The 508511-nt window shown below is 39.9% G+C and overlaps 18 protein-coding genes and 3 long non-coding RNA genes across 48 annotated transcripts; 11 read left to right on the forward strand and 10 right to left on the reverse strand.

Annotated features, from left to right (window-relative positions):
* Positions 1-1538: 1538 nt before the first annotated feature.
* On the forward strand, positions 1539-24640 carry agpat5 (1-acylglycerol-3-phosphate O-acyltransferase 5 (lysophosphatidic acid acyltransferase, epsilon)). Its single transcript, XM_088610701.1, has 8 exons — positions 1539-2276; positions 7516-7585; positions 8210-8325; positions 8496-8585; positions 10039-10129; positions 12362-12523; positions 19595-19718; positions 20974-24640. The coding sequence occupies exons 1-8, from the start codon at positions 2058-2060 to the stop codon at positions 21197-21199; spliced, it is 1098 nt and encodes a 365-aa protein (XP_088466827.1). The 5' UTR covers positions 1539-2057; the 3' UTR covers positions 21200-24640.
* A 5091-nt stretch (positions 24641-29731) lies between these two features.
* Positions 29732-32714, forward strand: tmem14a (transmembrane protein 14A). 5 transcript variants are annotated; one of them, XM_088610706.1, is made up of 5 exons: positions 29732-29887; positions 30833-30988; positions 31260-31361; positions 31708-31795; positions 32218-32714. In XM_088610706.1, exons 2-5 carry the CDS (start codon positions 30913-30915, stop codon positions 32255-32257), a joined length of 306 nt encoding a protein of 101 aa, XP_088466832.1. In that variant the 5' UTR covers positions 29732-29887; positions 30833-30912; the 3' UTR covers positions 32258-32714. The 5 variants fall into 5 exon arrangements, with proteins under 5 accessions (XP_088466832.1, XP_088466835.1, XP_088466836.1 ...); XM_088610709.1 differs by having other exon boundaries at positions 29749-29887; positions 30906-30988; XM_088610710.1 differs by having other exon boundaries at positions 29756-29913; positions 30906-30988.
* A 711-nt stretch (positions 32715-33425) lies between these two features.
* LOC148646419 (glutathione S-transferase 3-like) lies at positions 33426-38438 on the reverse strand. Its single transcript, XM_088610705.1, has 7 exons — positions 38273-38438; positions 37993-38102; positions 36784-36835; positions 36016-36148; positions 34834-34975; positions 34422-34547; positions 33426-33640 (listed from the first exon to the last, which is right to left on the reverse strand). Exons 2-7 carry the CDS (start codon positions 38077-38079, stop codon positions 33518-33520), a joined length of 663 nt encoding a protein of 220 aa, XP_088466831.1. The 5' UTR covers positions 38080-38102; positions 38273-38438; the 3' UTR covers positions 33426-33517.
* A 1872-nt stretch (positions 38439-40310) lies between these two features.
* Positions 40311-54146, reverse strand: LOC148646420 (serine/threonine-protein kinase ICK-like). 3 transcript variants are annotated; one of them, XM_088610696.1, is made up of 14 exons: positions 53997-54146; positions 51604-51866; positions 50025-50079; positions 48719-48840; positions 48095-48174; positions 47698-47830; positions 46391-46562; positions 45338-45505; positions 44893-45126; positions 43732-43934; positions 43501-43652; positions 43009-43134; positions 42355-42462; positions 40311-42065 (listed from the first exon to the last, which is right to left on the reverse strand). In XM_088610696.1, the coding sequence occupies exons 2-14, from the start codon at positions 51702-51704 to the stop codon at positions 41908-41910; spliced, it is 1812 nt and encodes a 603-aa protein (XP_088466822.1). In that variant the 5' UTR covers positions 51705-51866; positions 53997-54146; the 3' UTR covers positions 40311-41907. The 3 variants fall into 3 exon arrangements, with proteins under 3 accessions (XP_088466822.1, XP_088466821.1, XP_088466823.1); XM_088610695.1 differs by having other exon boundaries at positions 44878-45126; XM_088610697.1 differs by lacking the exons at positions 51604-51866; positions 53997-54146 and adding an exon at positions 49646-49665 and having other exon boundaries at positions 44878-45126.
* A 1258-nt stretch (positions 54147-55404) lies between these two features.
* On the forward strand, positions 55405-64940 carry fbxo9 (F-box protein 9). The gene is made up of 13 exons (XM_088610698.1): positions 55405-55601; positions 56862-56936; positions 57655-57789; positions 58509-58566; positions 59057-59156; positions 60365-60495; positions 60960-61074; positions 61310-61428; positions 62253-62343; positions 62457-62552; positions 63048-63141; positions 63987-64141; positions 64331-64940. The coding sequence occupies exons 1-13, from the start codon at positions 55599-55601 to the stop codon at positions 64437-64439; spliced, it is 1281 nt and encodes a 426-aa protein (XP_088466824.1). The 5' UTR covers positions 55405-55598; the 3' UTR covers positions 64440-64940.
* Positions 64941-68998: 4058 nt separating this feature from the next.
* Positions 68999-76355, reverse strand: LOC148646422 (chorion-specific transcription factor GCMa-like). Of its 2 annotated transcripts, XM_088610699.1 has the most exons (6): positions 75999-76355; positions 74961-75067; positions 71725-71977; positions 71441-71553; positions 70996-71118; positions 68999-70288 (listed from the first exon to the last, which is right to left on the reverse strand). In XM_088610699.1, exons 2-6 carry the CDS (start codon positions 75051-75053, stop codon positions 69653-69655), a joined length of 1218 nt encoding a protein of 405 aa, XP_088466825.1. In that variant the 5' UTR covers positions 75054-75067; positions 75999-76355; the 3' UTR covers positions 68999-69652. The 2 variants fall into 2 exon arrangements, with proteins under 2 accessions (XP_088466825.1, XP_088466826.1); XM_088610700.1 differs by lacking the exon at positions 75999-76355 and having other exon boundaries at positions 71725-72012.
* A 5861-nt stretch (positions 76356-82216) lies between these two features.
* elovl5 (ELOVL fatty acid elongase 5) lies at positions 82217-110675 on the reverse strand. Of its 2 annotated transcripts, none has more exons than XM_088610703.1 (9): positions 110538-110675; positions 109719-109831; positions 101473-101537; positions 98562-98749; positions 90965-91042; positions 88311-88482; positions 87954-88078; positions 86559-86693; positions 82217-85534 (listed from the first exon to the last, which is right to left on the reverse strand). In XM_088610703.1, exons 3-9 carry the CDS (start codon positions 101528-101530, stop codon positions 85409-85411), a joined length of 882 nt encoding a protein of 293 aa, XP_088466829.1. In that variant the 5' UTR covers positions 101531-101537; positions 109719-109831; positions 110538-110675; the 3' UTR covers positions 82217-85408. The 2 variants fall into 2 exon arrangements, with proteins under 2 accessions (XP_088466829.1, XP_088466828.1); XM_088610702.1 differs by lacking the exon at positions 110538-110675 and adding an exon at positions 110392-110532.
* On the forward strand, positions 103203-106560 carry LOC148646424 (uncharacterized). The gene is made up of 2 exons (XR_015928012.1): positions 103203-103413; positions 106292-106560. It is a non-coding gene; the product is annotated as an uncharacterized LOC148646424 (long non-coding RNA).
* A 1990-nt stretch (positions 110676-112665) lies between the features above and the next one.
* On the reverse strand, positions 112666-134887 carry gclc (glutamate-cysteine ligase, catalytic subunit). Of its 3 annotated transcripts, XR_015928011.1 has the most exons (18): positions 134215-134887; positions 128830-128942; positions 127068-127250; positions 124611-124724; positions 124050-124108; positions 123492-123628; positions 122318-122392; positions 121802-121918; positions 121099-121237; positions 120857-120969; positions 120594-120686; positions 120321-120425; positions 119071-119152; positions 118610-118713; positions 118377-118497; positions 117176-117854; positions 113434-113752; positions 112666-112784 (listed from the first exon to the last, which is right to left on the reverse strand). XR_015928011.1 is itself a non-coding variant. In XM_088610694.1 (16 exons), the coding sequence occupies exons 1-16, from the start codon at positions 134362-134364 to the stop codon at positions 117673-117675; spliced, it is 1887 nt and encodes a 628-aa protein (XP_088466820.1). In that variant the 5' UTR covers positions 134365-134887; the 3' UTR covers positions 117013-117672. The 3 variants fall into 3 exon arrangements, 1 of the variants encoding a protein (XP_088466820.1); XR_015928010.1 differs by lacking the exons at positions 112666-112784; positions 113434-113752 and adding an exon at positions 116703-116829; XM_088610694.1 differs by lacking the exons at positions 112666-112784; positions 113434-113752 and having other exon boundaries at positions 117013-117854.
* A 6486-nt stretch (positions 134888-141373) lies between these two features.
* On the reverse strand, positions 141374-146776 carry klhl31 (kelch-like family member 31). The gene is made up of 3 exons (XM_088609922.1): positions 146620-146776; positions 144306-145505; positions 141374-144094 (listed from the first exon to the last, which is right to left on the reverse strand). The coding sequence occupies exons 2-3, from the start codon at positions 145475-145477 to the stop codon at positions 143362-143364; spliced, it is 1905 nt and encodes a 634-aa protein (XP_088466048.1). The 5' UTR covers positions 145478-145505; positions 146620-146776; the 3' UTR covers positions 141374-143361.
* A 672-nt stretch (positions 146777-147448) lies between these two features.
* Positions 147449-160112, forward strand: eloal (elongin A, like). 3 transcript variants are annotated; one of them, XM_088610019.1, is made up of 11 exons: positions 147449-147750; positions 151458-151514; positions 151847-151959; positions 152191-153049; positions 153171-153261; positions 153899-154060; positions 154136-154233; positions 155018-155198; positions 156826-156949; positions 158998-159113; positions 159848-160112. In XM_088610019.1, the coding sequence occupies exons 1-11, from the start codon at positions 147748-147750 to the stop codon at positions 159907-159909; spliced, it is 1866 nt and encodes a 621-aa protein (XP_088466145.1). In that variant the 5' UTR covers positions 147449-147747; the 3' UTR covers positions 159910-160112. The 3 variants fall into 3 exon arrangements, with proteins under 3 accessions (XP_088466145.1, XP_088466146.1, XP_088466144.1); XM_088610020.1 differs by lacking the exon at positions 147449-147750 and adding an exon at positions 148523-148860 and having other exon boundaries at positions 152191-152935; XM_088610018.1 differs by lacking the exon at positions 147449-147750 and adding an exon at positions 148524-148860.
* A 2589-nt stretch (positions 160113-162701) lies between these two features.
* Positions 162702-200490, forward strand: lrrc1 (leucine rich repeat containing 1). The gene is made up of 14 exons (XM_088610468.1): positions 162702-163359; positions 174963-175080; positions 176830-176908; positions 178284-178373; positions 185417-185473; positions 185993-186056; positions 186199-186273; positions 187281-187425; positions 187976-188094; positions 188230-188313; positions 192660-192775; positions 193139-193311; positions 198551-198687; positions 199337-200490. Exons 1-14 carry the CDS (start codon positions 163201-163203, stop codon positions 199493-199495), a joined length of 1575 nt encoding a protein of 524 aa, XP_088466594.1. The 5' UTR covers positions 162702-163200; the 3' UTR covers positions 199496-200490.
* A 137-nt stretch (positions 200491-200627) lies between these two features.
* Positions 200628-212392, forward strand: LOC148646429 (uncharacterized). The gene is made up of 8 exons (XM_088610469.1): positions 200628-201580; positions 204254-204460; positions 205215-205463; positions 205670-205759; positions 206192-206269; positions 207258-207509; positions 208740-208838; positions 210921-212392. Exons 1-8 carry the CDS (start codon positions 201434-201436, stop codon positions 211071-211073), a joined length of 1275 nt encoding a protein of 424 aa, XP_088466595.1. The 5' UTR covers positions 200628-201433; the 3' UTR covers positions 211074-212392.
* Positions 212393-216897: 4505 nt separating this feature from the next.
* mlip (muscular LMNA-interacting protein) lies at positions 216898-267751 on the forward strand. 12 transcript variants are annotated; one of them, XR_015927978.1, is made up of 15 exons: positions 216898-217307; positions 225453-225569; positions 227029-227208; positions 227912-229498; positions 230020-230091; positions 231258-231338; positions 232008-232091; positions 232178-232237; positions 233537-233581; positions 235286-235330; positions 236185-236307; positions 238481-238705; positions 252672-252800; positions 253730-253783; positions 256067-256141. XR_015927978.1 is itself a non-coding variant. In XM_088610461.1 (15 exons), exons 1-14 carry the CDS (start codon positions 217251-217253, stop codon positions 253756-253758), a joined length of 2757 nt encoding a protein of 918 aa, XP_088466587.1. In that variant the 5' UTR covers positions 216898-217250; the 3' UTR covers positions 253759-253783; positions 256067-256136. The 12 variants fall into 12 exon arrangements, 10 of the variants coding, with proteins under 10 accessions (XP_088466587.1, XP_088466589.1, XP_088466584.1 ...); XM_088610461.1 differs by lacking the exon at positions 252672-252800 and adding an exon at positions 239071-239122 and having other exon boundaries at positions 256067-256136; XM_088610456.1 differs by lacking the exon at positions 252672-252800 and having other exon boundaries at positions 216904-217307; positions 256067-260406.
* A 15813-nt stretch (positions 267752-283564) lies between these two features.
* sack1b (scaffolding CK1 anchoring protein B) lies at positions 283565-309140 on the forward strand. 2 transcript variants are annotated; one of them, XR_015927884.1, is made up of 6 exons: positions 283565-283813; positions 293411-293915; positions 298336-298500; positions 302355-302479; positions 303217-306275; positions 306576-309140. XR_015927884.1 is itself a non-coding variant. In XM_088609681.1 (5 exons), exons 2-5 carry the CDS (start codon positions 293469-293471, stop codon positions 305450-305452), a joined length of 2973 nt encoding a protein of 990 aa, XP_088465807.1. In that variant the 5' UTR covers positions 283565-283813; positions 293411-293468; the 3' UTR covers positions 305453-309140. The 2 variants fall into 2 exon arrangements, 1 of the variants encoding a protein (XP_088465807.1); XM_088609681.1 differs by having other exon boundaries at positions 303217-309140.
* Positions 309141-326996: 17856 nt separating this feature from the next.
* On the forward strand, positions 326997-358310 carry LOC148646432 (orexin receptor type 2-like). Of its 4 annotated transcripts, XM_088610655.1 has the most exons (11): positions 348012-348163; positions 349587-349724; positions 350790-350942; positions 351670-352071; positions 352656-352712; positions 353361-353691; positions 353939-354192; positions 354561-354650; positions 355876-355957; positions 356342-356813; positions 357780-358310. In XM_088610655.1, exons 1-10 carry the CDS (start codon positions 348142-348144, stop codon positions 356412-356414), a joined length of 1602 nt encoding a protein of 533 aa, XP_088466781.1. In that variant the 5' UTR covers positions 348012-348141; the 3' UTR covers positions 356415-356813; positions 357780-358310. The 4 variants fall into 4 exon arrangements, with proteins under 4 accessions (XP_088466783.1, XP_088466782.1, XP_088466780.1 ...); XM_088610656.1 differs by lacking the exons at positions 355876-355957; positions 356342-356813; positions 357780-358310 and adding an exon at positions 355401-355851 and having other exon boundaries at positions 345446-348122; XM_088610654.1 differs by lacking the exons at positions 355876-355957; positions 356342-356813; positions 357780-358310 and adding an exon at positions 355401-355851 and having other exon boundaries at positions 348011-348163.
* Positions 358311-359823: 1513 nt separating this feature from the next.
* On the reverse strand, positions 359824-361682 carry LOC148646433 (uncharacterized). The gene is made up of 3 exons (XR_015928001.1): positions 361589-361682; positions 361409-361508; positions 359824-359935 (listed from the first exon to the last, which is right to left on the reverse strand). It is a non-coding gene; the product is annotated as an uncharacterized LOC148646433 (long non-coding RNA).
* A 2683-nt stretch (positions 361683-364365) lies between these two features.
* hmgcll1 (3-hydroxymethyl-3-methylglutaryl-CoA lyase like 1) lies at positions 364366-384782 on the reverse strand. The gene is made up of 9 exons (XM_088609953.1): positions 384483-384782; positions 383541-383618; positions 380930-381037; positions 380237-380332; positions 379465-379613; positions 375810-375873; positions 373426-373614; positions 365865-365990; positions 364366-364708 (listed from the first exon to the last, which is right to left on the reverse strand). Exons 1-9 carry the CDS (start codon positions 384576-384578, stop codon positions 364607-364609), a joined length of 1008 nt encoding a protein of 335 aa, XP_088466079.1. The 5' UTR covers positions 384579-384782; the 3' UTR covers positions 364366-364606.
* A 4859-nt stretch (positions 384783-389641) lies between these two features.
* Positions 389642-399060, forward strand: LOC148646435 (uncharacterized). Its single transcript, XR_015927915.1, has 3 exons — positions 389642-389855; positions 390166-390291; positions 397459-399060. It is a non-coding gene; the product is annotated as an uncharacterized LOC148646435 (long non-coding RNA).
* Positions 399061-405911: 6851 nt separating this feature from the next.
* Positions 405912-428819, reverse strand: bmp5 (bone morphogenetic protein 5). The gene is made up of 7 exons (XM_088610658.1): positions 427495-428819; positions 419715-419907; positions 415230-415378; positions 411866-412060; positions 409541-409617; positions 408956-409066; positions 405912-408221 (listed from the first exon to the last, which is right to left on the reverse strand). The coding sequence occupies exons 1-7, from the start codon at positions 427982-427984 to the stop codon at positions 408072-408074; spliced, it is 1365 nt and encodes a 454-aa protein (XP_088466784.1). The 5' UTR covers positions 427985-428819; the 3' UTR covers positions 405912-408071.
* Positions 428820-437784: 8965 nt separating this feature from the next.
* Positions 437785-498621, reverse strand: col21a1 (collagen, type XXI, alpha 1). Its single transcript, XM_088610659.1, has 29 exons — positions 498455-498621; positions 494922-495055; positions 493983-494543; positions 486403-486568; positions 486033-486258; positions 482083-482256; positions 477357-477434; positions 475738-475827; positions 472856-472918; positions 467119-467172; positions 466413-466466; positions 465334-465387; positions 463978-464031; positions 463713-463766; positions 463576-463629; positions 462743-462796; positions 450234-450278; positions 449165-449218; positions 448645-448698; positions 448221-448274; positions 448026-448097; positions 445219-445254; positions 443537-443581; positions 442607-442639; positions 442108-442254; positions 441509-441563; positions 440585-440776; positions 440402-440479; positions 437785-439997 (listed from the first exon to the last, which is right to left on the reverse strand). Exons 2-29 carry the CDS (start codon positions 495028-495030, stop codon positions 439810-439812), a joined length of 2898 nt encoding a protein of 965 aa, XP_088466785.1. The 5' UTR covers positions 495031-495055; positions 498455-498621; the 3' UTR covers positions 437785-439809.
* Positions 498622-508511: the final 9890 nt, after the last annotated feature.

A 508511-nucleotide genomic window follows, 5' to 3' on the forward strand; every position in this document is an offset into this window, starting at 1 on the left:
AGATCACAAGATCAAACAATTTTATACATAATGCGAGACTGCATGCAGAGTTAAAAAATAGAGAATGAGTTAAAATACAAAACCTGCTGGATGATGACAGCTGCCTGTATGAAACAGATATCTAGTATTGTGTGTACAGAATGTGGACTTTAACCATGTGCTGTATTCCAGCTGTAGATGTTATCTGAAATCTGAATAATCTACTAGTGTTATCACTGTCTGTCGTTACGTAATTTCCTTCAATATATCCAAACAGCCTTGGCTATTATCATTCAGTAATGGCAAGATCAGCACTGTGAAATTTACCCTTGCACCAGTTTAGATCAACATTCAAGTAACCCATCTAGTACATCACATGTGAATAATTATATTTCTTAGTTATGTCTGCATATGACATTATCCAGCAAGATCCAAAAACCTTCTGACTTAGGAATGTCTCCTATTTCCAATTACAACATGAAAGCTCTAAACAAATTGCAAATCGACATCATTAATCTAGAATGGATTTTAAAAGCAGACGAAGCAATCTCCAGCCCAGTCTTGGAGAAACCCAATCAAGTTAGTCTGACGAATTGATGAATCAAGCAAGATCTGTTCAATTGAGAGAACTCTTAAGCTTAAGGGTTGAAGAGCCCTTAGATTTCAATCCCAAATGATATCTTCCTGTAAATAACTTAATTTAACAAATAACTGGTTTAATGTTAATCAGAATGGAATTGTTCAATCTCTTTAGAAACGGGCGATTTGATTGGACCTACAAACCCTGCTGGATTGGGACTGGTTCTCTAGGAACAGGGCTGGACATCTGTAAACTACACAGACATGAAGTGCTTCATGAACTGTGGCCTCCTCATCTCTAGGTCAGCCTTGGCAACGATTGCAGTCCCAAGACCTCACTGCAGCTAATTCTTTACCGAGTCATCGGTGGCACCCGTGTTAATAAGTGTCAACTGAGATGTCATTTACTGGAAGTTTCAAAGTCCTGCAACATTGTGCCAAGATTGACTCCCTTGCTTAGAGATCATGTAACATGGGTTTGACACTTGTTCCAGAGGCATCAACGTAAGTCAACTGTAACCAAATACCAAAAGCTGCTGTGCTGCTTGCCTGCAGGACAGAATGTAGAAAGCCTAGGTTGTTTTAATCTGAAAATCTACAGCACAATCTGAATATGTCTTTCTTTGTTTTGACGTATTGTAAACGGAGTGCATTTTTCTCACCGACCTTACCTTTCATTATCTAAAGCGTGCAGGGCATGTCCAAACACAGAGCAATGTGGACAACCACTACGATTTTTAAATTATATTGCTTTGATCATAAAATCATCACGGTGAATACAAATCAGGAATTGCAAAAACGCAACCACAAAAAAAAGATCTCCATTCTCACAAGAACTGTCACAGACCAGGGTACACTGCGTGACCGCTCTGCTGGAAAGGCGTGGACCAACTCCCCAGCAACTGTCATCCGCCCTTAGCAACCAGCACCTCAGGAAGTCACGCCTTAACCAATCAGCGCCGTCGATATTAGGACGTGCAGCTACGTAACACTTCCAACATGGTGTCCATGAGGAGGCGTGTGTGACTTTGTAGCAGGGAGTTCTTGGGGGTGTAAAAAATAAATAAAAATAAATGTAATCGCGATTATTACCAGGTTATAGTTGGGGAAAACAGCTACTTCTTTGTGGTGGGGAAAATGGGTCGGTATTCGGGTTTGTGTAAGACAGTATTAAAGTAATAATTTTTGTGATAACTTGTCGACTTCCATTATTTAAATCCATGGTATTATATTCTCTTTTATTAAGATTTTATTTTGCTTAGCTTTGCGTAGGGGGACTCCGTACGAATGCATATGTGAGAGCAGCTGTGGGTGGACGGAATTGAGCTGTCTCCATGTCGTTTAATAGGGTCTCATCGGCGTGATACTGGCTGTCAACTTTTCACAGTTCAGATAAGCCGAGACGAGCGAAGGGGAGGGAGGCGAGTTTGGCTTCAGGAGATTAGGGTCAGGGTTGTTTCAGCAGTAGAGGAGCGCAGCCGGGCAGTTGTCTTTTGAAAATGTTGCTGTCCTTGGTTGTCCACACGTACTCTCTGCGGTACTGGTTTCCCGCCGCGGTGATGCTGGGAACTGCCCCCGCTTACCTGCTGTCCTGGGTCGCCTGGCGGCTCCTGTCCTGTATCCTGCCCTGCCGCTTCTATCACGCCATAGACGACCGGATCTACTCCGTTTATCAGAGCATGGTCCTGTTCTTCTTTGAGAATTACACGGGGGTGGAGGTGAGTTTTGAATTGATTGATCCTTCCGTTGATCTGTTTATTTTTTTGTCCTGTATCTTCATCTCCAGTATTGTGTGGACAGGAGGAGTACTTTTTGCGTCACATTGCGTTTAATCTCTAAGGTAATAATACCGTAGGAAGGGTCCGTTAATTTTCAGAAGCGGATTAATGCTGTTGCCGAAGTACCTAATCGCAATTTAAAAGTTAGCCCAATCTGTAGTCGGGGTCTGTGAAACTGATTCTGGATTTTACTTTTAAATTCATCTTAGTTTACCAAGAGGAAATGTATTGTCAACTTGTAGTCGTAATGGTAAATCAAAAGTACAGTTTGCGATTACAGTTCCTGGCACACCTAAAGCAACTATCTAGACTATTTACAGTAGGTGTGAGTGGAATAACACAAACATTACTCAAGATGTATTCTGAGGGTGGCACACTCAGTCCGTCTATACAATGTGTGAACATGGACAAGGATTTTACCATTACGGTCTATTAATGATAGGATTTTAGAAAACAAACTCGTTGTGTATTAAATAAAGTTAACCTGCTTCATCGGAATCTCGCTAAATCTGGCCCTTTGATTTAAAGAAGAAAGAGCACCTGACAAGGCCACTCCATAGTCAGGACTCTTAGGCCTAATTACTGTCCGCCAGGCCTGTGTTGTGGAAACACAGCACCGAAGTTGCAGCCCGGCTAGGAATCCGTCTTTTTTTTTCTAGAAAAAAAACTAAAAATAAGTATGAAATATTAAATTTGAATTTCACAGCCTACTAAAAATAGTTCACGGCGTGGGGAAATCGAAGTGATTTCTGAAACGCCTTACCTCTGTCCACTCTTGACAGGAGCTAAGATTTGTGGGCTTTGAGTGCCGTTGTTGTGCTGGGTCAGTGCTAATAATCCCTCTGGGTAAGGAGCCCGCAGTCATACTGGCCAAGTGTAGGAAATCAGTGCCCCTAAAATAGTACCAGACTTCACCGAGCTCAGATCTGTCGTTTTGGGGGGTTTGTAGTTACAATTGTACCCTCCCCAGAAGCTAGTGAGCTTCTCAGAGCAGCACTTGGAACAGAAATAGTGCATCTGCTTTGGAAACTAGGCTACCGTGTCTAATGCAGTGCCTGTGGGTTTTTAAACTTTGAGAAGCTGAAGGGGGTATACTGTACTCTCTGTTTTGAGTCGCGTCAGTTATTCCACATCTATGTTTAGTTAACATACTGTACATTTAACTATAGTTAGATCCACAGACTGGCAGGTTGTAGATGGTCTGTACATCTGACAGCATCCTGTCAAGTTTGCCTGCCGTTGGGAGACGTCTGTGGTGTCCGGCGCTTCAGCCACGATTTCTCCTGTGCTCCGCGCGTTCATGTGTTACAAGTCCCCTTCGCGCGGTCACGAATTCGCCTGCGACTCTCAGTGGCTGGACGGACCTTGACGAAGTTTAGACTTTTTATTTACATTTTTTTGTTTTAGAACATCTCTAAGATTTAAAAACGTTATTTTGAGTTATCCCGTGCGCATTGGCAACATGACATTGACATTCATATGGGTTTTTGAAGGGCTTAGTATGAGAGGTGCTATTCAGAATAGGGTGAAAGTACATAATATTCAAATCAATTATGCAAAATATAATAACGATATCTATGGAGGAGGCGTACGTTATATCCAAATAAGACAAGTAGCTGTGTCCTTCGTACTATACAGTGAAATTGAATAGGTTGTTATTCTGAACCCCTTGAGCATAGGATTTCAGAAAGCTAGTAACTAGAAATAAGCGTTTGACCTGCTGTACGCCATCACAACTGCTCCTGGCGAGCTTCAGGTTTGATATGTAGCTGTTGCTTGAATGGACTGACTCCAATAGGAATCAGAAGAAAAAGTCCATCTTAAATTCCTTCTTCTACTGGATTGCTGGAAAACCAAATGCCAACTATTCACGCCTTACATCCAAGTATTCGTCTTTCCCAATATTAAGTGTTCAGATGTTATTAAATTGTCCTTTTATGGTTTGTGTGAGCCTGCTTTAGATATAACATTAAATTAACCAGTTTTATAGCCTGTTCAACACACTGGAATCTTAGAATAATTAGTTCAACATAAGTTATTCTCTCCTGCGTCAATAATGTTTACAGGGTTTTTTTTTCAGATTTTTTGGAGGGTAGATGGTTAGTACTTTGAATTGGATTTTAAAACAATAACCAAAAACTCATCAAAATGAGAAGTAAACAGGAAAATGTAATCATTTCCGTATTCCCAGGCTTTGTGGCTTGTAGTTTGTAGAACAAGATTGAGTGTTGGAATAATTTGCTCACTAAGAAACATTTAGTATTTTCTCTGGTGTGGCTGTAAGGTATCTCTCGGTAAATAATTTAAGACATTGAGGGGGAGCTGCTAAATCTGTCCCTTTGACTCTGTAATTAGACCAGTTAAAATGGTAGAAGATGATGTTACCTTCCAAGAACCGTCTCCTGCAACAGGAGCTTAAGCAGTATTTGTAGTGCACTGTGTTACCTGTACAGCAGGTCTGAGATACTGGTGAGATTTCTGGTAGATACAAACATGAAGACAAAAGGATTATTTTTGCCTAATATCCAGGACAAATTCTCCTGAGGCTCTAGCTGGGACTCTGAAGTGGTGGCACAAAAACAGCTTTTCAAGGGTTGATTGTCTGTAAACATAATAGAAGCACCTCCATCTTTTTTCTGAATGCTTCTTCCAGTTCCGAGTCGCAGGGCAGCCAGTGCCTATCGTCATAAGCAGTGAGCACAAGGCAGGAAACTCTCTGGAAGGGGCACCAGTCCATCGGGACACCAGGGCTACGTTACTAAGAAGTCAGTTACTCTACCAGTATGTTTTTGGAGTGTGGGAGGAAACCCATGCAAATACGGGGAGAGCATACAAACTCCACACAGATAACTTCCTACCGTCCAGAATTGAACCCAGGTTCCCATTATAGCACCACAATATAATTATGTAGTTCACCAGAACATTTGAGCTACTACATTCTGGTATTAATTTAAGTTGAATGCATTTTGCAGATGTCTTGCTGACAAGAAAAATTTAACAAAACATTCACATTTATTGCATTCAGTAAACTAGTAAATAGTTGTTTCAGACAGTGGGGCGTCAGTGTATGTGCCTGCAGCTGTATTTTGATATGCTAGGATGAGAGAATGTCCGGTAAGGAGGCATGTCATTGTTGATTAAGTATATTTTGACAATTTGTTCCACTTAGATTAGGGCATAATGTTCTGAGATATCAAGTTTAGTTCCAGGTTTTGTTTTTCACCTTTGGTACACCCTTTTTATTCTTTTCATTTTTCTGAGTCATGGTAACTGGTACACTACAGGACTGAACAAAATCAAAAATGTTTCTATCTGGATAAACAGGATCAGCAATAGCAGGAAAAACGAGTTTGGAATGATGTGCCTCAGTGAGATCTCAATCAAATTAGTAACAGCATGATTGCTGTTTAGATTTGTTTTAGGGTACATGTCCTGCATTCAAGACAAAAGTATAGTGGAAATGTATTTTTATTATTTTAAGCATAGGAACAGTATTTGTAGAACAGATGTGGATATAAAAGAATGGAAAATTAGTCCCAGTCTTCCCCATCTTTTTTTTTGTTTAGCCTTGTGTCACCTCTGTCAGGGAGCATATTTGGGTCAAACAAGCATGATCTAACACTGGGCTTGACTTTGCTTGATTGAATTGAGAGCCAGTTTTTGTGATCATCTCGTATCTAGAATGTCACTACTTCATTTTCCCTGATGGTCAGTGAGTGGTATGTTGAAAGATGTTCTCCTTTTTTTCTAGAATGAGACCACTGGTGCATATGTTTAGAATTTGTACAGCTGCTAAGTCTTACGTACTGCTAAGGACCCAAACACAGCTGTGTTTCTCCATGTTCAGTTTTGGGATTTGGAATGAAAAATGTATTGCCCTGGCTGGGGAGGGGGAGGGCTTCTTAGGCAAGAAAAAGCTGATTGTCCTGAGACAGTGAGGACGAGATCTGATCCATAGTCCGCAAATCTCCTCTGAGTCCAGCTCAGCCTGTAAGGTGTGTGTGGGAGTCTAGCTCATTCTCCACAGAACACTTGTAAATTAATCTCGTATTCCACTGGTCTTCAGTTAAATAGTTTGCCTCAGTATTTACTTTGTGAAGCAGATGTTTGTTTCCTTATGATGTATCCGAGACGCTGATCAGTGAGAATTATATCGTCAGTTCCACACTTTCGCACACATGTTTCGATATGTACTTGGTGGTGTAAATTTTCCTAACACTTTAATCTTGAAGTGTGCAGTGGGATTCAGCACCAACCAACCAACCAGTTTAAGCTTTGACAAACAAAAGCATCATGATAGATGTGTAATGCACGTATAAACGTATTGCATCAGTCCTTACTAACATTATAAGCACATGTACATAAATGATCTAATGATAAATTGATGCTTTAGTATAGTAAGGAGTATTAGTTCTTAATTTTGCAACAACAAAATGTATTCCAAGGTTCACTGTCTTAGCTGCAATACTGAATGCACATCTGCACAATGCACATCTGAATAGCCCATTCCTGTTTCCTCTTGAGTTGATCTTGCTTAAGATGGGTAGACATTATGTTTGGCAGTTTGTCTTGCAACATGTTTTTGTCTTTTGTACCAGTTTGTACTGGTAACTCAGAGTACCAGTAAATACTACGCAAAGCAATTCATTGCTGGAAATTATTCCCAGTTGTAAAAAGTAAATATGGAATCCAAGCACCCATTGACTTCCAAACCTCAGCAGCATAGCTTTGCTGGAGATGAGCTAATCATCATTATTTGTTTAAGAAAATATGCCTGGTTATGTATAAAACATTTTGAGAATTCAAATCTGCATTTGTGGGTTATTATACATGAAGATATTATTTCTATAAGTGAAGCATTCTAAATATTTGCTGTAACATGATATTGCAAATGTACTCCATCTAACCTTGTTAGGGAAGACAAGCCCTTCATACAGCCTGTAGTTTTGGAATGTCCAAAAAAGTATCCTGTTTTTTCCATTTTTAGTCTTCAGAATTTTTTGGCGAGTGTTGTTGAATGCTTTGGTTTCAGTATTCATTTCTTTCTTGCCTACAAGAGATGTTGAGCTATTTAGGTTTGTGGTAAGTTATTAAGCTGCAGTTTCAGTCTATTACACAAGCTTTCATATTGCTTCATATTAGAAGGTTTTTTAACAAACAGTTTTTTATTTTATTGTAGGTGGTTATATATGGCGATATACCAAAGAAAAAAGAGAATGTGGTCTACCTGTCCAACCATCAGTGTACAGGTGTGTGTTTTAGTTCTTCATTTTCTCAAACTGTCTTAAACGTGGAAGCAGTTTAGTTTTGAGGGTTTTCAGACTTGTAATTTCCACACATTTTTGCTTTCCAGCCATGTGGCATTTTGCCTGTATTACAACTTGGATGTTTAAATCCTACTCAAATGTCTATTGAAACTGATCTAATAAAGACAAAGAGGTGTTTAAACTGGCTAAATATACTGTGACCTGTTTTTTTTTTTTTTTTGCTTTTTCACCTATGAATTTCTTATTTTGAAGACTTAATACAGAAATACAGAAGGGCAAGTATTTTTATCTATTGGAGCAGGAAAAAAATAGGACTTTTTTATATTAACACGAAAGGCTTACAGTCCAGTACGTCCACAGTGCATTTTGCTTTTGAAGAACAATAATTTGGTCTCATTAGCGCTTTTAAAAGCTGACTTCATATTTTAAGGTCTGCATACTTTCCATTTTCCTTTGCAATAGTATTTTAACCAACACAAAATTAAGTCGGTTGAGAGATTGATGTTCTTTTGCTGTTTTGCTAAAATGCTGTTTCTGAACATAATAGCATAAAGAAGATTCTTCCCCCCTTTCCCTTCACTGTCTTGTGTTTTCTTTTTCTGGCAGTTGACTGGATAATTGCGGACATGCTAGCCATCAGACAGGATGCCCTGGGCCATTTGCGATATGTTTTAAAAGATGGACTGAGGTGGCTTCCTCTGTATGGGTGGTACTTTTCTCAGGTATGCCATGCGATGTGCTGTATATGGAATATTCCCGCCGAAGAAGGCAAATGGCTCAGTAACAGGTGTTTTGGCCAGTGGGAATCCCTGAAATGTTACACTGTTACAGTGAAAATCAGGACTCGATATGTTGCAAAGACTCTGTGTAATGTTTATTTCATGTTTCCCAGCATGGAGGCGTGTATGTGAAGCGTAGTGCCAAGTTTGATGAAAAAGCCATGAAAAACAAGCTCCTATCTCAAACAAAAATAGGAACTCCTGTAAGTATTCATGTTTGTTTCGCAATGGCAATTCCTTAGCAGGAAGTTTATTGTGTTTTTACAAATCAGGTCTTCATTCTTAAATGAGAAGCACCAGGTTCTGCTCTGTGGGGTGTTATATTACAGAAAACGTAAAGCACAGATCTCTTTCCGCCAATTATGGAAGTGTACCAGTTTTTAGTAATGCATGCTCTGGCTGGAATCTCACTAACATAATAGAAATTCAGGCTTTTGCTACTTTCGAAAATAAAACATGAGCCATTTATGGAAATGTTTTTTTTTTTAAATAACCCAAAGCATTTTGTTTTAGAGGAATCTTTTTAATTTCATTGTTACTAAGGATTCCAAATTTAAAAATTTTCTTGTCTAAGTAATTAGAAGATTGTTTAAAAAGCATGGTATTTATAAATGAGGTAGTACAGTTGTTACTCAGATGTCAATCAGATTAATCATTGTGAATGTTGGTTTCATGAATTAGCAGACATGCCTTCTAAAGATATTATTTTTTTCTATTTGTAAAAAGGTATTTCTTGCCAAATGACTTTTTCCCATGACACTTGGTGAGCTCTATGGCTCAATGACTGGGGACCTCTCCAGTGCGTTCTGCTAGGTTACAGCCTTGTGTTTTCTGTCTTGGGCTTACAATTTTACAGTTCATGTGACAACACTTGATGTATCCCAGTTGTTTTGTTTTTAAATAACTTGTTTGATTCGTAAGACATATAGGATGTATTGTTTAAAAGCCAAGTATGATTGAGCTCACTTGTTTGGTTTTATCTCGGTTCAGATCTTTTTGTTTTTTTGCACGTAATGGTAGGCTGGGTTCATCTTTTACTGTATATGGATACTGAAAATGTATTCATATATCATCCATGTGAAGTGCCCTGGGCAAGGGTATAACATCAGTATCTCCCCTGGGCTTGGATCTGATGAAATATCATTGAAACTGTACTAGATAAACTGATCTTCTAGATTTTTTTGTGTTTATGGTGAATACACAATATTAATTTCTACGGTGCATAGAAAGCTCCTGGGTACTGTCCTGTAGAGCCACTATGATGATGTTTTTTGTATCTTTCGTAACCCTACAGATCAATATTTTGGAACACAGCAGGGCTGTTCATCTTGTGATTTAAATTTAATCCAAATGTCTGGTGTAATTCATTTCAACAGGGTACAAAGTAGCTCAGCAATCCTTTTTTTTGTGGACATGTTCACACTCTATACTGCAGAGGAATTGCTATATTCCTTTTACATGCAGACTGAAAGATTTTTCCAGTGTGACCTGTAACTTGAGTTCTAAAATTTCATGTCTATTTACTGATGTTTTAGTTACAGTAACGTTAGTCTTGATTCGATATTTTTGGTCCCAGGAAATAAATCCTGTCCACTCTCTTAAACCTGGGATCGACATGTATAAGCACTGTTATTTTTGCTTTTCTTTTCCTCCTAGATGTATCTTGTAATTTTCCCAGAAGGAACACGTTACAACCCAGACCTCCGAAAAGTGATAAGCGATAGTCAAGCTTTTGCAAAAAAAGAAGGTATGTCTTTTGCATCTTCATTGTGGAGCCAGTAAGTTGTAAACAGAACTTCACCAAATCTCCTTCAGCACCAAGAACAATCCAACAATTTCCCACCTCAATTTTGAAGGTCTATGCTGATGTAGTATTTTCATAATCGATTTCACAAGAGCAGGTCTGTGGTTTGATGGGGGCCTGACAGGGTACTTTCTATTTAGTTGGTTGGAAGGATTGTTTTTTTAACTTCAAAGACATTAAATTCCTTTTCTTGGTGTGGCTGGAGTTCTCATTTTTGGTCATCAAGGCACATGTTGTTATACAGGATATGTCTGACACTGCAGCTCCAGTCATAGTATGAAGCTGTTTATAAGTGGTTCCTTAGTAGATTTACAAATGAGGCTGTGACATACAGTACTGGATATGATGTTTTAACTGGCCTCTACAGTTAAGTGACCCAGTTGCAAATAACAAAATTGTCGTTTTCCCAGAACTTGGTACTGCAGCAGGGAATTGGGTGCAATTTATGTAGCTGTGGAGCAAGGTAACATTGTTTTAGTTCTAGTTTGCTTTGCTTGGCATTCGTAGCAAAATCTCATGACCTTAATGTTTGTTGATAGTGTTAGAATTAAACCTCTGTCAAAATTAAAACCAGTTTATGGATTTTATTCTTCACTGTTGTCAATGCACTACAGGCAGTTTGCCAGATCTCTAAAAGATCTCTAAAAACTTGAACCAGTGAATTGGTCTTAGTATAAAATATATATAAAATATATACTAAGTATTGACTTAAAATTCTTTTGATTACTGACATGAGGAACAGTGTGATAAATGTATAAATGTGACCAGAAGACTGATAAAGTTTACGTAAGTAAGAGTACGTTGTGAAATGTGTAATTATGTGTTCGTACTCTAAATGTATTAATTTGTTTCTGTGGGGAAAGTGTTTTATCTTCTGAAGATCACACAAGTTTAAAACTATAACATACACCACCTAACTAAATTTAGGCCATTTTAAAAGAATTACTGTAGACAGATGCACTGAGTCGGCCAGTACCCACACCTGCGTGTAGTGTAAGAGAGATGTTTGAGTAGAAGGCGAGATAAGCAGCGCCATAAATTTAATCCTTAATGATGCTATATAGGGCTGTAAAACCTTTTAATCATTACAGCCACATAGGCTTTGAATGCCAAGTTCTATGTACAGTAATTAGAGTATATGTGAGATTGTCTTTGGAGCTGTTGTATGTCACGTGATTGTTGGAATACTAGGTTGTGTGCCAATACGTAGAAGAGGTAAAATGTTTGTCAAAAGCTTTGAAATGTCCTAGAGTAATCATGTAACAGTTAAAGTTGCAGCTTGCATTTGTGGTTCCAAAAGTGCTTTTGTGAACTTCCTGTTATTTTGTAATGGAGGGATATATGTAATTGTGAACACTGCTAAGACACTGAGCAGTGTATTAAGATTATTATAGCCACTTTTTCAGTATGTGTGCTGTAGAAAATATACATTTTGAAGCTTGTGTTGACATTGTTCCCTTCTATGTTGGAAATTTAAGCAGCATGATACAACACGAGTCTGGCTATGTGAATCTCAGTACGAGTATTATCTACACCTTTAGTGGAAGTGTTTTTTTGCAGAAATTCAACTTACTTAGAAAAATATTTTGTTTATATTTCTGAAAAGATTTTTAAAATATCCCATGTCGGTTCCATCAACATCAGGATGTGGTTGCCAGTTACAGTTGTCCCTGAATTTGCTTGGCCCCCAAAATTTGTGGTTCTTGGCCTGAAATCCAACTGATAGTTTGTCCGTGGAGAATAACTGCTACTAAAAAATGAGCTGTCAATTATGCAGTGTATTTATATCATGTACGTAGTGTACATACTCTGTGATCTAAAAAAATTTGGATGAAATGCAGAAATCATTATTCATTTGAAACAGGCTGGTGAAAAGTTGTGAATTTGCATTGCAGCACTGGGAACCACAGGAAACAAGAAGGTTTCCAAAGCACATAAATAAACCTGACAAAAATGATTGGACAGAAAGCAATGTATGGTAGAACTTAGGGGTATCGACTGACTTCCCTGTGTTGTCATTAAGACTCCACAGGGTATGTTTTTATTATCAGCTATATTTTCCAGATACATCCAGCCACTTCTGTCAAAGCGCTTATTAAACTTCTGCTTGTGACATGCTGTACGTCTGTTATATTCCGGTCATGTGATTTGTGTTCGGGTGTTTTTCATGTGAAGGACTTGCAGTTCTGAAGCACGTACTGACCCCCAGGATGAAAGCAGCCCATATAGCCATAGAGACGATGAAGGGTCACCTGGATGCTGTTTATGACGTCACCGTTGCTTACGAAGGAACTGTAGATGCCAGGGGTCAGAGGGGGGCTGCACCTTCCATGCCAGGTAAACGCCTTGGAGAATTTTGATGACCATTGTAAGTTTCTTCTGAGCTTCTCTTCTTTCTGGTGAGCGCGTTCAATTTGTGATAGTTTATTTCTGGTTGTTTCAAGAATACATTTAGAATTGGTCTGTGATCTGTTATTGTCTGTTTAGCCTTTGGTGGATTTTTATTAAACCTCTCACCCAGAACATACTGGGGAAAAAAAGAAAAATTCTGTGGCAGTATTGTACACAATTCTGTGAGCAAAGAAATGATTGGGTGCTGTCTGGCTGCTGTCAGGAGGAACCAGAGGTTTTTACTGCAAGAGTTTTCTTTTTTCCTTTATTCAGACATCTCCTGTGTAGCCTCAGTGTTCGTGTATTCCACACGCATTGTCCAGGGTGACAGCCCAGCGCTGAGTATACATTATTATTACAATAGTCAAGAGACTGTGTATCTTAGTTGCTCGGCAGCTGACAATGTATGCAAAGTTTACGTTAAGTGCATGTACAAGGGAAATGGTAGATATAGCATGAAAGTACAGTAAAGTTATAATGACAGTAAATCACATAGTTTGGTTTGTTTCTGCTGAATAAAATGTAATCTGTACAACTTTTTGGCAAAAGTTTTGATTGTTCCATTTTAAAGTATTTTTATTAGCTCTTTCTTTGCAGTGTATTGGAATCACTGCCATGTGGAAAAGTTAATTACTTCCAAGGCTGAGAGACAGTCTGCAATCCATTCCTTTACTTCACCTGTGTCTACAGACTAGGGTGATAGTCCAAATAATTCTGACTTTACCACTACAGCAAGTGACTCGATCAATTAAATGGCCTATAGCTCTAAAAGACTGCAGTTCCTGACTTAAGTGAACAAATTAACATCATTGCTGAAAAGCTCACATGAGCTCCCAGTCTTGAGAAATACTGTAACTCACAAGAGGTGCTGCAATGGTGCCTTCCAGGACCAACAATGTAATGTTCAACCAGTCTTCTCTGAAAATTTTATCATTCATTCTTTTATTTTTATTTTATTCATTTGGATGATATATCCAGAATGCCTTACATTTGACAATTCTGCTTGGTTTTTGTCTGTGAGAGGACTGCTATTGAGTCTGGGCTGGGTATACTCTGTGTAGAACTGCAGTGCTATTTTTATATTCTGGGGTTAGAAAGAATCGGCATTGAGTGCATTTCAAACCACAATGAAAGTAAAATGTACACAGGAACGTGTAAATCGCCAATTTACATCACAAAATAGTTTCCAGGTATGTGCAACACCATATTTTGTGATTCAGAATTAAGCAACAAAGCATATGGTGATATGAAATTTCCTATGACATGGTAAAGAAGCAGCTTGTCTGCTTTTCTCTTTTATTCCAGTAGAAATATTGCTCTTGATTTCAAGACGGTTTTGCTGACAAACACTACTTGCTAATTAACTCTGCATCCAGATCACATTGGAAAATTTCTGCTGTGAAATGTCTGCTGCGTAACCTGTACTTATTCGCTCGTACATCTCAATTACATTAGTCATTCCGGTGACTAGTGAGCAGGAAGGGCCACATCCCGTCACAATTCGTGGGAACTCTTTCTCACCACGGTGAGACCGGGGGTTCGCAACAACATAGCAACTTACAGTACTTTCACAAAGCTCACAATTTTGTGCTTAATTCAAAATTCGTAAAAATTTTCTATACTGTCAATTTATTTATTTTGTTGCTGAGATTTAATAACCGTTCTTAGGAATTGGGACTACAGTTCCCCTTTTAGTGCAGTTTTTAATATTTTCATGACGCATTGAGATAACACACTGGATTGCTGCTTGAAAGCAAGGACTTCAGAGTTTGTGAGTGAGCTTTGTGATGCTTACTGGACTTTGATTGTCATCTGTTCCAAAAAATTTGGAGCTTTAAATATTGGTTTTGGCTTTAGAGTTGTTTTGAGTGGCATCCCTGTTCTTTTTTTGATCTTTGAAAAATGTGGTTTCTTTACAACATTGCAAATAAACTCCTAAGCTGTTTCCATCATTATCCAGCCTTCGTAAATTTCAGAATTCTAAAACTTCTTTAATGTGAAATTTCCTTCTTCAGTTAGAATGATTGGGGTTAGTTCTGTGATTGGCTCCAAGGAAAGCCTGGTTTAATTTATCAAGCATTTTTAGTGGTTTCTAAGTTCATTATTTTGTTCTCATATATTGCAAATAACTGCATGAAGAATAAAAATAAGTGATCAGCAAATATTTATGCAACTTTTGTTTCAAACTTATATGTTAAACCTAGTTAAACCCTTAAGCTACAAGTGACATATCAATATATGTGTACAGGTTGTGTTGGAATGATACATTAATGTGAGAAAATTAGTCAAAAACAAAAATTAAAGTGAATCATCTGACATTAAGATTTTTGGAAGCCACATTTGCTGGGACCATATACATTTAATTAATATTCACATCCCTGTTCCAGAGAGTAATGTGTGCACAGTTTACTGTATATGAAGGCTCTCATAGAAAAATGTAACTAGAGGAAACCTATTGTTTTCTTTTGCCCCTGAAATCTAGCAAATTATTCATTGGATGTGCAGATGACACAGTGATGTGTAGCAGAATAAGCTGAAAGTTAAAAAAAAATAACACCTTTTAAGTTTCAGGATCTTGGAATAAACAAATGGCCATTCTTAAAGAATATCTGATAGACTGTATATCCTTTGTTAAGAGGCAGGTCTTGGGACTTGCTTGATTACTGCAGTGCTTTGCTGTCCAGTTGCTATCAATTGTTATAAGTGGAGTTCTGTAGTCTGTTAGTGCTGTTGCCCAGACTTCCCATTAGCAACCCTGTTGTGCACACCAATCAACACATCTATTTGCATGTCAGACTTAGGGACACCTATCAGAATGGTTTATGCAACATTTTAATGCATCACTGAAACATGTTTCCACTTGAGGTGACTTTGTTCAGCCTTCAACATTCAGAATACGAGGAGGTGTCATTGTCCTGATTAGAGAGACTTATTCATTTCAGTATTTTCCTTTCTTGATCCTCAGCGCACTACGTCACCAGATCACCTGAGCCTGGGAAGCTTGCTCAAGTGAGGTGATTTTCTCATGATCAAAACGGATCGGAATAAAGCCAAGAACATTTAATCGGTTTCCAAAATAGATATACGGGTTCTAACAACCTAGATGTATGAAGGATTTAGCTGAAAGCCATATACAGTATATATACAGTCATGTATGTATACTGTAGATGTCTTAGTTGTATATTGTATTTTAATGTCCAAAAAATGAACATTTGCCATTATAGTTAAAAGAAAAAAATCTGTTTTTTCAATTAACTTTAGCATATACAGGAATTGCGTCAATGTTGTTAACAACTTTTTTTTTTCTTGTGGACTTTAAGGAAAACTGATGTAATCTTGCTTTTTAAATTACTGTGGTTGAGATAACCAAAACATTCTATACAATAAGCTTTGCTGAGATTAGCAGTAATTATATTCCTCGGAATAATTTAGAAATTGTAGTGGAGTAATCAAGGTATTACGTTAATGGCGCAATGTTTTGTTAATCACAGGCTGCTTGAATGGTGTTTTCAACTAAATACAAAACAGTTCACATCTCTTGCTTTGTACATTTAGTATTTAATAACCATTTCTTGATGTAAAAGTTTTTAGAACTAATTAAAAATAAACAATTGTAATATGGGAATTTTAATTTCATTCAGCTTCCTGTAAACAACATTATGACGTGCTGTTTTTGTGTAGTGTGAATTCTCACAGAACTATACCGAACATTTTGAAGCTAAAAATGTGAAAACATCCTGTTACTGACCGGAATAAACATCAGTGGCATGCAAGGAAGAAAGAATTCGAAATTCTTTCTTACTCTTCCATTCATGACTCCCTTTTGTTTTGTATCTCTGTACAAAAGCCTTCATTTAATCTTGCATTGCATGACATTGGCAGGTGGTTTTTTGGTTTAATTACTGCTAACGCACTCTGTAATCTAAAGTGACACCCGGTGGTTACAGAAATAAATGGCAGATGAGCTCAGTCCGTATCAGCCCAGTCCTAATTAGATGGTAGGAAGATTGTGGAGGTACTGATTTCCTAAGGTTGTTAAGCATGCATAGTACACGTATTGCTAGTTTAACAGCTTTGGTATTATTTATCTGCAGTATTTGCATTGATATGGAATGTGCAGCTTTCTTAAAATCTTCTTTTTAAATCAGCAGAAGAAATGATGGAAGTGCTCAGCGATAACACTGATGTTCAGTTTTTATGACCAAGCTACAGGTAGTAGTATTGCTGATCTTCTGAGTCAGGTCTTTGTGATTCCATTGTTTGCCCTTTTGGTCTGTTGATTTTTTTTTTTAAATGACCTCCCAGTTTAGCCAACACAGTAATTAACTAATCGGAATCATTTTGTGAGCAACAATTGCCACTTGGCCTGCCGTGGTTTTTATGCAGTTTAACTGTGTTGTCTTTAGAATGCTGATGATAGGTCAAAGGGTCATCGATGAGGAGGAGCTACGTTTCCAGGCTTTGCTTCACCGTGAGGTTGGTGGCCTTGTACGGACAGGAAACTTAGTGCGGTGTTTCCCAACGCTGAGGCAGTTTAAGTTGCGAGAGCAACCCAACGGGTGTGTAGCCATTGTGGTTTCTGACCGAGCGACTGTGGCTCGGGTATGAATCATAGTTTGCACACAGTGACGGTAGAAATGGGAGGGATTCGTCCTGTAACGCAAACATTGACGTCGACCGCAAAGAAACGGCAGTCAGGTGGCCATCTCGTTTCCACAAAAGCCCGTTGTCTCCCACGTTCGTCCTGTTGACACTATAACCATACTGATCGGCTCTTGACTGGGAGCAGTGTGTTGTGGGTCACAATAGCCTTGAGTCATGTCATACTTGGAAAAGGCTATTTGAGTAGGGAGCTGCGCCGGCATGTGTAGGTTGCAGAGGCACAGGTAAAGGCTCATTCCCTGCAGTGAACGCAGTGTTTTGGCCCTCGGGCCTAGAATGCTCCTTTACCGTTCCTTTTGAAAAAGGTATAGTGGATGAGAATAAACCTTTACATTTTCCTAACAACATTGGTTATCTGTCTCGGTATAGCCATGTGAATTGAATTAATTTTAAATTGCAGAAATTAGCAAAACTCTGTACCAGAGTTCTATTCCATGACCAGGACAGGGAAAAGTTTTGCGGAACGGCTTGGCCTTGATTTATTAAGGCAGCAAGCAAAGTGGCTATAGCCTTTATTTTATTCTCAGTTTAATACAGGCTAATGCTGAGGAGTCCAATATGAAGACGGGATATAAAAGTGCTAATAAATAATAGAAAAGAAGATCACTATTTTTTCTTTCGTACTGCCAACATGTACTTTATCCGGTCAGCAGTCCCTGTTCAGTTCATTCTGTTCTACTGCACAGACGAGCCAGGAAGTTGCAGCAGATTTTTTTGAACAACATCAAAGTGTTGAAGTCGCCGTGACCTCTGTCCCAAGTGTGGACTAGGTGGAGTGCAAATTGCAGGAATCTGTCACCTTTTAGTGCCAGGCTTCAGCGATTTAACCATAGGAGCCAGTCCTGACCATTTATTTTTTGATTGTACACTTTGTTTTTGCAGACATTGAAACACTGTCAAGTCCGTGTCGGTGTCTTCTATAGAAGTAGATTCATAATGTCTTACTGCATATCCCATGTTTGTAATAATGCACATAAAATAACCAATACAGGGAGCTTTTATTGGAACATCCCTTAAAAACAGCTTTAGATTTTGCTTTGTCGGGTTAAGGAGTATCCAGATAGCAGATAGCTCACATACCTGCCAGGCACTGTGGGCGATTGAGCAGTCTCCTAGGTACTAGTGGGACATGTGGGCTTAATAAATACTATTTAGTTTACTTACCTGGGAAACATCATGTTGGAGAGCAGAGCTGCGTGTTTTTCAAGGCCTATAAAATGGGGCTTTCATGGGAATGTGCTCTATAAGAACACCAGTTTTGAGTTTAAAATATCTTTTCAAAGAGGTATTTTTACTTTCAATAAACATCCAAATTTTGCGTATTTCTTGAATGTATTAAAATGCAAATTTAAGTGAAGTTCACCTCCATTGCATCTCTATTGAGGATGATTTGATAGTTCATTTGTAGTGAACATTTTGCTGCTTTAGATTCCTTCAGTGCTGAATTCATTTGTAAATTGGTCTTATAAACTGTTGTTTGTTCTATTCAGACATTTATAAGCAGTGCTACGCAGTTGATATGTAAGTTTAAAGGGCAGATTGTTTACAGTAGAGTTTTGTTAGCCTTCCAGCTTAATATATGAAGTGTTCATTTAAGTTTTGCTTTTTTTTGCAATTTATAAATTCTTTTCATGTTGACGTTCTCGCTTTGTGGTTTACAGAGCAATAGTCACAGAATGGCTACAGCAAGGTTTGATTTTCTTAGCGTTATTGCTTGACCTCTGGGGAGGTTCAAGTGATGTGATGTTAAAGTTTATGGGACTGCCCTGTTTCTCATGAGGATATTGTGATAAAATCCAGCTGTTTCAGCTTGATAACATGTAACAGAACAAATTGCCCTCATCCACTAGGATGCATTAATGATTGTCCTAGAGATTGGATTAGTTGTATTAAAAATCTGGATGAATTGGATAATTAAAAGCATTTCCTTTGGGTCTTTACAAGAAACCTATGCTTTGTAAGTGAAAATAAGAAATGACCAAATTGTTTCAAAACTAACACTTAGTGTTAGACGGTTTGTCATCCTTTCATTAACCAACTAAAATAACCGGTGAAATGAGCTAAAAACAGACTTCCTAAGATAGTCATCCGATTTTACGTGACAAGTTTTTTGTGCGATCTTTTAATCTAACCTACGTCAAATTCTTGATTCTGGCAGTCGCAGAAGAGAGACCAAAGGTTTGGTGTGACTTAATCTGTGTTTGCAGTGGTTCACAAATTGATTATTTTTTTTCGTGTCAAGGTATGTTCTATAAACAGTGCTAAATTGTTTTTGCTTTACTGAGCACATTTTCATATGCTGATGATTTGTCTTCAAAAACTGAGTTCTAATGTTTTTTTTCCATGTTTTGTCAGAATTCCTGTGCAAGGAATGCCCCAGAGTTCATATTTATTTTGAAAGGGTGGATGTGAAAGAGGTTCCTCAAGAAACTGTGTTCTTTCGGCGATGGCTGCACGAGCGATTTGAGATTAAGGACAGGTGAGTTTATCTAAAACATTTATACAAAACAGACCTTTATTTTACAAGAGTCTTGTCTATGTGCACAGTTGTACAAACTAAAACCCCATTTTCAATCCGAATGGGAAACTGGAATCCTGAGATTAAGGGCAAACGTGTTTATTTAAGAAATATTTACACATAATGGTGACATTTGTTTTGAAAGTTTACTAACTGCCTTGGAAAACAATTGCACAAACTAATCCGAAACCCCCATTTGCAATATACTGTACGTGCGAATGTGGAAACCTTATTTACCTTTTTGTCAGATGTTGGAGTCTAGCTATGAAAAGATGGTGATACAATTAAAAAAGAAGACTGTTAATATCTGTCAAAAGGCTTTTGTGATGCAGTTTAACTATAATTTTTATACAATCTTGAAATGTAAAAAAATGTAATCTAGAAACAATTGGTTTTCACCATATTGCTGTTACAAAGAGACAAATCTGCACTACTGAGGAAACTATCAAAGAGTCTATTTAGCAGTTTAAACTTCAAAAGCATCAGTTTGTTTTCCCCATTTTTGTCATGTTTCATTTCACACTTCTCATGACTAAAGACCATAACATCCATTATGGTGCATGTTTATATAACCCTTTTCCTGGTGTCAGAATAGCTGGGATAGTTGTCTGAAAATCACAGCATTAAAGGCTTCTGATAAAACTGCTTTTTCACTAGCCTTAACACTTGCATTTAGTGATTAAGCTTCTGACATTTAATTTTTAAAAGAATATCAATGAGTTGTATTTAACTATAACAATTTTGCCTCATATTTATTCAGTATGATAAATGCATTATGTATTTGAGTGACATACTGTAATGTTTTCCCATAGTATTCATTTATTGATAGTTCTTGCGTGAATTACAGCATTAATTCTTTAATTCAGTTAAGGAGAACCTCACTTTAATTCATCCCGAAGTCATAAAAGATTAATAACTGGTTTAAAGGGATGTAGCACAATGTTTTTATACAAAGGTATTTATAATCATTGTACTCATTAGCCCATAATGGCTAATTTAAAAACTAAATCTGGTCATTTATTATAGTATTTTAACTTAGCAGTTATTATTGAATTATTCTACACAGGACTGCATCACTTTCTGATCTTGATAGGGTTTCTGTTTGAGAACAAATCTCATCACCTTTACATTTGAAGCATTTGAGTGAGTGTAATTGCAGGTTATTTGAACTGGATGCATTGAAGAGAAGGTCAGAATGTGTTTTTCTCCCTGACAGGTTGCTGACTAGCTTTTACGAGTCTGAAGAGCCTGAAAAAAGGAACAAGTTTCCTGGAGAGAGTCGCAGATCCCCTCTGAGTATCAAGAAGACTTTGCCATCATTGCTCATTTTGGGTGGCCTTACTTTGCCAATGTTATTAACCGAGTCTGGACGGAAACTGTACATCAACACCTGGGTTTATGGGACTTTGGCAGGATGGCTGTGGGTTAATTTTAGGCCATAAGAGAAACAAAATCTGTAATGCAGTTTCTAACCTGTTTCAAAATGTCCAGCCCTCTTTCGTTCTTTAACTGGAGAAAGATTGTTTTTTTCTTTGTTTTAAGTTTCAAGCTTTAAAGACCTTTTACATATAGGTGGCTTACGGTGTACCTTTAACCTTGGTAGATTTAGGGGGATAGCTTATCATTTTCTTTATTTGCAACTTTCTTGATCTTGATCTTTGTGCAAGTCATATAAAATCCCAGCCAGTAAACCGTTCAGCATGTGGCTGGAATTTCTACAACGGAGCCAAATCCCAAATTCTGTTTTCCAAGTTCAGAAAGACCTACTGCTTAAAAATGGGAATTAAAAGGGTTCCATAAAACTTTCAGTGTTTTGAAATATTTATGGGTTTAGTTTAACAGTTTGTACATGGATTATTTTAGTCATTAAATTGCTAAACTGGCCTTCACTGATTAGCACTTAATGTAATTGAAAATGAGTTTATATCATTGTCACCCTTTAAACAGGTATGCCATTAACTTGCCAGGCAAGTTAAACAAGTCCAGGCTGTTCCACTTGCACATGAAATTTCCATCTTTTCTTTAAACAGTAAGGGATAACTGGTAAAAATCAATTTGTAAAGATGAGCTTTAAATGCTTCCAGGCATAGCTAATTGCTGGCGGGTTTTGTCATTTTTTGGGTTTTATTGTTTCTTTCAAAATCAGAAAAATGTGTCTTGATCTCATTAATCTGATCAGTGTTTGTGTGGTTAACACATGGCTTTAGTTAAATGCAATTGGTGGCAGCTGTCTAGTTCATTCAGTTTCAACTGTTTGAGATGCAAAATATAAATGTTTGTGTGTGCTTTTCAAATATTGTCTTACGGAAACATTTTGAAATTTGTTGCCATACCTGATATTAAGGAAAGTTCATGGAATTTAAAACTTATCAGTATATCTTATTTCATGACAGAAAATGTCTTATTTGCCATAGCGACTAGGATCCGTAGGTTACTGCTTCCTTTTAAAGCTCATTTTTAAGGTACATGAGAGGCAGAATATCAAGATTAGGGAAAAATTGAGATTTACCACCACGAATGGGTTTTTGTGTAACATGCATTTTACAGAAGTAGATTGATGGTCATTTCCCCTGCACCTTACTGAAAGTGAAAGAAAAGGGAGAGAATTGTGGTAATATATAATATGCCAAGTAAAGTGTATTGATGTCGCAGTTGCTGTTTTTCTTTATTTTGTAAGTATGTTTCATTATTTCATTACTTATTCCTTTTTGATATTTTCCTGATCTCAATATGAGAAGTGATCGTTTTTTCAATAATGGCTTTTTTTAGAGCATGCGTGATTTGATATTTTAAAGGTTTTTCTTTTTTTCACTCTTAACTCACACCATTCATGTAAGTTAGTGCTTTGAATGCCGATAAACTTCAGGAGCTTTACTTGCATATCATTTTATAGGATAAAACAAATGCTGAATTTGGAGCAGTACCACAAGAGTCAAGTATGGAGATCCTCAGCAAAATAAATTCAATCCAGTGTTAAATTATGGTCTTTATGCAATCTGTAGAAGTGAAAAAAGTTTATAAACCATCAGAAAAACTGATAGAAGCTATTTTAAAGTGCCATTTTGATTCAGAGAGTATGTGCCTTCTGCCCACATGGGGTCAATCCTCATCTTACATACTGAGGACAATCATAGCAGAAAACTATTTAGAGGCTACTAACAGCCAGAATTGTTTAATATGATAAATGTGCTGAAACTCCCTCTAGTGGACTAGTTATTATCATCATAGCACAGTCTGTAATTAATGTGTATTTTAAAGAAATTGTTTACAGTACATTACACAAATAGGTTTGATTTGCTATTAAGAGTCAGCCTTTTTACACTTTGAAGCCAAACAGTTCGTTTTTAATGGCATGTGCACGGCAAGCTCGATATTTGAAGGGAGGAACTAAAGAACAGGGGCTAGGTGAGGGGCGGTATTGATCATGCTTCTTTGATTATTGGTTTCATTCTATCTAACAAGTCCCGGAGCAGAGAACTGACTCGTCTCCTAAAACGCATAGTGACCGCACTGAAGAGGAGGGTATCTCATAAGTGTATGGGCAGGCCCTTGTGTTCTTGCAGGTTTAGAAAAACTGCACAACTGCAGAGTGTAACCAGCTGTTAAATATTAAATGCCTGAACTGAAATCTCCCCCTTTTCAAACTATACATATGCTTAATGTGATCTGTCTACAGTATGTTGGTTATGAACCCCAAAATAAGATGGGCTCACTCACCCATTGCACTACCAAGTCTTTATTGCTAATAGCGACTTTTGCCTGACTTTTTTTTTTTTACCATGAAAAAATAAGATACAGAAAGATAACCGCCTACAGGTGGTCGCCCAACATTTGTAGCAGCTGTACTTGACTCGGAAAAAACTACTAATAATGTTAATAATGTAATAATAACAAGACGCAGCAGAGCAGATTCTCCCTTCAGTTGTTGCAATAGAAGTAATAGTAAATTTGACAGCTGCTTGTATTTTGATCCTTTGAGTTTGTATAAGCAGCAGGTGCCAAGTTGAATTCTGGGCAATGCACACTCCCGTCACAGTTGTCTATCCTTACAAAAGAAAGAAAGAGAACTCTTATCGGTGCTTCTTGTGTTTATTTCAAATAAATCTGTTACCCAGAGATTAGACTGAGCCCATGCACCCTCACCCTCTGTGAGTTGATGGCTTTAACATTTGACATAAGGTTGGCATGAAATGCAGAAACAGGTTTTAATCTACAATGGTCAAGAGGGTTAAACCAGACCTTTTCTTTTGTTTAAATCATTTTTGTCATTTTATATGTGGAGTAAACGGACATCCGTCTTTCGGATGAGACGTAAAACCGAGGTCCTGACTCTCTGTGGTCATTAAAAATCCCAGGGCGTTTCTCGAAAAGAGTAGGGGTGTAACCCCGGCGTCATGGCCAAATTTCCCATTGGCCCTTACCAATCATGGCCTCCTGATAATCCCCCTCTATGAATTGGTTTCATTACTCTGCTCTCCTCCCCACTGAGAGCCGATGTGTGGTGAGCATTCTGGCACATTATGGCGGCCATCGCATCATCCAGATGGGGCTGCACACTGGTGGTGGTGGAGGGGATCCCCATTACCTGTAAAGCGCTTTGAGTGGAGTGTCCAGAAAAGTGCTATACAAGTGTAAGCATTGATTATTATTATTATTATTATTATTATTATTATTATTATTATTATTATTATTATGCATCCACAAGTAGAAAATGTATTCCACCTTGTTTCTGCTACTTACATTTCTACAGTATTGTTGCTATTTTTGGTTTTGTTTATACTTAAATTCTGCTGCCTCTAAAATTGTTCATCATACCTTTTTTTGTAAATCACTTTCTGAATACATTATCATACATGATTTTTCAATAAACCATGTCAAATGAACACTGATATGCATTGACTTTATTGAATGCCATTTTAATAGTAAATTTTAGATGTCACACTGGCTTTTGTGAATTTTCTGTTGGCTTATACTTCTTCACAAGCTTCAACTCTAAGACATATTTTGTTTATTTAAAAAAATATATTTTCCCAAATGCATGCATTTCCATTTCAAACGGTCAATTTCCCTGCCTACTTCTGCATACAATTTAGTTCAGAATTCATTACAAAATATTTCCACCCATAGTATGCAAATTATGTTTTATTTCTGTTTTTAAATAGTATTTGTATACGCTTTTGCAGTAAACTGGAACAAATTAAATTTTTGTTCACTGTTGGATTTGGACACAAGGTCATCTTTGCATGCTTACAGGCCATATATAGGCTCATATTTTCAGATCTTAATTGAACATCTGATCTTTGGGTCCCATTGGAAAAAATATAAGGTCTTATCTTTAGTTTCTTCTAGGATAAATAGTTGTATTATGTACTTTTCAGTTGAATATGTCCCTTATATACTTCACTGGCAATGCTGCCAAGCTGTACTTTCAAGCAGCAGATTGTGCCACACTGTGACTAACATCCTCAAACAGAAATTTCAGCTCCACTCACTGAAATATTAATGCAAAACAGAAGTTATAAAGAACTGTTTATCCTAAACATTTTTTTTTCTGAGTAAAGTTGGCTTCTGTTATGTTTAACATTTTTTCCTAATTTTACTACAATTTGCAAAGCAAGTGCAGACAGCACTTCTGTGTTTCTTCTGTTTTCATTAGTTGTGCTTTTGAGACCAAGTTAGTTTGACTGAAAAACTTGGTTAGAACTGGAAAACAGTTAATGTGAAATATCAATGCATGGATCCTTTTGGCATGGTCATCTTGAAATATCTTCCTTATGAAGTCATGAATTGGGATGAGGAGTGTAACATTAAAAACCTCATGCTACTGGGAAGAAGAATGGATCGGTTTCTTCACAACCAAAGTAATCTCCCAGATCTGTGATCTTAGTTTTTCATGGAAGGCGAATTTGCTTTTGCTTCTGCACTGCAGGAGCCTCCAGTAAATGGATTTTGTATAAAAAGCTCAGAAAAGGGTGTGGAAATTTGTAGACTGGGAAGCATTTTAAGGGCGGAGCGGTGGCACTGTGGCTAAGGATCTGTGCCTGTGGCTGGAAGGTTGCCGTTCGAATCCCGCGGCTGGCAGAGGAATCCTACTCTGTTGGGCTCCTAAGCAAGACCCTTAACCCCGACTGCTCCAGGGGTGCTGTATAAATGGCTGACCCTGCGCTCTGACCCCCAGCTTCTCTCTCCCTGTCTGTGTGCCTGTGTCTCTCATGAAGAGCAAGCTGAGGTATGCGAAAAGAAATTCCTAATGCAAGAAATTGTGTATAAAGTGATCTTAAAAGCTCAAGAATGGCTGAAGGTTGATCTGCAAGAAGTAGGCCTCGTGGGTTCGACTCTGGGCCATGGCACTAGCTTTGGGGGGGTTGGCCTCCCGGGTGCTCGCAGGCTTGGGGCGCTGTTGGGGAGGGATGTGCCAGCCCTGAACTTGCAGCACAGAACGGTGGTGCCTGTGAGCTCTTAAAAGGCCAGTGGCTCAACGTCTGTGTTGTTTCTTGTTTCTTTACCGATTACAGTAGTTTCTGTAATCCAGTACCTAGAGTTTAGAATTGTTTTTATTACCCTGCTCTGTCATAATTCCTTTTGTTGGCTGAAAGACTTTTTCTTGTTTCTGAGTTTGTTTTCTTGTCTGTTAAATTTATTCCAGTCTCTTTGTGGTAAGGTCTAAAATGTATAAAATTTAACCAGTGTTTAACATTTTGAATCAATTATGCATTTCTGCCTCTAGATATGACTAGCATCATTTTTAAAGGGCTAAAATTTCTTGGCCTTGCAAATTGATTAACTCGGTTTTATTGCTCACGTATTAATGCCTGAACTGGAGACTTAAGAAATTACTGCGGAAGTACAAGAACAAAGTAGAGGAAAAAAAAAACTTCTGCAAACATCTTAACCATTTCACTGTTCATAGGCTATTGGGAAGACCTGTTTGTGTGTGTTGTTAATGGACGAGAGTCATTACTCACTAAAGTGATCAGATGTTTAAAAGTATAGCTTCACACTTGTTTAATCCTTCACCTTAACATGAACGTTTCACTAACCTTGAGTCTGTCTTAAACGCCGTTCTTGATTGTAAAAATAATGCTGTTAAGCTAATGGCTCAGAAGACTTGTGAAAAGCCCCTCGGCCCCAGTCTCCTTCTGTAGGCACCTCTGTATCTTGAATGCCCGGAGTCCATCCTTCACCAGAAAGTCACCAGAGATGAGACACCTTAAATAAAGGATTTCAGTGAGTCAATGAAGCAACATCTGAAAAAAGTCCTCTGTACAGTATTCACAACAAGTCAAATGCATTTATATGACACTCTTAAAGACGAGCGTCTATTTTATCCAATGCATGCACAGGGCCACAGTGAAAAAGCATCCAGTGAAGTGAGCCAATCTGGTGATTTGAGCTGCACTAAACAGGTTTTTATCCGATTTACCTGCAGGTCACATTTTAGTGGCAACAAGAATTGGAATCGGAATCTCTCCAGTCTTTAGTTCCTATAGATCATGGAAAAGAGAGGTTCTATATGGGTTTCAATAGCACCGTCATTTGCTCTTGCTCTTGTGAATGCTAGAGGCTTCAGAATTCGTTTTAAAGGTCACTAAAACCTTTGGTACCTTTCTCCAGTAGCAATAAATGGCACTCTTGTGTGTATACAAACCGATCCATTAAAGCAGCAGTCTTTATGCTTTTTCTAATCCTGGAATAAATTGCTGTTCTCAACAGCCTGTCAAACAGAGGGGTCAGATATGGTCATTATAAATACAGTACTTCATTCTCTGTTCCTGAGAAAGTCCAGATCAAACTTTACACAGGAAAAATTAAAATACCCTTAAAATTTAAATGGCCTTTTCCTTAATTAAGTTATTAATTTCCTTATTTTAAATCGGACTTCCAGAATCAGCAGATCTGTGCAGCGCTGCCAGGTCATGCTGATTTTAAACCACATCCACTTTCACCATTCCCTCCTGCCTCTGTTTCATGCCATCATGACTTAGTGACGTTTATTTGTTTTCTCAAACTTGGCATTACCATACTTCACCACATGCTGTGCTTATTAGAAATGCACTGTGAGGAATCTGCATAATAAAATTTAAATTATAATTTGGGATCGTATTCATTTTACTCCCTTAGGTTTTCTTATAATAGCATATCTCAAAGGCCCTTTCTGATCAGTAAAAATCTTTTATTAGAATACAAATCTATTTCCCAAGCATTCCTCTGTAAAGCTACTGTAGGCAGTAGTTGCATAGATTGCTTTTTAAATTAATTTTCATGAGTTTTACACCATTTCCATTGCTGTGGTCAGATGCCTTCATTGTATTATTCTGAAATGCACGCGGGCCAGGTTCTTAGGAGCCTGATTCAAAAGAACAGGATACAGGATAAAGAAGGATACAGGGCATGAGCTGTTCAAGCCATCTTGCTGTTCAGTGTGAAAACATCTTGCTTTCCAATATTTTGGCCAGTGGGTTTAGCTACACAGTGCCTGCTACCATCCTGAAATACCTACAGCTGCAGTATTTTTAATGAACGATGACGTTTGAAACGATTTGAAATTACCATGTTGTGCAGGAACGGGGTGATCTGCCCTTGAAAAATCCAGGTTCTTAAATTTGGCTGTCCGTCCCGTTTCTTGTCAATGGATTAAAGTTTGAAAAACCGCATAAGGTTATCTCAGTATGTCCGGCTGCAGACTATATTGACACTGGATGAATTATATCTTAGTACGTGGTGTGCTCTGATCTTCAGAAACTGGTGCTGCTTTATAAGCCTGTCCTTGCCATACTTGTGTAATGGACAAATGTAAATTAAAGTAATTAAAATCGATGTTTTTTTAATCGTTATCGCATTAATCTATTACTTTCCTTATATCATAGGCCATTTTGTTCTGTCATACAGCTATGTAATATTTCATGATGTTGACTGGAATCGACAGTACCAATTCAACTGTGTTTTGAAAAATTCTAAATAAAATAATTTTAAGTAACATGAATTCCATCACTACTGAATTGCGTGTTTTTTTTGTTTTTGTTTTTAAATCATTAAAGATTGGAATATGAAATCTAAATCGAAATCTAGTGTCTTTCCCTTTATAATAAACTGCCTCAGTTATGCAGTAAAGTATTTTACATCTTTAATCGGTTTGCGACTCAAAACAGTCCGCGCTCTGGATTTGCAAATGTATACGAGTTGCATACTCTAATGATACTCTTACCCCTCTTTTGGTAAAAGAAAAAAGTAATTGCAACTACAGCACGTTACAGAAGTTGCGGGGCAGGTTTCTAGCGTGTGGTACATCCCTATACGTCCTTCGGATGAGACGTAAAACCGAGGTCCTGACTCTCTGTGGTCATTAAAAATCCCAGGGTGTTTCTCAAGAAGAGTAGGGGTGTAACCCCGGCGTCCTGGCCAAATTTCCCATTGGCCCTTACCAATCATGGCCTCCTAATAATCCCCATCTCTGAACTGGCTTCATTACTCTGCTCTCCTCCCCACTGAGAGCTGGTGTGTGGGGAGCGTTCTGGCGCACTATGGCTCCTGTCGCATCATCCAGGTGGGGCTGCACATTGGTGGTGGTGGTGGGGATCCCCATTACCTGTAAGGTGCTTTGAGTGGAGTGTCCAGAAAAGCGCTATATAAGTGTAAGCAATTATTATTATTATTATTATTATTATTATTATTATTATTATTATTATTATTATTATTATTATTATTATTATTATTATAATACGACACGCAAAACGACCAATTTCCATAGCTCGCAAACTTGTAATTTGGCACCACCCTATATTTGTATCAAGCACCGATCTTTGTTGTTAATTTATATATACATCTTCTAAAGTCAAACTACTTCACATAGCACAGATGTGGACCCCGGTACTCCCAGCATACTGGGGTAGCAGACAGCTTTCAGACACACACAACATGGCGCAGAAACAGGTCCACCTTCCGTTTCTTAAAAACCTCGCTGCTGTCCTCAACACGCCCATATTTTGTTTTAGTTTTTTTCCCCGGAAAGAAGTCGTTAAAGTGGGCAGTAAACCTTTTAGAGGGGAAAATATTTGATGCCTTTACAGAAAAATTAAAAACGAGGTTACATCACAAAGGTTAAAGGGCGAACAGCCGGTTGTGCTCGACAGGTACAGGGCGCTCTGCGTTTGTGTGGGTCCGTCTCGTCGGCTTTCTTTCCTGGGCGACTTTGTTAACTGTATTGTTTGTATATTTTTCTGATGACCTTTGTCATGTGAAATTGATGTGCCGTTTAGTTAGGTTTTACAGTCCGGCCAGATCAAGTCTTTTTTTTAGCCCGGGTCTGTAAGCGCTGACCCCAGCGTTTACATCCGTTCAGTAATAACGACTTGATTTACACACATCGTCATGCAGATGTCCCACTGTCATCATGCCGTTTTAAAGTCCATCCCGCTGGGCTGTGTAGCCTAATTAAACGCATGAGAATAAACACGTAAATATAGCTGGATCTGGCTTCAGAGAAAGACCGACGCAACCCGTTTTAAGCTACCGCGGTCATATTTTGAAAAGTTGACCAAATTTGGGTTGCTGTGTGGGTATATGGTAACTTGAAAAACCGAAAAAAAAAACCCAAAAATTTTATTTTGGGTTGACGTGTTTTAAAGAAGCGACAACTGCAGGGGGTTTCAAAGGCGTGTTCGCGAATAGATTGGCCTCCGATTTGTGGGAACAGCGCAACGACACGGAGCGACACAAGATGGCGCTCTTTCCAAAATAAACGAACATGAAGGTGATTTGTCCCGATTCGGTGCTGGCCGAGTCTGGAACAAGCTGCCCACCCGTGTTACTGCAGCCGCTGCCCTGGCCTCTTTCAGCAAGAGCCTTGGATCAGTCAGCTACTAGATAAACAAAGGGAATAGATGGGCTGCTTGGTCTTTCTTACATTCTTGGAAGTCCTGTTCTTCCCTTTGAAACACACAATAAATGCACTTATCAGTTTTGTTTTGGTCCAGTTATTGGTGATATATCCCTCACTAGGAGTGACGTGACTTGGTCAAATTGCCCTTCAGACTGCACCTCTCTAAGTAAACCCCTCTGTGACTTTCTACGTAAAGGAACACTGTAGCTGAGATTTCAGGCTTGAAGGCCCCTTCACATCTGCCTGCTGTCCTGTCCTTGCTGTTCCAGCACAGTCATGGCAGTGGACTGGATTGGGTTTGGCTATGCGGCGGCGGTGGCTCTGGGGGGCTTCATGGGGTACAAGCGGAAAGGTACGTGCCTCTGTTCTCGTTACTGTTGGAGGCTTCAAAATTTATTTTAAATGTCACCAAAAGCTTATAGTGCAGAAAGGTACCAGTACAGTAAGTGCCACTCTTGTGCGGACACAAACCGATTTGAGTAACTGTAAATTGATACCGTCTTTCTGGGGTGGATTTGTATAGACAGCTTGATAGGTGGTTCCGAGTTTGAAATAAAAATTGCTGCAAAATATTGTCCTTCTGTAGCACGAGTTCTAGCCTTTTGCTCTGTGTGCTCCTGCAGGCAGTGTGATGTCACTGATTGCTGGTCTGCTCTTCGGCTCCCTGTCTGCCTTTGGGGCCTATCGGCTGTCGATCGACCCAAGAGACGTGAAGGTTTCCCTTGGTGAGTATGGTGGGCGTCTGCCCCAGGACCAGAGAGGGCTGGCCACACGAAAAGGAAGGAGGATGTTCCGGGCTGACAGTACTGAGGCTGACAGTAACCACTCAAAGACAAGAAGGTTCTGTGTGATTTTGCAGGTGATGGGAAATTTTGAAATGAGAACGGGCACTCTGAGGAGGTGTTGGGGGGCAGCCCGGTGGTGCAGTGGTGCTGCGTCCAGAGGTTCGGTTCTGGGCCTGGGCTGTCTGTGTGGTTCCTCCACATGCTCTGATTTCCTGTATGGTGGGAGGTTAATAATGATAATTTCTTAATGAAATCCACACAAAACATGTTCTTCTGTTTCTTGCAGTGGCTTCCTTAGTTCTGTCTGTTGTGATGGGAATGAGGTACAAGAAATCTGGAAAACTAATGCCTGCTGGAATTATGACTGGATTAAGGTAACAACACCTGTAGTTTTGTTGACTGCATTTGTACACAGGCAGCCTGCATTTCACCTGTGGGTTCGTGTTGTTCTGGAAAACTGAGCAGTTGTAAATTTGTCATTTAGTTTATGAAATATAGGCCGTTAAAACACAAACACAAATCCTGCCCACCAGTACAATAACCCAGTAAAATCCCATCATCATCATTATTTTATTAGTCCTGAATGTCTGAACAAATTTCCCTGAATTTTTAAAATAACAGAGCAGCGAAACTATCTCAACACTGAAAGTTTAAATGCAACATACTGGGTTTTGAGTATTGTGTCTTTTAATACCTAACTGGAAGACCTGGGATGACTTTGGGTGAGAGTGGATATGAATGTATATTTTCTACCCGCCTCTGGAGAATAAACTCCACAGCTTCACTTTCCTTTCAGCGTCCTGATGGTGCTGCGAGTCGTCTTGCTTCTGCTGTAGGTTCACAGCACAGGGCTAATCGCCGCAGGCCCACACAGAGCACTGCGCGCTGGCTGTGCTTGAAAACCAGGACCAGATGGCTGTCATGACGTGTTTACTTTGAGATATAATGAGTTTCATCAATCTTTAATTAAGATTGAAGAATTAAAATGAATAGCATTATGATAGAGATGATAAAGACTCAATGATTGAATAATTTAGAATCATTCTAAAGAAATGTATTTTTTCAGTGTTTGCTATATAGTAATCAATATAATTCCACAAACATTATCTGTTGAAAAGCAGAATTATAGGACCTTTTATTGCAACAAAATAAAAGTAAAAATTTTACTGAGTTACAAAACTGTATTGCTGTAACATTTGTATTAAGTGCTATTTTACTATGTAAATCAACTTGAATTACCACTTAAGTGTTGTTTAAAATGTTGTACATTCCAAATAAAGTCAAATGCTCATATTAGTTTGTTATTTAGCTTTGTGAGGCACTTAAAAAAATAAAATTTGAAAAAACTTGCCTTTGAAAGAAGGCTTAAAGAATAGGTTTTGTTTTGCAGTTGCTGAGATTGTAAAGCAATATCTGAAGTGAAGAAATATATACTTTAAAATACTGCGTATTTCTCACAACTAAGGCTGTCTTCAACATCCCGTCTCAGTCAATAAATGTGGCAGTGATCTGGCATGTGTGAGTCTTCAGGAGCACTGTATGCAATGTATCTAGCTTGACAACTAGCGAGCAATCACAGAACCGCTGCTGAAGCCAGGCTGAGTTGTATATGAATGCAAAACACTGATAAGTGAGAAACAGCTCTGGCCATGTTTCATTATTATCAGATCTGTAGTGGTTTTAACTAAGAACCACACACAGCCAAAGTTTAAAGATCAAAAAGTTCCATCTACCCATCCATCCATTCTTCAATTCAAGATCAGGTGGATCTGGAGTCTATCCCAACAAGCAACAGCACCACCAAGGCCAGTTAACCAACCTGTATATTTTTGGACTGCAAGAGGAAACCAGAGCACCAGGTGGAAACCCAAGCAAACCCAGTGAGAACATGCAAACTCCACACAGACAGCACCCCAGAGTCCCAGAACCACGAGGCAGCAATGCTCACCACTACGCCACCATGCTACCCTAAGCAAAAACTTGTTAAAAATAAAAAAAACACTATTTCTTTCAAATGTTCTGTTTAATAAAACTCAGTCTCACAAGACTAATTGCATTTAGTGGATGGCCTACATACTGGGGTAGCCGTTGAATTTTCAGAAATTCAGAACTTTTCGCACAGTTTTTATATAGTTTTCATCAGGCTGTGGCTTCCTCTGACTGTTAGGCTGCAGGAACTTGTGGATCGCTGGCACACTTTCAATTCTCGTCTGAAAAGCCTGAAAGAGAGATCAGAGCATCTCAATGTGGTTTTATGCTGGAATTAAGAACACTTCAGATCCGAAGAAACAAACTCAAGTCACAGAATCCAAGAAAGGCACACAGACTGTCACTAGCGCAACCTTTCATGTTTGTGTATATAAACTGTTTCAGAGGAAGCAGAACTACAGTGTAAGAAAAGACTGAAATCCAAAAACACTCAAGTGTAAATTTAAGAACATACCAGCTTCCACAGGAGTTCTCACTTCATCAGACAGGATTTCTTATGTGATGGATTTTGTAGCTAAAATGAGACCTGCTGCCTGTTTTGAACCCTATTTCTATGCCCCTATTCAATTGTTTCTCTGATTTTTACATTTGTGACTAACATCATCAATGTTACGTTCAATGTTGAAACATCTCTCTTTAGATGCATTAAGATTTTTTTCAACGGTAAGGGAATATAAACCTTTTTTAACGACACAACAACTGCTGTCAAAGATGGAATGAAGTTCCATGATTTCATTTTTCTGTTTTTTTAGCACTGTGTCTCAACCATTCTGATATCATTTGGCATTTCTGAACTACTTCTATTCAATGTTTAAGTGCCCGAAATCCCCCACCCCATCTCAGTACGAACGCAATACCGCTTAGGAAGAAATATCCTGACATACTCATCCTGTCAGCACTCGCACTGACAGCACAGGAATTATATCTGATTAAAATCAGAGTCGGGGAAAACAGTCTTTCTATTACGGTAAAGTCACTTTTAGAAATAAAAAGTGAAGCAAAGTTCATTACCTGCAGATGTGGGAAGTTGGAGAGGACTGAAGGGAATTTTTCTTCCAACATCAAAATAGCTTCAAGCAAGTGAACATCAGCACAGCTTAGCTGACTGCCAACCAGATAGTCAGATTCAGCCAGAGCCTGCAAAGAAGACAATAATGACTATTCCCTGTAAATGCTAATATACAGTACACCCTATAAATACCACCAGGTTTTATCTAGATACATTTTCTTTTTACAGTTTTCTGGCTGGCTTTTCTGTTAGAACAATTTCTTCTAATTATACGTACTGTAACTGTTCTCAAAAAGACACCTGCCAATAGCGTTAGTATCTACTGTACATTGACAGGCCAGAATGGTGAGGCATAGGTCTCTGCCTTGTCCTTAAAGCAGAAGTACTCCAAGCTTGCTGTACACAGAAAAGCACCTTCTCATAGACAGGAAGATAGCGCTCTGTTGCCTTGCTACAGATGGCCTCCAGGTCACTCTGCTTTTGTGCTTCGGGTAGGAAAGGATGCTTCATTATCATTTCCATCAGGTCTCTCAGTCCTTCGGCATACATGTCAATCCTGTAATCGGACCAGATGTTTTAACGCCCATAAGAGTGGGATTCTGTCACACTGCACACACAGGAAAAGGAAGGAAATCTAAGGATTTGGGTCAGGGATTTGTAATCAGAGGTCCCCACAAAGGGAAACATTTCACCCCAACATTAGCTGAAGGTAAAATTCTCTCTCACATAACAGATTTACTCTCTAAATCCAGACAACTCGTGCAAATAGGAGCTTATTCAGCATTACATTTTTACAGTGCATCAATGGCCCTAGATTTTCTGCATCAAAATAGGTGTAACCTCTGAGTAACCCTTCAAAACTTAGCCTGCCCATTCTATTCCTAGACAGCATGTTTGAGTGTTGAGAGTTATGAACCAAGAGTAGTTTCAAATCTTTATCACTACATAAACTTGTGCTTCTAAATTGAGGACACACTTACACTCATGGGCACAGATAGACTGGCATCCTGTCTCACCTTGCGCTGTGTCTCCAGGATTTTGCTCCAACTTGCTCAATAATAGCAAGGATATGAATTGGAGAACCTTCATTAAACACCCCTGCCAGCCCTGGTCCTGGACAGCACCAATCCACTAGGTTTTATAGATGACCATTAAATTGCTCATTTCTAAAAGCTTGGAAAACGTTTGACTGAATATGGATGATTTGTTCAATTCTACCATTTACAGATCATTTGGAACAAACAAATTCTTAACCCTCAAGGTCCCAAACCTTTGATTGAAACGGACCTTTTACTGGATTGGGGCTTTTTCCGGAACCTCAGAAGCCCCTGCTCTGTAGGGTGCCTTAATTCTGCTTGTCTCAAGGGTATCATTATCTAAAAAAAGGATGTTTGCCTACCAAAACACTCCTGGTGAGAGTAATAAAAACACAACTTCAATCTGTCATTCTTACAATAACATGCCTGACTCCAGAATGACCTCCAAGCTAAAGTAAGTCATGACTACCTGAGGGAAAAGCACAGTTTGTAAACCACATCGAAGCAGTGAAGGAAACACGCCAAAGAAAGACAACTCAATCCAAAAAGAAGGTCTTACATGACTCTCTCTTTCAGGTCTTTCCCGTACAGATTGTGCTTGGCAGATATATAGTTCAAGATGGCTTTGCTCTGCACAAGCTTCATTCCATCCATTTCTACCATGGGAACCTGCTCAAACATCAGAGATCCATCTGGCACAAAGACAATGGAGCACATGGTTAACTAAATCAGTCATTAAAATCCATGAACAGGAACTCGGTTTCTTAACTTTCAAATTTCAGTAGTTTCAATTCTAACGAATGCAACGGACAACAGATTGTTTTGGGGGAAGAGTGTATTAAAATTTGGCATAACTTTTTATGCCAAGAAAACGGCAGCGTCACCATAAGGTCAATTCTGACAAAAATCCCTAATTTCCGAGGAATGAGTCAGGGAGTGGCTCCAAGGGTGAAGACAGAATAAGTCCTTCGTACACCCGATCCACCTATTTTAAAATTCGAACATGTCTCCTGTGTTTATTTTTTTATTCTGTTTATTATTTTCTCCTACGGGACTCCAACTGTCTAAAATTGTGGAACCTGTATATTAAGCAGAGAAATTTCCCTACCTGAATACTGCAAAAATGAAATTCCACCCATTTTCAACTACGGAGCTGCCTACTGCTCACCAACGACCGATTGATTTAGTATGTTTTGAAGATCCCTCTTTGGCACGATAAGGCTAAATAGTAAAATAATTAAAAGATGGAAAATTAGAGTAGGTTTCTCAAATATGAGGAACCTACCCTAATTTTCCCTAACAGTTTTGCAATAAAGTTTCGACATACCTTGCAGCAGCTTTTCATATTGCTCTCTGGTCTTTAAATGTACCTCTTCAAACTGTGGAAGGTGGTTCGTTAAAGGCAGCGTCCAGTGACATCGCATGGAATGAAGAAATAAATAATCACAAGGGAATCACAGTCCAAAACCACACTGATAGGTTAACTGGCTTTCTGGGAAAACTGGCCATACTGTGTATGCACTGCAGTGGACCTGGTGCCTGTTTCCTGTCAGGATAGGTGTTTCAACAGAAAACAACCTACAGCTGCATTTGCATTGCTGATATTTAAATAATCACCAATGACGGGACAGCCAACACATTAAAACCACTTTCAGTATATACAACAAAACCGTACGCAGTCATGAACAAACAGAAAACAAGCAGAACAAAAAAGACCTTTGTGAGTTGCTCACCAAGCGCTCATGTTTGTGTGAGTGAGGGAGATTTACTGTAAACTAATGTTGAGAATGTGCGACCTTCTGCCTGTTACAAACACGCTGTATTACATCCCATCTGGCTGGCTTTTAAAATCATTTTGCACGGACACGCTGCTCCTAATCGCTCGCCCTGATCATTCTTAATGATCTTTGAACTGTTTGCGAAATCTAAACTGATAGCAGTACCGTACAAAGTACACATGACACTGACATGACACTAATCATACCGTATACAGAATATAGTTTATTATACCTGCATTTCTCCTTCATACACAACATGTCCGGCATGTATAAAGGAAGAAAGAAGCAATTTGGCATATCTGGAGCAGAGAGAACGATGGTCTCATTACGATGAGCACCACAAATTGGCAAGACATGGCCTGTGTTGAGAAAAGTACACCAATCAGAACCAGTAAGCTTTTCACTTCGGAAATTATTCCTTGAAAACGTTTTCAGTTTTGGATTTGTTTTCGTTTGCATTTTAATTTTTGTGTTTTGGTGTTGGTAGTTTGTTGTCTTTTTTGTTCACACTGTAAAGGGAACTAAGCAGTTTTCTCCACCTGTAGATGCATTTCTGGTCGAAGGGGCAAAAACCTGTGAATAAAGTTACTAGCGAAACGTTAACAGTAACTTGCGTTTTTATATATGCAAGTATTTATAATAATGTATAACAACCGTAACACAAACTTGCGCCAGTGTCAATATTGCACTATTACAAAATCATCGTTTTCCCCCAAAATCTAATTAACTAAAAAGCCTGTTTAATAAATATTTCTTACCTCCACGCCAGCAACTGCTAACAGCCACCTAATGGATTCCATTTTCCCTCTTCCATCGAAATAATACAGCTTTACTTTCCCTGTCATTCTGCGGCTGTGCTTGGTTTCCCCTGAAATTAGACAGCAAAACACCTCACGTTTTAGAGAACGATTTACAGTTAACAGTTAACAGCAAGGGGGGACGCACGCACTTTAATTACAGGTAACGTTATCGGAAAATAAATGACATAACTTTATCTTTCGAAAGGATTGAATTCCTTCTAAATCAAACCAGACTTACCGGACTTCACGACGCAAAAACAAAGCGCCCCTTTTTTACAGCTTCAACTCCGCTCGTGCCCCCGCGCCGGCGTTATGCAAGCGCGAGCCGCACAGCCCCGGGGACACTACCCAATAAGCGCTCTCGACATTTGCATAGAGCCGCGCGGGCTGCTGGGGTTCCTGGAACAGCCCGTTAAAAAAAAAAAATGAAGGAAAAATCAGGCATACCCGGGCAATTTGGGAAACAGAAATGATTGTGTCGCCGAGAGACCGTGTAGACAAAAATAAGGATTTTTTTTTTAAAGAAAGAGACACACACAGGCCTCACTTTAATCACCCTAGGCCCATAGCAATATCAAAGCCCGGTGTTTATATGCCGAAGAGACGTGCACTACTTCTCGGATGTGAGGGCGATCTGGCTGCGACATCTGTCACCCCATTGATCGCTAGGGTCGATTCGGCTGATCTGGCTGGCTAGGCGGGTGTCCCTCCCTCCCTCACCGCTCCATGTGCGTCCCTCCCGAAGCCCTGCGCTCGGTGGAAGAGGACCGGCGTTCCCGGTGGAAGAGAATCGTGCCGCGGTTCAAGGGTTTACGAGTAGCTGCGCTCCCCTGCTAGCACCTCCCAAACAAGCTCAAGGCCCATTTGTAGGAGAGACGTAGGGAAGTCGAGCTGCGAGACTTCACGACACATCCCAGTGAGGCACTGCACGTGGCAGCCTGCCTTCGTTTTCACTGTGGGAAGAACATAATGTGCAATCTGGGTTCCCCCCATAATTGCATGAGTGCAACCAGTAAGTTGGAAAAAAAAAGTTTTCTGCGTAGTAGTAAGAGGTTTATTCCACGCTGATTTATGTTTGTAGGTTCCCCAGGTGTGTGACTCTGCAGCGCACTGACAGCCAGCACGTTTCCTGATGAATGGAGGCATCCTGCTGCAGAAACCAGGGCCACTTGCAGTAGCGCTCTCTCTGGTGTTCGGTGGGCTCTGTTCTCACTTAGTCCTCTTTCTATTACTGCAAAGGAACAGGTTTGTGACAGGTTTATTCCCTGCTGAAAAGAGAAGAGAGAAAAAACACGTTTCGGCTGTAATAAAACTTGGAACGACACCTGAAGCAGGCTTCACAACCCGAAACGTTGCGTTTTCTCTCTTCTCTTTTCAGCAGGGAATAAACCTGTCACAAAACCTGTTCCTTTGCAGTAATAGAAAGAGGACTCAAGTGAGAACAGAGCCCACCGAACACCAGAGAGAGCGCTACTGCAAGTGGCCCTGGTTTCTGCAGCAGGACGCCTCCATTCATCAGGAAACGTGCTGGCTGTCAGTGCGCTGCGGAATCACACACCTGGGGAACCTACAAACATAAATCTGGCGTTGAGAAGTTAGTGTTAAACACATATTTCTTGTTCAAAGCAGCCTTCTTAAACCTATCAAATGGGTCAAATGAATTAACGCTTTCTTTCAATTATACATATATGACCCTTAAACCAGATCTTTGGTTTGGAACTCTATATACACTTAAACTAGCAGAGGACTGTACTCAGATTCATGTGTTTTGGAAAATGTGGGCCATGATGCATTCAACATCTTTGCTTATTATCAGGACAAACCTACCTGTTCAGTTGTTTACAAGGCATTAATAGCAATTTATAAAAAACAGACTAAATGTATATACTGGCCTGCACAATTGTGACAGAATGAATGCATTTTTTAAAATCAGACAGGTAATGCACTGCCCAGCACACCCCTCCATCTGCAGTTGTAGCTTAACCTGCTGCTGTAACGTGTCTGAAACTAAAATTCATGGACTGGTGCCATATAACACTGCAAACAAACTATAACAAACTATGAAAAAAAAACAGTGAACACCAGAATATTAACAAATCACATTAAAGTTAATTAACTGCATGGAAATGATCTCAAATTATGTTTTTACAAATCCAAGTCAATCTGAAATATAGCATTCTTTTAAATCTAAGGAAATTAGTCTTTGTTCTGGTGATGACTGTTATTCAGATAAAATAAAATATGGAAGGCATACAGAGCAACAAACACACTTCCACTGTGGAAAAGAATAGTTTATTGCTTATAACAGAGAAACTTTCCATTATCCATTCACACCTGTAAAAAAGCTACAGTACTCAGAGCTCTGGAATATCCCCTGAAAACAAACAAGCTCCGTACATTTATTTCTGTATAGAAGCTCAAAAATGTCTACAAAGTGTTAGTGCTATTCCATTGTAATGTTTGTGACATTAAAGCTTCTTGTGTTTAGATAAGAAAGCAAGTTCCATTTTGGGGGGTTATGAATAGGTTATCTACCTTGAGAGAGGTTTCCAAAACAAAATAAAATAAAAATACTTAAACAGCATTGCATTCTGCAAGTAAGACTATATTTAATATTGAGATTTTAATATTTGTGGTGAGGGAAGAAGGATCTACATTTTTTTAAAAAGCACAGCAACTTGTTTTTCATGAAGAAGGTAAAGTTTTTAAAACAATGCAGTAAAAAAATATTTCTATGCAAAAGCTGCCAGTAATCAATGCATTAAAATACTTATTGCATATAATTACAGGCTTTGTTTAACATAAATAACAGCTGATAATTATTACAGTAACCCTTTAAAAAAAGTGGTTCCTGGTCATGAAATTCCCATAAATGATAGTATTATAAACTACAGAAGACTATGTACAGCACATCTATTAAAACTCATGAAAGGTAAAATAATATCAAATGAAAACTAAACGTGATTAAATTACTATCGCTGGCACGTTAGACAGATTCATGTAAACTATAGCATTTAATGGAAATAAAAAGGAAACTGTTAGGACAGTTATTGAAACTATACAGTAAAGCCCCTAAACACCTTTAATATCCTTGCTTTTAATCTTGTTTTCCAAAGCACAGGAAACAAGAAACAAAAAGCCAAATAAATCAGTTTTCCACCTTTCGATAGTCTAGTTTCTTATTGATTTGAAGGTATGTAATGGCATATAATACACAATAAGCTCTGTTGCTAAAGTGGAGAATAACAATTCTGAATGAAATTTAAGACACCACTGCAGAGTGCACAGTAAACAGTCTGTATGAGGTCCATGTTGATCCAATAGAAAAAAAAGAGCATAAAAGGTTGTCATAATTTGATCAGTTATTGAGCCATGTGCTTAACATTTCAATTTGAGCAAGCAAAGACTTTGGTATAAGTTAAATGAACAGTCCCAGCTTCAAAACAAACATGGGTTGAGGGTGCGATTAAGCCGTGACTGAAGTGTGATGGACACGCACCTCAGATCACAGTGTTTCACTGTCAGTGGTGTTCAGGACAGTGTAGCAGGACAGAACAGAGAAGTGCACTACCTTGCTGAAATGCACAGACAAGCTTCAGTACTGCACTCTTAAAACAAATGCTTCTCTTGTGTTTTTCTTAAAAAACTGAGCAGAGACCAAAACCAGCTTGAGTAACAAAAGCTGCTGCAGAGTATATTGATAACATATCAAAACCGAGCACACATATAATACATTATATACAGAGACAAATACAAAAAGAACATTATTGCTGTATATTACATGTTATCTACACAGTTCATGACAGAGTGCCCCTCTCCCCCCTCTCCTGAGTATCCAGGGGCTGGTGGTAGCCCGCTGTCCTGCAGGGGGCACTATCGATGCCCATATTTGGCGGCCCAGTCTATTCGCCCGTGTACAGGCTGGACAGGCTGTGCAGGGGGGTGAGGCAGTACCCCTGGGGTGCTCTTTGAAGGCGAAGTATAGGATGGAGGCGCAAGCTGACTGCGGACGGATTTCCACGTTGCATAGTCTGTAATTAAAAAACATCAAGCTCGTCAGCGGATCCTTCAAGAGTGGCTGGTTAGTTTTTATTTACTCTATATTTTCTAGGCTACATTACACAGACACCTCAGACATACAGTAAGCATCGAGAGATTCCTCGTTTAAATCAGAATTCTGGCACAGTACAGATATACAGTCTAAAAGTCTGGACTGGAGGCAGTACTGCTCACTCAGAAGGTTGAGACTGACCAATCTGATACAGATGGGACAGGTCTAGTCAGCTTCCGTGAAATGGACAACACCCAAGGAAGTCTTACTAGAGGACGGTGGATCCACCAGGGGTGCGAGCTGTACTCGCTGGCCAGCAGAAGCTACTTCCTTCTTATAAAAAGAAGGAGCATAATCACGTGGCAGCGTGCTGGGACCTGCAAAGAACACACAGACAGAAAAGGAATCAGTGCAAGTTCAAACTAGCGCTCCCATGTCCCGACAGCATCACTGTGGCACGGCCACGCCTGGCAGGTGTACACCTCATGAAACACCTGCATGACCCCCTTACAGAAGTCAGAAGCCTTACCAAGAGAGCTGAGCCCGTTACGTTCTCGCACATGTTCTGTGAGGTACCCAGCTAAAGACACATAGTGTCAGAGGACAATCACTTCCACCTTCTAAAGAGCTTATCTGATCACGAAACCAACCAACTGTGTATTAAGAGATTTGGATGGAACACAGAAAGAGATCATCTTCTACTTTATTTCAGTTTTTTACGTGCATTGATTTGATCGGCTTTAGATGAGAATATTTAATAATAAGTAGACACTCATTTCAGACAGCACTAGTTATGAAGGTACATTTAACGGGAAGGTCAAACTACTGTATTGCTTTCTAGGCAGTGACGAAGACACCAAGATGCTACAGGTGGCCTCCCGAGACTTTGGAGAACAGAAACAGGACAAACACTGCTTTCTGACCCTGGGTTGTTCTTCTCCCTGGCACTGTTCCTCCAACGCCCAGAGGAAAGCTGGCACTGCCCCACTGGCCATTCGCTGGACAGTCTAGATTCAAACTTATCGCCCCGTTCTTCTTTGCACTGAGCCCTAAACAAGACGTAAAGCAGAACACCTGAACAAGCGAGGAAGAAAATGTTCAAAAAGAAATGTGTACAGAAAACCCTCGATATAGCAGGGTTCTCATATAATAGTGCTTTTGGTCTGAAAAATATGATTTGTGATTTAACAAAAATTCTGCAATAATGGAAACCCCTTCCTCCCTATTAATCCATTAAGACGAGGATTTACTGTACTGCTGATTCATTTATTCCTGAAAAAGGAGAAGTGCCCTACTAGTTCACATCAGCAAAACTCTTTACTCCTGGAACTGAGCTCCCCAGCTTCTTTTCACCACAGAAAGCATATAAACCAGGATCCCAATGACAGTGGCACAGTAATAAAATGAATACCCACCTGGCAAATACCTGGATTGTTTCAAGTAATGCTGCTTAGCTGACGTTATCCTGGACAAGGCTGGCTCTTGGCAGGAAAGGGAGCCATTCACGCTGGGGGGATTGCCTATTGCTCTACCGTTTGCCGGATCCAAATTCAATATGCTTCCAAATCTGAAAGACATTTGGAGCTTATTTTCAGCATCTGCGCAAAAATCAAAAGGCCTCAGAAATAAGCAGAGGAGAACTTCACCTGCTCAAGGCTTCATCCCCATGTCTCCTCTTGTCATTGGTGACCTTCATTCTGCTCAGTGAAGAGACTTCTGCATCCTCAAAGTCATCCCAGTCGCCGGAGCTCTTCAGAACCCCAGAGACATGAGCCCAGCGCCGCCTGCCAGCCTTGGGCTTGGTGTGGACACCCGGGAGGACGGCCTTCTCTGTGGCTTCAGGCAGCCTCTGCCATCAAACAGCCACCCATCAACAGTCAATAACAACTCTCAGACCTCAGGAGCACCTCTCATTTCAACATCCAGGAAACAACTAACACAATCGCTCCCGATAAAGTCTGGCTGTACAGCCACAAAAGCAAAGCAACCTGTGTGCTACCTGTTACGATAAAAATGTGATGCTCTCTGTGTTTAAGGACAGGACAAAAAGCAACATGCTGCAAACATACAGTCACTTACTAAAGAGCAACACTATACAAAAGGCAGTGATAAATCACCATTTAATCATTTATACACACCTGCCACACACACTCATGTTCTTTCTCACGCATGCCTGCTGCACACTCATGGTCTTTCCCACGCACACACTCATGTTCTTTCCCACGCACTCCCGCCGCACACTCATGTTCTTTCCCACGCACACACTCATGTTCTTTCTCACGCATGCCTGCCGCACACTAATGTTCTTTCCCACGCACACACTCATGTTCTTTCCCACGCACACCCGCCGCACACACTCGTGTTCTTTCCCACGCACCACACACAATCATGTGCTTTCCCACGCACACCCACTGCACACACTCATGTTTTCCCACGCACACACGCCGCAAACACTCATGTGCTTTCCCACACACACTCATGTTCTTTCCCACACACCACACACACTCATGGTCTTTCCCACGTACACCCGCCGCACACACTCATGGTCTTTCCCACACACACTCATGTTCTTTCCCACGCACACCCACTGCACACACTCATGTTTTCCCACGCACTCCCACCGCACACACTCATGTTCTTTCCCACGCACCCTCATGTTCTTTCCCACGCACCCTCATGTTCTTTCCCACGCACTCCCGCCGCACACACTCATGTTCTTTCCCACACACACTCATGTTCTTTCCCACGCACTCCCGCCGCACACACTCATGTTCTTTCTCACGCACACACACCTGCTGTTGCGGCGCCTTGTCGTGAAGCAGCGGGAGGAGGGGCTGGCGTTCGCGCGGCTCCGGCTTGGCGGCGCGCGGCAGAGGTCCCGTCCCGGGCTGGGGCGGCTGCGGGGGCCGGGGCGGGGGGCGAGGCGCGGGCGTGGGCTTCAGCTGCTGCGGGGGCACCCGGGGGTGAGGCTCCCCCTGCTCCTGGATCTGCTGCGGCGCCCCCAGGGCCTGGCCCACACAGAAGTAGGAGTACCGCAGGGCCTGCGGGGGGGACAGGCAGGGCTCTCATTGTCACACTTCGCTCCCTCAGATGTGCTTTCGGAATATTCTCCAGTCATCACACCTCCCAAAAGGAACTACAAGAGCTGCGATCTGGGCTTTCACGCCGGCTGGATGAATAACGAGGAGAGGACAGCCCTGGAAGGTACCGGAAGACTCACAGCAGCCCGTGAGCCCAGAGGCGCTGCCGTACCTGACTCGCTGCAGGTCGCTTCTTGGGGTCCCACTGCAGCAGGTCCCTCATCAGCTGGATCCCCTCGCTGCTCGCGTTGGGGACGAGGGTCTTCAGGTTGCTGGGGACGCACTGCGGCCACCGGAAATTCATCGCTGCCGCCAGCTGGTAGCCCTCCATCCAGTCGTTCTGCCAGAAGAAGAAGAGACAATAGCCAACGCTGCCCTCGCCAACAGACCACATGTGGAATAAAGGAGAAGCCGAGGGAACAGGCCTGCGATTCCTTCTTGCCTGTTGACTGTGTGCAGTAAACCCTCAGGTTAGCGGACCAAGCAGTCTGCCCAACCCTAGACTAATTACACCAACTGTCCCACATCGTGTCCATTATTGCAGGAAAAGGCTGGGATTTCTGATGCGACAGACAAAAGTCCCCTTTAACAGATTTTGTCCATTGAATGAAGTCCGTAAAAGCAAGGGTTTACTATACAGACAACGAAGTATCAGCCTACCCTCCGTCATCACCTTTATTGCTTCTGGATTTGTTTTAAGAAGCCAAAAAAATCTAGAAAAAAAACTAAATCTGAACTATGTAACAAAAAGTAAGAAGTAAATGGAAAGCCGTCAGGGAGCCCTGAAGAAAGCATTGAGCATTTCATTTATTGTATCGCATTCCCAGGATCCGCGGTAGTAAATGCCAGGATTTTACTCTCTCCCCATATACGTCAAGATGCGTGAAGCTGTTATGAGGGAAGCTTTGATCGTGGTGTGCCTTGGCCAGCACATTTGTCAAACCTGAGTTTCTGAACCTTTTTTTCTGGTGGAGTGCCTTCAGTGTACCAGAATATCTCAACGTGACAAATCCTTCAGAACTGGTGGATCCAAAAATCCAGAACTTTAACCAAATGTGCTTATATTCTCAAAAAGAATGGTGTGTTAATTAAAAACATTTTTATATGTGGGAACTAAGCTTTCATTCTTATACCTCATAAAGGCCAGGAAAACCACTCCTAATACAAGCAAAGTGCAATAAAAGCCCTTCCTGAAGACCCTCTTTGAGGCTTTACATATAATGACCTTTTTCGGCGTTCCCAGGACCTGGCAGATCTTGAATATCGTATCTACTTCACTTGAGCCAGGAAACAGAGGCCGCAGTGTGTAGAGCTCAGCCATGATGCAGCCCACTGCCCACTGGTCGATAGGAGAGCTGTAGCTGGTGGACCTCAAGAGAACCTCAGGGGCACGATACCTGAGAAACACAAAGCAGTTGATTTATTTTTTTCATATATTTTCTGCATGTAGCTTCTGATGTCAATATAAATGCTCTGGTCTCCTACTCCGGATTTTGTTACTTAGTTGGAGATTATCGGAATGAACGCCTGCTTATTCCTACTAAGGATCACAGCAACCTGTAACCTATCCCAGAAGTTTAGGGTTCATGGATGTCCATCTCAGGACATCAACTGACTTACTGTAAGTAGACAAAAGCAAGAATACAGGGAGAACACACAGATTCCACACACCAGGTTACCCAGTCCTAAAACGAACCCATGACCCAATTAGCAATGCTTGCCACATTTGGACATGGCTGTAAAAAAACGGGTGTTTTCACTAGTGGCTATATTGCATCACTAACAGATTCACTGTTATAACCATTTTAATATTTTTGGGGCTTCAAAGTGCCACGAGTCTACAAGTCAGAAGTGACTAAAAGCATGTGTACTGTGAGGCATTGAACACACTTAAAACAAATCACAGCTTTCATTGTTTGAACTAAAGCCTTAAACAGGGGTAACTGGGATTTCACACAACAGGTACCCAATAGATTTTCTACCTGTGGTGACTTATATATCTAAGACATTTCAAAGACCCCAGTGCTCTGTAAAATAAATCTTGTTAACTGACAAAGTAAAGCTCATTTCATTCTCAATTTGTTACATTTGTTAGCACAAACTGAAGACCCATACAGCTGTTCGTTGTTTTTCCTTGGTGTACTATCATAATGGTTTTTAGAAGGTCTTATAATCAGCTTGTGCTGCAATACAAGCACCGCCAACTTCGGCCATCTTGGGAAGGAAATAAAAACTCAAGGGACTTTTTTATTGGCCTGGGCGAGCCTCAGCCATGCCAGATTGGCAGCAGACTCGAGGTGTGAGACAATTGTGTACTGTATAAAAACCCCAGCCTCCAACAAATGCACGCATTCATAGTCTTGCTGTAAAACTTGCAGCAAACTTAAGTACAGAGGTATTTCCAAGTCACAATGCCCTTTCCACTCAGTAGTACTACGGTGATCCTTCTTCCAAACACACATTTAGAATTTGTCACAGACCTGTCTTGACCCACGCAGAGGCACAGGTAACCAGTTGGCAACAAAAACGTACCATCTTGTAGAGACGTAGTCAGTGTATGGAGGTCGAGATCTTATTTCCCGCGCTAGGCCAAAGTCTGCTATTTTAACAAGTTCTGGTCCCATGCAAAGAAGATTTTCGGGTTTCATATCCCTGTGGAAAAACCCTAGGATGAACACAATGGTAAAATGGAACTAATCAGTGGGAGAACAAAGCACTGGCAAACATTATTATATCAATACTTAATTATAGTTAATGAAGGCCTAAACCATTTTGGAATTAATTTCACAGCGATACATTCAACTGCAATGAAGAGGACAGTTTTTGTTATCACATTCCAATTAATTATCATTCAGCTTCTTTATTTAAGAGTTACATGCCAACCCAAGTATACAAGCAGTTATGTTTTCAAGCGCGCAGTGAACCATACCATGTTTATGAATAAATGCCAATCCTTGTAGTATCTGGTACATTATATTTCTCACAGCAGATTCAGGGAACAATCTACTCCTATAAATGCAAAAAATAAAGATAGAGTTTATTTCTAATTTATCTGACTGCTTATACCGTACAGTATGTAAACTAGAGTAGGTGGGGAGCTGCGTCAGCATGCACAGGCTGCAGAGGAACAAGTAAAGGTTTATTCCTGCTGAAAAGAGAAGAGAGAAAACACAACGTTTCGGCAGTGGAGCCTTAAGTTGTGTTTTCTTTCTTCTCTTTTCAGCAGGAATAAACCTCTTACTTGTTCCTCTGCAGTATGTAAACTATGTGTGATAAATAAAATTATATCCTTACTTGAAAATGCGGAAACAGGGATATGTCCAAAGGCTTAACGCATTCTTTGTGCTAACAATTCTACATTCAATACAATCGCTGGATTAAATTTGTGATTTGTATTATATTGACTATAGTGACATCAAAATATCTATTAGTTGAAAAAACGTTATACTCATCAAAAGCTAAATAAATACAAAAATACAATATAAATACAGTAAAAACAATTTTCACGTTCAAGACATCAAGGGACAGTAAAGGAAAATTTTGATCAAAATACCTGTCTTTCATCAACTGGTAAAGGTTTTCCTTCATATACTCAAACACAAAGTAGAGTTGGTCATTTTCTCTGATGACTTCCTTCAGTTTGACTACATTAGCATGATTCAGTTTCTTCAGGGACTACAGAGAAAATATAAAAGCCTTTTTAGTATCAGGTTTACATGGGCTGCATAAAATGTAAGGTTAAATTTACAAATAATATGGCACTTGGATGAACCATTAGTACTAAACCTGAACTAGGTGTGCGTTGCTTTTTGACCACAATAATAAACAAAACTAGGCACGCAGAAGATCTTCTGGAACATCTTGATTCGTACCAGAACATTACTGCCTACGGAGCTGACGTCAACACACAGGCACACTGTTGGACCCCTTCACAAGTCGCCACAGCACAGGGGTTATGCACTGGGGGGAGGGGAGGGTGGGAGGTTCACAATCACATGCCTACTGTATGAATACAGCTCTTTGTCACGTTTTGACTGCTTACTCGAACTTGCAATTTATTTCCGAACCGAGCCAACGGAATGCCAACGTCTTACAAAATTAAAAATGCAACCATGCAGAACTGAAAGATGGGGGGGGGAGGGGGGGCGGGACAGGAAGAAGGTACGCCAAGTGGCTCCGCGATCAGGAGGATTTCCCATGCACCCGAGCGCTGATGAGCTTTAACGCAGACATGCCATGACACGGGGAGGTGAAGTCACACGGGCTGCAGAGAGATGAGGAGACAGGAAGGCATGCTGGGTAGGAAACACCCAACTGCACTGCAGCAGCTCCCACTGAACAGGCATCCCTAAACCCCCCCCACGCCCCCTACCGCAGCAGGACTCAAAGGGGGGGGCACCGTCTACAGAGTAGATTCACCCCGTGGGAAAAGAGGACCCAGCAAGACAAGTAGAGCTAAGGGTTCACATCAGATATCTACCGTATTCTCTGTGCTGGTTTCTGGGATGTGGTGACATTTAAATGGAGCATTCAGAATTGAAAGAAAAAAAGCACATACATTAGACATTCTACATTTATGACCTAGTATCTGTTTTTTTCCCCACTTAACACTGTGCCTTAGCTGCCATATGTTTAGTGCCAATGTTTTTAAGTTCAACAAAATGTGATAACGGACCTATTACAACAAAGAATGAAGAATTTTACTTTCATTCATGTTGTGGATCACTCAGACATTTACACACTGCTTTGTGCCAGAATGGACCGTTCTCACAATTTACAGTTCTCCCAGCAGAAGTATTCAACCTTGCTTGCAACGAGGACATTTTATTGAGACGAGAAAAAAGAAGGCTGACAGTTACCTTAACCTCTCGCAGGTTCATGCATTCTTCCCAGGAATAGAACTTCCTTTTCATTCTAGGGGACAGATTAAAGTTGACATAATGACAGCATGAAAAACATCACACCTGTATGCATGGTCTTTGGAAGAATATACTTTCACTCCCTGTACACATACATTCTGCAAACTTCAATAACTAAAAAGAAGATGTTTACTGCGAAAGGTACTGAATTTACAAAATGCACTCTGAGCAACAGCAGGAAATGTAGTTACAAACTATGAGCTCAGAACAGATTACAAACGGTAAACTTGCTTAACTATTAAATCAATTATTCCTTTCACACCTTTTGATTATTTTATTCCTAAACTGCCTAGGACAGGTTTTCATGCAAAGATTTTAGAACTTTTACAAGTGTGCATGTTACACGCATGGGTGAGAACAAACACTGGAACACATCAGCCCAGATACGGAGCTGCTTCTAAATCTAAGACAGACCTCGTATGTAAATCATGTGATCACAAGAACCTATTCACGAAAGGCCAAAATGGCCATAAACATCATGCAACATGTTGGATATGTAATCTGAAGGCCCCCCGTATTCTTTAAGACAAAGGCTTGTAATACGAGGCTCACTTTGTGATAAAAGTCTGTCAGCCTTGCACAGTTAAAAATGATTTCTCCCTTTATATGACATTTGTGGTATCTGACCAATTCAAATTCTGAAAGAGCTGATGCCCTATTCTAATCTGAATGCAAATACAGTGGCTCTGTAGTTGCTGCAAAACCCATTTAGCCAGTGCTGTACTCCCAGCTGTTAGCTCAGACACACGCTCCTGAGTGGACAGCGATGATTTATCTATTGCCCAGAGACGGGTGCAGAATGCAGTCAGGTGATTCAGGTAAGGGGGGGGCTCCATTTCAAAATTTCACTGGAAATGTGGTGACACTCATTTTATCCCAAACTTCACATTTATTATTTTGCATGAAGCATCCACCCCTCAAGGCTCATCTACAACAAGGGCAAAATTAAAGGGGTCACATTCCAATAAGTATTTGTTTTATTATTTCCTTCATGCTCAATTCTTATTTAAATTCTGTTTTCTGTATAAATACTTTATCTGTCATACTTGTTCCTCTTCCAGACTCATCCCGATTAAGATGTAGCAGTCTATGAGGGAACAACAGCTTAATCTAAGTATATTACACACTGTAATAGACCACTGAGCACTGGATGAGTGCAACGGCCCTCAACAAAGACTTATATACAGTATGTAGGATCTTCAAAACACTAAACTTGCCTTCGTCAAAAACATTTTACCAGCTCAGGAAACATCAATTAAATCAGGGCAGGGCACTCACTTCACTTACTGCCAGACAAAATCAGCACTTGCCAGCGTTATGAAAAAATAAAATACAGAACAGCTGTTTGCAGAAAGGGTATGAGTGAAGCAAAAATAGCAAACCCTTTAAAGTCACAATTACGCCCTTTAAATGAGGTGACATTTCAATAAAAATGTGACTGGGTTAAAATGTCCCGTTTTACTGTTGACACTATTTCCAGGGAGAGGAAAGAATCTTTATAGAAACCTTGCTTGCTTACTTTTTAATAGCAACCAGTTCTCCCGACTCCAGACTCCTTCCCAGAAGAACGGACCCATAAGTCCCGTCTCCCAGCTGCTTGAGAGTCGCGTATCTATTCATGGCTCTGTCAGCATCGCCCAGGAGACGGGGGTCTGCTTCATGGAGGGCGCTCGGCTCCCTCCTGTTGAGTGCAGCCAGATCTTTCTGTGACAACAGCAGTGGACAACAGGCCGGGCTGCACACAGGACTGCAGAACTCATATTTTCACAGGCTGTCCTGGACCTGCAGAGACGAAACAGGCACAGACAGGACAAAAGACTTGAAAAGCACAATCAAAAATGGGGTTTATTTTCTTAAATAAAAGTACCGTTAAATCTTCACAATATATTTCAATATTTCTAACAAACACCCTGCAAACTGACACAAATGGTGACAGTTCACATTTATACTCAAGTGCTACAAAGCTAATAAATATGAGGGTTTCCTTAATAATAATGACTAACAAGTAAGTGACTGTAATATCAAGTCTCAAGTAATACTCTGGTTCATTTATTACATACAAACTCTATACTACTATGTAACATACTATTACATACTCTCTCACAGTACTAAAACCACGCTCTCATGTTTCAGTGATGGTAGCCCAGAGAGAAGGCAAGCAGATGGTTCTGGAGCCTCCTTGAAGCGATACCAAATGTTTTCAGGCTCTGATCTAGAATATATTATGTTATTTTTAAATCTGGTTATAAAACCAGACCTAACAGAGAACTGTACAAGTACGCATTTCTAACACTTATCAGCAAACAAAACTACAGCTCAACACCTTCATGATCAATGACTAAACCCAAGGAAAATATCCAAGATAACCATCAGACCAATAACAGAAATACCCCGATTCCGCCAGTACAGGCAATGTTGATCTTTTTTTGTATTTCTCCCAGGAAATCATGTCTTGTTTAATGCAATGTTTGCTGGAATGCAAAATGCTAATGTTACTCCTAAGGAATTTTCTGCAACATAATGAACAATACAGACTGCTTCTCCCCGCCTTGCTAATGCTGAAGAATGTGTCCTCACAATCAAGTTAGAAAAAATATGTATTAGCAATTCAGGAAAATCAGTTGCATGACATTCAGTTCTTGATTCTGGACGGAGACAATATTTTCACAGTGTCTTCAGCACACACATTTGCACACTATTCTCTGTAGGACACACTGATACTATCCAGGTTACTCTTTCTTGCAAAGTCTACAGAGATACAGAAACACAGAAACACGCTTCTGTACTAAATCTAGCTGGAAAGTGGCAACATCCTGACGTTTCTGGGGTCAGTAATAGAACAGCCCTGGGTCCCACATCTCTCTTTAACAGTGTCAAAGTGCAGGCCAGCACCACAGCTGGAAACAGCCTGTAAGCCTCAGATACCTCGGAACCATTCATTCATGTTTAACACTAGCATGGGAAAAGATGTCCGAATGAGCAAAACGATAGAAGGGATACTCTTTACGGCTGGTCTCTAATAAAAAACTGACCGTGCTCTGGAGCTGTAGCACACGAACTGGTGGGGGGGCTGCATTTCTTCCCATTTTCATTCTGCATCTGCTCATTATTTACAACTCCCCAGTACTGAACCATCTATCACTTGGCATCCGTATAAAACTGTACCGGTATTCGCCCATGAGAATGGTCTGTAGCCCTTGAACACTGAACACGGCACTGTACGTGGTGTGATTATCTGCAAAGACACCACAACTGTGCAGCCCGTCCGGGCGAATTTCCTAAATCTCGAGTTGGTGTGGGGGTAGTTGAATTCTGTATAGTAACTTACTTATAGTAACATAGTAACACAGACTTTTCCGTTTAAAGCAAACCAGTGATGTTCTTGCAGTAAAAAACAAACAACCCCAACATGTCTTAAAATAACTCATTAACTCGGCTGCACCTACTGTATTTCCTTGTTGGCAAATGCCAACATTTCAGATAACAGAGTTGAGGAACAGAAACGCACACCCCTGCTTTACAGATATAACAAGGGTATCAACAGAAAAGGCCAAAAATACAAGAAAGAAAAGAACAGCGGGATTATCAACAGACGGACAGATATCACAACGCAATGATTTTTTATCCCCGTTATTTCCATTATTACATCTGCTGTATAAAAAAAAGCTTTTGTTTCGACTCCAGGAAACAGAGCGAAATCTATTTTCTTATTATTTTTGGACTCACACGGAGCCATGCGTTTGATCATCAGATCGGTGAGCCCTGATTTATCCTTCGCCCCCCAAATTGCATCGGGACAAAGTTTGCACACTTCTGTATGTCTGGACCGAGTCCTGCATTATATCACTGGACCTTCTCCAACGCTAACGGAAACGGGGCAGGCCCCCTTCGTTTGCAACGAGTAGCACCTACCTGCAGAGTTTCAACAACGCAGCGCACTGACATCTGATTACACGCCGGTGAGCACCAACACACCCAAACAAACCCCTGGTCTTCGGGCGTCAAGCAAACATGGCGCCCGGGCTCCCAGCGGCGGAGGGCGGAGCCGCAGCCCTGCCTGCCCGCTCCATCAGTCCTGCCGTTTCTCCGGCACAAACCTCACTGCCAAGGAAAAAAATAAAGGAGGAAGGGGGGGGGCGGCGAAATATCGCTGAACAACGGTGCTCCCCCCAAAAAAAGCACATGCACACGGGGGGGAACGTTAAGGGACCCTTTGTTGTTCCAGACCGGTACAAAACCAAACCCCTAGCCTTATTTTTAGCTTCATGTTCGTAATTTAATAAACATGATCGTCCAGTATATGAAATAATAGTAAACTGTATTTTTTAAAGCGCCCTTAGAAAGTGGCTTCTCACAGCGCTTTGCGGTAAGGAATAAAAAGGGGGAAGGGAAAGGAGAATTCAGCTATTGTAGTAAGGGTCTGGAGTACAGCAGGAAGGCAGCGTGGCGGACACAACTTGAAAACAATCAAAGAAATAAAGCAATCATCCATCCATTTTTAATTGCTTTATTGAATACAGGGTCACCTGGAGCTGGAGCCTAACCTGGCATGTAAATTGTGCAAAGCGCGGTACACCCAGTCAGTGCAGGGCACACACAGTCACCAACACTCACACACATGTCCACGGCTCCACACAGGACGCTCACAGACGTCTTTCAAACACAAGCACATCAGGACCAGGAACATGGCATCCTGCAATCTGTTTTATTTCTCCGTGATAAAACCCACGGGTGTGTAAACTCACAGGCTGCAGTAGCAGACAGCTGTCTTGGGCGCAAACAGGAACCCTCCCCAGGGCACAGTCACAGTCTTGACCCTTCTCAAGAGCTCGCCTCACCCGGGTGTCCACACTGGTTATTCTCTGAGCCGATTCAGAGCACTTATATGACTTGTGGTGTATATATATATGCAAAGGAACAAGTAATAATTTTATTCCATGCTGAAAAGAGATTAAAGAAAACACAACGTTTCGGCCGTGGAGCCTTCTTCAGGTGTGAGCATTGAACTAAACCTGAACGATTTATATACATGTCCAAGACGGAATATAATATTCTAAATTAGGTATTAACATAACTTTCCTTGATTTCAATTCTGCCTTTATATATCCTAACATATGGTCTTCTTTAATCGCTTTCTCACAGCGTCTAGAGGCGAAGAGAGACATTTATTTTTATTTATTTTTTCAGGGTTTTAGGGTTTACTACGCAAGACGCGATCACATTGTGCACCGCTCAGACCCCGCTCTGTCGAGCGGGCTGCGGGCCGCTTCGCGTCGCGCTCGGCTCTGCGTGTCCGCGCCGGCTCGCCGTCCCGTACGCTTCCGCGGAGGCGCCCTTCCCCTGCGGAGCTGCGCCGAGCCCCGCCAGCGACCGTCCGACATGGCTGCAATGTGGAGAGCTCGCAATTTCGCCCGCTGCGTCGTCCGCTTCTCCGACCGAGAACTGTACTAGACTGAGCCCGCTGAAAGAGAGGAGGAAGGGACCGACAGGAGACGCTCACGGCTATATCACGCAATGGTAAATAATAACAACCGGGGTCGTTGATGCGGCTCAAGTGTAAATCATGAACCAACTGGTGGCTCTGCATGACGTGTAGCTAGGCGGTGTGTCAGTCACCTGGTGTTATTTACATCTCGGATAACTATAAAAAGTAACACTGTTCAGCCTCGTACGCCAGCTTCTGCAAAGGTGCGCCTTCTGCCAATGTTGTTGGTTATTTCCACGCCATATATGTCTCGTTTTGAAGTGAATGCGGAATTGAGTTCGTACTGACAGTGAAGTTATACAAAGTAGTTGTTTGTGTAACTACATTATCTAACGTCTGCATGTTTCCCACTTGCAAGTCCAAGTATACACGTCCTTATCTGAGCGTCCAGATACTGATAAACTGCCGGACATGTCTGCTTACCTGTTTACGCTACTGAATCTTGTTACAGAAGAATGAGGAAGCAGAATATATTCGTTGAAACTTTGAAATAGGGGAAACGTACTGTAAGCGGTTTTCATGCTTTCCAATCAATACTATTTACAACTTGCAGATTCGAGTTTCAGCAAACTCGCTCATTTAATGCGGGGAAAGTAAGCTTAAACAAGCGAGCACCTACAAATATCTTGTTCGAATTTGACAATACTGTTTCTTAATTTACTAGCAATTATAAATACTAAAATACGACCGAAACCAGTACAAAGTAGAAACTGGGAAAGCAGATATACTTTATTATAACAGTTAAAATGCTTATCAGAGTGAAAGTGCTTATTATGTCAGACGTCTCTTAAGGATAGTTAGTTTAAACTCGACTATTAGATGAGTATTTAACTTTGCACGTAATTACAACAAAAATTACTTAATTGCTGCATTGCATTAAAAAAAAAACAAGAAAAAGTCCATCAGCAGTGAAATCGGTGAATATTTAATTTGCAAGTGTCTTATAAACGGGTCATGCTTTAGGTTTGTTTTCTGTGCTGTTGACAAACCTTGGTACTCTGTTAGATATGGATTATTGATGTGATATTATAGGAAATACCTGTACAGTCTCAATCAATGAAAATATATATACTCTTTGTTCAACCAAATATGTGATTTGGAAGCTGTTTCTCCTTTAAAACAGCCATCTGGAGAGTAGGCCCGACTGTTATACTGCAGGGCTTGTTGTGAGGCTCAAGGGACCTTCACCTGATGTCTGTGTATTCTCTATCCTCCCCCTGGGATGCCCAGACTAACATGTATACCTGTAACACATTGCATGTTTGCAAGCTCACGTGTCTTCATTTCAACAGGCAGAGGGTGAAATCAACTCTGCTGGTACTGTAGAAGTGGAAGAAAATGAAGAGTCAGGTGATTCTGACCTTCAGGTTAGTACCATCTCATTTTTTATGTCATGTGGTTCTTGAAATTCCTTAGTGTTCGGGCACGCATTCTTTATTAGGAACTGGTGTAAGAAAGATTCATTAGTGGTTCAGAAAGTGGTGCTGTTGTGGGTCTTTTTGATCTTGCTTCAGTACAGTCTGTAATACAGGCAAATATTCAATAAATTATCCCAAACATAGAACTAAACAACATTCGTTTGGAATTCCACTATAAAGCTGGAAATGTTGTGTTTGAGACAGATCAAAATCTAATATTGGCTTCAAGGCTTGATGTCTTATAGCCCTGAACTGACACAGGATTTTCCCAAAAATGAGCAAAGCTCAAGTTTTCCACAATTAAGAATCAAATAACTCACCTACTACTCCAAAGCAACTCTTGAATTTCACATATACTTCTTCTAGCTCATCGTGTAGAGCTTTTGAATGTGGTGTTTGCGGTGTGAGCTTCCACTTCGTGGTGAGTGTTGGACACGGATGGCACTGCAGAGTCCTTCTGGAGATCTCGAGGCACCTGCTTGTACTTCTTGGGTTGTCACCTGTAAAAAATACTTAGAACCTCAGATAGAAAAGTCAAGAAGACTGACTTACAGGGATGTGGAATGAAATGTGGACGGCGACTCGTCACAGAGCGTGGACCGGTCAGGTGGCGCTAAGGGTGACGGTGTGGTATAGAAGTCGACCCCCCGGTGTCTGGTGTCCGCAGGTGGAGCTCAGCGCCTTCCGGGCACAGTGGATGTCCGAGCTGATGCCTCCCGCCGGCTCCAGTGGTGCTAACAGGGGTCCGCTGTCACGCTCCGCGGATCTGAAACGGAAACAGGAGATGGCCCGAGAGGAAAAGGTAAAAGCAAATCAAAGCGGTTTGGCTTGCTGAAAAAGTGTGTATGCATGCTGTACTGTATGAGCTCCTGATTGAGGAAGCATTAACCCAGCCGCCGTGAATTTCTTTTATGTGATATTAATATGATTTTATTACTTGCCCGTTATGCCCGGGCGGGTCAGGTGTTATTCAGCCCTCCCTGTCCTTGGTTTCCCCAGGAACCAATCCCATTTACACGAGGGGCTGGACTCCACCCTCTCTCAGCCATCTCAACCAGATATTTAAACCCCAGCTTGCCACTTTCCTGGTGCTCTGCTATTGAGCAGCTGTTGGTCTGGTGGTGCTCATCGCACTAAGAGTTCCTGTTTTGCGTAGGAAAGGCAGTTTACTTCTCTGCCTGCCTTAAGCGGTGCCTGTCCCAGTCCACAACTGGGATGATCCTGATCCCGCCCACCCTGTTTTCTGAGTGCGCACCAGGACGCCACCAGGCTGTCCTGTGGGTCCCGTCAGTCCCCCATCACCGCTCTGAACCAGACAGCCCTTCCATCCCTTTCACTGTGTCTCGCAGATGAATCCCTTTCTCCTCAGGCAGCGGCAAGCTGGCATAACATCGGCAGCCTAGTTCACAGCAAGTTCCCAGTCCACTTACTGGACCAAATAGTTTTGCTTTGGTCACTGGTAAGCAGTTGTTTGGACATAATGTGTGTGGTTATGTATGTTGGTTATGTGCCCTTTCTCAGGCCAGAGAGCTGTTCCTGAAAGCAGTAGAGGAGGAGCAGAATGGAGCTGTTTATGAAGGTGAGTTAAGCAGTGCAGTTTTCTAACTGGGCACCACGGTGGCATTTAGTGCTTTAGTAAGTGCTGCTGCCTTACAGCTCTTGGGCCCAGGGTTTGTTTCTGGATTGGGACCCCTTTTGAGTGGAGTTTGCATGTCCTCCCTCTGTTACAGGCTTTCTCCCAGAGCCTCCCGCCCAGGGTGCAGGCCTGCTTTGTGCCCTATGCTTCTGGGACAGGCTTCGGGGTTGCTGTGACACTTCACAAGAAAAAAACAGCTTTCTGGTGGTGGATGGATGGGAGTTTTCTAAATGAGATTTGCTACCGAGAGACAGACATCACAAGTAATGTTACACCAGTCAGAGACACAGCTGTCTGAGGGTCTTTAGCATGGTTATCAACATTTGATATCCTGTGTTTTCTCACATATTACTTGTGAAATCTGTAGAATCAAGATTGTTTAAACATGTTAAATGGGTGTTATTTAACCGTGTGTAAAATCTTGTGGTTTCAGCTATCAAGTACTATCGAAGAGCAATGCAGCTTGTGCCTGACATTGAGTTTAAAATCAACTACACGCGGTCTCCAGATCCCGATGGAGTTGGTGTAAACTAGTATGTGAATTTATCAGTTATTAAAGGCATATTGAAAGGCTGTCTCTGGTGGAGTAATTGTAAATTTGTAATCGTTGATGGTTTCTGTCATTGCAAATGCTAAAAAATCAACATAACTAATAATTATCTGAAATATACTACTGTCATTACATTATACAAGTTTTTAGGAGCATTAGTATTTAATATGCTGTCAAACTTAGTATGTTTTAATGGCTGGGCTGTGGGATATGAAGGATACACAGATTCATACTATATGAAGATCTGGGACAAATATATTGAATGTTACAAATGTTGTAAATAAAGAGTAGTCTCTACCTTTATAGAAATGCAGTTAAGGTGGAACTATTGATCAGTACTGATGTAAGAAAATACCTAGTGATGAAGTGTGCTGGTGGTATCACTTAAAGGGGAACTGCGGTCTGAGGAATTTGGACTGGTTATTAAATCTTGATAACAAAATAAATTCATTGCCGTTATTAAACAAATGACATACTTTGAATTAAACACAGCATTTTGAACTTTGTGAAAGTACTGTAAGTTTACGTGTTGTCACAAAGCCCTGGTCTCGTCACGGGCGAGAGCGATAGTTCCCATGAATTGCAAAGCACCTCAGCCCTTCCTGCTCGCTAGTCACTGTACTGACTAGTGTGATGCGAAGTACGAGCGACTTAAGTACAGGTCGTGCAGCAGATATTTAACCACAGAAGTGTTCAATGTGATCTGCATGCAGAGTTAACAAGTAGGTTCCTTTTTTCGGAAAAAAAAACGACTTTAAGTCGAGAGCAATATTTTTAATGGATTAAAAGAGATGAATTCACATGTTTACAATGTAATAAGGCCGCATCATGTCACTGGAAGTTTTGTTGCCTCTTTCTGAGTCGCAGAACATGGAGGTTTTAGAAGTTACTGTGTGCGTTTTAATTTTATTGTGGTTTCTTTGTAACCCTGAAATATAAAAATAGCATTGCAGTTCCCCTTAAAATAACCAATTACTTAAAATTGGCAAACTGAACAAAACATGCAAAATGGTTAACCACTTGCTGTTAAAATTGGGTAAGCACTAACCCTTTAAATATCAAATTTTTATCAAGTGCCATGAAAAATACACTGCAAAATATATCCCAAATAACATCAATAACATTCTCTTTTAGCAGAAGCTTAAACTTTTTTTTCCCCAATGATTTCCGTATTTGTTATGTGGTTTGCAGCATGGACGAGAATGAAAGTGATGGTGAGGTAGCTGATCTGCTGACCTATTTCCAGCAGCAGCTCACTTTGCAGGATTCATCTCTGAAGATCTGTCAACCAGAAACTGATATAAGTCAGATGCACATTTCAGGTAAATCATCTCCTATTCCATGAGTATCTGATCACAAAAACGTAGGAATTTTGTTTCCATTCTACACTGCATGTCAATCAGTTCAATGTAGCAGAAAAGTTAAAAGACAGTATTAAAGAAACTGATTAATGAATGGAAATTCAAGTAAATATAATGGTGTATTAATATGGACGTTTTGTGCATATTTAATATACTATGACGTTAAGGAGGCTTCTCAAGAGCTGCATGAAAGTATGCCCATTTTTCTACACTTTAATAACTGTAATACTTTATCAGTACTGTGGAATGTTTTCACAGTCTGTTACACATGTATGAAACATGATTAGAGCACTTTTAAGGAGCACCTTATAATAAGCGATAAGTGTTGTTTTACGTGTTTTGATGTAGTTGGTGTTTGTGTAAGTTACTAGGAGGCTGTGTGGTCCTGTGCAGTTGATTGATGATCCCACTGGTTCTGTCACCAGCTCTGCCGTTGGAGGTTCTGATGTACATTTTCCGCTGGGTAGTGTCCAGTGACCTGGACCTCAGGGCACTCGAACAGCTGGCGCTCGTGTGCCGTGGCTTTTACATTTGTGCCAGGTATAAGCTTTGCAAATCTTGTCAACCACTTCTGCGTCAATGTCTAAAATCGGTGATAAGAGGTGTTATCAAGCAGTGTGGATGGGAAGATGGAAATAGAGGGGATCTGGTGCACTTTAAGAACAGTGAAAGCAAAGTAAATGCTTTGCCACTCACTCAGATGTTTTCTGCTTTAGTGTTCATGGTAACAGATGCCGGTCGCTTTAGAAAATATTTTTAATCTGTACTTTTTCAGGGACCCGGAAATCTGGCGTTCAGCCTGTTTTCGGGTTTGGGGACGGAACTGCACCAAAACTAATCCATTTAACTCCTGGAGAGAGATGTTTTTGGAGAGGCCCCGTGTGCGGTTTGATGGTAATGTAGTTGGAGTTCATATTTTAACATGGATCTGAAAGCAGATGATTGATTCAATCATATTTCAAAAATCCATTTTTCTTTGTCCTACAGTGGCTGAGTGTACATGATGTGACAAATGTGCAATAATTCACTTAAGATACCTCACCAAAGTAGAACACAGGAAAGTTAAGGTGATGGAGCAAGGAATTAACCCAGCAGCATTGCCAAAATGTCACAGAGCAAAAGAAAAGGCATCTGTGGCACTGTTGATATCTCCTTGGTTAAAACTCAAGTGGCAGGATGGCATGACAACTACAGCTCCCAGATCCTGGGTTGGATTCTGGAATGGGGTACCTGCTGTGTGGAGTTTGCGTGTTCTTTCAATTTTCTTATGGATTTTCTTTGGGTGCTCTCATTTCCTCAGATCTTCCAGAGACCTTGTAGTAAGGTTATCTAAGGTCTCTGAATTGCTTGCTCATCTAGGTGTCCTTTCGGTGCATGTTCTGTGATTGGACAAGTGCAGTGGTTCCCATTCCTGGTCCTGTTGACCCACACTCCTGCTGGTTTTCATTCCAACTGAGCCCCCAGTTACACAGTCAGTCCCTTCGTTGATTTAAGAGTGGTTTGTTCCGAGCTCTTATACTTGTTTGTATTTTGTAAGTGAAATTCACCAGGACCAGGACTGAGAGCAACTGGACTAGTGTCTGGTCAGGGAATCAGTATCACCTCGTATCCTGTACTTCTTCAATAGGCTACAAGTAGCTTTGAATAAATGACTTTCTGATAATAGATGGTCAAAACCTAACTAGCTGCAAAGGCCTTAATTTCGTGTGTCCTTCTAGGTGTCTACATCAGTAAAACAACTTACATCCGCCAAGGAGAGGAATCCCTGGATGGATTCTACAGGGCTTGGCACCAGGTGGAATACTACAGGTAGGCTTGTGTAGGAGTGAAAGAGCTGAGTTACCTTCTTCTTTACTGCATCTGTCTTCATAGCTGGTTAAAACTGTGAGGAAGACCTGACGCTGGTAACTGTTCCTGAACAGGTACCTGCGCTTCTTCCCTGATGGCCAGGTGATGATGCTCACCACACCTGAGGATCCTCTCAGCATAGTTCCTCGTTTACGTAGTAGAAACACCAGGTAAAATGCATTTAGACCAGCGCTTTAGGTGCTTTAGCTTTAGCAGAATTGAGGTGTTGAATGTATGTAAATATATTTAAAGAGAAGAGCTTTGTATTAATCCTACAAGTATTCTAAATGACTAGCAGGATAAAAAGTAAACTTTATTTTGTGTTGAAACTATTAGTTTACCTATTTTGCTTCAACATGTTTTTGGGTGTTCTGGGTATTGAGTATTGAGTTCCTGAAGTTATTCTGGATATATGAAATTCTGCAGACGCCTTTTTTTCTTTGACATGTTTCTCTGAAATTTACTCTGGAAACGGGAACTTCCTGACAAGAGTTTGATAAGTGAGGATTAGAGACACTAATAACTCACTTGTTTCAGAACATATCCCACTTCTCTTTCGTCTGCAGTGCACCTACCCGATCTAGAAAATACTTTGTGTGATGATTCTTCAGTGGCAAAAGGCCTGCCGGCCTTCCGCACACTAAGTGTCCTTCTGTTCTTTTCAGAATGGAATCTGTCCTGCTTGGTCATTACCGTCTGTCCCAGGACACAGACAATCAAACCAAAGTTTTTGCTGTCGTTTCTAAGAGGAAAGATGAAGTAAGTGGAAACGCCTTTAGCTTTTTATTGACTAGTTTTCTGAACTAATCTACTTTGATACATAGATCTTGCATTTACTGTCATTGATTTGTGAAGTTCAAGCAAACCTTGTCTATTAGACAACTAGAATAAGAAGAGCTTAGAAAATTGAGAATAAACAGAAGGAAGAGAGCTCTCTACAGAGCCAGACAGAGAAAGTGAACAGAGGCGCAAGTGAAAACAGCATTTAGATTGAAACAAGGAAAAACATTGCAGGAGAGCTAAAAAACTTGTGCTCGCCAACCTCTCTTTAGCCAGTTGAGATGTTTTGCTACTTTAAACTCTTGCATATTCGTAGTTATTTTGACTTCAAATTTTTCTCTAGGATATTAAAAACATTCTCATTTTCCACACTTCTGTTCTGAGGGGCTCCTTGGTTGTGTTTTGAGTCATTATCATGCTGCTTCTTGAAGCGTAGCCCAATAAATATGGAGAAATGATCTTCTACAGAAATGTCTGTAAAACTCGGAATTCATTCTGCCTTTCCCACCATTAGTTACATCAGTAAAGACAAGTGAGTCACTTCCAGAGGTGGATATGCATATTCTTAGCGGGGTGTGGTGAAGAATATTGAGACGTGATAAAAACTGAGATCCATCTTCAGCTGTGATAAGTCTGATTACATCACAATGAGGAGTGATATAAGAAGAGGGAGGCCTACTTCCATGTACTCCAGAAATTCCCTTGAAAAATAAATTGCTCTGGACTGCCCTTACTCACTGTGACTCTCAGAGAACTGGGCCCTAGTGCAATCATGCAGAGCTGCTGCTGGTAAACCTGAGGCGTTCCTGCTGGTGTTTTTCCAGAAACCTGCGGAGTATCAGAAGAGCCGATACTTTCGCCGCGGCCCCGTGCAGGACACGGAGCACAGCTTTCACGTGGGGCTCCAGCTCTGCTCCGGGGGACGGCAGCGCTTCAACAAGCTCACCTGGATCCACCATTCCTGCCACATCACCTACAGGTGAGCTGCTCCCCGCCTGGCCCGCACGAGCAAAGCTGTCGGCTGTGCATGGAATCCTCTTTAAGTTGTCCAGAATATCGTAGAAATGTATAAGAAATTGCCCTTTCAGCTGGGTGGACAGCAGAATGAATAGCAGAAACTTTGAAATATGGAAACGTGCCGTTATTTTTTTTTTAATTGCTGTTTCAGGTCAAGTGAAGAAACAGTCGTCACGGCATTTGAAGTCGACAAGATGTACACACCTCTGTTCTTTGCACGAGTGAAGAGCTACACTGCACTCTCAGAAAAGCCTCTCTAATGTGAGGAAATCGGAAGCTTTGCATTGCATGAGCATTCGCAGGCAAAAAAAGAAGTTGAAGCTATACCCCTTGCAAAATTCAGTTGACTGTCCCTTGTTTTATGCTGGATTATTATTTTTTGATGAATGTATAATGTGAATTTTTTGGCTTCTCTTGATTAGAAAAGTTTTAAGATAAGTTAGTTTTAACTTAATCAGTATGCACGCACAAGACCTTCTGGAGTACTTAGCAGGAAAAAGTAATTTATAATTCATCTGATTAATGTTTTTGTCACTACACTGAGTGGTGTCTATGTGCATCAGAATGTTCTGCACATAAAGTCCACATCTTTGTGTCCTGAGGAACAGTAAAGTGCAGGAAACGCCAGTAGCTTATAACGTCTGTCCACTTCATTCATACTTTGATTTTTTTCATATTAAGGATTGACTTTGCTATAGTCAAATGAGTGTAACACTGTTAATAAGTCCAGAGGAGCATATAATAAAGTTTTATCAACACAACATTCTCTCTTGGGATTTTCTGCTTCTGTCTACAGGAAGGGAAGGTCACAAATTAACTTTGTTTAGAAATTAAATGCAAAGGAATTAATATTAATGAATACTAATCACTTAATGTCACATTATATAATATGCACAAATATCAGGTGTTTAAAGGAAAATTTTAAACAAATGACCAAATTAAAACTGGCAAATTACAATGGAGAGGCACCTAATCTCAGTGATTTATTTTCTGGAGGGGTGGTGTGATTTTGCAACTTCATCACTGACTTATGCCACAAAATCTTATTTATGACACTCTCAATGGAGGAAGTGGGATGTACTTTGAACTCAAATATAGTTGGAGTAGAAATTAGTTTTAAATCCAGGAACAAACAGACCCTCACTCATCACAGGAGGATTGACGGCAGTCATACAGGGATACCTTCAAGAAATTCCTTCCGTGCCTTTCACACTACTTATTTCTCTGTCGTAATTGTGCAGTCATCTGAATCGGATCAGGCTAAACACTAAGGCCAAAATCATGGTGACCTCACACTGCATCTCCTTAAGGCTTCCTGAATCACAGCAGTTGACATAAGTGCTGGGTCTGGTGCCCCTTCCTCCCTGTAACCTGCATCGCACCCCTTATTTGCTGGCATAGGCTCCAGCTCCTCGTAACCCTGGAGTGAAGAAAGATTATTAGAAGATGAATAAAAGGGTGGGTGTTTTCATAGGATAAGCCTGTTAAAATAAGCTTGTGCAATGCTAATACTGCACTGGCACCTCTGGCTTGAACGAATCGTGCCCCACCAGTCGTTTTGTCACCCCTGAATAACGGGAAGTTTTGTTGTCCTCACTAGAACAGTTTGCCTTATTGTAACTTGTTGGCTCAAAAGGAATTTAATCTACTGTACATGCTACTGTAATACCGAGTAGTTGTTCATACTGTGAATGAAATTTAAGATCTTGTGCGAATGAGAGTGAAACATGAGGAATATGTATTTATTTGAGCTTGGCTTAAAACACGCTTTGTATTTTTACTGTTTATGATGCCTGCATTAGTTACGTGTCCACAGGCCTGCATAGGAATTGCTTTGTTTAGACAGCTGTAGGTTAAGCATGAAGGCAGCGGTATATTTTGGGAAACAAATCGGCACCGAAAGGCTTAGGAAGAGACAGAGTACGTCTGGATTACACACAGGTGCGAGAAACTGTCAGGCTGGCAGAATGGAATCCAAAAAAGTCGATGGAAAGTCACCTGGGAGGTGGTGATTGTGCAGCCTTAGCTCATGCATAGTATGCAAAGGAACAAATAAAGGTTAAATTCCAGGTTGAAGGAATTTAAATACAAAAATGTATGTTTTATGTCAGGCAGAAATAAATACAAAAAACATTTGGGAGTTTGCTGTGAGCAACTTCAACACCTGAAGAACTCTCAAGAGCTGAAACCTTGTGCGGCTCGTTTTTTCTTTTCAGCGTGGAATGAACCTGGTCTTGTTCCACTGAAGCTGACGCAGCTCCCCACTCGCGCCTCCAGTGCACGGCACGCCTGTGTTACCCAGTGCTTTCACCAGGTGGCGCCAAAGCAAGCTGTTTGATGTGTGGGTTTTACACTAGTGCTTTATTCCAAACTTTTGTTTTAAAATCTTTTGAAATAAACAGAATTCACACAACCAAGCAGATAACTAAAGTATTTAAAGCTGTTATTCTGGAACAAATAATTAGAAGCTACAAGGTGGTATGTTTAAGTATGCGGATAGGAAGTACTCTGGAACCCTAGGCCTTTCTGTAGAGATTCAAAAATAATTACCAACATTTACAAAACATAATGTCTCATTTAGGTTGTTACTTCATTTGATAAAGTTGGTTTATCACAAATATGTAAAGGTCACAGAGCTTTTCTTAAGGGTAGATTGCATGTGTTAAGTATGAAAGTTGGGTAGTTCAATAAGCGTGACCATCGTATTGCAAAAGAATGATAATCAAGTTCAAGTTCAAGTTCAAATAATCTTGACTTATTTAGCACGCGTGGCTAAATTAGGTAACTAAGTCTTGCTAAAATTATAAATTATGATGAACTTTCTCTTAAATGTTAATGATTCCCCACAGATTTTCAGCCGTGGTAACCCACCTATTTATAATTTTAGCAAGACTTAGTTACCTAATTTAGCCACGCGTGCTAAATAAGTCAAGATCAACATGATCTTTAGTGACTGAGCTGTGAAGCCTTGAGGATCAGAGCCGTCACTACAAGGGATGCCGACCATTTCCATAATACAAACACTAGGCTGTCATCAGTCATTCGTACAGTTTGAACATGAAACATGGAAGAGGTAAAAAGTTCACATCCTGCTCCCTTACCACCGAACCCTTAGTTTCTAGTACAAAGCTCAAAAGTATTTAAATGGGAGGAATTCAATTTCATTGTGTAAAGCCGACAACCGATTGTAAGGAAGATTAGGCACCAGAGCCATTCAGCCGTGTGATGTTACCAGTAATCACAGAGACCTCTGGAGCCATACCTCATTGTTATGACTGGATCTCTACAGGAATAATATAAGAACAGGGATGAGCAAACAGCCACAGAGAGTAACAAGCCGATCCTGCAGGACGATAAGGAAGAACTGTAATACAAACACACGTAATCTTGCAATGCGCCGACATTGATTAATGTTTCAATAGATGAGTGTTTGATTGTGGTCTGCTCCTACTGTATAACAAGTATGGATGCTCTGGGTTGAAATACTTTACTGAGACAAATGCTTTGTGTCCAAGACTTGCTTTCAGGCTTAAATTAGCTGTGTGCTCTTGTACATTTCTCCAGCCCAGACTCAGGAGTGATTTTCCCATTACTTTTGAAACCTTTGCCGCTTACCCACAGGATGGCTCGCTTCTGTTTTATAGTTCTGCCCACACACCTGCGGCTCTTGATTCCACCTTAGTCTCTAGACTACATTGAAATTCTTAATTGTACTAACAATTTACTTGACTGGAGCCTTTGGGTGTTTTCTTTGTACTCAAATGTTGATCTTAACTTCCTGGTGGAGTGCAGTAGCCGAAAATGGTCACGTTTTTTCCCTGCCGAAAACAAAAAGTTTTAAATTAATCCTGTTATCACGTCAATTAAATGCTTGATGATTGGACTGAGAGCTGGGCCGAAAAATCAGTGTTGTGGAAACCCATGATATTTCCTGACTTGACTGTTGATGTGTATCAGTGCCAGTTCTGAGTGAATTTTAATCAACAAAATTTAGCCATGTATCAGATTATATCAGATGGAAGTATGGGAAAGAGCTTTGTCAGAAAAACACCCCCATTTTACCAACAATCGTGGGAGAATTTAGACTGTTTCTTTATGACGCAGGTGTTCACTGCATGTGCATAAATGCATACAAATTACAGCTTGGTCTGTGGTCCCTAAACCAGTTTTGCTGGCTTAATGTAAAAAGTATGTTTTCCCAGTGATGCTCTGGGCTGATAAGCAGAAGTGCAATTCAAAACAATGGAATCTCCCCTCCTCCTGCTGTCTTCACATTTCTTCCTGTCTTTTCTTATCTTTGGTGTCGGAGTCTTAAAAGTTGTTCTGTTAACCGTGCATGGCGGGGAAACGAAGCAGCCAGCATTCTACCTCTGTAGCATATTTTCACTTTTGCATTATAAATGTGCCACTTGGGTTTGGTTGAAGAAGTCTGTCCTTTGACAAAGTGTTTCAGGGGAACACATTGGGTGTTACTTTACGTGCTGAAATGACTTTTAAAGCCAGAGCTCATTCCAGCTGCAGCAGCATCACACTTACAGAAATGGGTGACTCTGGTGTTGTGTGCGCCAGCCCCCCACCACATCTCCTCTCTGTCCCTCAACAGACCACGGGATATTGGAAAGGTTTTGTTGATGTGCAAGTTGGGAAGGTCAAAAGGTAGTAATGATTAATAGTAAGAGAAAGATGGTATATTCCCTTCATTGTGACACAGAAGTGAATTTCAAGGTGACAATTTTACCAAGAAGAACATAGGGTCTATTCCTGACTTTTTTTCCCTGGTCGCTCCAGAACACACCTGAATAATCGGTGACGTCAGTGGTTCAGGTGGAGGTCTCTGTGTGCACATTTATTAAACACAACAAACGCGATACAAGATAGCACTTAAATCCTTCATCATCCAAGAATCAAAAACAACTCAGAGTGTCTGTCAGATAAAAGAGTCCATTCAACCTCTTCTGCCAAGAATCCAAAAGCATGAGAGGGTGATGGAAGGCAATAGCACAAACATCAGTTCACAGCTGGCTTTTACCCATTATTGCAGTTGCCAGTATGTCTTTCAGAAGTGGTTTAATGCACAGTGCATAATCTAGAGCCGAGTTTCTTGGCTTCATTTGAGAAGAAAATGGTTTATATTTTTCAACCGAGACACCAATGAACTCCATTCCATTTGGCCAATTCAATTGCTCTCATGGGTGTCTGACATCTGACCGTATGGAAAGATTGGTTTTGCATGGAAGAAAGCCAATAATACTGACAAACAGTAGTTCGGGTATAATTTAGAATGAATGAGGAGAAATTTCCTTTCTCAATGCAACACCTAATTCATCATACTGCAGTGTATATACAAAAAAACATAAAATACATTGGCAATAAGTACATGATTTAAAGCAACAATTGCTTTTCCCTCTTAAAATTAATTGCATTGTGTCAGAGTAATATTATATTTAAATGTTTTTTCCCATTGGGGTTTTGCTTAACTCACAAAGTATGCTCTTTCCTCTGTGGCATGGCAAGTACTGGCAAGTCTTCCTTCAGAAAAGCTCTGCTCATTTGGTTTCATTATCTGCAAGGGTGACGGGGGTATTGAATGGCTGAGATTCTGTTTCTGAAAGTACAAGTCCTCTTCAAGATGTCTGTCTGTGGTGAGAAAAGTGCTGTCAGGGATCCAGAGCTGTTTTCTCTCACACTCACCCAAACTGCACAGCGGGCCAAAGTCTGAACTCGACCCATATAAACTGTTTTTTGGTACAATGGGCTGAATATTCTGTAGTGAGACATCTAAGAAGTTTTGTGAACCACTAAATTCATAAGTGCTTCCATAGTCCTGCATACGTCCATGTGAGGGTTTGCTTGGGCCAGTGTAGGTTTGGGCTATCTTACTCCAGGGCTCCTCATAGTCATGTCCACCTGCATACTGGACACAGGGACCATAACACCTGCCAATGTCCATTTCCAGTGGGCTTTCAGCTGTATAAGATATTATTGCATTCCCAAAGCTCCTTGGGCAAGAAATACTACGTCTTTTGTCCACATTGTTTTGATAGTGGTCTGGGATGGGTGATACAGAAGAGAAGGTGACATCTTGACTTCGTGCCATACCTGGAAAATGCTAATAAAACAAGACAAAGTGTCAGCTGGAATCATGGCACCATGTGCTCTTACTGGCCAAGATCTTAGGAATCACATGAACAGACTGTTGAAAACTACTAGAATGTGCATGTCTCACACACCATCACTCTGATCACAACCTGTGTCACTCACAGGGGGATGGGATTAGGCTGCACACCCCAGAACACTGTGGAATACAGGCTTGCAGGTGCTTGCAGAAGCCCACTGAGTGGTTTAGGTGAGATTCCTAGTAGTTTGGCCAGTGAGTGCACAATATAAACATTGGAAATTCACTGTCTGCTCTCTTAACCATATGCTTATGACTTGGCAGTTGGAGCAGTACACCTGTGCTTGTGTGATCTATTCTGTTCACTTTGCAAAGCTTTAGCTGACAGAATGCAGCATCTTTAAAGAGTGAGACAGTCAGCCTCAGGGAAATGACATCCTGGTGACAGGGTGAAATATGTGAGTCTCCTAAAGCTTAATTATTTATGGTGAGAGAAAGCCAATCAAACAATATTTAAAAATTCTTTAAAGTGAGTAAATAAACATTAAAGCAGCCCACACAAATGAAAAAGCAGCACATACAATTCAGAGATTTCCTAGAGGTCATGGATGCCCAACATTCCTGCTCGGCTGAAATGAAAAGTTCACTGATACTTGTAAGACCCAGCCGCATCCTTTGTAAAGAACTCAGTTTGATCATACCTCCTCATCCCGCATTTTATTGAAATTAGAGGACTTCAAGGGGCTGATTTTTCTTCGACCCAGTTTTCTAGCCTCTGCTTCCAGTTTAGATTCCGGCTTGGGGTGGTCATGCTGTCCTTTGGACTAAATCAGAATAAAAAGGAATACTGTCATAAGAACAACTAACAGCCATGTACCTCACTGTTCACACCTCTAGACATCTTAATATAAAAAAAATCCTGATGCAATACCCAAAATTGAATTATCTGTGGTACGTACAAATTGTGGTACATCCAAAATATTTGTGAATAAAATGGAACAGTAAAAAGCCACAAACATATATTTTCCTAGCCCACAAAGTAACCTTTGTTACATATGAGAAATGTTGCCTTTTCATTTGTAGAATTGTTGTTGCACTAACAGCACAAATCAATAATCCTGGGAATCAATTTGTTTCATTGCCCACCTGAAAAAATATATATGGTCCTTCTTGTCTCCAGAAATTGGTGACAGGGTATCCACCATTTCCTTTACAGCACAGTAGTCTCAGAGGTGCATTGCAGTTTGGACACTCCTTTTCTAAAACAGAGAAATTGAAATATTGAATCATCTTCAGCAGGTGCTTTTTACATGTGTATTCCTATCTGAAGGATTCCTATCTGAAGTTATTTGCTAAACAATGGGCACTAACATTGGCCCCTAGAGATTTTCTCACTACACCTGTCTGAGATGAGGACTGGCTTCTCTTACTCTGCTGCTTCTGCCTGGCCTTGTCGCAGATGGCCGGCCTCAGGTGGATCTCCCTGCTGTCCGCGGTGGTGCAGTTGTTGCTGCAGACCACCACCCCCAGACAGGACTTCTTCAGGATGCGGGAGTTGTGGTTGTTGGTGTTCTTCATTGCCCAGCCACTCAGGTGTCTCTGTGCGTTCTTCTCCTCCGAGCTGTAGACCAGTTTGACATAGGAGTCTGTCCACTCCTGGAACACGTCTGTCTGCTTTACAGCCTTCAAACAAAGAGACGCTGGGCTTAATCCTGCACCTGGAATGAATGAGTTCAGGACTCATGTTCCTTTTCTTGTTTTTTGGTCTGGTTTCAGGACGTCCTGGCTGAGCTTCACACTTCTCATAGGACGAGTAAGACACATTCTCTCTTAATTGTCCTTTCTGTTGATGTAACAAAACATGCTGTTTGACCAGGGTTATAGCAGTTTCTATTCTCCTAGTTCTGAATGTGTTATTTCCTTCTAGATCAAATAATAAGTATAAGATCATGAGAGGGCAGGAGGGTTTGCATTAGTGCCTCACAGTACAGGGGCCCTGGGTTCTGTTCCCAGTTTCAAATCTGTGTGGAGTCTGTATGTTCTTCCCATCTTCGAGTGAATTTCCTCTAAATGCTGCAGCTTCTTCCCACAGTCCAAAAACATACTGCTAGGTTAACGAACTTCTGGGAAAATTAGCCCTGGTGTGAATGGGTTAGGGTTAGGGAAAAAGGCTCCACAGCCAAAACATTGTGTTTCCTTTCTTCTCTTTTCAGCAGGAATAAACCCGTTACCTGTTCCTTTGCAGCCTGCGCATACTGACGCAGCTCCCCACCTGAACTGCTTCAGCCTAGTGTGAATGTGTGCATGCCTGTGCCTGTTTCTCTGTGTGTCCTGGGATGGACGTGGAAGTGATTGAAATGAAAGAACCGGTTAGAAACAAGATGGACAGAGGAACATAAGCAAGACGGCAAACAAGAAGGGCCCCTCTGACCCCTTTGGTAGTTCCGAGCTAAATGATGCCAGGATCTCATCCCGCCATTTCTTGTAGGAAACCAGGCTATCAGCTGGGTATCTTGTTCCAGACTTCCACAACCCTTTAGGTAAGGAAGTGCCTCCCGTTCTCAAGTTTAAAAGCACTTCCACACACTGTACAGTACCTTCCACTGGTTTCCACTGCTAAGAGTATTTTATTTGTTATTTTGATTTAATATTGTTCAAAATTAATACCCAGTGCTGTTTCTTTAATTTAATATGGCTTCAACAACATAGGAACAGTTACAGAAGAGAGAGGCCCATTCCTGTTCATTTGCTAAAGGATATTTGTCCATTGTCTCTGTAGCCAGATGGCTTAATTACTCTGACTTATGGGAAAAAAAAGTTTTATTCCTTTTAAATTGGACATGTAGGGCTTTGTAAAGTTATACTGAAGAACAAGTGTAGTAGAATCAAAAACTAGTGTTTGACAAGGGCGTGGTTTTGTCAGAGGAAGCCACAAATCTGTGCGTCAGCTTCCTCAAGGTATTTAAATTAAGCAGCAGGGATGACATCGTCGACACTGTCTCCTTGTTTAGAGAACAGTGGTTTTGCTCAGCTTCAGAAAAACAGAAGCCCAGAAATAAACGAGTAGCATAATCAGTACGCGTTAGCGGCAAACCGGTGTGAAAGGCGAGTCAGGTGTGGCTGAACTGAAGAAAAACAGACAAGGTAATTAAGGGTATTTAACCATTGAAACAGAAGCTTCCGGAAAGGGAAGGGCTTTCACCATCAGGAATACGGTAAAAATTATAACTCATTCTGTTTATTTAGTGATGCTGTCGTTTCAGCATCGTTTACACCATCATTAAAGGCCAGAAAGGGATTTCCGAGCAGTGAAACCCCACAAAATCACCCAGTAACCCAGAATTACCCACTCGTCCAGTCGACAAATTGTCTTGGGGATTTAATTTATTCAGCAAACAGGACTTAACATCAATTTAAAACAAACAAACAAAAAGTTTGAAAAAAAGTAAGTACTTGTGTTATGAACTCTTTATGGGTACAATTCGTATATTTGTCTGAAACGTCCGGTCGGTATGATTCGCATGTGTATGGACCCCCCCACACACACACACAATCTCTATGGCAGTATAATTAACGATTACAGCTTATTGAACATGATCCGTACTATTGTCGCCTGGAATGAAAATGAAGGACAGAAAGGGCAAGGAATATAATTTGTAATGCAGGAGGTTTTCTGCAATGTTCCTTGTCGTTTCAACGCATAATCCGACAAGGTGCCGTTCAGTTACAAGCCAGTGACTGGCAAGAGCCGCAGGTCGGACCTGTACAGGGGGCAGGGCTGTGTGTGAGGCAGCCGAGCTCCCGCAGGCGTCAAGGTGCGATGAGAATCTAAGACATTTTCACTCGCTTTTATTAGGGGTGGAAGTGACATATTTGTAAACGTTATTTTCTTTATTTGATGTAAAGCAGCAGTATAGGTGCTAGACATTTGCTAGGTTCCACTCTAGTTAACGCGGGTTTGATAAAATGCCGATGTTAATTTTTCTTGTGTTTTGGTTAGTGCGATGCAAATCGAATACCTGTTTTGTAGCTTTTACTCCTGTTGGCTTCCACGTGATCCTTTTTTTGTGAGCCAAGCGATAAAACCTGCATTAAATCTTTAAAACCTCTGTAAAGCAATAGCTGTAAAAACGTAGCACGATACTTCCCCCTAATATTGTTATTTTTGTACAGGTAAGATTTATTTAATTATGCCTTAATATTTGATTAAATAGAATGGTCCCGTAATCTGTGAGTAAATGATTTTCTTAAATACTTTTTTTCGATTTGGTCTGTTATCTTAGTGATATGATATGAAGTGATGAACATGACCGATTTATTCCCTATCCAAGTAAAGCAAGATTCATGGACATTTTCATGACCACTTTTTTGGTATTTATTTCTGTGAAACTGCCTGTTTTGCTGATACTGGTTATTTATTTCTTAATTAATTTCTAGACAGGAATGTATATAGTTCTTTATTTGGAAATGTGCATGTCTTGTTACAGAGCTTTTACGGTTTCAAGACAGTGTGGGCAAATTTAAAAATCCTTTTTAAGCAGAGGTCAAATACTATGCTGCACATCAAAACATGCATAGAGCCGTTTTGGTTTAGTTTTCTATTTTAATGTAAATTCTTGTCAAAGAGTCTGCAGCTGGGTAGCAGGTTGTGTTGTACTGTACTCACCTGAGGGAGGCTGATGTCATTAATGTCCCAGGTTCTGTCCATGTGTGAGGGAAATTGCTCTGTCACTGTTATCTCACCAGCACTGTCTGACATGTTCACACACAGGGCTCCACAGTTAAGGAAATAAAAAGAAATGTATGACTGTGAAACTCCTCAACTTCTAGTCATATGATACTGATAAGCATAAACAATATTCTGCATGCAAAACCTGTTTGGGTACTTGACTTGTAAACAGCTAGTTTTTTTTTCCCACCAGAGAGTGACAGACTTTAGTTTAGTATGTGAGAAAACATCAAAATCAGGCGTTGGTTAACTTGATAACAAGTGCATAGGGCTTTCAATTTATGGTACAGACCTTCCTCTCGGAAACCCAGAAAATTCAGCAGAAAAAACGAATGTCATTTTTTAGTGATTCGATTGATAACATCTTTTCTTCTTAGTCCCTTCATATTTCTAATGTGTGTCACTGCAAAAAACATATACAACGGCAAAAGGAATTGAGATCCTTTTGCTTCAACACAACATTGGTAACACTGTGAATCCCAGATATTGACCTGGTCCAGAATCTGTCTGTGCTTGCAATCAAGTTCCATGAAGCACTTCAGCTGTGCCAGAATGACAAGGTGTTATTTATTTATTTTTATTTTTTTAAATGTGCCATCTACCACAATATCAGTAGTGTTACTTCATCATCTAGCAGATTATGGTCAATTGCTTTTGCCAATTACTAAAAAAGCTGCGATAGAAGCTAAACTGCATTACATTTAAGACTGGGCTAGAAAGGCTATGATAGCACATTCCATAAACCCCCAAATTTCAGTGAATTTACAGAAAACATCTCTTTGCGTACTTCAAGACATCGCTGAATGAGATTCAGGATGAGATGTGGACATAGGTGATGGAAAAACAAGAGCCAATCATTTCTGTTTGAACTGGTTTCATTTTGCCTGTTCTCACAGGAGGACAGTGTACTATTTAACAGTAAGTATCTATTAAAAGCGTTCACACAGTAGTATTGAAAATCATGCTGGTACGTACCTCATTTATTTAGATGATGGGGGGATTACTGTCTCTTCTTGAGCATTCAGACAGGGATATCTGCGCTCACCGGCTCCCACCTGGAATGATTACAGTGCTCTTACCTGTAGGAGTCAAGAAGGCTCAGTGCCCTGCCCATCAGGCTGTTCTCAGATTACAGCAAGTGCCTGCCACTGGGACATGAGTGACAGTCCAGCTCTGTAGCTCCTTTCCACTTCATTTAAAGATCAGCGTTGAACATGCATATAAGTGTTGAACAACGATATACAGGTACATGCTGAAATAATGATGACTTAATATTATCTGATTATTAATGATCAAATGAGAGGTCTGTGACTTTGAGTAGGATGTGTTTCTTCTGGAAGCTAGCATTAATGCTTACGGATGTAGACAAAAACATAAAGACATAAAATAAATTATCATGAAAAAAATAAAAATGACTTTTTTTCTTCTTTTTTTTATGATAAAGATATCCTGGAATGCAATGGAATATAACACCAGGAAAGTACCTGTATCAAGATCTGTTATGTTTTGTTTGTAGGAATAAAGTAATCTATAGTAATTAATTTTATGTGTATTAAAAAATACTAATATATTTTTTGCTAAAAAGTAACATCAGTATAGTGCATCCACCTTGTCTAAAGGCAGGGCCGGGTATTTGCATTCACATAAACGTGAGCTGAACGGCAAAACAGGACTAATTAGGGATTCAAGAAAAACACCTATCTTTTCTGTGTGAGGATTAAAACAAGATTTCTGCAGTACCGCCAGAGAGGAGTGGGACCGAATCTAAATCTTTGGCAACCAAGAGAGAAAATGAAACGATCTAGCAGAGCCAGTGAAAAGACAAGGTTATCCTGTCCAGACATGAACCTCTGTTCATTTTATTTTCTTTTTGAAACTTCTAGGAAAAAATTGATTCTCAGGAAAGACTAGGCGAAGAGGGGCGTTTTCTTTCAGATACTATATGCCAGTATATTAAAATGAAAAAAGTATATAAAATAAAAAGCATGGAATGCAAACATAAGGCACGTGTATGAACACTAGTCAAAATATCACACTTCCTCCTAAAAACTGTTGGTCCCAATTTATTAATTAAAAAAAAAATCTCTTTATCTAAGTAGTAACTGTAACTGATTACTTTTTAGAAGTCCATGCATCCATTTTCCAACATGCTTATCCAATACAGGGTCATGGTGGAGCTGAAGTATAACCTGGCAGGTAACTGGCACAAGGCCAGGTAGAGATAGGGTACCCCCTGGACAGGACTCCAGACCATCGCAGGGCACACACAGATACACACAGACACACACTCTCACTTTCAGACCAGAGCTAAATTATTTTCAGGGTCACTGAAACAGTGACACAATTTAGTTGTTCTGCTCTCTTCAACAACGACATCTGAGAGAGCAGATTTGTAAAAACTAAAAAAAAAACTCTGGGTGAAGTTACATTTTCCTAATTTACTAATTTCTCAGGTGGGAATGTATCTGCAATTTAATTAATCCAAGCACCTGTAATTGTGAAAAATGTTTTGTTATATTTGATCTTGTCTAAAACTGGCATTGTTCTTTGACGTTGCAATCAGAAGATTTGTAATATTTAAGGTTTGTAATACCTTTAGCCTATTCTCATTTTCTCAGATTTTTGTCATTTGTTTCAGTGCAAGCACAAGCTGTATGCTATGAAAAGAAAATATATAGAGAGAGCACAACACCACCCTGCAGTTTTTTATCTTCCTGGCAACTACACGATCTCAGTCATAAGTTAGATCATTGAAACTAAAATCACATTAATTACATCCTGTTCTGTATCAGCAATATTCCAAAATAATCAGTGATGAGTTCCTCAGCCAAAGGTACAGCGTGTAGTATCCTCAGCTACTGTGTTTTTGCAAACCCAAATCAAAACACAGGCTTTTCGGTTTGGCATGTGAACCATTCATGTGCATTACCCAAATGATGGGTGTCCGAGGCCGGAGGCACACTGACATGTTTATCTGTTAGCGTGGCGTTAGTCATGATTTTAAAGGCAAAGCTATTTGTCAAAACGACTTCAAAGTTGTGCGATTCCTTAGCATGAGACCCATTGAATAGTGTTAATCTAATATACATTTTTTAGTTGCTATGTTTAAAATTTGGTTAGCAAAACCTTCAAAGTAAATACTGATGTACACGGTATGTTTTAGACAGGTTCTTAAGTGCTGATTGATGATGACACACAATTACAGGCACCAATGCTATTGCTTTTATTTCCTCTTCTGGCTTAATGGTGTGAGTGGTGGAGCCTGTTGGAGTCTGTATTAGGTTACAGCCAGGAGTCATCAGGAGCTGGGGTAGAAGATCATCACCAAACACAGGTGAAATGATTTTTAAACAGTTGCCGGTTGACAATTGCTGCATTTTTTAATTTTATGAAAACCCACGTGCTGGAAAAGCGAAACATCCAAGACATCTCACAGGGCCACCCTGTCAGTAGGAAAACTTGCTGAGCCCTGGTCACCACACACTTCTCAGCCTGGCTTCCTGGCACCTCCACCTTAAACACAGCAGTCTCTGACCCACCCCTCCTTTATGATGAAGAAGTTGGGGCCGGGGACAGCTCTATTCAGACAGCAAAGGATGCAAGAAACAATGGGGAAAAACTGGAGCAAGAGGATAAAAATTCACTCAAATGAGGAAGGAAGTGCACACACCAGGCACAAGGTGCCTCAGCCCGTAATCACGTTCAGAGTCAAGAGCTGTGAGGTGGAGGAGCTGAGGCCACTGCTGATTCAGTCTCCTCCGGTATACTGAGACAGTAATATACACAAGTATCATAGGGACTCAACATGAAAAGGAGGGGAGGGAACTGTAGATACTGTGGTCACATAGACGATATTTATATATATATTTTTTAATCTAATGAATTAAATGACGTCAAGGGCGTCAGTTCTCGTGGTATAGTCAGAGTTCCCACACCTGCCAGAATCACAACGGGTCCCAATTCTACTGGGAGAGGGAGGAGGGAACTCAGTTGAACTGGCAGCCCAGTGTGTGATCTCCTGTCACAGCCTGAGGAACAGTGAGCCTGTCTCCCAATAATGCCCCATATGTTTACAGTATATGTAAATATTTTATGATATTTCTCTGTTGTAAATGTCTGTAATATGTCTGTAGATTTTATTTTACTTTTATTTTATGTTTTGTTCCATGTTAATTTGATTATTTTTATTTGCTTTGGCAACACTGATTGTACCCATCGGCAATGCTAATAAAGCACCTTGAATTGAATTGAATAGTCAATTTTGTGGTTCACAGCGCCATCTGCTGGTCAGATCGCGTTAAAGTAGAACACGATTCGAGTCACTTTTTACAACTGCTTTGTGAAAATTGGGGTGTGATCTTTGTTGCCTCGTTTACAATACCAGAACCGTATCTTATTTTCGTTTACACAATCATAAACACGTTATTTAATAAGATTCAATGGGGTCTTTAGGTAGCCGGTCACATCAGGTCGAACCTCTTGGTAATAAAATGCTGCAATGTACTGCAGACCCCTGCGGGTCGTGCCTGTGAACTGCGGAGGACACCCAGTACCGCACCCGGAACAGCCGGTCGGGCGGATTACACAACACGTGTGCATGCTCCGCAGCGCAAAGTACAGTTTTGCGCCATAGTTTGTTAAAACAACACCTCAGTGTCGAAATCGTGCCTACAGGCAAAACCGAGCTGATTATTTACAAAGGATAGATGATTCAAAGGGTAGACTTTGAGCATTAGTGTCCTTAACTCAATGCAGCCGAATTACCTCCTTTCACCTTTAAAGAGATTATGAAATGTGTTTAATCTAAGAGAGAGTGTCCTGAACTGCTGAAAGAACCATGAATCTAAATTACCTCTTAAAAATGCACTTGTAAAATATTTTTATGACCAAGACTAAAATTGCATTTAAACAGTGGAGATTATTATTATTATTCAGACTCTTGGCATTAATGCCCTTTTTAAAATTATATACATATTCTATTTGTGAATGACTGCTCCAGCTGAAGACTTCCAAGAGGAAGATGAGGGACAGTAAATGTTTAGGTAAACTAAAGAACAAAATTGTAAATTGATAATAAGTCCTTGCTCTTTTCTGGACTCTCCGCTCAAAGAGCTTTACAGTAATGGGGATCCCCTCCACCACCAGTGTGCAGCCCCACCTGGCCAACTGGATGATGCGACGGCAGCCATTGTGCGCCAGAACGCTCCCCACACACCAGCTCTCAGTGGGGAAGAGGGCAGAGTGATGAAGACGTTTTTAATGACCACAGAGACATAGGACCTCGGTTTTATATCTCATCTGAAGGACGGTGCCTTTTACAGTACAGTGTCCCCATTACTATAGTGAGCCATTAGAACCCACACAGACTGCAGGGTGAGCGCCCCCTGCTGGGTCCACTAACACCTCTTCCAGCAGCAGCCTTAGCTTTCCCAGGAGGTCTCCTATGCAGGTAATAACCAGGCCCACCCCTGCTGAGCTCCAGTGGGCTGCTGGCTGTGAGTTGCAGGGTGATATGGCTGCTGGGTATACAAATATGCTCATTGCAAGTATTCAGATCCCTGAAGTAAAGATATGGTGGAAGCATCTTTGGCAGCTGTTACAACCACTATGTCTCAACCAATTTTTTTCCATTCTTCCTGTCAGATTTGTTCAAGCTCTCTCAAGTTGCTTGTGGACAGCAGTCTTTCCAGAGACTCTCGATATGATTCGAGTCAGGCCTTTGACTGGTTCACTCAAGGACAGTCCCTTTCTTGTCCTGAAGGGCACTGCAAGAACACTGCAGTGTAGCTCTGGCCATGTGCTTTGGATCATTGTCCTGCTGAAAGGTGAACATTTGTACCTGTTTAAGGTTTTCCTCTAAGATTTGCCAGTTCTGTACTTACCCTGTGTCCACATCAGTCCTGACAATCTGCCCAGCCCCTGCTGATAACAAAAACTCGAATATAATGTTGCCACCACCATGTTTCTCAGTAGGGATGGTGTTGACTGAGTGATGCGCTATGTTGGCTTTGCATTTAATGTAATGCTTTGCAATTAGATTAAAAAGTTCCAATTTTGTTTTATGTGACAAAACCTTTTACCACATTTGCAGTATCACTTAAATGTTTCGCTGCAAACGCCATGCGGTATCTGAGATGGGTTTTCCACTCTGCCATACTGGCCAGGTTTGTGGCGTGGCTGAGATAGCTTTGTCTCATGCACATTTACTCTCATCACTCTCACTGAAGGGTGTAACTCTTTCGAAGTCACAGCTGGTTCACAGTTGCATGTGTATCCAATTTCCTCCCTGGCCAGCTGCTGAGGTAGGAGGAACAGCCAGATCTAGGCAGTGTCTGGCCACTATGAGACTTCCACTTCTCAATGATCGACTTTATTGAAAGGCATATTCAGTGTTTTTGATTTTTATATCTTTCTTATGATCCGTGGTTTTCTACATCACTATCCCTGGGTTGGTTTGAGAACTCCTTGGTTTTCATTTGGAATTTTTACTTGAAAATCATTACCTGACTAATTGACTTTACAGGGATAGTTGTGAAATCTGTGAACCACTATTACTGAACACAGTGGCCACTTATCTAATTGTGTGGCTTATTAAGGTAATTATGTACACATACATTAATGTAGCTTTTCCACAGCAAAGAGTTTGGTAAAGTCATGATTGCATTATGTATTCAATTTTTCTTTCATAGTATCTATTAACTTCTTCCTTTTATTTTTTTGCTTTGAATGGGTTGAGTAGACTGTTTATATAATCTAGAATATTTGAGTATACAAATATTAATTTCTACTCAAAGAGTCATGAGTCATCACCTGCATCTAGACATTTCCCTTCGCTGTACTGATTAGGCCCAAACCTGCGTTGGTTCCGAGATCTGATCCGATAAGGCTTGTCACACTGCAGTTGAATTAGCTTCAGAACCAGGGGAGCTCGCTCAGTACAGAGTGCAGGGCCTACAGGCCATCTGCTGCTCCTGTCCGGTTTGAACTTGGCTGAGGTTCCCAAAGGGGGTCGGAACGTCGTCAGTGACAGGTGCACCATTCCTCTGGCTCCGCACAGCACTGGGCAGCAGGGAATGCAGTGAGTGCGCTGGATGAAGACCTGGCACAGGTGAGAACTAGTATCCACTGCAGGGGAATAACAATGCGATACCCGCTGGGGGGATGACTTCACTCCAAGCACTCTACAATTACAATTTTTAGTGTGACATTAACACCTTTTATTTATTGAAATTCAATGACATTACAGTTACATCACATCAGTATTTCTTTCCATTGCAGTACTGTTAGGTGGTTATCACTAATCTGGCTCCATTTAAATCCCAGGATCTTCTTCCTCTAAGCAAAGATGTTTTACTACCACTTCACGTTATACATCCACATCCAGGGAACTATATGCTTTTTATTACTTTTCAGCATGATTGAGGATTTAACATTTCAGATACACTGATTTTCCATGATCACAGTAAGATATCAAGTTTATCCAATGAAAACTAACAGTGCATGTCAAGACTATAGCATTGGCTATTCTGCAAGGGCTGATTTACAGTTTTATGAAAATGAACAATGAAGCCGTCAATCAACTCTACTTGATGCCAAGTTGTTAATGTAATGGCTCTCGCCTCTCTACACAGGCTTTAGAGTTTTTATTTTGCATTCTTCACTCGCTGACCCCTGCGATTAATCTTTAAGGCATAAGTGTATTACAATGGACAAAAACACCGTTAAATCTGTGTTACAGTAGCATGCTTTGACAGCAACGAAAACAATCTTAGGAGTTTTACTAAACAAAAACTTTGAGAACATGAAGAAGCAGCACCTACCAGGTAATTCACTATTAAGGCAATACTTCGTGTACAGTCTCAAATCAAGGTCATTCATTGTGACGTGACAGGTGTTTCCAGTCCTGGTCCTGAAGCTCCACACCCCTGCTGGATTTATTTCCAGACCAGTTCACTAACAGTTTGCCTGACTGGAATATTTGCAATGTTTTGCACTCCAAACTTAGGCATTTTATCTTCCTTTTAAATATAATAGTTAAAGGCAACCTCCAATCTGTTTTAAGAACCGAAAACAGTCCAACAGTTCACATGAGTTGTTTATTAAGTCAATTAAAGATTAAATTATGGAACTGAGAGCATATCTGGGAAGAAAACCAGCAGGTGTCAGGTCAGGGCTGGGACCCCCACTCTACTGGAGCAAAACCTGGTTCTTCCACAGCCTGGAAGTGATGAACAGTAAGATGATTAATATACTTTAGGGGGAGCAACATTTGCCTTCAAACATCACAACACCAGAAAACAAAACTCAGTTTAATGAAGATTGTTTTTCATGAAAGTAAGCAGATTTCAAACCAAAATCTAGTTTTTGAAGTGCTTCCACCTGTGTGTCTCATGTCATACTTGGGGAATAAATGGACATCTCTGTTTCACCACTTCCATATGTGTTTGCACTGAAGGATTTGAAAATTTTCATGGCAACAAGGGACATGATTAGAATAGAAATGTTCTGAGGAATTTGACGTGGGAGAGAATGCTGGCTCATTAATTTGTTCTTAGATCTCCTGTGGCTACAGTTCCAGATATATGGCTTAGATAGTGCTGCTGTCCTAAACACTGAAAAGAATAGTGAGGTTTAGTGTTTTTGTTCTGTTTTCATGTTTGCCGCCCGCTGTACATTCAATATTGATCAAAACAAAAAAAATGTCCTGGACTTAACCAAGGCCTTTAAAACGGGACAGTTAATGGGGACTTTAACAGCATCAAGAATCTTAAGGAACACGTGCAAATGTGTTTAAGAGTACACCATACTTTCTCATCTAACATCACTCCTTTCTAAGATTTCTACGATTCTTAGAATAAAGTGCAGCTGTAAACCAGTGCCTCCTTAAGCTACAGCATCTTTAAGGCCAAAGAAAAATGTCTAAAATTATATTCAGCTTAGCCCTCCCACAACACTGTATTTGCTGTGAGCCCAATTGCCACCAGTTGATATACTGTATATTAGTAAGGACACTGAACAACTGAGTTGAAGACCACTGCTCTCCTGAGTACAAACAGCTGAAGTCAATAATGCACAATACAATTATTAGTTATACTTGAGATCTTTCTCTGTGCTCACCCATTTTCAACAACATGCCATGAGTATTTAGAAACTTTTTATAGCAGGTGCAACTTGACATTTATCAAGTTATTAATAGAAAAACTACATGCTAAAAAACATAGCTAACTTCATTTATTCATTCTTCACCAATGTATACAGTTAATTTCCATCTTACATACTGTAAACACTCTCAGAGGTTAAAAACAGCTTTCTAGTGTTAAACAAACTAATTTACAACCATCTTTCCCTAAAATAAATAAGAGACCTGGCCAAATTAAGATTAAGACTTATTAACATTTAAGATAAATTGGAGAGTAAATTTTTCATGAGCTGGTCAATCCTGGCTTGAACTTTGCCAAACTTTGCCAAAACAAGAAATTTGACTAAATTACGTTCCTACAAACTCCAGACCCTTATCAATTCACCGTATTCTGAAAAGCCCCACTCACAATATGTCCTCTAAGATGTACATAAGATTCCACAGACATTAATTAGAAACGTGATATCAATAGCAGAAGTAACTTTAACCTTTAAATGGTAGCACTATACTATACTGCACAATATAGTATGTATACAGTATGGTACTGGTACAGTATGTACAGGTAAGGTGTATTACAAAGGATTCCACAATAACACAGCAGAGGCCCCTACAAGGAGAGTGAATAATGATATGTGCTATTCTACTGTCATTCCTTTCATGTTGGACTACTTTTGACATGGCTGCATTTCCACATTATTCAAACTACTGTTTATATAGCATCTACTTTTCTTTAGCTGGTTAAAGTATACTCCGTACTGCATACTGTACCTTATCCAATGTGCAGCAGGTGATAAACATGACTGTTATCTACCAAGAACACTCACTTAGTGGTCTAGGTTGGGCAAGAATTGTATTTGACATTTCAACATGATTTTGAAACCTTTTGGAGGTTAGCACATAAAACATGAAGTGAGCCAGAGAGATGTAGTTTTTTAGAGAATGAACCTGTCTAGTTTCTTTTTTTAACTAAATAAAAAGGGCACAATATATACAGTATGTATAAACATCCACATACTGCTCCCTTAACCGTAATGGGCTCGATTCAATATGAATAATAAACAGGTTGTAATGTGCAAACAGTCTACAATTCCTTAGCATTAGAATGGCTTTGGTTCTTTATCTAAATGGATATAATAGGGCAATCTAGAAATTTAAAATACAATTTAAAATCCTGTTCCTAGCAACGGTACCTCTACGAGTGCTAGTTTTCAGATTGTGAGATTTCTGTAGGGCAGGGGACACCACGTCAATCCCCTCTGTGTTTTCTGTGTTTCACCGTCTCTGACGAGACTCCATTCGAGTGTCCATTCATGGACACAGCAGAACCATTCTGGTGCTCTTTACTCCGGGAAGCTCCTTTCTTATTGTAGGTCTGGGCAACAAAAGGGAAATACAGGCAGGTCAAAGACGAATGAGACTCTATCCAGTGTTTTGACAGTCGTTCCTCCTTGTAAAGGAACACGTGAAAGTTAATTTACTTTCAGGACACCTGAAGAAGGCTCTAGAGCTGAAACATTTCATTTCTCCTTTCTGTTTATCAGGGGGAATTAACCTTTAATCATCCATTTGCAGCCATTGTATGCTGATGCAGCTCCCCCCTCAAACATCCTTTCCTGTACAGTTTTTATATTTTCCCATTGCCAGGTATTTCAGTTCTTGTTTTGGATATGCCAGCCGAAATGAGATACGAGTCGTGTGTTCTTCAGCTGCGATCCCTGTGACAGCGTGCAGGGGGGCGGGGCAGCTGCAGCCAGACTCCTCCCACAGCCCCTCCCCCTCTGACACGCCCCCAGGCAGCGCAGCCCGGCGCAGGTCTGGTGCCTAACCAGCAGGACCGACCGCACCCTGAGTCTGCAAGTGCCTGGGAGGCCACAGGGAGCGCTCATTCAAGTCCCAGTCGCAGCTGGCTAATAACACGACCCAGGCCTCGAACCTGCATTGGGGTGAGAGCCTTTACCAGCTGATCCACTCGGGAGGCCCTGTTTGATGTCATTGCCAATAGAAATGTATTGATTTTACTGTTTTCTATTGCTTTCAGTGCCCATTTAGAGACTTGAACAAGTCTTCACACTGTATGTGTGAAATGAAAGCTGAAATGAAAGTACTCTTTCCATTTTCTGCTAAAGCCAACTGATCTCTCACCCTCACTCCCTTTTCTCTTTGTTTGAGAAAGTGCACAATGGTTTTCTTTCAGATTCTGCATTCACCCAAACAGAAGTAACTGTTACTCTATTCTATGTCCACTCATTTAAATTCACTACAAACAGAACTGCCAGCCTCCTGCCTTGCAAACAGAAAAACCAGTACCCAAAGTTTAAGTGTGATCGAGGTAACCCCGGCATTAGAAAGTAATCCACAAGACAACAACTACTGAACAATTCAGAAGATGTTCTTACCTGTATGTAGAAGTTGGAGAAAAGAACGATCAGTGTAATCATGTAACATATCTGGAAATACAGCCATCCCATGGGGAACCCACATGGCCAAATGACAGCGCACACAGTTTGGAACATAGTTAACACAAACTGAATCTGAAAAAAGGAGATGGAAAAACACAAAGAAATGCATGTTTTTAAACAATGAGTTAAATGAGCTAACGCTTAAGAGTAAGGTACTGGGGTGGTGGTTTACTGTAGCAGTAAGAGCATGCATAAATGACCGGTTCAGGAAGAACAGTGAAGAACAAGCCAGAAGGCGCAATCTGGAAGCACATTTAAAATCCAGAACAGGAGGCGTCCTTCAAGAAGCAGCTGGGTGAGAACCTGGGATCAATTAGCTCCTAACAACCAAACTGGCTCGATGCGTTGAATGGTCTCCTCTCATTTGTAACTCTTGTTAGGTTCTTTAATCAAGCAACTGCTTCTGTTTTATCTTAATGTCGACAGTAAATGCTCCTTTGAAACTTGTCTTTCCAAACAGAATGCACTCAGGCAGGCGTGTTCAAGGTGCCATTTTCAACACTTCGTGAAACCCTTCTCCCCCCAGGTGAGAGCTGACATGAGGTTTGTTAGGTTTACTAGGATGAAGACCACAAGTATAAAAGGCAATCAAATGCTAAGCCCTGCATTCATATACTAAAGTAACAAAGACCAGACCTACAGTAAATACTAGGTTATGCAGTACTTGGGCAACATCCTTAATGTTAATGCTATGAAGAAGCTACTGTATATGAGTAAGGTAAACATTCTGTCAATTCAGTTTAGAGAACACTGTTAAATGGTCCACCTCTTGCTTTTCTTTGCACAGTCCTATCGCAGTGATTCAATTTCAGCTCCCTTAGCATCTCCTTTCCTTCAGGCTGCTGCCTACATTTTTTAACAGAACCAGTGTTGACAGACTGTCACGGAAAACACGACAGAATTGAATAAACCAGAACTGTTGCCAACATAATCACATTTGACCTTCATTAAATAAAATACCATGAATTTTCCATGTTGAGAATTTTCAATATTTTCCGATATACTATATACAGTATATATCCTCAATCAATGTACCGTTCTTTCTTGTGTTCCTGCTTTATCTGCAAATGGCAGCTTGTTTCCTTGACCTTTAAATATCAACCTTAATTTTTAATCATTTCCAATTAACACTGAAAAGCGATACTTGTTTAAACTGTAGAGGACAGCCAGCCTGCAAGCCCATGTTTCTGCTGGAGAAAGCGTTATCCTTTTTGCTGGTGGATTCAGAATTTTCTTTATACATGTTGTTCTGTTTGAGTGCAGGAAATCATCCGTCTGCAGTGTGTTCATATTTGGGTGAGCAGCAGTGTGACCATAGGCATTGAAACTCACCAGCTGTCCCTGAGTAATGTATTTCTTCCACCACAGATAGGGGCGCATTGCTGGGATGGCGGAAAGCCCATAGTAGGAGTACATTAAGACGTGAATGAAGCTGTTGAGAGTTGCTCCAAAATATGCTAAATGAAAGAACAAGGAAAAGCAAGGCAACAATGAATGGTACTTATTCAACCTTACCAAGCTTGAATGTGAACAAAAGGAATATTTCTCAAAAATACCTCTGTCACCTGTACTCACTTAACAGGTAACCTTCTAAAGCAAATATTAATAAAAGTTTTAAAATGAGCAATACTTCTGCCCTGGGTGGATCATTTACAAGACTGAAAGATCAAGTGGTACGTTTTGACTTACAATGTCCGCAAGGCACCCAGTTCATGACAAACCACCAGATGTTCAGCATGCTGGCGTGATGGTAGACGTGCAGAACTGTAATCTGGTGGTTGTTCTTGCGTAAAATGAAGAAAAATGTGTCCATGAACTCAATAAGTTTGGAGAAGTAGTACCACCACAGGACGTGTACAATCTAGAAACAAAATGAAGAAACCATAAACAGACAAACAGTGGCTTCAGATTAAGAGCCTGTAAAACAAGAGCCCATGTGCTGCACCCCACTAAACTATGTCTCCCAGGACAGGAAACATCTGGAGTCTCTCATCTGGCCCTGGTTCAGGAGTCACAACTCTTCTCTCACTCATCAGCTAGAGCAAAGAGAGCAGAGAGACCATTCTGATTTTGGAAATGATTATTAATCAAGAAAATAACATACTTTGGTGTCCAAATAATCAACTATAATCTTCAATTTGCAAACATGCACACAGGGATACACCAAACAATGCATACATATAAATACGTAATAAACAGAAAAAAAGGTAACAAGGCCTCAGTTAATCAAAAACAAACGATTTTAGGGGGAATGAATAAATATAGCACTATAGCACCAAGTTCTTGGCTGTGAGCCCAAGTGTGTGTCCATGGTAATGCCAAGCAATATTTACATCCACATTTTTTCATTTGGGAGACACTTTTATCCAAAGCGACTCACAACTGACACAACTGCAGTATCAGATTAAAGATGGCTAGTCTGGAAAAGTCATATACTGAATAGTGCAACCGATTCAGTCAATCTGAAATCAATGACCATCCAAATCAATTCAGTCAATCGAGCCAGGAGCACGTTGTTTTTATCCAGTAAATTAACAAAGTCTGGGTTCATAAGGCTGACAGCTAAAACAATCTTGCAGAAGACTGTTGGACTGCTGTGCTAGCTAATGTAAAGTATTGTCTAAGTTGTCTGCATGTAAACTTCCAAAGGGATCTCTGCATTTGAAGTACTTGTGCATGCAGTTTGCAGTTGGTTATGATGACAATAATTACATATTAATATAAGCAGGTCACTCCTGGGTGGCTCAGCTGGTAAAGATGCTCTTCTGAGCAAAGCCTGAGCTCTAAGATCACAGATTCGAGCCTGTGTCCAGTGAATGTAGATGGGATTCCCCAGGCAGCAGTGCCCTACATACTTCCTTTATAGTCCCAGATGGGAAATTTGCTTTGTAGGCAGATAAGACACAATACAGAATCCATTAAACACAACATGTACCCAAATAAGAAAGGCCTGGCATAAGATGAGAAAACAAGTTAGTAGCTTGAGTAAACGTCACAATTTAGAAAAAAATCAATAATGAAATAAGGTCATCAGAGCATGAGATACATACATAATATACAGTACATGCACGATTTGTAAATAAGGTCAAATATACAATCACTTGTCAAACGTAAGCAGGTTAACAGCCATGGGAATACAGGGTAACTTAGTTATAGTGCACTTAACGTAGGTAGTCTAACCCAACGCCCAGATGGAAGGAGCTCAGTTTCACTGTGTGAGGGGGGTCGTGACAGTCAGTGACAAAACTGACCTTCTGCACTATTTGTTTGATGTACAGTAGATGTCTGCCAGCTGTAGCTGTTGTGCACCTGTCATTCTGCTGGCTATCTTCGCTGTCCTGCTCAGTCTGTTTTTATTGTATATATTCAGGTTATTAAACCAGGCTACCACAGTGAATATTAGAAAAGATTCAATAAAAGTTTTGGCAACTGTCTGAAATGTGCTTAGCAAGGCCTCAGTAATGCTACTATGCTGAAATGCAATTTCCCTTGTGAAAGATGAGTTTCTGAAAATAAGCAAACACAATGACCTTAACAATCTATCACATTTCAAAACACCTGGAGAACAACGTAATTGTTACTACAAATCAGAATTATTCTGCTGAGGCAATGTAAGCTGACAGCTAGTACAATAAAATTCAAGTCACAGGTGCTGCAATTCTCAGTGTTCTGCAAGGTGAGGGTCTGGTGCCCTTTCTCGCTGTGCATCATAAAACCAGCACAAAGGGATGATGACTCTGGCCAGACCAGAATGCTTTGGCAGGTCTGAAAACAGGAGGGGTGATAAATGCCGGCCACAAAGTGGCAAGTATTTCTGGTCGATATAGTGGTGCTCTATTGTCGAAAAATACCCAAGTGAACTACGATACAACACTGCAAAAAACAATCTCAAGGAGCAAGAAATCCTTGAAAAGTGCTGTAAGAAAAAACTTGTGTGGTTATTCAACTGCATGTTGTCCAGATCTCTGTGGTATTTCATTATATTTTGATCTATTCACCCTTTTCCTACAAGCATTTCTGAAAAGGCGACCCTCACTGTTTGTACCCCTAAATCCGTCTTCTAGGAAACAGTTATCTGTTTTGTTAAGAGTGGCTTTTGGGGGTGGGAGCTTAGGTCAAGTAACTTTTTCTGGCAGGCAGACTAAAACCCATTTTTCATGATATTATCTTGAAAAATGTACTGGAAGCACTCTGGGAGCAAAAACACAGCACATTTAAATACAACAGTTTCTTTCAGAGGATTAACAGATATTTTAATAATCATCTCATTTAGTCTGTTCGTTGCCATTCAGGAATGAGGTGATAGGCCTGCACTCTATGGACGCCACTGATTTCTGACTTACCTTCGTGTCAGCCTCCCCTGCACTGTGTGTGTCCTGGCAGAAGAAATTGTACCCTCCTTGCCACACTCCCATGACAAGCTGCACAAACAAAAGGTCACAGCATTTTAGAATCTTCACCACCAAAAGCAGACCCAGCCGATACTCATGAAGCAAAGCTGTTTCCTTTCCTAATGTCTCCCTGCAAGGCTGAACCCACTAGCTATGTTTACTGCAGAGATGAAGATCTCATCCATCTTGGAATAAGCAGGGTACTGGCTTCAACAGCATGGCTGGGTAACGTGTTCCACAATCCCACCACCCTGCTTGTAAAGACGTCAGATAGAAATGCAAATAAGGTTAAAAGTCATAAGAATATTATTGTTAAGGAATCATGGCATCAGCAACACAATATAATTAATATCTCCTGACTCTTCTGCATTGAGAACAGGCACATTTACTGTACATCACTAAACTGAAGCCATGTGTTCAGGTTAGTGGTCAGTATGCTAAGTATACTAAGGATGCCCATGTCTTTGCAATTTCATGTTAATTCTGTACAACAGCCCTTGAAGCTGATGTAGGGCCACAAATGCACCCCCCACAGATACACACAAACATATTAAACTGTCATTAAAGTAATTAGGTTTAGTTGAGAGTTCTCTTTAATAACTGAAGAGAGGAGTTATAGTACATGTCTTTGTGTATGTCTTCTATTTAAATCTTTTTTGCTTGGTTTTTCTGAAATAGCTTTTTCCAGGCAAATGCATTACTCCAACACTGAATTAGAGAAACGACTTGGTGAAGTTTATTAGTGGAATACCAGTCTTAAAGTTCTATGGTGTTTTTCTAAGCAATGATTGCTTTCACTAAACAACTGCTGCCTTAAGACAACTTAAGTGTTCCTCCTAACTTCTGCTGTTGATAAATTAAATTACAATTTATTAGCAGTTTTAGAAAAAGTAAGCTTTCCACCTGCCTTCAGCAATTCATACTAAAAGGGACAAGGTCCTTAAATCATAATTAAACACATTATGTGCATAACAGAAAACAGACTGCTGACGCTAGTAGTAAACTAGCCAGTAAAACTAGCCCACTGTGTTTCAGAACTTTGCACAGCAGTAAACAGCTTCCCTTGTGCCCTTCCTGGCAGTCAAGGCAGCTTCCCATAAAACAAGAGAAAAACATTCCTCAAGGATGAACATGAGAATCACGTAATAGGGTAACGCAAACTAAATAAACAATTTACAGCTTCTAGGTCCCCACATACCAGTCCATACACATATCAGTGGGCTCCAAGAAGACTTCATGACTCTGGCATGTGAGATAAAAAATGCAATTGTCATCCGCAGGGCCAGACATTTAAAAATGCAGTCTAACAGCTGAACTTAAAGAAATCTCTCAGAGTAAAGGACACTTGCATCCATCGTTAGTGAATAATACAAAGTACTTCAGTGCTTGTCAACTCTTGTATTTTCTCTCCTTCCTTTAGTTTAAAGCGGGGCGTCTTCTCTTGCATCTATTCCAGGCTGTGGGCGGGTGTATCATTTCTACTGCCAGTGAGTCATTCTTAACTGCTACTCACCACTTCCTCTCCTTTCGGGACAGCCCTGGACGGACATAAACGCTGTCAGGCCAATTGTGCAAATAACAGACAAAGTGAAGAGACCAAGGCTTTGTATTACAGCAATCTGTTGCCATAACAGTGAAAAGAAAATGTTTGCTGCCTTGTATGTTGCATTTATACCAACCCTGTGCGTATGTTCGAATTCTGGAGACAGACTCTGGGTAAAACAACCAGCTCCAAGGGACTCAAATATCTCCTTTACAAAATCCTTTAAAGACCATCAGCACTACAATCCTTATCAAAAAGCACGTAAATGATTTTTATTTTCCTTTCCGCTGAGTGAAACACAATGAGGGCAGCTGTCATGATACTAACTTTCATGGCAAGATTTTAACATCAAAAAGACAAAAGTAGAGATAATGCCGTAAATAACCAGTCTGATTCTGCAGGATAGAACAAGAAACACCTCAGGCTCCAAACCCAGCAGATCAGATTTGTCTGCTGATCTCCTTTATTAATACAGATGTAACAAGATTCTGTAACAAGACTATTCTAAGGTCAGACAGTGTTTCATATTGTCTTTCCAAATTAGTGTAGTTGTAAAAGCATTAATTTTAACCATTAATAAGCAGACTTAAAAAGAGAACTATTTAAGAATTCTAACCGATATAATATGACCCCTCTAGTTTTTAAATTCTTAAAAAACTTTACATTTTTTTGGCACTGCCTTTTATCCTAAGTGTCTTAAAATTAATCACATTTAGGTGTTTTTATGGATATATCTTTCTTTATCTACTTCAAAATATGGATGCATAAAGTAATAAATATTTTACTTCGCAGTAGCAGCGTGTTTAGTCGAGTCCGACTCTTCATGACCTCATGGACTTCAGCATGCCAGGCCTGTCTGTCAACAACTGCGCCTCTGAGCTCTTGCAAATTCATATTCATTTCTTCAGTAATACTGTCTATCCAGCTTAAATAGTAGTAGTAGTAGTGTCTGTGACCCAACTTAAGAGTTAATATCAGAGCAAAACTAATCAAGCAGTGAGTGTCCTTTCCAAAGACGAGGTCAGCTTATTTCTACTTTCTCAAGCATCTCCTCTTTTATACCAAGTGCGATTTCCATAGCAACCATCAACTTGTGGCTCCTCTTTGTTCACTGTTGTACAGCTGTGTCTCTCAAACTCCCAAATGTTGTTGCTCAAAGGAGCTCTTGTTCAAATGTTGCTTTAATTGAAGGTTTCAAACAGTTATGTTTTTAAACCCATCTATGTCAAAAATAAATTACCCAACTATTACTCAGAAAGCCATATATGGTGAAAGAGCCCAGCCTAGTGTATTAAGTTTTATGACAAAATAATACTCTCTTCACATTTTGTCTTTTGAAACTTGTGTTAACAAGAACCAACTGGTCATCAATTGTTTTGTTTTGTTTTTTTGGATGCAGTGGTCTGTTCTTTGCATGCAGTTTTGACTAATGTTCTCCTAGTTAAGCAATAAATACTCAATACTCAATTGCTACCTTCAGAGGTAGGAGAGCATGTTTTGTAACAGTATGCTCTTCCCCAGCAGTCTGTGGGGGCATGTTGTTTATGCTGCCATTAGGTCAGATTCATCACAGGTGTGGAGATAGCTTTCACATCTGTGCTGATTACACTGAGACTTACTGTACAGCATGTTCATGCAAAACAGCCTGATGAAACAGGAACAAAAGAACAAAATTATCACTTAATATAAAGATTACACTATAATTCTTTTTAGTGTTTTAAAGGAATACATGTTGTCCAATCCATTATATGATAATTTCTGTTCCTATTTCATGAGATGTATGAATTAATCTACAGGGTACCACAGGTGTTGTTAAAAAACTGATTCAACAAAACCTTTTACATCTGAACTCTGACGGAACCTAGACATTATTCTGTTTCCCTCTCCTTATGATCTTGGCAAACGTTTCAACCTTAGTTTTGACCACTAAGTGCCCTATAATCGCTCCAAGTAGTCTTGTTGGGAATCTTGTTGGGTGCTGCCTTTAAACATGTTCTGAAAGTGTCTTTTTTGTCATATTAATATTTTATCACAATAGTGCTGGTAGCCAATCATATATCCCAGTGTGTTGTTTGTTGTCATGCAGCGTTTACTGGTGTTTCCAAATACGATCTAAACAAGCTGCTGTATGCTTAATGCTTAGCTGCTCGGATCTTTACAATGTGATAGCACCTACAGTATTTTCACTTCTTTGCACTGACCCCCTGTGGATATCAAATTCAAATCACGGCTTCTCACCTTTAAGAGCTTGAGCAGTTAGGCTCCTGGCTACAGTGAACTGTTAACTACAGTTATCCATTATTTGTGCTCTCTGGACTTCTTTCAGTTCCCAAAATTAAGTTCCAAACAGTGTGAGACAGTGATTTGCATTCTGTTGCTCAAAGGCTGGGGAATTATCTCCCTACTCATATCAGATCTTTTAAATTCAGGCCTACCTTCACTTTTACTCTAACACATCCATATAAAAAAGATTGTTAAATATATATCTGAAAAAGAATTTGCCTCTTAACACATTGGTTCAAGTTTTTCATCAAAAACAGTTAAACCAGAACGAGAACTGTTTTCCAGAGCTGTTACATTTTTGGAAAGCAGACAGAGAGTGCCGAACTTGAGTGTGATATGCAAAACATGCAAAGGGCCAGTTATTCTGTTGATTTCATATCCTGTAGGGAATTTCCATTCAATTCATACTGCAACTGTTGCACTGCAGTTCATCAAAGACAGCAGTATATAGGCCACCGAGTCACAAAGGGGCTGGAGCTTTCTATTTCGGTAATGAGGAGAGTTTATGCTAGTAACACTCAAGACTTGAGAAAAGTTTCTTTTGACTGGTCCACTGATTTCAGCCACTTTCCCAGCAACACAACTTAGATCACCTTCACAGCTCATGTAGGGTTTTTGTGAGACCTGTCCCCAGCAGACCACATTGAAGGCTGATTGCAACAACACTGAATTGATTGTAAGGACTGGAGACTGAATGTGAAATCCCTAAACTTAACACATCTTGTAAAATCTAATGTGTCTATTAGCTAAAAAGCTGAATCTGACAGAGTGACTGCTGACATCAGTATTGGCTGCCAGAGACAGTATATCACAGTTTGAGGTTATAATTCAGTTTTAAACCTTGACAGACGTCAGGAATTTCTAAATCATCTGCTGTACGGAAAACTACTAAAATCTATTACAGAGACCACTCTACACTGGATTTGTAAAATACTCACTGTGATCAATAGTGAAAATCTAAAGCTCAATGGCAAGGAAATGTGCAAGCTGATGAATGCCCTCCTCATTCATTTGTCATCATTGCCAAAAAGCATTACATAATCTCCGGTAATTCCCCTTGCTAAGTAATGCTGCCTAAAATCCTTTGTCTCGTATTCTACAAAGAACAGGCCGTCTACTACTGTGCAGAATTTTAAAAACATGCTCTTGTGTTACTGTGTACAAACTGTACAAATTGTAACCTGTTACTAACACAACACACTAACACTAATATTGTACACTAGTTAAATAAGTGACCCAGTGTCCTTCCATATAAATTTGAATCATGTCTTGGCACTTAATTAACAAAATAACCCCTTTTGTACTTGTAACCCTGATACGGATGTATTCTGTTCAGTCCTCTGGGAGAATCTTACTTTGGTCTTATGATCTTACATCAGACCACCAAACTGAAGGCCAGCCAACAATACAATAGTAGAACTATGCAAGAAGATGCAGGGGTTTACTTGTTTGGACTTTCCAAAGGAGCACTTTCCCAGCTGCAGGCAGAGAAACTGAGCCATGCCACACTGCAGGACAAGACTGTAAAGACCCACTCCTGTGTTGTGCTCATGCAAAACCCCCATATAACAAAGACAGTGATGTAGTACAGGTAACAATAGCTTTTGCATGAATATTGTATAAACATGGTCAAATCTAAACAGGGAAAAACTGCTTGGAGGAGTGAGCTACCCCTCATTGCATGAGCTTCTTATTTGTACTTCAGATTCAAAGAAACAAATGGCTATTAATGTGCATTTATGAAACATGTAACTAGATTGTTCTCCTAATTCCCAGGACTCAGTGATAAGTTTGTGCAGTGTTCTACTTTCTCCATCCTCACTGACTGAGCTGAAGAGTCAGATTCTCCATGACAACGACACGAACGCTTCCCGGAAACTCGCAGAGGGAGAGAGGTGGCCAGATACTGTGGCCCAGCACTGCCTGCTGAATAAATCATAAACTACCGGGAGAACACAGAAAGTCTCCTTGGGATTCCAAGACAATGACTAAAAAGGACAATCTCCAGAGGACATCTGCAACACAGCATACTTCTCTGGGAAGATAAATCCCTAAATCAGCTTAAGGTGACCTTCTGCTGAAAATCGCACTGCTCTTTTCCCTGTTTGATAACAGCAATGTCAGAAACAGTGCATTCCTTTGAATACACAGCAGTCATCTTATCTGGTTACAAGACAAAAAAAAACAATTAAAAAAGATGTTCTAGCTATTATTTCATCATTTTGCAATTCCGATTAATTTAATTCTATTATATTTAATCAAATTAAACCACCAGAAATACAGGTCAACGCGTCATTATATGTTTTTGTTATAAAAAGTGACGTGCATACTGTCACAATGCAAAACATTGATTTCATCATCATCATTTTCTACCCACTCGCTCCTGGTGAGGGTGGTAACAGGCTGAGCAGAGTAGACCAGACTCCCACGTCAGCAGGGAGGATCTAGACCGACATTCATTTTAAAAATGAGGCAAAGTTAGTATCATGATGGCCTCCCAGAGCATCAGCACGGTCCAGGCTCAGACCTGATCTGCCTCTGTGTAGACTGCTGTGGGATGTCCTGCTACTCTTCCTGGGCGGCTACAGCCAGCTGGCGAAGGCTGGCAGGTTACAGCTGTCTCCTCTTGCATTGGCCCCGCCGGAGTGCTACTGGAGCCAGGCCAGGCAAAAAGGCCAGCCAAAGAAACGTCTGCACAGGTCAGGCCATTGCAGTCCTTGCACTCTGTGGACCTGCGCTGTCCTGCTGGGAAATCAGTGCTTGTGGATTGGCACACGGGAATGCAAAAACTGCGGCGAAGCATCTCAGAGCAATGAGCTTGGCATTATTTCCCACCACATCCCTCTCACATACTGGTTTGGTTACGCCAAACGCAACCAGGCAATCTTCTGTGTTGAACTGGGCTGTATCATTTTGCTGTTCTTTTGTTAAATTAAATCATGTCTTTTTGAATGTCTGCTTTATGCAAAGCTATTTAGACTACAGGATAACATTGTTAAAGCAAGACACATTGTCCAATCTTTTGTCCATTTTTTGTTCCTATTTCATCAGAGATATGAATACATTTCTTTATTAGTACTGCTGAGAACCCGAAGAGCAGATTTTCATTAATAACATGCAACACATTTCATCCTTATATGTGACAAATATCATTTTTGTATTAATAAATTTAATAGGAAGGTTAATACATTTCCACACTTTATGAGAATTGTTCTTTTATGCAGAAAAGAAAAAAATGTACTTGTGGTTGGTTCAATCTTAGAAGCTTTTCAGACCCACAGTATTCAGCAGCACAAAGATTCAATTATTTGTGAGGTCTGGCATCTAATGCTGCCTGTCACTGCTGAAACAAAGCCTTTAATCTTCAGACTCTTTTTCCTCTGTTGAGCAGATTTGTGTGACAGTCAGCCCTTCTCCTGTTGTAGTGAACTACCTAGACTTTTCTTCCATAAGGTCCGACAGACAGTTAAAGCAACAAAAACAGCAGAGCAGGGAAAGCACTGCAATGTCAAATCCACCAAGCTGTTAAAACAGCAAAACCACAATGTTTTACAAATATCTGACTAATTTTCCTCTTGTGTTCTGAGCAGGCCTCTAATCAGAATATGAGTTACCAGTAGCCCAATAGCTGACCAATAGCAAAAACCAAGCACAAAGTTTAGGACTGGCAGGGATTTTCCCCAACTACCTATGCTTAACAATCACAGAATGTTTTCAGCTTACCTCATAGAACATGTAAAAAGACAGCAGCGTCAGACCCAGGTTATAGATGACAAGAATACCCCTGCAAGAAAAGGGCTGTCTGTTGTTCATGTATTTCGGTCCTATCCAAACAATGACGAGGTACATGAGTGTAAGCAGAAAGGTAGGGGGATAGTTATCAAGAAGAAACCACCCTCTAACCCTGGGATCTGAAAGACAGAAAACAAAAAAGGCCGTCAGTGTTTGTTAAGCAGCAGGCAATATCTCGTATCACCCACAGGCAGTGTAAACCAAACCAGGTGACACCAAAGACAGACAGAAAGCGGAAATTAAATAAAACACAGGTGATGGGTCGCAGACATTAAACAGAGGTGATGGGTCACTGACACGGGCAGAATCAGAGCTGGTGCTGTGTTAGAGACGCATACATCAAGACACAGAGCCCAGGCATGGCAAAGGATAATGGGACACTGACGTGTTAATGACTGTAGCCTGTCAAAACCATATTTTAGGAATTTCTAAGGAAAGGAAAATCCGCTAACAAAATATTACAAATCATTAAGCATTATTCATTAACGTGCAGAAATCAAGCATTTATCATTTTTATTAAATGTTTGGATCTCCGGAAACGTATTTTTTCTCTGTTCTGTGTCCTGCGCACATTTATATGGGGTGGAGTGTTTTTAATACCCTGCTCTTGTGCCACAGTAAAACACAACAGTTGTATAATTGTATAATAAGGCACCATTGAGTTTGAAACATTTTCAACATTTCGAGTGACTCAAAAAATCAAATTTTATCTCTTTTTAATCTTGAATAACCATATGCCTGAAGTGATGTAGCTAAGCAACAAATTACTAATGGGCGCAACATGAGTTCACGCCACAGTTAAACATATTTCTGAGAATAACAAGCCAAAACAATGTGAACATGAAGAGTTTACACAGGCCAAACTACTTACTAATAGTTATCTGTCTTTTTTTGGTTTCTACATTGTACTGCTGTGTGATTCCTTGTTTGGGCTTTCTGATCTAGTGTGGGTACTTATCAACACTCTTGAGCTATATTTTTCTATTTGCAGTCACAGGCACTAGGAAAAGGCTTTTATCTCCATTAACTTGTACTTGAATAGAGTATGTTAATTCTGCCATTCCACATACAATGACACTTGTTAGTATTTTTATAAAGTGTTTTTCTTTAATCTCTGTGTAGACAATACAGGTTAAATACAGGCCTTTTTTTTTCAAGCTAAATTCATAGAAGAAGGCTCTGTTACTTTTAACAAGCAAAAACATATAACGGTCTTATAATAGCACTCTGACATACTAATGTAAAAAGGTCCTTAACAAATTCAGCTTATGACAACACTTGTGAACACACTAGGGATGGTGTTGGAAGACTGAAAAGTGCTGAAATACTGTTCATGATGGCAGCCATAGGAAGGATAAAGTAAGGCATACTAATAATATAGAGGTATTATTTATTTTAAATTACTGACAAGTACAAATCTTTTAAAGGCTTTTTAGGCTTGTTATTTTTATTTGTGTGAACTATTCCATGTTTATAATTGTGTATGTATAAGAATATGTATGTATAAGAAAATCAATATTCAGTATAGGACAGGTGAACAACACAGGTAAATAACCTGAAAATCATTTGTAATGCTATCAATTGGTCAGATGTTTAAAGATACTGCAGATACTAGCAGTGATTCTGCCAGAACACTGTATGCTAACTTCTAATACAATAAAATGCAATTATTACAAGATGGGATAAAGATACCTTTGAGAGAATACACAGCCTGGGTTTTTATTTTCAACAGATTACTTGGTAGAGAACACAGTGCAGTTTTTCACCCTTTTAGACTGTTCAACTGAGAATATTAAAGACAATTTAAGCCTTTTTAATATAACACATGACAATAAAAACATAAAACGTTCAATCTGTGTGCACGTCAGTGATCCTAAACTTTCCTTTTCTTCTCTCCCCATATTGCACACCTTTGTGGTGATTCTTGTTGCACCTTTTTTGGGGGTTAAAACAGGTCTACTTCTGTTTTCTTACAATCTGCTCAGTACACCCCACTGAAGGAATCCTTAACCATTCAGTCTATTATTCAGATACTCTGTTCACAGAGTTCAATTCTGATACCCACAAAGGACTACGGTGGAGCAGACTGACAAGACTGTATCCTGAGTTGACTTGTCAGCACCATCTTTAATGATTAATTACATCAACACATTCACTACATGTCTTTGTTTATTAATAGCACTTAAATTACAGTATTTTGTGTATGTCCTATCAATGCAGCGCTTTTTTTCAATGAAGCACAATCTTGGCAGACATGGAAAAGGAGCTTGCAATCCTGTGTTTTTTTCACTGCAGCTATTACAGCCCTGACTGAAAGAGCCAGGAAGAGCTCATATAAGAAAGGAGCTCTACAGGACCCTGGTTTGAGTCTCAGTGCATTTCGGTTGCTTTGTAGTATATGTAAATCTGATAAGTACCTACATTTCCTCATTTCAATATCTGTAACTGGTTTTAATATTCACCCTACAGTATAAGCGTATGAAGTACATTATAAGTATAAATAACACTGTCATCAGCTGAGTTTATTTGAAAACAAAACAATCTCATGACCTTCCACCTCTCTACCAATATTATATTCTGTCTATTATTAAAATGCAACTAGTATGAACCACGAGCACTCTTACAAAATGTAGAATAAACAGTGTCTGTTCATCAGTGTGTAAATCAGATCTGCAAATTTCCGAGAGCAGGACTGATGTTTCCCGTCTAACAAGAGCTGTTCATATGCTGAGCTGAAAAGCATGTGGCATGATCCGGGCAACAAGCAGGTGCTTATTAATAAAGCGTGTGGACTGCAAGCACAGAGGCAAATTGAGATTAAACACCTAGGTTCAAAACTTACCTCTTGGTCCCATCCAGGAATCTATATAAACACTGGTGGCATGATTAATGGCCTCCATTTTCGACCTACATGAAAGAAGAAGAAAAACAGCCTTTGTTACAGAAAACACACCAGTAGCAGGCGAATCACTTTACGTGCAGTATTTCTTTCTTCAAGCATTTGGACAGATACTGCATTAAAGGCTTATACACTGAGCATCAAAAGAAACTCGTCACTCTATGTTTGTAGGAAAATAAAGTATATTTTAGATAAGGATTAATCCAGTGTCATATGGATTAACTGATCATTCATGACTGACAAGTCAAGGTGATACACCCCAATGAATCTAGGGCACAAGGACCAGTGAACGGACACACGCTTGTCCAGGTTGTATGAGAGAAAAAGGATCAATTCCCACAATACAGCATCTGCAGCCTGCTCCAAAAACAGCTTGTACTGCTTCTACTGCTTCCAACAGTGGCTACTAACGTCCACAGTGGACCGTCTTGATTACAAATGTTAATCACCATAATGAATTAAACCGTGTGGTGGCTGTTCAATAAATTCTCAGAGTGCCTGTTATGAAACCAGTTGTAATTTTCCCAGTAGATTTGATGCTTGGTACGCAGTTGCTTGTGAGTCTCTCAAACTTTCCGTTCTACAAACGAAGTCCCTAGAAATACGAAATAAACATCTTTCAGACTCATTTACGGTACTGCAGGAAAATGACGGGTGGGGGCAGTTCAGCAAGCTGCGGCCTGTACTTCAATTTTCATATGATCAAAGCAGAGCGCATATGATGCAGTGTAATGCTTGTAACCATATTTCAGAAAAGGGAGACTGCTTGTTGGTAATGCAAATGAGAAACAGTCCAGATGTTCTCTGATGCCAATTCAATGTGCATCGCGTTCACAAAACACTGTTAGGGACAGGAGAGTCAGGCCAAGAAAACAACAATTTAGCCCAGCTAGTGCCTCCCTCTTGAGTATCTTGCATGGCAATGATCATTATAACACCTTTTTAGCAGTGCTGTTGGACTTTGTTTAATGGGCATCAGCCACCCTATTAGATGTTTGGGTAAAGGACACTGATATAATTCGTCTAACATAATAGGAACCTCCAGAAGAGGAAGCACCACGTTTTCCTTTTTTAACTGCAAAACCCCTACAGGGCTGGATGTTCAAGTACATTTAATGAGGGAACATCTCTATACTAAAAGACAGCAGCACACTAGTAGATAAACAAAGAACAGTTTTTTTTAATTAACAAGAAGAGTTTATGATCAAATTATTATAAAATAGAAGTTTAAAATAAAGCTGTGGTAGTGTTGAATCTTCTGAATACTGTTTAACTGGGGAAGGTAAATAATCAAACTCCATATCTTGTTTTTCTACCCATTTTAGACACAGAAATTAGCCTTTAATGGGGGGACCAGCTCTCTTGCAGGATATGAATAAATTTCTGAGTTCTGAATAAATAATTTTGTTAAGGATTCCTTTTAATGGCAGAGGCTGGTGATGATCTGACTGCTTCAGTCTGCTTGATCGGACAGGCCTGTGCAAATCAAAGTGATGTAACCCAACAGAAAACAAGCAGCCTCTTTACAACACAGACGATTTCATTTACGTTCATTTTAAGCCGTAATGAGCATTCTTTCACTTTAGTGGGAGACTAAAGTTCATCTTGTCTTAAAGTATTTCAAAATTATGGGATTTACTTCTAATCCCAGGCCTGGCAAGCACATACAGTACATTATGATATTTTTTCGTCAGAAAATAATACAGTATGTGTATTTTGTACAAGGTACAAATGTTCTGATAATTTTCTTTTCATTTTCAACCCTCTTGTCCTGGTGGGAATCCTGACAGCAGTGTGTCCAGCAGAAAGGATGAGGTATCTTCTTCCTCTGCAACCTTTCAGCTCCCCCTCAGGGATTCCCAAACGTTTCCTGCCAGGCAAAAGGTACAGTCCTTCCAGCTTGTCCTAGGTTGACCTCAAAGTCTCTTCCCGGTGGTACATGTCTGAAGGGAGGTATCGTTTCCCGAGACGCCTTGTCTGAACCCTCTTGATCCACAGAAACAGCGGCTCTCCCTGCAGCCGTGCCTCTCACCCTGTCACAGAAATCCAGACCACGCGCCCTGTGAGGAAGCCTCATTTAAGAGCTCGAACCAGCAATGTCCTCCGTTCAGTTATTACAGAGAGTTCGCGACTGCAGGCGAGGATGAGGACGAAAAACAAACCAAAGCCTCGACACCCACTTTACCACCATAACTCAGTTCCTCTACTGCCGTCAAATCAGGCAGGACTCCTCTTCTGCAAAAATGTTGGAACTTGAACCCAGTTCAGAGAGCAATCACATGTTGTAATTACATCTTCAGCCAGGTTTTGCCACCCATATACACTGTACGTCAAGTTATTCATTCATACCATAAAACTGCATAATTTACAACACTGCCAGCTGTTATTGGTCACTCCTATCTAAACAGTTTTCATACAATGAAATATGAAAAGAAATGAATCAAGTCTGCCTCTTCAATGGAAACCTGGCTGTGGTTACTCTGTTAATTAGTAAAAAATAGCTATGAAAGAAGTAACATCCTGTTCAGTGAAGTCCGCACTGGTTATCTGTGTTTAATTTTCACCTTGATAAATTGCGCTGGTCATGTGTTTCTATCATTCTGTGGTTATGATGGCTGTGGACCAGATAGAACACACCATCCTACTGCAGGGCAAGAGTTCAGCTCTGAGAGGAGAGCTGTTGCTTTTGACAGATGGCCTCTCTTTCCCACGTTTCAACGTGCTCAGTCTAGCAGGATGCTGTGTGACTTTTCTATTATTGGTGCTTATTTTTTTCTTTTAAATCTCAACTGCTTTTGCCTTCACAATTGTGCGGAAAAACAGCGATGCACAAACAGAGGGATAGTTTCTATGCTTTTTTTGACTCCAGTCTCAAGGTACCAAGTTAAAGCTTACTGTATATTTCCTGTTCTCCCTTGATAATGGTGCTGTAAGCTTTCACTTTTTGCACTACAGCTGCAGCTGCACTTTCTGAAGCCATAACGACAAGTTGTTACAAACATGAAAACTGGCTGTGTTTTAATTGAGTTGATAGAGCAATACAATCTCATTACAATTCTGTCATATCTTAATTCCCTGTATTGGCACAAGGTTTTCTCCATGGTTTTCAGCAAGGAAGATAAACAAATTAGTGGGAATAGAGCAGTCAAAGCTAAACATAAAAACACTACCTCATATTTTATTTTAGATACTGTGATGTGACTTTGATAGTGTACAAACACTGCTGTAATTGTACCTTAAATTCTGTAGGCAGGCTTGACAACAACAGAAATAATGGACTATTATACTATAACTATTCTTCCCTTATCATCTGGATAAAGTCAAGTTCTTTCATAGGCATAAAAACAAAGGCCTATTTCTGCAATGAACAAATGTAACCTGATATTTCCCAGCGTTCCCATGGTGCTCTAGGAGTGCAATGCAATGTACTTAAACTCTGAACAAAGTCTGATAGACATATATGTTAACAAATAAGGATCTAATCTCCTTAGTGGTATAATGTTTTACATTTTTACTTCACATTTATTTCAAAAAGAAGACACAATGTAATAAATAAGGAATGCCTGACATTTACTGTAAATTTACTGAGGATTCTGCTGTTCACAGTCACACAAAGTACAGGGTGTGTGTTTCACTAGTGAACCCAAATGCATAAGGAGCAGCTTCAATTAAAAAGATTTATTCAATTAAAATGATTACCAGATTGGCCACTGATTGACAAAACATGTAGTCTTTTGTTCCATCTTGGGTCCACCAGCTACTGTGTTTTATTGACAGGTACAGTATCTCAAGACCTCAAGGGCATGTCAGTGTACTGTGGGTGATCAACATAATTGTGTTGCAGTATAAGATTCACAGTCCAAAACTAAAAGCCGTGGAAGTGGCACAACAAGATACAGCACCCCAGAGCTGGTCCTGGGAGTACAGGCAGTCAGGTGGGACACATGCTGGATGGCCGGATGTCCATGGAAAGGACACAGACACACTCAATCACAAGGGCACACACATCACCTGCAGCTCCCAACTGGCAGCCCACTGGAGCTCAGCAGGTGTGAGCCTGGCCAGTACCTGGATGGGAGACCTCCTGGGAAAAACTAAGGTTGCTGCTGGAAGAGGTGTTAGTGGGGCCAGCAGGGGGCGCTCACCCTGCAGGCTGTGTGGGTCCTAATGCCCCAGAATAGTGATGGGGACACTATACTGTAAAAAGGTGCCGTCCTTCAGATGAGACATAAAACCGAGGTCCTGACTCTCTGTGGTCATTAAAAATCCCAGGGCGTTTCTCGAAAAGAGTAGGGGTGTTACCCCGGTATCCGGGCCAAATTTCACTCCTGGCCTTTAACGATCATGACCTCCTAATAATCCCCATCTATGAATTGGCTTAATCACTCTGTTCTCCTCCCCACTGAAATCTGGTGAGTGGTGAGCGTACTGGTGCATCATCCAGGTGGGGCTGCACACTGGTGGTGGTGGAGGAGAGTCCCCGTTACCTGTGAAGCGCTTTGAGTGGAGTGTCCAGAAAAGAGCTACTTACACTGTAAGTGTAAGGAATTACAGCCAATGCCACAGGCACAATGTAGACACCAAGTGGATGTTGTATGAAAGCAGCTTCAACCGGTTCACTGCTTTGACACAGATTCCTGCCGTGACTCTGTAGAGAGATCTGAAAGTCTGTTTTGCATTGTGCCCTCCATGTTAAAGGTGCTTCTTCTGCAATCAGGACTGACGGTTTTCATTATGCTCCACTATCCTGCCTGTTTTTCAGAACCACTGAACTACCTTCCGTATCCAAAGTCCGGAAACGATCAACAAAACATTCACTGAATGCCAGAGTTGTTTGAAGGAGCACAATGATGTCGAGAACGTAAGGAAGGAGAAGAACAACAGGAGGACATTCAGTTCAACTAACCCATTTAGTGGTTAATAACTAACTGATCCAAGGATCTCAGCATGGCTCGTTAGTTTATTCCATACTTCCACCCTTTGTTTCAAGAAATGTCTCCTGTTTTGATTTACATAAATAATGTACTTTGATGGAGTTTCAATTTATTTTAATACAACTTGTAAGGTTTATATTCTTCTGCCCAGACAGATACATGTTTTGCTGGTAAACCACATTTTATAAAATTGTGGGATATCTTATTCATCGCCAACAGACATGTTAAAACGTTTTAGCTCTACATCGCAATTACAGTACATTTCTGGGCAGAAGCGTTAAAGAACTTTAATCCTGTATGTCAAAATGTTTCCAAAGAGATCTGACAGCTTCATATCAATCTAGCACAGAAAACACATCGAGAACTTACAATAAAATACTATATAAAACCGCTTGTGAAGAGTAAAAAACAGTGAAGGGAAGTTTTAAAAAATCCAAATGGTCTCTTTGCCTTCTAGCTCTATGCTGTGGTCATCATGCACCACAATCTACACCCAGAAATGTGAACGGAGTGGTATCACATTCACCCAGAATGAGAGCATTACCATAGTTCACATTTCTCACTGTCACACTGGCATCTCCAAATCCTTTTCCTATTTAGGAAGATGCAGGCAATTTTGTATAAACACAGTGAAATATAAATTGTTCTTGTCCAGCATTACAATTTTATGGCTTCTCTGGATTCTTGCCAAACACTTTATAATGAATTCTCAGGGCTCATTAAATACAATAAGCCGTGGGTGAAAGCACAAAGTCCCAGACCTTCTTTTGTCTCACTTTTTTTAGAAGCACAATGTTTGACTCAACCACTATTATGTCAAACCCATTAACAACATAAACACCACCAGCTATGTTAAGCAAGTAAGAATGGAGTGGGGTTCAGAAAAAGCAACCAAAGCAAAGCCCTTTTTCATCAGAGACAGGTCCCATGGTGATACAACTGAAGTGAGCAGGTTCACATACAAAGACAGTTCTCTTTTAAGTACAATGCAGGACCTTAGACAGTATGTTGTATTTTTTTCAGCAATTAATTAGTTCACAGATGAAGTTGTGTTATACCTGTGTTCTGAAATCCTGAAATTGCATCAGAGGCACTCATTAAGTTTCAGCCACAACTCAAAACAGTTTCAACCTCAGATTGCTCAATTCGCAAATATAACTCTGCTCTTACAACTGGTAACTAGAACTTGTAGACCATTTTAGGAGGCCATACATTCACCACGTTTACATTTAAACAAGGAATGTCTCTGAAAAAACACATTTCTTAGACACAAATATACTCATCTAGCAACCTAAACCAACAGTCCATCCTAGCCAACAAAGAACACATTTGTTGCAACCTTTGTTACATTACTTGTTACATAAGGTACTGTAATGTAATCATGCTTAAAGGATAATATGCATGGGTACATCTGGGAAGAGTGTAAATCAAAATGACCAGGCTGTCTCCTCTGAAGCTGCTTTCTCTACCTCAACAGAGAAGTTTACAAAAACCTTCCATATTAATAATAAAATGTTAAGCCAACAAATATCACTTTAGAAATCTAAATATATAGTAGAGATGATAATGTTTTGTAAAAGTATCCTTTATTTTCTAGATGGTTTTGTACCTGGATTGAGTGGTCATTATATTGTAAAACTCTTTGGTTTAAGAAAGTTATTAAACTATTCATCCACTGCCATTTACTCAAATGGTTTAGTCTTCTATAAGAAACACATGAAAGGATTCTTCTATTGTTAATTAAACGTGTATCAAAATATTCCTACTCCTTAGAAACAAGAGAGACCGAAATCACCACTTACTTGGGATGGATTTGAAAGCAGTATAATGAACCACACGATGGCCACACATTTTTAGAATGAGAAGGACTGCCATTTCCAGTTCCAAAATACCATTGTTTGAGAAAATTAAAAAGAATCTCTTGGATTGCAGCAATGGTGTGTTTATAGGCATCAAACAATGCATCTGCTGCTGCCTTGTTACATTAGAGTAACAAAGGCTCACATGCCGCAGGCTTGGAGGCGAATGTGCATGTGCAGATCAGGGAAGGGATCGGAAGCTGCCGCACAGGGCAGGAGTTCCCCCGACTGTCCTGCTGCACTGCGCTGGGGGTCGGCCGTGTGAGTGTGAACCCCCCGTGGGAATGAGCTGAGGGGACACTTTCTGCCCTGCACCTCCCAATGAAGAAGTGACAGCTCAGACATTCCCAGAACAAGGCATTCTTTCACTTTGTTTTACACCTGCACCTGCCTGGGTAATACAACTGCAGCTGTATTTCCCTTATATCATTGCACACAATACTCACACTTCCCCTTAGTACGCATTTACGGTTTTATTCAGGATACTATTCAAATAAAACACAACAGCTCAGCACTCACAGGGAACACTGCATTACATCTCTTCTTCTATTCATAATAAAATATTTCAACACACACTTATCTGCTGTCTTGTTAAGTCACCATACACAGTATGTACAATAGCAGGAGCAACTAAAGCATTTTGCAAGGCCAGTGCTATTCTGAATGGAAATTTGCAAATTTATTCAAGCGCTTTTCCTATAACGCACAGTGCACGACCTTCCTTATAGATGTACATCTACTGTATGGAAACTAGCGTCGGGAGACGGTTACAAGCTTTACCTGCTGTGAGACAAGAGGGTTTTGCGGGCGTTCACTACGAAAAGCGATGCTACAAAGCATATCTAACTTCGGTGACATTTCGACAGTCTCGATTGTTCTGCCTAACCCCTTCATGGGTACCAAGGCTTCGCACGGCAATTCTAATGTTACAAGAAAACGTCGTTTCAAAGCACATAAAAATGCTATACTGCAGGGCAGAATGTGTCCACAGAGAAAGAGAGAAACGAATACTGCTCAACACATGACCAGTCGAGATGTAAAGGTGCCAGTGTCATACAGTACAGTCTCGGCTACGGGCTACACCGCCCAGCCCATGCGTGATTTGCGTACGCGAGAAAGAACTTCCCAAACTACAGTGAAAAATAACACATCGAGTAAGCGATCAGAAATGTTAACTCCGTTTGTGCATGCAGAAGTCCCCAGCGGAATGCTAATTGAGACAACATGAATAGCTAACAAAGACGCTCCAGTTTTTTTTTTTTGCCTTTATGTAACTGGCACTAGACTCCCCTTGAATAAGAATAAAAGATCAAATCTTAGCTTTAACCCCCACAGACGACAGGTAAAAAAAACAAACAAACAACCAAGTACGAAAATATAATTTAGAAACAATTACCCAGGAGCAAGTCTTCGCGTGTTGAAGTGAGTACCTTTCAGCCTTGCAGGGTGCGGAGAGATCGGATGCCCAGCCCTTAAGCAGAGAAGAAATGAGCCGGTCGACTAACTTGCCTGTGGAAAGAGAGAGCGCACATAAGTCTCTGCCCAGGGCGTCACTGAGCTGAGCTCGGTCCGGCAGAGGGAGCGAGCATGTGACGCGCGTCTGTCGCTCGCATAGGCTCTCACTCAGACTAGCACATCTGGCGAGGAGAACGCGACAACACTTTCTCACTTCTTGAGCTTTTTTTTTATGTGAACATGCTCAGGCAACGATGCCCCTACGGCAAATAGTGCCTCTTTCCTTTTAGAGTCATTCGTCTTCGATCTGGATCACCGTAGCTGCGAATACTGCTCCGAGGATATTTGGGATGCGTGCCAATGTAATGAGCATCTTAGGAGAGACACGCAGCGTCGGATTGATTCTTTACCTCCGGCATGGTAAAACTAAAGCATGCATTTCTGCGTTTACGGATTGCTGAGACTTGGTGGTCTGAACGAAACGTGCCGCACAAATTTGGAGACTAAGCAGGCGAGCGCAAAAAAAAAAAGAAACGGGTTAACTATCGACTAACGACGTTTATTCAAAACAGGAACACGAACAAAATGATAACAGGTCAGATGTTTATGACAACCTGCAGTGGTAGAAGCCACAGCGTTTGCAAAGTTGTGATCTGTGAATACGGCCTTTTATTGGCGTCTGTTGCAGGACTTCACGTGTAGCATTTATTTTATCGAAGTCCCGGGCCCCCGAATGTCACACTGCTCCTTTGCCTCTTACCTCTTGAACTGTGCCGGTAGGTAAAAGTGAACTTTAGCTCATCTCAGGGAGCCCACGCTAGCCCAGCCCCCGACCTCCCCATCAGATGATGTTCAAGCCGAGGAGCTCGGCTGCCGCTCATAGGCTCGGGCCTGAACTGTTCCGCTATGTCACCCCATTCATCTGGCGTCGGCGCAGACCAATCACAGGGCGCACACATGCGGCAGGCGGAGGCGGGGACGGCGCAGGCAGCTCACGTAATCCCTTTCGGGGTGACCTGCGGACAGGAGGGGGGACAAGGAAGTCTGAGAGAGGAAGGCCGTTGCTTCTATGTGCCGTTGAAATGAACGCAACGCAGGGTGCAGATCTGAAAGTGAGGGAAAAAAAAATGCCAGGGGAGACGTCCAGCCGCCAGTCCAGTCCAGTCCAGTCCACTGGTCACCTGTCCGGCGTGCACGGAGCAGCTGCGCTCTGTCGGGCCCGGCCCTGTCGGCCACAGAAGATACCGGGCTCCTCTTGCACAGGCAGTGACAACAAACGGGACAGGTTTCCAAACAGTTTGACTCCTGCCCCTCATCTGTTAGCGGACAGCTCGATCGTGAGAAGATTTGTGAAAACTGTATCAGCGCTCCCGAGATCCCTAACTGCGTTACTTTAGGTGGGCCCATTAAAGTGGATTTTCTAATTTTTTTAAATTCAAAATTACAGGCTTTAGGAAGGGGAAAGCACAATTCAAATCAAGTTCAAGTTCCAAGTTTCAAGTTTATTGTCATTACACTCATATACATGGTATATGGTATAACGAAATGCTATTTAGCTAGCTCTCGGACATAAGTAGTACAAAGAGAAAAAACAACAACAACAATACAATTGTGTTGTGAAACACAATTTTCATTTTCAATTGAAAATGAAAATGATGTGATATCGAAAGGATATAGTTGACAATCCATTCGCAGTTTACAGTGACAACTTTCAGTTTTTAGATTTTTTGCTAGGAAGAGTTGGCATCCCGTGAGGGTGTTTGTGTCGAGAGTGGAAAATGGGCAGACGAACAAGACAATAATTACTTAGGGAGGACAAATAGAGGCCCAAATGAAAACTGTGAGGCAATACAAAGAAACAGCCTTTGTTCCTGTCTCAATTTTTTGCATCTCTACACAAATATTAGGGGCTCTCTGCTATTAGGGAACTCTTGTACTCTTGTGCAAAGCACTTCGACTTTGCTCAGATTGCTTCAGGAAAATGTACGTGTATTAGTACAAATATAAGTTACTTTGTATAAAAGTAATAACCCAAAAATAATAATCTGCTCAAAGGCACCAGTCAGAATTCAGACTTGTGTGGAAATTACTAGGGAATATTTGTGTAATTATATGGGCTTTTTGCAATTGGGGGAGTACATTTCCAGGGTTCTGGTGTCAGTTTGTGGATTCCTGCAGAACTGGTGTGAAAGTAATATGTATGGGTAGATGTCTGGTTATTGTAGTATTTTTTATGTAATGTTTACTTGTCCTTCGTATGAGATGTAAAACAGGTCCCGACTTGCTGTGGTGCTTATAAATCGCAGGGCGTTTCTCGAAAAGAGTAGGGGTTTTACCCTGGTGTCCTGGCCAGATTTCCCCCTGGCCTTTACCAGTAATGGCCTCCTAATAATCCCCATCTCTGAACTGGCTTCATCACTCTGCTCTCTTCCCCACTGAGAGCTGGTAGGTGGGGAGTGGACTGGCGCATCATCCAGGTGGGGCTGCACACTGGTGGTGGTGGAGGGGATCCCCATTACCTGTACAGCGCTTTGAGTGGAGTGTCCAGAAAAGTGCTATAGAAGTGTAAGGACTTATTATTTGTACTGTTTGTATGTTTTGTAAGTTTCAGTGTGTGTAAAACATAGCTGCTTTGATGCAAGACAAAGTTTGGAGAAGTGAGACAATAAAGTATTATCGCATCCTACATTATATATGTTCAAAAAGTAGGTGAGTGTGTTGATAGACTAAAAGAGCTATTTTGTACAGTAATGGCTTTAAACAAAGAATTGTGAAGAAGATGACCTCTGAAGATGTCTGTGCTTCCTGTGTTGGAAAACATGCAATAAAAAGCACTCCCTGTCTGATAACAGTTGACTGACAAAACATGAGCACAAGAGAAGACTCGGTTAGGAAGAGAGTCCAGTTTATTAAAGATGATGGAAGCCATTTTGGGACAATGGGGCATTTCCACTCCTGTTTGTTCTGTCACCCCAGTTCTGCATTGGTCACAGAACCTGGAACCCAGCTGTTAATATTAGAAAATATATTTCTGTCAACACTTCAGAGAAATTACACTCAATCGTGTTACTTTTAACAAAAGCACAAGAATGTTTAGAGCTCATGATGTGCTCATTCATCCAAATTGATACAGTCTTCTTGTGTTGCTTATTGTTTTATAAATTGTTGTGGTGTTGTAAGATAGCTAATAACTTACCTGATAGCCCGATAGAACCCGATAGCTGTTCTATCAGGCCATGTGCATGGCATGGCAGTGTTTCTGTAAAATTCAGGGGTTGGTGATTTGGTCAATTAGTTGCACTAATTCAAAATCCACATTGTGTTACTCAAGCTTAAAACCAGAACTCAGTAGGTTCATACAGCAACACAGGTCATGGTCTGTCAGATTACCATCAGTCTGCTCAGGGACAGTTTCAGAGAGACTGGTGGTCTGGCTGAAGAGCCGAAAACCAGTACATCCATCCACTCTACTGCAACTTTACATTCATGTCTACCACTTTATCTTACACAGGGTTGCTGTAGAGCCAGGGGCTATCCCAGCAAGCCACGGGCACAAGGCAGGATATACCCTGGATGGGCCGCCAGTCCATCACAGGACACACACAGACACACACAATCACTGTAGGGCCTATTTTTCCAGAAGACAATCGACGCACCAGTATGTCTTTGGACTGTGGGAGGAACCCGGAGCACCCAGAGGAAAGCCACGTGAACATGGGGAGACCATTGAAACTCCACCCAGACAGCACCCCAGGAATTGAACCCAGGGCCCCTGAGCTGTGAGGCAGCAGTGCTCACCACTGCATCACCACACAGACCGGTCATTAAGGAAATCTGCCCACTTCGCAGGCGCTGTCCTGTGAATTTCTTCTTCACGGGTGATAGATAATGTGAGACCATATTGTGAGAACAACACCGGGCTGCTCCTCAAGGTGAGGCGCCAGTATGATCCTAGACCTCACCTGGATTTCGCACCTGTACACAGAAATAAGGACATAAGGGATTCTCAAACTGGTAAAGCAACTTGCTAATCAAGCTTATTCATTGCAAACAGGGAATATCGACCTACAGGTGCTTACAGTACATCACTGCACTGTATCTGTGCTTTCATAATTCAGACTATTATAATGTATCACTTCCCTTTTGTATCTGATCGCTTCTTGTACTACACCCATATATGTAATGTACATTTTTTATATTGAAAATTCCCCTGGATAAGAGAACCCGCTAAATAAATAAATCACACTTTTAAAAACAGTTTACTCAGGAAAATATCAAAGAATGATGCATAGGGTAAAATGAGATTTTTTTAAACGATTGGTTATTTTTAATAGTTTTAAAACTTTGTGGTATTGAAATATTGAGACTATGAACCAAAGTGCATCACTCCATAATCAGAAATTCGCATATTTCTGGTCAGGATATTTCTCCCAGTGCTCATTTGTTAAATTTTTAATTCCTTTCAGTATTAAAAGCCTGTTTTTGACATTTGTATTTATATACGATGTGTAGTAAACACACGATAAATGAGTATTGAAACCAATAGCATTTGTTTTGTGCTGAATGCCTCTCCACATATACTGTATACACTTCTGAAAGTCATACAAAAAACGGCAGCACGTCAGAGTTGTGTAATGAACTGCTCAGTCAGCGCGGTACCATCCTTGACAGGGCCTCATGGGCATCTGAACAACTATGCTTCCTAAAACCTTTCATTTTAAATGTGGTAAATCAGACAAAAAATACTTTAATTTGTCTAGAACTCGGGTTTTTTAATAACTTTTACAGGTCACAGGTGAACTACTGTATCTGTAGCCCTCGTACTTAAAACTGTTGAGGCAGTAGTTTGTTCTTCTTTCTTATCTAAGGTCACCTTGTGGTTCATTTGTTGTCACACTTCTTTCCCTCAGATAAGCTGATCTGCCGTAGATACACAAATCCTTTATTTACCGCAACGTTTCTGAGCGAGATCCCCTAATTTGACAGCTGCTTTGCAGGATACGCTGAGTGTTACTTTGCACAGTGGTAGAATTACTTTTTATCCCTAAAGGTTTAGAACTTGTTAGTTACAACATGATACTTTCTTTGAATGACATCAGATGACGATGACGGGCATTGAGATAAGGCAAAAGGTAAAAGGACTTATTAAAAACTGTACCGTACTTCCGATCTCTAGATTGACTTCGTAAAGACTGTTCATAGAGAGCACATTAATTCTAAGCTTTTCTAAATAATTAATGTAAGTTTTACTGTTGAGCTTTTGGTGACGATCAAGGTTTCAGTGGATGTTATGGATGGCGATATTGCAAAGCATAAATATGTGGTTTTTCGCATGCATTGTACGCCTTCTGTTATGTGCTTCGTATTGTCTTATTTGAAATGGATTGCAAATTGTATCCTTATTTACATTTTTAATTGTATAGTATACAAAAGATGCATGTTCATAGGGTGAACATTAAAAGTCACTTATCACCGTGTACTATAGTAGTAAAAACGGGACCCTATGAAATTATTGATAATAGGTTCTGCCATGAAGCGCTTGTCTAAAGTATAAAGCAAATGGGATAGAATGCAGGTCATTGTTTGGGGAAGCTATACGTGTCTGTAGGAACACTAAACTGAAAATCTACATATAACGATTTAAAAGTTTGTTTTTTGGTAACATGATGTACAGTAATGTCTTCGAGTATTATGGATTATTAATATAACTCCAAAATGCGAAATAAAACATAGATACAATACAGTTCTGCTGTGATGTCCTGCCCCTCCTCTATCATTATCTGCTTTCTTTAACGACCTAAACATGCTATTTTTACTTATTCACTGGATGAATGTTAGTAAGACACTAAAACGCTATTGGAAAAGTACACATACTACATAACACCATAGCAATTTGTATCGAAAAACAAAAAATCCTGATTCATAGTTAACGGTTTGTGTAAGGCGGTACTGTGTAACTCGATTATAAAGTTGCAGCTGAACTGCATCTAGATTCGCAAGCGATTCTGAAGTAATAAAAGCAGCATAAATAACGCCGACAGCACTCGACTCTTCAAATCCATTACTTTCGGAAGTGCTGGGTGGACCAGAATAAGTATATGAACTTTACCCTACAGTATGGAAGTAACAATAAGGTACATCAAGAGAAATGTAAGTCGTGACGTAAACCTTTGCCCTAAAAGGACTGTCATTGGATCTCACACGTTGATGGAGGTGCATGGTGTTTCAGAATGTTTGTTTTTTGTTAACCTTTTCTTTACAGTTATTATTGTAATTTTAAGCGGATGTGGAGCCTGACTAGGGATACAGCTGGTGCCATTTCTTCACGTTTGTTCCTGTTTTTCATTAGCTACAGATAAAGCAGAAGAAAACAACATGAGCTAGAGGAGAAGGAGCAAGCATTCAGTTTATGTTTAAAAACAGACAACCGAATATTATAAAAGGAAAGTATTTCTTGGCATTCCTGTCCGTTTTAGGACAGTACCTGTTAACACAAGAGGAAATATAATCTTTTAAGAGATCAAAAGTGAAGTGAAAAATACGTTGCAAATTTGTGTTGAGTTCCTCGTGATATGCATGTAGTAAACTCTCTTTCACCACCTAGTGGTACGTTAAGCGAATTATTTTACAGCGCGAAGATTTCTCTAAAACGTTTTTTTTAACTGCGAAGGAAAAAAGTGACGTATTTTTTAAAAAAAAATTGACTACACTGAAAGGCCCTTTAATATTATAAAAGTTTAGGAAGCATCATGCTATTCCTGGAACATTACGTGATTGATTTTATGCTTTCAAGAGTAAAATGCTTTTACTAGAACTACTTTCTATTGTAGCAAAAGCGAGAATGCAGTATCTTCATTAATGCCGTGATGAAAATTAAACAAACACCCTTTTTTAAAATTAAAATTAAAGCAGTCCTGCAAAGAACACAATAAATATGGATTTTATTAAATTCAAGTAGGGAGCTGCGTCAGCATGCGTAGGCTTCAAAGCAACAGGCTCTTTTCCGTTCAGCATGGAAGAAACCTTCACCTGTTCCTTCGCAACTGGATCTTCTGTAAATGTAAGATGACATTTCTGACCCCATCACTTTCTACAAAAAGCTCAAGTCTGCATTTCTGGGTCCTGACTTTCTGTGCTATTTGTTTGCGAGGGAACGATTAAATTAGCTTCAAATCACACCAGTAAAACTTTCCAAAGAATTAACTACAATTAAATGAAGAGAGGAACATTCAAGACACTGAGCATCTCCAATTTATTTCAAGGCCTACTTTCAATCTCTTCACTAAAATGCCAAAAATATTGTTCAGCTTCACCTGATTTTCTGGTACAGTGCTACTTTTGTGCAAGTTGTCTATACAATATCAGTAGAATGGACAATATGTGAAAATATTTATTTACCACAGTGGTTGAGATTACTGTCTTCAAGCCAGAACATTCATCTGGAGGAGTTTGAACAGCAGCAATGTCAGAACAAGTCAAAGCAGTTCAAAAATAGCCCAAAAGCATAGACTAAGCACAGTTAAAATTAGCAAAGCAGGGAAACAATATTTACAGGGATGTATAGGATAAAATCTTTCTAATATACACCTTCAAGTTTTGTTACATTTCCATAACCCAAAGAGATCACTTTGTTTCCATATCAATTAGAAATATGTACATAGATATTGTTTAATATTCAGTTTTATGCTATTAAAATATTTTGTTATTAATAAAAATCTGATATTATATACAGGTTTGATAAAAACTGTGCCAATAATTCTACTTTGATCAGAAGACAAGGTCAATCTGATTGGACCGCTATTAGGTTCACATATTTGGTCTTCATTTCATGCAAGAAGGGCCTTCATCACCTCGAATAAAATTCTCATTAAAACGGTGACGTCTGCTCCACTCCTCTATTTTGCCCTGTTAATGGGGTTACCAATGAGCTCCGGGCAATGTGCTGCTCCCTTTGCAATCCTGTCGCACAGCAGAAGGAGGTCGTAGTTGATTTTATCAGTTATCACACTGTCCTGCTTGTATTCTGGGTGCTTGGAAACAAACTCCCTCATCCATCGGGCCATGGTCATTAGCTCCCCTAAGCCACCAAAAAAAAGAATATCACTCAGGGATCCCATAAGAAAGCAAATGGCAAAACATTTCTAAAAACTCACATACAGAGAGTTATCCATCCATTATCCACAGCTACTGTACTTCACCCTATAGAAGTCCAAGGTGAAAACAGTGAAACAGTAGCTTCACTGTCAGAGGTTTTTAATTACCCCTTTATTTTACCAGGTAAGTCAATTGGAAAGATTTTAATGGACAAAAGTATTTTCTGGAGGGAATTTGAGAAAAGCAGCTTGCTCAAGAGTACAACAGCAGTATGCCACGCAGAATTTGGACCAGTATTTCGAGTCCAGAAGCCTAGCTTCCACTGCACACTATCAATAATGAAATATTAAGAGCAGATCTGCAGGCAAATATATCCACCAGCAACGTCAGGAAAAAGTCAGTGAGAGTGCTGACCTTACACACTAACAGACTGAGGATGAAACATTTCCTCTCAGATTCTGAGGCTGAAAACCTTCGATTTACTTCAGTGATACTAGTCACGTACCTGAAGCTCTCTTCTTGATCAGTTTCAGATAGTTTAAGATGGTGCACCGTGTCTCCACGTCCACCTCCATGTTCTCCAGATAGCAGTTAAGAATTGGTATTAGACCTTGAAAGACACCTTCCTAAAAAACACCAGGTGCAACAGTGAAGAGAGTTGCTTTCGCCATCCTGCAGTTAGTCTTTATTGATTGCTTGTATTAAGGTTGCATTAATAAGCCTGTGGAGGTTACCAACCTTTCCATTTATGATTGTGTCAATGCTCATTAGGGCATATTCCTCAGTGTCACCGTTGAGCCCATTCTGGGTGGTAGCAGAGCCATCAGCTATGGGATTACAGCCTGTTGGACCACAGACAGAGAGAAAATGTATGTACCCTATCCAAAATAAATGTTTAGTTGCAAAACATGCTGCTCAAACCTGCTCAAGTTGACTATGTTTTTTTTGCTAAATTTGGATTTTTACAATTATGTTACAATATTTTCTATATATTGAAAATTATATACTTAGCCAGCAGAGGAAAATAATACTAAGCAGAAAACAATTTCTGTATATTGTTCCTCATATACAAGATCAGAATACCATACATAATGATAAAAAAAACCACAGCATTTCTCCAGGTTTTATACCTATACTTATTCAATCAGAAAAAAAGTGTAATAAAAAGTGGACAATTATTGATAATATATAATAAGTACCTTTAAAAATGTCCTTTCGGAAGTAAAACTTGCCCTCAAGCACAGCATTTCGTTTCTGAGCAACCTTCATGTTTTCATCAACCTAATGTAACAAGAAAGATTTCTGCAGTATTGCAATGAGACTTCAGTCAGCATTGTAGCTCTGAACATGTTCATGGTAATTTCTCATTTTTCCCCATCCATCCATACATCTTAACTACCACTATACAACAGAAATGTCACCACCTTCTAGACAGATCTCGTCAGACTGTCACCAATATAAGATCTCAGAAGCTTAGCAGGACAGGGTCAGTACAAGGATGAGACAACTAAGTGGAAAACCTTGTGGCTGCTTTAAATAGTATTGGTTGACCAGTAGGTGGCGTTTTCCCTCTTGCAATCGTGTCTCAGCCATCTGTGATGGTTGCGCTGAGGGTGTGTGGGTTGATGGACTATTCAGAGACAGAAGTGCAGACTTTCACATGAGATAGCGAGGGTAAAATCAGCTGTGGTCTTGTTCAACCATTCTCCTATTTAAAAAGGTCCAGCGCGCAGGTCTTTATGTTGAACTGGCTAGTCATGAGGTTCGACCGGTGCAAGAATGACTCTTAGAGCAGGGGAAAGTAAAACAATGTCCTGCAGGCTGTAAGGGAGAAGTGGACTAGTGCTCTTGTAGTCCTGTAGATTTAAAAAGGAGAAGCAGGACTTGCTTTAATGATAGAAGGGAGCAGCACAATGCTGCTCTCCGATCATTTAAATATGATTGTGACGGAGGAGTCCGGTAAGGAAAAAGCAGGTTACGGGCCACGTCAGGGTGAGGAGGCTTTTACACGAGAGCTTGTCCGACCTCAACCCCAGTGTCTTAACTCCCCTCAGATGTTCTAAAAGGATACAGCACATAGGAAGCAGTTACTCTGTGAAAGGGGGTACTGATGTGTAGATCCTTCAAGCCACCCTACCGGGTTAGAGGAATCTGACACAGGCCAGCACTTCTACAACCAAAGCCCCAGCATATTGCCCAGCGACACAGGACTGTAGAAGGTGCCATCCTTCAGGTGAGTCATTAAACCGAGTTTGTGACATCTCGATCATTCAGATCCCTTGGCACTGTTTGTTAACTAATCCAGGTGTCTGGGATACATTCCACAAAATTGGCTGCACTACAATGGCCCCCCTGTATATAACACATTGGAAACCACTTGAACTAAAAGGTCAACATAAAATACAATTAATCTGCATTTCACTGCTGATTAATGAATGTCGTTACCTACCTTTGACAGTGGAATGAGAAAGTCTAGCTTGTATGACAGAATCACGCGGGTGAGTAATACCACAAAAACAACGTATGCAGAGTTTTCAAAATCTGTCAGCTGGACCTGGAGAGGAGAAAAATTAGATGCATTACGAAGTCCAATACGTTTTTTGCTCACCTGGTTTTGAGCTCATGTGCAGAGTGCAGTGACTCAAAATGCGGGACAATGCAAAAGAAATAACTATACTTTCCATTTTTCTCGATACGTCTGTAGTGAATAGCAGTTACTTACCTCCATTGGGCGAAACTCGACTCTCCATCCAATGTCCGAATTGGGTGGAGGTGGTTTAAACCTCATTGTCTGCCAGTTGGTTGACTGAATGTTCTGTAAGGAAAAAATCGAATATCAGCAGTTTGCTGCTTTCCTGCTTGCACGTCTCAAGATGAGTGTGTTCACGTGCTTAGAAGAAGAATCCGAGCGAGAAGGAGAAGGAACTCAGGCAGACCTAACACTGGGCACCTCACTGCATACCCACACTCCAGGGTATACTGTACCTCAAAATGGTCAGACTCATTTTTATCATCTATGTGAATTTTCTCCTCAAAAAGAGCCAGAGGGTCCCGGATGAAGAGATGGGCTATATGCTGTGCCAGGAGCTTGTCGATCCCTGAAATACAAAGCGGATAAAAAAAAAAACACTCAAAGAGATTATTTACATTATAATGAGGGTGGAGGTACTGTATGCATTCATGAACACAACTCATTTTTGAGAAGACCTCCCATTTCACATAGTTACCTGCTTCCAAAAGCTGTTTTTCAATCTGCTCATCCTTGGTTAATTCTATGTCATTGTATTTCTCACCACAGGGGGAGAGGTAGCTGTCAATGGAATCATATCTTGATTTATGGATCCGAAATTTATTAGTTTTCAGGGGCTGCGAAAATGGAATAAGACATCTTTATATATAATGACACACTTCTAAAAAACTCATGTATGACTGCACAGCATAACCAGAAACAGAAAAAAATACTGAGCATTAACATCTTGGGTTTGATCTTTGCATGCTATTTTCATAAAATATCTGATCAGCTAATTAACCTGGGATGTGTTACTGGCTCTGTTTATGTGTTTTACAGGACAAGTAACTATTCAATATTGCTTCTTAAAAGTCAAGCTTTCCTAACAGTGAAAATGCAGAGCTGCTTTTGTGGAACACTGACACTGTACGGCCTTCCTAGCTCATGATTCAAAATGTCATACGAAGGGCAAGTTTTGTGAACCAATTATTAGCTGTCAGAATGACAAGCAATGTAAGGATAAATTACTGTATTGATAATTACCATGCAACTTGACTGAAAAACAAAGGGAAAGGAAAAATGCAGACTGTGCAAATTGCACATTTATGTCAATGAATATGGGAATTTTCTGAAGGAGAGGTCTGCCACCGATTCATGTGTGGTTAAGCACGCAGAAGAGCGCCTGGAATTCTCTTCCTTACCTCCAGTCCCCTTTCCTCTCGGGTTCGGTCATCTGCTGACGCCGAAACAACTCCCCAGCGACAGTCAATGTCGGACACGTAGCCTCTATAAAACGGAGAGGCTGCGCTAAGAGCCATCTATAAACATAAAAACGAACAAAGCATTTATCACAACGCTTCTAAGAGCACATTCACATTTTATTCCAAGCAGGGTTTATAATAGACTCACACTGGTAGGACAATATCCTTTCTCAAAGATGATGGAGTTAGAAAAGATAAATGTTTTTAAAAAAAATGTTTCCATAAAAAAGACTACTAGGCCCGTAATCTCTTTAAATTATGTACAAAAAATAAGGTAAAAACATGCATTTCTTAAAAACACAGAATCTATTTTTTTTCCATCAATGAACTGCAATGAATTGCTATAAGCTGAGTGTATGTTTTTATGCAATTGCATTTCTTTCTTTACAGTAGAGAGAAAACACACAGCAATCTTCACCACAGCTTTATAACATGGAGCTAAAAAAGGGCACTTACAACAATTGGGCAAATTGTGGCCAGTTGATCATATAAATATCTTGCTTCGTAGATGCTGCAAGCTTGGAATGTTACCTGCCAAAACAGTAAAGCTTTTTAAGGCTGCTCTGCAATGTGACAGCATATGTACAATTATGATTGAAAATTACAATAAAACAAAAACAACAAAACAGTAAGAGATAACATGCACTCTGGGCTTCGTTTACAAACTCATTTTTAAAAGTAATTCAAAGCTAAAACACCTTAAGCTAAATACTTACCTGCAGGCAAATAGTTATATATTCCAACCACAATGGCTCATCATTTCTCCTTATCCTGGTTTTCATGGCGTTAAATGAACAAGACTCCCCCCTACCCTCAGAAAACATCGGTCCCAGTTTAGACATCTGGATGGACTGGAACTACTGGGGTAAGATCAGCTACAACAGCAGCGTCTGCACCAGGTTCTTGAACTCACCACCCAACAGTCACGAGTCCAGAGACTTAGTCTGAAGTGTCTGTTACACTGTGCTATACTACACAGTCCCTACATGCCTGGAGTATAATGAAATTACATTGTGATTTCTTCTTAATGTCCCTTTCTTCAGTAGTTATTTAACTACACCCACTCCCCGGGTTCCTCAAGTTACATATGAGTAAAATAATAAAATCACTCAGGTGCTTCCCTGACATGATTGCAACACAGGTCACTCACAATCTTAAGTGAAAAGTGAGACAGAAGTCACCCAACCCCAAACGGAGCCGTGGTCGAGACTGCAGCGTGCTAATCACCCGCGGAAGAACTTGCCACACAACTCGCTCTTTACAAATTTTCTCCTCACCTACAAACGTTCACTATGGGACCCCGGCAGGTTTTCACGTGGAGTCGAGTTTGTGTAAGTTGAGTCCTATGTAACCCGGGGAGAGAATTAACACAAATAAATAGCAGTATCGTGTAAACCTCCGCCTTCGGAACACAGCCAAGCCACTCGTTTCTGAAAACCACTCAAACTGAATGGCCGCCCGGCGGTAAAGGGAATTTCATGAAGAGGACTTGCTCAGCGTAAGAAAATTAATTTGTCGCGAAAACGACAGCATATTGCTGTGACAGTTTGTTCTGGGACCGCTTTAAAAAGAGGCTCAGTCCTCGGAGTGCAGCCCTCGCTGGCTCTTGGCACTGGAGAAATGCTCTTACTTGAAGACAGCAGTTGCCCATTCCAAAGCCCATGGCGTCCATGTAGATATGGTCAGCCAGAGCTGCCCTTGCTGCCTCACCACTGTCATCAGGGAATTTCTCAACAAAAGGCACCGGGGTGTGTCTGTCTTTAAAAACTGTGGAGAGAGAGACAGGAAGAGCTCTTTGAGGAAAGCACAAAGATCCCGTTCCTCTGTCATGTACTCAGTGCTCTTCACAGCATGCAAATTTCACCCCCTTGCTTTTCTCCTTCCAGTACCAAATAGGATAGAAAAGGCCAATCGAAATCGGTCATGGGCTAGACCTCACTCTGGGAAAATGTTAACCGTTTCCAGTTCCATTACATTAAAGGACAGCCTGATTACAGTGCGGATCATTCCTCACAAAGCACTCTGCTCCCAGAAAAGAACAGTGAAAATGTTATTCTGTCCTGGTTCATTAGCAGAGTTGGGTTAATATGCTCATTGTTCCATAACGTTCACCAACAGCAAGCCTGTGCATGGATACTCTACTGCCTGCCACAGTGGAACAGGAAGTGTTCATCTCTTTTATACTCACTGGGTATGTTGATGACTATCTTCTCTCCTCGCCGGTGCCGGATGTTTCTCGTCAAAGTACTAGTCAAAACAGAGCAAAATTAATCTTGCCATTCTCCACACACCGTCTGTGCTCCAAACTCAGATTCATGTAGCATCTTACGTTACACAATTTGTTACAACGGCGCTGTCAGGCTCAAGAATGTCTTCTCTCCAGTCAATAACGTATCTCTGCAATAATATTTACACTTAAGTGCCCTTGACATAACTTAGAAATGTACATTTCCACAAGCCTCTGGGCCTCCCAGTGTACTGTATCTTAGCATGACCTTGACTGGGGTGGGATCCCTGAATCCATGTTGTATTTTGTTAAACTGGCTCTCTGTTTTGTACTAATCTGAAAATGCCTCTCCGCAATACTGCACAGCATGTGTCTGCAAATAAAAGACCAAAGACTACATGCAGCTACTGTGGTGGAATAAAACAGAATCCGTTCAAAATGCTGCCTTCACATCTCCTCATGTTCCCACTGGCCCAGACACTGGGCTGTTACGATTTGTGATACAGTATTGACTCTACTTGCCTAAACCTTGGGTGTCTGTTAATGGCCTCATCAGGGAAAAAAATGGACTTGGATGCTCCTTTATCAACAGGCTTGGGTTCATACTCTGGCAGAGTGAAGCCTGGGCAGCCCAGCCTGAAAGAAAAGAACAGCATGAAATTGAAAAGTGTCAATATTTGGACTGTTGCCTGACAAAGGAATGAGAAACAAAAAGCCCTGCTATTTTCTCCTCATCGATATTTTATCACCTTGGGCCGGCAGTACTAGATTTGACACCCTGGAACACCGTGTGACAGGGCACACTGACAAACCTGCAAGGCGTTCCCACACACATAAGCACAGATCAAGCTAGATTTCAATAACACATGTTAATACGGCAATAAGGCTAAGAATTAGCATCAGCCTTAAACCAGAAAGTCCTCAAGTGCTGCGGTCTGGCAGGTTTATAGTTGAGCTTTCTTCAAGAAACAGCCAAATGGACACCCTTTCTTCAAGGATAAGATCCACGCATCAGTAAGCTACGAATTAAAAAAGGGCCCAGTGGGACAAACGGCCACCTCTTGTTTGTTAGCTCTCTGATGTTCTTATTTGATTAACTAATAAACAGCAGCCAGATCACCCTGCAGCTCCCCGCTGGCAGCCCACTGGAGCTCAGCAGGTGTGAGCCTGGCCAGTACCTGGATGAGAGACTCCTGGGAAAAACTAAGGTTGCTGCTGGAAGAGGTGTTAGTGGGGCCAGTAGGGGACGCTCACCCTGCGGCCTGTGGGGGTTCTTATGGGGACACTATACTGTAAAAAAAAAAGGCACCATCCTTCGGATGAGACATAAAACCAAGACACTGGTCATTAAAAATCCCAGGGCATTTCTTGAAAAGAGTAGGGGTGTAACCCCAGCGTCCTGGCCAAATTTCCCCCTGGCCTTTACCAATCATGGCCTCCTCATAATCCCCCTCTCTGAACTGGCTTCATCACTCTGCTCTCCTCCCCACTGAGAGCTGGTGTGTGAGCAGACTGGCACATCATCCAGGTGGGGCTGCACACTGGTGGGGGTGGAGGGGATCCCCATTACCTGCAAAGTGCTTTGAGTGGAGTGTCCAGAAAAGAGCTATATAAGTTTAAGCAATTATTCTTACAATTTACTAGGATTTAACCCTGTTTTGATCAGTGTGTTTTAATATTTTCATCAATGAGAATTAAAGATTGCTACTTGACACAATAGAAATATATATAACTGTTGAAATCCTAGCAGAGGCTTTTTTTGGTACAAATTTCATGCTAAATAAGGTATCCAAGCCTTCCACAGTAGAGAAGATAAGAAATGTTATCAAGCTGTTTAGTAGTTAGCAGCTACTGTAATTTGACCTCATCAAACTATTTCTTGTAGGAAGCCATGGTACAGGTTTCAATAATATTGCTGATTAGGTCGATCCATTTGCCCACAAACTTTACGTAAAGAAGTGTCTCCGGTTGTCAGTTTTAAATGCTTTTTCACGTACAGTATATTCGGCTTGTTTCACTGTTTGGTCTAAAGATGTCTGCTGAGTTATCTTTGACAATGCCTTTGAGGATTCAGAATAGTTAAACACACATAATTAATGAAAGCGCTGCTTTCATCTCAACATGAAGCACTAATATCATACAACAAATGTCTGTCAGCATTAAACCTGTCCTGTTGGAAAGGATATCCCGTAAGACCATATAAAAGTGTCGCTGAGTTTTGCATTGAACTCGAACAGATTTTGCATTCCACAGCTAGAAGAAAAACTTTGCAACACCTGCTACACCTCTTCACAAGAGTGTAGAGAGAGCATTTTCAGTTTTTTCAAAGACATTTGATGGTAAGGTTATGACTCATCTGCAAAGCTACCAAAGAAAGATTTGGTATAGCTCTAGCCACTTTAAATGTTTTTAAAGAAAAACACTAAGTATATGTTAATGTTTTGGGAAGTTCGGTCTGTCAGATACATTATTTTCTAGTGACTTAAGGCAGGCTGACAATGTGTATAACGTAGTACTCTTCACATTAGATTCAGATCCAGGCTGAGTGCTTAATGTACCTGATTTTACTAACAAATATCAACATTTAAATAGTACAGAAGCCAAAGACAACAAAACATCTGTTTACTTTATACCAGTAGTGCAGCAAATGTGTTTTATGGCAGTAAAACTATTTGCATTCATCTGCTGTGCTGGGGTTGGTTTAATACAAAGGATTGTGTCCAAGAATATGGACACTTTGATGGCACAAAAATCTGCTTCCATTTGTTGGCTTCGACTTGGGGTCAAAAGCATTTTCTAGTCTCCAGGACTATTAATTTCATTCTTAGGTTACAAATGACATTTCTAGCTAGTTAAATATTTGCTTCTTTCAGACCGTTGCGTAGTATGCTAAAAACAGATAGTTATTACTGAGACTGCAAAATCCTAAGAAAGTGAAAGCATGATAAGAGTAACATCTATGCGCCACAAGATTACCACCTTGGGAATGAGGTGATGGTGCAGAGGGTCTCATTCTCTTTCAGTACTGAAGAGGCCTCCTTCCTGCGCTTGCCCATGTTATCTTCCACGGTGTTGAACTCTGACATTGTGCCCCCGTAGGGCTGTCCTGGGGTGCCTTCAATCATGTAGCTGCCATACTCTGGTCTCCAGAGAGTTGGGTGGCTGTAAGGAAAAGCAGGTACACGTCTGTGAGCCAACGATATACCGCATCAGCACTTTTTTTAGTACAGAATATTCACTGCACAGTTTTGGATACTGGGATATGCTAATGTTCCTTTTTAACTATAGCAAGCAATGTGTTTCTGAAATGATTTATTACTGCTTTACTTCCGAAACTTCGTTTGGGAAGTAAACTGCGTATATAAACATTATTCATTGTCTCTTGCAAATATACATTTATTAAATTAGAAATAAAAAAATATTTTAGTAATGCACTTTCTGGTAACATATCCAGCTTTGTATCAATTTCATCACTACAAAAAGCTCAACACAACAGAGAGAAACCTCTTATGTCTAAATATTTTTAAAAGTTCTTACAAAAGGACAATCAATACTACTCAAATACTTTACTAGTTTATTGTGAGTACACACATATAAGAAATTATAATTATATATACAAATGCAAATTTATGGCCCAATGGAAAAACATAACCGTCAAAAACAGGGTCAGGATTTGGAGCGCTTGACCTACAAAGTCTGTTCAGAAGCTAGAAATGACTTGGAATTAGGCACAGTCATTGGTCTGTTCCCACTGGATTAATCACTGGCCTATCTCTAACTGCAAGTAGAAATCTGTGAAATGTTTAAGGTAAACTCCAGTCCAGGCCACAAATTAGCTTCCTCATACTGAGCATTCTTACACTCTTACCCAGATACTGTATGTATCCATGCCCTCACACAGAGATACATGTCAATGCATCTCATCAGTGGCCAAGTGAAAAAGTTCACAATCTCTGTGTTCATTAGCTAAGTCCAGCCTGACTCTGCGATGTACTTTCTCTCTCATCACTCTACCCCCGTCCCCCGAGGCATCACGCTCCAGCCACCTGCTGGAACAATAGCCTGAGTACTTCTGGTCAATCGAGATTTCACCTAACCGGTCCCACTACTTCCAGGAAAGTAGCAGCTGTAACAGGCTTTCTGTGAATCATGTTCAACACATTTTACAAACTTAACAAACCAGAAGCCCTAAACCTATAACCTGATTATGGGTTGCATGTCGTGTACTTGGTTGCTTGGTACACTTTGTTCTATTTTCTTCTTCCTGTTTATAAAGTATGATGTCCACAGGTTCTGATCACAATATACAAACAAATTCCAGGAGCTCAAATGTAACACTTCTAAACATTGATACCACAATTATCTTGATGAGTGGAAGACATTCTGCTTCTGAAAACAAAGTGTACAATAATGGGACTGTTAGCCTAGGTTAGGCTTCAGGGACTGTGTAACCATGTCATTGGTACACCGTGGAGACAACTGAGAGCTGTTTATTGAAACTCTGTAAACACCTAAGCTAGTGTGCAAGAATATGCCAGACACTCTTTCTGTGTGCTGTCCAGGAGCAAATGCTTAAAATTATCTCCTTGGGTTTATAACAAAAGCAAACCTAATTAAGAAGATCCAAAACTGGAGCACAAAATACATTTTATAATATGCAAAACAAATATGAAGAAATATGAAGACAGAAAATGCTTCTTCAGAAATTATGTGGTTCACAAGGTGGTTTTGGCCGACTTACTTGGGGTTGGTCTTCTCCCCCTTGTCTTGCAGGGTCTGCAGGACCTCCCCTCCTGTGAGCACCAGCCGGACCTTCTTGTGCTCGTGGTCCATGGCGACCAGCATGTACTCCACCTGTTCGGGCCAGAGGCACAGTCAGGGCCCGGACAGGAGCGGCAGGCTGCATGTACCATTTATTTAAAACACAAAAATAGCTGTTCATCATGACCAGCCTAAAAGTCACGTGCCCCTTTTTAGAATAAAAACAGAACATCACATCCTTTCCAATTCATCAAACTCTTTTTACTTTGTTTCTGTCACCATGTAATCCGCTGTCGGAATGCAGGATTAATCTAAAACAACAAAGGGCTGGAATCTTCAAAATCCAAGCACTGCACCCAGGCCTGAGGTGTTAACAGATAACCGAGGTGCATTGCTATGAAAGAGTAATGACTATATCATTCAAAACAACACTACAAAGCATGTTCTTGGGATTACAGGATTTCTACAATACCCTGTGTGGTAGCACTCTCTAGTTACAGCACAAGAACTCAATGCATTGACTCCAGTTGTTTCTAATAAACATCATTCATAAGCATTGCGTGAGCAGGAATAACGTTACAGAGTAATACCAGGTGTGTTATTTAAACACTTTTTAGCAATAAGGACATGTATAATTCCAATGTACCTGTACCCATGGCAATAAACTACTAGTTGAAAACTGAACTTGTAGAGTTGTCACAACTGTCCTATTCCTTAAGAAATGTAATGACTTCTTCCTTTTTCTATTTCTTCCTCTTTGACAGTCTACAGTATGCAGTATGTACAATGTTCGAGCCTTCTGATCCTGTTTATCTCAACACATTTTATTTGAGTTTTCTTTATAATTTTTAGCGTACTCTTCCTGCAGGAGTTCTCCTTATTCATACACAATATGTACTGTGTATTGTGTAAGCCAGACTGGATAATGGCTTCTGTTAACCATGTAATGTATTACTAGTTTATGAAACTAGGCATGAACAAAAGTAGAGGAAGCCATTAGCAGAGTTTAGGTTAACAATTGTCATGAATGACAGCTCCAGCATGTTCTGGCATTGATATTACACCCCTGTGCACAGCCTGTTGCATTAGTAAACCATTCAGCCATTTTTCAGGTACGGACACCTTTAACTACCAGCTACAAATGACAAATTAGCATAATGTGCAGGACCTTCGGGGCTCAATGAAATCACATCTACATTTGTTTTACAAAGCAGAAAAGAAAACTCACTGAACTACACAAAACTGTCCCCATGTCTGGTTATTCAGTTTAATAAATTCTGCTCAGAAATGAAGGGTCTTCAGAACACACAGGTAAGAAAGCTCAACAGGTACCTGTACTATCAAAGCACACTATCCAGAGATCCTCAACTCAACGCTTCAATTAAATGACAAATCGTCCTACACCCAGAAGATACACAAGGCTGGACCTGGTCAATACTGGGACGGGAACCCTCTAGGAAAAACCAAGCTGTTACTGTCATTGGAGGTGTCATACAATACAATGTACTGTTTGGAGGTGCTGTGCTTCAGGTGAGAGGTGAAACTGAGGTCCTGACTACGTGGCCAATAGAGATCCCAAGGAAAGAATAAAGCCATGAGCAAGATTAAAAAGTCCCAAATAAAGGGAGGTCTTGCTATGTCATATTTACAGTCTTGCTATAATGCAACCTACTCTAAGCTTGGGATGAATGATGTCTCCTCTGCAAAATGTTTAAAAAAATGAAACATGAAGGAAAGTTCACGTCAAAACATTACTCTTTGTACCTAGCATACTCAGAGTAGTAAGAAAATAAGTAATTTCTGGGGCTGTTCCTGCACTTATCAGACAGTAAAGGGTAAGAAATGTGGGGAAATAACAAACATAAGAAATGAGGACTGAAGAGAAATAGCAAAAGAATCGGACTTCAACCTAATAAACCAGGTGGACTTTCTCAGAAATGATGGGTAACCTGGGTAACGAGAATATTAAGTTAAAGATCACATAGTGTGTCCTTCACAAGTGCTCAAAAATCACAGTCTTCCTCATTCACACCTACAGTACGTATATACAGTGCTTCAAGGTTAGAATTTTTCGTAAAGACAGTCTGAGCCAGAAAATCACAGTATAAAACATGAAATTAAAATACTTTAATTTAATATGGATCCAGTAGTAGAATCCCTAATGGGGCTGCACGGTGGTGCAGAGGTTAGCACTGCGTTAGCAATGCTGCTTCACAGCTCTGGGGCCCTGGGTTTAATTGTGGACCTTGGGGTGCTGTCTATGTGGAGTTTGTATGTAACCTGGCCCTGGAGTGTGTGTGTCCGTGTGTGTCCTGCAGTGGACTGGTGTCCTGTCCAGGGTGTGTGTGTCTGTGTGTGCCCTGCAGTGGACTGGTGTCCTGACCAGGGTGTGTGTGTCTGTGTGTGCCCTGCAGTGGACTGGTGTCCTGTCCAGGGTGTGTGTGTCTGTGTGTGCCCTGCAGTGGACTGGTGTCCTGTCCAGGGTGTGTGTGTCTGTGTGTGTCCTGCAGTGGACTGGTGTCCTGTCCAGGGTGTGTGTGTCTGTGTGTGCCCTGCAGTGGACTGGTGTCCTGTCCAGGGTGTGTGTGTCTGTGTGTGCCCTGCAGTGGACTGGTGTCCTGACCAGGGTGTGTGTGTCTGTGTGTGCCCTGCAGTGGACTGGTGTCCTGTCCAGGGTGTGTGTGTCTGTGTGTGCCCTGCAGTGGACTGGTGTCCTGTCCAGGGTGTGTGTGTCTGTGTGTGCCCTGCAGTGGACTGGTGTCCTGACCAGGGTGTGTGTGTCTGTGTGTGTCCTGCAGTGGACTGGTGTCCTGTCCAGGGTGTGTGTGTCTGTGTGTGCCCTGCAGTGGACTGGTGTCCTGTCCAGGGTGTGTGTGTCTGTGTGTGTCCTGCAGTGGACTGGTGTCCTGACCAGGGTGTGTGTGTCTCTGTGTGCCCTGCAGTGGACTGGTGTCCTGTCCAGGGTGTGTGTGTCTCTGTGTGCCCTGCAGTGGACTGGTGTCCTGACCAGGGTGTGTGTGTCTCTGTGTGCCCTGCAGTGGACTGGTGTCCTGTCCAGGGTGTGTGTGTCTCTGTGTGCCCTGCAGTGGACTGGTGTCCTGTCCAGGGTGTGTGTGTCTCTGTGTGCCCTGCAGTGGACTGGTGTCCTGACCAGGGTGTGTGTGTCTCTGTGTGCCCTGCAGTGGACTGGTGTCCTGTCCAGGGTGTGTGTGTCTCTGTGTGCCCTGCAGTGGACTGGTGTCCTGTCCAGGGTGTGTGTGTCTGTGTGTGTCCTGCAGTGGACTGGTGTCCTGACCAAGGTGTGTGTGTCTGTCTGTGTCCTGCAGTGGACTGGTGTCCTGTCCAGGGTGTGTGTGTCTGTCTGTGTCCTGCAGTGGACTGGTGTCCTGTCCAGGGTGTGTGTGTCTGTGTGTGCCCTGCAGTGGACTGGTGTCCTGTCCAGGGTGTGTGTGTCTGTGTGTGTCCTGCAGTGGACTGGTGTCCTGTCCAGGGTGTGTGTGTCTGTGTGTGTCCTGCAGTGGACTGGTGTCCTGTCCAGGGTGTGTGTGTCTGTGTGTGTCCTGCAGTGGACTGGTGTCCTGACCAGGGTGTGTGTGTCTCTGTGTGCCCTGCAGTGGACTGGTGTCCTGTCCAGGGTGTGTGTGTCTCTGTGTGCCCTGCAGTGGACTGGTGTCCTGACCAGGGTGTGTGTGTCTGTCTGTGTCCTGCAGTGGACTGGTGTCCTGTCCAGGGTGTGTGTGTCTGTGTGTGCCCTGCAGTGGACTGGTGTCCTGACCAGGGTGTGTGTGTCTGTGTGTGTCCTGCAGTGGACTGGTGTCCTGACCAGGGTGTGTGTCTGTGTGTGCCCTGCAGTGGACTGGTGTCCTGACCAGGGTGTGTGTGTCCGTGTGTGCCCTGCAGTGGACTGGTGTCCTGACTAGGGTGTGTGTGTCTGTGTGTGCCCTGCAGTGGACTGGTGTCCTGACCAGGGTGTGTGTGTCCGTGTGTGCCCTGCAGTGGACTGGTGTCCTGACCAGGGTGTATCCTGCCTTGTGCCCATTGCTTGCCGGGAAAGGCTCTGGCTCCAACCTGACCCTGAATAAGATGAAGCAGTTAGAACATGGATGGATGTTGTGTAAGTATGTATATTATACGTTTAAAATAAAGGCACAGATAAAATAGTTCTGTGGGTTTTACTTCAACACAAAATGACTAGCGTTTCGACTGTTCACGAAATTTAATCATTGTAAGCTGATCATTGCTTTTTTTCCCCGAGAGTTTTAATGATTTACTTACATTAGTGCACATGTCTAAAGCGTGTTTTATCAAGAAAATCTTTTGGAAGAGACCACACGTTTGTTGCACTGCAGTGGGACCTGCTAATAATCACAAAAAAACTGTTTTCTGATGGTGCTCACAGGCGAATACCGGCGGTCAAGTGTTGATACGAGACGTTCCCCTTTACTAATTTATAAGACAGATACCGGAAAAAATATTTTTTCCGCTACATGTTACAGTACCTTTCATCAAAACCCCATGCAATGAACTCCAAGAGAGTACTTCAAAGATGTGTGTCCTATGGGCTGTCTGTACACAGCGACTACAGTCCAGACCTCCAATTAAGTTCAAACTCTTAGGACACATGGCAACGCAAACACATCCAGATGCAACCCTGCTCCCTGTAAATCTACAGTATGTTCGACAGTGGAACACGTACTTTTTTATGCAGGTGAAAAAAAGAAAAGAAATCTGAATGGGTTCGCTCACTGACGCTAATGGCTAATCAAATCCCAGCAGACTGCAAAATATTTCAATGTTTACATACTGGAAGTTAAAAAAAAATCAGTGAAGCGTTGGAAGAACCACATGCATTTCAGAAGTGTCACTGTACTGTATGAAGCAGGCGGCGACTGAAGAAAATAATGAAGGCTAGTACCAACCGCTCATTTGAGCAAACGGCCTTCCTACAACACACTCTGTGCACATGGGTTATGTTGTGCCGTACTGTACACACGGATGTAACGGATCTTCTAAGAAGCAATTCTGTTGTAATGCACTAGATGTGTACATTTACGGCATGGTGTCGCTGCCTCATACCCTGTAGACGAAACACCCCCAATACAATGCCTGCACCTGCGGACGCTTAATACAGAGCACGAAATACAGTATATTCCAACTTTCAAGCTAAAGGGCCTGCGTCTATACATCACTGCGCTCGTCCCTCACTCGGAAAGCAATCTGGTGGTAAATAAAGGGTAAGAGGTTTGGGCATGATTCTTATTTAAAAAAACACATCAAAAGGATACCAGAAGAATATCATACACCCGATCGCGATCGTTTCATTTACACTCAACAGAACAAATGTTCAACAAGAGTCTTACAGTACCTCGTCTCCCCATTTGAGCACGTCTTTCTGTCGGTCTTTCACCTGGTTGTAGATGTTCAGAAACTGGATGATACCGTGTTTCCGAACATGATCTGCGTGTTTTCTGGTCTCTTCCCAGGTCAATGGCGACCCTAGTGACAGCAAGCCCATATCAACCTGAAACAGTGACAGCGAACTGCCCCGGTGCTTTTTCTTTTTAATCACCTATCTGTAGAGACGGCAAGTTTGCAGCGTCCTCCAAATCCTGGATTTGTAGTTTCGGATCTCGTACAGATTTCGATCCTCTGCGCTGGAAAGCGATTTCCAGACGTGACCGGTTTATAGAGGGTAGTCAAAGCCACAGAGCACGAGGCCTTCCCACGTAAATATTAAAAACTGTGTTTCTTAACGAACAGTTACATAAATTTTCAAGATTATCAGCTCCCCCCCAACCGCCGCTATTCCCGCAATGTGCTGCTGAGGTCGGAGACACAGGAAAGAGAGAGAAAGCGATCAGTCAGCTGGAGGTTAGGATGCCAGTCCCCGGATTCATCGGTGAGTGAGAGAGATTTAAATAGTCGGCTTCCAGTCTATAAAACACCCCTCTCTCCTCTCTCGGCGTCTCTCCTACTAACTGTATTGAATTAGTGAAACCGAAAACCCTTTTTCTTTCAAGCACTTTGCAATGAGTGGACACACGTGATCGTGTCAGGAGGAGGAGGAGCTGGACGTCATGGCGTGACTCAGCACTTTTCACAAAAGCTTCAACGAAGCTGCTCAGCGACCCGGGTTCATGTGGATCAAAGGCATTTTCGATTCTTAGTTATATTGTAACCTCGAATTTCCTTCGAAATAAATGTAACGATGACACGGCATGGAAAAAAAAGAAACACTAACATGTATATCTCTTCATTTTAAAGTGTCTAAGGCGATGCAGATAGGCGTTTCTTCCCAAAAGCAGCGTGTTATACTGTCTTATCCCAGTAGCTAACGGAAGTATGTGAGGCTGCTTTCGACAAACGTATGATTTTTTTTTTACAGTTTCTCAATTTTTCAAGGGAAAAGGGGTTTGTTACAAAATGAACAATCATACGGAGCGAGCACTCGGCGAAATGTAAAAGCGAAGAGACTTGCTTGTCAGTTGGCTGGCTTCAAATCTCTTCCCCGATGCGTGTACCGTTTAAAGGGGGTTATTCTAAGTTTAAAAGTAAAAAGGTTTACATTACCTTGAATTAGCATGTGTGGGACTTCGGCACACAGCGGCACCCATGTCAGAGAAATATTCCAATTTATTCCTCACCCCTTACACTTAATCTTGACCGTTTTGGCTGCATCCAACTGTCGACGGCCCGACTACTTGTGCTGTTATGACTAACTGACTAAACAGGATTAAACCTAACCCTGTGCAACACCAACACCTAACATAACATCACTTTATTAGCCCTATACAATTTCTTGCATTAGCAATTCATTTTTTCATGAACCCCAGCTTGCTCCCCATGAGACACGCAGACAGGGAGAGAAGCTTGGGGTCAGAGTGCAGGGTCAGCCATTGATCAGCACCCCTGGAGCAGTTGGGGTTAAGGGCTTTGCTCAGGGGCCCAACAGAGGAGGATTCCTCTGCCGGCTGCGGGATTTGAACCAGTAACCTTCCAGCCACAGCTCCGCCCCACCTACTCCTACCACAAAATAAGTCATCTCAGGGAGAGAGAAAACGAATTTCCCTCAGGCCTTCTGTAGTGTAAGTACTGTACATTTATTGAATCGACTCTAGGAAAAAGGCGGCCTGTTGATTTTTATGTTTAAAGTTCTCTTTGCACTGTATAAATCATTGTACCTTTGTACACTAAACCTTAGAGCATATGTTTCTGCAGTTTCCCCATCCAAGTCCATAGAATAAGCTGAAAATATTGAACAGGCTAGCCCTCACAAAAGGGTTTGACTGTTTCAACCCAGAAAACACACACAGAAAGTTCAAGGGATTTAGAGATCTTTTCAAAATCATTTCACGGGTGGAGTCGTTCCACCCCCGGTTGTTGAAAGGTGCTCATATAATTTTATTTTTCTCCCTTTTACAGAAATAACAAAAGCAGTTGCCCAACCATTTTACATTTTTTCTTGAAAAATTGGCCTGGAGGTCTGTTATTTCAGAAATGGTAGTCATTTTCTTTTTTAAACGTTGACTTTGAACTGTGACCTGGCTTCTAGGGTATATTTTTCTATTTGTTTTCTATCAGTCTGTAATTTCTCGAATTAAATCTAAAACCACTAGGTAAAATCTTGGTAGTTTCTAGTGTTTTACTGTCAGAAATAGGAAATCATGTTTCTTGATTGACTCAGTTGTTACAGATTTGAAAAAAAAACACCATTTTGGGTAGGACTGATTCTAAAACCTCACCAGAGTAGGCTTAAGCAATACCTGAATTCATGACAAACATAAATCTTGTAGATTACCCAACTATAGTTTTGGGGAATATGACATTGATTTTGAAATAATTTTGTATGTAAAGGCATTTATTTGGAAAAGGCCTTGCTTAAATTAGTCATTGGACTTCTTTGAACAAGCAAAAACAATTATGGGTGCAAACAGATCATTTAATAAATTAAGATTTTCTGTATGATTTTGACAAAGTTTATCCTAAAAATCAAGTCTTAAATTGAGGTAAGCATTGAAAATGAGTACTTCCATGTGTTAAAAACGGTTTAATGTATAGACAATGTGATGGGAGAGATTAGGGGTCAATACTCAGATTGGGTTGATGAAACTAGCAGAGCACCACAGAAATCTATTTTTGGACCATATCTTGTCCTAATTTTTTTCAATGATCTAGCTTCAGGCATCGTCAGTAAACTTTGGAACGTTCTGTTACAATTCAGTTAACCACCTCATATTGCATATAACCTCTCAAACCCTCCAATCTGGCTTCAGACAACATCACAGCACAGACTCTGCCCTGGTTAAAGTCACTAACGTCTTATGACTTCTGATTCTGGTTCCCTTTCTATGATTATTCTTCTTTACCTCAGTGCTGTTTTTGACACTGTTAACCATGATATCTTCTCGAGACTGTGTTTGGAGTTTCTGATACTGATCTTAAAGGGTTCAAGTTTTACCTTCCTGATCGCTAGCACTTTGTCTCTCTTGGTGGTTTTAGTTCTGAAATTGGAGTCGTTGGGTCTGTATTGGCTCGATACTGGGCCCCTGCAATTCAGCATGTGCATGTTCCTGCTTGATGAGTTATTAAGATCACATGGTCTAAATTATCATTTCTAAATTGATGATACTCAAATCTACATCCAAACTAAACCTGACACCGAAGTCTCTGCTCTCTTAAATTGCATCTCTTACATAATAACACGGATGACTCAAACTTTCCTTCATTTAAACTGCAACAAGACTGAAGTCATATCTAAATTGAAGAACATGGGGGTGATTGATATTTGATCCAGGCTTGCCTTTTGACCCACATATGCAACATAGTGTAAATTCTTCCATCTCAGAAATGACACCTCACCTTGTCCTGTGTTGTCACTAACTGTTGCTTGCACAAACTACAATATGTCAAGAACGTGGCAGTCTGAATCCTGACCAGGTCTTCTGCAAGTGATTGTATTACTCCTATCCTGGAGTCATTGCACTGGCTTCCTATCAGGTTTTGTGTTGATTTCAAAATCCTCATACTCCCTATAAGCCTCTGCATGGCTTGGCACCTCAGTACCTGTCCAAGTTACTAACATCCTACTCCCCATCTCACAACTTCTGCTTGTCTAATTCTGGTCTCCTGTCTGTCCCCCAAGCCTGTCTTCATTCAGTGGGCAACGGGGCCTTCTCCTCCTATGTCTCCAAATTCTGTCATTTTATCGCTATATCAGTCACCTCCCCAGAGCTGTTTCAAATCTAGACTCGAAGCCTTCTTCTTAGAAGGGCCTTTATTTAACTGGCTCTGTGTCTGTCCCTTTGCTTTCCAGTTGTATTCCAAACCCTTATTGTAACTGTTTAATTCTACTGTCTCCTCTCACTGTGGATTTATTAATTCTCTCTCTGTAAAGTGCTTTGAGAAGCCACTTCTAAATGCACTATATAAAATAAAATATATTATTAGTAGTAGTAGACTTGCTAAGTTTACGGATTACACCAAAATAGAAGAATCGGCAAACATTGGACTTTCTCCAGCTAAATTCAGAATTACTTGAACAAATACTGTATAAGCATTGCTGCCTGTCAGCACTGGGGCCTGGGTTCAGTTCTCGATCTGCGGTACTGGCTGTGTGGAGTTTGCATGTTCTCCCTGTGTTCTCATGCTTTTCCTCTGTGTGCTCCGGTTTCCTCCCACACTCCAAATATGTACAGGTGTGTGTGTGTGTGTGTGTGTGTGTGTGTGTGTGTGTGTGTGTGTGTGTGTGTCTGTCTGTCCTGCGCTGGACTGGCGTCCTGTTCAGGGTGTATCCTGCCTCGTGCAAACCACAACCCTGAACTGGATGAAGCAGTTAGACAATGGGTGGATGGAAAACGGAAATGTTTACTTTAATTTTTTAATGGTTAATCTTGATAAATCTGAGTATTTGAAATACCAAAATAACCCTTTTTGCATTGTGGATCAATACAGAATAATAAAATATGTGAATGACATGAGACACGTGACAATGAGTCAATTAAATTGAGTTTATTTAGAAATGTGAAGTTAGTTCCTACAAAACTTCAAATTGCCTGCTCGTGTATCATCTGCCTTGAGATGATGTAATCAGTTGTCCAAAGATTCTGATCAATGTGAATTAAAGCTTGCTTTGTTCTGAACCACCCTAGTTTGGTTGACAAGCTTGATTTCTTCCCCACTTCTATTGTAACTATGGATTGTGTCTACGGTGTCTACGGCTTGTGCACTATGGCTTGCATTGCATAACACTTTCGTCCTTGGAATGTAAAAATGCCCCTCCTTGCTAGCACATTCTGACTCAGCAAAAAATAAATGTACAGTAGTAATAGGAATAACAGAGAATAAAGTACAACAACTAATGAAAACTGTCTCAAAATGGATCACCTCAGTTTTCTAAACTAAATCCCTTGCTGTTGTTGTTACATATAAAGTATTTGAGTATTTGACAAGTTGTAAGTTATATAGAAATTAAAATTCCTATTTTCTTTCACTTCTGTTTTAGCATGAACGATTCCTGACAGAAAATAAATTCAGTGTAATTGACTCATATACAAACAGAGGATGGCAGTGCAGTGCAACAGTAATTAAAAAGTACAATTTCTGTGTTGATTCTTGCTTCATGGAATATATATTATTCAGTCACAATGATAATACTAGTGGCAGAAAAATGCATTTTTGATTTTTAGATACATCAGCTTGATTACCATAACGTGAAATTGTATCATAAATTAATTGCTGTGCTGTAATGTGTTTCAGAAACAACACTATCATGAAAAAGTGAACCTGGAACGACTCCTGAATGGTTCAAAGGCTGTTTGTGCACATTCTTGCAGCTAGGCGGACTGTAACTCCGAATGTCTTAGAATGCCCGCTGTGGCTCAGCCAGAAACTGTTTTATACGTGGATTCGAGTTTGAGGAGAACCCACTGGTGTTTGCATACAAGTGTTTTTGAGAAGCTAAGATTCTCAGCCTGCTGCTTCAGTACAGTATATACATGTGAAATGAACAAAGTGAAGTGAAATTGTGGTTTATTTTGCAATATGATTTTATAATAATAATAATAATAATTGCTTACACTTATATAGCGCTTTTCTGGACACTCCACTCAAAGCGCTTTACAGGTAATGGGGACTCCCCTCCACCACCACCAATGTGTAGCATCCACCTGGATGATGCGACGGCAGCCATAGTGCGCCAGAACGCTCACCACACATCAGCTATCAGTGGGGAGGAGAGCAGAGTAATGTAGCCAATTCATAGAGGGGGAGTATTAGGAGGCCATGATTGGTAAGGGCCAATTGGAAATTTGGCCAGGACACCGGGGTTACACCCCTACTCTTTTCGAGAAGCGCCCTGGGATTTTTTAATGACCACAGAGAGTCAGGACCTCGGTTTTACGTCTCATCCGAAGGACGGCGCCTGTTTACAGTATAGTGTCCCCATCACTGTACTGGGGCATTAGGACCCACATGGACCACAGGGTGAGCACCCCCTGCTGGCCCCACTAACACCTCTTCCAGCAGCAACCTTAGTTTTTCCCAGGAGGTCTCCCATCCAGGTACTGACCAGGCTCACACCTGCTTAGCTTCAGTGGGTTGCCAGTTGTGAGTTGCAGGGTGATATGGCTGCATACTAAAATTTTGATACTAAAATTCCTTTTCCTAGATTATAGCGGTCTTTAGATTATGTCTTCACATTTCAATGTTGTTGTATTATTGGATTGTTCTTCATTTGAACCTGACGGGAACTCCTCTTAGAGATGGGTTTGATTGTGGTGATTCTGCAGTTCGACAAAGTCTGTGATGTGGCTGAGTTTATGCAATAATAAAGTTTATATGTAGTCCTATTTCCTCTGCTATTAAATATGTGGCACATAAGCTAAAAAGGTTGATTGATAAACTGAGTGGAGCTAAGGACTGATAAAGAAAGTAAGCAGGTCTTTCCTTGGTGATCACCCATACACAACACAGCTACATTACTACCGCCAGTCTCATTGTGCTGGCCTGCTTTGGATGTTGGAAAGATACCGGGATACAGTACATTGGTCTACCCTCAGCATGTGTTTAGGAATATCAGTGTGGCTGTAAAAGCGAAGGTACCTTGGCTAAGAGAGGAAGGACCCTGTGTTAAAACAATGAGGTGGGGAGGTGATATCTGCTCAGACCAAACAATCTCTTTTCTTACCTTTTGTTTTATCACTAACATTCAAACATTTTTACCAGTCGTTTGTTTTCCTTTACATGTTATTATTTACATTTTGGTTTAAAGCATTACAATGCTAGTGTACATCCATCGTACAGGTAAACTGGATCGTACTGTGGTGAGCCAGTATACTGTATCTATCCTCCTGTATAAGCTGTGGTAAAAACAACTTAAAATGAACAAAATGTGCCTGATTGTCTTAAAAAAACGATTCCATAAAAAAACCTAAAACAATCTTTATATTTCACAGTGGGATAATTTGGTTAGCTGCATGCATTTTACACTATAGTTTAATAATCAAGCAAAATTTGACAGACAAAGCTTATGTTTTCATGGAGATTTTTAATGAAGATGCAATGCTCTTAACATGACTGCAATACAGGAGGTGAGATATACCAACTCAGTCAAATACCCAACATGGGAGCCAATCTTTTACATACACCCTCTGGAAACAAAGCGTTCCAGTTCTCTTTCACCTCACCCTGCATCAGTAAGATCTGCATCCGTTTCGCTTCGTTCATTTCAAAGAAAAAGACACTTAACGACATGAGCTGCCCGAGAGCGCGTGAAATGGCGGGGGTAAGCCGTGTGCTCTTCCCTGCAGCAGCCCAGGCTGAAAACGTGCTCCACGTGTTCTAACAAACACATTCACACCTCTCTCGGCTCCTTCACAGTCCCATTCGCCTCCCTGCAGTTCCAGTTTATCTTTCTTTCTCATCCTGGTTTACTCAGTCAGTATATTACAGTGTGCTACATAAGACTAGCAGCAATATCTACGTCAACTGTTTTATTACTGTAAACCTACTCCTGGTAGGTAAACTTCCAGAGAACTTTATCATTTTTAAAACATTTTAGTACCCAGGAAAGCCTTTCCCCTGGTTTAGATTAAGGATTCCAGTTTTTTAAAGTCTTAAACTGAATGACAGCTGTGTCATATGACAGACATGCTGCTGGGATACGGATCTGCATGTGCATAGGACATTATTTCATTCTGAGCTTTCTAATTTCAGGGTGTTATTATATCCATCCTTCCATTTTCTAACCTCTACATCCAATTCAAGGTAGTGGGGGGAGCTGGAGCCTATCCCAGCAAGCAACAGGCGCAAGACGGGGTACGCCCTGGACAGGACGCCAGTCCGCCACAGGGCACTGTTAGTATGCAGCTTCCTTACTTTAAAAAGCAGGGCTGAAACATCTAGTTCATGTATACAAATTCCCTGCATCCAGCACTGGCAGCGTCACTTCCCTGGTCTGGGAAACGGGGCTGTTTGCGTCTCTTTAGCACCTGAAGAAGAGGGTGGGTGCTGTGTGGCTGTGTGAGGTCACAGAAAGCACACACTGGTGTCAGCCCCAGTGAAGTGCCATTACACCAGACCGGGCAGCAGCTAGTTTTCTCCCTTTTCCAACCAAACTAACGTGCTGTGAAAGTAGTTACAGCCACACCGCTGCTGTGAGTTAAACTCTGGGGAAAGCAGTAAGGAAACAGGACAGATAAAAACTCAAATGTGTTATTGGCCCCAGTGGGAAAAAGAGCTTGCTTTCTATGTCCTTCCTACATGTTAAGTTTTTTTTTTGTGAAATATTGTCTATTCTTTGTTAGAATGTATTTTTCATCTTTATTACACACATAGTCTAATCACTACATTAATGTTACAAAGGCTAGGACGTACTGTACAAATGTTTCTAGGTACTTTCATGTTCCCTCTTTCCAAATATTTTTCTCTTTTTTTAGATATTTTTTCACAGCTTTACACATGATAAATGTATCTGAATCCTGAAAAGAAAAAAAAATCCACATTGCTTATGTAAGCTTATGATCTGTAGAAAAAAAAAACAATTGATAAGACAAACTTTTGTTTTTGTGTTTTATGTGAGTTATTAAAGTGTGCACTTTTCTTAGTTAAATTTAACTTTAATTTAGTTGACTTTAAAAGTTCTATTTGGTTGACACATCTTTGAATAAATTTCACATTATTTATTTTTTTTATTAGCTTATGCAGAAGCTATTTTATTCACATAATGTACCAGATCTCAGATGTTTTACCACTGAAGGTATAAAATTACGTTTTAGAAAAGTAAATCTGTTGAAAATATGAGGAATACTGTGCAACGCAGAAGTTAAAGTGATCAATAAATTACTTTATTACATATGAATTACTATATTTAATAAATTGTTTTATCATAGATGTAAACAATCCTGTTTCTTTGGCTATTTTAAAGTTATCACCTAAAGCAATCTCTTGTGTGGATAGGGGATATTCTTGTGTTGATCTGTGTATGGTGTACTGTCAATTCCTATGGTATGGTCATCTATATACTGACTGGAGCTGATGACACAGAGCTTGCCCTGGACTCTCGTGTTTTGCGACTGGGTACAGTAATAACACAGCATGAGATGCCAACTGTGGCCTCTGGCAGCTCGTCTTCATCAGTCCATTCGTTGAGATCAGGGTTATAAACCTGGATGCACTTCTTATATTTCTTTTCAATCTCATTCCAGCCCCCGAGCAGGTAGATCTTATTATCTAGCGTGGCGGCTCCGGCCGTGCTGACCCCCGTGTGTAACGGGGCCGAGTAGCTCCACTGCCCGCTGTGGGGGTTGTAGCATTCAACCGTCAAGACGTCGACTCTCTCCCCACGGCCCCCGAGCTGGCTGCCACCGAAGACGTACGCGCGGTCGCCAAGGGACACAGCGCAGTGCCAGCCCCTGGGAGTGCTCAGGCTCGCCTTATCCTGCCAACTATCGCTTGAGGGGTCATAGGCACACACCGCGCGGGAATAGGCATTGTTGATGTAGCCTCCAGTGACCAAAATCTTGCCATCTACGACTGTGCTGGCATGACAGCATCTTGGCACCTCCATGGCGGCCTTCATTTGCCACTGGTTGGATGACGGCACGTAGCATTCAGTTGAAGCCTGGCAGCCCTCCGAGCTGCGTCCTCCCACAGCAAAGAGGAGGCCGTTGAAGACGCTGAGGCTGAAGTGGGTTCGCTTCTGGGTCATGTCAGCCAGATGGACCCAAGTGTTGAAACGAGGATCGTATCTGCAGAGCGTAGAGAAAATAATAAAAGATCACTTGAAGTCTGCTATGGTTTACCATCACCCTTGATTTCATTACATGGAGAGCATTGTAGGATAGCGGTGTCAACATGTAAAATCCAACAGTCCCCTAGTTAATTCAATCCAACAGGACTATGGATGGAGGCTGGCCCGCAAGTCTAACTGAATTTAAAAGAAAAAAAACAAAAGCTCACCTGCAAAAGTTACTGACAGCATGCTTGGCCTGGTTCCTGGCATCATTCTGGTCTTCGCCGCCAGCTACGTAAAGGAATCCATCCAGGACGGCTACACTTTGATTGAAGCTCTTCGCCGGCATTTCCGTCAGCCTCCTCCAGATGTTGTCGGGATCCCTGTAGAGAATGTCTTTGCTGAGGGACTTTTCCGTCAAGGCTGGGCGTCCGCCCACGGTGACCAAGACCCGGAAGCCACCGCGCACCTTGGTCCTTCTGGACTGCAGCAGGTTCTGCTGGTACGGGAGCAGGTGATAATTCATGGCATCGACGAGCAGCTTGCGGCACTCGGTGTCTTGCATCATCCGCGGCACGGTCTGGACGTAGTTCACGAGGTCCTGGGCAGAGATGGTACCGAAACGGATGTTATTCAGAAGGTCAGCTGCGTACTTTGCCCGCTTTTGGTCGAAATCTAGCCACTTCATCGCGATTTGGAATGCCATGATTTCAGAGGGCAGCTGCAGGGCATCGTCCATGAGGAAATCGCTGATCTGCTCATATGTGAGTTTCAGGAACTGTTCTGTTTCTGAAAACTCAATGAAATTGTCCCTTATGAATTTCTGTGCAGCCTCTTTGGTGCTTTTGAGTCCGTACGTGTCTGCGATGTTGGCCACATACATGCAGTTCTCCACACTGACCTCCTGCATCAAGAAATCACAGCACATCTTAACAAGGCTCTGGATCTGCAGGAAAATGGCAGTGGCGATGGTGCTACCAATGGTGTACAGCGACAAGGTGAGCTTCCCTGAGTAGGCATATGTGATGGCTGAGGCCAGGCCAGTAGGCGATACATCGTTGAGATCCAGTCTTTGGATGGATGGATCCTTTTTGAGGACATTTTTAACGTATTCACTGCAGGAGGCCATCACCACTTTGTGAACGCTGAAAGACTTTGTCTTGGTGGCCATGGTCAAGTCACACAAAAAGCCTTCCTGCCTCGTCTTGCTCAGGCCTTCCATGAGGTTTGTCCCATACAAATCGTCAGTAACTTCAGTCGAGATGCAGCTAAAGCCATTTCCCCCTTCTAAAAGAGTGTTCAGCCCATTTAGTTTGTTCATCGGGCCATCTTCCACTATAATGGTCATTTCATTTATATCCCCTTTGTTCTTTTTAGCGCTCTTCTTCTTAGGTGCCATGACTGGAGCTGTGGGTCACAGCCAAGACCTACAAGAAAGATATATCATGGTTTTTCGTGAACGATACAAAGTTAGTATTTGGAAAGTGTGTCACAAGAAAGAGAGACAGGCTGGCTACGCGGAGGACACAGTGTGTTTACAAAGGAAGGTTTTGGCAGAAACACTGATTCTACAGGTTTCCCTTGAGAACATGCTTATTTTCTATGGGGCAGAGACCATTGATGAAACTACTGTAACAGGTTCAGCAAGGAAGCCAAAATGTATTTTTGTAAATTAAAATTGGGATTTGTCTTATTTATGTTTATTGCATGGTTTTACTGTGCTACAGTAAAAAAAAAAACTAGCACTATGGTCTGGATATTCATGGTTTTCTATACAACTCACATCACCATGATAAACCCTATGAATGAAGACTCGATGGGCAAATTCTCAAAGATGTTGAATCACATTAACACCCATAGGCTCCTTTTAGGAGGAGATAGGAGACTCACAGATCTCAGGCATACCATAAAAACTAATACAAATGATTTTAAAAAATACAATACAACGCTAGATTTAACACTAAGGGTAGTCCACGCAGACAGCATGGTAGCTTGAGTTGTTTAAGTGTCACTGAACTGTTACTGGAGCGCATTCTTGCAGTTGCATCTGTTACAGTTTATCAGTAGCAGCTCCCGGAATAGCAACCCTGGAAGGCTCTCACTCAGCATTCCTTTTAAAGATGGGGTAACATGAAAGCTAATGTGCCCTTACACTCCACAAAAGTGACATTTTGTATTTTAACAAACCACTTTTCAACCGCAACAGTTTAGAGCAAGAAAGCCACATTCCAAAAAAAAAAACCCGCAGACAGCTGAACTTACACTTCAGTTGTATTTGAACAATTCGTTGACATTACTTAAAAACGGCAATTTTGAGTCGGGCACGATCACAATGAACTGAATTTGCGTCCGAATTACAAACTAACAATCCAAACACGTTACGTTATGAAGTACTGCATGTCTCACAGAACTCCTTTAACATTGATGGCCTTAAAATATTATTTATACAGGCTCCATTTAAATTAGTTTCCTCACCCAAAAGGCAATTCACGCAGAACAGTAGGCAAGGGGTCATATCGGAGAGATCCTAACGGCACTCACCTTTTAGCTGGAGGAAAGATATTCAAAGAGAGGCAAAGTAGGTGGAAAACACCTGGTCCCTCCAAGTGGCAGTAGTGGTGGGGTAGAGAGTGAAAGATGGGCTATACCCAGTGGAGCCAAACTAGTCTGGAGATTAACTCCTCCTCTGACAGCCCGGGGGCACGACAGAGGCTGCGCGACGCGGGGAGGGGAGTTCCAAAAATACCCCCCGGTTCTGACAATAGCTGGGGCAAGAAGGTCTAACGAGTCCAGTACACCAGTCGTTTCATTCATAGCTTCTCATTAATTAGAACTGTGATATTACTCCATGACGGGTGCAGTAGCTTTAGGACATTCTTCACAGATAAGTGGAGGTGTTTGGCGTGTCACCTGGGTGTCAGCTGTAACTGAAACCGCGCTTTAACGGTCAGTGCGTTTCAGGACAGTAACAGTGGCTGGTGGCACATGGTTGCTCCGGTTATGTAGTTCTGGGTTCGATCAATCACAACCTAAAGCTGAAATAAACCTACGTTTGGCTGTTTATTTATAATGTACAACCTCACAATGCTAAGAAAGCGAACTATTTTAAAAAATCTCAAACAGCCAGTTGTTGGGAGATCGTGTGACACAGACAGCTACCACTGTAAAGTAATAAAAAAAAACACAGGAAATATTCAAAAATACCTTTGTATAATTGCCCAAGCACAGTATGTTACGTTACGGGGTATAGCCCTGATGTGCAGTGTGAGACCTCCGGGTCGGACCGAGGCTCCGGTTTGTGGTGTCGCTGGGTGGCTGCATGCATGATGATCATGTCGCTCATGATTTCAGTTCCGTTTGTGAAAATGAACACCATTGCCGTGATGTCAAGAAAAAACACACAACATAAAACGCCAATTTCCTTAACGTTTCTTTAATTCTACCCAGGAGTCAACGAAGATCGTTTTGGCAATGGCGAACAACAGTATTCGTCCATGTTATTTGGATAGGTTACTGAAATAGTCCAAGTGAAACGCTGAATGTTGGCCGCACATACACAGCCAGGACCCCAACAAGGGCTCGAACCCGTCAGTTTTGGGGGCTGATCCCCAGTGCAGTGCTCGCTGTCCGCCCACTCCGGCTTACGACTTCAGAAGGTGGCTGCGGGCAATGGTAAGGCCTCACTGAGATGAAAATGTTTCTTTTCTTCGGGTTCGGGTTATTAAGAAACTTTCTGTGGCAACTTTGAAATGATTTATTTGCATTTACATATTTCTACTAGGTTTTTTTAATTAATCTTTTTTAAAAGACGTAAATCTGTGGAAAGGAACTTACAAAAGACAAAATTCAAGTGACAAACATCTGGGAAATTGCATTTAATGTGGAGTGTTTTGTGAGGGTTATTAGGAACTGCAAGCGCGGAGATGCTGTGTTTCAGTATCAAAGCAGATTCACGCAATAGGCAAATCAAAAATCATGAAAGCGAAAACCCACAAGGGCTGAATCAATAAAATATCTAGAAATGAGAAAGAGCTTTAGGAAACGATAAAAAATAACAGGATGCGGTTAAAGAAAATGAATAAGAGGAATTGCAAACAGATTAAATGGACATAGGAAGGCAAATATGGATATTTAAATGCACCCTAAAACAAATAAGAACAGTGCTATCAATATTACAACACCAACCCCAGTAAAAGACTAAGTGTGATGGTTAACAATGGGAAACGTCTGAAAGTATAGTTAGAAATGAGAGGAGTGACTATAACTCATTAAGGAATGTAAAAGATCATTTATTTAAAGATCCTCCACGAAAGCCCCTCCCCAATCCATACTATCCCAATTTATATCCCAGCGTGCTTCCCGTACAACCCGGCGAAACTCGGAAATTGACTTGGCTTTAAATGTAAAAATCACAAAAAAGTTCTTAGCGCATTTCACATCACTGTGCAGCAGTAACAACTAAAACAGGCCGAGATTGATAGTTGTCTAGCCTACATGAGGCGATAGAGCGCCGCAGCGCAATTTCAGTTTAAAGACGTGTTATTGAATCACAGTTCGACACAGGTTTTTTCTTCGTCCAAAGCAATTTCGCTCCTCAAGCTCTTCTACGCACAGGCACCGCCCTGTATAAAAAGACGGCATTGCGGGATTTTTGCCTTTGGGTTAGTAAGAGCAGGATCTCTGTAAAAATAAGCCTGCCGAATTGTAATGGCTGCTGTAGATGTTTTGGAAGAAGTTTTTGAACTGAAACAAAAACTAAATAAAGCGACGGAATGTAAAAAGGTAAATACGCAGTGCTACCGACTGATTGTTGTCGTACCTAAATAAACAGGCACGCTTCTTTGCCCGTTCATAAGATTCCCAAAGTAAATACATCAGAATGTTCCGTATTTCATTTAAAGCCTCAAAGTTATCAGATACGACAAGGGTATTTTTAATTTTGTAAATTCAAGTTGGAGTCGATTCTTAAATTGTACGGACTGACTTTATCCAAAAACATGTGGTTTCAAACCTTTTCACATGAAGGGAACGAACGAATTGTGCAGACAGCTGGGAGGCGCAAGTTAAGGTTTCAGAAAGGTATGATAAAGGTGTGGTAAGACTCAAAAACCTGTCCCTCTGCAGCTTACTTAAAGACGAGAACACGTTTGTAAGAAATCGAACTTGGCTTTTGTGTCTTCGCTCAGCAGATGTGAGCTGAATTGGAGTCTGTAGTTTAACTTCTGTTGGGTGTCCCTGTGAATTCAGGCCTGACAGGTGCTAGCGATCTGAGTAGCTCGTTCTATTTTGGTTTATATGGATACAGTCGGGGCTAGCAATACCAGACTTTAGATTTTAAATATGTTTAGAGCGAAGTGGTTTATTGTTTGTTTTTTAATTGCTTTTAGTTTAAAAGGTAATTACTGGGAGAATATTATTCTTGGGATCAATATAAGAGCAACATAGGACTTCTGCTGTTTCAACTTATCTAATTTCTTCTCTAAATGGTGAATGTTGAGAGAATCACAGCTGTGTGTGATGAGAATGCTCCTTTTGCAAAATAAATGGAGAAAAAATATGCTATTATGAATGAAAAAAGATGCATCAAGTAAACCTCTGATGTCCAGTCTATACCAGGGCCCAGTGGCTCATGGGCCCAGAGCTCATCCTGGTTAGTGGAGCTCTACTGGGCTGGTGGAAGAGTTTCTCACCTCTTCACCTGACCTGCCCAGTACAGAACGGCTGCCCTGTGTGACAAAGGGGGAGCAGCACTGCAGTGGTGTTTGAAGTGAGTCTCCTCCAATGATAACCTGCTCCAGTTTATTATTGTGATTAATGATATTGGAATGAGTATAAAAATAGCTCACACTTCTTGCTTTCTACAGGCTGTAGGCAACTGTACCCTGAACAGTAGTACTGCTACATGAGAGCTCAGTTATTTCTGAATATGCAGGGTGAATTGGCAGAGTAATCAAGATTCCCAGGCTCCTTAAGCACTCATATTAAAACTGTATTAGCTGGCCTCATAGGTGTGTTTTGAGCCACCAGGGAAATGACTGCACTGTGCTGTACCCTTATATTACAGTAACTAGTTCTTTCTCAGCAGCTACTGTAAGTGCATATACCAGTGTCCCCTGTGTCCCCAACAAGTGGGGAAGAAAAAGCAGGCTTTGTGCAGTAGCTCTCGGCCTGCCGGGACTGGGGTGCCCCAGGTCTGTGGTACGCTGGCAGGGTCTGCTGGGGGCGGACACTGTGTAACCCGAGTCATTCAGGCCCAAGTGACATCTGCTGTAAATCTCTCGTTGCTCTTGGCCCTCCAGCTTGATGCTGTACGTCAATGCTTGCTTGTGAGATCAGCTAATTCTTTTTACAGACAAGGTAGCTAGCTGCTGCTGCATTCCCCATTGCCCATTTATAGTAGGTGGTAAATGGAGTAGCTCAGGCTGTGGTATTCCCATAGATAGCTCCTGATCTCAGTGCGGACTCAGCCATTCCAGCTTTCTAGGCAGCCTCAGAGGTGCTGCCCATATTTGGTGTTTGTACCGATAATGGTTTGGGTAGCTCTTCTTTTTTGTGTTCATTTTGGGGGTTTCAGTGCTGTGCGGTTAGACAGTAGGTTACTTCAGGAATGAATGGACATCTCCTTTTGAACTGGGAATGAGTGGACTGCATTCGGCATCAGTATGTTATTTTAGTCGCGGGGTTGCGGTCACTTATGGGTACGAGATCCCCAAAAGAGCTTCAGTGTCACCCTAAAAATGAAAAACCGCAGCTGTGAAGTGAATCTGTGCACCAGTGTTCATGTGGACAATACAATCCGTCCTATTGGCACTAATAAAAGATGATCCATCTGACAGTCTTACTGTGATCCCTTGTCACTGCTATGCAAGTTAAATATTGTTGCCCACTTAGTTTGGTTTGAAAAAGGATGGATTTCTGTTGGCTAACAGTTCAAAATGATGCCGTTCGGTATGTTTTTTTTAGCCCCTGCATGCTTGAAACAGGGATGGAATGTTGAAAAAATAATTACATTGTGCTTCAGTTCCTTTCTGACAAAATGACTTATCCAGTATCCAGTAATAAGATGTAGTTCTCCTTCTTTTCCGAGAACTGGTTTTATTTGGTGTGCTCTTCTTACTGTATTCTCTTTGGGGAAACAGGTATGAAGTACATTTGTAGACCGTTTGTCCTGGGTAGTTTGCAGTCCTTTTCTACGAAGGTCCCTTTCTTTGGGTTTTTCTGTGCTCTGTTGCCTTGGCGCTGTCAGCTGGCAGGAAGGCTCCTCTGGCCTGTTGGGGGGAAGCAGAGCAGGTGGAAAGCTTTTGTGTTTGTAATTTAACAGCCTGTCTTTTCTGTGACCCTGTGCAATGCCTGTTAAAACACCCTTTCACCTCTCGTAGGTTATTAAAGCACTGAAGAGACTACAAGACTTGGATATAACACTTGACATCCTTGTGGTAAGAGTCAACCCTCTTAAATGTGAATTCCATACCTTTGGTACTGTTGGATTATCTGTAGATGTATTTTTAAATACTGTATTCATACGTTCCAGTTGGGTAGAACTCCTTTAATCTTTTACACTGATAATCTAGGATATCTGTGCTTGTGCAATGTTTTTAATGACCAATGTAAATATATTCTGGAAAACAAGTTATAGATGTAGGAAAAACTGTGGAGGGCAAAAGTAGGTATGAAACACTGTTTGCGGTGTTTAACCACCATATCTGATCTTGTTTTGTTGTATGTTTTACTTGATCTTTAACTCCGTTTCAATTCCTGTTCTTCACAGGAAACAGGAATAGGGAAAACAGTGAATGGCTTTCGGAAGCATGAAAATGCTAGTGAAACAGCCAAAAAATTAGTTGATCGGTGGAAAAAACTGGTTCCCAGGGAAACAAGCAGGTAATGACTTTTTACATTAAGCTCTGTAGCTTCACACACTGCTGTGTGCAGAAATCAAACCCAGTCATAATCCTTGCCTGCCTACGTAATATGCAGGACTAAATGGCATTATGGAGCTTCACAGGCCTATCCCTGAATTTCTTAAATACTAGTATTAAAACCTCACTAGTTGATTTCTAAGGTGTGTTTTAAACCATCAGTGAAATGGATATCTAACTGTTGTTCTTTTAGTGTTACCCAGGATGACCTCTTGCCAGATAACCAGGCCTTTAAAACAAAGGAGTCAAATTTTCAAAAAGAAAACAGGACACGTTTACCGGCTCCCGGGAAGAAACCTAGTTCTGTTAGCAGGAACCAGGGACTGGAAAACTTTGATTCTGGACACAAAAAATCCAAGAGCAGTCACTGTGTGAAGTCGCCAAAGTCCGGAGCGGCATCTACTTCAAGCTGGACCTCAAAAAAATGCAAAGCTAGAAAAGAGAAACGTTATTCTGAAAATGTTACAGTGGAAGACTCCAGTACGGCCCTTGATACTGTGAAAAAAGAAAGGTGCGTTAAGTCTACAACATTTTCCCTGGAGACTTCTGAAACGCCCGAGGTTTGGCCTGGCGATGGAGAGAAATCGAGGATTAAGAGTAACAGGAAGAAGCTGCTGGAATTTGACTCGGTGACAGAGGAGCAGAGGGCTGGTGCCAGGAGCTCTCTGAAGGATCGGAAGCCACAGAAAGGCACAGGCTCGGGTCCTGTGCAGCAGGATTCGCTAAAACAAAAGCCGAACGAAAAAGTCGAGTCACCCTGCCGCCAGAGATCCAGCCGAGAGGGAAAGGGAGCTGTGAAGGATGTGAAGAGCGCTGAGGAGAAGGAGGGGCACAGCGATGACGACTTCGAGACTCCTGCCATGTCTTTTGAGTCCTACTTGAGCTATGACCTCAAGTCACCCAAAAGAAAAAAGAAGTCTCACGCCGAAAAGAAATCAGTAAAGAAACATAAAAGCAGTCAGCATAAATCAGAGTCCACCTCAAAACACACAGTGGACATCAAACCCGGCGCAAAACATGACAAAGGCACCATGGAGGAACGTCCTAAAATGGTACCTTTTCTAATCACTTCCAGTCTTCTTTAGTATCTGTATTATGTACAGTATTTGTGAACCAAAATGCCTGTCTCAGTCAAAACAATCTCTTTCTAATTTCAGTATTTTTCCACCTTAGGTTAAAACTGCATCAGCAACAGACGTCCTGAATGTTCCTGCGCCATCTTTCATGTCAGAATTGTCTCCTTTCCCTTCCCATGAGAAGAAAGGTCTGTGCATGTAATTTAGTTGGCATTGGTTTGGATATTCTCCTTCACAATGGATAATGTCACCTACTGGCCTGTAACACCACCTACAGCAGCAACCTGACTTTCCTTAATGGCCTCCTAATCTGCTAATGTAAAGTCTGTGACCCAGAATACAAGGTGTAATGGCACAGTCAAAGTACTGCCTGTGAATATGTACAGTGTATCAGAGAGGTGGTACTGAACTTGGAGAAACGATCTATGAAAAGGACCATGTTTTGCATGTGGAGTTGTCAATGTCAGATGTCATTGTCGATTGTCGAGGTAGACTGGGAAACAACAGAAATCGAATTAAAACTGCAGAATACTTATAAACAGTGAGACGTTTGAATCAAGAAGCTAAAATTGCATCTAGATCTCATTGAGTATATTATATTACAGGCTGTATGTTTAAGAAAAGACTATATCTCTGGATTCACTGAAATGTAATGCACAGACTTCAAGGAGATGCATTCTTTACAGAGCCTGGAGCAATCAGCCCAGCCTACTGTAGATGTTGGTTTGAAGAAAGTGTGAAGGTGCTTGTTGCAAATATGGTGAATTCAATAAAAGTACGTGTGTGGAGGAATGTGTTAATATAAACAAAATGTTATGTTTACAGCCAAGCCCGCAGTCCCTAGTATCTGTGAAGTGCCCCCAGTGTTTACTGGGCAGCGGTTGAATACAAAGATGCAAGTTTATTCTGGTACCAAGACCACTTTCCTGCCAACCATGATGACTCTGTACCAGCAGTGCATCCGCGCGCTTCAGAACAACATTGACTGTAAGTGCCAGTGCCCTCTTTCCTCTCTGAGGCCTTAGCGCAAGGCTGGTGGTGAAGCAGAGTTGTCTCTTCCAGTACTGTACGAGATTGGAGGGGTGCCCTTTGAAATTCTCGAGCCTGTGCTGGAGCGCTGTACTCCAGAACAGCTGCTTCGCATTGAAGAATGCAACCCGGTAAGAGCTTGAGGCTGGAAGATGGGACGAAGGGGGGAGACGCCTTGTTTTGACTTCTCACTGTGTGACATTAGAAGAGATCAGTCCGATTACGTGCTCTATTGACATTTCATGTAGTCCCATTGAAATAGGCACTGGATAACAATAAAACCTACAGTTGAAGTCCACAAGCATGATTTGTCTTGTGGTCCCATTTGTACTGAGATGTAATTGGAGGATAAACATACAAATTACTTAAGAGGCTGTTCTGTGAGGTTCACTGCAGTTATTTGGCATGTAGAATTTTCCCTGTCCATGAACGTCAATTACTGAAAACCAATTAGTTCACAGAGTTGCCTTATTGCATTTCTTACAGTGTGCGCCTTGGCTTGGTTACAGTGACATTGTCACCCATCTGAGATGAGACACATTTTATCTTGTGGTTTGGGGTCAGTTCCAGTTTTTTCAGACCTATTCCCTGTGTAAGGGGCATGGTTTCTCTTTTTTTCCTGCTGCTGTTTTAAATACTGTTTCCTGGCTCTGTTCTGAATCAGACATCAGCAGCTGCCCTTGCAGCTCCCAGTGTGGAAGGGAAGGCACACCTGTTTCTCACAGCTGAGATGAAAATTAATTTAAAACCAGGTCAGAAGTGCATGCGACATGGCACACTTCTAACAATGACTGTCTTGTTTGTTCTCCTGGGCTGTGCACTGCATTGCGCAATTCTAGGTGTTGCAAGTCAAAGTACTTGGCAGCTTGTCTTATTCAAACTGTTTCTTCAATTTGAATGTATTGGGTCCTTCAGGTGTACATAGGAGAGACGGACCACCTGTGGATTAAGCACTGCAAGAAGGACTTCAGGAACCACCAGCTTCAGGAATACGAGTCCTGGAGAGAAATGTATTTAAGACTTTTTGAAGAGAGAGAGAAGAAGCTGAAACAACTAACCCAAAGCATTGTTTCTGCACATTCTGGGAAACCAAAAGGTTTGTGTCAAGAGCTTCCCGCTTGGTGCCTACAGTTCTAGCCTTGCCCCTGTGGTGTTATTCCCTTACAGAAAGAGTTGTTGGTTATGCTCAAACATGTTGTGGAACTGCAAGGTAAATGAATAGACCTTCTGAGTAACAAGACTGAGGAGCACAAGACTTTGAAAATGATATAAAAAGATTTTCCTCAGCTTCCCTGACTTGAATCCCCAATTCTCATTGAAACAAAAGCACTGCCATGTGCAGTTCAGTCCCATACACGCTGCTTCAGCAGTGGGCTTGGATTGGGTTTTGGGAAGTACAGGCCAGGCCCTGTTCTGTTCTGCTGAGTGTAAAAGTTCTGTTGGCATCCTGCTTAGTATTTCAGGCTCCTTTTGTCTGCAGGTAACTTGGCTCTTAATCAAAAACTCTGAGATCAGGTAAAAGTGTGTCTGTTGAGATTTGTACTTAGTAATTAATCATGGGTATAAGATCTTTTTCAGATACATTGTATGAACACATTTGTAGCTCCATGCCAGATTGAAGTATTATGTTTGCATTGAAGCTTCTCTCACTCTTGGCCATTTTTAAGACACATAGATTTAAAGCTGGCAAGGGATATAGCAGTATTCATGTACTGTCTGATGACTGGCCACAGGTTACGCGTTTAAATCCAGCAAAAAAAGTTTTAAATTACAAGCTTAATCATCAGGGCATAGTATTCAAAGTTGGTTAATATTGATATGTATTCTCCCCCCCCAACTTTACATCACTACCTTCATAGTGTACTGCAAACAGTTACTTTTTAAAGTTAAATACAGCACCACACTTAAATCCTGATTATCTTCTTGTTAAGACTATGGTATATCAGGCTTGCCAGCTGCTGTCAGCTGCTATAAATAGATTCAAAGTGAAGTGGTGTCAACAAAGGTTAAATGGTAAACCTTCCTCTCTGAGGGACTGGATCACAGTTTTAATTTGTGTGCTCTGGATTATTTCAGAGGTGAAGTACAATTACTTCGAAATTCTGCATGATTCTTTCCATAATGCGTTTTGTAGTTCAGCACTATGGTTAAGAAAAGATTTGCTTATCAGGTGTGCAAATGCAAAATAATTTTTGAATATGAATTAACAAATTCTTTGAGACAATCATTTAAATTTCAGTGAACGCAGGGCGCATTGTCAGAAAGCGTGACTCGACTTGAATCCACAACAGGTTTTGGTAGTAGGAATCCAGCAACTCCTCTGTACAAGCTGTGTGATTGAATAATGTTCCCCAAAGACAAAATTAGTTTTTTGCCCAACAGTTTGTTTTGTACATCAGTAACCACCTTTTCTAAACTGTCTTGCACCTTGTGCTATAATTCAAACAATCACATTCTGCATCGTGTGCTTTTGCGTGAACTAGACATGGCTTTCTTTGACTTGTGATCAGATGATGAAGTAGGATTAAATCCTATCAAATAAGACCTTTTTTTTCTTTAATGGCAACAGCGGTATGAAGAGCCTCAATGTAGTTTTTTTTTTGCTAAAGGTAAAAAGAGCTGACTCCAGGTAACCTTACAATGTGGTTGGGAACATGGGGGAAATGGCACTTCAACACTTCTTTATGGCCCCCTGATGTGTTGATATGAGGCTGTTTCTCCAGGTCGGCAGGTGAAGCTGGCGTTCATCAACTCTGTGGCCAAGCCGCCCAGGGATGTCCGTCGGCAGCAGGAGATCCACGGGACAGCAGGGCCGATCTCCCAGCCTCACCCCCTCGACAAGCCCAGGTCTGCTCCGCCCTCTCCAGCAGCAGTCCCCTGTCAAGGGCCTGCGCCTTTCTGCTGAACACGTGAAGCCGATTCCTACTCCCTGTGGGCTGTCTTGGGTTCAAAAGCTCGCTCTCTCTCTCTGAAAAGATCTGAAAAGTCCATTGGGTTGACGTTGTGGATCCCTTTGGATACTTTGTATCAGGTCCCCTTTCTAATTTTCAGCATTCAAGACTGAAAATGTTGAGCTCCTGTCAGTGTAGGACAAGGGGGTGTATCTGTTTGCTCTTTACTGGAGGGATTCCAGCAAAATCATTTTCTATAAAGTAATGTTGTAAAATCGCTTTTAACTATAAAGCCTGCCTTACGTTTATTGGTTTTCGAATTGGCTGCTTAAGATTTTCAGTATCATCCCATAAGCCATCTGAGATCTGAGCTGATGCAGTTTTCCTTGTTAAAGTGATCTCTAGTTTTATTCTGAAAGATAACCCTTAGAATGGTGTCGGATGAATGATTTACATTGATAAAAATTGTTTCATAAGTGAGAGAGTTCTTCCTGAATGGTCTTAGACGTCAATCGCTGCATGAATAACCCTTATAAAATGTATTTAAGATGGGCTATCTTATTTTAATCCCATGTGCAAAAGCTAAAGTTTATGTACCTAGAATTTACTACAGGGTTGAGATATTATGGTGTTGTATACTGTAGTTTGTGTGACTAGGTGCATAACATCTGAAGTACCTTCAACAACTGTGCTGTTTGCTTTTTTTCTACTTTATTTCAAAATGAGATAGTCCTTTCAAAGCCAACTGCCCTTCCCAAACAGAAATGTGCAGTGATAAGGCAATGCTAGCCATGTCATGACAGGCTGCTCTAGAGAATACCGCTTGTGTGCAGATAAGGGCGCCTGTTAAGCAAATAAATAAGAAGAAATTAAAGATACAGAGGCCCAGAGATCAGTGACATGCATTTTAAACCTGTTCACATCTGGTTTGAAGTGCCGAGAGATTCGGGGTTAGGCTACAGTATGTATATTTTTTCTTCAAGATCCCCCCTTGAATGGTCAATCTAGTGGTTAAACGCTGATGCATTACAGCAGTTCATTAGCAAAACTTGTACATATCTCTAAACATTGTAATGGTGAAAGGAAAAGCATTTCTAAATGTGGGTCCTAATGCCCCAGTATAGCGACGGGGACACTACACTGTAAACAGGGGCCGTCCTCCCGATGAGACGTAAAACCGAGGTCTTGACTCTCTGTGGTCATTAAAAATCTCAGGGCGTTTCTCGAAAAGAGTAGAGGTGTAACCCCGGCGTCCTGGCCAAATTTCCCATTGGCCTTTACCAGTCATGGCCTCCTAATAATCCCCCTCTCTGAACTGGCTTCATCCCTCTGCTCTCCTCCCCACTGAGAGCTGGTGTGTGGGGAGCGTTCTGGTGCACTATGGCTGCTGTCGCATCATCCAGGTGGGGCTGCGCATTAGTGGTGATGGAGGGGAGTCCCAGTACCTGTAAAGTGCTTTGAGTGGAGTGTCCAGAAAAGCGCTATATAAGTGTAAGCAATTATTATAAATTGATGAGTTCTGAAAGCTTTCTCTTATGTGGTTTATTATCTGCAAATGTACAAGGAACTGCAGTTCATGAGGCTTCTAAAATGTTTTACTGCTAAATAAAATCCAAAGACTCTTTTACTTCTATGCAACTGAATAAATAAATGGGTCCTAATACTTTAGTATTGAGACAATATATTGTTTGAGGCACTTAATGACGAATGACTTATTTTACCTGACACGTGGAGTGAAACTCCTGATTTCTTTTGGAAGGCTGCCATGTGGAGACAATCACATAAAATAAATATCCACAAGGGTGTGATTTAGTAGTCATTGACCTGCTTCTTGATTTAACATGTTTAAATGCACTAAAAGAGCTGTAGGGCTGACTTTGAGATACAATACACAGACCATCAAGATAGGATATGTTAGATTTTTGGTATTTCATAGTAGGGCTGCACAGTCTTGTACTACTGCCACTAAAAGATTAGTTGTAACAATCATCTTTTCTCTTGTAGTGTCAAGTCATCAGACAGTAAAGTGAAAACCAGTTCACATGATCTTTTGAAGCTCAGCAGTGAACACTCCAGCACCTGCAGTGCTACCAACCAGGAGCCTAAAAAACTTGTTAAAAGTAAGTGGATCATTTTAAAAACTTTAGAAGAATTGGAATTAGCATAACAGTCAGTTGTTCACTAATTTAACTTTAACAGTTTATTCTAAAGTGCTAAAACGTAGTTATTTTTTAATCTTTTCTTTTTAGCTGTTCATGTTTTGCAGTTAAAGGTTTCAAAGGTTAAACCACTGTAATTTATGCGAGATAATCTTTAGTTTTGCACTAGTAGTTGTTATGGAAATATACTAGCATCAATTTCCCTTCTGGATCAATAAAGTCTTATCTATCTACTGTATCTCTTCCCAAAAAGGAATTTAGTCTCACTGGAATTAAACAAAAGGTGTCTCTAAAACTTTCATATTTACATTCGTAATTTTCCAGAATGAATGACACCAAGTAGCTGTTCTTTGGATAGAGACTTGCTGTTTTTGTGGAGCAAAGGCTGGCTTATTGGGGAAGACGGGTTGGGTATACTTTCCCGTTGAGATTGTTGAGCACTGCCATCTGCTGGCTGAACTATGAAATTGCATCTTCTCTCCTATTAGTTTTATCCAGTAGCGTTAGGGGGAACAGCACTGTAAACTGTGAATGTATTCCTCGTGTTTCAGTTCTGCCATGTTTCTTGTCCCTCTGGGTCCCCAATAACGTGAAAGCAAAAAACATCATTAACATTTAGGAAATGGGTGAAAAGAAATCATTGTAACCTTTGCCATTTTAAAATGGAGATTTTGTTTCTGTCCTCTTCCTGTGAGGAGTTGCACCAATGATGGCAAAGTCGTTGAAGGCCTTCCGGAGCAGACTGGGACGTAGATGAGTAATCCAGTTCCAGTTACTCAGCTTACTGGAGGCACCAGTGACACCAGTGCTTTGTTTTTTCTTGGAGGGAACATTAAAATTTTCTTGAGAGTATGATTTTGACGGAAGACTGAGGTATGAAGGCACTTTGTACATGTATACATCTATGTAGGTACTGTCCATGTAATAATACATCTGCTTATTAAAATGTACTGGAAACCAGATTGTTTTGGGGTTTTTTCCCTACCGGGGAAATGTATGTACCTGACATGTTCGTTCATTCTTCCAGTTCAGGGCTGTGGAGCAGCCAGGGCCTCTGGCTCAGTCCTGGCAAATCTCCCGGTGTGTGCCAGGGAAATATTTTTTTTTCCCTTGGGGAGATTGTTTAAAAACTTTATGATTTTAGCCAAGGCAACTGGCATGAAATCATAACGGGTGCAAACAAGGCAGCAGCACAGTCTGATTCTCGGGTCACGCTGCAGCAGGCCCTGTGATGATGGTTATTCCTTACAGGTGTGTAGCGACGTCTCACTATATAGGGAGGGACCCTTTTTGTCCCATTGCTGTGCTGCCCTCTGTGTGGGGGGGCAGCAGCTGCTCTGCGCCAGCAGCCCCCCGAGAGCTGTCAGGTGGAGGAGTGAGGGATTACTTATCCCCCCTTCAGAGACGGGCAAAAGAGAGGGTGACATGAGGAAGTCAGCTGCTGATGAGTGGACTGAGAAGACCGGGGCTTCTGCATGTTGCTGCTTAGTGTTAGTTCAGGTAAGGGGTACCAGAGCTATATACTCAAATGAGAGAAACCAGGGAAAAGGGCTTGCATGCCACGAACACTAACTTCTTTTTATAAAGTGCCTTTCTGAACCCAAGGTCATGCAAAGAAGAAAGAAGAAAAAGAAATGAGTATACAGGTTTTCACAGAGTAGGGCTATTGGACACAAGACCAAGGTAAGAAGGAAGGCTTTGGGTTGGGATTTGAAGAGAGTCAAAGAAGTTCTTGAAGAGTCTGAGGAAGTTCATACTGCAGCACTGGAGCAGCGACGGAGAAGCCACGGTCAAAAGACAGGAGAGGATCAAGCGTGACTCCCAGATTTCTGATTCTGGCTGACGTGTGACTGGGGAAGCCATCCACCATCACTGTGAAGTGGAATTTGTGGCTTCAGGGAATTTGATGTCAACAAACCGATACAAAGAACAGGCGGTTTCACACACCAGATGGATATGGGGAGTAAATATTAGGATTTTTAAAACGGGAAGAGGTGTCTTCTTAATAACTTTGCAATAGCAAAGTGTTACGTAGCACTAAATCTTTCCATAACACTTGCTGCACATGAACAGAATGGACTATGATCTTAAGGTACGCCACAAGATTTTACTTTATGAAGAAAGGTATTAAAGGGTGGCGGGGTGGCACAGTTGTTGGCATTGCTGCCTCACAGCACTGGGGCCCTGGGTTCAATTCTGGACCTGAGGCACTGTCTGTTTGGCGTTTGTGGATTACCTCTAGATGCTCTGGTTTCCTCCTACAGTCCAAAGACCAGCTGGGAGGTGAATGTGCCCTGCGATGGACTGGCCTCCTGCCCAGGGCGTATCCCACTTTGCGCCCGTTGCTTGCTGGGATAGGCTGCGCCTCTCCTGTAACCCTCAATTGGATGAAGTGGTTAGAAAATGCATGGATGAAAGCTATTCAATTACATGGTGCTACAATCTAGCTCAACATGAACAGAGATCAAAAGGTAGAGAAAAAGACATCTCAGCCTGCACATTCCCTTCAAGATAGACTTTGTTTGCTGATAGTACAATAACCGATAGGTAAACTGCCGAAAGATACGACACATGATTGCCAGTAATCAGATAAGCACAATGCTCATGAGACCTCTGTAGGCCTAATGGGCTGAGTGGAGTCTGAGTTCTAGTGCTCAAATAACCCTTGTTAAAGCGGTTAATTCACTGACTCTGCGTCACTTAATGTTCTCATTGGCTTTAGTGCAGCATTTAATGATTTCAATCACAGGATCTTATCAGAATTCATGAAAATTCACGGAAACATTTTGTGGTGGGACCCTTTACTTCTTTGTATTTGCATACTGTTTTGGTTACATTAGGAATAAGAATGTTCCTTACATCAGGTTTGCAAAGCTGGAAATGTCAGTGACGTTGTCCACGGTACATTTAATAAAAGTGAAAAGGCTTGGTATTACTTTTGTCACAAGGGTATCTTTTTACCCATGGTGAAATAGTGATATATGTCCTTATTGAATCAAAACAGGACCTCTCTAACACCTTACTTACTTCAGTATCAATCGAGTTTGCAAATAAGCTTCAGAGTGTTCAGAATTCTGCTGCTCCTGTGTTAACTAAAACAGAAAAATCACTGAAAAAATACACTTTTATACAAATTGTTGCACCACACAAAAGCATATTTTCGTCCAGTAGTGACAACCTGGACTTCTTTTGAAAATATGACTTTGATAGCTTGTTTGGAGTTTAATGCTTGGTATTGAAAATTGAATAAATGACACTACAGATGTCACAACTGAAATTCTTCAATCTCACCGCATGAATTTGAAAACTACAACACTGTGGACACCTCTGAAAACGGACCATTAACGAAACGCCTGCGAAATGGATTTATCTCTGTTCCACGGTGGGCAGACGAAGACCTTGTCCGGGGAATACAACAGCAGAATTAAACAGAGGTTGAGGACCAGCGAGCTGTTCTCAAGAGTAAGCGATCCCGAGCCTTCTGCCCCGCTCCCGGTCTCCGCCTGGAACAAAGGGAGGAGCGGGCAGGAATGGTGACGTCAAGCTGGAATGAGGGAGTGACTGTTCCGGGTCAGAAACTGGAGTGAGAGGAAATTAACCCGAGTGCGAGGACTAAAAAAGAAAAACAGACACTCGGAATCGAAACGGCCGAAACAGAGATGTAACCCGACGGCGAGCTGTTTCCCACCGCTGTCCTACAGTCCGCAGACCTTCCCGCAGGCAGGAAAAGAGCTTGGAGATAAGAAAGTAAGCGAGCGAGGAAGGGAAAAAAAAAAGGCGGACCAGCTGGGGTTTCAGTCCATGTTACTGTGTGCAGTTTATTTATCCCCGGGAGGAGGGCGCGTTGTTTGCTTGCTGTTACAACTTAACGAGAAGACAACCCTGCGGAGGCTGAAACGGGAGAGTTGGAGGGTCTTTAACACTCTCATGCAGGGTTCGCGTCTTTGATTGTTGTTGTTGGGTTTTTTTTTTAAGCCGGTGATTTTTTTTTGTTGTTGTTGTTGTTGTATTCTCGTTTGATTTAAATTGGAGCTCGGCTCGTCCCGTGATGTTTCATTGTATCCCGCTGTGGCGGTGCAACCGTCACGTCGAGTCGCTGGACAAGCGGCACTGCTCGCTGCTCTACGTGCCCGATGAGATCTACCGCTACAGCCGCAGCCTGGAGGAGCTGCTTCTGGATGCCAACCAGCTGCGCGACCTGCCCAAGGTGAGACCCGGGACCGGGGAGGTGGACCTGGTCATTGGTTCGCCCCTCAGGGAAATCAAACAACATTTTCACAGACTAATTAGACATTTGTGACGGACAACGTGTAGCTTAGCCGTGCGGTACGCGTTTTAATCGCATACTGTACACTGCCTTTACATTTTTGCGGCGCCCACAACCGGTCTCTTTCACCCCCAACCGGCATAGGTCATTTATAATTCATCGAGGTTCAGCAAAACAATGTTCATTTCCTCTACCCGTTTGGGAGGTACTGGGTGTTACGCAATGTTCCCGAAGGCCAAGCCTCTTCGTCAAGTTAGTAAAGGTGGAAAGCGCGACCCATGATGTAGATTAGTTGTTTAAGGTTTAACCACTCTGCAGTTAACAGTTCGAACTTATATGCAAAAAATGCGGCTTAAACAAATCGGGGAACAGAAAGTATTTGGCTGCACTGACTATGGAGTGTCATGCAATGTGTATGCGTATTAATCGATTAACTTTCTTGTTCTATCAAAAGTTGATTTTCTTTAGCTGCGTTTGGTACTGATGAAAGTAAAAACAACTGTGTGGTGATTCCAAAATATAACCGGACACGTATTACAAGAGGCACAGACACCTGGGTACTGCATAGGAATGCGTGTGTATCAGTTTAAACTTGTTGTTTCTGTTTCTAACTGGAAAAGCCAGTCTGTTGTTTTGTTTCGAACTGTTTGCAATTCTCTCACTGTTACACGAATGAGGGAGGCTTTCCATCTGAGACCACGATTACGCATAATTGTCAGCGAGTGAGTTATTTTCGACTGTCCCGTATGATGTAGCTTAACTCTCCCTTGTCAGTTCTGAGAGGAGAATCTCTTCTCGGACGGAGCGGCCGACCCAGGTGCCCGTGTTTGTCTGGTTTGTTTCTGTGGGCTGTGTTCAGGCAGTCCGCCCTGGCTCTCACAGCTGAGCAGGAACCCGTAATGAGTTCATTTAACAATCGTCATCGATTCAGAAAATTATCAGGTGGTGAATAGTCACACACACACATCCTTCTCTTATGTTTAGTACGAGTGGCTTTGACTGTTACATAAGCCCTAAATCACCTCCTGAGTGAGTGAGGTGATCCGACACAGGTGTTGTAACCTCCTCGTGTGGTAAAGTCTCAGGTGGACTCTCCAGCAGCAGAACCTGGTATTCTGTAGCGATGTGCCAGGTTTCTGTGATGAGCAGTGACTCCTTTTCCTGTTGGCTCATCCTGACACGACGACAGTCAAGCAGGAGGACGAACGTTCCTCGTGCTGCTCGTGTGGAACAACGGCTGTCTTGTCAGAAGAGAGTGTGATAGCTACTGTATGCCCTCAGCTTGGCAGCCTTGAGCCCCATTGAATAGCTGGGACGAGCTGGGATGATATGATATTTAGAGCCCGGAGACCAGGGGGCAGGCAGTGGCTTGTCCAGGCTAGCGGAGAGCAATATGGCTCTGAAACGCTTGCCTGCCACACAACTGCATGTGCATGGTGAATTTCATCAGGGTTTGCAAACATGGTTTGTGGACAAACATCACATGACTTCAGTATAAATTGTCCCCACTCCCACTTTTCCTGGAATTGGACTGGCTATTGGAGAAGCTGTTTCTTGCACAGGATGCAGCCATCGTCCTGGAACTCTCCAGTGCCTATTTTCTAGATGTTTTAGCTCCGGCTAAACACATTGATGACCCTTAATTAACCGTTACTCTTTCATTGGCTCAGTTGTGTAGACTGAGGTGGGAACATGAATGAGACCTCCTTAGTCACAAGGGGTAGAGCTGGTGGTCTCTAAATGTAGAAACCAGCAACAATTCGGGAAATACTTCAAGACCTTCAAGTTTTGTGTAAATTTGGAAGGAAAAGAAACACCCTGCTGGTCTTTCACTGAAGTGTTTCAGTTTGTAGTCAAATTGAGTGGTAACAACAAGTTAAATGTCTGTTTCCTGTGTCTTTAAATGCTGTCTCCGACAATTCAGTTACCATGTCACTTTTCTGCTCCCTCTCTAGAGGACAAAATCAAAGGTCGTGAACAAGCAGAATGGTGGAATTCAGCTTGTACACAGAAAAGAGCACTTCAATCGCACTTCAGTCCAAGCTGTAGTTTGGGGGTCCCAGTTCCTGCAGAGTCTAGTGTCGCCTGGTTTTTGCTCTATCTGAGCTCTCTGTTAGACAGATGGTCTAATACTGCAGTTAACTGTGTAATTGCAAAACTCCCAACCAGGGTTTCTTGTCTTTTAGAGGTAACGTATCTTAATGAAGCATATGTTTTAAGTAATCAGCTGTAAAAGACTTCCAGAAATTGTCACGTTAAGAAATTATGGGGTTAATTGTAACCTGAGCAGTTAAAGAACAAAACCCAGAAATGCCTGGCTCTTCAAGAACCTCATTTCCGGTTACTGATGAATAGGAAACATCTTTAGACCTGGATTTTTTTGCCTTTGTTTTCTGCCTTTTCTCTTCAGGTCTGTGGCAAACAGGTTTGTATTTGCCTTCTTTTTATATCCTGAGGCTGATAGGTGAAGGCTATCCTAGCAAATATTTTAATGGGAGACTGACCTTAAAGAGTAATGTGTTTTGCCTGGAGTCCGTTAGGGAATCTGGCCTGGATGTCTGTAGGTTCACAATTGAGTGCAATGCTTGGAATGGTCCAGTAAATCCCCTGCTGTATAACTGGGTTTCCATGTTATTATAAATTCATTTTCAATTGACTTACCTGCTAAAATAAAAGTGTAAATGGTACAGTACACAGCACACTAAAAATAAGTTCAAAGAGTTATCAAATACACGTGAAAATGCTAAGAAGTAGTTTAAGGTTCTTATCCGATGTGCTTCTGCTAATATCTTTGTCTAACATTGTACATTAGCCCAATGTGCTTGCATGTTGTTAGCAATTATAATTTTTAGCTTGAAAAAGCATGCTGATTCTTTTTACATTTTGCCCATATTTTCAGGAATTGCAGCATATGGTACCTATTCATATGCATCCTGTCACCTTTTATTTGCATTAGTTAATAAAATTAGCTTTTATTTCTGTTCATATCTGCAGACTGATAAATGCTTTAAGTGTCCAGTTAACAAGCTATAATACCTAGGTTGATATTTAATAAGGTAGAATTAAACTATTTTAAAGCCAAGCAGATGTAAATTCCCCACAACATTCAGCTGCCCTTTATCCTTTGTTAGAAACAAACAGCTTTTAGTAATTCTGTGAAGGTTTGGGGAGAAATGTTTTACATTACAGAGCTATAAAATTCTGCAGTGCTTTGCAGTTACTTTTTAGAGTTACTTTGCAGTGTATGTGAGTGGTATTGCAGTGGGGGTGAAAGATCTCCTGGCTCTGTTACTGTTACACCTGGGGACAAAGCCTCTCCCAGAGAGGAGGGGGTGACACACATTCCACAGTGCTCTTGCCATCGTTGCCACCCCCGGTGTGTTGAGGATATTAAGTTGGTTTGATCTGCCCCAATTATTTGGCTACCTGTTTTCCCTTATTTAGACCCGTTTTCCCCATCTATTGCGATCAACGGTACCGTCGTTGCCGAACCCCACGTGAGAACGTGTGTTAAGACCCTTTCTAGGGTTTTGGGGGAGGAGCTTCATTTCCCTTCCGTTACTCCAGTCAGAAGGTGGGAGTTCAGGATTAGCGCTTTCTGCCCCGTTGTCTCCGAAGGCAGGTGAAGCTGATGTCACTCTCCGACCTTGCATGCTGAGAGCTCGACCGCTTCCCTCCAGTTGGTAGGGGGAGGAAGTGAAGTCACATACAGTGACACAGATAATCAGCAGTTATTGTCTTCCAGTTCCACGTTGATGACATGCTCCTCTGACTCACCTGTGCAGAATGTTGTTACCACAGCTGTGGGCAGAGACTCGCAACTTCTCTGCAAGCAAAGAGCTGTTCAGGCATTCTGTTCGACACAGGAACTGGGAATATCACTAATACATGTATTTGGCTCAGTATTTTGGGTTGATTATTACTTTGACACTTTCTATTTTTCTTTTCTTTTTAATACCTAATACAAATCTTGTTCCGTTACTGTATTATCAGCAGTGAGTATTCAGACATTAGTCCCTGGCTGAGTGCTAAATTTGTTGCTGTGTGTCGTTCTGCCTGCGAAAATGATAGTGGGAGCGGACATGATCACAGGTTATGTGATTGTTCAGGTTGGACTTGGTGGAATATTCCATGGAAACAGGGTTTTTCCTCCTTGTACCTTTACAATTTTCATTCTCTACTGTTTGTGTCAGAATACAGAGCACAAGCATCGTGCTGGAGTCTCCAGAGAGGTGCGGCAGACTGAAAAGCAATAATAATGGAGACCGACAGGGCCCCGAGCACCCTGACCACATTACGTGTGAAAGTGGCTCTCCTGCAGACGGAGAAAACGACACAAAAGGTTGATTTTCTTTGATATGGATGAAAAGGAATTCTTGTCCTGGCGCTGCCAGGGTTAGCTTGGACACATGGTATTTAGTGGGACTCTGATCCCAGGCTCAGAGGGAAAGAAAACAAACCTCAATGACAGCGCTGAGGAAAATGAAACAAAAGGAAAACCGCAGGCTGAGGTCCGTGCGCTTATACAGTCGGTAACAGCTGCATTTTGTGACTCTTTCGAGCGGTTTTGCTTTTCTGCGTGAGCTCAGTGGGCCTCAAACCCTCAGCTCCTCCTTGTGACGGTCAACGGTTCCGAAGTGGGCTCATCACATCGAGTTAATGACACGACCAGCTGTTGCTCATTGCGTGCCGGGTTACAGTTTCAAGTGTTGTCCCAGACAGGAGAGCCGCACGTTTGTGTGAAAGACCAGGAGATCAATGGTTCCCTACTGTAGTGTACTTCTGCGACTCTTAGAGGCAGACCTGTTAAGATATAGTATGACAGCTCCACTCCCAAGACACCAGCAGTCTTTTAAACTTAATTTGGTGTATATTACACATGGAGACTCCATCTTCCTTGTGTCACTTTAACAAATGGCCTTTCTCATGTAGAATTACTGCCCAGGGTGTTTGTGATTGCTGGGTGATGTGGTGGTACACTGTGACGTTGTTCTTCCCCTTCCATGGACATACGTTCTTGTATTGAGACCTTGGTGTTCTCAGCCTCTGCTGTTGTGCTTGTGCTTTGTCTAAACCATGAGAACAGCCTTTAGACAACAAAGGGTTCAGTCTGAGGTTAGAATGCCGACATAGATAAGAACAAAAATGTTTCCCACCAGTTATAATGCCAGTATTTCCTTTGGAAGGGTATAGTTCTGATTTACAGTCATCCCTCGGCTGTATTTATAATAATAACCCCAACTTACTGCCAATATCAGTGCCTGTCTCAGACTTGAAAAATAAGAAAGAACTGAAAGAGCTTTTTATGATATACTCATCCACATTCTCTTGGGTTCTATCGCAAGATATACTGCCCACCTTTAAGAAAAGTGTTAAAAAAAATGTTCTGACCATTCTCTGACACCCAGTCACAGTGATGATGCTTGAATAAAATGGTGCAAACTCAGACCAAAAAGAAATCTATTAAATATCTCTCTGATGCCCAAAATGCTGTGATAAAGTGTTAGATGCATCCGAAAATAACAAAGGGTAAAAGGAATAAAACATTTCGCAAAATACAAGTGAAGAAGTGTGTTTGAAGTATTCCTGCTGAGAAATTATCCGATTATCAACATTTATTCATCAAGAAACATAAAGCAGACTTTGGAGCAGGTGTGCAGAAACCATCTCAGAATGGACGATTCACAGAATTCGTGTTTTGGTAGTTCACCAAAGTGCCAGCTCACGGTACACTTGTGACTTACCTGCAGGAGAATATACACTGTTCCCTCGAGACAGCCGTTCACCTTCAGTCAACACAGTGAACAGTGAGCTTTTGACTTACCCTAGTTTCTTTTAAAAGTACCATTGTGATGGTGAGTAATTTTGTTCATGATAAATGTTCATTCCTTCAGTTAGGAGCCTGTATATTCTAATGTGTATTCTGAAACTAGAATTTAGTTCAGTATACAGTGTACCTAGTGTGTGATAACAATGTTCTGAACAGAAGTGTATAACTACCGCTAAAACGGCACCATTCTACAACAGGGGAAGTGAACAGAGAGCAAGTGTGACAGCTTGGGCTCTGTGCTCAAGTCCCCAGTGATGTTTTATTCACAAAGTTCACCATTTAAAGTGTCTGTGTGTAAACACTATTACTTCATCAGTCTCTGCACTGCTACCACTGCAAAAAGTTGAGATGTAGCTACTGTTTTGCTCATTTACAAATGTAGATACCTCTGTATATGTTTGCTGTCTTTCTTAGCACAGTTACTTTATATGAACACAAATGCTGCTGAAAGGCTATGCCATTGTATTAAGTTAATTGGAGCATTTCCTGGCCGAACATACTTTAACATCATCTTGCAGGACTTGCCTTGAGCTGACAGTTGAGTGTTAATCAGCGTGAGAAAGCAGTGTGGGTGCTGGGGATTGTTGGATTTCTCAGTTACTGGCGCTGTAGATAACATTGGCGAGGTGTAGGATGGAAATGAACAAGATAGCTGTGTGAAAGTGGCACAGTGGGTAGTGCTGTTGCTTCACGGCTCCAGCTTCTTGGGTTGGATCTGGGCTTGGTATGGGAGAGCGTGCAGATTTGTCTCCATGGGGTTTCTCTGTGTGATCTGTTTTCTTCCTTCATTCCAAAAACAGTTAGTTTTTAAGCTTCACCTCCATAAGCACATACACGTGCATGTGTCTTGCAATGAACCAGCATCCATAGTAATAATAGTAATTCCTTACATTTATATAGTACTTTGATGGATCCACTCAAAGCACTTTGCAGGGAATGGGGATCGCCTCCACCCCCACCAGTGTGCAGCCCCACCTGGATGATGTGCCAGTCTGCTCACACACCAGCTCTCAGTGGGGAGGAGAGCAGAGTGATGAAGCCAGTTCAGAGAGGGGGATTATGAGGAGGCCATGATTGGTAAAGGCCAGGGGGAAATTTGGCAAGGGCACCGGGGTGATAGATTTTTAATGAATAAGATGTACAAAATTGCCTAGAGAGATCTATTCCAAATTGTTTCCAGAGGTGCAGTGTCTCTCGTTTTATCCTGATTATTGTATATAAGCAAAGGAGACAGTTCTTGGTCTGCAGTCTGTCAGCTGTAGTATAGATGGTGTCTTTTCACTTTATCTTGCAGGGACTGGCCTGCAGAGTAGAGTGCTGTTTGTGCTGATTACTCAAACATGGATTTCTTTGTCTTCTAGGCTGAAGCGGGTGTGAACTCTTTGATTTGATTGACACCCCTGTGTGTTGTTTTTGTCCCTTCTGGCTTATCCTTCAGTGCAAATATTGACTTAAGGAGAAAAAAATGAAAGTGTTCATTACTTCAGCAAGGCTCACATTAGACGGGAGTGGTGGCAAAATTCAGTCAGGAATTGTAACTCATGTCTGATGTTTGTGCATTTTCTGTTGTGTCTTGAAGTTGTCTTTAAGAATAATAAATTGAGAGTTAAAAACCCAATAAACCATGTCATAAATCTGACAGTTACACAACTGAAGAAACAGGAAAGGCCGCCTCTTTTCACAAAATATTACCCTCCAGATGCATCTTTTCTCCATAATACTGGAGAGTTCAGTATCCTGCTGGACTCACAAAGGCAGTGTTTGCCTGATGCCTATGCCCGGGTGTAATCAGCACTGTATTTGGGAAAAGGATATAGTTATTCAGTACTTCTAAGGACAATATTACTGCATTCCTTATTGTACAGTGTTGAATTGAGAACAACTTAAATTAAATTGTACAGAAGGCTATGCTAAAACCTGGCAACAGTTTTTAAAGCAATTTAAAGTTTGTTCATTTTCCATGGGGAAACATTTTAAAACACCACTTGCTACTTCAGCCTTTTACAGGCGGGTTAGTGACCATCCATATTTGTCTTGAATATGGATAACGCAGCCAACACAGAGAGCAAACAGGTTGATGCAATAGAATATATTCCTCTTGGTGGAAAAAAATGGTTTCTTTTTTCAGAAATCCTTGATGAAAGAGTATCTTCAGGATCCTCTGCTCGGCCTCAATCATCCCCAACAACCCTGTTTCTGTGAAAATGAGATGGCAGTGTTTATAAGGACATGTTTCTTTTTCATGAAAAAAGCGTGGAAGTCCACTGCTGTTCCACAGAGGCTGCACACTGTCTGAGCTTCTGTGACTGCCTGTGGCCAGCTGTTTTCAACACAGAAGCAATTATGAGCAACTTACATGTGACACAGAATAGCTGCTTTTAATTCAGATGTGACCATGCATATAGTCAATTTGAATATTCGTTTCACAAGGAGCTCTTGCTGTATCCATTTGATAAAAGGGCAAATCATTCAAATTCCATAGGTAATTCCCAGTGGAATATTTTAGGAGAATTGATAGCAGTACATTATGTGGCTGGAGGTCTTGAAACAGCTTGGGTCAAGGCCTCAGTAAATGGAGGTCAGAGTTCAAGCAGCCTCCTGCTGATGTGCTGTCAGTGATCTTGTACAGCTTTGAATATTTTGCCCTAATGCAGTACAGCAGGGGACTGGTTCTTGTTCGACAAGAGCTGTCTTACATATTGGATGTCATTATTAAAGTTTTTTAATTATAATCTATAATATATATAATCAAGAAACTGTGCGGCGAGTGATCTGAATGTTTTGAGTAATCAACTGTGATCTTACGAAAAATCTTACATATACAAGAAAATAATTAGGTTAATTGAGTATTCAGTGTGCAGCAGACAGATTAAACGGAGAGTGAGACTCCTGATCCACAGTATTTTGAAGCGACACAGAGCTGTAACATCCATGTTTTTAGAACCTTTTTTTCATCTGATAATATTTTTATTGCAATGATTTCCTTTGTTACGTACTTTGATGCTCCTCGGGGATGCTTGGAGATGGGATACTCGGTCAGTGCACAGTATTTTTGCAGTCTAACTTAACATAAAACAGCACTAGACAACTTTTGCAGCTGCCAATCAGTCTGTTAAATCTTACTCATTTGTTCCAGAACATTTGAGCAGGGATTGGATTAAGAAGGTCCATGAATTTTTCCCTCGCAGTAGAATTTTAAATTTGCTGTGAAGTCTGTCTGCAGCTTTGAGTTTCATTGTTGAGCAATCTTGTAAAACTTCGTTAATATTGTCTGGGAGTGACAATCGAGAAACCTTGTTGGTTCTGTGTTTGGAGAAACAGCTCTGCTCTGCTCTCAGTACACATGGTCTGGTCTTTAGAGTCGTGATGTTTAAGAAAATCTTTCAGAAGTGTTGTACAGTACGGACCCAATTATTAGGTTCTTTAGAATTGTTTTGGTTCTCATTTTCACAGTGACCCCTTGGGCTTATTTTGAATGCAGTAGGTATTATCATAGAAATAGTAATACAGGATGTATTATAAAGAGCCCAGTGTTTAGTTTTGTCCGGTTCGATTAATGCATCAGAGAGGTACTAAAAGTAAAGTTCCGTCATGAATACCAAGACCCCTGGCAGTAATGAAGCTCTGTAACAGCATGCAGGGAGAACTGCGTTAATTGCAGAATGATGGAAAATAACGCAGAATGCTGGATTAATGTTTAGCCCTTTGTCGTTTTTTTTTAAATAAAAAAATCAGTTTTGTACTGTAGCTTGATTGGATGTTGCACCTTATAAAAAAAACGTAAACCCTAAAGAGACGAGAAGGGTTTTGGACCTGGCACTGGGTTATGTGAATTCAGAAGCACATTGTGTATCTCCTTGAGGTGCACTTTACATAATATTTGAAAGTTCCCCATATCTGACAAGAAATCCAGCAGACAAGTAGGTCACACACAGGCCAGTGAATAGATTATGTCAGACAGTGTATGAAACAGTAGAATTTTTGCCAGGCCAGTGGGCATTCTTAATGACCAAATTTTTTGGCAGCTGAGGGGTCAGCCAGTACTAACTGCAGAACAGATGGTCACTGTTTGTGTTTCTCACTTGGACGTCTTTAAAAACTGCAGGAATATAAGATCTAAAAACACCTTGGGCTGTTGCTGATAGAAACTTGTTTTGTCATAATTTTCAAAATTCGATTACAGAGTTGACTATTATATTTATGATGACAAACGTCTTTATATCAATCTCCAGCTTTTGCATTATAGAGCTGAAAAATAAATTCCTTATTTTGGTCAGCTTTAAGTTCATAATTTTGTTTATTATTATCCTGCAAGTCTGTGTAATAAAGGAAAAGTGCCATTTCTGTTTTCCATACTTGAAATAATTGGGAAAGCCTTCCCAGGAGAAGATTAAGCTGTTTCTGCAAAAAATATTCACAGATCTCCTCACCTTAAGTGCTTAACTGCAATTATAGACCAAAATTGTTCAACAGTGCAATGAATTTCAGGTACCATACCACAATCTTAGATCTTCAGAATCATCCCCATTCTTAATATTTCAATCATAAAACCTATGATCTTCAGATGCATAGTGTAGGGTTTAAGTTCAAGTATCATTTTGTGGTCTGTCTCCAAAACCTAAATATTTGGTGTCATTGAGTCCAAATCCTTGGTTTTCATGTACAGTTTATTTTCTCATTTCTTGCATTTGTTGCCTGTTAAAGATGAGAAGCTGTAGGCTACTTGCCCAAGTTTTTTTCATCAGAAAGTATACCCTAGTTCATTTTCAGATCCTTGTCTTTCAAAATGTCTGCTGGATGTGCAGGTTAAGCTGTGTTTATAGCAGACTACAGTAGCTGTAGTCATAGCTGCAGTAAAGTAAGCATGATCATGGAGATCATTCAGATTTTCTGTAGTTTTCTGTTACTATACTTTTAGTTTCCATTAGTTTACCTTTTGGGCCTGGATTATCACCGTTGGAGTTGTACACTTAATTGTATTATTCATCCTAAAACACTAGAAGAGAATGTTTTTCTTCCAGGAAAAGCAGCTGACTATGGTTTGAGGAGGCTTGAGCCAGATGTAGAACAGGGCATCATTGAACAGGCATTCCTTCAGGTGTGCTGTGTAACCAAAGCTGTTTTAAGAGCTGCTTAAGACTGTTTCAGAGGTTAATTATGGTTTACTGTACTGAAGCTCCCAAAGGGCCCTTTGTAAGTGGAAGTATTAAGCACCACGTTTAAATACAAATCCAAATGTAATATTGTTATGCCCTTTGGTCCTTCCTGTTGAAGAGAAACAGGCTCCAGACATCTTAAAGCTGAATTGTTTCAGTGCTGCAAAAGGATACAGTTTTTATTAGGGATTCAGATGAAACTGGTTTAATGGTTTCCACAAAAAACAATTTAAACGTTTTTTTTTCTTGCAGTCCAACACATCATCATGATCTTTTTTTTTATACCTGTTGCAGAAACATTTCCTTGTATTTCTGTCTCCCAGACCCTGTGATCTCTGTTTGCTATATTAAATGCACGGCAGCCAACTTTAGGTGTGTTAAAATGTTTGCATGCATCAGCTCCTGTACAGTGAGCTGCTTTTTACTTAAAGGAGATATTTCAAAAGAGCTATCGTTTGGAAAGCTACTACGGAAGTTCTGTTTATACCAGAATTAATCGTTGGAGTGTATGTGTGTGCTATTTGGTTCGCTAACTGTATTAAACCCTTGCTTTTCAGCCCTTCTTCCAGCTAGTAAAGTTAAGGAAACTTGGACTCAGTGACAATGAGATCCAGAGACTCCCACCAGAGATTGCCAACTTCATGCAGCTCGTGGAACTGGATGTGTCCAGAAATGGTATGTAAAACCAACACGACCGCATTGATCCCAGAAAGTTAAATACATTAGGTATATACTGTGAGATGTACAGTATATACCTAATGATCCCGGCGCATGCTTTTAACAGGTGAAACCCTAGAATGCAAGAGAAGTTACAAAAGTGAGAGGAGGCCTTTTAGGGTTTTAGTAACTCAAGTTCTTTGAGTTACCAGTAGCTAAGAGATCAGAGGGCCTTGTCCAGCTCTTTCTCGAAACAAGGTGGGGTTATGAGCTTGGGATGCAGGACTGGGTAGCTTGTTCCACATCCCTTTGAGTTTCCCCTCACTGTGGTTGACACTTGTGTATATTAAATGTTTGTTGATATTATATATTAAATAATAACTTAATTTATATTAAATGTTAATATTAAATAGGTGTTTACCCAGCCTTAAACTTGTGTTTTTGAATTACTTTTGTTATCTATAGTTTTTGCTAATTTTTCTATATTGTATAATTTGTGAACGTCTCTGTAAATTTAACGATACTTGAAGATAAATCATGTATTAAAAGTAAAGAGTGCAGTTGTAATGAGTTTGGTATCTGTACTGCTTTCTATATTTAACCAATTCTCAAACCAAATATATATATAATATCTTGAATACTTACGACCTTCAGTTTGAAATGTAATCTTATATACTAACATTTGTTTAAATTGTTGACCATAGCATGTATTTATATCCCTCAATGTTGTTGCTTTTAACTCTAAATGGTGAAGGTCACTCCTGTTTCAGTATCATAATGTCAAAATCAGGAGGATTGGGGAGCTGCATGGAGAAGAGAGTGGAACTGACTTCTGTTTTAGATCTCTTGCTTTTATGTGGCTTTGAAGTGGCTTTAAAATTAGCCAAAATAAGACCTTTGCACAACCTTTATAATGCTCAGGAGACTTTCATTCTGCACATGTACCTAATCCGAGTTACTGCACTCCTTCCTACCCAGCAAACTATCCTAAAAATAGAGGTTTTTGGGACGTAATCAAAATCGGCTAATCAAAATCTCACTTAAAGGAATTTATGCATGAGATGCATTACATGTTAATAAAAACAGGCACAATCTTTTCTCTAAAAAAACCTGGTTCTACTTTTTCTAGAGGGTAGTGGGGAGATGAGACCACCCCTTACGCAGGTGCGCAAATTCAGACCCGGACACTTTGCAGAGACAGCATGTTGACCTCACACAAGCCTGCAGACCTGACGGGCACATCGCAGCAGCTCTGCCTGTGCATGGTTAATGTCCTACAAGCGGAGCCAGTGCAGGGATTACAGAGCACTTCGGCAAGAGCAAATCTGGAACGATAATTATGAAGATTGTATCAACCAATTATAGTCGTTTAAATGGTTTAGTTTTGACCAAAGCTGAATTTTCACTGACCGACACTGTAATTTGTGCTATCAAGGACAGTCTTAAATACACGTTGTGCTCCTATTGGCATAGCGTGTATAAATACAAAGTTTTATGTTTACTTTGTCTGGCGTGCTTGATTTTGAGTGAAAGCGATATTGATGGAATTATGATGTTGACATAATTTAATATTTTTATGTCTGCCTATTTCAAGTCAGGGTTCCAGTGCACTTTGAGTCACATTTAATTCTGTAAAATGAAAAAAAATAGCTGAAATTTGTCAACTACAACAGACTTGTGAGAATGTGAGATGTTTCTGTTGGACATGCCTTTTTATATTTGGTCTTTTTAAGATCTACTGTTAATATTTTTCCATCCCCTTTGCAGATATAATGGAAATTCCTGAAAGCATCTCATATTGTAAAGCTCTTCAAGTAGCAGATTTTAGTGGGAATCCTTTAACAAGGTAATTAAGTTTTGTTTGTAATAACAAATGAGCTGCATTTTCAGTTAATAGTGTATGTTTCCAGCAGTTTTCCTTTATATTCTAGGTGTAATCTAATCTGATTTAATTCTTGTGTTCAATAAATTGTAATAGAAAATTACATTAAGGTACCACTGCAGCTGACAGATTTTGTCAATTTTGTTATTGTCAGAAAAACCCCTCTTTTGTGTGATATCGTTTTAAGATTCTGTCCAGATGCAACAATTATGCTGCAATATTGGGTTCTCACATGAGTATGTTTTATATGATCCCTACATTTCAGTAGTGATGTTCTGAAAGCCAGATAATAAATCATTTAATTTATTTCTTTGGGTTTGCTTCAAAAACGTCTTTGATATGTTTGGAAGAGCAGGCTGTGATTTTGTAAGTTTCTGGAGCATGTACATATAACAACACAATCACGTTTTGCTCTGATTAAAACCAGACTGGAGGTTGTTCAACACAGTGGTGACGACCCCAGAAGAAATACTTCATCTGTGCTGACCACATGTCTAATCAAGTATTAATCACACTTTCAGCGTTAAACCCGTTTCCCCTGTTTTCTCCCCTTCCAAACCATTTCCATCTGTTTTTATGAGGTCATAACTTCTGATTGATTATCAGCCCTAATCATCAACTAAAAAAGCAACATTATTTTTCACTTTAAATGATGCAAAACTGTTTAGGTATGACACAGTTCTCTTGGTCATGGCTCTGTTTCTTGTTTCCGTATAGAACCTGGCCTCTGAGAGGTGTTGGACTCCAAAGTGAGATTGCTCACCTCTGGGCCCTAGTCTGTCACCTCTTTGTGTGACTGCCCTGCGCTGTGTATGCTATTACAGTCTAAATAAGACACTTAGTCACGCCATATGCCTGCTTTGGCACCAGATTTGCCGTCTGCAGCAGGAAATGTGATTACAGATGGCTTTTCCTGTAAGTACCTTCACGTATCCTGCCTGTTGCTCTGGGGCAGGCTGCTCAGGGGTGTGTGCTGGAGCAGCTCCCTCGCGCTGGAGACGTGTGGTGTGCATATGGCTCCACCTACGTCGAAGAAGAGGGTGACCCATGTGGCTTGTTTTAGAGCTACGCTGTGGTGGGGTTTACACGCTGCAGTTACCCTTCAGGAAATAAGCACAACTCATTGGAGCTAACGGGGCGTCCTCGTGCTCCTCCTCTGTGGCAGACCACTGAAAATGACTTCATACATGTCCCCAGAATAAAGCACTGCAGAGACAGGCTGGCATTTGGAAGCTTGCAGAGATATAACCGCTGGAGTCATCTGAATTTTAGAGCAGGCTGCTTTCCGTCCTCTAGCTTGTGACACTGAATGATTTTTTTTTTTGTTCCCGTGTCTCAGGTTGCCTGAAAGCTTCCCAGAATTACGGAATTTAACATGTCTTTCCATCAACGACATTTCATTGCAGGCCCTTCCTGATAACATTGGAAAGTAAGTTTATCTTCTTTTCCTAATTTGATTGTGTGTGGTGATATTCACATCTGAGTTGCTGTTACTGTTTTCAAAGTCAGTTGATGCTGTGTCTTTGATGATCAGGATAAGAGGGGAATGAGATGGTATCATAATCCAGCTCATGTCCAAAGCCTGCTGTGGTTAATAAATGACTTGTAATGTGAAAATGTGGCTGCGTGGCAATCCCAGTGTGACCGACCTCAGACATTGGGGTTTTTAGAGGCGCATGTTTAGTTTGTCATCATGTTGAAATCAGGATGCAATACTGTAGACAAATAACCAGATATGTACAATAAGGAAATATCTGCTGGATAACATCCACTTGTAAAAAGACAGATATGTAAAATTAACATTGCAACTTTAAATAATTGTGACATATTCAATGTGATGATTGAAATGAGAAAAAGCAAAGAGTTTAGCGTTTTGTAAACCTACATTTATTCATTGGCACTCACAATCCACCGCTGACCATAGATGTAAACAGCGGAAATAAAATTTGAATGGAACTAAGGTTTGCATTGGCTCTTAATTTTCAGTCAGGGAGTCTGGAACAGCAGTATAGAATTATCCGCTCAGTGGGTCCATTTAGCTTGTATCTCATGGATCAATACAAGTTGTCTGGGCTTTGCACACAAGCTTTAAACTGGTTGACAAAAAAACAGATCTGTACAATGTAATAGATTGCTCTCAGCACTATAAAAATAAATACAAAATCTGACTCAAAAAGAATCTTATTACAATAATATAATCATGTATTATTGTACTGACGGACTTGTATGTGCTCCTCCTAACGCAAGAAGCTCTCCCACGCTGCAGTCCCGGTGATGATGCCCAGGTCAGTGTGGCCTGTGTGGCACTGGCTCATGAACCAACCAGTGCGATTGTGCTACAAGCGTGTCCTGAGAAGGGCAGTGTTTGACGCACGTGATTGTGCAAACGGTCTGTGTCGAAAAAGTCTGCTTCATCTGTGAAGAAAGTGGAGGATAATTCACAAATTCACTATATGTATTGTCTCATCCTGTTTTTTTTGTGCAGCTTTTCACAACAGTAATGAATTTAAATTCCTGCTGTGCACTGTCACTCAGAATTGCATTTAGAGGGCATCCAAGGATAGTTCCTCCTTTATAATCAAGAGCTGACTGGCACAGGAGCTTAGAAGACCCTGGTGTGCTTGCTTGTTGCTTCACAGTGCAGTAAGTGCCCTGCAGGGAGACGAACACTCAAATTTACATGTACAGTTAGTGCACAGATGGGCCTGTTGGGGGGGGGAGTAATTCAGCTACATTTTTAAAAATTTTAAGCAGATTATAGATCTGGGTGAATGTTACACTCATTGTGCTTCATGTAGTCATATTGAAAACTGGGTAAATCTGTTGGTTACCATAGTGATACTGCAAAAGCTGGAAAAAATGGCCAGACCCTGTGGAGAGACGTGCTGCTGGTGATAATGAGGGAACTGCAGCAGGCTGGGGAGGCCTGAGCAACGTCCTGCCACTGCGTCCCGCGTCAGGACAGAAACGTCCGAGTACAGCCCCACTGGGGAAGAGGTTCTTACATGTTTTAGCAATCACTGCCTGCAACTGTTTAAATAATGGAAGAGTTCAACAGACAGTGAATATGCGGGGAAATTGCTGTTCGTGCTACACATTGTTCTCAAAGCTTTCATGACCGGGCTCAGAATGCAGTGTCGGTTCTCCGTCTAAGTTTTGCCTTAGAGATAACAGATTGAGATTACTTTTAGACAAAATTTAAATGGATGCTTAAGTGACTCATTTATAAGGGTGGCGAATTGCAGACATTACACTAAATGCTTCAAGGTGTGCTGAGCATTCAGATAGCTGAGTCAGGGAATTCAGCCTTGCGCTGTTACTGTGTTACTGAGCTACAGATGTTTGCTTCTGGAATGGATTAATAGGAACTGTTAAAAAGGCTAGATTAAAGAAGCAAAACTTTGCACTGATGTTTAGCTTCAGAATTAATGTTAAACAGGTTATTTACATGCACATAAACGGTGATCTTTTAGTAAGTGCCAAGAGGACTGTGTAAGAGGCTTGTGACAGTGAGACAGCACAACAGTTCTTTGTAAGTATCAGAATGAACAGGTTATTAAAACTGTTTATGTATAAACATTTATTAAAGCATCCTTTTCTGTTCTCAATACACTGCATATTTTTTATCAAACATCATAAAGTTTCATCTTAAGTACTATAGTTTTAAACCGCTTTACTGTGGGAAGAGAATGAAGGCTGCAAATGGGAGGAGATTTGTCCCGTCTTGTTCCCTTTGTTTTTAGTAGCTAAGTAAAACAGAAGTTTCGTTCAGCCATTATTTAAAAGAGGCTTCAACCACTTGGCTAGGAAGCCTGAAACAGACACTCACAACTCTGTGCAAACAAGTGCTTTCTGCTTGCCATCCTAAATGAATTCCCTTTTAATTTTCAGTTATGACCATGTGTCCTCATTTATTTAGCAACGGTGGAACTCCCGTGAGTTTCTGTACCCCTAAATATTTTATGTACTTGAATCACATCTCCTTTCAGTCTTCATCATTGAATCTAGACTGAATAGATTTAGCTCCTTTTACCTGTCTGTGTATACAATTTCCCGAGACCGGGAATCATTATGGTTTCCCTTCTTTGAATGGTTTATAAAGCTAGAATGTATTTTTTCTGGTAGTAATGGCCAGAATGCAACACAGATATTCCAAGTGAGGTCTTCCACTGCATTGTAAAACTTATGTGCAGCTTCCTTGGATTGAAATCTACACCTTTTCCTTCTGTTTTTGCTCCCCGTGTGGTCTTGCCAAGATTCCCCGTGTTGTTTTGACGTTGAAGACCCTACACAAGTCCCCGTGTAGCTTTTTGCAGCTTGAAACTCCCCGTGATGTGTGTAGTTAATGTTCCTATCACCAGTGTGGATTCCTTTGCACCTGTGTTTGTTACATTTCACTGCCCAGGTGTCTTTCCAATCCATGACTTTGTCAGTCTTTGTCATTTTCGTATCGCTAATGATTAATCTGTGGTACACCACTGCTTACATCAGACCAGTTCAACTTTTTAAATGTGCTGTTTCCTATTAGATAAACAGCTGTTGATTCGTGTACATTGGATTTTATGCAAATCACCTTTTATAAGGGACCTTATCAAAAGCTTTCTGTAAATTTAAATCCATTATTTTTTATTTCTTGAACATCTACTCTCCATGTTTCTTATTTACCAGTTTGTGTGAAGTGAGTTAAACTAGACCTTCCGTTTCTAAATGATGGCAGTCTAGATTGGAGCACAATCCAGGGACCTAGTCCAGTTGTTTCTTGAAGGAAGTCAGGGTGTCATCTTCAGTAACCTGGCTGGGTAACATGTGCCAACCCCCAGAATCCTCTGTGTGAAGAAGTGCCCCCTGTTCTTGGTTTTAAATCTGCTTCTCTGCTGGTTCATGTTTCACTGTTACTCCAGACATAGTCTTCAGTTTGTCAGTGCCTTTCTGGATTTTGAATACTGGGCTCGGTTCACTCGCAGCACTCTCTGTGCAGGACTAAAACATTTTTTAAAAACTGAAAAAAAACAAACGCTTTGCATTATTTTACCGCCAAGGCAAAGGCCTTCCCTGTGTCTGGCGATTGTAATTCGCTATTCCCGAAGCACTGTGGCACTGTGGTCTTTTCCCATCATTGATCCTTGGGTCCCTTCATGCAGCATGTAGAACACTTTCTACCTCTAATGGTTTTTTCCTACTAGACCCATTAAACCATTTAGTCCATTCTGCTAGAGTTCATCTTGTTAGGGATTAATCAGTTTTCAGCCATTAACATTGTATTTTTAATGTATGACCACCCATTTGTCAACCTCTTTACCCAGTACAGGGTACCCAGTCTCTTGGCTCTTTATCCAGCTCTTCCAGTTTACCATCTGGAAGCTCTTCTGGACTTATAAACCCTAATTGTTACTCCCCCTTTCTAGATCGAAAGCACACATCAGAAGAATCTGTACTGTGGTTCTGTTACATCAGTTCTCCTAATTATATCCTGACTGTTTGGAATAGATGAGGTCACAGTGTCTTTCTAAGTTGGAGCTTTAAAATATTAGGAAATGCAGAAGCTGGAATAGATATGGTTGAAATGGATGTTCTTTCTTATCCCGTCACTGTATCCCAGTTTCTGTGTGGAAAGTTGAAATCTCCCAGTAATGTAGTATCACTTTTATTACATGCCTTCCTGATCTCATAGTGGCACAGTAAGCCCTGCTGTAAATGTCTTGTGACCATGTTTGCATGGGGTGGTCTGTCACATACACCCTTTGTTAACACTTTTAATGCTTTTATTTTGCAGTGTAATCCCCGTAGTTTCTCGTCCACCTGAACCTCTTGCTTTGGTTTTCTAGCTTGTAGGTGGTTTATGACCCCACACCACCCCTTCTTCTGTCCTGCCTACCCCCTCGTTTTACATTTGCCCCGTCATCATCCCTTCACCACATTTCATGATTTAGGGATTCAGAAGGTTCCTCCTCCGAGCACCGAGGTGTCAGCATTGACGGATGGATCTGTTTGTTTTTTTTCCTCAGTGTTTGGATTCGACCAGATTCAGCCTGTTGAAATCTCCCAGCCCCCACGTTAATGATGATCATAACAATCCTTTCATCAGAAAAAAGTGCCCTTTATTCCCAATTGCTTTGGAATTAGGTGTGAAAGACAACACATTTGGTTCAATTGCATTGACATTTGCTTGAAATTCACAGTTCTGTAGCCAAAAGCCACAGAGAGCTGGAAGTTATGAAAGAGGACACGTTTTTAAAACTAATAGTCGGACTTGAAGTTAATGCAAGTTAACTGTTGTGAAAATTGGAAGGACAGATGGAGTCCAGTGCTTTACGTAACTGAGTGTGAAGCAGTTCTTCAGTCCCTGTCTGACAGTCACACAGGGGGATTTTGGAAACTAATAAGCTGTTTCACTCGCCTCACCCGGCACACCTGAAGAAGGCTCCATGGCCAAAACGTTGTTTTCTTTCTTCTTTTTTTTAGCATGGAATAAACCTATTACTTGTTCCTTTTCCATTTATTGTGGATAACGAAGACCTCAATGCTGCTGTAACTCAAACTGCCTGGGTGAACGAGAGACCATATGCCTTTTTAAATCTTTTTTCCCCTGGCCATAAGAGCCTTTGGCTGTTTTATTATCTTTCCATGAAAATGGTGTTGAGTAAGGAGCTGATGGTCTTTGTCTTGGGATCTTGTAGTGTTGCCTCCTGTTAGTGTAGCTTAAAAAGAATAGGACCCTCCTATTTTAACCATGACAAACCCTATTGGACCCTCCTCTTTCCTGGAGTTCTGGTTCTATTCCAGCCCATATATGTTTCCTGTGGTGAAATACAGGGATTTATTGATGAGCGGATCTGTCCCTGGTGCAGAGCTAGCACTGCTCCTGAGGGCACCAACTTCGTTGCTGTTACAGTAGTGCTGTAAAAGGCTCTGCTGTATCCCTCTCTCTCTATCTTATTGCTGTCTTCTGTGTGTTTTATCCCCTGAACATTGAAAGCAGTGGTATCAAAACCAAAATATGCTTTAGTTTTAAAATCATCAACTCTTTACTTAAGGTTACGTTCTTGGCAAAATTGAGCATTAATTTCAGTTAACTACATATGTACAATTAATTGCAGGCTGGGAGTTTGCTGTTAAAAGATCATTGTTAAAAGTGGCCGGGTATGAAAATCCAAGGCTGGGTATGAATTAAGCGATGGTTAATCTGAAGTTAAGAACTCGGTAGAGATATTCATAATTTCTAACCCCAAATTATACAGTCAAAATTGGTTCAAATAAAGGTATTTTCCAAGCAATGGGCGATGAAATCCTAGAATTATTTAGGTACCAAGTCAGGGAAATGGCCCCCTTTTGTAGCGATTATTAGATTCTGTTTTAAGGCTGCTATGAGCCCTGGTAGTTTGAAACTGAGGTGAGACTGGGAGATACAAGTATCTGATCAAGGGTATGAGATCAGTTTGATTTGGTGCAGAAATATAAAAATGATCAGATCTCACAGCACAGTGCATTGTCTTCAGTGAATCGCTCTGTGAACCTCATTTTAACTTTGGGTAGACTAGCCATCTACTTCTTGCACTGGGGAGTACAGTTTGCCCACAGGGAGGACTGGACTGGGTGTGTGTTATCATCCTGATCTTTTGTAGTCAGAGCTTTCTGTTGGTGTTGGTTCATTTTGTATGCGACAGGGTCGGGACTGTTGTACAACAGTGCTTCAGAAATGAATCATCATAAAGTGCGGAGCTTAGAATGAACTGAGTGAAGCCATCACTGCAAATGAAGAGATCCAGAATTCAAAGCCAGCTTTTTTGCCAAAACAACCTTTCTGGTTGTTAAGATTTGTTTGTGGCGAGCTTGAAATAAGATACAAAAAAGGAGAAATACAAGAAGAGAAAGAAAAATCAAACAACCTTCACAGGGCTGATGGATGCTAATTGGTAGATATGTGAAGTATCATACACATATCCTAGACAAAATACAGTATTATGCTATATTGCAGTGAAGGTAGGATCCACACGTTTACCAATAAATACTTTAGTAACCACTTTAAGAGTGTTGAATTGAGAACCAGACGAGCCTCAGGGCTGGGGCTCTTCTGGAACCACCTCTGGGTTTGAGACATCTTAGTCTCCTTACCAAGGGTAGGAGCCCAGACAGGGGAGAGGCTGGGTCGGAGTGGTCACTCAAAATCTTCAGAGTTTTTCCATTTCAACGCGTCGTGTATATGGAGGCACCACATGGTCAGTCACAGCCAGTTATTTTTCGAACCACTCTGCCCAGCTGTTTCCTGCACGGCTGAGTTTCCAAACCAGGCTATCACAAACATGGCATGATTGCCATTACAAAGCAATTTAAAAAGCCAAAGATTTATATTTGGACTCCATTAGAGGGCTTTTTTTATTCTGTGATGTATTATGCTGATCTTCAAGGAAATAACTTTGAATTTGTTGAAACGGACAAAAATGTTTTTTTTTTTTCTGTGATTTTTTTTTTCAGCCTTTGTAACCTGGTATCACTGGAATTGAGAGAGAATCTGTTGACATACTTACCAGAGTGAGTATACCAAAGAAATCTTTTTCAACCTCATAGCACTTGTGTGGGACAGGTAATTCTAATCAGTAATGGTTACCTGGTTATAGCTCATTCTAAATCATTTTCCGACACAGTCCACACAACTAGCAGTGGCAGTGCCATGCGATCTCACATGAGAAAAGTGATGCAGTAATTAAAATCCAGAAGTGCCTGATGTGTGTGACCATTCAGGATAGTGTGTGACGTTAAACTTGTCCTGCTTGTGAAAATCAGTCTTGTATAAATGTGTGGTGGTATCGCTAAGTCATTGTAGTCGTTATGCAGTGGTGTGTGTCTATACTGTAGGCGTTACTGTATTTGTGAGGACCGATTCTGAAAAACGACTTCACAAAGCAACCTTTAAGAACTGGGTGTTAAAAGCCTGTTTATAATAATAAGGTACAGTTAGAGAAATGGAAACATGAGTATACATATATCTTGTGTGTACTTCAATATTTGTAGGCGTGAGCGGTGTTTATTACAACTTCTTTTGTTTTTTAGGTCATTATCCCAACTGCATAGACTAGAAGAACTTGATCTAGGAAACAACGAACTTTACAGTTTGGTAAGTTAAGTGCCATGCCAGCTCACGGCTTTAAAAAAGTACTTACGTGAAGGATGAATCGGCCTTCTGGCAAATGCTTCCCATCACCAAAACCCAAAAGTTTGCGATGAAGGGATTTCTGTTTTTTTTCTGTTCTCTTTAGCCAGAAACGATTGGCTGCCTTCTCAGTCTGAAGGACCTCTGGCTCGATGGAAACCAGTTATCAGAATTACCAGCGGTAAGCTATTTTTGAAAAGCTGAAAAGTTAGTGCACACACGGGTAGGAAGAGGGTGGCACGATGGTGCAGTGCTGGAGCCCTGGGCTCAACTCCGGACCTACTGGGAGGTTAACTGGCTTCTGGGAAAACTGGCCTGGTGTGTTGGCTTGTGCCCTGCCCTGGACTGGCGCCCCCTTGTGCCTGTTGCTTGCCAGGATAGGCTCTGCCTCCCCTGTGGTCCTGTATTGGATTAGAAGATGGGTGGAAGAACATGATAATCTTGAAAATATTGAATGTGACTCTTGCATTTGGATGTAAACCATGTTTTCTTTGCCAGTTAAACGGGACTGAAGGGTAGTTTTTATGACTGAAGTAATGTCTTAGCTCTAGGGACCTTTTCTTGTAAAGCTGATAATGAGAGGAAATTCCCTGAAGTTACCAGACCAGATTTTCTCTTTTCGTTCATGCACATGTATGTTCAGTTTCTTGTTGTGCCAGAAAATAATACCCATGATAGATATACTTTGTGTTGCCTTCTTTTGAAAATTGAAATGCTCTGGGCAGGGCTTAAATCCCAGTTGGTCTGATTTTGTCCCAATCCCCCAGCCACCTGAAAGTCACAACTGTGAAAAATAATATCGCACTTTAAGCCTCTCTGTTGTGCTTAAATGCATAAAATGTACTCCCTATGAGAGCACTAAATTAACTCTGCCTTTGCCTACTGTATGTGAATTAAGCTCAATTCTGACCACTGAAAAATTCAGTGGTATCCTCAAGTTATATATATATAGGTATTGTTCTGTGCCTTTTGGAATAATCCACTATTAATCCATTCGTGTTCATATTAATGTTAAATTGAATATTATTATTAATCCATACCGGTGAAACAGAGTTCCTTTTTTCCCAAATGGTTTGATTCAGTGGTGTTAAGGTGCTGAGGAGTTGAACGATTCTTAACTTGGCTCAAGGCAGGAAATATTTCCACTGCAAGTCTGAACGTGCACCTGCTGTTTAATCCATCACCCAGGAGATCGGGAGCATGAGGAGCCTGCTGTGCCTGGATGTGTCGGAGAATAAACTGGAGCGGCTGCCTGAGGAGGTCGGGGGGCTCTCCTCCCTGACCGATCTCCTGGCTTCCCAGAACCTCATAGACGTCTTGCCGGACGGCATAGGTACTTGTCCCCCTTTGGACCTGCGCGGGTGCCCGTCCCGGGTGGGCGCTGGTGGTGAAGTGGAGGAGGTCCCTGTAGTTTTTATTTCTCCGTTGCTGTAACCTGCTGGCGCCCTGGCGGTTTCTGAGCTGAAGTCAGCTTTGAATCCGTGAGACGCATGTGAAGCAGCGCCGTTAGGAATGTAATTGGTAAGATTATACGAGCTCTCAAAATATGAATCATTGCTGTTTAGTTATTCGACTTTCGTTCTTAAAAATGGAGCATGGAAGAGCTCAGCATGACCAGATTGTCCATGACCAGATCCTTCTGAGACAGACCTGCTCCCTCTGCCAGAGAGCGTATTGCTCCATTCCCCTGATTCCCTAAAGGCTTTGCTAAACCTTCTGCTTCATAGAAGATCATTCCCGTCAACCACGAGGGGAAACCAACTAAGAATTGAATGCTAACACTTTTGGCTCATAGTATGGGGTGTACCCTAACAAGGTTCAGTCATTGTAAAATAAGCTGCACTTAAGTTTGCTCATTGTTGTTGATCCCTTTTATCCTGCAGGCAAACTGAAGCAGCTTTCAATCCTCAAGGTGGACCAGAACAGACTGGTGCAGTTGCCGGACAGTATTGGCGAGTGTGAGAATCTTACAGAACTGGTGCTTACAGAAAACCAGCTGGTGGTAAGCAAGCAGCTTGCATTCTGTTTGTGATGCCTATCTCTGACCGTTAGCAATATAGCTGCATTAAGCTTTTGTTGTTGCTGAGGGAGAGAAGGGATTTAACACTGACAAATGGTATTTTTGTTTTTTCTGCAGAATTTACCGAGAAGTATTGGAAAACTTAAGAAACTGTCCAATTTCAATTGTGACAGGAACAGGCTAATTGCTTTACCAAAAGAGGTATGTAAAAAGATGTTCTGTTTTGTCTCCCCTGTAGAAATACTTCAAGCTGTTTTATAAACTGAATATTGAAAATTCAGCATGAAACATTTTGGCTGGTGACACTATTATTAGTGAAGTAACGAGGTGGCTGATTGGCTGAGCTGGTTCACACTGGATTCCTGCATGAATTGTTTTCCAGTCATATCCAGAGCACAGAATTTCATTTTCAACTTAATTATATCTTTCAAAACCTGTTCCTACTGGTTCATTCTCAAAGCAGTAATATATTTTGAAAACCAACTGTTTTGACATAGTAGATGGGCCCAGAGCAGTTTGTATGAACATGCTTTTGTAGATGTAAACGTTATTAGGAAATAGCAGTCATGGGGAGAGAGAGTGGGTGGGTGCAGTACATTCAGAAGGAAGCTTGCTGTCATTTCGAAGTAATGAGAAACTTAATGGACTTAAGGGTGGTACAATTCAAGTCGGCATCTTAAAAACATGGAGCTCTGCTGCGCATGAAGTACCATGCGGTGCTTGGCGGTTTGTTGCCATGCCTTTATTTAGACATGTCTGCGTTATATTATAACAATTCCTTTGTGAGTTGCTGGAAGGTGAATTGTGCTGAGAGGAACACAGCCTCGTCCCGTTCCTCCTGGTTTTGAAGTCTTGGAAGGAGTGTGTTTTGTTAGGAGGCCGGGTTGAAGGGAAGCCTCAAACCACAGGATTAAAAAAGACTTTAAAAGCAGACTGTGTCCAGCTCCGAGCGGCTGAATGACCTCTAGTGCCTCAGTGTTGTGAGATTTAAGTCACCCACATGTTCCAGATGTGCCTAGAGAGAACCTGGGCATTAGCTTGCTGCCAGCCCCTCAGCGTGGGCTCAGCTGGTGCCCAGGGTGTCATGTGCTCGTGTACTGCTTTGAAGTTTTTTCTGCTATTGATGAGAGGCAAGTAAGAAATCAGGGTTGTTTTTCTGCTCAGGGAGTAAACGCATCGCATGAGTTGCAAATCTGTAAAATTGTTTCATTCTATAACAAAAGTATATAAGCTATGTACATATATACGTAAATAGGTTAATATGTATTATAGTGAATATGTTATAGCATACTGCCAGTATAACAGGGCAAGGGGGGGTTCAGTAATAGCTGCAATCTGTTATCTTTTGACCAGCTCCTAGGTCAGGAGCTGAATATACAGTTCAGGGTTTCTTTCCAGGCCGGCTCTGAACGACCTAAATCGGCACACTTTTGACTCAATTTCCTTCCCTTTTGAAGAGACTTAGAAAATCTGCAGGACCGGGATTGGACTCCCCTAAGTGCACAATGCATTTTAGCTTTATTGAGAGTGTGAGCAGGTGAAAGGTGATGGGAGTAGCACTGGTGGACCCAGCAGCCCCCAGGAGCTGTGCTTGGCGTTCTTACTGCTGGGCGGTAACACAGAGCTCCGGACCCATGTTTTTCTCAGTAGGCGGGGGGTTCTGTTAGCGATCATGGTGGGGATTAAGCTTTGGCTTCCACTGCCGCACGGTAGTCCAGGGAGACGACCGCGAGGTGAACGGACCGGGTTCCTGCCGTCCTCGTGGAGGTCCCCCCAGGCCCTGCCGCAGCTCCCTGCGCCCCGAGGTTCGGACGGCCTGAGCGCAGCTGGCTGACCTGCACTGCTTGCTTACCTCAGACAGGAGGCTTGAGCTCTGCCTGGGAAGTGTGAATCCTGCCCGGGGAAAACAAAATGCATGTGTTTTAACCAGGACTGCTCAGGGACATTTTTCCTATGAGAGCTATGCAAAGGCAACATAGGCAAAAATACCAGAGCTGCATTAATTGTCCTGATAGAAAGGCTGCTGCGATTGGTTTTCTGGACCTGAGTGATACTGGCCAACCATTCACTATGTGCACAAACCCACATCTTTGATCTTAACCTCCTTTCAACCTGCCCTGCACCGGTGTGAATGGTCTTGCATTATAACCTCCTGGAGAATGCATGCTTGGTGAAATGGCGACTTTGCACTGGTTAGCATAAATCCCACCAGTGCCAAAAGGATACCTTATTATGTTTTTCATTTAGCTTGACGTTATTCAGCATTATCTAAGTTTCTGGCAGAAGTTCTTGTGGTACACTTTTCAGGTCTTCCCTGTGCATTCGTTTGTCTCGCTGGCTCCTGTAAAAGACTGTGCTGACCAGTTGTATGACTCGTGCTTTTGACTACAGCATGTACTGAATGTGTTCAGAAGGCGCTTTGTGTAAAAGCGTGTTACAAACTTCTATGCCCCATACCTTAGCTTGAAAGCAGTGTACAATAATTTTAAAGTAAACAAGAAGCCATGATTACTTCTTCTTTTGCTTTTGAACATTTGCTGCTTGGAACATATTGAATCTTGTAGCCTTGTGAGTAAGTTCAAATGTTTTGTTTGCCTTCCCGTTGCCATTATTTGCATGCGGGTTTGTGTACCGGATCTGTTATCTTTCTGGTTTTAATGGGACTTGCAAGCTTAATCTGCTCAACTGCTCACTGGCAAATCCGGTTTCATGTGCTGAAAGGAACTATTCAGTGGAATCATGCCCTGCTGTCATTCCAAATAACCATAGTCCATAAGCACATTGATTCTGAATGACTTTCTGTCATCTTTTGCTTTATTGCATTTTAAATATCTGTTGCACTTCAGTTCGTGTGTTGTCTGTGTGTGCTTGTAGCATGACTTTAAACTGTGAGGCTGTGAGGATGTCATGGGCTGCTCGCCCAGATCGGGACTTCACATGCTCACAGCCGGCCTGTCAGTGTGGTTTGACATCCTCTGTCTTCCTTTCTGCCTGGAATCACACCTGTTGGCTGGTACTGTAGTGCGAAGGTGTGTCGACAAGGTGAAGGACAGAATCTAAATACACCTGCAGCGTCCCAGACAACATCATTTACTGAACATTCATCCAAGCTCTTATGTAGATTTAAATTCCTTTTTCTAAACATTCTGCATCTCCTTTTAGTGTAATAGTTTGGCCGCTTTTGTGCAATTCTTTTATCAAGGCCAAGATAAAAAGTAGGAACATCTTGATTTTGTCTTACTTGCTAAGTGTTGACTAAAATTTACCAGAAGGAATCGTCCCCTGTCAAGAGCGAAATAAACGTCATGTTGAATTAATTCACTTTAACTGTGAATTATTTCCATACATTTTGGAAAATATTTGGTAATTTAAGACAGGTAAGCTATTAATAAATAATGTATTGATTGTAATACAGAATTTATTAGTGCATAGTAACTGATCTAATGAAATCCATCCTTTTTCCATTTGGTCTTTTTTGAGTCTCAGAATCTATTTGGGTTTCTTGTATTCTACCATTTGATTTAATTTTTTAAATGTTTGTAAATTAATTATTCAAAATCAATAGTCCTAATACAATAATAGAAAAGGCATATTAGTCTGAATTAATGGAATGCTTCCATTTGTAATAAACTGAGCCTGGTACAGTAAGTTGTAGGCGTTCAACAGGAGAAGGATGTAATGGAAGATTCCAAAATGAATGATTTTGCTCTTGGGGAAAAAAATTCTCAAGTCTGCTTAGAGAAATTCTGTACAGTGTTTTGTGCAGTGCTTGTTCATCTTTGATCACAATTTTCAGTGCGGATCATAGTCCTTCTCGGAACAGACTGCATTAGAGATGTGTGACCCTGTCTGTTTTTTCTTAGCTGCATTTGAGGGTTTTCCCCACCATGTGACTTCAGCCATTTCTATGTAATTGCCACAATTACATAAGCTTATCTGTATCTTTTTAGCTTGATAAGGCTTCACCCACTGATACAAGCCTGAGCAGATCTCCATGCTGTCTGATGAGCAGATTACTGTCTGCACATTAGCAACGCCATTGGGTCTCCAGTTTAACCAGGGCTTAATTTGTTCTGATTTTAGACACGTTTTGTCTGGTCCTCGGATTGAGTTATAGATCTGACACCAAACTGACCGTTACAGGATGGAATTGATGGAATTGATGGCTGCTTTGGCCAAAAGATGGAATTCAGCAAGGACATTTTCTCACTTCATCCACATGATTACATGATTTAGCCTTTGTTTTTTTTTCACGTCAAGACCTCTGCTCATCTGAAAATGTCATAAAATGGCATGTTGATTAGCTCTGTCTGCACTCATTCCACTATCATCGACATTTAGCAGTCAGTGTGGAAGCCACTCTGGTGACACAAGATTATCAAATTGATGCAAATCCCCTTTTAGCTCAAGTGTTGTTTACACAATGAGGCTTTCTTTCACAACTCTGGATAGATCTGGCATGCATCTTGATGAATAGACGTTAGTGTGTTCATGTATTCCAGCATTTTAACTTTTCCTTTTTTCTCCTCCTCGATGTTTGCATTCAGATTGGAGGCTGTTGTAGCCTTAATGTCCTCTGTGTACGAGAAAACAGGTTAACACGGATTCCTTCCGAGATTTCCCAGGCCACAGAATTACATGTCTTTGATGTGTCTGGCAACAGGTAGGTACTACTCCCTGACATGCGTGAATAAAGTTGTGTATTTGTGGCAGATGGGATTTGTCCTAAGCAAAATGATTCTGGACACTAAGGGAAAGTTGTTTGGAGTAGGTGGAAAGTGCATAGTGCAGACTGTGTTGAACAGGAAGTGAGGAAACTATTTAAAAAAAAATTAAAAACACTGGCAAAAAAACATGAAAGATCAGGAAGCAAAAGACTAAAGTAAAGAAGCAGTATTTTTGCAAGCCTCTCACAGGCTCTTTCTTTCACTTTGTTCATATGATGGCTGGTGGCTGGCAGGAGGAGGGGTGGTGTTCCTCTAGTGGGTATGAGCCCTAAAGCTGCTGCTTCTTGTTCATGTTCCAGATTGGTCTGTCTGCCAATGTCACTGACCACTCTGAAGCTGAAGGCCCTCTGGCTGTCGGAGAACCAGTCCCAGCCACTGCTGACATTCCAGACGGATGTGGATCCGGAGTCGCGGGAGAAGGTGCTGACCTGCGTCCTCCTTCCTCAGCAGCCTTCGGAACCGGAGAGCCAAGGTACTGTGGCCCCATGAGTGCTGCTGCCCAGAGGCTCTGGACTGAATGTCTGTCCTAAAACTGTCCTTCTCTTTGATTTCTTTAGCTCACCCCATTATCCACAGCCTGTTGCACAAAAGAATAACAATATGTATAATTTTGCAAGTCACTGTAAGTTACACAGTGCAATACTTAGAGCTAGGAGCTTCTAAACCTACTAAAACATGAAATATGGTAGATAATAAGGTACACCTGGGTAACTGCAGAAGATTCCTAGTTCTGAAGGATTGCCATGTAGTAATTCAGGTAATTTACAGATCAATTTAGCTGGTTATTTTTTAAGATCTGTGAACTCTGCCCCCTGAGGGCGTAAGAGGTTTCACTTGTTTTGTTCCAGATTACCTTTGAATACTTAATCTGGCGAATGATGTTTTGAATCAAACAGTTAAATTACAATTTGATGATTAAGATTGTCCATTCTTGATCGGGCCTCACCAGGACCAGGGTTGGAAACGCACAGGTGCTAAAAGAATCGCAGTCACATCTTTAAAAATTCATAGTGGAGGCGTGAAAGTAGCGGAGCCTGATTGTGGCTGATCGGGTCACTAGCTGACTGTGACTTGCTATGCCTGCGATCCCCAAGAGGTGGCGCTCTGCCGTGTGTGACTGCTGAGGCTGGGGTGGGTAGACTCCCAGTGGCACAGTAAGGGGCTCTGATGTCAAGCACTGCGGTGTTGAAGACAAACTTTCAAGGTAGAAGGGTTGTAGATCTCTCTAAGAATTGGACATAGGAGGGGGAGAGTGGCAGGGACAGCCACTCGTAAAGACAATCTCAGACTGGTGTGTGCAGAGGCAGGGGGCCTAATGGGAGCTTGAAGCAGAGGAGCTGTGTGGGAGAAACATGGCCAAGAGGACATGGGAAGAAGGAGCAACATCTTAGTTCATTCTTCAATATATCATACTAGTGACTAATGCCAAGCAAAGTTGTTATACGAGTGTAAAAAAGAAGCTAAAGAGCTTTCACTTCTCAGGCTTTGGAAAGTAATTGGGAGGGATGGGTGATTGCACAGCTTTCTCGCAGCTCCTGTGTGGAGTTAGCATGTTCTTCCCCGGTTTCATAGTGACTTCAGTAGAGGGCTCAGATTTCCTCTTACTTTCCAAAGACACGTTGGCCCAGTTACTTAAGGTCTCTTAAACTGTCCTTGTGTACCTTTGCCCTTGCGTGTACCCTGAAGGAGGTGGTCTTGCCTATCGGCATATTATTCCAGGATATGTTCTGGGGTGTAGCAGCCCTCATCAGGACTAGCAGAGTCCTGATAATAAATGAGTGCAATTGATCATAGCAGTCAGTGTCCTCTGCTTGGTTAAGTTCATCCTCTCCTGATACATAGAGTGCTTTCAGTGTTCTCTGGCCATTAGCTTGTTGGATGCCTGATTATGAGGGAAGTGTTACAGCATTAAGTCCGTCACTTCTGTAGGTGAAAGAAATTTTTGAAATGCGGTAATAGAGATACATAATATACACAGAAGTGGGTGATGCACAGTTCTCTTTTTCTTGTTCCCTGTGTTCTCACAACACTACTGATTGGATGAGAGCATATATGAAGGTGAAACTTATTTTTCTTACGACTGATTACTTCAGCAATAAAATGTGAAGTGCTGTTCGTTAAACATTTTAGTTTAATTAAAAATTGTTCACCCTGTTTAGAAACACCGTTGGAAAATGAGAAGATTTGCAGCCATCTGTAGAGGAGGCCCATTTTCAGAAACAAAGTACTCCCATCTGTCTGAGAATTTCATGTCAGCAAAAGCTTAGTCAGTACTTCAGCCAGGAAAGCAGTGCAGTAATTTTCCAGGATAATGTATTAAGCATTAGTGTTCTGGCTGCAGAGGTCTGACAGCTAGGGCCCTTCAGTCTCTTATGCGCTTCAGATAAAATGTATTTTTCAAGTACAGAAGAACACTTGCAAACGATAGGAGGCCATTGGGCCTCTGTCTCATCTGGCCAGTTCTTGAAACAGTCTTATTTTACACTCCCACAACCCTTTGTGTAAAACAAATCCTCCTGCTCTCTGCTGGCAAGTCTTTGTTGGTGCAGATTAGTCAAACTAATTCTAGTTTGGTAATTTAAACCCATTTATTTTACTTGTAGAAGGTACTATTGTGCGTCATTCTTAGTTCTTTTTGTCTTTGCTGACATTGTGCTGTATTGCCTGCCTGTTGTAGTCAAAGCTTTGTTTTATTAGATCTCTCAAAGCTGATGGAGAGAAATTTAATGAGGAAGTGCATTGGCGTAGTTCAGCATATCACCATGGTTTTCTCCTTTTTTGCACACCATGTCCTCTAAATGAGAACTCTTTAGACCTGTGCCAGTCTGTAGGTGTGGACAGTTATTAACACTCTGTGAGGCAGGTCTGAACAGTAGTGCTGTGAAGTTACTAATCACTTGGTGTTGTATCACAAAAGTTCCACTACAGTACATCAGAGAAGTGATGAGAGGTTTACTCATCTCTTTACATCACTCTCTGGTTTACTCAGTACATGTCTGGAATTTCAAACCCTCTATAAATATAAGAAAAGCTCACTTAGAAAATTAAACATTTGAATGGAAATAGATTTATCACCTGCTACCCAGTTAAGTAGAAATATACAGATTGCTGTATTAGGTTTCTTATGCAGTAGGTTATGGTGAATCCCTTTTCTTCATTATTCTGTATCACTTATTTAGTTGAGTCTTAGTTGTCGTGTTGAATTGTACAGATGATGATTTTATCGGGGGTGACCAGTAAAGGAGTGAGGGCTGGAGCTCCGTGATCACAGGTCCGAGCCGGGGTCTGGTCACTGGCAGTAGGGTTGGGAGTGGTCAGCCAGGGGCCAGGGCTCTCGCCGGCTGGTGACACGGAGCCCCCTTGTGACCTTGGGGGCGACGACAGGGCTGGCACTGCGGAGCGTGGGGCATCCGTGGGCAGGCTGGCCAGAGGAGCCGGGCTGCGCTTTCTCTTTCCTGCTGTGTGGGCACAGGGCTCAGCACTGCCAGCCAAGAGGTAAAGAAACCAGTTTTTCTTTCTTAGGTGATTTATACAATAGCATTTCAAAATCGGGTACGTTCCTTGTGGATAATGGCATCTGCTGGTACATTTACTGTGAACCTACATCAGCCTGCCTGCAGACGAGTGTAAAGCTTGCAGCGATCAGAACAATTAGGGATTTTAAGCTAAACAAACAACATGAGTTGAATGGCTTCTTCTTATTTGTAGCTTTTACACTCTTCTTATGTGACCATTTGGGAAGCAGTAGAGCAGAAAACCAACTTTAAGACCATGGTGTTTGCAGTGATACACAAGACGGGGCCACAAAGAGCAGGATGGTGTGCAGGTCAGGCCCTGCGCTCCTTCCTGGAGGGCCTGGGTCCTTGTTTCAACTTGAATTGCCATTAAGCAATAAACCTGAATGTCTTAATTAGGTGTAGGATTGTTCTTAAGGTCTTTACAGATGATTGCTCAAAGCTTCCACTTCATTAAAGGTACATTTACTGTTAGAAGCATGTTGGAGCCTGGTTAGAGGTATTAATTATGCCATTAGCTCAACAATGTAACTGAGAGCTTAGGAGGAACAAAAGCCAGAAGACAGAGATCAAGAAAAGGTCTTTCGAACAGGCACGGCTCTTGGTCATCTAAAATGCTATTTAAAATGTGTCTGTTTCTTGGAGCCTGTCAGTGCAAATCATGGCAAAGTGAGGGGAGTTAAACAAAGACATGTCTTTCATCCAGAGCAACTTGCCTTCGTACCCATTTTTACAGCCAGGTGTTTTATTGGAACAATTCATGTGAACCACCTCGCTCAGGGGTACAACAACAGTGTCTCTGCTGGGCTTTGAACCCCAGCCTTCCAGTGATCCTAACCACTGCTGTGGCGTATATCTAGTGTATGTGTGGAAATGTGGCCCATTTGAAGAAAAATGGCCATATTTGTGAGGCCAGAGAATGGAAGATCTCGCCTTTTTAATAGGATGCCATGAGGCAGAGGCCCTGGGTTCTAATCATGTTTTAAAAACCCTGAGCTGAAAAGCCCAATAGTAACATTTAGCATCTGCAAGTATTGTGAGAATCGGTAAGGTTGATGATCGTGTTCTCAGATATTACCATTCCAGATAAAACCTGTATACATAGTTATGGATTACATTTAGTATTTTCAGATGATAAACTTACCATACAAATTGAATAAATTTGAAGATTATCCATTTTTCTGATTGAAATTGTGCCACCTTGAACCTGGCTGGTCTGTTTTAAATTTCTTATAAGGTAGCTATGAAATTCAACTTGCTATCATTTAGAGGTTTATCTTTTTAATATGACGTCTCTTCACCAGAGTTTTTTTTTTAATGCAGATCACAGTTTGCTGTTTGCATGTAGTTCACTGTTTTGTTGTTCAGTTTTTCTTGCCTGATTCTTTGATTACTGAACCTGGTAAACAATCCAACAGGATTTCTTTAATCACTTGGTTCCTTAGTATCCTAATTGCCTTTCCCGTCTTTGGGTCTGTGGCCTGATTGATCAACAGGGCACAGTACAGATTGTACTTTTAGTTCAGATGTCACCAGCTCTGACATTTGAGAGCATATTGGAGGGTGCTTGTAGTGACTCTGTTTTTCTGTGGCTCAGCCATTGATATTGTGGCCGCACAGCAGATTGAGAAAGTAAAGAGGATTAGTATTATCTGGCTGTCCGCCATTACTGGCTTGCTGTGAGGTAGAGGTGATCAACATCAGCCTGGCAAAATGACTACATGCATATCGGTTACAGTTTGTACTTTTATGTATTTTTTTTTATTTTTTCCTTTATTTTTTACTGTATATTCTTATTCACTTGAGTTGAAATTCTGAAATTAAAAAAGCTGACATCAGACCCATCGTTGGATGGTTGCCTTGCCATTTTCTGGAATAAAGTACTGTCTGTCCAGGTTCATCGCAGATGGGGGTTGAAGCATCTCGTCTTGATGTGACACAGGACAGTTTCAAATCATCTAACTTTTTTTACCACTAGGCCAGATTGTTTATTCTGGGGGACCAAGGAATAACAAAAGCATTTTTGCCAGCACCTGGAAATTTCACCTGGAAGTCCTTCACTCCGGTCATGTCTTAATTACTTTTGTCATGAGCATAGTGGTCTAGGCTCTCGGGGAGTTTTCTGTGTTTCCTCCAGAGCGAAGTGTACAGCCGTAATACCTGCACAAAGTCATTTGGGCTGTTTTTGCATCTCAGATAACCTGGCGCGCTGCGGAGCGCTGGAGAGCCTGGTGACCGACGTGTCGGACGAGGCGTGGAACGGGCCGTCGGCGAACCGGATCAGCGCCATCCGCTTCCTGGAGGAGGAGAAGGACGACGAGGATGACGAGAAGGTGTGTGTGGAAGAGCTTTGAGGCCCAGTCACGTGAACGGGAGATTCAAGTATTCTGTCTTTAAGGCTGGTATGACCTCCAGGTTTAGATAGCTCCCTAGTAGCTGGGCTGGAGCGCAGGTTGGCTTCCTGTGTCTCAGATGGTCCTGACTGGGTTCGACAGGCTCGACTCATTGGCCCATCATATAGCAGTGACACACTGGCAGGTGTGTCTTTCAGAGGAATGCAAACATAGGTCCTCCTTCTCCTTATTCAGTACAGAGATTGTAGTGTTGAGCATCACTGACTACTATTGACAATTTGGGAGCGTGCTGGAGATTGATCATTTAAAGATACTACATATTTAATAGTGTGTGTGGGAAATTTGATATACTCACTATTTGGAACCTTGCTGTTGTTAATGGAGCGTAATGCCAACTTTTACGTCGCACAGACCAAAAGTGTTGGTCCCCTTTAGATCGCTAGAACATTAGCTGAGGGTTGGGTCATGTCCAAGTCTAGCTGCTGAGCACAGTCCATGTGCTGAAGGAAAATGTTGAGTTCTCTCCTGTCAGTCGCGAATCGTCCATGAGCCCCTGTCCGAGGGGCCTGGACGCAGGAGGTCTTGCTTGCTGCCAGTGGAAGGTGAGATTCCGGTTGTTTGTTTGCAGGGAACGTTGCTGCGCCGCGCCACTCCTCACCCAGGAGAGCTGAAGACGATGAAGAAGGCAGCGGAGAACCTGCGGAACGACATGAACGCGGCCAAAGGACTGGACTCCAACAAAAACGAGGTCAATAATGCTATTGACAGAGTGACCACTTCCGTGTAAGACTTACCTCAGAAACATTCACCTCCCGTGTCTCCCTTGACTGTTCTCACCTCCTTCTTGGATGTGCCCACCCTCCTTCTCCAGTACCTGACTTCATCTCCTAATCTGCAGTGGTATCTGGCGCTGCTAGCTGGGGCACCGTGCCTGCCTTACGACCAGTTCCTGCAGCAATAATCTGCACATGTGATCTAGTTTTAAACAGTGCTTTTTTAAAAGAAAGGACGACAGATGGATAGATGCACTGCTGTAAGTTTAGAGTATCATAGCTGTAAAAATATATATGTAAATATATATTTTTTTGCTGTTTTTAAACAGGGTGAATATTTCTTCTTATGTTTTTTGGGATAAATTATGCCCTGGTATTTTTGGACCTACTGATAAAGGATTATTGTATAGTTTTATGTGGAAAATTATACTTTTATACACTTTTGGCAGCTCAGATGGTGTACATTTTTAAAATTTTGTATAGCAAGTTTCTTAATCCTGGATTTTTAAGATTTTATCTTGGAACTTGGTACGTGTCTTTTTTTTTTAAGAAACATTTTCTCTCTACATTATATTGAACTGCATAGTATGGTCTACAGCATATCGCTGCTTGGCTTTGTCTTGCCTGAAGACAGACATCTGCATTTTTAAATATATTCATATTGTAAAACCGCCTACCAGGAAATATTGAACTGGAATAATTCAAGTTGTAAATTAGTGACTTTTAAAAATGCAGCTGTCTGAGAACAAATACCTGCACTTCTGTGATGTCAGTGACAATTAAGTCATTTAATGAGATATTGTTTATATGGTACACTACATTTTAAAAAAAGTTTCTTTCACTTTGTTTTTAATTGTAATCTAAGGAGAAATTGGTTCAATGTTGATTATTTGTAAAATGATTTAAAACTGCACAAAACTCTACAATCTCAGATAGGCGCAGACATTGTGCCTGCAGATTTTTATGAACTTTAACCACTGATACAATAAAAGCAATTGAAAACCAAAAATCTCTATTCATTATTCCTTAAGAATCCATTAGTTGGCTTTTGTTATTCTTCTTTCCCTTCTTGTTTTCAGATGACATACGTGTTTCTAGCCAGAGTAGTGTGGATGGGCAGTAATCACAGATATGCTATGAAAAAGTCATATTACTATCCATTGTGGTGTGAAGTCTGTGGGGCTCACTTACAGATCTTCCAAGTAATATATATTTTTCCACATTAATGTATAATAATCTCTTAAGAACTAGAGGTCAAATTTATCCTCTGATTTAAAAAAAAATTCAAGGAAGGCTGTGGCCTGTGTCTACTATCCCTGAAAGTTACCCACTCAACTAAATCCATCCTAGTTCTTTTATTCTCAGAGCTTTCTCCTTTTTTGCCTCACAATACAATGGACGATATTGCCTATTTTTAATCTACCAAAGCCATAATGCATTCCTCTTTCAACACTTTCGCTTGGTCTTCCACTGGAGTGTGGTGCACAGGCAGGAACACGTTAGTCAGCACATCATGTGTGGGTGGTTTGTCTTTCGAAAAAAGAAGTTAATTTAATCATCTGCTGTGCCCACCTCCCCCCCCCCACCAGATTCAAATTCCTGTTTCAGGTTTAACCCAACCAGCCCAGGATTAAACCCCCCCTGTTTAACAACCTCTCTTGTGAAACGGGGAGCTGAGTTTAAGCACTATTGAGAGTCCCAGGAAGTGACATCGCTGTGACAGACGCACCTTACACAGATACCTATGACCTCACTTCCTTAGATCAAAATTTTAGTAAAGAACCATGGCTCTGGTTTCCAAGAATTTCCTCTATGGTCTGCTCAGCGCCAGGGTTTTTTCTGTGCTCCACTTGCTCCTTTTCTGATGTCACTGCCTTGTTCCTCCAGCGCTGCTCCAGTGTCCTGCATGTACTTCATCACTCCTCATCTGTCTCCCTTTGCAGGCTGAGCTCATGCTCGCCTTTCGCTGCAAGAATGTGTGTTATATAATGAACATGTGTATTGAAACCACTGTGACAAAAACTCTTGAGAGTGTGTCTCCTTGTGTGTCCTGTCCTGAAGAAGAAAAGTCAAAGCATTCTGATCTCCGGGTTTCAAAGGTTTGTTTTGTTTGTCTTCTGTTTTGTAAAAAAAAAAACTGCTAACAGTCCCTCGTTGTTAATGGACACTTTACAAGTTTATATTTACCCATTTATAAGGGACATACAGTAATTGGACTGTTATGGAGAGTGGTGAATTCCTGGATTAGTGACTCAAGTAGCATAATAACTTTCAAGGTTAAAGCTGAAAGACTCCTTATAGTTTTATTGCATTTTCATTATTCTGAACTCATAGGTATGATATAAAATCAGTTAAAGAATTTGCTAACTCCTTCTGATTCACTGGCATATTAGTTTTAAGATAGTGCCTCAATTAAACTGCCTGTTTTGCTGCTCAGTTATACTCTTAATTGGGCCATACTCCATTTACAGTGTGAATAGGGTGTCAGAATCCATTGTCTCTTTGTAGTGCACAATGTTATTAGCTGTATTTCTGAGTGATGTTTATGTTTAAAGAATGACTTCAGAGCAGACTGCAGTACTTTCAGTCTTCATAGAGCTTCAACTTCAAAGATCTTTCAAAAAGAGCCCAAATCTGGGATTCCTTATGCTGCCTTGTGGCTTGGTTCTGTGGTGTGCATTTTTCTGGATAAGTGGACAACTGACTTTGCATCGTGTGACCTAAATATGATACAAACCCTAATCTAAAACCAGCGGAAAATCCAGAACGTTCCGCATGCTAGCCAGCCACATAAGCTTAAGCATATCCTCTCTCTAATTCTGTCTGCCCTCAATGTGAAATTCTATACTTCATTTTCCTCTTAAATCTCTATTTCAAGAGAGCCTTTGGGATGTTTTCTTTGGAAGATGTTGGCTAATGATTGTGAAGAATTAGAACAGTATATCATGAGGTGACTGAAAAATGTTACCTGACCAATCGATCTTTTTTGCTCATGGCCTGTGTCATAAATACTGTGTCCATACAATTTTTTCCTACTGTATAATTAGCTCAGTTTTGCTAGTTGTTTCAATATTGGTGTTTATGCTGCTGTATTAGTGGCTATTATACATTCACACTTATGTTGTTCTCCAGGCCTTTTTGTGAAATAGTATCTTGTATTTGTGCCTAAATGCTTTAATTTGTTTTAAAATGTTTGAAATAAATATACGTTCATAGAAAAATTAAACTTTTATTTACAGTTAGAAATTTTCAGGTCTTCTTCATTGAATTTTTTAATGGAGACATTTATATTTTTTAAACAAAATAGTCTTTGAACTGTTCAAGTGTTCATTGTCTTAAAGAATGCAAAGATGTATTGCAAAAAGGTTTTTTAAGAAAAGCAGGATGATATTTTTATTCTTCATATCAGCTTTTCTGAAATATTGATGGTAATTACGTGCTTCATATTTGTAATTGCTATTAAAAGTCGATAACTAACCTAGATAAGTGTGTATGAAGTAATTCTTTAGCAGAAGTATACTGCTCAGCATATTCTCTCACCTGATGTGCAAGAAGCAAATGCCTGTATAGTCAACTGTTGCTGTTTGAAAGAGCCATCGCTGGTGATTCTTCTGTGGTTGTACAAGTATTTACATTCCGACTTTTCTTCCTTTCATCTTTGAAAGTGTAACAATCACAATTTATTAAATTAAAATAATCCACCCATACATCCATTTTCTAACCAATGCAGGGTCCTGAGGAAGCTGGAGTCTAGCCCAGCAAGCAACAGGTGCAAGGCAGGACACATCTGTCTTTAACACCACTGATTCTGTTATTTATGTATCTGTCATTTTTATCCAAAATTACTTGCTCTCTGAACAATAAAAACAATCATATAATATAACAAATACAAAGATATTGCAAAAAAAAAATTCAACAACAGCATAATACAGTAAATCACATGTTATGAAGAATTCCAATGCACATAAACACCAAATGTAATAAACTAGGACCGAAAATAAATATTAAAACTGTATTTATGCTTAATCATACATCTTGTAACAAACACCAGACTGGACCAAAATAGTGCCTGTGGATGTTGTTGGAACCAGAAGGAAAGAAACCTTTCATTTCAAATTGTACAAAAATCCAAATTTGTTGTCCCATTTGATCACAAAATAGAATGCAAATAATCTGAAGTGTTTTTAAAAACAGCTGTGCCTCTTTTCAAAGGTCGCTGTGATTTGGTGATTGGTTTATATTTGGAAACATTGTTTGGAGAGTGACAAAGGACACTTGTAGCTTGACCATGGTTTCCATGGTATTCTTTGTAAGTGACAGGCGGCTTTGCGCAAAGTGCACCTCCCTGCATATTAACTGCACCATGCTAAATTATTCTGCTATTTTATCTAACTATAGTTTTTTTAGCTTAAATAATGTTAAATAATGTTATCTATAGTTTAACAAAAGACCAGGAAAATGAAATTATAATTAATTCTAATTATATACTAATTATGTCCCAATTCCACAGATGTTAGACTATGAGCCTGACGTAGTTCCACACACAGCTGATGATGATGGTAGGGTGGCCTGTATGAAGAAGGGGACATCTGATCTAAAGGGAAACTCCTTGACATCATATTTCATCATCACACGTCATTTTGTGCAATCCCTCTTGTTTTAGTTTCTGTAAATATATTTATAGTTGCATAAAATATTAAACTGTGTACGGACTGTTACGTCCAGTGTCGAAACATAAAGCTTCAGCAACACCTTGTATTTTGTACCTACAGGGGTGTAAAAACACCATTTCTAAAGTCTCGTCAAACTGCAGCAGTCACAGCTGGAACATGTCAGGAATCCGCTGGGCTTCTCTTTCTGGAAAAGAGCGTTTATACGGAGGCCATTCTCTCAGACTCTTCCCTGTCAGTGACAGGGCCAGAGGCTACTGCTCCAGTCCTGAGCAGGAGGCGGAGGAAATTGAAAATCAGACTGAAGAAGTAAGGCAGGCCGTGGTCATGCTCATCGCTTGGGTTTAGACTGTGTAGGGTTTAGGCTGCGTCCGCGAGTCTGCAGATATGATTATTGTCATCGCCTTAATGGACAGGAAGGGCTGCAGCAAATAAAGTCAACAAAAATATCTTCCCACAGCAGAACGTATCACTTTGACTATTGGAACAACACATGAAATTCTGATGATATTACCACTGTGCCCAAGCAATGAAACACGGAGAACAACACTGAAGTTATTTTTGAATAAAAATGGTAGCTATGAAAAAGATTGAATGGAAAGCCTTAAAAGAAATGCAAGTACCTCCTTTTTAATGGGTGACTGTCATGGTAGTGAACAGTGAAGCCAACTTGTCATTTAATTATTTTTCTGATGCAACCTTTTCTCTTAAGATCTGCGTGCTTTTGTAGATTTCTTTTCAGTGAATATTATATCCACATCAAGCCTCCTGTTTGTTCTGTAAGAATCATTAAAGGCTTTCAGTGCCTTAGAACCATGCTGTCACTATCTGGAGATCAATGGAAAACAAGACCATTACTTCTAAACAAATGGAGTCCCTAGGGAAAATAATACATTATTATTATTAATGTTAATAAAAAACTATTTAATCTACAACAGCAAATCCTCTTTACTGATATGTCCTGACAATTGAGGATTTGAAAGGATTAGTCTTGAGAATAAATTCACGCTGCTCTTTTTTCCACTCTCTCCTGCCTCCCCTCACACGCTGACTCCCACCGTAGGATGCAGCTGCCAATTTCTCTTTGAGTTTTTCGGATCCGGAATATGGGCCGAAGAGGCACAGGCACCACAAAGGAGATCACCGGGAAAACCGAAGAATTCCGAAACCCCGAGCCTTTCCCGGGGGCCTCGGCAATCGCAGATCACCCTCCCCTGTCCCAGCATGCAGTGCAGCTGCAGAAAAGAATGGCCAAGGGGGGTTTCCAGAGAGAGGCCCTGCAGACAAACCAACTTCGAAAGTGCCGCTAAAGGTAAGATCCAGTTCTTTAAAATTGCCATTTGACTTTGATGTTTGCTTACAGGCATTCAGAGATCAAATCTTGGTGTTAAAATGAATGTATTCTAGTACACATGGAGAGCTAAAATGCTTGGCTGAATATATAAGACTAAAGTGAAATCCAATCTAAAATGAACTTGCCATTTACCTATGATCATGGTTGTCACTGCTTTGTCCTAGCTGCAGATTAAAGTGTGCAGTCAGAGAGGAAGTCTTGGCATAAGCATTGCAGGAGGAAAGGGATCAGCGCCTTATAAAGAAAACGATGAGGTGAGTGTGATCTCGCGTGCGTACTGACCAGAGAACACGATTCTATTACAAATGGGGAAGACTGGATTTGCGAAGAGTTGCAGCAAAACGTGCACACGACCTGGGGCCCTGGGTTTAGTTCTGTGTGGAGTTTGTATGGTCCCCCCGGGTTCTCCCTGTAGTATTAAGCTACATACTGGTACTGTAGGTTCATGAACTTCTGGAATAATGGCTTTGGTGTGTGTGTGTGCGCCCTGCGAGGGACTGGTGTCCCGTTCAGCCATACTGCACATTCACGTGTCTTACAGTCATTGGGATAAACAGAGCTGAACCCAAACTTGTACTGTGCTTGAATATGAATTTAAATGTCTAGGACCGGTGTTATTTATTCCACCGGACTTTATACCAAGTGTGCAGACAGAAATCTGTCCTCTTTTCCCTTTTCTTTCCCAGGGGATTTTCATTTCCAGAGTTTCAAAGGGAGGCCCAGCAGAAAGGGCTGGAGTCCGTGTAGGAGACCGACTGCTGGAGGTACAGTACAGGGAGGAAGATCTATAACCCACACTGACGCGAGGACTCAGGGTGTCAGGATCCAGTGCTTTGAGTCTGTAGCCCCTTAAACTGGGGTATAACCCATTAAACAGCAATTTCTTTGCTGGGGTTATTATCCAAGAATGATTTAAAGGAACTTAGGGCTTTAACTCATGTTCCAGATGGGATTCACAGCAATTAATTGTGTTACTATAGATTTTCTTTTAAAAAAACGTTTGCATTTGATTTTGTATAGTTTAGACAGGTGATTTTCATTGAAGTTTCCATGTCAGGACAAGTTTAGCTTCCTGGCTTCCCATTTTAAATCTTGATTTTTTGCTGCCTGTGTATTGTTGTACAATATTAAGAAACTTTCTCGAGCTTTGTCTTCTGATCTGGTCTTCTTTTCAACACCTCCAGGTTGCAGGTCTACACTGGAGCACTAAGCGGCAGTATAAATCAGAACCAAATTTAAAATTTAGAAAAATGCAAAGTGCAGTTTGCTCTGTGATAGCATTCTAGCAGGAATCTGATCAGCAGTTAAGAGGACTATAAAACAATAAATCTGGAAATATCAGCATAATTATGGAAAAGTGCACACTTTTCAAGTTCTCTCTTTTTAGACGATGGGGTTTCAATTTTCTGTCTTTTATCAGTCTCTTTCTTTGAAACAAAAATCCTTTCACGGACACAATGTGAAACATTAAGGAGTGGCTACTGCACTTTAAGTCTCCATATTTATAAGACAACATGTGACAACGGCCACAAAGAGAAGACATCATTCTCCGGTGTGAGGCTGGAATAGCAAAGGGAGGTATACTCTAGTGGGTAAACTCAATCCTGACCCTAGCTCAAGCCAAACACCCAGCCTCACCCATAACAGTAAGGATAACAAGAACCACCGCCCTTGACCTGATCTCCGACCTACCCCTCCCTACCTGAAGTGGAGAGGAACTACGGGGGTAAATGGCTTTTTTGTGCTGTGCAGGTGAACGGTGTGAATATGCAGACTGTCTCCCACCATGAAGCTGTGAGCACCCTGAGGAATGCTGGGAGTTGCATCAAGATGACTGTGCTGCGACAGAGAGCACACGGCTTAGACAGCGCCAGTGTGCAGGAGACCGAAAGCATCAAAGGCAGAAAGTGCAGTGAGCAGCGCTCTCCACAGAGGAGGGAGCTGGGCTTAGAGCACAGCCTATCCGAAATGAAGGAGACTCCTGTCTGCAATGGGAATGGCTCGGTCAGTATATACCGCACTGCTTCTCGAAAGGCCTCCTGTTTCATTACAGAGCTTGTTAATCTTTGTGTTGTTTCACACTTTCGTTATTTGACAAACAAGGTGTGAGGCTGATACTCTCCCAGGTAAGAGGGAACAAGCACAGGTTAATTCCATTCTGTAGAGCTGCAAGCTTTGTGTTTCTCTTTTATGCTGTTCAGCATGGAATGAACCTGTCCTGCACTACCCTTTCAGCTGAAGCACACAGACACGGCTGCCCCTCGAATGTGCTGGTCTCCCAGATAGGTGCGGCGTTTTCAGTATTGATTCATGCAGATGGATACAGATGAATGAAATTTGAAATTTGAAAGGCCAACAGTTTCACGGTATTATAATAATTTGATCGCAGGAAATGCCAGTAAAATCTATACAACATTTAGATTATTGTTCTGAATGGGTTAGATTTGGGGTAGCAACTACACACAGACAACAGCCCAGTCTGGAACTGAACCCAGGGCCCCAGTACAGCAATGCCAATCATAGTGCCACCCTGCCACATTTGTTATTATTAGAAACTTTAAATGTTATTTTATATAGGGATTTCCATTTATTGGTTTAAAAAAACAACTCTAAAGCATACCTGTATGTGAGATTAAGGAAAATGACCTCTATACAAATGTCTTTGATTCATCTTTAATACAGTGTTGGCCAGCGAGAGTCACAGTGTCTGTCTTTATTGCAGTGGTTCAAACCTCAATTTACCGACCTGGGAGAAAAAAGGCAGAAAATTAAAATAAATCAGAAATAAAGAAGGGGGAAATCACTGCACAGTACAGATGTTTTGTGAAAGAATCCCGTTCAAATGGTTCTGAAAAGCCAGAAATATATTTGGTTTTAATTTCATTCGTGCTATTGATTTCCCAACTGAACTAATTCCTTGATTGCATGTGTTATAGTTAACTGTTAACAGAACTAGAAAACCTGCAGCAGTCTGGATCGTCAGCTCTTGGCACGGGCGTCCCTGTTATAATCAGAAGAGTCACAGACTAGTTAATTGACCACACTGATATTGGCCACCTTGTTGTGTTCACTTTCTAACCACCTTGCATTTCAGCAGTCACGTGGACTTAAAAAGCAATGCGCTTCCTGACCACCAGGCGGAGACACAGGCTCTGTGCTTGGCGAATGTTTCATCAGCCCGGTGAGTTCTTTCCTGTCCAATGTACAACATTAATGTCCTGTTGTGCTTTCCAGGGTCTCTCTGAGTCTGAGGAGGACCAGAGCAGAATTGCAAGTGACACGGAAGCAGCCTTCCAAAATAATGTGTTCCCATCAGTACAGAATACCATGACAGTAAGTAAACTGAAAATAATGTTGAGATTATATGAATTACATGTTTAAGAAATCAGACCTTAAACCTGCAATTGAACAGGATTATTATAATAAAAACATTTAAAACAGCATGTCCATTATATGGACATTATACATTATATACCTTTCTATGTTTCATTTTGTGTTTTTCAGTCTTTACATTTGACTAATTATTAATCCTGCCCTGTTAGGAGAATATACATACAGTATAGTATCTATGTAAGGTGTGTGATTTTCTTTTAAAGCCTTGTAAGAGAAAGTTAATTTAAAAAGGGAATAGTTTGGACTCACAAATTCACGGTAGTTTGGGATTTGAGGACTTGTTTCTTGAAATTTAAACTTACTGTCCCTGTTACAAAGCACAGATTTTAATTTTCTAAAACGGATCTGCACTGACTTCATACCCCTGAAGAGATACACACACCGGTGTGTTTTTTACACATTTTCATTTACATGAAGTGTCTGAGAAAGTGTAGTGCTGCTTGAAAGTTTGTAGTTTTTCACATTTATACTATGAAATCCTTGTCTATCAAAACTAACACTTAATTTTCTAAAAGAAAGGGTTTATATCCACATATTCTATGTATTGTTTAGAGGAAAGTGCTCAGCAGTCTGGAGAGATTATAAAACCATAGCGAAGCAGTTTGGAATCAGTCTACTGCAAGACACCAATGGAGAACATTTAAGACCTTGGTGACTTGACCTAGATGTGGATGTCTATCGAAATGATCCCACAGAGCAATAAAAAAACTCCTTTAGGATGTCCAGAACAACCCCAGAACCACGTTCCGGGATCACAAGTCCCCTCCTGCTGCAGCTGATGTCCATGGTCACACCTGAACAGCACGGCACAAGCTGAAGGCATCCGTGGGAGGGCGGGCTCCTCTCAAGACCCTCGCTCTCAAAAAACAATCATCTGAAGTTTGCAAAAGACCATTGGGATGATCGTGTAGAAGTTTGGAAGAGTGTTTTTTGGACAGATATGTCTAAAATTGAACCTACTGTACCACTAAACTAGGCTTGTTGGTCACACCACAATATTCTGGTGGAGAACGTTGGGTCCTCTGTCTGTGAGTTGACGCTGAGCCTGAAAATGTTTCCTCCAGTAGGACAGTGACCCGAAACATTCCAGCAAAATGACCAAAGTGGATTAAAAGGATGAAATTTCATGTTTTGGAATGACATAATCGAAGTCCAGATCTCATCCTGATAGAAATGTTGTGGAAAGACCTGAAGCTGTTCATGCAAGAGAGCCAATAATTCTAAAGGAGTTTTGTAAGGAAGAAAGGACAAAAATTCCTCAGAGGAGATGCGAGCGACTGATTAGTTACTATAGGACATGTTTGGTTGCTGTCAGAGCTGCTAAAGGATGTGCCACTGCTTACTGAACTTACATTTGCACACAGGGATCATTGAGTTTCTGTTAAATAAATGTTTTTTAATGAATTACAAAGCAACATATATTTTCATATGTGTGTCCATTATTTGGGTTATTTTCAGTAAATATTAGAAGTCAGATAAAAGGTTTTTTAAGATAATTTATCTAAGACATATGAAAGATGAAGGGCTCACGTACTTTCAAGCAGCTCTTTGTGTCACTGCTATAAAGGGTAACTACTGTACAAGGAATTCAGACAGCCACTATAAGCTATCCTATTTTGTGCTCATGTGAACTTCTATGCAAAAGCAGCATTTATTAACATTTTAATCAATCATCTACGGAATAATGAAAGGCATTTTGTTATTTTTGGCACTGTGCTTTTTATAAATGCAGACAGAGATCAGATAATGTTATTCATTCTTCTAAAGCCAAAAACATTTCTGGGTTCAGTATTCTTTCTCCACGTGCAATCTGCTGCAGCTCTTATTTATTTTCCTCTGATTCCACAGAAGCCTGTCATCATCCGTCACTGTCAGTTTTATTTCCATATTTCATCTCCTGAGCAAACACAGTTTTCTTGTCTGCACTTGACACTGCTGGAGGACGAACACACTGTAAACCGTTTTTAATGTCTTTTTTCCAATTCCTCTCCCCATCCACCTCCCTTAACTGTCATTCCCAAGATACCTCGCATTATCCTCACCCATCCTTCTACCTCGGATGAAGATGTTGAACAGTTAACACAAGACCCCGTGGAAGAAGAACCCGATGAATTAGACAGCGCAGACAATCAGACGTCTTCAGGCTGCTCTACTAGTGTGTTCTACCTTCCCTAGAGGCACAAAGAGCAAGATACTGTGTGCACGCGCAGCGTCTAAGAAGTGCTTCTTTTTTATTTTCTTCTCTTTTACACTGAACTGGGGAGTGGGGTAGCGTAGTGGGTAACCCCACGACTGATAGGTTGTGGGTTCAAGTAACCACTGCAGATGCTGCTGTCGTCTGGTGTGAGGTGCTGTACCCCAGTTGCTCCAGTTCACCCAGCTGTAGAAATGGAGGAGACCCGCTGGGTGTGGTGTCCAGGCAGGAGAGTCACGTGCTCTTTTGTCTGCCCAGCACCATGGAGACTGGGATAAGCTTCAGCTTGATAGGCAACTGTGGCTTGGATATGGAAATTGCCTACCTAGACTGAATCCAAATGTTATAAAGAAAAAGCTGCTTTATTTGTAGTTTGTACAATTTAAAGTAACTTTAAAAATGTTCACACTGTCACCCTTTAAATGCGTTTTAACAGAATTTTTCAGGTGGATGTTTCAGAGACTACCATCGAAAGAATTTAAAAAGAAGTATGTGTCGTCCACCACGAACTGTGGAGAATATACTTTTCTGCGACAGCAGCAAGTAACATCAGTAGCATTATGTGCAGAGAGATCTGAAAAATGTTTGTAATTTATTTGTAAGAGATTATGCATCCAGTTTTCGGTGTCTGTTTGAATAATTGCCGAGAAATCTGTCCTAAGATCTTATGAAAAATTGAAATGAGTATTTCTTTGCACCGATTTAATTCTCTTTAAAAAAAGTAGAAGATGATGTAGCCCATATTGAATAATGAATAAAACTTCATATGTAAGTATATAAATATACACAAAAACATTTTTTGTATAAAATAATTTTTGTATTTTCAGATATGCACTGATCCAAGCCTTACTGTTCTTTGTACTATTGTACTTGGTAAAAAAATGTTGTTAATCCAACTATCATGCTTACAGTATATTGCTCATTAAATGACTCACGTCTTGAAAGAATGACTGTTTTTTTTCCAACAAACTTCCTGCAGTATTTGCAGTATTTTATCACCACTGTGTATTGTAGAACATACGGCTGAGCCACTAGCAAAGTGCAAAAAGCAAAATATTTTTTTCTTATAACATTAACAGAGAACTAGAATTACTAGAACTGGGGATGTGTACATACTGTATGAAGGACTATGAGAAAAGACTATGCCAGAATGCAGTTGCAATGAGTGGCTGTATTGAAGTTTGAATTTTGTGATATAACATGTAAATGTATTTCTGAAACATTTTCTTAAGAATTTAACTTAGTTTCTGCATTTTGAAATTAATCACATTTTCAAGTAGATAAACAATATTTCACCTTATTTGGGTCTGTTATATTCAAAAGCTATAAAACAAATGAAAGTTTTGCTTGTTGAGTGGTTTTCTGGTTCCCACCAGTTCAGCCATCACCTCACTCACTCATGTAGGCAGGGAGAACTTAAAAGCAGCTTCTTTCTGCTACACATGAGCATTCAGCAGTGGCTTGGCTGTGTGAGACTTTTCCCCAAAAACTTCAAGACAACTTTTTAGTTCTCTTCTTGGGCTGACCTTGCAAGGAAGGAGCTTCAAACAGAAAATAGACTGCAATTATTTCTGTGTGGCATTTCGGTGCCTGAGTGAAAAATGGTCAGAATTTACTTAAAACAGAAGGCATGAAAAAGCAATTGGTGGAAGGAGAAAAAACTCACTCTAAATCCCAAAGTCCCAAAATTGAGCAGGAACATCAGCCTTTCGTCCTAATCTTTTGTGTTTAAAATTCAAATGAAGTTTTAGATGTTGAGCAACTGCTGCACTATTTTTCTTCCCAGTATGTAAATTAAGATATCCACACTGAGAATCCAGGTGTAATAAATGCTGGCCCAATATTGTGGCATGTCACCCGATTTGAAGTGCACATGAAGGGGTTCTGTCTTTGGTGTGTAGGGCCCCTCCAGGCTTCTCTGATGTACCACTCTTTTGGAGAAGCCTGCTCAGGCCCATAAACCAGCATTGTTAGCCAAGTCTTCTCAGTTCCTCTTCATCTCTTGTGGGTCAACTCTTCAGAAATTCACCAGAAGAGCCAGAACAGATGAACTCCCACTCAAGACTGTTTCTCTTAATTATCTACACGAACTGCCCATTTCTTTCACTGGAATGCCACCACACTTGGCTGGATTCACCCATCCATATACAGCCAGACATCCGTTTTAAGGGGAAGAAAATTGTCCCATGTCTACTCAGACGTACAGGTGCAAAGCAAGGCTTAACTTTTTACACCCTGCTTCCAACTACTGTATAGTCAACACTATACAACAATAGCAACTATACACTGGAGCAATAAAACTAAACCTAGGAATATACAGTCAAGGAAAAACATTTATTCACTCTGGATCTTTCATTAAGTCCTTCCAAGTGGCTCAAGCAGTTAAAAAGGCTTGCCCGGATGTAGGTTGAGCTCTGTGGTCATGGGTTCAAGCCTGGGCTGTATTGCCTGTGATACAGCATGTGAAAAGATGAATGTCTCCAAAGTGAGTGTGTTGGAGAAGTCTGCCTACACTCCCTTGTTCTGAGCTGTGTGTGGTCAATGAATTTGAAGCTGTGAGTTGAAATGGAAAAACACATGGACACACAATTGGCTATTTGAAAGTGCGTTTGAGTGCCAAAAACAACTGGCAATTTGAAATAAGAAAATACAGTACCTACAATACATAGTGCTCTGTATTGTTTGGATCTTTAATCCTCACGGTTCACGTAGGTAATATTATATTACTGTAATTTCCCGCTGAAATGATTGTGATTAACCAGGTATTTGCACAAAAAGTTTGTTGCCCACAGTTTGTGCTCTAAATATATGTCTTCTCAAGACGTGTCTGTGGTGAATGTTCTAGGGAGCCGGTGGGTGTGTTTTTGCTGTTGCAATGTAATGTTACAATCACAGAGTTGCTCTTTAGCAGCAGAGATTCTGTATAATGATGGGTGTTGTGGTAGGGCTCATGATGTAAATGTATCGACTCCCTCCTTCCTTTGTCATCATTGCATAGATTATTCCAGTACAGATGCCTGCCAGAATCATAGGCCTCATAGCAATCGCGAATTGCCTTGAATTATTGTATGAATATATTAATATGATTAGGCAATTCTACCCCGCAAACCCAATTGTTAAAGAATGAGACATGAAACTTATTCAGGATTTAAGCATAAGGACACATTAGTACTGTAGATACTTCAGTTGTTTAATAATATTTCATATGCACAAAAAAGTGCTATCAAAAAATGAAAGTGTTATACACTAGGATGTGCTTGTAAGAAGTTCAAGGTTTGAGTCTTGAGCATTTGTGTGTTTCTCCACGTTTCCTGGCTGGTTTCTCTGGGCACTGGGTGTCTAATTGGGCATGAGGGACGTTGACAGAGGGAAAAGGCGAGAGCAGTGTTTCAGAGACTCTCGCTGTCAGGGATGACTGTCATGCCAGCGCTACAGCCTCAGAGCTGCCCGTCGTACCCTTGGGCAGCCGAGGCCGAGCGGAGACGGGCAGCAGCAGCTGCAGTGGGAAACCGGAATGTGACTCTTTCTGGGATTAGACATCCCCTGCTCAGCTCCGCTTTCAGCTTGTACGCACGAGTCCCAGAAGGTAAATAGGCTGCTGAGCATAGTCCAAAACATTTATGATTCATTATTTTGAACTTCTCTGAAAAAGGGAACATTTACTTACTATTTTTATTGATGATGCTAGAATTGAACTATAGCATTCATATACGGGCTGCCTTAGGGACACTGATACCCGAAGCTGCTCGACATGGATTCTGTTCTTGCGTGAAGGGCGTTCTTGGGTGAAGATGCAACTGGAGCAGCAGAATGCAGCACAAGAGGACTGGGATATTATTAAGCAACATTTGTTATAATTTCTAAAACAACAAGACACTTTTGTTTATGTTTATTAGGATCAGATAGAAGGAAACAAGCCTCACAAAGCAGAAGCAAACACTTTTGTTATCTTTTCTGTTGTGGTAACATAATGATATTTCACTATGTTTACACACAGTTAAGCTGTCAATGTACAGACTACAGTTGAATTTGTGAATTAATTCTGATTGATTTACAAGTTTGCCCATAGTTTCTTTTCAGGACTGTTAGTGCATATTTTAAGCCAACATCATCATGTTAGAACTGTTCTCAATTTTCTATCTCAAGTTGCTGTGCTTCCAGGATGTATAGCCTCTGTTGGTTGGAATAATTCATACAGAGTGCCGTCGTGTAGCAGTGAAAAGCAGGATTTTATCCCACACTGGAAGCCACTTCCATTGACGCATATTATAAGCAGTCACAAAATAAGAAGACAAATAATGAGCATATTACTGACACGATAGAATAGAGGGATGGGCACCACATCGATGCCCTGCAGTGCTGGGGCCCTGGATTCAATTCCAGACGTGGGGTGCTGTCTGTGTGGAGTTTGCATGCTCTCCCTGGATTTGTGTGGGTTTCCTCTGGGTGCTCTGGTTTCCTCCTGCAGTCCAAAGACATACTGGTGGGTTAATTGGCTTCAGGGAAAAACTGGCCCTGGTGTGAGTGTGTGTGTGTGCCCATTGCTTGCCAGGATGGGCAGGATGCTGCAATGAGACAGTGGCTGGATAAGCAGCAGAGGTCCAGCGAGACGAAGCTGTGGTTAGCACAGCTGCGTCACAGCTCCTGGGCCCTGCGCCGGATTTCAAACTCTGGGTGGAGTTTGCATCGTTTCTCTCGGTTTTGCAGGATTTTTCCAGGTTCTCCAGTTTCCTCCTATCCTCTGAAGTCATGCTGGAGAGGTCAACTGGTGTCCCTTCATTGTGCTCATTCGGTGCACTGGGACTGACACCCCTTCTTCCAGGTCAAACAGTTTCCTCGCACCACCACCACTACTACTACCATCACTACCACTGCTACCAGCTGTCTATGAATTGGTAATCCACAAGCCATTTTAATATAGGATACCGTATCCTACAAATAATATATACAGTACTTCAGGTGGGGAGCTGCGTCAGCATGCGTAGGCTGCAAAGGAACAAGTAAGAGGTTTATTCCATGCTGAAAAGAGAAGAAAAAAAAACTTTCAGCCATGGAGCTTTCTTCAGGTGTGAAGAAGGCTCCACGGCCGAAACATTGTGTTTTCTTTCTTCTCTTATCAGCATGAAATAAACCTCTTACTTGTTCCTTTGCATATATACAGTATGCACACTATATATATATAAACTGTAGAAAAAATATCTAGAATTAGTTTGTAAAGTGTGTGCTGCATATGTCTAAAGCTGTCCCTCTGTCAATGGAATTCTACTAATTTTTCTTCAATAAATCTCAGAAGTCAAAGTACTATAGGTCAAAAATACAATTTGATTATTTTGTTACAAGGCCTAAATAGCCTTTTCCTTGGCCCGCTAACCAAACTTCATATATTCATATTCAGAGGGAACTAGATTTAAATTTCCTATTTGTTTTAATAAAGGAATCAAATTTCCCCTACAGGATAATATTCACTATATACAGTATATATCTATCCGTAACAATGTACATACAGTATGAACGTTTGCAAATAAATTGAAGTGATAATCTCTCAGTGGGCCTGTGAATAATTTAGATATTACCTGCTAAAGATGTAAATCAAATACTAAATACTGTAAGTGGTTACCAGGAAACATCACTGTGATATTAATAGCAGGTGTCAATGTGCTTTATGGCTTTAGTAATATCAAACTGAGAGGAGGGCCCTACCTTTAAGTTAGGAGCATGTCACTATCTGATCATGTCATTGTGGATTTAATGGAGTTGAGACCCTTAAATTGAGTCATCAAGATGTTAGCAACACAGCAGCTCTTCAGTGACTGGTCCTTTTATCTTGCACGATTCTGACGACACATCTGAACCTTACATTCAAGCTCAGAAAAATATCGGCAAACATCACACATATTAGAGGCTTATTGTTCATATCTCTTTTGTCAAAGTGTCGGAAGCTGATGATAGTGCAATAATTATTGTTATCGGCCTGCTGCAAGCTGGCAGCAATCTGAGAGCTATTTGTGGCTTTTGTATATCTATAAATGGAAACCTGCACCACTCTGAAGTTATCACTGGGGCAGTATGATCGACTTCAGTCCAAGAAGGTGAAAACTGCAGTGCATTCCAACATGTAGTGGGATAAACAGAGTGGAACTGTTATTGCTTCAGGGACGATGGAGAGGGAAAAGCAAGCAGTTTTCTTTCACGGCACAGGGAAGAGTGGCCACACGGTGAGAGAACGGCTAACAGAGTTAAATTGTTTTTTCAAAGTTGTGAGAACACGACCGTACAGCTGCTGCTGTTGGGGCACCAGGGCCTCAGTTGTTGTAGCTCTACAGGCTTAAAGATTCTGTGACCTTGACAGTTCAAAGAGGTTTCTGGTGCCTTTATCAAATTCCGCATTCATAACTGTGCTGAATTATTTCTGGAAAATTTGAAGGAATAGCAACCGACTTATAATGTAACCAGAATTAAAGACGGATCTTCTATTTTTAAGTAGCAACAATGACCAAATGTGTTTGAAATTCCTTGACTTTTCTTACCTGTGTTCTTTTCAACACTGTGGTATTGAAATATGTTTATAGAATGATTTATATGGTTTTATAGTTATGGGTTTATTAGGACTGTCAACCTTTAATAAGCAGAAGATAAAATTAGTATAAGTAAACAAGTAGGGTACAAGTGAGGACACGGGAGAAGGAATATGTACTTGGTCTAACTTATTAAATCACACTCGGTGCAATATCTGTACAATTTACCAAAATAATCTTTCCTAAAATGGTAATGTAGAGGTGTGTACATCATTTGGGTCTCACCCTGCAGGCACAATCCTGCTGTAAGATAAAACTCTTACTCATTCTTGAAATAAAATAATCTAGCTCCAGTCGTTACATAAAATACAAGGTTGGATCGTTTTAATAATTCTCATTAATGTCAAGTATGTAGACTCTAGTTCTGAATTTTCTATTTAGCATGATATTCTTGTGCACCTCCTCTAATTTCCTCTGGGCACCTGCTGTCCATCACCTGCTCCCTGCTGTCGGGGTCTCTTGTCCTCTGTGCCTTTTTGCTATAACGGAGAGGAAATAAACTTTCTGGCTTGAATGTTGATACCAACCAAACGTTTTGCAACCCCTTTAAAATGATCTGTCATCCATATTTCCATCGGGTGGATGGAAAGGGTATCTGAACAGCAATAAGAGGAAATGTGAAGTGAGAAACCTCAAACCTTAACATACTGTTTTCGTTGGTAATTTGAATTTAACTTTGGAGCAAATTTTGATGATAGTGATTATGCGGTGTCGATGCTGTCAGCGTGCAGTTGAATGAGCTTAAATAATTTGATCCCAGAAAAATCTTCAAGTGCCACTTCATACGTTTGAATTTGTCTCTCTGCTTACATTCACAGAAGGTAACGTCTGGACAGTTAACTTCAGCAGTTGCCCGAGGCTAATGAGTGTATGGTTTATAGATGGTCAAGTGACTCAGAAGTTCACTTAAACTAAATGTAGTTCTTTATTTTAGTTATTGACACTCTCTTAAGAAGCTTTATTTTTATACGTGGTTTACTTATTTGAGATAAACATTTGCAGAAACTTAAATGTTTATTCTCTTAAGAGGATGAGGACTGGAGACAGCAATGTTTAGTGTTTTAACCGAGGAGCGGAGTGTTGGCTCCTGTGGACAGCAAGAATAAACAGTAGGAGAACCACTACCAGCATCAGTGAAGGAATGATTTCTCTTAAGTATTCATTAAAAATGTCCTTTTAGGTATTAGTCAGTTATTTCAGTAATAATACTCACATTATCTAACTGCTGTATACTCACATTTGGACAGTACTCAGCCTCTGAAATGGTCCTTTGTTTTTCAGATTTTCAGCAATGAGGTGTGCCTCAATTTAAATCAAATCTTCCGCAGCCCTGGAAAAATGTCTTCTTGGCCTAGCTTTTGTACAAAACTTTTTGTTTTATTCTATAGAAGAGTACAAATTCATCATGATGAATGTACAGTGAACATAAAAACGATGTATTTCTAAATTCACAATCGGTTCATTCTGCACCGAATGCCTGAAACATGAAATGATGAGGGGATATAGGAAGGTAAATGTAGTGCCTGACAGCTACTGCTACTGGAAAACAAAACCTTTCAAAACTGAATCCATTTTCTAAAAGATGAAAGAGCAAGAACATTTGTATGTAAGTCCAAATGAAATGCAGAAGTGAGTCAGTGTGTAAAACAATAAGAAACACCTGCTACTTGCACCTTGAAAATGTAGCACATATGCAGTTGTGTGACTGCACACATAGCCACACATTTTGAAAACGGCTTATTTCTTAATGAATCATATGAAAATGATTTTCCTTGTAAATATCAAACCTAACAGTTTCTCTTGTTAATATCGTCTCAGAGTTTCAAAGAAGGATAACAAGACAGATGAGCTTCTGTACAGCAAGTGTCCAAATACAACAAAAACAACATGACAGAATCGGAGCGTTTTTAATGAACAGCAATATCCGCAACCAAGGAAACAGCAGTAGAAAGAAAAACAAAGATGGTAAATCACCATCCAGCGGAACATGTAGGACAGTTAGTTTACCAGCTTGTAGCTTGTTCTCATCATGTCTGAGAAGCTCAGCGAGGCGGGCTGGTGGTGGGATGGGAGACCTGCACACAAAAGCAACTGTCTGCTGTAGTGTTGCTGATTGAAAAGAGGTGACTGACAAGTCTTCATTCTAGATAAGAATTTCCCAACTAAAGTGCCATCCTTTGGCTGACATGTCAAACTGAAGTCCTGACTACTTAGTCAGTAAAGATCACCAGGCACATTTCAAATGAGTTAAGTGTGTTAGCCCCATTGTCCTAAATTCCAATCTGGGTTTGCACAAAATGTAATCTACCTAAAGAACCCCTCTTATCTCATTTGATAGATTATTTTTTCACTTCACCACCTGCAGCTGAGTAACGGTGCGTTATGACTGCCGGATGCTGCCCAGATGGGAGCTGCACTCTAAGGGCGGATGAATTGGGTCTCCTCCTACAAGAACATGTACGCTTTGCGGTTCACCGAGATGAAACGTGCTCTACAAAATGGAAGGAATTGTTCTTATTAACATTGCAAAAGCAGAACAGCATGACTTATACATGGGGAAAACTAAATGTCAGTACAGTCTGTGCTTTTCATCTCTCACTGAGGTTAACAAACGGGGTTCACACGCACTGTGGATATTAGATATAATGAAGTGCCATGGGCTCACTGTTCTGTGTGCTGAGAGGATAGGATTCTATCCCGAGCCCCTTTTGGAAATGTGATCTACAGGGAAGGCATGACCCTGCTGATATTTAGAGCAATTAAACATCCAAAGCAAGCAGTACTTACTGGAAGATAGGAAATGCCTTCCGTAACCTTCAACTCCTTCCAACTGTTTGTTGTTCCTCTGCTTTGCACGTTACTGTAGCTACAGAAAGATACTGGGTGTGGACGTACACATGGGAAAACAGGTAAATAGAAGTTTATTAAAGATATTTACCAGCACAAATTTCCCCATTTAATATTTAAGTCCGTCATTCCGCTTCATATTCTGCACTTGTCATGATTAATACGAATGCTACATTTGCAATGAAAGCTCAGTGTCAAGTAGTTCAACATAAATTGCCTAATTAATCATTTATCATGAAAAAGACCGTTTAGAAGAGTCATTAAGATATGCTTTTGCACAAAGAACAGATTTTTGTAATGGACAATCAGGAATACAAATGTGAAAAAATTTTCATACAAAAAAACTGCATTTAATACTGCACAGAGTTACGTTCTTAAATGAAATATAATTATTTTAGACATGTTTTATCTGCTTTAATTTCACATCATGTGTCACAAAGAAGGCATCACTAACCTTAATAATTATATGGACTACTTTACTTATTACAGCACATAAAACAAAGCACACACATCCTATTGCAAGAGATAACTGCTTCCGCTATGAACAGAAAGAGCACTACTGTGCTAGTTTTGATTCTTCTGTTCTCGTTTATGCCCCAGAGATATTAATAACATCACAATGAGAGGGTCAGAGGAAGTGTGTAGTAGTGACTAGCACTCTGCACTCTTTACTAGATGGTCTTGGATTAACGTACTGAGTGAAGACACTGCTGTTGGGTCCTTGAGCTTGGTTGTGCACTTTACTTTGAGTGATTTAATTTCACACTGCTGAAAGAAATGGTGCTTACCAGCATTATTGGGGCCAATAGGCTACTGTCCCACCCAGGGTGAAGCTTGTACACTCATTTGCTCAACTACAGAAAAGGGGATGAGCTTTAGCCCTGTAAACTTGAGAAAGAATTCTTAATGGAATAGTTAAGTTAGGTCCCTTTTCGGGCAATAAAGGCCCACGGGGAATGGGGGGCAAGAGCCACCATGTTTCTCAACCATCCAACACTGGAGGCGGAGGTGATGGGGTCAGCATCACACCTGTGAACTGGCCTGTTACCCCCGGAAAGATTAACCCCCAGTACTCACTGGGAAAGCAGGCCGAGTGGAACTGGGAGCTGTCTGGAATGAATTGGAGCTACATCACCTGCCCCTACCTGGGACCTTCTGGTCAGGAGCCAGACGCCCTTGCTGTCTGAGCTACCACGGATCGTTAATGGAATAGTGCACCACTAATTTAATTTCCCACACTTTCTCAAAGACAAACGTTTAGCAGCACTGTAGCTCACAGTCTGAGTAGTAAAGTTTTTTTAGTAGTAGTTGTTTTTTCTGAATACTTCTCTGTAATCAACCTCTTCAGTATTGTCTGTCTGACACATGGCTTTCAGTTGCTCTAATGCTTAGTGATTACAACATATTCTGAACCTCTAAATAAAACACAAAATAGATCTTTAATCCTTTTATTATTTCCTGTATTTATAGTTATTATTAGAAACTGATTGAAAATTATTTTATTTTATAGTGTAAAATATGCTCTGGTGCAGAATTAACTATACAAGGCATAACCCACAAAGCAAAAATGATCAATCACTCAAGAAGAAATGCAGCAATTCTATCTCAACTAAAAACCTTCAGCTCACATCTATTAGGATGTTGGAGATATCACTGAAAAGGATTCAATTATATTGTCTCTTCTTTACAGATCTGTAAATTTATACTTTATAAAAACATAGTTCTGTGTGTGAAATCATTTTAAGTTTCCATGAGGGTCCACAAGTCAATCAGGAATCGGATGCATTGTGATCACACTCCACATGTAGAAACATGCGGGGGTCTCTGATACCAAGACGAGGGTGAGACTGCCTTGTGCCCTGGTACATGCTCAAAGTCTGTGAGTCACTGACCAACACAGATATTTCACAAATACAAATGATGCTGTAAAATCTCCACATCTCTCTGCTGGTCTGTAGTTGAGGATAAGATTTTCAAACATGATGATCTAACTTATTCTGCAAGTGTCCAGTGTGTAATGGGCACTAGTGAGGGAAAGTCCAGCTCCTGAACATCGTGTGCATGAGTGCTCAAGTGGCTTTATGAGAGTGAGAAATGCTGTGTTGGGAAACGAGCTGTGTGTTTCTGTCTTTTGCTCTAACACTGGGAGGACTGGTCACAAACAGTTGTCTGCAATGTACTGAACACGGAGATTATCCTTAACAACAATACGTTCTAATCCGCAATAAGTATCTACTACACTCACACCATCACCAAACCAATCATGTCTGACTGTACAGTTTTGTGCAATCTGGTTCTTCCTGGTTAGGATAGGATACACCGTCTATTATGAGCAAGGTTCGGCTTAAACGTCAGTTTGTCAGAGAAATAATACCTTCCCATCCACTGGGATCTGTGTTGTCTGGAAATTACTTTTAAAATGCAATCCATTACAGTCTCTGGGACATGAATTAGTCCATTTACAATATCTAAAACATGATCTCTGGATTTCCCTGGAACAGTTGTCATATTTAAACACTGAGAGCTATCATCACATGTTCAAGATATACAAATATGATACTTTACCTACAATGTACACCATGAAGCTAAGAAGCACATTAGTACAATAATACAAGAATAATGTATTAAATTGCATAGATCTCACTTTCTCATTAGTACAGTACATGCAATGTATCATTTTAAAAGTGAAAAGGGGAGGAATATATAGGAAATAATAGTAAAAAATCTGTTTTATTACCAATTACAAAGACATGCTGCCCCCTATTTTTAGGAAAAGGAAGCTAGATATAAACCTTTTTTTCAAATAGCTGGACCTCTGTTAATTACACTTATTCAGTATCATCATAAAACAAATAAAATAAGAGACAGGGAATTGTCTCACTACCACACCCACAGAGGTCAGCATCCCTGAATGGGCATAGCATGGTCCGGCTCTGAAATGAATATTTCTAAGATCAATATAAAGTAATCTTTCCTGCCTGATGTGCCTTTGAGAGGTTAGCCTTCTCCTTGGGTTAGTCACAGAGGTGTTAAGTTAATCCTCTGCAACAGAGGCAAAGTCAAATTCTGGTGCCTTTTTCTTTTCCAAATTTAAAGTATGACAAATTGCAACGGTTTTGCCTAGTTCCTATAGTGTATTAATAGAACATAACACAACACAGAACGTATATAAGATTTTTTTTTGATTAACAAAAGAAGGTACTTATCTATGAGGAATTAGAACACTGGAAAGAAAAAGGTTCTCTGAAAGGCAGGCAGTTCCCAATCCATAGACCATATAGTATACACATGGATAACAACATGTAACTTACATTGAAAAGCAAAGACCCCTCATACAGCTACCAGCTCAGAGTGACCTCAAGTTGACATTCGGTAAATGACAGTTTCCTTGCAGTCAAAAAGCACCAGCTTACTGTCTTCTGCTTCTGCATATATGATTTTAGAAAAGCATCCTACATTACTTTGCTTACACTAGTTTCCATTCCTTCATCTGTTTGTTCAGACTTTGTTCACCCACAAGCAGCAATTTGGATATGAAGGCCTCTATTCAGCTACAAATCCTTTTAATCTTTAATTGATTTCAGACTGATTTAGTCTGATGTATACTCTACTGGTATCAATTTAATGAAAGTTATTTACTTTCATTTTCATCAAATCATTTTTAACTCTTTAACTTCGGAATGTGTCCAAATGAAGAATCTGTTACAATTGCTATTAGCATGAAACAGCATGTAGAGTCTGGCACCATTTAACATGAGTGCTAGATAAACCAGTCTAACCAGTTCAAACGCTTTGGAAATTGTGCATTTTTATTTAAAAAAACCCATAAAACAATTAAATTCTATTCAAAGATTACCAGAGGCATTATGAAACTGACTTACAGTAGTTCTCTGGAAGATACTGTATGTTTGATTCGATGCATCAGCAGGTTTGTCTCCTAACAATAGTTTTTTTGTCAGTCCATTAAATGCAAACAGGGATGGAAATGTTCTGGCCTCCTACATGTTCACAGAACGTGAATAGAGTGTCTGTTCTGACACATTCCATTCAGGGCTTAAGAACCTCAAAGCAATTTGCAGAACTGCAGCACTCGACTGGAGTTCAGGGACAGCGTTCTGCACTTTTAGGCTGAATTCTGGTAGCACCCTGAAGGTAAATTTCATTTTGAGACTTTCTGAAATTAACAGCAGTTTACAGTATCTTTACTCTACTCATTCTGCCCACGTTTTTCTAAATGCCAATACCAGATGAAATAATCTGTAAACACCACATAATTAATTCCACCAAAGCTGACCAAATGGGGCAGAGTAATGAAAATTATTTTGAAAAATGAGAAACCTATTACTAAAAATGTTGGGCCCACATTAATCTTTAAGATCTGTCTTAACATTATTATAATTATTAGAATTTCAGTAACTACAATACTAATTATTTTTAGATAGACAGATACTTTATTGATCCCGTGAGGGAAATTGCAGAGATTTTATTGTTCTTATGAAATTTGTTTTTTTTTTCTCCTAACATGTTTGTTGTGTACATGAATTGTGTTAGTTTCCATTTTTTCCATTTCCTTTTAAGGTGATTTTTTTTTACTTGTGATGTTAACATTCTTTCATACAATGTCCAGTCAAAACAGGAGATGTTAATCTCTACAAAATGTAAATGATGATCTTACTTGGTATGTGACCCACTAGATCTGTAGTATTTGTATTTGCTGTATGATTATAGATGTGTGGGAAATAAGACAATAAGTAATGGGAGACAAACAGGGATAAAATAGTGTATGCTCCTCCTTAGCGTTCCTTGTTTGCAAAAACTTGTAGCAGTGGTCAGCATTCTCGAAACCTTTAACAACCACGCCTGGCCACGCCCTGCTGGGCAAATTGGTGTTTAACCCATGAACCTCAATCAAAACTGCGTTTCTCTTACCAAATACAGGTGCCGACAGAAGTACCCCCGGCCAAGGTACTTTGTTTTACATTTGTTCCAGCTGTAAAGAAACTGCCGCTTAAAACTCGGGTTGCGCAAAGAGGAAGACACGAGCAGTCACTTGAGGTATGAGCATCGGGAACATCAGTACACAATTAGATACAGTACAGGCCTGTGAATGAACTCATTGTCAGCGAAATTTGAGAATATCCACGAATGTTGAATAAAGTATCTTGAAAATGAATAATGGTAAACAAAAAGAATTACTGTATAACCCCAGCGTAAAAACGAGGTATTTTTCCCAAACACAACAGAGAAACTCATGTCAGCATGGAAAAACTCATCTGCAGTTCTTAATATTTCACTTTCCAAAAACAAGATATAGTATAGCTCGTTTTTCATACTTGAATTACTTTTCTTTAATTAATTTTTTAATTACTTTCTAACAGGCAATTCAAGATTTTTTAAAAATACACATTAGTCAAAATTTTCTTACAAAGTTACTAGATGAATAAAGAAAATATATTGCCTTCAGAATATTGTTGCCCTAAAGCAAAAAATATAGTATATTAGTTTTTTTACAATGTTTCATTTCATTCTTCAACAGAAGAAATACATTATTTTATAAATGTGTACTCTCTATACCTCTGCTGTTATGAAATGTAAGTGAAAAGAAAGAATACGTTAACATTTGTCGTTTTGCAGTATGTTATTGGTATGTAAATGTTGGCTCACAATCACAGTGCTTTCGAAAAGGTTTTTAAAATATGTTCAGAAACGTCTTTAAATGCACCCGGAAAAGATTAAGATTGCTGCCGCATGGCCTGGTTTTTTATAATAATTGCAGTTTTATCAGTTTGTGCAGAGCGATTGCTTATTGTAATCTCTGAAAAATTTAAGGAGCAACACTCCTGAATTCATTCCGATGTTGGGAGTAGATTAAAATTGGAAAATGGGCAAATTTCACTGTGCACTCCTTTATATTCATAACTACTTTTGCTCTTTTAAATTTACCTAATTATATTTTGTTTGGTTAATGAGATAATAGTGGCATAATATTCTTGTGGAAAAAGAGCATATTGTGAATGCCGAATTATTTTAAGAATAAATTAAGGGTGAACATTTTAGCTATTAATGTATAAGTACTGTAATTAAAGATTAGGTATAATTTTAAAATCTGAGACATTAAGTGAAACATTTTACAGTGAACATTTATTCCCCTTTGCCTTGATAAAGGACAGAAAAAAATAATTATAATACTCATTTGTAAAACATTTAAGATTAAACATTTATAAAAAAGCTGTATACCTTAAAGGTCTATTAAAGTTTCTCTGTGTCCTGTACCTACTGTATATCCAATCTCCCATTGTAGCACACAAACAGCCCCAGTCACGACAGACTGTGACTCTTGAAGCTAAAGGAGCATAATATGACTTGATTTATTTTTAAGGTTTGTGACGGTGTGTTAATACACAGGTCATATTTACAATCCTTAATCCTTACTTAATTGGCTAACATAATACACAATACTGTATAAGAATTTACTGTAGATAATAAACTGAATTTACCTTTCTGCTCATGTCAGTATTTAGGAGTACACAAAGAAAAGGCGACTGAGGAGACCATGCTAGAAGATGGAGTTTTCAAGGCAGAGGTTGTGTACATTGGCCATTCAGATGAAGACGAAGGAGGGGATAATACTGAACCTCATTACTTAAATGTGATTCAAGGTGATGACTCAACAAAACCAGGGCCACAAACTCAGGTGAGGACAGCATTGTGCAAACACCTCCTCACACACTGGACAAGCTCTCATTATTGTTCCATAGCTGAGAATGATAACATAATAGAGTCTATGCCAAAAGTATTTAAAAATTTAACAGCACTTGAATAGTATTCTTACATCATTGTGCTTTTGATTCAAATTCAAAATTTTGCTTTTGATAATTGAGATAACACTTGTAAAAAGCAGCTGGGAATTTTCAGATGAAAATTTCAGCATAAAAACTAATGTTTGTCCTTTTCAAGAGAGAGATATTATTTTACTGATCATGATTAAGGTGAATAATATATTTTTTCTAAATGTGACAACCAGCTTTCTTTTTCACTGTAAGCCAACATCTTACTAATTTCTTTCCTTTGATATCCTCATTGTTTTGTAGTTTATTTTTTGAGGAGTAAAACAAACTTGATCACCAGTTGTTTGTTTGGTGAAAAATTGTTTTTTTTAAAGGATTTTCATGTGTTCCAGTAAAATGTGTTCCTTCCTTACATGTAAGTTGTGGAAATATGTTATGTGGAGACCAGTGCCTTCAAGAATAGTTTTGCCACAATAATTTTTATGCATTATATGGTGTTGGTTTAAGATACCTTGCAGTGAAATAAAGAAAAACAGCTACTTGGATTTTGTTTTCATTCATTGGCAATGAAAGGATTTGATCTTTTCCCCCTGTTTCTTCTCTTCTCAGTTGAAATCTGCTGATCACACGACCCGAGCCCTGCTTCCTACTCTTCCAGTCACTGCTCATAAAAAGAAAGAATCACATCACTCAGTCAGATTGATTCCCAGAGCTCAGTCCACTCCGGCAGATTCACTTAATCATGAGCCTCAGTCAGTGCTCCAGCTGCGAGATCCTATTTCTCTCACCGCCAGAGTCCTCCCAAGTTTCTCTTCTGACAGACGTGGTGGTGAAAGTGAAATAATCTCCCTGGTTTCAGACGACGTAACGAGTTCTCTGTTAACTCTGAGGCTGGTTACCTCACCTTCCTCTAAAGAATCACTTCTGTCTGAGGACTCTGACAGAATAAAAAGTTGGTCGGCCTTACATTTGTTTTCTTCCGAGGGATCGCAAGCCTCTCTCAGCCGCACTGTTTCTCCCTGTTCTTCGATAAAATCTGGAGTCTTCTCCCCAAAGATAATGCAAATTAAGCGTCACTCTTTAGTGTCGGGGCCTAGTCTGCTACAGACACCCCCTCACTGCTGGTCTCCAAGCCACGAGAGCCTCACTCCCTCCTCCTCCTGCCAGATGTCACCGAGTGCCACACTAGTGAGGTCAAAGCACAAGACACCACCAACACAGCTTTCACTCCTTACTGCTATACTTAGGAAAGGCCATCTTCCACATATATCAGTGCAAAGGCCATTCTCCCCTTCCTGGATACACAGCCCAGCCAGCCTGTCATCGCTGAATCCCAGCTCTGCCACCTCAAGTCTGACGTCGGTCTCCTTTGAGGTTTCAAGGCCGCAGTCCCCGAGTGTTGTAGACAATCCTCCCCCAAGATCTCCTCCACGCACTCACAGACCAGCGTCAGTGTCCCGGAAGTGCCTGACACCCCCTCCTCCCCCCAGCCCCGCAGAGGTCATACCTTTCTCTCTTCCTGATGCTTTGCTGAATCCTTCACGCAGAGCGTGTGACTATCAGCCCTCTTTTCACCTTCATCGAGAGGGTCTCTCTCCTTGCCCCCCAGAGCACAGTGGTTCACGTCCCTCCCCAGCTCCTCCACTCAGACCAGCCACCCCTGGATTTCAAAAGCCCTTGAACCAGACTGACACTACGGGGGGATTCTCCCCAGCTCCTGACTCCAGGGTGCTTTGCTCATCCTTGACTAGACAAAGCACTGCCTCCCCTACACTTCGCCCCCTCTCCTGCTTCTCGGAGAGGCACCATGTACCCTTCCAGGCACCAAGAGTCACCATTTCTCCTGCTCCCGAGTGCCCCCAAGCTTACTCACCAGCTCCTCTGCACAACGGCATGAGAACAGTCTCAGCTGGAGAGAGGCTCAGTCCCAGTGACCTCGTTTGCAAGCTTCCTTCATCACCTAGACCACGCTCTGTTTCTCCTCCCTTTTCTTCTCGATCCCCCTCACCTAGACCAGTCTCTACTAGTCCAAACTGCCCAGTTCTCACAGCCTCCCCAGCATCATGCAGTGACAGTGTTGGCCAGTCTGTCCCATCACCTCCTCTCTCCTCGTCCGCCACTCCCTCTCCAACCCCAAGGTGTGGGAGGTCAGATCTCTCACCCTCGTCCACTGAAAGTGAGGTTAGGAATAGAAAGGTACTGTGCACATTGGTGCATGGTTTGATGGCTTGTCCCATGCATGTCTCTTTTTAATTTAGAAAATTAGACACACTTCAAAACCAATCCTTCATATCCATACAGTGTCTGTCATCATACATAGTATACAGTTTGTTTCTTGTATCCATGATCATTGACATGATTTTGCTACAATATGAAAATGTTCTTCAACTAATATTGTGTGTTTTATTTTCTTTCAACAATTACAAATTGCAGTTCTGTGTTTGCTGTGTTTGTTCATGGGTATCGCTGTAATGAATATGTATGTCTTTTTAGGTTTGCCTGTGTCGGGATGCTAAAGTGCCTGCAGATTTACTCTCAGCTTTCACTTTTGTTCAGAACAGTACAGCTACAAATCAGAGATTCTCCAAAAGCAAGGAATAACGTGTTTAAAAATATGCTTTAGGCTTAATCAGATTCAATTCATTCCGCAACAGGAGAAAGCATTGAAGTCTGCTGACAGGCTATTTATTTCTCTTCAAACCTTCTTTCCTCTGTAGCAATACAAGATCAAGTCAAGCTACAAAGCCCTTGCAGCCATTCCCACCAATACCCTTCTCCTGGAGCAGCAGGTCAGTGCTTCCCCAGCAGGGTAAGAGCTCCCATGCTCAGTACTTACGGTGCATCATTATTAATGAACAGCAGCTCTAGTGTAGCCAGGTGTTGCAGAATTGGCCATGACTCAGATGCATATTACTCAACTGCAATTAAATCCGTACTGGTGAGGCATACAGAAAGTTCTTAATGTACTAATGATATCCCATTCTGAGACTCATGTACTTTACTGAAAAAGTAACTAAATGACTCCATCTCTTGGAGACACAAAATCAGTCTTCTATTTGAACACTTTTGAGAACACTTTGAACTTTGAGATTTCGAGTCTCAGATGCTTTAAATATTACAACATTTTTAAGAACACAAAAAAGGTAAGTTGGTTGAATCTATCATCCTAACTGGAGATGTTCCCCTGGTTGAGAACTTTGTAAGAAAGAAACACATTCTGTACTTCGCTTTTGATCAGTGAGCAGGTTAGCAGCTCAGAGGTTATGTAAAAAAAATCTTTCAAGACCAAGAAACAAGACATCAATGTTAAGATTAAAGGCTATGAAGCTGAGTGTCTTAAATTTGATACTTTTTTTTAGGTTTCTGTTGCTTTCTTGATTAAATGTGCACGTAATTCGTTCAACACAAACTGGTTTTATATTGCATCCAGTGTAGTATAAAATGATACCAAAAAATATACCAAAAATGGGTGATCATTGTGTATAAGTGTACAGTTCTTGCACTAACAGAGCTACAGTATTGTTATCATGTGATTTATGTTATTGATATTTGCTAATTGTCATTTCCATCAATTTCTGCAAATTACTGCTATCAAGCGTGACTTAGGAGTGTCCCAGTCTCCGGCCACATGATAATGAACACTGAAGGTGACTTGGGAATAGTCACCGAGCAGGTACCATCCAGGGCCACACCAGTCACACCTGAAAGCGGGTTAGTCAGACACAACTGAAGGAGCACCCCGACACAGAGCTTGGAAACATGCGTAGGTACAGGCCCAGTAGGAACAGAGCCCTGGGCCTATCTGTGACATGACACAGAGGCTCAGGAATCTGGTACCGGTACAGTGCTGCATACGTTCAATAAGCACTTGTAAGATGGATCACTTGGTGTGCTGTCCTGGATGGCAGTTTCTCGAGTTCTTAATCCCTGGTAACCATTTTCTTTTTTATCACAGGCAATAGATGACAGAGTAGAAAAACTAGAGGTGGTTCCAGATAACACTGGAGATGAACGTAGGACAGAGACCCACACAGAGGTAATATGCAATATATAATTCCTACCAAAATATTTAAGAGCAACATTCTGAATTTCTTTCCATTGTGGGTGATTCCTTCTTGTGGTAGCAGAGCTATAGGAACCTTCACACATTACTTTCATGAATTACAGAAGTTCCCAGCTCTATTTAGGACAACAAAGGTTTTCTCAAAGAAATAAAAACAATTTTCAGAATGAAAACTGCAGCTCTTAACTAGAAAGACCCAAAAAAGGCTGACAACCACCATCTTTGATGCAGAACGACCCATCAGTACATTTAAATATACCAAGCAATTACATTATTCTTTTATTAGGCACCCTTCAGATGGGTGACAAACCAGGGCTTGTTTTAACATGCAGGAGATTTGCCTTGGTGGGGGATTGGGGAGGAATTCTAAGTGCCTTAAAACAAGCAACAGACAAGTAATAGTCATTTAAAAGAATCATTGCAAAACTGCTGTTGTTCTAACGTCTTGACTCTTAGTTGATCATTACTAGCTTTGCCCAGTGCATTCAGTCCAGCTGTTGAGCAAACGCATTTAAAGTTGGGCTGAATTATTGCAGTATTACAGTTGATGCTTGTGTCTTTGAGTTTGCTAAATTCAATAAGTGTTATAGAAAATAACTTCAGCAGTCTGGATGACTGTTCTAATAATGATTATTTTCACAGATGTGCTCTCCGGCACAGCTCCGACAGGAGTCTGAGGAACTGTACGCCGCTATCGATCAGGCCTTAGAAGAACCCATGCCTATGGTAACGAGAGCGCAGTCACCACTACTTTTATTCACACTCAAATGACCCTGCTGTTTGTTGATCCTTAATGACAACTCATTTTGTAGCGTCGAACACTTTCCGCTCCATCCTCCTTACAGAAGCTGTTGGATATTGATTCACCGAAGGTATGGCACCCAATCCTCAGTCTATGTGCGTGTCTCATCTTGCTGTGCTTTTACTGAGCAAATCCACATCAATATTTAGGAGGCCGCTTTCAGGGAACACTGTTTTGATTGATTAGTCACCCCTCTCCAAAAAAATATATTTTTAGGCACTCGTATCGAGCACATTTTTGTAAATATTACTTATATAAATATAATAGCTATCAAATCAGTTCATCCACAGTCCTACTATTTGTAGTAGTACCAGATGAATAGGTAAGAATTGGACAAACATATACAGTATAGTAATTTTATTGCTGAGCTCCAGACATACTTCCTTTAACTGCAGAAAATAATAGAAAGATGTAGCTATTGACTTTATGAGCACATAGGATTTGTATTATATATATTTAATTAAGAGACTATTTAATTAGCTGGGTGTCTGGGGAACCATAGCTGTTTGAGACTGACAGAAACCTAAAAAAGTGCTTTTCATCCTGCATCTGAAATTCTGCTCGATAATTGTAAAAATGTATTTAGTGGCCATCTGCAAATTATTCTGATTTATAGCGAATTAAAAATTAATATTGTCTGAACAGACAGTTTTCACCTGAAATGAAGGTATTTACCACTGCTGTCATGCTTTTTGTCTTGTCATTTGCACAATTCTTTCACATTAGTCCTGTTTTTGAACATTGTGTTTCTAACATTTTAAAAGTCCACATTTAAAAAGGTTAGTCTTACAAAGACCTACCGCTGAGCTGCTTCTATAAAGCCTGTTGAGTGATGGTATGGAGATTGTACATTTTACAGAGACAGAATCATTTGTTATCTTTGCTCTGTAATTTGTTTTTTAAAGGAGGTGAAAGCTCTGATTTAATGGGCAATTGAAAGCCAATGAGATCAGAGACCTGTTACTGTCCTTATATTGTTCAGCTGTGAACAGTAGATTTCAGGAGTTTTTTATATTTAATGAAAAATGGTTTATTGAACACTTTTGCTTGAAAGAAACCTGGCTTATTTAGTTTTAATACACTGAGCCTGAATTGTGTTGCCCACATTTTTCACTCCGCAGTTAATAATGCCAAAATAATCAAATTCATTGTGGCATCGATAGTCATACATAATTTTTCACTAATTTCTGTTCTATTTTTTCTTCTGTTAATTTCTCTGCATGGGCAAAATAAGGATGTGGTCCAAAATCTATAAAAGTTACAGCTTTACATGGTTTCAACCTCTATATTATCTTCATATATAAAGTTTAAACATTTCATGTTACTGCACAACTGTTTTTTTTACTGTTTTATTGTAAATTCTCCATAGCAATTTACAACACTGCCAAGGTCTGCAGGACGAGAGACAAAATATGTAAGTGTTAACTCTTCCGGGTACTGTGTGTAAGTGCAGGCTGGCTTCCTCTCATGTGCACAGGTGAAATATACTGTATGGTGTCATCAGATTGAAAATGTTTGTCAGTTGAGCACACAGGCATAAGTACAGTATGGTAAGAAAGTTTCATAAATGTTATATAAAACTCGAAACTGTAGACATGCTCACTGTTCTAACAAATTTCAGTGCGTGACTAAAATATTAGGAAACCTTATTCCCATCAAAGAGAATAGTTTCCCTTAACCTTATCTGTATGTAATGCAAAAAAGATAGGTCACATAACTGTTTTGGTTGCTCTTTGGCATGGTTATATATGGGAAACAGCAGTTTCAGTGGGAGTAATGCTTTCAAGATGGGATTAATGATCTGAGTAACTGGGAAGAGTTGTGATTGTAGAGAGCCAGCTAACAGGGGAATCAACAGCTGAGATTGTAGAGCAAATGCAATGAGCACTGGCTCTCAGCTACACATTACTGTACAAGGGTTATTTGGCTTTAACACGGTTGGAAAACAGATAAGCTGCAGTTCAGCCATTGGTGGATGGAATCGAAAATAGTCCTGATCTCGCCATATCAACGTGAAGCGTGTGCCAGGAATGGTATTGAGTAGGGGCCTCTCATCATTCGGCCATGCAGTGTAGGCTCCTTTCTTGAAATGAAAGGCATTTAAGTAATCTTTTTAGAAAACATAAGCACCCAGCTCCCCAGCAGTGATTTCATACCGTCGGTCTCTGCCTGGCATTCCGTGTAGAAGGGAGGGCAGGGAGAAGACAGTGAATTTAATTTGGGTTGTAAATGAGAGATATGAGGAGTAAGACAGAGAGGAAAACAGACTGCCATTTGAAAAAAGATTAGTGCACCATTCAATAAAAATATATTGTTCGTGAAAACTCTGCGCAAATGAGTGAGGAAGTTAGTGTTTTACCACAGTGTGGAATGACTCTATGACAAGCACTGTGGTGAAAACAGAGATCCATCAAACAGCTAATACAGAAAGAGAATACCAGGAGACAAGATGGGCATGAAAACTACAGGACATTGCTTCTAAACTACACAGCAGTTTATATATGAGAACTTGCATCTTTAGGTTAGAATTGGGGTAGAAACTGTGTTTTCAGACACTAGCATGAATACAGTATATGATAAGTGAAAATCCCACAGAAAAAATGAAGAATGTCACTACACTGTATATTGTATTCTGCAGGAGTCTTATAGAGAAGTGTAGTCTTAAGCTGTGCATTCTCATTTTTGCTGTGTATAATTCAGAAGCTGTTTCCTGTATTTGATTGCAGTGCTTTTTCATTCTTCACTTTCCCTGTCCTGCCACATAAGCAGTTCAGGAACAATTCGCTTTACCTTGCTGACCTGTGCAATGTATCTGGCTTCATTAGCTTAGCAACAGAGGGCGGGCCATGTAATTACAATGGCATAGTGACAATGCAATTAAAACTCTTTTCAGTGCAAGCGGTACTATTAAGTATCTACTTTTGTACTGAGACAAAATTTAAGGATGCATATAAAACACATTAAAACACAGTATGTTTCATTTAATGTTATTAAATTGGATACAGACTTAATTAAAAGACCTAAAGGAAGGCCAGGAGATAAACTTGAGACATGCAAGTGCACAAATTTGGGAAGATGGTTAATGCCAGTGCATTGTTTAATATTATTATTCTCACAGGCAATGTCCCATCTGTTACCACCGGCTTGTGCTCCAAAACAACTGGTGGGTATTTATTCGATTCTTTTTGTTTAACCCAGCTTCAGAGCAAAAACGTGATTAACAAGCAAAAAGCCCCTGAAAGTATTTGAAACCCATCATCTCCAAGAGAAAAGGATGCAAAAATAATTTAACAAGCAAAACGCGCGTTTCCAATTATCTCGACTCACTGCTGCGACTTTGGTGCTGGTTTGGGAGGAGGAAGAACTGAAGTCTTGTAGGCCCCTCTCCAGAATATACACCGAGGACAAAGCCACTTCCACTGTGTGAGCACGCACAGGAGACTGTGTATTAAAACTCAGTGTGCTATTACTCCTGGTGAGGTGATGCTGCTCACACTCAGCCAGCTAAACCTAAAGCGTGATGATCTGGACTGCAGGGTTTAAGCTACACTCTTAACTAGTCACCTTTACTGGTTGTGTCATTTCGTCGCCTCTAAGTAAACACATCTTCAGAGTTCATAATAATAATCATTATTATTATAACACCAAAAGGTAGACATATAGACAAAAAAACAAAACAAAATATCTGTTTAATTTCTTCTCTGGTAATTTAACAGATATTGTTCCCTCAGTGTAAATATTAATTGAAAATGTGAAGTCCCACAGCCTCTGGCTTTACTAACATCCTGAATGATTCTAAACTTTAGAGTTTTATTACGATGAAACATTTAAAGCATAATCTTTGATAATACGCAGTTGTGCTAGTTTGTTCTGTTTAACTTAAAATGCATTTATATTGGAATCAGTTGGGCACAACAATATGTGAAAAGGGCATTTTGTTCTTATAGATCTGTTTAGTTCACTGCTTGTGAACTTGTGTGACTGTTATCCTGACTGTTATTTCGGTAATGTCTGCAGACCAAGCCTGGTGTGATACGTCCTGTGCCTGTTATTCCAAAAGTACCCGAAGAGGAGGAGGAATACCATCCAAACCCCTTCAGGCAGTATCTAGAGGAGATGACTGATCTAGAGCTTCAAAAGGTGAGCATCGTACAAAAGCGTGATCTTCGCTCTTCAAATCTGTTGAGAAAAGCTTTGCTGCTCCTCATAATTAATTAAAAGACTGTATACAGTTTGTAAGTATATAGTGCGCAGTGCCAATGAAGATAATATGCAGGTATCTACCTCATACATTTCCCTTCCTGTAACCCTTGAACAGTTTGAGAATTAAGTATTCACACACAGCAGGCTTTGATGGACGCATTAGCAGAATTAACAGACGGGATGGGTTATGTAACTTCAGCTCCGACTGTTTCTCCTTAAACAGTAATGGTGACTGCTGCCAAGTGTGTCCGTTTGAGTCCTGAAGAGTCTCTCCCGCAGTTCCTGTGGCTTGTGCACTTCTTCTGCAGCAAAAAAATATCTGATGCCCCCTGCTGCCAAAATGTGGCAAACCCAAAGCTGCTTGCATCTGCTAAAATACAGCACGTCCTCTGGTTTCAGGTCTTGTTTATTTATTCAGCAATTTGGTAGCCATTGTGAAGTTTTCAGTCAGAGGTATAGTTTTAACTTCTGCTGTGATCAAATAGCAGTTTGCTAGATGAAATAGCCCATCAAAAATCACAGCTGCAAAATAACACCATAAGAGCTATTTTTATCCCACCAACCATTTCAATTCCAAACAATTACACTTATAAAAGAAGTTTGAAATCCATAGTTTTCATCTTAGCTTTTTATTTAGCACTTTATTGCCTCTGGAAGAAGAGTCAATTTCCACCTGGTATTATGCCTCAAACATTTTGTAATATATCTCTCTTTTGACATATGGATGTATTTATGTCTTAAAAGCCTGGTTTATGGTTTAAAGATAAATAAACTTACTCTAGTTAAAGCAGATAAAAATATAGAAATTTTAAAATAAGATATGACTGAGACCTAAAATACAATTAAGAACATTTGTAATATTTGAACTACAGTATATGAATTCTGTTTCCATGCTTTTACACTTGCCAATATTCGAACCATCTGCTGCAGTCTAGGTGGTGCTCGTCAGTCCTTCACTGCTCAGAAGTTATTAGAAGCTGTTGTCTTAGAATTTAAATCTACACTGATCGGGAAAAAATACAAATGTGTCAGACTCTGCTTTCATACAACTGAGAAGGAAATTCCAAGGTAGTGTTATGAATTTAAAACTATTGCCATGTTACTCCCTATAGTCTTGATGTAATTTGAGAAAAATAACAGGGCAGTTCACAAGGGGGATGTTGAAAGGGAACACCTGAATGTACTGTTTAATTCTGGGAGATTCCTCACTGACAGGTCTGCTGCCAGCACACAGGCTGTAAAAGTTTACAACTGACCTGAAAATGCAAAGAACAGCTGTGCCTGTAGACTAGACCTCAGACCAAGCAAACTTGTGTACTTGTGTAGTTTACAACTCGTATACCAGTAAGCAATTCCTTACCCTTTTCAGTGGTGAAACTATCTTCACAACAGAGGCTGCAGACAGATGTCATGCAGCTCAGTGCTTTTCGGATCACTGCCATGTTCAGTGATGACTCTAATGTCTGTCCGGGTGTCAGTGATGCTGGGTCAGAATAAAGCCTGTGCACCTAGAAAAATCCAGTGTCACCATGCCTAGGATAATCCCAAGGCATGACACTCATCAAGTATCTGCTCTGAAACATTTCACACCACATCCAGCCACCCTAGTCTTTTGTTCATGGACAATGAATACCAATTCAGGACTGTCAATTCGGGCAGGTGAGCACTGCACATCAGGATAAAAATGTATCATCATCTTTTGACATGTGGATGTATTGTGCTATGGGGTATCTTTATTTCAAGCGGAAAACACATCAGAATTGAGTCCAATGTACATTGTGGACTTTCATTTAGACTGTACATTAAAAAGTGAATGGAAAAATCGGTACTGTACAGTGTTCACTTCAGAGAATGCTGTTTCTTTTCAATAGGTGTTTAAAATTGTGACTAAGTATAACTGAATATAAACTGCTTAACAGTCTTAAAAACAAATTCTGACAATTATTGTTGTTGGTTTAAGCTCTTTTACATGTTGAGTATTTACAAGTATTTATCTGTAACCACAGGAACAAAAAACGAAACGTGTCCATCCCTCTCAGCCTTTGCATGGCAGCGTTTTAACAGCAGCAGAGTTCTGAATCTCTCGCTTTCCTCCCTTTTCTACTACCAGCACCTGTCTCTGCCACCTTCATTCTTGGCTTCCATTGTCTCTCACCCTGCCTTCCATCACCACCTGTGCCAGGCTGGCCTGCTCCCTGGGGGGCTGTCTCTGTCGGCCCCTCTGTCTCTCTCTCACATCAGCTGTCTGATTCCTGGACCATACACTCACTTGTCCACCCCCATTCTGCCTAACCTCCACACTAATCTCCCGCGTGTCAGCACACTGTACAACAAGGTGAGCAGACTCCTCTTTCTCTGCCTGCGAATATGCTTCGTTTCTTCTGGTTTATCTCCAGGAAATGAAACCTACCACAGCATTGTCAGTGAGACCTTAATAATAGCATTTTTCTAAACAAACATGTAAAACATAATTAAGTAAATTCTGCAGCCACAGAAACATTAAATTGCAAACCTAAGTCTTCGCTGAAAATTTTCGGTTTTTCCACAGTTGTGTTTGACGAAAATAGACTAAAAGGTATTGTCTAGGGGAGTGGGGAAGGGGGCTTTTGCAAAATGAAGCTATGCGAGAGCTGCCTATTGGCTTTTATGAAAATCATGTTTATTCATTGTCACCCTGATCCACATTGAATCCATTTATAGAAGGAGGGTCTCTTCAAAGAAGCAATTGACCACAGCTCTCTTTGCTGTCAAGGTGAGCTTATAGTTATTAAACCTTATGCCTTCGCATTGCTAGTGGAAGTGCTCTACTAAGTGAGATTCCCAGCTGACTGACTAAAAGATGATAATGTATATAGGCAGTATTTCTGCTCCTAAATTCCCGTTTTGATTCAGGATGCTGTTAGCGTGTTCTCATCAAGTCCGTGTGGGTTTCCTCCAGGCCCCTCCTCCTGCCAGAAACACGCTGGCGAGGATAATTAAATAAAGTCTTAACGCTGTCCCTGTGGATGTGCCCTGCAACAGCATGGTGTCTTGTCCAGACTGGAGTCCCATCTAATGCCTGGCCCGTGCTGTCAGGACAGGCTCTGGGTTGCCACAAATACCCAACCCAAGGTAGTGGCCTTCTGATAAGGGCTGAATGTAGAGATATGTAGCCATTTCTGTATCTTCTTTGTGTCCAGTGAATTCATAGTGCACCAGTGAATATTTCAACCTTTTATTTATACCTAAGAAATCTTTTGTTTGTTTCTGTTGTTTCGTTATATTGGTTCCAATTTTATACTCAATGCTGCAATTGCTCATGAAAGAACTGGTTTTCTGGCCAAAAAAAAAGGTCTCAAAAACTAAAATTTGTATACAAGCTTCATTGATGACCAGGCATTTAAGAGTAAAGCAGAAGGAAATATTCAAGAAAGGTCACTTACATTCAGCATACACATTTAAACTGCATATATTTTCCTGGCTCTAGTACAGGTTGAAATGCAGGTTGGCTCATCCTTGAAATATTTTAAGGTGAGAGTTTTAGAACATTTTAATCACAATATCTCCTTATGCAGTTGCTTATTCTTTCTTCCCTGTGTAAAATAAACCTTTATATTTTTAGGAAGTATTTTTAATTAACTAAACTTTTATGTGCTCATCAGCCTTGACAGCAGGCAGATAAGAAAGCAATCGGAGAAAGTATGACTGGAATATCAGCCTCCTCTTCTTTGTAACTAATTTCCTGATATTATTTTCTATCTCTATGGCCAGTTAAATTCTGCATTTGCTTTTAGAAATGCCAACAGAAAAATCTTTATAAATTGTTTTTCACAAAGTAGCCATGAACTTTTTCTTCTGGTAACAAAAAGAAAAAGATTTTATGGAAAATTGCTAAGCAGATAAATAGCGATTAATTGCGCATTCTACATTTGGGGGAAGATGGTATGTCATCCTTTTTGACTCATATCTTTGTACCGTGATATACAATGTGGATGTACAAATCTGCATACAGTACATACTGTAGATGCATATAAATATTCAAATATGTCCTCCCACAGTTTTAGGGATTTAGGCGTGCACTGGGAGACTGAGGAAGCCCTATGGGTTGCTGACTCATCCTAATGAAATGAAGACCCTGCACTCATGTGAGTGCCTGTTGCTATTTCAAAAGTAGTTGTGTGTCTGAGTAGATCTGACAGTCCTGGAATGACAGGGGCAACTGTTCTGGGTTCTGAAGATGTTTCTCTGGTCTCTCTCTGTGCGTATTCGTGTGTGTTTATATAGTGAGGCATGCACACGTGTGGTCAGTTGCATCATTTGGTCAGTGGTCTATGTATAACCCCTGAAAAGCTTGTATCTTTGGTCTGAAATGTTAGGAAGAGAAAAAGCTAAGAGCAGAATTAGACCGTGCAGTACACAGCATGTGGGCCAGCAGAGGGCAGTGTAAGCAGCTCAGAGAACTCCAGCTCTCTCAGGTTTTCATGTATGTAGTGGTCCACAGCTGTGCAATTTATTTCATTTACCAACTCCATACTATACTCATATACAGTATATGTTGTTTGGCTGAGTGCTGGCCTTGGACTATGCAGGGATACCTGCATTGTCATGTCAGAAGTCATGCAGGGGCTCCACATTTGCAAAGTCTCTCAAGCCGATTTGTTATGTTGGCAGTAAAAACAGTCCAACACATTGTGCTCAGCAGTGGTTCTTACACCTGGTCCTGGGGAACCCCACTGTAATCTGCCTTCGACACAGGCAAGCTGATTCAGATTTCTACTGTTTTAAGGACTATTTTAACATTTTCTTTTAGCTCTTTTAATATTTAATGTAATTGATTTATTTTTGGTATCAAAGCTGAACTAATTAGCGAGTTTCAGAAGTGCCCTCTTCAGGTGTGCTGACCTGAAATCTAACCATCATAAAGGGAATCTAGCCAGTAGAAAAAACAGTGACTCACTATGTGAGTGAGGTACACTTCCATCTGTGATCTGTTCATCACAAATTCATCACCTTTAAAAAATAGTTTTAATAAGGGAGAAAACTGGTAATTAACAAGCTGAAGAGGTACTGCACATCATTCTGTGTGATGAAGTTGTTGGAGTTTATTTACTTTCAATACGGTATTTCTGAAACCAAAGACTGAACACAGAAAGAAATCTAAACCAGCAAGCAGATTAGTTCCAGGCAACAGCTAGCACCAGGGATCAAAGGCCCATTTGGAGCAAAAACCAGCAGACACAGGGTCTCTCTGGACCAGAACTGAGAACCATCGATGCACACTGTGGCACTTTTGTGAAGTAGAGTTCTGTAGCAAAGTTCAACGAAAACATACCGTTATTGTTTGCTTTACAATTTTTATTCTCATTAGAATTTGTTTCATCCTTTTAAATATGTCATACTTTTAACTAATGTCAGAAAAAAATACCACTATTTAAATAGTACTAGGTGAAATGTAATCATGGTTTTAATCTCGTGATATTCAGTAGCTTATTAAAACTGTGGCACTTTTAGACTAAATTTGAAAGTGAAAAAACAAGTATTATATGGTGAATTAATTATATGCCTTTTAAGGGTAATAACTAATTTATTCAAGTAGAGCAGTACTGTTTTCATATTGCCAGTTGCTTATCTGAGTTCTTTAACAGTTTCAGGTGCAATTAAGGCACCAGTGCAGTCCTGTAAATTAAGAATCTCTGCTTCACTGCTTGCAATGAAACACTGATTTTGTTTGAAAACAAAGCCTGAACTCCTCACGAATCCCATTAGCTTAGATACTTTTACCTTTTGCTGGGAGGCTGCTGTGAATTACCTCCAGACATGAGCACAATCCTATGGGCTTCTTGCTCCAGTCACCCACAGTATTGTGCCTCTCATAGTATCAACACAGACTTTCTGATTACATCTGCTGCTCTTCCTGTCTGCTCTGTTGCTGATGGCAAACTGAATTTAATTTGTTTTAGGGCTGCTGCACTGTTTGTTTTCAACACAGATTTTTCCAATCAGAATACAGTCTCCTAAAGGTCCCAGCTGCTAGAATTATACCCTTCGAACACCTGAAAATGCCTCACTGGGATAAATCTGCTCTCTCTGTTCTAAGCTAACTGCCAAGCTCTGATGAAGTAGAGTGCATCTGCATATGGACAGAGAGCATTGGGTGCAATCAGAGAATGTACTTCATAAAGCTCAGAATCACCATCTGATAATGAGTAAAATACATGGTCCACAATCAATTTTCAATTAGAACCATGTTTTGCCCTTGCCTGTAGTTTAGACAAGTTTATGCTAGACACTCTGAGTGAGCAGATTTTGTTCATGCAAGAGAAGCTTCGTGATCAGTCTTGTTTTAATGTGTGATGTAACCCTGGAGTGAACACCAGCATACTGGTGAATGGTGGCTTATTCCTACAGCTTTAAAGCAGTATTTCTTTCACTCATGTCATCGCATAAATCACTTTAATTTCAAAAAACAATTTTCTCTTACAATAACATACTGTACAAAGTGTTTCAATATATAGGATAATGAGTGCTACTGTACAACTGGGTTAATTTGTACAGGTATAATCAATAATAGGGCGGTGATACACATCACTTTTCCACATAGTCTTCAAACCAGTTTAGGTGTGTGCCTATTGTAAGGACATAATAGTAAATAGGTTAAAAATGAGATGCCGACATTAGGCCCACATAGCAGGTTTGGTTGCTAATAGCTAGCCCATTGTGTGCTAAAATGCCTCCTGATCTGAATTTTAAGTGAACTTCCCTGAAGTGTTCATTGGTGGCCTCTGATTTGTTTTGCTCTGCATTCTGAAGTCGTCTACTGGGTTGACTCTATTAATGTGGATTTTCAGGATTTTGAATACTTCAGTCAAGTCTCTTCTTATTGTTCTCCGGTAAAGGGAAGAAAAGTTCAGTTATTTAACCTTGTCAGTATAGTGCATTTTTTTATAATAGTGAAAGAATCCGTTGGAAACAGATAATAGGGGTGGGAATCTCTAAGCGCCTCATGATTCGATTTGATTCAGGATTTCCCAAATTATTCCCAATCATAAATCGATTCTCGATGCATCTCAATTTTTTTTTCTATACTTGATTTGTTTTTTTCTTACTGTGTGACTGGAATACACGAGACACGACCTGCCATTCACCAGTGATGCAGTGCGCGGTAATAGTGATACAGGATTCCGCCGCAATGGAGATCGGGGCATCACAGGTTATTGCCACCCTATTGGGTTTCTTCAGTGATTCCAAAACTTGAGTTTTGGTGTCGCTGTAGAGCGTTTGTATTGCCGTTTCACTAAAGTGACGCCGAGATGGTATGTTGTACCTCGGATCCAGTGTTTACAACATTAAGCGAAAGCCCAGGCTTTCAAAAACGGGGTAGGGGCGCAAATCTTTTGCGCTAAAACTTGCTCTAGACCTGGTGATTCACGTCACCCTTTCTTTGACGCTTGCTTGAGGCTTCTCTGTTCTGCAGCAACAAGAACAGGCTTTTTTTCCTCCGACTCCGGATGGAAACATGAAATATGATTTCGCATGTTCGTTGTATTCCAGACATTTTATCTTGGTAAGACACAGCTTGCACACACACTGGGGGCTCTTATCCAGTTCATTTTTACTTCACAAAATCCAAAATGTGCTCATACGGTGGCTTTCCAAGTGGAGGGTGCAGGCCAGAGTTTGTCCATCTTCACAAACCGGTAGCTTTAGTTCAGATGTAAGCATGGCGCATTGTTAACCTACACATCTTTACGTTTCACCACACAATTAGTTTCCTCTTAAGCCCAAAAAACTAAACCAGTATTATTTGCTCTCTTTGTCCTTTATGTTGTATTGCTTTTATCTGAAATGTTTAGTACAGTGCATATTTAAAAAAATAGAAGATCGATTGTGGAGTTTTGTGCACCGATGCAGAATCGTACAAGAGAGAATCACGATGCATCTAAGAATAGATTTTTTTGCCCCACCCCTAACAGGTAATGAAGTGATATAACCTGTAAACTGTCAAACCTGATGCAAATAAAGAACCAATATGACTTGCTTATCAAGAGAACAATGCCTTTGAGCCATCAGCATGTTGCAGTCAGTCAGTCACTCTATGGGGTGTTCACATGTGGTAATTTCTAACCTGGCCAAACATCATCAGTAAAACTCCCACAATCTGGGAGACTATGAGACATGACACCTCACAATGATTGTTGGGGAAAGTCCAAGTGTGAAAGACTGGGCAGGAGTGTATATCTGCTAAAGAACTCTCCTAGTAGGGATTGATGGCAGTGTGCATTAACACACTACACTGACCAAATCCTGTGAACTCATTCGCTGCCCTTCCTCTGGGCTCATGCTGATGCATTCTAGCAGCTTTTTAACAGGTCAGGGCTCCTCTTCATGGTGCATACTGTACATAAGGATGTAAGTTGTGCCCAAGGAGAATGTGACAATTATGCCTTGGATGCCATATTCTTTAGAGCCTCACTAAGCATTCGTGAGATAAGCTGGCATAATGGGTGGCACCTAGGGCTCAGAAACCAGTAGCCAAGCACAGTTTATCCAGGCTACACAGGAATGGGACCTAATCCCATAGGACAGCATGTGTTCAGCTTGCATTGTTTCTTTGTTGGCCACACACGCTACTAGGTTGTGACCTTCACTGTTGAAGCCCTAGTTATCAACCCTGTTGATAGGTAAATCTTAATTAGCATGATTTACCTTTGTCATGTGCAGTATGTTTAATAAAGTAAGTGCAAATACTGCAATAAAAATTGTAATTTTCCAGATAACACTCCTGTGAATTTCTCACAGTTAAGTTTCAGTATATATTCAGAGTTCATTAAATGGAGAAACATATTTTGACACCTTTCAAAATCCCATTCACCTTCACACACAGGTGTTCTGCAAAAAACTCCATCTTAGCTGTTGTTAAATTGTCATTTCTAACTAAAGTGACAGGGAAATGATGACAGAATCCAAAGATTAGTGTTATATGCCTCCTTCAATCATCCTGCAGTGTGCTGGCATGCTAAAACCTAAAACACACGAAAAGTAAATTAAAAAAATGACATGACATTGTAAGTAGCAGACAATGTGAGAATATCCTAAAGGGGAAAACAAAATAACTGCCATTCTGTCATTCTGAGTTGTGATACACACTATTGATTTTTAATATTAACCTGCTGCAGACCTCCTCACTCTAAATAATGAACAATTAATAAAAGATGTATAACTTCCTAGTGTTGTGATTTACAGTTGAGGGAACAAAATAAACCATGCTCTGCCCTGTAACATTCTAAGAAAAGTGCTAAAGCGTTTGCACAAGTAGCTTTTAAATTCAAGATCTTACAGTTATGGGATTGTAAGCTTTAGCTTTTCACTTATTCCATACATACAGTACCAGAAAGCTACTTATTCCTGATAAGTGGGTTGAAACATACCCTGGACAGGACATCACAGTGTACACACACAAACACAGTCTGAAGATCCCATCATTTATTTTAAAAAAGACAGTTTGATTTAGATTGAAATCTGTTAGATGTCCCTGAAACCTCCTCAATCTTCTTTTTTGAGCATTTCTTTGATTCTTATTTATTGAAATCCCAACCCCTAGGGGGAGAAAACAAGCAACTGAAGAACAAAACATACATTTCCTCTAGGTATACACAAAGTACTGTACATTACAGTGTTTTAGTAAAAAAAAAAAGAGAAAGAAAAATGAAAGAAGGGGTGATAAGGAACATGAAAGATCACATCATCTAAGCTGCTTTATCGAAAGCAGTGTCCCAAGATACCAGCGCAGTGATGGAGGCTAGTGCAGCTGGGCCATGGACCTGTCTAGATGCAGCATGTCAAAACATCAAACAAAAACCTCATACAGTGCTTTCAAAAAGTATTCAGCCTCCAACGCGTTTTTCACATTGCATTGCCACAGACTCAGAACTTGAAATAGGTTGAAGTAGGAATTTTGGGCACTGACAACCCACAACATATTGAGTACCATGTCAAACCAAAATAATTTAAATATTCCTAAAAATAATTCTTAAGAAAATAAAATCCCAGGTTGCGAGATTCATAAGTGGGGGGAAAAAGGGATGGGGACTTTTTGAAGGTGCTATCTCGAGTTTTTGTTTGCTTTGAGTTTCCTCGTCAGATTTGTAGGTGTATATTACTCTCCTGAACACTAAATCATTTATAGTACATATATAAAATCTTTAAAAAAAAAATCAGACCAAAATCAATAAGCTTATAGTAAAGCATTCCCTTTCACAAAAGGGACGTTTCACATATAAGCCTGAATTTCCTTTATTACATTGGTCACAGAGTATTTCTTTTATTGCTGTACATTTCCCAACACAAATTATTGAGTCTATTTAGAGTGCATTTTAGAAATACTTACCATACAAATGCAAATAAGAGGAAACCATCCTTCACATTTGGTGGTTTAGTAGCTAAGTGAAACTAAATTTTCATCCAGGCTTTTCTTAAAAAGCTTTGGGTTTGGGACTGAACCATGTGTCTGGAAAGAAAATGCTAGAACTGTGCAAACACGAGTGTAAAAGCAAATCTACAAAGCTGCAATTTTCGTAGCATATCCATACATCCATTTTCCAAGTACAGTACAACATACATGTAGGCAGCCAAAAGCTGCAAATAGGAGCAAATCAGCACTCGACCTTAAGTTCCCTCAGGACCCAAAACCCAGCACTGAGCGTAAAATATGTCTAAGTAGTGTGGGAATACTAACCCTATCCCTAGCTGGGGTTTCAACAGAGCAATCCTGCAGTGTGTTTCTGAAGCCCTCCAGGCATCAGATTTGAAAATGTTCGTCAAGGGCCACCATGTCACCCTTTTGAGTGTTCACTTCTAAGAAAATGTTTTTTTTCTCTATCATAATGGAAAACAAAAATGCATAGTAATGTGCTCTATGAGGTTGTGTGCTCAGTCAAGGACCAGGGAGACACAGAGACTCTGGGGCTGGGCAAACTGCCCAGCGTAAGATCTGTGAAAGATGGTGTAAAGATGCTTCTTTATAGAAAATAATTACATCAGGGGTTATTCATAAAATTAGACTGTCTAAATAGAACAGCTAAAGCATGGTGATGTCTTTATCTTGTGCATAAAAAGCACCATCGGGGTGAAAAATGTGAAGTTCATGTCCTTATGGCACATTGCAGTAATCATTGTTTCATCGTATGTTAGAAGCAGCTTGAAAGAGAATATTTCTCTTCTGATTCATCCATAAGAAGTTGTAAGAATTTTAATGAACACCCTTTTCTACATGATCGGACTTTAACAGACTGCAGAATGTTTCTCTTCTCATCAGAGATGTTTTTAATAATTATTTTAGCAATATTTTCAAAAAAGCATGGACCAGTTATAAGGTTTAGGGTAACAAAATACAGTAGCCTTTGATTTGGGCACAAGCTGTCACCTTCAGTTAAGTAAAATCATCTGGCTTGGTGAACAGCTGGAGCCACTTAGAATCCCACTGATTGGCCTTCCTTCAGACAGAATCAGTATTGCCATCGCTATTACCATTCATTAAATTAACATTTCATTAATGCTGGTTGTGTGTTTGATAGATCAATATTTAACCATAATGCTGATTCAGTTCTGTTAGATACTGTCAGGTTCTGGAGACCTTGCAGTTTTGTGATGTAGCCCATTACTGAAACAAACATACTGAATGTATGTAAAGTACATTTATACTCTTATACATCCTTTGTAAAATTGGTAGTAATAAGTCCATTGGTTATTGGTAATGGTTTTAAACCATTTTCTATAAAAGGTTTTTCTCATTTAACATCCACACCACTGACCCACTTTTTAAATATTTTTTAAAAAAATCTGAACTTGCAACTAAACGCAAGACCTTTTTTCCGTCTATTGATGACAAGTCAGGTCCTAACTTCTACACACCTTATCTTTTAAGATCATGGAAAAATTGCCAACAAGCAGTTAAGCTCATTTTTACATAGCAATTATATTGTATGTCGTGCAGTCTGGGTATGGGTGTGTTACAGCTAACATAAAATTTCTCAATGAGATTTCAATGTCTCGAGATAAGAATCACACTTGTGCTGGTATTTAGCTAAGTCTTTTGGTACTGTGGTTACTCAATTCCTCTGAAAGTAATTCTTTAGTGTTCCAAATCTGGTGTGCGTGTTTACCACCTGTTTGTGTGGGTTTCCTCCCACAGTCCAAAGACATGCTGGGAAGTTAACTGGCTTCTTGGAAAATTGGCCCTGGTGCGAGTGTGTGTGTTAGTCTCTGTCTGCCCTGCATTGGACTGACGTCCTGTCCAGGGTGTGTCCCACTTCGCCGCCACTGCTTGCTGGGACAGGCTCCGGCTCCTTCATGACCCTGACTTGGAAAAAGTGGTTAGAAAAAGCATGGGTGGATTTCATAGTAATGCTTTGCTTGCCATGACGGCATACTGTGTACATGCATACACAGAATGGATTCATAAAATGATCATGTTAGACACTGACACATCAATCCGGCCTGTTGCTGTATTTTCTATTATTGAAAATTATTATTATAGCCTTTTAATGTCTTGATTTTTTATGATTCACAGTATGCAAATAAGAAGAAAAAAAACTGGCATATCGACAGTATTGCTTTCCTTCTTGGCATTTCAGCTACTGTGCCATTAAATCCTGTTAATGAAAAGACACCGCGAGATGGTCAGTCTTTACTGCCATGACCACTGCCATTACAAAGCCCAGTGTCTGAAGAGACCTGTGAAAGACTAACAATACGTGTTTATGTTGATACATCATCTTCTACAAAATGTGCAAAAGTAGAATAAAAGGCAATCAAAAAAGATGCACTAATAAGACCCGATTTAAAGTATTATCAGTTTCGGTCACTGTGGTATAAGAATATTGCTACTTTGGAATCACTCTGTAGAAGAGCATGCAGATATATTCCCGGTCTTAAAGGAACGTCCTATTCTGACGGACCGAAAGAACCGACTTTGAGGGGACCTGATCCAAGTATTCAAAATCCCTCAAGTCGCCGAGGGAATCGGCCCCGTGGAGGTCTTGGGAACACGCGCTGCGCCTGGGCCGAGACCGACTCGCATCCCGCCACTGCCTGAGGCAGCTTGAACATTCGCACACGTTCCCTGCCTTCCCCTGACCCCACGGGAATGAGGTCAGGATGCCTGTGTATTAAACCGGCTGCCTTCCAATCTAGTTCTCAATCAGCTCATTAGGCTTGGTTATTTAAGGCAGCTTTCTCCCCTGATTAGCGCTCCGACATTACAACTACCAGAGCATTCAGCCGGCCTGCTTCCTCTCTCCGGTCACTCGCAGTCACACGTCCACCGAGTCTCCCCAGAAACACCCGGACAGCCCCCGAGTCCTGCACCTGGGCTCCGGCTGGTCATCTCGCTGCAGCATGACAGTCCAACCAGAGGCACTGTCAGAGTTTATGGCCTTAACCTTCCTGAGAGCCCCCAAGTTTCTGGCTTCATCACAGTGCAATGCTCACCTGCATTAAACAGCAGGAATTATTTCAAGCATTTCTAAATGGTGATCATTACGGTATTCTGCACAGCAATGTAGACTCAAGCCAGCAATGTACTTTTTTTAAAGACACTTTTAAAAGATGTTTATCGGCAAAGTTAAAAGGCTGTCAGACGTCTTTGCCAAGTGAGATCCCCTGTGGGTTAAACAAAACATGCCAAATGACTGTGATTTACTTTTCCCCTAAGCTATTTCTCTTTTATACACTATTAATTGAAGAGTAATTAATTTAATGACATTTTCAGTTCTCTCTTGATTAATTAAGGAGAATTTCAGAGCTCTTTTTAACGAATGCTTAGGAAGTGTGTTGATGCTGCATTAAATATTTAGAATCCATTAAACCTCCCATTTTCTAACTGCTTTTGCCAATTCAGAGTCACAGGAGAGCTGGAGCCTATCCCAACAACTAACAGGCAGGATACACCCTGGATGTGACACCAGTCCATCATAGGGCAGACGGCCAGAAACCCAGTCACATACAAACTCACACCAGGGACAGTTTTCCCAGAAGTCAATTAACCTACCATTACATTTTTGGACTGTGGGAGGAAACTGTAGCACCTAGAGGAAACCCACCCGAACATGAGCAGAACATATAAACTCCACACAGATAGCCCCCCAGATCCAGAGCTGAATAATAATAATAATAATAATTGCTTAGACTTATATAGTGCTTTTCTGGACACTCCACTCAAAGCGCTTTACAGATAATGGGGATCCCCTCCACCACCACCAGTGTGCAGCCCCACCTGGATGATGCGACGGCAGCCATAGTGCGCCAGAACGCTCCCCACAAACCAGCTCTCAGTGGGGAGGAGAGCAGAGTAATGAAGCCAGTTCAGAGGCCATGATTGGTAAGGGCCAATGGGAAATTTGGCCTGGACGCTGGGGTTACACCCCTACTCTTTTCGAGAGACACCCTGGGATTTTTAATGACCACGGAGAGTCAGGACCTCAGTTTACACTTTTTTTACAGTACAGTGTCCCCATCACTATACTGGGGCATTAGGACCCACAAAGACCGCAGGGTGAGCGCCCCCTGCTGGCCCCACTAACACCTCTACCAGCAGCAACCTTAGCTTTCCCAGGAGGTCTCCCATCCAGGTACTGGCCAGGCTCACACCTGCTGAGCTCCAGTGGGCTGCCAGCAGTGAGCTGCAGGGTGATATGGCTGCTGGCTGCAAGGCCCCAACTCTGTAAGGCAGCTATGCTGATTACTGTGCCGTCTATCAAGAATCTGTGCAGTTTATTTTAAATTCAGGAGTGAGGGTGAAGGAATAGTAGCTCAATGTGGTGTCCCGAGTGTGGGTATCCTAGATTTTGAAGTTCTGCAAATGACAGGAATATTTTTTATGGTGGGTCTTACATATTTACTGTTAAGTATTGTTATGCAATATAATGCATATGTAAGCTGCAGCAGAATGTTTAGAGTTTTAACACAGGTTAGTGAGTTTTAAACACTCGCATATAACCATTATTTTCCTGAAGATCCTCTTAATCTTGTTACCCCCCTCTGGGATGCACACTACATCCGACTTTCTTATCAATTTAATGTAGCATATCATTTAGGCTGTGCAGCACATTCATCACTACAAGACCATGTTAATATTCAAATCACTGAGGAAGCAAGGAAGAAATACAGTATTTCTTCTACAGGAGTAGAATAGCTTTAAGTACACTGGTAGAACTTGGATTCCTTGAACCGAATGATACTGCAAGTCCATAGCATGTAGCTTCAGTTATTGTACTTATCTCCATAGCAATCTAAGTATAGCTGTTAAACATTCTGCAGTTCCCTTCTTCCTTCTTTATACAGAAATATTTGATCACATGTTAATATTCTACTGTATCTTTGGCCCTGTGTAGTTTGTACTACCTTTGGAATACAAAAAGTGGCCTTGTAGCTTTATGGATGTGTAGAGTGGAGACGTCAATGACGAGGAGTCAAGTAAACTTGATTTGTTTTGTGTACATAATGTATTAGCTACTACAACACTTCATAATGGCTGCTCATGTACAGTTTACCTTGAGAAGTTATGATCACGCTTTTGAAACATTTGATCAATATGACTTAAAGTCAGTAAATTCAAAGCTTGATTTCTTTTCACCCCAACTAAGATGTATTTACTAAACAAAGTAACTTACTGTATGATGCTCTAGGCAAAAGAAAGACACCTCAGGAGAAATGTTGATGTTCACACACAATGTATCTCCTGAGTGTGTCTCTCACTATAGTATATTCAGACCTGTTAAATGTTGATATGACCATATTCCCATGTCTGGAGGTATATCAGCAACGTATGCAATAAAACTTTCTCTTGAGACATTATGCACATTTTAAAAAAATGTAACTAAAGCTGCAAGTACATTCAAAGACTGACTGACTATTTTCTTTCCTAAGATGGGTTGACTCACAGGACCATGTATTCTGTATCTGCTGTAATTTTCAATTTACTGTATATTAGGGCTATTTATTCCATGGATGAATGGAAAATACGGGCACTAATTGGACATTAATGAAGAAATGTCTCAGAAACTATGAATGATGACACCAATAATGAGCTACATGTTAACTAAACAGCAACAATGCAGGAAAATGTTTCAGGGGAAAATTGGAGAAGAGGCAAATGTGACGCTTATGTGATCAAAACCATCTTATTGGGTAAAAACAGTTTTTCTTCTACAAATTTACAATTTTGAATACATATTTTAAGATATTTGCAATTGTGAGATTTTTTGTATCATTTAAAAATCAAACAAAGCAGTGAATCAGGTCTTCTCTTCTGTTTTCCAAACCAGATAATGGCAGAGTTAGAGTTAGGGAACAGGTCACTCCCTTTCTGTTCACTCTGACAGCTGCCTGACGAGGCTGTTTCTGGACTTCCAAGAGCTCCAAGTACAGTACCGATTCTTCCCACTTGACATTGGGTCAGTCAGACTTAATTGGTGTATATGATGGATTAGCTACTACAGCAGTTCAGATTGGTTCAGATTCAGAGTCATGGTCACTACACCAATTAAATGTGCCGTTTTTAAAATAATGTTGTAAGTGTCCAACTGAGACCTAAAGATATGAACTTGTAAAACCTAATTTAAATTTTAGTTTGGTAGCAAAGAGATTTGAAATATTACATGCTTCTGTATAAAAAAACACTTACTAAACATCCATATTTAATGACATGATTTAATCACAATATTGGGCTTCAATACTAATATGCTTAAGAAGATACTAATGATTTCATTTAAGGTTTTGGCCATTGTTCTCAAATGTTTTCAAATAAAGCAGAAATATAAGTTTTGCCATGATGAATGGGTAGAGTACTATTGCAGTTTTGAAGCTATTATGTAGTGCATGTACTATGTATTTGCTCTGCTTTAGTCTGATACCTCAGAGATTGTATCATGCTTCACTTAAATATAGTACATATCACTCTCTTATATTACTGATGATGTGTAATAATATTGTAACTGTAATATCAATGAGCTCAACCCTGATTATACAATACAGAGGAAATATTTTTAAAAAGCTGTGTCCAAAAAGCTTTCTTCAAAAGCAAGCCACTCTTAGCGGTGGAATTATCCTGACTGTTTTAATTATGGAATGTTCACCCACCCTTTATTTGAACTTAAAAAACCGAGATGTTGTTAAATTGACAATAACAATTTGTTAATTCAAGAACTTAGTGCTTGATTCAGTTTTCTCTACTAGACCTTGAAACCATTCTGGGCTTCATATGGCCTTAAATTGTAACTACAGTTTGTGCTCAATATTCAGGATATAGTAGCAGAAGATTGTTTTCAGTCTCACCATTTTAGTTTTTATTTTTGCTGTTCCACTTCACGACCTGCCTGTGAAGCCTCAGCACCCAATCGTGACTATCCATGAAAATGAAGCACTCAGCTCTAAAGAGGTAATGAACAAATCTTTTTGAAATTTCTCCCTTAGATACATGGAGCTTGTGATGTTTGAAAGTTATGTCTTTCTTCCTTTTAATTAAAAAATAACTCACAAAAAAAATCACTCAAGTAGAATGATTTATGACCAATCAATAATGTATGATGTTATAACTGAAAGCTAAATAAAAATCTTTCCCTTTTTAACTTTTTCTATTATTTGTCTTTTAAAATAAAAATAAGAAAAATGGAATTCTATACAAAATTGATATTTAATTATACAGAGCTAGTTTGTTTTTCCTCATGCATCTTACTACCCTTTTAAAAGACTTGAAGCTATTATTGTTAACTAGCTGACTGACTTAGTTTTAAGAGCTATTGAACAATAAAGCTGCTGTGTTCTGAATTTGAGACAAATGAAGGGGGTAATATAATGTCTTCAGGCAGTGCTGTCCATCATGGCCTGAACACATTATCTTACCTGCAGCCCTTACTGACTCCCAGATTTCAATCTGTCTCACGTCCTGCTCATCCTGCCAATGTCAGGGATCACGAACCAGTAAGCCCCTTCTCTGTTGCCCACATGAACCTTTAGAAAAAGGGACATGAACAACAAAAACTTGCATTCAGAAACAGAATATTCTTCTTGAAAATGTAGTAAAACCACATTTCTGCACTGGTGGACTTAAACCTTGCTGTGCAGAAATTGCTTTTAACTGTTCATGAATAGTCCAGCGTACTGTACATGTTAATCTCCTGAAAAACGCTTAGTTTAAGACGGGGTGGCAGTGAGCTGGAGATTAACCTGGCACAAGGCAAGATGCTGCCTGGACGTTATGCCAGTCTATTGTAGTGCTGAAACTCCAGCAAAGGCTAAATAAAAAAAAAGTTTTTAATACCAGCTGATTTGATATCTATTTCTAGTTTTTTATTTGTTGTATTTGTCAAAAGCTGAAATGGTTGCAGTTGGTTTCAACCCTGTATCACCTTTTGAGCTTCACAACTACCCTCATTCAGCTGTGCAGCCCGAAATGTAACCAGTTTGACCTCTGTGTCTGATACAGTGTCATTCCCACCTGTGTCTGTTCACCAGTACTTGATCAATAAGTAACAATTGTGCAGTCAGGAACAACAGGAAGGAAGCAGAAGAAAGGGTTGGGAGCCATGCACAGAGGCACAGTGGTTAGGAATGCTGCCTTGCAGCACTGGGGCCCTGTGTTCAATTCCTGGGGTGCTATCTGTGAGGAGTTTGTAAGTTCTCCGTGTGGCTTTCTTCGGGTTCCCCGGTTTCCTGTAGTCTTAAGACATACTGGTAGGTTAACTGGCTTCTAATATATGTCTGCCCTGTGATGAATTGGCATCACATCCAGGGTGTATCCTAATTTGCACTTGTTGCTTGCAGAAATGGGCCTAAGCTCCCATGTGACCTAGATAAAGCAGTTAGAAAACTGATGGATGGGGTAACTTTGAAACAAGTTAAAACAAACTCTGTACAAGCAAGCAAAGCAATTAAACACAAGGGATTTAGAAATTAGCTGAAATGAAAACTATCAGTCAAATTGTTCCTTCATGACCAAAGCTGGGAACCAGTGGTTTAGGGATCCATTCATAATTTAGGGACACAGGCAGCATGTATGCAGACAGATGCTCAAAATGTTCCCTTTACAATTATGAGCCCCAAACCCCAATACCCATACAGTAATATATCATATTTTCATTTTCTCGCTTCCCATGAATAAGTCATTGCCAAGGGTTCATGACAGTGTGCTCCTCCAAAGACACAGGTGTCAGCTTGCTGACCTATGGTCTGATGTACACTGTAGAATGAGACTCCAAGCCAATGTGCCACAAATTTAATTAGATGGAAAGTATTTTCATATATTCCTATATTCCTATTAACTGAGCTATATTGAGTGTGCACATCACTGATATCAATTTTAAATATTCATTTTGCTGTAATTCACACATTGTGATCTACATCACTTGCTGAATTATTAGGAATCTCAGGACAAATCCATATTCAAGTTGTCAGGCAGTGCATGATTGGCCAGAGGAGCACGACACAGATTTCGGTCACTCTCCCCGGCCAGAACAATCTCCAGACCTCAGTCCTACTGAAAACTGGAGTAGGACTGGTAGAACATGGGCTGGGATTGAGCAAAAAATACAGGATGCCATGACCCACAAGAATAAGGCCAGGTTCTGTTCAAGCAGTGATTGCTGGAATTAGGTGTTCCCAATATTTTGGCCAATGACTATATAATCTCAATAACAAGGCATCTTCTATTTTCATTTCAAAGCTTACTCACACGTTGCTTGGAGCTGGAAGGACAGACAGCAACAAAAGCCCTGGGAACCAAAAGCTCAATAAGGAGAAGTTCCAGCAAAACATGCAGGTGCCCAACACCCAGGAACTCCTCCACACCGCAGGAAAGAAAGAGCATAAAACACAGAAATCCCCTTCAGGGCCAGCGGGGTCAACAGGGACCGTCTCCAGCTCCATTGACTCTGCAGCAGCGAAGATGACGGAAGTTAGAGAGACCCACATTTAAACGCAAGGGAAGATCGTGAAGGAGACTACACCAGAGGCAGTTCTGAACCTGAGCAGTCAGAGCTGGAAACAGTTCACTTAACGGTCACACCAACTGTAATATCTTCATTGTCAAATCATAGCGATGTCCTTTGTATTTTATTTTGCCATAAAGCTTTTCACAGCTCGCCATCCTTGGAATATGGTTATGAATGATGAGATATTTAATTTATTTAATAAATTGTAAAAGAATAGTACTTCCTCCCACATCATACCCTCAGTGTTAATCTGTTAGGTATTATGTGATGCATGAAGTCCTGTAAAAGCTTATGTTAATTAAACAGTATACACTTAAAAAGAAAACTGACAGGAAGAATATTTTTACATCAGTTTGGGATTACCTTTGTGAATGCCAAAAGGTCTCTTTAAGTACATTAATACTTAAGGAAACTATATTATTGTTATATTATTGTTTTATACTAAATTATTTACGAACAGCATTTTTATAGTTTCCCATTATACGCAGTTTCATACAATTTTAAATTTTCTAATTTTATATGTATATGCATTTTGTTTTTAGCTATAGAAATGTGTACATCTTTTTTCTCTAATAGAAATTGATCCAAAACAACATATTCATTATATAACTCCCCTTTTCTTGTTTAAATATTTTGTTTGTATAATGCTATTATAATATAATGGAAATATTAATGTCTGTGTGGCAGTTTTGTGCAGCAGTTGAGGAGTGATATACAAGGAAAAAATGCTTAAATGCTACAGTGCTGTTGATCAGCTTAAGTAAACACACCTTAATTGTAAAAAATTACAAGAAATGCAAGTTATTTCTATATTCCATAAGATTTAACCCCTTTATTCATTATTCTGTAATAATGTATTTAAAAAACTACTATAATTACCATAAATAAGTGATCTTTTATATGTTTTCATATACTACAAAATGTACAGCTGTTAGTAACAGTAAAATAATTATCTCCATTTATAAACTAGGGTTTTAAAAGTATAGCATGCACTAAATTACTCATAGAACAAATACAGTAGCTTGCTGGCCAAAGTTAAAAGATGTCTTGGTTGGAAGTTTTGCACTTTCGTAAAGTATGTATTTGATTGGTAGCTTTAAGAATTCGTCCATCCATTTTCTAACCAGTTCTTTTGATTCAGGGTAACGAGGGAGAGGGAGCCTATCCCAGCAAGCAGCGGGCGCAAGGCAGGGTACATGCTGAATGGGACACCAGCCCATCGCAGGGCAGGCTTTGAGGCTTTAAAACACTGACATTTTCTTAGGTGTTTCAATAACAGCAGTTAAGTATGTACTGTACATTCGTAGTGTCCAAGGCAGTTTCACTGGGAGATTTTAACTGCCCTAACATAGATTTGAATATTCCAATATGCAGAAATAGACATTACTTTTTCCTCAGGTTGTCAAAACACCCACTAGAGGCGATGCTAGTACTGATCTAGTTTTCTCTAACAATCAGGACAAGGTAAAGGGAGCAAAAGGGGGAGAACTACTTGAGAATTGTGACTGTGATGGGATAATGCTTTGAAGTATTTTACAGATCCCTACGGGTAGGTTCAGGAAGGTATATAATTACAGGCAAGCTGCCTGTGGAAAAAAAAAAAAGGAGGCATGATTTAAAATCACAGTGGGGTCAGATAGATGGGGCAATCATTAAAAAACTAATAACCAAAAAGGGAATGCTACGAAAGAGGAGATGCTACGGAGAAGTACGAAATTGGCAAATTCATGCCAAATCTTGGTCAGTCATACCCTAGAAAGAAATGGGCGATGTGGTTTAAAAGATCGATCACAAATTGGTCCTGCTTTACACAACGACTAGATTTCTTTGAACAAGATATTATAGCAATGGATAGACAAAGGCTGAGATACAGAATGTTTCATTTCCCAGAAAGCCTTTGATCAAGTTCCATCTATTGATTTCAAATTGAATCCTTACTGGATTAGGTCAACCGACAAATAGACTTCCTGATTTTTTTTATGGGATTCTACATTCTAGTGCAGTCAGCAAACATGTCTTGTTTGCAGGTAGCATACAAAATACTCATAAGCGCGGTAGCTGTGTTTTAACAATACCACCCAGAAATAGGTAGAGTTTTAAGCATTTCATGCAAGTAGTAAAATTAAACATCATAAACACAATAGGGGCAGCACTGACATGGAAGAGGGTTTTGAGAATGATAGAAGTGTCTTGCAAGTCTCTTCAATTTCTTCATGCAGACAGTATAAATGATCAGAATTTATTTTCTGTTTAATATATTCTGGAAGTTAAAAAGATGTTGTTAATGCTTATAAATTTTAGTCACCACAGGGGGATTTTGAAATAATAATAATAATGTCAGTGTTAAATTATTTTGCATCGATTATGACATTTGTACTAGGCTATTATAGTATTTCAGAATAGGTATTAACGATTACTGTCTCTGTGACTATCTGACATGTTTGTGTGGGATGTTAAAAGGAAATCGGAGGTAATTATTATGTTCCAGGCATTCATTTACTCCTGGAGAAAGCTGGAGGAGCTGGTTTAATTAACACAAGGGTATATAACAAAATTGGAAGAAACACTTCATTGACCTTTAAAAAAATTAAATAACCTTGTTTCTGAGAGCTGAAATTGCAGCCTCTAATGCAATGTTTGAGCTTGAGGATCCTCAGATTGACAGACTCCTGCTCTCACCAGAGAGATCTTCACACGGGTGCAGTAGTTTCCTGGGTAGTAGAAATGGGTTCTAGTGCTCTCCCCCAAGTCAAGGAGCTTCCAGGACATGCCTTTTTATGTAATTTCAGCAGGTTAGAGGTGACATCATGGGACTTAATATGAGATTTGTACCACTATACAAATCAAATCAAAGTTTATTTAATCGAATGCACAACAATAGAGCGTGCAGCAGGAGTTCCTGGCAATGAAATGTCTCTTCTACAAGCTCACAAAATCACAAAATTAAAATGACAAAATAAGGTTACATAATAATAGATAATGGTCCAATAAAAATTGAATAAAATAAACTTTAACTCAACTCAAAATAAACAAAACTCATAAATATAGCTGCTATGTGTCCAGTGTGTATGCAATACATTATGCCCAAGAAGTGTGGTATGCCAAATACAGTTTTCATTGCATGTCCATGTAGCCATTACAGGTGACTTGCTAAAGGAACTGCAGGTTACTACAGTACGTCTGGTTCTGGCTGCATTGATACAAAGGGATAACCTACCTTATGTCATTATCCCACTTAACTCTAACAATAGCTTCTGATATATCATTAATGTATCATTTGTGTACATGCCCTCTAATGGACTACTGTCCCATCCAGGGTGTATCCTGCCTTGTGCCCGTTGCTTGCTGGGATAGGCTCCGGCTCACTGCTACACGGTATGGTATAAAGTGGTCAGATAATGGATGGGTAGGTTGATGGCATTTGACTATATTCAATTCAGACATATATATATATAACCATGTTGAAATAACACCTGGATATTTCAGTACATGTAACAGAAAAGTGGTAAAAAAAATGCCATTCTTATTCTTTAATGTATAATGCTTTAAACAGAATAGAAAAGGCTGTTTGGCACGTGCAGGCAGAAGTAAAAGGAATTAAAACCTTCATTCCATCTTCAGACAGTACAGGATACTCACTGGAGACTGACAGTCATTCAGTGGGGGTGGAAGCAGTGTTGCCAGTGATAAGTATTACTTGTGTAGGAGATATCTGCAAAAATATGTATCTTGATCCAAGGATCCCTGAAATTTATACAACACACATTCATAACTTCCATTCTATCTTCCATCTGTAAACCATTGTAAATTAGCCTGGGCAAAGCGGTCCTCATTAATAGATAAAGATCATTACATTTACAGCATCAACAATAGTAATGCAATATGTATTTACAAGTGATTGTGGATTTGATATGATTTTGTGATCCCAGGTTTGGCTGCAACAATGTTGCAGAAAGTATTTACTAATTGCATTTAATAATGTTTACAGTAGCTTGCTTATCAAAGCATCCCTATGAAGCAGCCTGACTGAGCTGAGTGCAAGAAAATCCAATAAACCTGATAAGAATTTACTTAATCCCCTATAACCAACCTGTTATGTAACTTTTGAAATGCGTCTGCTACACATTCTTTACTTTTGGTAGACATTTTGTAGACTTTTGAAATGTGCCAGGTGATCGGTTATACTGTATTTCTCTGGCTTAGGTGTGCTTGTAGTGAGGTGTGTTTATTGACTCTCTTAAGATGTATTGTGCTGATCAGGAAGCGTGATCATGCGGTCTTATCCCCAGTGACAGTCAAAAAGGACCCATCATGACCCAACCAGCTTTTGCTATCATCCTTCTGCAGTTAGAAATCTGAAGAACATGAATGCTTGGCACTGACATTACAACAAACAAACAAACAAACAAAATGACTAGGGATTAAAAAAATTATACAAAGCCAATTTGGATTTTTTTGGCTGTTAATGGGTTTAGCTTGCCACTGTATCCAGTGAGCAGCATGAAGCCCGAGCAGGTGTTCCTCGAACACGCCTGTCTGCGAGGTACACGAAACTACACAGTGCCTCACCGGAGAGTAAGCTCTGCAGGAGCCACACGCTTCACACTGATGTCACAGCTCCTATGTTGATGTGTAGCAAACCAAGGAAACACAGGCACACATGAGTTTTCCTAACCACCGCTGTGCACAGCCACTTCTGGGAAGCCAGTTAATGACTTTACCTGGAGCTGAAGAAGTCATGTCTAAACCCCAGGGCTCAGCCTGCGCCCTGAGGGAGCTGAACGTCTGAACTATTCATCGTGTATACTGTGGCACTCATTAAACAAACAATTGGCTTTTTCCTCAGGTACAATTTTATCTAGAGCATGTCATGATGTCTGGACAGCATGACAGCTTTCTCACAGAACAGCATTTTTCCAGGAGCAGTAGTAAAATATTTTCTTAAAAAACAGGTGTTTTAAACTAAGTTGCTACATCAAGACTACAAACAGTTGTTTTTGCAATATATTCATTTCGCCACTCTAATTAGATGAAGGTACTAATAGCTTGGAATTTTCCGATAAGTTAATTATTGATGTAACGCTGTTGTGTAATTAAGTCGTTTTCAAAGACGTTTTTGTGCTATTTAGACAATGAGACAGACAGAAAAGATCATTTCGAAATGTAGTATTTTGACTTGTTAGATGCACAATAAGGGTGGTGAACGAGAATAAAATGATTAAATTGTGCAAGTCTAAAACATGCAGGCTTCCTAATTGACAAATTGCTTTAGGGATGATTTTTTATTATATGCACTGTGTGAGAAATACATGCATGACGGGGTACACTGCTGCAGTGCTCTGTGTGCTCTCCTCGTTGTCAAATGGGTGTGAAATACAGCACTGTGCATTGTCCTGTGAGAGATTCGACATTAGAAACTCTACATTGCAGATATGAGAAATATAAAGCATAGAATAACACGCAAGAAGTTTTCAGGAGACATACATGAACTGAAAAAAGTATTTTGCAGTCAGGATCATGCAAACACAAGGAGCATTTGAACATAATTTGAAACTTGCAATTGGAGTGACACACTGTTACACATTCCCTACCCCTTGATGGATGTTTTGAAAACTTTTGAAATGTACTAGTAGTAGTAGTTTCCTACTTTGGTGTTCACAGAGAACTTGACCTTAAGGGCATATCAGCTGAAATGCTACATGAAAGATATTTACAGTCAAAGAATAATGCATTAAGTAATACTGTACTTTCTTCAATAATCATTTTAGAAAGAAAATGCTTTCAGTTTCCATAGCTTTAAAGAAACTCTTCACAGCAGATGTCCCCCGGAACCGCCCGAGGGACCGAGCGTTTGACATACTAAGTCAATATTTACTTAAGACATACAGTACATCACATTTCCTAGTATTTCACCAACAAAAACCAAAGACCTTCACAGAAACCTCATAGCAATCGAAATTAAACAACCTGAGCTTCACAAAACCGGTTTCAGAACCGAAATACACCGAGGCAATCGATCACAATAACACTTTTTTTATCTGATGACGCACTTCAGCAAGATTCCAAAGTGCTTCGATAAGTAATCAATAACCCAGCAAAACATGCCCGGAAAAGCAAAAACCAGCAAAAAAAAAAAAATATCCCATGTTTTTACCTTGTTCGGGGCATCCGTAAAACCAGAAATATATCCTCAAAAAGCCCGCTCATCTCCAGACCTGGAGGAAACCGAATTATTGGAATTAAATTTTAAAACCGACCGCCCCGAAAAAGCTGGTCTGATTGGTGGAAAACGCTGTCAATCATTATATTTTCAGCCATTCAGAGCCCTTAAGGGATGGGACTTCCTCTGGGAGCCTCTGGCTCTGTTCTGGCTGTAATCCTGCTGTCAATTATTGACACGGCAGGTGGTAATCAATCAGATTCTTATCAGTGGTCATTTTTTTACACCTGAAGGCCACTCTAGAGTTTTTTTTTTCAATTCAGGTGGGTAGCTGCGTCAGCATGCGTTGGCTGCAAAGGAACAAGTAATAGGTTTATTCCATGCTGAAAAAAAGAAGAAAGAGAACATAACGTTTCGGCCGTGGAGCCTTGAAGAAGGCTCCACAGCCGAAACGTTCTGTTCTCTTTCTTCTTTTTTTCAGCATGGAATAAACCTATTACTTGTTTTTTTTTCAATGCCTAACAGCAGAAAAAGTCTCATTAGCAGTGCCTGAAGGCTTTTTGTAGCAATTGCATAACTTTTACATATTTATATTGACTTTCATTAATTTTTATTAATTTTCTGGCAATGTGAGGCGCAGTCTTCACAAAAACAAAAATGCTGATTTTTTTCATATGGACCAATGTGTCCCAATTTTTCTATACAAGCTAATAGACACCTAGACCAAGGCCTACAAGCATTTTCAGCTATATGGCAGACCCAAAACTTTAAAAAATATATCTTTGAAGACAGCAAAATAATGTCCCTGCTGTTTTTTTGTTTTTGTTTTTTTTTCTGTATATTTATGTCTGGTGAGTCGACACAGTGAGAGATAAAAGAAATATGATGCCAAGGCGGCTAGCTTCAATGTAAGACCTGAACTGGGGGCTTCTGCTACTGTATGTCCTGCTGCAGAGATGTAACAGAATGTTTAAGGAGAGAAAATTCCAGGAGGAAATTGGCTCTGGGGGTTAGTTACAGCAAGGTGTTAAACTACTTAAAGCAAATGTTTTTCTCATGTATACTGACTGCTATTTCATTAAAAAACAGTATGGGAATTACATTAATTAGATCTTTATTTGAACTTTACAAAAAAGATCACAGAACATCAGAGTCTGATGAAGGCACAAATTATATACTGAATAAGGCTGTTAAACTGCTTGTGCTTTTTGTGTCTTTTGTGAACACACACAGCCTGTTGTCATGCATTTTGTTCATTAATTAACATGAATTAACAACAAAAATAGAAAATAACAGAATCAAAAAGGACAGTACAATGATATGCAACACTTAAAGATGCTGAAGAATTTGCACTCCTGTCCTGTATGTAAACACATTCTTATGAGAATTACGTCTGAAATGTGAGTTAGGCTAGAGGTTTCATTTACAAGTAATTACCTGCTACCTCTTATACTCATCAAAGTCTGCAGTAATCACCTCCTGCTCAGAGCCTTGTCCTTGTGATCCATTCTCTTTCAGCCTCATCCGTGACAGAGACAGCCGGTCAGCCGCCTCGTTCCACTTCTCCCACAGCAGCTTCCGCATGGGAACATCCTTGACTGATGACCACAGCCGCATTGGAAAAGAGGCAAAAAATCCGCGTTCTTCCAGGTAAATAGCCCACTATTAAAATGCACACTTGGACTGAGCAAAGGCCATTAAATCTTGGTAAATAAATTGTCACAAATGACAGGCTTACATTCAGGTTTGAATGATTCCACTCAGAAATGACTGTCCCCTGGTAAATGAAAAATAAAACTGTTTTATGATCCAAGCTTGGCATATGATGGAAGAAGATGAGGCGAGCGACTGTGGCCCAGAGCTCACCAGAGGTTTTTCTCCTGGTTTTGACTCTGGACTGTTTCTCCTCCGGACTCCAGGGGGAAAGAGCCCCAGAGAGCAGGGGGTGGAACTCAAAGCCAAACTGTTGGAAGGGAGTAGAAATTGAAGTAAAACCTTTGTTCATGAGTGATGCTGTTTATAGTTATATAGTCAATAGTTAACAGAGGTGTAAGAAGACATTGAATTAAACAATACGTGTTAAAAATGAATGGTGGCACAGTGGTTAGCAGTGTTGTCTCGCAGTGCTGGGGCTCTGGGTTCGGGGTTCATTGCACGTCCCAGGACGCAGGAATATGAGAAACTTTTGGTTTTATTTATTGCAGCTGTTGTAGAGGTAGTAAAACTGGCTTTCACCCCCTCAAGCTTTATTTGAAGTGATTACTAAACTACCTGGAAGCACAAAAGTTTTAATAACATGTTGGAGCTACTGCAGCTCAATAGCTAGAGAATACAAGTGTTTTGAGGCTTATATACATTTCTCAGTTACCCGATTTTCTGATAGACCCTCTACCACCTGCCACCTCATCTAATTAATAACAAGATTAAGCTTTCAAAGACTTTCAGTTTTTCAAGCAATTTTACCGTTTTAGTCACAAAATCAGGGACGTACTGTACAGTAGCTGATTAAAAAATTGTACTGTATATACCTACATTAGTATCTTGGACAGCCAAGTAAAAGAACATAATGGTTTCTTTTAGAATTTCTGATCTCTTTGGTTTAGTACAGTGGAGTGTAATAATGTATTTTCTCTATATTTAGTATATATTTAACTACCACATGTTAAGGAAATAAACATTTGGTGTAATTAAAATGTTCTCTGTAAGCCATGCTGTTGTTAAAATGTAGACCAATGTAATCTGGCTTTGACTGAATTGTCCCATTTCCTCTATCCTCTGCTAACATCTAGGGGAACTGGTGCTGAGACACTGTGCAGGTGTAACTGACCCAGTCTTAGGAAATTCTGTAATACTTTAGTGATATTTTAGGCTTAATGTTGTGACATTTTGAGGCACTGGAAAAGAGAGCAAAGCATTTTCTTCCTGTGATTTTTAAAATATTTAAAAAATGTTTTTGTCTTTGCCTGGTCTCTGTTGCAGTGTTTTCATATGCTGTTCTGCATATTGCTTATCTTGTCTTGCAGAAGGGCATGCGTACTGTATATAAGTCTCTTAGAGCCACATATGGTAACACCTGGTGGAACACTGCTTTTCCAAGACAAGGCAATACATTTATAATAGCAGCCATAACTGTCATCTTGATAAATCTAACTTTATCCTTGCCAACATTAGAGACTCATCACCCAGTAGTGCAAGGAGAGGGTCCAAAGACAGAGCTGATTAGATCAGTAGAGAAAGTGTCTGAGAGCTGAATTAGTACTGTATATGCTTAGCCTTGAGCAGGACCAAAACATGTGCAGAAGAGTACCTGAAAAGTGTTATTTCTAAAGCATTTGCTCATAATTGATCATAAACATGGTTATATCACTGACGAAAAGTTCAAAATGTGCTAGAGATCCATTGGAACCACGAGTTTTGGTAAGTCTTGAATAGCCAGTGTAAAACCTTTGTGTAAAACCTGACTGAGTGCCACACACCAACAGTTCTACTGTACAGTGTGGTTTTCCCACAGCTGAAAGAGTATTACCACTCAGGCATGAAGTACCTTTCATACTGTAGCTATACTGGTTAGAGTGAGGACTCCTTTGTCAGTCTCATCCTAGCTGGCTTCATACAGGAGGAGCAGGAGCAGAGAGGATCAGCACATCAGACTAGTAACCAACAGAAGGTGCACAGAGAGTGTGCTGCTGTAGCAGGCTGGGGAAACAGAGTACGCTGCAGGCAAGCAAAGCCCAGGGGGGTTATCCAAAACTAGTGAGGGTCATTACCATGGAGACACTGTAGCGGAGCACAAAGGCCAGGGTCTAAGCGGAGAAAAAAAGCTGTCACCAATAGCAGGTGCAAGGGAGATCCAAGAAACATTGACATGAACAAAGAAAGGTCAGAAAAACAAAACATGCAAAGGACAAGAGACACAAGAACAGCTGATTTGAGTACAAACACTACAACAGAAACCAGAGCTGGGTCCGAGCAGCATTTTAATATCCCAGAATCACCAGGACAGGTGGGCTGGTCATTGCCTCCAGGTGATACAGGTCTCCTGTCAGCCGTTGTCCATGGCAACCAGTACTGAGTGACAGGTGGGCGGAACAGAGGGCGGATGCCATGCCAGTGATAGTTCACCCCGCAGAACAGCAGCCGTTGTCAAAAGTGTCACTACACATTAAATAACCAAATAGCGTGTGAAAAATCAAACTGATCACTTGTGATGGATGAGGTGAAAGTTAAAGCTAAATTCTGTTAATGCACTGAACCATTTTTTTACTAGCATTGTAGAAGTGCTGTAAATCCTTGAGCACATAGAAACACATGCAGTGCCCTTTCATAACTTCTTTAGGCTAATGAATGTAATGTAATGACAATATGCATTTGTAGCAATATGTTTCTTTATAAAGTGGAAGTGTTATGTTTAGAAATGTATTCATTATGAGCATTTGTTTGAAATCCACTGTTGCACAAGATTTGCTTTTCTTGTTCATGTTTGCATGAAACTGTTTAAAAATGTCCAACAGAATGGCTGTCAGTGTGTGTTTGTGTTTTGAAGACACGGGAACAACTAGTCCAGTCACTGGAACTTCATTTCTTTTTTGATCAAAAAGAGTTATACTATTTTATGAAAAAGAAAATGCATGCATCAAATATTGCAATTTCCTCAGGTAATGCTGCAGATATTTAATGCCATTCACATATATATTGCAACTGAATAGCTAAATGAAGTGACAAAGAGTAGAAAAGTAGAACTTTCTGTATGATTGGTTCTTTTATTCTTCCTCCAGGAACACATTATGAAAGGCTGATTTTCCAAGTGGTGATGACTTATTCCTCGTTTATTCAAATTGTATTGAAATGTCCTAGTCTAACGATAGGGCTCATTACAAAGACGTACTGTAGGAACATTTAGCTCACTGGATGAACAAGGGAAAAACTCCATTAAAGAAAATAATTATGGATATATTCAATCAAAAAGCACAACAAAAGATAACCCACCTTAAATATCTGTCACTTTCAATGTTACTGGAAGCTCTAATAACACTGAGGGCTGAATCCCATGTTGACAACAATTTGCCCTTCATCAGTGATGCTTGTCTCCTCTTGAGCTGATTCTGCATATCTTTACAGTTCTGCCTTTGACAATCCTGTGAATCCTGAGCTATCTTCTGAACTTGTCTAGAACAGAACTACAGGACAAAAAGCATCACCATTAAATTGAAACTGAATCCAACTGAATTTTGTAAATAAATTATGAATTTGAAACTTATTTTTAATTTCATATGTACAGAGAATGCATTAAAATATCACCTGCATGCAATTTGTAATTATTCCAATCAGATTGAAAAACAACTTTAATTGTACCATTATAGTATTATTTATTATTTTTAGTATACTATTCTATATACAAACTATTATACTATCCTGCTACACTGTATCTCCTGAATGGGAAAACTATAGTGAAGATTTAACATGTTTGATCACTTCTTCTGATTTTCAGAACTTGGATGATTGTCATTAAAGGAAGGTTACTGGAGGAAATTCTAAACCATGAAAATGATTTCACTTAAAATAAACTTTAAAAAATGTACCAAGTAAGAACATAATCGGATATTTGTTCTGATAAGAAGAACAAAGCCATGCACTATGTCCATCAGCCTGAGAAATTGAGCTGTGACAGATGAAAGTTTCTGTTCCCTTCAGACAGGCAGTAATTACACTCATTTCTGGGGGATGACATTAGATGGAGGAATCCAATATCATCTTGGCACTCCTCCTACATCTTCTGACATCTTAAGTGTGAATGAGATAAAAGTGAATTATACCTCATTCTTTACCAATTATGACAAAAGCATTTACAGTTCCCTGCAAAAGTATTTAGACCCTTACACAGTTTTCACATTTTTTGCTTTAAAGCTTGCAATCATGACACTTTGAAGTATCAATTAATATTTGTTATATTCTGTACACAATATACTATACACATTCAAAGAAATAAACAAAAATAAGTAAATACAGTATATAATTTATAGAAAATGCATAAATCATGATTGTATAAGTATTAAATAGCTTTTGTTATGGTAAAACTAAATTAATTTACAGTAGTTGTAACTTTAATGAGCCGCACAGTTAGCAGAGTGGTAGTACACATGATCTCAGAATCAATATACCTTTTTGGTGTCTTTGCATGGTCACTCAAGTCAGGTGGTGAATTTCAGAGCAAAGTATCAGCCACAAAGACGACACCTCAGGGATAAAGACACAGAAAGGCACAGCTCAGAAGAAGAGTATAACGCATTTCTAAGACCCTTAATACTGTATGTCTCTGAGCATGGTGAAGGTGGTGAAGAATCAGGATGCACCCAAACACTGTCTAGGTCTGGCTGTCCCTCCAACTGAACAGCTAAGCAAAGAGGAATACTGGTTATGGTTATATCTTTATAGAATACTACAGTGTACAGTGAAGCCAATAGTGATTAATAAAGAGTTACAGTTCAATCCATATAAAACTTAAAAAGTAATAATAATAATAATAATAATAATAGCTTACACTTATATAGCGCTTTTCTGGACACTCCACTGAAAGCGCTTTACAGGTAATGGGGATCTCCTCCACCACCACCAGTGTTTATTCCCCAGGTGTTTGCATGGGTTTTGCAGGGTGCTCTGGTTTCCTCCCACAGTCTGAAGACAAACTGGTAGGTCAATAGGCTTTCAGGTGTGAGTGTGTGTCTGTGCGTGTGGACTGGCATCCCCTCCAGGGTGTGCCCCACCTTTAGTCTGTTGAATGCTGAGACCCTGAATTGGATGAAGCAGTATGAACATGTATGGACGTTCTTGAAAGATGCAGTCTATGTTCTGTCTTAAACCCTGTTGAGAATCAGTGAAAAGAAGAATAATTGCTGCAAGCTGGTGTGCAAAGTTGGTCAACTTACCCAGAAAGACTTGCTGCTGTAATTTCCATCAAAGGTGTGTCCAACAAATATTGAGTTTATATGTCTGATATTTATGCTTTCAACATATTTCACTTTATTCATCATCGACATTTATTATATCATATTTTACCTTTCAGTAAGACTTTAGTTTGAGCATTCAGGTTATAAAATATTAAGCTTACAAAAATGTTTATGTATCATTTTGTAATATCACAAAATAGCACTCTGCAGGAAGAGTCTGGATTCTCTTGCAAGACACTGTATTTAGTCCAGTCACGTATGATTATCAGCTCCTTTAGACATTTTTTTCCCCCTGATCTTTCAGTGCAGATAAAACTGACAATTAGAGTAACATGATAACTAAATTACAGTTAAATTATGTACAAAACAAAATTTGTTTAGAAGTTTCTTCAGCATGTCAGAAAATAACATAATTATTTAAACCAGATCAAATCATTTAATTCAATAATTACTTTCATTTGTTCTTTACTTTCAGTAGTTTTTTTATTACCTTTTAAACTAAATCTACAAATGCTGAATTCTGGCATTCAAGATTGGCAAACATTTGTATTTTAATGTTTACCTCAAAAACAGTTTCTTTCACACAACTCAATGGCAAATTAAAATTTGGCCTCGTACAGTAGCTTTCCTGCAAGAGGCCTTGGTGGATTTGTGACTCATAATTCGACCAAGAGCACTACACAACTTAAGTCCTGTGTTGAAACTATACTTTTTATGATCTTGTGTGCCATTTAATTGCAACTCCGATATACAAATATATACAAATACTGCTCTGCATCTCCCAGTTCAGGCATTTTCTTAGGTACATCAAAAACCTGGAAAGACATGTAGTTACTAGTGCTGATGCTTGGGGGCATGGGGGTGTTTAAAATCCATTATTTTAATTGCAAATGTTTTCTTCTACTTTTTTCTGTCATTTGGTTCATATTTTGTAGAATGTGAAATGCTTTGTCACATGGGAAGAGCTTTGCAGAGCTGTTGCCACCTGTTGACAGAGAACAACGTCTGGGGTAACCTATACAGCTGCAGGACTGTGAAAGCCTTTGTCAAACTAAAATAGTACAGTAGTTACTCCACAACGGGTTAACTAAAAACAACCAGAACCCAGGTGAAATGTAATAAAAGGAAAAATTGAGATTGTGGAAAGATGTAAAGTAATTTTAACTCCTGAGGATGAAAGGAAACATGTGTTGATAAAATAAGCATAGTGTGAAATACCTAAACTCTACTGTTACAACACTTTTGAAGAATTAGAATATGTTGTAAGTGCAAATATACAGTATATATATATATGAGAACTCTACTTTTCTAATGAAAGTATTTCAGAGGTTTGTAGGTTTTGAGTAATAAATCAATGTCCTTAAGTCTGGTATACCAAGGGAGTCTACCAAGTGTGTCTCTGTGAACCTACAAAATCACTTGCTACTTGTTTCAATGATAAGGCAGATATTCCTTTGAACTTGAGAACAGATTATGCTGAAGATACAACAGTAGCGGTGTATTGAAGGCATTGCACTACACTATTTCTATCAGAAAACACATTCTCAGAGTTCTGCAGAGATACATTCAAGGTTTGTGTTTTGATTTTCAAGATAACAGCCCCGTCCTCAAGACTGAAATCCTTTTCTTGCCTGTTCACAATGTAGCTCATTCATGTCATGTCAGTAGTAACTCATTTATCTGCAGCTTTCACAAATCATTGGCGGCGAATCTTTCATCAGAGACAATTTCTTTAGAATTAAGGCAGGATTGCAAGTTTACAATCTTATTGCCTTTGCACTTTTTATGTACAGGCAGACTTCAGAGTACTTCTTCCCCATTTTCTTAATGCTAAAGGCTATTCCTGTTCATGCATGATGTCACAAAAGTCTGTGATATACTGTATATTACCTGTTGGAAATCTTTTGGCACTATATTTAGCACTGTATGAAATGAGAAATGTAAGCAAGGGTGATGTTGGAATAAACAAGGGTCTGCAGGTTTTAATTCTACAGTATCAACAGCTTAGTAAAGGAGAAAAGGAATTTGTCAGCAGTATAGATAATAGGAAATGATGAGGCATTGGAGAGGTGCTGAGATAACTGTTCTGATTGCCTCGGATGGAGAATCATGGGTTATTGAGTTATGAGTTATTAACATGAGTTATTGCTGACAGGAATGACATAACATGTAATAGCAACCAGCATTTTCATACATGACCCTAAGCATGTTGGGATCTGATTGTCACGCCTGGGTGAGCCTGAGCTCCCAGCCCTCTGTCCCCTCAGAGACTGAGCACATTCCCATGATTCTCCACCCGAGGCAATCAGAACAGTTATCTCAGCACCTCTCCAATGCCTCATCATTTCCCATTATCTATACCCAGTCATAGCACTGGGACAGTGCTCTGTCTTTGAGCGACTCTCCGGCACACAGCAGTGCTATCGCCGTACTGACCCATGTCTTTGGGAGAGTCTGTCTGTCTGAATCCTGAAGATTTCCTCATCAGTCCTGAACCTGTGAACCAGTGGCCCTACCCTTCAGCCGAGCGGCCTCACAGCAGTGCAGTTTCCCTGTCCACATCCTCCCTTCCGACGGCACTCTCCATCCCCTGACATCCACCATTCCTCTTTCCATCTCCGGAAGTCCTTGGCCATCTCTGTGCCCTGGACAATCTCCGCCAGCCTCCAGAGATGACCAAGCTCCTGCATATGGATTCCAGCCTGGCAGTGACCTGTAGCTGTCGCCTTCAGCTGGCTGCGACATAACGCTTATTGGCTAAACTAACGAATGAGCCACACCTGTGCGGAGGTCTATGCCCTCAATTTACTAAGTGTCCCTCTTACACCCAGGTGTTTCCAACTGTTGTCCACTAGCTGTGGCTGGAGTCGTGGGTCAGGTAGGTTTTAAGACCAGAATGTGTACCTGTCATTCTTATACAAGATAAAATAAAATACCAGGTGATGTGAAATACCTTTGTGCTGTATGCTAAGTGCTAACAGTAAGTCATGGGGAGGAGGAGGAGGGATGCATGAGATACTGTATAAGGAGGTTTGTGTTTGACAGACAAAATACAGTACACAGCTCTGGGACATGCTGTTGGGAATGATTATGACTTAGAACAGCTGGGGTGAAACGTCTCCTTAACGGTTTAACAAACAGAAAGAAAGGTAACTTCACTAGGGATCAACCAATGTCCAAGGATATCTCAGGGTTTTTTTTTGCTCAATACACCTTTTCTGACAGTTTTCTAGCAATTAGATGCTGATTTGTTTTCATCATCTTTTAAAACATTAATCCCAAAGACCAAAATGTTTCAAAGACATGTGTTTCTTAGGACAATAACAGATTAAGTGAGTTTGGATTAAATATAAATGGATCACATTATAACACTTTCAAGGTAAAAAAGTCTTTGAGGGAATTAATTAACATCTTGTACAGTGTAGGACTCTATCATTCAAATATACAGTATATAATGTATCTTTGAGAGTTTAACTTTATCTTTAAACTTCCAATGCAAATGTTATTTGTGGCTTCCAAGAGCAAAGCGCTTACCTGTTTAATGCAAATCCTTTGGTTTATTTCATTTACACTCTAAATGTACACTTCTGTTCTTGACAGTCATTTTCTTTTGTCCTTTGTCTCTCTCAGGGCATCGGCTATTATTTTGATAAGAATGCAAAATGAAAATGAAAGACGTGAGTGATCTTAAAGTGTTTCCATACTGGGCTGGTGTGTAATCATCCCACTGAGATACTTCTAGCATGGCATCAGATGAATATCCCGTCTTTACAAGCCAAAATGAAAGCGGTGTGTGTAGAATGTGGAGTGCTTGTGATGAATGGAGGAAACTGAGTGCCCTGTAGCCTTGCCCTGACAGCAGCAGAGTCGATTGAAATACACCAGTGAACACCTCCCTACAGGATATTCATGCCTCCATCCATTTCCTAACTGCTTCTTCCAGTTCAGGGTTGTGGGGGAGCTGGAGCCTATCTCGGCAAGCAACAGGCACGAGGCATGGGTCCACCATAGGGAAGACAGACAGACACGCACACCAGGAAGAAGTTTCCAGAAGCCAATGAACCTACCAGCTTGGTTTTTGGACAGTGAGTGGAAACCAGGGCACTCAGAGGAAACGCATGCAAACAAGGGGGGAACCTACAAACCACACAGATTGCAGCCCAGGTCTGGAATTGAACCCAGGAATGAAACCGTGAAGCAGCAATGCTCACCACTGCACACCCATTCAACCCCCTGAAGAATCTCATCATACAGGATGTACTGTAAACGCAACTTGCATGTTATTGTTTTCATCAATATGAGTTACTGAAATCATATGCGTAGGCTTCAAAGTACGAAGTGAAGGTTTACTCCATGCTGAAAGGAGAAGAAAAGAAACTCTTTAGGCTGTGGAGCCTTCTTCGGGTCAAAACGTTGTTTCTTTTCTTCTCTTTTCAGCATGGAGTAAACCTTTACTTCATGCTTTGCAGCCCACGCCTGCTGATCCAGCTCCCTACCTGAACTAATGAGAGAATAGTCGTCATTGGGTTAGCAGAAGCACTTTATTTCTTATCTTTTCTGTATTATCTGGGTGTTCGAAATGGAATAGATCCATCAGGAAAACAGACTATCATTACCTTCTGCATTGTGGAAGAAATAACAGAAAAACAATTATCTCCCCTGTTTGCGCATATCTGGCTGTGTGATCACCTGACAGTTACTTGCCCTCCATGCCACACATGTTATTTTGAATGAAATGGTAAATAAACATTGACCTTGAAAAAACCTTTTGAAGACTTTTTTGTTGTTTCTGTAGCTTACGGAAATATACCATGAAAGAAATGAAGTAAACAGACCTGCACAGATAAGCTATTTATTTGATATGTTTGCAAGTACAAGTAACTTTGGACAGTGACATTTAACTGTTATAACTTGGGGATAAATGTTTCTTTTTGCAAACAAACATTTTGCACAGCATGATCACCACACTCCCTTTTCTGTCACAGCTCAACCTATAGCTGAATCCAAATGACGCAAAATATACAATTACTTTGGAGATTATCTGTACACATCCTGTATTCGTACTTTTAATATTTTTCTACATCATGCCATTTTATATTTAAGAGTAATTCGTTGTTTATATTGGATAAATTTATGTGAACTGTGTTAATGTAACTTTTGCACTCATAACTGGGAGAAACACTGCAAGTAAAATTGGTGTTAAACCTTAAACTGCATGCAGTGACCGACACTTTTTGTTGTTAAGGCAAAGACAGTCAAATATCAACCAGACAGGAAATCTCTGAAGGCCACAATTAAACTCTTTTGTTGACTTCTATCACTGCAGTCCATCTTTCCACACATTTCAAGTATCAGTCTTCACTCTCTGGCAGTTTTGCTTTGTCATTTTTGGCAGATTTTACACTCTGATGATACAAGTCAAACAGCAAAAAAAAAACATTAATAAAATTATTTTAAACTTTCTGCTTCAGAGCAAAATCATCACTTGTTTTTCATGCCTCATGCCTGTATATTAATTGCTTAATTAGAATATCCTTATGTTTTGAGACTGAGGAATCATATGTTTCTCATTGACTTCCCCCAACTCTTCCAGGACACAAGCCACACACACACATGCTGTAGGAGAATTAAAGAGCACTACAATCTCTCTGGAGTGTCAGCTCATGAAGGCCTCTGTTGAAGCCATTGAACTCCATGTGTGTGAGTGATATTTCTGTGACAGAATGTCAAATGACAGAATCATTTTCATGATTTCCCTGCACAAAGGACTGAAAACAGAGGTGCCAATAATTATGGCATTTTTATAATAGTTTTTGGTATAAATTTGTGATTTCTGTTGATTCCATTGAATAAATAAAGTAAAGCACATTCCACATTAAAATAAATTATATATTGCATATATATTGCATATTTTTACAGAATTGTTTTTTGCTCATCTTTGTCAAGGCTGTCAATTTGTGAATCATTGCTCTGCATGATTGGCACCTGAAAAGATCAAATTTGATCAAATCAAATACTTTAGGACACTCACCTGGTTCTTCTTAAGCTACTCCAGCTACTCCTTGGTTTTAACCTTATCATTGTCCTGCTGAAACACGAAGTTCCATCCCAGTTTAAGGTCTTGAGCAGGCTGAAGTCTTCCACTATGATTTGCCTGGATTTAGCTTTACACCCTTGATCTTGATGAGCTTCCCATACCTGCTCATGAGAGGCAATCTCATCGCCGCTAGAGATGCTGTTTCCTGGGAAATGCCCTCTATTGGATCTGCAACAGCTCGAAGGCTTGGCATTCAAACCAAAAGCTCCACATTTGTCTCATCTGACTATAACACTCTGTGGCATACATTTGCAGTGTCATTTTAAATGGTTTGTTTTTTTCAGTAATAGCTTCCTTCTTGTGACTTTTCCATGCATGTCAGTTTTTTCTTTATGATGTGACTGGGGTATTTCTGACTCATGAACGTTTTCTCCCATCTTAACCACTGAAGTCTGTAGTTCTTTCAGCTTTGCCCTTGGAATCATGGTGACATCTCTAATCATTTTTCTCCTTACCTGGTTGCTCAGTTTGGAGGGTCAGTATCATGTTGGCAGTGTCTCAGGTGTCTGACTTATCTTCAACATTTTAATGATCGATTTTACCATGTCCAATGGCATTTTCAGCATCTTTGAGCAACATACTGTTTTATAATGTGATTTGTAACAAAGTACAGCTGTCGCTTACTGGAAACATGCATTCATGTATTCCTGCATCTGGTATTGACTGGATCCCCTAGAGTGAATAGATCCAAATACTACTCCTAGTCACGTATAAGGTTTGTAAATTACAAATAACATGTGGCAGACAATATATCTGAGAAACCTGTATTCATATGCCTCTAATGTTTTATGTAAGTGTGCTTCTAAATCTGTTTCCTCTTTCCACTTTAAGTCTTAATGTTCAGTCTCAGCTTGCGTTTGAAAATTTAGCTTGGCTGGGTCAGTCAGGTACTGTACATGATCTAGAAAAATCTCCCCGCATTTAGGTGAGCTTCTACCGTAACATTAATTTCTAAATTTTATTTGGATACTTTAGTAGACCTCATGCACAACTTAATTTTCTCAACAGCACTACCATCTTATCTCTTAATTTTCTAAGGCACAAAAGGGACTATTACATCTTGTATTGTTCATTCACTGTAGGTTGTAGAGTCACCGTAGAAGAATAGTTAGTGCTCTATTCATTACCAAGACAAGTTACATTGCACACAGCTGTGTAACCTTTTTCCTTATCACTTTTTATCAGCCCTTATTTTGCTCAGTTCTTTAGCAATGAGGTATGCAGTGCTCCATTTGTAACTGTATTGTGTTCCCAAATAATGCAGTTCTAGAGGGGGAAGAAAATCCATATCTGTACTTTAGGCCACTATTGTTTTTTTCAAAATTTGCCAATTTTCTTCTTCACTTTCTTGCAATGCAGCAAGTCAAGACTGGCAGGTCTTTAAACTTTCAGCACATCAAGAAGAGCTAGAGCCAGGCAGGGGCACTGAGTGCAGACAGCATCCGAAAACTGGCCCACAGGGATTCTCTCAGTAGGCTGTAACGCCTTCCATTGTTTTGACATCGAAGTGAGGATGAACCATGAAGTTTTTACTGAACTGTAGCAAAGTCTCTATTCCAAAAATGTGTTTTAATATTCTCAGCACTATTTAAAACGTTAATGTCCTATCTTCCTCATATAAGGAAAGGAACAGAAGCAGTGCAATTTTCTCCCACGCCTATCCTTTGAGGATACTGAGGTCGTTTATGCAGAGACCAATTCAAGTACCCATTAAGCACTTCTCTTAACAAATTGCACATCTTAAGAAAACTGATTTCATCCGATTCATTTCATTTGTGTACTTCTCAGCTTTCCCCTTCTTTCATTACAATCAATGCTTTTATTCAGTGTTAGTCCTAATGCTAACAAAATGCTTGACACTGCTTGTCCCGAAACACCAGACTTACAGCTAAGCATTTTTCCATCTCCATTGAATTTTCTTGTCACTTTCACTGCCTTTTTGTCTGTCTCTTGTGATTTTCAGAAATTGTCTAAGTCTAAAAGTAGTGATTAGCCTGGTTATATTTGACATACTCATCCATCATTTCACCCATGAAAAAGAAATGTGCCTCAACCAATAATGGATTGGGCAGATCGTAGATCTTTTCCTGCCAAAACAAAAGGACAGATGAGAGAAACTCATTTTAAAAAAGCATACTAGTTTGTATCAGTTATAGACACTTTATGAACTTTCTGATTCTGTGATATTTCCAGAAAGTCTTCTGGTTAAAATCTTACTTTTGTATGAAATTAGTCAGCATGAATCAGATGTTCCTAAAATACAGTGCACTGCAAAGTTTTGTACCCCCTTATTAACCAAGTAGTTCAGTTTAAGCAAAAATACAGCTGTCAAGACCCCTCAGTTTTTAAAATAACTCAGGAAATAAAAGCTGCAGCAAGTTGTTTAACTTCTACCCCCCCCCCACATCAAACATTCAGTTTGAGAATTCAAGTTTTAACGAAAAAATTTCATTAAAAAATAATTGGTAATTCAACAAAAATTTTTTTTTTTGCTTTGTTTCGTTTCAGATATTTTTATGACACTGCTATAATTTTTTTGGGAGGCTTTAAGAATGAAGTAATGTTTCTATTAATTGCACTTGACAGCACAATGATGATGAGAAATGAGGTCTGTTTCCAACTCATAGACAGTATGGTGGCGATCTGGCCCCAAACCCAGTTCAGCTCTGGGCCAGAGACATGCCTGCAGCATCACAAGGCGGGGGTTTATTGCCCTTTCAGTCCCAGGAGTGTGCGGAGCGAGAGAAAGGGGGTGCACAGCCACCTGTAGCTTGCCATGCAGTCTGAAGAGGAAGGAAGCTCTGGGTGCCCCCTTATACAGGGTGCTGAGGGGGAGGGGAGCTGCCTGTGTGGAAGGGCAGGAGATCACTACAGTATATGAGCTTCCAACAATTAATTCCATACAGGAGTTTGAAAGCTCAGTATGTGAGATTATATAAGGAGATGAATTCTAAATAATAGATGGATATGTTAGAGAAACAACTAATTGCAAATAACATGTGTAACAAGTGAAAAAGCAAGCGTATGGGTGAATATCTAACATTTTCCAACAGAGCAGACTTTATTGCCCGTGGTTATGAACATATATTAGTTTAATTGAGGGAATGTTTGCCTTATCTCCAACAGACATGTACAGAGCCCTGACACACATAGGGAGCTGTTGGCACACACTGCCTGCCTCGCGCCACTCAGCTGCTACACCTCAGGGCTGTACCCAACGAGTCCCTTCCTGTGCGTGAAGAGCTTTGACTTGGAAGAAACCCGGATGTGGGGCCTCCATCCAGAAAGCTACTGTAGGCTTTGCTCCAGTGTGTTGGGGATCATAGAACACTGTACAGTACATCAAAAACTGATGACAGGCTAAGTGAACGTGACCTCCAGAACACATCCATCATTGAGTTCTATCAACAAAGGCAGATGCACACGACAAGCGTAGAAGTTAAATCCTGACACGGAGTTTCAGTTGCAAATGCTGACTTGTTTCAATGTCTGCTGATCTCCAACATGTATAATATCAAATTAAGGAGATCTTCACTGGAGGATCTGGATGCAACAAAAATAAAGCCACAAATTGAAGTGCAATTAACTCCATGTAAGGTTCCCTGACTTCATAATTTACAGCATATATGTGTTCCTTGTATTGCTTGGGAATGAATGTATTCAAACACTTTTTTATTTTTACCATAAAAGGGATATGTGGTGAGAAAGTAAAACAAAACAAAACCACAGCTGCTTTGTTCACAGTTACGGTGTTCCAAAAGCTTGTTCAGTCTTCCCCTCTTGGGCAAATGGCGCACACAGAGAATCTGGCTCAGGTTCCTGGTTTTTAAACGGTCACCTGACCAATTGTCTTCTAGCAGCTGGTCATGTGACTGAGAGCAACAGCTGATTTCCCCAAAGCCTCCTGGGGAATGTGGACCAGACAAAGCTGCAATCCTGTCTGAACCTGGTGTGCTCAGGTGTTTCAAATTAAAGTCCAGAAGAAGGTCAAACCTCATCCTGGCCCACTTTATATGGCTAGGTATCACTATTCCAGTGCACTAGCCCACTCATGAGTTTTCTTTTCACATCTCTCTCTTCACCCCAACATCACCCACACAACAAATTCCCAACATATCAGATATCACAGTCACCTTCTCTAAACTCCTTCAAATCCAGACTCAAAACCTTCTTCTGTAGAAGAGCCTTTACCTAACTGGTTCCATTCTTTACCCCTCTGCTTCTACTTTTCTTACTACCACCATCCACGGTCTCCTCTGTGTATTGTAATTGTTTTTTACCTTGTGTATTCTTTTTATTTATTGTTGTTGTCATTCTGTAAAGTGCTTTGCGAAGCCACCTTTAAAGGTGCTATATAAAATAAAGTTTATAATTATTATTAGCAGTATTATTATTATTGTTACTATACAGTATCTCTCCTTGTGGAAAGAGGGGAGGTGCTGACAGTCTCATCCCTATGTTTCAGTTGCTATTGCCTCAGCCAGGCAGGTTGAGCCAATAAAGCAGCTCTACTTTGTCTCAATTAGGGTTTGGCTGAACTGCTGAAATAACAAAAAAAAATCAAAAGAAATTGGGTGTCTTGTGCATGGATCCAGGCTCTACAATTTCCTGGTAATGTTAATTAAAATCAGCCCTTTGCTGCTGTACAGAGAACAAGCGTGGTTTCATTTGTCTTGAAACAATTTAGATCCTCATTTCATGTGCTGTGAACCATACATCAATTTCTATCGCTAACAAGGTTCCATTTCCACTGTTACCTAAAATTAGCACAGTGAAAGTTGATTACATCACTTTGGGTCAGTTTTCAAGCAAGCACTTTTCTGTTTTTCAGTTATTTTTTACATTTTGTGCTGGGTTTCAGTCTATTTGTATTTACTGTGAACCATGTATATTGTTCCTACAAAAGATACATCTATGTTTAATAGTAGAACTTAAATAATCTGTGTTTCAGAATCTCATTTTTCTAATTAGAAAGTATTGCAGAAGTATGTCCGTAGTTCACTGTCACACTTTAGGCCACTTTGTTACTTGATCTAGAATACAGGTTCGAGTTGTTGCCGATTCCAGGAAACGCTGTATTATGTGGAATTTATTTTCATGGATAGTTCTCACAGAAGTTCGAGATGAAGAATCAAACTTGCTATATTAAAAATATAACTGCAGTTTCTTAATGCATGTCTTTGCACGAGAAGGATTTAAGCTATGTTCAAAATGTTCAAGGAAGATTAACAATGCATATTGACACTGGGACTGGCATTCCGTGTCATGAAAAGTAACAAAATATTTTCCTTATGGTGAAAACTAAATATGCATACTCTGTAAGCATGTATGCCAAATAGATTTCTTGGTTTCATTTTAATTATAGGAGAGTTAAAAACAGTTTATATCAAAACAATGCATCTTCATTCTTGTCAATCTAGTCTCCATGGCTACAACTTTGCAAGGAAGCTCCTAATTAACTCTGTAAGATAAGTGGCACAGGTTTGAGAAAACCAAAATACACTAAATAGACAAATATTTTAATTGCACAGTAAAAACCTTTGAAAGGACCCAGGAAATGAAATTGCATTTCTGTGAGTTTTTCTATTTTGTTATTATAATTTATTGCAATCTATAATAATATGATGTTATTTAAATTTCCAGAATCAAGAATGCATTTTAAAAGGGCTGTGATGTTGGGGCTCCCCAGTGCTAAACATATAACCTCAGATATAAATCGAGGTCTTCATGTCTGAAGACCAACTATTGACTATACCACCTACAGGAGTGAGATGAATTCAAAATAACTGCGGTGTGGATTAATCATTCCTAAAATATAAGAGTTTTAAGGGAAGGTCTGGGAGGAGGTCATACTCTAATCTCATCCCCTTCCTCCTGCTTAAGCACAATTATGACACTGCTTGCTAACTCCGTTCTGTTTCATTGTCACTTCCCTCCCTCCGCCCTGTCCTGCCCCTGCTGCAGCCTGGCCCAGCCTTCAGAAAGGTGAAGGTTCAACAGGCTCGTGGTTATCTCAGACAGGTGAGTTAAATCACTGACGCAAATTCAAATTATCACCTTATTTAGGGTTTATCTGAGCTATAGATAATAAATCCATAATAATCCATTTCTTTGATGCCTTTCTTTCTCTGTCCTTGTGGCTCTTTTAAATTGGACAAAGCGTCTTCAAAATGTCCATCTTATGCCAATGGTTGCTGATCCGCATCCTGTGAGCTGGAGACCTGAAAGCACAGAAGCTGTAACACCAAAACACTTGAATCTATAATATACTGTACGTCTACTTGCACATTAAATGACAAAATTAAGAGTGTTAAACCCGGTAGAACAGGATTTCATACAACTTCAAGCCCTCCAGTCAACACATCTGAAAATGTAATACATTTCAATAATACAATGATCTGACCAATCAACTAATATGAGTCTTAAACAGTCAAAACCATGGACAAAGGCTCTCGGAAATGTATCTTCTTCAATAATATATCCTCTTTAGAAAACAATCCTGCTGCACAGTCTCAGCCTCAGCCTCACTGTGGTAACTTCTGGGTCTCATACCACAGAAGATGTTTTAGCCTTAGAAAGAGATCAATGAGGAGAAACATGAATGTTTCCAGTTCTCAGGGGGTTGTCATGTCTAGGAAACGAAAATGATTGCTTAGAGAGGTTTGAGAAAGCTTATTAGATGGTTGGGAGTATAGACAACGTTAACCCTGGGGACAGCCAGCTGATTTTGATTTGCTCCTTCCCTCTATCTGACCACCTTCTTCTGTTCAGGATCATGGGGAGCCTGTCCTGGGAAGCAACAGGTACAAGTCACCCAGAGGAAACCCATGTGAACAGAGGGGGAACATGCAAACTCCACACAGACAGCACCTCTGGTCCAAGGTTGAACCCACAGCCCCAGCACTGCGAGGCAGTAATGCTGACCACTGTGCCACCCTGCTGCCCTGCGCTTTCACTCTTCAACTTCAATTTGTCATGTTAACAAACAACACTATTAGGTGTAAGAAACATGTACTTGTATTCCAGCTTCTTTCACCTACACTATCAAGGGAAGGCCAAGCCAAGAAGAGAACAGAGGTCAGTCCTTTCCTTTTACACAGAGTTAAATCAACAAGGCTTTGAACATCTTACACAATGTACAGGTCTATAGTAGGTTTGCTGTCTAGGTACAAAAGGACAAAAAACTCTTTCACCTGCTTTTCAATTGTCTTGACATAACACATTTAATCGAAAGCTCCACCCACCTGTGACTCCCAACTGTGAATTCCAGAATCCAGAATGAATATTTTATAGAAATCTTCTAATGGTTGAGCACCAGAAAATCTGCCCTTAACTGAAGCATTTGGAATGTGCTATGGGCAAGATGGTTTGAAGGTCTGATTTTAATCTGAGCCTTCCTTAACCTTGATAAAGTGCTAAGTGATCTTCTTCAAAGGTTTCGTGAGATACAAGCTTCGTTTTATGCAAACAGACCAGTCGCATGTCAGAACACGTCCCGTGACTAGCGCCTAAAGCAGACTGTAATCAGTTCAGTCATGCTGTATAAGTGAACTTCTTCTATTAAAAAAACCTTCATAACCTCTTACATACATTTTTCTCTAATCATTTTGCTGCATTTTTAAAATAAAAACTTCTACCTACAGACATGGGCCAACACATTGACAACCTACTGTAAGTGCCTTTATAAAGACAGCTTCTGGGGGTTTCTTAAATGTTTGGAACTACTGTTTCAAGTCAAATTCACATTTGTTTTTTGTTTTTTTTTATAAGGAAAGGATTTCCATTTGATGGTTCTGCGTAAACCTGTGGACAGTGGTTCAGTATTGTCTGCATTAAGCTCTAATGTACATTGGAAGGAGCTCCTGTTTCACTAAACTCAGTGTGTGTACTCTGTACAGAGGACTGCTGTGAGTGTGGGAGGGTATGACATTGGTATCTGGGTGTACTCTGAACTTTTCCACTGGCAAAAAGGCGGAGCTTATTCTTCAAATGGGTCTTCTGCAGTCCTCTGTGAACAGGTTTCCTATAGCCTTTATTTGCATGCGAAAACTGGTTTCCACACCCTTCCAGCAGTGCTGTGCTTTTCTTTAGCGACAACACCTAGATTAGTCTTTGTTGCTTCTTTGGTGGGAAAGTTCTTAAATGCTGGTGTTTTAGGTACTTTCCTTGCGCATGTATATACGCTTTTATGCTTTTTAATGCTTCTGAAGACATTTTAGATTTAATGGGAATTTAAGAAGGGATCGATGAAGATTTGCCTGTTACTGACAATGAGAAAGTAAGTTTCATCCAAGCCCATTTAAAGAAACGTAATACTGCTTTGAGATACTTATTTAGAAAAAAAACACAATTGTCTTTATGTTTCAAAATTGAGGATAAACTGTGGAATTCTTCTGTCTACTTTTCATCATCTAGTAAAATGCATTTTTCTGCAGGGTTCTTTATCTTGAAAACTTTGTTAAAGTTGTGCTCTTAATTTGAAATAACGTTCTAAATTTACTTTAGCAATATATTTCCAGATTGCTAACAAATCTGTACTTAAAATAACAGTACTACTCATCAGTAGGCATTTAGGAAAGTGTTAGGTGTCTTGTTTGAATGACAAGACAAGCACACATTTTGAATGGAAATATATGCGTTTCTTTCCTGCTAACGGAAATGTTTTTCCAAGTTTAAAGGTGTCAGATTGATTGAAGAATTTGTGTTTCTCTACGATGAATTTAGGGAGAGATTTATTCTTTTAGATCCCCCGTATTCCATTTTTCTTTCTAGCTGTGAACTAGCATTTGAAAGGAAGCATTGTAAATTGTGAAAACATTGTGAATTAAAGGTACTTTAGGCTTATTATAGAACTTGAAATAGAATATTAGGAAAACCTATTATTTCGCAGATAAGTTTAAAAAAAGTTTTGGGGTTTTTTTTTTACCCAAGCAGGTTTGCTCTCTAATAAACATGTGTGGGAAAGAGTGAATACAACTCCATCATGACCTCAGCATGCGGGAACATGTGACACACATGTTGCACACCAACATTCTACTGTAGGTGTTAGCATGTGAGGTCAACATAGTTATCACTCAGAAAAAAACGTTGCTTATCAGATAACATTTAACTTATCAGTCCCTTACAGATTGTTTTTTTTTAATTAGAATTCAGTGTTGTCATACATGCGTTTGTTTTCACTAAAGTTTTGTTGCTATGCAATCCAGTGCTGAAATATACATTATTGATTATATTGTTCTTATAGCTGACAGTACAGTTTTACCCTTCTGTATCAATTCTACAGAATACAGAAACCTAGAATACAGAAAAATTAAAAGTAGTTCAGATTTAAAATTTTATCTGGCAGAGTTTTCTTTCATCATTTAAAACCTGCAATGAAGGACTGGAGCAATAACTTGTGGAGGGTCAGAGCTGTGATTAAGTCTGAGCCTAAGCCCATGGGACGGTACGATAAGGCAGTCAGGAATCTTTTTCAGATTTAATACATTCAGCTCTTAAAGAACTGAATGTCAGCACAGGAGGAGATCACACGATGACCAGATCTTGGATATTTTGAGAATTAAGAGCACAGTTTGATTAAAATGCGACAGGTATCTTGCTTTTTTAAGATGGATTTTTTTTTTTTTAATATTCTGCTTCTTAGATAGACAAAACCTTCTGGTGTGCTTGTTGAATTAGTTTCAAATATGAATGCTTTCTGATCAAAGTACTCTTTTAATTTTTTTTTTGTCGTAATATATTTGAATATGCTCTATGATCATTTTTAATTCATCAAATATTATGCCTATGCAGAGTAAAAGCTCTCTCTAGGATTCTTATCCTACTTAGATAACATTAAGTGACTTAGAAGTGTAACTAAAACTCCGATTCATTTTTAACAAAGAATAGAATGCTCCATGTTTGAGAGAAATAGGAGGGAATCATTATCTGGTTTTAGCCTCTGAGTCAGCATCAATCTGCATTATGTGGGAAGTTACCTCTTCTAACTGAGCTGAGAGCAAGACTATTAGATTGTTCAACTAATCTGATCTGGAACAAGGATGAACTGTCATGCCAGTTCATTTATTGGCTACACTGCTATGTAAACAACTCCAGGCTGAGACAAGACAGTGGGCTTTTTACATGACGTAGTCTGTTAGGACTACCTTTTATAGCACTTCAAACTTGTTCTAGTCCTGATTGTTCACTGTGTCTGCTGGTTTTCATTTCGATTTAGTACTGTACCTAGTCCTCTAGGTAACGCCTTTAATTGATCTGTTTAGCTGTTTCTGTGCACATTCTTTTATTTCACAAATACCCTAAAATATACAATACTAACCAAGTATATTATTCTTAACAACCTTCAATTATTGGTTATTGGATGAGACTCTTGGATCTATTTCTGCTGTTTGCATCTTCAGTGGTGACATTGTAGGTAATGTACCAGAAGGATTGAAGTTCTGAACCTCAGAAATTGGTAAAGGGTTGATATCAATAACAAAAATCATTTGACTTTTTATGATCTGAAAGAAAATTGAAAAATAGGGATCAAAAACAGTTCAATTCTTATTAGAACTGAATTACAAAAATCAGAAGACCATAGATTTAGAAGTCCCTGCTCTAAAGTATTTACAAAAAAACACAACCTTTGTTTATTTTTTTTGCCATAGAGATCTAATTTTTTGAAGATTATTCTGCACACCCGTAGAAATGAAACACATTTATTTGAAATTCATGAGGCAAGGTTTACAAAAATTTCATGCCAAAAGTTGTATAACATTAAAGCTTGCTGTAAGGAAGATATGCTGATATCAGGCATGATTTTGCAAGCCTGTTCAAGTTGATCAGACCAACATTTTTGTGCATAATGCGTAGAGACCGTATAAGACAGAACATCAGTTAATCTATGTGTAGTTTGTCTTTGTGCCTAATGTGTGTGTACAATATACCCTGAAGTGCAAACATACTGTATACAACATACTGAAATTGCTGTCAAACCTTGTTTCTTATGTCCTTTGCTTGTGCTACATTTTCAATCATAGAATCCTTTAATTCAGCTAACTGATTTTTTAATAAAACATCATAAAACTTTTGCTGATTTCAAGGTAGTTTTAGACTTTCTCTATCCAACATTTCATAAGGCAAAACCATTCAGAATGCACAGTCAACCAGCTGGCAGTACCAGTAGGATTCCTGTCGCCCTGAATGGGAGACAGATGGCACTGTGGACGTTAGACGAGGCCAGAGCCTGTGAGTGGGCAGCCCACTGTTAATTGTAATTCTGAATCTGACTGGACATCTTAAAAGTGAAAGTCATTAATATTATTGGCTAACACAAAATCATAAAGGATTTTTAACCTGAAAACACTGACCACATTATCCTATTGTCAAACAAGTATAGCATGCACTCTTCATTTTTACTTTGGAATAGTTTATCACATTTTTCAGCCCTAAAAGTACGGTATTAAAATATCTTTAAGGTATCGGAAAAATTAAAGCTTGTTGTTTGTTTTCTGTTTAAAATGCTAGAAGCAGTCTCTACAGAACATTAACTCTATAAAAATTTAGTGATTAATGTGAGTCATAAAATGCTTTAGCTGACAGAAAATAAATACCTGAATACCAGGTGAGCCCTGAACTTTTGATAGTTCATCTATCCGATGTGAAAAGCTGTGGGCACTGAATAACTCTCAGTATATCCTCATTGCTCTCTTTGCCTGAACTTGTACAGTACATGAAGAAAAAGCAAGATGTCACGAGATGTACATTCAGAGTCACTTTAACTGAATTGAAATTTTAAAAATTGCTCCAATATCAGTTTGTTAAAATTTAAATCGGTTTGTTACAGTTATCAAACCATATCACTTTCATCATTTTTTATAAGCATCTACTGGTGAACTCGTTTAATTTACATTTTATTGATTTAATTTCCACTTTTCAGGCTGAAGTGAAAAAATAACAAACCCTGTTGCTATAAACTTAAGTCTTCTAGATTCAAATGTTGCCTTACAGTAACTCAGTCTTCCTGGTGGACCTCAGGAGAAACACAATGTGACTGGCACGCTTCTTCTGTGTTTTTCTGTTAGATGTTTCATACAAACCTTTAGCACTTGTTGCTATTTGAAATAGGGTTTGAATGTAACAGGATAAATTGCCTGGAACATTAAAGAAAATTTAGATTAGGACGCCATAAAATCTAATCATCAAATGAGTCACTTATATTTGCTTCAGTCATACCTCACTCCTCACGAAGTCACCATCATGTGAAGCTCGTGCCTACAGAGGTTTCTAGTGCAGACCCAGTCGAGGGAGTTTGAGCCTGAAATGTCACAAGGGTGACGAAGACTTGGCATCCTGCAGCTGGTGTGCAGTGGTGTTTCTGTCCCAGCTTGCTGATTGGTTTCGGGTGGGAATGTGGAGGACAGGTCCAGCGCTGGCGGGGACTGGGGAGATGTTGCGTCAGACTGCTTTGTTCCCATTTTGTTCTTCTTTGGGGAAAAAATGAAACTAATAAAAATAGGGCACAAAAATGACACTTGATTTGCTTTCTAGAAATGATTAATGTGTGATAAAGTGTTGTTGCTACCTCCTGCTCCTCACACCTTGCCTAGAGGTGCCTTCATCATAATTAATTGTGCTTAATTTCCTTCTTCAATTTGCGTGTGAATTTGCATAACTTCAGTTTTTCTTTTGATTTCACAATACGTTCCTTGACATGTCAGCTATTTCACAGGTTTCTTTTTTTTTCTGCTTGTTTCTTTTTTGGCTATCTGCTCCGTGGATAAGATATCATGGGCAAACTCTAGATAGCGATGACCACTATTTGCCACATATTTCTGCTGTTTTTTATGTACTACACATTTTCTCACTATTCTTACTATCTTGTTTTTCCCAAAATGAGATGGTAAGATATAAACTACATGCTTCTCAGACGTCTCTCAGCTGGTGAACATTTGGTGTGATCGTCTATAATCTTCTGTAACGTCCCTGGTAATCCATATATTTTCTGTACTGTGAAAAGCTGCCTAGACAGTTAAAGGCTTTCTGGAACTTGATGATATTGAGCAGTGTTGCATCCGAAACAAATATCAGTAGTATATCTATGTGACTAGTCTGTGATTTAATCCCTTCCTGTTATCTTTGTTTTCCCATCACCTGAGCTTTGTTATCTATTAAATAATATTTTTCTAGGCTAGGAAAAGGGGATTCTGTGATTTATTGTAGTCTCTTTATTCTAAGCTTTATCTCCTAAGAAACTCTACTTGAGGCAATTAGTGCTTCCAAAGTATGAAACCAGACATTTTTAATAATGGATTAGTTCAGGTTCTGCCAGGTTGAGGCTGTGGAGAACTGTAACCTAACTTGTCAAATATGAGGTGCAAAGCAGGAAACTCACTGGATGGGATCAGTCCATCACATGAGTTTCACACAAACACATACAGGGACAATGTGGAAACACCAGCTAACATAGATTACATGTCTTACATGACTGTGGAGGAAAACTGCAGCACTTGGAGAAAACCCACAAAGGGAACACACAAGCTCCACACAGGCTAGAACTGAGCCCCAGAGACAACAGCACCGACCCCCAAACCATCATGCCCCTCACCTCCTCCTGAAACAGAATCAAGACAGGTACAGTTACTGTTCACTACCATTTATCATACTTCTTATCAGAGCCTTGGGACTCAGTTGTGGTCGTCTAGGCAGGAGATCAGATATCCAGCTCACTCTCACAGCAGTTGTTGCTGTATGACTTATTGTGCTGTGTTCCCCAGCAGCTGCTCTGCTTCCCTTCAGCCTCTTGTCTCCTCTCACTCATACGTTCCACCTCGTCCTTCAGGCTCAGCTTGCAGGACTCCACGGCAGGAACTCCAGTGCCTTCATGGAGCTCCTGCCATCCTGAGATTCATCTTACAAGTTGTTTCATGATCTCATTTCCCTCTCTCAGATGATTTATTCCACCAGCTTAGCCAACTATCTGTGTACCTTCCCATCCAACCACCAGTCAGTTGAGTGCGTTTAGCCAAGTGGACTGTTTTTTACTTGCAAGAGTTTTTCGTCTGCAATAACTTCCTTAAAAAAAAGAAGGCTGGAATCCAGCCTTCCCGTTTCTTGGACCTTCCTCCAGGTCTCCAATTCCAATCAGGACCTCAACTGGTATCCACTGTTCCTCCTGTCAGGTCACCAGCTGCTGATGTCGTTATTGTTATCTTTGTGCCAACAAAACGTCCTCTACTTGTTTTTCTCTCTTTTGCTGCTTCCCTATTTTGCTGTTACTCTCAGTCTTGTCATGTCCTGCTGTGTTCTGTTGTTGCTGGGTTGCTGTCATTGTTGTTGAATTTTGCCGAGACTCTCTGACTCATCGGCCCTGATCAGGCGTCCCAAGTCCCTGTCGTGTTGGTAGTCACACCTTGGTCCCTCACCAAGTTGGCGTCTTCCTTGACTCCTACCCACCACCACATCCACCCTCCCTCTTTCGTGTTTACAACTACACAGGGCGCCAGCTTCTCTTCTGCACTTATCTCCACATGCTGATGACACTGGGATTCCTCTTTCACACATCACCTTCTTATCTCTGCACCTCACTTCTGTCCTTCTGTTGGCTTCATCCTGGTGCCTCTTGTCCTCTTTGGCCCCTTCGCCATGCAGTACTGCAACACAGGGCCCTAGTGTCAGGCGTCTTGAGCCAGCTCAAATCCTATCCGATATGTAGGAATTGACTCGGCAACTTTCCCTTCACTGCTTTCATCTCCAACTTGGTATTCTCCACCTATATTATTAGTTCAGAAAGCATTTTCCCTGCACCCAGGCCATCACTCCCTCAACAATTTTCTCTTAATTGGAGTTGGAGTCCATACTTACTGGAGTAAGTATGGATTGGAGTCCATATAAACTCTGTTTAGAACACTGGAGCTTATTTTTCATTTGGACACTTTAAGTACAGAAAATTAAGCTTTTTACGCTCATTGAGCACATACGTAATGTAATTCACAATTTAAATAATGAGTAAATAGGTCTGTCAATTGTGTAGAATGATTTCTTGGGATAACATAACATATGTGATGTCATAAAAACACTGGGAGCTAAGTTTTTGAATAGAGTTAAAATTCCCCAAATTACTTTATTGAAAATGTCCAATCCATACAACATGATTTCAATTAACATAGTAGTAGCAGTAGATATCACCATGCTGTCTTGAGTAATGGAGTCTGTATATTTACTACAGACATGATTGAAGATGGCCTAAATGTAAGAAATGTTTCCTGGGGAAAGAAATGTTCTGCTTCAGCAATAAGCAGGCAATGTAACAGAAGCCAAGAAACTGGTATTATTGAAGGACAGGCCATACCCTGGTAGACAGGGGGTTGCCACACTGGCCCAGGACTATCACATATGTATTATTCATCTGTATAGTCAGCTACAGCCTGAGAGATTCCAGGAAGAGTTAATCATCAGCAGAATGAAGCTGACCATCTGCATGAAAATGATATTCGTGCTCAGGGGCTCCTCAGGAGTAACCTTCATCGCCGAGGGATGAAATCACTGTCTTCCCTGGGACAGTGAATTGTAAATAGAGAAGGGGGACTGTTTATTTCAGTGATAAATGCTGTATTTCAGCGCTATTTGCATTGTTCAAGCAAAGCAGTTATTAGTGGAAATGTGATGAAGTAGAGAGGAATATCTTTTTACATGATTATAAAGCCTTTAGAGTGGATGAAGGCTAGCTTTACCGCTCAGTGATATATTGACAAATAGCATGAACCAATGAGGAAGTGTCAGTTTTCCAGCAGGGCAATGCAAGCCCACAAAGATCTAGGATTACAATGACACAACAAGAAAACAATGTCTAGGCTTTGGTGTGGCCAACTCTCTTTTATGACCCGAGTCCAGCAGAACATCAAAGGGACTATTACACCCCCACTCTATGTACGTCCAGGGCAGGGGAGAGAGCAGCATGTGAGCTGGGTTTAATGGACACACGGGCACAAACTGAATGGCAACACAGAGTGTATCTGCTAGAATATTAATGACAAAAGTTAAAAAAACATACTAGCAAGATAAAAAGGTCACATTAAGGGGGAAGGGGGAGGCTGGAAAGCACATTATAAAAGAAATCTACTACAATTATCCTGAAAACAATAGCAATGGCAATGCCAAAAAAAGTCTTCCTCACACCTACAGTAACTGACTACACCAAATTAAACTAAACTAGAAAAACATAGAAGTGAAGTTAATATTAACATAAACATCCCTATTACAAACATTTGACCAGTTCTCCAGTATTACCCCCCATAATAAGACTGCTCATTCCAATTAACAAAGAATATGAAAAAGAACAGGGACCAACCTCCTAATGCCTTCAAAGGCAGACAACAACCTTCATTACAGGATAAAAAAGAGCACAGCAAGAGTCTATTTAAAGATCTATTAAAGGTCTGTATTGTCTGTACAATGTTACCAGGAGTATATACAGTAAATGCTCAGGGAAAACATACTTGTCATTTAAAAAATACACAACACTTAAATGTATTTTTACTTATTTTGTCTGTGATTGTTTATGATATCTGTATTAAACATATATTTCATTAGGTCCATTAGACTTGAGTGTTGTATTTCTTTTGTGCATACTGTAGGTGTAGTTTAGTATTTGCATAACTCATCCCTTGGGCCACCTTTAGGCCAGTGAAGACTATATTAGTATTGTTCTAAATTAAGATAATTATTTAAAATTTCTCTGACTTTATTGAGAGGATAAATAATTTGGATATGTTCTTAAATGCTGCATTAAATTATAGGTATTTATTAGATCTTGATTATTTAAAACGTAGTGTTCTTGCCTTCATGACATCTTAATACACAAATTTGCCATTTACAGAATTTTTAAAGTTTAAAAGAATTTCTTCTTTTACACCTTAAAATGACCCTTGTTTTATCACACAGTAAGCACTTCGCTCCAGTGTACAAAGAAATACAAAAATTTAAATCCGAATTCAAAATTTAGGACACAGTTTTTCAGTAAGGAAGACATTATTTAATTAAAATGTTATTTTAGTAATCAGTCAACCAGCAGTAAAAATGTTGGTGCTTAGGGATTCAAATGGAAATTTGAGTTATTGTTCCATCTCCTGATTACACTTGATGTGACAAAAATATGTCTGGGATTCTACACCAAGAAATACAAACACAGCATGAAGAATCATAGTCTCCAGCTTTTAACTATACTGTATCACTCTCAGGGTCACAGGGGTATGCACCCTCACCACTGCTGCCTCAGGTCAGCCCCCCACCACTGGGGACTTGAACCCAGGCCTCTGGCTTCACTCAGCAGGGACCCAGCCAGCTGAGCTAAAGGGAGATATGATATTATTTTAAGAACAAATCAAACACTGAGCAATAAGAACAGAACAGTAACCCAAACTGAGAAAACAGAAACCAAAATGAACCAAAAGGGCTACATCAAAACACCAAGAATAACAGGACAGAGAAGACTCTGTATTGCAAACAAAATGTCTCCAATTAACTGCCTTGGGTACAAAAAGACAAATACTTCAAAGACAAAGCCCAAATATTCCAGAGGTGAAAGTACCAAAGGTGATTTATTTTACATACTCAGGTCATTTAATGCTATATGCGTGCTTTCATATTTACATTTTGAGACAGACAAGGAAAAGATTAAATTGGAAAATGAATATAATGCATATATTAGTAAAACACAGTAATAAATTGATAATAGTATTATTGAATAAGAGAAATTGTGTAAAGGAATGGAATGTGTTACAAATACATGTAGTTTAATAAGCATTCAACATCATGTAATATGAAAACACATCTTAATTCATGTAAAATAGTATTAGAATTGTAGTTATCTAAAAATGTAATACATGTGTTCCAGGTGTCCAGTATTAACATCTTGACGTCCCTTCGAGGAGCTGCATAAGGCAACAGTAACGATGGAATCTTTATCACTGCTGTCTTCTCTGAAAGGAGAATTCAAGCCCGAAGACTATGTTCTGCCACATTACAAAGAATCGTACCGCCTAGCCATTGACACTCTAGTGAGTGGAGGCAAGGAGAGGTATCAGGACTTTCTTGTGTCTGAGCGCATTGGGGACTTCCTGTCGGAGGAGGAGCTGGAGTTCATCATGGTGAATATGGAGAAGCCTCCTGCAGCCAGCCCCTCTGAGGATGATGAGGCACCACACGATGACACACCCTCCACGGGGACCTACTGGCCGGTGGATTCTGATGTGGAGACTCCAGACCTGGACCTGGGCTGGCCTGAGTTCCTGCCTGATCCCATCAACCGCACCAAGATTGATCTGTTCTTCCACCCCCCTCGCCAAAACTGCCCCACCATCAAAGAAGTTGTAAGAAAACACATCCAGGATGCAAGAAAGGTATTAAGGACATCCTTTTGACACCACTTTAAAAACCCCTAAAAACTATAGAATTCCATTTTTTAAATATAGCCAAATGGTTTTATTGATTGCTTCAGTTATTCAGCATCATTCATGAATATTCAAGTATACATTTATGTTTGGTACATGAAAGAAAAACCTTCATTATCAGCATCTTGAAGTTTCTTTTCCAGTAGTTAAGACAGATCCTAATTAATGTCCAGGAGTATGAGGCTGACCAGACCCTCCACCCCCTTTTTTATGAGGAAGGAGCTGGGGAGCTGCTGCAAGGGTGCAGATGGGGTGGAGGGGAAGGTGGATAAGAAAATGCAAAGGAGGTACTCAGAAGACGATGTATTTAGACATAGGAGAACGGAAGTGGGTGAGATTAGACTTTGGCTTCCTTTTAAACTTTCTGTTGAAAACACTATATTTAGGCTACCTATGATCTTTTAAACAGCAATTTTAAGATTTTTAACTCTAATAATAATATTTCTTTATTAGCCCTATACAATTTCTTGCATTAGGAATTCATCTTTTTGCATACCCCAGCTTTTTCTCCAAGGAGACACAGACAGGGAGAGAAGCTGGGGGTCAGAGCACAGGGTCAGCCATTGTATGGCACCCCTGGAGCAGATGGGGTTAAGGGCTTTGCTCAGGGGCCCGACGGAGTAGGATTCCTCTGCCAGCTGCAGGATTTGAACCGGCAACCTCCCAGTCACAAACACAGATCCTTAGCCACAGAGCCATCGCTCCGCCCAAGCCATCTTTTTCCTCTGCATTTAAAGCAGAACAGGGTAATGTTTGCTTCAAATTGTAATTAGAATCCCAGATCCAATCAGTCATTGTTAGGCAAATGTGAAGCATTACTTAAAACAGCTACACAAATACGCAATCAGTAATCACAGGACGCCAAAACAAGTGTGCTTTCCGATTTCTCCTTTGGCATAAATGCAATTAGTTAGGCACTTTCATGTTACTCAGACCAAGAGTGATAAGAGCTGTGTGGGGTTCTTGAGAAAACTTAAAAGGTACACCACATTGCAGTTACATGACTCCTGACTTACAATGCCCTTCTGCTTCCAATTGATCAAACTGCTGATACAGTGGTTCAACATCAGGGTGATTTCTTCAGTAGAAACACAATTGATGTAATCACCTGAGATTTCTGTCAACACTCCCCGCTGCTACAGAATGGGAATCCCCACCATTGCTTACTTTCACATGATAGATGGCCAACTTGTGAACAAGTACTAGGAGAGAGACCTCTGTGCATTTACAGGCACACTCTCAGACCTGCTGTCCATTTTCTCCTATCTGAGCTCATTTACCTGCTATTCGCCATTTTCTGACTCCTGCTGATTTTCCAAAACTATATGTAAGTATGTGTGTGGGCGTAGAGTAATCATTTTTAATCTTTTTCCTTTGTGTTCTCTCTTGCTAGATTTAAACATCAACTGTTACATTCTGACCACAGGGAACAATTCCCTGCTATAAAAACCACCCTGTGCAAAATTTTCTTTATATCATTTGGATTTCCTGTAATCTCTTCCCTTAATTGTGTCCTGCTGTGTGTGTTTTGCCTGGCTCCCTGTGGTTGCTCTGGTCTGGCAGTAATTTGTATTACTGAGTCAGAAGTTCTTGCACAAGGAGGCATGCCTCTCTGTCACCACAATAACCCTGTGACACAGTGCGTTCTCACACACGCCTAGTCGCAAACGTCAAGAATGATGTCTTCGCTAACATGAAAATGAATGAAAAAAATGGCTTATGCAACAGGTGAGAGAACAATATAATGCAAACTACACAAAAATTATTTCAAGAATAGTAATTACTTTATGGAGATTACATGATGTTTTCATGTGTAAGGATTCAGTGCTTTTGCCGTCAGGTATATTACCAATTGTTTTTATCAGCACAGAATGCCCATCTTTATTTCAATCAGGAATTTGAGATGTACAAATGGTAGGTTCTGCCCGAAGTGTTTGTTGCATTCACAGCTATGAATATCTTTAAACTCAATATCATTGAAATCTTCATGCAAATTAACATGACATTTAACCCATTTTGTGAGTTTGCATTTCTGAAACACCTGAGAAACACCTATGTTCATGTTTCAGCTTGGAATCATTGGGTGAATTTCCCAGTTTCATACAGCATATCCAAAGCCACAGAGAGCTGGAGAGTGATTAACAAGGTTTTACCCACTTCCCTGCTTCACTGGTAAACATATTTTAAATAAGATATTTAACAAATTCAGCTCTGTTAGACAACTGTTTGAGAAGTAGTTCAGGTGGGTAGCTGCTTTTTAACCAGCAAGTTAGTGAGGTCGCCATGGGCACCAGAATGGGTCCCAGCAATGCCAATATTTTTGTCGGCTGAGTAGAATGCTTCTTCGCTTCCTACACTGGCTTTGCCCTGGACCTCTACTACATTGTAGACTACATACATACTACAGCGATACAGCGTTACATCGATGACTGCGTCGGTGCAGCCACGTGCTCTAATGACCAGCTAGAGCACTTCCTGCATCACTTCACCACTTCAACTTCCACCCGTCCCTCATGTATACAGTTAATATATCCTCCAAAACTCTTCCCTTTCTAGACATAAACCTATCCATTAACCATCCCCGACTGCTTCGGTCTAATACAAACCCACAGATTCACACAGTTATCTTCTGTACAGCTCATTTCACCCCAAACACACTAAAAACTCTCCCTTTTTCACAGTTCCTTCGGCTACGATGACCCTGCAGTGATGAAGTCGATTTCCAGAACCAAGCACTCAAAATGCACTCTTTTTTTATCAATAGAGGATACCCCACCCACGTTATTGACAGAGCCCTTATCCGAGCCAAAAACACCCCACGGAACATATACTCGATCAGGAACCCCTGGCCTAAAAATTCCTTTGGTGCTTCCCTACCACCCTAATCTACCTGCCCTACCTTCCACACTCTCTATCCCCAGGACTGTTAACGACAGCTTTCCTATCCTACAGGATGATCCCTCCATTGGGACCCTCTTTTCTGACCACCCCATCATCTCATATTGCCGACCACCTAATCCACATAACCTTCTTGTTCACGGCTCCCATGACCGCCCTCAACAACCATCCACACCAGGCACTTTCCCCTGCAACACAACTTGCTGCATCACCTGCAAATATTAACTGTATCCAACACCACACTCGTTCAAGGCCCCTCAGGACAATTCCGGAGCACTCAGATGACATCTTGTACCTCCAGCAGCCTTATTTACTGTATCTCTTGCAGTAAATGCCCAGCCATCTACATTGGGGAAACAGGAAGGAGACTCGGAGACCGCTTCAGAGAACGTCAGGGCTGTGAAGATTAAAGATCTCTCCAAGCCCATGGTTTCTCATTTCACCTCTGACGGCCATGATCACACTGATCTCTCCGTCTGCGTTCTCAAAGTAGGGTTTCTCAACTCCCATAGCAGAAAGACATCAGAAACTAAAATTATCCTGAAACTTGGTTCACACCTTCCCCCTCCTCTCAACGACAGACTTGTTTTCTTCTAATCCTCTCTATTCATTTGTAGGTTTGGTTTCACACCTCTCCTCACCTCTCTCGACCTCGCACCACATGATTGGCCACTCTGCCTCTCCCCTGCTCCCGCCTCCTCCTCTCTCCTGGCTGTTGTTTTCCCAGGCTATATTATCTTGGCCCTGTCTCTCTCACACCTGAAGAAGGCTCCACGGGCGAAACGTTGTGTTCTCTTTCTTCTTTTTTTCAGCATGGAATAAACCTATTACTTGTTCCTATATTATCTTTGCTGACCGCCCTATCTTTCTTCCACCCGAAAAAAATTCCACAGCCAAAACGTTGTGTTTTCTTTCTTCTGTTTTCAGCAGGAATAAACCTATTACTTGTTCCTTTGCAACAGTTTGAGAATGTCACCTACTTAATGGCATACCATTTAGCAAATATTATTAACGCCATTGGTAACTAAGGCTTTTCAAAGAAGATTCAAATCCAATTTTATTCCAAAATACCCTGTCTGTTCATCTCCAGAGTGAATGGAAGCATATTTTTGAAAGCACTCCACCAGCAAAGAAAAAACTTTAATGAGAGAAATGCACACATGGGAACTGAATAGATTCTGGCTACCTGTGCCGTATCTCAGTCTTGCTGGCTGGATGTTAAAAAGCTTCAATAGAAAACACCAGGGGTTAGCCAGACACTGGCAAGTTTTAACATTCAATGCAAAAGAAATTTAAAGCAAATTGCATTTTTTTCCCATTAGTAAACAGCAGCTTTCTCACTCAAGTTTTTACATTCTAGTCTCATGCAAAATTTGATACTGTACATTCTGGATATGCTGTGTGCTGCTATTTTTAAAAAATTAAGTGTATTTTTAATTATTTTAAATTTTCCCCTCTCATTTCATTCCAGGTCATTGCAATTGTCATGGACATTTTTACAGACGTGGATATATTTAAAGAGGTTGTAGATGCTTCAGTCCGGGGAGTTCCTGTTTATCTACTGCTTGATGATTTCCAATTCAAAAGCTTTCACACTATGGCTGAAAAGCAAGAAGTTCACGTCCAGAGGCTAAGGGTAAGAAAAATTATGAAGCTTCTAACTCAGTGTTTTTCAGCCTTTCCCCCCATGGTACACTTACAGGAATCTGAAAATTCTCTAGCACAGCTGCCCTGTTTCAAACAAACACACACACACATACTGTACATCACCGGTCTAAGCACTTTGTTATTAGTATTCTAAGCAAAATTATTTCAGCCTTTAACCAGAGTTTGCCTCATATTTGCCTTATTCTGGCAGGAATTAATACAATGAAGCATATTTTCTGTCCATCAAATGTGAAAAATGGACCGTACACCACACGAGTCCCACACGGACAGTCTTGGGTGGCCAGTCTCATGTGCATACACCGAATGTGAAACATGATACTTTGATTACTCCATGAAATTAATACATAGGAACAATTTGCATTCATTTTTTATTTTTCTCATATGTGACCCTTCCTAAATTCTGTGCCCATTCCCTTAAAATCTGAAGGCACACCAGTGGAAAAATGTTGTGCTTCCTCATGACATAAAAATTCTGAAACTGAAGTTATAGATACAGCACTAAATGCATGTTACTTATTCAAGGTATTACAGAACCTTTCCAGTAAAGTCAATACTGAATTCATTCTTCATTGTCTGTTTGGATGAATTCCTGCAAATTACAAATCTAAATATTTTAAAAAAAGAACACAAATAAACTTTCACAAAGTCGTAGAAATAAGCGCCTGATATTATTTTATCTTGACTTTGACCAAATCACTTAAGGTGATTAAGGTCAGATGCACACAATTTTTTTTTCGTTTCCAGGAATCTTATGGTATTCTCACACTCCTAGCTAATCAGAGACTGACTACTGTTTGCCCTTCTAGATTTTCTTGTTGAACAGCCCATTTCTCTCAGTTACAACTCTTTCCAACCACCTGTTTAGAACACAAAAACACCTTCCTCAAAGCGTTATGTGCTGTTCATGACCTATTATTTCTGCTGACACACCATCCTGTACCCTCCCTTTAAGCGTTGCCTAAACAAAGTTCTGGTTGGTTCTGCAGAAAAAACAGGGATGTTACAGGTTCAAACTTGCTCGTGAAGGCTGAATGGAAGACTGGATTTTTAAGCTATATGCGTATATGTGATACATACAGTAGCTATGTTTAGTTATATTTTTATGTGATATGTTTTACACACATTTGTTTCTAGCATTTACATTCCTGGCAGGAAATCTAAATGAAGCAAAAACTATCCATCTTTGAAAATCTGGGAAAGACAGGACCTCTCAATTGAACAGACCTTTTTTGGCTTGTCTGCAGGAAAAGCCTTTATTATTCAGCTGATTTTCACCTTGCTCTTGTGTTTCAGTGAAATTCAAATTAATAACATTATTATAGTACTGACATCTGCACAGAGATTGTTTCAATTTGTCATTTACATTAAGTGTTCATGGCCTTTGATAGGCAATTTGGCTTAAAATGACAGGCAATAGGTAAATAGCTTCTTGAGTCAAAGGCTGTTTAATCTGAGCATCTGTTGACAATAGAAAATATGTCTCAGGAACCACTTCAAATTGATTTATTGTTAATTTTTATACTGATTTAAGCATATTCTGTGGTATTGTAGCAAAATACAATGACAAAATTGGACATTAATTCTTAAAAAGTCTTACTGTCACTTTACAGTCCCTAATTATCAAGCTTACAAACATTTTCTTAGGAGCCTGGAAACAACTAGAATAAATACATCTGCTATAAAAATATGTCCAACAACTTTCAGGCTTGGCTATACTCTTATTTCATAACAGTTTTGAACCTTTTCAAGAAGCAATAAAAAAGGCAATTAAGACATCGTCTGCCACACCCACTACAAGCCTTTGGCAGAGTTCATGCACAAACTTGTGCAATGCTGTTAGTAACAAACACACACACAGAAAAATGTACTTGAGATAATATTAGCCATACTGCTTTTAGGGATATCTTTTTACATTGCCATCATTTATCTGCTGGCTAATCAAGAATTTTTACAAATTAAATATTATAAAATACAAATAATATGAAATGTGTTGCTTTTGTGTTTGCAGACAGGCACCTACAGTATAATACCACTGCCCTGAATATGTCGATGGTTCAGACAGTTTACTCAGACTCTGCAATTTCGCTGTCTTGCCCATAATGACAGAACAAATATCTAGAACAATTACTGTTCAATAAGCTTTTTTACAGCACTTGGCTTAGGGACAGATTTTTCAAAGTCACCGGCACTTTACTAATGAATAAGGATATCCAAGTTTAAAACTGATTTGAACCTTTGTAAAAAAAAAAGAAAAGCGAAGAGATATTTCTATAAAAAGTATTGTACAGGAAATGGAAAATAAAATACACATACAATCTTAATTTGGAGAACAAGTTACACTATATTCATTGGCTAATCTTTTTTAATGTCCAGGTAGTTAGATCTGGTAGTTACAATGGTATTCACTATACCGTACAAACATTAGCAGCAATGGAGTTGAAAACAAAGTTATTGAGACAGATTGGCAGTCTGCGCAGCCAGGTGAGCTGCCCCAGTTAAGCTAACTTCTCAAATCACACCTCCTCACCTCCTCAATTACAGGTTGACCAAACTACCGAAATAAAAAGAACTACTCTACTCATAGTGTGTTTTCATCTGTTTGTGGTTGGTGGACAAACTAGGGGTTATGAAGATTAATAAAATGATTGCCGTCCCCAAGTCAATAAATGGAAATTGCTTGTTGTGAGAGATTTGTATCCTTGGTTGCAAAGACATGATGGAGATCCAGGGTTAACAAATTTAAAAAATACATTACTTGTCACAAATCTGTTTTGAAAAGAAAAAAAGGACTGAGCAGGATGACAAAGTATTAGTTTAATTACTAATAACCAGGGAGCTGGATGTTTGTATAAAGCCCTTGCATATTCGATTGTGGCACTTACTCATTTGCATTTCCTGTGAGTTGGGTTTATATCAGTACCTTTTCTAATAAACCTAAAAGATTATATGCATATGTATTGCTGACTTATTCAAAGAGGTTGCTCGTGACAGTATTTTACTAACTGCAGTCTTTAGAAGACTTTATAAAAGCATTTTTGAGCAGTAGTTCTATACAACACTCATACTACCATCTATGATCTTACTGTTCCCTTTAAAAAAGCACTTTATCAAAACCTTCCCTTCCTTCTTGATCTATAAATTTTACTTTTGCTCTGCTGAACCCTAAGGCTTAATGTCATACTGTATATTTAAACATTTGTGTACTTACAGGTTGTCTCTGCCCCTGGCACATCATAGTTTCAAATTGGCACCCATTTGTTTCTAAAATACACCTGCATTTCAAAATAGCTATACAACATGCATTGCAATTAAGTATGTTTCCTGACTGTCCCAGAGATTTTGTGAGTTATTTCACCTCTCTGGGACAAGTGTGACTCATTGCGTTGCAGATTGCTGTGTGACCCCATGCCATTGTTTTGGTGACAGGATTTTCTTCACTTACACACCACAGCTGTGGAAAACCAGGGTGAAGTTGTAAAAGACTCCACTTCTGTTTTTATAAGTTCAAAATACATTTCTTCACACTTGCATCTCCCGATTTTCAATGTAACTGTGTTTGGCATTCTTTGTTTGCCTGTGTCATCCTGATATTTTAGCCATTCAGAATTGTTTCTTTCTTCAGCTTTTAATTGCGATTTCCACATATCAGTTCTACTGGAAACTGTGGCAAGCGGAGGAATGGGCAGCTCAATTCTCACCACAATTGCATGTGGAGATCCTGCTAGATGAATGGAACAGGACTGGGCTGTGTACATATGTACAAATCTTATGGAATATATTGCGTGATGTTTTCTTACCCTCATTATGTTTCATTTTGCACAGAACATGAGGGTGCGCACAGTAAAGGGCCAAGAATACCTCTGCAGGTCTGGAGCAAAGTTTCATGGAGCAATGGAGCAGAAGTTTGTCTTGATTGACTGCCAGACAGTGGTGTATGGTTCCTACAGGTACAGTATCAGAATTTTAACTTCCTGCATTCCAGAATTATGAGATAGCACATTTCTGAATTCTGATTTTTGTATAATATAAGTAGATGATAATATTGTAATCAAATGTTATTATTTTAGTGCACTCAAAACCTGCAATAGTTGGCAATTTAAAACATAGATTATAGATTACAGAAGTAGATTATAGCTTCATAGTTCAATGCTCAACACTGGTGAAAGAAACAAAACAGTGTCATGTTATAATTTGCTTAATAAAAATTACACTATCTCTGGCATTATGATATTGTAAGTTTTCACACTGAAAAATGAAAGGAATCAAAAATTACAAAGGGCATCACAGTGATGCAGTGGTGAGCATTACTGTCTTGCAGCACTGGGGCCCTTGGTTCAATTCTTGGGGTGCTATCTGAATGGAGTTGGCATGTTATCCCTGAGTTCATGTGAGTGCTCAGCTTTCATCCCAGAGTCCCAAGACATACTGACAGGATAATTGGCTTCTGGGGAAAAAACGTCCTAGTGTGAGTGTGTCCTTGTTTGTGTCTGTTCTGTAGGTGTCCTGTCCAGGGTGTTTTGCACGTTACTTTCCAGGGTAGGCTCTGGCTCCCCTGTGACCCTGTACTGGATAAAATGATCCTTAAAAGGATGTATGGAAAAATATTATGTTTATTTTTAGGCTGTTTTCTGTTTGTTGGCACTATAAGCCTGAAGACATTACTCATCATAAGCATGTCTTTCAGCTTCATGTGGTCCTTTGAGAAGATCAATCTCAGCATGGTGCAGGTAATCACTGGCCAGCTTGTTCAGTCCTACGATGAAGAATTCCGAATGCTGTTCGCCCGCTCCACTGTACCTCAAGTATTTGCTCCAGAGACCGTATTTCTGGACAGTAATAATGGAAAGTGGCAGAATGGAACTGGCCCTTTAGCCTCACATGTGTCACATGCTGGTCAACAGTTTGAACGAAGAGACCATCTGCGACACACCCTTGACACAGTTTACATGAAAGCTTGTGGAAGGCAGTACAATTCGAAGAACAACCTGGGAGACTATGACAGTGATGTATATCATAAAAGAACACCTACCTACACACCAGCAATCCATACCGGCTTCAACGTACAGAACAGAATTCAACAATTTCAGCTTCCTGAGACAAAAAATTACTTGAAAAGACACAGTTATGCTGGAGAGAAACAAGAAAGTACCTATCTTCCCCAGAGGGCTACAAGATACTTATCCAGCAACTGGAATGTGGCAGCAGACAGTGATATGCACACTGCACCTGGAAGGAATGAATACCTCTCTGGTGGTATTGGGGATCAGTACCACCAGGGAAGACTGACCCAACCTTACAACAGGACGTCAAATGTCCGACAGTCCTTTCATGGCACTGACAAGCAAGTCCTTTCATTGCAACAAAACATGCCAACTCTAGAGCGAACTGCAAAGTCCTTCCTGAGGACATGGAGGATTGAATCATACCTGAATAACAGTGACTTTCCTGCTGGGGAGTCTGGGGACTACCTGGATCACCTTACAATCCCCTACGAAGGTATGGACTGCAAAGACAACAAACCGAATCCCCTTTACATGCATTCACGCATGCGATCCTCGCTAGTCTTCAAGTCCACGATACCAGAGCAGCCAGAATCTAGCAGCCTTGCAACCAACTCATCATCTTCTAAGCTACACGATGATCCAACTCTTTCATGCGGCAACAAGTTTTATTCCTCACTGCAGAGAAACCCAGTAATCCCCATGGAAAACATGATGAGGCAGGAAGACTACATGCTAAAAAGACGCAGTCTGCAGATCTACGATGAACCCAAGACAAATCTGAGCTATGCAAATGGCAAAGAACCCTACCACTCTGTTTACTCCACCCTTAAGAGAGCACCATTAAAGCAGCCTGATTTTGCACAAAAGGAAGAGAACTATTCTTATAACAGGCATAACTTGAATGGTTCAAAATCAAATGTGGACTGCAGTGCTAGAAATGGATCATCTAGCTACATGTTTGGAGCTCTTGGACAGACGAATACAATGGTTCGGAACGAGGCTGAGAGGACTGGTCAGAATAATCCTGTTGTTCCTCAACTGGAGGGACAGAGATCATCTTCACAGCACAACATTAAGAATGACGTGGACAAACACGTGCCTTCAAACTCTAACTGGCAGACACCACCCTTGCGAACTGTGTCTGTTAGTTCTCTTGGAGAAAGCAATGGCCAACCCTCCCTGAAGTCAAACAAAGGGAGTGAAGGTTCACCACGCTTCTTCAAAAAGAGCACCAAAAAGATCAAATCTCTGCTCAGCTTATCGGACAAAAAAGATAGCTCTTCCAAGAGCAAAACTGACTCCAATTACAAAATGTGTAGCAGTTCTGACACTTTAATATCCGATGATGACGACCGGAATTCCAAATCGGGCAAAGGGAAGAACGGCAGCACAACGAATTCCATCAAATCTGTCGACAGCACTGCCCATGCCAAAGCAAATTCGAAGCCTCAAGCAAAGGAAAATCATTTTTCTCATAATGTTGGAGGTACATCGGCCCCGCGATTCGGGACCGAACAGCTCCATTATCAGACCGAGCAAGAGCAGCAAAGCACCTCCGACGTCTCCAACGCGCCTCCCAGCACCCTCGAGCGGCGGAGGCCGCAGTCGGGCAGCGCTCGCTGCGAGAGGCCCGGCCTGGCGACGGAGGCCTTCCGCAGGAGCCGTCTCAGCGAGAAGCGGGTGTACAGCCGCTTCGAGCCCTTCTGCACCTTCGAGAAGCAGCTGTCTCCCGCGGACCACACGGTGACCGCCACCACGACCATCCATGCCCCCGAGAAGAAGAGCCTCTTCAGCAGCCGCGCAGGAGCCGGTTTACTGCCTCACAACGGTGCGGGGTACCAGGCATACCCTCCCCATGAAAACAAGTTTGGGAGATTCATGCAAAGAGTGGGAAATTTCATTCACAAACACAAGTGAGCGGAGACGCCGGACACTGAGGATGGGAAACTCATCACACCAGTGTCACATCAGGACAAACTGAGAAGCAGATTTCTTGGGCACGTTTTTTAGAATATATGCTGCATATGTACAGTATCCTCCTAGTACTGGTCTTGGGGTCAAACTGTGTACTGTGTATTATGTAATGGACTACATTTTGTATTACCTCACATACTGTATGTGCTTTTATACAGTCTGTTCTTTTATTGTAAATATTGTAAAAGCCAGATACATAGAACTGTTAACCTGTAGGGAGATAAATGTGATATTTGCATTTTAAGGCATAAAGGGATCGTTCTTTGTATTCAGGGTTTCAGGAAAAATAAGATGCAAAGCAAATATTTTAATTCAGTCTGATGTCAGTGGAGTGCAAACTCATTGCAAAGTGGAGAGATAACATGAATTTCTAGAGTAGCTACACAGACTTTAGAATCTTTAAAAAATAGGTGTAATGGGATATGTCATGCTACATTACAGAAATGTGTGGTAGGGACAGTGTATAGCAGGCTTAATTACTATTATAATTAGACACATACCTGTGAACAAAACTGATGCCATTCAATGAAAACCCCAGTGTAATTACACAATTGAACCAACAAATGGATTTTAAACACTCCTTTATTATCATCAATAATTACCCAAATATGCAGTTAATATGTTAGCAAGTTAATACTGTCCAGCAAGATGGGGCAGTGGTCAGTGATCTGCATAGAATCTGTATACATACTGGTTTGCTCATTGGGTTCCAGACAAATTGTGCTTTTTGTGAGTGTGTGAGTGTTTGTGTCTGTGTGATGGACTGGTGTCCTGTCCAGGGTGTGTGAGTGTGTGCGTGTTTGTGTGATAGAATGGTGCCCTGTCCAGGGTGTGTGAGTGTGTGCGTGTTTGTGTGATGGACTGGTGTCCTGTCCAGGGTGTGTGAGTGTGTGCGTGTTTGTGTGATGGACTGGTGTCCTGTCCAGGGTGTGTGAGTGTGTGCGTGTTTGTGTGATGGACTGGTGTCCTGTCCAGGGTGTGTGAGTGTGTGCGTGTTTGTGTGATAGACCGGTGCCCTGTCCAGGGTGTGTGAGTGTGTGCGTGTTTGTGTCTGTGTGATGGACAGGGTGTATCCTGCCTTGAACCTGTTACTTGCCGGGATAGACTCCAATTATCCATGTTCTGCTCGGTTGTGGTGAACTAGATGAGCTGGGTCAGCTTTTCCCAAAGCAGGTTCACACCTGTGTGCTGATGTGAATGAAGTCAGGTGACACAATGAATTGCTGCCTCATGATTTTTCATCATTCTCAGAGGGGAGTGACTGGGGTTTGTATTAATATTACAAAAAAACATTTACATTCTGCAGAAAATCCCTGATACATCATTTAATATGGCTCACTACTGTATAACCCTGGCCAATTATTTGCTACTAATCCCATTTTATGGACAGCTTACCGCAGTTCACTTCCTGGCATTCTTATTGTTCCTCTTTACTAAAAAAATTAAATGTACCATTTTTTTGCAAAAAGTGATCCAGGAGCACTTCTAGTGTGTCACAGTATTCAGAAAGGCAATGCAGTAGACAGCCCCACTGACTTCATGGTAACAGCTCTCATTCTCAGGAGAGGACCGATATCCACCAAGAAAACTACTGCCCATCAAGTGGAGAAGTGTCATAGTACTGAGGAAATTTAGGTAGGCTTGACTGAACAAGACAGGAGTGGACTTTAGCCAGGACACTGGGGATTAAACCACTCTTATAAAAAGTGTTGTCTGGTCATTAAAGACCAAGTAAGCAAAAGTAAGCTGGACCTTGTATAGTGCCATGTCTGAAGTATGACAGATCCAGCAGCACGGTCTCCCCTGTTACAACACTGGGGCATTGCATTTGAAACCTCTGGTGCAGGAGGAAGAGCTCCACCTACTGGTCCACCAACAGTTACTACAGCAGTCACCTGAATTTCCTCAGATGCCTCCACTCCTGGTACCAACTCTGCTTGGTACCTCTGCTTATTTAGCTTTTGAGACCCGAGGAGATCATTTCAAAGTGGCAATGTTGCTCTCAAAACGCATGGAGAAAAATGAGACATCAGCCTTTCAGATCCACAGAATTATTTTCAGCCTGTATTTTTTTAAATGGGGGAAAGCCTCCATAAAGGCTAATAGGACCACTGCCACAAAGCTCTCAGGCTCCAGTAATACTCACGTGTACTGTGTGAATTTTACATGGGATCTTGTCATCATGTTGACATTGGATTTCTCCAGGTGTTGTAGTCTGGTGTCCCTGAATTGTCCTTTTCTTCTTGCATGTGTGTGGGTGCTCTCGAATGGGCTGGTGTCCTGTCTGTTGTGAAGAAGTTCCATACTGCACATTGAAACACTGGTGTCTGTGAGCATTTTTTAAACAGAATTAAACAAGTCAAAGTATAGTGCAGTGAAAAGGCACTATGATGTTGAACAAAATACTTTGCATGCATAAGAATTTCTTCTGTATTGTCAGTGAGAAACCTTAACATAATTAGTTATAAAATGTTATTATCATAACAGGCAAAATAGGCAAAATAACAGGCAAATCTTAGATAAACACCTGCATCAGTCTGCTAAAGACCTAAAACTGTGACAAAAATTCACCTTCAAGCAAGAGACCAACCTTCTGAATGATACAAGGGCTTAACATTAGGGAAAGTGAACGTTCTTGAGTGGCCCAGTCAAAGTGACATGAATCCAATATGGAAATGAAAATTCTTGCCATCAACAAGCTCCAACCAATCTGGAAAGTATGGGCAAGTTTGCAAAGTAGAACGGGCTAAAATTGCACCCACGTGCAAAGTTGGTAGATGAATGGATGCCTTCCAGCATGTAGGGGCATCACCATCCTGTTGCTGTTTCTGTAACATTCATTTTGTACAGGAGAGGGTTGTTAGCCTTGTGCCCAACCGCCAACATGGAGGACCTGGTGCCCAACATGGGACATGAACCCAGTACCTGAGATTATGAGTCTCATGCTCTACCAACAGAACTAGTCAGGACCCTAAAGCTGGTAGAGACCAACCAGCATACAGTATTTTAATCTTTTTGCTTTGCTGTTATAGCTGACGTTTAACTGGCCATTCACACTTTGATTACAAATATTCATATGAATAAAATGTGTAAATACAATATAATTTCTAAATCAACATAAAGCAACATCATTGGATGGGGGTTCATACTTTGCAGGTACTGTCCTGTATAAACTGTCCTACTGCATATCTATTTTAATACACATCTTTTCAAACTGTTTAGCAGAATGTAGTACTTTAAGCAGTGTGTCTGCTGTCTGCTGTAATACGCAGCACATCTGAGTGCTGTTAATGAGTGCCAGTTAAAGCATGCAGGGGTTTCCGTGTCGTACGCCTTACAATTGTGTGGTGTTTTGTCCAGGTGATTGCTAAGTAGTGTATGTAGTTCTTAGAGTGCAGAGAACAGTCTAATACAATATCATTCATTCATTAGCAGTATCTCGGAAGTCATCTTTAAATGACACCACGTGACTAGTACTGGAGAGCAAAAAAGTTAATTAAAAGTAATTATCCAATCTCTGTATATGTCTTTGTTTGTTATGTGCAGCGTGTAAAGTATCATGGATAGAGAGAGATTTTGTGCTAAAGTGTCCTATTTTAAAAGGGGAATAAAAAGAAGTCAACCATGAAAAGTATTTTCTGTACTGTTTTACTGCACTGTAAAACAACACAAAAGCATCTACATCCAATGCTTTCTGGATTCTGCAGAATGTTACCCAAGCATCCACTGTAAGTGCTTTTTTCAGAACACTGGCAGACAGGAAGTCAAGCTCTATGCACAGAGAGGCAAAGTGATTTTGTTAATCTATATGAACACATGGTTCCTAAAATGAAAACCTATTTTAGAAAAGTCAATTTAATTAATAAGTATACTAAAAAGTCACAAACACCCTAATCATCACCTTGATGATCCCTTGTAGATGCAACGCTGTGGTATATGTTTCTTAAAGTATTTCAGTATCTATCTACTTCTTACCTATTGTGTATTCCATAAAGAAATGTTTGTACTGTAAAAAATACGAAAGTGGGCAAAATAAAAATATCATAAAAACTTCTTTCAGGATTCCTCAATAAATTGCTCAAAGGCATTAGATATTTGCACTCAGGCGATTTAACTGGACAAAAGAATAAGAAATAAACTTTAATCTGTTAGTGTTATAACAGATTTCTGAAAACAAAAAAAATCAATGTATTTACAACACTGAGGTAAACTGCAACCTACTTCAAAGCCTATAAAACTATCTGTCTTTTTATTCCATACCATGAACTGAAAAACAAAGAGATTGAAGATTGACCTTTTCTAAGGTGAAACACAATTTTCAAAGTTGGAAATTTTTGTATTGGCAGACTTTTTTAGCATTTTTCTTTGGGAGAGCTGAATGTCTGCATAACAGAAACATAATACCATCCAGTCTATGGAATGAAAAAGAATTTACATTCAGGATTAACATTGGAATTAACATGTAAATAGGTTTGAAATTGTCAGTACAATTCCTAGGACTGGGTTACTCAATGGTTTAAAAGAATATTGCAGACTCTTTGTTGGAAATTACAAAGTCGTGTGGCTATGATGGTTTGCAAAGTAAACATTATGTTATATCCCTTTTGTGACTGAACAAAACTTTCTTAGTACTACTTACTTTTTGCCTTAAGATTTGGTATTCTCCAAATAAAATTCAACATTCATTCATCTCAGCACATCGGTTCTTGATCCAGCATGGAAGGCAGGCATTCCTTCTTATCAGAACTGTTTCTGCTTCACCTCCTGCATCCCACTGTGCCTAAAGTAGGAGAAATGCAGCGTTATTGGCACCTGGCAGTTTGCAGATGCCCCATCTGCACAGCAGGGCAGGGATACCCTGGATGATTAAAGCTCAGCTAATCCTGCTGTTTGGGAAACAACCTGCCACAGCCTGCAAATGACATAAACATGCTGTTGCCCACGCTTGACTGGCAATGTGCTGGTGCCATCAGAATTCTGTGGCTTCATAAAGGTTAAAGAACAAAGTAAAACAAAGGAACAAGTAAAAGGTTTATCCCATACTGAAAAGAGAAGAAACTTCGGGACACACCCAAATAAGGCTCCACAGCTGAAACGTTGTGTTTCCTGTCTTCTCTTTTCAGCATGCTGATGCAGCTACCTACTTGAACTACTTCAAAGTAAAACAAAGACAACCAAAACACAATACTACAGTAGCTAACATGGTTTGAGTGGCTATCATCAACACCCCTGGTCTGCCAACCATATTCTAACTAGTCTTTTCCCATTATAAACCAGAGACAGCCCTTTTAATCCACTCTCCCTTCTGCAAAGGCCATGTTTCCAATTGCTCTTGTTCCATTATTCGCCCAGTTGAACCGTTTACAATAAATTTGAAAACAGCCCGTGGAACATCGTTGTGGCGGCCTCTGGTGGCACTTCTAGTCATTGCGCCCTTCCTCAAGTTAACGAAATGCAGCGCTTTGTTCAGGGAGTAGTACTGTAGCTCAGCCTTGTAGCCCGTGCTTCCAGGATAGGCTCTGAAATGCTGTGTCCCTGCATCTTTCGGTTAATGGATGGATGGGTGTAAAGCATCACTGTCATTTATGATTAAAAATATCATCAAGTGATATTGGCCTTTTTAAAGGCAGGGGTTTCACAGTCTGCTCAAAATAGTACAATTTAACATAAGTCATGTTCCATCAATGCTGCTGCCTCACAGCTCTGGGTCCCCTGGGGTGCTCATCTGGGTGGAGTTTGCAATTTCTGTCTTTTCTTGCCAGGTGACTTAATTTCATTTCACCTTCTGCTGACATGCAGTTTAGGACTGCTAGTAGTTAGTCCTGCTGCCTCACAGACAGGAGTGCTGGGTTGAGTCGAGACTGGGGTCCTGTCTGTGTGGAGTTTGCATGTTTTACCTTTGTTCTGTTTGGCTTTTCTCAGGATTGGCAGCTCATCCTGGGTGTCACCCCACCTTGCGCAGTATTGCCGTGATCTTTGCGAGGAAGAGACAGCTTTCAATTCATGGATGAGGGGATGTGCTACTCTAAACTATTCTCTTGGGGTTTATGACCCCATGATGAAGGTGGATGGGATCCTTATCTAATTTCTTGCCTCTTCTTCTACACCTTGATCAGAATTAAAATGAAACCTAACTGAGTAGACTGCTATAGAGGAAGCGGTGGCTCTGTGGCTCAGGATCTGCGCCTGTGGCTGGGAGGTTGCCGGGTTGTATCCCGCGGCTCTCAGAGGAATCCTACTCCGTTGGGCCCCTGAGCAAGGCCCTGAACCCCAACTGCTCCAGGGGCGCTGTATAAAAGGCTGACCCTGTGCTTTGACCCCCAGCTTCTCTCCCTGTCTGTGCGTCTCATGGAGAGCAAGCTGGAGTATGTGAAATGACAAATTCCTAACACAAGAAATTGTATATGGCCAGTAAAGTGATCCTATCTATTAAATGTTTAGCTTCTGGTAGTGTCTACAGTCTTCTTCTTGTCTCACAGTAATACCAAACGAGGAAGTGAAGGTGGATGACTTTTTTTGCTGAAAAGGCAACTAAAATAACTCTCTCTGTATGATTTGCAGTCTGAAAGGTTTGCTGATGTTTACAATCCTGGAAATGTTATTTCCTAAAATTAGTAGAAATGTGAAAGATAAAATAAGAGCATACTCAACACTTTTTTGATATATTTTTACATATAAGAAAGCAATTGATATCCCATTTTAAACTCTAGTAAATAAATCATATCAAAAATAAAATTGGAGATGTTGAATATTTATTATGCTGGTAATAAAATATAAAAAACCACGAGATTGCTATTTTTTCTCAAACATAGGCACTTATTAAACAACAGCTTTTGTTAACTGAGAGAGACACATTTAAAAAAGGAAGCAGATGAATAAGTTTTCTGCAAAGCAATGCAACAGCAATGCAAGATATCTACAGTATGATTGAACTGTACTGCATCACCCTCTCAATGTATACAGTGAAGTCTTAGAATCCAGGCCAGTTGTGTCTGCTTATTTCTACCACAAAACAGAAAAAATACATTTCTGGTGTCCAAATTATTATACAAATTATTATTATTCAAGACATATTGAACCCATAGTGACCATTTGTTTTCAATTTAATCTTATACTACCATTCCAAAACTATTAGAGAACAGTATGATTCACAGGAGTGACACATCCTGTTTATTGTGGCAGGAATGGCTTGACATCAATATGTCCTAAAATCTCCAAATACATCAGGCCTTTTTCCCAGTGCAGCGTGCAGTAGGAAACTAAGCTGATATAAATGACCACACAATAGGCTTGATTATTAGTGCACAACTGTTTGAGGCATTGCTGAAAGCCACAGCAAACCTGGCTAATGTCAACTCAGACAACCTTAAGGGTTTAGAAGCAGCTTTTCTGATAAAAAATGTCCAATCTGAATTGTAGGTTAGGCCACATGAAACTAATGAGCTGTTCCTCAAATCTCATACAGAGTAGTTGTAACTGTGTCTTGTAGCTCAATGGACATCTGTGGACATCTAGCATAATTTCTACCATGACATGGACATGATGAAACTATAATCACTGATGGAAGTTGGATGTATCAGGGTATTCTCCAATAATCGGTAGGGCAGTGTAGAAGCTTGTTTTGCAGTCCGCTTAATATAATTGTGAGCAATTCATCTTGCCTCAGTGTGTCAATTTGTTTTTTCAGCTGTACCAGACTTACAGCACATGTTTACTGAAAATTAACGAGGTCCTGTATTGCCGGTGCTCTGTCGTCTGTTTCTCAAGTGAGAAAATGTGTGCCTGGTTTCCCTGCAAACTCCCCTGCAGACGGTCACCTGCTAATCTCCTGTTTTGTGTAGTTCTGATAGTGGGGAGTGATGCTAATGACTTCAGTTATTATGTGCACAAAAATATTGTTATGAATCAACCTTGTTCAGACACATTTTCAATAGCTCTTAATTTTAGAATTTGTGCATGAGCAAATCTCACACAATTAACCTCGATGTAAGTAGGTACAAAAGCAACTAAGCTGGAGTCTGTTCTTTTTATAGCACGTCAGGAGAGCTGGTATGCTGATATAAGCTCTAGCTGGAGCAAGGATGGAACATCAAAGCAGGAATGAACAAAAATCAATTAGAGGAGGAATGAAAATTTGTGTGACACCAACTTTGCAGTGCCATAGTAATGCCCTACAACAACAGCTCTCCTTCTGTGTCTCTGTATCTGAACCTTAGCGGTGTTTGCAATCATAATGAATATTCAAAAACAAAGGGACATTTAACTGTGGCATGCAAAGACAAGAAACTGAGGGCTGGCAACCTTCAAACACATGTGACAGCAACAGGCAGGAATGTGTTTATCTGCAGGTCAGTGGAGATATTTTTGTATTTATTTGTATAAGTATTTAATCTATACAGTATATAAAATACTGTAACCTTGTTACTTTCAGTTTTTAGTGTAGTCTTGAACTATTAGCCTTGAACTGTAGAAAATGTCACATGTACTGTACCTGGGACAATAAAATGACTGATCTGATGATGTCACTGTATTATTTTTCTTCTTCAGTTTATGATAGTTCTGTCCATTTATTGGATATAACATTACTGAGTTAATAAGCTTAATACCAAAGATGTACAATAATACTTAATTTATAGGGTTTTGTTCAGCTTTTGAATTGTTTAAATGGCTCACCTTTAACATCTGCTGAAAAGATTAAGTTAGGATTATCTTTTTCCAGAGATAATGGATGGCTAATAAACTGAGCTCTTTTTTAAATATTAACCTTTTGTTGTTTTTTTACAAGTCATCTAAGGATATGTCTATGCCTGAAACATTTTCCATGGTTACACTGTGGTCCCAAAGCTATCAGAATATGATTTTGAGATTACGGAATCTCAAAAATGAGATAAAATACTTTTCCTTTGTTACAGAATGGTTTTAATTTAAAACCACTACATTTAAAAAAGCTACTACTTTAAAATATCCTACAGAAAAAGGAAAAAACAGGTAATAGTGTAGATATCTACAGTAAATCTTTATTTTATTTTTCAGTTCCCAAGATGCTGTAATGTTTCTACACCTGAGTCTTTTACAAACAACATTATTCGTATTTCATTGAGCTATAATAAGTATATAACAAATATATACTGTAGCGGTGAGGCTTATTAATAAGGCAGAATTAAGTGTTTCTGAGCTTCCCAAATGAGGCCCCATTTCTCTGTTCATCTCTGTGGTGCAGCCACAGAGAAACCATTCATGCAAGATGTTTTCTTTTGATAAGGACAGCTCCCAAAGGGGGATGCACTTAGCTAAGCCTGGCTATCATGATCAATGGTCACCCATTGGCGCCTATCTGTCTAGGGAGTGCCAGTTGGACATCTGGACTGCATTACTAAGTGTCAGGACTAAGTGACTCATATCTCACCTTGATCAACCAATCAGGGACTGGTAGGGCCGAGTAACCCACGTGGGACTCTGATGCCCATGGAACTTTCAGCCAATCAATGAGCTGAAGTTCCTCCAGGTAAAACAGGCAACACAGAGAGCCTGGGAGATTCAGATTCAGAAAGAGAGATTCAGATTCAGATTCAGATTCAACAAGATTCTGTGAGAATTCCAGGGCAGGACGGCCCAGGAGCAGAAGGCTCCCAAGGGCAGGACATTCTCGCAGCGCGCCTCCTGACCATCCTGAGACTCAGCCCGGACAACCACGGAACGGCCAGTGTGTCCGAGTGCCAGAACTTTCCTTTGTTCTAAGAGTCTAGAGTGGAGGTTGCCAGAGAGTAACCAGCAGCAGGCCTCCTGAACAGGTCGGAACTGTGGAAAGCTGAATCACTATTCAGAACTAGCTCTTCATCAGGAACGAACCAGTCCTCTTCCTGACTTGCTGGGACCCACAGTCATCTTTTCTCCTGTGCACAAACTTTGCTAGTTAATGCCAACAGTGAGCATCAGCAGCGCACCGTCGCAAGCCGCACAGCACAGCCTGGCACGGAGCCAGAGAGCGCGGATTGGACAGCAACAGCCTGCAACTGTTTCTTTGTGCCCGCAGGAGATCTGAATCCCCAAAGATTGGATGAGTATTCAACTTCAATGCATTACAGCTCGAGAATTCAATTGTTATCCAAACCAGTTGATATCAATTTAATTCCTAAGAGTTATGTACTTGTTTGAGTATCTAATGTAGAAGTTGTAACCAAGTTCACTTTACGAAACGGTCTTAATGAATGATATACTGAACGTATGTCCTCTTGATGTGTAACTCTTTGTAACTGACCGAATATATCTTTTGTATTCTGATAACCCTCTCGATAAGATCTGTTAGGTTTATATGCATATTCTATGTATTAATAAATGTATCCTCGTGTATTAGTACCTGTGTGTGTGCGTTGTTTGAATTATGTCGCATGGTTGGACTCTAAAGCCATCAAAAGAATCAACTTTGTGATTTACTGCTACAATTAATAATTGTCTCAGTAAATGCCCAAACCCTACAGAACTGGTGCCTTCAGAGAGCCACTAACATTACATATTTGGCGTCCCTGAAACGGCTATGAATCACTACATTTATTTGGCGTCCCTGGGTGGGCGTGGCAAGACTGAAATGAGTCAACCAAGCGGAATAATTCAATATAAAACGCCGCGGGTTTCATACACGACAATACAGTGTGCTGAAAGCCGAAAGGAAAAAAGTTCCCCTTGCTCTTTAAGCAGTGCTTGATTGTTTTGTGATCTTTTGCGATCTACCGGGTTGATTGCATACTTGATCTTGTGGTTTTCTGTGGTAAAACTGTGATTTCGTACTTAACAGTAATACTCTTTAAGTTTAACGATGGTTGCTAAAAGGTCTGAATTCGAGTCGCCATTAAGCACTCTCTCTAGCAGCGACAGGTCTGACCACGATCTCTTCCATATCTCCGTCAGCGGAGAAGCTAGAAGAATAAATCTCCATTCTCTGAGAGAGCTAGCGAAGGACATAGAGAGATTTGACCCCGCAGTGTCAGAGAATAATATCGAGAGTTATATTCAGGACCTCAGGTATAACCTGCAGTACCTGCCAAACGCCACAGAACAGGAGAAAGTGTTTCTGGTCAGGAAAACTACCAGCAGAGCTGTACATGAGTGGATGGCTAGGCAGATGAAAGAAGTCTGTAATGACTTTGAGCAGCTATGTCAAGCACTTATCGAAGAATACAGTGCGTTTATTGACCCGACTGCTGCGATAGCCGCCGCTCTTAACATTAAGCACGAGAGAGCAGAGTCCCCTCGCGAATATTACGAGAGACTTAGACGAACTTATTTTGCAGGGCGAAATGATGAGGGTTGCGAAGAGAACACACATTTCAAGGGTTTATTCATTGCGAATCTCCACCCGTCAGTCAGAAAGATGATCTTAATGCATACAGATGCACAGACCATGAAAATGACTGATATTAAGAGATTCGTGCAGAAAGCCTGGGAGTATGATGTCCAAAGTCGCTCTGAGCAAAAAGCTGCTAAAGCGACTGTGTTCGCCGTCAGAGCCAGCAGGGTTAATTCCCTCCTGCTCGAAGGAGCACAGGCTCCTGAGCTGGCTAAGCCCCGTTCCAAAGCACTCACACAGGACCGCACCCAGCGTCCTAAGTGCCATGAGAACACCGGGGGAGGGAAAGGGCTAGAAAAAGCTGAACAAAAGGATTCAGTAGCTGCCCGCCTGGCCAGGCTTGAACAAGCTTTATTAAGACAGGGACAACCGCTCCCCAAGGCTGCCGGAAGCGTGAATGAGCTGATACTCTCCACTGGAGGAGGCGGAGACCCGCCCCCTCTCCCTCCCTCAGTCTATCTGATTGAGCGGAAGGGTTCCTGCCTGGATAAGGTCAGCCACTCCCAAGTGAGTGCTGACTCCACCCCTGAAGTCACAGAGCAGGCAGTAAAACAGAGAGGAAAAGCAGGAAGCTTTTACCTCAAGGCTGCCATGGGAGATGTCTTACCCAGTGAGACACTGATTGACACTGAGGTTGAAAGGTGTTTGATGTCACACGGCAAGCTCAAACGGGTAGAAAAAGAAAAGGGCATGCGACTCAGAGAGGAACCTTTGGTGGATCACCAGAAAGGCAAAGTGTGGAAACAGGTCAAGGCTCCTAAGTCTTCTGTACAGAAGGAAAGGGGGGCCAAGAGGCAGACTGTGCTCACACAGTGCCCACCGAACACAGAAGCCCATGCGGAGATTCCTTCTGTTCCCTCTGGACAAGAAATAAAAATATTTTCTTGTTCCCCGAATATACAGGGAAGTCGTGTCCCGGCCGAGGTCTCAACAGCCTCCCTGCCACAGGAGCGGTGCTCCAAGCAGCCGCCTGATCCACCAGGTAAAGCACACACCTTTTACATCCCTAAAGAGGAGCAGATCTCCCCACCTGGCGATGAAAAGGAGCTTTCCCTGTGCACCCTGGCACCCAAGAGGGGTCAGGACCACCACCCCGCAGTGGTGGAAAGGATCCAGATGGCAGGAGAGCAGGTTGGTGATGTAGCCCCCACCCTTAGCCCTGAGAGGTCCTCTATTAGTGAGGATCTGCTTGAGCAGCTGTCACAGGGCCACCGCCAGGTGCCCCTGGTGCAACATTCACAGGTTAGACAGGAGGTCCAGCTGGACACTGAGACTACTGCGCTGTGGACACACCTGATCCCAGATGCTGATTCCCTCTGCTTTGACCCAGGGAACCTGCAGTCAAGTAACATTATTTCTCACGACTACCAGGTAGTGAGTGAGACTGACCTGATTGTTCCTGCCTCAACGGCAGGGTTTCCAACACACCCAGTCCCCCAGAAGGGACAGGGAATGAAAGCCGAGCCGGTTTTCTTACAGCCACCAGCTCAGTCTGTCAGTCTGAGTCTGACCAACAGTGGTTCAGCCAGACTGGAGCTGGATGGTCAAGTCACCCGCCTGCCAGTGCAGGACATCGCAAAGAGAGGTGTCAGAATCCCCGCCTGCACTGACATGGGCCTGGTGAGTGATAGTAAGTTCAAAGACAGTGAACTAGCTATCCCAGTGCTGGGGCAGCTCCCTGAACCCCTAGCGAGGGAAGGGGGGAGCGAGCAGGTGTCCTACACCTACCCCCAGCAAACGATTGGAAACATGCCGATAGAGGGATTCCTCAATCAGGAAGTGTGCAGGGTGGACCTGAACAGTGAGAATAGGATAACAATCCCAGATCACTCAGGTGCTCCAGATGACCACTCAGCCGAGGGTCAGGCATGCTCCACCACTGCACCACCCCCTGCAGGGTTCCTAGAGCACAGGCATGAACAAATCGAAAAAGCAAATGCCCTGGAAAAGGAGGAGCAGCATCAGCAGCTGCGTCAGATCTCCCCAGATTTCCAGGATGTTGGTGCCCAAGATGCCACATGGCATACTGAGAAAGACACCATGTACACGCTGCACCAGCTTAGAAAGGCAACAGTCATTCAGAAGGAGATGACTGGGATCAGCCACCCGAAAAGACTTTTGGGAGGACTGATTGCTGCCGCCACTGTTGCTCGTTTGCTTTTTCTGGTAGGTTTGTGTGCTACTGGCACTCTCACCCTGACTGCCCCAAGAAGGCAGGTGTCAGAGAGGCCAGAGGGTAGTGACAGACTGTATCGACAGCAGCAAAAGTTGGAAAGCTTAGGGAAAACCCTACAGGCAACTTCCTATGCAACAGGGTTAAACCTTATTCCCCAAACAGTGGACATGATTGTTGGTGTTATACAGTGGGTTTATGCTTGTGTGCAACAGGCCAGAATGTTGACACAAGACCTGTTAAGGGAGTTTAGTGCCACTGTGGCCAGTCTAGCCATGGCACAATTCCCAACCCACTTGATTCCACTCTTCTCAGTAGAGGAGTATGTGACATTAACCCCATCGCTCATAGCTCACCCAGAAGGCAATCCAAGATTGAATTCGGTTCCAAGTCTTGAGATGGGTATGGCTACCAAAGCTATCCATTGGCTGTGTCTAAACGATTCACCAATGAAGGGTGTAAAGCTACTAACGAGCAGAGGGAGGTTAATGGACCCCATGAAGAGCAGGTGGGAAGTAAATGGCTGGTCAGCACACCACATTTAACTGACACTATGACTTGTGACAGGCATGATACAGCTACCGCAATGCAGCTACCTAATCAAACAGTTTTTCTGCAAGTTCCCGAGGAGGCTACAGCGTGGTAACTTAACACTGTACGGTCTGGAACCAGACAATATAAGACCAAACTTGAGGTCAAAGATGCCTTCAGGTGCCACACTATTCAATTGGATAGAAATCCAAGAAACAGTAAGCCCTGAAGAGGTACAGGTAGTTAGTTTTCTTTAATGGAACAAACCTCCAAACCACCCTAGCAGATACCCAACACAGGTGTTGTGGTTTATCGGAGGGCTGGGAACAGGAACCGTTGTTATTGTAACACTACTGCCGGGTAGTTGGATCATGACTGACAGTGTACTCTGAATGCTGTACTCTCGCATCAAGATGTACTCTGGGTAGCATGAATGAGTCAAAGGTAGCATGTCAAAAGAAAGGAAGTGACTTCTCCCCAAATATCTACTACAGAGGTATCAGATATTGACAGTGAACTTCCTGATGTGTAATTCCTAGACTGAGATAATGTCTCCTACCGTGTTTATACATACTCCAGATGTTATTCATCCTGTTTGTATCCAATGCTGGTTCCGGTATGAATTCTCGAGGAGTAATGTAGACATTTAAGATTAATGTTCTAATGGCAAGGGACATCACTTAACTCTGTTTTGTTTTGAAGGCAACAATGCCTCGGGACCTCGTGGCCTTCAAAAAGGGGGGATATGTAGCGGTGAGGCTTATTAATAAGGCAGAATTAAGTGTTTCTGAGCTTCCCAAATGAGGCCCCATTTCTCTGTTCATCTCTGTGGTGCAGCCACAGAGAAACCATTCATGCAAGATGTTTTCTTTTGATAAGGACAGCTCCCAAAGGGGGATGCACTTAGCTAAGCCTGGCTATCATGATCAATGGTCACCCATTGGCGCCTATCTGTCTAGGGAGTGCCAGTTGGACATCTGGACTGCATTACTAAGTGTCAGGACTAAGTGACTCATATCTCACCTTGATCAACCAATCAGGGACTGGTAGGGCCGAGTAACCCACGTGGGACTCTGATGCCCATGGAACTTTCAGCCAATCAATGAGCTGAAGTTCCTCCAGGTAAAACAGGCAACACAGAGAGCCTGGGAGATTCAGATTCAGAAAGAGAGATTCAGATTCAGATTCAGATTCAACAAGATTCTGTGAGAATTCCAGGGCAGGACGGCCCAGGAGCAGAAGGCTCCCAAGGGCAGGACATTCTCGCAGCGCGCCTCCTGACCATCCTGAGACTCAGCCCGGACAACCACGGAACGGCCAGTGTGTCCGAGTGCCAGAACTTTCCTTTGTTCTAAGAGTCTAGAGTGGAGGTTGCCAGAGAGTAACCAGCAGCAGGCCTCCTGAACAGGTCGGAACTGTGGAAAGCTGAATCACTATTCAGAACTAGCTCTTCATCAGGAACGAACCAGTCCTCTTCCTGACTTGCTGGGACCCACAGTCATCTTTTCTCCTGTGCACAAACTTTGCTAGTTAATGCCAACAGTGAGCATCAGCAGCGCACCGTCGCAAGCCGCACAGCACAGCCTGGCACGGAGCCAGAGAGCGCGGATTGGACAGCAACAGCCTGCAACTGTTTCTTTGTGCCCGCAGGAGATCTGAATCCCCAAAGATTGGATGAGTATTCAACTTCAATGCATTACAGCTCGAGAATTCAATTGTTATCCAAACCAGTTGATATCAATTTAATTCCTAAGAGTTATGTACTTGTTTGAGTATCTAATGTAGAAGTTGTAACCAAGTTCACTTTACGAAACGGTCTTAATGAATGATATACTGAACGTATGTCCTCTTGATGTGTAACTCTTTGTAACTGACCGAATATATCTTTTGTATTCTGATAACCCTCTCGATAAGATCTGTTAGGTTTATATGCATATTCTATGTATTAATAAATGTATCCTCGTGTATTAGTACCTGTGTGTGTGCGTTGTTTGAATTATGTCGCATGGTTGGACTCTAAAGCCATCAAAAGAATCAACTTTGTGATTTACTGCTACAATTAATAATTGTCTCAGTAAATGCCCAAACCCTACAGAACTGGTGCCTTCAGAGAGCCACTAACATTACATATTTGGCGTCCCTGAAACGGCTATGAATCACTACAATACTATAGATCACTTTTTCTTTTAGAGCGTTATGCAGCTGACTCAGTGACATAACCTTCCAGAGCTTGCAAGGCAACATCTTCTGTCCCAATTTGTTTACCTGTCTGTCTCTCCACTGTGTAGCTTCCAAAGGCTGAATGGGCTGAGAGATGTTGGAAATGCCCGAATGGACCTCATTTGTGAACAAAGCACACATTCGATATCTTACACACGTATGACATGACCCCACACACCTACTGGAAGTCCCCTTACATGAAGGAGATTAACACTAAGGACTGAATGCGTGGTTCCTCATTACCTCAACCTTCTTGGGGTTGGAAAAACAGGTCCCAAAACAGTATAAAAGACAACACAGCAAATATCTGAGAATCAGATGTAGAGAAGATATTGAAGGTGAAGAAAAATAACAGCATCCTTTCGCAGACCTGACTACAGAAAACATCCAGGTCATTAGAGCACTGAAAAAATGAATTAAGAAGGACCTGGGCAAGGGGCTATTGTCTAATTACTGTGGATTATTTATTTCTAATTGCTGTGGTCTCCACCACGATAAAGGAATCTTGTTTAGTGATGTACTATGTGGAATAGGGAAAAGTTCCAGTTTATTTAGCATCAGTTTTAAGGAGTCTGACCTGGGCGTTGCAGTCTTGTAATGGGATCCTTGAAGTAGGCAGGCCCAGGAAAACAATTGCAGCAGAAAGATATAAAATAGTGGCTTTTAGTTAGAGTGCAGAGGAAAAATCAAAGCACAACAAAACAAAAACCTAAGCTTCTCCTTGAACTCCTGAGCAACTTCTTTCAAAATTCCTCACCTTCTGACTCGTATTGTCCCAGATAGCAGGCAGGTAAAGGACATAACACAACACACATTGAGCACAACAGGGACCCATGAACAAATACAGTAAGTGGCACACATGTATGATGATGGAATAAACCTCTTACTTGTTCCTTTGCAGCCTACGCATGCTGACGCAGCTCCCCACCTGAGCTACTCATAGCTAAGCTGCTTACTGGCTACAAAAACAACATTAAAGTTTCTCAAACGGAAATGTCTTTCTGGACTCTTCACTGGTCTGGTGATCGAAGGCAGCAATTCCATCCTTACAGCCTTCTGGGGAATGTGGTCCAGGCAGGGGGTCTGTCTTGTCTGAGCCTGCTGTGCCGTCACAGAAGTCATTTAGTCCTGGATAGAATATTTTCTAGCAAGTTCCCTTTTTCCTAATCAATATCTGTACCCCAGTCTTAGGTTTGAGTTCTGTTTCCTGGTTCTGCAGAAGGCAGGAAGTCATCTTGCAAGTATCTGTAAATAATAGTGGTAAATTGTACATTTCTCTGCATGTATTTCTACATTAATGCTTATTTTATTAATGCTCACTGACTGCTTTAATACTTACTAACCATACTGCATTACCATTCCTTATTGGAGTCCTGTGTGCTGTCTGTGTGGAGTTTGTATGTTCTCCCTGTGTTCACGTGGGATACTGGGTGCTCCGGTCTCCTCTCAGAGTCCAAAGACTGCTGGTAGGTTAATTGGCTGCTGAGAAAACTGGTGTGAGTGTGTCTGTGTATGTCCTGTGATACACTGGAGCCCCGTCCAGAGTGTGCCCCACCTTGTAGGCACCCATTACTTGCCGAGCTAGGAACCCCCGTGACCCTGAATTGAATAAAGCAATTAGAAAATTGGCAGATGAAAAAATGCATTTGATCATTTTTACTTAACTCACATAGCCTTGCTAGTACCATATCAAATGTTTAATTACATCTATGGGATTTGCCCACAAATGCATCAGATACATATTAATATTCGTACATACTGTACATATTATAACAAATATTGTGTCTACACCTGGTGTTTGCCTCAGTTGGTGTTCCTGGCAACGATGTAAGTAAATGATTAATGAACAAATTGTTCTGAAGGCCTTTTGATGCCCTCTGTCAAAGAAATTATATAAATATAAACACAATTAATTATTTTATCTCCTGTTCTGCTTGGTGGAATAGCATAATGAATGAAAATATGGCAATGAAAAGGGTGAAAGCAACGTGTGTCTACAATTCTAAGAGCATTTGCAGAAATAAGTTTGAAATCAATTAACTTTCCCCTTCTCGCCCTGAAATATTTGACATGTTTCCTGATAATTCTTACAATTAACAACACAGGTTAACAGTATAAATACTTTGCCTGTAACCTTCACTGTCACAGAATGTGGCAATACTTAATTCCTCACATATTTATCAGGCTGTTTTTTTTCTGGTACTTGGCAGTTTTAGAGTCTGAATATATTAAATGTAAGAGGGCTGCTAATTTCATTCCTGTCTGTACTAAATTGGACGTTGTGATTTGCAGTGCTGCAATAACCTTGGTGCTTCTGTGGTCTCATGGAGGAAAAACATAAGGTTTTAATCATCTCGGTTTCTGCAGTGACTCCTGTAACATGGACCTCCAGGAGGTGTGGGATGAAACAAGATGATACAGTGTACACGTTGCTGAAAATGCAGCATTCAAGGGTTTGACTGTGTTCTTAGAGCTCAAGTAAAAAACAGTGTCACTACACTAAGAAAAGGTTGCATATACAGTATACAGTATGTACTCTTTCCCCCTTGGACTGTGTGGATCAGTTTGCCTTCGCCACACCCCCCGACCAGAGGATCACCGCCATCATGCCCCCCTGTCTGTCAACCCCTCCTGATCCTCTACATCTCTTCCTTGTTGTCCTTCTCCACTTACTTCCCGATTATACCATCTGCACAGACTCCTGAACTATGCTTCACGGGGACCTGGACCGGCTTCCGTTACAATTACAGACTCGGAGTTCTGCTAAATGAATATTTTCAAAGACCTCCTTTGTCTGTAAGCGTGGTGTTTTTGAAGGAATAGCAGAAAGATGCCCAACATAAAACAAACCCTCAGCACTACTATCTACAGAAAGGTGAGCAACAGTATTTAATGACGATGCTGCTTGCTGTGTTCATACAGTACATCAAATTACCTAATGGCATCCCTAAATGATCGATAGCATGCCTGTCAGGCCCAGAAGTTAAATTTGTCTTTTACTATGTCTGTCAGCTTATGCCCCTGAAAGCTTAAAATACAATGGTATGGATTGCAACCACACATACTGCCCACAGCTGTGGACCAGAGTGGTGAATATTTTTGGACCCTGTAGTATTAATCAAGATTGGAGAATATGTAACGTTCCTTACTTTCTCCCTCCTGCTAGCCATATCCCACTGCACTTAAATGGGCTTGATCTCAAACTACTGGTTGAACAAGAACACGGGTTTCAGAAACCAGTTGTTCTTTCTTTACTAAAATCATTTGTGCTTTCTTGCAGGTGGCAAAGGCTGTAAGAGGAGAGACCACAGGCCAAGTGTCTCCAAGACCCACAAGAGGAACTACTGCATCTGCGCAGTACTGTTTCAGTCCTGTTCATAGCAGGGCAAGCTTTCTCATCTCTACTTGGGTACTTCACATGGAAGGTTTTCATTTACAGTAGCTACAGTACAGACTAATATCCCATCTGTCTTAGATGCCCTCGGTTTTACTAAATATGAGAATGTTTACCTGTTTTTTCTGACGCAATGGAGCTTACAACAAAAGCTCCTGAGGGTTAAAAGTATCCAAATTCAATTGGACTCAGCTGTCCTGAATCTTAATCATTACTGATGTCATTTCCTCAATTAAAAAAACAACAAATACTGTAAGTATTGCTGCTTCACAGCTCTGGGGCCCTGGGTTGCTGTCTGCATGCTGTGTGTAGGTTCTCCCCATGTTTGCGTGGGTTTCCTCTGGGTGCTCCAGTTTCCCCTCCCAGTCCAGAAACATGCTGGTAGGTTAATTGGCTTGTGGGAAAACTGGCTCTGAGGTGAGTGTGTGTCTGTATCTGTGTTTCTGCCCTGTGATGGACTGGCGTCCCATCGGGGGTGTTTCCTGCCTCGCTCCTGTTGCTTGCTGGGATAGGTTTCGGCTTGCTCATGACCCTGCCCTGGAGAGGGCATGAAGATTAACAATAAGAAGCTCATTTTCTATTTCTCATTCCTTTTTTGCCTCCCTACGCCACCCCACCTCCACCTTTTCAGCTTCATCACTTGATTTATTCCTTACTCTACAGAGAGGTTACATGTTCTCATCCTATAGTCAGCAGACTGGCCCTCAGCCAAGTGGGTTAAGCCACATTTACTCTTGGTAAAACACTCCATGAACATTTTTCCATGACATAGTTCTGGGGTACTGTTATTCCTCGTGAAGTGTCTGGTAGCGCACTGAGACAGACTCCTGGACTGTTGGGTGGAGAAGTCCTGGACTGTGCCAGGGACCAGCAGTCTTCAATGTCAAAGAGCGATGACTGATTGGTCTCTGCCAAGGGCGGAGCATAAATACAGCTGTCTCAGTCACATGGTGGAGATACTAGCAGTGATAGGACGAAGGGGTAGAAGGTTTTTCACCCTTGAGCTTCAAAATGGAAAAATACAGATAGGACAAAGACAAATCTCACTTCTTCAGAGAAAGATTTGAGTGGCTACCTCAGTGTCTGGCCAAATGTCCACAAAATCCATATGCAGGGTGCAACATCCTCAGCAGCTTGGAAGTGTGTATGGAGAGGCAGACACAAGAATGCCATGTCAGTCTATCAGTTATTTTAATGTCATAGCACAAGAGACTGATATTGTGTAGTTTTGTCAGTTTGTATATTGTAGTTTGAGATGAAGAGTTTATTTAAACTTCCAATTTAGTTATAATATACTACGAGGTTACAGTGCATCCTTTTTTTACCAGACATACTGTAGGGAATAATTCGGAGTTGAACACAATCATTTGTTGTTCAATCATTAATTAATGTAGCAAAAGCATATTTGTATGCCATCATTCAAACCTCATCTCTTTCATTTGCCAAAGACTTATGTTAATAACACAACATACTAAGAAATCGGTAATTGAAAGTCATTTTGTAGCCAATGCCTACAACAATGTCAATAAGAAAAAGACTAATAACATAAAAATTGTCAAACAATAATACAATATATATCAAAGCCCATATTTTCTTTGTTACTTTAATTATTCCATAGCACTGCAGTGATCACATTTATTGATAAATTACAGTATACTACATGTAGCAGTAAAAAACTACAGTAGTTTTGAGGTTTTTATGTGCCTTTGTTGCCTTGTATAAAAAGTCGTCATAGTGATTATTCGAATACGGTTCTTGGTTAAACAGATAAGTGCTAATTTATGCTTTAACAGTTTGCATTTATTAACCTGCAAAGGTGCAAAAGCTGTTTGGAGATGTTGGCTCTTAAACAGAAACGAAAAGGAGGTGGTTTTATTTTGTTTGTTTTTTTATCTGTTCGACGGATTTTCCAAGTCTTGGTCCAGATTGGCTCCGTGTAGTTATCCCCCAAGAGTACGTCACATGTATATAATGTTCGAATGCTCCTTGCTAGCATTTTTTTTGCATTCTGGCTGCTTGGCGCACTGTGCAACAGCAGCAACATTAACAGCACAGGTGCTGACTTCGGGACACCTAAGGTGTATCGGACGCATTCAACACCTTGAGGGATGTCTGGGGTCACCGCAAATTCGGTGTGTGAAGACTGTTCACCTCTCCTTCACGAGTTAAACAGCAGTGTCGAGTCGACCCACGATCCATCAGTTGACGGAGATGATGAACTGCTGAGGTACATCTGGAGGGAATATCTGCATCCTAAACAGTACGAGTGGGTTCTGATTGCGGGCTACATTATCGTGTTCTTTATTTCTCTAATCGGAAACACTCTCGGTAAGTTAATTCTACTCACACATTATGATAAAAATAAGCACTTAGATTCCTAGAGATCTGAAAATGTATTGAAATGTCCGCAACAAACACAATAATCTTCGGTTATGTTTTATTAAAACGCGCTATATAAATCCAGTTACCCAGTTAAGACTTGGATTTGTTTCGTGTTACACATTGTTTAACAATTTGTTAGAATTGTTTAAGCTTGACTAGAGAGGTTTTAACTTTACAGTAAGTGAAAATACTTGTATTTATACTTTATAGAAAATATTTGTATTGTACCTATTCTTCGAGCACTCATTCATGTTCTACCAAGATAGTTCAGTAGAGTTCATTAGAGTTTAAATCTGATTCAGTTTGTCGAATTGATACATCCTGTCTCTGTTTTTATGACTCGATGGAAGGTGACAGTTTTTCCAGTATGAAGTTAAGAGAAATCAAAGCAGCCTTCGCAGTAAAGTTTTGTTTAGTGAATAAGCATTATTTCGAATGCCGCTTGCAAACGCTGCAACAGCAGCAGTTTGTGTTTGGTGAAACGAGATACCAGATGAATTTGAACAGGGATTGAATGCATGCATATGTAATGCATGATTATTTAGGTAGAATATTCGAGTAATTAATTTGTAATAAACTATAAGTGCATCTACAATTAGATATCTGTCCTAGTAATGTAGTTATTATCAGGATTCGTCGGTTATTCTGTAAAATAAAATGTCGTTCATTTATTTAACATAAATGAAATAGGTTTTTGCACATGACTGCTAGTAATTTAAGGTGATTCATTTGGTTTGGTTATTACTGACTTGTTTAAATATATATTTAAATCGTGATATCGTAAAAAAACACGTGATAGTGTTATTGGTTGTTTGGTTTTTGTTTTTCTGTCTTTTGACATTGTGCAGCTCTCTGGATATTGTTGCTGTCATATATGAGGATCAACATTTGAGGCTTAATTAAAAACCTGTGGTGGTTCTGTTGACTTCCTGTCTGTGGTAATCTCGGTTAAACTCTGTTAATCTTTGTACATCCTTCACTGCATATATTGTGTTAAACGCTGTGCAGCATGTGGGGGAATAAAGATACTGCATGTTAAATGTTGCAAACAGTTTGGTTTACCTACAAAATCTTAGACATAGGAGTGTGTGTGATTGAAAATATTCTTGCAATGAAGTATAATGACCCATAACATGTTGGTTACATAATGCAGAGATATGTGAATGTTTGAAAGTGGGGTATCTTTAGTGAATATGTTAGTGAATATGCACCAAAGTGTGTCTTCCTGTATACTGTATCAACAGATCTGTAACGCCCAATAGTGTCAAATGACAACATCAAAGGGCTGTCTGCCTCCGTATGATTGTGATTGACAGAGTGAGGGAAGATTTCTGAGAGCCAGCTTTCTGAGAGCTGAGAGCTGTCCAATGGAGACACAGATAGTCTCCATTGTCAATCGGATATGGAATTAATTCTGTTATGTCCCAGGGTCTGGAGACAACACAGGGATTAACAGTGTTTCTGTGTCATGTTACAGAGCACATCTGAGGAGGGAAGTACCTCTATATCTTTCTGACCAGCGCCTTCATATTTGTGCAGGCAACCCGGTATTGGTTTTAATTTGACATTGAACAATCACTTCTTAGTTTTACCAAGCAGCAGCCGAGAAGATAGACAGACATGTGAGATCTATACCTTCATTAAAACTGCTCAATAGCCAAGCGCAGTTTGTGTGGTGTTAGGTTAAATGTTACATGTTCTTTTAAGTGGGTGTCATGGTGGTGCAGTGGTTAGCATTGTGGCTTAGAAGCACTGGGGACTTGGTTCAATTCCTGGGGTTATATCTGTGTGGAGTTTGTATGTTCTCCACAGATTCACGTGGGTTTCCTCCAGTTTCCTCCCACAGTCCAAAGACATGCTGGGAGGTTAAATGGCACTGGAGTGAATGTGTCCATATTTGTGTCTGTGTGTGCATTGCAGTGGACTGGCCTCCTGTCCGAGTGTACCCTGCCTGGCACCTAGTGTTTGCTGTGATAGGCTCCAGCTACCCTGCAACCCTGTATTGGATAAGGAAATTAGAAAATGGATGGATGTTCCTTTAATTGATGGATGCTATTGGGTCAAGGAGCAGAGCATGGGGAAAGCTTTTGGAAAGTTACATGAAAAGCATGCCATTAGAAGTGGGTTTAGCAAAACAAAGAGTTTCTGTCATTTGAAGCTGTTGTATATTAGATGTATTTAATCTGCGTGAATTGATAATCCAGGATGATCCAGGAATCAGGTGTGAGCCATGCCCCTGTGACCAGGATTCCAGAAGCATGGGTGTGCAAGTGGCTCAGTGCACTGAGGATGGGGCTGGAATGAACTAACCAGGATTCTCTCTGTGACCAGTGAAAACTGGACCCCCTGTAACTTTCAGACTCTCAGCTGGCCTTCAGAACCTCCTGCACATTGTGGCATTGTAGCAAAATAAGATTGCCTGGAGGGTTGGAGGATCCTGTCTATTCTTCAGGTGCTGTGTGTGGGTGGTCACTATGAGCTGAGCTGCATAAAACATAATTGGAAATTTCAAAACTAGATGAGTGTATAATGAACAATAATTGACAATTAAAAATTGCACACAAAAAAACCCTGCTCTGTGACATGCTGTAGAGGACACTCAGTTCGTGGCATTTTCTCCAGGGACTCCAGGATATCTTTATTGGACAGAATGGACGCAGATACCACAGCAGTCTGCATGTGTCTCTTTAGTGGGGTGTGTGGTCATCATCAGTGGCGGACACACACAGTGCATAATCACACAGGAGGAGGTTCTTGGTCAAGGAAGTATAGCGCTGCCTAATGTCTAGCCCCTAAGGTCTATTATGCTTGTAGGTTTTATTTATTAAATGTTTTAATTGATCGGTCACTTTATACATTGTTCGTAAAACGTTTACAAGTGATATGTAAAAGACATCAACCTGAACCTCCAGGAATAATTTTTTAACACTTTTGAAGGAGCATTTTCTGATGTTGTAATTTGTATTTAATAATATAATGTAGCATAAAACATAATTATTCATTCATAAACATATTTTACACTCATTTTCAAATGCCTTTCTTCAAAAAGTGGAACTTCATGATGTTTTTATATCCTCACTCCCCAGTTTGGTAACATCGGTGCATTTAAATTTATAACTCACAATCAGCATCATAGCTGAACAGAAAGGATGAAAAATGGAGAACTGCTGTCTATTACATATTAGATTACCACTTTCTCATTCTATGCATTTTCGATGGTAAGTAAGTCACTTCGCATTATGCAAAAAATATTCTGTGAATCAAAGTACTCTAGCTTAGAACATCTGCTAATTGATATGCTTATCAAAGTAATTGATTTTCCATTATGATCTTGGCTTTATTAAGGCTGCAGCAGTTATCTGTGTAGTGTAACCTCTCATCAGCTACTGTCATCTCACTTCCTTTTGAACCCACACTTGAAAGCACTGTTATTAAAGAAGACTAAAAGCCTGTGCTTTTTTTATGAGAGGCTTGTTTTAGGATAGGGGAAATTTGATGTACAAGATGTCAGTAGACATCTATATTCTCACTTCCTGTGATGTCATTTCAGTCAGTGTATCTGGCATTTTTATGTTGCCCAAACCTTGGAACTTGTAACATTATCCTTCAAAAGTGAGCAGCGGAGAGTTCAGATAAGGAGAATGTCTGGAAAATAGACAGATCCTGTTTCGGAGAAGAGGTGGTCAATGTTAAAGGGAAGAAAAATCTATTTTATAGTACAAGATGGGGACAATCACGCAGCAATGATTTCAAGTTATGCTTCTAGTGTATTACAACATGTTTTGAATAAGAGCAACACTGGAAACACAAAGATTAAAGCAAGATGACTAAACAACCTTCTAGCCCTGCACAAGCAGAAACTGCCATTTGAATTCTCACCTGCTTATTGTACTGGAATCCTGGGGGTGTTATTCTGAAGGATAATCCGGCTAAATAAAAACATTGGGATTTCAAAAAATCTGCAAGCAGTATTTGCATATCAGCCTAGATTCATGGCTGTTTGAAAAGGAGGATTTCTCACACTGGTATCTTTTAATAAAAGGTACTTATGACCCACTCTTTCAAAGCCAGACTCTTTCAGGATAATTGTCATGTTAATTCATGAACCCCGCTGACAGGTTCTAAAGGGAAGACTTACATTCTGTAGAACTAAAAAGTGAATTGCCAGTTATTTGTTTTGATGTACCCATTCAATTACCTCTCCGCTTCTGGCTGCAGGCCAGGTACAACGCAGAGGGTATAAGGACCTGAAGAGATTTCCACCTGCCCGAGCCATTTCTCCTTGGACATGCTTCAGCCTGCACAGTGTCTTGGAAGGGGGTTAGTGCCAGTTGCAGTAGCACCATATCTCTCACTGCATCACTGCAGGTCTGTAGGCAACTCGCCAGTCGCAGGAGTCACTGTTTTGCTGAAAGACGAGAAGACCCTGGCTAACTGATGCCTACTGCATCCTGTCCAGCAGCTGTGCGCCGCCGCTTGAGGTATCCAGGGGCAGACGGCAGGTGACATGACCCAGGCTTGAGCCAGCATGCCAAGGCCCCGGGGCTCAGTCTGTGCTCTGGGCTAGCACCTCCAGAGCCTCTAAAAGCCAGCTTCCTTTCTGTTACCTTTACAGCCATCCCCCCATGAAGTCTGTGTATTTGCAATAACAAAAACCAAAAGAACCTGAAGGTGAGAATGAACCTTGAAGAGTGTGATTTTTGGGGAGAGCAGAACACACAGTCATTGAGAAGCATGTCAGAATAGTATATAAGGGAGCACCTTTATCTTCAGTGAGGGTCAGTGTTTTCTAAAGATAAGAAACACTCTCACATTTGCTGTAAGTACCCACTCTGCTTTTCTCAATTGATAGACAATATAAAATCCAGCGATGGTTAATTTGGAAAGTTCAAATGATGTGGAAGTAATCCTATTCAAGAAGCTGATAGTGACAGTGCATATAACCTTCTTTATTATTGTCCACTCTTTCAGATCTGTGGATGTTGTTAGCATGTCAGCTGCATAAGCTCTGCCAGGTTGCATTTCTAAACTCATAAACCACAACAGTATGACTGACCTCAGGGCTGTTTCTATTAAATCATAGTTTCATGGTATGGCTTCACTGACCTTCAAATGCCACCGACTTCATTGCTTTTTAAGAGAAACTGGCAAGTCAGGTTTTGTTTTGTTTTTTTAATCCTGCTTGATGGGGGTCGGTCCCTTAGGGTTTTTTAAATATTTTATCTTTACTCAGATGTCATATGGGATACTGCTATTAAACCATGTTTAATTACATATTATTTTTTTTGCCAGACACTCTTCAAGACAGTTAAGAAATCCAGTATAGTTTGAGTTAAGAGTGACCGTATCTTCCAAAAATACAGTAAGAAGTTTTGTAACTTGGGGAGTTTTCAAGTTACAGTAGTTAGGTCAAGACCTAGGGAGGAGAAAGACTCCTGTTGCATATCATTTCAGACGAATCAGAAACATACATATTATGTTCAAAATTCAGAATTCTTTGATTATCTTACTAATGTGCATTTTCCAGTTGTGAATCTAGCTGGTTCATTCCTATGTCACCACAGGTTACAAAAATTGGGAAGAGAGAGAATTCATTGGAAGAGTGGTGTTGCTCTCACTCTTCCCCCTGAAAACTAATAGCAATCTGACAAGTCACAGTCAATCTTCTTGCACAGAAAACAAAGACCAGTTCCAGCTTCACCAACAGCTGGCCAGTTGTGCACCACTGCTAATGGAATCCTAGTCTGCACATAGTGACCTCTGGCCTGTAGGGCTCAGATTACACTTTGAATGGACAACTTTGCAACTCTGCTTAAGTGTTTGAACTCGATTTTAAAATGTTAGGTGCGTGTTTTCAGGATTGGAATGAGATACTGATAGAAGAGACAAAGAAACACTTGGAGTAGATAAAAACCTTTGTTTTAAAAGTGGAGAACAAATTGACATTAACTGTAGAAACCACGCATAAAATAAACATCCAAGCTAATAGGTTCCTTTAGCTTCTAATTTCTTACTGCTCTGGAAGCCTAGCCTTGACCTCCTCCAGACATGTTCTGCTAAGCGATCACAAGGGTTTTTGCACTATACCCACAATAGACATGCTTTTCTGCTTTCTATGAGCTTGAATCAGCATCCAGAAAAGCCTGAGGTATCCCCTCCTTTGGTACCACCTTAAGGTCCAGATAAGGTGCGTCCTGACTCTTTTCTCCATTTGCCTGTAGGACTTTCCCAGTGAAATATCAAGTGGCTTTCAAAAAGTTACAACATCAATCACTAATGATTTTGTATTTGCATAAGTTACTTATATTATACATTACATCACAAGTTACTTATATATTACAAGGTAATATTTCATTACCATGACAGACCAATGTTCCAGTACTTTAAAATAATGCTTTTACTAAATTATCATGTACAAATAATAATTATTGGAAAAATATATAAACACAGGAAGACAAAACCCTACAGTACACACACCACATTTTTAGCTAAGATATGTGTGTCTAAGTATTTTTATACACAGTATGATAACCAGTCTGAACTATCAAGGTCCAGGTTTTGGCTAACTGTACATACAGTACACTAATCATAGTTTATAAATCCGACCTGATTTTAGACTCACTGTGGTGTTTTTTTTTCTCCTGTGTTAATATAGCTGGCTATCTATATCACACAAACACTGCTGTAATAGGTTTTTCTGTGGTTAATTTTGATTCACACTTACAAATTTATAGCCTTTAGCTAAATCGAATCTTTCACTCATTGTCATGTATTTATCCTAATGTTTGCCGGAGTCTAAGGATCTGATTGTAAATTCTTCAATCTATCATTCCACTCCTGAAATGACTTCAGTACAATTGCTTGTCCTTAAATAAAGAACAAATCTCTCATAAGAATTTTGATTAATCATTTAATGAGAAATATTTATAGTAAGATGTCATCTCTGTTTGTCACTCTGTATGGCACAGACCCCTGACAGGTTGCCCTTTATTTATAATGTATCGAGTGAACATAATTCAGGATACATGACTCCATCTTCTATCTTATCTTTGATGCATGGCTTTCATCTTATAATAAAATCATTTCTATTTAAGACACATGTTCAATTTGAAGTACTGGTGTTATTTTTACTGATTAAATAGTAGTTTCTGTCACAATGTGTTACCTTTATAAATCATCTTAGATGTTGTATAATTTGTTCTTAGAATTTATTATTTGATCACTTTATGACACTAACAAATTAAACTGTGCTAGTTCATGTAAGTTAATAAATTTACTATACATAAATACAGAATTAACAATTACTGATACTGCATATGTACTATTAAATTATAAAGATATGAAAAATAATTCTGTTATCAAGTTGTGTGCAACCACAATTTCCGATTACACAACTTAGCAGTAAGATAGTAAGTGGTAGGGAGTACACATTCTGTTTTGAATGACAGATATATGAAATCAAATTTTGACAAAGCCGTGTAACCTACATCGAAAGAGCCATCGCTATTTTTAATTGTTTTAATTTTCCTGCTTGTCTGCCTTAGTACCAGTCCAGCAAAAGGCTGCAGAATCACTGTGGCCTGTGCAGGTATTGTACACTAATGTCATTTTTAGTTGAATATAGCGGTACATGTCCTGGAACAGGATACTTAAAATGATTACTTGTTGACAATATTATTTCAGTAATAAGATTATAAGTGCTGTGTTATGGAATTTGCTCTTGTGATTCACACTTCCCATTTGGTACAATACTGAAATTTAAGTTTGTCGAGAGTTGAATTTAGACTTTTACCTCAGTGTCCTCTAGTAGGCAGGAACTTTTACAATATACGAGTTGCAATCAAGGCGACATTTAGTCTGTAGGTGCAGAGGTTGTCAGTTGTGATCGGTATTTGCCCAGCATGATAGTTTTTCACTGAGCAACATATTTTTAATCAGGAAGCTCAAATGCGAGTGATAAATTCCCTATTGCGGCTCTTTCTGCTGCTGCTGTGGATTATCCCTATGGGAGCCCTGTCACAGAGTGACCAATCCTAGTTGAGTACATCATGTTTCTGAAGCGCAGAAAAGAAGAACAGGCTCAGCAATCTCAAACCAGAGGATTCCGAATAATAATGTTATCATTTGTATTTCATTTGGTCAGCTCCGTGTCACTAGTGAACGGTAGGCATGCCCATTTTCAGACTGGACATGTGGGCTACTACACTACTGTATACATGTTGTGTGTTTCACCTGAAATAAAATCAGCACTGCCTGGCCAAACAAAATCATCAAAGTGAAATATAAAGTACATAAGACTGTTCAACATTTATACATCATCCACACAAAACGCATTGTTCTCCTGGCAGTTTCTCCCATCTTCCATGTAAGTGGTGCTACTGTACTGTATGAGAACCCCACCTGTAGCCCTTTGGATTGCAGTGACTGTCTGTGTGACAGCTGCCAGAGCAGAGAGAAGAAGTTCACAGCTCAAGTGGATTAAAACACACCTGAGGTTGAAAATCTAGGGTCATTGATTCATAGAATGGTTTTTATAAAACTTTTCATCTGCTCAGCCTTATTGGCCCCACCTCCCTTGTAATTGAGCGCCCTCCGTTTTTATTTCTTACTCACTTTCATATTTATTTTTACAATTCCTTTCTACAAAGGATTCAGTGCAATACGTTGTGAAGTTATAATTTGCTAAAATTGCCCTATATATTACTTGTTTTTGTTAAATATGTTATCTATGTAAAATGTGTTGTTTGTTTTCTTGTTTATAAGTTATTTATCAAGTGATCTTCAAAGCTGGTCAATGTAAGTTTTCTTGTTAGATAATTCATGTATTTATTTGTCCTAGACAGTAAAGGAAGCTTGTGTTGGGAGCTGGTAACATTAGTGAAAGTGCAAATCGTGATCTGGGCGGCCTTTCCAAGATCCTGCCTAGGGCTAGTCCTGTCTACCTGTGTGAGCCTGCTGTGCTGTAGTAGAACAGCCTGTGCCTTTCAATGTACTGGCTTCTGACAGCAGACATCAACGCTGTATGTTATTTTGTTTGTGGGGGAATTATGTCAGGTTTGGATAGTAATACAGTCCATCCCCACACACACTTTCTCCTTCACCTATGCTGGTGGGTTCTGGGAGCTGCCTTTATTTCTCATCAATCTGTGTCATACCCCTATGCTGATGTAGACCAAGACACCTACTGTATGATGACACCTGTGGCATTGACATACAGTACACACAGTGCCACTCAGCCTGTTCTATCAATTTCTGTTTGTTTTTTCAATGAGACCCACTTGTAACCGAAGATGACCTGCTGTATACTTCTTTGTGTGCCTTTTTTGTCAAAGAACAATCCATTTTACAGGACTATTTATGAATAATGAATAATGTAAGGAATAAAGGAGAAAGTTAGAACAGAAACAAAACTCATTTTGACTTCCAGGTAGATGGTGCAGTGGTAACCATTGCTGGGTCCTGAGATGCTGTCTGTGTGGAGTTTGTAAGTTTTCCCTGTGTCCATGTGGGTTTCCTCCAGGAGCTCTAGTTTCCTCCCCAAGTCCAAAGGCTGGAAGATTTCTTGAATCCTGGTAAAACTGGCCCTGGTGTGAGTGCGCTTATGTCTGTCTACCCTGTAATGAACTGACGACCCATCCAGAGTATATCCTTCCTTTTTAAAAAATGAATGGATATTTTCTTTACACAATTAAATCAGTTTCATGCAGAGGCTTCTATTATAAAAAAATAAGGTACAAATGCTTCCCATGAGATGTGCTGTAAGCAGTATTTCTTAAATTGCCATTGCTTTGGTTTCACTATGGGCAGAAACTGTAAAAAGTAAAATGTTGTCTTGATCAGAGGAAATCCAAGTATACTGGCCACATCATTTGTAACAATGGGAATATCAAGGTGTCCAATTCATGTAAAAAATGTATCTTTGCATGTAGAACAGGCAAGACTGTAACCAAGCTCATAATTTGAATGTTATGACCATAACAACTTTTTGCCATCATGTTGTAGTTTTCTGTTTCTATTGGATTTGCAGTCTGCATTGCTGTGTGGAAAAACCACCACATGAGAACAGTGACAAACTATTTCATAGTGAACCTGTCCTTTGCTGACGTCCTGGTGACCATCACCTGTCTTCCTGCCAGCCTGGTGGTGGATATCACAGAGACCTGGTTCTTTGGACAAACCCTGTGCAAAGTACTGCCCTACGTACAGGTGAGGATACAGACTATAAGAATCTCGATCTTTCATGTGCACACTTTCCTCCTTGCACATTTTAATCAAATGAAAACCTAATGTAGACATATCTGAACTACTGAGAATGTTCTATGGTGACAACTGTGTTCTTGTGTATTGTCATTTTGCAGTGAAAAGCATGTGACATAGTGCGTGCCCGCTCATACAGTACAATATGTGCCTGGAAGTACTATGTATATGGACAGGATCTCAACATGTGGGTAACACATCAATAAAACCTGAATATCTTTGGAAAAAAAAAGGATTTTTGTGATGGGTGATTCTTAGAGTGAAAAAAAAACTTTTGACAGAATGCGTCAGTTCCTTAAGTTTGTTTTGATATGTTTTATATTTTGGCCTTATACAGTATGACTTTAGCCTTTGAAACTTCCAGCAGGGATCTGAGAGAAGTTGGTTTAGATGCAGGTCTAAAACGTATTGGTCATGGGTGTAGATACACACAGCCTTGAGATCTGTCGATATCTGTCGAGCTGGCTCAGAATGCTTAATCATTCGCCATGTAAAAAGTGATGTGCTGAAAGAGATGCGATATTGAGGTTTCTTACATCTTCATGGAAAACACGGTCTTTGCTGCTGTTAAGTGAAAAAGGTCTTACGTGATTTCAGAACTTGGGTGTTATTTTGTTGTCAGTGGAATAATGACTTTGGATTGGTGTTTGTTTTGTGAATATGCTGCTATTCCATCCCCCACAGACCTGATCTGCCGTGAAATTCACTATTCATCTAGCGCTGTGGGATGTGAAGATATGGTATTAAAATGCAGCAATTTGAAGTGTCTGTAGACTTAAATGATTTGGAGGTCTTTAAGGTTAAGACTTAGCTGAGTGTTCAATTGAGCACTTTGTCACTGATGAGAATACAAACGGTTCTTTTGAAGTGATTATATGTTTCTAATACCCATTTTGGTAGAAGCATTGTACCTGTGTTGTACCTTCAGCCCAATGCTTCTGATGTTTTCTGTGTTTTGTTCTTATGCCCCAGACAACATCAGTTTCCGTATCTGTGCTCACTTTGAGCTGCATTGCCCTGGACAGATGGTATGCCATTTGTCATCCTCTGATGTTCAAAAGCACAGCCAAACGGGCCAGGAAGAGCATTGTCATTATATGGATAGTCTCCTGTGTAATAATGATTCCCCAAGCCATTGTGATGGAGTGCAGTAGCATGGTTCCAGAACTAACAAACAGAACCAGCCTATTCACAGTCTGTGACGAGCACTGGGGAGGTAAGTTCCTTTCTGAATATAATGTTCACAACCACATAAAAGAGAAACTCAAAATCCTCATCACTTCCTTATAAAGTGTACACTTTCTAGAATTGTGGCATATAATTAAACATTTCTACTCTATGCCTAATGCATCAGACTCTTGATTGTTTCATTGTGTTTAATTTCCTATAGGGATCTCCTCCCTCTAAATGGTAGTTAAGGTCATTGTTTGCTAGATTTCAATATACTGAAGAGGTTCAGGTTTAATATGAATGAACGGATATTAGAATAACTTTCTATTATTATTAACAAAAATGATACTAAACAATGCAGTGCTGTTACATTGAAAAAAAATTGTACATGTCATTTAACTCCTGGCAAAAATAAACCTGCACCCACACAAGATCTAGTTTCCTAGTAAATTAGGAAATATCAGGACTAAAATGCAAGTTAAATGGACTCGGAGATTAGTGATCAGCATTATCTCTAAATTCAGCTCGGGGGACAGAGGCAAGACTCAGCAGCTGTCATATTAAAAGAAAGCAAGTCTGTTTTGAGTCTGTATGCTGACTCGTAGTGATTCTACCAGTAGAGCTACGGTAGCTTACACTTAAAGAGGACATCATTAAAAAATGAAGAGCCCTACTGGTCCAGGATACTTTCATCATCTTGCACTATTTGTGCGTTTGCATGAACATCAATCAAGAACAAAATACCACCATCTACCCACACAACACCACAAACATTTGTGTACTCACAAAATGACACAGACCCCCACAGACCCACTCACGTAACTGTACTGGCTCAGAATCCTGTATTATAAGAAGCAACAACATTAATTGTTTCTTCTTTTTTCTTGCTTGATTTGTTTTCATTTGATCTAAGGAAATTCTAATTAGAATACTTTCAGTTTGTTCTTTCACAAAGGATTATAGATTTATTACAGCAGTTTCGTTTGTGGCTATTTTGAAAGTGTATTCCTTTACAGCAATTTCTTCTCCTCTTGACTGGGAGGTTTTGGTCAAGGAAGGTGGGAAACCCACAGGAACCGTTAAAGGATTAACAGGTGTGAATGCCAACTGAGCCTCCAATTCCTCAACAGTAGTAAAGTGGTCCATTGAGATCAAGGGGGAAACCATTGAACATTATTTGAAGTCCACAATCTCCACATGACTGACCTGGCTGAGACAATAGTTACTGATCATTGCAGTAACATATGCAGATACTGGCATTTCCCATGGAGGTTTAGATAACTCGCAATGAGGATTTGTTTATATCAAATGTCTCTGCAAGATGTGTGACATGAATCCTAGGTTCTCTAGAGGTGGAAGGAATGTACTTTCATTCCTGTCATTCCTGGGTAAAAGATATGGATTTACTACAGGGACCATGAGACCATACAGGTAGTCCATAAAGGAGTAAACAAAGAGTTTCCATAAACCATTAGCAGGCACAATCACAGCATTCATTTTGCTGGACTTCTGGGAATACTGATGCTTGATTTTAAGCCACACGAAACTACAGTTACAGGGGATATTTTACAATTTCAACAGAGGAAACAAGGGCAGCTCTGGGGCCCTGGGTTGAATTACAGACCTGGGGTGCTATCTGTTCTCCTCGTGTTGGGTGGGTTTCCTCCCACTGGTAGGTTAATTGGCTTATGGGGAAATTAGCTCTGGTGTGAGTGTGTCATGAGTAGAGCACAGAATATTATTGCCTGAGTCTTAATTATCATACCGTATTAATAAAATGTTTTACATTCAATAATATTAACGCAACACCTCTATTTTTTATTGCACTTAAACAGCCAACAGAAATGCCATAAATGAAAATGACTCAAACTGGAATCCTTTGAACAGCTAGAATGCACCCATCAGCAACTTACTTGTTCTTAGTACTTTAAATACTTTTTTACATTACAAAAGCGTGCACTAACAAGGAATAGTGCAACACGTTTTGACAAGGTAACACTCACACCCATCAGATTGTGCTTGAGCTAGTGTTCATACTACAGATCTCAGGAACTTTTTTTTACCGTCATGTGTGATGCATACAAGTTATGTTTTGGCCTGTTTTGGTCTTTTGTTATAACAGCTTTGCTTGGCTTAATGGCATCAATCACAGTGAGAGTGCTGGTTGCTGGTGTTTGGGCAAAATAATTGCACTGAAATGATTTCTTTGAAATTGTTTCCACACTATTATTGTCTAGTGGGGTAGAATTTATGCACCTTTTCATTATTTGTCTTCCAATCCCAGATTGATCTCTCAGCTCCAGTTTGGAAATAATGGATAAACAGCAATTATGTGGCTATAAAGAGGTGTACTGTTAGTCTAGGCAGCTTATCTGGCTTACAGTTAGTTGTTTCTAGAAACAAGTTGTACCAGTAATACAAAGGTCTATATACTTTATCTTTATCTAAGTTCAAATATAGAAACTGGAATACACCCCTTAAAGTAATATTTTAAATTTATAGCATGCTTAATTTAGGATTCACATATCATTAACAGTTTGCAAAAATTGCTTAAAGGAATTCCTTTGTTTATTTTCTGATTACAGATGAAATCTACCCCAAAGTTTATCACATTTGCTTTTTCATCGTCACCTACCTGGCTCCTCTGTGTCTGATGGTGCTGGCCTACATTCAGATATTTCACAAGCTGTGGTGCCAACAGGTAAGCACTGCTAATATGCTTAATAGTTCAGATTATACTGATGATATCTATTACTGAAATAAGATGTGGTTAAAGGTAGAGTTACATCAGTCTTTTGGCTAATTTAAGAAATTGTCACACTGAAATGTAAGAAAGTGAGTAAATAAAAGGGTTTAGCTATCAGCTCTTTCCCAGGTGTGTCTGAAGAATTGTCAACAGCAGAAATGGATGAAATGCACTTTTTATACTGTACTTACAGTATAATCATGGAATTAACTAATCAACAGTAGGAGCAGGCAGGGGTTATGGGCACCTTCAATCCTCCAATGACAAGAGTCCTGTGTCTCTTGCAGGAACTAGTCATTTAGCAACTCTAAGACTGCAGGTAGTTGGACTTCCTATTCCAGTAATTAGTTCACCTTGAATTAGAATTGTATGCTTTTCAAGGTTTGTTGGGAGTAAAAAACATTGATTCCAACTGGGGTTTGTAAGTCTTTAAATCTTCAGCAGCTTACAACCGTGGAGAAGGGATAAACTGAACTCGTTACACTTTTACTTAAAACAGTATGATCCTTCTTCCAGGTGTAGAACATGTGAATTAACATCATAGAAAGTCTCCTGGATTCTAGACTCCGATCCTGACTGCCAGAGTTAGGGACCACCTGGTTAGATCTTAAGGAACAAGAGCACCTAAGTAAACAAAACTGATCTTTAACCAGGAGAACTTTAAACACTTATCTGCTGGTCTCTGCACTGCCTAAGTGAATACCGCCCGGCTGCTGGTCTTGTCAGATTCCAGGGACATCTTCCGTAGTTCAGAGGAAGTGGAGGTCTTTGCAGCGCTCAGCCCAGTCTTCCACTCCTGGGGAGTCTGCCCGGATTCGAACGAATGCAGCTGCAGCAGAAATCAAACAGATCCGAGCTCGGCGAAAGACTGCACGCATGTTAATGGTGGTCCTGTTTGTTTTCGCATTGTGCTATCTGCCAATCAGCGTGCTCAACGTTATGAAAAGGTAAAAATGAGAGTGTGTTAAAAGTGATACTCAAAGAGCAATGGTTTCACAAACCCCTTTCGTATGCCCTTGTTCCAGAAACATCTGTGCTGCATGATGTCTGTTTTCTGTAGCCTGTTTCTTGAAAGGCTTGTTTTGTAGGTTTTCCCTGTCACAGGCAACAACGGCAATGTTTCTGATGAATGAGCTATGAACAGGGTGCTTTGAAAGACCATTCACTTGAACCTGTGGAGAGGCAGGGCATGGAGCGCAGAGCACTTTTTGCCATGAATTATGATGAAAGTTTTAAAGTTTGTACTGTTCAATTAAATGTTAATCCATTTTCCCCTTAAAAATAGTTCTGACTCAAGCAAATGCCTCAGCTGTAAGTTCTTTCCCATTTCATTTGAAGTGTTAATATCAATAGTTTCTTTGAGGATGTAGAAAAAAAGAGTTTTACTGCAACCAAGATGAAAACATTTCACTTAAAGAGGCAGATAAAAAGTGATTTTGTGACAATTTCTGATCAATTAGTGAAGCTCACCTCTGGTAGTAATTTTGAATTCTAGTGCACGGCATCCTATACTTAAACAATTCTTCTAAAAACAAACTTGAAGAAAATACAGTGATGCTTTCCTTAAATAATGTATTTTGGAAATAACAGTATTATTCATCTGGAGAAATGTCAGTACTATAAAGGGACCCATGGACTAGTGTTTTTTTCTCCCTATTAAGCTGAGTTTCCCATTAATGTTTCTTTCTCTGTTCTTTCTGATCTAGAGTGTTTGGAGCCTTTGACAACACGAGTGACAGAGAGGCTGTTTACGCCTGGTTTACATTCTCACACTGGTTAATATATGCGAATAGTGCTGCAAATCCCATCATTTATAATTTTCTTAGTGGTAAGTGTGTGGGAAAATGTGGGATTGTTGTTAAAAAAGAACAAATTCATGGAGTTTTTTAAAGAGGTTTGGGAGTTAAAGTTCTCTTTCACCTCTGCTATCAAACTCGTAGTCTTTCATGACATCATTTACCTAAAAACCTATAAAAATCCACAGTAATTCTTCTTTCTTACAGTTATCTTTCTGGATCCTTAGTTAACTCCTTAGTCTACATTAAGGGTCCTAACTTCCTCATCTTACGGCAGGTTAAGTCAGAATTTGTAATTGGGTGCTGTTATTCATTGTGAAATATATTTATTGGGATGGCACAGTGGTGCAGTGGTCATCATTGGTGCCATGTAGTGCTAGAGACCTGGGTTCAGATCTGGCGTGCTGTCTGTGTGGAGTCTGTATGTTCTCCTTCTGTTTGCTGGGTTTCCTATGGGATGCTCTAATTTCCTCCCACAGTTTAGGTTTACTTCTGGGACAAATTATAATAATTGCTGACACCTCTATAGCGCTTTTCTGGACACTCCGGTCAGAGCGCTTTTACAAGTAATGGGGATCCCCTCCACCACCACCAGTGTGCAGCCCCACCTGGATGATGCGACGGCAGCCATAGTGCGCCAGAACGCTCCCCACACACCAGCTCTCAGTGGGGAGGAGAGCAGAGTGATGAAGCCAGTTCAGAGAGGGGGATTATTAGGAGGCCATGATTGGCAAAGGCCAATGGGAAATTTGGTCAGGACACTGGTTGGCCAAATTAGCCCAGAAGGGTGTGTGTGTCTGTGTGTCCTGAGATGGACTGGCATCCTGTCCAGGGTGTATCCTGCCTTGGACCCGCTGCTTTCAGGGAAAGGCTCTGGCTCCCCTGCGACCCTGATTTGGATGAAGCTGTTAGAAAATGGGTGGATGTATTTCTGAAGCAATATCCCCATCTGCTGGTCATAGTTCTATACTGCCTCTCAGCTGTCTAATATCTGTTATACTGTGGTTTCACTGCTGATTGTAGCTGATAGCAACCTTTGCAGGTCTGCTGGGATTATTGCCATGACCAAGACCCTAAGAGTCTAAGAAGATGTAATGCAAAAATGGTATCTGTGGAAGTGATCTGAGCCTAAAGCATCACAGGGTTAAAATTATTCACAAGACCATTTGTTTGGGGATAGCATTCCTGTTGTATACTGTTCTTGTATTGGAATTATCATAGATTCAGCAGTAACAGAATAGCTTAGTACAACATGATATTTTCTTAAACATGATGGACTCAAAAATGCCAATTACAAATTCAGTACCCAAATGCCTTTTAATGTCATTTCCCAAATTCTTTCATTTTTTACCAGTTATGCTGCAATCCAAGTTGTAAATCTGCCAGAACCAGTCAAACTACAGCTAAACAGATGAGCAGTTTTTTTTCAAAATCTGATATTGATGTGATCGATCTTTCAGACCTTTTCCATGTCACTTTGCTGACTACTAACACTGCTCATTTACTTAAAATCTGTCTTATTTTTAATTACTTATTTTCTTTAATGTAACATTCTGTCCATTTTTTTAGCTAAAGTGTGTTGGCAGCGAATTAATATTTTTGTGGTTGTGAAAGAAAGTTTCCCTCCTTTCGATGTTGATCTTTATGCACACATTAAGACTTATTGTTTCTTGATTTTTACTTTAGGGAAGTTCAGAGAAGAATTCAAAGCGGCGTTTTCTTGCTGCTGTTGTGAGATGAGAAGCCCTAAGGAAGAGCACCAGATCAGAGGCAGAACAAGTACTGACAGCCGCAAATCCCTGACCACGCAGCTCAGTAATTTCGATAATGTCTCAAGGATTTCAGAACAATTAGTCCTGACCAGTATGGGGACACTGAGGTCCAACGACGGGGATAAAACGACCTGGTAAGAAGGACTGGCAGGAGTGGCCCAGCTACTGTTTTCAATGACAATGAGTGGGAAGGACTCTCGCTGGGAACCAGTAGCCAGACCATTGGTACACCACCAAAGAGCTCACGTCAAACAAGGGGAAATTTCACTGAAAATATAAGATGAACTGTCTATGTCTAATACACAAGTCCCTGTCCAGTAAACAAACAGACCACAAATTATTCAGTCCAACATTTAAAGGATCAAAGGATAATACAATGTCCATATAAGGCAAGGAGGCCATTTTCCCCATGTGGCTCATTTGCTTCTATTCCTTTATATAGTCCCAGAGCCAGTAGTGGTTGATTGGGGAGCGAATCCCTAAAGTATGGAATGGGACAGTTTAAGGCAGCCAAGCAAACGGAGCCACTGGTGACAGCCTACTGTATGATCAATTCCTATTTACTGCATGGGTTTTACAGGACAGCTTCCTGTGTCGAGTGTACCTTTCACATGGCTAAGTTCCTTATCTCCGGCTAAAGGACCTGCCAGGTACTGTATGTGTGAATGCTGAAAAAATGATCTAGGATGTCTTGGTGGTCCTGGTGAAAAGGCACACGGAGCTCCCAGTCCTTGTGTGGTGAACACATTCTTTCTCTGCGTGACTGAGGCCTGACAGCACGATCACAGCGAGTTACTGTTTCCACAGTAACCCCCTCTTGCACTGTGAGACCTTTTGAGTCGTGAATGACAAAAAAATCAAATCTGTTGAAATCTGCTCAACAGCTTAGTGTCAGTCTGATCTGATTGGGCTGCTTATGTGGAATTATACTGGTCATCCATGCTTTTCTGGCAGTATTTCATCCTTCATTGAATACAGTGAAAGTACTGTAAATGATTCACACCATATACTTCACCTTCTCATTGTCTTGTTGTTTTTATCATTAAATTCATTTTTCAATTAAATTTAAGAACAGTGTCAAGGTTTTAAGTGAAGGTTAAGTTGTCCTGTTGTTAACCTTTATATATACTGTAGTAGCTGGGTTCTGGGATCCTGTTTAATTTTGATGTCTCTGATGTGCACCTAATAAGCATGTGTTAAGGTTAATGTTGGATATTCATAACTACAAAAGTCTATGTTACTGATATGCAGTGGCAGTCAGAATTATGTTGATTTCATATTTTACGGAAATCCTGCTAACAACAGAAAACCTCACATAAATCAGACATGCTGTCAATTTCAAAGGAAAATATGGAAGAGGATATATTTTACTTGGATTTTATCAAGTGATCCTCCATGGAACCAAAGCCACAATTGCAGAAGACAATTTCACTTAAATGATTCTTTGATAGATATTGGTGGTTACCTCTGTAGATACCTTTCACAAGCTAGAATGATGACCGCTGATGTGAAGAATTCGTTTTTTTATACTTGGTCTTCAGCAAATGCATATTTGTAACTTATTTCTTTAGCAAGGAAACACCTTATTTATAGAAATAGGAAAGAAAACACGAGACTGCATGACCATAACTCCTTTTGAAAAGGTGGAGAGGTGACAACTCACAAAAATGTACTCTTCAAGATGTACAAATCTGACCGTCTTAAAACACAGGAATACTTTATCATTTGATAAATCCCACGAATGTGTGCAGCTGTCATGTAACCAGTGACGAGGGGGAGTATTTTGTGAAGAGCTTGCAGGGAAATGACAAATTATATTTTGATAGGATTATAAAATGTTTTCTGATGGTTATCATACAGTACCTTTAATTTTGACTGCCACTCTATTACTATGTTATGCAGAGCTCCCATTTTTATATTAAATAATTGTATGTACACATATTGGAGTTTCTCTTTGCAAAGCACACATCATGAATTGAGGTCAACGTATTACTGTATGTTTGCCATATTATTCAAGTAAATGAATTAACCTTCTCTTTCACTGTCCGGATAGAATATGTGCACTGATTAACACTATTTACAGTACGTAGTACTTTTACGTACTACTCTTGCTTTGCGTTAATTTGTTTTAAACTGATTTCTAATTGGTTGTATCGGTTTTGTTTATTAATATTGTAAATGTGATATGTGTTCGTAAAAAAAGGTAGCAATGGTCTGTGATTCATTATTCCTTCATTTTGAATTGTTGTTCTCACAACGCATCTTTGTTGAACTTACAAGGTGGTGTGATAGTTACTTCACAATACAGTGCAATACTTTCATGGGAACTTTAACTTGTGGTAAAAAAAAAAAATTGCAAGCGAATAAAACTTATCACAGCAAATAATTCAATTGGTGAACTAATGTGAAAAGCGTTAACCGATTACAGCTTCGGGAATTTTGTCCCAGTTCCTACTTCTTCAGCAATCTATACGTTCCCCCAGGTGCGTATTCGATGTCTAGACGTCTTATAAGCAGTACTATTTCATCATAGCAATAAAAACAACAAAATTGATCACGAGTTTTGTAATAATGTTGCAATTAACTACAATGCTTGTAACTATCCTTTTGTCGGTGAAGCAAACAAGAACTGGAAAAAAATATCTACGTTTAAAATTCAGAATGTTTGCCAAGTATCCAGGTTTTGACTTCGTGTCCGAGCGATGCGCGGAGTTCAAAGAGAACGAGGTCGCCCTTCCAGGTGACGTCACGTTGAGGCTGGCGTGGCCCCGCACCGCCTAGATCTGCAGGCGTCCTGGAGAGGCAGCAGTACAGACCGGGCAGCAGAGGTGAGTTTCACCTCCCGCAATGACTGTCAGGCTGATTCTGGGTGAGTAGCCGCTTTACCTGCCTTAAACGTACGAACAGTTTCATACAAATCTTCTGTAGCTGAAATTTGACATGACGTTCATGGGGAATTTATTGTCAAAACTGCACAAATATTGAAAATAACGTTAAGATTGCCTCCAAAAGTTTTGAATGCACTGTAGAAGCATGTTATTATTGAGTACTTCTGACGTGAAGGATCAAGAGTGATTTCACATTTTAACAATCATAAAGTATGGTAACGAAACGTAAAAGCTGACTAACTGTCCTTATATAGCTCCCAAGAGAAACATTAGAATGCAATTATATGAGATGTACTCTGTCATTTTGTTTCTTATTTTGGTTAAACATTGTTACTGATGCTCTAAGGTTTCTGCCTGAAGAAAACATGAATAAGAGATGTCGATTATAATGTGTCTTAGGTAGGTAAACGTTGGTGTATTTGGTTTAAGTAATTAAGGGAGAAAAAACGTCGCGAGGAGCTGCTTCAGACCCGTGGCTGTATTTATTTTATTTGAACTGTATTTAGTTAGTGCCCAGAAAAACAATAAGCTAAGCTTTCAGGGATCAAAGGTGGGCAAGAGGAGTGTGTGAATCTACACGTTTGAAGTATGTATTTCGACCTTTAGTTGAAATAAACCTATTGAAAGTGGTTACTTTCTCTGAACAAACGGGAGTGTTTACTGATGGTAGGAGGGCATTAAATTATCAGAAAAAAACTGAGCAGAGAGTACCCTGTTTCAAAGGAACAGAAAAGGTTTACACAGCAGTATTATTGAGCTTCCCTTTCTTAATTCTCAATACACGTTTTTTTTTAGAACATTTAAAAATCTTACTTTTTCTTCAAAAATAAATCAAAACTATATTTGAAATAATACAAAAATCTGTTTTGTTTTGAGATATGCGTACACTACAATGGCAGAACAGTTCAGTATTTGATTCTCAGCAATATAGAGATATTGGAATACAGCTGGTAGAAGTTAAAGACCAAATGCACTCATTGTCATTATCTAATTTCTTCGTTTTCTTAAATTTGTAAGATGGAAAATTCAGTTTGTTTAAACTTTTAATTTTTATTTCCACTTACATGAATGAATACTTTGAATACTTTGACTTGCTTATAATGCATCATTCCAAAAGAAATCCTTCAGTCCTACATCTGGCTTTAGTTAAACTACTTGAATAGAAAGCCCCCTTTTCAGTACTTTTCAAACTCTAAGTTATTATTGTTGTTGATATAATCTACAAAATTGAAACAGCCTTCTCCAAAAAATACCCAAGTGAACTAGTCCAGAAATATAATGAGATAGTTGCGCATTGGCTCAGCTTAGGTTGGAAAGGAATAATGACCCTTATATAATTCTAGCATTAAAAGATAGTTTAGTACAGTATGTTTTACCAAATATTCAGCTTAATGTTTTTCTCAGGCGTGCTGGTGTATCTGATGATCTGCACCATCCCATCCAAGACTGCAGACTGTATAATGGCCAAGGAGAAGTGTGCCTCAGACTCAAATGCTTGCAGAAGTGCCTGGGATTTACTAATAAATGTCTGCAATGCAACAGGTAAATGGTTTTTCCCCAAGGCAAAGAGTGTATTTTTTTTATTTGCCCGAGTTTAATATGTCCCTAACGGTTCTACTGTTTTATTCAATAACTTTAACACATCCATTACATAAAAAAACCAATATGAGATAAATTATATTGAATTATAATTCACCCCCATGAAATTGGGCAGAAAAAATGAAATGCAACCAGGAGCTGGAAGTCTGAATGCCACAAAAGTGGAGGTGGAAAATCTGTTTAGTTCCTCATGTTCTGTAACAAGGTGACATGATTGATTTGTAGTGAGGATAAATGACAATTTGAATACAATTAAATTGTAATACCAGGATGGGAGCCGTTTAGTTCAGGCCAAATGCATTAGTGATAGAAACATCAAAGTAAAATGTTTTTCTATAGAAGTAAAGCAAATAACACTGGTATGTGTTTAAAAAATGTTAAATCCTAATCTCCTTACTTTGTATATGGGGAACCGTTTTGACAATTGAATTTTAAAGTATTGCCTTTACTTTCATAGGCTTTTAAGCCTTTCTGTAATTCACTGCAAAGTACAGTACAGTGGCCTATGCTAATCTTCACCCAGAAGTGTATTTGCCAGAGAACTAATACTTACTGTATTTTAACTTAAATGACTCAAAATTATTTCCTACTGTGGCTACAAATTAATGATCTTATTTGGCCATCTTACATTATAAGTCAAATCAGGGAACATGAATCGGAGGGCTCAAGTGGTAACTGCATGGTGCATTTACAGTAGGACCAGGAACAGAACTCACTTCTTTACCCAAACAGTTGGAAGAGTAGTGACAAGCTACCCAGCCATGTTGTTGAAGCTGGTACCCTGGTTTTGCACAGGAAGTGGATAGCTCTAGCTGTAACATTAACTCCAGCATTAAACCTCTGTGAAGACCATGAAAGGAACTTTGCAGGACCCCGAGACCCTCCAAATCTATTGTTCTTCTTTCCCTTGGAAACAACTTGCCATGGGGATACCCATAATGGTTATAAACATGACAATGAGATGGCATATTATCCTAAATTGTGTATCATTTTGTTTGATTGACACAGGCGAAAGCTGCAGAATTAACCTTTCCCACCGATGTAATATGACGGTTCAGTACATGATGAACAGTTACCCGGAACTCAAAGGTTGTTTGTCCATGGAAGATGTTTCCTGCAGTATTCTCAGGTTAATTGCTCCCCAGTGCACTGACAGATCAGGTAAGATTAATATTTTTAGCTGCTAAGTCTGACTGGAAATAAAGTACAGTATTTGGAGTAAAAATAGTGTGCAACTCATAACGTGTATGTTTAAAACAAATATTGCAATACCCTTTTCCTGAGAATAAGCATGTTACACAAATAATGTTTTAAAAACAAATCAGTCTTGATTTTAGTCTAAACTTGACTTCATCCAGGGCTTGCCAGAACAATACTTACCTGAAATGTACAGAGTGTGCTAGAAAACTGTTAAGTGAAATGTTTCACTGTTTCAGTTTCTCGAGAATGACGGGATCAGTTTATGTCATGTCTGTGCTGAGATTCTGTACATTTTCAGTCCATCTCTAGCCAGGAGGATGATCAATAAGCTAAACCTTTTGGAACAGCAGAACTTGCTATCTAAACTGTGGAAATGAAAAATATTGAATTCATTCGCTTATTATTACCACTGGGTTGTGTGAAAATGCAACTATTGAATTCTGTAGGAGTAGCAAAGATGTTGAATATGTTTTACTTTTCAGTTGTAATTCAAAACACAGTTTTTGTCCATACAGTACTGTATATTCCTTCAAATGTCAAAAATCTCAGTTACAAGCCAAAATGCTGATTCGAAAATTGTGAACTCTATTATTGACTGGTCTTTGTACAAAAATGTTTGAAAGAGTGTATGGGACCTTAAAAGTTGTTAATTCCTTTTCTGTGTCGATATGTGCATGCTGTTTCTCAGATGGCCTGGGACAAAAGCAGCGCACACAGTGTGAGGGGACAGGAAAGTGGAGAGGTACAAAAGGCCATGCTATTGTCCCATTGAGCTGTGTCTCTGCCCTGGAGCACTGTCAGGAGTCCCAGCACTGCTCCAGCCTGTACGAGAACATGAAGGATTTGTGCCGCACAGACAAAGGCCAGTGCAACACAGTGAGCTTCTGGCACTTTTGCCTTTCTGCTTGGAAAGAGCTTGTGAGCGCTACACCACTGGCTAACTGCACCTGCTCCAGCCAGAGAAGGAGAAACTGTGTAAAAATTTGGAACACCTTGTACAATAACTCCTGCATCAAACATGATGAGAAATATCAGGATCATTCAAATGCAAGGCATGAAAACACATCTGAGGGGCAGGTTGTTAATATGTGTAAGTACCCTAATGTTTTTATTATTTATAAAAATAACACTTCACTTCACACTGGTTAGTGCTTCTGAGGCTTCAGACTTCTTAGGTCCTGGGTACAATTCCAGACTGGGGCACCTTCTGTGTAAAGCCTGCAGGTTCTCTCAATGTTCACATAGGTATTTAGTTTCTCCAGTTTCTTTCCAGCTTCAGAAGGCATGTTGACCAGATTGACTGGTGTGCTTGACCCTGTATTTGCACGTGTGCTCTGTGACGGATCAGAATCCCCATCCAGGCTGTAGTCCTGCCTTGTGCCCTATGCTTCCAAGACCGGCTCGGGTTTCCCACAACTCTTACCAGGAATAAGCAGCCTTCTGAAAAAATTATTGGGATCAGGGCACTAGGTGGCCAGACTTTACCTAAGCTGTAAGAATGTATGTAGATTTCCTTTGTCTTTGTAGTCTGCTGTGTGCATTCACGGTTGTTCTCAGACCTGAATTCACCTGTGTATCCCTTGTGCTTGTGTCCTTGGGTCCGGATTTATGTGTGGACCTGTTTTATCAAAACATTTTCAAAGCCCTTATAAAAGCCTCCTCTTTTCATTGCAGTTAAACCAGAAAAGGATCCCAAGCGTTTATGGGAATCAAGTGCTCTTGCTAAACATGGTAAAGTGTGAAATTTGTTCTAAATCCTATCAAGAAAAAAAACAAGCCAACCTGATTTATCTGAAGAAGTATAGCGTAGTTGTCATTTTTGAAAATACCGGTTGTGATTTTTTTTTTAAATATACTTAATCTTTGCTTTAAGTCAGTGATAAAGTCAATGAGTTGATGGCGTTACTGAGAATTACACATCATGAAACAACATAATTTAACCAAGGTGTTTTCTAACTAATTTTACTTTGCACTTCTACTGTATATGAATATCTGTGTCACTGAATTTGATTATTTGAAGGCTCTGCATATTCTAAAGAGCTTTTAGACATTAAAACTCTTTTTATCAGGGTTTCCAGGTGACCTAACAAGTCAAAGCCCTGCTACTTGAGCCACTATGAGTATCCCTGGTCTGTTGCTCAGCAGTAACCCCTGGGGTCATCTCTCAGCAGCTGAGAGCTTGCAGTGCTCAGGTTCCAGGTTCATCTCCCTCACACTCTAAGCTGGCATGAGGATGGTAGTCCTAAAGCAAGGCTGATTAGGCGATGGCAAAATGGAAATAAAAATAAGCTTCTGACCATCAGCCAAATCATTAATATCAAGGCTTCATCCAATTAAACGCCTGTATTTTTCATGCTCTGCTTAAAAACCGTCTTCCAGCGTACGGAAGGAAGGGATCGTGCTTGGATGTCACGAGGCTCTGTCTACAAGACGAAATATGTAACAGACAGATGGTACCCCACATACAAGCATGTTCTGGAAACCCAAATCACTGCAATGCCACTCACTGCCAAAGAGCTGTGCAGCTGTTTTACGACCAAATGCCTTACAGTGTCGCTGTGATGCTGGCTTTCTGCGACTGCAGCCCTACAGATGATCAGTGTCTGCAAGTTAAAGACCTTTTGCACAGTCGTTTCTGCTCAGAACAGCAGGGTCCTTCGCCGACGTGCCTGGAAGTGCTGGACAGATGCCTTGAGGAAACTTCATGCAGGTGGGCTCCAGGGAGCATTAGAATAAAGGGTCAAATCCGTTTATGAGCACAAAGATTAATGACTTGTCATGTGCTTGTCTTTTTTTACTAATAACGTAACGTATTGAAATAACCCCTTAAGAACTTTGTTCATGTATTTTCAAATTCCTTTTTTCTTAATTACTTTGCAACAGTTAGGTTGTTCAATTTAAAAATGTGCTGTTTTGCAGCATGATGAGCCAACTAATTTGTGACTTACACCCATTAGGCACAGATATGAAGTATTCCATTCAAAGTGCTGGGGAGGTGGAAGGGCAGTTTGCAGAGGCCATGCTGGGGATGGCTGTGAAAGTCACATGCATGAGGAAATGATGCGCACTGATGACAATGAATGCAGAGCCGCCTTCATTGGCACAATGGGAACATTCCTCCAGCACCCTTGCACCTGCAATGGACTGCAAAACACAGAGCAATTAAAGTGCAAACAGCTTAATAATGTGCTACACAATAGGTCGCACTTTGGTAAGTAGTTATCTGGACTACAAATGCCATGTCGATAAATAATGACCATTTCAGTTCTAAATTATTTTGATCACATTACATACTGTACTATGTAAAACATCCTGCATTAAGAAGGTTTTGACCTAAGAAAAGCGATGGAGGGCAGCCCAGATATAATGCGCACTCTCTTGCAATCCTTAATAATGATTACTCTCTGCACCTAAAAATCTTCCTTTTACTGTGATCAAGTTCAAGGTGTCCATTTGCAATCAAAATAGTGACAATGCATGTACAGTTCTCTGCAAAAATGTTTTATTTACTACACTGACAATAATGTAGATACAGTATGAATAATTTTAGATTATTTCTAATGTAATTTTTCTTTGAAGTGTTCCATCTAACAAGAGAGAGTTTTCCACTGTATGGGGGTTCTCTTGACAATGTGTCCAGCAAAACAGGATTAAGCTCTTTATTCAGTGGTAAGTACACATATTGTTAATATTGTAAGTGAGGCTTTAACTATAGAACCATTCGTTCCTGAATTGTGGGATTTGCACTATTCCTTAGGATTTGGGTTGTTTCCTGGATGGAACTAATTAAGCATAATCACGTGTCTGTATCTCATGTACTGTACTGCTGCACAAAAGAAATGCAACACTCAGGCCTAATGGTTTTAAGCCAATATCGTAAATAAAGATATCGCACACAAAACAAATGTGAGAAAAACTATATCTCAGAGAATCATTGTATGTTTTCGGTGTGAAATGTGATGCACTGTCAGAATGAATCATTACACAGTCAGTATCGGATATGGCCCGAGAAGTTCTGGCAGAACTGACACAGAACCGATCAGCCCCTGCTGAAGCCTTGTTTCTTGTGGATGACAGTAATGAGTTGGTCCCACATGTTCTGTTTAACTCTGGTCAGGAGAAGAATCTGGACATGTCAAGACCTCAACAGCAATCTGAATCGTGCTTTTGTTCACATAGAACTGTGTGGTTTTGCATTGACCTGCTAGAAAATCGGCAATGAATGACCAACCTGAAAAAATTGTAAAATTGTTGGCATAGGGACTTTGTGAATGGATCAGTGCTGTCCCCGCAAGCTTCAATTTGTCAGGTCTGTCAAGAGCAAAACTGCATTTATTGGTGAATCAAAATGCTCGACCACTGTCTGCCACAACCTCAGATGTTCTGTGGCCCTTAGAAGACGGTGATTTTGTCTTTCAGGCATCACTGTTACCACTGAACGCCAAGCATGCAGATCATTTTCACACAGATGGCAAAATCATTCTGCTCCTATGCAGGCAGTTCCATCCAGCAATTTCATGTACCGTAGCCACTGCAGTTTAGAAGTGATGACTATGCTATGGATCAGACCGTTGTGAAGTGACGCGGTGTGATCCGTCGTCACTGTGGTCTGTCCCCAACAGAGACTGGTTTCTTCTGATTGTTCATGCAGAGCATCTAATTCTGCAGACTTATTACTCAACTCTTTATTACTCATGCAGGGCATGGTTGTATTTTTCTTGTGCTAATTTAAAAATCATGACTTTCTGAATGGCTGTCTGTACTTATTATTCTTAATTAAGAATTAGCAGTTTTAACTCCATTCATAATACCAAACCCAGAGCACTACTGATGTAAATTCCTGTGTTCTCACTGTGTGCACATATCTGATTCTGATTCCAATACTCTTTTACAGGAACAGTTGCTTTTGTTTTTGTATACATCATAGTGATATTACTTGTGATTGGAGTTACCATGTGGGTTTTGCACAGAAAAAGGTATGTCAGTAACATTCAGTTCCTTGGAGTGTTATTTTCTATTTACAATTAATGGTATTACTATTTACTACTTAAAGAACTAATCAGCCTAATTAACATATTTGAAAAATGTAGACTTGGATATGGCATTCTGCACTCATCACAGACATCGTAAAGATTTTTATACTCAAATTGTTAACTTTGTTTATTTGGTACTTTACATCTGGAATAATACTGGTAGTTACAGGCTTGCATGATTAAATATTTTATCCACTGTGTTACTATTTCAATTTTAGCAACAGTGTTATCATCTCCATGTTTTTATGAGGATCACAATATTCAGTCATATTTTACTTTACCTACATACTGCATGGAAATGTAAACATTAGTTTTAATTTTTTGCAGAATCTGCAGGCCACCTGAGAGACGCAGATATCTTCCATCTACCAATGCTAATGATTGTCTTGTGATTTACTGATTTTATTTATACATTAAAATATACATACAGTATACTGTTCGGTCATTTCTGATAGGAAATCTGAACATGACGTCAGCAATACCATTATTTCAAAGGCTGGACATGGAAGTGTATATATTTAAGTGTTTGCATATTATGTTTTACTGAATTCAGCCTTGCATTTTAAATTTTACTCCTTTTCTCTATGTGAAACAAGTTTTGGTATGTTTGGTAAGTATAAACTTCTGTAGTCTCATTCAGAAAGCAGTCTTCAACAGAGTTTTACCTTTTGATATACTGTTCCATTGAATACTCCATAACGGCCCACTGGTCAGCATTGGTGCTTTACAGTGCTGGGGCCCCAGGTTCAATTCCAGACCTGGAGTGCTGTTTGTGTGGAGTTTGCATGTTCGCCCCACAGTCACATGGGTTTCCTCCAGGTCCTCCAGTTTCCTCCCAAGTCCAGAACCATAATGGTGGGTTAACTGACTTGTGGGCAAGTTGCCCCTGGTGTTGTTTGTGTGTGCTCTATGAGGAACCGGTGTCCTGTCCAGGGAGTGTCTTGCCTTGTACCGGTTGCTTGCCGGGATAGGCTCTGGCTCACCGGTGACTCCAGAATTCGAAGACGCGATTAGAAAACGGATAGACAAAGTGACAAATAGCACCTCTATACAAAGAAACAATGATGGAGTTGAAAGGCGTAGATTTCTAATTATTGTCAACATCATGAAGTAGGGTGGATTCTCATCAACTTCATAAATGACCCCACTAACATTTTTGTTTAATTCCCATTATGTTAGAACCACTGAGATGAATTTCACTCTCACAAGCCACAGTAAACCATTCTTCATTTCTTTTGTAACAGCATTCTTTTGTTCATTTGATATACCCACTAAAGCCATGAAAGCAAGTAATAATAATAATAATTAATAATTGCTTACACTTATATAGCGCTTTTCTGGACACTCCACTCAAAGCGCTTTACAGGTAATGGGGAAATCCCCTCCACCACCACCAGTGTGCAGCCCCACCTGGATGATGCAACGGCAGCCATAGTGCACCAGAACGCTCCCCACACATCAGCTATCAGTGGGGAGGAGAGCAGAGTAATAAAACCAATTCATCGAGGGGGATTATTAGGAGCCCATGATTGGTAAGGGCCAATAGGAAATTTGGCCAGGACACCGGGGTGATTGCTATACATGAAACTGCTGCTATATCAGAGTCACCCGTAACAGAACCCCAAAGTCTGATGATCGTAATCATAGCTGTGGCAGAGGCTTTCTGGTGATCCCTCTGAATTATGTACATACACTACAGGGTATGGACCAATCACAGCTCCTTCCTATCATTTGGTAATACAGAAGGACTCAAGATATGGTCCAGGAGATAGTTGGGCCCTAGATACCTTCCCGTCGGTGATTTCGGCACAGCGTCTGCCTTCTTTCGGTCTCACTAAGCAGGTGCATTTCTGCAGTGTGATGGGAACTAGCAAACCTAGTCTGTGTCCTTTTGTGGGTGCTCACATCACGTGTACTGTACACTTCTGTGTATGGACATACTTCTGTCCTTGAATACAGTATTCCACTGTATGTTTTGAATATTTAATGCAGTTTCAAAATTATTTCCACCTAAAGCTTTGACTTTGGAAATATTACTGTGCGATACAATGGGGAACACAAAAATACTGCCACCTGAGGCTGCATTTGAAGGTTTTTTTTTTTCTTGGTAGTGTCATACGGAAAAAGGTGAAGGAGGAAACTTTGTTAATATTTTGGCAGCATCTTTACTCTCTTGCTCCTTACTAAACAGGATTCACTGTTTATATTTTTCAGTTTCCTTATTTGTCTGCTTGTTTTAGGTGTTGTGGACAGTACTGTATTTTGTGTTCTGTTTAATAAACATCATTTTGAATTACCTGTTTTCATTTAGTCTTTAATTATTGTATGCAATGCACACTTTCATACACCCACATGCAGACTGTAAAAGGGCTAATGTGAAATGATTCTGCAAAAATGTCATTTTATTATTAAGAAGGGACAGCATGGATTCATGACAATGTGAAGAAGGCTCAGACCCTAATTGATAATGGCACATCCAATAACAAGAGCGTGAGAAAGCATTGATTAACTATCAGGAATTGTTTATTTAAGCTTAAGGGAGTCTATAGTTTTAAGAAATTATGGAAGTAGTACAGAATCATCACAGGTGTTCCTTCTTTCATGAAATTGTTATTTTTTAAAAATGATGTTGGAAAAGCATGATTATTTGTCATAGTACTTCATAAGGCTATTGCCCATCGAGATGCTTTTATTCATGAGAGATTAAAAGTGTCGTGTTACTAGGAATTATTCAAAACACAGATGCTAAAGACACCTTCTGTTTTCATGGTAAGCATGATAAAAGCCTGATAAGTACTCACAAATGCACAGAGTGGGTGATACTACCTGTAATGTCAACAACAAAGAGTGACAATCTAATATTTGCTCACCATCTCTGTGTGCTTTCCTTAAAAGGCCACCATGCGTGAACATAAAAGCTGCGCTCTAAAGATTTGTCTTGTGTTCACAACTGAACAAATTCCAAAGTCTTCCTTGAAATTAAAAAATAGACTTGGTGTAATTAATTTTATCGTGACTGGTGTCCCTTGCACCTGTTGCTCGCTGGGATGGACTCCTAACTCCCCAGTGACCCTGCTGTATGTTGGATAAAGGGGATAGAAAAAGGATGGATGGATTAGAATGCGTTCTGAAAGAGTATAAATAAAATTATTTGGCTTGTGCACCTCATCTCTCCATGCATGTGTAATGTAAAGGGCTTCACACATACTGTATTTTGGTTTTGTATACCACAAGTATTTTGCTCTTCCGTTAATGAAATATGTGATACATACTGGTGTCTCCTTCCAAAACATCTCATTGAAATGAAATAGGTTAACTTGTGACAGTGTCTTGAAAACTGGTTTCATGAATTGCACATCTCATCAGGGGAATTTAAAAAGGTGAAGAAGGAAGACACCCAGTTCTATACATTTTGCAATAGTATGATTTGCAAGGAGAAGATGTAGTAACAGATCTGAAAAATACAAACATGGACAACCCTGTGGACTGGACACATGCAACATGCACATCTTCTCTCACATGATATCTTTAGTAGATTTCACTCCATCTCACCCACCTGGGTTCTATGTACTGTAAATGTTTTAATCACTGCTTGTCATACACAGCTAGGGCCTGGAGGGGAGGTCAACCATCAGGCCTTGGACCCCCTGAGATTTCTTTTTCTTCTTTGGAGTTTGTTGTTTTTCTCTCCCTTGTGCCCGATGGTTACATGATCAAATTAATCATACTGGCCACTACACTACAGTAGACACTTGTGACTTGATAGCTTTAAAGCTGTTCTGTAATAAAAGATCATAAAAAAACTCAAATGATATTAATGAAATATTTAATTTAAAAGCTTCACAAATCAAACATATACTGTTTATTGTCCAGGACCACACAGTCCGCAGAGACAGTGGCTCTTATGGGATGGTAGGCAGGCTAAATGGGAGGTAAGCAAAACGCAGTTTCAACATTTCAAAGGCTCACAAGGTCAAGGGAACAGCAAACGGAAATGACCTGAAAGTTTTGTTACAGAAGTCTCCAAAGTTTACCCTTTTAGAGCTGCAAGTATAATTTGTTCTTTACTTGCAGATGAGACCCACCCCCTTGTACCAGCACCTTATATTAATGATAAAGTAACAAAATTGCTAACGCTTTTGGACATTAGCTGTTTTATCTAACGATTTGCCAACTCTGCTGTGAGACTTATGTAGTACATAACTTTGCCAGTCATTGCTCAACATACCTGTAATGTACAGTATGCATCTAAGTCACGACTTAATCGGGGAAGACCCACAAACACCAATGAGAAACCTCTCATATGGACAAATACATCCCCTGAAGTACATAAGAATTACATTTATACACAAATGTAGCCTTTACATAAAAGCGAAATAGCGATGTGTTCGCTTATTCGTCTGGAGGATCTCCGTATGTATCTGTTTAATTTATCAATGGAAACAGAAGCCGCTGTAAGATCAGATAGGATCACTTTATTAGCCACATACAATTTCTAGCATCAGGAATTGGTCATTTCGCATACCCCAGCTTGCTCTCCATGAGACACACGGGCACACAAGACAAGGAGAGAGAAGCTTGAGGTCAGAGCGAATTTATACAGCACCCCTGGAGCAGTTGGGGTTCAGGGCCTTGCTCAGGGGCCCAACGGAGTAGGATTCCTCTGTGAGCCGCGGGATACAACCCGACAACCTCCCAGCCACAGGCGCAGATCCTGAGCCACAGAGCCACCGCTCCACCCAAATACGATACGCTATAATATAATACAATACCTGTGCAAACTCAAATCCCAGTTGCTGCTCTCGTTTGTTTCCTAATTGCAGTTCAGTATCGAATTAGCACTTCAGTGTTCTTATCGGTACATTTGAACATTAAATGCCTCTTAAATTGAAAATAACACTTAATTATCGGGGACATTCAGTTATATGTAAACAGGAAACAGGCAAAGTAATAATGATATATTCACGTGGCCTACGTATTAACGTGCTAATCAGATGAAATTGAAATGTTCCGATTCAGAGCCCAATGCAGCTCTCACTCATTAGAGCAACAACAACGATGAGCTCTCAGCGCCACACTGAGCCCCAGTTCAACTGCTTTGATCTGCACTGGTTGCAATTGAGCTCAGGGCTGGAGATGATCTCCAGATGGTGCCGCATTAACTAGTCCGCAATTCAGTAGGCAGCTGGGTGTGAAATCCGAAAGTCTGTAACCATTGACCCATCGACACCGCAATATATCAACACAAACACAACATGCAAATTAACATCAAGAAAACAGCGAGAACGATAAACATTACGAACGTGATTTGAGGATTCAGATAGAATAATAAACCTCTACGCAACAAGATTTGTGTGAACTGCTTTTGGGATTAAGAAGGACTTTAACACTCACCTTCGCAGACTGCTGTATAACTGTTGCCACCCAGCGGACATTCCTCAGAGGTGTCATTTTCTACCGCAATTCCTTAAAGTCCAGGATCAGAACATCAGCGCTGATTGGACAAGAGTGGCGTCACTCACGGCTGATGAGCCAGAAATCCCACACTGATTGGATAAGAACCACGTCACTCACCCTGAATTCCAGGATGTCCATGATCATTGGACAAGATCCGCGTCAATCTCCGTGAATACCAAAATCCCTGCGTTGATTAGATAAAAGACCTATCGCGCCCGCCTACATCGTTACGTCATATTGTAGCGACATGGTGACGCGTGATTTACGCGATAGAGCTGCTGGTTTAGAATGGTTGTTGTGTTGCTGCAGTACAAAAAATAAAAAATATGTCGTTGTTTACTGATGGGTGAAATCACATTGTTGGTAACTTCGGTTGTATTGCTGTCAAATCTATGTTTTTACTTCTGGACATTAAATCAGTAGCTGTCGACATGGTTTCGCAGCTTTTTATTTTTCACACGGCAGCCGATTCTGTTTATTGTCTCAGACAGCTTAAACTGGAATACTGTTTTATTAACCCTGCAGACTGTTTATTGTCTGCTTAGTTTTCAGATCCATAACTTTATACGTGTTGAGTTTCGTTTCTAAGCACAGAATTTGCTTTATTCCTAACGCGACTCCTTTCGGTTTTTACCCCGGACACTGCTTATGCCCTACACAGTAATGATTTCACACGTGGTTTTAAGAAATCCTTCTTCACAAAATGAGGTATGCTTTCACGAAACGTTCAAGTCATAAAATGAGAATCTGCTCGTCCCTTAAAAAGCTTCACTCCGCGCGTAAATTTATTAAATTGCACTTGTTTTAAATTCCTAAGAACATTCAAGCATATCGTGAACGTTTTGACATGACAAAGTATTGTTAAATTGCAGAGTAGATTTGAATAGATGGTGAACGTGTCACATCCCTCTGTGCAGTTGAATATCAGTGATTACATTAATTGTTTCCTGCAGGTTACCTTCCTGATTGACATTGTACTGCTGCCACTTTTTCCCCAAATTCTTTGCATATCTTAACTCGCCGTGTTCTAATTTTGTAGGGAGTGGCATGATCCCTGAATCCGATTAAATACTCCTCAGCCTGTGTATTGAGCGCTGGTACAGCTGTGCTCAAGCCTGTGTATTGTGCGCTGGTGCAGCTGTTTGCTATGCACTTTTTACTCAATAAATTGACATGTTTTTGCTCCTTGAGTTTCTGTCCAGCATTTTTTTTTTGGAAAGCTTCGGACTCTAGGCCTTGAAACAACTTGACGTCGGTGAGTTTTTGGATGCAAGACATTTTACATAATTTCTTTATTTAATTACATTTAAACACTAGAAAGACAGAGGTTTCCAGGCTTCGCTCAGAGTTTAGCTGACAGACCTGACTGCAGCAACTGATGCCACTACTGTCTCTATTGTATAATATTTCATAAATTATATACCTAGTATTATTACTATATTTTAATAATATATATTAATTAATATTAAGATCACTTGGGATCTGTTTGCAATCCTGTATTTAAATAAAATGTTAGAGAATAATGTATACTGTTTTACAATCCAGCCAGTCTTTCCACCTGGACACATCCCAGCTAGGTGTTCTGGTCTGGTCCGGTCCAGTCCAGGACAGTACGGGGGGGCAGATGCTATCGGGTCCCAGGTGGCACTGATCTCTTTACCCACACCTGTGTCGGCCAGGACCGTGGAAGTTTGAATAGAAGAGACCTTCGCACTTTATGAGAAATGTTGCAATGTTTATTGCTTTCAAGTCATTTGATCTGTTTCAGCAATCTTATTGTGAAAAATCCAGAAGGTACTGTACATCGACATCTTAAAAATGTTAATTGTGTGAAAAGTCTAGTATTTCGGATTTCACAGACAGAATTCCCCTTTAGCACATTGTGTCTGTTGAGCCGAGGGTTTGCTGTAGTTCCATTCAGTCACACACCTGCTCCCTGTGTGGTTGTATGATGTCAGTAGCTGCACTCATGCACCACTGAGGACACCGGTAGATGGACATCTGTTTGGACATCAGGCACGAGGAATCATTGCAAGCAACCAAAAAGCATTTCATAATTGAGGGAAATCAAAGCTCTTGAATTAACTGTTTTGGATAAAACTCTAAATACTCAGAATGAATTTCAGAATGGATGTAGATGACAATTCTCCCCAGTGGAGCAGGTGGACAGTTATATTGAGATAATAAATACAGTTAATATCTCAACACTGCTGGAGAAGGACAGTGGCTCATGTGATAGTGATTGGGGCATAAAAGTTTCGAAAGCCCTTTTATTCACTATTTCCAAAAACTTCTACTGTTTCAGGTAGATATTAGGATGTGCTGCATAATTTCTCTTTGACTAAGTAATTAGTCATTGCATGAATAACATTCAATGAACGAAGTTATTGAATGAAAAATAGTTTCCACTAACTTACAGTATATAGGAAAATGTCAAGCATTTCATGTGAAGATGTGGTGTTACTAAAGAAAATACCATCATTTCAGCAATCCTATGATGAGGAAAAGTGTCACTTGTTTTCAGCATTAAAGGTAAAGGTTCAGTGTTTGGCAGAAGGCAGACATTAACCTTTCTGAGGGACTTAAACTGAAAAAAGTAAAGTTATAGATATGTACAACATGGTGGTGCTTGGAACCATCTGCCTGGAAAGAATTCAGGAAATGAAAATATATTTTCCTGATGATAATGATCAGCTTTGCTGGTTTCTCGAGTGTGGTGGCCCCCATGACCTACCTGGGACTCCAATCTGAATCCAATTACAACTATTTCTAGCAGGAAATGAATGACCATGGAGTTCGGGAAACACCAACTCAAAGGAATTGCTTTCACAAGTGTGGAATGATTTCCCTTCTCATTTCATCAGTAGACTACACATCCAAAATCCACACAAATGTATGATTAGAAATTGCAACGATCACAATCGTTGGTTTTAAAATGGTTATCAGCATTAATATATACAGTATATACTTCGGCTCCGCAGTGCTTTATATTACAAGGTTGTATCTTTTTCCTGCAGCATAGATAGGTAACAGTGCAAAATATACAGTACATATCAAAGCGCAGGTGAACAGATAACAGAGGAGCGCATGCCGGCATATTTTCTTCCTGTTCGATAGGAAACAACAGTTTAAAACCTAGGGCTTGTAGATGGCTTGAGCAACTTTGGAGCTTGTCTTCCGGTTTAAGGCTTTGCAGATGAAGTCCCCAGCTTCCATCACTCTGTCAAGATCCACTCCCTGCAGTGGCAAACACGGTCCGAAATCAAATCTTTTGAAGCACAAATAAACTTATATCAGAACCACAAGGGGGACCCCTAGCAGTAAAACAGTTTTAATGTAACGAGTAGAGCAGAGAAGGTCCTAGCTTGTTAGCTTTAAGGAAGCTTAAACATTTTAAGGTAGATAGAATCTTCTTTTACGTTTGCACTGATCTATGGGTTTGGGGATCTGAAGTTGGGGAGTATTGCCAAACTGTCACAAAATCGTCGGTGTTGATCTTCCGGAACCTACTCCTGTCTATCAGGTACGATTCTTGCCTAAAACATTTCATCCTAAAAGGGCCCTTCACACCCTTTGTTTAATTAATTCCATTTTTTCCCCTCTCAGAACGAAGATACTGATTTTCTCATCTTAAAAACAAACAGGTTTAAATTCTTATTTATAGCTGCGGCAATGCCACAGCTCAACAGATGATTCTCCTGTGCATGTACAGTACATGTGTGTTGTTTACTTGTGCGGGTTTCTTTATATTGTCAACGTAAATTGGCTCTTGTGGATAAAGACTCTCTCTGCTCTGACATTTTCCTTATTTGTAGACAAATGCTTTTAATGTAGGCACTGTTAACACCTTTCAATGGATACAGTCACAGGAAAATCAGTTATTTTTTTATAAAATTACCATTTTACGTTTTCCTGATAAATCTTCATTTATGACGCTAAAACGGATGCATATCCTTTAGTTTCCCATCAATCTTTGTGACTTTACCTGTGAACATTCTGTTTACACTAGATTTTAAATGAAGTCATTTGTTGTGGTTATCTTTTTCAGTGATGAATTAAAACACTCCATGCAAGTGTTTGTTGCTTTTATTTTTCCCCAACTTCTATTGCTTGTTGTGCTTCCAGGGTGAGTGAATGTATTACATTTACAGGCAAATTGCTCTCTTCTCAAAAACAGAAAGCTTGCTTTTCTGTTTGTCAAGCTGCAAGGTTAAAAGTTACAACTCACAAGAGATGAATATTCTGACTATTTCTGGCCATTCATTCATAAAGGATTGCAGTTTTGAAAGTTTCTTGTTTAATCTTAGGCATCTAGGGTGAAGATCACGAATCTGATCAGGTGCAAAGAGAAATGAAGCTTCAAAGGTTATTTATCTTCTCAAACAACACTTACCGTATCAATACCTAAGCCATTGAGCATATATAGGACGTCCTCAGTAGACACATTTCCTGAGGCTCCTTCAGCATAGGGGCAGCCCCCTAGACCAGCCACTGAGGAGTCCACCACAGAAATCCCCATCTGAATGAAAGACACAGCAGAATGGGTTGATTGCAGCTGAACTCTGTTGACTATATTTAAGCCATAGTTCACAACCAGTTTACAACCTGTGTGATGACTCTGTGGCTAAGGATCTCCGCCTGTGGCTGGAAGGTTGCCGATTCGTATCCCGCAGCCGGTAGAGGAATCCTACTCTGTTGGGCCCTGAGCAAGGCCCTTAACCCCAACTGCTCCAGGGGCGCTGTATAAATGGCTGACCCTGCGTGGGTGGCAGGCTCTCAAAAGACAGCCATAAAGAGTTCGGGCTTTTATCATTGTGAGCAAGAAGAAACAGAAGAGCTAAGATTAAGGGAATTGTCACTACTACTATAATATCACATGGAACAAATAATTAGTATAATGGAAAAATGTTTTGTTCTCGGACAGGAGTTGTGCAGTCTCTTATTATTGGACCTCTGTTGTACATTATTTGACTAACAGATGTCTGGTGTAAGAAAATACAGGCATGGGGAACACATACACAAAGCTGATATTTTACTGTCGTAAAGACAGTTTCTACTTACAATACCCCAGTATTATCCACATAGGAATATTCTCTTCACATCAAATAAGAATCATGCATCACTGGACTGTTCTTGTTTAACTTTTCTGCACTCTATTTTGAGTGGAGAACACTTGCAATTGAAATAATTACAGAATTTGTACTTTCGGGAAGATAATATGTCTTTATAGCCCCACCACAAAATGTCTGGTCTCCATGTTGATGGAGACAGTTGATGGCCCTGTTACAAACTGTTCCACTGTACATGTGAACCAGTGCTGGTCTACTCAGATGAACACCGTGATGATTTTGGCAATGCTAGTTTCATGTAAGAAGTCTTGTTTTTTTTCTTTTGCTGGTTAAGAGTTTAGTTCTTGGACTCCATAGAATTTTAATCTTTTTCTCATTTAATTTCTCATTTCTGGCCAATTTACTTCATCTCTTCCACTCACTTCTGTTCATTTTTACATTACAATACCTTTTTACAATTCGGACTCAGAAGTTTACATAAACATAATGCCGTGTTACAGACTAGGCTGGATTGATTTGCAGGCAGCAGTGAAGTGGTCTGCCTAGAGCAGCTCTTCACAATGCAGTTTACCACAAGGTGTCACTGCTGTATGAGTTGTGCTTGAGGGATTTCAGTTTTAGCAAAACCTGCTCTCTAGGTTATATCTACCATTGAAACAGCTTATTTATTATACACTTACAGGCCATTTACAGCATGTGGTGAGCAGTCCTGTATGTCTTATTTTTCTTACAAGAAGGGTGCCATTGCACCCATAATTCTATGCAAATATGTGCGTAGCCTGTGAATGGCTGATGAGTCATCCGTCCTGCTCTTTGACAGAAGGCTTCATGAGGCGTTGTGAAGAAGGCACATGTCAATTAAACATAGATTAAAAAATATGAACAATGCGCCTACAATGTAAATATCTATCAATGTGCTCCCTGGGTCTTGAGTGAGAGTCATTACAGTCGCTGAACTGAATGAAATATGAAGTGCTTTCATTTTTTTAAAGAAAGTCGGGGCGAATTGCAACTCTGTACATTAAGGTAAAACACAGTAGCTCCATGATGCAGTCAATTTATCAGCTGGTCCTTAATAACCCTGTAAATAATATAATATATTTGTAATACCTTTTGTTTAGAAACGCAATTGAAGTTAACAGATATGCTGAATTAAATAGCCTTTCCTTAACATTCTCACATCTGTGAATCCAAACAGTTGTCTATATCTCTAATATTTCAAGCACAGAAAGGAGCTTGTCATTTTTATTATAAAAACGGTATTAAGGCTGCTTTACAACTGCCACATGATAAGCTTCTGTTATTTATAGTGTTTGCCATGCAGGTGCATGACTATTAACTAGTTACTTTCCAGGAGGAGGAAATGAGCATTTATGTGCCTTGGCGGCCCCTGTCTTCAAAGCCATCGAGTTATTTACAGCAGGTTCTGGGATCTTTGTCTTCACCGTTACAAATTATGAATCCAAATGTCTATTTTTCAGAAGCATTCCAGATTAAGAGATCACAATGTTTTCCACATGTCTACTTTACTGTCAGGAGAATATTAAAGACGTTTTCCAGCTTCCGTTGCTTGGCCAGATGTTGGGAGATTCTACAGTGAAGAGAAATTAACGCATTATCCTTCTTGTGACCCCGACAGTGTTTTATCAAGGATCAATAAAAGGCTCCATTAGGGGTTCTGCTACCCTAACTGCAGTTATCCCAAAGAAACAGGGCTTTTAATGACAATTGCTTTACTTGTTAACTTGTAATAAATGGTCGGTTCACAGCACTGTTTCGTAAGATTTCTGTCATGCAAACCTTTAATAGCTGTTTGTGTTGGCACAGAGAAATCACCAACTCTGGGTTATACTGTACATTTCCAGACTTTGGTTTTACTGACATCAGCGTAGGATATTGTACTGGGCAGACATTTTGTTGTGTAAACATTAAGCAGTAATTTACCTTGTCAATCCATTCAATACTCTAATTGCAGGAGGCCTCGGGTCTCAGGTAGAGAATTTGAAATAAAACACAGACCTCACATCACATACGGTAAAACTTGTTCAGAAACTCAAACTGGCAATGTTCAACTAAGTTTGCAAAATCCAGAAATCTGCGCTGGCTCCATTAAAAGCTGTATTTAGCCAATGAAATGTGGTAAGATTTAGTTTCAAATTGACTTGATATTCAAACAACAAAATAGTGCCTTGGATGCAGTGAAAAATTCGAAAGACTAATGTTACAAAATATTTGTCTAAAAAAACAAAACATTTACTGGACTAAAGACGCAGCTAATTCTTAACTGAATTCAGAAGATGGTAAAGATACAGTGCCTCCTGAATTGCAATAGGGAGAGATTCTTGAACATTTAAGGTTATTGCACTTTTTTCAGGATAAAAAATAGTAAATTGGTTAAGTATTGTTTTGGCAAAGTTAGTCCATGTTAATCATGGTTGAACACACATTTTCTTTTTCTAATTTAAGATACTAAAATTACATGGTGTCATTCATTGTGCTAACAGAGTAGAAGAAAAACCATACTTAGATGGGTACACTGTTAAGATTTTCCCTACCAGATTCCTGCAAAAAGACAGCTTTCAATCCAGAGTTCACACTCAATTCCAGAGCTGTGGTGTCTTTTCTTAAGAATTAAAGTTAAATCAAGATTAAATTAAGAGTTAAATCTAGCTTTAAAAGTTCAGTGTATACCGTAGGTTGCAAGATGCACAGTTCTTTTTAGCCCTTGAAATTGAGTTTCTTTCCAATCGATGGTTCTGGAACACAGTGCTATTGATTTTTGACTTTAGATCCTGGAAAGGGGTCAGTTTTTCCACTGCTTTGATCAGAGCAAGAGCCTGGCACTCATACCAGGTACTGAAGCTCCAGGGCAGAAGGCATCCTAATGAGGCACTCAGCTTAACATGCAATTAAAAATGGAAGTTAATTGTAGCCTGTCAAATCATTAACATGACCAGATTTAAAGGAGCCTTTTACTAGAAGGTGCAGCTGCTTGCGCATTGCTGGGGTTCCTCTGTGATTCCTCTTTGCTCTTGGTTTACAGAAAACATTGATCTGGAGCTCGATTAACAAAGCAGCGTTTCTCTTCAGTTCTCAGTTTCAATCTCTGTTAAAATAGGAGGAAATGCCACAGTTGCACCAAAGGTTCTCCCAAAGAAGCACTAAATTAAAAGAGCCAATATAATCTTTCCTTCACAAAACAACAACAAGAAATTTTATAATTAAAAGCACACACTATGTAATCCCATGGAAGCCATTTAAGACCCTATATCCTGTTCTTCTTTTAGTGGTTTTAGATCCATGCTTTAGAATTTCAATTGCAGTTTTATGATTTTTAAAGACATCATTAAAAAAGTGCTCTGTAGTCTTTAGAAATGTCTGGGCAGACTATAAAAAGATTAGTTTATGGAGACTAACAAGAGAGCTTAGTAAATATTTTGGGTTCCTCTGATGTGGTAGAATAGTCACAGACTACTTTGTGTGTCATCTTCCATGAGGTGTGTTTATCAACCGGACATTAATTAGGTTTACAGTTACGTATGCCATTGTGAATGTTGCTAAGCAGCAGTGGTGCATTGAAATGAAAGGGCACTTTCTGCAGAGGTAAGGACCGGCTTTAAAAAAATGTATGCTTGGAACCAGGCTTGTTATTAACATTGTATATTAAAATCTCTACTGGTTTTAAATTTTAGAACTGCATTGATGTCTTATTAGCTGGCATTTTGTATAAAGTGATACTGTCTAGAGCTTATGATGTCAAAATATGCAGATTCCTTGTTTCCAATGCATGCAGTATGTCTTACACTTGCAGGTAATCCATTTCATTCAGATAGTTTTAAACATTTCAGTAATTGCATTGCATTAAAAATAGTACATTTGTGTCTCCTCACTTTTCCAAAGCCAAGGCAAGCTTCCATAGTCTATATGGAGGCACCTAGTTTCTGTTAAATATCATTTAGACAGCCCCTACTGTTCAGCCTCTTGTGGATAGATTTAGGCCTGTAGGCAGCATTGCTTCCTCTAGGAAGTCTGGCCAACAATATCCTGCTTGGTGAAAGACCCCATCTAAACATTTTCAAGACCCCTGTGCTGGGAAATGGTAAACCTTACGAACTATTAATTTCACAAAATGTCGAAATGTTACTGTGGGTCTCTTAGGGCAACAATATAAATAGAAACAAACATTTATAAATAAAGATATACCTTCTGGCAACAGAACCTAGATCACTGAACATTTTATTAAACATAATTATGTTCGCTTTTCCCTAAATAAACAATCTTGCATCCTTCAAAACTCACTTTACTTTAACAAAGTATCTTGGTTGGTCACTACTTATGTAGTGTGTGATAATAATTCTGCAAAGTTTAGACAGATGTGGAATTCTTCCCAGAATGATTTGGGGGTGATCACTTTTGAGGTTTATCTTTGAAGAAGAAATAAGCATGCACATTTTTAATCATAAAGTGAATTAATAACTATTGCAATTAAAATTAAAACAGCAAAGTTTGTACCTTTCTGAAACAAGATGCTTGATGAATTAAAAAGCCAAGTCCATGAATGGAAAAGTACACATTTTGTAGTTTGTGCCACACCGAAGGTGAATTTGTAATGGATTGGAGTCCACAGAACTTGGAATTCCTTTATATTGAACAAAAGCAGAGGTGACTGTGCTCTGACAGGGTTAGACGAATTCATTTCTGTCACAGCTGGTGGTGTGAAGTGCTACCACTGCATAATGAAAGGCTACGATAAAATCTTTAATTTCCATCAGGTCTCTTGAGCTGGGGAATTACAAATGGTTGGCTAAGTTTCGTTGCCTATTATTTTTTTGTGGTCGTTCTGCAGCTGTAATGAATCAGTTTTATGCTGATTCACACAAAGAAATTTAACATGTTTTGAACAAGTATGCTCCTGGCTCTCCTCAGTCCAGTCAGGCATTGCAAATGAGCCAGAGTCTGTGTCTGAAGTTTCGGTAAATTATGCTAACATGTGAAGCTGAAAACTGCCATCATGCTGCATGGTAAACAATAGTCTCTTAGTTTCTTATTCTAATCTAGTCATTGTTTTTTGTTTCTTCAGTCTCTCGTTAGCCGGGTGCTTTTTGATGGTGAAAGCTGTAGTTTTGCTCTCATTATAAGTGTTTGCTCTTCATTATGTTAGTCCTTCTCTGCAGCACTTCAAAGAGTGGTTTCAAAGTAAGATCTCTGCATTCTTGAGAATAACAAGATTTGTATGTCATCTTATTTATATACAAACATTTGCGCTCTTATAAAGTCCAAAAGACTTTGATTCCCTCAAGAGATTATCTATTTACCGCTTAAAAAAAACGGTTTACATTTTTCATGTCAAAGAATGCTGCAGTTGGAGTATGATGTGTTGCAGCTAAAGCTGAACAGTTGTTTATTATAATTGTGTACTGTACTTTAAAAAGGATGGCGAGTTGGACATTTCTTTCTAAAAAAGCAATAGTAATTGTTGGATTGGTTTTGAAATGGCAATAAACACCAGGCGGAGAGCAGTGTCTGAAGGGCAGGAGCTTTCTGCAGCACTTCTCTGACCAGTCCCATCACAGGAGCGACTGCGCAGTGCACCGTGTGGCTGTCAACAGTGTGGCATCTGTGAAGTACCTGGAGCTTTGTTTTACCCCGTGGTTTAGAAAGACCGCTTTGGTGCTCTGGGTCTCTACTTTTTATTATCCTGTTTGCCATGTGTGTCTGTGAGGCAAGGGATCGTTTTTCTGATGGCTTGGCACAACCTTGTCACAAAGTTCAACAGCTCTTAGACAGATGAGGCAGGAGCCCTGCAGGCTATCCTCTCCCCTGAACTTGAAGGCATTGTGAAAGACAGGGGGCTGTCACGTGAACAGACACTGAATAGGTGAGCCTTTGTATTGACCCTTTACATCTGCTAACCTGATGAAGAGTCCTTCTGCACTCCTGGGGAAGACAAACTGTGAAAGAAGCACAAAGGCTATACAAAACACCACTATTGAAGTGAGTAGCTCATTGCTCTTTTTTCTTTTTTATGTGCTCAGTAGTTTCCTTAGGTTCTTTTTTTTTCACTGCTACTTTCCACTTAGATTATTTTAATTCCAGGGTTTGGCTGGGGTGGGGTCTTAAGCTCCTACAGAGTCTGCTATAATTGGAGAAATTCATTGATTCCACACATCCTTCTTATTTAGTCCTAGTAAGGGTCACAGCAACATGGAGCTACAGTATCCCAGAAGCACAGAGCAGTACTACAGCCTGGAGTGGATGCCTGCATGTCACAGAGCACACACACACCGACTGAAACACAGAGGGACAGTTTAGAGACTAGCTTACCCCGACAGCATTTTCTCGGGAAGGAGGGAGGAAATTGAGGTGTCCAACAAAATCCCATGTGCACGTGGAGAGGACATACACACTTCACAGGAAGGATCCCAGTCTAGTGTCAGACCCCAGACCCCAGACCCCAGCCCCAAGAGCTGTAAGGCAGCAGTGCTAAGCACCATGCCACTGATCCTACCATTCATTTACTGAATTGGTACTAAATGTGGGACTGATTCGCAGACTAGTAGATGTAGGAAATACTGAAGTCAATGGCTTTTACACAAGGGCATCATGTCAGGTATTCAAAGTATTATCACCACTGTCATTGTCTTCTTTGTCATTATCGGTCTTCTTTTCAAATCCGTTATATTGTTATTATTTGGCAAACTTTAAAGGTTTAGGCTTGAAATATGAATGCACAGTCTTCCAAAAACTGAAAGATGTAACACCGTGTATTTTTCTAAAGGGCACAGCTTTCTTGTTAGTCAGTACTCAGCTTTGGTGTGTAACATGGGCGTGGTGTGAGGTGAGCCTCCTGCAGGCTCGGGGTGGCCGCCCAGAGAGTGACAGTACCTGTAAAGCTGTCAGGATGTTGGCGAGGGCTTGCCCGTAGGTGTCGTGACAGTGAACCGCCAGGGCCCGGCTTGGGATTTCCTTCAGGACGCACTCCAGCATCTTGGCCATTTCCCCCGGCGTACCCCCTCCAGTGGTGTCTCCCAGGGAAATCTCGCAGCAGCCCAGGTTGTACATACGTTTAGCCACCTGCCATGTAAACCGCGCCTGTCAGACTGACTTCCCACACGGGATTAGTTGCTTGTACTTGATGTGGTAACTGTGAAGAGGAGATCCCAGAGCATTGCACTCCTCACCACAAACGAGATGAGGATTACTGAGAGGGACTGACAGCCTGACAACAGCGCTTCCCCTGGGGTGCTTGTGGTGGAGGAAAAAGTGATGTTATAACATCACAACCAGCACCCTGAAGTGCATCATTCCTATTGCACAAGAGTAAAAAAGAGAATGTGCACTGGGCACTGTTAAAATGATCGTTGTAAGTAAAATTAGAGAACATCCTTTTCCACACTATATACTGTAAACTGTGTTTGCCTTTACGGAATTCATGGTGACATGAGAAAATTGAAGCTGAAGTTTCATAATCGTGACGATGACCACGTGTCAGAGGTGAGGAGAATGGTTACAGTGCCAAGACAGTTTGTGAGCACTCGGTAAAATCACAGAAAATTATCGTCTCTAAACATGAGCGCTTTAATGAAAACGGGTCTTAAACAGAAATAAACAAAGCAGGTTATACTAATCTGTCAACCTCTAGTTTATTTCGCACAATTAAATAACTGTGGTTAAATAACTGAGTAACAAGTAAATACAGGTTAGTAGAAACACCTCATGCCAATAGAGTAGCTGGTGCTTACCAGCCTGGAGAGGGTTACGACACTTTTATGTAAAGATGTATGATCAGTATGAGGCCCCCTAAAAATGTACATGTACTTCAGTGCTTACTTAAATATGCAATGAACTTATTATTTTATTTGGTATTACAGGACAGAGTCCTTAAAATGCAATCTGTTACGTACATAACGGTCAACTTATGGACCATTTTTTCTTTATTTCTTAGAAATGTTGTGATGCCATGGTTTTTACCAGTTTTATTTCGAATGCTGTATGTTGCACCGTTTGCTGCTTAAATTGCTCCGCTTGGGGGCATAAGGGATGAGTAAAGTATTTTGAATGGAAATGAAACCATTCTTAAACATTTGGGGCTCTATCCATCTACTGGTAGACATAATCTACAAATGGAAAAAATTCACAGTTACTTTGCCCAGGACTGGTCGTGGGAGAATAGCCAGGAAAAAAAAACCTGTCTAAAAAAGAACACTGCCTCCCATTTCAAGTTCTCCAAAGAGATCATCTGGAGGATCCAGAAAACTCCAGATCTTCTGGACAAGCGAGTCAAATGTTACATTGGCCACAAAATGTAACAAATTTATAAAAATGTTACAAATGGCCACATTGAGAAATGTTTTGTAGGTTTTGTTTTAGTCAAAACCAAACTCTGTCTTCCAAGAGAAGAACCTCAACCTCTCCATCAAGCATGGAGGTGGGAGGGTCGTGGATTTGTCCTGCTGTGCTGTTTTAGGACCAAGATCGCTTGCCATCTTTGATGGAACCATGAATATAGTGTTGTATCAGCACATTTTGGAAGCTGAAGCTGAGCTGAAGGTGATTCATGCAGTAAGACAATGACCCTAAACATACCAGCAGATCTACAACAGAAAGGCTGAAGAGGAAGAAATTTCACATTCAGATTTAACCCAAATCAAAGTCCAGACCTAAACCCCCAGAGAAATTGGATGGTAGGTCCTTCAGCCAGCTGTTTATGGAGACCCTCAAATGGCACAGACTTAAAGCAGTTCTATAGGAAGAAATGGGCCTTAATTCCTAAAAGTCTATTTGAGAGACTGATAAACCGTTAAAAGAAACACCTAATTGTAGCCAAGGCAGCCCAAGACAGTGCAACAGGTTACTGATTCTGAGGGTTTAGAAGACTTGTTCACCTCAGGATATTTGATGTTGGATCATTAATTAATCAAAATATATTGTGTAATACATTTAATCTGACTGTCTTCATCTTTCTCTAAGACTCCCATGAAAGCATGAAGGCATCATTACATTTGAGTAATTATCCAAAACATGAGAGAATATGGACCAGCCTAGAGAGTTCATAAACTTTTTTGTGGCACTGTGCTCAGATGAAGTGCAGCATATTCTTCTTGCATGCTGCCACTTTGTCTGTGATAATTTGCCAGGATAACATTGTGGATCTAGTGTCAGAATGACCAATCGGACCATGTTTCCCTTCCCCTTGTACCTTTAACTTTCTTCATGGCTATCTCATTACACGATACTGCACAGTATAGAATTAAAAAACTCAAACTTACCTCTGTTACTTTAGCTGGTTGTATGTATCCTTCAAAGGGGCATCCTAGTGCACAGGACACATATCTACAATATATTAATTTTAGAATTTAGCATTCAGTGAAAGGGCTGTGCAATACAATACATATTACCACATGTTTACTGACATGATCATTGTTATTTGTGTGATTCAATCAGTTAACTGTCCTCTTTTTTAGAAAGTGTGAAAGTACATGTTAGCTGTATTACAAGTGGTGTTGTAGAAATTCAATAGAAGAAACTAAAAACGTTTTTTATTGTAGTGAAATCTAGTCAAAATGAATATTAAAGGGAAGTTATATTTGCACACTAAAATATTTAATAAATATATAATATTTGCATGCTATTATTTGTTCAAAATTAATTTTCTCATGTTAGTTATTCATGTTTCATTCCAATCAAGCTTCTGGGCACTGGCATTTTTGTGTTTTCTTACTCATTCAAGAAGTATTTAGCACCTTGCATTTAACTGAGTAAGTATAGATCAATCTACTGTAATTCAAACCCAAAAGAAATGCGCTTCATGTTCAGATTTAAGGTGAAATGCAGGATGGAAGATAATTAATCCAGGACTAACTAAGGTGAAGCCTCCTTTAATATTAGAGGATAAAAGCCAAGTTTCTTTTTCCCTTTACAGAATTCAGCAGTGGTTTTAAAAGACATGACACTATTCTCTGAAGTCAGCATGCTCTAAAAATTGAACAAAGAAAGGTCAAACAAAAGCTTGATGTATTTTACTGTTCTTCCAGTTATAATTATTTTTTAACGTAATGTTTAGAATGCATTTATCTTGAAAATATCCAGGACATTGTTAAACTGTCAGGATGTCATTTCATGGGCTTGTTGGTTTCTTGTGAATACCACTGCTCTTTGGTATGGCCCTCATGAACCAGCATATCTCCTGTGCCTCAATTACAGCACCTCATGAACTGAGATTTAGTCAGTGGAAAAACTTGTAAAATATTCCATTTCTGTAGATGAGGCTTAACGATTCTGCTTGGAAATGGCCTGCCCAGGCAGACGGAGGTCTTGTCAGGTGTCTCCCCCACAACGTACTGGACAGAGTTTGAAAAAATATTCATGCAAAGATAATCTCTTGACAACACTCCCACAATGTACATGATTTTTTAAAATAAAAACGGCATCTTCTTTTAAGTAAAAGAAATGCCTCAAATATGTTTAATGTCGACTAACCCAGTGGGGATTTGTGTTAGAGTATAAGAGAACAGTTCATAAAGATAGAATGAGACTTGATAGGGAGGCCCCACAAAGATGAGCATGTATGTCCGGGAGAAGGAAGTTATAGCCAATCAAACACAATTAAAAATGCTCCTTGGAGTGTTAGGTCCTGTGAGCACAGAAGTCTAAAGGCTGGGCAACCAGGGAGAGTGGGGACATGTGCAGTCTTAGCTATTGCTATCAGCCCTGCTGTTTCATTCTGATTCCTGTATTCGGTGAAGACTGCATGCTTCCCCACACGGCCTGGGAACAGTGGGCTTGATCTGCCAGTGGCAATCATTGCCGGGAATGATACCTGCGGATAAAGGTCCATCCTGGCTGCTTGTTGCCAGGGTCCTACTTCACTTTTTAGGGGTTTATGAATGGTCTGGGGGAGAAAACAACTTTTGAAAAAACCAATGCAGGCAAAGCAAAATTGTCTCCTGGGCCTTAAAAGCTTCCAGTTTGTATTGTGGAGGGGGGTGATGTTCTCTTCAAAAACCATGCTCCTTTCCTGAGTCCTGAGTTGTTCTCTCTTTTTTAAAATTCTTAAATTCTTCTTTGCTCATAGTGTGGATTCTTTCTGCTATGATACAACAGTATTCCACTGAGGCCTTTCCTGAAGTGCCAGTAATTAGGTCCTATTCGTTGTACCTTTCATTGCAATTCCGGTTATGAGAATATATCATAACTTACACCTATTACAGAACCATTCTAGAAAACAGTGGAAAATATAATGTAATTTGGGTGGTAATAAAACACAAAATATCACAAATTCTCTATATGTTCAGAAGTACACAAATCACTGGCACGTTCTTACTTTTCTAGTATCTCATCTCTTCACCAAACCATTTGATCTGTGTTTGTCTTTAACATTTGCTCCTCATATCAACAATATAGAGGATAGGAAAGTAGTGTGTCCTTTCTATATGCTTGGAAAATATTTACTGTTTGCCTTCAGATGAGCTAACAGGGCACACTTAAAATCTACTGGTAAAGCAGAAAATGTTTCTCTTGGGCTTGGGTCCTTAGTTAATATTTTAGTCTTACAATCAGCTACTGGAATTTCCATAGAGCCTCTCTCTCCTCCTGGGAAAAGAATGTTCTTTAGTCATTTCAAACATCACTCACTTAGTCATTTTAACAAAAACGAGGATGTCAAACTGATGTGTATCCATGGTAATTCTGCTTTGGTTCCTTTGAGATTAAAGAGTTGCTTCCACTATTTGAAACATCCTGGATTTGGTTAGCCACATCTGGCATTCTAGTTGTAACGGATACGAAACACCAGGTTAAACGAGCATCTGGAACTGGACTTTCTTACCTATAATTTCTAACATAATTTGAAGCTGTTTGAGTATTCCGTTACAAAATTCTGTTCAAATAAAATAAATACAGTGAACATTCTGTGCATCAATGAAGGATTATGAAGGCAAAATATCTTTTTTACAGAACGCTGAAAGGCCAGTCAGGTTGTTTATTTGTAAGTTTTACGGTTTGCATTTTTGATGTTCCTGACACTACAAATACATTAGTAAATGATTGTTGCCAGGGTTTCTTTGCCTAAAAACATTTTTAGAGAGCTATGTTAACAATGATATGAATCAACAGCTCATTTTTCATTACAGGGGTCTTTCATTTTTCAGTCCTGTTAACAGGCTTGCTTAGAATTAAAATGGAATCAGAGCACGACTACATAATACATATCAGGCCACAGTTCAGCAACCTTGGCTTTAGTTTCAAGTGGAATGTGGACTGAAATTAAAAGGCATCTTAGACACAAATTAAAGAGGAATTCTGAATTTCACACAGGTGTATGAATATACAGTGTGAAAAATAATACTACAGCAACACAGTATGAGGAAAAGCTGAAATGGCTCTAGAGTTGGAGCAAATTTGTTTTTTGCTGACATAAAGATTGGATACTTAGTCGTGTCGCTCCAAAAAGGCAAAAACATTACTTTCATAGACATTAGAGAATGGCATACTATTTGTCCTCAAAGTCAGCTTCCAAAATAACCCCACAGGTGATGTAATGAAGGTAAACATTGTAAACCAATTCTTCATTGAGCTGTAATTCTTGAGGCCATGAAACCTTAAGAGCTAGTATTTAAGTCCACTCTGAAATTATTCAGCAGTCTCCCATTCAGATTGTGTTAGAAACAATGTTCTAATAAAATAACACACAGTACAAACAGTCAAGCTACCAGACTGTCCACAGTGTGCGGTAATAGTGAGCTGGCCACATTATTTACAATCCACTGCACATTTGTTTGGCTCAGTGTTCATTTACCACAGATGTTATGCACAGTTGGCTTGAATTGGAAAAGGATTTGCAACATGGCAGTAAACATTTACAAAAAAGCAGTCCCTGTGAACTGCTACCTCTTGGTAGGATGTGTAAGACTATGATGTACAAACCCTCGGACTGGTATCTTTGCCTCTTCTGCTGATCTGACTATGTCGCTAAATTTGTGCATGCTTTCTTCAACAGAGCAGTTAATATTCTTCATGCTGAAGGTTTCAGAGGCAGACCCAAACACAGCCACTTCTGTAGCCCCGGCCGCAACCTAAGAAAATAAAACCAGATTACAAATCCATCTAGCAGCTCATTATCGCTTCGTTAAGTATGTGGTGCTGTGGTGAGAATTACTGTGCTGAGGTCTACTAAAAGTAATGAAGTAATTGTCTTTCTGAGAACTGCTTCTAATAACCAACTAATTTTCCTCCTCACTTGAAGCTTAAAACCTTAATGCATGCATAAATATACAATAGTCCTGAACCCCAGTCCATCCCAATTTCAGAATGAACCAGCCCAGATTATACTTATTCTTTTGGACAGCTAGGTCAAACTTGTGACTTGGACCATCCTAAATCAAAATTCTTCACAGGCCCAATTTTGATTTAGACTGAAATTAAGAAAATAATGTAAAGGTCAAAAACAAAATGGAAAAAGCCTAACATTTTAATAATACTTATTTTAATTAGATTTATTACTTCATCAATCAATCCCAGACCTAATGGTAGGAACAATAGTCCAATGCTTGCTAATTCTGAAATGCTTATTTCTTGCTTGTATGCAAGATATGCACAGATATTATTGGTAGCAAAGTTTTAGTGAAAAAAGAAGATGAATTATAGAAAAGCTCTATTTTTGTAAAAAAATATATTTTGAAAGAACAGTTTTACTTACAGCTGCCTGAAAGCCTTGCATATTAGGAGTGAGAACTGGATATTTAATATGAGATAACTTCTTTATTCCTTGTAGGACTTCTGTCTGATCTGCCATCTTTGAAATAAATATTATCAAAAAGACACAGTGGAAGACCAATTCATTATCTTGTAAAGAATGATAATAACAGAGTTCAATAACATTGTGACACTTATCTGCTCTTTATTCTGAAAAAATATTTGACGTGTCTTAAACATTCAGTTTCTTTAAAAGAGTAATCTTTATTGTAGTATTTTTGGGCTGTATAAAGGTAAATTAGTCATAATGACTAAATATATACACACAGATGGTCTGGTACTCCTATTTTACTGGCAGAAGTACACATCAGTACTCTACAATAAGTTTGACATGACAAAAAGTACTACATAAATCTGAACAAAGTGATATTTGTAATAATTAATTTATTGATTATAAGGATTTTTATGAAAATGTGATTAAAATGACCTCATAATGAGCAACTATATCTCTTTTAACTCTGCACAGAAAACGTCTTGTAAATGCTAAGAAGCTATAACAAAATGTGTGTAGTAGTCCGAACCAGCTGTTTTGTAAAGATGAAAATATAGTAGTTGCAGTATATGGAGAGCATCAAAAGACACTTGATGAGAACACCATGAGTATCCCCTTACAGTGTGACTGTGAAAAAAGTATTACCTGTGGGACCCACTTTGATGACACAAAGCTAGTGGCTTCAATAACTGGTAGACCGGCTTCTGAGAGCATATCTATCAGCTCAATTTTGACTTTTGTTGGAACAATTTCCTGTAAAACATTTCAAAGAGTTTAAAAGGTGCCTGGCAGTTGTCAGTGCTCTCTCTGGGACTGGGACTTCAGTTGCACCTCAGCAGCAAGGTTCCAGCTGAAGAAACCAGCCAGAATTCTGTCTGATACCAAGCAGCACGTAAGCTGAATGAAACCCTTTTAAGACTATTCTCCTAACTTAATTCAGTTTACAGCAGTATTAGCAGTAATCAGTGCTCTTGCCTACATCATATGTCTTTCCTATCTCGACCTTTCTCAACTAACCCTTTAAATTCCGAAGTATATTGCATTTCACAGCTGCTTGTTTTTGTTGATTTATTTCTACACCTTTGTGTTGGACATACCCTTAACATTGAATGAGTTCAATTTGATTTGAGCTCAGCTCTGTCTTCATGTTTTGTTAGCTCAATGGAATTAAAAATGACATATTTCCACTGATTGAACTTTATAACTTCTCACTCTTTGGCTGTGCTTCTATGTCTTTGACCTAGAGGAGTATGTTCCTTATAAAGCACTTCTACAGTGCACAAATGCACAATGATGGAAAATTAAAAGCCATGAAAGATACAGCGTGTCTATCCTTTCCATAACGGAGAGAATGAAGCATGACTTCATAACAGACAGATGTACCTTACCAGCATTAAACATAACCAGCATATGAACCATCTGGTAAAGTCATGTCATACTTCCGACAGATTATAAGGTCATGTGGTGCTTATTTCATTAATACAATATTTGAAAGAAAAAATGGAAAACATATGTTGTTTAATACTATTCGTAAAGCAAATGGAAATTAGAAAATGTTGCTGAATTTTCAGGAACACTGCAGGGTTTTTCATACACTATGATATTTTAAGTTAGCAAATATGAAGGTAATAGATATTCATACCAACAATTCTAAAAAGATTTTGTTTATAGCACTTTTTATCCCAAAGCTCCTCAGCATACAGGAGGGCAGCCATGTCCTCCAGCGCTGACATGCTGCCCCCACCTGGGTGAAGCGTGGAAACCATTAGGAGCTGGAAGCCCCCTACAAAGCAGGGCAGGTGGACGAGAAAGGGCTTCGCTGACTGAATTAAGGCAGACGTTTCGGGGGGCAAGACTGTGTGAGCACAGAGTGGAAATTAACCAGGCCTCTAGTCTGCCCTGCAAGAACCCCGCGTGAACTCATGGTCCCCAGTATGGGCAGTGCCAGGGGATCTCTAATGAGCGAGCTGTCGGGACCTCGGTTTAGTGGCTCCTCCCATGGTTGGAACCTCCAGTCGCCATACTGAGGCATCGAATTGGAGTTTCTTTCCCATTTCATTACTGACCGGGCCGAGCTGTGCTTAGCCTATGTGATCTAAGCAGATCGAGCTTCAGTGTGCTAATGTTCCTGTAATACTGTGTGTGGTTTATTCTTGACACAGGAAGTGTCTCCAGTAACATTAACAGATTTCTTTTGTGCAGGTAATAAGAACCCAGGATATCATGTGTTGTGCCTGCAGTTTGCTCTAGGCATTGTTCCTTTTGAAGTCTGATACATCAGAAAGGATCTGTAATTTATATATTTTTTCTTAATTAAGCTCTCAAAATGAAACTATTCTGTTACCGTAATTTACTCTTCTGAAACTGCGCTGTTTCCTTGGGTTTTCTGTAAAACTAAAACAGGTATTTTATTCAAATAATTATTCATTAATCAGTCTGGACAAAGCTTCCAATAAGCAAGTCTTTAACTGTTTGTAAAACCAAATGTAATTTCACATTTAGAGTAATGGATGTTGTTTAATTCTATAGCAAACATTTGTGACAAAACCTCAGAAAAAGCAATATAATGTGTACTTTGGGATTGAAAGTTTTAATGTTTTAGAATGACCTACATTGACATGTATTTTAGGAGGAACAGTAAGCCATTCAATTAAACCTTTTTTGTTCATCACCTATGCCATTTTATTAATTATTCAGCTTCAAGTCAACACCAACAGACCAGATGTTCTCCCGTTTTGCTTTCGGCATATCATTCTGATGAAAATTCAAAGAATAACACAAAACCAATGTACTCTATTTCTTGATGTCTTTCTATGTATGTTCATACATCTCAATACATCTTGTCAACATAAGGTGCATTTTCTGTGCTGGAATATAAACATGTTTCACATCAAATTCCCTTTTTGTGCAAAGAGTAAAACACAAGCGTCTCATAATTCATTACAGAGGGTGTTTACACTTTAATCATACCGTGAAATGGTGCAATTTTAGATAAAAAAAATAATATTACCAAAGCTTTTAATCAAGCACACTAATGGCATACAGCGAATTTCCTGCCATGGTTGGGAATCAAAACTTCATCATGTCTCTCTGGCTAGAAAGAAATGTTGTGTTATATCACACTGCTATAATAAAAGTCATGACAGACATTTTGAAGTACACATGTAAAACAAAGGCTTGGCTAAAAATGGATTCAGTTTTAACATTCTTTACAAACGAGTAGAACTTAAAAGGTTAAATAATTACAAAAATATACCTTTTCATTCTGTAGGCCATCTCTTGGTCCAACCTCCACGATTTTAACAAACGTAGGCAGTCCATTTATGGCAATTTTCTGAAACAAATGAGAATTACATTCTTATATTCTATTATCTGTATCTAAATTGTGCTGCAGCAATAAAGTAAAGTCATTGAAGAGAGTATTGAAATTGACTTAAGTATCACAGCTGTGCTGTGTTTTCAAAAGGTGCCAAGTCTACTTTGTTGTTTGAACTAAATTATTTTTTTCAGCATACACTCAGAGGACGTAATCATGTAGTAATCATGTATTTTGGTATGTTTTAACAATGTCCGGAAGAAAGATGAAAATGCAGTGTAGCACTATAAGTATGTGGAAAATATTTTTTGTCCCAGAGAGGGCAGAATTTGTAGAAGTTAAAAAAAAGAAGGACATAGTTAAAGGTGGATACAACTGTCTGCAGAAAATCACTTCAGATGGTGATCAGGTTAGCATTTCATTTGTTCTAAAGCTGCTAAATCAAGGAATGAGGAAGACATTAGTAAAAATGGAGATACCAAGCGACTGAGGCTGCTCCTCTGACATGTCTCCCTTGTGTGACGTGAAGTAGGAGTCAGCATTAAGTGAGTAACCAGGAGGAAGCACAGCGCTACAGGCACCAGATCCTCTGTGGCGTGATGTCACATCATCTGCCAGTAACTCTGTCTGATCGCATTCCGGTCTAACTGAACACGGCAATAATGAGGAAACAGACCTGAACAAACACGTTGCCATGTGAAAAGCCCTTTTAAAATACTGGTATCTGTAGATTACATCACTAGAAGGAAAATATATTATTATTCTTATTAATATATGAAATCTTCAATGAGTGAGAGATATAGGGATGGCGCATACCTTTGTTCTGTATCTGCCATCTAACTGTTGAGTTTGTATTCAATTTATGCAAGACAGACACCTCACCTTCTCTTCCTGCAGTGAATGTGCAAGCCAGGAATAGTCCCTGTTGAGATTCTGGTAGCTCAGGCAGTGCTTCACAGCAGTGGGGACGTTACCCATTTGTTTATCACTGCGTTTGCCCCAGGATTCCACACACTCACTGACCCTTACAGCTGGGCTCGATACACCCAGCTAAAGCTGAAAGATGCATTTAATCAGCGGTGATCAGCTTTTTGCGTTTGGAGAGCTGCTGTGAGCCAGGCTCTGCAGCTAACAGGAGAGACTGACTCAGCTGTTGCTATGGCAGCACCATCACGGGCCGGAAAGGGATAGGAAGGGAGGAGCAGCCGGTCCTCTGGAATTGCAGCATGGACATGGATCCATACAATTGCGTGTTTAGATGGCCCTGGAGATCCTAAAGAAAACTTGACATGTCCTTGTTTGGATGCACTGTACTGGAGCTGTGCTAACTAGAAGACTTTGCTGCAGTCCTATTGCCTTTTCTAACAGAAACCCAAGGCGCTGTGAAAACATGCTGACCTGATTGATCTACTGCAATTTAAATAGCTGAAGGTTTCCACCACAAGTTATATCATTCTTGCCAATATCAACTGCATGCTGTAATAAAATCTCCCTGTAAAGTTTGTCTGTAATTTCTTAGTGAAAGGCTTATTCTTCCCTACCCAGCTGTTAACAATAGAGGGTTTAATGAAGTCCTAGTGCTGGACTTCTGAACAACAATAACCTAAAGCGCAATGATAAATCCTTCCCGTCACACATCCAATTTCAACGAATGTGGTGGAACATATGGTCCTACTGTAAGTGAGGCCAAAGTATTGGAGACCATGAATTCTGAAACTCCAGCTCTCTTAAGAACATGGACTGGAGTGAGCCTTATGCTGTAAGGCTATCTTCAGAATACTGAAAGCTCTGGCTAACTCACTTCAATTGTCACCCCCTTTAGTGAAACGTTCCTTGTTATAAACAAAGTTTTAGCTGCATTTAGTAATTCATTAAATGCCATTGAAAGAGATCTGAATATCTGACAAAACAAGAACTGCTTTTAACTAACAACAGGAACCATGCTAGTGTATGGATTCCATTAGCTGACTGCAGGGTTTTAAGAGAGGATGTTGTGACAGTAAAATCAAAGGGAATAGAAAATGTATGATGTGAAGCAGTGAGGGGAGGTGATTACAAGAGATTGGAGGTATACAGTATGCTTGACATTAGCAATATAATGGCAGTTTGCTAAATGGAGATTTTTTCCCTTAAAATGCAAGATTAAGGAAAGCATCAGTCAGATTGCAGGACTGTTTTACAGACTCCCGGACTGCTTATATGCCTAAGGTCACAGAAGTGCAAACTATTTCAGTTGTAAAAGTAGCCAACAGCATAAGAGGGCAGAGAATCAGACCACCCACATTCAAGAATGACCCGGAGTCAGGGACGGATAGGGAGATTACAAATACTCTAATGGTATCCATGGGCTATAACTATTCTATCACATTATTCTCTCCAGTGCTGAAATTATCTCCAGTTAATCTCATATAGTCAGAATATGTGGATGTAGGCCATTGACTTTGTATTTCACTCCCCTTACCTATAAGAAAGACAAGGGCAAGGGATGTTTTTGATTCAGAATTTAAATATAAAATACATAGAAAATATATGTCTTTATTGTTTAGGAATATGCAGTGTCATAACTGTGAGGTGGGTTTTATTTTATAGACTTCCTTGTTTTCAGATCAAGACCCAGATTCAGACACGTCAGATCTCATTTTCAATTAAGGCCGTGAATCTGCTTGTTCTCGGGCCCTAAACCTAAAACCCTTTTCTGCCTACCTTCAGCATGTAAGCTGTTACTATGAAACTTCTTGCTTTGTTCTTGCCTGCGTTGTGTTCTCGCCCCCCTCCCTCCTCCCCATCTTCGCCCTTGAAGCGGCTCCCTGGCTCATTCCTCACGGGCGAGGGGTTCCAACAGCCCCGTCCACATGGACTTTCTCCTCAGCCCCGCGAGTCATCCCATTAAAACTCACTATTCTAATTATACTGTACCTCTTCTCCTCGTTAGCTAGGTGCTACTGCAGAAAAAAAAGAGTAATAAATTACCTTGAAACATTTAATCTTACGAGACAAATTTGACTCTTGTATATATCGGTATTAACAGTATTAATAAACTTTCCCCTAATAAACATAAGTTGCATGTAAATTAATGGAGATCAGACTATTTTGTATGAAGGATTTATCAATAGATATTTCATATTTATTCGCTTTTTTGGTTCTAGTTTAGGAAATTCAGCACCCACATACAGCATTGTAAAGCCACCTAATCATCCGCTATTTATTCTGCTCTTAACACTTTTATTTGGTTTATGGTACTCTAGTCACCTTTTAACTGGCGCTTCTTTGTGGAACAGAAAACCAAAAGTCACCTTAGGGATTCTTGCTGAATTATGAGCAGTCTAATAAATTGTTCTATTCAATGAAAGAAAAAAATGCTGTTTTTACATCTCTGTCAGCTGGGAGGAAAAGATTTGTCCCCAGCTGGGCAGATTCTGTAAATACAAAAGGGATCTATCTTGATAAATAACAGCTGTTTAGGGTTTAGTTAAAGAAACCTGCAGTGCCCTTCAGGACTGTTCTGTTTATCTGATAGAACTCAATGCAGGTGAGTTTATAGTTTGTTTGTTTAAATTCTAATCTGTAGTGCTACTCATGTCAAAGTAGTTTTGAAGGAAAAACAGTCAAGATAGACATATTTCAAAGGGGAAACATTTTATTTTATGTTCCATTTTCTAGCAACAAGAAAAATACTAGATGTGCGTAATATTTGTTATGCTGCAGAATATTACTGTGAGAAATAAAACTGCAGTATTAAAATTCCAGTACTATGATTGGGCCTGTTATATTTCTAATGGTTTCTAGAGCCTCCTAACAGGTTCGAGTAAATTGCATTGTGTTGCAAACTGGAATCTTCTGTTGTTTTTAAACTAATTTTCTGAACAATTAATCACCAAAGTATAAAGAAACCTTTCCCAAGAATTTCATACAGTTGATACTCTTGAAGTTCAGTAGCAAGCTGTAAGAAAGAAGTTGATAACAAATATTTCAAATCTGTTATCTCAAGTGAAATACCATAAACAAACTAGTATAACCTTTAATTCATCATGTTGGTTTTTTGAACCCAAAAGGATGTATAGTTTTCAGTCTAAATATTTTGGGCAATATAATTGTGTCATGCTGTGCACTGCAAAAACTTGTATTTCCATAAAGCTTTCAAACACATCTGGTAAACCAAACACTCTGATATCTTGTTTTTTTTGTTATATTTTACATTAGTGTGTCACCTGACCTAACCACTTCATATTAGACAAGCAAACACATGCGACAGCTGTATTTACAGCTACAGATTTGGAATATTAACACTGAGTGCTGTCCATCTGCTTGGTATTACACCCAAAGAGAGAAAGACTAACTGGCAGTGAGCCTACTTTTGCACATTTTGTGTTCAAATGGCAAGGGAATCATGTGATATGCATGCTATTGTAATACTACTTTGAACATGTCATTAAGAGTATAAACTAAAGCTTTATGTGTTGTATTTTTTCCTAAACGTCTGCCCTGCCCTGTGAGAATAACCTGTTGTTGTAAAGGTATTTTGATTTTTTTGCCTTCAGAGTCATGAAACAGATGCATGGAAGATACTGTCCAACACTGAGGCAGCCTAAATACAGTACAACATTAAAAAGTACAGTACTTTCACTTCTAATAAAAGTAATGCTGTTTCTTTCCCATCATTTGACATCGTCGAAGAAGTAGGGCTTTGTGGGAAAAGTTGTTCAATTCTAAATGTTTTTAAATGATGGTAATTTTGCTGCACAGTTCTAAACATCACTCCTGGTTGAACAATAATAGCAATGTTGTTAATACGTCTTGGAATCAATTGTGAGGAAAATATCTCTGTTATAGTTCTTCATATGTCTCTTAAGTGGCTTGGTCCAGAGTACTAATTGATGAGCAATTTGAATAGTGAGCACGTGGGGGTACCTCATCTACTGTAGCTGAGGAAAACTACAACCCACCTGTAAGGACAGGCCTGTCAGAGCCCCCAAAAGAAAAAAGACAGACCTCATAGCAGGAATGCAGGATTCTAAAAATACAAAATGTAAAGACAGAACATGAATGAGAGTAAGATTTGCAGATCAAACACAAAAGAGGGACATGAAGGCTGCTACAGAAGCATTTCCAAATTGAACAGAGAGAGAAAGACCAGGACACTCTGAGCCAGAGCATCGCGTTTGCCTGGGGGTGAATTAGGAAAAAGAATGAAAACCCGGTGGCACTGCAGCAGATTATTAATTGTGGAGTGGAGCACTGTCAGAGTGTTGAAACTTCAGAGGAGCAGCTCTAAAGGGATTCGATAGGGTGACTGGAAACCCTTGATGTGAAGTGAAGAATGCTGCAGTAGTCAAAGGAATGACTGCAAAGCTGAAGCCAGCAGAGCTAGCACTATGCTCCCTAGGGAGAGTGTGTAGGACCCAGTGGCAAGTCTCTCACGGGGACTAGGGTAACACAGTGGTGCAGAGATGTTATGGACGAAACAAAGTTAACAATACAAGGGACTGGACCCAGAGTGTCGATGGCGGACTTGAGGGGAGTTTTGAGAATCGTCTTAATGCAGTCAAGGCTGGCTTGTGGCAAGGAGGTGCAAAAGATTAAAACCGAAGAGGGAAATTGCCTGGGAAAAATGGGAAAGTTTTCTCTGTGCTGAAAAGAATATCCGAAATCTATATCTCCGATGTCTGGAACAACCTGAATCAAGGCGGAAGGATTTCAATGAGATAAATGGGTGAAATGAAGGATGGAGGGGGACTTGAAAATGAAGGAAGTTCCAGCAGAGGGCTTCTTTAAGTGTTGAAAAGACTGTGGGCAGTGCAGAAGTCGCGATGGACTGTGAAATTATACTTACCCTCCTTCAAAGTGCCTGACGTTGGCATAAATTTGAGCACCTTAGTGATGACGGCTGTTGCGAGTTAAGAGTTTTGTCCTGCTGCTTTGGTCCTGTATAACACGGCCTGTGATTTCGAAGCACGGTGGAAACTCGGGAGTAGGCTGACGACGCCGAGAGCAGGGAAGTAATGAAGTGGAGAGTAAGATCGATGAGGAGACTCGTCTAACTGCACCTCCCAGTTGAGACGCTGTGTCAACAGGATGGGGAGGAGGGAGGGCTGCAGGGCGACTCAGGATAGGGGGATGTTTCCGAGCGAAGTGAGGCTGGATGAGAGAGGCTTGCCAGGAAAACGCGCACCTGGAGAAGAGATGCAGGGCTGAAAGGGGGTTCGGCTGCCGGGAGGGTAGCAGGAGGATTCCATGGCTGCAGAGGGATACATGGAGGTTAGTGTGGCGACGGAGATCACTGGGAGAGCAGCAGGAGAGTAGCGCTTTGAGGTTTTGGTTTCGCTCTGAAATCCGTTCTCGTCTCGTGGTTTACAGGGGAGGGTGGAAGTGTCTGGTTTCCTCCGAGCAGGGAGAAGCCATGAAGAGTAGCAGGGCAAGGCCTGGCGCCGGTGGGGGCAATCTCCAAATGTGCTAAAAGAAACTTGTGCGTGAACAAGAAACATGACTTTTATGGGGAAGTAGGCAGAAGGGTACGACAACAGTGTTTCGATTAAACCTCTACTTAGCAGTGCTTTTCTCCCCACAGCCACCTACATTCCCTCGATCTCGTCTGTGTTCCTTGAGAGGTCGTCTTCCTCAAGGGGCTTGTATTCTCCAGCACCACACCGCAGCGCTCTGCACATCCTTCCCCTTCCACCACCTCTCTGGAAAAGTAAGTGCGTGTCCTGCTATTCGAAAACAGAGAGAGAGTGGGATACGTGCTGCACAGAATGACTTTATGAATCATTTCATATAGCCAGTGGTTCCTGTCAGGTTCTGAGTTTATGAATGGCGGAATAGTCCCAGCGGTATCGTTTTCAACAAAACCCTTTCACATCACAAAACCTTCCATCTTAAATAATTTTTTATTTTTCATAAAGTCAGACAATTTTATTTCCTCATCCTGGAATTCTATGCGTGCGTGTTATTTTTGACTGCCTAGGTCGGTTTTCACATAGTTTATGGTGTGGTTCCACAATAAATATTAAGGCTCCCCCTAGGTTCAAAAACCCAGCATCAGTTTCAAGATTGCTCCCATTACGGATGTAATGAATTACAACTTGAGAGTACAGGCATCCAGACAAAAGCAGAAACCAAATCTTTACCTCGGATTTATTTATTTTCAAAATGTCCGAGTTTATGTACGGTATATGTTGGGAGGGGTGATTACTTAAGCTGCTGCTTTGCAGGCGAAGTCAAGCCAGGTAAATGATGAACAAGTCAACATACTGGCTCCTGTCTTCAGTTCACTTTTCAGCTTCCCCGCATGCTTTGGTTACTTTATCTACTATCTAAACTGGAATCTGCCTTTTCCTTGTATGACCGGCGCTACACCATCCTCCCTGCAAGAACTGTTTTACTAATTCAAATTAGTGTATTGTATTGTCCAACTTCATATAGAGGTCAAGGTTCGTCAAATCTAAAAACAAAAATCATGTATTTTAGTTAAAATGAATGAATAAGCAGCCTCTGTCATTCACTATACTGTATGTGAAGGACATCAAAGCAAATTTTGACAGATTTGATCATCGTTCCTCACTGGGGCTGCTGTCCAGCCATCTTGTTTACCACTTGAAAGTTGAAAACAATACCACTTTGACCTTCAGTAAGTGAGGTTGCTGGACGAACATGTTCTCTGGGTGACCTGGACATGGCCATTGAGATGAGTTACAGAACCTGTAGGGGCACAGAGACGGTGCAGACGAGTGACTTCCGATGCACCAAAGTGTCCTGCTTGCCGGTAGCTTTGGACAGTTACAGTAACTCCCAGTCAGATCAGGTGTTCGGTGATATTAGACGACTGATGGGTCTGAAAACAATGTGCCATTTGAATGAAAAGGAAGTTGGGATGTATGGTGCTGTAAAGCAGACAAATCTGAGAAAGTGCTAATTTGTAATACAGAGACGTTTTTAATCCTGAGTGGTTAATAGCAGTTAATAGAGTGATTTATGTCTATCTAGAGCAGTGTGGATGAAAGATCTCTCCAAGCTGAACTTTTCCCCCCATTATCCACTTCCCTGACATGATTACACTTGCTTTCGCGGGGATTCAAAGCCTGCTGCGCCCGAAACACTTTGGAAGCCAAAATGTTGCTTAAACACGGTATGTACGGGACACCCCCCCCAGCACTCAGTGATCGGTGACATTACTTCTAAATCTTCCCATTTAGATTGACAGATTTCCACCTTCCACACTCTCCCTGGAATTCAGCCAGTAGATTCCGGCCTGTAACCTCCCCAGACCCACAGTCCCTTCCCTTCGTCCTGTCCGCTGCACCCCGTCACTTCGCTCTCCTGCTCCCTGCCTCGTTCCCACACGCTCCACTTCTCATTTTCCTCATTTAAACATTCCATTTCAGAATTTTTTTAAACATCCTAAAATGTGTGATATACTGGAAAATGGTCATTACATCGATTCAGGTTGGCTTTAAGTTCATTTTTAGACATCCTTAAACCAAATCGGAATCCCGTCAAAAAGAAAGAAAGTTACATGAACAGAAAGTCCCGTTTAAGACATCTGAACATGTCTAAAACTGATTTAATGATGTCTGAAAAAATAATTGAGACATCATATTTAAAACGCCTTAGCATCAATATATACAATAAAGTATATAGTATGTGTATATGTGTATAAGGTTTTATGGCCTTGTTACTAAAATCATATTTAGAGAACATATCCAGCAGATTCCAACAGGCCAACAAAGTAAAACACTCTTAAATGATGGGGTTAATAAGCAGAAGTCCTGTATCCTGAGACAATGCTTTAAAAGATTTTTTTTCTTCATCTCCCCAGGCAGTGATGTGAAACAAGCAACATAAAAAATAATTAATTCAAATTAAGCCATAAATTGAAAAGTGCAAAGAAGATCTTTTATCTTTCCCATTTCCATCTTCTGTCCTTCACTAAAATTAAAATACCTAAAAAGCAACCCAGAGGAAATATTAGCTTTACAAATGTAAAATCCTTTGTAAAAACAGTAGGTTACTTTATATGGTTCCTCTAGGAAGATAGCCAGGACTGAGCCAGCTTTCCACAGCTTATTCTCTCTTGAGAGATAACATATGCCTTAAAGATTATTTGCAGCAGCTACCTCTTTGAGTACCTATGGTATCTAGTTACAAAATTAATTGACCTGTTAAAAAGCACTATCATTCTTGTATGATTGTCAAGTGCAGTCTAAGGGCTGGTGAAGATGTTAAACCTGATTCACTTTTCAGCGTTAAAGCTACTCCCCACAATGGACCATTTAGGCAGCAAAGCTTGTGCATGGATTTTAAGCAAAACATTCTCCTTTCAATGTTGCTAAAATGGTTGAGCTGAGTATAAAAGCAGGCATGTAAATACTGTCTAGTGACATTCAAAAGCCGAGAGAGTATAGTGGCCCCATTTTCTTTTGTGGCATTGATGTATAAAATAAGATGTCTGTTGAATTAAATAGTTTCTTGTTCTGTGTGACAAAATGCTTTCAATCCTTCCAGAGAGAGTAATCTAATTAAAGGACAGCTTGCTGGCACTGCATGCTATAGAGTGATAGGTATTAGCATATTTTGCACATATACTCATACAGATGTTTTAATATTGCCAAAATGTAATCTGCAGATTGTTGTTCTGGAGAGAAATCTCCCAGCTGTTTTTTCCTGCGAACAGATTATAAATCCAGACATTTACAATTTAATATAGTAATAGGGTAGAAAAAATGTGCAGCTGCATTTCAAACAGAAATAAAAAGACAAAAACAACTGAAGTGAGTTCAGCTATTAGTACAAAGCATATCTTATATTCCCTGTTTACAAAACAAATGTAACTGTCGGGAGCAAGCCTGAATTTAATTTATGTTTCTAACGCTTACATTTGAATGCATTTTACCTGTAGATAGAAAGAATCTCTGGATCTTAAACATTACAGGCACAGCTCTTGCTTTAAAGACAAACCATATGAATGTTGTTTTGTTACAGTTATACTTTCATGATTCAATCTGTGTTCCTCAGGCATATTGCAAGTAATCAAATTTATCAGGGTATTACTTTTCCTTTTATTTTTACGTAAAAGCACATACTATTCCCTGGCAAGAGGGGCAATAGTATGTGCTTATTTTAGACATCGTTAAAGTGTTGAAAATGCATTAACCTGAGCCAGGAAAATGTCTTTTGTATGGAAAAACATTCACATCTTGACAGAATATGCTTCATGACTTCAGCCTTTACTTCAGCGAACAAAAGGTGAGCTTTGAGTGATGACCAAAACATTTGCATTATTTCTTGTTATTTACGAATACTAAAAAAACAAACCCCCCAGTCTATCATCTCTGTAGTCTCTAACCCTGTTTTGTAGCCGAAGTCAGCTGTGAATCTTTGAGTAGGTTTACATCCAAAATAAAAAGCTCCATCATGTTTGGCACGCTACATTGCTGTGCCTGTCAGCAACAAGAGTTTACATGTTGCAGAGAAAGATATGTGCTTTCAAAGTGCAAATGACATCATTAATAACAGAAAATGAGAGGGGCCTGTGGAAGCGCTCCAGGTCAGACACCCGTGACAATGGGTCACACTCATCAGACGATGCACTTCGGGAATTCAGCCTAGCAAGCACGCAGACCTGGAACAATGTTAAAACGTGTGTCTCTGACGTATGAAGGCTTTAAAGTGGCAAGCCGCCTCAGCGTGCAAGCAGCAAAGAAAACCATAGTGGTTAATCCCACAGAGAAAGTCAAATGAACTAAGAGACACCACACTGTTTCAGGTCTGGAGGCTTCTGCAGGTAGGGCAAGACTTCAGCACAGTGCTTGTGATCAATGAGTGGTGTGATGATCACTAGACACTGGTCTGAGAAGATGATGAACAGCTGAGTCTCATAAGAACATCATTCCATCTGTTCTGGAATTCAGGGTGGCAGGGGAGCTGGAGCCAGTCCTGGCAGGCGACAGGCAGGGTACACCGTGGGCAGGACACACAGACATGTTCTGTATGCTAACCAGGGCCAGTTTGCTCAGAAGTCAATTACCCTATGAATGTTTTTGAAGTGTGCGAATAAACAAGAGCACTCAGAGAAAACCCACACAAACAGAGGGAGAACATACAAACTCCACACAGACAGCACCCTGGGTCCAGAATTGACCTTCACTCTTTCTAACTGGTTTCTAGAAGGTAATTGAGGATCTTATACATCTCTTTCTTGAAACAAGCCAAGATATTGACTTCTGATGTAGGAAGTGTTACATCGGGGGCTGTATACAGAGTAAATTCATTTCCCCAAATGGAAAATGAGAACTACTGCAGGTACTCAAAATAAGTCATATTTTATATTTTTATTTTTATATCTCTATGACATCCTCAGGATGAAAACATGAAATTTAGCAGGTTCGCACAGGTCTATGGATCTTGTATTACTGTAAAGAGTACACAGCAGTTGTTGGGCCATTTTTATAATGTGTGATATACTGTAAAATCCTAAAGGAATCCTAAAAATTCTTGATCACTAACACTAGACCTCATAAACATCTGATGCTTGTAAGGCTATTTTATGTCATATTTCTTTGAGAATTACATAGTTGAGCTGCCATTTTGGATTGGTTGAAAAGTGATTGGAGCAAAATATAGTATGTGTAGACTAGGATAGCTTCCATCTCATGATTGGTCTAAGCATGTTGCTACATTAAAAATCATTGCCACTGTGAGCCAATCAAATTGTCTTTCATCTGAGTCTGATGTACTTCAATATATTATTTACAAATATACTGTATACACATTTGTATATGTTGTAATGAAATGTAGTGTGAGATGACCAAAAGGACTCCTCCAGTGCAAGTGAGGACAACCAAACATTGAAACCCCTAACTATTTACTGGCGGTCTTAGACCAAATGGAATGGAACACTCAAAAACAGGTCTGCACTGCTCCATGTCCTCAAGAACTTGCAGCTGAATGCCCATTCAGTCCACTATTGAATAAAGCTGATCAATCACATGATTTGGCAGACATGTATGACCTTTTGATCTGTCTTTCTGGTCCAATGAAAAATTCTTATACCCCTGTTATGCATGCAGATAGGGCCATCGTTACTCTCCTAGGTCTGCTTTAAAACAGCAGCACCTGAGGAGCAGGGAGATGCTGTTAAACTGGTCCAGTTAAGTCAAATGATTACTGTAGCTTATTAAGAATTGAGTTGGAATAAAAGCCTGCAAATCTGCAGGTCCAGGATCACACTGCCCTGTAAAACAGCCAGCTGTAGACAGGGTCATAGATATTATGCAATGCTTATAGGAAACCACATGTGCAGTAGCACAAAATGACCTTTCATCTTTCTTAACGGTCAAATTCAAACTGTTTTCATAACAAAAACAGGATATGTCAGCTTGGTCATCACTGATTTCTGCTTGCAGCTCTGTTTACTATTTTTTACTTTAAATCACATACTGCCTCTGACAAATATGCTGTGATTCAAAATGTTATGCACATATGAATTCAACAGTTTTGGAGGTTTATGTGGTACTCCCTGTGCTGACCAAAATGAGTAAACAATGTGTAGACTGGAATGAAATTCATTTTTATAACATCCTTTCCTTGAGTGAAGGCCAATTTTAAATGCTGTATATTTTGTGGATACTGTACACAAATAGAATTTTTTTCTCCTATCCAAAACTTTTTTTAGCCACATTTGCTCTGGGCTGGCTTCTCTGGTTGAGACAGCAGCCACTGAAGACAGATTGAAATGTACAGTCGCTTAAAGGAAATCTTCTTTGAGAACTGGTGAGTCCCTATGTTGCTGCTAGCAATGCCTTTGAGCATTGCAGTAACACCGTAGACAAGCACAGACCTGCAGCACTGGTCAGCTTGGCCATCCGAGAGCTGAGACTTCAGTTTAAATACAGACCTGACCAGAAGAAATGACAAACTGGTTATGTTCTGTTTCTTTAAACGGTGGCTTCTAGAAAAGAACAATAGTCAACTGTAAATATAGCTGAAAATACCTTAGTTTAAAATTTCTCTTCATCGCTATTTAAACACCATTCAGTATAACAATATATGCAGTATGTATAGCACAGCGTTTCAATCAGTAAGGGGTGTTTTTTAACGAGTTTCATATTAAATACAGGTCAGAGCTCTATACCTACAACTGCTATGTCTCTGTCTTTTTTCTCAACGAAGCCGCTGTCTCAGTATTTGATTACAAGCTCAAGGCAGAAATGAAAGACAAGGACCGTGAAGAGTAAGTGATATAATAACAGAACCTGTCAGTCTTGATCGCCTTACAAAAAAGTATGTAGATTAATGCATTTGGTTTCAAAAGAGGTTTGCTTTGTTTGGATTTAAATTTAAGTGGAACGGCAGGGTCACATTTTTCCACAGCTGCAAGTGTGATTATCTTCAGAAAGCCAAACAACACCAGTAAGAAATAAGCAATCAAGCTATTGAAGGATTAACGCATACCACAGAACCAGGTTCCTCACTTTCCTCCTGCACCTGTTTGTGTGAGAGATTTTCACCTAAGGCAGAGTCAAGACTTCGCTTTCTGGTTATTAATACTTTCAAACTCTTCTTTCAAAAGCCTGTAATCTACAAGTTATTAGACTTAAAATATTGTCTCTAGTGTTTTGAGAGAATGTTAATAGCTTTTTAACCAAGACAGACTTCACAACTACCATTTATTCCACTACAGGACTCAACCATAAATATGCCTTGAGACTCTTGTAAGCATGTTATCTATTTCATCCGGTTTCCGTGCGAACAAAAGCTCATTAGTTTAAAGTTTTGGTTTTTAAAAATAGTTTAGCTTTAGCTCTGAAAAGGTGCTGGACAGATGGTCTCAAAAAATGAATCTGATTTTCTATCTTCAATACAGTTGCAGAACTGGCAGGAGCACTGTGAATCCTTCACTGAACTGCGAAAGTTTCTCAGGCCATGCCAGGGAGACCACCCACATGGGACATGATTGAAAATTTCAATCTCCATGCCCATCAATCTTTGGGCTCATCAACCCTCCTCCAAGCATGGTAAATTGAGTTGATACTAATGACTGACTTTGTATTGTGAACTGACGTTCTCTAGGCTGAGAAGAGTAAATTCATTTCAGTGGGGACCCAAGTCGAATTTCAACCTAGACCTCCAGAGGTGCAAAGCATGAAAAGTAGAGAGCTTGCAGACTAATTCCCAAGCCTAGCTCTTCCCCTCTATAAACCATATGATATAATTAGGAAAATAAAGGTAATTGCTATTACTGTATAATTTTGAAAATGATGGATAATTATTGGGTCAAAGCAGGGCTTTGCTGAAATCCTTTTGAGTATTTTTAATGTGTATACATTGTAAGGAAGAAAGATCCTATTGCAGGTTCAGTAATAAACACAACTGCTACCAGTGAAGCATAAAGCTATAAAAGAATAGAGGGAGTAATGCCAGATGAGTGGGTATGTTATTATATTATTATATGTACCATTTTTAAACAAATAGGCTTATTCAAACACTATAATAATGTTCTGGTTAAATATTCTTTTTTTGGAATTCTATCTTTTTTTGTGCAGTCATGTTTTGGGGACATTTTTAAATTTGTATTTCATGGCACCCAAATCCCATCTTCCCCTCTCAAACTACTATAATTAAATAAATACTTTGGAAATAAAAATACATTTTTAACACTGGGATATACATTAAAATTCGAATGAATAGTTTGTATGTGTAGGGAAGGCATTTGCTTTACTTGATTCACAATTTTGTTAAATTGTTACTGTGGTCAGTGAAAGGGCAGAACCTTTCTTCTCATTTAAAAACCCTGGCACTGGCAATTCTGGTAGATAAGTAGATGAGTAGAATTTCATTTCTGTTTAGTTTACTAATAAGAACTGTTCCACATGTGTGAGTCTTTCTGTAACCTTGAGTTGCTGAAAAATGAGTGAAAATATGGCCCAGATGGTCTGCCTTTTTCCAGAAATTTTGATTGAACTAAAATGGAAGCCATCAGCCCACCCAGAAAGGGACCAATACAGAGAACCGTGTGTGGAAAAATGAATAAAGTAAACTTCAAAACATTTTTATTAGATACCATTTCACTGGCCTTGTGGATGGACTGCAAGCTGACACTCTGAAAATAAACTGTGAAAAGCAAAATGTAAGATTTAGGAAGAGAATCATAACTGGAAATTGCAGATTTGAATCTTCAGTGGAGGCTGTTTTTTTGAAGAAATAATCCAATTTCTCTATGGAGGTCGAGTCGCCTATTCATTAAGCTTGTTTTGCAGTCTTTGAAATATATCAATTATTATTACTGACGCTAAAAATGAAAAAAGGTTTCACTTGTTATTAAGTGATATTTTTCGTAGTTTTTTACTTTTGTAAAAAGTACTTTTTTATATGATAAAAATATAAAGAACATAGATTCAATAAAAGATGGACAGATTTTCAGCTTTGAAAAATGTAATGTGCAAATAAAGTGGCTATAAAAAAGAAACCTGAATTCCTGGTGTTAAAGCCTTTCACTTGTGTTTAAGTTGTCAAAGGTAATTCAGCTATCTTAATACACATAAAATCATGTGCAAAAGATCTATTTTGTTTTTGGATTGAGGAGAAAAAAGAAAGATTTGTGAAAAGTACTTCTGTTTTAACATGTCTTTTAAGTTACAGTATATAACTTTATCTTATATACACACAAAAAAAAATAATACTTTAAATTTGTTTCTTATTTGTGATAAATATTACACTCTTGATCAGGTGTAGGGTGAATCGAACTGAATGCAAAAGCTTTCTATCCATTACAGATCAGGTACAGGTGAGCTGCTGAACTGAGGGTTTCTCCTTGATTCTTGAAGTGACCAGCCTGTTGCAATAATTGAATTTCTTTTCTATCTTTGTGGACAACGTGGTGTTCAAACTGTGTAGTCGCACATGGTAGAGCTACAGTACCAAACCTCCTGCACTCACTGTCCTGAGTGTTGAGGGGAGCAGCCCATTCCTCTGCCAGTGTTATTCAACACCTCACTGTGACCAGGAGAGGGCGTGATCATTGTCCACAGAATCCACTCAAGACCTGACTCCAACCCCTGCCTCCTGCCATATCTCCCTCCAGGTTTTTCACAGTTTCAAAAATGGACTTTGTACAGCACACAGAAAACAATGGAAAACAATGGAGAACCGTTCGACTGAGATCATGCTGTTCACTCTGCAAGAAATAAAATTACTGTAAATTTACATTGGTCTACAAATTGCAGTTAAATTTTTACTTTAGGTACAGTATGTTAGGTTTTTGCTGGAATTCCAGAAAGTTATTTAGAGCTCACTTCTGAAGAAGCCGAAATGTTTTGCTTTTCTTTTTTTTTTTGAGCGTGGAATTAACCTCTATTTGTTCCTTTGCAGCTCACGGTCTGACACAGCTCCCCACACAAACCTATTTAAAGTAAACTGCTAATAGTAGTAAACACTACAGCTACTATTTCCTAATGCATTCCAGAAAACTCACACTTAAATTTGATCATTGCAGGTCTGTTTATCAGCGTTTACTGTAGCACATCAGGAATTTTACAACGTCTCCGGAACTTTAACAGCCTTCATAAAAGGGCAGGGTTTAATCACTGAAGGCAGCTTTTAAACTGAGTTCCCCAGGGACAGGGGTAGTGTGTAAATCTATGCTCAGTATGGTCACTGTTTTTCTGTTTTTCTTCTTTCTCATGTGGTCAAAGGCTTACGTTAAGAGGTCCATGCACTTACAGAGAATGCCTTTAAATAGGGGTCTGTTCGTTTAAGTAGCGTTATAGAAAGGAAGATAGTTTGCATGATTGGAAGGAATCCATGATATTAAACAGTACATGGGATTGTGAAGTGCTAGGAGTAAGCATGCAGAGTAACAGGCCACAGGAATGCAAATCATCTACTGAGCCAAGAGTAAAGTTAGCAGGTGGCCTCCTCAATTCATCTAATGTCAACACTCTTTTTAGATCAAGCCCACATAACATCTGGGTAGGCTGGCCACTGCTTTTAATTAAGTGAAATACAGTCACTCAATGTTCCTACATGCAGGAAAAACCACACAGTTTAAAAAAAAGAAAAAAGTATAACTGAGTACATATCCTGTGTTCGGTGAAGGTCAACACAGTTATGTAAATAAATATTAATCTTTAACCTAATCCTCTTGGTTACCTACATTTCCAAGTCTTTTCACTGTCCTATGGTTTAAGTAAATTCCATAGAAAATTGCACGTTTTTTCTCACTTCTGTATAAGAGCACTGCTGAGCAGTTTCTTGGCTGTAGTAGAACAGAGCACATTCCACACTCATATCTGCTGTCAATTCCCCTGCCAGTTGCTATTCAACCACGTACCAAAAGATATTTAAATGTTAGATACACAGTAAACATAAACATACTGTATATGGAATGTTACTCTGAGATTTTTCTATTGATCTAGTTACTGTAATGGAATGAAATAATGTGCCTTTTCTTTTTTGGGGCAAATAATTAAAAAGAAAAAAAGTGTAATACTCCAAAAAGACTACCATAGACTGAGATGTATTTTGTCACATTTCCCAGACAAGATTACCTTTATTAAACACTCAGCTTTATTGTTAAATTGAGATTTTTCATTAATACATGAAGTGTTTTTAAATTATCTCTACAGCAAAAGAGATTATTCCTCTTATGATGTTAGCTGAAGGGTTAAAGAACATCTCCTCTCTTGGAGCCGAGTTCCAGCTGGAATGACAACTATTTTAACCCTCATGGTCCTGATAGAAGACATGTTACTGGTTTTATCTTCAAAAGATAGGTCCGTCTGTCAGAGAGTGGAACAATTATGAGTCTACTTATAATTTCCAGAGTTCTCCCGAGTTTGTGTTTTAATCAAAAAGAATGTCCTTTTAAATGTAGTCAATTACTTACTACTGCTTACGAGTGCTTTATCAGCTCTCTGTTTGGTGACAGAAAGACCAATTATCCAAGAAAGATGTGTACATATCTGAGGCTGACACAGTTTAAATTAGACTTTTTCAGAAAATTCCAAACACAAATATTTGGAATTAGACAATTAGCTAGTAAAGCATAAAATTCTAAGATGGGACTGCTTTCCTACACAAACTACAGGATATTAGCTCTTAAAAGATTGGCTAATGTCAACAGCTGGCCTGTCCTCCACATTTTCAAAGCAATTCTGGAAACCCATGTATCATATACTTCCAAAACAGGATGGACACACTCTTCACAGGGAAATAGGTTTTAGAAGCTACAGTATTCCACGCAGCCGATCTGAAAGCAAGAGACATTTAAAAACTGGAGCCATTCCAGATATTCTATTTATTCCAGGAATAAATCTAAAGGAATTTTCCACCTATAATATTGGAGCAATGAAGGATATTGTGATTTCTGCCATTTAAACATAGATTTATGATGGGGTGATAAAAGCTTTGAAGTAAGGTTTGCTTCCCATTATAAACATAATATCATTAAAAAGGAAGGAAGAAAAAAAGCTTTTTGTACAGAAAGAGTAGACACAGTGCTGAGCAGACAATGGCTTTGCTGACATTGAGTAATTTGACAATTTTGAGATATCCCTGCATTTTTTGCTAATTTCCTATTTAGTCTGTTCTGTGAAAACATTGTCCTCTCTTCTCAGATTGTGCAGAGCCAGACAAATTGTGTAGATTTTTCAAAGCTGTTTACAAATCATCATGGTGAAGAATTAAATTACCTTGTTGTAAAAGAATTTAATCAATCGTGTCTTTTTTTTCTAAAATGTTTTCATGGTTCTGGAAGCAGATTTACTTTCAGATTACAATTGGATGCAGAAAGTATATAGAACAAGAATGGAAAGGTGTATTAATGAATAAAAAATGTAATTCCTTTTTACCAGGGCATTTTCTTCCTTTCCAGTCTCGAGACATGTTACCTGAATTGTTTTTTTGGAATAATTATTTTAGAACTGCACACCAAATTTCAGGATAAAAGAACTCAGACTACACTACAAGTACAGTAAGTAGCAACAGAAATCACAGTGTGAATTGTGCTGGGCTGTTTAAATCTTTGAAAATGAAAATTAAAAGTTGCTAGTGAGATTAGGGTTACCACCTGCTGCATAATTGCAGGATGCCTTCAGGCAGTTCAGGAGCTCCATTCTAAACTGTGCTAGCGACTAACTTGTAAAGTAAGAGTGAGAACAGTATTCACTGTCACCTTCATAAATACCTGTCCCCAACCTAGTGCTAAAGGAAAACCAGGAGAGATTCTATTTTTTGTAAAATAGAAATAAGCACTAACTTTGATTGTAAGGAACATATTACTCTGTTTTAAAGTGAAGATTGACTTTAGTGTTCATACCTGCAGAAATGTCAAAAAGAAATAAAAATTATTCAGGTCACTTTTTGTCAAGATTTTGTTTGACACTGATGAAGTGCAGGCTCACTTACTGCAGCCTGACCATGATACTGGTCGACACAGGAGACCAGACTGCCCAGAGAGGACAAGCTGTGCTCCCACTCCTACAGTTTAAAAAATACTCGGGGATTAGCCAAGATATCAAATCTAATCCCAGAAATCCATCTGCAAGAATCAGAAACGTTTCCAATCTCAGTACTACTGGGGAATGGGGGAAGAAACTCATTAGAGCTGACAGCCCAGCATATGATCTTCTGTCCCAGCCTGCGAAACAGAACACGAATCTCTCTAATAATACTACTACACATAATAATAATTTAAATGTCTTGGTTATTGTCATTACTTTGGCAATACTGTTATTCATCAATCATTCCGATAAAACTTGTTATTGGTACAGAAAAGCACTGAGACCCTGGATACAATTTCAGACCTGGGCTCCTGTCTGTGTGGAGTTTGTATGTTCTGACCATGTTCATGTGGGTTTCCTCCAGGTGCTCCAGTTTCCTCCCACAGTCCAAGTCCAAGAACAGACTTGTACTGTAGGTTCATTGGCTTCTGAGAAAACTGCCACTGGGGTGAGTGTGTGTCTTGAGATGGACTGGCCTCCCATTCAGGGTCTAACCTGCCTCGAGCCCATTGTTTTCTGGGATAGGTTCTGACTCCCCTGTGACCCTGAACTCTAAGAAGCAGTTAGAAAAAGATAGAAAATTGAAAAGAATATTACTGAAAAAATTATTGAGTCTTTCAATTACTGTATGTTCAGTGATCTAACAATTTCCACAGAACATCTGTTGCCTGTCATATTCCATTGTGGTTCCATACACAATATACCCATAAAGACATGCAATTGCAGGAAGCCACATCAAATTTGACATCAAAGTAGAACAAATTTATGGGCAATACACTGTAATTAGACTAAACCAATCCTTCAAAAATACTAGTTTACTTAAGACAGTTGTTTGTTATACTTGTTAAAAGAGTACTTTTTTGTGAACCGCAGATGTGAAAAAAAAATTAAAAGCCATTTTGTTTTTATTCTAAGAATTTGTCTGCTATTGTTTGTTCTTCTGAGACGTGGCTTAAACAGTAATGAATTTTTAAAGAGGGCTCACTCAAATTACTTACATTACTTCTGGTGTTTGTTGACCTGTTTTACTTTGTCTTTCACAAAGAGTTTGTCCCAACCTCACACCTCATGAACTGCACTTGGTACAGATTGAGAAAAATGAATTAATCAGCACCCTTTAGCTGTATTATTAAAAATTAAGAAGAGAACAGTTTTACATTGTCAGCAGGACTACAAAAACAAGCTAAATGTGACAATGTCAGAACTACTATACTTACAGTAGCTCCATACAAATCTTTAGTTGCGCCAGTCTTTACAATGATTATTTGTAGTACGTTAGTACTAGTACAGAACAGAAGTTTGCAGAGGCTTTGTGAGTGTGTGTAGAAGAAAATGAAGCATCACTGCAGAAAATGTTCCCTGCAAATTAGTTAAGTTTATGTTTTTGATGATTAATTAGAATTTTTACACTAATGTTCCCTGGATCTTGTAGCACAAGAGTCATGGCACTCTGGAGTCTGTCCTGGACTGTCAGACAACAGTCCATTATAGGACGCACACAAGAAAACACTGATAATTTAGAGAAACTTATTCATGCTACTAGTACTGTACGTCTTTGGCAGGAGAGAGAAAAGCAGAGCATCTGGCAAAAACCCCATATACAGTAGGCTCAGGGAGAACATGCAAACTCCACACAGCAGGTAGTCCTATCTGGAATTGCCATTGCATCACCCTATAAACTAATCACATTTAATTAATTTATTGGCTATGAATTTGGTTGTATTTTGTTATTTTGTAATATGCTATTTTGCAAGCATGCATTTCTTTTGTTTCTACACATTGAGCCTGTTTGACCTTTCCTAACCCCTTTGTAAATAGCTTTTCAGCCACACTTTTGGATTAAAAAATAATCCAATGTGCTCTCCACACTGAAATCACTCATCACACTGCTGAACTTGCTACACAGCTGCAGACAGATGTGCTCTCTCCTTGGGTGGACCCAGGTGTTTATATCAGACTTGTCAAACATTTACCAGTCTTGGTCTGTTGTCCTGTGACTATATAAAGCATCCATAGTATTCCAAACACTAACAAGTCCAGAAAGTGAAGTTTGAAAAATTTGAAAAGGAAGTCTGAAGTGGGATGTAAGGCATTTTTTAGCAATACAATAATTTCCCTTTCAATATTATTTCTAGTTCCCGTTAGTTTTAATTCTGTTTAACTCGTGTTTGAAAAAGAAAATGTGATTTCATAATCAATTTGAAATTACAATAATTGGCATATTACCATATTAAAAGCCGTTAAGAGGTGATCTTATCTTTTCTGTTACTACACTTATTACTTATTCTGTATCTAATGAGCTCAACATGATTCTGTGGTGTCTATCCTGCTGAGAATACTTGTCTAATTAACTATTCACCATCAGATACATTCATAAAGTGTCTTGAAAAGGAAACACCACTACTGCTCCACTCTGCTTTCCCATTGGAAAAAAGTAACTTTCTTTTGTGACAACCACTCTTCTCTGAATGCTTTTCTTGGCAAAAGGTTCGAGGAGTTTTATCAGAAGCTGTTTTTATTGGAATCCTTGTAGCTTAAAAAAAACTAAACTAAAACCAAAAGCTGACTTTGATGGTAAAAATGTTGAATTCGTTGAAAACAAGAAGGCTCTGATTAAGAGGCCTATTGTTATATGAAATGTGGAGGAATAAAGATTGCAGGTTTAAGACATAATCTGTTCATTAAGATTGTAGATTGAATCCCCAAAACTGTATTAAGAGTATTTAAGGTAGTAAAAAACATATACCATGAAGAACGAATGTAGGAAAAATATGAGCTTTTGGGCAAAAAAGCACAAAGCACAACAGAAGAGACAATGTTTTAAAAAGACATTTAATGACATATAAACAGGACTTCATACAGTACATCTTTATTTTAAAATGTTTTACTCATGTTAACAGAAGAAACTTAATGATAAGGTGAAATGTTATCCTACACAGACTACACATAGGTTTAAAAATTAAAAACATCTCTCTCCTCTCATGTCTGAGACCCTGTCCTTAAAACTAAAGGCCTACTTATCAGCTTTCAACTCTACTGATATGAGAAGTCTGATATTCAACTCTAAAAGAATGAAAACACAAGTGTCTCTATTTCTGGAACATATGAGGGAAGAACACAGTGTTAAGTTTGCATTTGTATACTTTTAACCACATAAATGGTCAAATGAATTTGAAGTGGTTAAATATCTTTCATAAGTAAAATATAAATTGATCCAGTTACGCACTTAAGTGTACAGCTGTAATGGAGAAAACATTGCTGCCCTGCTGTATTAAAGTACTATGTATTTCTTCACAAAACACACAGGAAAATAGTTCTCAAATATACATGTAAAATGTTTGATCCATTAAGTCTTTTTCAGTTTCAGACTTTATTTTAGCAAAGCGTATTTATTCTTGAAAACTATTAAGCTTCAGATACTACATAAATAACCACCAGGCATTACCAGTATGAGAGTTTTATGCTATAGAACATTTAAAGTACATACTAAAATGTAAACATTATTAGAATCAAACTGCTAATGGAACAGAGCTTTAAAAAAACACCTTAGATGTACAGTGGACCAAATGAGATGTAGACGTTAGTAGCTTTGATTTCATATTTTTTATGTGAAGCTAATGTTTTGCCAAGTTTGCACAGGAAGAGAAGCTTAAATTAATATGACCAATGCATTTTAAAAATCTAAATGGTGGATTCAATGCTGAACACTTTGGTCCAGTATTCAACTAAGGTTTTGAAATGTGTGGTGCAGTACTTATAGACTTGTCCTCCCTAATTGACTTCAAAAGTTTTTTTTTCAGTACTGAGTTGCTTATGGAGTCAGACCCCGAATTCCTACTTATCTTCACAACTCAAACAAATCTACTACACCAAAAGGCTGGTTTCTTGTCATGTAGCATTTAAATGCTCTTGGGAGAACTGCAGAGTGATGTCTCTGTAGAAATTCTCACCCTACACTATGTCATATGGCTTCGATGGTGAAAGTACATAGTATTAACAATGCACAATGTTGAAAACGCATTTGGTTCCAAGGAGGTGAAAAAAGTAATTTGTCAATAACTGCCACAATCACTGCTCAGATTTTTTTTTTAAGTACTCACTGTACAAATGTTCTGCATGCGATAATTGAAACCAGCATCTGTCACATACCCAGTGGAAAACTACATTAAGTACTCTGCTGGGTCTGGGCACCAGGACGTGTGTCTGAGTCAGAGCTGTGATTTAATCCATGCCTAAAAAGTATTCCCATTTAAGAAAGAAGAAATGGTGTTATTACAGACTTGTCTTTTGCTTTTTTATGCTACTGTATGGTATTACGCTTTAACGGCTGCTAAGATATCTCCTGTTACATGTTCTTTCATAATTCCTAAAACACAGCAAGAGATTCGCAGGAGTAGATGATTTAAGGTGAATATTGCCCTCCAGTGTGAGAAAAAAGAAGACTGAAAGAACATGCACTTTCTGTAGGCCAGACTTCCAAAGTTTAAAAAGCATTGCGTGCTCATAATCATTACATTTCTCTTCTGAAATTGAGGTGCATATACATCTTTCACACTTTGTAGCCTTAACACTGAACACACAATACATTTCAGCTCCTCAGTTCTCAGCCCTGTCTTAATATATCCTACTAGATACTTGTGGAGACTTTCAAAAATTGCTTAAAGTAAAAAAGTACCATCTGTTTGGAAAGCACCACTTGTTGAGTTGGTTGAAACTACTGTAAACAACAGCAACAAGTCACAAGGGTTACATATAATCACATAAATTTTATATTACTTTTTTAAAGATGTTCTGTTTTAAAAATCCCCTTTAAGCTTATGAAAAATGATTACTATGACAAAAAGGAGAAAATAAATAAGTACATGGAACTAATATATACATAATACTGTACATCACACCATAGATTAACTATCTATACCACTGATATGTCTTCCAGCAATAACACACATCTTAAGGCAGGCATGCCAAGGACTTCTGCCTAATGGCATCCACATGACCGGACCACCATATTTCTGTATTTTTTCAAGATGACATTGGAGCTGTCATCGAAGTACAGCACAGAGATAGCGTTTAGTTTGGTCGGTGCACAGCATGGCTTTGGTACATTATCAGGGAACATCAGGTGAACCTGCAAAGAAGACTGAGTTAAACACGGAGTCTTGCTGGAGGACAAACATTACCAAGTCAGAGTGTGCACAGAGAGTGCTGTGTTTCTTAACGGGTGTTCTAGAATGTAACAAGCTTTCTGTTCACCAGCCTCAAGATACTCTTAATCAGATTTTGCTGGCATAGGCACTCTGAGCCTCTGGAACAGGCAAATCACCACATTGTTAATGAGGATTAACCGGGATCCCTTAAGAAATGGCTGGATAAGATCAACGAGCAAGAACAGGATGGGCTGAAAAATGCCCCTCGTTTGTAACCTTTCTTTCACGTCCCCTATCAAGATTTGCTTCTTGAATGGGCTTGCTGTGCTTACATGAGAGACAACAGGTTCCTGGGAACTGAACCATAAAAGAAGACAGGAAGAACAGAACAGGCCCCAATCAACACCTAGGCTGCTGCTGCAGATAATGCAACTTCTACTGGAATATCTAGATTGAAACTCTTCAATTGAAAGCAAGAAGCTCTAGTCCATTCCCTCAATCCATTTACAGTACAGAATTCCCAAAGTTTCTTATAAGAGCAACCAACTGCAAGTGTTCTGAGTCTTGGTGGCATTTTGTCACGCACTGCTGAGTCACATTTTTTCAAATGGTCAGACTGTAATGGATAAAATGCTAATGGCTATAGCATAACCTCACCTTGCACCATTCAGTATTATACAGAAAACATACCAATAACTCGTAAAGTGATACGTACCAAGGTCTGTACAATAGCATGGTTAGTTGCATTCATGTGTGCATTGAGTGGAAAGGAGCATTCTCCATCACAGTAAAAGGCAGCATAACCTTCAGGTGCAATAATCCAGTCCTGTCAATACAATTAAATAAAGAGAAACACAACATATGTAAATTCAGGGACATATCACAATGTCATAAATCTTATCAGCATTGTACATTGAAAGGCTAACGAAGACACATGATGATAAAATCATTTTAAGATACCAGATGCACAGCAAGACATTCACATGTTGATACTGAGAATGAAACTTGTCATATTTTAGCTCTTGCCCCACATTAACAACCCCTGAAACCTCAACCATATTTTGGAAATGACAAGCTTTTTTTTTACAGAAGACATTTTAACAAATTAGCTGTGAAAAAAAAACAGTCGTCTCTTTTGCATGTTTCAAGAAATTATTTTGTGCAAAATAAAAGTGCAATGTCCTATCGATTCTATATAAAAGATCTGAAACAACATCTGAAGTAACATGACACAATGTATCTGCAGTCAGTCACTGGTCCATTCGTACTTTCAGTCTTCTAATGGGTAAAGGTCTCTAACCTGCCACCCCAGATCCCGGAAGCTCACATAAAGTTCATGCTTCTTGCAGGCTTGCTTTTGCTCACTGGTGTTTTGATCTGTGTGAGCAAAAAAAAAAAACACCTTCTGAAGCCATATCTTCAAAACAAAGCAAAGTAGTAAAACGCTGGGCTAGGTATATTCCCCGGAAGAGGTTACAACAGGGTGTTAAAACCAAAACCGTGTGTGTGGTCCTTTGTACAGTTCCATTCTGATTTACGATTGAGCAAAATTCCTAAATGATCTGACTGTCACCGAGAACAATGAACCAAAGAAATGGTCCTCATGCATGTTGATAGCACTCTGTATGAACAAAGACATTATGTGACAGAACAATGCTAGTTTTTGTCAGCTTTACGGTTTATGTGCAAAAATGCAAAGCATACTGTAAACAAGGCGTATGATCCCTGTACTTTGTAAGGCTCAATCTACCAGCAGTTTGATTAGACCCAGCCTGGCTGGTAAACCGGGCTGTAGTAGAAACAGCACTGACCATGAGCAGCTGACTCGAGTCCATGAGCACGAGAAACACGCTGTGATGCTTTTTTATTCACACTCAGAATGGTGACATCCTTTTATATATTTACATCATGTTAAGTGTCATGATTGCTGAGACTCAGAGCATTTAACAATACTTTTTTTTTTACTTTAGGGATGACTTTCTTTACTTACTGTACATGTAACTTTTTTTTAATTTAGGTATTTCTAAAGTGGTTATATTAGTATATTATTCATCTTGAGTCACTGTAAAGCATAAACAAGAAATAATATTTGAATGTCAGAACATTCAGTGGAAATTTGTCTTTGAAGCAGGACAGCATTTTTGTGGTACTGTACATACATCAATGTAGCTATGTGTGTCTCCAAAATCCATGTTAATAAAGGAATTAAAAAGTGTTCCTCTAATTAAAAAAGACAAATATAGTCAAACTCAAAAATAAAAAAAGGAAATTGATTGTTTTGACCATGTTAAAACCTCTTTCCAAACATTAACCAAGTTAATAGCATGCATGTGAACTGAAGTATGGTCAACAGATCATGCTGCATGATTAGAAGACAAGAACTCGAATGTCCCACAAGTCACAATCTTTCACAATTAATGTAAAGATGTGTGTGTCAGTTTGTTAGGGATTGGAAACTTGACTAGTATGTCTTCCTGTTTCTGCATTTTTGGGAAAAATATAACCCAGGGCGCTTCCTAGTTATTGATGTTATACCCATAATGAAACCAGACTTCTTACAACCTTCTGGAGCTGATACAATACTACTGTAGCTGTTCAAACAACGATCTCTTTTTAAAACAGGAAAAACGGGCTCCACCATAATTTCCACTGTGATTTTAACGTTTGAAAGTTCTTTGTCTTTGCGTCCATAAAGAATGAAGAATTGTTAATAAATAAAAATTGCTAAATTAATTCCTCCTTGTTTTGTTTCAACCTGCACAGAGTAAAAATTGTGTAGCTTTTTGTTTTAGCACAGAATAGGATATTGATCTAAGGTGTATTTAATCAACCCTTTGTCAGAAGGCTAAACTAACAAAAATACACAATTACTGTATTTCATGGTTATACTAGAAGTGGGGTGAGAAAACAAATTTGTTCCAAGGGTTCATACACTTTTCCTACCAAGGATGAGCTGATAACAGCTTAGACATATCTGCCGAGCTGGGAGTCCTCATCATACTAAAAAAAACATTTTGAAAGAAGCCCACACATTTGCTGTCAGGGGCAGGAAGTCATTCTTGTTGTGCTATAGCTCTTTAATTATGTTTTCAAAGCCCCATGGTCAAAGGCAACAAACTCAACGATTTTATAGACTACAGATGATGGAGAGTTGTTCTTACATCATGCTAATTTAGATACAAGCAGCAGAGCAGCACATATTCAAAACAAGGGCCTTGATTTAGAAGTTTGGCAGTGAAACATGGTTGTAGTAGACATAACATCCTGTACTATGTAATGGGGGAACTAGTTTTAATGCAGTGACAGTGAATTAAAAATGAGTCTGACAGACATGCACTAACTCACTGATTGCTTTTTATTTATTTTTTAGTATTTGTACAGAGCAGGGATTTTCCTTCACACCAACTAGTAATGTTAGAATAAAAAGAGCTCTTTAATTTGCTTAAATAAATGTTAAAATGGGAGAGTGAATTATGTTTTTACTGTATTTATGTAGGGTGGTGAAAGAAAATGATTTTTGCAGTAATGTTAAATTTATTAATACCATTCATGAGCATGTTCACACATTTGAAAAAATGTTCTTGCATTATTAATCTTTTTGAAACCAAAAAAATATCCATCTTACCAACAACTTTAGGTGCCCTTGAGGAATCGTGATGGCTGCCCGATTTGTTTCTGTTGTTTTTTCTTTTCCCATTCGCAGCTCTCACAGAACGAAGCAAGACTTCGCTGGCTTTGAAAAATGCAACCATAAATGGCTGTTTGGACTGGGGGCCATTTCTGCCAACAATACCTGCAGATTTTATGTTGATGCTTCGCCCTAGAACAGATGTTATATAAACAAGGTCATTTTAGAGTTCACTGATGAAAGTGCACTGCACAACAAAAGAATGAAAAGATTTTGCTAGGCTCACTTGTATCAGTAAATCAAAATGCTGAGAAAGATATGCTTTATCTGTCTATTGGTTTATATTTTTATTCACTGTAGTTCGGACAACATGTGGTAAAGAAGAGTAGTTGCTAATAGAGTGGAACAAATTAAGCTGCGTGGCTTCTGTACCTTCAGAGGAATAAAGTTCAGGAAAATACCACAAGTCCTAATAGCTACTAGAGGCATCCCCTTTTCAAACAAATAGTAGTGTACAAAGAGTATACTGAGTTATTGGAAAAGTAATGTAAAAATGTCACTATCTAACAAGCAGGAGGAAGCTGAGGAATTGTGTGTACCTCATGTATTTCAGTGACTCTTGCGTACCTTATAATTTGAAAGACTTACTCAAAGACACCACTATCTGACATGGTGGTGGTGGAGGGGAGTCCCCATTACCTGTAAAGCGCTTTGAGTGGAGTGTCCAGAAAAGCGCTATATAAGTGTAAGCAATTATTATTATTATTATTATCCCCTTGTCCTGATGCAAATTTAGGTAGCCCACAGCCTATCCCAAAAGAGAAATGTGCAAAGGGGCACTATCACAGGGCCAGAGAGAAAAGAATAATGCAAAACAGCAAAGAAAACCCAATCAGCATATCTTTGGGTAGAATAAAACAAAAATATTGGTGAAAACACACATAGAGACCATGCAAACTTCACGCAAAAGACACCAAAAGGGTAAAAAAATAAACACAAAAAAAGGAAGAAAGGAAATATTACTCAGACAGCTTTGTGTTAAAATAATGTCCCTTCTCCATATAATTCATGGTGCTGGTGAGATATGCTGTTTATTTAGTGTAATACATTTAATTGAAACAATAAACACTTTGTGTGCATAAACAGCTACTTGTTTTTCAGATAATTGTTAAATCATTCAGCACACTGGAGTTTGTCAGAGTCACTGTGCCATTAGTTCAAGCTGCATTTTCCTATTTTACAGTCAGAGCTGAATGACTGATAAAAAGCAAATACAACCATACAAAAGTTCTGCATGCACTGTTTGAAAGCGAACCATTATAAGCAATAATGGGTATTTAATTTAATGGATTTAAGACTGAAGGCTTATGTCATTATAAATTTAAATAATTGTGACTGATTATAACATTAAAATTGAAATGTGATGTTTAAGAACATTGGATAAATATTACACCTTAATGTATTTTACAGTGTATAGTATACAAGGTCTCTGAAGACTAAAGGGAAATGGGAATTAATACTGTACATTAACCTCTTGCCATATTTTTTTCTGTTACCCTGAAGTCTTAAACAAACAATAGTTTATTTAGAAAAATATTGAAAGAATACAGAAGGAAGGAGAAGTTAAGGGGTCTTGATTTGTGGTTTTAGACATGTCCATTCTGTTTTTTAGTATAGCAAACACATTAATTCAATTCAGATGCACGACCCTCCATGAATATTTGCTAGCTGAAACATCCAGCCAAATGCCACAGCTTGAAGTGACCCACTTCCGTCTCTAAACAGTTACAGTTCTCCATCGTGTTTATTCAGGTGTTTCTCTTTACATTCGGTTAACATGTACACAAAGACAAGGAACAATTCCATCACATGGGAGAATGTTAACATTTATACAGTAAAGTCAGGGGCCATATTGAACTAATTCACCAGCTATAATTGTTTAATTATATGACAAAATCTATTATACATATCATACCAGACCTTGAGATTCCACTGCAAAATGAAGTTATATGTTAGGTTATCTTAATTATATTTTAAAAGAAAGATTATTTCTTTTACACTTTCTTACACAAAAAACCTGGATTTTACACCTAACTCAATTTTAAATAATTCCTCTTGAGGCTCCTTCACTTTAAAAAAAATGTAACCTGATATTTCAGACTTTGTGTGAAAACATTTATTTAACATTTAAGGGCCAGTTAGCCATAGTACAGCATTTCTTTTCACTTCCTCCCAAAAAAAGCAAACATGAATTTGTAGGAACAAAGTGATACATAGGTTTCAGGCAGTGCAGTTATTCAATAATGGCAGCAAGGGGACATGAGACACACTTAGAGAAATATTTAATTTCACAATTTGCGTAATTCAATTCGACACCTTTTATATCCATGTCTTTTATCAGTACATCCAAGTATTACATACATTTCTTAGTTTATATGCTTAGAACAACAATCAAAAATGTATATCCATGCACGTGTTTTGTTATCCCAAGAACGTCACCCTGTGTCATGTCAAGAACAATAATTACTATTGTAGGCCTACTCCTGACATGAACATCAGATGCCTTAATGAAAGGGGGAGCGTAATGTAAGCTTTTTATTTGCTGACTAGTGCTGCTATCCTATATCTACAGTAGATGTACCGTAGGTTGACTTTTCTCTTTACTACTCTACCACCACTCTGTTTCCCACTAGGACAAAATACCAAAATCCATAGAAGCATATACTGTACTGTACGAAAATATAAAATAGGTATGAAACAGCACAATTAAGAAAAAAAGGTCAATATTAACAAGCACCGTAAAGCTCAATCTTTTTTGTGAAAATGTCCTCACCCAAAGTGGTCTCGTACATTAGCAGACCCTTGGAGAGTGTGCGGAGAATCGTTTAAAGGATATGCACAGCCACAGCTGTCTGTTCAATGCCAATACTCTGCAGCCCTTCACTGAGTTCCTATAAAGAATCTGTTCTAATTGCCAGGGTTTATTTCTTCTCTTGATTGCTTAAAAGTAAAATACTGCTGTGGACTGCTGTGTTTTGGAAATAAGAGACCTTTCGGGTTAGATTTAAATCCCAGAATTACGCTTAAAGTTGTGGCAAGCGTTTCATGACCACAGGCTCTGTAGCAGGGGATCCCAGTGATCCAATAGAATTAAAAGGTATGCAGAGGAATTTTCTTAAATTCTTTTTCTTAAATTCACTCCAAAGGAAACCAATATCTGAAGCTTGGACATAATACGATACCAAGGCTTCCAGCAACAACAGCAAAAGCAAATTTCAAAACAGCTAAAATCGGCCATCTGTTAGACCTCATAGGACCTGCACTCTACAGTTTGAAATAGACAGACATTGTTTTTCCTTACCGTCTATTGTTTCAACACAAAGTTGGAGGCCCATATTCTGTCGAGGGTTAAGAACCCAATGGTTGCTTGTAGCAGTAATATCAAAAACCAGCCAGCCCCCATCAGAAGCTTTGATCTTTTTTGAATCTAGCAAAAATGTGTCTGCATCCCTGAAAACAAGACCAACAGTGATTAATGAGGGATTTATTCTGCATTTTATGTTTCTGCATTTGCTAATACTCACAGACCACAGACTTCTTCTGTAAATGCAATTTCCTAATCTTTCTTCCTCAGATGAGATCCTGTTGGCTTGAATATCTCACTCCTCTTCCCAACTTGTCACGAATTGAGATTACGAATCAAGTCACCAGTCACTCGTGCGCAAGCGGTGAAAGATTCGGTGTAGTTTACACCACTACCTGAGCACAGCGTGTTTCACAAGTAAAGTCTGGGGAAAATGTGCAGGATGGGGCATTGCAAAAAAGCGATCATTTGAACTTGCCAAAAACTAACCTTGGCCTAGACAGTGGAAAAATAATGGAGAGGGGAAAAAAAGCATCCTGAAAAATTGAATAAAGGGTGAACACTCTAAGAACGTCATAACTTTTTTTTTTGGTCAGGTTCAAGGCTACAACTGTATGCACAAAATTTACAATCAGGTAGTTCCTGTTAATGCCCTTCAATTGTGGTAAAACCAGTGAAGGGCCACACAGGGAGAAAACATGTGCTTCCCCGAGTGATTTGAACATGGAAACAATCTTACAATTCAGGAGGCCCTGACCCAGTACTTAGGAGTTGATTACATAAACAAGGTACCACTGCCTAACTAATGCTTCTGGTGCCTCAGCTTTCACATTTATGCCTAATGGACTTGTATGTGTACAGTGATCACTGATCAGCTCAGGGACTTTACTGATCTGGTGGGCTGTGATTTGTACCTTTGAGTATTATATTCCTAAATAAACCTTTCTCACTCAGAAGAGTGACAAACGCTTTGCTGGTTGGATTAGCAGCAATTCAATTTCAAAACAGAACAATTACATTTTGAGTTTTGAATTATGTCATTTAGACAGAGAAAATACATTGCAAATTAACACAGCCAAATTCTATTTATAGATAAATTATGATTACTCTTTTGAGAAATGGTTTGAATTAAAATAAGCATTTATACTTGAAAGTTCTTTGTTTTGAATAAGTGCAAAAACCTTTCAAATAAACAAAAGGGAACACGGATGCTGTAAATACTTGCATAAATAAAGAGTCTGCAAGCAGCCTTTAAATGCAAAATTTGAGAATGTCATTACACTTAAAGCAAAATATACAATTGTAAGACATCTGGAGTCTCATACAGTATGTCGCAAAAATACTGATCAACACATTAAATCATTAGATATTTAATTTATTATAAGTTTTTTTTTAAATAAACTTTCATAACTGCACTTCAGTCAGATCAGCTTCAGTGCAACTGTATTTGCTGTGGCTTCATGCAGTGCTTGAGCAGACCATACATTGCTATCCATGCTGTATGGAACATGTTGCCCAGCTCTGTAGTTAAAGCTGATACCTTGGATTCCTTCAGGAAATGGCTGAATCAGACTTTCGGATCAATATGTTACTAACTACTAAACAGGCCTGATGGGTCCAATATCCTCATCTTGTCTGTAATCATTTTTATGTTCTAACGTACAAGTCCTGGACTGAACCAAACAACAGGATGGACAACCACAAACGTCAAAACAATGGTAAAAGCCATGACTAATGACTGGAAAAGCGTTTAGGGTCTCTGGCTGAGCTTTGACAAGGAAGACTCGAAGGGGCAGTGGTCGGTGCAGGCTGGGAGGTCCTGAAAGCAGAGTTAAAGCCCGGCAGCCTCATACAGTACATACAGTACTTGCCACTTGGATGTGTGGGCCCACTCAAGTCTGCCTTTAGCTCAAGGGGCTTTAGCTCTGGGGAAGCAGGTGGGTCAGGTAGCTGCCAGCGTATCAGAGCTTTCTGGGGGCCTAACGACAGGGAGGTTACTGGCAGGGCCAGAAATAGCCCAGCAAGAGAGACAGATATAAGGAGGAGAGATAAGTGTGCACTGTGGCTGCCTTAGGAGCAGTTAACCCTCCAGTGACCTGCTGGTGTAATCAGTGTTTCTTACGATCCTACAGGCATCGCAAGAATGAGAAAGCCCAGCGGCTCAGGACTGTTTCCTTGGTGTGGCATGCCCTAGAGAGCCTAATAACTGGTAGAGTTTTCTTCTGCTTTCTAGAGCAGATTGCTGCTTTATTACTGAAACAATCAGTTTCCTCATGGTTTTATTTTCTCGAGCAAACCTAACTCATTAGCATTTATGGGGCAGCTGGGGACCAGTGATCTGAGATCCGTGTGCTGGAATTAGCCTGGCAAGACACCCAGATATAAGAAAGGGTGACTGCGGCTGCACTATGCGTTTAACCTCCGAGCAGCCTGTTGTAAATGTGCACCCTAGCTCAGGATCCCGCAGGCATCATGAGAATGAGAGAGCCCAGGAGGGACGTATCAGGTGTGCACTGGTGAGGCACGCAATCAGGCATGTTCTGAAAACCCGAATGACAGATAGTGTCCGCCTGAGTTAGTACAAATTGCCCTGTTTAAATAGTTATTGCTTTCTTTGTGAAGTAACAGTTTTCTTAGTGACTTTCTTTTCTTGAGCTAACTTGTTGGCCTTTATGGAGAAGCTGGGGACCAGTATTCTCAGATTCATGTATCAACTAATACCCCCACTAGGAGATAAATCCCTCCATCTTAGTGATTCTCTGCACTGCCTCGTGTTCGCTGCTACAAGAGGCCCCAGTGGAAGGCAGCATTTTCATGGAGTTTCTTTGGTTTCGGATTCTTTCCATAAACAGCTTTGATTTGTTACCCACTTAACTGGAACCATTTTGACTCTTTATTGTTCTGCTAAGAATGTTGCTGTCATGGACAAATTTTCTTTTTCATTTTGCTATTTTAACCATCAAGTCTTGGCTTAAAAATAATGGAACTTTGCACACCAGTTTAGTGTATTCAAATGTCTTTTTTCATTTTCTATTACAGTACTTCTTTGTTTTGATCCTTGTTGTGTTTTAGTAATTTATTTGTTCGCATTCCACAGTTGTTCTTTGAACCTACATTGTGTATTTTCCTCTCTCTGATTTATTACAATGCCTTTCTTGTTTAAATACAAGAATGTGGAATTACAGTCATTTTGTTAAATGAGGGAATTTCCTTTGTTTGCAAGTTATGAGGACTGATAACATTTCCAACACCTGTTTTGGTGTTGCTGGGCATTTGCTCCATGGACTACAATAGAACAACAAGGGTCATAAGGTTTAGACCCCTGTCAGAAAGAATTCCATTTCTTTTTGTTTTGTTCTCAATGTGGCACATAGCCTGTGCTTTGAACTATAATTTTCATTTGATAATGGTATTACACATGCCAGAAAAGCATAATATTAATACATGGTATTTTACAGTTTATCATTATTTTATCAATCCACTGCTGTAAATACACTATCAAACATTTCACAGACTTCACACTTTAGGAACGTGGAAGCCACAATAAAATAATGTCTTGCAGAATGCTATCTAGAAATATCCTTGCTTTACCAGGTTATTCACAATTTATCTTCAATTCTGCAATGTACTGTACAAAACATTTACTTAAAATATATATTTTTAAAAATAAAAATGTAATAATAATTGTAATAATAGAGACAGATTAGGGCTTATTTTATAGTTTTTTTTGTGCAGCACATCTAAATGTCCCTTTTTATTTTATTTGTTTTAGAGTAAGGGGTAAGTAGAGAAAGATGTTCTTCAGTGGGTGGGTTTTACTGTGTCAAAATCTCAAAACCCAGTCTCATCAAAGACCAATTGCCACTGTATGTGCAGCCAGAAATCAACACTCCTTTAAGCTGTATTGAACTTTCAGAAAGAATAAGTTTTCTTCCCTATGGTTATGAGATACCCAGAATATTCTGTGACACAGGCTACCTCATAAACAATAAATATAAAAGGAAACCTGAGATTCCTAATTCTTGTACCCAGAAAAGAACATGAGAGCGATTCTAGGGAGAATCTGAGACTTATGAACCCATTGAGTGATCAACGGCAATCGTCTGAACAATGGAACAATGACAGATCTTTATAAACAAGATCACCTCAAGGACTGTTTTTTATATACTTCGTCTTAAAGCAATGTATAAATAATATAATGTATTGTTCAACCGCAATTGCAATAGCTTTGTAATATTATGAAATCTGATATGGAGGGGTGATTTATGATAAAAGCCTGAGTCATAAAAAGGGGAATATAATACTGTGTTATGCAGCAACAACAACAACAAAAAATGTTTTAAATGAACGGAATAAATGAGGGAAATTACATTTTTTTTAAATGATAAAATGGGCATAACTTCAGGAGAAAGAGCAATTTGAATTTAAACTCACATTGAATGAAGTGCAGTTTGAAGAACCATGCTAGTTATTGGTACAGACCTGTTTTGGTATTCCTTGATGACTTGGTAAACGCTGACCTTCAGCGTGCTGTTCTCATACCGAGTGTGGCTGCGATCCTTATAAATCCGGAACTCTGCCGCCGTTACCGCCTCGCCGTCAGGGATTTGAGTCAGATCGAATCGAAATTCCTTGTAATGTCTCCTCTGGTGGGAGAAATCTTTATCTCTTTCCACTGAAAGGAATCAACAGAAGAGAACATAGAAATGATATGGGAATTGCTTTAGAACTGAAGATATAAAGGAAAGAAGTGTAAATGTTATGCATATGCAGAAAGTAACTTAAGGCATTTTGTTATGCTAAAGTAAAGTTTCACAAGTTGATTTCTACAAATGAAGCGATTTATCAAAATCTTTAACATTCCAAACCAAACCCAAACAGTTTGACTACTAACACAAACACTATCCATCCCATTAAATCAGTCAACTGACTACAGGTAGCAGTTTAGAGACAGGCCAAGCACTGTTTTTTCACAACCTTCTCTACCAATGATAAATGGGCTGTCAGTGAAGAAAAACAGGCCACATTCAATTAAAGACACTTTCCCCTGCCTTTTAATTTGACAAAAAAGGATCAAATTCTTCTGCAAGGTTTCTTCATCTCTTCTTAGCATATTACCTCATTTTTTAAAACAAAGATCTAGAAACATTTGTTTGGCTAAATAGATAGTATAGTTATTTCAGCAGGATCAATAAACAATTCGTTATCTTCTTTAAATGCTTTTGGAGGCCAGCTGTGTGACTGGTGGTCATTTTACCAGCACAGAAAGCATAACAGATAACACTAGAATAAGCTAAAAAAACAGGCAAACATTCATGATATGCAAATTGACATAAAACATTACTGAAGTTCATTTTACAGATAACAAAGAACAGCAAAACTCATATATAAGAATCTTTTACTTCTGCCTTTCAGTAAACAAGTTAACCTAATGGAACCCACATGGATCAATTCAGGTAGTACTCAAGTTAAAGAACCAGCATACAGTACATGTTGTATGCTTCCTTCGTAATATACTCGAGGAGGTGAAATATACAGGGTCTTGGATATGGTCAGTGTTTTTTTTAGTCTTGTCAAATGGTTGCACATACTTTTCTGTATAATTTAATGTATTTCTAGGGATTTCCTCTGAAGTGCTGGATCAATGGCACATGAAACTGAGCTAGTCTAAAAGCTGACAGCGTTCCACATGCAGCTACAAAGTAACCCTACGCACAGCTCCCTGCAATCACTCCCAGTCCCCGTAGAGGCTCGGCTTGTGTACCCACGACAGCATTCGATTTTCAGCTGGGTCGGATTTCAATTCATTTCGACTCAAACACTAGAAAGCAAGCAGGTGGCAAATAATTTCTCGCATTGCAAACTGTAGAACACAGAAATTAAAATGCATTCATTTATATTCTAGATATTCAAAATGTATCAATAGTGTTTGAATTTTAAAGGATCTTGCAATGTGGAGTCCATTAGAGAGACAGCGGAACACACTCACATACTGTAACACAGGTTACAACAGCAAACATCATGGCATGGACGTTCCTGGCTCAGGGGAGGATAACAGATTTTAGTAAGATAAACACCCAAATATTTCTCATAATTCTTAAACATTTTAATAAACAACAGTTTCTGAACTACAGAACTGTAGTAAAAGAAACCAGCTTATCAAATGTTTTTTTCTGTCCGTGGTCTAGCACTGCAGTCGTACAGGGGATGTTTTGTTCCGGGCACAGTTAAATGATAGTTTATCTACAGTGAAAGCCTGTGGTTACTTAACACGAGAAGGTCAGAGGTTGTATGGGATTTTTACTGGCATTACTCACTTCAGCCTGTAATGACTAGTAATTGGAAGCAGAGACTGAAAATATCAAACATGTTGGGTGACAGATAAGCAACCGATTAATGTAGAAGCCTCAGTTACAAGACACTAAAAGGTCACAGGCAAAAGGAATTCATTGCTATCCTGCTTTGGAGAAACCGACACCCAATTTGTGTCTGAGCATTTTTTTCTTTTGTATATACTGTACAGAACTATAATAATAACAGCCACAAAATATAGTTAATTAGAGTAGAGGCCTTTGTGATAAAGATAGCTAGCGTCTGATATCTGCTTTGTTGTCTAGTATAAACTGTACTGCTCTGATGGCTGTGAAAGTACTAGTATCTACTGTACCTACAGTATTTCATATGGAATACACTTTCTTTATAAGGCATAGTCATCCAATTTCAAATGATATTTCAAATTTGTTGGCAGCTATAATTTAACACAATATATTTACCCTATACATTTTATGCAGACCTATTAAGGTGTTCAATACCTGCATGGAATTAGACTGATTCCATAAATCTAAGAGATTTGCAAGATAAAACTGATTATTCATATCAAAAACTGTTTCAAAAAGTACTTTTTTCTTCTGTAGATTTATGTCAGTTTCAAGACAAAGGAAGTGCAAGCTAAGTGTGATAAGATTTTAGGGAGACGATGGTCTCATGAATGTTTCAAATAACGATTTGTTGTCGTGGTTTTATGGCTGTAAGATATTCACAGTTGGAATCAGTCTGGAAAAGACATCAGTGGGAAAGTTCTGAATTGTTTTATATATATATATTCACACATACAGTACCTTATTGTGTATATGTGATTCTCATCTTCCACAATACTATTACACTGTTTACAGGAGATTAAATTATGTCTTAATATTATTAATTGTCACAGTGCCATACAGTTCATTTTAAACTCAGAAATAATTACTAACACATGGGAAAATGAATATAATCTCAGAGGTCACAATGCACAAACATATATTCAGCACTTAATAATGAACAGCAAGAATGTTCGTGGTGATTTTTCTTGGGAAAATCTGACAGGAACGTTTAATCTTACTTTCATCAGTCATAATAATGCAGCCTTAAGGACCTTTTATTTCTCTGTACCTGTTATAGAAGATGAATTTAAGTTTTCACTAAAAATGTAAATATATTTAGTTGATGTAGTTACAATACTTGTATCTGAAATGTGCAGTTAACAGGTCATAGAACACTCCTTGTTGCGAAATTTAAATTACTTAAGGTACTGTATACAGTATATAGCCTAACATGTACCTGTATATATAAATACATTTGTATTTATAATATTTATATATATAGTAGTCAATGGAACAAGTAATAGGTTTATTCCATGCTGAAAACAGAAGAAAGAAAACACAACGTTTTGGCCGTCTTCAGGTGTGAGAAAGACAGGGCCAGAAGAAGCACGGGAAGAAGGCTCTACGGCCGAAACGTTGTGTTTTCTTTCTTCTCTTTTCAGCAGGGAATAAACCTATTACTTGTTCTTTTGCAGCCTACGCATGCTGGTGCAGCTACCCACCTGAACTATATAGTATTTATATATAAAAATATGATATAGTATATATACTGTAGTATTTGTGTAAAATCTGATAAATTCAATAAATGTTACTACTACAATCTATCTAAATGAAATTAGCTTAGATTTCATCCATTTTTTCTAGCAATGAATGACATTCAATTCCTTACATTCTGCCCAGAAACACATTACTATGAATATTCTATTACAGTGTTCTAAATTGCAAAAGGAGAGTGAGGAATAAAATCTGGTGAAAAAGAGTCTGTGATCTGCCAACAAATAACACAATATTCCCAAGACCATATCCCAGAACTCCAGGAGCCTGGAGAGATCGGCGCATGCGGAATGATCCACGACAGTAATCCGAACATTTGCCAAAAACTGTGCAGATACCAGGTAACGTTCTCACACTATTCAATGAGCTGTACCACTGGTCAGCTTTATCTACACTTCACAAAGGCGCAGTTCCGTCTCTCTCTTCCTTATGTCTTCACATACCACAGGCCACAAAACAAAGCACCAGGCTTTGCTATGTTACTAAGCCAACTTACTTTGATCTAAAAACATGCTTATTTTGTGACTTTCAGAATTAACCACTGTGGTGGATAACAGGTGTGTGCAGGGCAACGGACAGGTGTAGATTAGCCAGGCCATCCTGCTATACAAACACTGACCCCACCACCACCACCGCCGCCAAAACAAAAATGTGGTTCAACACATTTCCCCAGGTGGTTCTTGAGAAGCAGCAGAAAGCCAGTTCTGGAACCCTTATGAAAATAACCAAAAGGTTTCTAAAGAACTTACAGCCAGGTCAACTGTAGGTTATTTTGCTTTGGGAAGGACCACCTGTATACAACAGTGTGAGCCCGTGAACTGGTGTGGAGCTCACGTGGGCTGCTTATAACCAGCTCACACAGCCAGAATAATGTATGAATGCTGTATGTGCATTCAAAGGCACGTTGAAAGAGAAGGCACCAGCATTGCCACTGTTTCAGTAATGTTCTCATGGATTTACAGTGATAATCTGAGAAAGGTGTATGGTGACAAGTCACATACGCACTGAGGCACTATCACAGAGATCTTCAGCAGCGCCGAAACACGTTCACGTCCACTTGAGAGCTGCTCTGGGAGATGTGTCTGGTGTGCCCTGCTAGCTGTTCTCTCCACGACAGCATGAGGGTGATGTGCCGTGGAAATACCTGCATTTGTGACTGAATGTAAAGAAGATTATCTGCGGCATTCATCGGTTGTAATCTTAGTAAGGAAAATATCTCGCATAACTAGGAACATCAATACACATTCGTTTCTTTGAGTTTGCTACACAGATTGTGTACTTTCACATTTTGAATGTTACCCAACATGTAAGAATATAAATGGAACCTAAAAGCTTGCTTTTCAACTGATTACTGCCAATTGGATTCAAAGCATTTAGGACCCTGTTCATAAATCTTTCATTTACACATTAAAATGTATATTTCACTTCTAGTTTTGTGTTTATATTGGACATAAAGCTCCATGTCCGAAAGACGTTTTGGGTCGTCCTTTTATTCACGGTGTAATTTTGAGTTACTTTTCGACAATGACTTAAGTTTACTTTCATCACGGCAATATCAACGTTTAAAACAACATGTGGGTTCAAGCTTTGAAGTAAAAGCAATGTTCTACCTGAAAATTTGAAAAGAAAAAAGTTTAAGAAAAACAAAACTCCTCGAGTTTTTTTTCCCTTTAACAACAGGAAATAATTAAGACCAATTATCTGCAGGTCAGACAGTCATCTGATAAGAGTTAGTATGAACAGGCCTGCAAAATGTCAAAGGTCAGGGCTACTGAGGCAATATAACGCTAATCATTCATATTATCTTTCGCTCTAATATCGCTTCATGAAGCCTTCGTTAAAAAAGGCATCAAATGCTTTTATCGTCATTATTCTCTTTTTCACGAACGCTGCAAATACTAGTTTATTTCTGGGATGGAATATCTCATCGGCCATTCTCTTCGCTCTTGCGATCCGTGAAGATGATAATGACGACTGTAATTGTTAGAAGTATTACTGCAGTATGTTTAACTTTTGAAATCTTTCCTTGCCCCCCTCATTTCCTCTCTCGTCGTACTTGAGTGAATTAATGATTCCGAGACCTTTTCTTCACTTTGACTTTAAAGGCCCCACAGTCTCCAGCTGGAAATTTTTAATAAAACGTAGAAATGCAGCTTCTCGGAGCCGCTGCCTTTGCAGCCGGGGTCGGCAGGCAGCGATCGGGAGGACAGAAAGACCAGAGAAATGTGTGGGAAGTCATTAGAAGAGAATAATCCAGTCAGGGTTTTCGAAATCCCCAGGGAGCCTTTTTTCACACAGCAGTTAAATTGGCATCTTGCTGTTTTAATTTAAACCGATAGCATACATAGAGCCTACAACGAGAAACCCGAAACGAATCGATTTGCAAAGGAAGAAAGGAATCGAAAATTGAAAACGGGGCCGTTTCTGCAATTCAGAAATAGCGGAAAGATTCTTCCTAGGTGATTATTCAAAATCACAGTTTTAACCTTAGTTACGGTTTAGCGTGACATACTTAAAGTTGGTATTGATGAGCTGTAGTTGCAGTTCAAATTTTGTCACCTTATCTGTAAAATACTATTTGTACCCTACAATACTGGGAAGGGTGCCTTGCACATTCATTTATTTTATTCAGCATATTTAGGTTTATACTGTATAGCTGTAGCAGATAGTATTCGTTTAGGAGCCAGTAATTTTTAATGTAGCTACTCCTGCTGGGTTTACGTTTATTGTTATTATTACTATTACAATATAAGGGGTTTAATCTTTTTTTTAGCTGTGGCCTAAGCTCCTTTTTCAATTGAAGTTAATTTTATGGTCGTGCGGAATGTTGCGGTGAATTCCGCTTGCTTAAAACCGCTGTGAAGACCGGGAGGAAATAATTCGTTTTAATAGTAAAAGACTACGCCTGTCTATATGTAATGAAAAGAAAATATTTTATTGTATTGGTTTATATAACTCCCAGATGTTTAAACGCTTGGAAAGATATTTGCAATTTGTCAATCTGAACCAAGCCAACTGCATCATTTAGAAACGCATCGCAGTCAATTGAGATCCAGTAGTAACGTATAGTGCATTAGACGGGAGCAGCTGTTGTGATTTTGAATTATTCACTTTTTATTTAGGGGCTGTGAACGTTAGATCCAATCTGGTGGATAATCATGTACAAAACAAAGTGGGAAAAAATGTCCTTACGATCTGACCATTTGTTTGTACAAGGAATAAACAGCAGCAAAATAAGAACTTGATTTAATCTTCCAGCTTCTTAAAACTATAAAGAAAAAAATCGGTCCACAACACTCACTCAAACGGAAATTAGAGATGCAATGATAATTTCAAAGAAGCTTGAAAAAACATTTGTTTTATTAACAACGCATAAAGAGGTTCGCTTAATTATTGGAATATGTTTCTACTGGTAACTGTTTTTACTTTACAGATAAAAAGGCAGCAGTTTTCTTGTTTCTATTTTGTGTACCCTATAGTCACTCGGGGTCCCGTTCCTCATTAACTTGATTCAGACAAGAGTTGCGTAGCTTGATTTTGCATTCCTACAGTATATTTGCTCTCTTAATTGCATTCTGTACATTGCTGTTGTCCCGTTGGTACAGTGACTTGGATCACACCGTTATACGTTGTGCTTATTTACCTTAAGAATAATAATTTAGTTTTGATTACCTACTGCTGTAGGTTTTTAGTAGTTTCAGATGTTATATGATATGTATTATAATGTACACGAAAGCAATGTCTAAGCTGCACACCTGCTTCCGATCTAGTGAAAACCTTTTAAGAGATGAGAACGAAACGCACTGCTAGTTATTACAAAAATCAAGAGGAACTAAAAATTAACCTGACGTTCTGTTGTTTGCAAATTACAGTCTTTACAGTAAACTCGGTAAAAAGTTATTAATTTGAACTCGACAGTATTTACATTAGACGGCTTCGGAAACAATGAACTTGCTAGTCGAAATCAATGACAAATGATCCGTTTGAAACTTTTCACCGCTAATTAAAAGTGTGGTTCAGTAATTTAAAAAGCAATATACTTTATAATGATTTAGCGTCAATATGCCATTTTGATACAATAAGAAGGCAGATCATGCTACGTCCACTGCCGCAACTATGTCGATAACACGTTAGAACATTTCCCAACGCAGAATTTCATGAGCCTGAAAACAGAAAATATACTAATTCATCCAAGCAGCTACGCGCGGCAGTGAAACTGGTGTAGCTTCCCCCCATGAATACTCTGCTCTGTTTTTGAAGCTCCTGTGAAGGCACTGCTCAATATCCTGGAACAAACGCGTTTTTGTGTGCTAAATCACACTATCCAGAGGCTCTGGACGCATACCTACCTAAGTTGACAAAGCTCATAACCATATCGGCATCATTCAGAAAGTTGGTGTCGTGTGCGGTCGCCAGAGGAGGGCTTTGACTAGTCAGGGGGCCTGCGCGGTACGACTGCGCCGCACGGGAGTACTCGTGTGGAGAGCCGTAGTACCCCTTGCGGGAACTGCTCTGCGACTTGCCGGGGGTCCCCTTGCTGGTACTTCCCAGCACCGCGTCCTCTTCCTCCGTGGACATGGCATTGTACAGGTCCAGCATGAACAGAGGCGCGGAGGAGGCTTGCTTGCCCGGGGAGAACGGCCTGGGACGGTGCGGCAAGCCCAGAATCGAAAGGATTTCTCTCTGGATTTCTCTCCGCTCGTGGTTACGCAACCTCCTGTAAATAAAACTCGAGTGGGCATGGTTGTCGCCCAAGCCGCAGTGTACGGAATCAAGAACACCCCAGCACATCCACAACAGCCCAAGTGAGGCTCGGCAGAAAAGTGTTAACGGTTTCATTGTTTGAGCACGTTAAAACTACCCGTTGTCTACGCGCAAGCAGATTTCTTTAGGTTTTCATGTCAGTGGAATCACTGTAGCAGACGTCTCCCAATTCGTAAGTTAGCTTCTTTCTTGTCGTTATCCTTTACCTCAGTACGTATTTTACATCATTGTAGAGTTGCATTTTATCACTTAATTTTCCAAAAGTCCTTTATTCTCTCGGCGGTCCCTTTATTAATTCCCGTCGGATCCTATTCGGATTCCTTCTCAGTGCTACTGTATCACACCAGTGTGCCCGCGCACGACACCGTGTGTCATTGGAAGCGCTGGTGAGCTGAATCCTTCGTGTTCAGAAATCCCCAAATGATATCATTCACACACACGCGTTAAACACACTGAAACGCGCCGTTGAGACGTTTAAAAAAAGTGAACTCCTCAAAAAAAAAAAGCGCTTACTGATTCTTCAGGCGGTGCTCTTACACCTTGCGCCTCTCGATGCGCTCATCCAGCAGGTACAGCAGGTCCCTCGAAGCTTAAGCACAGAAAACGTCCTGTATATGGATACAATCTGTTCCCCCGGAGCACAGATGACTATATATATATAAGTATAAGCAATTTGTAAGTGTGTTTGTATTGCAATGCTTAACGTCAGCACTAAAGTATATTCCAAGGGAATTTGTGGAAGCCAAAAGTTTCCAAAAGTCCATCCCACCCTGATCCGTGAGTGTTGCACGCACCTCTAGTGGCCGCAGCGCTGCAGCTTCAGTGACAGGCAGATGAAATGCGCTGCAGCCCCGCTGTGAAAGAGGAGAGCTGCTTGTAATCCGAAACGACTTTAAACCAGTCAATGAGGAACAACATGAGCATTTAATTACACCTATTCTAAAGGAGAATATAGCGTTTGTGCGGCCTGGCTTTTATCATTTTAATGGTACTGCCATTGAATAGGGAAAATGAATTCTTTATCGACAGGCTATGCGTTGACGTGTCTGAAGTTTTTAATATTGACACCAGTGTGTATGTCTTTGCAAGAAACAAAGACATGAAGGCGAAAGAGAAGTGGGCTACTGAAGGACATCTTATAACTTACTGTCACATCAATAGCCATATGCAGCACAGTACGTAACGTACACATTTTTATTTAGTGAAAAGGGAGAGAGCGGTTTTTGAACTGGTAAAAAAGGCCATACTTTGCTGTAGAAATAATAGCTGCTATTCCGTGAAAAGGTAGCTGCAAACACGTTTTCTCTTTTTCGGAGCTACAGCTTATGTCTAGGCTAAGGGACCTTCTGCGGAGAGCTAACCGCGGAGGATCCAAGTGAAACGCAAAATAAAAGCACAGATTTGGTTTATGAACCAATGAGAATCTCATCGCATTCAAGAAGAACATGCGTTCCGAACACTGAAGGCACATAAAGGCCATGCAAATCATGTATCACAGCTCGTTGTTAACTTCGAAGCACATTCGTTTTCTTGTATGAAAAAAACGCAAAGCTGTTACATAAATGTATTGTTCGTTGACGGAATTGTTTTTCTGTTAAAAACCCAATTGAAGAGCACTATCAAAACCGTACGACTCAAACGTCAGATGTACTCAAAGTTATTTGACTCGTAGGTGCCCCTTGAATAATACAAAGAATTTCAGTGAATGAAGCAATTTTGTGGCGCTTTTCTTTAAACCTATTGTGCCCTCTCCGTCCTTCAACCTGTATACCAACACCTGTCTGTCCCAAGGCCTCCCGCAGAGAAAGGCATAATTACAAGTTCAGCATCTGAAATGCATCCAAAGAACTTTTGTTTTCTTTGTCGATGCTCTGGATGAATGTGTTCTCGAAAGGAAAGGTTAATTCAATCCAGAGACTGCGCATATTATAGATCATAGTTTTTAAAATTTACGTAAGATTTACGTTTTCTTTCAGGATTCACAGTCCAAGGGATCTACAGTATTAGAAAATACGGACATGTGAACAATCACTCTTTCTGCATTAATATTGTTTTTGTTCTTCTTCAATTTGATCCTAGACGTAAGACTTTTGAACTGCAAATACGTTTTTGGTTTCCGGCCTACACAAGTGTGTATAAAATGTACCGTTGGTGAAGTTTTTAAAATAGTCCACACTCGGGCTGATTCAGTAAGTCTACAGGTTGCACAGATAGTGCGTTTTGCTGCTTTTCCCTAAAATTGTTGTGTAATGACTTCAGTGAAATTAAACGCCTACCACAAAAAAAAGAATTAGCACACACACCTATTTTCATCTTCAAAGTGACTTGTACTTCAAAAGACACGCCCTGCAGATAGCTACTAATTACAGAGCCAGTGAAGTAGGTTTCCTTGTGAAGCAGAGTGCATTACTTCCCAGGCTCAGCATGCAAACACAGGAATGCGAGGTAAAACGGCTTCAGAGCGGACCAAAGGCGCGGGCGCGAAGCTTCTGCTCGTGTTCACGCCCATACTAAGACACGCAGGTGTTAACAAATATAGCCCGGCGACGTTATCGTTGACTTTTAAAATAGTGGGGCTACATTAAATTTTTTTTGTGTAAATTAAACGAAGTACTTACTTAATAATATTGATCTCTTTAGCTCACCGGGCTGGGTCCCTGTTGACGCGGGACGCGGGAATCCCAGGTTCGAGCCCCCGACGGTGCGGGGCCGACCTAATGCGGCAAGGGCGCCCACCTGAACCCCCGTTGCGTTACAATATTTAACTTTTAAGAACTAATATGCATACATACTATATGCATACCATACGTACCTTTAAGAATCATAAGACGATTCTTACGCTTGTTGCCTTTGTCATAAATACCATTTCGTTCATAAAACCGCAGGCGTTTCATACCGTACTAATACGCAGACAACAAGCTTCAGCGACAGGATTGTCTCCATCAGTCGGGTTCGGAGGGCAGACTTACACTTCAGTGATTGGTAGACCTGTACAGATTGAAGGAGAGGACAAATTCACGGGACAGTCGAGAGAATGGAATAGGAACAGAGTGCGGCAATACCATGATGGCGGTGAGGGAAGAGTGGGGGATTTGGACTTGCCAAAGGAGTTGCTATGTACAGTATACAGGCAGATGGTAAAAGTACTTGAATATGTTATCAACATACGCTTAACAATCCTTTCAAGTGTCTACTGGAATAGATAGTTATCCACCCCCGAGTGTCGACTCACCGCCAGCATCCTGTATTTTAAGAATTAGTATCTGCCTATATTATATTATAATAATTCGAGAAAAGCTCTACGAGGGTGTAATTCGTGTTCATGAAAATGATGAAGTTATGGTATCAACTGAAAGTGCTCGTCTCGTTCCGTCTAAACAAAGCTATGGTCGTCCCACGTCCCAGTGTCTTAGAGACACTGTTCAAGCCACGTTTCAGCTTGAAGAGACCACCAAATTACTGTATGTTTTAGGATTTGGGTCTCTTTTGGCAATAGGGTGCGATTTGTCTTCTAGAAGCAACGATCGTTTTGAAGTCCATGGCCTACTGCTAACTATTAGTCATTAATGGTCCCATTGGGCGATTCTTCAGAGTGGGCTCTGGCCTTCCTCATGCCCGCTCTGAAAGTCACGGAGAGGCTGTCCAGACTGCAGCGGCCGCTCTGCTGGAGCGCTTCGGCCCGCACAGTCCCACTCCTACGTGTAAAACGCTTTGGGATCCTTTGGGACGAAAAGCGGTATAGAGATGTAAGGAACTATTATTGTCAACGTCGTTAAGAGGAAAGTATCCAAACATTGTATGGAGTGTGTCATAGCAAATGCAAACCGGTGTTTGTATCATCATCAAATGTGACCAAGTAGGATAAAACGCTTTTCCCGACGTCTCAATAGTTTCCCTTGTTTAAAAGATGTACTCACAGAATAGACAGGATATTTTAAGAAGTCGCCTTTCTTGCCTTTTCATTTCAGCTCGGATGCAGGAAGTTATTACAAAGCGATAGAAGGACCACATCGCCATCAAGCGGGTAGTTAGGGGAACTACAGGAGTTGTGATCGCCCTGTTCGCTTTGCTGTTTTTCTACAGTGTATGGAGTCTACAAACCCTGGTTCCGGAGAGCCTTTGTCCATCAGGCTTTATACAGTAGGTCGCCATTAAATCATCAGTTTCTCAAGGTTTGGAACAATTTACTTGTGATTAATTAAACGGGTGATTTGGTAAAAAATTAAAAGGTCATTTGGGACCAAAATCTGAGTACCCTTTAGTCCACAAACACTATGATTCCTACCTGAAAAAAACGACATGCTCAAATTATTATTAACTTACAAATGCTCACTGTCCTTCAGGCCCGTGGCTTGAGATTAAGCTTTAGAGACAGGCATACTGTACGAGCAGTGACATACAGTACATAATTGCACAGCTCTTGGGTCCTGGTGCACTTCTGGACTCTCTGTGTGTGTCCTGATTTCCTTTGCCTCTTCTGGTTTCCTCCCGCCTTCTAAAAGCATGCTGGCATCTGTGTGTGCTTACGTGTGTACTCTCCACATTATTGATATTAGTTCAGCCTTTAATATGATTCAGACCCACACACTGTTGGAACAGCTGTTGGGTTTGGATGTTAATGGGAGGTGTATGAAATGGATTAAGGACTTTATAACTGGTCGCCCACAGTGGGTTCTTGTGAACAATGAACAATTCAAATGAAATTGTTTTAAATAGTGGTATTCTCTAGGGCTCTATTTTGTCACTTTAATATTTTCTGTATATACAAACGATCTATTAAAAGTTAATCTGTTAAAAGTACACAGATTATATGGTCCTAGAAGGATTGTTTGCTGGAGATGATAGAGAAGGGCCAGAGAATGACTTTGAGCAGATCAGTAAACTGGAATGGTGGGGTCAGTCATGCATGCTTCATATTAAAGTTGAAAAAACCAAAGAACTGGCTACTTGTGATAGAAAAACATTCAGTTTTCAACCTCTCTCCCTTATTAATCAACCTGTGGAGATTGTTCAGTGTTTCTAATGCCTAGGAACAGATGTAGATTAACAATTAAACTTTGCAGGGAAAACCAGTTGCATTTTTATGAAGGCTGGTCAGGCTGGGTTTGGGCTAAATCAAAATGATTTAGAGAGTGCTAGTAGAGAGCATCCTTGCTTTTAGTATTACAGTGTGGGAGGGTAGACTGTAAGAATAAGGCAACTTGGCCAATATTGTTAATACTGCTAGTAAAATAATTGGTTGACCACAGAAACAGCTGAAAGAGTTGCATTATACTTCATTTCAAAGGAAAAGTCAGATTATCTTTGATGTCTTTGATGACCCCTCCAGCCTCTTCATTCCCATTTCCAGCTGTCGGCTTCAAGGAGGTGTTTTAGAGTGCCTGTTGTCAAGACGGAATGAAGCTATCGGAATAATGTAATGGCATAATGTAATATGAGGAGACAGATGTGTGTACAGTATGTGTGTTGTTGCATGACTAGGCTATCGTTTGTTTTTAATGTATATTTATTTTATATTGAGTTTTATTTGTTTGTTATTGTTTTTATGGTGATACCAAAGTTAAATTTCCACCCATTTGGATGGACAATAAAGTTGTTTTAAGATAAAGATAAAAATAGTCTGGTTTCCTGCCCAGGGTGTAGCCCTGCAATGTGTCCTGTGTCTGCAGGAGTGGTTCCAGGTTGCAGTAATTTACCGGGAATAAGCAGCTTTTAATAGTGGGTGTAAGTCTGTGTCACATGCAGTCCATGATTTCTACAAACAGACCCCTGGCTTACAATAACTAGAATGCATTTCCTGTTGCGGCCACAATTTATTGTATTTAAAAATTATATAAGGTTGAGTCATTACATAAGTATCCTCTGTTTTCTGTAAAACCCGTAAAGCTCAAAAGACTTTGATCATCTCTTCACGGATTGACTAAGGGTGACTTTGCTGTTGTTGGTGTTTCACTGCTTTGGGGCAGCAGCTTACAGTAGGTACCCTGTAGCCTCTAGCCAGTGCTCAGACGCAAAGCTGGACTGGGTCCAGTCAGAGCAGGGATGAGGGGCGTTGAAGGAAAACCCCATTGATGCACCCGGATGTCTTGGTGATGCAGCAGGTGGCGCTGTTTCCCTAAACAGTCATTTCCAGACCAGTAATCCAGTGTGGTGATCAAACACACCTTGGATTAGAAGGTGTTTTTCATTGAAACAGACATTAAACCTGATGACAGGGCCATTAAATATCCCAAAGCACCATGTGACATTGGTAGAGATATGAACACGGGTATCCTGGCTAAATCCCTTTCATGTCTCTCTTCTCTACCTGATCAGCTGTTAGTGGGGCTGCTGGTGCAGAATGGCTGCTGCTCTTCAGCCAGACGTGGTTTTAGCTTCATTAGTTTCATATAAGAAGGATGAAAAAGGCTAATCAATAAAGAATTATTATTTAACATTTTCATATGATTATGCTAAATAATTATTGCTTGGAATTCTATAGCGCTCCACTCAAAGCGCTTTACAGGTAATGGGAACTCCTCTCCACCACCACCAGTGCGCAGCATCCACCTGGATGATACACCACACACCAGCTCTTCAGTCAGAAAGAGAGCAGAGTGATGATGCCAATCCAGAGATGGGGATTATTAGGAGGCCATGATTGGTAAAGGCCAGGGGGAAATTTGGCCAGGACACCAGGGTAACACCCCTACTCTTTTCGAGAAACACCCTGGGAGTTTTAATGACCACAGAGAGTCAGGACCTCGGTTTTTCATCTCATCTGAAGGACGGCACCTTTTTTATGGCATAGTTAGATGTCCTAATATCACTATACTGGGGCATTAGGAGCCACATTAGGAGGTGAGCACCCCCTGCTGGTCCTATTAACACCACTTCCAGCAGCAACCTTTTTCCCAGGAGGTCTCTTATTTCCAGGTACTGTCCAGGCTCACACTGCTGAGCTTCATTGGGTCAGTTGTGAGTTGCAGGGTGAATAGCTGCTGGCTGTTAATACTGTGTTGAAAAGGCATTTTAAATTAAATACTTTACCAAAAACATACCTTTGATACCTTTGAATTATTGTCAGAATTAAAACAGGAAAAAGTTCTAATTTCAACAGAAAATGGTCATGTGGACACCTCTGCCATTCCAGAAAGAAAAGTTTAATTAAAACAAAATGTTGCTTCCTACTTTTTATTGTGGAATTAACTTTCACCTGCTCCTCATTAAAATATGTTGTGTACTTAGAAAACAGGCTTTCTATACTGGATGAAATCAAGATGTTTCGGGAAAAGTACTACACATAACTCTCTGTTGTGCTGCTTTTTTAAAGTGGGGTGTATATTGGACCATCATGCATGTCAGATCTCAGAACGTACTGTAAGTAAGCCTGGGCCTGATCATTACTGGAATATGTGACTTTTGGAGACTTAACTGGGAGACTCGGTTTTCTAAGGAAAGTCACGTTTTTGCTGTAAGTAGTGTTGATGGACCAGTAGATGGTGCTCTAGCCTTTGGATTTTAGTCTCCCTACCAGTGCCCCAGAATTGGGTCTGTACACTGTGCCTGCACTGTAGGAGGTACAGTACCATTTTTTGGGTGGAAGATCCCATAGTATGTTCATCAGAGAAGAACTGTTAACACTGATGTTCACGCTAAATTTCACTTTGAGCATGCGCAGTGTGGCTTACCTGAAGTACCCCGAAGTTTTTCACCTCTCTAGCTGATCTGCTGTATAATGGATCATACAGCTGAGTGCAGCACTGCGGTGATGGATGAAGTAATATACCACCTGTATGTAAAGCATGTTGGAATCCTTTCGGATGAAAAGCGCTATTTAAATGAAAGGAACAAACCTTCTTGCTATTTTTATTATTTCTAAAATATCTCAGCACAAAAGTAAACTGTGGGTACATAGTACAGTATTAAGAGTTGGCAGTATTGCACGTGTTAGATGACTCTTTGTTGTTTCAAAACTAGATATACAAAGTAAATAAGATAATTTTGTTAGAGATCTTTTAATGTTCTCCTGTGTATAATTTAATTTAACACTAGAGGGTAACCACAAACAGCATCATCTGTACTCAAATAATTACAGTTATTAGTTATACAGAGAACAGTAATGAAGATACTTTTGAGAAATGCTAATACCCATTTCTAATCTAGAACTGCATCATAGACAGTTTGAAAATGAACTCAGAAATCATTTGCATTGAAGTTTATTGCATGAGAGGGTCATCTACAACTTGAGTGTTCGGTCAGGTGCCTGAAGATTATTTACACTAAAATCCAAGGAGAGAGTATCCAAGGCCAGTCTACAGAGGGAATATGAAGGGAGCAGAGCCAACAGAGAAACTGTGGACTAGGTTTGCACAAAGACTGATAAAAAAGGCATAATGTTAGGAGTAATGTACTGTAGCAAATGTATTCTGAATTTATAACTTTTTATCATTATTAATCATAATTATTGAATATATCATAATTGGGATCATTGTACTCTTTATACATCTCTGTTTTGTTGAAAAAATACTGTAGGCTCTCTCACTCTCTCACTGGGCCAATATAGACGTGCAGGATTAGAGACCAGCCTCACCTGGCAGATAAGGCACAGCGCTCAGCAGCTGAGATGAGAAGCATCTGAATGTTTTTAACAGGGAAACAGAATTGGCAAAGTCACGTTTAAAGGGGTGTCCCATGCTAAAAAAAATAAACACTAATAATAAAACCAGTTAAACTGCAGTCTTTATTAATGAGATCAGGAGCATACAGTATGTTTCAGGGAAGAAGTGCTTTTTATGCGATGTTATCATTTTCCTCACCTAGTTTGGTAAAAAACCAATAGGGATATCAGAAGCAGAAAATGAAACTGTAGATGTGGCTAAAGATACCTTCCTTTCTCAGTTTGTCAGAATACATACTAGAGGATGGCATGGCTTTACAATTGTGCATATAGCATCCAAAACAAAGGCTTACCTTTTCAGGCAACCGACTGTTTAGGAATGTGTTATACTGACAGAGAGGGACAGAATAGATATGGAATCAACAGAGAAAGAATGATATCTGTTTAAACATATTCTGCTTGAAACACAGAACAGATTTATCCCCAAAATAAAAAAACAATCCTAGACAAGAGAGACAAGAAAGTAGTGGCCCAAAGTTGCTAGATTAATAAATAAACTAACATATATGGAGAAAGAAAGCATTAAGAAGATCCATGTCTATGAAATCTAAATTAGAGCTGAGAGTCAGCTTAAATGTGCACTAAATATAATGCCTAACGACTGATTGAACTTCATTTTCTCAACATCTCAGATGTGCCAGGTGTTTGGTAGTTTAGCTTTAGGAAGATCATTTTAAGCATATTATTATGATTCAATGACATATGTTCATTACTGTAGGCAGGTAATGGTTTATATTTGATGTCCTCATAAACGAACCTTAATTCTGTTCTACGCTTTAACCTTACAATAGCCCTAGCCTCAGTCTTAACTTTGACTATTTCTAACCTTAACAATTGTCTTACCTTAAGCCTAACATTAACCATAAGTGTTACAGTTGGAATTAAAGAAGGTTCAGTGTTTGGTTAAGTTACTTACATTTACATGATGACAATTTTGCCTGAGCTACAATTTCAGGTATGTAATGCATGGTTATAGTAGTTACCTTGTATCAGACTTTAGTATTGGAGAAATGTTTATTCCGATATAATACAGAATATCCAATTTCATTTTCTTTTCTAAGGCAATAGGTCATTGTAACCCAGTGTATTTGTTCCTGTTATATATATATATGACTTAGCTGTGAAGATTAAGGCTGTCCTGCAATGCAGTGAAGCTCTACACTGTAGTGAAAGTGATTTTCTACAGTCCTGGGATGGTTAAATAAAACCACAGACGTCATTAAAAAAGTATTTATTAAAGATATCAAAGGCCCATACAAAAATTTAATAGAAAAAAAACATAGTATTAAAGTTAGACATTGCAACAGAAAAAGTCACTCATAGACACAGTGCCATTGCATATAATAATTGATTTAGTTTTCTATAAATAAGAAAATTTGTTATAGTGATAAAAGGTACTGTTTTTCATGGCACTGGCAATGACGTATAGCAAGAATTATATTTTGCTGATTTTTGGTTAAATCAGGACATGGCTGCAAAAGTACCAATTTGTATTCTTTTCAGTATAATTAGGATTCAGATTTTCTTGTTTTAAAAGCAATTTTCTTGTTTTAACAGGCATCTATAAAAATACAGCTATTTTCTCCCTAGTTTCTAGTCATAAATAGGCTTACATTGTAAAAGTACTATAAAGGCAATCATAAATACAAACTTCAGCAACCATTTACTGTATTAAAGTAGCTTTTGAACTTGACTAGACACGAACTCTGCCATGGCACTGTTCTATGGCTTAATATTCACAGAGTTAAGCTTATGAAAGGCATGGGTTTCCTACAGTCACAGGATGTACCAGGATTTAAGCAACAAGTTTGTCTTGGTCATGGAAGTCATCTTTTCACGCTGAAGTGGAAAGTGTAAGAACTATTATGATGTTTGCATCAGAATTAACAGTGATGATAATAACAATCTCACAAGGGTCATAGTTTAGACATCAAATTGCAAGAAATAATCAATGCATTTGATTCCAAGAACCATGTGTGAGATAAAAGAAATGCCGCTGAGAAGAAGAATTTATTTTCAGACCTGTAGGAAAGCAACTTAAAAAATGGTCTATCAGAATTGTTAAGTTTAGAATCCCAGTGCTTAGTTCTTTTCTTGCCTACATGCATTTCATTGCCAAACAACCGTGTAGTTTTTTTGGGTTTTGTGTGTCAAAAAGACACATATTTTACCTGCACTTATTAACTTCAGACCTTGTTGAAGCTTAGGCAAAAGAAAATGTCATAGTCACAGACCAGAGTACACCAACAGTAATGGACTATTTCTACAGTATGTGTTGTGATTGATGCATTTTGCATAATCATCCTTACACTGTCTCATTTAGTATGTCACCAGTAGTAAGTGATTTGAGATGCTACCACTGAAGAATATGGTGCCTATTCTATCTTCTATACTATTTATGCTACTGTAGAAGCATTTAGGAGATGCTACAAAAAAGCTCAATAATAAAACAGACAATATAATGATGGCTCACATAACTCTGAAGAAACACCCAAAGGATTCTAAGATATACTGTAGCTATACTAAACTGACATATACTTCCCATTCACTTTATCTGGGTATAGAGGATTTGTGTGGCTCGGAACAAAAGGTGCAGGGAAGCTGATGTTCTGATGCAACAAGTAAGCTCAAACTAAATGCATGTTTGACAGAGCTGTTCAGCAAATGACTTATTAGAAATTCAGAAAGCCACAATCTAACAGCACTGGGAGAAGCAGAAATAGTGGTCGTTCAGAAGAGGGTTATACTGGTAAGCTGCTGTATCAGTCGATGCAATGATGAATGCCTTTATCACCTAAGCATGTGAAGAGTTAAACAGAGAAGAAATACCTATCTGTGTGCCTGATGCAGTCTCAGGAACTGACATTGACTGTAATAATTCTTAGTCACATCACCTGATTGTTTAAGGTGTCAGTCTGAGCTCTTGCACAGCTTTTTATACATTGCAAGTATAGCTTGAATGAGATTGAGCATAGCGATGGATGTTGTATAGGTTTGTATCTGTGTCTTGCTATGAAAATATCCATCATTTATTCTATGCTGCCGCGTGAAATGCACATTAGGTATTTTTCATGTATGCCCGTGCCTCTCTTTAAATACTGTACAAGTGTCTGAAAAGAGGTACTCTTGTCCCAGTTATAGGGAAGAGTGTTAAAACATGATCTTCCTGAGATATGAAAGATTTATTTTCATTAGTTAAGCACCATGTCCAGACTTGCTGGCTGAAGTTTCATCAGATTTTTCAATAATTTGGTCCTTTCCTGAAAGGATCTCTTCCCACCATCACACCATAACACAAAGAGGGGTCGCAGGATCCTGGCTGTCCGGGGGCCCCCGGGCTCCCATGGTGTCCCCGATCTCCAGGATGTCCAGGAAGGCCGGGTTTCCCAGGATAGCCTGGCTTTCCTATCCCAGGAGGACCCATCAGACCTGGAAGTTGAGTGAACACTGGGGTTACTACAGTGACCTTGACATCTCTGCACATACTAGACTATTTCTTTAATGTTTCTGTTCCATTTTTTGTTAGACTGTGAGATTTGTATTGTGGTATTATATTATGGGACCAATGCGTTTGCTTAAAGCCACGATGCCTCACACATTTAATGTGTCACATGAATTCAGCCCTTTCCCCACCAGTTTTATCTTCACTGACTTTGTAAAGAAGAAACCGTGCTCAATAAAAATTCATTCCCAAATATATATGAAATTGAAAAGGCTGAATATTTTGCTCTTTTCACAGTTCCCTCCCAGCACGTGAGTGGGAACGAACTCTCCATCCCCAGTTTGTCCAGAGCGCAGCGGAGCGGCGGACAGTCTGACCACAAGTGTCTTACCGGCTGGTCCAGGGGGCCCCTCAGGCCCTGGCTCCCCCCGTCCTGAGTTGCCCTTTTCGCCCTTATCGCCCGGCTCTCCTGCGAACACAGATAGCCAGGACAACCAGTTCATATTCATCGAGCTGCAAACATACAAGAGCCTTCAGACCTGCCCCTCGGGGTAGCGATGCGGAACTTGAGCACCTTTAGCGCCAGGAGTGCCGGGGAGCCCAGGTGCTCCCGGACGGCCCTGCGATCCGTCCGTTCCCGGGAGGCCAGGGAGACCCCTGGGGCCCTGCGACCCCGCGGGACCTGGGAGGCCCGGAGAGCCCTCTCTGGTCTGGCACTGGTCACAGCCGCGTATCCGGCCGCTGTGGAGAAGAGAGGGGATCTCCGCTGCAAGCGAGCACACGAGAGAGGACGTGCTTATTGTCAGTTCTCGCTCGCCGGGGTTTTCTGTTCATAAACTTTAGGGCTTTCAATTTAATTTGAAGATATATTAATCTCATTATAAACAGATTCATATTATAAATATATGTATATTATTACTGTGCCTATAGAAAGTCCACACACCCTTTCCAAAGTAATGCATTCTGTGCCCTAGCAACATGAAGTCAAGGCAAATCAGAACAGAATTTATGTTTACATTTATTTACACATTGTAACTTGCAACCTCCAAGTGAAAAACAAATTTCAGTGATTTTCAGTGAGGAGCTCACTTAAGAGCATGATACCTCTTAACAATGCTGGATGTTATAGACTCAGTAACTGTGAATGTTCTGGCCAAGGATGGATCATGTTCCTCAAGAGCTGGGAAAGGCCATGTAGACTTTGAAGACCAAGACCATTTGATTTGTGGGTATGATATTAAAAGCTTTGCTTTTACATTCTCACACTGTGGATTGCTGACAGGAATAATAATAGTAAGAATAAGAATAATTGCATGAAAGAACAGCCCTGAGACTCAAAGCTGTCTTAGTTCTTCCCACCCTGCCTCATGCCCCGTGCTTTAAATTTTATTTTTTCCCTCAAATGAAATGTGTTTTCTGTGACACATTTACAACGTTAAAACCACAAAGAAGTCCAAGGTCACAGAAAAGATGAAAAGGAAATTGTTTTGTTACTTACTTCTTAAGACATCTCTACAAATTTGGCGGATGAACTCTTCTGAAAGCTCTCTCCCCTATTAGAATAAAGTACAACTGAGGACTGAAGAAACAAACAGATACTGTTTATACCGCAGTATTGTGTAAGTACAGCACATTCAAGCACCGCAAAATCCTCAGTTGCTGAATATTCTAAGGAAGAAGAGTTTGGAGATACCAGTTTATGCTGAAGAAATTATCATCATGCTGTGTACAAAGATAAACAAATTACTACAAATTACTTGATTTTATAGTGGATGAGTTTATGCACCATATGTAATATTTAAATTATGTTTTTAAGGCAAATTAAGGCAAAACTAAGAACATTAAATCACAAATGCTTTGCTATGTTGACGGAGGGAGCTCCCCATGTAAAGTGCCCCTAAACGCCCCTTCCCTACAGGCGATGAACATCTCAGACGTGTTATGGAAGCTGCCCTGGAGAATTTAAATGCTGGTCTGTAAAAGAAGCCAACAGGGAGGACCCGATGCTTTGTGTAGTCTGTGGTGATGCACCTATGTGTGTACAGTACGTGTGTCCTTGTTTTAATCAGGCTTTTCAACGGGAAGTCCAGTGCGTACGGGTCGCCCTGCAGGCCCGGGTGGCCCTGATGCTCCCGCAGCTCCGTTCGGTCCTCTCGGCCCAGCAGAACCGGGCTGGCCAGGCTGGCCGGGCTCCCCCCGGTGACCAGCTTGACCTCTCAGGCCAGGTTCTCCAGGTGCCCCTTTCTGCATCGAAACAAAACCCGTCTGTTAAACGATGGGCTACCCACCTGCTGGAAATACAGGATATTTTAAACAGCAGGAACTCCATCATTACAACAATTATACTGTATTACTACACTACTAATAAAAAAACACTAGACATCAGTAGCCTCTTTTGTTCTCTGTGTGCCGGGTAGCTGCGTAGACGCAATAGTAGTCTTTCTTTTAGCTCAAAACCGTTTTACAGCCTCTTGTACTTTTTTCGTTCTGTAATTAATTCCTTCTTGAGGATTGGAAATACCAGATCCTGCACATAAATCATAAACGCGTGGAATTGCCAATATAGGGCGGCTTATTGAAAAAATAAAACACATACCTCCCCTTTCGATCCAGGTACACCGGATAACCCCTGCAAGTAATGTAATATTCCCCCCAAAAAGGAAAAAGACATAATGTTAATATAATGTACACTTTACAATAATTCATTAGATTTATTTTTATCATTGACTATCTTAATGAAAATAAAAAAAATACTTGAAGGTTATCATCTGGTTTCTACTTGTGTCATCAGGGGAATAGAGTATATTGTAACGCTTACGGCCGACAGGCACTGTGTAAGAGCCGGCGTACCAGAGCGGGTGACGTCACCGCCCTTCCCTGTGATAGCAGGACCACAGCTACTGGGCTGTGGAGAGATCTCTCTTTAGCTCACGGGGCTAGGTCGCTGCAGAGAGACGCGGAAGTCCCGGGTTCGAGCCTCCAGTCGGGATGGGGCCGACCAGATGCGGCAAGGGCGCCCGCCAGAGCCCCAGTTGCATTACAATATTCATAGACGTGAAGTGTTCAACCTAACACAGGTCCCAGCCCATTCACGACCTGTGGTTGACTGTAACAGCAGCCTGTCACGACCGGAATCGGCTTCACCCCGGCGTCCTGACCGTCTGAGACTCGGAGCACCTGGCCTCGTTACCCTGTTTTTTTCCCCTGTCCCTGTTCTGGATTTTAACTATATTTTGTCTCATCTTGGATGGATCACCCTGTTTTGGACTTTGGACTGCTCCCCGGATTTCCCCTCTGGACTCCCCGGACTTGTCTGCCTTCGCCACGCCCCCCCGAGCACCAGTTCACCGCATTCACGCTCCCCTGTCAACCTGCCCTGATCCTCGTCATCTCCTCCCTGATGTCCTCCACTTACTTCCAGATTATACCGTCTGCAAATGTCCTGAACTACGCTTCGCGGGAGCTGTGGACTGGCCATCATGAAACTGCCCTCCCGGGTTCAGAAAAGGTTTCAGAATGTGCTTACCTGGGTCCCTGCTCTTCCTGAGTCTCCCTTTTCTCCCTTTGAGCCCTGAAGAATAAAAGCACTTTAAACCCAGAGCGGTTCTGTGGGTAGCACACACGTACAATTCCTGAGACACCCCACTTCTGCAGTGTGGCAGCCATGATGGCTGGGACAGAAATCAGCAAGCCCTGGCCGAATGTGAAGGCAGGGAATACTAAGTGAATGTGTGCTCCATCTGTGGGAAGTATTTTTCCATCGTTTTTTTATTTTCAGATAATGGTGTAATAAACACAAGGCAAAGCATGAGAAAGCACTTCAAAATACCCATGGCACAGAGGATGCATTACTTTTTTTGTTTCTTAGTGCGTTCTAAACCAAAAAATAAGAATGCGCCGAGAGAGTTACACAATCACAACCAGAACAATTGCAATAATTGTATTAGGGCTACATGAACAGCGGTTGTGCAATGAATTAGATTGGCCTTGGTGTGAGCATTAAAGATGTAACTTATACTCGGTGGTCTCCGGGCAAAGACGTGTGGCGTACCCACATTTGCTACTGTTTCCAAAGACGCAAATTATCGGAATTATTCCCTGGTTTGAAGTCAATGTTTGCTCAGCATAATTCCAGGAAATAAAGAAAAAACACTTCTGCAAGGATGCAATAAACCTTGTATTCGATTAGTTGCAGATCAGTTTCTAGTGAATGGAAAACAGCAATCCACAGTCATATTCTCTTAAACAATTCCTTGTGTTTAAAAATTGTCTTAACACTTTATGCTAACATCCATCAGCACAGCTGTTCCTAAATCACTTTTTAAGTAAACAAATTTTGTTTCTTTAGGCTGGGAGTTTGCAATAGAGTGCAAATCCATGATGTTCAGGTTCATAACAAAAGTGTACAGAAGAGAAATACACATTCAAATGTAGCAAAATGTCCTGAAAATTAAATATTCTTTTTTTCAGCAAAAAAACAATAAAAATCAATAGCAGTGTTTAAAAACACATCTCCTTGTTTAAAAAATAGATTTATACAGTTATATCTCTGTAATGCTTCAAAATAAGGAGCAATTAATTCACCATTTATTATAACTTTCATGCTGTTCATCATCCATATACTGATTGTGTAAACATTTGATCTGCAGGGTATACAGTATGTCAAAGAATCCTAGCTACCAAGTGTGGTGGAAAATATTCTAAAAAAGAGTTTTTAATGTCTTTTTCCGTTGATGCTATGCCAAAGGTTAAAGTGTTTTCCTTTTCAAAGTTAGAGGCACAATATGTTTCTTTTGTTACCTCTGTAATTTTCTGAAGATTTCACCATAAGACTTGTATGGATTCTAAATATGTGGTAAAATGTTTAAAATATACTGAGAGACATTGAAAACATGACAAATGAGTACCAGCTCTTCTCAATTCAGCAGATCATGTGGAAGGTGTTGGTGCAAATACACTTTATTGCAGCAGAGGGGGCTGCAACAGCAATTGACTCCGGATGTAGGCTGTACTGGGGACTGGGCCACGAGAACTGGACTGGCCTGCAGTTATTCTAACACTGCTATTGTCTGTGCTCTCAGAGGCTGCTTCATTTGTATTCATTAACGATTTGGAAATCTTTATTGGGTACCTCCTATACATTACTTTAGCATTAGGATGATTGTGGAATGTTCACATATTCATGCACAATCTGTATGCTCAAAATACCTGTCTTCCACTTTCCCCTTCATTTCCTTTGGATCCCTGTAAGTAGAATGTAGTATGAATTGGCAATTAGTATCATAATTAACGGCTACTGTATTTGTAAGGATAAACATATGCAATTAATTTATATTAATGATTTTAAAAGTCTGATACAGACCCCTAGAAGTAAATTACCTCTGCACACATTTAAATAGAAAATACCTGAAATGCTAAGATCAGTACAGTACGAATACTTTACTTATTTTTGCTTGTTGCAAAACATTTTTACAACATCTGGGCTACAATACTGAAAAAACTGCAGGGCTTTAAGTGAAAAAAAAAAGAGTTTGGAGAAAATTACAAATCCTTTAGCATGTTAATTTGTTTAAGGATGTTGTCACATCCAGTTTTCCTATTATATCATACCATGATTTTCAGTACTGATTTGTTAACTTGTGTTCCATGGATTATGTAATTTAGAGGCCCAAAGAGTGGGCTCATGACCTCATCGATTTCTAAAGCAGCAGCCTGTCTTACTATATTTATTTTAGATCCAAGCCAGTTTTTATCTGCTCTATATCATGTCTTGGTTTGTGTGCATATCCACTGAATCTTTAAAATCAGTATAGATACAGTAGATGGATATCTGAGTGACAAGGAGAACAAATGCAAGGAAATAATTCAGAAAACAGAGCAAATGATATTTCCATGGAATTAGGTGTTTTTAGATCATATCATGACACACACACGTAACTCTCCCTATAATCAACATAATTGATTGATTATTCAAAAATCAACAGGACTGTATGAAAAAGTGGCAAAGATCTAGTGATAGTGGATATATGTTGCCTGTTTGAAATTCAAATTTCAAAGAAATGCGACTACTTTTAATATGGTGTTCAATGGTAGTCGAATTTCAATTAAACCTAGTGTAAGATGTCACAGTAACACCACTGCCAGGATTCTCAGTAGAGTGCAAACTCTCCGCAGCATAAGACTGAACCAGTGCTACAGCAGGTCTGGCTCTTGTATGGCTCTTGGAGGTGTGGCAAAGACCACTGGTGGAATCTGGGATTGTACTGCATGTAACACTGGTCCTGTGACACTAATCAGTGAGATTGAGTCCTATAAGATGCTCAATGTGTAAAATAAAAGTGTAACAGGTTTCTCAATATCATTTAAATTCCCGGCAACAAGAAAGCAGTTCTTTGGTGTTGCAGGTTTGGCAGCTGTCTGAGCTGTGTAGATTGGGCATGTGTAGGTGAACTTAAGGCAGTGGTATGAATCAGAGGTCTGGCCCAACATGCTAAATTGTGAATCACTGTAGGAATAGATTCAGTGCTGTATATATGCAGACCTTATTGTCCATTACAAATTGTACTGTGACTTTGAAGGTCATGCAGTTGTTATTTTTGTGCCCATTTCCTCAACTGAATTTCCTCAACATTCAACTGAATGTGTTTAGTATATTATTATACAGTTCTATTTAAAAAAACATGGCCTGCGATGGTGACATTCTTATATACAGTATCTTGAATAATCACTGTATTTTTTCCGAACACGGCCCTGTTAATAAGGGTTCATTTGGAAACTTTTTCATTATTTCATTAATGCATTTCTTGTATGCAAAAGATTTAAGCATGTAAATTTGCCTATTATTCTATTTTCTATTATTTATTGTAGAAGTTTACTGTGGTATACTTGGACAAACAGCTAGCCAACCATAAATGGCTTTCTGGCTCTACAATTTTATTTAAGAATGTAATTGCTGTTAGTTTTTCCCCTTCCTCATTAAATGTACAAACGAGATTTGGATGGAAAAATGAACTGATCTTTGTTTGTTTGAGATCTTTAACTAGCTAAGAACTGAATTCAGTCATACAATATATTGTTTAGTATATATACTAAATATAGTACTGTATAGTACTGTTGTATTGCTTCCATGACACCATTCACATGTGTTCTACAGCAAAGTCTTAGAACCTCTTAAAGCAACACAAATGCATCCTCATTTACATCTACATCTGAGAAGGAGAGCACATTATGTGTAAGAACAGTATAAACTAATGAAAAGATAAATATTAAAGAGCTAAATGAACAAGTCTAATCTGTTCAATGAGCAGTATTCTACACCATTCCTGAAAGTAAAAAGTACTCTACACTTTTCATACAGCTTCAGAAGCAGACTGTAGTAATTATTTAATTGGCTGTAATGGTAAATGTAATTGCTGCTGTTCTTCCCTGTTTTGGGCCAGAAACAATGCTGGATGACTCTGTACATTTTCTTTGAAACTTTTTGTCTTTAAAACAATGTGCAAATATGGAGATTTAAAAATGTTTCAGTTTGAATTGATGCCCGGTTAAGCTTGTTTGTGTTGGAAGAAGGCAGTTCTTCATATTTTAGGTTTGGTTTCAAAATAATATGAGATGAATCATTAAAGTGAGTTCTATCGGTAAACGGAAATTTCAGTCGTACTTAGTTTGCCTTTCCAGTGAACTTCTTCTAGTTTTTTAAACTACAGAATTGTGTAGGGAGAGAGCAAGAAGAGATTTAGGAAGTGAGACAGCAGAAAACCCACTGTGATTTAATTACTGTTGTGTATAAAGTGATCTATAATCTGTTAAAGCTGTCACACTGCTCACTACACTAGTTTGTTAACACATTTCCTTTTGTACAGGATTTTTCAACTTAATTAAACATCTCACAAAGGATGCCGTGCCATTCATTGTCCTGCGTGCTATTTTCATAATTCTACAGTGTATGCTCCAAGGTAACCCAATAACATGATAATAGACAAAGTATTCAAACCACAAGTGTGGAACATGCATACCTTGCTTCCTTTCATCCCTGGCATTCCTGAATGCCCCGGTTGGCCAGCCATTCCTGGTTCACCTGAGTTTCCCTGAAAGAATATACAGTAGTTGTTCAATCATGTATCCCGACCTCTACTGGATATCCGAACAGGAAACTAACTGTTTACAATACCGTCCTAAGTTCTAACAGTAAATCATAAAACATATTGTACCTGTGTCCCAGGAGGTCCTGGCTGCCCCAGCTGCCCCCTTTCACCCTTACTGCCCTGTAAATAGTAAGTAGACAAATTCTAAGGTATCAGCAAAGAATAGTAACACAACTTTGTTCAGAAGCAATCAAGAATTTATGGCCATACTTAACTTCATCTTCTGAAATCCGACAACACTGACTTAGATTAAAATTATATAAACCCGCTATGTGCCTTCTTGTTGATTAATTTCAGATTTTTCATTTTCCCTTTTAATAGGAATGAAAACCACATCCAAAATAAATAGAGAAATATTTTGTGGAAAATTAGTAGCAGAGGAAAACCCCAGAAGGCACTGTTATTTTCCCACATCCACACCAAGCACAGGCCCAGCTGCCGGCTGCCAGGTGAGTTTGTTGCTAATTTGTTTTAAAAAAATCATGTTTACCTTTAATCCTGGTAATCCTGGTGAGCCGGGTGCACCAGATAACCCCATCTCTCCCTTTAAAGATTGAGTCAGGTGACACATGAATATTTCCCTCAGACCAAAATACTGACGTAAACTAGCCATAGAATTTCCTTTTTAATCTTTACAAATACTACTATAAATACCATTATTTTTAGATAAAGTGGATTTTATCTGAGCTGCTCTAGCCTCCCTAAGATTCCTGCATGATTTAACTAGTGCAGTAATTTCTCAGTTCTCCATCAGATTTGCTGTGTAGTGGGGTTGCTAGTGTGGAATGGCTGCTGCGTGTCACACATGTGGGGGCTGTACTTCACTGTCTCATCTGTAAAGCACTTTCGGAGCCTTCAGGATGAAGAGCAGAATGTAAATTCAAGGGACTGATCTGAGAAACAGACTGTGTTGGCAGTCCTTAAGTGTGTGATCGGTCACAATACACTGCTGCATGTCTCCTATTAATGAAAGTCACGGGCTTGTTTTTAGAAAAAAACAGTAAACTCACAGGCAATCCGGCAGACCCCTTTGCTCCCTTTTCTCCTTGTATTCCATCATCACCCTGCATGTAGGGTAAAGAAGAATGTAAGGAATTAATTATTGACTTAAGAGTCATCCTTTGCAGGCCAGATGATCACCCAGGGACCAGTTCACGTACATGTAGAGTAGTTTCCACTTCTGTCCTCTGCTTTGTGTTTCACTGTTGATTCAGCAGAAGTGCATTGGGTTGATTTTGACAATACCTTTGAGGCCTTTGAATTCTTTGAGTCAGGTCCGCTCTTACTTTTCTCTGTTAAAGACTAATAAGACTTATCTTTTTTTAGAGTTCTTTAAACCTGTTGGTTCTTTAAAGACCAGGATTGTATCTGGTCGCTTGTCTTTGGACTGATTCCACAGCAGAAACATTTTTGTCTGCTCAATGTCTATGCATCATCTAGAAAAAAAGACTAATTCTCCTGATAATAACTTTGTGAATTTGCTGAAGTTAAGAATGATCCGTTTCCTTTGATGTTAGGTATTTAAGATGTACATTTGGGCATTGTTATCTTATTATCATATAATTTGATCCCAGAATAATGGACAGGCATCACTGAACCCTGGCTGCAGTGGTCCTGCTGGGTTTAGAGTCAGGATTTCACCTCCTACCCTCTTAACAAGGTCAACTAAGTAATTATGCCCTGAAGCAGAATGAAACCCAGAGACAAACACGGGTCTCCTGGATCTGCTGTGTTGTGGATTGTGCACACAAGTATCCCAAAGCGAACACTGTGAAGTGTATAGAGGTTGGAATACAGTAATTATGATGTAATCTAGAATTGCAATATTTTCTGGCCCAAATTATACTATTCACCATTTTACTTACAACCTTAATATTTACTTCTCCCTGTGCTTACTGGTAGGCTTAATATTATATGACCACAAAATAGAAAATTCTGTGGTACACTCAAATTAAAAAAATAACAAAAATGTAATCAAATAACTGAACTTGATCAAAAGTTAAATGGAACAGTGATACACATTATACCAAATTTAAATTAGTGCAATTTTAACTAAAAACATTTTAAAAATACACAAACCTTAGGTCCCCTTATACCATCATTTCCTGGCAAACCAGGGTGACCCTGAAAAAAATATAAAATATACTAGTTACTGCATTATCAAAAGACATGAAGGCATATACAGTTCTTTGTGTACATACAGGTTCATACAGATGATATGCAAAGGTTAACTTTTGTTTCATTGCAGAATTATTTTTTTCTAAATAACTATTTGGCCATCTGGATTCATTTAAATTTGCATTATTATATTGTGTAACAATAAACAGCCTAATGTGTTACAGACAATTACACAACTCTTGCTAAATATTATGTTATGCCAAGCAGGTATTTCAATTGAACCTCCAAGGACACTGAAGGTGAAGCAGTTCAGTTTCCTTACATTCCTGGTGATATCTTAATGTAAACTAATAGAGTTCACACAGACTTGCAGTAAATGGGAAATATTGTGGCACAATATTTTATATATATTATATTGTGGGATTCATTGGACAATAATCTATATAATTGGTAGTCTTATAAATAGAGTTCAGAAGCTCTTTAGAATAATATTTCACTGTATCTCACAGGCACATTCCTTGACAGAAATACAAGGAATCAGCATTTCTCTTGGTTTTGTTGTGTGTCTACATCTTGAACTGTCTTCTTTTTTAAATCTGGCATGGAGAATTAAGATTACTACTGTATACAGTATGTTTTTTGGATGGACCATTTGATGAAGAACTGTTTTTTAAGTTCACATCTGAAACATGTCTAGAGTAGTTTTGTTTTATTTTAGACATATGTCCGTATTTCCAAGGCAAAGTAATTTCTTTCAAACACTAGAAAAACTAGTTTGATGTAATGGGCTATTGTCTGGTATACCCAACTGCACCAAAATATCCAGTTGGCAAAATGCCTCTGTGCTCATAACAAAAACAAAAAAGCACAAGCAAGTAACTCCATTTTTTAACATCTTTACATTGGCTCCCTGTTTATCATATTAAGGATATCAAAGTTATATTTCTGACCTAGAAATCAATTAAAGGTCTAGGTCCCCTGTTAAGAAAAGTACTAACAACACACACATCAAGCAGAGTGTTCTCTTCCAAGGACAGCAGTTAGCTAGCAATCCCAAGAATCTCTAAAACAGCTGTTTAGTTACACAGCACAGTCTTTAGTTACAGGGCACCTGATTGTGGAATGACTTCAGAGATGTGTTTTACAAGCTCATTCCACAATTCATCTCTCATGCCCAAACAGTCTCAGCCTTTTAATCAAGACCTCAAGACCTATTTCTTTAGTCTCCAATTTCCTTATAATCCGTATTAAACTCCCTACAGTATATTCTAATAGGGCTGCCAATTTTTAAAAGGTAACACAGTTTTTAATCTTTTTTCTTCAATCTGATCCCAGTGCTGAAATCCCACACCAAGCATACATGTCCTGACAGCAGACTCAAGTATGTCTCAGCCACTTCTCAAGGATAACCCTGACAACAGACACTGGAGGTCAGAATACCAACCCTGGAGTTTCCAATTTGATCTATTACACTATGCTTAATATTCTACAAAGCCACTGCCTGGAGAGAGGCAAACATTAAAGAGGAGGCTTGTTTTCTCCCGTTGGGAGTTTTCGTTTTCCTTTCCTCTCTGTTCAATGGTCAACTGTTGCTATAGAAATCTGTGAAGTGTTGCGAAAGGCACGATAGTAAATAAAAACCTAACTGTATGGCTGAATACGTGAAAGCTGGTGAAAAGCTGGTATTTTTTCATTAGATGGTTTTGTTTTGGGTTGTTTTCACAAGACTTTTCCACCATGGTTTGTCACTGTGGTGAGCTCCTAGCCTTCCTGTTTCTAAACCCAGCAACTAGGCCTCAAGGTGAAACACTGAAGAAACAGCAGGAATAATAACTCAAATATATGTCCCACTGAACTGTTATGGTTGGATCTGAAGAAATGTGTGGCTGCCAGGAAATTCACAAGTTTAACAGCTTGTTTCAAAGGAATAAGGGCAGGGGGTGGGGGGAGAGAGAGAGCCTCAGCATACATCTCGTCCAAATGTTTGCAAGCTGTAACAGAAACCAAGGTTTGGACATTTTTGTGTGTGTTTTTTTTTTTTTTCATTTTTAAAATGTGACTCCATTAAAATAAATGTGAGCATTTAATCGTTGCATTGCTGTATTAATCTTTCACTACAGAATGGGATTTGCCCTTTGTCATATCAATCATTTTACTCGGTGCAACACTTTGCCTGGAGCAGTGAACAGTATAATAACAGTCAAGCACTGGGCACAGAGGAGAGCAAAACAAAAACTCTCAGCAGGAGAAAACAAAGCCCTGGGGACCCCAGGCTCAATGCTATCCCCCCTCCAGGCACAGTGTACATGACAAAGTACTGATTTTACTCAGTTATGCAGAAGGCAAACACACATTCTATGTGACTGGTTGCACCTCATAAATCTTGATTTTGTTCGTCAGCTCAACCAATCAGTTTTTGTTTTATGGATCTTCAAAGCCGAATGCCCTCTCCAGACGCCTTGCACTCTAATGCCTCAGTTAGACTGAAGCTGCTATCTCATGCGCAGCTCTGAATTCTCAAAGGGAAGCCTGAACTTCTGGATATCATCACAGTTTGGAATCCATGCCAGTTTCCACCAAGTGGAAATGAGAGCAAAAACGCTATGGAAGAATTAATAGTACACTGGCTTTGTAAGAAGTGAAGTAATTTATTTAGGAAATCCTCTGTAAGGTTAACCTGATTCATGAAAAGCTGCACAGCCAGGGTTGGGTTTTGAGCATGTTGGCTGAACCTCAATAACATTCATATCTTAAAGCCTCAATTTAATGTATGCACCAATGTGACATGGAGTAATAGAAAACCGTACTTTTACTATGTGTGCTGTATATTTATGGATTGGGAAATGCAGGTGTACAAGGTATTTTTATGAATAAAACTGTGTTAGAAACATTTGAAAAGATTTACTGAATGCATCAACTCTATAGCATAACTGTAAAACATAACTATGTATCTTTGTAATTTTCTACACTTATTCATTTCCTCTAAATATGTTGAAATATATACAATATATTGAACTGTTTCAGTCATTAATAGTTTTGCAAATGTTCTGAATGTTTAAACAAGCTTTTCCAAGTTAACTTTCTTGTGGCTGGATATTATAGGGTCTGAATGCACAAATGAAAGAGTTAGTTCCATGGCATCATGATAATTCAGATTTCACAAAAATGTCTAAATAGAAAAAACACTATTTTTGCAGTATCATTGAAGGAAACAACATTGCATTTTGTTCTTAAATCTGATGTGTACATGATGAATGAATGTAATCACCAAATTCTGTTTGGTTGCAAAACAATGAGATTAACTTTAAAACCCACAAATGCGACAAAGGTACTAAAGATTGTGATAAAAAAGTTAGCAGTGTGCTTTTCTAATTTCATGTACAACATAAGCAATGATTTCAAACATAACTTACTATCTTTAAGTGTTTGAAGAATTAACAAAATGTCCTTTGCAAGACACTGTCACCAATTTCCTCTCGTTCTGTAATCCTAAAGAATCAGTGCTCTAATCAGTAAGTGAATAAACTAGATGACCCTTTTAGATCCCCACCCACCTCCATGCAAAATTTCACTGCTGGCTGTGAAAGTCAAACTTATTTCTGAACTGCTGTATTACCCAAACTGTATGACTCTTTGTTCAATATCTGAGAAGTGCTCAAAGACACTGCGTTGTACAAGCCTTGGCCGGGAGAGATTGGAGGCATAACAACTGTTGCAAAATCAGCTTGAATCAGGATCTAAACACTGTAAAATATGTCAAAGCTGGGCTACAGTATATATTCTGATAGTGTTTGCTGACTCTTTAATAGCAGATTGTAGAAACGACAGAAGCAGGCACAAGATGAGATAAAAACGTACCACCACTTCAAACTAAAGTCAGTTTTTCTTTCAAGTGAGTGACTGTCTGATTTCTACACTGAGGAATTTTTAAGTGATAATTGTTCAGCGTGATAAGTGTTTCCAGAGGGCTTACACTTATCTGGAAATAAAGTGCAGGGTCCAAAACTCTGAAACAACACTTTTTTCTAATACCGAGGAGGAGGACAGGGAGGAGAAGCATGCTGTATTGGAGCCCACAGAGTGCTATGAATAAAAAATTAGATGAGTCAATGTTAATGAAAAACATTGGGAGGTGTTTAAAATGCTTTAGGATGTCTTCCACGAACAAATTTATGAACTGTTGCCAGATTGTCTGGAAAATTGCTTTAAGAAAAGGGAAAAAGCTTAATAAGCACCAGGTGTTGGATTTATGAATGTCTAAAGCCATGTCACATTTATAAAAAATTAGAAAGGAAAGACAAAAAAGTCAACTACTACACTTAATGATACAACCTATCTAGAAAGATGATTTCTGGAAATTTATGATAGTGCAACATCTGTTCTCCTGCAAAGATTATAACTCTCAAGAACTACAATGATTTGCTCTTGCTAAACCTGCTTTACCAAAACAGTTACTCCACCACAATGATCTTTCTACAGTTTGGAACTGCAAGAGGATAGTTATTTTAATTTCTTAATTAATTATACTGTATCTCCATGCAATTTTTTTAAATTGAATCTTTTTGGCAAACTAACATCCTCTTGCCTTCTCAATTCAGCTTTTTTATATGCAGAACATATCAATGTATTTAGAAAGTCAGTTAATATAATCTCTCCACTGATCAAGATCAAAACGTAAAAAGAATATGTGCTTTACAGAGATTGTGAAGACACTGAAAAAATAATGCTCTTGTCTTTGGACATACTGTAGAGCAGTAAGTGTATTGGCCAAGTCACAACCTAAAGCAGATACAGTGCAGGAACAATATTATATCAGACAACACAATCACAAAATATGAAATAGTTCTTAATTAACAAAGGCTGTATGATTTTTCCTCATTAGTCTAAACTGTTTTAACTCCAATTTGATTGTTACAGCAATGGCTTATAAAGGTAAAATATAAAGGACAAATCTTGTCTGCCCTGCCACTAGTATTGGATAACTGCAGACGTAACTCTTTGGCTGCAATAGTGTGGAATACCTGTACATACAAATGTCACTCTGGTATAGACAGACACCAGAAACCACCGTTTCTATCCCTAGTCTACAACAACATTATCTCAAAGTAACAACAAATACCTGTTAATTAAACAACCTATTTAATAAGCTTTCATACAGAATTTGTCAGTAAAATTATTTCTAAGAATGTGAAATTTTTATCTAATTAATAATAATCTAATTAGTTATTAAAATGATCGTTTTAGTGTTTTGGAGGCAGCAGAGTTTTACTAGATCTTTTTAGGCCTGCAAAATCTTATTGGGACTAAATATATTTGAAAGTGGGAAGAAATCCCTATTATAAAGTACTTGACAAGTTTGTTTCTTTTTTTTAGTTGGTAGGAAATATATAATAAAAACACTTGGCAGTTTCCTGTATGAAAAATACAGATTATTGTACAAAAGTAAAGCTAGACTCAGATTTAAAAAGGGAAGACAAAGATATAGTATGTAATCAGTGAACATCAAGAGCTTGGAACTATTCCATTCTTTTGCTACAGTATATATAGTGGCCATCTGTGAAAATTATTATTTTTTTGTCAGAAAACACATGTGAAAATGTCTATGGAATTATTGGTAGTTTCTGTCTTCTCCTTTTTGGGAAAGAAATGGACAAACTGCTCAGGTTTGTTGGGGAAAATGCCAGTAAGAAAATAAATAAAAAGCAGATCAAAAAGGCACAACTCCATGAGACCATGAAAGGAAGAATGTAAAAGGCATCCCCTCCCCCTTACAAGTGTTATTTTTGCTAAAAACTAAAATAAAATCTCTGTGTTACAGTGATATTCTTGGCAGCAGCTGACATTTTCAAATACCGGGTTATGATACCTCCAGCTGTCCCATCAGTCTCTGTTTTCTGGAGGGCTTCTGAAGCAGTGAGGCCTGTGTTATTATATGAAGAATGAAAAGTCCTCCAGCAGACGGACTAAGAATGATAATTCTACTTCCGCGGTAGAATTCCACAGAACAAAGAATAATGTGTAAACTGATCTGCCAGCAGAAAGAGGAAAACGGTGTTAGTCCATTCTAGCATCAGATGTACAGTATGGACACATTCTATCCTGCATGTCTACGTTACAGGTGCATATGTATATTCTAAATGTCAGAAGTCAGAACTAGATAGATTTTTATGCTCTCCTAGTTTGCAGTATGCAACAGGCAGTAGTTTAACACTTACTGTATACTAGCAGGGGTGAATGAGTGTTCACACTTTACTCAGGAACAGGAATTGGCCTTTCTGCAAGCGTCGGGCTTATAGGAGAGGCAGCACCAACTGGGCGAGTGATGAGGCTCTCACTGACAGCTTGCCACAGCCCAGCAAGCCCCAGCAGAGGATATCGTGAACTGTACAGTGTCATGCCCACGCGGGTGCTGGTGACAGGTCCAGCACACACACGCAGGACAGCACTAGCCAGTGCTGCTACAACACGCTTGGGCAGATCTTCACAGCTGGCGACTAATTAGTCTATTATTTAATTATTGTTTCATTATTAGTTCCATTTCCCTTATCTATCCCCTCCCCCAAAATAGTAGTCAAGGTCAATGCCCTCCTGCAACAGGTGTACTTTTTAATATCTTGAATTATCTTTGAAACTACACACAGTACAGACCTGGTAGGGTTCTTGAATTAAAGATGTACCCCTTGGACATCCTGTCTGAACCTTCAGATTTTTATATGTATTTCTCAGTACACACTCTAGAAAGAAATATCTTTTCTCTATGTCTTCCTTCAAAAGTCAGTATCTCAAGTTGTGGGACATTTAGGACGTGGAGTTCTTTTTCTAGGTCTTCTCTAAAATGTCTGTTTTTTTTTTTTAAAAAAACGTTTAAAAGTGATTGAACAAGTCTAAAAAATTGATTTTTTTTAAGAATGAACATGAACTGGTTTTCTCAACGTTCCAAAAACATTTTTTTTTGCATTTTTGGCATCATACATAATAACAATCAGGTTTAGTAAAATAAAATAAAAACTACGCATGCACTGGAAAGAGAGGAGAGCTTAAGTGTCCGAATGGTCAGAAGACGCTGAATGACTGCTACTTTAACCTGTCGGATGAGCCTGTTGTCTAGAGCCGGTCAATTTGAATTTATGAGACGCAGTGAAAACAAATGGGGATTCGACAGCCATTTTTGTTCCAGGATGTTTTGTTTTTATGAACTCGTGAATTTGCATTGTCAAATGGATGTACTTTCTCAAGGTAAGGTAAAATGTATGTATTTGAGCGAATTTTTGCTTTTATTTTGCTGGAAAAGCGATACATTATACATTTTCCTACTTCCTTAAACTTAAACGCGAGATGAATTCAGATGAAGATGGAGGTTCATTTGCTTTATTCTGATGCATCTACTTACAGAAAAGCCCAGGTTGTTTTGTGTTTTGTGATAAACAGTGTAGTATGTGATACTGTGTTTTGGTTTTGCTGGTAAAATATACTGTATTATTCAACCTTTGCGCCGCTTCTGTCTAAAGTGCTGTTTGTCAGCAATACACTGTTGATTGTTTATCACAAAATCGTTTCACTGCAGTGAAAACAAACCTAACGGTCGTGTTTGAGGGATATTGGAGATCAGTTGTATTTGAAATATTTTGGGAAACGATTACAAATATGTTTTTGGTAACGAAAAGTGTAGCGTTGAAAGGAAATAGACAAGCCTCCCCGTTGCCCGAGACCTGCTCGTCAGACGCGGCTGTTTTTCACCTTCCCCCGCGATTACACTGTAAATACGTGAATGCACAGCACCCTGGATGTGCCCAGACAGTTGTGTGCCACCTCTTAGCTCACGATGATCATCCTCCTTCTCTCCCCTTTCTGCCCTGCTACATTACCAGGCTTACAGCCCCCCACTTCTATGCGACCAACAGGTGTGTTTTCCCCATTGGTGAGAGAGCGTCAGTCTGCTCTGCATGATGGCTCCCCATTCAAGCCCTCACTGCCCCAGTAGCAGTCATGACCGCTTCCCTCTCTCCAGTCTGCCCACAGCTGGCGTCCAGCCGGTGCCTCTCCTCTCCCGGGCAGCCACCTGCAGCCCAGGTGGAGACCCCCACAAGCGTAACTCCGACCCTACCCAGTTGCCCTCGAGGACAGTGGATTTGGCTGCTAGTTTGGAGATTCAAGTAGGAATCGATCTTCACTCATTCACTTGTACCGGTTGGACCAGACAACCCAGGGCGTGTGCATTCAAGCTTGATTCGACACGATTCCACCATTAGGCTTGGCAGCTGATTTATTACCATCACTACCTTTCTCTGTCATTCCGTTCAGTCACTGACGCGCTACGGCAAGACGCTTCTTGCTGCTGGTTCCTACACCACTTCCACATCAGGTTAATGACACCCGAGCGCAGCCCCATAGCTGTTGGTCACTTCCTCCATCGACCACAGCACCATGCGGACTCCAAGCTCGACCACCCAGCCCCACATCCCCGAGCCCTTGTGTAGCTGGACCCTTCTGCTCAACCACCCGACCAGAGTCAGGCCATTGACAGACTCTGCACTCATGTTATGGGGTTCCTGTGATCTCTTGCTGGGGGTTGTCGTCCACAAGGTTCCTGTCAGGCTGTCTTCTCAGCCGGGGGACATAAAACAAATCAACACTCTGTCCCTATACAGTAGTAATTCCTGTGTCTCGTCACGTTAGAGTTTGAATGAACTACCGAATTTCATTAAACGCCTTTAAATATTGCAAGCTGCACAACAGATCATAGGTCATTCAAGTTGTATCAGAAAATATTTAACTTAACAGACATAAAAAGTAAAGTATACACTGCAGAAACTTTTTTCCTAGGTGGTACATGAATGTGGTATTCTGATTATAAAACTATTAAAGGGAATAACGCAGAACAGTCACAATGGCACACTTTCCCCTTTACACTTTAGAGTGTGTTAATGTGTTTTAATATGGTCTGACTGCCATTGGTCTGGAGGCTATTGGAAATCGTACTGCTGAATAGAGCATTATTGTTCTGCAGCCTTTATGGAAGTGGACTAATGGGAAATGCATCAATTTTTTTATTTTGTTTTTGAACTCCTGAAAAAATGGAACCATATGAAAAATGCATCAGATCTAAATGAACAGTTGAAAACTATATATTTGTAATTAGTTAAGCATATTAAGTTAATATGAACATTCTCAAGACGTTTTAGCTTTCTGGTCATTTTTGATGATAAACTGGTGCAGATGTTTGGCAATTTCACATTTTTTGTCTTGAGGGGATTATAAAGAAACCATGGAAAGACCTTGCAAAATAATTCTTAATTCAGTTTCTAAATCTGCAAAAACCTGGATCTGTTTTAAAGTGTCTCTTTCTAGAAAGATCATGATCAGGGATGGACTGATGATATCTCAATTTTTGTAATGGCAAGTTTTTGCTATATCGGTTCTTTTGTTACAGAAGATATAAGTAAAATAAAACAGCAGTATCTTGCAAAATAAATAGATGAGGAAAGTACAAATAAAATGTTTATACTGTGGAGGGCCAGTACATTTTGTGGACATGATAAACCTGTGAATGATGAAACACAGTTATAGCTAAAATCTGCAGCATTTTAAAGAAATGCATATCTCCTGCTTCAAAGTCATTTAAATAAACAGCTCATGCAGAGTGCTTCGAGTCAAAATATCACCTCTTCAAATATGGAAGAAATGCCATCAAGTACTGATTTAATACTTACAGTAACACAGCTTTGAAAGGAAGCACACCGAGCATTTTCCACACAGATTTTAATGAGCTCACCCACCAGTGAGGTCCCACAATCAAATCTCCATCCAGCTAAGAAGTCAGCTGAACCTGAAGTCCACTCTCTACTAAGCACATGTGATAAAAGAGGCAATGCAAAAAGGTGAATAAGAAGGGTCGCAGAAAGGGACAGGCCAATTGGCCCAGTTTTGAACACTAGTTAATAATTAATCTGAGGATCCAGACCCCAGGTTCCCTGGAATGTTATTTTGGAAGAGTTCTTCACAATATCTAAATAAGCTGTTCAAAACTTTGAGCAATGCAAAACTCTTAGCTAAACCAAGAAGTCACTCTTATTTATATTGTACATGCAGTAACATTTAAAAATTCAGGAACTATTGCACATGTACAGCGAGGCTGGGAATGAAAGCAATATTCCTCTTTCTTTGCTCTCCTGAGTATCATTAATCTACCTGTAGCAGCATCCCAGAAGGAATAGCCTCTTTATATGCCTTAAATTAAATATGATGGCAGGGACATGTCTTCCTTTTGTTAAAGGTGTATCATTGTGAAAGTTATGTGTGTTGTATGATAAATTAGCTGAGAGTATTTGTTATTTAACCCTTTATGTATCCGAGGGCGTCATGCATATACTGTGCATGCAAACATAGCAGGACATTTTTTTAGAAATGACCTTGTCTGAGCCCTAACCACTACTCCTAACAGCTACTTCTTTAAATGTACTCTTATATTCTTCTAAATAATATAAAGGTTTTCACATACACACTTCCCTAAAATATAAGTAAATTGGGCAACACATTCCCCTTCTTCATGGGTTTAGTTTCCTATTGTTAAAAGCTTACATATAAGATACACATATGAGGTATAAGTACATGCATAAATATTATATGAAGGTAAATACGGTATACAAGTGCATACATGTACAGGGTATATGTATCTGACATCTTTAATAAATATACTTACAAGGAGGTTATAAATGTATGTTACACCTTTTGAAGAAGAGACACTTGGCTGTTCGAGGTTGCAAAGATATTTGTATCCCCGGCTTAAAATGAATAAAGGAGCCACTGATATGGTATGAAGTCAAACTGTGCATAGTGCTACCAAATATCTGCATTGTTTCAAAGAACAGGGGAACAGTGTTCAGAGAAACCAGAAGCTATTCAGTGTGCAAGTACAGTGCCATGAATTGCTTTATCAGGTTATACTTTTTTTGGTAAATGGAAGAGACAGTGGTTTTCCATCATACTTCGATAAAGTTCTCATTCACACCTGTATACATAACCGGAGAGGTATAATAGTGAATATTGTGATTTTGGTGAAGCAGACTGAACAATGTTTATGCCCATTTGAGAAGCACTGCACTTATCAAAGCTTCAGCTAAAGCTGGCGGATGTGGTATTTTTCAAAGATAGGTTTTGAAGATTGTTTGGTGCTTTGACATGTACTGCATACAGGGTCATCAGAATTGTTGGTATGACATGGAGTTTATTTACATTTGAAGAATCAGCTTATTAAAACTTCACCTACAATATACTGTATATCATCTCAGACTTCACCTTCAGTGTAATGTTAATCATTCAATACATCTGCTTTATTTAAAGTGGGAGCTAAATGTTGAAAATGAGTGTTTTTGTTCATCAGCTGTGCAGTACAGTAGGTCTTCTACCCCAGGTGACAGATTGATCATTTTGACTTCAATGTGTTGGATTTGTTTATGCCGAGACTAACTCATAAGTGTGTGATCTGGTTCCTGACATTCCACTGGGTGTCTGTAAGTTTTGTTCTATACGACTAAGTAAAAAAAAAACGACTTCTGTGGGCAAGAAAAAGAATAAATAAAGCAATGTTTCTTTTAAAGCATCTGAGATGAATTAAGTTGTGGGAGCTCAGAAAACACTGATTTGCTTTGGATCTGACTTTGTTTGACTGAAGAACATTAAAATTAAACAAAGAAAAAAAAAACAGAATAAGAATCTTGTTTTCATCTTTCACAGACCATGCTAGGCTTGAAGGCTTTGTTTTCCTTCTCGCTTTAAATCAATGATATTGTCAAACTTGAGTTTCTGGGTGAAGGTTGGGTAAATCGATAACGGTTCCTAGAGTCAACTATGTGATTGTTACCAGGACTATAATGAAGACATGATGTTGTAATCCAATTGCCAAATCCATGAATTAGTCATCAGATTACAGTTCCATTGGTTTACTTTCATATCCAAGTGAGAATGAATAGCGAAAACGGCTATTAATATTCACCCTCAGCAGCGCTGCTGTGGTTGTGTGGACGACAAGCAATGATACTCTTTGCGCTGTTCATCAGGCCCAGGACACTGCATTGTTTATGCAATTTTCTGTTTTAGCTTTGGCGTTCAATGAATAAAGCAAAGAGATCCAAAAATGTGCTTACTAAACAAGTAAATGAGAATTTATCTCTCTTGCAGTTTGGTCTTCCAGAATTTTTTTTCATTCTTTCCTCCAAGTTATAAAAAGTTTTTTAAAAGAAAAATAAGTTTATTGAGTTCCTGTTTCTGCAATAATTGCCCTAGAAAGCCCAAGGCCAAATATGCCCCTGTGTTCCTGTGGTTTGAAACACCAAATTACATTTTTACTTGTTCTTTTCCTTTTCCTAGGACATTTTAATACTGGTTGATAATGGAGCTAAACATAATGAATTTAATGTATTTTGTAATTCTTTGAACACTTAATCCTTCAGATTGCAAATAAAAAAACTCACTGGATGCCCACGAAGCCCATCTGCACCAGGGATTCCAGGTTTTCCAATTTCACCCTGAAAAGTCAGAAATCGGACAATGGAGAGATTAGAAAAAGAGCATAGCCTGGCCCTAATATACAACACATATAGTACAGTATATTGTACTCATTCAACACCTTGTTAATAATAATAAAAAAGAAAACTTGATATTGTTTCTGCCTTGGTGCATTTTAAAATGGAATACATTTGCAAAATTGAGAAAGGACAAAGAGGAAACAATTGGCTTAACTATTACAATTTCAGAATTTTATAAAATAAATTATTACTGTTGCATAATGTGGAGCCGACCTCTGTTTTGATGAGAAGAAAAATTCTGTGAATTTTAATTTCCTAATATCCACTCTGGCTCACTCCTGCATAGTACAGATTTGCTGTTAATTACCATAAAAATTGCATGGCAGAACAGATTCAGTTTAAGAACCTACTTGTACTGTAAGAACAAACTCTGTAACACAAGCTAAAGTAAAATCTGCCTCTCATTGTAAAATTCTCACTGGTAATCCTAACCAGTTCTGGTGGAACTATTTCTAGAAAAATCCTGGTCACAATTTACTAACGACAAGTCCCAAGTTCAAACCAGCAACAAACATCTGGATCATTGTGCACAACCTGCATTCTTAATGAGTGGCTTTACTCTGGAGCCCCCTAGTACTCTGTATATCTGGACACTCGTGGTACAGTATGTGTCTTAATAAGATGCATTCGTATTGGCGAATACCACATTATTCGTAGTGAAAAGACCCACTTAGTGTACAAGATAGTGGTCATGCAGAGAAGATCAAATCCATGCATACCTTTTGACCTGGACTTCCTGGTGCTCCATCTAGTCCATTTCGGCCAGGCTGTCCCTGAGTAGAGAATGGTGGACACGTCACTAAAGGCTGTAGGTGTGCAGAACTCGATCAACCTTAATGCATGGTGTCATACGTACAGGGAGTCCTGGGAGACCAGCAGGCCCTGCCGATCCTTTGTTTCCTTTTTCTCCCTGAAACATTAGAACAAGTTTAAGGAAAATGATAAAAACACATGCAAAAAAGAAAATTCAATACATTAAAGAAACGAACATGCAGCATTTATAGGTATTATGTTGAGTATAGGTTATTATTGCAGCTTTACAAGACAAAAGATCTGCTTCTTCAGCTGCTAACCTAGGGAGACATTTGAAAATAAAGTTCCCCTCAGGTTTATGTACATACAGTTTGCCCATTGATGCCAGGCAGTCCAGCTTCTCCTTTCTGGCCCTGGGCACCCTGAAAAAGAGATGGAAGCAGAAATCGAACAGCTGTTGAAATGACAGACTTTGAGAAATGAAGTTCACATATGCCATAAAACAAGTGCCTAAGGAGAACAACTATCGGAAGCTCTAATGGTAATATTAAAATCTCTGGCACAGTCTTGTGCTCACCTTATAGAAGCCCACTGTCAGGTGTAGCCTTGCATTTTGCTACTGAACAGTCGATACTTTCTGTAGTGTTTGCCTGACCTGATCAACCATAATACATTGTCTCATATGAATAGGAACTCCTGGCAGAGTTTTGTTTTAGTCTTGAATGGTTTTAATACTCAACCCACACTAATTGAGATAATTGACCTTAAATTAGGTGGGAAATGTGCAATATTTTATATATATTTATAATGAAACTGTACTTACTTTTTGCATATTTAAAAAGAAAATCAAAGTTGAAAGCATGTTTATTTATATTTGAATTGTTTTTAATAAGGGTGCCTTTTTGTGTTTCTCAATGAAGAAACAGTGGTTTTACAGTGAAGAAATTAGTCTTCTTGTCTTGCTGGCTAAGGAGATTTAGTGCTTTAAGGGACAGCAGTGCTCTTTCTGAATTTTTTAAGTGACGAAACTCATTCATAATGCATAAAAAAAGACAGTTTGGCCCAGTTTTGCTTTGACACAACTGTGGAACACTGTATGCCTTTCTATGACATCACTTTATGATGTAATGTCCATCACCTCCCTCCCACAACAGCATGTTTTGTTGATTTTTTAAAGGTGCACATTGAGACAATGCGTTCTCATAGTGGAGTTTTATGTGAATTTACAGCATTTGAAAATGATATTTTTTATCTCATATGGCATTCCTGTGTGGTCAAGAGACAGTTTCTGAGAAAATGCATGACATATCAAAAAAACTTCTTATACTAGTGTGTGTATACCACATCTGAAAATTAACAACTGGAAAAAACAAACAATGCCACTGCTTTGAAGATATATAACATGCTTTACACTTTTAACAGATGGATGCTGTAGGCTTTCTTCCCAGAATGTCTGAAGTTTCCTCGTGGTTTATAAATCACTTACAAATTTATATGCCTCTTGTTGTCTGTTACGAGCTGCCCTTAACTATCATTAAGTTACCATTAAACGGTGATGTATTCATCATTTCTAATATGAAATGAGTACTAGACAGAAAAGTTGCTATAATACAGAAAATAAGCTAATTAAGCATCCTAACATAGTGAATGTATTTCATATATTCCAAAAAATTGATTCTTCGAGTACCGTACCCGATTTGGAAAAACGATCAAGGAGTTTTTACCTTTTCTCCCAGCAGACCTGACAGCCCTGGTACTCCTGGCATCCCCCTTTGACCCTGTAATTAGCAAATATATTTTTTTGTCTGGCAATTGAAATCCAACATTCTTATTAATCATGATAAGGATTAACAACTTAATCCGTCTGTCCCAGAAAACGCCAACCAACACAACTTCTACTAGTTAATTCTAAAAGCTAATTCTAAAAATGAGGAACAGTAAGGGGCAGTTGGCGAGTGTTGGGGGTAAATGTGTTAAATCTAAAGTCTAGGTTCAGTCTAGTTAATTATGATTAACGGATTTATAGAAAAGGCAGTGCAGTGATGCAGTGCTGGAGCTCTGGGTTTAGTTCTCGACTCTGGAGCGCTGTCTGTGTGGAGTTTGCATGTTCTCTCCTGGTTCGCATGGGTTTTCTACGGGAGCTTCAGTTTCCTCCTGCAGTCCAGAGACATGCTGGAAAGTTAATTGGCTTCTGGAAAACTGGCACTGGTGTGTGTCTGTGTGTGCTTGCCCTGTGCTGGACTGGCATCCAATCTAAGATGTCTCCTGCATTTTGCCCATTGCTTGCCGGGATAGGCATAGCTCTGGGTAGTGCTGAATGGTTAGAAAAATGGATGTATGGATGGATACATAGACAATAATATATATTGAATAGAGCCTTGGGGTATGTCTGACATGTGTTCCTTTCATTAGAGACTCAACTTTTACTGTTAACAAATATCTTTCACAACATATACAATCTTTTAAGTGCAATGGTGTGGGGAAAATTATAACAAGAGCATTATTAGCAAAGGTTAGTGGTTAGTCAAGTCAATTTGCAAACGTGTTACAACAAATTCCATTTTTCCTCTTCAATAACGGGTAAAGAAGTTACTACCAAAAAAGGAGTGGAGAGATTTATGTTGAGTAACCTATAAATCCTAAAACCAATGTGGAATAGAGAGTTACTCCAAGAATGTCAGTGGCTCGCGTGGTCATGGTTTTAAAAAAAAACTGTAAACATGTGTTGGTGTAATAAATTTGTCACTTGGACCAGTAATTTGATTACTGCACCTCAAATTAGTTTACTTTTCACACTTCCTACCGGATCGCCAGGCTTTCCTGGTTCTCCTTTGTATCCCTGGGCCCCACGTGGTCCCTAGAAGACAAAAAAAACAGTATTTATGTTTGTGTCAGTTGAGACTAATAATAATAATTGCTCACACTTCTATAGCTCTTTTCTGGACACGCCACTCAAAGCGCTTTCCAGGTAATGGGGATCCCCTCCACCCCCACCAGTGTGCCGCCCCACCTGGATGATGTACCAGTCTGCCCACACACCAGCTCTCAGTGGGGAGGAGAGCAGAGTGATGAAGCCAGTTCAGAGACTGGGGTTATTAGGAGGCCATGATTGGTAAAGGCCAATGAGAAATTTGGCCAGGACACCCCTACTCATCAAGAAACGCCCTGGGATTTTTAATGACCACAGAGAGTCAGGACCTCAGTTTTACGTCTCAGCCAAAGGACGGTGCCTTTTTACAGTACAGTGTCCCCGTCACTGTCCTTGGGCATTAGGACCCTCACAGACCGGAGAGCGAGCGCCCCCTGCTGGCCCCACTAACACCTCTACCAGCAGCAACCTTAGTTTTTCCCAGGAGTTTCCCATCCAGGTACTGGCCAGGCTCACACCTGCTGAGCTCCAGTGGGCTGCCAGCAGTGAGCTGCAGGGTGATATGGCTACTGGCAGTCTAATGCATAATTGTGTGTTTTAGTACTTTGTCGCACAAGAATGCTGGATGTGCTTTTAATACCTGAATGCCTGCTGTACCCTGAAGCCCTGGGTTCCCTGACAGTCCTGGTACCCCCTGCAAAATGAAAATAAAAATAAAACTTTAAATAAGATTTAAAATTCTATTAATATCCACTCTTCACTTGGTATCATTTCTTACGCTATATAAAGTACCAAAGGGTTGTATTTTGTTTACACATAGATTTAAATGATTTCCATGATTTAAAGGGTTGAGGTTTTTTTCTTACGATTAAATTGCACTTTATTCTTTCTTAGTAAACTTCATACCAATTTATGCCTTAATTGTTTAAGAACTGGAGTAAAATAACCCACCAGTTGATTGGAAAAAAATAACTGCTAGGTGTCAAGAGCGGGTCAAAATAAAATAAAAAATCAGAAATATCAGATCAAACAATTTCCACAACATCGGATAGCCAAATAAAAAACAAGTATGTGAAAAGACATGTAGGAGAATCTTTCATCATGGCAGAATTGTGAAAACTCCCAAGCAAGAAGAAGAGGGCAGAGCTCGTTTTAGGAAGTGCTAAGACATGAAATAAAAATAATTCTGTAGATTGTGGCGATGAAAGCATAGTGATGAAGAGGCAATGGTTAAAATGCTGCTTCCTAAAGGATGTTGCCAAAAAACTAACAAATCAAATGAAGCATAATGGAGTTTGTATCACAGAGTGTGTACAATATCGTTTCTATGAATCAGTGAAATCTTCAACTACACCCTCATACTGTATAGTATAGAACATTTGTGTATTGAAAAATTGAAGAATGGAAGTGTTTTACTACTGAGTTCTGCTCCTTCTCTAAGCCGCACGTTAGGTGCACAGTACAATGTCTTTGTAATTCAAGGAAACACTGTGGTTTAACTCCATCTCCTTCCTTTTATCATGTGTGGTTTTCATATCTATCAGGGATTATCATGCACTCATCATGCTTTGTTACCATATGATAAGTTACTTTACTGATTTATTATTACATGTGCAAAATTCAGGACACAGACTGTTTGTTTTTTTTAGGGTTATACAGTAATGTTTCATCAGCTGCATTTTGCCAGCACACTTCCAGATATGATGGGGGTTTTTAATCTTGGCTGTTCTTCCAAATGTGTTTTTTTACTGCAGCTCTGATCATGGGGAAGTTGGGTTTTTCATCAGTGCTTGTGTGGGATTTGTCATAATGCAAAGTACGAGAAAATACATAATATATTTGAGAAAATAATTGATTTAAAAAAATAATATTACAAAAGCCACTTTTTGATCAGATCCAGATCAGTAATTCAATTTCTGCATATTGCTTCTGTGGTTACTCTTTTTAAAACACTGTCTTTAGTTTAGGTAACCACACTGGCGATTCAAAGAAGATCAACCTAACCAATCCCAGAACTGTCAAATTTGTCCTGCAAACAGAATTGAAGCTGTTGTTGCTGTTTATCATCAACTTAGATTTTGAATATAACCTTATAAACTGTGGGGTGTTTATATAGAATGTAAATTTAAATTTTAAACTTTGCTAGGTTGGCTTACTTTTTTTGTGCGTCATTATTGCTGTGGCCTATTGTGGGATGATTCTTTTGCTAAATGTTTCGAGCGCCACATTGGGGGAAAAAAAAAGTAAATTGACTCCAGCAGTGAAGAGGAAGCAAAAATATCAAAGGAGAATCAAAACTGATTAAGGAATACTCCTTTTTTTTAACTTCATGCAGACAGTGGTTAATGTTGGGAAGAAATTCCCAAACCATTCTGTTGGTTCCAGTCCACTTGGATCCTCTCAGGATCAGCCCAGTGCTGCGCTAGGTCCTCTGCGGTTTACAGGACTGTGGCAACACTGGCGCTGAGCTGAAAAACGACTTTTCATTCTGGACTCTTCTCGTGTTTTGAAACAGGCTAGGAAACTATATTAGACTGTTACCCCACTGCACCCCTGTTAAGACGTAAAAAAACTGGTATTGGTAAGGTTTCTGCTTTGTGGACAGGTGAGAAGAACTGAATCTCTCTGGGGAGGCTACAACAAAGTAATCAATAACCTGAAAGAGAAGGCTGTGAGTGTTTGTAAGAAGCTACTGTACTCAGCCTGTTCTGAAACATTGCTGTTTCATCAAATACATTAGGATGAGATGTTGAATGGAAAACAAGAAGGACTTAATTATAAATCAAACCAGTTTCTTATGCTATTTTACTATTAATAGAATTGTCTACTCAGCATTATTATTACACTGTATCTTTTTGGAAACTGAGGCTGTTCTTTAAAAGCTGGAAAAATAGATTATGACAACAGACCAAATAAGAACCTTTTTTATGATTAGTAATACAGTCCAGAAGATATGATTAATTTCATGTTTTTTCCTTTTTGCTTTGTCATCAACAAAAGTTCACTTACAGTTCTCACTTTATTTAGGCATACTTAGGAGTATTCTGTTAATAATGACCAGTGTTGTTTAGAGTCCTTTAAATGTCTATGATGAAGTGAAAGTGCACAGAAATCTTTTTTTTTATTTTTGAGATGATAGTCCACCATGAAAAGGTTGAGGTGTTTAGAATTTCAGACGAATGAGAAACAGTATGAATATTACTTCCTTGCTCTTGAGTGTGACTTACAGTCTATTTTAATAGTCAGATTTCAACATTTAACTATATTTAGCTGTCCATTTTACTCCCCCTGCTTATTTTAATGCAAAAGTATACTTGATAACCTTTTTTTTTAAAAAGGACATACTAATTCTTCTGTTTAGTACCATGAGATGCATTGTTACTGTTACTGTCTACAGATGCATGATGCCTCACAGCTTGTGCACATACAAAGACTCGTTTAGAAACACTTGACCTGAAAGATTATAACAAACTGCTTGAAACATTTGGAGCTAAAAGCCCACATACATGACTCACAATCGGATTCTCGAGTCCTAAAATGGAAACGTGGGAAACAAAACCTAAGACAGAAAGTTCAAATGTGAGCATCAGGTCAATACAGAAGTACACCACAAAACACTTTGCTTTATGAAGGTTTTAGAGTGCAACAAATACAGCAAGGGAACATGATGTAGGTACAGTTTCTCTGCTGATCTTTACAAAGTTGCTCCTTGAGTTTGTAAAGTTGAGAACCTCCTAGAAACCTAATGGACAGGATGGCCTGAATTATGTGTTCTGAAGCTCACAGTTATAATGTATTAAATACAGTGAAGAAAAAAGGAAGAATTTTGAGGGAGACAGATGATAAGAATATCAATTCTTTACCAGTAACCAAAATATTTTAGTGTTTAAATCACTTCACAGTAATATAAATATCATAATGCAACTACAATTTACGATGCAACTACATTATTGAATGTTCAATAAATGCTACTGTTTTCAGAGATGAACTCTTCCCAGCTGCATTGCATATTCTATAGTGTAACATACTGTACAGCAGCTAAAGCAGTTAGCACTTTTAGTGCACGAGAACCAGGTGTTTTTCCATTTATGTATTTACAGTATTTCAGTGCTCCTTTGTGAATATTTACAAAAAGTCCTTTTCCACATTTGTGTGCCATAGCCTATCACTGTAAAATGTGACTCATTCTCCAGAAAAGTACTGGATGAAGAAAGCCAAATTGAAAGCCTACAAATGTCCACAGAAATAATTTATTTTTCCTTCATGATTCATCCAGTTCTGATCCCCAAGGGCAGATGTATAGCAGCTTTAATGGAAACAATGACCATCCGCCCCCTACCAAATTTAAGACGTTTCAATATAATGTGAATTTTATGGCATGAATTCTAGGCTTAAAGAGTCAAAATTTCCTTCTCTATAGTTGTGTTTTATCTGTGGAATAAGAAACATCTGCATCTTTTTCACATCCCATTAATAATTCCTTAAGTATATACTAAATATAATTCAGTATATACTGTATTAGAAATTATAAATTGAATTATTCAAGTGCAAATGAAATGACTTTAGTTTTAATAACCCTACGCCAAGCCAGGGGTTCTATTTCATTGTTCAGAGCATTGAATTATATTTTACTGAGCTCAGATTATTTAAGTATTACAGTGTCTTTAAGAAGCATACTCTCAAGCTGTTTAGCACGAGATGTCCATGGTATGTAAATAGTTCTGAGAAACTTGAGCTCCTTATAACAAGGATTACACTGGATTTTTCATTGCTTACTCTAAAATCTGGCACAGATCTCCTCATATACTGTTTAGTATGCATCACAGAAATAGTTTAGTATGCCTGCCTAGCCCCTAACCTAATAGGTCCTTCTGGGACATCTTCATGGACTAGTGTCTGACAGCAGGAGGTGTTTTCATTTCTGTCATATTTAGAACTTTGTAAAGGCAGTTGTTTGCCAATGTCCATCTATCTCAAAGCTCTATAAAGATTGTTTGATGACTGAATTACTGAATACTGTCACATTCAGTTTTAGACACTAAGGCCCCGTTTTAACAAATACAACCTTTGTTCCATTGTTCATTGCAAAATGCTGTATGAGCATTTCAGTCTTAGGTACTTTAACTTTTCAAAATCTTCTTGGTATGGTACAGAAAGATTTCTGGTAAAATTCCACTGCAGTTTAATTGCTTTTTCTGAAGTATGTCGGTGTGCTGGAATTACATGCTATTCTTCAATTTGAACTTCATTTTTGATCTGCTAATTTACAAAGAGAAGAGCACATGGAGTTTGTTCACCCCATTGCAGGATGGGAATCCTGCTGTTCCAATGTCATCATCCTGTCTCTGTGTAACTGTGTGCAAAAGAGCTCCTTCATATTGATTTGCCTCGGATTAAAAGAAGGCATTCATTATGAAACCCCCTCAGCCATATAAATGAAGAAGCCAGTTTATTGAGCTTTGTTAATAGATATTTTGAGAAATAAAGATGGTGGTGCACACATTATATTACTTATTAGTTCTGGTACACTTTAGATTATGGGATGTTAATCCCATTTATAAATCTGTTATGAATTAAATATATTAATAAATTATTCATACAGCCATATAAATGCATGTTGGTAAGAAAACTAATCCTGACCATAGTCTGGACCATACTCTTGTTTGTAGAAAGTGAGTTGTTCCTTTTATATCACTTACTTTTTCAACCCGTAAACTAATCTTCCAAGTGACACATTCTTACCAAAGTTGGGAAGACGGTACCAGTCATCACATTTGGGTAACTTTCCCCCAGATCAGCTCTCCTCTGTCCCTCAGGGAGGGTGAAGTCTCCTCCTCCCTCCAAGTCAGTTTAGATAAAGGTTTTGCTCAGTTGGCAGCCTTCAGGGACAGATCGCTATTTGGGATGTCCCAGGTGAACATTACACCATCCGTGTTGACTTGAATGAAAGTGTCAGGGTGATTTTCCCAGCAGCTCTTTGGGGGGGAATGAGGAAGGCATGCACTGCAGTACGAGGTTAACTTGCTGTTTGAGCCCTTTCAGATGTTCCCTCCCCTGACTTATCAGCTTCAGATGAAAATATAAAGCTAAAAATAATTCATGTCATACTGTATATACCCACATATTGTTCTATTAAAAACATTATGCAAAACTGTCTATTCTGTCTAGTCTCACTGCGGTTGAACCAAACGTAACCAGTGAGACTACTCTGATAACAGGATGCCCTTCCAGGTTCTCCTCATGCTTTTTGGGAAGGGTTTTTTGCATTTTGCTTGCATTTGCTTGAAATGTGATGCACGTTGAAAAAGCATATGATCTCGTTGCTGTGCCATACATTCATGATACAATGCTGGGATATGAAAGTGTGTAGTACTCACAGGCTTACCATCAGCTCCAGGCTGACCAGGCTGACCTGCTTCTCCAGCTCTTCCTTGTTCTCCCTGGTTAAAAAACAAGTTACTTGTTGACAAATCTTAACCTTTACAACCTCACAGGCTGAGCTGATTAAGATGAACTTTTCCATAGAAATATGGCTGCAAGCCCAGCTGGAAGAGAGCAATATAAAACAGGTTACATTATTCTCGCTAAAATATGAAAATATACCAGTGCATTCAAACTGCACTGTTATGTAAAAGTGCTAACAACCTGTAACTCCAGTTCTTTTTGGGATTTTCAGGTTTTCATATTTGATTTAATTACTGAAGCATTTTAAAAGAATAATATGACAAAAATATTAACTTATAACAAGCATTGTTATTGGGGAAAAATCTGTCTTGTTGTCCACGTTGCCAGTTCTTAAAAATCAAGAGAGAAAAAAGTTTTTAAGAGGCCAAATTAGGTAGTACTTAGACAGATCTCTGCATGCATCATGTTTCAGACACATACTGTAACTTGCTATTGCCTGCTTTTTAAGGACATTTGCATGTTCTATGGTTTATTATAACTTGTTTTGCTACATAGTACGTCTTCATATTCTGAATTAAACACTATTGTTTTGAAAACATTCAGTACATGGGCACTTCTTTAGTGGAAATTATAGATCATAGATTATTTATTATTTCTATTTTTATTGACCTAAGCACACCAGATATTACAGATATTCTTTCCATGGAACTCTTGTCAGCCTTTCAAAGAAGGTTTACCCTGACAAGACACATACATGCATTAATAATCTAACAATAAGCATTTAATGTGAGGGTGAGATTCTGGATGGGAATACAGACATCCGTTTCAATCACAGCTGAGTGTCTTTGCACAAGGTCTCCCCCACTAAATCCTCTTCTGTACTCTAGTGCTATATCCAATTTACAAAAAAAAAACTGATGTGGAAGCCATTTTAAAGAAGAAATGTATTTTAAATTGTTACAAATGCTCCTAGGCATCATTTTGAAGAGTTAAATAAAGGCTTTTCTTCAATCCACGCTAAGAAAGTTAAAAGTCTGCACTTAATATAAAACATTCTGAAGTTTTCCAGAAATATATCCGACCAAAAATGACATCTGGGAAGCAGCCATGCTTTGTTTTTGATGTGCTGATAAAATTATGAACAGCAATAGACAGTTACAGAACCATTTTTGTCACTACATTGACTTGACGTTAAAAATATGCAGTTGGATTCAAAAAGCAGAATGAAATGAGGAAAATTAGTCTTTTTCCTTAGAACCTATGATATCATTTTTATTTAATGGGAGTTTTACAGCTTTGCATGTCTACTTTTTAACATTAAATGTGGGAGGCAGAGGGACCGTCTTGTGAGTTTTGAGGCACCCGGCTTGCTTGGATTCTTGGAAGCATATCTGGAAAAGTGTCCAGCTGTGATGTCCACTCCAGAGGGGGACAGGTCCAAGAGACAGAAATAGACACTGGGTGTAGCCAAGTTGTAACAGCAATCAGACTTGGTAACCTGTTTTCTTTAAATTCTAGTTTCATTTCTGTTGTCAGCTATCAAAAAGAACTCCACAGTCAGTACTACTGAACAATTTAAAAATTCATTTAATCTTGCCGTAAGGTCAGACCCATTGCCAACACAGTGGGCACAGTGGGCATGCCAGGTGGTGTTCAGGAGTCTGGTAAGACCCTTTTGTACAGGAGGATGGATGCTGCCCAGAACTACAATTGTTTCTGCAGAGTAAATAGCAAGGATGCAAATATCATTTAAATACATTATTTAATGAAAATTCAATTAATGGAACGGAGGGACTGAACATGCATTTAAAGCTGGATCTCTAGCTCATTTCCTCTGCAATCTGATTTCTTCAGTTGCTGTGAACAAGATTCATTCAGTTTTCTTTTCCTCTTCTTCACCAGTTTACTAGTGTATTTTGGTCTACAAGTTACAGTGCATCTCCAGTGGAAGACCATTGCCTCTCCACACTCCGCAGATGTTGCGGTGCCTCTGGGGTCACGTCACGTGTTTTGCCCTGTTGTCTTGCTAGTAGGAAGTGAAATGGAAAGGGATCCTGGAGCGGGAGCCAAAACCGGTCCTGTGACAAGACTTCTCACAGGCGGCACAAAATGAAACATTAAAAATCTGATAAACGCTTTCAAGGCACGGCCATTAATCCAATGCACTTGCATAGGTCACCAAAGAAAAGTCAATGCAGGAGTCGCAGTGTCACGATGGGCCAGTACTCCTCTGGTTTCTGTGTTGTTAAATGAACCAGAGAGCAATGCAGGCTCCAGCTGTACAGCTGACTGGACCGGAGCAACTGGGGCAAAGTACCTCACTCAGGGTTCAGCCCTGTGTCTGCACTGAGGGACTTGATCCCATGATCTACCGTATGGGTGATCCTAAGGGTGATCCATGTCATGTATTCCATGTACTTTCATTATCTTATCGGACTTTCAGCTACACTATACTTCCTATTCGAATGCTTTCATGCAACTCCAGGTGTTCTGCCTATAAAAGAGCCCTGTTAAGATGCAATTACTGACTACTGTGTAGTTATTGGTTCTGCATAATGAAACTGACATGAAAGTTTAAATACTGCGGTAATATACAGTTCTTGCTTTATTGTAGCCTTTAACACAGTTAAAATCAATCTAAAATCATTTTAAAAAATGAGAATTTGCATGAAAATCTATTTTAGCATTCAACTTTTTTAGCTGTAGTTGGCTTTGCCACTTCCTGGCTGGTACAGCTCAGTTTTAATTGTGATTAGGACAGTGCTTTGCACTTGGTTAGAGAGCATCACACAATGTTTACACATGATTTTATTACTCTTCCTCCTATTTGCTGTTATCATCTTGGTTAACTGACCTTCAAGCCAGGCGGCCCAGGTTGTCCGGGAGGGCATATGCAAGGAGCTGGAGTTGACTCAATATCAATATCTCCAGGATTGATTGCACACTGCAACAGAGATACAAGAGTCACTTAGGAGTTAAACTCAGTCTGATCTATTAATCTTCCTCCAAGATCATGGTCCTGTAAGTGGCAGCTAAGACTGTTTGCCAGAGCCAGGAGACCACTAGTATTTATTAGTTTTTCTTTTAATTGACTCCAAGTATGCAATTGAGCAAGTGAGTTAAATAGGACCCTACTGGATTACAGCAGGCCTGATTGTTTAACTGCACGGGTAAGCATGTGACTGAGCTGATGAAGTACATGTACAATAAAGAATAAACTTACCTCATGAGCTGGGAAACTGTCCATGAATTTTCAAAACATTTTTTTTTCAATAATAGTATTACCACCTGGCAAAATACGTACCTCTCCATCCTATAAAAAAAAGTGAAATCATGTCACACCACAGCATTTTACAGACCTTACCACCAAGGGAATTAAATCGACAGAAACTGGGCTAAAAGCAATTAAAGGATTTGTGTGTTTTGCATGCTGATCGTTTGTTTTGACTTGGTGGGATAAGACTTTAAACCATTCCTAGACAGAGTGCGAATCCTGAAAGTATAAACTCATTCTGGCTTTGTTTCACATCTGTAGTAGAAGGAAACCAGCCAAGCATGTCACTGGTCTCAAAATCCCAGAAAAGATACAAAGGAATGACTATAGAGCACAGGATGCAAACATTTTGACAGGCGTTCTCATAAAGCTGTAAGCATCATTGTGGAAAAAGCCTTTACAATAATAATCATGGACTGCAGGGAAAAAAAATTAGGAGAGAGATCACCGGAAAATAACACAGGGCCAGGCAGTTAGTTAGCAGAGTCAAACCAACTAATAAATAGTGAAATTAAAATAAAGAGGTTTAAAATATTATGGTGGTGAGGGAGATGGGAGTTATGACTGTCACTGAGAAAAGCGCCTCCACAAAGATAGGCAGGAGGACCTGATTGTGCTTTTAACATTAAAACAAGTATCTGCAGATACATCTCAACTCTGTTACTCAGCTCATTTCCTGCTCTGGGGTTCAAGCCATTTCCTCCCCCTTCCCACCCACTCCCATCGCCTTCGTGTGGAAGGAACTACCCATCTGGGCCCCAGGGATGTAAACCAAACAAAACACATTTCCAACACTTGAAGCAAAATCTGGAACTATGGTCTAAAAATAAAGGCTACTAGCCAGGAAAGGATACAACATAGTGATAAATAGGTTACCCATGTGGAAACTAGAGACTTTTCTAAGGAAAGAACATGGAACTTCAGCAGATGTCAAAAACTACTCTGCTATACCCCACAAATTCTGTCCCTCTGATATCTCGTATGATCTCTCTTGTTAAAAAGTGGTTACACTTACAGTATAAAAGCAATGCCTGGAGTTCAGTTTAATGGCAATGGTCTTACATCCCTGAACAAATATAACAAACATGGTACTGGAACATGATTACCTCTGCTGTTTGTTACAAAAAATAACAATGTGCATTTTAAAATATGATTGAATCAGGTGTGTGTACTGGTGTAAAATTTATTTTCATACTTACCGTTCCAGGTATTTCACAGGATGTTTCACGATTGTTGTGCTCAGGGTCACAGTAGATTCTGAGTTTCTGTATCTCAAACTGTGAATTACATATTACTGATTAGTTAACAATGCTTTAAAAATGAAAACAGCAAGCTTAATTCTTCAGCTGCACTGCACTTTTCTGTATCCCTCTACACTCAGCCTACAAGTCTCTTATAAGACTTTGGCTTCCTGTTCTCCCAAGATCAAGAAGGGGTTTCATGCAAGTTCTGCTATAAACTTTGTTCTTTCCCTTCGATATTTCTGTTCTACAGATGTTTCAGAACAGGGTACCACAGAACAATCTTTAAATGTTTTATGGAATTGTGATTAGACATGCATTTAAATAATACTTTATATCATCTGCGTCTTTCCTTTTATATTTTCCATAATTTCTTTCTACTACATTTTCCAGTTTTAAAACTCTTTATAGGCCATTATAATCAGCATAAGTTTTGTAGTGGCTTTATTTGATGGCTGTAAAGATGAAAAGTCCTCTTGATTAATGTTTTGTTCTAAATGGTTTGGAATCGACAAGTCCATGGTGTCACCTTGTATATGTTTGTGCTTTTTCCTGTGATACCAGTTCTGTTATGGAAATGTTTTTGGTTACCATCAATGCTAGGAGTAATGCTAGGGATTAAAGCAAAATCCCTTTTGCAACATTGATTTCTAAATGTCTGATACAGTATAAAGGCATAATATGTAGAAAACATATAAGATTTGTAAAAACTGTCTACAGGTATTGAAAGTCCTGTTTATGAAGTTCTTATTAACTGCTTTTTATTATATTAGAATTTTCTAAAAATAGACCAAAATAGATACAAAACAGTACAGCACAACACCACCACCCTATCCCACCCCACTCTTCCCCTCCCATCACTTTAATCCTTCCAAGTTTCCACCCAAAGGACCCCTAAGCAAAATTAGACAAGTATGAGAGAAACACTGTGGAAAAAGGGCTGAACTGTATCAGCTGCAGCACTCCAACCTTCCCCTACTCCTCTGGCACCATGGATCGGAGCTTCATGTGAACACCAAGACAGGCCAGGATCTGATGATGCCAGAGGGGAATGCAGAGACACCCAAAATAGCCAACCAGCCAGGTCCTCTGCTGTCTCTGTGAGTGGGCAAGACCCAAATGATCAATGTGCAAAAGTGCTCAGGGAGAGTAAGGGATATCCTTGTTTGGAATAGTGAGCGAAGAAGAAGAAGAAGAAGCATGATAGACCAGTAAATGTCACATCTGGGCACTCATGTGTTCCACACGTGCATCACCTGTCCCCTGGACGAAGCATACACATGGGACAAGAGGGTAGCTCCATGCATTCTGTATGAGCAGTCAAGCGTGCTCTAAGAATGCCTGCATGGCCAGGGCTTTTGGCATATTGTCCTAAATGTTGCCCCCAGGATTTTTCTTCCTTTGTAACATTAAAGTCCCTATTCGAAATAGCAACAGCTCTTAAGAATTTATAAGAATCCTCTAACAGAACAACTGAAATCAGTCCATTACCTTTTTTTTGTTTGTGCTGTAGTTCAGAATGAACCTACTGTGACAGAATTTATCATGAAGCTAAACCAATGTTTAATAATGTCATATTGTCCCCGTTGCATGCTCAAATAATTTTATCAGGTTTATTAAACAATTAAAAATTAATTAAAAAAAATTCATCAAGATCCAAAACCTTTTTAAAATAAGTATTTTTGTCCTAAATATATATAGCTGTCTCCTAAAACACCATCCTTCTAGTTTAACCCTAATTAATATCTATGATTTTACCAGTAACAGAAGTAAGACGAATCACTCTATACTCTCCTTTTTAAGTTTTGCTCCCCTTTTTATGAATCAGCTTTATACAGTATTTGCAGTTTTCCAATCTGTGAGTACAACTCCCTTCCATAGTGAAAGTGGAACTAAGCTGGTTAAGGGTCTATCAACAATATTTGTCATTTCCTCAAGTCTAACAGGGAAACATACCATCATGACTCAGTGATTTATTCTATCTCAGTCCTCATGTGAACTATTCTAAAATGATTTCATTCTGATGGAGCTCCCCAGAGTAAATAACTCCTCCACTCGGAAATGTGTCCGATATTTGTATTGTTTTTTTCAAACATTAATGCCAAATTAATCTTTATGATTTGAGTCATAAGAATAAAATATTATGTAATAATATATGGCTAAGTGGATAACATTTTCAAATGACAGCTGTTAATCCAACTTCTTTTTTTAGGGATCCGAATTGTAGTAGGAGGAAATCAAATGCTGTTACAGGCTTTTGCATACTTAGGGGAAATCTACATATTTGCACTTCATGTGTGAGCAGCATTTAAAATTGTTTCACAGCTCACATTCTTCAGTCTTTTAATTATTTAAACTGTACATATCTAGTATAATTAGAATTCATGTCTAATTTCAGCAATATCACCTATTATGTATGACTAATGCTGTTCTGTTCTTCCTATGGTTATTCCTAGATGATGGATTTCTGAAACATATGGTCTTCAATGTTTTGTGCAAGGAAGAAATGTATTGCAATGCACAGCTGTGTGGCAGTAGACTCCAACATTTGAAGTCTGCACAGCATTTCTAGAGACTGATTACCTCAGGTCTGCTGTTGACAAGCAGAGGAGCAATCGGAAGAGCTCTGTTATCAGGGAAGTGCTCGTTTGAAGGACAAATGGGCTGAGTGTGGTGAATTTACTTAGAAAAATAGTGGCAACATTATGTTTTAAAATATACTCGAGCTGGAAAACTTCTTAAAATTTCCCTGGTAAATTAGAAAAAAGTCTATGAAAATTGCATCCCTGATTTGCCACCTCTTTTCATTCGGTTATGAAAGTCAGTCTGAAACTGAGAGGTGACCGCTCAACGCATCATGGTTGCTTGCAGCTAACTGATTCAGCCATTTTATTCATCCGCTTCTTCGAGGTTGCCTCTGAATCAGTGACGGTAACATGGGTTGGCATCTTGTTTCAGACATCCACAGTCCTTTGTGTAAAAAAAAAAACTGCCTGCTGCTTTGGTCTAATATATATATAGTAATGCCCTCAAGTTTTAGTTATGCTGCTGGGCAGAAAATAACCCTTTGGGTTGAGTTGTAGAACTTTTGAACGTATCAGATTCCCTTATAATTTCTTCTGTTCAAGACTGAAGAGATTTGTGGGTTTTTTTTAAGTCAGCATTAGGTTTCATATCACTTGTGAGGAAATAACTGTATGAAGTCTGCAACCCATTGAGCTCACTCAATTCTTTGACTAACCATTTGAGATGATTTGACAAGACCTTACTGCAGCCATTTTGAGTTATTATTATTAAATTATTTTGGGGTGTTTGGATGCAGTTTTCAGCATGTAAAATGAGTATACAGTGTATTCTCAGTTTGGATAAAAATGCTTGGCCAATCTAAAATTTTCCCTATTTATCTCCTGACTAACTCCTTGATTGCATTACCCATGTGTTTGGGTCATTGTAATGCTGCATGTGATGTACCACCAAATAAGTTTAGACATTTTCTATTGCGTCGGCAGACAAAATGTTTCTTTAATCTTCAGAATTCATGGTACAGTACATCATGAATATCTGGAACTCCATTGCTTCCCTTCATTAGACTGTTACTATTTGCAGTGACTCCTGAAAGATCTGCACTGATGGGATATGGGTAACATCCTTCATTTATTTGAAATAAATGACAGACTGAGGGACTGTCTGGTCCTGGTGTTTTATTTGTGTCTATAATCCCTGTAGCACTTAAGCCCTTGCTGTACTGAGTTTGTTCAAAAAAGCATTTTCCTCTTTCAACCTGAGTCAAGTTATCAGTTTTTTTCTCACCAAACTCCTGTGTAAAATAAGTATTCAAGTGAGCTTCAAACAGGACAGTTTTACAATTTGACTACCCCTGCTTCCATATCTATTTTACTTTTGTCTTATTTTTTCAATTATGAATTTTTAAAATGGTTGACTATTACTCCAGACTATACATGTGGACATTAACTTGAATCTCAACAATGCCGTGATACAAGTTCTCTTACTTATTTCTTGCTAATGCAATCTTTGTCATTTGCCAGCACTGAAGGATGAGTTACTTCCAATTGTCAAAGCATGAACAAACCCAGTAAGAAAACAGCTGTTAACCATTTCAGTTGTTTCAGTCCCTTGCTTTAATCTTACTTTAACACCAAAATACAATTCATTATTTTGTGACAGGCCAGACCAAAATAATTTCACCAATATATTTCTTATTTTGAGCGTTGAAGATGTTGAATAAGGAGGTCTGCTCTAGAATCAAAGCTGGCAGTATATTTCCTTCCCCTGGATGTGATTGGAACAGTGAATCGGCAAGATGAGGAACACAATCGCAGAGACAAACCATTGAGAATAAAGCAAGAGGACAGAATGGCTTTCTCATCAAAACCTCTAATAAGGAGTGTGGGCGCAAAACACTGGGATCTGGTTCTCCATACTGTCAGTATGATTCATAGGAGACGGCCTCCTTTCTAACAACATCTTCACTTATCAATGTCTGAATCAATGTCTGACTTTTCAGTGTTTGTGAACCTTTGTTGTGCTTTGTCTCTGGCCTGTTTTACGAGGAAACCACTAGAAGGGTCTTTTTAGTTTAATAAATGAAGTCTCCAATTTTAAGTATTTCTGTCCTTTAAATTCCCAGAAAAATCAATCCTCATGAGATTTGTGAAAAACTTACAGGTATGGTTTCTTCTTTCCTGAAATACTTTCCAACTTGCGTCTTTCCATTAACAAAGATACCAGGGGCAGGACCCAGTTCCAAGGACTCGGTCTGCTGGCCATCAACATACAAAGTGACGCTTTGCTCTGATACCAGAAGGCGAATCTGGTGCCAGTGTTCATCAAAGAGTTTCTATTTCAATGAAAAAGAGTGAGATAAGAATTAGTGAAATGAAATAATAAATGGGAAATGCAATTTATGATCTCCAGCCTAAAAACTGGAGCTGATCAACATGAACATAATACATCATAGCTTTAATTCTGGATTAAATTTTTGCATATGTGTATCCAAATATACGTATGTGTATTATTAATATATCCCCAAAAGAGAGATGCAGAATAACAAAGTGGTCAATTGTTGAGATAAGATAAACAACAAGATGAATAAATGCAGAACTGACGAAGTATTCCTAAAACACCTCAATCGCCATGATCATTTCTGCCATGCCTAGAATGTGCCTGTGTAAATCCAACACTTCAGTTATTGTATCTTATAAACTCTTGAATGCAGTGTCTCCTTTCTAAAAACATTCCTTGTCTTTGCTTGTTCTATGGAATTACACACATCTTTTTCTTCCTGTTGGAACTGAAACTTTTTACACATCGTTAACTGTGGTTATACTGTAGAAATTTACCCACTAGAAAGGACATCACTTTATTTCTTTGTGATTTATGTTTTATTCTTATCTACTGTATATTGATAAGTTAACTCTTTCGCACTCTGAAGATGTATCCTTGTGCTGACAGGCTCTAGCAACTGGCTGTCGTGTTGTTGCTAACTATTTTTATATATTATCACTTTCTTTCCTTATTTAATTTTAAAGCAGTCAGTCACTGCTTTATCTTTTTGATTTTATTTTTAAATGTGAGATATTCTATGGTCTTGAGTGTGTGTGGGGGAGATCTAAGGGCAGTCATTTAGGGGATTTATAACTTGGAAACGTTTATTCAGTTGTTTATCTTGAAGTGTTGTTTCCCTCCTAAACCTTTGCGAAATAGAAAGGTTATGAAATTTGGTTTATTGTAATCCTTTCTCAAAAAAAGGCTTAGTCTCATCAACCTCCCTGAAGCTAGAATGAAGTCTGTGACACTGAAACAGAGGCTGCAAGTGAGAAATGTACATTGAGACAGTCAGCAACCAGACCCTCTGTGGCTGTGCATTCTGTGTTGTTGCCTAACGCTTGGCAACACTATTTGAAATGGAATCTTATCCTGGACAGCCACTGTTTGGATGGCTGCACTGCATTTTATTACAATGGAATAGCAGGGCTGCAGGTGTGTCTCCTGTGTCCCACTCTTTCAGGTTGGCCTATTTTTCCAGGAAATTTTCCCCTCAATACGTGATGTGTAAAGCTAAGCTTTGTGAGTGTCGAGATTTTAAAATTTTAGAATCTGTTAATGCTGATGAAGAGAGGCAGCCTCTTTTTTACTACACAGAACAATGAAAAAAAAACACAGTATTTGCTGTCACCAAAGAGTGCCAAGCCAGAGATTGTTAACCCGTTGATTCAGTATTTTCAATAGAGAGCCACCCGTGTTGTAAATTTCTATGAATTTATGAGAAATTAAATAGGTCTTCATAATCCGATGCTGGGGTAAAAAATTAAAGAGGAGCACAGCTATAAATGATTTCCAACCCATATGGTGGTTAGAATGCTAAAAATCCAGGGCTTTTGCTGGCTGGGGAGTGGCAGGAAGTCATTGCAAAGCCAGGCTAACAGATGCTGATGCAGAAAAAGAGCTCCTGTAGGAGGTCTCAGACAGTTTGCTGTGCATCTCTCACTGCTACTCTTCTTGCCAGATAATCCCTCTACTGAGTAAACAGAGATCTGAGTGCACAATCAATATGCTTAATGTGCTGGGGCCCCGATTTCATCACCATGGAAATTTCCATCCAGAAAGTGAGCAAACAAAGGAAAAATAATTTGATCCAATGTCATTTTCCAATAAGGTATCATCCACTTGTGCCTGATTTTTTACCATTCTTTTTTCACATTATAGAGAGAGTAGCAGATATATACTACAGAAGTTCAGAGTAATATTTTTTCTGGACACGAAAGAGAGTTAATTACTGAGCCATGCCTATCCTTTCAATCTTTTCTGTTAATCTGCATTTGGAAACGGGGACAAGAATAGATAGCAGAAGGTTTCTGAAAAGAAGTTGCTTCTCTAATTGTGTGAGTTTTGGAAGTACGGTCTTAATATAACTAAGATATTAATGCAGTGTTTTAAAATGTATGATTTAAAAAGCTTGTGTGGGGGGTTCTGTCTTTTTTATCTTTCAGGAAGCATCTTACAAATCTAATGTTTTCACCAGGTAAAAGTTTACTTTACAAGATCCTATCTGAAAAATATAAATTCAGACGTTTTATATATAAAAGTGCAATTTTATATGCTTCCTTTTCAGTTTGGAATAAAGTCTTTCCTGGTCCTCAAAATAATAAGTTTATGAAATAATGGCATAGTCATTGTTAAATTGGCTATTGTCTACTTTCGACATTTTAAACATTTTGTGTAATAGTGTACCTTTTACTTTTCGTGGTTCTAATGCTGCTAAATAGATACAGTTTAAGCTAGTGGCACAGTGAATATTAAATCAAAACTTGAATGTTTAAACTGATTACTTTTATGGGTAAAAGAAATTGCATTTTAGCAGAAACTGCAAAAGGAAATCCACCCATCCATTTTTTAACCGGTTGTGGAGGAGTCAGAGCCTATCCCAGCAAGGCAGTATAGGGGCCGGTTTTCCCAGGAGCAAATTAACCTGCCAGTATTTCTTTAGACTGTGGGAGGACACTGGAGCACCTGGAGGATTCCCACGTGAACACAGGGCGAACATATAAACTTCATGCAGATCACACCCCAGGTGCAGAATTGAACCCAGGACCACAAAAACCATGATTGCATAAGTATTCACCCCCTTTGGTATGGCAAACCTCCTGTAAATTAGTGCAGGTGCACAAAATTATTTGAATGGTTACTGTGGGCAATAAAATAGTACACATGCCTTTAGAATGAATGCACCTGTCTCTATAAAGTCCCTCAAAGAGGTAGTGAATTTCTAGCAAAAATTTAACCATAAAACGTAAACTAAAGACAAAGTTGAAAAACCATAAATGGCGAGGAGTCGTTAGTAAGTGGGAGGTGTATCCAATCACTCAGACACTGCCTACATCAGGCTGTCCCTCCAAACTGAGTAGCTGGACCAGCAGAAAACTGGTCTCAGCTGTTGACCTCTCTGTGTCTTTCAAAGTTGGTTGGCTTCACAGTAGGACCCGCAGTAAAAACAATGGCACCTTTGAAAGGGCTAGAGAGGTACCACTGTCACTCTAGGATGCAGGCATAAGTGACATAAGTGTCTTCAGCAATTAGAATAACATAAAGTGCTTTTGTTGTATAAACTGTAAAGTTATTTTATAATCTAGTTATTTATTTACTATACATTAAAAACACTGTATTAATGTATTTAAACTGCTGCTGGCTGCATTTCTAAACAGACCGTCCTGACAGCAGTAATTTGAATATTCACAGGTGATCTGTGTTTAACTAAAAATAATCTTCCTGGAGAGAAAAACATTTTGTAGCTTGTTTCAGGAAAATTAGTTGTAGCTATTCACTATGGTAACTGCAGTGTTTTATATGAATCCTATTTTTAAAGCTGGATTGACAACTCATATATTTGATTGTTTTTGCTAAAAAAAGTAAAACTCTTCATTTCAATTCAATTAGTGCACAGATTGCTGGTCCTTGCCACTTTCTAGTGTTCCTATTCCTGGAAATTCTAAATTCTAATGAAAAAAAGATCCCTATGAGCTTGAAATTCATCCGGTTCACAGCACCAGATGACAAAGAGTGATAGAATGACTTTACCATGATTTCGCATCAGGAATGTGAAATTCAGTTCAGTACCTCTGTTTCTCGTGTTGAAAACGTCACGGTTTGTGTGTCGTTTCCCATGCTGGTGGTGGTGAACATTACTGTCTTGTCTTTGCCATTTAATGTGACTGCCATCTGTGGTGTCCCGTCCAGAGCTTGTATCCTCCAGAGATCCCATGTCTCCGTCGTCACGGATCCTTTATATTTCAGTGTGGCAACAAAGACATAAGAAGGAGGTAGGCCATCAGGAAATATGGCTCTGAAATTCAAAAAAGGGCTTAGTTGGTGGAATCCCCAGTGAAACACATGTGATCCTTAACATGATCCACATTTAAAAAAAGACCCATGTTAATGAATCATAAAAGAACAAGATAATCAGAAACAGATTTTGGACAGGCGGTACCTTGTGCTTTCAGTTAAGTCAAGTCGTGATGTCACCAGATAGGCTCTGCTACCAGAATAAGATCCTTTGGTCCTTTTAGCTTTCTTGGCGAAGTCTAAGCCAATCAGTATATCAAAGCCCTTTTCATCACGGGCTGCTACTGGGATTCTTGTTGGACAAACCGTTTCTAAAGCGTGAAAGAGAGAGAGAAATGTGAAACGTAGTCACCCCAGGAATAAAACGGAAGCGCTTTAAATAAATTATTTTCAGATGCTTACATTAAAAAAACAATGACAAATATCTCCTAGTAAACGTCTTCTACTTGATCTGTTGAATCAGACTAATTTTCTATTTCTTTATTTCAGACATTTATAACACTTGCCTATACTGTATATGTATACTATTCCCTGCGAAAATATTGTTTACATTTTTCAAAAAAGACTATATTGAATCTATACAAAACTGATAAATCTAAAAATGATTGATGGTAAGCACATAAATTTAATCTTTAAAAAACATTAGATGATTTATTAATTTAGAAGAACATGTGGAATTTTGTTTTCACTTTGACTTTATAGCATGTTTTGTGTCGGTCAATGTAGAACAATCCAGACTATATTCACAGTATTTATACAGTAGCTTCATATTGTAATGCATTAAAATGTGTCAAAGTCCTTGGGGGTTGAATACTTTTTATATGCACTGTACCAAGCATGCTGGTAACAGCATCATGTCCTGGGGATCCTTCTCCTTAGCAGGGACTAATAAACTTCCCAGGTTTGGGGTACAGTGGCTGACACAAAGTTCAAAGGAATCCTGGAGAAAGACCTCTTTGAGTCACCAAGCAGTCTGAAAGTGGCTCAGAAATTCAGTTTGCAGTAGGACAATACCCTGAAGCAAAAAGTCCAAGCTACACTGACAAGAGAGTGAACGTCCTTGACTGGCCTGATCAGTCCTGACTTGAATCCGATAGAACATTTATGGCCGAGTAATTTTGCCAAAAAGAATGAACAAAATAACATCACCCCCCTGTGAAGACGTATCCAGAAATACTGACAGTAATTGCTGCCAAAGGTGCTTCCACCAAATACTGACTTAGGGGGCTGAATACTTACGCAATCAGTAAATTACACTCCATATATTTTCTTTGCAGCTTTTGCTGACATTCAACCTCCTTCACATATAAAAGTGTTCAGTCTTATAATTACAGTTTTGAATGAAAGAAAATCATTTTGAAAACGAAATTGTACACATTACTTGTAATTCATCAAAATGTGATAAGTTTAGCAGGGGGTGAATTCTTTTGCAAGTCACTGTACATTCTCAGAAACTATAACCAAAGCATGTCTAAAGGAATTTTTGTAAGTTGGCTTGATTGGTTGCAGTTGGTTGTATTAAACTTTGTACTAGTGCCACTTTGGCAGTATAATAAATTACCATTGCTGTGATTGAACATCTTTTTTCCATTCGTGCACCCATTATCACAAAGCCGCTAATTCTTAGTAGGAGATGTGGCAATCTGGAAGCTTTCCCAGATGCTTAGGACGCAACACATGGATGAGACCCAGTCCTTTGCAGGGCACACAGACACACAAGAACAGTTTAGAGGTGCCAGTTAACCAAGCTAGTATGTCTTTGAGGGAGGAAACCAGAGCACCTAAAGAAATCCCACGTAGACGTAGGGAGAACATGTGAACTCCACACAGAGACACCTCAGTCTGGAATCAAAGAGGTGCAGACTGGGAGAAAACCAAGCTGGAAGCTGTATAGCTCAACTTTCAGATTAGCCACACAAGATACCAGTATCATGAGACAAATCCAGCTGGTGATCAGCCTGCCCCTTGCCCAAGCTCCCACAAACGCAGCATCAGTCATTTCAACATGGTCTTGTTTTAGCATTGTAACAAACGCTCCTGGTTGTGTCAGCACCGTGAGGAATGATAGGTTGGAGACGACGCTACAGGCTCGCTGACAGTTTTTCCTGTCTGTACGCCTCTCTGTTTCTATTCTCTTTGACTCCACCACCCTCTCCCCTTCTTCCTTTGCCAAGAACCTCAGCAAATCTCCTCACCCCACCTCTCACATTCCCAGCATTTCTCTGGCACACTCTGGATGCTTTCTTCAGAGCAAAGCTTGCAGAATCCAACCCTACCTTACCGATTGTTCCACCACAACTGCTAGTGTCAAGCCCTGGTAGTATCCTGCCAAAAGTATTGTAACTCTCTCTTGGCTGGCTTCACTGCTATACTTATATACCTGCCACAATACTTTTGTGGCACAATACCACAAGCAGAGAGGCGTAAGGACAGGAAAGTAGGGCAAGGAACGAAAAGGGGCTCAGACCGCATCTAAGAGGAAAAGGTTGTAACACGGGCTGAGATCTGGGAAGAGAAGGGAAGACTTGAGATTCATAATAGTGATATACAAAGCTGTGGGAAGAGGTAAAAAGTCCCAGGGAAAAACTATATGGATAGAATGGTAGAGAGCCCAGGACAGAGCCCTGAGGGACGCCAGTGGAGAGAAAGGAAGAAGCAGAGAACATGCCCCACCAAATGACCAAATCTGTTAAAACTAGGTGAAAGCAGTACTAAAAATCTTAAGGTCACTAAGGTGTTGAGGATGTTCACAGAACACATTCATCCACTGTGTCAAGGGCAGCAATGAGATCATAAAGGAACAGGTCTAAGGAGAGGGAGGAGTGAAGAGAATTGATAACAGAGAGCAGGGAGTCTCAGTTTGAGGACCAGACTGGAATAGGGTCGGTGAGTGAGTGCTGAAAGAGGAACGCAAGGAGCTGGTAGAGCTCTGGCTGCGCCAGGATTTTAGAGGTGAAGTGAAGAAGAGAGGCAGGATGACAGTTCTGCAGCATTAATGGATCAAGGGTGTTTTTAAGAAGAAGTAGGCGATGGGCAGCAGCCTGGAGGAGGATTCTGAATACTAGTCATAAACCTGTGGCTCTGAGGCAAGAAGGAGATGTCAGAGCAGAAGGTGAAGGAGGGAGAACAAAAATGAGTTGCAGGGGTGGGAGAATGTGGGTGAGGGAGGATACGAAGTGTTGAAGAGCTTTCAGATGTCAGAAAAAATAGAAGAAAAAAGGATGCAAAGCTGTCAAAATAGAGGAGGGGGGAAGATGAGTGATGAGGAGGACGGACAAGGCGGAGAAGAGCTAATTGGACTTGTTGGCAGAAGCCTGAATGACAGATTAAATAAAAGGAACAATAAATTCATAAATGTAACAGTTGTCAGAGGCAAGTGGTGAAGAGAAGGATGAAAGAAGGGAGTTCGATTTGGATTTCTTCCATTTTTCCCCCCCCCAACTACGTGCACCTTAGTTCTGGTAGAGTGGAGCTGACAAGTAGAGGAGCTACAAGCACAGATGTGGGGGCGCAGAGGAAGTTCGCAGACGGGATAAGAGTGGAGGAGTCGGCTTGAAGTTTAGAGAATCGGTCAATAGGTGGAAGGTGGGAGTGCAGAGGAAGCAATGGTAGAGGGAGACATCAGTGGGAGTAGGTGGGGGAAGGAGATGAGAAGTAACTAGAGCAGTCAAGAAGGGGGACACGGAGGATGGAGGGAGAGTATTCCCTGGAAAAGTTTAGATCCAGCCTACAGACGGCTTTGTGAAAAGGGGGTAATGGAGAGAGAGGCTGAAGGAGAGCAAAAAAGACTTAACCTAGATGAATGTTTGAGGCTGGAAAGGTGAATGTTGAACCCATCTGGCAAAATTACTGTTGTAGAGAGAGATCAATTGAAATCAACATTTGTAAAATAACAAAATCACACTAGTACCGAACACTTTGCACAAAAGATCATGCCCTTTTCATGAATTGTTAAAATATGTTTCTCATAGAAATAGCTGTGAAGTTTCAAGGTGGTGTATGTTATATGGTCAGTTGTTAGGATCAGTTGGAGTTAAAATAATGGAAAAGAGCCCTCAGCTCATTTGGTTTTGGCCTTCATTCTGAAGTAAAGAATCTGTAGTAAAAAAGCCTGGCACAGAAAACTGGACTTGTTGCAACTATGCAGTCAGTCTCTAAGAACATCCCTCCCATTGTAAAAACCAGACATAAAATGACCTTTGCCCCAGAAACTTTTTCTTCTTCAGATTGACATTCCAAAAAATGAATAAATTCTTATTCCTTTGCATTGCATCATCTCATTTCTCTATAGTGTCTTAACTGTGGACAACTTTTAGAGTTTTACGACAGGTGGTGGACCTAATTTTCATTTACTGTTAAATGGGCAAGATGGCTGTGGTTAAATATCTGTATCATTTCAGACTAGTTACACTAACATCTTTTTTCCTGAATCCCTAGAATTTTAGGACTATTCTAGCCATCGGAAAAATGCTGTAGGAGATATTCCCTTTATTGTTCTCTAGTGCTGTTTAGCATTGTGCCTGTTGCTTTGATTTATGTCTCCATATTGAATCTTATCATATTAAAAGAATACCAAGACCAATACAGTGTATGTACAAACTCATCTTCACCCATGTGACGCATGGATGTCATTTGACTGATTGTTAGGGTTGTGGTTAAATTAACCAATTATGTTTTACCAGAGTTGCTCATTTTATTGCTGTTCTGGAATAATATTGTTTTTTGAATGTTATTCCACTAAACACAGAAATGACTGCAGGAATTATAAATGATGCCCATGATAGGAAAACTAATTAAAACATGCTGTTTTGTTCACTGTAAATGTTTTATAAATTTGTGAGGAAGTGTTAGGTTCTTTGAAATCTTGCTAAGGAGGCATCGTTAAGAAAAGCACAACTGGTGTGTACAAGCTTTGTAGTGTAGTATTTTGAAACATATTTTGTACTCAAAAATGCATATCTATTTTAAATAGATTCTGAATTCTTTAACAGGAACTCAGAAGGATATGAGTTGAAACAAATACAGTCTGTATGTCTTAACATCACAGAACGAGCAGGTACAGATGATGAGATGACAATAGTCTGATGATTTTATGATGATTTTTCTAGCAACAGAAAGTGAATCAGAAAATGCAGAATTATAATATGAGGATTCTTACTTCTCACCCTATCTAGTATCTTTCTTCCTCACTGCAAAGCAAAATTTCCACATGTGACTACACTGGTGAGAAACAAAATTCTGCTGTGCACCAATGAAATCATGGACTAACCTAGCAGGAAATAGAAAGTTCAGAGGAGACTCAAAACTTCTGTGCGAGACATTTGAAATTTAAAAGACAGCCCTATATATTTAGTATTTAGATATGTATGAACTTTATATCCATCCATCCATTTTCTAACTGCTTCATCTTATTCAGGGTCAGGTTGGAGCCAGAGCCTTTCCCGGCAAGCAATGGGCACAAGGCAGGATACACCCTGGTCCACTGCAGGGCACACACAGACACACACACCCTGGTCAGGACACCAGTCCACTGCAGGGCACACACAGACACACACACCCTGGTCAGGACACCAGTCCACTGCAGGGCACACACAGACACACACACCCTGGTCAGGACACCAGTCCACTGCAGGGCACACACAGACACACACACCCTTGACAGGACACCAGTCCACTGCAGGACACACACAGACACACACACCCTAGTCAGGACACCAGTCCACTGCAGGGCACACACGGACACACACACCCTGGTCAGGACACCAGTCCACTGCAGGGCACACACAGACACACACACCCTGGTCAGGACACCAGTCCACTGCAGGGCACACACAGACACACACACCCTGGTCAGGACACCAGTCCACTGCAGGACACACACAGACACACACACCCTGGTCAGGACACCAGTCCACTGCAGGACACACACAGACACACACACCCTGGTCAGGACACCAGTCCACTGCAGGACACACACAGACACACACACCCTGGTCAGGATACCAGTCCACTGCAGGGCACACACAGACACACACACCCTGGTCAGGACACCAGTCCACTGCAGGGCACACACAGACACACACACCCTGGTCAGGACACCAGTCCACTGCAGGGCACACACAGACACACACACCCTGGTCAGGACACCAGTCCACTGCAGGGCACACACAGACACACACACCCTGGTCAGGACACCAGTCCACTGCAGGGCACACACAGACACACACGCCCTGGTCAGGACACCGGTCCACTGCAGGACACACACACAGACACGCACACTCACATGTGGCCCAGTTTTCCCAGAGCTTTGGACTGTGGGGGAAAAACAGACCTCCAGAGGAAACCCAAGTGAATGTGGGGAGAACACGGATAATAATAATTCAACCCCGGGCCCGAGCCCTGCAATACAGCAATACTAACTACTGCACCACCATGCTGCCCATGGATTTTAGATATTTTATTAAATATAAAATGTAGATTTAAATCAGTGAATAGTGTGTCATTTACTTACGCTGGTGAAAATAGCCATAACTCATCATTTTATGTAACTACCTCTACCTAATCTTCAGCCAGATGGACATTTGACATTTTACTGCATCACAAGATAGCAGTGATGGCAACCATAAGGAATTTATGTGGTGATGCCAAAAACCTGAATGCCATGGTGCAAGAACTACAAAAGCCATCCTCACTAAGCAGGTAGATCAGGTCATTCCAGTGCTGGACTCTGTGACTCCAGTTGTCATTCATTTGAGATCTCAATTACGTAATAGGATCCTTAATTGAGGTAAACATTTTAATGGTTCGTGTGTTTTTTGAGTTGTGAATATTTAGTTTAATGGCATTGCTGATTTTACTAAAATATTCCATAGTTTGAGAACAGTGTAAAAAGGTCAAGCTTATCACATTGTTAGTTTGCTCAGGGTCCAATTAAGTAGCCACAAACTCAGCTGCAAATGAAATTAGTGAACACAGGGATTATACGAGTCCAGCCTGGGACCAATAGGGAATCCAAAGACATAAATAGCAACTACTCCTAGCTCGGAGCCTGAATCAATTTCAAAATAAATCACTGCTGTTTCTTTTAAGGCTTTGAAAGGTTTGGCTCCTGACTGTATCAGTGAACTGTTAATTTGTTATGCTCCTAAACATTGTTCCACCTTTTGGGACTGTGGTCTTTCTTAAGATCCCAAAACCAAGGATGCTTTCTGTCCTGTTTCTCCAAACCGGTGGGATCACTTTCCAACCCAAGTTAGATCTTGCAAGTCAGTCAACATTTTAAAATTCTCTTAAACTTTACAATTATGAAGAAGCTGTTAATTTTGTTTAACGCAGTGTATTAAATGATTGTGTATTCATGCATTTGAAAATGAGTATGCTTTTGCTTTGTTTTATTTTAAAGCACCTTGTATGATATCTTGAAAGGCACCATATAAAAGAGTATTATTGAATTAGATAAATCAACTGAGAATACATTTTCATTTGCAATGGCAACCTGGAGCCCCATTAACTGAAGCAACCTGGGCAAAGCTTCTCACCTGGGATCTGCAGCCCAGAGCCCTAACCCTACTCCACACTGCAGTTGTCAGCATCTGGCACTCATTATGATAAAGATGTGTATAGGCATATAAAGATGATGGTTTCCAAAGAAACTCCTAGAATTTTCCAGAAAATGAGAATGGGAAGAAAGCATGGAATTTGTATGTATATTTAAAGCTGAAGTACCTTCACAGAGCTTCTGTCTTATCACTTCACGGATTTTAGTAATTGCTATGTAGTCTTCAACATAAAACACATAAGTGGAAGAAGGCTTGTTGGCAATAGCCCTTAGCTCCTCTTCCTCCGTTTCGGATCCGACACCAATGGCAAACAAGATGATTCCCTTTTTCCTTGCTTCCTCTGCCGCCAGTTTCACTTCATCCTGGGATTTTCCATCAGTGAGGACCACAGCTATCTTTGCTACGCCGTTGGGCCCTCGTTCAGAGTGAGCAAACAAATTATCAATGGCAAACTTGATGGCGATTCCTGTCCTGGTGTTTCCTCCCATGTACTCTATTGACTCCATGGCCTCAATTAGTTCTGTGCTTGACAAATATGTTCCCAGAGGAATCTGCAACACAGGGTCATCACTGTACTGGATTACCCCCACCTGGGTAAACCTCTGGCCGATATTGAAGTTGGTAGTGATGTTCACAAGCCATTTTTTGACTATGGCAAAGTTTTTGTCTTCCACACTCCAAGAGCCATCTAAAATAAACACTAGATCACTAGGAGCTGTTCTGCAACCTGAAAGCAAGAAGAAAACAAAGTGGAGTCATACTGTGTACAATGAAAATGGACTTTACTCAACTCAACTCTTTCATTTCAATGTTTGTTGCAGTTTAATGTAACACTATGTACGTATCCACACCAAATATTTTGCTTTTCTTAAGGTCAGAAAAAGGCAACTTTATGGACTTAGCTACAGGTTCTTCATTCACCTAACAAATGTACGGTACTGTATATCACTGATATGAAGGTTTAAAGAACATTTTTGTTTAAAAATTATGTAAAGCTCAGTGTACAAAACAAATCAATAAGCCAAATGCATCTTTTTGACTGTACAGCCCAAAACATGCCAAGTATGCTGTAGAAGCACATTATCTTAATAAATAAACTTCTTACTATATCTCCGATCTTCATCTTGTGCTGTGCAAAAGCTGTGAAGTAGCATAACTGGCAATGACTGTAAGATGAATTTCAAGAGCTTTGTTTTGTGAGCCATACTGCACATGTTCAACAGTTCTGCACTCCTTTACCTGAAGAAAAACAAAAAAAAAGCAAAAAATTCAAACATTGCAAAATAAATCCATTCCAAGACAAAGCCCACTTGCTCATAGTTTAACCAGTGCAGATCTTTACATTTGAGTCATTTGGTTTGCAACATTATTATACAACAATGTGTACATGTTGCAATCTGAAATGAAATATGTGAGGGGAAGTTACAGTATATTCATGTATAACATCTTTGCTATCACCATCTAATTAGATTTCATATAAGCAGGAAATGTAATAATAGGACTGAGTTCCAAGACACACTATGACATGCAAAGAGCAGTGCAAATGAATTTGTACAGCATTTTTCACTGTAATTACATCAACATGACTCTGAACATTAAACCATCGTCACAGTAGACATTCATTTGTTTCACAAATAATCAGTTGTTGTGCCTTAATGTCTTATTAGGTTTTAAAAGTCTTATTTCTGACTTTCTGCCTTTTTTCATTTAAAGCATGCTGAAAAAACTGCAGTGAATCATTTTAAATTGAAAAATAATGCTTTAATGCATACTTTGAAAAAAGAATGTTTCAATATTTTCTTGTTGTTTTAATTGGAGAAGGATCCATGCAGACATAATCCCTTTGCCTATTGTCTGGTGAGTGTCTGCTATCATGAAACTGCCTGTAATCATTTCCAGACATTTTTTTCATCATTGACATTTGTATACTTTCTCAATCTTTGGCAGATTTAGAAATCAGTACATATTCGTATTATATATTTCTAAAGAGTGAAACCAAGAAACTGCAAACTTAACAACAATGAAAAACAAAAGGGAAACACAAAGTTTAACTAAAGTCTGTGCAAGAAAGAATTGTATTACTCCTTTCAGCTTCTGTAGATTCTGCACTAGCATTAAGTGAAGTTTCTACAATGGCCAAGGGTACGTTTGTGCAAAGATGTAAATTCAGTTCTCCTTGTAGTCTGGTGCCTTTGCCATGCGGTGATTGTGTTTTTCCACACTGTGACCTCAGGTTGTACTGTATGTGAAGAGTTATGTGATGCTTGACTGCCGTTACAAAGCTGGCTCTGCTCTAACAGTTTCTTGGACTGAGGCTGGGAGGTAACTGGAAAACACCACATCTGCAGAGGCACCCACTGTGGCTCTCCTTCAGTCTTCCCTAGCTGGATATTCCTGCCCTACTTGATTCCACATGGAATCCATTTGCACAGGCAGACAGTGAAATGTCAAGCTGGAACTCTATCAAACACATGCACATATGACAGTGCTGTAGCATTACCCACAAAGCCTATAATAGCAGATTCAGACTCAGTATTTGGTATTGTTTGCATTAAAACGGTACACAATCCCATTACATCTTAAGTATAGCAAGTTAAAGCGTGTAGCTGTGTTCAAAGACAGCTAGGTTGCAAATCAAGCCTTCATAGCAAAAGGGCATTTCACATCATGTCTCTTTTTTCCATATGGCATGCGCCCTCACTGAGACGTACACATTGACCTCTGAAGTTATGAGGTCACTGAAGCCTCTTTATAGGTCTCTGTATGTCAAGATGAAGAGAATAAGAATTCTTTTCCTGTGAGTGGTATGCACTGCTTTGCACATTTTCCAGAAGACCCATAGGTCTTAAAATTCAACATAATCTATCACTTCAGTCCTACCTTGAACATGAAAGCAAAATTTCTGAAATTCAGCTAATACACTAGTATTAGGCATTAGAAGCCTTGATTAATGAGTTATTTATCATTGCAGTGTCAATTTTCAATTTTGGAATGTTGTGATCAGAGGGGTTTTCCAACTACTTTCATGTAATGAAAAGTCAATAAGTTGCTTGAGTCAATAAGTTGCTTATGTGACAAAGGTTACAGCAGATGGGCTCTATGCACAGCCTTGAAGATTTCAAATTTATTGAGTAGACACCAGGTACTTTGTTAGTATTGTCGATTCACTTTAATTCTTGATTTTCAAAAGGTTACATCCTTGCCCTCGACTTCAGGGAATTCAATGTCAATATCGGGATGAATACAATCCATAGCCGAGATTGATATTTGAATTGGTAATGAGCATGCTGTGGCTTTTCTTGAATCTCTGCACAAGAAATTAAATTCAGCCACTGCAACAAGAGAACTGTCCCATATCTATCTGGTGCAGAAACGAAACCTTGAGCATGTTGCAGATTTTGTTGGAGGTTCTGTCTTTTTCGTTAGTGCACTTAGTTGGGGACCTGGGCTTCTATGGGGGAGATATCAGACACTTTGCTTCACTTCAGACTTTGTCAGCCATCCCAAGGCAAAGCTCAGTACATTTGATATTGCTGCTTTAAATTTTCTTGTGCACTGAAAAAGAAGTTATTCCATCCTTAAATCAACAACTGCTGTTTAGGCATGTTCAATTAGTTTGCCAAGATGATGGGAAAATTAATTACAGCCAAGTTCCTGAGGCACCAGAAAGAAGGCCAAAACATTATATCAGTCCCCCATTGAATTTTATTTAAATAATCAAAACCACAAATGGATGATATAGCAGCGCATATACTTTTCTTGAAAAGGGGGAATGCAATGTGTATTCAGAGAACTGGAACAAAAGACACAAGACTACAGCATCCAGCTGAACATATACTGGCAAATCACCTCACAGTTAATTATTTCAGAATTGCAGCAGAAGATCATTTTCAGCAACCCAGTTCAGTAAAATATGAACATTGCTTTCAGCTTTAAAACAAGAAGGCATTTGAAAATATTCATGCTGACTTAAAATACATTATGAAGTTTATAAACATTTTGATTTCTATATAAAAAATGGACAAGGAAAGAAAAGTCTTCTTCATTCTCAATGCCAGTGCACTGACACACAACAGTATTTCCATTCATTTCATGGAAGCAGCATTCACACAAACAAGGATCTGAAAACCGTTCCTAATTTCTTCAATATGCTTTGGATTCTGCAGGAATTCCCATTTTACATTTCCTCTATGATTTGTAAAAAAATAAAATAATCTACCGGAGAAATCCTTTCCACTTTTAAAATATGAGTCTAACGAACAGAGGCAGGAGGAACACAAATATATGCAATACACTTCTTTTTAGTCATATAAAAATGTTATAGCTGCATTTTAAAATATTGTAAATAACTGCAGTACATATCAAATTAGTATCATGCACAATGAATCTACAGCCCTTCACAATTCTACAATCTTCTTTACTGTTACTGTATAACATAAAATGGTAAGTCATAAACAGCTTTGTAAATCTACAGTATAATACATTTTGCTTTTCTTTATTTACTTTTATTTATCAAAGCTCAAATTCTGAAATATTATATTGAGATATGCAATACAACTAAACCTGACACAAACTTGGAAGTTATAGTTAGTCTTAGCACAGTTCTGTCTTATGCAGAGCATAAAACTGTACACCTACCAGAATTTGAATAAATGGATCAGGAGCCTCTTGCAGGATGGTTTTCACTTCTCATTGATCTGTTGTGAACATTGTTGTGCAAATGTGATCTGAAATACTGCTGTATGAGAGCTGCGCTGCTACAGATGTTCCTCGTTGAATAATGCCTGCCCTTTCTTTCTGAATCTTAGTTCTCTGTAACTCTTACTGGCGTTCTGCCATTTTCAATTACCATGGGGGAAACGACTCAGATAAGGAGAGGTTTAACACCAGCAGACTCAGACTTTAAGCCTAGTAGCATAAAAAACGGCTTAATTTTTTTAAACAAAAATAACATTCATCGCAGCTTAGGAATTCAAGTACAAAACAGCAGTTGTGTTCAGGGGAAACAGAGTGAAGATAAGATAGAGACCATGATGAAGCAAACATCAGACCAGATGTTCAATGTATACTAATTATACACAACATAATTGTATTTAAATTTCAGATTCTGACCCATGTGTTTCCTCTAAACCTTGCAGAGCCTTTACATGAGTTTATGTTCTCATGGTATTGTTTCTGTTTTGTCAATGATAACACATGATTAGAACATGGACTGCATGAATGAGTTGTACTTGCAGAGCTGGGTCTGGGTGATAGCTGGAATATAATAAATAAAAACACACACTTCACTCACTCTGGCTGAGAAATGCTCAGTTGCATGATATCTAAGTGCACTCATGCATTTTTTTCATATATTAGTATAATAACTTAAAAGTAAAAAACAATTATACTGGAACAGTAGATACAAAATTGTCTAATTATGCAAGGATACTACCAGGATACTGGTAATGAAACATTAAACTTTATATCTATCTGCTTTCTAGCTGCTTCTTCCGGTTCAGATTCTGGGGGGTCCATCACCAATGCATCACGGGACAACAGACAGAAAAGCACTCACACCAGGGCTGGTTTCCCCTGAAGACACCCAGAGGACACCCAAGGGATTATGCTCCACACAGGTAGCGCTCCAGGCTCGGAACTGAACCCAGGGTCACAGAACGCTGCGCCACCGTGCTAGTCGTGTGTGCTGCTCATAAGGCCAACAGTTTCGAAAAGACAACTTGTGTGGGCCTGATTGCTATATTGGCAACCTACCTGTTGTAATAATCATGCAGTGATCAATGCAGTGCTTATTTTGACACAATAAGCACAATTCCCAAAAATACCAGCTCTTTCCGGTTCATACAAGCTTTTTGGTTTTGGCATTCTTAAGCAGTTTTCCTGCACAATATTACAAAGTATCTGACCAGTGTTGTTTCTTTGCCGAATTTAACACAGTTTTGGTGGCATGTTCTGTTCTCAGTAGTATTGCAGAACATTTCTTCCAAGATTGTCTTTGGCATGACAGACTCAGCAGAGATTTTTTGTTTTTGTTGGTTGGATTCCCTTTTATATCATATCAAGTTGCAATTATAATTTATATTAACCTTTGTTCATTCTGCTGCTTCTGAAGAAAATCACATAAAACATTAATGAAAATGTAACAGTTTATTTGTGTGGTATTTTTGCTTTGACATAGCTATACAAATTTTATATTCCCCTTTTCCATACCTCTCTGGGCTTAACTGTACTTAATCATGACTTCACTAGGCTTAATTACACCTCAGGATGGTTTTAACCTGAATAAAATATTTAAAGAAGCATTCACGTTCACATTCAAAGAAACTGGGTACTTCTGAATATGAATGCGTCAAAATTAAATCGTAAAAACCTAGGAGCTCCCTACCAGCATAGACATTCACTGGAAATGAGGTTTGTGATGCAGACATCACCAGTTCAAGTTGAAGACTTGTGATTAGACACCAGACCAACCAGTTTTGACTGGGACAGACATGAGTGCCATGTAGAAAAGGGTTGGAATTCCTTAGCTTGTAACTAATCTTATTGTCTTGCAATGCATACAGTACCTTTAGTAAGCCTTTCTTCCTTTTTTCATTTGCTTGATGCATAAACTGCAAGCATGCTGGCTTGCGGTGCTCTGATTGAAGCCTTCCTAAATGCGCTTGGCTGTCATCTTTTCAAACCGCCCCCCACTATTTTCCTGTGGCTTTCTAGATCTTTATGTCTGGTGAGGAACTCATTGGAACCAGGTGTTCTCCAGCTAAGGACGACTAGTTTTCTGCTGTGTTCTCTTTGTCAGGCATTTCACCACTCAAATTAAACACCGCTCATTTCCAGCGTGTTTCACTGGCGGGTTCGCTTTCCTCCTGATATCATATTCATCTTAGCCCCATATCACTTCCTCAGTGTATTCAGTGTGTCCTACCCACTGTGTCTTCGCCCCAGGAATGTCTTCTGTCTTATTGTCTCTCCCCCTTCCCCCGTCCACCTCTTCTTTCTGGTGTCTCCTCTTTCACAGCCCTTGCTGGCTTAATTGAACAATTGGTGCCTGCGCTGAATCAGATTTGCAACAGATTTCCTTCCCTCCTTCCCTGTGGGTGTCCCACCTGGCACGGTGTTGGGCTCTCCCACTCATTCCTCTTTTCTGTCCCTTGCTAAACATCGGGCATTCTACCCACCGCACCCTGAACCCCCACAAATGCCTTGTGTTCTCACCTGGCATGGTTTCAGCCCCTGACTCCTTCTGCCCCTTCTCTCTTTCTTTTTCTCAAGAACTCCTGACTACATGCATATCAATCTTATCTTAACAGTTTCCTTTCTTTTCAAATACACTATTTGATACCACCTCCTTCAGTTATTTTTCTTTTCCTTCAACTGCATTGGTAGTTTGGTGTCCCAGCCAGGGCGTGGGGCCTCAGCCGAGAGACTTAAGAAAAATCTTCCCCCACCTAACTCTCGGTGAACATTCCAAAATGTGTTTAATTCTTGGAGTTGTCATTACATGTGAACAAACTATGAGTCCACAACACCAAATCCAACCTTCCACACAGTCACTCATAGCGACGAACTCTGATACTCTCTGAAGTTGACACAGATCTTTATCTGGAACTAGGACTATTTTTATAATGTAACAATCCTCCATCGTTAAGCCCACACCCTAAACTGCTGGTAAAAGGACCCAATCATCAGTCCCAATAAAATACATCCACATACAACATAAATCACAAGGCACATTTAAAAGGAAGATTAAAAATGTGAAAAACATAATTCCTTACCTTAAATTTGAGTCCCTTTTGTGCCTAGTGCTCAACACCTGCCGGTGTTGGTTTGTTGTTGAGGAATCTAAGTGTTGATGATTTTCTCCAAATTTAACCTACTATGTGTTGGACTAGTCTTGGCCCTGCTACATTTCTTCTTCGTTGCAATCTGTCCTTTTAAGTACAGTTTTGGTCACATGAGCTCTGCTGGTCACAATCGGAAAATTTCAGCCTCAACAAATCGTCAGAGATCAGGGGTCTCCACTCATTCTCTCATTCTCCACTCTACTAACACACCATCTAGCCTATAAGATAACACTGGTAATGTAAGAACAGCTCTTTCACTTGAGGAAGGGACATAAAACAACTAGCCTGCACATCCAAAATATACTCAATACCTAACAATATCTTACGTGTAAAATAAATCAGAAAAGAGATGCTTTCCAAAAAAGGCTTCAGTGATTCTATTTTTTTTTGCGAGAACTTTAAAAATACAAATAAATCGCTTTCTTATTTGATTTCCTTTTAATTTCCTCTCCTGCAGTATTGAGGTATTCAGCCAGAATCCTGTCAAGTTGCTTCTGTAATACACATCTCTATGAGCTCTTATGGTAAGACCACCTGCTGTTGAGTGTCTGGCACTGAACCTGAATTTGACAAACTCTTGATCTCAAGGCTGCATTACAGTCACTAGCACAGCTTAATAGAAATAGTATCTTGAAAAATGAACATTACCAGGCTTTCCAAACTCCACATCTAGAGTAATACCTGAATTCACATAGATAAAAACATTATTTTATGCCAAAAAACAAATAAAAAGTGGAAACAAGGAGATTGGAGTATAAAATAAATAGCCTTTTCACATGAAGTAATCCAGTTTGTCAGATCGCAAGTTACATTTCAAGTTCATGACTTTCCATCCTGCATGTTCCAATGTACAGACTGCAATACATTCAGATACAGCTTTCTTCACTTGTAAAATGAATTTACTTGCTTAGGTCATGCCATGATGTGCTGAAAGAATATGAATATGAAGAATATATTAATATAAGAAGAATGTGACTTTTTTTATTTGTCTATAATTGGTGATACATATACAGTACACATTCAAAACTGGCAAAACATTTCATATACCACTTACTGTACATCTTTATTTTTTATTGATTGCTTTTTCTATGCCACTTAAAAAAGGGTTCTCAGATTAATAAAAGCAGCCTTTGACACGGGATTTTCCAGTTCTTAACAGTTATTGACATTCAAGGAAAAATGTCAAAGAGGCATCCTTGACCATAAAAGATCAAATGTTGCTCTGGGGTGTCATTCCACCCAGCAAGCCCTTACAGAAACGTTCTTGTCAGCAGTTTTGTGACTGGAAGAGCCATTTGTAACCAGCGTTCTTACTCTTGAAAGCAGTCAGACTTGTAGAGGCTACATTCCTTCTCTCAAGGTGTCTTAAGGAACATGCACCAGTACCACTCTCTAGCTTGCTCTCATCAGGTCCTAGACATTAGGTATGATAAGCACTGGGATGATAGGAAAGGAAAACCAGGCTAGTTCTGTAAGTTGTGTTAGTAAGCCAGGAAGAGACACTACGATGAATGGCAATAGGTGTAATGCTGATGAAGCTGCCCTGATCCATGATGGCATTTGGCAAATTAAACATGTTCTAGAGCATTCCATTTCTCTTTGTACAACCCTGTTGAGAGGCTGTTCTCTCTAGAGTTTTATTCTTTCACATTTTTATCTAACTACTGCCCTAACACAAATAGGCTGATTATCATAAACACGAAGATTTTTTGCTATTTTGTTTCGATAAAACTATTGTGTGTATTTTGTAGACCTCGGGAATGAGGCAGGAGATTTTACGTGAAATGAGAATTTAATTTTTCCCTTATGAACAGTTTTTCAAGAAATAAATTGACATAAATAAACTAAGAGGTGAGTGTATTTGGATTTTCCACAAATCTCTAAATAAAGTTTCAGTCAAAAAACTAATTCTTAGATTAAAAGCTGTGGGCTTGGAGAGTAATATTAAATGGTTGGTTAATGTATTGAAAATAAGATTGGGGAAAATACAAGCCATTGTAATTGTAATTATGAACATTCTGTATCACAGTATATCTTTCTTATACGTACTGTATACTATTTGTCTAGTGTATGGTCTATTGTTTTCAAGTTTAATTAAAACAAAATGAAATTAGTGGCTCGTAGGCTTTATCCACAAATGACTGGGGAATGTCTATAATTGAGAAGTAAAGTGACTTTGGCATTTTGGTTCATTATAAAACTTTTTTGCTTGCAAAACAAACTTAACCTTTGTGTGACGGGAGTAATAACCATTGCATGTACTGTATCAGTAGAACTTGAAAGCCTGGAGGATGAGTCAGGTTGGATTTTATTGTAGACGTTTGTCAAGTTCTGAACATCAGTCAAAAATCTTACAAAAATCTTCTTCTTTTTTAAAGTGTGTTATACTCTGTCTCAAAGCATCCCTGACTGAAATCTATAACATCAAGAAATAATGACACAAGAATTCCAAGCATGTGTGGATGTTCATTGAGTGCACTTGGGGTGAGGAGGCAGAGACTTCCCTGCAGACTGGGGTGACCCTGCAGGTGGAGCTGGGAGGAGGAGAGCATGAGAGCATGAAATGTGAAAGAGAGGGGTTTTCTTGTGATATAAATAGCTCTGAGAAATGACATCGCGAGTAATTATGATTTAAAACAGCTGGGCAAAAGTGGCTTGGTTGTCATTATCTTTCCTGAACGCGAGTTAAGAATTTCCATTTTACAATGCCCTGAATAAACAATTAGTGTTACACAGTTTCTCCATCTTCACTCTCTGCAGTAGTGCTGATTTCAGTCAGAGCTTTGGAAATGTGTTTTTAAAGCAAAATAATTGTTTTATTTCCAAATGTAATTGTGTACATACGTCATTAGTGCCTGAAGGTGTTCTATTCTACTCCATTACATAAACAGTCTTTTGGTAAGCTATTTGTAAATATTGAATCCCTGCTGTTTTTAATGAAAACAGGCTGATTCTATTGCAGACTTTACAAACTACATCGTACTTTCACAACAGAGACTACATCTCCGTTGACCGAATTCCCAATCTTCACATTATCACATACGTTAATAGTTCACAATGTTCAGTCATGAGCTAACATGCCGGATCTTTATGTTTATTTTGGAATTGACTTCAGTCAAAATAGTCCTGGTTTATTAGTTATTTTAGGAAACTAAAGTTAATTTCATTCGTTAGAGGTTTGCAGAAGAGATCAGTGTGATAAATTGTTGAAGCTGGTTGACAGGGCTTGAATCCATAACAAGACTTTCCATGGAATAAACGATGGAGGATGTGTTTGGGGAGAAAGGGAACCACTGAACAGCACTGTTATACTCTTGATTTAACAACTCTGGTATCACTTGTGTCAATCTGTTTTATATAAACATGCTGCATGAATATCACTGCTTTTCATGCCAAATAATCAGGACAACTATAACAGCTCGTGATCTTTGTAAATAAAGCTTCAGAAATCTTGAAGTTATGCAGGCCATCAATGAAGGTTCTACCACAGTAGCTTTGTAAGGACTGGAGCAACAGTGTTAATTACATTCAAGGTCTCCAAACACCTAGCTGAATCTTTAAGACAGCTGCATCATGATTTGAAATTCATTTCTTTTTGTTTAAAAAAAAATCACATTTACCTTGAATTTAAAATATTTCATCTGGTAGCCAGTCCCTAACCTACAGTAATTATAATAGGAAGAGTAGCTTAAGTAGCTTTACTTTAATATATTATATTGATACTGGTGTTTTATTCTTGCATGTTGAATTTACTTCAACATTGCAAGAGTCAGTTTTCTGACAGATCAGAATTTGACCAATAGTGTCTTGGCTGTTGAATTACAGTCTATTAGCATTGCATTTAGGTTAGGTACAGGAAGGTTTTTATGGTGTCAGTTTAGTTTAAGATTGGACTCTGGTATGGGACAAGTCAATGACCCGGTTGATTTCAATTTGTAATGAATCGCTTCAACATGATCACAGGCACATATTCTTAAATAGTGCCCACTAGGTCCAGAAGTTTTATAAAACTGTGACAACCTCCAGCATACACACCACCCTAAGTCCATCATGTCATCTTACATTTTGACATTGTAAGTGATTTTTCTTCTTTCAGGCTCCCTCCGGGATCCCAACTCTTTCACAGTGTTCCCCTTGTGGGGACGTCAGCACAGTCCTCTTACTTCTCAGTAGCTCTTCACTTGGCTGTAATCGCTAGTCTGTAGGTCTTCTCACTGACTCTTCACTCAGTCTCCATTAAGCACCTTTCTGCACATCTTCTCATACACACAACTGGCGACTGTCAGTAACCTGCAGCACTGAGACGTGAGCGAACGGCATGCTGGGATCAGTGATTGCTATCGCCTGAAAACACAGCTTGGGGGAATGATGAGGTAAAACACTTGGCCCCTGCAAATGTTTAAATTAATGCAGCTCTTCATGTTTCCCAATTAGCAGTCTTCGTAGAGTTACCTGGGAAACTGAATCAGCCACACTAAAGATATACAGTACATACTGTATTACTGCATAAAGAGGTGACTCTGTAGCGTCCTTTATCCAAAAGATTGATGTGCTGTTTATGTACCAAGCATTGTGTTCTATACCAGCTACATTAGTAACAGTTTGTCTTGGCATATGATTGCATGGCACCACAATCAGAAAAAATAACACATTAGTTCATTGTGACTAATAATAGTTCTGAAAGAACAAAAAGGAAATTTTTATTCTTTTGTTTCAGGGGAGACTACACTTACCAAGACAAGTCAGCCGGGCAAGCAGCTGGTATTCTTTATTACTCTAGAATTTAGATTTGATTTTAATAATTACCTATGCGTGAGTATAGCCTGACTGAATGATTGCAGATCATTAAGCAGCATGGGAAAATGTCTTTTTCACGACACTTCATAGGCTGTGTGGTTGTCTGCAGCATCCCTCGGGTCCCAGCTTATTGCTTAAGTTGAACCATGTGAAAAACCAATGGTTCTGCATGGCAACACGGACTTCTTCACATGCTGAAGCCCCGGGAAGAGTCAGTGCAAAATTAACATCATCATGTAGTTCATATACTGTAGGAGCTACAGCCTGCTCAGTGGCATCAGTTTTGCCACAAGTGCGCTCTCAGCTGGTCAAAACACTGCACTGGTGCTTGAAGAAAATGTTACCAGCTACTTACCAGAATATTATTATACCAGTTTTATTAAAATACAAAATACTATATTAGAATATTTTTCAGAATCTCTGGAGCCAAGGTCCCGTTTTGTTTTAAAAAGCTGTACTTCTGTATGAGAGTGCATAAGGAAACATCTTATTGAACAAACCTCTGTCTTTCTTCCTGTTCAGAAGTAATTTTTAAAATGTGTTTTTTCCGTTTGCCCACTGGCATATGGTTTCACCTGTTCCTGCTGACGGCACTGTACTCTCTCTCTCCCTGTTACGACTGTGCCATCAGTAAAGTAATCTGATAGTTCTCTCACTCTGAAAAATAAATGGTTCTCTGCAATATGTGCCTAATCTGATTTTCTGCTTGATACCTGCAGGCCTGCATTTAAAATGAGAGTTCCTTCCCCAACATCACCCTTATATTTTTCATGTTTTTATTGGGCTGTCATTCTTTTTCTCAGACCCCCTTCCAGGAGCCTCGTCCTTAATAATAATTCCTTACACTCATATGGTGCTTTTATGGACACTCCACTGAAAGCACTTTACACTTTTTGGGGACTCTCCTCCACCATAGATCATCATGGATGATGCAATGGCAGCCATAGTGCGCCAGTACTCTCCCCACACACCAGCTGTCAGTAGGGAGGAGATCAGAGCCAGTTCAGAGATGGGGATTATTAGGAGGCCATGATTGGTAAAGGCCAATGGGAAATTTGGCCAGGACACCAAGGTAACTACTCTTTTTAAGAAACACCCTGGGATTTTTAATAACCACAGATCTTGGTTCAGGACCTTGGTTTTATGTCTTATCCAAAGGACTGGGGCATTAGGACCCCACACAGCCTGCAGGGTGAGTGCCCCCCTACTGGCCCCACTAACACCTCTTCCAGCAGCAACCTTAGTTTTTGCCAGGAGGTCTCCCATCCAGGTACTGGCCAGGCTGCGAGTTGCAGGGTGATATGGCTGCTGGCCTTAATCTGTCGTTCTCCTCTCAGGGAAGTCCTGTTTCATTGCTCTCTACTCAGATCTTTACTAATCACTGTTCATTGGGGGTATTCACCTGACTCGCTCCACGCTGTCTAATCCATCAAGGAGTACAGAAGTGTTGAATTGTTTAATCAAGGGCTGGAGTATCCAGCCACCCAATCCTCATGTGGACTCAATCAGCCATGCTCTTTTCAACTCTTCATTCAAAGCTTATAAGATTAACTTTGCCTACTATCCTTAAAAAGCAGAAAAGTGTGTATTATTAGGGCAGTATGTCTCTCCTAAGCTCTAGTGAGTTTCCCATACTATAAACAGAATTCTTAAAAAACAATTGCAGAATCCAAATAGAATTGCTTCTTTGCACTTTGTGCAGTATATCAGGTCTGAGTGTCAAAAAAAGAGCTCTCAAATCAGATGACTGTATGTACTCAGTCCACAACCATGAACCTACTTACAATCCATATTTTCCAGTTTATATATAAAGACATACTGTATATTTTCTACATAAAAACGCAAACATTAGAACTCACCATTGGGTTGAATAAATACTGTACTGTATGCATTCTGAAATTAAACACCAAAATGAAAGACAATCTAAGAGGCAGTATTTGGTCTGGCAAGGATCCTAATTATAAATGTAGAAAACATCACCAGCATTTTTGTGTGTATATCATCATGAAGGTTCAGTTGCAAAAAAATAACGGAAATATTCTTATTTTTAAGAA

This window comes from Lepisosteus platostomus, chromosome 17 (assembly GCF_059453375.1).
Source record: "Lepisosteus platostomus isolate fLepPlt1 chromosome 17, fLepPlt1.hap1, whole genome shotgun sequence".
NCBI classification, from domain to species: Eukaryota; Metazoa; Chordata; class Actinopteri; order Semionotiformes; family Lepisosteidae; genus Lepisosteus; species Lepisosteus platostomus.

Coding starts and splice junctions, on each gene's coding strand:
- agpat5 (XM_088610701.1), top strand. CDS start 2,058: ATGTTGCTGTCCTTGGTTGTCCACACGTACTCTCTGCGGTACTGGTTT. Junction 12,524..19,594: donor GGCTGCACCTTCCATGCCAG/GTAAACGCCTTG, acceptor ATGTTTTGTCAG/AATTCCTGTGCAAGGAATGC. Junction 19,719..20,973: donor CGATTTGAGATTAAGGACAG/GTGAGTTTATCT, acceptor TCTCCCTGACAG/GTTGCTGACTAGCTTTTACG.
- tmem14a (XM_088610706.1), top strand. CDS start 30,913: ATGGCAGTGGACTGGATTGGGTTTGGCTATGCGGCGGCGGTGGCTCTG. Junction 31,362..31,707: donor AGACGTGAAGGTTTCCCTTG/GTGAGTATGGTG, acceptor TGTTTCTTGCAG/TGGCTTCCTTAGTTCTGTCT. Junction 31,796..32,217: donor GGAATTATGACTGGATTAAG/GTAACAACACCT, acceptor CTTTCCTTTCAG/CGTCCTGATGGTGCTGCGAG.
- LOC148646419 (XM_088610705.1), bottom strand. CDS start 38,079: ATGACAGGGAAAGTAAAGCTGTATTATTTCGATGGAAGAGGGAAAATG. Junction 36,149..36,783: donor ATATGAAAAGCTGCTGCAAG/GTATGTCGAAAC, acceptor TCTTTGTGCCAG/ATGGATCTCTGATGTTTGAG. Junction 34,976..36,015: donor GACCTGAAAGAGAGAGTCAT/GTAAGACCTTCT, acceptor GTCCGATTACAG/GATTGACATGTATGCCGAAG.
- LOC148646420 (XM_088610695.1), bottom strand. CDS start 51,704: ATGAATAGATACGCGACTCTCAAGCAGCTGGGAGACGGGACTTATGGG. Junction 48,841..50,024: donor TGAACCTGCGAGAGGTTAAG/GTAACTGTCAGC, acceptor TTTTCTCTGTAG/TCCCTGAAGAAACTGAATCA. Junction 42,463..43,008: donor AGGGAGAAGAACAACCCAGG/GTCAGAAAGCAG, acceptor TGTTCTTTGCAG/GTCCCAGCACGCTGCCACGT.
- fbxo9 (XM_088610698.1), top strand. Junction 56,937..57,654: donor CAGGTGATTCTGACCTTCAG/GTTAGTACCATC, acceptor TGGTGTCCGCAG/GTGGAGCTCAGCGCCTTCCG. Junction 61,429..62,252: donor GCCCCGTGTGCGGTTTGATG/GTAATGTAGTTG, acceptor GTGTCCTTCTAG/GTGTCTACATCAGTAAAACA.
- LOC148646422 (XM_088610699.1), bottom strand. CDS start 75,053: ATGTCAGACAGTGCTGGTGAGATAACAGTGACAGAGCAATTTCCCTCA. Junction 71,554..71,724: donor GGCCAGGCAGAAGCAGCAGA/GTAAGAGAAGCC, acceptor TCTCTGTTTTAG/AAAAGGAGTGTCCAAACTGC. Junction 71,119..71,440: donor GACCATATATATTTTTTCAG/GTGGGCAATGAA, acceptor ATTCTGATTTAG/TCCAAAGGACAGCATGACCA.
- elovl5 (XM_088610703.1), bottom strand. CDS start 101,530: ATGGAGGCCATTAATCATGCCACCAGTGTTTATATAGATTCCTGGATG. Junction 91,043..98,561: donor CTTTTTACATGTTCTATGAG/GTAAGCTGAAAA, acceptor TTGTTTGTGCAG/CTTGTCATGGGAGTGTGGCA. Junction 85,535..86,558: donor TCTCCAACTTCTACATACAG/GTAAGAACATCT, acceptor TTTGTTGCCCAG/ACCTACAATAAGAAAGGAGC.
- gclc (XM_088610694.1), bottom strand. CDS start 134,364: ATGGGCTTGCTGTCACTAGGGTCGCCATTGACCTGGGAAGAGACCAGA. Junction 120,970..121,098: donor AAAACAGCTTTTGGAAGCAG/GTAACTATGTGA, acceptor TTTGTATTTCAG/GGATCGACAAGCTCCTGGCA. Junction 120,426..120,593: donor TCGAGTTTCGCCCAATGGAG/GTAAGTAACTGC, acceptor TCTCCTCTCCAG/GTCCAGCTGACAGATTTTGA.
- klhl31 (XM_088609922.1), bottom strand. CDS start 145,477: ATGGCACCTAAGAAGAAGAGCGCTAAAAAGAACAAAGGGGATATAAAT. Junction 144,095..144,305: donor GCTGTCAGTAACTTTTGCAG/GTGAGCTTTTGT, acceptor TACGCTCTGCAG/ATACGATCCTCGTTTCAACA.
- eloal (XM_088610018.1), top strand. CDS start 148,786: ATGGCTGCTGTAGATGTTTTGGAAGAAGTTTTTGAACTGAAACAAAAA. Junction 151,960..152,190: donor GTTCCCAGGGAAACAAGCAG/GTAATGACTTTT, acceptor TTGTTCTTTTAG/TGTTACCCAGGATGACCTCT. Junction 154,061..154,135: donor GCTTCAGAACAACATTGACT/GTAAGTGCCAGT, acceptor TGTCTCTTCCAG/TACTGTACGAGATTGGAGGG.
- lrrc1 (XM_088610468.1), top strand. CDS start 163,201: ATGTTTCATTGTATCCCGCTGTGGCGGTGCAACCGTCACGTCGAGTCG. Junction 163,360..174,962: donor AGCTGCGCGACCTGCCCAAG/GTGAGACCCGGG, acceptor CTTGCTTTTCAG/CCCTTCTTCCAGCTAGTAAA. Junction 188,095..188,229: donor TTACAGAAAACCAGCTGGTG/GTAAGCAAGCAG, acceptor TTTTTTCTGCAG/AATTTACCGAGAAGTATTGG.
- LOC148646429 (XM_088610469.1), top strand. CDS start 201,434: ATGCTCGCCTTTCGCTGCAAGAATGTGTGTTATATAATGAACATGTGT. Junction 205,464..205,669: donor CTTCGAAAGTGCCGCTAAAG/GTAAGATCCAGT, acceptor GCTTTGTCCTAG/CTGCAGATTAAAGTGTGCAG. Junction 207,510..208,739: donor TCTGCAATGGGAATGGCTCG/GTCAGTATATAC, acceptor TGTGCTTTCCAG/GGTCTCTCTGAGTCTGAGGA.
- mlip (XM_088610456.1), top strand. CDS start 217,251: ATGGAGAGGGAAAAGCAAGCAGTTTTCTTTCACGGCACAGGGAAGAGT. Junction 235,331..236,184: donor CTTGTGCTCCAAAACAACTG/GTGGGTATTTAT, acceptor TAATGTCTGCAG/ACCAAGCCTGGTGTGATACG. Junction 238,706..253,729: donor TCAGCACACTGTACAACAAG/GTGAGCAGACTC, acceptor CTGCCTGTGAAG/CCTCAGCACCCAATCGTGAC.
- sack1b (XM_088609681.1), top strand. CDS start 293,469: ATGGAATCTTTATCACTGCTGTCTTCTCTGAAAGGAGAATTCAAGCCC. Junction 298,501..302,354: donor TTCACGTCCAGAGGCTAAGG/GTAAGAAAAATT, acceptor CATTTTGCACAG/AACATGAGGGTGCGCACAGT. Junction 302,480..303,216: donor GTGGTGTATGGTTCCTACAG/GTACAGTATCAG, acceptor CATGTCTTTCAG/CTTCATGTGGTCCTTTGAGA.
- LOC148646432 (XM_088610654.1), top strand. CDS start 348,142: ATGACTGTCAGGCTGATTCTGG. Junction 350,943..351,669: donor CCAGTGCACTGACAGATCAG/GTAAGATTAATA, acceptor GCTGTTTCTCAG/ATGGCCTGGGACAAAAGCAG. Junction 353,692..353,938: donor CTTGAGGAAACTTCATGCAG/GTGGGCTCCAGG, acceptor TACACCCATTAG/GCACAGATATGAAGTATTCC.
- hmgcll1 (XM_088609953.1), bottom strand. CDS start 384,578: ATGGGTAACGTCCCCACTGCTGTGAAGCACTGCCTGAGCTACCAGAAT. Junction 380,333..380,929: donor CATCAAAGTGGGTCCCACAG/GTAATACTTTTT, acceptor TTTATTTCAAAG/ATGGCAGATCAGACAGAAGT. Junction 379,614..380,236: donor TGCAAGGCTTTCAGGCAGCT/GTAAGTAAAACT, acceptor TTATTTTCTTAG/GTTGCGGCCGGGGCTACAGA.
- bmp5 (XM_088610658.1), bottom strand. CDS start 427,984: ATGAAACCGTTAACACTTTTCTGCCGAGCCTCACTTGGGCTGTTGTGG. Junction 412,061..415,229: donor TTGTGTTGAAACAATAGACG/GTAAGGAAAAAC, acceptor CATCTGTTCTAG/GGCGAAGCATCAACATAAAA. Junction 408,222..408,955: donor ATGCTATTGTACAGACCTTG/GTACGTATCACT, acceptor TCTTCTTTGCAG/GTTCACCTGATGTTCCCTGA.
- col21a1 (XM_088610659.1), bottom strand. CDS start 495,030: ATGTGCAGTATGGCTCACAAAACAAAGCTCTTGAAATTCATCTTACAG. Junction 466,467..467,118: donor AGGGTACAGCAGGCATTCAG/GTATTAAAAGCA, acceptor TTTGTCTTCTAG/GGACCACGTGGGGCCCAGGG. Junction 448,275..448,644: donor CAGGATTACCAGGATTAAAG/GTAAACATGATT, acceptor TACTATTTACAG/GGCAGTAAGGGTGAAAGGGG.